This window comes from Leptinotarsa decemlineata, unplaced genomic scaffold (genome assembly GCF_025532065.1).
Source record: "Leptinotarsa decemlineata unplaced genomic scaffold, Ldec_3_MD MMD2_tig00002974_RagTag_RagTag, whole genome shotgun sequence".
Lineage (NCBI taxonomy): Eukaryota > Metazoa > Arthropoda > Insecta > Coleoptera > Chrysomelidae > Leptinotarsa > Leptinotarsa decemlineata.
In genome coordinates this window covers 11,172,750-11,695,101 of record NW_027412578.1, presented here as the reverse complement: position 1 = coordinate 11,695,101, position 522,352 = coordinate 11,172,750, and the positions used below count along the sequence as shown (strand labels likewise).

At 36.3% G+C, this 522,352-nt stretch overlaps 2 protein-coding genes and 1 pseudogene across 3 annotated transcripts; 1 reads left to right on the top strand and 2 right to left on the bottom strand.

Moving 5' to 3' along the window:
* Positions 1-116,722: 116,722 nt before the first annotated feature.
* On the top strand, positions 116,723-141,054 carry LOC111511052 (lipase member K). 2 transcript variants are annotated; one of them, XM_074177478.1, is made up of 7 exons: positions 116,725-116,934; positions 127,593-127,776; positions 127,834-127,948; positions 132,208-132,454; positions 134,829-134,975; positions 140,262-140,489; positions 140,664-141,054. In XM_074177478.1, the coding sequence occupies exons 1-7, from the start codon at positions 116,773-116,775 to the stop codon at positions 140,862-140,864; spliced, it is 1,284 nt and encodes a 427-aa protein (XP_074033579.1). In that variant the 5' UTR covers positions 116,725-116,772; the 3' UTR covers positions 140,865-141,054. The 2 variants fall into 2 exon arrangements, with proteins under 2 accessions (XP_074033580.1, XP_074033579.1); XM_074177479.1 differs by lacking the exon at positions 134,829-134,975 and having other exon boundaries at positions 116,723-116,934.
* Positions 141,055-191,567: 50,513 nt separating this feature from the next.
* Positions 191,568-450,558, bottom strand: LOC111515897 (uncharacterized). The gene is made up of 6 exons (XM_074177477.1): positions 450,185-450,558; positions 275,102-275,307; positions 271,886-272,021; positions 236,715-236,848; positions 203,739-204,006; positions 191,568-192,379 (listed from the first exon to the last, which is right to left on the bottom strand). Exons 1-6 carry the CDS (start codon positions 450,249-450,251, stop codon positions 192,303-192,305), a joined length of 888 nt encoding a protein of 295 aa, XP_074033578.1. The 5' UTR covers positions 450,252-450,558; the 3' UTR covers positions 191,568-192,302.
* On the bottom strand, positions 427,032-427,467 carry LOC141483052 (uncharacterized; annotated as a pseudogene).
* Positions 450,559-522,352: the final 71,794 nt, after the last annotated feature.

Below are 522,352 nucleotides of genomic sequence, written 5' to 3'. Positions count from 1 at the left end.
CACAAACACACGGACAATTCCAACAGAAAAGAAGAAGTGGTGAACCTCAATCGAATATCGAACCCCATTTTGAGGAATTCTAGAATAACGAACAGAACAGCAGGTAGCAAGACTGTTGATGTTCCAGGTTCAAGTGTAGGTACAATTACCGGTACAAATACAGGTACAAATACAGGTACAAAAACAAGTACAAATACACGAAGCCTAAAGGGTAGTCATCGGACAGCAAGTCATGATGGTTAAACCTCTGAAAAAGCGAAACGTCAGGAAGAAATTCCAAAAATCCACGGATTTCAAACTCGAAAAGCAATGACACTGAAAACCTCAGCCGTGAAAGTCTAAACCATTTCGTCAATTTTAGATCGAATATCATTATTCAAGCAATAATCATTATGCATATTCAACTCTGAATAAATGTAAAACTCGATGTTTTCACATTCCCAATATCATATCTCGAAAAAGACTGAAACTGAACTATATCATTTTCCCTGGAAAAATAATGATTTCGCCGATATTCATGAGCTGATGGACTAGATAGCGTCACTACAACTCATCATAACCCACCTTTTACGGTGCAATTTGTCAGAATAATTGCCGTCGTCTAGAAATAGTGGGCGCGGAAAAAGGTCGTTACTTTGGATAAGCGTTTGATACTTTCGTGTTCTATATTTTAGGGTTTTATGACTCGCTTTTCACATATAAGGGCTTTCTGAAACAACAGTCCGGGGAGATTGCGGGTCAGAACGTGGAAAGAATTCTTTTCGGGAGATTGTTTCATGTTGATGGGTTGAGTTGAAGAAGTGCGATCTTTCGGTTTTATTAATACTCTTCACCGTTTGGTAGTTGTATATAGAGTATAATAGGTAGAGTTTGGAACCTCTAGCGAAAATAACTTTATTGAAAAAACTTTCACATCACCAGAGCAAAACTGTTTTTCGACGCATGCATATTTGAATGAATGAAATATGCATTCTAAGAAAATAAAGATGTCTTTCTGATGAAGTTGACGATGATGAACCAGTCAATAGAGGATATTCATAAGACATCCATGAAAGATTCTATAATGGTCCTTATGGACATTATGAAGAGAACAAGCAATGGGCTTCCATTATATGGCAACACAACAAAAAGTCAAATGTACCTCCATATGTATGATATTCATGAACATTCCAATTATAGATACCATTCTATGAACTTGAAACGAACTTTGGATGGATATCCGTGGAAAGTCCATCGATAATCGATATGAAACGGACCCATATTTGGAAAAAACAACATCAAGAAGCATGGGGAGTCAAAAGCTGTTGCGCTTGATATTTCCAAGGATTTTCTTTCGGAAATTATTAGTTTTACAATTTTTCATTACTAATTATGTAACAGTAACCACAAATATTAAATAACATTACCATCTAGCTAGACAAACGAATTGCACTCAACTAAGTGTTGGAAATGGCCTCCTTCGTCTTCAATACAACCGTCTAGCCGCCGCATCATTGAATTTCGCATTCTCCTGAAATTACCTGGCGTATTTTTTATTATGTCACATGAATTGATGATTTTATTCCGTAAATCCTCTTCACTTTGAATAGCAGTTTTGTATACGCTTCAAGGTGTCCCCATAAAAAATAATTCAAGAGATTCATTTCGGGCGAGCAAGGTGGCCATGGGTGTAGGCCTGCTCTCCCACTCCAGCGATTGTGGTAATTTCCATCTAGAAATTGCCGTGCCACTACACTAAAGTGTGGTGGAGCACCATCGTGCATGTACCACATACGGAATCTTTTCATGACTAGAATTTCTTCTAAAAGTTCAGGTGAAACAAATTCTCAAAACCTTCGGTATTCTACTCCATTAAGTCTAGGTGGAAGGAAGTGAGGCCCAATGAGATGGTCTCCGACAATTCCAACCCAAATATTAAAAGAAAACTGTTCTTCAAAATTATTTCCTATAAAGGCGTGTGGATTGTTTTCGGACCAAATGTGACTGTTGTGGAAGTAAATAATTGAATTGCGAGAAAAACAAACTCCATCTGTAAACAATATTTGACTTAGGAAACCTGGATTTATTCTTATTTTACCGCGTAATCAATTAGAAAAAGCTAGTCTTACAGGAAAATCTCTGGGCAATAGAGCTTGCACACGTTGCATGTGATAGGGATATAGCTGCTGGGCTCTTGAAATCTGCCACTCTGTGATATGGGTAATATTCAGTTCTTCAGCTACTTTCCGAGTACTGGTATGAGGATTTACTTCAATCTCATTGAAAACAGCTTCTTCAATTTGAACTGTTCGTACCGTTGCAGGCCTCCCAATAACAACCGTCGATCTTTTAGAGCTGCCATATTTTACAAAATTGATTCGAAAAATATCCACTCAACACACTTTTTGAAACAATTATAAATTAAAAGCTGACAAAGTTGATAATAACTGTCAAGTTGTTTATTAAATGCTGCAATCGTTTTCCAAGACAACCCATTATTATTTATGGTATTTCCAGGAGAGTGCGAAATGCAATGATGCGGCAGCTAGACGGTTGTATTGAAGACGAAGGAGGCCATTTCCAAAACTTATTTTGGTGTCTCTGATTTTTGAAGTAGACTGTGTTAATTACTCTATCAGATGAATCTTCTGACCACGATTCCTTGATAAATTCTGCGAACGCTTCGATTAAAACACCTTCCATACTAGAAATACTAGTATTGATATCTTCCATGTGTGTATCTTTTTCTAGGTATTCCAGCAACCATCCCGTGTTTGATAAACACTGGATTATACTGTTCATAAAACATGTGTTTCCAAGATTTTTTAACCCATGGAACCCAAGAGTTTTGACCGAAGTTGACTGATTGCAAATTGCAAAGAATTTCAACGAACTTCAGAGATGCTATATCTGCAGTGTCGTCAAAATTTTTGAATTTTTCGTTAATGGGTCTGCTGGGTCACAAATTGCCCTTCTTTTGTACACAGAACTTATTACGCTTTCCTCCCTAGCTAGGCTACCCGGCTGAAATATCAAACACGTCGTTCTGTTACTCACGTTTATAAATAGTAGGATGTTCGCCAGCCAGCTATCTACCATCCACCATCCTACCAACCTTCCTGCAGTGCGGCCCTAGCCTCAGGGAGCAACAATTTTTCTGTCTTACTCAATACGTATCGTTATACAGTGTGTAACAACAAAAACTTAACAGAGCCGTTTTTGAATATAAAAAGTAAGATTTAAAAAAAAGCTCGGACACGTCGATTTCTAATTAAAGGGGGACACCTTTCAGACTAATCAGATTTTTTGTGGTACGCACCCCCTCGGAGGATTCTTCGAATACCTTTCCAACTCTGTTAAAAAAATTGTTACGATTAGTTTTCGAGATAATTTGAAGTTGAAATTGTCATGTTGATAATACATTAGACAGACCACTCGGTAACTTTTATGCTTGAATAAAAAAAAAATCTAGCAGTTCTTCTTATCAGTTTTTTGTTAAATAAAATCCCTTTTATTAAAATCAATACCCATTCCTCTTCTTCCAGTTTTCATTAGTACTTCGTTCGATTGTTTTGTTTAAACGGGTCGTGTATTGTTATTTGTTTAAAAATGCCTTACACTACTGCTGAAAGGGTTTCAGTTATTGCTTTATTTTTTGGCAACGACCAGAATGCTAATAGAACATCAATTTTATTTAACGAGCAAAACCCTGGTAAACAACTAAGCAGAAATCACGTTCTGGATTTGGTCACAAAATTCAAGGAGACAGGTTCGATTTTAAATAAGAAAAGAGATATTCAGAGAAGGGTAGTGGATGACGATAATGCGATTGGAGTGATTGGTCAAGTCATCGCCAATCCCAGGTTAAGTACCAGAGGTTTATCAGCAATTGCCGGAATACGCCATATGAGCGCATGGAGAATCCTTAAAAACCACAAATTCCATCCTTATAAAATTAAACTTGTTCATGAACTCAATGAGAATGCAAAATCCCTAGCTGCTCTATAACATCTGTTTTTCGGACGAAAGCTTATTTTATTCAAATGGTTGCGTGAACCATCACAATTGCCGTTATTGGTCGGATGAAAACCCACGACATTACGCAGAAATACATACCCAACATCCCCAAAAGTTGAATGTCTGGGCCGGAATATTAGGCAATCATATTATAGGTCCATTTTTCATTGATGGAAATTTAACCGGTGATTCTTATTTACAACTTCTTGAAGAGGCAATACAACCTCGTACAGTTGAAATAATTGAACAGGATCCAAGATGTCAAGATGAATTTATCCATTTTCAACAAGACGGTGCACCACCCCATTATGCCCAGCAGGTTCGAAATTTTTTGAATAATCATTTTGAAGGACAATGGATTGGCAGAAGAGGTCCAATTGAATGGCCAGCACGATCACCAGATTCAACACCACTGGATTACTTTTTGTGGGGATATTTGAAGTCTAAAGTTTATTCTACATAGCTAGCTACTTCGGATGAATTACGTAGTAGAATTATTGATGAATGCCGAGCTATAACTCCTGAGATGTTGAATAATCTAAGAGCAAAATTCGAACAAAATCTTCATTGTTGCATGGAGCAAAATGGCGCACATTTTGAACATTTACTTTGAGTTTCCTATGTGAGTTACCCTTATTAGGTGTTACTTTTTTTGTGTGTGCTCTAAAAACAATCATTGGGATTTATTAACCCTAAAACAGTTTTTTAAACTTTTCTGTGTCATCAGCAGTCAAGGAAATCAGCAAGTTGTATTCTTCGTGTAGTTAAGTTCATAGTATGATCCACTTTTTTATCAGAAGCATAAAATATCCACGTCAAAAGGCAACCTTCATAAGGAGGTGCCACTTAATTTACCTAAAATGTAAGGGTGGTAACCAACTTCATCTCCCGGAAAATTCTCCTCGTAATAAACATATAATTCTTACTTTTTTACGAAATTAAATAGACACGTATTAGCAGTTTGTCATAGAAAGCAAAAATTTTTTTTTCTGAAAGTTCTGAACGTAAATTGTACCGTAAAAACAATTTGATTTATTTCAAAAAGAGTTGAACTCAATAAAAATACCTTTTAATCTTCAAATTATCTCTAAAACTAATCGTTACAAAAATTTTCTTTTAACAGAGTTTTAAAGGTATTCGAAAGACCTTTAAAACGAGGTGCCACTCGACCTACTTTCCCTATCTAAATAAGGGTCGTCGGACGCACCCCTCCGAGGGGGTGCGTACTACAAAAAATCTGATTAGTCTGAAAGGTGTCCCCCTTCAATTAGAAATTGATGTGTCCGAGCTTTTTTTAAAAATATTACTTTTCATATTCAAAAACGACTCTGTTAAGTTTTCGTGGTTATGTTATTCTGATGTATATGCTGTATTTATGTAGAGTTTCATCTGAATCCGTGAAAGACCCACAAACATACATACCTACATACACTCATCCCCACAAACTTTCACATTCATATTAGTATAGATAAACTTCCTGAGAACGATTTTCCGAATGAATTTGATCTCCAGCGATTCAAATCCAAATTGAATCGCTACTTTCACTGTAGTGCTTGTTTTGTCCGTAGGAAATGCATTTAGCGCCAAAAACTGCATTGGAAAATTTTCAGTTGGAAATAATTCCAGCTGAACGCTAACTGATGTTCGGTTCATATGTTCAGAGCTACTCTCTTGTGAATGAATATAATGAAGTGCCCACCTATTCAACTGAATCAATCCGCAGTCATTCAATTTTCATTTTCCTGTTGCGGATATGCTCTCTGGCTATTCATTATAGCATTTTCATCTCGTTTGAAGTAGGACTTCACAAAGAGCTGGCATACTAATTCGAAAAAGATGAAGTGGATTTTCAAGAAGAGAAAATAATGAAAACCAAACGAGTTTGTTTATCCTGTCTGGTAGAATATCTTTGGCGCAGATATTTTCTGGCCGTTTGCAATATTTTCTTTGAAGATTGAGTATTCCTTCTGAATGAACTTGCTGCTTCAACCTGCCTCCAGTGCTAATTAGATCAGACAGGACTTTCTTACTTGTGATGCAAAAAATATAACCCCAATTAATTGAGAGGAAGAAGAAATAAAGACAGTTTTACTAATGAAAGAACATTATTAAGATCAGAATGAAATAAATTATATTAGTGTAATGAATCGAAATTGTTGATCATTTCATATAGTTTGGAGTGTCTACTAGCAATCCAGATTAGGAAATTGAAATAATTATATGAATAGAATATAATAATGGTTTGATAATTAGTTTGAGAATGTCCATATAGGACGAAACTGCACGTCTGTTAGTAACAATCAAAAAGTGGTTAAAAACATGGAAATTTTCATTTCTTTTTTCATTATGATCTCCTACTACGTAGTAACGGCTACATCCATCAATTTATAAATAAGAAAAAACACCGGTTCCAAAACGGAACCTTATAGGACGAAAGTGCAGTAAAGTTTGTTACAAATATCAATATGAAGGAATAAATATATATTATTGTACTGTGCATAGTCAAATTTTGAAGTATTCTCAACAATCATTCAATTTGTATATATTCAACATTTCATGTATCGTAATCAGAATGACCAAAATACTCTTTTCTAGATGATGATGAACTGAACCATGAAAAAAAGTTGCCGAGTTTTTTTTTAAACTGACATGCTGTTGAAAATTTCATATTTTGGGGTAAACCAAACCAAATGTAGCAGATTTGTTAGCGGAATGATTGTTTGAAATATTCAATTTGGATAAAAAAAGGGTAGCAGAGTATCTTCAAAACATTGTGGACATTCGAGCAGTACTCAATTTCAGTTGGCAAGTAGGGTGGAGCTTCAACATGAACAACTTTGTTCTAAACCTGATGAATTAGGAAGTTTTTTCCATCCATGTTCAACCACTTGATATTTTCATATTTTCCAATATTGAAAATACTGAATTAGATCTGAAGTGAATCCTAGACTGCAGCCTGGACCATCGAATTGAATGAAAAAACAATAGCTGGAAAACAACGTTTTGAATCAATATATTTTTCGAAGACTTTCTTTGATGATCTAGACCAAGGGTCTCCAAACTTTGAAGCCTTCGGGCCATAATGATTTTTTCAGTTTGTTTCAAGGGCCAATTTCGGTCCTCAACTATATTTCTAGACTAGGATAGTCGCAAAGTGCGTGACCTGAGCAAACTTATGCTTTATTTGCATTTCAAATAATATTGTGTATTGTGACACTAAACGACATCTAGTGGCGAGTAGTGGTACTATGTACTATCTTTTTCAGCTACCCGCTAGGTGGCATTAGGCGTGATTAAATATTTGGAATTACCGCGTTGGTTCGAGAAAGTTCTGGTTCTAGCTAGTGTATTTCGATCACCTCGAGATGGCAGTAATAATTGCATATAAAAAGGCTAGCGGCGCAACTGCGATTAGTCTGCGTAGGAAAGGCGAAGGAAGCGAAACTGTCTATTGTGAAATGAAGTAACACCCGTCAATAAAAGTATTTTGATTTGACTTATTGTTTTTATGTGTGATTTGTTAGTATGGAAAAGAAGCGAAAAATCGACAGTGAATGCAGAACGTTCCAAGAAAAATGGAACTTTCAGTATTTTGTGATTGAGTCCAGTAATAAGGCGCTATGTTTAATTCGTAATGAAACCATAGCTGTTCTCAAAGAGTATAACATCAAACGAAACTATGAATCGAAACATCTTCAAAGTTACTCCAAGTATACAGGAAGTTTGCGGAAGGAAAAATTTGAAGCTTTGAAACGCGGACTCAAATCGCAGCAATCTTTGTTTACCAAAGCGAATACTGAACAAGAGTCTGCAACTCGTGCCAGCTTCCGTGTGGCTCTTGAAATCGGAAAACGTGGCAAACCATTCACCGATAGAGAAATGATAAAAGAATGCTTGATTGCAGTAGCCCAAGAAATATGCCCCGAAAAGGTAAATTTATTTAAAAGTGTCAGTTTGTCAGCAAACACCGTGGCTCGGTGGGTGCAAGACATCGCAGAAAATATTTCATCTCAACCAAAAATGGACATCATGAGTGGTTTTCTCTAGCATTGAATGAGTCAACGGATGTGTCAGATACTGCTCAGGTGTTGATTTTTATTCGCGGAGTAGATAAAAGCTATGAAGTGTATGAAGAACTTTTTGATATTGATAGTATTCACGGCACGATACTGGGGCAGATATTGTTAAGGGAGTTGAAAATGCCATCAATAAAAAGAACATGGCTAATGACCTCAGCAGTCGATGCCAGAATAATTATTAAAAAAAAAGAACCTTCGATGGAGAAATTTGAAATCTATAACAACCGATGGAGGCAAAAATATGTATGGTAAAAATAAAGAGGTGGTTGCACTTGTGTCAAAGGCTGTAGAAAATGATGGTGGTTCAAAACCATTAGTCTTACATTGTATCATTATTCAACAGTCCTTGTGCGGAAAATGTTTGGATATGTCTGAAGTTCTAAAACCAGTCATATCATTTGTTAACTTCATCAGATCCACTGGGCTGAATCACCGACAATTCCGCGAGTTTATTCAACAGATTGGAGAAAATGATTTACCATATCATACTGCTGTACGCTGTCTCATTTGCGGAAAAGTCCTTAAGCGCTTTTTTGAATTTCGAGCAGAGATCGAAATTTTTTCAAATGAGAAGCAGCGCCCTTCTGCCGATTTAGAAAATAGTGAATGGATGTGGAAGTTAGCCTTCTATGTCGATTTGACGAATCATATGAACGAACTGAATTTGAGATTGGAAGGAGAAAATCAGCTTCTCCCTGATTTATATACTAATATAAAATCCTTCAGGCAGAAAATAATTCTATTTCAATCGCAATTACGTAAAAAATATTTCACACATTTTGAAACATGTGAAATATTCAGCCGCACTACAGAAACTGAGTTTCCTGTCAATTTTGCAATCGAAACTTTGAGTGCTTTGAAGATGAATTTTGATACTCGTTTTTCAGATTTTGATGTCATTGCGAATGAAATTAAGCTTTTTCAAAATCCTTTTGATTCAGACATTGAAACCCTGGCTCCAGAAGTCCACATGGAAATTATTGATTTACGGTGCAGTGATATGCTCAAGAACAAATATCAAAATTCATCTCTGTTGGAATTTTATAAGAGTCTTCCACTGGAACAATTTGATAATTTGCATAAATTTGCTCGAGGGTTCTTTTCTGTTTTTGGTACTTCTTACTTGTGTGAGAAAACGTTTTCCAAGATGAAGTACACAAAGAATGTTTACAGATCTCAATTAACCGATGAGCATCTTAAATCTTTTTTGATAATTGGTACAAGTAAAATTGATCCACAAATACAAAGTATTGTCGGTGGAAAATTGCAATTACATAAATTTCATTAGTGTTTTTGTTTTACTGTGATTCATTTCAATTATTTGTTAGTTATTAATATGCTTAAACTCAGATACTCAAGTTAAGTTTTCTTTGTCATCATTTCTGTCGTTAAGTTTTACCTTGCAAGTAAATAAAACCGAGTAATTATCATTCTGTGTTTTCTTCTTCAACTTATCACAGAAATAGTAACAATAATTAGGTAATTATTGGCTGTCGCGGGCCAGATTGATGACAGTAAATCATTGGCTGTCGCGGGCCGGATTGATGACACTGGCGGGCCGGATTTGGCCCGCGGGCCGTAGTTTGGAGACCCCTGTTCAAGGTCGCAAGTGATATTTGTGTCTAAATCAGGTGGAGAGCTGTTTTCTAGATGGAATCCAGAAATTTTCTATGGATCAGGCCTACCGGGGATACCAGGTAAAAAACGCCCCTTCGGGCTCTACCCCATAGGTGGTGAAGAGGCTCGATAATAGATTGACAACAATGATAAATTACATGAATAAAAAATATATAATATAAAAAAATTGTTCTTTTTTATCGTATTCTTCCGAGTATCCAAAAACCCAATCAACTTCGGAGCGCTGTAAAACCTAGATGAATTGATGAAAGGGAACAAATCTGTGGTGCAAGTTATTCGCTTAAAATTCCTCTATGAGATTGCTCTGATTTATTTTCATTATGAATTGACCATACAAAATGTATAACGCCCAAAAAAAAATTGTTCAAAAGTTTTCAGTTATTATTATTTTTATTTTCCATTTCACGATAAAAGGTGAGAGCAACGAATTCGTAGAAAATTATATTTGCTCCAAATAATGTTTCATAAAATTTTCTGATAGTTTGCTAGTGCACGAGATATAGAGCTAAAAGAGGGAGTCCGGGGGACCAAGGTTGCGACCTAACTTACGAAAACGTGAAAAAATAAAATTAGGTCCTTTGAAAAACGCACCCTGAGACCTAAAAAATTTAACGTTTCAATGGACTAAAATGAAACTGAGGCTATAGCATTGTCGACACACACAAGTTCTTTATCTACCCTATAATCTGAAAAAGTCGTCAATCTGCAGCCACCTGGTGTTAGAGCGGGCGATCTCAAACAACCCCGCATGTAAACCGTCCCCCAAACGAGAAGAGACAAGGGGTGCAATGCGGCATCAACTGCGATCGTGTCGATTTGCCGGCGGGCTTTAAGAGCCGAATAAACTGACACCACCTGTGAGAAAGAATGGGATACGATCTCGAAGGGAAAGCTCTTATAAATTCCATTCAAATCGGGACGTTATTCAAATTTTATGGGTAATCCTTATCAAGAGGAGAGGGGTTCTTTTATGTTCACCTGAAATATGTCTCCGAATCGGGTGACGAGATTCAACAGCCACGGATTTGAGCAGGGTGGTAGTTGATTTGGAGGTAAAAGTCGCGGCGTACGTCTGACAGCTGGCATGATATACTTTTTCGATGTCAGTTTCCCGCTTATTGAGGTGTGACATTCATTAGAGAGGTAAGTTTATATGAACTGAACCCATCCAACAAATAAAGTAAACCAAGCCAAAATAGATGTGTGATCAAAGTATGATCATCACATACATTTGCATCTATTGGGTACAATAAACAACCCTCCTCACGCTGGCCAATGAGATTTAACCCCTCAACGCAAAGGCCCAGAAAATCTTAAAACATTCTTAAAATTTTTTTTTCAAGTATTTCCTTCCAAAAATACCCAAATTTTTTTGTGCCATAATTGGCACAGTATGTAATGAAGACTACATTTGCAAATACTATTTATTAAGTGGAAAATGTAGTTTTGTACTAAACTCATGAAATGTAACTGAAATCATTCTGTGTGAAACTTATAAAAGCAATTTCTATCTTTGTTTGGACAAAGGTGCACATTACATTTGGAACCTAACCTACTACCCCACTCCATCCACCCCCGCTCTCCGAGCGGTCCTCAACTTACTGATGGGCACTTCAGCAAGATTGACATCTGACCTCTTTTGGTCGAATTTCAGCCTTTAGGTGCTATTCTTTCGCGATCGGTAAAAAATGTTTTGTCTGACTATTCCTAACTGAATTTTTACATGGGGGCCCCCAAAAACTAACCGGTGGCTATTGTTGTTAACGTCGGGCGTTCCTCAGTGAATCTAAGTATAATTGGATCGCGGTCGAGTTGTTCTGCGGTGAACTTGCTGAAAGAAAATCTGATTAGTATGCTTACTCTTTCCACTACAGGGGTATTTACATCTTTGCCTTTTTTGGTACCACAGAGGTGAATGATGGTATCCATCGGCTCTAACTTCCTGAATTGGAAAATTAGATGAAGGTCCTCGTTTCATTTCAGTTTGAACACGTGTTTCCAATGGTACACTTGGCCGACCACGTTGTCTGCCCACTGTTGCTGAAACTTTACCAGCTTTACAAAAGCACTCTGCAATTGTCATTTTGAAATGTGCTAAAGGTAAATCGTTCTCTTCATTACCTCTTCTCCAAAGAATCCAAGCATTGACGACCATCAAGTCAATTATATGAAAGAATATACGTACCATTTCTTTGATCTCAGCTTTATTCGGTAATAGCTTAGCATTGAGTCAAGTAAGTCGACCCCAACCATTTATTGTGAATAGTTACAACTCTTGGACATTGCACCATTATATGAGTCTTCTCTTTTTTAGAAAATCTTTTGACCTTTACTGTTGGTAGGCTGCCAGCATATGTAGACATCATATTAACTTTGTTATCATACCATGACACGACAAACACTTTGGTGCCATCTATTGTGGCAATTTTCTCTCTGAATGAGCCTCGGCCTTCTTTTTTCAGTTCGGATTCCTTCGGCATATCGCAATATGGTACTCGTACAATTCTCACAGTTCTTAACGGCTAAATGCCCTGTTTCGTAAGGAATGTTTGTAGTGGGACACTATTGAACCAATTGTCAAAACATACTTTATAGTTTGCATCTCTGGGAACTGTTTTTGTCAGCCAAAGGACAACGTTAGAGCTCATCCCTATATCTGGAAAATCCTTAGGAACGGTGTTACTGTGAGTCCCAGCAAAAATTTCATATTCATACGAAAATCCGCTAACGCCACTAAGAACGAATGCTTTGTATCCCCATTTGTGAGGTTTTTCAGGGTTATATTGTTTGATTGTCGAGCGGGCTTTCGTTGGAATTATCTGTTCGTCCACAGCGAGGTATTCTTCTTCTGGCACTTTCAGAAACTGTTGGCGTAACTTATCAAGTAATCTTATATAGTTTATCGTGACCAGGTCTGCCTGCAGGAACTGCATCGTTATTATTGCAAAAATGTAAGAAACGTTTTATTTCTTCCCACCGATTACAACACATTACTTCTGAAACAAAACGGTGGTTGAGATTTGAATTCCAGTAGCTTCTGGAATTAGGCAACTGCACAATTGACATATACAAGCAGGTACCGATGAATTGTTCCAGTTCGTTATCAGTGAGGTCTATGGGCTTTGTGGGTCTTTTTTCAACCGAGTAAAAAATAGTTTCACTAGTTCGGACTTCCATTGTCTACTATATAAAATGATTTGAAATCCCTGAAACAAGTAAAAAAGAATAATTAAAAAAGAATAGTTGAAAATAACAATTATATTAAGCAACAATAAACCTGAAATGAAATGATAGTGAAATAACCTACAAGTAAAAATATAATAATTGAATAAATAAAAATTAAAGGAATGAAAAAAGAAAATAATAAAAAATAAAAAAAGTGTAGAGATTCCAAGTCACGTTAGTTCACGACGTTTCGAATGTTGGTATCTACAATCGTCTTCGGGTGATGACTGGACTGATTCCTCCGAGAGATGACTATTTTATAGGTCGTTGAAATACTTTCACTTTCTCTACTTTCCATTTTCCGCTTCACTGATTCCGTGAGAGATGACCGTTTTGGCGGGAGTTGGTCATTTTTCGTTTGATGATGGGTTTCCATATGTTCCGTATATCTACGCTGGCCTGGCTGAATACGTTGTTGGACAACATGTATGCGGCTTCCTTAAATTTTCTCCTGAACCAATGTTCCTCTCTGTGCAAGATCTCAGCTTGGGACCACTCGATGTTGTGTTGATGGGTCCAAACATGGTCTGCTATTCCTGATTTGCTGGTTTCTCCTCGCTGTGTGTGCTTCTTGTGCTCGGCAATGCGAACATTCAATGGCCTCTTAGTTTCACCAATATAGGATTTTCCGCACCCACAGGGTATCCGGTGAATGCAATTCTTGGAATCGCAGTCCGCGTTTGGAGGCCTGGTTTTCGTGAGGCTGCTACGGATAGTGTTACCGGATCTGAAACAGGTTCTAATGTTGTACTTGGAACCAATTCTTCTTATCCTCTCCGATAATCCTCTGATGTAGGGAAGTGCAAGCACTGGTTGTGACGGATTCTCTTCCTTGCGAGGCTCCTGCTGTCTTTTAGCCAAAGTCTTTTCTACCATCGCTTTGGAGTATCCATTCCGCTAAAGATCATTTTTGATGATGTCTAGTTCCTTCTCGAGACCTTCCTTTGTATTACAGAGCCCAAAAGCACGGTCTAATAGAGTCTTGGAAGTCCGAACTAGTGAAATTCATCACGAAACATTGTCAATCACCTTCAAAAAAATAGTTTGATAGACTATTTTTTTAATTGTTTCTGGTGTCAGGAAACATCTGAAAAATTTGTACGGGAAATATGATTTCTTCAACTCAGGTGGCAACTCTGCAGAGCTACTAAATTTAAGGTCTTTTTCAGGTATACTGAGGTTTTCAGCCTTCCAAGTAGGTAAATTTCCTTTCTTATTTTTCTTCAATATTTTGCGCAGTTCTTCGAAGGGTACATCATCTTCGCTGTCTGAAGTATCGTCATAATTTGTTTCTAGAATTGTTATATCTGATATATCAACGTTTTCGTGGCTTTCTTCATCGAATTCAGAATCTGGGGTCGAAATGACATACTCAGTTTCGTCATCTGATAGATTTTCATCCTCACTATCATCTGAGATGTTCATAAGAATAACTCTTTTTCTACCATAGAATGTTTTCGTATCCATTCTCAAGTCTGAAAAAAAATTGTAATCAAAGCTATGTCTAGAATACATATTGTGCCAAATATGCCCACAACGAGTTTTAAGGGTCACTGCAAATTGTTCCATATCTGGCACATATACATTTTTGAACAAAGTAAGACGAAAACAATAAAAAAACTATGTTTTACCGTAATGAGCACGTTCTGTCGTATCACTCCACTAATTTGTGCATTTCTTTTGGAGCCAAATTCACAAAATAAGTCGACAAAATCAACGATCTAAAATCACTAATATCGTGACAGCTGTTCGACAGGGCGGCCATGGCACAAATAAGCTGAAACTCTCAGAATTCACCGTCAGATGTCAATATATCACTACTAGTCGTTGGATTGAGGCCATATATGACCATCCATGCAAGAAAAGTTTTTAATTGAGACCCTAATTGAAAATTATCGAACAAAATATTTATTGTGTCATATATGACCCGCTATGCGGTAAGGGGTTAACTGCAATTGGCACTGTAGGGGTGGTCAGTCGTGTTTGAACGCCTGTGGCGTAGTGAAATCAGTAAGTCCACTCCCACTACTTTAATTCATGAGTTAACAAAGTTTTCGGTGACCTCGAAACGAAGTGCAAAACCAATTTCGTTTTTTAACCATAGTAGCGCTCATGAATAAACGAAATTTAAGGATATTATAGAAGAGTTTGTGGTAAGTTACTTATAACCAACAACAGCGAATAATAACAACAGCGAATAGACTAATAATAACAACAGCGAATAGACTAAACACAATATCAACTTCCGACCGTTTATTATAACCAATCCGATGCCCGTGGTACCGTTGAATCCTTCGATACTACAGCACTGAACGCGTTGGATGATAATCTTATCCTGAGAGTGGTTGAAGGTCTCCGGCAACTCTGGCGGATCACGTGGTAAGAGAGTCTACTGATTGTATTATTTTACTGTGCCTGTGGTCTGTACATATACGGGATTTTCAAAATGTCAAGTATTAATACGGTTAAAGAAACTGATAATTTGTGTTCTACACTCCACCTAAAAAAAATTCCTACGCCCGGCCACAAAATCGAAAAATATGATGTGTCCTTAGTGCGACTCTGTACAAGCAGCCTTGTCTGAGAGATGATGTACACCATGCATGATGTTTTGGAGCACTCCGTTGCTCAGATGGACAGAGTATAGTGTACCCAGAATAAGAGAGTCTATTCACTAAATCAATATGAACATTATATTTTTATATGGCCTGTAAAAAGTACACTTTGTTTTGGATAGATAACGTAATGTAAGTTGAATCTGATGATTCAAAAAAAGCTGTTGAATAAACTGGTTGTAAACTGGCCTAAAAAAATCTGCTGCCCAATGTGGAACTTTATGCGATCAGCAAACATGGAGATGAAAAAAGGGGGATGTTGTGAATGGTACGCCAAGTAACGCCAGAGAGATAAAATTGAATTATTCGATCGGTCGAGAGTATGGTAAAATATAATGGAATTTTTGGGGAGGTGGTGTATCTATACGTGAGGCGGGTTGGTTGTCCTTGTTCATCTTTCACTGCCTGAACCACTGTGCATGCTGTTTTTGGCGAGTGCATTGGCTTGGGATATGGAGGTTGACCAAACCGGCCATCGGATACCTGCTTCCACGTGGCCCTGCTGGATACGGGAATGACAGGATCACTGTCTTAATAAAACTTAATAAAATATATGGCAATGTTGAGCAGAATAATCGCCGATTCCCACCCATTCCTTTCGAGAATCTTGAAGATCGTAGTAAAATTTATTAATAGTTAATTGTGTGTTTTTTGTGCGTTTGAGACATTGATTGTGATTGACTTCGTTAAATATATCTTAATCCAAATTTGTCCTTTCATCGGTAAGTTTAATTTTTAGGTTATGTTTACTACAATAAACGTACCAAAAGGATTTGAAAATTAGACTGATTATTATCAATAATACAATAAAACCATAATGTTGCTCAAAAAAATGCAATATGGTGTATTTTACTTGATTTTTTTCCCTCATTAAAAGTCCCTATTCTTTCCTACATAGTTACAATAATAAAATAATATACAAATAACAGATTATGTAGAGGATATTGTTACCTATATTTCAGGATTTGTTGTCAAATGTTTAAAAAAATGCATTACTTGTTTTACATGTTTTGCTCTATCAGAATCTAATATTACCTATTCCTCATTACAAAAAAGAAAGAAATTTGGAAACTTAATCAATGCTTCAAAACTAATTATTGAACTTTGTAAAACTGAAGAAAAATATTTTAGATTTTGTCAAAAAAGTTTGAATATGAGCAAATTCAATAAGAATATTATGAATAATCTCATTATGACTATTATTAAAAACCTTGACAAAAGTATCTACAATTATTTTGGCGATCACTTCTATGAAACTGGGCCTGTACATACAGTTAATGAAGCTTTGTCTTAAAAATTATATAAATATTAGGATTTATTATGAATCTAATAAAAAAGTAGATATTTCCAAAAGTAATAGAGTTAGGAGTGTGAATACAAAAATAATTTTATTTAAAAATCAATAATATTTATATTTTTAAATTTACCATTAACATTTACTTGTACTTTCCTTTTATTCAATTATTTTCTTTTTATGTTATCACTGGTTTTCAGCTGAACTTATGTTTATGTATTTTTTTTTTATTTTCAAATTAGAATGAATATGAGAATGCAATTCATTTTGGTTCTAGTTTTCTTTAGGAAACTATCTTTTCGTAAAAAATTTGGCAATATCTTTCGATTTTTTAATAATTATTATCAAAATTCACTAGTAAGTAGTATATGAATAATGTAAGCATCTTGGGTCATAAGTGAATGTTCTGATTCTAGCTTTATTCTTAAACTGTGCCATTTAGGTACCAGTAAATGTAATTTGAGACCCTTGATCTATGCCCTTGATGCATAGATATTACCCTCGCGACCCTCTAATGGTACGCTTATGATTCTACCGGCCAAGCAAATATCGTCTTATTGTCTCTCCGCGCATGACGGCTGGTGAAGAAATACTATTTATGAATGAATCGCCAGCCCACTGGCTACAACTGATCTTCCTGAAAATTTAGTTCAGGAGCGAGAGCTTCTCAACTCCCCAACTCCTGATCTAATAACTGAACCTAAAAAAAGGTTTGGTGGTGCAGCCAGGAAACGACTGAGTCGTCTCCTCAAGAGCGGGGTACCTACATTATAAAACCGCCTTGCATATACTTTGTGCCTGCCCCGCTGGGGACCGAATCAGATTTTTAGAGTTCGGCAGAGCCGTACTCTTCTCATATGACCTGAAAGACCACTCGCCATGCAAACTATTCGGCTTCGTTGAAAAGCTGGGTTCATTTGGTCGAGTGTGAATAGGGGTGAGCCACAATAAATCCTTGCGGGTTGCGGTGGATGGTCAAATAGACCCACTCACTCTAGACCTAACCTAACCTAATCTATACGTGAACTGTTCAAAGAATAAGGTGGATTTTCAAATGTTGAGGGCTACGTGCATTAAATTAGCGACTTTTTTATTTTGGTACACTCGTCTCGCAAATATTTTTGAAGTTTCAACTTTCAGGCATGTTTAGTTGGTAGTAGGCATAAAAATGTATCAGAGAATTTGCATCAAATTTTGTGTGAAAATTGGAATTCAATGCTCAGCAACATTTAAAATGTTGACAGTGGCATACGATGATTGTACCCTGCCTGTTCGTGATTTTTTTGGTTGGTTTCAACTGCGCATAACATTCCAATCGTGGTTGAGTAAGTTTTAGAAAAACTGGCTGGGTACCCACTCAATAATTCTGAAGTCTCCTCGTTTACCAAATATCACTCCACTTGACTTTCCTTCTAGAAATATTGCCAAAATCATGGTAAGTAGCATGTTTCTGAAGATGACGAAAATCTACACAATATTTTCCTCTAAGAAAATAAGTGCGGTGCCAGCTGTGTCTATCAATTTATTCGGTTGTTATATTATCGGAAAAGCAAAATCGACTTCATGAAGTTCGCCACAATATTTTAAGTACTAAATTGCACACAACATTCAAAACCTCTTTTTAGGAAAGAAATATGCACCTAATTGACTTGTTAAACACCACAAGTAATCTCTGTAGCCTGGAAGATCGAAGAAATGTTTGAGAATTGTTTCAATTCCATAGATACATCTACTGAAATCTTCCTGCTGGCTAGCCTGTTTGACTCCGCTCAGAGCGATATATCTCAAAAGTATACGGCAAAGTAAATCTGCCTATCGTTTCGTATAGAGATCGAAATTCACGTCAATACTAACTTTGCTCGCAGATATTTCGAAGTATTTTTCATGCAGTGCTCATACATACATTCTTGGGAAAAAATTACAAAATCAAACATTTCCTGTTCTCCTTCATTTGTATCTGAAATGGGTCGATACTCAGCAGCGATAATCCGAAAATCCTCCCTTGAAGTACTTAATTGAGTTCAACTTAAGTGGCTTACAGTAATAAAATCCTAGTGGAGAGAATGGAAGTTTCCAATTATGAAATCGGGGCGAGTAGTATTTCACATAATAAGAAAACCTCGTTATAATCCGATTATAGTTATAATAAAATATAGGCATTAAGGCGTTACTCATAATCTAGCCACGAGGTTCAGGAATCCGGATTAGCCATAAAATTAAAGCCGCCAAATAATCAGCGCAATGAATAATTTGCAAAGTGGAATGTGTTGGTATATGAATTGTCCTGCAATTCATAACTCTTTGAGGGGCTCTGGTTCATAAAGTGTACCCAGAAAATATTGCATTTGATGGGGCGCTGGTCCAGAAAACTTACCACCTATTCCCAATACTTGTAGTTGTCGGGCCTCGGTTCAAATCTAGAAACAGTATGTATTATATACTCAACTGTATAGTTTACCGCTCGCTCACTTTCTGCCGCTATTTTCAACAATACGCATCATTTTAGGTTATGCTCACTGAAGCGTATCGTGAATGGGGATGATTACGGGAAACTCATCCGGCAGAGTGCGCTGAGTGTTTGTCACATTGGTCATTAGCTGTCAAAGTTTCCACCGTTATTTATTGATTTATTTGAAAGTTTCTTATTTAAATTGCTTGTAATTCAAGATGTATTCTACATGGCGTATCGCTCAGTTGAAGGAGGAGTTGCAGAGGAGAGGTGCAACCCTAGGAGGGAAGAAAGCTGATCTAGTGGAAAGGTTCATAATTTTGCATATTTGAACAACTCTCTCATTATAAAGACAGTTTTTTGCATCCAATTTGCTCCCAAGAAATATATTTATGAAAAAAAAACACATATTTTGTGTTTTTTCCACTAATAATCGATGAACATTATTCTAACCTCAAAAACATGCAAGTTTCAAGGTTCAATTTTGTTTTCAGATTAGAGGCTTATGATAGACATTTCAATTTCGGGAATATCCCTCAAGAGAGGCCTGTATAATGAACAACAGTTTTTTTGATCATTAGAAATTCATCATTGGAAAATAATCTGAATAAAGTTGGTGTTTGTGTGGTCTGGCTGATTAGGTGGCTTTCCTTATCAAGATTATCTTCCTCGGGGTGGAAAGTAACTCCTGAGGCAATTTCTTGTTGGAGGTCTAGATAATTTGTATCTGAAAATCAAATGGAATATAGTGGTGGTTGAGCAGTCAATATAATGAATATATTTATTGGATACTTACCATTGAGAGGAAGCTGGTTATCTTTATCTTCGAAAATGTTAGATGATTTTTCCCATTTTCTTCTCATAACAGTATCTTCAGGAAACTTATAAACTCCCATTTCTTTGCACCCGAAAGAAGCACAACAACCCATTTCTCTTTTCACTGTTCACACATATTATATCTATGATTTCTGTTACCCAATTTTCACTAATACTAATAGTGTTTGATTTTGATTACATTTCATCACATTTAGTTTTGAATTTTTCTAATTTTGAATCCAGAATTCATCATTTTTCAGAAGTTAACACCTCTTTTTCAATTTATCAATCTGATTGGCTACTCTTTAGTTGCATCCAAATCATGTACTGAGTGTTCTTACCATTTTTCAGATAAAATTCCTAATGTCAGTGTTAATTGAATTTTTGTTATTAATTTGTAGTGTAAATCTGTTTTATTGTATGTTATTATGTTGTATTAATGTCTTTACTGTTTTCAGTGTGTTTATCCCGATGATTGATGGTTTCTGGTTAGTTGTGCTGTTTGGAAATGATCTGAAATACTTTATTTCTGATAAGTCACAACTTTGCCTGATTTGGGCATGAACATTACTCCAAATTATACAGATAAGAATTTGAATAAAGGTAAAGTATCTGGCTTTCTAATAAAATTAAACATTTAAGAATAACTTTGATTTTCACAAACTTTCAACACTGAACTAACAAAATATGTGAACTTTTAACATCAAATTAATAATAATATGAAAAACTTTGAACATCGAACTATCAAAATAAATACAAACTTTTAACTTTTAAATACTAAAATAAATGCAAACTTTTGACATTTAACTAATTAAAATATGAAAATCTTTAACTTTGAAAACAGAATAATCTTATAACAAACTTATCATAACAATATATATATATATATATATATATATATATATATATATATATATATATATATATATATATATATATATATATATATATATATATATATATATGTATATAGTCAAATTTTATTACAAATGTATTATATACATTAAACACCAGCAAGAACTTCAAATGTGACTTTAAATAAAACGCGTGAGCTGTAAACAATACTGTTTGTTGGTAACGAGGTGATTTGGTGGGCTGGATATCCTACACTGTATGTAGATACAAATTGAAGGCGTTCGAAAACAGATCCAGTCTCTTCAACAGGAGCCATATACGGTTTCAGCGTTCTTTATAGATTTGTGTTCTTGTCCTACTAAAAGTGATGATTTTCTTGTTAATTTCATCCTTCCGCACTATATAATATGGAATCAGTTAAATCTCGTGAGATACCGAAATAATAACTTTTAATAATACAGTTGAATATACAGGTTTTGTCAATGATATTTCCACAAAAAAAATTGTGGAATCGCAACATTTCCATTTCAATTTACACCTTTTCAAATATTCGCAAGACGGTGTGATGTATAAACTGACAACTCATGAAACAGAATGTTTCATATATATATATATATATATATATATATATATATATATATATATATATATATATATATATATATATATATATATATATATGTTCATAATAAAACTTCCTTGAAAATTGAATAATTATGTTCTGTTTATTACTATTTAGTCGAAAAAAATCATGCCGAAAATACTTTTAACACTAGTATTAAAAATAATTTCAATAGGTACGCTACTTTGTAAAACTCATCTTTTAATACTCTTGACAACCATTAAAATTGTCACTTTCAATGACAGTTGTACAAAAAGTATTTCAACTTTTTTATAATTCTTGTTGAGTCACTGAATTTTCTGGATGGCCTAAATCAATTATTTATGCTGAATTCAACATAAATAATTGATTTCGTAGGTCAACATTTTCTATCCAGGTGTCATCCATGTCTGTTTGCTATTAGGTCTATGTTTATTTTCCACTGTTGTAATTCGTGGATCTACAAAGTATTTAATTTCATTCATAATGAGAACTGATATTTCAAAACTATAAATTATATTATGAATGTCAACTCTCAATGAATCATAAATCGTATATTATTTGAATTTTCCAGGTAGTTCTCTTATTTTTAGAAAAGTTGAGTGTTATTGGAATATGATCTGTGATTTCTCATCGCGATATGTTCAATCTCATTTTATTCCAAATCTCTTTTTTCCAGTTTTGTATAATATGCAGACAACTTTCAATTTATACACCTTCCACTACAAATCCCATTTCGCAAATCGTTCCGCGTTATCTACACGAAATGCTCCGCGACAAGAAAAGAAAACGTCTCTGAACAAACACAATATGCGAGCCTTACCCCTTTCACGGAATACTTCCGACCTTTTTAACTTTCCTCCCACAATAAAAAACTCCCATTGTTGAGTTGGAAACTTCCTCCTTACCGCTACACAATTGCTTTCACTTCTTGTATTGTCATGTCGGACTGAGTAGCGTAAAAAATATTTCAACTCGAGAACATGAATACAATAACTCTCGGGGATGTGAGTTGAAAGGATTTGCTGAAATTAGGAGAGTTTTTCTACACATTTTGCTTTCTTGCCTGCATTCTTAGCGTGAGCTTTACCAGCAAGGAATCATTTTCAGTGGCGAACTTCTTCTTTGGAAGGTGTGATGAGTCGCGTCAAAAACAGCTCCAGTTTTTAATTAACACGCTTTTATTAGCTTCACATATATGTATGTATATACCGTGTGACACAGACTTATCGTACACCCACTTTTTCTCCTTAATTTCTCTAGCAATATTTCTGAAACTTCGAACATTGAATATGCTCACTAGACGGCACTTTTTGAAATATTTGCAAAACAAATTCGACATCCGGCTTTTCCGGAAATGACAACAACTTTTGATTTTCAAATGGGACATCCTATATATTATCACAAGAACGGTTACGGAAGATCATGAGGAATCCAACGATACCAGGTTTAGATGGTATTATCTCTAATGACTACGGAGATATCGCCATTTATTTTATACATAAGCTCAATGAGTAGGACAGAGAAACCTCATGATCTTCCCTAACCGTTCTCGTGATATATAGGATGTCCCATTTGAAAATAAAAAGTTGTTGTCATTTCCGGAAAAGCCGGAAGTTGTATTTGTTTTACAAATATTTCAAAAAGTGCCGTTTAGTGAGCATATTCAATGTTTCAAGTTTCAGAAATATCGCTAGAGAAATAAAGGAGAAAAAGTGGGTGAACCATGAGTCTGTGTCACACGGTATGTATGTATGTATATATGTATGTATTATTATAATATGAAAAATGATGATGCTGAATGATTTTGAATTTGATATTGGGTTTTTTAAAAAATGTCTAATTTTTTTTTATTTTTATTATTACTTGTGATGAAAATTTCACTCGGCTCGACTCTTATGTTGAGTTTAAATCCTATACCACAGTGTATAGAGATTTTTCTCAACCTCTTAGGTGGATTCAGGCACAAACACAACAATTACTTACCCAAACCTGACTTTCCTTGTAGATTTTCCTGTGAATAAATTTGGAAAAAGACACAATTGATATTAGAAAATGTATAACAGTTTCAATTATCAGAGTAAAAATATGTTGAATTCAAAAATTATATATATCAATTGCCAAAATAGAAAATTCCTCAAATCTAAGAATGTCCCAAATCTACAACGAACAACGAACTATTCAATATGAAAACACCGAACAAATGTGGTAATAGTCAGTTTATGGATTGAAGGTCACTGTAATTCGGCAGAGTCCAATTTCTGGTTCTGATTTCAAGTACTTTTTATTGTCTTATTCAGTTCGTAGGTCTTTTCATTAATATATGCATATATTGTTTATGGTTATGTTTATGGTTTAAGTAAATACCTTACTTTCCTCCAACGCTGGTGTGTGTGTGTGGTGTGATATTTCTGTGAAGCTGGAACTCATGGATTTATTACTCGACTTGGCTGGACAATAATTTCATTAAAGTTACAAGAAACAGTTATAAAATAAGCTTGAAATAGTTTTATAACTTTCATACAAATCTCGCAGAAAAGTGCTATGAAACTGCTACAAAACAATTCACTTATAGGAAACTAAGTTTTATAACTTAATTGTAAAAACGTTTCTGTGATAATTTCGTGAATATTTCATAACGGTTTTTCAATTTCATTTCATAAACGTTTCTATGACAAATTTATAAAACATTTTTATTGCCTACAACTGTATTGTGTTCACGGCTCGTCTAATATAATCAATTAGCATTTTGGAAGTAATTATAAAATACCAATAAAATAAAACTGTTGCAGAACCATGAAATTATAAAACAACTTTGCTGGTTGGGTATTGTGGTTTTTTGAGGCATATTTTCAGTATGATTTGTGAACTATTTATTATAAAAATTCAGAATTTGTAGGTGATTCAAACGAAATGCACTTATAAACACGATAAAAAAGTCACTTTTTATCATTTTTGATCTCTATCAAATCCCATACGGCTTGTAAACAGATATAAATCAGAAACGGCCGCGTCCTTTTAGCGGATTTCATCGAATCAAATACAGCGGTAGTTTGTATCACCAAAACCTGCTGTTGTCACGAAGTACTTTGTCTTGATTTATTTCTTGTATGCGGTCGAGGCAAGGAGTTTCCTGAAAATGTGTATTGAACTTATGAACCGAAGAACGTCGATAGAGTCGCCTGTTCTGTTTGGAAATGAAACGATATCGTAATCTTGCTGGATTCTGTACTTTCGAGGATATATGGCGCAATGTCTGCCCCAACTGTAATGTACAGTTCGCGAATGGACTTGGAGAAGGATTTAAAATTTGTCTACACTGAGAGAAGTTGAACAAATGTTGAGATCAGTGCATTTTGACTTGTAGAGAAAAAGTAATCATTTATCCTCTGGTCGGTCGATAGCCGGGCGGTTCGATGTGGGTGCTTTGTTCACTCAGTCAACCGGCCGATGTGTGAGTCGATGGTTTAAGCCGCAGACTGAACGCTCGATTTTCACTTGGTATCGTCCAACCCGTGTCAGGAGTCACACGTTGAAAGGTAAGACTTCGTTAGCTTCCACTAGTTTCGACTTCTGAGGGTTGTCGTTCTCTAGGGGTACGAGAGCTGGTCAACGAAAAAAATATATTTTGAACACATTTTTTCAAGTCCATTATATCTCAAAGTGGAGAGCACTAGATTTGCGATGAATACAAACTCAAAGTCTCCACAATTTATTATTTAGGTGAAGTTTCACAAGATTTATCAAATGTTTTCAGACGGTACTCTAACCATATTAACTTTTCATTATACAGGGTGTAACTGAATTAGTGTAAAACATTCAAGTAGGTGATTTCTCATCGAAAAAAAGATAGGATCTTTTATATAAAGAAACGTCATAAGAGCATCCCTTGTTAAGATACAGCCCCTTAAAGGGGGTACATAACATTTGTATAAAAATTTTTTTCACAAGCACTGAAAAAGTTACAATATTGAAATTACCCTGACGTTTTGTACTACCAAAAAGCCAGTAATTTATTTGGTTTACCCCATGGTCGTAGGGGTGGAAAACGCAATCCCTAAAATTTATTTCTAATGTGAATTTTTGTCGATAGCCTGTTTCATTCTAAACAAAAAATGTCTCCTGGGTTTTTTGCCCAAAATAAACCAGTTCGCAGCAAAAAATTATTTTAGGAACAACTACAGAGATACATTGTCATAAATGCGAACTGGATTTATTGTTATTTTGTAGTTAGTACCTGCATCAAACAATTGAAGGGTAATGAACAAAACTAATTTATTAACAACAAAACACACAACATGTGGAAATCATAGTAAATGTTCAATACGTCTACCTTCAGACATCACGCATGCGTCTAGACATCGGCGCATTGAGCCACGTATTCGCTCAAATATTCCTGTAGTCTCTCTGATTACCCTGCACGCATCGATGAGGCGGTTTCTTAAGTCCTCTACATCGTGAACAGGAGTACGATAAACCAAATGCTGTAAATGGCTCCAAATAGAGAAATCGAGAGGATTGAGATCCGGGGATCGAACGGGTCAGTTCTGTGGTTCTCCTCGACCTATCCACTGATTTGCATATGTTTCTGTTAAATTCTGTCGTGGTACTTGACTAAAATGGGCGGGAGCCCCAGCATGCATGAAAAATATATCCCTTCTGACGCCCAAAGGAACTTTCTCCAGCAGTACTGGATGCACTCCTCTCAAAAATTGAACGTATGCCTCATCATTTAATCGAGAAGGTAGAAAATGAGTCCCAATTAAATCATCCCCAATAACTCCGAGCCACACGTTGAGAGAAAACTGTTCTTGATGGTTAGTTTCGACAATAGCGTGAGGGTTTTCATCAGCCCATATGTGATAATTATAAAAATTAATAATCTTGTCTCGAGAAAAACTACATTCGTCCGTGAATTCTATCGTCTTCAGAAAGTCAAAATTTCTTTTAATCATTTCCAGCATCCAATTGCAAAATTCAAGACGGTTCGGAAAGTCTCGTGGTAACAGTGCCTGTACTCGTTACAGATGGTAAGGGTATAAGAGTTGTTCCTTTAAAATTCGAAATACCGTCATATGACCGATTCCCCTGCGACAGATCGTAAACATAATACATATCAGCCATTTCCTCATTTGTGTATGCCATTTTAATAACAAGTGAATTATTGAAGTAACAAATTAAGGACAGAACAACAACACACAATTAGTATTAATTCAATTTCGAAAATTCACAAACTGACAGCGTCATACCAATTTAATTGTCATTATCGCTAATAGCGACCTATTAGATAGATTAGTTTCGTATTTTCGCATTTAAAACGATGTATCTCTGTAGTTGTTCCTAAAAGGATTTTTTGCTGCAAACTGGTTTATTTTGGGAAAAAACCCAGGAGACATTTTTTGTTTAAAATAAAATAGGCTATCGAAAATAAATTTTTGAATGGTAAACAAATAATAAGACAAAAAGTTACATTGGAAATAAATTTAGGGGTTGCATTTTCCACCCCTCACAACCATGGGGTAAACCAAATAAATTTCTGGCTGAGTGTCTTTTTGGAAGTACAAAACGTCAGGGTAATTTCAATATTGTAACTTTTTTATTGCTTGTGAAAAAAATTGTTATACAAATTTTATGTACCACCATTAAGGGGTTGTATCTTAAGGAGGGTGCTCCAATGAAATTTTTTACGGTGAGGAATTACCTCCTTGAATGTTTTACACTCATTTAGTTACACCCTGTATACTATGAATCCTACTTCTAAATTGTTAGTCAATAAATACTATAGATAAAGTAGAAATCTCCCATAAATCAGGCCTTCACTGAATTTCGTATTCACAACCAAATCGATCTCCTCAGTATGTCAGAGGAAGTCGTAGAAAAATTAAAAGACGGTTTCTTGAACATGTTGAACTGATTGACAATTTCAGAAGTCGACACTTAGATGATTGTAACATTTAAAGTTCGTTCTCTAATCACATTCTCATTTACAACCATAGTTTTTATATTGATTTCAATTTAGATATTTTACACGTGCCAAAAAGGCTCTCTACTTAGTTTACGTGAAATTTTTGAAAACAACTCTGCTAATAATAACCCTAATGTTATATCTCTCAACAAGTGAAGTTTGATTGTCAAAGGTTTTTTAATTCTTTTGATTTTAACTAAATTTCCCCTGCCTTGATCTTACATAAGCCATTCATTTTGTAACAAGATGGCATGTAAATGTATAACATGTAATTTCATTACGTCCATTCCATTTCATTCATTCTATCAATTCTTATTGTTGTTTCATAATTTTCATTACTTTCGTATCTACTTAGTGTGGAAGTTAAATGAGAACTTATTTCAAATCCTACATAATTATTTTTTCAACATTATGTTCATTTGATGAAAGTTTTTCTGACTCTTTCGGTCACGATCTAGAAATATAGTAATGAACAAAGATAATCACACATTTACAACATTTATTTATGAAAAAATTCACGACAGACGCATTATTATAATTAAATCATGATTCTTTACCCTAAAGAAAAGAGAAGCAACTGAAAGAAGAAAAGAATAATGTAATTATGAACATAATTTCGATAGAATGAAAACTCCCGTAACTCCCAATTCCATACTCCCGTATATCCGGATAAGGATGCCACTTGGCTAACAATGTTCATTTCTTTGTATAAAATTCCAGGCACAACAATTCTTATTTTCTTTTATTAAATCCATGGTCTCACGAAATACTTCGGTGGAAAAAAGCTTCATTTCCATTTGGGAATTATTTCCAGGGAGAATATGAAAGTTTCCCCATAATGAACATAATTTCAAAACATTCCACAATTCGGTTCTGTCAGTGATATGAAATGAGCTTATTCAAAAACTCCTTCAATATAAAAGTTAATAACACGAATTGTTTCGAACTGAATCATTCAGTAATCTCACGATTAGGACAAAAATTTCCTGAACTTTTATTTATTACAGCGGAAACAAGTCACTTCAACTTATGTTTCTTTCGTAGGACTAGAGAATATCTTTAAAGGATAGCGCACTTCATCTATTTCAATATTAAAAAAATGCTCATATATAATGTGGAGATGGATACGAACATTATCCTCATCAAGTTGAATATCTTAGTTGTCTTGAGCATTCTAGCCTAGGAGTTAATTGATGTATTTCAATTTTTGTAAAAATAGGAAGCAGATGTTAATGAAAAATGTGTTTATCATTTCAATTTCACTTTTCCGTGATTGACAAATCACACTGGGTAGATTTTTATTCACTTATCTCTGATGAGAATATGCGTATCTATTATTTGCAATCATATATCACTCATTATCTTTCAATTATTTTCCACCAGCACAAATACTCTGGTCAAGAAGTGCCTTTTAGGCAAACATTTTTTCTCCGCCTCTAAAAAAATATTAACGATGTGTCGTTCGATTCGAAAGAGCGTGTAGATGTTTTTTGGAAAACTTCAAGTTTCGCTTGCAAAAAACGACAAAAGTTGTAAACAGTTGTGAACAGTTTGCAAATATCCCAAATTAGTTGACTATAGTTGCATTCACTACTGTTCCAAAATATATGGCTGCCAAAAAGTCTTTCCACAAACACTGTAAAAGAGATATTTGTGAAAATGGTAAAAAGGTTACAATTAAAGATGGCGAATTCAACGATGAAGATAAAGACGAGAATTAACTGTTTGTTGCAGAGCTTGTGAAAACTTCGCTGAGAAAAACGAAAAGGAAAACGTTGAAATGAACAGAGAACAAGATAAACTGAGGATTTTTGATAAAATACAAATCACGAAATTATAAAACAACGTTTATTGGCGCTCCGGGGCGACTTCATTGTTTCCAGTGGCGCATTTGCTTTTTCAGCTGCAGGAAAACTTGGAAAAACCTGCAGCACCACATCATCTGAAGATTATGAGCGACAACCTAGGAAAGATTTCCATAAAAGAAGGTGATCTGAAATGAAATCATGGAAAATTCAACGTAAACCATTATCAATGAAAAAGCGTAATGAAGAAAACACATTTTCAAATTGATTTTTGATTTGCAAAATGCCGTGGCTGATGAACTTGAGGAAAATTCTTCTTGTTTGACACATTTCTATTCGTATTTCATGAAATGAAAGATTTAAAGTAACACTGATAGGCTGTAATAATAAATAAATAAATATACGTCGTATAAGAAGTTGTATGAGTGACAATCCTTTTCATTATAGTTCATAAGATATTTGAACATATGAGAAACAAATCTTGACTATTTTTTTACGAATGCAATTGAGAATAGATGATTCCGAAGTTTCTCTATTCTATCTCGATTAGTTCATGAGTTATGATGAGTTTGAAGATGAAAACCCAGATAGGAATGATGTGATGAAAAACAGAACATTTGAATTCCGATGAAATATTTGAATACATTTTTCTCCAAAGAAGTGATACATGGTTGTTTCTGTTGAATAACGTAGGAAGAGAAAAAAAAAGTTTCAACGTAGCTTCTCATAATAAAAGTACAAACCCATATCACAATCAATTATGAGCTTTTATAATTTTCAACCTGAATAAATTGTTGATAACAAATAGAAAAATAACAATATTTTCATTTTTTCAACGAAAATAATAGCTTCATAATAAAAATCCCAGATTCGTTATTCAACTATTATCTCATTTGCAATGTTCCCGTTTGAGTAGAAAAAAGTTGTTAATTAACTGATGCATAATCAATTGGAAAATCGCGATCAAAATTTTCTGTTCGCGAAATTTAGTTCATTCATTTATCTAGGTGCTTAAATTTTTTCAATTCTCAATTTTGATATAAATCAAATTGAAATGATATTTTTTCAGTAAACAAGAAAGTAATACATATCATGAAATTATGAAACAACAACAAAAATTAATTGGCGCTCCGGGGCGACTTACTGATTTCACTGGCGCATCTTGATCTGCCAATGTCCTTCCATAAAACAAAATGAAGGGTGTCTACAGAGGCTCCAATTGATTCAAGACATCGCTATGACACCGAATTTATTGAAGCCAAAATATTTTTCCCGACTGTACCTACTTGCTGTACCTATGAACTATTTACACAACAGAAGATTTTGGAATGTTCAACATCCTATATATTTGGTGATTGAAATAGATAGATAGATAGATAGATTTATTCATTTAACTACGTTACATAATGTTTATAGCAGGTCATATATATATATATATATATATATATATATATATATATATATATATATATATATATATATATATATATATATATATATATATATATATATGTATATATATATATATATATATATATATATATATATATATATGTATATATATATATATATATATATATATATATATATATATATATATATATATATGATGAGCTGTTTTCTCGGGTTTCGCTCCGTGTTCTGTGTATTTTCTCCCCATAAGGATTATTTTCACAACGTTTCGGCAAAGTCTCATTTGCCATCTTCTGGTGATGTCTGGTTTTTTCAACTAGACAGTCTAGTTGAAAAAACCAGACATCACCAGAAGATGGCAAATGAGACTTTGCCGAAACGTTGTGAAAATAATCCTTATGGGGAGAAAATACACAGAACACGGAGCGAAACCCGAGAAAACAGCTCATCATACTTTATCCGTGAGAATCTTCGAGTTAACATATATATATATATATATATATATATATATATATATATATATATATATATATATATATATTTTCATGGAATTATTTTCCAGCAGCTTGAATGCACACTAGTTTGTGAACATATACACATAGTTATGGGTGAAAAAATTCTTAGATATCAAAAAAAACAAAAATATAAAAATATAAATCAATAATAAATATATCATAAACATACAATTTTGGAAAAGGCTGACAATATAGTAAATCAACAACAAGAATTCTATACCAGGATTAACAACAAACTTTCTCTTTTCATATATCATTATTATATACCTACATCTATAACAATGTCAAAATTGATTTCGTAAATATTCTTCCACACTGTAAAAACATTTAGATTTCAAATAATGTTTCATTCTGATTTTGAATAATTCCATATCTCTGGACCTCACAAGGAATAATATAGAGAATTAAATGTTTCTTTTAGAAATTATTATTTTTACAATTTTTCATTACTAATTGTAACAATAACATCAAATGTTAAATAACATTAACATCTAGACTAACGAATTGCACTAAATTAAGTGTTGGAAATGGCCTTCTTCGGCTTCAGTACAAACGTCTAGCCACCGCATCATTAAATTTTGCACTCTTTTGAAAATACCTGACGTATTTTTCATTATGTCACATGAATTAATGATTTTATTTCGTAAATCATCTTCACTTTGAATAAAAGTTTTGTATAACAACGCTTTAACGTGTCCCCAGAGAAAATAATCTGGGGGATTCATTTCGGGCGGGCGAGGTGTCCATGGGTGTGGGCCTGAACTCCCAATCCAGCGATTATGGTAATTTTCATCCAAAAATTACCGTGTCACTACACTAAAGTGTAGTGGATCACCATCGTGCATCTACCACATACGGAATCTTTCCATGACTGGAATTTCTTCTGAAAGTCCAGGTGAAACAAATTCTAAAAACCTTCGGTATTCTTTTTCATTCAGTCTTGGTCGAAGGAAGTAAGGCCCAATTAGATGGTCACCGACAATTCCAACCCAAATATTAAAAGAAAACTGTTCTTGAAAATTATTTTCTATCAAGGCGTGTGGATTGTTTTCGGCCCAAATGTGACTGTTGTGGAAGTAAATAATTGAATTACGAGAAAAACAAGCTTCATCTGAAAACAATATTTGACTTAGGAAACCTGGATTTCTTCTTATTTTACCGAGTAATCAATTAGAAAAAGCTAGTCTTGCAGGCTCTCTGGGAAATAGGTTACAAAACTAGTTACACTAGTTCTGATTGGGAATAATCTCTTAGAATACCAAAAAATTGGACATACCATAGTTCTGACAGGAGTTTGAAATGTACAATCAGAGAGTTAAAAAAATAATGAAGTTGGTTAATGAAATTTACAACCTCCCCCCAGTTTGATACCATTCGAGACGACCACTTCTTATACTTAGAGTTCAAATTTTGCTTCGGATATAACAAATCTACAAAATTTCAATTATGTTCAGTTCAGTTCTGATGCGGCTACTATCGAGGACGTTGATATTGAAGTACCAAATGAAATGAACAGAGGGGAGCAATCAGAAACTAAACTGAAGAATTTTTAAAGGTTGAGTCAAGATCTCCATATTTCGTCCTCTTCATCAGATCCTTATGCAACTGACGGTGACTCTGATTACGTTCCATCAGAAAATGAAGAATTAATTGATAAGAATCAACATACTTCTACTGATGATAACGATACTGACTATCATAATGATGATAGTGCTCAGGAAGGAGGGAAAACCAATAAAGAGGTCAAATTCCAAACTAAACAGAGAAAACGAGATGAACAGAATTGGGGGAGAAAATCATCAAAACTTCCAGGAATAGAGAAATGGCTTATGAACATTGGAAGGAAACATTACAGCTCGAAAGAACACTGAAAGCTCTATGCACAAACTGTAGGCGAAAGTGCGACACAAAGTTCACAGAGGAACTTCGAAAATTTATATTCACAGAGTGAAAAAGGAGTTATTGAATCGCAATACAACGATTTTTTCAAAAACTTGCCAATTTGCGCAAAACATGTTTCTGGTGCTGAAGAATCAGATAGTGACTGATCCATAGTTGTTTGCCCATTCACTTTGATCATTTTGTTGTTTATTTGTTGACTGATTTCATTTACCAGAAAAATAAATTTAAATTATGTGGAATCAGATTCATTTCAACTCCCTAATCACTATAATTACAACTCCATTGAAAAGGACATACCATACTCGATAACAGTCCACTATTGTAAGTCCATTTTTTTCTCCAATTTGTTTATTGATGAATCAAAACTGATTGATCCAGTTTCATACTGCTCATTTCAAACCCAATGATATACAAAAGTCGTGATGAATAACTGTTTCTTCCGTCAAACTAAAAAAACCTCTCCTGAAAAAAAACCTTTTTGTGACATATAATAGTTCTGCATTTAGGCAACGATATATACTTAAAGTGATTGGAATATGTTATGTACAGTGTTACACTTTCTTGTTACAAAAAAAAATCAGTCACTACCATCAGATTTAGGAATGATGTTCATAATCGCTATTATGGCCCTCAACACGTATGTCAAAACGATATGTTTTCTCATAACGATGTCTGATATTTTATTGGTAGTGTTTGACGTGATTAAACTGAAATAACATCGAAACAGAATAAAGTCACAACGTTCTGTTATATATCTGAATGAAAAGACGATTTACAATAGGCTGTCTTTATCTCAGTTCTCAAATACTTTTAATTATGTACTCATTTTTCAACTTCAATTTCAATTAACATTTTATCCAACCGACTGCGTTGTATATCTGTTATATGTTATATATCTGAATGTTATATATCTGAATGAACCGACGTTTTTTAATAGACTGTCTTTATTTCAGTTCTCAAGTCAATTAAATTGAAAACGCTGCACTTTCAGTTTTTGCTTCCGCCAAGGCTGCTGCGATTTACTATGTTTACATGGTGTACAATATATTGACTGAGAATAAGAAATACAATACGTGACAAGTTCCACAGATACCCTGTATGTATGCATCGTCTGCGGGTACACATATAATAAATTGGTATTGCTCTTTCGCAATGTTCCAATTGAAGTTTCTTGTTTCGGAGTCCGTGTCCCGAATCCTACACGAGCAATCAAAAGAGCACCAAAACTCGCATCAAGTTCTCGTCATGGACTTCGATCCTTTTTCGGCATCGTGAATGGCCGAATCCAGCTCGACCACGTTCTATTCTATTTGTCCAGTTTCGGGATGAACCTACAGAATCAGGATATCAACTTTCTTGAAAGGATGTTTGGAGCGGTGCCATTGTAAGACTTTATAAAACTCTGCAAGTCGGGAGTTTTTCCTTTCATTTTATTTATGAGTATGAGAAGCCGGCTTAAGTGAATTTCTATAGGTGTATTTGGGTCGAACGATTCTGGAGATGGATTACTTTTCGGGATCGCTGTAATATAATATGATGAAATGCAGTCTGCGGGATATGTTTCCTTGGGAGGTAATGGAATGTTGTTTTCAGATGCGGTTATGGGATTTACGGAAGAACAGCTCGATAATCGATAATTACAGTCATGTTCTTTTCCAAGAAACGATTTTATATCGAAACAGTGAATGATGGGGACCTACTTTTTTTATGCGAAACATCTATAGCCGCACGTTAATGCAATTGCTTGCGTGGCGATGCATGACGTGGCGACAGATCACCATGCGCAAGCGATTGTGCGATTCTATTTCCACACTGAACTCGGATATCTATAGGGTATAAAGTTGTGTTCACTTACAAAATAATAATAAGAACTATAATGTTTTATAAAACGGTGCCAATTTCCTATTTATAGCAGTTTTATAAACATATTGAAAACATTTCTGGGAGAAATGCAGTTTTATAATGTGTTTCTCCAAAACGTTTCCGCTACTATTATAAAATACGAAATTGCTATTTGGGATGGATGGTGAAAAGTGGTACTCAGAACCATACGAGTATTATGAAAGTGACATCACTGTGAGGTATTCTCAGACAGACAGTTTACCTTCCAAGGAGTTCATGTGTGCATCTCTATAAAAATTAACACTTGATATCTGGCTGTATCTGTATTCCTAGAGTAGGGAGGGTGAGTGTAGATCCACAGCACTCAGCCCACATGTGACCCATTTTAAATCCTCCCGAGGAGTTGTCCATCCTGTCCTTTCCAGAAAAGTGGACAGGTCACCTCCGTGGAGGTGCACAAGTGAGGGAGCTTTCCTGCAGGGGCAGCCGGTTCCTTGCCTGCCGCAGGAAGTGCCCTCGCTGTTGGAGGTAGAGTGGGGGAGAAAGAGGGTGTACTTATATTGGCTGCCATTTTTGCCTCCTTCTTCGCTGTCTTTCTCATTTTGGCCTCAGCGCCGCAAATGCGCCTACGCCTTGTCATTTGTATTACATCACGAGGTGATCTGCCATGTCCAGCCTCATTCGAAGCGGTAGATTGGGGTGAGCACTTCTGTCCAGCGTCGGGATTGGTTTTTGTTGTTTCTGTTTTTGTGTTGTTTCATTCATGTGTGTTCCCACGAGTAGCAAGGGAACAGTTGGTCACCTCTGGCAGAGCCCCACATAACCAGAGGTAGGCTGATTACATTGAGGTTTCGCCCACTTCCACAAGGGGATCGTTAGTAACCACATATCACCCTGCTGCCTTTAAGCTGTCGACACGATTCCTTACACTTTACCTTGGGTAGGCTGGTCCACGGTGGCATGTTTTGCAAAGGCTTTTTGGGGAGTTTTAGTTCCTCTTACCCACTTATTTCTGCCACTGACCAGGAGTCCGGCGACCCCGTCCGTAAGGCCACATTGGGGTCCTGGAAAGGGCTTCCAGTCTCCTGACCGTTCCCCTTTCCGACACCTGGGAACGCGCCTGATAGGTACCCCAACCCACAGGTTGATATCTGGCTACAGCCAGGAGAATTGATGAGTACCCGTACATTTTGAGATTCAATCAACATTTCTTACATCGACTTTCAAATTACCGATTCAGTCCAGCAATTTCGTAAATCAGTCACAAATTGAATCAAGAACCGAGCAGAAACACCGATCCCACCGTGAAGCATCCTCTTAAAATTCAAACCAGGTAAATTCCTTATCACGAATAATTAACCTCAAAATCTCCCGTATTGCTCCAGAATGAGAATAAACTTTAAGTGGCAAGTAATTAATTCGGCTCTGGAGAAGTTCCGCAACGAGGCGCTGAGAGATGATTCCAAATAAGAAACACATTAGGGCAAGATGCAACGACATCGGTTGTTTTGTTGTGGCTCGATAATGTCGCAGCGTGTGACAAAACAAGCAGAATGAAGAGTAGCCTAGGAACATTTATCAGATTCTAAGTTTTCAGAGACATTCTTGTGAATCTTACGGAAATATGGTTTTGATTGAATAGGATTTTTTTAATTTGGTGGGTAGAATTCTAACTTCTGGCGAAAAATGCATCTGAAAATGTAGTAATTTACCCAGCGTGTCTGGAAAATACTGTTTTGTTGGACGAGTAGACAAAAATCTGGAAATGAAGGTAGTTGGGATATATTGATATTTCCAAATAGGTATTCATTTCCTTATTTTTCTGATTGATTCGGCCGTTACTTGATGAAGGTCCATAGTAATTTCAAAAACTGCATCTCACGATTTGATCTCCACAAACTTCATTTGAAAAATATATAACAACATGTTTCGCTAAGACATTAGCTTTTTTAAGTGAGATCAAATCGCTAGGTGTAGTTTTTGAAATTCATTTCCTTATACGTATGCATCTCTCATCGATAGTTTTCACTTTTGATTTATATATGGGATGTTTTTTCCCGCTTGGGGCTGTATGGAGTTGTTATTAGTTAACAATCTGTCTCTCAGACGGAGTTTTCAAATATGTAGCGGATCCGTGTTTAAATTAATTAATACAGCAAGCTTTGAGGAACAGACCCCAAAAACCATGCTCGCTCGAACACGTCGAGCAAGGAATCGTCTACACTGATCTAGAGCAAGCGAAAGCATTCGCTGACAACTTCGAAAGACAGTTCAGTGACAGTGACGTCCCACTCACAGACGAGGTAGAAGAAATAGAGAAACAGGTTGAAGCAATGGTACGAAGACTGGGACGACAAAAAAGGACAACGCGCAACCCCTGGCCCCAACATCTCCCGAGAAAGTAAAGATATCGTGAGATGTCTAGTTCCACGGAAAGCCCCAGGTCCAGATCGAATAACAAACCGGGCACAGAAAGTCCTACCACGCAAGGTTGAAGCAGCTGTAACCAACATCATCAACGCTATACTCAGACTGCAATATTTCCCGTACCCGTTCAAAGAGGCAACGGTTAACCACATTCTGAAGCCAAAGGAAAACGTCCTTTTTCCAGATAACTTCAAGCCTATCAGCTTAACCCCTTCTTCAAGCAAAGTGGCGGAACGTGTCATCGAACCATCGAGCTAGGAATCTTACTAGATGAACAGTTCGGTTTCAGATCAGAACACTCGACAGAGCTGCAAGTCGTGTGAGTAGTAAACTTTGTGATGAAAGGCTTCAATAACGGCGAAGAATACAACACTGGAGCGATTTTTTTAGACGTCTTCAAGGCGTTTGACAGAGTTTGGCATGGCGGACTTATGGCCAAAATGGGCAATTTTGGCTACACGAAATGAATGGTAAGATTAATCGAGTCTTTTCTAGCTGACAGGCGATGCCACTAAGAGTAAGACTAGAACTCTCACCCATGTGACTACTAGAAGTAGGGGACCCACAAGGTGCAGTCCTTTCGCCACACCTCTTCTCGGAGAACAACTTCAATAAGTGGGCGCTCTACGACACAGCTCTGTTGGCGAGATCAACAAGGCAAGCGCACGTTACTAGATAGCAACAGCAACAGGTAGATAGATTAGGGGAATGAGCCAACCTGTGGAAGATCAGTGTAAACCTTGAAAATAGTCAGGCGATCTGCCCGACAAAACCTATTACCAATAATAGGTCGAAGAAGCAACATGGGAATGAAAGTGAAGCTGCTGTTGATAAAGATCGTAATAGGGTATGCCTGCATTGCCTGGAGCCAGAGCGCAGCGACATTCAGAAAATAGTTCTGGTCGTTTATGAACGCGTGCGTAAGGGCCTCCGTAAACGCTTCAAGATTTGTACCAAATAAGTAGATATTCCGGGATGTAGTCCTGTACATACACTACGTAGACGCATATATGAGACAACACGCAGAAGACACGTTTGACACAATTCGAGCGCACGCTAATCCAGTGCTACGCGATCTACACAATGCATTAAACAGGGATGACCCCAGATTCCAGAGAGAGATAAACACAGAAGGTCATCCAAGCAGAACCACCGTTAATTCTGAAACTAAAGTTGTTAACATGGGAGTTCCACAAGGGTCTATATTGGGGCCAATTTTATTTTTATTGTATACCAATGATCTTGAGAAATACCTTACAGAGATCCCTGCTACCATGTACGCTGATGATACTTCTGTGATAATATCGGACAAAGATGAAATTGCAACACAACAAGTTCTCAGTTCTATAAACGAGTGGTGTAGCCTTAGTTCTTTATATCTGAATGCAACGAAAACCCAAATCGTTAAATTTCATAATTGGCAAAAAAATTGTCTTCCATTAAATGTTTGCGTTAGTGACACACTAGTATGTAACATAAACGAAGTAAAATTTCTCGGACTAGTTGTCGATGAAAATATGAACTGGAAAAGTCACTGCACTTATTTGAATAAAAGATTGAATTCTTCATGCTATATGTTCAGGAGTCTCAAGCAGGTCCTGGAGGAGCCTCAACTACTATCCTTATATCACTCCCAAGTAGCATCTCGAATCAGGTATGGAATTTGTTTGTATGCCAACTCCACTTCAATAAATGATGTTTTTATCATGCAAAAAAGAGTTGTAAGAATTGTGGCCGGCGTTTCCTCCACGAAATCTGCTAGAGGACTGTTTGTTGAATATAACATATTGACATTATTTTCACTCTACATATATGAACTTTGTAATTATGTTCATGAAAATAAAACTAAATTCAACAGAAATGCAAACCTGCATGACGTTAACACTCGTTAAAAAATCATTTTCACATTCCATTTTGTAAATATAAAATCACTTATAACTCACCTGATCACATGGGGCTGAAAATCTATAACAGACTACCCCACGATATAAAAAATGTCAATGAATGTAGGAAATTCAACAAGATACTGAAAAAATTTTTAATTGAAAACTGTTTTTATTCATTGGATGAATATTTTAATATGCAGTTGGTGATGAGACTGTTACTGTCCAGCTTATCAATCTTTTTACTTTTTACTTTTTTACCTTTTGTTGTCCCGACTATTCCTATACTATTGTACTATGTCTTTTGGACATAGTACAATATGTACAAATAATAATAATATTGTATTATGTACATAGTACACAATACAATATTATTACCTCAGAGAGTCGCTCTCAGGCGACTCCGGTAAGTATAATAATTTTTAAACAGATAACAAACACTTCCTTTTCAAGTTCAATGAGAAATACTCGTCCGCGATCTCGTGTTAAACAATAGTATCCGGTTATATATAATCACTTCAATAGAAAATCTGAAATAATGTCTTTGGTATGACCCTGAAATAACGTGTTCTGGATGACTGTTGTTACCTACCTTTCATCTTCAATTATTTGTTCATTTTTCATTTGTGATAATACGGTAATGAAATATTTCCATTCTAACGTTTTCAATACATCAGTAGAAATATAGAAAAAACAGACATTTTCATCAGCACAAAGAAAATCATGAGATATGAGATATTTTCATGAAGTTCGGAGGTTTATCAAATACCACAAGCGTGAGAGAATCTATAATCAACAACCTGAAACTAACGTTTTCCATTTGGTGGTCATAATAAATGAGTCATTTTATATTTGGTCTCTTTGTATTCTTGAATTGATGTCTTCAGTGTGTACTTGAAATGACGTTAATGGGATGAGTAATAACTTTTCTCTTCTAAGAACAATTTCAATCAATGAATCTATATATTTTCAACTATTATTATTTCTAAATAACGATGAGATTGGAACCTTTGGTGTGAAAGTTGAATAACTCTTTTCGAGATTAATTGCCCTAACACCAAACTGATATTTTAGCACTCGACGCGCGTTTCGCCAACAAGCACTTCGTAAATCTTCGACTTTTCAAAAAGAAGAGAGTAATAGCAAGTTTATAGTAATCCCATATGAACCCCAATACACGAGAGGGCTTCAACAGATATTCGATAAAGTAAATATGAAAGTTGCATTTTAAACTTCTTATAAATTGCAACAGCTTCTTGGTAATCCAAAAGATAGATTAGAAAACACAGAAAGGTCGGAGATTTACGAAATCAGTTGTCAAGATTGCGACAGCAAATACATCGGCCAAAGCCGACGAGCGATTAAAACCCGCTTCAAGGATCATTGTGCACACATGAAAAACGGAAAGATCGCTCAACATGCTCTAGACAAGGACCACAGAATTGGTGAAAACAATCTGAAACTGATCAAGCGTGAGCATGACACGAGGCTACTCGATGCATGTGAGAGTCTATAAATAACAAAATGTAAGAACACCATGAATGGCGATAAGGGACCCATCCCGTTTAGCCCGCTTTTTAATCTTCTGTTAGGAAAAGAATAATTACTAAGAACTTGCAGGTAGGTAATTACCGAGAAATTCCATATTGGACTTCAGGTATACAACCTCAGGTAACAAATTTTAGTATATAAGGATTAACCAGACTCGACTAGGTATCAATTTTCTTCTCCTGAGGATGCTAACGATGGCGAAACGCTCATCGAGTGCAAATATAACATTTTGGTGTTAGGGCAATTGATCTCGAAAAAAGTTATTCATCATCATTTCTATATTGCTATTTTCCGGTAAACTCACAGTTGATTCTACCCAGTGTTTTTCGTTGAATTCTTATCTTCTTTGCTCATTCCAAACAGCTGTATTTTCTCATATTCCTCAACATTGACCGTACTAATGGCACAACATGGGTTGTTTTGTTTGATGTCGATTTTGGGCGATAACGTCGCAGTCCTTGGGGAAACGGACCGAATTATGAAAATCCAATACTGAGGATGGCAGTTATTGTTTCGGGAGTATTATTTATGATACTCGCCCAATTCTGTTGTCGATACAGTTCCCAGACCAAGAATTCGACTCGTGAGATTGTGTTTGGGACAAATATGATGAATTGGGATCGATGAAATCGTTTTTGATGATAGTTGCAGATTTTTCACAACATGTGGCCATTGTACTGACCTTATCTCATTCCGATAACATATATTTTTTCATGTCGTTTTGCTAAATCTGGATTTTGCCACTATTCTTTCGATGAAACAAAGAGTTTGTACATTGTTTCGAATCAGGAATTTATTTTGTTGTCCATACACCAAAGACTTTGATCTACCCATTACTAACAAGATTATGTATCAATTTTGAGGTAGAATCCTATGATTGATTGAAGGTGGTTGACAATGTTTCGTGGTGTATTCCATCAGTTATGACTTCCATTGTCTAATATAATATAAATTTGTTTGAAGGTGATTGACAATGTTTCACTAGTTCGGACTTCCATTGTCTACTATATGAAATGATTTGAAATCCCCGAAACAACTAAAAAAGAAGAATTGAAAATGAATAGCTAAAAATAAAAATTATATTAACCAAAATAAACGTGAAATGAAATAATAGTGAAATAAAATACAAGTAAAAATAGAACATTTGGATAAATAAAAATGAAGAAATTGAAAAAGAAAATAAAAATAAAAAGTAGAGAGATTCCAAGTCACGTTAGTTCACGACGTTTCGATTGTTAGTATCTACAATCGTCTTCGGGTGATGACTGGACTGATTCCTCCGAGAGATGACTATTCATAGGTCGTTCGAGTACTTTCACTTATCCCCGCTTTCCATTTTCCGCTTCACTGGTTCCGTGGGAGATGACCGTTTTGGTGGGAGTTGGCCATTTTTCGCTTGATGATGGGTTTCCATATGTTGCGTATTTCTACGCTGGCTTGGCTGAATACGTTGTTGGACAACATGTAAGCGGCTTCCCTGAATTTTCTCCTGAACCATTGTTCCTCTCTGTGCAAGATCTCAGCTTGGGACCACTCGATGTTTGTTGATGGGTCCAAACATGGTCTGCTATTCCTGATTTGGTGGTTTACCCTCGCTGTGTATGTTTCTTGTCCTCGGCAATGCGAAAATTCAATGGCCTCTTAGTTTCACCAATATAGGATTTTCCGCACTCACAGGGTATCCGGTAAATACAATTCTTGGAATCGCAGTCCGCGTTTGGTGGCCTGGTTTTCGTGAGGCTGCTACGGATAGTGTTACCGGATCTGAAGCAGGTTCTGATGTTGTACTTGGAACCAATTCTTCTTATCCTCTCCGATGATCCTCTGATGTAGGGAAGTGCAAGCACTGATTGTGACGGCTTCTCTTCCTTGCGGGGCTGCTGCTATCTTCTAGCCAAAGTCTTTTCTACCATAGCTTCTCGAGACCTTCCTTCGTATCACAAAGCCCAAAAGCACGTTCTAATAGAGTCTTGATGATTCCTCTTTTAGTTGATTGATGGTGGTTGGATTCGTGGTTCAGATACTGTCCCGTATGAGTGGTTTTTCGGTATACAGATGTTTCCCACTTAGTGTCGGTCCTCTTCACCAAAACGTCTAAGAATGGCAATCCATTGTGAAATTGATGGAACGTTTCACGCTGTTGATGTGTTTCAGGAAGGCGTCTAGTTCAGTATTCAGTAATACAAATTGATTTAAATCCGTACAAACTAATTACAAAAATAAAAATAACAATTTTATTAAAACAAAAAACTGAAATCACAAGGAAATAACATACAAGCTACAACCAGAAAATAAAAAATTGAAATATCAATAAAAGCTGAAAATTAAAAAATGTCATTAACTGAAATGAAAAATAAAAATTAAAATTGAAAGATTCCAAACCAAGTTACGTCACGACGTTTCAATCACCCGAAGATGATTGTGAATACTAGCAATCGAAAGTACTGAAGCTATTGATAGAGTGAATGCCGCATCAAAGGTTGTAAATGAGTATCTCATGACGAATAAATTGAAACTGAATAAAATGAAAACTGAAGGAATGATTACTACAACAAAATATAAACGGAACCTTGATTTAAATGAAATAAATCTACAAATCGGTAATGAAAACAGTGAAATTGTGTCATGTATTAAATATCTTTGATTCCAGTTAGATAATTTATTACTGTTTGACAATCATCTCGATTATATATGTAGAAAAATATCTAAAAGCTATATTTCTTTTCAAGAATTTCTGGTAATATATCCACTCAGTCTGAAATTACTGTGTACAATGCGATTATCCGTTTGTTTGAAGGTGATTGACAATGTTTCGTGATGAATTTCACTAGTTCGGACTTCCATTGTCTATTATATAAAATGATTTGAAATCCCTGAAACAAGTAAAAAAGAATAATTAAAAAAGAATAGTTGAAAATAACAATTATATTAAGCAACAATAAACCTGAAATGAAATGATAGTACAATAACCTACAAGTAAAAATATAATAATTGAATAAATAAAAATTAAAGGAATGCAAAAAGAAAATAATAAAAATAAAAAAGTGTAGAGATTCCAAGTCACTTTAGCTCACGACGTTTCGATTGTTGGTATCTACAATCGTCTTCGGGTGATGACTGGACTGATTCCTCCGAGAGATGACTATTTTATAGGTCGTTGAAATACTTTCACTTTCTCTACTTTCCATTTTCCGCTTCACTGATTCCGTGAGAGATGACCGATTTGGCGGGGGTTGGTCATTTCTCGTTTGATGATGGGTTTCCATATGTTTCGTATATCTACGCTGGCCTGGCTGAATACGTTGTTGGACAACATGTATGCGGCTTCCTTAAATTTTCTCCTGAACCAATGTTCCTCTTTGTGCAAGATCTCAGCTTGGGACCACTCGATGTTGTGTTGGTGGGTCCAAACATGGTCTGCTATTCCTGATTTGCTGGTTTCTCCTCGCTGTGTGTGCTTCTTGTGCTCGGCAATGCGCATATTCAATGGCCTCTTAGTTTCACCAATATAGGATTTTCCGCACTCACAGGGTATCCGGTAAATGCAATTCTTGGAATCGCAGTCCGCGTTTGGGGGCCTGGTTTTCGTGAGGCTGCTACGGATAGTGTTACCGGATCTGAAGCAGGTTCTAATGTTGTACTTGGAACCAATTCTTCTTATCCTCTCCGATAATCCTCTGATGTAGGGAAGTGCAAGCACTGGTTGTGACGGCTTCTCTTCCTTGCGAGGCTCCTGCTGTCTTTTAGCCAAAGTCTTTTCTACCATCGCTTTGGAATATCCATTCCGCTGAAGATCACTTTTGATGATGTCTAGTTCCTTCTCGAGACCTTCCTTTGTATTACAAAGCCCAAAAGCACGGTCTAATAGAGTCTTGATGATTCCTCTTTTTGTCGATTGATGGTGGTTGGATTCGTGGTTCAGATACTGTCCCGTATGAGTGGGTTTTCGGTATACAGATGTTTCCCACTTAGTGTCGGTTCTCTTCACCAAAACGTCTAAGAATGGCAATTCATTGTGGATTTCCTTCTCCATTGTGAAAGTGATGGAAGGTCTCACGCTGTTGATGTGTTTCAGAAAGGCGTCTAGTTCAGTATTCCCATGGTTCCATATTATGAAGGTGTCGTCAACATATCTCAACCAGACTCGAGGTTTCTTGTGGGCTTCTTCAATGGCCAGAGTTTCAAACCACTCCATATATATGTTGGCTATGACTGGTGAAAGTGGCGATCCCATTGGCAGTCCCTCATCTTGTGTAAAGAATTCGTCCTTCAGTTGGAAATAACAGTTTCGTACACAGCATCCTAGTAATTCCATAATTACTTCTATAGGTAGATTCGTTCTCTCTTTCAGGTTCCCGTCTTCGGATAGCTTTCTCTGTATGATTTGGAGTGCTTCTTCGACCGGAACGTTGGTGTAAAGGCTTTCCACGTCGAAACTAATTAGTTGATCTTCCTGTGTGACTTCAATTGACCCTAGTAGTTCGACAAAATGTCTTGAATTCTTCACAAAAGACGATGTCTTCCCTTGTAATGGTTGTATTAAGGGAAGTAAAAATCTAGACAAGTTTTGAGTAGCCGAATCTCTGGAGCTGATGATCGGTCTAAGCGGAACGTCCTTCTTGTGGATTTTGGGTAGACCATACAAGTGAGGGGGCTTACTGTGGTGCGGTGTTAGGCATGATCTTTCATGACAAGGCATGACAAGGAAAGATCATGCCTAACACCGCACCACAGTAAGCCCCCTCACTTGTATGGTCTACCCAAAATCCACAAGAAGGACGTTTCGCTTAGACCGATCATCAGCTCCAGAGATTCGGCTACTCAAAACTTGTCTAGATTTTTACTTCCCTTAATACAACCATTACAAGGGAAGACATCGTCTTTTGTGAAGAATTCAAGACATTTTGTCGAACTACTAGGGTCAATTGAAGTCACACAGGAAGATCAACTAATTAGTTTCGACGTGGAAAGCCTTTACACCAACGTTCCGGTCGAAGAAGCACTCCAAATCATACAGAGAAAGCTATCCGAAGACGGGAACCTGAAAGAGAGAACGAATCTACCTATAGAAGTAATTATGGAATTACTAGGATGCTGTGTACGAAACTGTTATTTCCAACTGAAGGACGAATTCTTTACACAAGATGAGGGACTGCCAATGGGATCGCCACTTTCACCAGTCATAGCCAACATATATATGGAGTGGTTTGAAACTCTGGCCATTGAAGAAGCCCACAAGAAACCTCGAGTCTGGTTGAGATATGTTGACGACACCTTCATAATATGGAACCATGGGAATACTGAACTAGACGCCTTTCTGAAACACATCAACAGCGTGAGACCTTCCATCACTTTCACAATGGAGAAGGAAATCCACAATGAATTGCCATTCTTAGACGTTTTGGTGAAGAGAACCGACACTAAGTGGGAAACATCTGTATACCGAAAACCCACTCATACGGGACAGTATCTGAACCACGAATCCAACCACCATCAATCGACAAAAAGAGGAATCATCAAGACTCTATTAGACCGTGCTTTTGGGCTTTGTAATACAAAGGAAGGTCTCGAGAAGGAACTAGACATCATCAAAAGTGATCTTCAGCGGAATGGATATTCCAAAGCGATGGTAGAAAAGACTTTGGCTAAAAGACAGCAGGAGCCTCGCAAGGAAGAGAAGCCGTCACAACCAGTGCTTGCACTTCCCTACATCAGAGGATTATCGGAGAGGATAAGAAGAATTGGTTCCAAGTACAACATTAGAACCTGCTTCAGATCCGGTAACACTATCCGTAGCAGCCTCACGAAAACCAGGCCCCCAAACGCGGACTGCGATCCCAAGAATTGCATTTACCGGATACCCTGTGAGTGCGGAAAATCCTATATTGGTGAAACTAAGAGGCCATTGAATATTCGCATTGCCGAGCACAAGAAGCACACACAGCGAGGAGAAACCAGCAAATCAGGAATAGCAGACCATGTTTGGACCCACCAACACAACATCGAGTGGTCCCAAGCTGAGATCTTGCACAAAGAGGAACATTGGTTCAGGAGAAAATTTAAGGAAGCCGCATACATGTTGTCCAACAACGTATTCAGCCAGGCCAGCGTAGATATACGAAACATATGGAAACCCATCATCAAACGAGAAATGACCAACCCCCGCCAAATCGGTCATCTCTCACGGAATCAGTGAAGCGGAAAATGGAAAGTAGAGAAAGTGAAAGTATTTCAACGACCTATAAAATAGTCATCTCTCGGAGGAATCAGTCCAGTCATCACCCGAAGACGATTGTAGATACCAACAATCGAAACGTCGTGAGCTAAAGTGACTTGGAATCTCTACACTTTTTTATTTTTATTATTTTCTTTTTGCATTCCTTTAATTTTTATTTATTCAATTATTATATTTTTACTTGTAGGTTATTGTACTATCATTTCATTTCAGGTTTATTGTTGCTTAATATAATTGTTATTTTCAACTATTCTTTTTTAATTATTCTTTTTTACTTGTTTCAGGGATTTCAAATCATTTTATATAATAGACAATGGAAGTCCGAACTAGTGAAATTCATGCGATTATCCAATCATATTTGATTAATGTGCCTCTATTATTCTCTTGTTTAATCTAAATCAATCATCAAAATTACAAAAACTTCAAAATTGCGGTGTACAAATTGTTCTAAAAGTGAATAGATTCAATGAAATCGGAATTGTGATACAAACTTTGCGGTGGCTACCAGTTTTTGTACGGTTGTATTACTTAACTATGACATTCATCAATAAAATACGATTATCATCTTCATATTTTTCTGACTTTGTTAGTTTGAATTCAGTGGTGCACGAATGTGCCACAAGAAATCACACTGATTTGCATTCATGCAGAACAAATAGAAGGAGTGTCATGAATTCTTTATTTTTCAAAGAGTTTGATGCATACAATAAATTACCGAATGAAATTAAATCTAGTCCAACATTGAGTATTTTTAAAAAACTTTTATTGAAATCCACCCATAATGTTAGATAGAATAATACTTGGTAAGATGATATAAATAAATATAGTATTTGTATGCTGTTTTCTGCTTTTAATAATTGTATTGGAGCTGCACCTAAATTGCAATGTATTTTTAATAGTATATGTCGTTATTTTTCAAACTAAAAATTTTTATTTTCAATTTTGAACTATATCTACATTTTGAGGTTTTTTTTATAATTATTTTCAATTTCTATATGAGTAATATGTTTTATATAATATTGTATATTAGGATTACCTATTTCAATAAATACATTCTTCTTCTTCTTTCAATGTATGAAATTGATAATGTTCTTATAGGACGAAACTGCGGTAACGTAAGTTACAATTGAAAGTGGTAAAAAACATAGAGAATTTCAATTCTCATTTTTCATAATTCAACACTTGTTACCTCCATAGGCAAATTGATTTTTGATTCATGACTGAAACCTCAGCTCTTCGAAAACTATACTTTTGAATCATTGAATAAATTAACCCCGCCTAAAGAAACGCCACTGTGAGTAACTGCACATCAAAATACATATGTCGTTCAACAGTTTATATCAAATAGTATGTATTTTCGAAGTCGACCATACCGAATAGATTCTTGGCATCAACATTCCTCAAACAACGTGCAAGCACCCGTCGCAGAAATAAATAAACACATCGTGTGCATACCCATGACTTGGACAGAATAAATTTCTCCGTTTATAGGCCAAAAAAGAAGTCACTAACATAAAATTGGTGAACTTGTGGCCTTCAAAATCATATTTGAATTGACTTTTTGATTTGAGAAATTTGATAGATTACCATTTTCAGTGCCAGAAAGCACATCGAAAGAATTTTTCAACAAGCGTTAGCTACGTGTCTATGGAAAAGAGTAAATGTAATAGTTTAGACGTATTTAAAACATTTCATAATGACGGTCATAATTAGTTTCAATCTCTTAAAAATATCGAGAAATGTTGGGAGTGTTATTAATTGTCAAAAATCAACTGTTATGATTGATGGTATCAGAGAAAATAGACGTGAAAGTGAAATTGAAAAAAATCCCTCCAATTTTTTATCCCATCAATGAAAGTTCCATGAAATCGATGAATTGAAAATAACAGACGATAGCAGGTTTTCACTACTGCAACATCGATAATTCAATACAATTGTGGAAATACGAAAGTATCACCTGTTCAAAAACGAAAAGAGATTTTGAAATTTCCAAAGAAAAATCAGTTCTTCACTGAAGTACAGAAAAGATACATTTCAAGTAATGTAAACTGAACGACGATACAGACAGCAATGATTTTGAAAATAAAATACTCGATTCTCATGAATGTTTCATCAGTCTTGAGTTGATCGATCTACTCTGAGAATTGAAAGGGTCATTTCGAAATAATTTCTTGAGCAGGATCAACAATTTCATGATAATTATTGTGTTGCATTGCATTATATTTTATTGTACTGTAGTGTACTGAACTGTACTGTTTTGTAATGTATTGTACTGTAACGTATTGTTTTATGGTAGGACGGTAGCCTGGTGGGTTGACGTGGGTGGTTTGCTCCACTCACTCAATCGACCACTGTGTCAACCGGTGGTTCGAACCGCGAGGTCAGACGATAGATTTTCACTTCCTATCGTCCAACCCGTGTTAGGAATCACACTTTGAAAAGTAAGTCCTTGTTAGTCCTTATCTTGCACAAGATTAGACTTTTGAGAGTTGCTGTTAGGTAAAGGTAGAATGTTCTCCAGTGACCTCTCATTTAAAGATAGATACACTCAGATACACGGCAGCTGTACTGCCAGATGATTATTCTGAAACTCGTTGAGAACAAAATGAAAATAAAACCAGTGGAACACATGTATAATACCCGAAGGAAAAAAATACATTGTTAGCTCAAGATGACACAAATTGGTAGGCCAAAGACACTGTAGTTATCTTCGTCCAAAGATCTTGAGTATAGTTTCGCAAATGCAACTCATTGATACACAGAATAAATTCAAAATTCAAAAAAATAACTTTCTAAAAAAAATTGATTGTGATGCTTACCTTACTGAAATACAATACCGAATTCAATTCATTATGCTAATTTATAGTTAACAGTATATATCTATCCATTGTATAGAACACTCTTACATACATATTTTTTTAGGTTAACTATAGTTCAGAATTTGGCAATATCACGCACTCACTTTTTCGAAAATGTTGCTTCTGTGATGCCTACGTTTATTTGCCCAATTTCTGTTATATACAAGTGATCAATGTCGTGAATAAACATTATAATTATTATAAATATTTTTATTGTATTTGCCTAGCATGCCACTACGTAATTAACAACTGAAGGTCATATCGCTCCGTAATTTGTATCCATCACGGCTGTGCAACGGCACACGATGAATAATTGAAAAATTAATGGAAAACGTTGTCGTAGCCAGCATTTAGAATGGTTAGTTCCGGAGTAAAAATATATTAATATCACGAATCCTCTAGATGTGCCAATTCATTGGCAATGACTATCACGTCCCAAGGTTTGGCTTGGATTTGAGCACACCATTTTTGTTCATAGGGACAAATATATGTGGCATGGACAAATCATCCAGTGTGTTTGTGTTAGTAAAACATGGACTAACGAAAACTATTTTACACACTATAGCATTGAGGGTTTACATGTGTTATTGTTCTGATAAAAATAATTTATGTGAAAAAACGTTTGCCAGGTCAGTTATCTTATATAGTTTGTTTCTTTCTATTCTGCTCAATTCTATTTTGTTCCATTAGACTAGATCAATCTTATTTCGTTCTGTTCTCTGGGAAAAAAAGTTTCAGCTTTCTACTTCTCCACGTTTGTACAAATCTTCCAAAGAAAGAACAAATTCAATTAATTTCAATATTGAACTCTTCACAAAGATATGCAGATCATTCAAAGAAGTAGCTTTCAGACACAAAACTGTAGGGAGAATCTCTTTCGAATCAACTGTATTCATCAAACATCAAGCTACTACTGAATTTTGGGCAAATTTTGGGTAAAGACACTCATCTTCATCTCATCATCAGCGCAATTTTTAATACATTCACAAAACATGTGGATGTTTTTACGATTTGTCATCGTGACAAAAATAGAACTGCCTATTTAATGGATAAACTTGTAATTTCATAAAGAAAACGACTGCTTCATTTTGTAAATTCATGCAAAATGGTTGTCATGAGAAGATAAAGATACCGCATCACATTGCTGTTCTGCAGCTTTTATCTCAATATTTGAACATTTTCATATTTCTCTCACCCTGTACACGCCTCTCCGAATTCAAAATGGTGGTTTTGTTTTTACTATTCCCTGGAGCAGAAAGAAAATCTATAATTCCCTTGGATTTGTGAATTTTTTTCGGAGAAACTGTAAAATGAAGCATTTTGAGTGAATCACTGAAACAGTTCTCTAGACGCATTCAACAAGTGCTCCGAAACAAAGTTTTCATTTCTCAACAAGAGCGCAGTGGAGCTACTGCTCGATAGATGGCGTGAAATGTACCAATCATGTAGAGCAGTATTACAAGACTGTAGTCGTTAATAAAGTGTGGCAGCATAGATCAGTATTCGCACAGTGTACGAAAACTATTTATGACTCTCTGACGAGCGATGAACAAAATTTCCGTTGATTTATCCCGGCCGCAGGATATAAAATGTAATTCCTGCGAAGGAATCGTTCACCGAAACTTATATGCATATCTCGCGGAGCTGGGGTGAGCAAGAGAGGTCGTAAATTCCAGTATTTGCGAGCCTTCTGGGAGGTTATTAGTTCAACTACGGATTTTCAGGAAAGGCCACTTTAGTAGAGACCATTTTCAGGTAGGGAACAGCTGCTAATGACATCGGGTCTGAGCTTCGAGGCCGAATAAATTGTTTCTCTGATAAGATCTTTTGATAGGGATTGCCGTATGTAGGCTCGGAGCCAGAGGTGGTCTCTTTTTGTGGTGTTGATGACGGGTTTGGGACTGCGGCGGAATATTTCGCGGGTTGGTTGGGTCCGTAGGGTTTCGCTTTTGTTGCGAACGAAGTGTCAGAGTGTTAGGTTTATTTATTGTGATAGAAATATTGGAGAATAGACTTTAACTTTCAACAATATCGTTAATACGAACATTCAATAGTATTCGTAATAGTTAGTAGAAGAATAAATGGATCTTTCCATGCATGTATTTCTGTTCAAAAACACAATAAATTGAAAGTTATGTATACTATGGCCTATCGTTGGAATTGTTGAAACTCACAGAAAATATGTTTGTTTTGAATCACACTCTCAACTGCTGTTCATGAGATGACGAGTGAATAATTTTATGAAACGGTTGTGTCAATTTAATGAAATGAGATGAAGTGGTATTATTATTGATATCTCTCGACATCCGAAAATACTGAAATATGAAAAAAGGTATCTATATTAGATTCTGTTACAATAGAAATGCCTTAAGGTGAGGAAACGAATGAATGATAGATAATGGAATCAAGAAAAGCTGGGTATGTTTCAACATCAAACTTCATGGCAAAATGAAAAAACAAACAAATTTATAGATTATATTTTTGGTAGGTAAATTTTATATTCAAACCAACACTGTACAAAATCGATTGTAATGCAATCATTGCTGAGTGTGTGGAAGGCTAATGGACCTGAACTGACTTTTTAAACAATATCCTACATATGTTTTCATCTACTTATATCAAATACCAGCTTTTGGCCGCGGCTTCGCTGACATTTATGTCATTAAATAAGTGTCAGTACAATGGAAATGAATCAATATGAAAACTATATTTCGATGCTTGGCTGGGATTATCAATTTTAAAAAGTTATTACCTAACCTCACCGAACCTACTCTACTCTAACCTAACCTATCGTAACCTAACCTATCCTAACCTAACCCAAATTAACCCAACCTAACCTAACCAACAAAGTAGTTAGATTTTTTGACAAACAATTTTTTTATCACAAAACTTATTTTTATTTTTTTATAAAAAGTATCCTATATTACTTCTTATACCTCCAAGAACATGTGTACAATTTCATGATGATCCGTAGAGTAGTTTTCGCGTGAAACCGTAACAAACAAACTTACAATCGCATTTATAATATAAGTAGGGAAGTAAAGATAAAATATGGACATTTTTCAGCAATATTTATTTAATTTTGAAAATGAAAGAAAATCAATTCACATAATGTGAATCATCTTGAAGCAAGCTTACTTTTATTTTACCGTTCATTTTATTTGATAAGTAGGTTGAACCTACTGAGGTACTGCTCAGTGGCTACTGAGGCACTGAGGTTAGCATAAGGTATTCGAGAAAGCTCTACGAAAACATAGAAACTATTTTTTTGAATTCAACATAATTACGTCATTTACTAGTGTGAATAATTCAGAGAACATGTTATTGAACGCAAAACCCAAAAGGTTGGAATGAAAAAAAATCAGGTATATATAGACGAGAATGTGGTGACTGTTCAGAAACTTATACAGGTCAGACAGGCAGAAATGCAAACATAAGGTATCGTGAGCATGTGTTATCAGATAGAAAATCAGTTATGAATGGAAATCTATAAGAAACAAATCACTCAAACATGCAGTAAGGAAAGTGGGATACATTTTTTTAAAGCATTGTAAATAAATAAGTCGAGTAAAACTCTCTGGAACTATGCAGCTCTGCCCTTTTGACAACTAGTTTGGTATTCATTGGTATTTGGAGCAATCCACAAGTAGTGTTTTGGTATCAATAGTCGGTCATTTTGATATGTTATAGTTCTGGTATCTCAGATAACTTATTCATAATTCAGGCCTCCCCCATGCCCCCTCCCGGGTTGAGTGCCCTGCGTTAGAATCTTCCCCACACGGTGCTTTGTTTTATCATAACTTTGCTAACTGAGTTTTTACATGAGGTCCCCCAAGAACTAACCGGAGAAAATTGTGTTTTTATCGCGACCGATTGTAGTTCCTATTGGATCTGAAAATGGACTGAATCTGAATCTGGTTAAGAATAATTCATACTCACCGGAGCCGCCCGACAGCGACTCTCGGGGTGGTCTTTGGTTCTGCTTCGTTGGCCTCCTATGTTTGTCCGTCTCTTGGAATCTAGGGTCATCCCTGTTTAGAGCCTTATGTAGGTCGTTTAGCGCTGGGTTGTCGTGCGCTCGAATTCTGTCAAACGTGTCCTCTGCGTGTTTCCCCCCATGTATGCGTCCACCTAGTGTATATTCAGGTCTAGACCCTGTACGTATTCGGTACATATATCAGGTTTGTTCTGGTTCTAACATCCCAAAACGTTTGGAAACTGCGTAAGACATGGTGCGTACAAATAAAAAATCTCAAACAGTCCGAAATAGTCTCGGACACTTGTTTAAACCAGAACGCTTTTGAGGAGACCACTGTGCCACAAATCGTATATATAAAGAGATGAAGACGAGAAAATACTGTTATTCATGTCAATTTTGTTATGTAGCGTATCCCTATAGTCAGTTCAAATGTTATCTACCTTCAATCATCAATTATTCAAATCAAATAAATGAAAAAACATCCTACCAAATAGCCCAAACAAATTTCCACATGAATGCGCATGAGCAACGGGAACAGTTCTAAACAGTTCAGCCTCGAGAGCAAGACCGATTCGGGTGTCACCTCACAAACCACAAGAGGAGACTAAATCATCTGTCGGTGACAAATAAGACAGATGGGTATCCGCGGCTAAGCTGAACAGTGGAGACGGGAGTGGGTTAAACAACTTAGCAATTTTCAAATAGATCTTAATGGGCGCCAGGTAAATTTAATCCTCCAGATACCCTAAGTAACTCACAATATCAATAACTTACCAATTAATATTGGAAATAAAAGATAAAGATCCCCAATATGATTTATTCAGTAATCTTAACTTACATGGATTAACCAACAACGCTTCTAAGACAACAATGCGATACTCACACTACTACGCGATGTTCAAATGTCAATACAAGAGGGCGGTGTATATAACCACGAATTCAATCAGCCATAAACTACGGTAGTAACGACGCTAAAAAAAAACTACAATACGTCGAGTAAAACCACCACGAAAATTGAGTAGGTGAAATCGTAAATATTAGTATTGGAAGGTTAAGACAAACTCGCTTGCGTCGCGTGAGCTCAGGCGTAGGCGCATCGGTGTCAACAAGCAATCGTGAAAGGAAGAAAATACCTCAAATTCCGTTTCACAAATGAATCACTATATCAATCAGGTATCAATAAACAAACTCTTCATCAATAAACGATAAGCAAACACTATATCAACAGGTATCAATAAACAATGGGGCAAACAATTATATAAATAAGTCAGTATATCACAAATATTCAAAAATCAACCATAACTTGCGTGCTCCTTTTGGGCCACCCGGTATATGGTGTTAGGCTACCCCGTAGTTCGACGGAGGTGGATCACCCTGTAGTACGGCGGAGATGGATCACCCTGTAGCACCACCAAGATCGATCACCCTGTAGGGCACAACAAGCTGGACCAGTAATGGATCACCAAATAAGACCCAAAAGAAATAAACAAAAAAAAAAACGAAAAACCCCTGGCCAAGGGGTTTTCTATACGTTTTCTTCGTGTGCGGTGCTCTGCACGGAAGTCCTACTGGGACTTGATGAGTGACTAAGGGCCTTCTGTTTCTTATGAATCTGATTTCGGAAATCCTTCCACCTGGCACGAGTTCGGTAACCACCACAAATCCTCAAAAGAGATTAAGTTTCAGACTGCAAATATCCACACCAAGATGACCAATCAGTCTTCCACTATACAATCCTGACTTGTAGAAATAATCCCCGTGAAAGATGGCATAAATACAACCATATATATCCTACAATCAGTCTGATGATACACTTGAACTCTGAACCAAGCTCATCGAAGGTCAACTCCCAAAATCCAAGAGACTGCCACATCTGACAGCTAACCAGTTGTTGCCACAGTGCGTCCAACCTACACTACAATCACCAGGGGGCGCTGTGCACAACATCATAAATCTATCAATTCCTCCACAGCCACTTGAGACAATATCAACAAGTCCATGACCCATCAAAACTCCTTCTCAAAGCAATGCAACCCTGAACAACTCTTGACAATTTGAGTAACCGATCAATCCTCCACCCGTGAACAACTGTAGAACTAATTCGTTGTAGTTCGTCGGAACGACACTACGAAAGTTCGGCGGATGTCAACCAACAGCTGTCTCTTAACCTTTATTCATACAACCACTGTTGTAGAAACCTACAGCTTTAAAAGTAGTCTGACTCTGCCGCAATACCATCACTCCCAGAACTAAGTGTTTCTTTACAGTTTTATAGGGGTAAAATTGTAGCTAAAATACGTTAAAATGCTTTCTACTGATACCAATATATTTTATAGAACGACGCCATTTTGAATGATGGCGATCCGGGATACTGAAATTAAATGAGTTGAAAATATGAAATACCGCACATATAGTGATATTTACAGCTGAAAAATACATAAATAGTATAACATTATATTATTCAGAATAAAGTGAGTTGAGTTTGTGACTAGAAAATTAATACCTCGACAGAGTGAATAATTGTATTTATGATTTTATAATTAATAATTCCACCGAAAACATTTATAAATGAGTGGCGCGCTTAAATTTTGCTAATAATAGGCTATATATTTGTCAATGAAATTTCATTTGCAGTAAAAATATCAATCTTCGAAACACAAACAATATCTTTAACAGTTTTATGAGTGCAAAAGTGAAATTTTAAAGTGGCTTCAACCCTTCTATTTCTTAGTTTTCAGTTGGTGACATATCAATTATATTTTCCTAGTGTCCAATACAAAATTACTTCTTGCGTCTTCCAGAAAACATTTTTAACACTTTTTTATTTTATTGTTATCGTTTTCGGCTGTATTATATTTTATAACGCCTACTTGGAACTACTAAAAAACTCTAATAAAACTGTCTTCTGATTATTTTATAGGTATTGCTTGAATATGTTGCAAAAGTGCAGTAAGGGAAGTCTTTACAAAACTACTTTTTAAGAGTGTTAGACAAATTTTATAGTAACTGCCAAAATGTTTACAAAACTCTTTTGTAGTGTTTGTGAAAGGCCTTATAAAATATTGATAATAACTATAATGTTTTGTAAAACGGTGCCAATTTCCTATTTATAGCAGTTTTATAAACACATCGAAAATATTTCTGGGAGAAATGTAGTTTTATAATTTGTTTCTCCGAAACGTTTCCGCAACTGTTATAAAATACGAAATTGCTAGTTGGGTATCTTTCCTATCTTTTCTCTCTCTCTCTTTTATCTTTTTTTTTCTCTTGCTTTCCTCTAGTCTTCTTCTTCTTCTTCTTGTTTACTGGTACTAGTCAGTAGGTATATTTTAGTTTTAAGTTTAGTTTGTAGTAAGGGTCTGAGTGGAAGACCAGTTTCTCTCTTTCTGGTGTTGAGAGAAAACTGAACTCTCACCATTTATTTACCTAGTTTTTTTAATTTTTATTGAAACTTAATATTGGTTGTGAATTTTTGGTAAATAATAAACGTATTATTATTAAGTAGATACTTTGAGTTGACCCGAATGTATACAAATTTTTCATATACGTACATCTAAGGTTTCCTGGAGCAGTCGTTCAACTTCATGATATTTGGCCTTGATATTTTTCTTCGATATGAGTTTTACTTCGAATCTGTTGTTCATTCTTGAAACCCTTTCCACTCTCGAAAATACTAATCCAAATCTATACCATTCAACAAGAAACATATCCAAACTTAGTGCTGTTCTTCATAACAGGGGAAGACTGTATATACTGTCGTTCAAACACAGTGTCAATACCGAGAAATAGCTCCCTCCACGTACAAACAGAAAATACCCCGTCTCATGTTTCGTTTCCACTTGAGAATTTAAATTTTTCAATACACTCCAAAAGCAATTACCCGTCTTGAGTGTGTACGCGTGCGCGAAATTCAATTTCGTTCAGAATGGTCATATAACACTCTTCTCCGTCTTCTCGGGTGAAGCTGGGAGTATCGCCTCTGCTCCTCTGCGAAAACCTTATTATAAGCTTGATAATGGATTCCATCGCCACGTCTTGGGTCGCGATCCCTTCCACTCAGATCCTCGCACACCTTTTATTTTTATTTGAACGTGTTTGCAGGGCTGTGACAGAAATTATTTCACTTTGGACGAAGGAATTTCTGAAAGAGGAAATCCTTTCAGCCAATGATTTACTGTCATCAATCTGGCCCGCGACAGCCACTGATTACCTAATTGTTGTTACTATTGTTGTTACAATGGCTGTGATAAGTTGAAGAAGAAAACACAGAATGATAATTACTCGGTTTTATTTACTTGCAATCACAGTAAAACAAAAACACTAATGAGATTTATATAATTGTGATTTTCCACCAACAATACTTTGTAGTTGTGGATCAATTTTACTTGTACCAATTATCAAAAGAGATTTAAGATGCTCATCGATCAATTGAGATCTGTAAACATTTTTTGTGTACTTCATCTTGGAAAACGTTTTCTCACACAAGTTAGTAGTACCAAAAACAGAAAACAAACCACGAGCAAATTTATGCAAATTATCAAATTGTTCCAGTGGAAGACTCGTATAAAATTCCAACAAAGATGAATTTTGATATTTGTCCTTAAGCATATCACTGCACCGTGATATGCTAATGAAAGAATATAGTAGGGGCAATACACCTATTTGGGTACTCGGTACAGTGTGTAGTATTTTGGGAGATAAGTAGAAATTATATAGTGAAAAATAAGAACACGAACTTGAAGAACAAGAAACATATAGATCAATTATTGGCAGATAATAATAACAAATGTCAAAACACAGGAAACGAAACTTCTAACAGCAATTCATCTCTTTCATTATTCTTGGATGCTGCATGACATTCAACATAATAATGGGAAATATCTTCGAACGCCTAATATTCTCAGTTCAACAACAATCAGTTCAGAAGTAAATCTAGCTCAAGATGAACTCTCTTCTATTTCTGCGGACAGCTCTTCACGAAACTTGAGACTTCGAGATCAAATCAAACAATCAGATAGATTTTCTCCTGCGTGAAAATCTGTTCACAGGGAAGTATGATGTAATGTATTATTTTATATTTTCTTTTTAGGCGTTTACGGAAAGATCGAGTAGTTTTTTTGGGAAACTGGTCTAGAGGGTCATTATAAAATTCATTCCAAGTGTGTATGTAGATCAGTAATGTTCATTTATGAATAAGCCTTATTCGGGAAATGAATATTTTTCTTTTTCTTCGAAAGTCCATATCAGTGGAAGAGCTTCTTGAAGCAAGAGCCGAATCGATCCCTCTACGAAACCCTTCTTCACTTGGAAGGATCGATCGCAGCTTAAGAAATGGTTCTTATGGAGATTCTGTGAAACATGTTCTTCCTTACGAATCAGTAGATAGTTGTCCTGAAAATCTAGAGAAGAAAATTGGATTGGATAATTTAGGAAACACTTGCTATATGAATAGCATTTTAAAAGTGTTGTTCATGACGAATAATTTCAAGAACGAAGTTTTAATGATGAACGAGAACGGGAATGTTTCCTATTTATTCATCCAACTCAAACAACTGTTCATGCAGCTGCAGTTTCGTAAGAAGGTATCATCTCTCCCTCCAACCGATTTCCTGGAGTCTTTGAAGTCCACTAAATACTCGTTAGGACAACAAGAGGATTGTTCCGAATTCTTGGGGTTCTTGTTGAATACTCTTCGTGAGCAAAACAATAGCAAAATCAATACTTCTGGCCGCTCTGGACTGAATGATTTCGTACAACCCATCTCGTCTTGTGTTTGTAAATATTTTGCTGGAAAAATCCTCACTGGTTTACTTTGTGGTAAATGTTTAAGAAGTACTGAAAATTTTCTGGAACTTCATCTAGCTTTTCCTAATACGACTAATAACCAGTCCGTGCAAAGCTTATTGTTAAATCATCTGAAAATGGAATTTTCAACAGGCGATGATCGACTGTATTGTCCAACATGCGCCAAACTAACTGACTGTTATGAGGAAACAAGTATAGCTGAGGCTCCAGTCAATCAAATAATAACACTGATGATTTTCAAACAAGACTCAACCTCTTACGGAAGCAAGAAACTCTTTGGAAGGTTCGAAATAGATGAACATTTCAACCTAGCAGACCACTATTATAATATTCATGCAGTCATTGCTCACTGTGGTTCTGGCGTTGAATTTGGTCATTATTACGCCTTGGTCAAAGAAGAAACGGACTGGTTCAAGTTTGACGATAGTGGTGTCACGAAGTGTTCTGGCGATGCATTGAATTTATTGGAGCCTCTGGAGACACCCTTCATTTTGTTTTATAAGAGAGAGGACATTGTTAGATCAAGATCTTCAGATGATGTGGTGCTGCAGGTTTTTCCGAGTTTTCCTGCAGCTGAATAAGCACATGCTCCACTGGAATCAATGAAGTCACCCCGGAGCGCCAATTCATTTTTATTGTTGTTTTTATTTTATTTTTATCGTTGTTTTAATAAAGTAATATTCTATCACAACTCATTTATGTGATGATAGTCAGACCAATGATCACTTATGGTGCAATTGCCTGGTGGCCGAAGGCGTTACAGAAAACGGCCCAGGCAAAGCTCTCTGTCTTACAGAGACAGGCTTGTCTGACCATCAATGGTGCTATCAGTACCACACCGTCAGCGGCCATGGAGATCCTTCTAGATCTACCTTCTCTCCACATTTTTCTGGAGAGAGATGCTTTATATTCTGCATATAGACTTGTGAACATTTCCAGGTGCACAAATCACTTTAATGCAGCATGTAACAGACTGTTGGTTGACACTAGAAATCACAGCATTCTGGAAATGACTTTTGACTTTATACCTCTAACTGTCAACTACGAACTTCCTTGTAAAGTTTTGTTGCCGTATAGAGAGATCTGGATCCTCTGGGAGAAGGAAATATCAAGAGCAGATAGTTGTTGGTTCACAGATGGATCAAAAACACCTTTCGGTTCCGGTGCAGCTGTTTTCAGTCGCAGACCCAGGACAGATATATCAACCTGCCTAGGAACCTATGCCATTGTATTTCAGCGGAAATTCACGTTTTTTAATTGTGTGCGGAGAGATTGGAAGAATCCATCCTCATACTCAAGTCGAAAAAAATATTCTCGGACAGTCAAGTGTCGTTGTAAACTCTTGGTTCCTACTGAGCAACGTCTAAATTGGTAGCAAGTTGCCAAAAACGATTCTCCTCAATGGAAAAACTTAACAAATCGTCTCTGGTCTGGATTCCTGGCCATACTGGCGTGGAAGACAATGAGGCTGCTGACTCCTTTGCAAAGGAGGGTGCTGCAAGCAGCTTCATCGGCCAGAACCTGTAATTGGCATCGCTTTAGGCTTTGCCAAATAAAGATTGAATACCTGGATGAAAAGTAGATTTATGGACCAGCAGAATCTTTCAGGATTGGCTCACCCCAAGGCATTTATTCACTCTTCGAAGCTTGATATCAAACAGTTGTTAGACTACAGTAGGAATTAACTACGATGTCTAACAAGCCTTCTTACAGGTCACTCCCAACTAGCAATTTTGTATTTTATAATAGTTGCGGAAACGTTTCCGAGAAACAAATTATAAAACTACATTTCTCCCAGAAATGTTTTCAATGTGTTTATAAAACTGCTATAAATAGGAAATTGGCACCGTTTTAAAAAACATTATAGTTATCATCGATATTTTGTAAGGCCTTTTACAAACACTACAAAACAGTTTTATAAACATTTTGGCAGTTACTATAAAATTTGACTGACACTCTCAAAAAGTAGTTTTGTGAAGACTTCCCTTACTGCACTTTTGCAACATATTTGAGCGATACCTACAAAATAATCAGAAGACAGTTTTATTAGAGTTTTTTAGTAGTTCCAAGTAGGCGTTATAAAATATAATATAGCCGAAAACGATAACAATGAAATAAAAAAGTGTCAAAAATGTTTTCTTGAAGACGCAAACAGTAATTTTGTATTGGACACTAGGAAAATATAATTGATATGTCACCAACTGAAAACTAAGAAATAGAAAGGTTGAAGCCATTTTAAAATTTCACTTTTGCACCCATACAACTGTTAAAGACATTGTTTGTGTTTCGAAAATTGATATTTTTACTGCAAATGAAATTTTATTGACAAATATATACCCTATTATTAGCAAAATTTGAGCGCGCCACTCATTTATAAATGTTTTCGGTGAAATTATTAATTATACAAAAATTCACTCTGTCGGGGTATTCATTTTCTAATCACGAACTTACGACACTAAATAATATAATGTTATAATATTAATGTATTTTTCAGCTGTAAATATCACTATATGTGTGGTACTTCCATATTTTCAACTCATATAATTTCAGTATCCCGGATCGCTATCATTTAAAATGGCGTCGTTCCATAAAATTAATTGGTATCAGTAGCAAGCATTCCAACGTATTTTAGCTACTATGTTACCCCTATAAAATTGTTTTAAGAAACATTTAGTTCTGGGAGTGAAGCCATTGCGGCAGAGTCAGACTACTTTTAAAGTTGTAGGTTTCTACAAAAGTACTTGTATGAATGAAGGATTTCTCGCATACAGTTTGGATAAATATTATCTGTCGGGATGTTTTGACTAAAAAATTTTTTTCATCGATTATAAAGGCTAAACGACGGGTTTTAACCATTATAATAACTTTTTCCTGTTTTTCGCAAAACAAATTGAAGCACTAGGTTAGGTGGGATAGTTTTCAATTGATTTTTTAGTATTTCCAATATACAGGGCGACTCAAAGCTTCCAGAAAGTTTTTTTTAAGGAACACCAAGTTATTTCTTCGTTAATTTGAAGCACCTCGAACTGAATCTAAAACTATTATATACCCCCCAATAAATGTCCAAAATAGCCGCCATTGAGTTATTATTCATTTTTATTCAAATAATCGGGATACATACAGAAAAATCCACTACAGTATCCACACAATGGAATTATCAAATTGAAAGTATAACATATATATATACACATATATATGCATAACATAGTGTCTAAAATTAGGGATGAATTAAAAATATTGAATTTACTCATGAGGTACCTATACTCAATGAATATCAAATATTTATAAGTTGCTGAAGAATTGATTTCCACCACGATATCGATGGTGTCCCACTAGAATAACTAAACAAAAATATTGTTACTAAACATGACTAAAATTTTGAAGAATTTTTAAAAGCTGTGATTAGAAATCGATGCCAGCTGATTGTTCTTAAATGCTGCATTTTATTATTGGTGGCAGCAAATATATATTAGCAAAAGCAATTTGATTTTATAACAGTTATATTAGTGTTTTTGAATTGTAGTTAATATACCATACTATAAAATAGTTGGGAAATTATCATTGAAGTGACAATATGTTAATGAGAATAAAATAGTATCTGAAATCATTTCAATAGAATAATTTCATCAAAGCTACAGGAAACAGTTATAAAATAAGCTTCAAATAGTGTTATAAAACTGCCACATAACAATTTACTTTTATAGGAAAATAAGTTTTATAAGTTAGTTACAAAAACGTTTCTGTGATAATTTTCTGACTATTTTATAATGGTTTTTCAATTTTATTTCATAAGCGTTTCTATGACAAATTTATAAAACACTTTTATTGCCTACAACTCTATTGTGTTCACCGATCATCTAATATAATCAATTAGCATTTTGGAAGTAATCATAAAATACTAATAAAATGAAACTGTTGCAACACCATGGAATTATAAAACAACTTTGCTGGTTGGGCTGTCATCATTATCATCATATGCAGAGACTTGGACTGTCGTCTCTCTCGCCTCTGTTCGGAAAATGATGAAACAGCACGGCACATATTTTGTGCCTGTCCCGCTAGGGACCGAATCAGGTTTTTAGAGTTCGGCAGAGTTCGGTTCGGTTAGAGTTCTTACCATCTGACTTAAAGACTACTCACCATAAAAACTAATGGGCTTCGGTAAGAAACGGCGTTTATTAGGTCGAGTGTGAAAATTTTTTTTCTATCCCATATTGAATATGACTGTTCTTTGCAGCCGAAAAACAAAATGTGAAATCAGACGGTATTGTTTTTCTAGACATGTTTCGCAATTACTGCGCCTACTCGTATTCCACCCATCTTTTCATCAGTCACATTTGTCGCAAACTGTATTTTATGGATCGAAAATACTCAGAGTGAGGAGGGTAACTGTTAACAAAATGGAGTTTACGATCTTTGGGCACATTCATTCCAATATTCAAGGTAAACATTTCTTCCAAACTCTCAAACTGTTGTTTGTCCTCGCTTTTCACGGTTGGAAGTTTCCACCAAGATTCACGCACTATAAATTCCCTTTTCCACCGACTTTTTTACCTAGTCGTTTCCCTTTCGTATATCAACGTAACATATCGACTGAGAGAGAGATTTGTATCTTCGGAAGGTGGGTGAAAAAAGTATATGTTCTCGGGGAGTTTTCAAAGAAATCTGTTCGTTGCAGAGACGTTTTGAATGTCCGGAAGAAAGTTGGATGTGCATTTTTTTGAAGGCAGTTCTCAGCGTGTTGAGCAGCACTTTATTATTAGCAATGCGTTACTTTATTCGTGATAATTTTGTTCGCTTGGGATTTCAAAATTATAGAATATACAGCTTGGCAAATCTAGCTGTTCCTCTGAGAACCACGAATTATTAAAAGAGACGGTGACTTTCCATCACCGACTTTCATCTGGATATATTTATAATCGAGAAAATAGTTTTGGCTTGAATAAATTCGGCAAGTAGTAGTAAGAAACAGAAACCCAAATTTTTTATTTTGGAATATAATAATTGTGAGATAATGAGTAATATATAAGTGTAATCAATAGATGCATACACTATTATTGGAGATAACTGAATTGTGGGAAAATTGATAAACTTACAACCGATAATTGATAGATAATTGAGTGCATTGTTACTAAAAATGATTATGAAAAGGAGCAGGTAGATAAATCGACAAAACAATGGTGGCAATATTGAAAATAACGTTTGTTTGAAGGTGATTGACAATGTTTCGTGATGAATTTCACTAGTTCGGACTTCCATTGTCTATTATATAAAATGATTTGAAATCCCTGAAACAAGTAAAAAAGAATAATTGAAAAAAGAATAGTTGAAAATAACAATTATATTAAGCAACAATAAACCTGAAATGAAATGATAGTAAAATAACCTACAAGTAAAAATGTAATAATTGAATAAATAGAAATGAAAGAAATGCAAAAAGGAAATAATAAAAATAAAAAAGTGTAGAGATTCCAAGTCCATTTTATATAATAGACAATTGAAAATAACATACCACTATATATAGTGTGTGTGATTTCAAACCGCAACACCCTGTTATTTTGAAAAATGACAATTTCAACTTACGGTACTCGGTGAACTCTATCCAAATATTTTAACAGATATAAATTATTCTCATTTTCAAGGCTTGCTATGACCTGCATTAGGCATTTTTGTTTCGGAAAGTGAATACCTCATTCGATTTAGGCATATTTCGAAAAGCTAGATTTCGAATTTCAGCCCAATATCTCGTACAGGGTCATAGTTATATGATGACAGATTTCCAAATCCATAATTTTTTGAGCGACCCTGTATGAAAGTCTATGAACTTTACAGAAAAGATGAAGTTATCATTCAATGGAATAATACTTCGCATACTAAGTAATCGCTACGAAGTAATCGTTTCATGAAAAATAAAACAGGTTTTTTAGATATTGGAGTTTTCAATATTTCCTTCTTCAAGCTCTATACATTTTTCATAAAGTATTCTCAAATTTTGGCGGGCCTTGCTCAATTGGCCTGGTTATTTCACCACACTTTTGCCTTATCCTCTCCTTCAATTCGTTCAAATTCCGCGATCTATTTCTATAAATACATTCTTTCGAATATCCCCACAGAAAACGTCTGATTGGTGCAGTCAGTCAAACAAATAGTTGAAATATTTTTTTTATTAACCCAATACTTTCAATTACAACTACGAATTCAATACAATTTTTCAACCCCTATTTTTTCTCTTAGAGGTGGAAATCCCTGATTCCCTTTCTTGATACTAATTCACGCTATACAAAGAACCAACCTGCATATTTTAAGATTCTAGGTTCAGTAGCTTTGGCTGTACTTCAGTGTAAGAACAGACAACAGCTAGTAATTTATATTTTCACTTTAAAAATACAGTAACTGAAAAATATGGCAACTGCACTAAGTAATGGATAAAAAGAAAATCGCAAAACTAACACAACCGGCAACGATGTTAGCTCTCAGGCATCTGTCCGCGTTCGGGTCGCGTTTTCGGCGATGGCGCTTCACTGCTCAAGCCGCCCCTCTACCTCCGCCCGTAGTCCCCGTTGTTTCACAGTAAACGCGACGCGTAATGACTAATTGCGTTGCGTCAAGTCAAACTCATCGTGATATCTTTTGAACGATTCGTCCGAATCACTTAGTGTAAGACAAAGTTTATCTATTTTAAATACTTAAAACGACAATTGTATTAATTTTTAAAATAATTTGACAGATATTCTAAAATGTACATTGTAAAGAAAGTATCCACAAAGATGGACAATCTCACGGTACATTATCTGCATGTAGGTGAGGTTTGGTCCAAAGTGAGTGGGTCTATTCGACCCTCCACCGCAACCCGCAAGGGTTCATTGTGGCTCACCCCTATTCACACTCGACGAAATAAGCCTAGCTTTTTAACGAAGCCGATTAGTTTGTATGGTGAGTGGTCTTTCAGGTCAAATGGTAAGAGTACGGCTCTGCCTAACTCTAAAAACCAGATTCGGACAGGCACAAAGTATATGCTCTGTTGTTTTATCGTTATTGGGGTAGTCGGATAGTCAAGGTGCAAGATTCTCACTTTGATACCTGCGACAACCTTTCCATATGAGGATTTTTGCACGTCAGCCACACCTGACGATGGCTCAGATTCAAACGTGCAGGGCTTTTTCGTCTCTGGTTTTGGTGAAGCATTACTTGAGCGCAAACGTTTGCTAACCTGCTCATGGGGGGTTTGTTTCTCCACCTGGGTCAGTCGTTTCCTGGCTGCACCATCAAACCTTTTTTTACACGCTTTATAATAGCTTCACCTGTATGTATGTTTGTGTGTGTAACTCTCAAGATCGGGATCTGTATTGACAGAATTATCGGCATTATTGCTTGATTTATTCGTGGGCAGATGGCGCTGTTTGTAACCTAATTTATATTTTTTGATCTATTTGCGGGCAGATGGCGCTGTACTTACTCACAAATCAAAGACTTACTAAGACTTCAAACCAATGCTCAAACTCTATTATGTTGTTTGAGAGGAATTTTACGCCGTTTTCGTGTACCGTCTGTTGAAGATTTATAATACTAGTGACTAGAACTTGAAAAAAAAAAGTATTTTTGACAATAAATCGAACTAAAAAGTGAAAAATAAATATAGTTTAAAAAAACTAAAAAAACACGCTTTCGAACAACATCGAACTAAACAGTTGAAATTTTTTTTTAAATAAGCTTAAAACAATAACGAACGACAAATACTAGTATTATTGTGAAAAAAGCGTGGGTGCTTTGTGCCATATTTTTATATATCAAGCGCACGTCGCATTTTTCACAATAATACTAGTATTTTTCGTTCGTTATTGTTTAAGCTTATTTAAAAAAATATTTTCAACTTTTTAGTTCGTTGTTTTTCAAAAGCGTGTTTTTTAGTTTTTTTAAAATATATTTATTTTAAGTTCAGTTACTTGATCAGGAATCGGAGACTTGAGAAGCTGTCGCTCCTGGTCTAAATTCATAGGGAGGTCAGTTGGAGTCGTAAGCTCGACATCCATCTCCTCTGTAAACTCAGCGTCAGAAAAAAAAAATTGAGTTTACTCTGTTCATAAACGTCCCACGAGTAGCTACGGAAAGAAAGTCAATCACGGCAGAGCCCCGCATTACCGTGACAAGGCGATGCTACGACGAGCCCGGTATCTCCAGATTCCGTAGAGACAGCTGATAGGGTCAGTGTCATTCATCCTTTTGGCACGGATACACACACCTTAGTTAGGATCAAGCCATCGTTGAGATGCCATTCAGTTAGGGAATAACAGAACCACAAGTGATTCTGTCATTCCCGTGTCCAGCGATGCTATGTGGAAGCAGGCATCCGATGGCCGATTTGCTTAACCCCCACATCCCAAGCAAATGCACTCGCCAAAAATAGCATGCACAGTGGTTCAGGTAGTGAAAGATCGGTCGGTCGGTAGCCAGACGGTTCAACGCGGGTGCTTTGTTCACTCACTCGAATTGACTGCCGTGTTGGTCGGTGGTTCAAATCCTAATCCGTAAGATCGATATTCACTTGCTATCGTCGAACCCGTGTTAGAAATCACACGTTAAAAGGTAAGACCTCGTTAATCCTTATTTCGCACAAGTTTCGAGTTCTGAGGGTTGCCGTTTGTGGGGGTTCGACAGCTGGTTTACGTAAAATCAATTTTTGCATGTAACTCCAACGGTATAAGCAGCGCTATTTTTCGAACAGCCACTTCTGGAAGATCTCGAGAAATTTTTCACATATTCAAATGTTTATGAGACTGAAGTTATGAATTGGATTTTCTAAAACCAATTTCAGGGAGGCTTCCAGGATCACTAGATTTTTCATCTAGCAATTTCAGCAGTACTCTTCTGCAAGCTTTAAACAATAATTCATTCAATGCAGCTATTGAGGATTTCCCCCAATACTTCCACTGCGAGTTCGCAGCCCCCGAAAGCAACCAATCCGCCAATAATAATCCAACGGAATTACTGAAATGTGTAATCTCAATCCAATATGGAAATGTGAAAACGCCTTTCGCATTACTTGATTCGACTGCAGTGTACCGGAGTGAAATTTTTCATCCAATTGAAGTTATTCGAGGGGCAGAAGGGCGCTTTTACATTCATATCGACTGAAGGCAACTCCGCAACTCCAGCAACTTCAAGTCCACGTTTTCCTCGCCGCACAAAGCTAACGAGTCAGCAGAGTTCCATTCGTGATAAGACGCAGTGGAGCATTGGATAATCTCAGCTCTATCAAGAGAAATGGGTTCTGTGCAACGGACTAGGTTTATCATGGTTGGGCGGAGAGTCGGTTGGTTGGAATTCTGGAAACTATAATTAAGGCAGGCCGTTTTTTCGGTTGCGGTCTGATAGTTTTGGGGGTAGAGTAGTTTTTGAACAGCCCTTTCGTTGCGGCTCTGTAGGTTTTTAAGGGGTTAATTTGAATTACAGCTTAGTCATTGGGCAGAATCTGGCTATTGTTTATTCAGGTATGAACCTAATCAGTTTTCATGAGAGAAGCTCTCGTCTATGTTTTCTATATTCATACTTATTATATGCCGGGGGTTTTCTATTCACAGCACAGCACTGTAAAGGGTAATTCGTAATGTGGTTTTAGGAAAAAAATCTAATGGAAAAAGGTCCTCAGAGGCTCCGTTTCTGATATACAGGGCATTGTAGTTATGAAAAAAAAAAACAGTGTTGATGAAATATCATGATTAGCTTCAAACCGATCAGGTTGCTGTTCAGGATCTGACTGGATTTGAATCATCAGGAACAGTGGCGTTTCGGTGGGCACGGCAGCCAATAATATTGAGGAAACTAGTACGCCATTTCCTTGTTTTTTGTAGTTTTCGATTTTTTCAGATTGCACTTTTGGTCTCTTGTGTTTTCTTCAAATATCTATTACGTTGTTTCAGATGTTTTGTCCGTTTAAATGTCATGTGTTTCCGTAGTTCCATATGTCAATTGATATTTATTCTACTGTGTTTTGTTGTAAACTGATCGATAGAGAATTTTATACTGTATACACTGATGCTGTTAATTTTTTTCCAGATTTGAATTTTTTGACTCATTTCAGCATATGATGTTGGGCGATTTTGGCCAATTTTCCTCTACGAATTGAAATTGAACCAAAGCGCTATCGAGACAGCAAGAAAAACCAGCCAGGCGTTCAATAATAACAATAATATTAATAACTCTCTATAGGAGTTTGCATCCCAAATCGTCCGTTACACGGTTGTACTTCCCCCGACAACAGGGAGGCCGTGGACTTTCGAGTTTGAAGTGTCTACATGACAGAATGGGACTGGATACAGTCTGTAATGTCGTCAGGAGTTCGGATCCCCTTCTCTGCAAGGTCCGTGACCATGAGAGAGCAGGAATTGGAGCATTTCTCCTTAGGGCAGCTGCCCAAGCAGCTGATAAACTCGATATAGTTTTCGACTCGGAACGAGGTGACCGCAACTCTGCCACCAAGTTGAAACCCGTTCAGCAAAAAGCTCAGATAAAAGCAGCAGAGGTCACCTTAATTCTGCGGAGACACAAGGATGAGCCAATGCATGGGGTCTTCTTCAATAACATTGGAGACTTTGGCTTATCGAAGCGCATGACGTTCGCTTTTCTCAGGTCGTGTGGGCTGAAGTCGGAAACTGAGGGGTTCATCATGGCTTGCCAGGATGGTGTCTTCAACACCTTATTCTACTGTAGTCGCATGATGGGTATAGAGGTTCCTGACACAAGGTGCAGGGCCTGCCGCGAGGCGTCCGAGACCCTAATACACTTGCTATCAGCATGTCCAGCATATGCGGTCTCGGCCTATATCCATCGACATAATGCGGCCCTAAGAGTGCTATATTACCATCTACAACACTATTACGGTATTGACGAGACACCGGTGTTGCCCTACGCTCCGGGAGATATTCAATCCGTTGTGGGGAACGAGAAGTGCCGATTTTATTGGAACTATTCGTTCCCCACCCTCAGGCTCATGCAAGCTAATAAGCCTTATGTAGTCCTTCTTGACCACCAGAGCAAAACGATATTTGTCGTGGAGTTTTCAGCTCCTGGCGAGACGAATATTGTCAGAAAAGAGAAGGAAAAATGGGTAAAATATCGAGATTTTCTTTTCGAACTCCACAGACCCTATCCAGATCACTCTGTCAAGATGGTTGTTCTGATTATTGGAGAGGAGAGGGCCAAGTTTTGATCCCTGTGGAACGCCTGTTTTTGAATTCAAAGGTGTGAATTATAATTCATCAAGAACAACTTCCTGGTGTCTGTTGTATAGATAGTTTCGAAAAAGAAGAACTGAATCATCTGGCAATGAGAGTGTTAAAGAACGCATTGTTCGAAGTTGTTATGTTAATGTTAATGAAAGTGCTCTATTTCAAATGGCTCCATTTCAAATCGAATAAGTCACTCTTTTGCACTTTAACGACTTGTTATATATTTCAAATTTGGCATACTATAAACGAATATGGTACGAAATAAAACGAATTCGAATGAAATAGAAAAAAATACGTATTGTTCCGCTCATAATAATCTAGGATAATGAAAGGTGAATGTGATTTGATTCTGAGAACTATTCCAAGATTAAAAAGTATAGTCCCCAGTGAAAAACCTCGAGGTAAGAGACTTCGAAATGCGATGCAAACACAAATTTCCAATTTAGCATTCAACGAAGTATAAAAGCTGGTTGAAACCAATGTTAGCATTCCTTTTGATTCTCGTGAAAATCCATCTCATATTTCTCTTCTTCTGACAGACACTTTTCTTGCAATAACCCGGCATGTACTTTGTAAAAAGCGGCTGTTACTGAATTATCTTTTTACTCTGATGTTCCCACAGAACCGAGATAATAAATCTCAGAGCTTGCAGAAGCAAAAGTTCAATAAAACTTGGGGAACTTATGAAAGCATTTCCATAAAGAGTTGAACGTCACTTCATGAGTTTAGTTTTCTTGGTAGTATGAAATATGGAGTTTTTTCGCTCAACGCGAAGCAAAATACAATCAGTTGGAGGCCGCTGTTTGTTATGGAAAACATGTAATTCTATTTCATGGAAAAGTTTATCATTAACATTGAGGAAGTTCCGAACTCGGTGGTGACGAATGTCTATCAGACGTGAGTACAAAAAAAAAAGAATTTCTGATACGTTTCCATTAATGCTCAGTTATCAAAACAAAAATTCGAAACGTGAAAACAAACCGAATAAAACGCTAATTTTCGTAAAATGTTCATGAAAAAAATAATAAGTGAGCAGAATTGAACGCCAATCAAAATGATGTGCCAGTTGATCCCCTTTTCTATTTAAAATTCTAAGGGAAATATCTATCCCGTCCTGGGGGATTGAACCAATAGGGCTACAAATAGTCATTAAAGGTTTCCCCATTGACGATAAAATTTACCTGTTTTTTCGATTCCTCATACTGTTTACTAAAAAAAAATATTGCTTTGTTCAGAATATAATGCATATATGCTGTTTTTTTCGCGTTTCAGGGCGTCGTTAACGTAATTCCGTAGATAATAATACATAATACTTCCTTGAAGCCGGTGTTCTCAAAGCTAAATATGTTTTATGAGCCTTATCCCTGGTTTGCATCATGAGCTTGAGGTTGTATGTGACGTAAGGCAGATTTTTTTGAAATCTCACCTTATACCCTTAATGAATATTTTTCCCCCACTTTTGACTAATTATCTTCATAACTGTAAGTTTACTACATAGGCTGCTCATAAAACATCTCAGCATGTATCCATATATGAATATAAAAATCATGTGTAGAGTTGTAAAACATGTATAAATCTCAATTTATGTATATTAGTATTAGGATTTAGATAATGAGATTTTTTACGTAGATGTAATCTAATTGTTTGACCAAATCACATTGTATAGCTTTGTTTACGAGAATTATGTTCTTCTGACAATAAAGCATATCTTGATTGATTGATTGATTGAATACCATTCATATCAATAGTATTGAAACTTCTTACCAGTAATTCCTTATTTATACAGATAACATCTATGAGACTTTCAGATGTATTAGTAATACGAGTGGGATTCTCTACAATTTGACACAAATGAAAAACAACAGAAAGCAAATTAATGAACGATTGAGTATCGTTAGAATTTGGATTCAGAAGATTAATATTAATATCATCCACTCAAATTATAACCGTCGTTTCCAAGTAAATTTGTTCTAAAACTTCACATAAATCATTAAGACATAAATCAACACTAGTTCCTGGTGGATGATATACAGTTCCGAAATCAATTTTATATTCATTTACGTGAACGATGATCCACAACAACTGTTCCAAGCCATGAGCAGTTGATGGAGAGAGTTTGAAGGTCACCAGGCTTTCTCACTATCATTTCGAATAAAACAGTGAAGAATTCAAAGAAAGAAAAAGATTACAGTTAATGAAGAACAACTGTTTGATGAACCAAAATGTAAGTGACTCCTAAGTGAAAAACAAGCTCAATATCAACACGTGATCCAATCCCGCAGAAAACTCGTCTTCCTTTTTCATTCGCATACCTGAAACTTTTTTATATCAAGCGAAAAATATTTTAATCAAGCTCCGGATCACAGTAACAGATTCTCCAGCTACCGTAGAAAGCACGGAGTGTTCTTAAAATTAGTTAACTTTTCGAAAATAAGCGAACTTTTATCACGGAACGTATAACTTCCGACGATCTGTGAGTTAAGGTTTAACCGGAGCTTTAAAACAAGTTTAACATACAATGGAATTCAATTAGAAGGGATGCCGAATATCAGTGTGAACTTTCTGGAATAATTTCGGATTCGGAATTCTAGCCTAGGACGGGTTAAATTGAGCTTGAGCGATCGAATTAGAGAAACTTTCTGACGGTTGTAGGCTGATTATTGGAAATGACAGATGAAAGGACAGCTGATAGACGGGTGGGGAAGGATACCGACACTTACTTTACTGAATTCGAAAATTGCAATTTCCATCTCATTGTCAAGTAGGTACCTAGTTTGGAATGCGAGCAATTAAGGACGAAACATATAACGTGTCAAAAAAACTTGAAAAGTGAAAGAAAATATGGAACGATGACTCCAAATACAAATATCTGTCCGTAACATATGATATACGTTTTGGATTCAATAAAAATATTTCAGTATCATCTCAGGTAGAATTTAAAGATTAACGATGATTACTCGTGAAGCCACTGGCTGCGCGTACAGCCAGTTTCCGTGCAATTGCAAATATTAATATTACTGGAGTTTCAACCCAACACCAAACCGTTATTTTCAACACTTCGACACGTGTTTCGATCACAAAATGATCATCTTCAAGAGGAAGATTGAACTCAGCTCAATCTTCCTCTTCAAGAGGAATATTCATCACTACCCCAAAGTTTCCAAACAGTGAATCACAAGTAGTTGCGAAAATATGTTATTAATTGTTGCATAAAACATTTTACAGGTTTCTTGTAATGGAATATTTTCAGATTTTGTTCAGAATCAGGCTCCAGATTATTCATATTAGAAACGATGAAAGATGTATACGACATACTCAACTACAGGGGGAAACACCTCACCCTTGCCTTTCATGTGAACCTTCGATTTTATAGGTAAGTGTGGAAGACACTCAACAGAAAAACCACAGCTGACTCAGCTAATGCCGCGAAAAACCTGAAGTAGAACCATCAGACACCTATACAACGTCTTCGATTTGGAAGATTCATCGCAAGCAACTTCATATATTTGAAGAGCTGAAATTAGTTTCATTTGGTCGGGACGACCATCGGTAGATCGGTCTCGGAGTACTAGTTCCTCGTCAGTACCGAAAAGGTCATTTCGGAAGGCTTGAACCGTCTGAACAAACGAAATAAATTCGAACCAGTCATGAGGTCTTTAAAAAAAAGTCTGACAATTTTCAATTGAAGGTAACTCATATACAAATTGAACTGAGAGCTAACGGCAACAATGTTGAATGTTAGAACTGAATTCTTACCGAGGTCATTTTCATTGTCTATGCATCGCCATTGTGAATAATTGAAAAGTAAGATGATTCCATAAAATTTGCCCCCCGTAACAAGATAGCTTCTGCATATCGATAGGATGTACGAGCGAATAAGTGAACCAGTTCGTTAAATACTTTGAAACATCGGTAAACTGATCAACACTTCGCAGGTCTATTATATATGCGTCCTTAAAATGCCATAACTAGTCATTCGGTTTCTTCATTATCAAGCGTCCTTATCTGCATAGGCGTAGTGTGTTCTGTTTCTTGTGAAGGTGACTTTGTTTTGTATTTATTGAATAAATAAATTGAAATATTTATCAAATAGACTGTAATATTTATTAACTTTGAAATATAAGATAGAGTTGGCCGATACTTGTGTTTCAAAATACATCATCATAGATTTTCATCACATTCACACTTTATTGTGAGATAATTAGTTGGCCTAGTCATTAAATTCAGCTATAAATGTTCGTTAAACTCAGGTATAACTGCCATTAATTAGTTCCTAGAATATTGTTAGTTTCTAGGTAGATAGTAATATTTCAAAAAGTATATATCACAATGTATGTAGAATTCAGTTTATTAGTGAACACGCTTGAGAAAGCTACTGTGCAGCGAAACACGTGTTGCGGATTTGTTAATCTGTTCTATTTTTCAAAATACATCAACTTTAAAATAGTTTTTGAGGTAAGTAAATAACTGACAAATAGCTGAATAATGTCATTGACTTTCATTATTTTTATAGTATTAAGATGGATGCCGTAGCAGGTCCAAGTGATGTACCAAGATAGCGAAAGTTTATGTCGTTAGAAGAAAAACAGATTGTCTGTGGAGTGTACGAAAATTTAAAAAATACAGTACAGTGAAAGCTGTAGCCCAGTGTTCTAAAGTACATTGTCGTGGTAGAAAAAAAATGTAATTGGACGAGTACCATTCATTCTTTATTTTTTGAGAATAAAGTGCCAACCCTGGAATCCATTAGGACAAAGGTAAGGATAATAATTTCATTCCAAAAATGAGCAAAGAGAAGTTGAGGAAAATAATAAATGAAGATTTAAAATTCATATATGCCAAACGATAGAAAGAGAAGATATAATCTCTTGGCGACGGAAATATCTTCGCTCTATTAGAGCGAAGCAGTCTTTACATGAAGTAGAATGGATTCTTTTCGAGACAAATGACGATGTTTCCTGGCTTCTTTTATCGTAAAAACCTATAGCGATATTGTAAAAAAATGCTGTCCAATGAAAACTCAAAAAGCAAAAAAAATGTGTTCAGTTAGTTCGATGAAAATTTAAAAATCATGAGACAACATTTATTGAATTTTAGACTAATAGCTGACTTTAGTAGACACCCGGATGATACTGAAGCCTGTAAAAATTACAAAAAAGGCTATATAGCTCAGTTAAAAAATTTTAAAAGCCTATGATGATTTCCTACGTTTATCGGGAAATAAATCAAAATCTTGCTGGCAATTGATAAATTCTGAAAGACATAAACAAAACAGTACTTCTGCATACAATATAACCCCCGACTATTTCAATAAGTACTTTGCTAGTGTTGCTAGCAACTAGTGTTGAAAACATCATAAAGTTTCTTCCATCTGTGACAGAGGAAGAAGTTCTGAACTTCAGAAACTTTCCAGCGCCCTGGAACTCGTTTTTTCTTGGTCCAGTCACTGAAGAAGACGTTCGAGATGCAATAATCTCCCTAAAAAATTCTAAATGTTTAGACTCCGATGAAATAAATAGTACAATTATTTAAGAAACTACCAGCATTATTTTGAAACCCTTCACCCTACTTGTACACTTGATATTTAGTACCGGCATTTTTCCGGATGCATTCAAATTTTCTAAAGTGCTTCCACTATTCAAAAATGGCAATCCAAGTCTAGCTGAAAACTATAGACTATCTCCATCATATCTATACTTTCTAAAATCATCGAGAAAATTTTGAAACAACGTAGTCATGCATATTTTGAGACAAATAACTTTTTTGACAAGCTACAATTTGGTTTCCGCAGAAATTGTTCTACAGCTCGAGACTGTTTTTAGCGTGGTCACTAATGTGGTCTTGAGCAAGGTAATCTCACAGCAATTAAGCTCTGTGACCTTTCAAAGGCCTTTGACTGCATTTCTCATGAAATATTATTAGAAAAACTATGCTATTACGGAGTGAGGGGAGTTGCACTTTCCATTATGAAATCATACCTGTCAAGTAGATATCAAGCCGTTAGTGTAAACAAAAAAGTTTTAAAATTTGAACATGTAAAGTATGGCGTTCCGCAGGGCTCAGTACTGGGACCCCTGCTATTTATAATTTATGTTAATGACATCAGTAAATGCATGCAACCAATTAGCACCGTACCATTTGCCGACGATACGACATTTATATATTCAGATAGAGAACTATCAGAACAAGAATCTCCAAAGAGGTGGATGATAGGGCTGAAAATTGGTTTTTGGCAAATGGTCTCAAACTAAATAGTGAAAAGTCACAGAGTCTTCATTTTTCAAGCAGCAACGCTACATCTAATGTTGACAGTGTTAAATTACTGGGTATATATTTGGACAGCACTCTCAGCTGGGTATGTCATATTGAACAGTTTGAAAGTAAATTATGTACTACACTTTTCATCCTTCGTCAAATAAAAAATGTTGTCAGCTTTAGCACGCTGAAGACAACGTATTTTTCTCTTTTTCATTCCCTTATCAGTTATGGTGTCCTTCTTTGGGGTAATTCTACTGGTGCTGAAAAAAAATTTCAAACTACAAAAAAAAGCAATGAGAATTATTGCAGATGCCGGTTTTAGAGATCATTGCAAATCCATATTTATTCAGATGAATATAATGCCTTTACCAAGTATATATTTGTTCAATGCGCTTATTAATATAAAGAAGAAGTCGAACTGTCTCTTAAAACAGTCGGATATTCACACTTATAATACCAGGCATGCCGTTAAAATTCGAACGAATTATTTTCGATTGAATAAATCTCAAAAAAATAGTCTTGATTATACGCTTTATAATAACCTACCCAAGGAGTATAAAAATCTTAGTTTGTCCATGTTCAAGAAAGCTCTGAAAAAGTATTTTTTGAAACATTGTTTCTACTCTGTAGATGAATATCTGAAACACTTACGTGAATCTTCCATGACTTGATTGCGTTGACAACTAAGTAACATTATCGAACTTTTATAATCTACATGTTTTTATTCATACATTACTTATATTCTAGTGCCCCGGCGTTTGAATTCAATTGATTGTATTGACTTGCTACAAACATTTTTGTATGTAACGTAGTGAAATAAACTCTATTCCATTCTATTACATTCTATTCTAACCAGCACTGAATTTATTTCACGTAACATGGAGAACACATCTCACCTCAATGAATAAGTTTCTCCTCTGGTTCTGAGTCACTGAATATTTCGAAACAGTGCAGATAATCAGAAAGTGAAACAATTTGTTTTTATAGTTTTCAACAACATGATAAATATACCCCCGTGCAACGCAAATTTGTTACCTTCGAAAGTTTAATTCTCGACGTATTTAAAACTTGTTTCCCCTTCATTAATATCCACGATGCTTCATCAAACTCATCCATTCAACCGGAATTACTCTATTGTTCTGTCTGAAACTTTTCACAAACTGCAGCGAACAAAATGATTCGTGTACGTCAGAAACATTAAAACCGAGTCGATTCAAAATCGCAGTAGGTAATGGACCTCCCGCCTCCAGTAATGGACGAAATTACTGGGGAAACGTGCCGCCCAACAGCATCGGAAGGCCTAGCGAAGCCGCATGTTTTCTTTATGAGTCACGTAAACCAATATCTTGGGAACTGGAAAAGTGCTTGGAATCGTTCATGCTACTCAACCATACGAGCTTTTCAATTCAATTACGAAAAATTTACTGAGTTTTTCGATGTAGCTTGGTAGGAGTCGGTGTGTCAACTTTGAATCGGGATCAAGAGTAAAACCGTATACATACAAAAACAGTTTTTTTCGTGACAACTTGTAGAGGTTTGAAACATGTGTTTCTCCAATAATCTTGATTCACAACAATGATACCGTGATGTGATTCAATCTATTTGGATTGATATTGAACATATTTAAGTAAACTTTTGAAAACCTTGTGAAGAAACTACGATCGATGATCTACAAATTCAAGCAACTGAAAATATATTTAATTTATGTCATCTTGAAATGTTATACTTTGCATTAGTGGAATCACTAATTCAATATGGCATAACAGGGTGGGGTGGCTCATTAAAAAATTATTTGAAAACACTCGAGACTACCCAAAAAAAATCTACAACTAATAATCAATAGAAATCGAACTTACCCAAGTCATTTGTTGTACGAAGAACCTGGAATATTCTCCGTGAGGAATCTTCATATATATAAAGTACTGATTCTCCAGCACAAACTAAAAAGTTATTTAAAAAAAATTCTCTTATATATGAAACACGTTACAAAAAACAGCACACCACCAAAATATATCGAGCGCAGAAAAGACTGGGTCAAAGGTCCTCAATGGGGAATATTCCTCCTGACGAAAATCAAGTAGTTTTCATAAAACAGCTCTAAAACATCGTATTTTAAACTCATCATTTCAAACTTTTTCTTTAAAAAATTATTTGAATACTTGAAAAGGAGGAATAAAATCATACATCCAACATTTAAAGGGATTCGTTTCTATTTCACCATTTGGCAACATCGGTTATGGCTATTAAAGGACAATGAATCTGTTACCTGTATGAGACAAACAAAGATGACATATTTCAGAGGCGTGCTGTTCTGTTTACTTATGTTCCGAGTTCCGAGACATTCTGTGACATATGACATTTTGTGCACCTAACCTATCTTCCTCTATATAAATGAATAACAAAACAACTGTTGTTTATGTGGCTTGTGGAGGTGGTATTGAACTATAATTTATATTTTGCCCTAATTTTTAATTAATAAAGATGATTTTCATTTTTCAAAGTAGAATATCTAGGTACGTATAAATTATTCCAACTTGCGATGTTGCCAATATGTGAATTAGAAACAAATCCCCTTAAAAATCAAAACCCAACATTTGAAACATCAATTTGAATACTTCTTGAAGTGAATTTGAAAAACTCATTATTTGAACTCAGCTTTATTTTGTTCAAACCTGCATTTGCTGTAATAACCCAAATTGAGGAACATTCCCCATTATATTGCCTGACACTCATACTGTTGTCTACCTGAAAATATAAAAATGAGTCATAACATTCACCAATTCAGAAAACTTATTAAATCCTGGTTAAGAAATTCACAAAATAGTGAAAGTATCATAAATTCATTATTAGACACAACGTAAGTTACATATGTATGTGTATATATGTGTGTGGGGTAGGTACATGTGTGTGCATAGGTGTATATGTGTATATATGTGTATACAACAGATATGATAAAATAATTCAGTAGTCATATAGTTACTTAGCAACTGTTCCTTAATAATGTTTTCTCATTCTGCATCATACCTTTTTCTAAAAAAAAATTAGGGACTTCAAATATCTCTAACAAATATCAAAAAAATATTAAAAATATTATCCATTGTTCATTCAAAATGCCTTGTTATCATAAATTCATTTTTTAAAATCGAGAGTAGGTAAGTGTCGAAATCCTTGCGCACGAATCTGTGAATGATTTCAGTAGGGCTTTCTTCTTTCTTTATTTCTGTGTCAAAAATTGTAATTAGTAGATAAGTCCAAATGTTACAATCTGAAATGAAGTTATTATTATTTTCATTATTATAATAACAATTTTTCGCGATTTTTCCACTGAACAGTTCACAAAACCACCTGTCAACAAAAATTAGCAGTGTTCAAAAGTATGCTCCACAGACTACTGATTATTTCAATACCAGAAAGTAATTTTTTGAACTAAATTTAATTTTCAGAGAATTGTGGGTTCTGTCTGCAGCGTTACATATGGCAAGCTATCTGTACTTACTTGATTATATGAAACACCAATGATGAAATGAAAAACAGTAGTGATAATACTGAACGATTCTTCATTATATTCAAACTCAATCGCCCCAGAAAATCCAATTTACAACGGGAACCAGAGAAACCCAAGAGGCTCATTTTTGGGCTATATATGTGGATTGACTTTGGGATAGAAAAGAAAAATCAGGGACTCTGCAACTCCAATGGCGGTGAGGCTACAAAACAGTATTCATTCATTTAATTCCTCTGTCTAACAGGCAGCAACCAATATACAAACATAAGTGATAGCAAACTTCGTTTCAAGCTATTTTCAGAAATATTGAAGAGATCTACTTGAATTTCATTAGCATTCGAAACAATTCTGGATAATGGTGAGTGTTTTCCGTATTTGCATTGAAAGAAATCCAGTGCAAACGACTGAGTGTTTCGAATTATTCTGGCTGGAACATGTAGACCAATTGAAGATAAGAGTTGTGGAAAATCAATATAAGACGTCAAAATATCATGTGGAAAGATGATGTCTGCATAAACTTCACGATTACCCAGTTCCACTATTTCCATTATAGTGTGTTCTCAATTGAAAGTATCTTCAATTCATAAGCTAGACATCTTAGAAATTTTACTTTTTCCGAGTGATTCCCACTCTGTTTCATAGATCTCATATGTTGGCGACCACACACATGAGCCATGCTCCAATATCGATATAACCAAAGAGCAGTGAAGGTTTCTTATGGAATTAATATGAAATTTATGAAATCTCTTGGGGCCCTGCACACAAAGCCCAGGAAGCTCAATATAATAATTCAATATGTTCAAGGAATCGTTGGAAAGACAAAGCATTGCATGCATACACATTCAGCATCATGTAGCACCATTCAACAATTGAAGTGAGGTCTCTTCGAATATTTTCACAGTGTTGTTTGTCGATAGCATTTTGATGTCGATTCTGAGATTATCTGCAAACACTATCAATTCTGAATCCCTGATCATTTCTTCAGGATACCAAAATCTTGGTAACAACTATTTGTCCCATCCAGTAGCGGTTGAAACTTGTGTTGTTTATGGCCCGGAGTCTCTGCTATTCGTTCATGAACTTGATAGAAAGAGATAGTATTGCTATTCAACGTGGTAATGCTGCTTCGGTCGGTACGGAACTAAAATCTCTCCGAAGAAGCCACGATATGTGGATATTCATCAGTGTTCAATCAAGGTTAATTGGAAAGTGATTGATCCACCTTCTTCTTTTTCAGTTCGGTCAATGGACTCAGGTCATACCTGTCCACAAATATGAGTTGCAGTCCTAGGTGGTTCTGGTTTCCTTTGCTTTTCTTTGAATGATTCAAAGAAGCCGCGTATATGTTGTCCAACAACGCATTTAGTCAAGCTATCGTAGAGACACGTAACATATGGAAACCTCTTATCAAGCGAAAAACTCTCGCCAAACGGTCATCTCCCGCCAAAACCAATGACATAACTTGGTTTAAAATCTTTTAATTTTAATTTTTTCATTTTTTGTTGATATTTTTAATTTTTTCAATTTTTCCAGCTTTTATTAATATTTAAATTTTTATTTGTTTGGTTATTGTTGTATGCTATTTCTTTGTAATTTCAGTTTTTTGTTCAATGAAATTGTTATTTTCGGTTAATCTTTTTGATTTTTTTCAGGGTTATCAAATCAATTTCTATTATTTTAGACAAGTATAGTTGAGGCACCAGTTAATCTAATAATAACACTGATGATCTTCAAATTCGACTCAACCTCTAACGGAAGCAAGAAACTCTTTGCAAGGTCCGAACACTTCAATCTAGCAGACCACTATTATAATATTCATGCAGTCATTGTACACTGTGGTTCTAGCGTTGAATCTGGTCAGTATCACGCCTTGGTCAAAAACCAAACGGAATTGTTTAAGTTTGACGATAGTCGTGTCACGAAGTGTTCTGGCGATGTATTGAATTTATTGGAGCCTCTAGAGACCCCCTTCATTTTGTTTTATGAGAGAGGACATTGGCAGATCAAAATCTGAAGATGATGTGGTGCTGTAGGGTTTCCCGGGTTTTCCTGCAACTGCAAAAACAAATGCGCCACTGGAATCAATGAAGTTGCCCCGGAACGCAAATTAATGTTCGTTGTTGTTTCATAATTTTATGATTTGTATTCTGTAAGAGTGAATATAAATAAAGCTATTTGAATCTATAATGAATTTTTTCATTATCAATATTGAAGATATCGAATAGAAATTGATCTAGTTGGCTTCCTTGTGGCACTTCTGACATAATATATAAAGTAAGATATAAAGTTTAAAATCTCAATGAGAGTTTGTTAGTATACTAAACAAAATAAAACTCAGCTGAAGTTGCCATCCAGACACTCTTGTACATTATAAAAACATTTTTCAATAAAAAATTCCTTAGTACTTTCATAAAAAATATTATCTGATTTGGAGTTTTTTAAAAAGTTGGGTAGTTTATTATAAAACGTAATAGCACTATACTGGGGAGAGTTTTTAAATTCAGATGTGGTGTGGGCTGGTATTCTCAATAAGCTACCATGCCGCGTGTTATGATTGTGGGATGATGCATTGGTTGCAAAAGTGGACAGATTTTTTCTCGCAAAATTAACACATTTGAACAGATAAATCGATGGTGCCGATAATAGTTGCATCCTGACAAATATCGGTTTACAGCTATCTCTATATTCCATATTGAAAATCAATCTTACAATACGTTTTTGTGCTACAAATATCCTATTAAAATCTCTACCAGAACCCCAAGACATTATATTGAGTGAAATATGGGAATAAGCCATAGCGAAATAGATTGCCAATAGACCTTGTTGGTCAACACAGTTTTTCATTTGCTTGATCGCAAAATATGCTTTATTCAGTTATTTACAGACACTATCGATGTGTTGATCCCAACTTAATGTTTCATCCAAAATTGTTCCTAAAAATTTAACTTTGTTTGCTGCATTGATATTGATATTATCGCACTGAGCTAATTCACTTATGATACCCCTACTTCTATTATAAAATCTCATCGATACCGACATTGAGGTATTCAGAACTAGACGATAACGATCACACCAGCTTGTGAACTGGTCTATAATCAGTTTAACTCTTGTTAGCAAATCATCTGTAGTAGGTCCAGCGACTGTAATGGTGGTTTCGTCAGCTAACATAGTTAAATAGCAATCACTCATATATTCCGACAGATCATTGACAAAAATTAAAAACAATAGGGGACCAAGAACAGAGCCTTGGGGAACCCCCAATCTCTGTTTCTTTAACACATTGATTCCTATTTCTGAAATAGCGTAAAAATCAGTTCAATGAATTTTTGTAGAACCCTATTGCTCCAAGTTTCCCTAGTAGATTATAGTCCCTCAATTGATCTAATTATCATCTTGAAAATAAAAATTGAAATGCTATTCGAGGTGAGTGTAGAAATATCGTTGAAATTTCGACTACACAACAAACAGCACAAACAGCGGGCATTTCCACAACACAACCCTTTATCCCTTTTGGAGCTGTTATTCACTCATTCCTTTGATCGAATGAGCCTTTCAACGCGAAACATAATTCACGGCCTCCACTGAATTCGGCGAGACTTTCTTTGGCATTTGTATTCTCCTAGGAACGCTACAGCAATATTGCGACAATATTTTTTCTTTGACACTTATTACTGGTTCGTTGGTAATATGTTACATTCGCAGCATTTTAAATCGGAGAACAATATACATGTAATGTGGGATACTGCGGTTGCCGGCTATAATTTTCGGTGGTGTGTGTGTTTCGATAGGGTGAAAAATTTATGAATTTTCATATGCAGGCGAATGCAAGCGAGCGGTTGGTGGATGTGGTTGGTAGTAGCAGTGTATGTTGTGCGAGGCGGTGAAATATCGGTAAATTAAATTAAGTAGGGTGAATTCATTTGTTGTTTGGGGAATCATAGACCCACCGGCTCGGGTGAGTTGACAATATGAATTTTTGTGGTCCTCTTGAAGATATTACCTGTTGAACATTGTTTTCGCATACGTGAAAGCCACGTTTCAATTTTTAGCGTTATATGAACATAACAAAACCTAAGTCATTATTAGGTATGTTCCAAAGAATATAAACAAAATGTGATGGAGAGTTTCAGTATGCTGAAAAGTGTCACATTAACGTCAGAAAAATAAGCATAAGTCGCCACCCCTCAGTTTATCTATGCTATGAATGCTGTATTGCGAAAAACCTTTCATGATGAAAACTCTATAGGATCTTAACCGAAGACTTCCACGTCGAATTATTGCAATGATTTCTTGACTTTTTGATAGTGAGAAAAGCATCTGTGTCTGTAGAGTACGGAGGAAAAGTATGGTCCACAGCTCTTAGGCCACATGTGACCCATTGTACATCCTCCCAAGGAGTTGTCCTCCTAGGTTATCGTCCATCATGTCCTTTCCAGGAAGGTGGACAGGTCGCTGGGAGACATCTCCTTTATATCGGCAGGTGTAGGCCAAGACTCGCCGAACACACACTCTCTCATTGACTCTAACTCCGAACACTAGCATAAGATATCCCTGACAGTTTCATCTTTCTGTTCACACATCCAGCATTGAGATGTATCCACTACCCCCATAATATAGAGGTGTTTCCTCAGTTGACAGTGGCCAGTTAGGAATCCTACTATTAGGCGTATGTTTTTCCTGGTCATCGCCATATATTTCTTCGGCGCCAGCTTCCCAGGATCGCCCAGGGTGATACTAGCAAGACTGCATCCTTTGATTCCATCCTGTCTCTTTAGGAATTGAGCATGGGTGTGACGTTCAGCTATTTCCGCAACACTTTGCGTACGTAACACGTTGTCTGTTCAAGACTAGTAGAGCTTGTCTACTATCAGTGCAGATTTTCATCTTTTTGCCAGAAATTCCTTTCCTGGTTAGTTATGTTTGAATCTTGCTGGTATTTTCTCCCATTCCCCTCTTAATCCTTAAACTTAGTGATCTGGAGATGGAAAAAGTATAATGGAACGTTTAGAAAAGTGTTCACAGCGTGAAATATTTTATAGAGATATCAAATAGAAAACGCAACAGACTATAAAATATATGACTCAATGACATTTTTGAAATATAGGTTTTCAATGTGGAGTTAGACAACGATGATTTGAACAACTTTGACATTCGAATATTTCTTCATTAATAATATATTTTCCAAACATTTGTGGAACTTGATTACAGAAGGGAAAGTGCTCTTTTTATAAAGGTTTATGGTCAGTCAATATATCAAGCGTTCAAAATAATTATATGGTATTGCTGAACGTGGTTAAAACTCAAATCACTTCGTCTACTCTGTTGGGCCATTCAAGGTTGAATCGCATAACAAGGAGTGCTAATTAGGGTCGTTCAAGGTCGAACACAGAAAACTACCCCAAAGTCACCCTTTCTACGTCACAATGCTATGTTGCTGAAGGTCGTTCAAAGTCGGAGTAAAAAGTTCAGAAACCGTCTTGTTCACGTACTTAAAGGTCATTCAATGTCTAATCATCAAAGCTACAAGATAGCCGTGTGACTGGCTCGGGATCAAATTCACCTTATTCAAAAATTGGGGCGTGAGTCAGTCAACTTGGCTACATCGTGTGGCGGTGGTCGCGGTAGTTTCAAGGTTATAAGTGGTGGGGAGAGGTTCCGAAGATGATAAACTTATTATTATGATTTGTCTCTTCCCCAAGGTGGATCTGGACGGGTCTCGTACCCTGAAGCTTCGATACATCCGAGATGGCGCCCCAGCATAATTAAGTAATAACCACTCCACACACCGTGGAGTATGGAAATTGGTCATGATGCTTTTGAAGAAGACCTCATGCATTGGATTATCCTTTTGTTGTCGTAGAAGGTAAGTGATCTCTGCGGCTTCTATATGGGCCTTTTGCTGGACGAGTCCATTTCTGTGACAAAGATCACTTCGTTCAATGCTAAAAGCTAAACCAAGTTTATCATCATTATCATCATCAAGTTCTACGGAAATGGAACTCCTTGTACTAATATAAGATGACCTAATATAAGATGTATTTGCGATGCATTATACTCGTTAGTCACTAAATGTTTAAAGAATGCATATGAGCCTGTTGGAAATCACGTATTCAACGCATTAACAAGTACGACTTCATAGGGAGACCAATCAGATCTATGAGAATTTTTCCAACAATGGGGAATGTTCCTCAATTCGGGTTAGTACAGCAAATGCAAGTTTTAACAAAATGAAGTTGAGTTTAATTCATGAGTTTTTCAAATTCACTTCGAATAGTATTCAAATTGATGTTTCAAATGTTGGATTTTGATTTTTAAAGGGATTTGTTTCTGATTCACATATTGGCAACAGCACCTATATCAAGTTGAAATAATTTATACGTACCTAGATATTTTACTTTGAAAAATGAAAATTATCTTTAATAATTAAAAATTAGGGCAAAATATAAATTATAGTTCAATACCACCTCCACAAGCCACATAAACAATAGTTGTTTTGTTATTCATTTATATAGAGGAAGATAGGATAAGTGCTTAAAATGTCATATGTCACAGAATGTTTCGGAACTCGGAACATGAGTAAACAGAACAGCACGCCTCTGAAATATGTCATCTTTGTTTGTCTCATACAGGTAACAGATTAATTGTCCTTTATTAGCTATAACTGATGTTGCCAAATGTTGAAATAGAAACAAATCCCTTCAAATGTTGAATGCATTATTTCATTCCTCTTTTTTAAGTATTCAAATATTTTTTTAAAGAAAAAAGTTGAAATGATGAGTTTAAAATGCGTTGTTTTAAAGCTCTTTTATGAAAACTACATGATTTTCGTCAGGAGGAACATTCCCCATTCCAACAGAGAAGACGAAGGTATACGGGTCGAAGAATCGTGGTAACCAGTACTCAAGAAGGCCAGAAATGGGCTAGAACACAACTCTGACATTCCACCGGTTGCATACATGTGAACAACATGGATCAATCAGAACAAGCTAGTAATAGTGCGGACCAAAAAGCGAAAGTGCAAATCAATGGGGAGTGAGCATTCACATGGATAGCTCGCCATCGCCCCACACAACCGTCCCCACTCTCGGCTTCCACACTTTTCACCCCCACCAGCGTTTGAAAGAATGAACACGAGTGAAGACGTAGCTCGCCAATCTTTAAATTATGAGACTTCGAGGTATAACCTCCGAGCTCGCAGTCAATGCACATACCACTCGTAATGTTAACCGCAGTAGCGGATAAAACGTTTGGTAGGTACTCCAGATAACATTCAACAACAACTTACTAGCCCAAATTTTTTTCAATCAATACTTCAAAAGTGAAAGCCTCTGTTCTTATATCATTATCCTCGTTTATTATTTTACGACTAGAATTTTCCAAAAACTCGAAAACTACAGATGTGTTTGGGTTTCACTGATCTAGAAGTGAGAGATTTCAGATCATTTGAATGAAATTATCCATTTATTTGAAAACTGGCCCTTATGAAAAGAAAAATTGCACATGCAGTGCTGTCCGCTCTTTTATGGAAAGCTTATCTCAATAGCAGTGTAGATGTTCCTCAAAGATCAGTCGTGGGCCCAATATTGTTCCTAATATATATAAATGATATCGTTAGAGCGAACCCATCCATAAAGTTCACATCGTATGCGGACGATACGGACAATCTTATTATTTTCTAGCAAGAGGATGTAATGATGAAGTTCTTTCTAACCTTTATGACTGATTCTGCATGAATTCATTACATTCAAATGCATTTTCATAAAAGGCAAAACAAGTGCCTGGCATTCATGTGGATATCGATAATGACGTTTCAGAAAACGTATCATGTGTAAGGTTTCTGGGACTGTACAGGGACTGTTTCGACTGAAAGAGTCACCGTGGTTCAGTAATTTCGAAACTCAACTCTGTCAGCTATCTATTCAAAAACATGAGAACAGTTTTGACGAAAAAAGAACTGATGAAATTATATTATACACAGGTCGAATATGGACTAAGATACGAAATATGTTTCTGGGATCATGCACTTGTTTCGAAGATGTGTTCATATCGCAGAAAAAATGATTCGTTGTATAGTTGGTGTCTCTCGTACCTTCAGTTGAAAATATTTCTTTAAACTCATTTGAAGTGTGTGCGTTTTTGTATTTTCTAACTAGAACTCTCTCGAAACTGATAAGCAGATTCACACTATTGATACAAGACAGCGAAATGACCTATATCTGCCACTTTGAAGAAATACTCTTTTATATAGGTTCGCCACTGTAACTGGGCAAAGGTCGTCCAATGAACTTTTGGTCAAAATCAAACCATGAGTAACATTGAGAGCATTCAAATAATGTCCAAGGAAGTTCCTGCTGAAAGGTAGATTGTACTTCTTGGAAGAGTTTCAGTCTTTGTTCCAGTGTATGTTTTTGCTTAATATGCTTCTGGTTTTTGAAAAATTCTATATATATTTCTGCATGTCGCTAAGAAAACGAAGTATTATTTTCATTATCATTATCGTAATCACGCGAGAGAAGAAAAACTAGTTTACTAATTGTTTTTATTTGTTTCAAATAACTTTCACCTAAAATCTAAGTAGGAATCTAAGAAATTCAGTTTTGCATAGGTCTGGCAGAAAACGGTATTCGATTCTGATTTTATTTTACATCTGGCATGGAACGCGTCATCAGTATTCCCCAGGGCGAAGCGATTTCAAATAATAAACATCGAATTTTGGAACTAATAAAACTTTCTCGCCGTCTGGAAGTTGAGTCAGAGGTCACTGAAGGTGAGAGTGATCCAATCAAATTTGAGATAGACGAATATAGGATCCCCATGGAAGATGAGGATTATTTAGTTACAAAATCAATATAGTATTTGTCCTTTGAGAAACTGTGTACTGAAGAAAAGAGAACTGAAACTAACGTTACTGCAGTTTCGTCATGTAAGGACATTTTCAAACCTATACATTAAACTGAAAATGATTGATTATATTAGCCGAATCGATCCCTCTACAAAACCCTTCATCACTTGGAAGGATCGATCGCAGCTTGAGGAATGGTTCTTATGTAGATTATGTAAAACATGTTCTTCCTTACGAATCAGTAGAGAGTTGCCCTGAAAATTTTGGAAAGAAAGTTGGGTTAGATAATTCAGGAAACAGTTGCTACATGAATAGCATTTCACAAGTGTTGTTCATGACGAATAATTTCAAAAAAGAGGTTTTAATGATGAACGAGAACGAGAATGTTCAATACTCATTCACCAAACTCAAACACCTGTTCATGCAGCTGCAGTTCCGTGAGAATGTATTATCTTTTCCTCCAACCGATTTCTTGAAGTCTTTGAAGTCCGCTAGATACTCGTTAGGACAACAAGAGGATTGTTCCGAATTCTTGGGGTTCTTGTTGAATACTCTTCGTGAGCAAAACAATAGCAGAATCAATACTCCTGGCCGCTTTGGATTGAATGATTCCATACAGTCTATCTCGTCTTGTGTTTGTGATTCTTTTGCTGAAAAAATCCTCACTTGTTTACTCTGTAGTAAATGTTCGAGAGGAAGCAGAAACGTATGTGAATTTCTGGAACTTCAACTAGCGTTTCCTAATATGACTAATAACCAGTCCGTGCAAAGCTTATTGTTGAATAATCTGAAAATGGAACTTTTAACAGGTGACCACTGACTGTGTTGCCAAACATGCGCCAAACTAACTGACTGTTATAAAGAAACAAGTATAGCTGAGGCACCAGTCAATCTAATAATAACACTGATGATCTTCAAACATGAGTCAACCTCCGACGGAAGCACCAAACTCTTACGAAAGTTCGAAATGGATGAACACTTCAATCTAGCAGATTGGCGTTGAATCTGGTCATTATTACGCCTTGGTCAAAGACGAAACGGACTGGTTTAAGTTTGACGATAGTCATGTCACGAAGTGTTTTGGCGAAGTATTGAATTTATTGGAGCCTCTGGGGACACCCTACATTTTGTTTTATGAGAGAGGGGACATTAGCAGATCAAGATATTCAGATGATGTGGTGCTGCAGGTTTTTCCGGGTTTTCCTGCAGCTGAAAAAGTAAATGCTCCACTGGAATCAATGAAGTCGCCCCGGAGCGACAATTAATTTTCATTATATTTTTATAATTTCATGATTTGTATTTTGAAAGTGTTATTAATAGCAGTTGCCCTTATACAGGGTGTAACTGAATAAGTGTAAAACATTCAAGGATGTGATTCCTCATCGAAAAAAAGATAGAATCTTTCATATAAAGAAACTTCATTGGAGCATCCCCTGTTAAGATACAGCCCCTTAAAGGGGATACATAAAATTTGTATTACAATTTTTTTCACAAGCACTGAAAAAGTTACAATATTGAAATTAACCTGACGTTTTGTACTACTAAAAAGACACTTAGTAAGTCATTTATTTGGTTCACCCCATGGTTGTAAGAGGTGGAAAATGCAACTCCTAAAATTTATTTCCAAAGTAACTTTTTGTCTTATTATTTGTTTACCATTTAAAAATTCATTTACGACAGCCTGTTTCATTCTAAACAAAAAATGTCTCTTGAGTTTTTTGCCCAAAATAAACCAGTTCGCAGCAAAAAATTATTTTATGAACAACTACAGAGATACATATTCATCAATGCGAACTGGATTTATTGTTATTTTGTAGTTAGTACCATGCGTCTAGACGTCGGCGCATTGAGTCACGTATTCGCTCAAATATTTCTGGAGTATCTCTGATAACCCTGCACGCATCGCGAACAGGAGTAAGATGAACCAAATGCTGTAAATGGCCCCAAATAGAGAAATCGCGAGGATCGAGATCCGGTGATCGAGCGGGCTAGTTCTGTGGTTCTCCTCGACCTATCCACTGATTTGTACATGTTTAAGTTAAATGCTGACGTGCTCCTTGACTGAAATGGGCGGTAGCCCCCTCATGCATGAAAAACATATCCCTTCTGACGCCCAAAAGAACTTCCTCCAGCAGTACTAGATGCACTTCTCTTGAAAATTGAACGTATGCCTCACCATTCAATGGAGGAGGTAAAAAATGAGGCCCATTTGAATCATCCCCAATAACTCCGAGCCACACGTTAGGAGAAATCTGTTCTTGATGGTTAGTTTCGACAATAGCGTGAGGGATTTCATCAGCCCATATGTGGTAATTATGAAAATTAATAATCTTGTTTCAGAAAAAACTACATTCGTCTGTGAACTCTATCAAGTCACTATTTCTTCTAATCATTTCCAGCATCCAATTGCAAAATTCAAGACGGTTCAGAAAGTCTCGAGGTAACAGTGCCTGTACTCGTTGCAGATGGTAAGGGTGTAAAAGTTGTCCCTTTAAAATTCGAATTACCCTCATATGATCAATATTCAGCTGGAAAGCAATCTTTCTAGTACTGGTAGTAGGTTGTTCTTCAATCAAATTAAGTACTGCTTCCTCAAGCTATGGTGTTCGTACTTCTCGATGGCGACCACAATCCTGCGTTCTTTTGTCGAATGAACCATATTCTCGTAATCGTTGATGAAGTCGAGCAAATATTCTATGTGAAGGATGCTGCCGTTGGGGATACATTTCAGCATATCTCCTAGAAGCTTCTAACCCATTCCACTGCGACAGACCGTAAACGTAATGCATATCAGCCATTTCCTCAGTTGTATATGCCATTTTAATAACAAGTGAATTATTGAAGCAACAAATTAAGAACAGAAAAACAACACACAATTAGTATTATTTCAATTTCGAAACTTCACAAACTGACATCGTCATACCAATTTAATTGTCACTATCGCTAATAGCAAAATACTAGATAGTTTAGTTTCATATTTTCGCATTTATGACGATGTATCTCTGTAGTTGTTCTTAAAATAATTTTTTGCTGCGAACTGGTTCATTTTTGGCAAAAAACCCAGGAAAAATTTTTTGTTTACAATGAAACAGGCCATCGGAAATAAATTTTTAAATGGTGAACAAATGATAAGACAAAAAGTTACATTGGAAATAAATTTTAGGGGTTGCGTTTTCCACCCCTTACAACCATGGGGTAAACCAAATAAATTTCTGGCCAAGTGTCTTTTTGGTAGAACAAAAAGTCAGGGTGATTTCAATATTGTAACGTTTTTAGTGCTCAAATCATCTAAGAGAACAATTCGTTCAGGCCAGTCTCAACACCCTACACAGTAGGTTAATGGACTGACACCTATCAGAAAACAACTACTCCCCTGGCTAATACCACGAAGGGCGTTGGATTATATCCGACAGGTGTCAGTGCAGGATTCTTCACAGAAGTTATTCCTGCATATGCTGTTGGCGATACAACTGCCGCAATAGATTTTCAATTATTGGAACACAATTGCAGACCGGTTTCGGGCTGTTTGGCCACTCGTCAGTGCAAGGTAGTGTATATCATCAACATAAAGTCGATGATTTCTCTTAGATGATTTGATTAGCCAGTCTTCAAGTATGCCCACTGACTATACGTGAAAGGTTTCTTTCCTTATACGAGGAATTGGACAAATTTCGGATATGCATTTGGTTACCTCGTTCACAGGCAGATGGGGCGACGACAAACCTCTTGTTTGTTGTATGCTTCAGCTTAGTTCGAGGAATGATACTCTGACGGAATTCGATTTTCAATTATCGGAAATCATCGACTTTATGTTGATGATATACACTACCTTGCACTGACGAGTGGCCAAACAGCCCGAAACCGGTCTGCAAGTGTGTTCCAATAATTGAAAATCTATTGCGGCAGTTGTATTGCCAACAGCATATGCAGGAATAACTTCTGTGAAGAATCCTGCACTGACACCTGTCGGATATAATCCAACGCCCTTCGTGGTATTAGCCAGGGGAGTAGTTGTTTTCTGATGGGTGTCAGTCCATTAACCTACTGTGTAGGGTGTTGAGACTGGCCTGAACAAATTGTTCTCTTAGATGATTTGATTTATAGCCAGTCTTCAAGTATGCCCACTGACTATACGTGAAAGTTTTTAGTGCTAGTGAAAAAAATTGTTATTCAAATTTTATGTACCCCCTTCAAGGGGCTGTATCTTAACAAGGGATGCTCCAACGAAATTTTTTTATATAAAAGCACCTATCTTTTTTTTCGATGAGGAATCACCCCCTTGAATGTTTAACACTTATTTAGTCACACCCTGTGTAACAACACTGTAGGTAATAATAGATGTACTCAGCTTAATTAAGTACTTCAATTTTGTTCACATGTGACAGTGTGGATACGCTAATTAGAAAACCGGTGAGTAAACTAAATCGATTTTATCATTCAACAGGTTGCACACGCAATGTTTATGCTTATGAATTTCTAAGGATTCCAAATAATTGAGTTTGCATCCCTTCCTTGTATAGTGCGAAATTTCCGTATCGTTCATAATCGGGAACTTGTGGATGCATGCCAAGGAATGGTTTGAAAACGTCGAGTCATAATTCACCTAGTCTGAAGGACCTTTCATGTTCAGCATACTGGTTCTGTAAATTTCGAACACCATTATTATCATTACAAACATTATTATTATTCACAATTCATCTGCACTATCTGTCCCCTAAATTTGCCTCATTTTTTCTTAATTTCAAATCGATCCGTGATTTGTATTCGCTTGAATGTTTCATATTCACCTTCACTTTCTACCAGTTCTTTGGTTTTTTTAAATTTTTTTCCCGTACCATAGTTTTCTTTTCACAAAATTCCGATTCTTTCACTTCCAACGTTGGACTACCGAGAAATACCTTTTTCCATGACACAAAACCCTGTTAACAGAATTTATCGACTGATCTGGATTGTTAACGAGCATAAAAATTTCAGGCACGCTTGTGAATTCAAATTTCTCTGAAAGTTGATTGATTTTTTCCTCCATCGACAGGTGCGAATAACGTCTATACAGCGATGGAGAAATTCTTCGTTTTCAATTTGTGGACGGAATACAAAAACCAATTATGAGCATCGGCTACTGGGACTGCCATTGGAAAATCAAGGCTGATATTGATATTGAAATTAGTTCAGAAACTGGGGTGAGTATTCGTGATGATGGGAAAACACAGAAATGGACTTGAGAGGAACAGTGCGAGATTTTTGGGCCGAGAAAGTTCAGATCCAATTCACAATGAAACGAGAAAACCAAAGGATTCTAGCTTTCTCGGATATTCTTCTGAACAGACGTGAATATGGCATATTGGACCGAAGAGTGTACAGAAAATCAACATATACAGACAGATATCATAACAAAAACTGTAACCACCAGACACACAAAAGGAAGGGGTTTTCAAAATGTTGGTTGAGAGAGCACGACGTATCTTTGAACTTGAGAATCTTCCTGAGAAACTAAAGCACCTAAAAAAATGCCTTCGAAGAGAATGGGTACAGCCAAGGAGAAATCGAGCAGGCCATACAACCCAGGACACAAAACGCTAGAGTAATAGTCTAGTTCACATGTACTTTTTTTTGGAACATTTTTCAGCCCTGTCCAAAAATTACGACCAAGGTGTCATTCGATTCGTATTTTTGCCTAGAAAGTTTGAGGAAGGGTCCGAAAACGCGTCGATGAAAATTACAAAAGTTATAAACAATTAAGTGAAAAAAAAATGGGGCTTCAGTTTTTACTTAATACCTCGGAAAATTTTCAAACTTGTGGAAATTTGAAAAAATATTTGAAAAGATCAATGAATTTGCGTAAAAAAAGTCTCGACTCTCGATTATTTATAATTTTTATAGAGCCCTGAAAAAGCGGGTAGTCTGGCTTCCGCGCGCCTTTCGTCACTCTGACATAAAAACAAAAAAAAAATATTTGAACATATAAAATGTGAATATTAAGGAATGAAAAAATTCATGTGATGTTGGGATACATCAATAAATAATAATCCAAAGTCAAAAAATTTTTATCCTGATTTTAACGTTAATTATAAGTTTGTTAATTAATAACTTTTTCTGAATTGAGTTAATATAAAAATCCCTATAATTATTTAACTAAAACCCTGGCATTTTTGTCCTTTCGTGAAGTTGTCCTTAAAAGGCAAAAAAATAGATTACCGTTGCCAAAATAAAAAAAATTCCATTTTCAATTTTTTTATTTACTATTGAAAATTATAATTTGAAAAAAATACATTACAACATTATTTTTCTGATTTTTTATTGTTTCAATGTCTCATGGCTAAAAAATAATTATTAATATTTTTTTTTTGATTTTTTACAGCTATTGTTAATATATTTATCATAAACAAATACATTGTTTATAAGCAATTCAAAAAAAAATTTTTTTGCATTATGTTAATGGAAAAAAATCATGATTTTTTGAAAGAAAGTTTCTCTAAAAAACTTCTTTGTTGCTGAAAAATGCGTTTATTAATTAACAATCGTTTTTTGCAACTAAATATTAAAATTACGGAACCGTTTTTTTTTAATCATAAATTCTATTGTTCTTTAAGTTTTTGAAAAAACTTTTTTTAAATTCTTTTTTGAATTGTTTATTTAAAAAAAATTGTTATAAACAAATTATTATTTTTTATTTATTTTATTCAATACCTTGTTCTATAATAAAAGTAACTATGTGTTTTTTTTTCAATTTATTCTATTTTATAAAACTTTTTAATATTGTGATTCCTCCATACTTGTCTTTTTCATTCGCTCCTTCGCTTTTATAATTATATGATCATAAAATTTTCCAACATATTAAGAAAAAACTAAAGCCCAATTTTTTTTCACTTAATTGTTTATAACTTTTGTGATTTTTATCGGCGCGTTTTCGGACCTTTCCTTAAACTTTCTAGGCAAAAATACGAATCGAATGACACCTTGGTCGTAATTTTTGGACAAGGCTGAAAAATGTCACCAAAAAGAGCTAAATCGAGTACATGTGAACCAGACTATAATCCTAGGTAGGCTGGTCAAGGGAGAAGCTTTTTTCCTTATATTGAAAATGTTACAGACCAGATTGGGAGAATCTTAGAGAAATACGACGTGTAATTGATATTGACGTGGAATTGATATTGACGTGGAATCGATATCAGACCAAGTCTGAGGTGAGCTAAGGAACTCAGAGAAGATTCAGCAATACCCGAGGTTTACTAGATTCCTTGTAGCTGTGGAACCACGAAAAGAAGTGTAACTACCCGTCTCTCTTGTGCACATTGCCAATTGCGTGAATCAATTTAATGCCGAGTGCAACAGACTGATGGTGGTTGACACCGGAAGTCACAACATTTTGGAAATGGCCTCTGACTTTATGTCTCCAACTGTCAACTACGAACTGCCTTATGAAGTACTGATCCCGAGTAGAGAGAACTAAATCCTCCGGGAGAAGGAAATATTAAGAGCAGGTAGTTGTTGGTTCACGGATGGATCAAAACATCTTCCGGTTCTGGTTCAGGTGTGTCGCAGACCCAGGTCAGAGATATCAACCTGCCTAGGTTGTGGAGAGATTGGAAGAATCCAACCTCATACACAGATCAATAAAAATATTCTCGGACAGTCAAGCGGCGTTGGAAGATCTTGGCTCCCACCGAGCAACGTCTAAATTGGTAGCAAATTGCCAAAAACGACTCTCCTCAATAGAAAGACTTAACCGACCACACGGTTCATTAGTTTCGTATCTTGAGTACCTACCTAAAAAAGCACGTCAATTTGGTCATGAGATGTCAGTAGCCATTCGAACATTCGACCTCCTGCCACCTTCGCTCTCTTTCTACATAGCAGATCACGAGGTGATCTGCTTTGTGCAGTCTCATTCCAGGCGGTAGATTGGTAGATTGTTTTTGGGTTTGTTTCATTCGTGTGTGTTCCCACGAGTAAGCAAGGGAAGAGTTGGTCACCTCTGGCAGAGCCACGCATTACCAGAATTAGGCTGATTACAATGAGGTTTCACCCAGTTCCCCAAGGGAATTGTTCGTAACCGCACATCACCCTGAGGCCATTTAGCTGTCGGCACGATTCCTTAGGCTTTTGAGGAGTTTCAGTTCCCCTCACCCTACTTATTTCTGCCACTGACCAGGATCTGGCGACCCCGGTCGTATGGCCACATTGGATTCCCATACAGGGCCTCCAGTTCCCTGACCGTTCCCCTATCCGCCACCTGGGAACGCGCCCGATAGGTAGCCCAAACCACGAGGTCTGAGCGTTGTGAAGCATCAAAAGTTGCTGAGGTATCTCCATTTTTTTTGTCAGTTCTGAACAGCGGTCCAAGCTTTTGAGAAGCAGCCTATGCATTTTCAGCGACATGATTGTACCAAAATATATTGGTGCCCATTTCAAGCCCTAACGAACTTATCGAAGCAGAAAGCGGAGTTGTCTGACTTGACATCATTATATTTGGTTCGGAGATATTATTCTTTTTGGAGGAAACCTGCCTGGGGTTTTGTGGCATTATATTGAACCTGGTTACTTTCACGACAATTCAAAATCACTTCTAGATCCTCATCATGATATGCAACCTCCTGCTGCCGGTGAAGATGTGCATCTGCAGCCGATGTCCTGGAATCCAAATGAAATGACGAAACAAGTGGGCTGTCGTCAGCAAAGAAATATATTGAATTCACGTTCTTTCCAATAAGTCGTAGATATCTCCTCTCTGAATCGTCATGGGTTATCCTCTGTTTCTATTTCGGACAAAATAATTATATCTACTGCTGGACTTTCTAATTTTCCAAACAGGAAGTATGTCAAATTACCCAGATCAAAAGCTATGGAGTGTAAAGTAATTCTCCGGCTTGAATTAGTTTCGACATTACGAAACTAACACAACCCCCATTGTTGGAGAAATTCCTAATCGATCAGCAGAATCCCCCTAACTGGGCAATATAGCAGGAATGATGCAATGTAACATCCAAGCAACTTGTAGTTTTCCAATATCCTCAGTGCCAGTCCTGATTTAGTACAGTGCTGGCGCTCACTGAAAATTGAAATTGAACGAGTAAATATTGCTTCTGGCTTAACACTCCACTTCCCATGAATTTAATTCACCCCATCAATCCTCATGTGAGAGTTACCTCAATACCTGTCACATACAGATAACGGCAGGTTGAATTTAATTGAAAATTTTTACGCCACAGACCAAATTTCGATAGGAAGGGTATTGTGTCGGAATAATGACGTGGAAGATTGGGCATACATCGGTGGATGATGGAAAATGCAATGTAATCTTTGTCGTTCGCTGGGTTTGATTCTGACAGAGGCGTCTGGGGTTGCGATGGAGGGGATGACGAAGTCATCACACAAAATGTTTGATGGAATTGAAGCGATTAGGGATGATTGAATTTCAAAATGCAACGCAAATCAGACAGATAACAAATCTGAAAAAGTCAGCTGACGAATCAGATAAGTAATGGTCTTCCAATGAGAGATTTTCAGTATTGGTAAAGATAATAAATGAAAGTTTCGTAACATACTTGGAATTTATGTATGACAGTACTTAGCTAGACAGTGTGGAATATAATAGATGCTTGCCTTATATATATTTCGGGATTAGAGAGCAAAAACCAATATTAATCATGGAAAATCACTTTATTGTTTTTCAAAATATTTTCCATGAAAATCTATACACTTTTTCATGCGTTTGAACCAATTGTCGAAGCACTTTTGCCACTCTAATTGAGGCATCTCCAAAACATGCATCTGAATTTATCAACCGCTTCTTCAGGTGTCGAAAAACGTTGACCTCTCAATTTGTTTTTTACGTGCGGGAAAGAAAAGAAGTCATTCGGTGCCAAGTCAAAACTGTAGGGCGGATGACTCATCAAATCGATGTTTTGGGTGCTCAAAAATGCAGTTGTTTGAGCCCATGTGTGAGAGCTCGCATTGTCGTAGTGAAGAATGATCCGTCTTCGGCGGTTGGTTTTCCTGTGTACCACTCAAAATTGATTGTTCTGCGTTCTTCTAGTGGTACGGTTGCGACATGTCCAGTTTTTTCTAAAAAACAGACGACCATTTGCTTGGAAGTGCTTCGTGCGAGAACAAGTTTTTTCTACTCCCGTACGTGAAATAGTACTTTCACACACCGTTCACGAATCGTAAAATATAATTTCACACCCTTGTGCGTGAAATTATTTTTACGCCCTAGGGCGTGAAATAAACCCATAAGAATAACATGGTACATTCAAGTGTTTTTATTACCAGTGCGTTTAATATACTCATAAGAAATACATTGTAGTCTGTCCATAAGACCTAATACATGAATATTTCGCTGATAGGCGGCCTTAGTGCATCTTTTGTTTAAGAGCAGCAATAAATCATAAATAAACTGTCAAAATAGCTTGATCATTATTGTTGTGAGCTCATTGTTGAGAGTTAATTATTAATATTTCAACATTATATTATAATGGATTCTGATCATTCAGATATACGAAGTACCCCGCCGGATGTTATGGATGCAGCCAATGAGGCTAGTAAGACTTTATTACCCCAAAAATCATTGAGCGTGTATGAAAATACGTATGAGAAATTCATGGCATGGAGGAAAACAAAGAATATCTATTCATTTTCTGAAAACGTAATATTGGCATATTTGTCAGAATTATCCAAGAACTTTAAGGCAGCAACACTTTGGAGTAATTTCTCAATGCTAAAAAGTACCATCAGCATTAAAAAAACATAAATATTGACTATCCTAAGGTACGTGCTTTTTTAAAAAGGAAGAGTGAGGGATATGTTCCCAAAAAATCCAGAGTTTTGGAGAAAGAACAAATACTGAAGTTTATACAAGAAGCTCCTGACGAAAAATTTTTATTGACCAAGGTGAGTTTAATGTCTCACGGTAGTATTGAATAAATAGAAAATAATATCTATAAATTAAGTAGATCCTAATAAGTATAGTTGGCCAAATCAGATATATTATCTAAAACTAAGTTAATGTGATATCTAACTATGATCTTCTTAATTATTTTAAATTGGGCGTTGAGAATCGCGTTTTCCCACATATATTTGTAAATAAGAATGGTTCAGCGGTAGTGCGTCGGCCTCGCGCGCCCAAGGACCTGGGTTCGATTTCTGACAACCATAATCTTTTTTCAGTTTCTATATTGTAATTTCTTCTTCTTTTAGGTTATACTAATATTTGGACTTGCTGGAGCTCTTAGAAGAGATGAACTGTATAAAATGAAATTAGATGATATTGAAGATTTAGGTACAATACTCATAGTAAACGTCCATGATACAAAAACCAAAATCTCAAGAAAATTTACCATCACGGAACATCTTGAATTATACCGAAAATATACGGCACTCCGTCCGCAAAAATACACAGAAAAAAAATTATTTATTAATTATCAAGGTGGAAAATGTACCTGCCAGATCATTGGTATAAATGAAATTGGTAAAGTTCCTTCGGTAATCGCAAAATACCTAAATTTACCTCATGCTGAACAATATACAGGCCACTGTTTTACGCGGTCATCCGCCACGTTATTAGTAGAAGCTGGAGGCGGATTTGCTTACCTTAAAAAAAACATGGAGGTTGGAAATCCTCTGCAGTGGCAGAGCATTATATAGAAAACTCAATTACTCAGAAAATTGATGTGGCAAATAAAATTTTATCGCCTCAAAATCAAATTTCCTCAGCCCCTATCGCCACTACTTCTATCATCTCAACTTCCAAGTCAAGAAACACACTAATAGAAAAATCAAATGCTGCAGGTGTGAGTTTTGGAATGGTCACAGGTTCCAATATTACTATTAATAATCATTATTATTCCACGTCAGAATGAAAACCAAAAATAATAATCTCAGTTCAAAATGATAATACTTCAAAGTATTATCATTTTTTGTAGGGATGATTATTTATCATCATCATCATTATTGTTTGCGACTTTCTAGAAACTAGTATAGCTCATAATCCTCCATTTCATCCAACAATGAATCTTGGCTTCAAGCTTTTGTGGGTACTACGAAATCCACTTACTTGTTTGGCAAATACTGAACTGTTCTGAACAAGAAACATTTCACAAAATGACTAGGGCTTTCGCAGCCGGAGTTTTCAATGCCACTATTTTTATTCTGGTTCGAAGGCCGTCAATTTCTGGAGCAAGTGGCGACCTCTGAAGAAGCTAGACACTCACGTCAGCGGAACGTCAGGAAGAAATTTCAAAAATCGAAGGCCTTCAGATCCGAATAAAAAAAGTGAATTCGCAGTGAAATTATGTTTTGTTGATTCGTGTATACGTTCGTCTACATTTTTATCATCCATCAAATCTTTCATATTCCGATCAATTCCGATTTTGTATTCGTTTTGATATCGCATAACATTCAAACTCATTTATGCGTTGAAGACGTCGTTATTCACAGATACATAGCCGGCTATTCCATCCTAACTCTGCTATAAGAATCAATTTTTTGTTCGCCCGATTCACTAACAGATAAAAAACTTCCGTCAATATAACTAGGAGATCCATCGGAAGAAATCCTCAATTAGTGTGAGACTAACGTTTCCGTAAATCCCCGCAAAACTCAATTCATTTGCTCTTAATTCCATTAAACCCCGATCCTTTTGAGGATTTGGTCAATAACACAACAGGGAGGAAGTTCGAATGAAAAACGGCTGTTTCAATGACTTTGTAGATGTGTTTTTTTGGTTGGTCGTGACTGGTCTGTCTTTGTGATCATGGAACGAAAATTGTTGATGAAAATTCAATCGAACAGTGTTGTTAGAGATTTTGAGAGATTGTGAATCAATATACATACACATGGAGAACATGAGTTTGTTTTTTTTCGCAGTTCTCCAAATGAAAGAGTTCTTGAACAGTGAATTTCGAGGTGTACTGAGTTGAACCTCAAAACGATGAACAGCCACAGTCCGTCGCGTATTTCTGTACCGCTCTTGGTGGAATCAAATGTGCCAAGTCACTTGAACACTTCCCGTGAAAGTATCTATAGATGTGAGATAAATCTCCAACTTTTCCTCGATGTTCCAGGCTATCAAGGTTGCATATGATGTTCGTGTCTCCAATCAGGCAAATGGCTCTTTTCTGGATGGAGTCCAGCAACTTTAGGGTATGTTTGGGGGCAGAGCTCCATGCGTAAGAACAATACTCCAAAGAAGGTCTGATCTGAGCTTTATAAAGCATCAAAAGTTGCTGAGGCGTGTACAGTTTTCTAGTTCGGAATAGTGTTCCAGAATTTTGAGAAGCAGCCTTCGCAATTTCAGCGACATGATTGGTGTCCATTTTAACCCTCAACAAACTAATCGAAGCAGAAAGTGTAATTGTCTGACCTGATATTGTTATAATCGATTCGGAGACATTTATCTTCTTGGAGAAAACCGATGCCTGGGTGTAGATGTGCCTCTGTAACCGATGTCCTGAAATCCAAAAGGAATGATGAGACAAGTGTGCTGTCGTCAGCAAAGCAATATATTGGTTTCATGCTTTTTTTCAACGAGTCGTTGATTAAGGAAGAGGATTGGGAATCCTGGGGAATACCAGCGTTGATGGTAAAAGCATTAGAGAGATATCCATCGACGGTCACTTGCAGTGAACGTTCTCTCAGAAGGAAATGAAAATGCAAATGGAAATAGTTTGTTGACACAAACAACTTGTAGCAAAAGTGAAGAAAAATATCTCATTCATTCGTAGCAGAGAAATATTTTCAATTGCAGTAAATGACTCAACATTTCATTTTTCACCAGTATCAAATTTTCACTTGGAGCAATTCATGGTTTGCTAGTTGAGGAGATCTACTAGATCATCTCCGAACTTTTCTCTAGCTAGATTATTGTTTCAATTCCAAATTTTGAATTATTTCAGTTCTAAACAAAGCTACAGCTTCCATACATGTCACGAAATATATCAAAACTATATTGTTACATTTTCTCAGAGGGTTTGACAATAATTGACTGCACTGTATAGTTGAACTCAACATTATTTCGCTGCTACACCGACAATACATTACGAACACTCTAACAGATATTTTAAATGTGTATCGTCTTGTAATATCACTCCATACCGCACTTTCAACTAGACTTATTCCGACCTGCGTCTTGCTAGTGTTCATATATAGGAATGGAAGTTATTCGAAGCCGATAGTAAAGTCGCTAGAAGTCTCTCGAAGTATCTCGAAGCGACAACTAGAACAATCGCGAAGTGCAAGTCGAATTGAGTGCGATTTTGGTAGAGTCACAATCGACTGATGAAGACCGGTGGCAGCCAGAGCTATTTTTTGAAGGGGCTGTTACGGCATGCGCGTGCTGCCGCTAAAGAGAGTTTATCAAAAGAAATAATTTTTTTATAACATAAAATGTCAATTTAAAAATTTGAAAAAAAATTAGTGTTTTCTTAACACTTGAATGAATTGAGTCCCGTAGAAAAAAAAGTTACATCATCATTTTTCAAAAAGTTATTCAATTGGTTAACTAACAAATTTTTTCTCAACCTCCGTTGGCATTAATAATGGGATAGGAGGTATAAATAATTAGCCTATAAGTTTTGAACTTTGTGGAACCCTTTTGATATACAGTGTGTGATAACGAAAATTCAACACAGCCGTTTTTGAATATAAAAAGTAGGAATTTTAAAAAAAGCTCGGACACGTCGATTTCTAATTAAAAGGGGACACCTTTCAGACTGATCAGATTTTCTGTAGTAGGAAAGTAGGTCGAGTGGCACCTTGTTTCAAAGGTCTTTCGAATACCTTAACAACCCTGTCAAATGAAAATTTTTGTAACGATTAGTTTTCGAGATAATTTGAAGTCAAAATTGCCATGTTAATAATAAATTGGACAGACCACTCGGTAACTTGTATGCCAAAATAAAAAAAAAAATCGAGCAGTTCTTCTTATAAGTTTTTTGTTAAATAAAATCCCTCTTTTAAAATCAATACCCACTCCTCTCCTTCCAGTTTTCATTAGTACATCGTTCGATTGTTTTGTTTAAACGGATCCTATATTGTTATTTGTTTAAAAATGCCTTACACTACTGCTGAAAGGTTGTCAGTTGTTGCTTTATTTTTTGGCAACCACCAAAATGCTAATAGAATATCAATTTTATTTAACGAGCAAAACCCTGGTAAACACCTAAGCAGAAATCACGTTCTGGATTTGGTCACAAAATTTAGGGAGACAGGTTCGGTTTTGAGTGAGAAAATAAATGTTCAGAGAAGGGTAGTGAATGACGATAATGCGATTGGAGTGATTGGTCAAGTCATCGCCTACCCCAGGTTAAGTACCAGAGGTTTATCAGCAATGACCGGAATAAACCATATGAGCGCATGGAGAATTTGGGGATTTTCCTGTAGTGCTTGTGTTCTTCCTTGAATAACAAAAATAACGATACACTTCTGAATTCTTATTTGATGATAGTAATCATCAAACTTATGGAAGAGCTTCTAGTGTCTACTTGTAGTCTACTCAAATGTGACGTCACAAGCGACGATATAATAATTTGGAGTGTCTAAGTGCGAATTTCAACTCATAAATTGAACAGAATGAAAATCTGTCGTCATGCCTATATGCTCTACTTTTGGAAAAAAATAATAGTGAATAATTTATGTAAATTATAAAGAGAGGAAGGCCCAATATTTTACACACGTGGTATATATTACTTAGTAATTTTACGGAGTGAACTCACCAATTTGCACTTTGAAACACTGCACCAGATTCTCTATTGATTCAGCTTTCAGATTGTGGGAGGTTATATACAGTGTCATCATCAAAGTATGCACCATATGGGAAACTTATTTATTAAGGATTTTTCAAACAAAATGTTATTTCCTATTAAAGTTTGTGCATTCCCTAAAACTAAACATGCACCAACATAACATAGTAAAACACATGTAATAGACAAGGAACCTTCAAATATTTGATTTTGAGACGCATGAGTAAAGTACTCTTATTTTGAAAAATTTCGGGACATGTTATTCAGAAAAGTTGTTCAGCATTGAAAAATACTTCTAGTCTTGGAGTCACGGCTATTTGAGCTGAATTTAATTTTTTTTCAAATTTTTTTAAATGGGGATTACGAAAAAAAAACCTGCCTAAACGATAAATAAATAGCATCCTGTATATAACGGTTTATTTCAAAAGCCTGTACGAATCACTCAAGTATGCTGTTAACCACGGTCAATTTTTTTGAAGAGTGAAATAATTTTCACAGTTTTCGGTGCAAATTTATTTTTATTTTTTGTTACCATAGAAAATTACTCAAAATTTTACTGTATTGTAACAAAAACTCAATATTCAATAATATCTCATCACAAAACATCAAAATAAAATAGGTATTTCGGAACAAACTTGATTTTCTGGAGATTTTCTTGTCCAAAATAATTCTCCAAAATAACAGTTTGTTCTAAGGTACACATTCCAATTTGATGTTTTGTGATTTGATATTATTGAATATTGAGTTCTTGTTACAATACCGAGTAATTTTCGGTGTCAACAAAAAATAAAAATAACTTTGCACCAAAACTTTGAAAATTATTTTACTCTTCAAAAAATTGACCGTGGTTAACACCATAGTTGTGTAATTTGTAATATTGCAGGCTTTCGAAAAACCCTTAATAAATAAGTTCCCCCAAAGTATGGTGCATACTTTGGGGATGACACTGTACCAGAAAAACAGTGAGAAGTATTGTGTCCTTCACAAAAATGCCTTTCAAGAGAAAAAACAGAAACCTTTTGAACTATACTCTGTTTCTAACTTGCTACACACATTTTTGCAGACCTCAGTCAAAAAATAACAATCCATATATCTAAAAAAATGCACCTCCGTATTCAGGTAGGCTTTCATTGTTCTAATCGACTGGTGTATTCCAAATCCACAGCCACATCAAATCCTTTTTTCCAGTTGGAAGGGAAAATACTAGGAAATTTTTAAATCAGCAACTTTTTTGTTAACAGAAAGTGGCAGCAAAGCCGTAATTGAATATTGAACTGCGCTTGAATGAACTGAGGTCGTGGAATAAATTTGCTGAATCAGGCGCGAAGATAATCAGATGAATCTCACAAAATAATTCGATTAGGGCATTGCCTGAATTTTTTTAGTGAACAGAAAGTATCTCATAGAATGTACAATTTGTTTGAAATAAGCTAACATGGAGAAGTCAGAAAATGTCAGAGATAAACACTTGAATTTATTGGATGAAAGTTGCTATTTTCGAGATTATTCAAATGATGTTTTGGAACTTCATCAATTACGGAGAAACTAAACCTTTCGAAGGTGAATCTTTTCTTCGATTCATGAAGACGATTGTTTTCCGGAGATGAAACGTCGAATCGGAAATTTGTAAACGCCATCTTATACAGCTCAAAAATTGATCATGAAAAAATTATTACGTTTTTCAATATCTTCTCAACTTGAAGTAGATAGAACAAATTATTACAGTTTCAGCTATTCAACAAATTAGTTTGTTGGTGAGAGGCACAAAAGTTTTGTGCCTTCGGCTATTTTCTGCTAAGGAGAAAATAGATCGGAAAATATGTGTAAAGAATGGAATGAAGTGTTCAAAAAATACTTGGAATGTTGAAAGTTATTGTACTCTGATTCAGAAACATTTTTACGAAAGGTTCAAGAATATGTGAAAGACGACGCTCAGTCTGGACGCCCTAGCACATCAACAACCGATGAAAATTTCAAAAAAGTGAGGAAAATTTTTATGAAGAATCGTCGATTCACTATCAGAGAAGTTACTGAGGATATCGGCATATTGCATGGCTCACACCATGCAATTTTTTCTGGAATTTTGGGCATGAAGCATGTGGCAGCGAAGTTCGTTCCAAAATTGCTGAAATTTGACCAAAAAAACCGTCGCATGAGCATCGATGAGGAATTGTCGAATGACATCAACAGTAATCCAGATTTGCTCAGAAGGGTCATGACTAGTTACGAATTATGGGTATATGAAAATTGTTTTATACAGGGCTATTCAAATTCGTTTCTGTACATGGGGATCTCGTAAACGATAAGAGATAAATCGTCGGTTGAATTATGGCAAAGTCGCGTATTTTAGAGACCTATTCAATGATGTGAAAAAATCGAATATAGCTCTTCTGGTTCTGAAGATATACAGAGAAAACCGAAAAATCACAAATTTTTTTTGCCTATATCTTCTTTATTCGCAGACCTATCCACATTCTCCTATTGGCACTTGATGTGGGCTATCAGAACATGTCCATGTTCTTTTATATAGGGTGTCACCTGACTTGGGCCTGCTCCATCTTTGAATTTTCAAATACGGACCTATATTTTTAGTTATAGAGACTACAGGGAAGCAGTATGTCTACAGTCGATAATATTTTCTTGTCCACCTCTTACCAAATTCTTCCTATTATTTCTGACCATGCACTCCAAATTATTAAACCTTCAATTGAATCCTGCTCTATTGATGAGCCCTACTACACTCTCAAACGAGCGTTCAATGACAAAAAACATTTATTATTCCAAAACCTTACTGTCATGTGAATCTTGGGACTTCGTATATCTCAACAACATTGAGTTTTACACTAAATTTTCCAAATTCTACTCCTTATTCCTCAATCTATTTGACAAAGTATTTCCGCCTGTTTTACGTAAAATCGGCAACACCCACCTTCCTAAAGGCAAACCCTGGATCACCAAAGAAATCATCAATGAAGGTATACTTTTCGTGATGTTTTCAATCTGAACATAACTCAATGTGATGAAATCGCTATTGAGCAGTACAAAATTATGTTGAAGAATCATAGAAAAAAAATTGACCATTCAAAAAAAGAGTATTTCAGTAACAAATTCCTTTAAGCTGATGACAAATCTAAAGTTGCCTGGAATATAATTAAACAGAATACAACATCCAATAATATAAGCAATTGTTTTCCGAATTATTTTGAAACTGATGATGGAACTCGGGTTCATGGTAATCCTGTTATTCCTCAAGTCTTTGATGATTATTTCATTGACTCTGTAAATTCTCTCATCAATGATTCTGAACCTGCTGGTGAACATCATCACAATATAAAAACAAACTCGTTTTTACTTCATCCTTTAGACGAAACTGAACTTCTTGATATCATCAAGTCCATATTGTCTGAAAACTCTAGTGACATTGATGAATTACCAGGTAGAGTATTGTTGTATGTTGCTGAACTAATCATTGAACCACTTACATACCTACTTAATCTCTCTTTCCTTTACGGTTCATTTTCCTCGTGTCTTAAACATGCTATTGTTGTTCCTGTTCACAAGAAAAATGATAAGCACTTATTCTCCAACTACAGAGGTATTGCATTGCTGTCTTCATTTTCAAAAATTTTCGAAAAATCCTATCTCATCAGACTTGTATTCTTCTGTAAAAAGTATAACCTACTCGCAAAGAGCCAATATGGATTCCAATCTGGTTTATCCACCCAAGATGCTACTCTTTCTCTGGTCAATCATGTTTTATCCAAATTTGAAAATTGAGAAAAGTCGATCAGTATTCTATTTGATTTGTCACGTGAATTTGATACCATCAACTTCTTCTCGCTAAGCTTCATCATACTGGACTTCGCAGCCAAAGCCAAAAAAATATCAAGACTTATCTGACTGGCAGATCACAATCTGTAAAGGTTAGGCTCAAATCTGGAATATATCATTCTGAAAATCGTAACATATTAACAGGTGTTCCCCAAGGTAGTGTCCTGGGTCCTACTCTCTTTCTCTTATTCGTCAACGACATCTCTAATATCAATCAACAATATTGTACTGTACAGCTTGCTGATGATACGTCCTTCTTATTGAGTTCTTCTTGTGAAGGGTTATCTGACCAGGCTGATATTGCAGTTGCTGATATGCCTGATCACTGCGCCAGAAACGGCCTCGTACTAAATAGCAATAAATCTAATACCATTGTTTTCTCGCTTAGAGAAATGGACTGCAGTATATTAGTTAGAGCTAATACTGAATCTATTGTGCAGAAAAAATCAGTCAAATTCTTGGGGTTGAACATTGATTCCCAATTATCCTGGAGTGATCATATTGACTCTATTTCTATAAAATTATCCAAGCATTGTTTCGTCATTTGGAATCTCAGAAATTCTGTTCCTATGAATATTTTATTAAGTTACTACTATGCCTATGTTCACTCAAGTCTAAATTATTGCTTAGTCTGCTACGGTGACAGCAGCAAATTGAATGATCTGTTGATTGCTCAAAAAAAGATACTAAGAACCATGTGTTTTAAAAAAGATGGTGATTCTTGTAAGCAGTTATTTACTGCGTTACAAATTTCAACTGTGATATCATGTATATTTTAAATTGTGTCACTTACATTAAGAATCATTACCATGAGTTTCGGCAAAGGGATACTATCCGCATAGCTGCTGGTTATACTCTCAGGCAAAATTATAATCTGATAGTATCTGGACTCATGTTATGTCTATAAAACTATTCAATGAACTTCCAACATTCATTAAGAAATTTTCAAATATTCTCTACAAAAATGCCTTTTATTCACTTGATGAATATTTTCAAACTGATCTGGCTGCTTGACATCACGATTGTTTGCTTGTTAGTATTCTAGTGTTTATACTATGTTTTTTTCAATTGTTTTATATAATTATCTCCTACATCTACTATTGATTTAATTATGTTTTATGTTTGTTCCATATTTTATCACTTGATATTTTTCAACTCTAATCTGTACTATGTATATGACGATTTCCATGCTTGTAAGAAAGTCTCAGGAAAAATAAAGTATTGTATTGTATTTTATCATGTTGATGTTCCAGCGGCCCTGTTTTTCCATCAATTTAATATCTTAGTCAGGGGTGGAGACACTCATGTAAAAACATTTTCAAAAACCATGGAATACTTACAGTTACCGGTTTGTATATCTATGAGTTATGTAGTTATGTTTACATGAAAAAGTCGTATATTTCCAACCCAGCAACATAGATATATTACCCGTAATAGAGATTTTCTAATGCCCAACACTCACAGAACGACCTTATTCCAAAAAAGTTACCTTTATCTCGGCCCGAAAGTCTTCAATAAACTGGATGACTCAGTTAAGAACTCACCTACGTTGAAAAGCTTCAAGTATAGATTGAAATATATATATTTTTTGATTGGTGCAACTAATTTTCCTTTATTTTGAGTATTTCAATATTTAATTCTACAAAAATGATTTGAAGCTTTATATCTTCTATTAATTATCTGCGAGCGCTTTCGACAGTTGGTAGTACTGTCATCATCTGGCACTCCTCAAACTGAAGTGGTCATCCTGTTGTCTGTCTCTTTATACGGTCAGAGCGTCTTAACTCAGGTATTTCAGGTACTTTAGGTAAATTTGCCTGTATTTGTTCTGCATCAGGTACTCTTCTTCGTGTTAGATGTTCTTTAGGAATGTGTATGGTTTTGTTTAATATATTGAATGGGAGATCTTGTTGTGTTTTGATTTGTACTTGTTCCTCGATAAGTGATTTATGACTGTTGAATTTATGGATGATTGATTTTATGATTAGTTTTATGTTCTCTGGTGGGGGGAAATTATGTTTGTTTTGTATGGCGTGTGTTGCAAGGTGTGATTTATATACTGTTGGATTTATGTATGCCTTTTTGTGCTCATTGTACCTTTGGATCAGTTTTTTCTTGGTTTGGCCGATATAGAATTTGTTGCCGTCCGAGCATTGTATACTGTATATCCGGTTTTGGTCTTTGTCTTCTTCTTTTTCATAGTTGTTTATTTTTTGTGTCATCTTCGTGTTCGGCTTGTATGTGATGTTGATGTTCAGTGGTTTGAAGATGTTTGTTAGTTTTTTGGTTTGGTGTCCTACAAGCCACCCCAACAGACAAAACAACACAACGATGGACAGCATTTACGTACGTTTTGAAAGAATTTCAAGTTGTGAAAGGAAAAACACTCAGTATATGAAAAAACCATGTAGCAAAAATATTGTCTAGCCTACTAGGTGAGAGAATTGGAGAGGAGCTCATGAATTTTGCCAAATGCAAATTTCAAAAATTAATTTTGTAAAATAGAGAACATGAATTGTTATAAGACAACCAATATTGTAAATAATAGATGTCAGAGTTTGTTTATGAGTACAAATGGTCAATAAACTAAGTGTAGTTTGAGTGAGGTGCCAGAATTTACAAATTAGAAGGTTTTGACAGCATCTAGAATTTTCCAAAATTGGTTGCCAAGAAGATTTGGAGTTTGTTGAAAGAGGAAGTTAAAAAGTCGATGATCGACGCTGGAATGAGAAGCACGTACAATTTTTTAAAGTTTTGAAAATTGGGTATAAATTGAGAATTGATGAATCAAACCTATTGAAACTTACAAAACAAGTTGAAAAGGCGTTATGAACTAACGTTGCCACAGAAATTATTCAAGTTTTTTGAAGGATACCATCTAAAAAGAACATTACTATGGTTTTTGCTTACTTTTTTATCATCAATACCTCAACATGAAATAAGTTTTGAGGGTATTCTATTAAATTTCTTCAACCACATGATTTTTAAGTAATAAAGAGACCTTCCGAACGATATATCACAAGCCTTTACTTCCTGTTTGAAAAATTGGTGGTTGTACCTGTCATTTGATGGGGGTTGAAGGTAGAGGTCGCATTTTTCTGTTGAAGTATGTCAAATTATAATTTAAATTGGACCTGTTTCCGGATTTTGTTGAAATATATACCATAACCGAAATAATGAATTTATTCCATTTGGCTTTCACACACTGTATATCCCATATCCGTATTGATACGTTAAATAGAGTTTCAGTTATTTTTGGTCAACCAAAGCTACCAAAATGCACGAAGAAAGGTGGAAGTATTATCTTCTTCCAGACAACGCATGGTATCAGTGTTAGATCTAAAATTAAATTACTTATTGAACGTAGTATCACAAGACTCCCCTTTCCGGTAAAAACAAATCTTGTAGTGGGGTAGGTATATGTTTGATATTATTTTTTGTTGAAGAGTTCATTTTTGAAATTGATTCCTTTCTTACTTTCTTTGGAAGATTCCCACATTTTTTTTGTTCGAAGATGGAGAAGTAGAAAGCCAAAATCTTTTCTTTCCCAAAATAAAAACAACGTATTCAGTTTTTCATGTTTAAAATTTTGAAGGCCGTTTTTTGCACAAACAACTTTCTATCTCTTGGTCACTCATAAATAATGAGCTCAATTTTGAAATGACTTTTCCGAGTTCGTTGCCTATAGATGAATGAACGATAACTGCTTGTACTTTCAATAATTATTGTAGTGAAATTATCATATAATTACTGATTTCATGTACCGTAAAAAATGTTGAATATTTCATTATTTTGTTGGATATTTGAATAAGCAAATTGAACTTCACCGTGGTTTCGTGATAACTTTCGAAAAAACTGTTCGATTTGAAATTCAAATGATGGAATTTTTTTGAACAAGTATTATTTTTTGAATCTGTGAATTCAAGTAGATTCCTGAAATATTCCCAAAGCAGGTGAATCACCTATCAGTTGATTACTTGAGCTAAAGTATTCTGTTGAAGTCAACAGAATTCTGAAGCCATTACTCTGTCTGTGGAAAATGGTCATAGAAAATCTTTCTTTGTTCAAACAATAGGGGTTGAATCATTTTTCCAAATGCATATTCTTATAGTTTTAGGATGAAGAATTGCGCTTCTCTTGATGTGACTCAGTTGATTCATTTCACGATTTAATAATATTGAAGAAAACCGATGAAAAGATATACTTTTCTGATTGATTCTGATTGATTGATGAAGATCCATAGTAATTCCACAAACTACACCTCACGATTTGATTTCTACAAAGTTTGTGGAAAAATGTAACCTAATCGCTCTCTATAGACAGTAAAGACTGGAGTCAAACCAAGTTACGTCACGACGTTTCGATTGTTAGTACACACAATCATCTTCGAGTGATATTTTTCAATTTTCAGCTTTTATTATTATTTCAATTTTTTATTTTTTGGGTGGTGCTTGTATGTTACTTCTTGGTAATTTCAGTTCTTTGTTTGATAAAATTGTTATTTTCGGAAAATTTTCTTTTGAATTTTTTTGAGGGATTTCAAATCATTTTATATTATATCAGATAATGGAAGTCCGAACTGATGAAATATAGACTGAACATACTTAAATGGTAACCTTATTTATACCATAGATACCTCTTCTAGTAGTCTCAAATTAATTTCACAACATTGCCTTATCTACTAGTCTTATATTGAGACTAAGATTAAGAATCGAAACTAGTAGATGAGGCAATATTGTGAAATTGATTCAAAACCCTTTAGACGCAGGTACCTAGAAGATATATGAATAACATAGTAACAGTGTGAGTATGTTTAGTTTGATCTTCCTCTTGAAAATGATCATTTGGTGTCATTGTAGCTTATATTTGGCTACAATCTCTTAGCCAGTGTTCAGTGAGAAGAACGAAATCTGGCATATTCTGTGATTCAAAAAGAATCAAGAGTTCGTAAGTTTTGTTCCGTACCGATTAAATATCAGATGATAATGAAGAGAGGGTAGTTTTGATATTGGCACATTGTGTTTTGGTTGTACTTTTCTTCCCATTTGGTAAATTTATGAGTGCTCTAGTTCGCTCAGAAGCATTCGCGTGCATAAAAAAATCACTATTTACATTGGTCAGGTATGTTTTTGTACTTCTTGAATTTCTTGGGCAATTGGAATTAAGTACCCATGCTCAGCGGTGGAATCCATGAGATGGTTCAGTTGGGTGTAAACTAGGATAGTAAAAAAATATCCATAGTAAAAGAAGTATCCAATTTGATTTGATATCAGGTAAGTTCACACCTGTTAATAGAAGATTGGTATCATCAGCATAATTGATCATGTGAGCAGTGTTTATGTCTGGTATAACCTCATTAATATTGTTGATGAATATAATAAATAATATTGGTCCGAGAATACTATCCTGTGGGACACCCATAGACACATCCAAAGCATTAGATCTTGCCGTTTTGTCTTTTTGATTCAGTTCTACTATTTGCTTTCTGTTTTTCAAATATGAATTGAACCAGTCGTACGATTTTCCACGAATTCCATATTCATAGAGTTTCCATAATAAAATGTCATGATCTGTGCAATCGAATGATCCAGATAAATCCATGAAAATTCCACATGATAGATCTCCTTTGTCCATTGCTTCTAGGACTTCATTGCTGAGATACATCAAAGCAGTTTCAATTGACTTATTTTTCAGATAGCCATGCTGGTTATTACAAAACATTTTGAAGTTTGTAAAAAATTTCACTAATAGATTTACCATTGCTATTTCAAAAATTTTTGATATACATATTGAAAGACTGATTGAACTGAAGTTGGAAATGTCCGACTCATCCCTTTTTTTGTGAAGTGGTTTCACTATCGCTATCTTCAGTTAATAATAATAATAATAATATTTATTTCGACGGCAAGTTTCCATATACAAGTAAACCAATTAAGTAATTATGAATAAATATAAGAAGATTCCACGAGGGTTTCCCCTGTGTGTGGAAAAGGGTATATTTAACTTAAGCCTAGGAGTATTGAGATCATGGAGTATTACAATAAAATTAAATTCAATATTCAATAATAAAATTATATTTTCAAATTCATGGTTTACATTTTATCTAGAAATAATGAGTGTTTAGAAATAATAAGTGTTTTTTAGGTCAATATATTGATGGATTTTTAGGCGTGGCAACGTATTAATCCAGGCGATGAGATGTTTTCGGAATGATTGCATTGATATGATTATTTTTAGTTCGTTGGGTATCATATTGTAACACCTGGGTGCTAGATATAAAATTTCAGTCGGGTAATCATATGGTTTTTCATAGATAAATTTGAGTATCCGCTTCTGTATCATTTCCAGTGGTATTATATGGTTAGAATAGGCAGCTCTCCAGGCAATGATACCATAGTTGATATGACTTTGTACAAGTGCGTAGTATATTGTCCTCATTTGTTCTAGGTTCAAACAATTACAGTAATGTCTCATTCTATAGAGCACAAATCTGAGTTTTTTTACTGTGGCATTTATATGATCATGCCATTTGAGATGTGGATCAATGATTATGCCCAAGTACTTAGTATTCTGTGCTGCGGACACATTGACCTCTTTGCCATTGTTCAAAATAACTCTGAGTGATTTATATTCAGGGAGGAATTTTTCATATGATGTGAAAGGTAAAAATATGGTTTTTTCAAAGTTGATTGTTAGCAGGCGACTATCAAACCATTGTATGATTTGTTTAAAGTCTTCCTCCGCAACCCTTTTCAGCTCAGCCCAGGTTTCTTCCGCATAAAGCACCGCAGTGTTATCAGCGAAACTGATAATATCGCCTTTAACTAACATGGTGTATAAATCATTGAGGTAAATATTGAAAAGGATTGGACCTAGAACTGTTCCTTGGGGAACTCCATAATTGACTGTCTTAGAATCACTGTATTGATTATCTATCCTTACGCTCTGTGTTCTTGATGTTGAGTAGTCTTTCATTAATTTATGCGTGTTTCCTCTGAATCCTATCCTCTGGAAAAACTCTTCCCTCAAAAGATTTATTGATCAGGAAGGTCAGAATACATACAACTTCATGAGCACAGCTTTTCAGTATATGTATGGGTACTTCATCAATACCTGTGCTTCTCTTGTTCTTCATTTTGTTCATTATTGAGAGTATCTCATCTTCTGTGACAGGGTTCAAGAACAGAGTGTTACTCTAAAAAGCTGTAGACCTTTTAAAGCCACTCACCTTACCAATGAAGTATTTGTTGAAGCTATTTGCTACCTCGCATGGATTATCGTATTCAAATTGCACGGTTGCACCCGTGCTTTATATTTTCTTACGGCTTCAACGGCTACCTTGAAACTTTCGCATGCAGAAATGAAAGAAAATATTATTGGCAATCAAACTTCTCAACTGTTTTCCTAACAAAAATTTTCAAAATATTCTTAAACTCAACGGAAACTGATAAACGAAGCCACAAACAAATACATGTGATCCTTCGGTTCCAAATCCATTCAATTCCAAAGCAAAGTCAACCAATTATATACAAGGCTCGCCAATTTTTAACGATAAACTCCACTTAGAAAGATTACACATTTTTATCGTTGCTACCGAAAGGTACTATCATTCCTCCTTGACTATTCATGATGTTCACACCGATATCGTTTCGGAGCATCGTCTTGCTGTCATTATCAGTTTATATTTCTCCAGGTGAAGGGGTAAGAGTATGCCCGTCATGGTTGGACTATATCAACCCATTCAGTGCGAAATGTTTCGACAACCCAGATGGCGAACCTGCTAATATAGTAAGTTGAAATACTTTTTGATAGGAAATCTTTTTTTTGTCACTTTTGATGCTTCATTTGGAACCTTTGGTGTAGTAATGAATATTACTGTAAAACCCTTCAAAATGAAAATCATACAATGAACTCTGTAATAATTAGTTTCAATTTCAATGAATTATAGTCTATGAAATGGATGAATTGCAAAACATGATGAGCGACTGCTGATTTTTCCGGTCTTCCATATTTAGGGGTGTGCTTAGTGTGTCTTATTTTGATAGTTCTTTACATTTGTCCATGAATTCCTGTATCGTATTCCTTGTATTCAAATTCGTAAATTCCAGATTTTTGTGAATTCTTGACTTTGTCCTTTGGATACCACCTTCATACCCAGTTCTTTGAAAATCTTTCCAAAAGTCTTCATCGTGATATGGAACTAAGGTATATTCATCTTAGTTTTTGTCGTTTCTTTCGGATTTACCAGACTTCCCAACCAGCAAAGTTGTTTTATAATTCCATGGTGTTGCAACAGTTTTATTTTATTAGTATTTTATAATTACTCCCAAAATGCTAAATGATTATATTAGATGATCCGTGAACACAATACAGTTGTAGGCAATAAAAGTGTTTCATAAATTTATCATAGGAACGTTAATGGAATAAAATTGAAAAACCATCATAAAATAGTCAGGAAATTATCACAGAAACGTTTTTACAACTAACTTACAAAACTTATTTTCCTATAAAATTAAATTCTTATGCACTAGCTTCATAACACTTTCCTGTGAGATTTTTATGATAGTTATGAAACTATTTCAAGCTAATTTTATAACTGTTTCCTGTAGCTTCAATGAAACTATTTTATTATAATGCTTTCAGACACCATTTTATTTTCATCACTATATTGTCACTTCAATGATAATTTCCCAACTATTTTTTAGTATGGTATATTTACTACAATTCATAAACACTAATATAACTGTTATGAAATCAAATTGCTTTTTCTAATATATATTTGCTGTCACCAAGAATAAAATGCAGCATTTAAGAGCAACCAGCTGACATTGACTCCTAATCACAGCTTTGAAAAATTCTTCACGATTTTAGTTGTGTTTAGTAAGAATTTTTTTTTCTAGTTATTCAAGTAAGACACCATCGATATCGTGGTGGAAATTAGTTCTTTACCAACTTCCAAATATTTGATTTTTATTGAGTTTAGGTACCTCATAAGTAAGTAAGTTCAATATTTTCGAAGCAGTGGGTTTAGATTCAGTTCGAGGTGCTTCAAATAGACGAAGTAATGACTGGGTGTTTCATAAAAAAACTTTCTGGAAGCTTTTTGAGTCGCCCTGTATATTGAAAATACTAACCGAACACTATCCCACCTAACCTAGTGCTTCAATTTTTTTCTTGCGAGAAACAGAAACAGAAATCCTTTATCCATACAAGCACTTTTGTAGGAATCTATAGCTTTAAAGTAGTCCGACTCTGCCGCAATACCATCACTCCCAGAACTTAGTGTTTCTTAACAGTTTTATACGGGTAACATAGTAGCTAAAATACGTTGAAATGCTTGCTACTGATATCAAATTATTTTATAGGACGACGTCATTTTAAATGATAGCAATCCGGAATACTGAAATATTTACAACTGAAAAGTATATAGATATTATGACATTGTATTATTTAGAACAAAGTGAGTTGAATTCGCGACTAAAAAACTAATACGTCGAAAGAGTGAACTTTTGTATAATTAATAATTTAATGAAAAGATTTATAAATGAGTGGCTGATAATAGGCTAATGATAGGCTAATAATAGGCTATATATCTGTCAATAAAATTCCAATTGCAGTAAAAATGTCAATCTTCGAAACACAAACAATGTCTTTAACAGTTTTATGAGTGCAAAAGTGAAATTTTAAAATGGCTTCAACCTTTCTTTTTGTTAGTTTTCAGTTGGTGACATATCTATCATATTTTCCTGGTGTCCAATATATTTTATAACGCCTACTTGGAACTACTAAAAAAGTCTTATAAAATTGTCTTCTAATTATTTTATAAGTATCGCGTAGGTATGTTGCAAAAGTGCAGTGAGAGAAGTCTTTACAAAACTACTTTTTAAGAGTGTTAGAAAATTTTTATAGGAACTGCCGAAATGTTTATAAAACGATTTTATAGTGTTTGTAAAAGGCCTCACAAAATATTGATAAAGACTATAATGTTTTATAAAACGGTACCAATTTCCCATTTATAGCAGTTTTATAAACACATTGAAAACTTTTCTGGGAGAAATGCAGTTAAATAATTTGTTTTTCTGAAACATTTCCGCAACTATTATAAAATACGAAATTGCTAGTTGGGTAGTAGATGAGGCATCATTGTGAAATCAACTTCAAAACAATTAAGACGCAAGTACCTAGCAGAGTTATGAATGAGGGCAACATTGTACGTAGATTTATTTCAATCCTAATCACTTGGTGATTGAAACACGTGTCGAGGTGTGAAAAATAACGGTTTGGTGTTGTGATTGATCTTCAGTAATATTCTTTTTTTTTTGGATATCCACCTTTCAGAATCTGAAGAAGTATTCAAATTGGTATGAGGAACTATATACAGGCACCCCACACGACACAACAGACTGTTGGTTGACACTGGAAGTCACAGCATTCTGGAAATGACCTCTGACTTTATGCTTCCAACTGTCAACTACGAACTGCCTTATAAAGTAATATTCCCGAGTAGAGAAGACTGAATCCTTCGGGAATAGGAACCAGCAAATAGTTGTTGGTCCACAGATGGATCAAAAAAACCTTCCGGTTCCGGTACAGGTGTATTTAGTCGCAGACCTAGGATAGAGATATCTACTTGTCTAGGAACTCATGCGACTGTATTTCAAGCGGTAATTTACGCTATTGAATTGTGTGCGGAGAGATTGGATGAATCCAACCTTACACACAAGTCAATAAAAATATCATCAGACAGTCAAGCGGCGTTGGAAGCTCTTGACTCCTGCCAAGCAACGTCTAAATTGGTAGCAAATTGACAAAAACAACTCTCCTCAATTGGAAGACGTGATATATTTTCTCTGGTCTGGATTCCTGGCCATACTGGCCTGGAAGGTAATGAAGTGCTGACTCTCTTGCAAATGATAGTGCTGCAAGCAGCTTCAACGGACCAAAAACTGTAATTGGCATCGCTTTGGGCTCTGCCAAACAAAGATTGAACACCTGGATGGCAAGAAGATTTATGGACTTCTGGCAGAATCTTCCAGGATTGGCTCACTCCAAAGCGTTTATCCACCCTTCGAAGCTTGATACCAAACAGTTGTTGGACAACAGTCGGGATGAACTACGATGTCTAACAGGACTTCACATTGGAATCATCATATGCAGAGACTTGGACTGTCGGAAGACAGTGTGTGTCGCCTCTGTTCGGAAAATGATGAAACAGCAGAGCAGATACTTTGTGCCTGCCCCGCTGGGGTCCGGATCAGATTCTTAGAGTTCGGCTGATCCGTACTCTTACCATTCGACCTGAAAGATCACTCACCATACAAACTAATCAGCTTCGTTAAGAAGCTGGGTTTATTTGGCCGAGTGTGAATAAGTGTGAGCCACAATAAACCCTTGCGGGTTGCGGTGTAGGGTCGAATAGACCCACTCAATTTAGACCTAACCTAACCTAACTACACACGACTCTGTTCCTGCAAACCAAATCATTAATTTTTTCGAAAATTTCTTTTTTCAATTATATGTATGTTGATCGTGGCTGCAGGAGGATACTATTTTGGAGTCTACAGGGTAGCTCAAAAAAGTGTGACAACAAAGTTTTTGTTTTTATAATGAAACACCATGAATGTCTTCACACTTTTGGGTGGGTAAGGAAAAAATAATGATTCCATATGAGGTACTATGTATCTAACTATGGCAATTCTCGAGTTATTGAAATTTTGTGAATCTCTTTTTTTGACCAAGGAGCATGGAGACAATTCTGAAATCCTCACACGGCATCCAACCATAAGGGATAGTTAACTTTCTCTTGCATAATTTTAGGATTCTTGTTAGTTTCATATGGATTGATTATCCCACAGGCACTGAAGCATTAGTATTTCCGTTTCAAGTTTGTTTTTGATAATGGCATTATCATCATGGCATTATCATGGTTCATCAAGAAATGTGAAATACAGGCGTATGCGGATGACATACAATTATACATGCACTTTAAAATCGATAAGTGTGCTGAGGCACAAAATCTCTTCAACACTGATCTATATTTGATCAATGGGCTATCAAGTGAACATGATTTGAAAGTTAATCCTGATAAAACAATGATGATGCACTTTGGATCGCAGAAGAATCGTAAATTTGCAGAAAACAATTTCCGTTTAGAACTAGGTCATACTATCTTGACTCCTGTCAATACAGCTAAAACTTAGGGGTCATGCTTGACACTGATCTTAGATTCACTAATCATGTTAAAAATTTAATGGAAGAAGCTTGTATGTCATTGAAACTGTTATACTGTAATCGTTTTATTTTGAGCCAACCTATAAAAAGAATGCTCTGTGATAGTTTGGTGCTGAGCCATTTCAACTACTGTGACTTCATATATGGGCCATACTTATATGATTCAGATAAAAAAAGAATACAAAAATTGCAAAATTCTTGTTGCCGCCTGATGTATGAACTTCGAAAGTATGATTCAATTTCTGAAGCCTTTAAAAACTCCCGCTGGCTCAATACGAAAAACCGTATGATTCATCATTTGGGTTGTTTTTTCCATAAATTGATCACCCTTTCCCATTCTCCTCTTTTAATACAAAAACTGATTCTGCGTGAAAATATTCACTCAATATTCACTCATTAGACTTAAAAACAAATTAACTATGCCACAACATCGCACTGCACAGTTTCAGAGATCATTTCTTTTTGGTGCTGTAAAACTCTATAATTCATTGCCTGAGCAATTGAAGAGATTCAATATCAGGAAATTCAAATACAAATATAAAAATTATATCTATGATAGTCAGTAATGTCAATTTTTGCTTTTTAGACAACAGATCAATTGAATCAAATTATTTATCAATTATCTTCAGAAGGTAATCACAAATTATTATTTTATGTACGGTTCTTATTTCGTGGTACCATCACTGTTAATTGCTTTTATTTTTGTATGTTTGCGTGCATCATGGAGTGGTGCTTGTTGGTTGAGTTAGAGTAGCTTTGAGCTAGACTTCGTCAAGGAGTACCAGAATCTCCTGTAACCTATTTTCATTTTTAAATATATCTTTGTATTGTTTTTTTTGTTTCATCAATAGAGCCGATTTATTATTATGTTTCAAGTTCCAATATATGTTTCCCTTCCAGTCTAGAAACCAGTAATTTCTCCTTTACCCTAGTCAAACGCATATCCCTCACTGAATCATTTAACTCTGCTTGTGTAAATCATTGTAGTGGTCAATTGTCCGGAGTACACTGGAAATTGGTGGAAGGTCATCTTGAATTTAGACAGGTTGGAGCCTGGCTCCCTTACCCATTGGACTGATGTTTGCCAGAAGGACAAACGGGTCATAACTGATGTGGATGTTGATGGTATGGCGGCATGAGTGTCCTCAGACATCAGTACCGCCCTTCACGGTGTACCCCTGCCTGACTGGGGTGAGTTGGATGAAAAAGTTGTTCATCTTTCAACGGAAGATATAGGGGCCTCATTCGACAGAGTGTCGGGGCCTTCTATATCGGGAGGGGTCGTCTACAGTATAGTCCATAGCTTCCCTGACTAACTGGAAATTTTCATACATTGGGTTGCCTTTTATGTTTCGCGATTTGGCAACCCTAGTGTTGCAATCTGGCAACTGACAGCTCTATCGAAAAGTTGGACACTTTTGAGCTTATACGTACTCGGAACTTTTTGACATACGAGCGCTATTTGTGTTGTTTACAGTAACTCAAAAGATTCATCTCGGCCCAGAAATGGAACTGAATTGTGAACATTTTCGTGCGATTATTTTTTACAACTATCGACTCTGCAACAGTGCATGAATGAACTCAATTCAATTTTTGGCGATAAAGCTCCATCAAGGGCCAGTGTTTATCGATGGTATGGTGAATTTAATCGTGATCGTAGTTCACTCCAAGATGAATTCCGTGAAAGTCGTTCAAAATCAGTTGTTGTTCCGAAAACCATTGATGCTGTGCGCGAACTGATATCGCATGATCGTCATGTGACCTATCGTGAGATTGAGATGAACTTAGACATTAGTGGGACCTGCATACATTCAATATTGCATAAACATTCGACTGTCAAAAAAATTTGTACTTGTTAGATCCCACACCATTTGTCAATTGCTCAAAAAAAGGCTCGTGTCGATTGGTCGAAGGAAATGCTCAAAAAATACAATCGCTGTGCTTCGAAACACGTCTTTGACTTCGTGACAGGTGACGAGGTGATGTCAGCAGTCAACTGTCTGGGTGTTTCACGATGATCCAAATTCAACAAAAGTTGTTCGCTCACGAAGCACTTCCAGGCAAATGGTCGCCTGTTTTTTCAGAAAAACTGGACATGTCGCAACCGAAACATTAGAACGACGTAGAACAATCAATTGTGAGTAGTATACAACCATTTGTTTACCAGTTGTCTTCCAAGAAATCAGGAAAACCAACCGCCGAAGACGGATGTGAGCTCTCACACATCGGCTCAAATAACTGCATTTTTGAGAACCCAAAACATCAATTTGATGAGTCATTTGCCGGATGGTACCGAATGACTTCTTTTCATTCCCGCACGTGAAAAAAACTGAGAGGTCAACGTTTTTCGACACCTTGAGATGCGTTGCTGCATTCAGAATGCATGTTTTGGAGATACCTCAATCAGAATGGCAAAAGTGCTTCGACAATTAGTTCAAGCACATGCAAAAGTGTATAGATCTTCATAGGAAATATTTTCGAAAACAATAAAGTGATTTTCGATGATTAATATTTGTTTTTGTTCTCTAATCTCGGTATATAGAAGGCAATTTGATATAACAGTTTATAATATACATGGTTATAAAACACTGTATAACTCAGGCATTTACAACCAGAATGATGGAGTAGTTGCGTTTATTTATACTTTAATAATAAATGCATTCTACAGATCACCAGCAAGTGATATAGAGACTTTTATAGACGAACTGAATGATATACTGAAAACACAGACTGAAACTTATGACTATAACATTTTCATAGGAGATATCAACATCGATTTGATGATAGACAGTATAGAAACAAGAAATTATTTAGACACATTAAGTGAACTTGGTTTTCGATCAGCGATAAACACTCCAACCAGAGTTCAAAAAAATGCAAGATCATGTCTAGACCATATATTTATTCATTCAAAACAAAATATGTATGACACTATCTTGCCGATAACCGTTGAAAGTTCAATTACCGACCATTATACAACTTATTCAAATAATAATGGACAATAAAAACGGTAAAAACTTCACAAACAGAAATAAATACTTTCAACAAATTGATAAAAATAAATTGATAACGGTAATGTAAGAAACGAAGTGGAGTGATCTCCTGCTGGAACAAGATCTGGAGACTGTATCGAATAGACTAGTTGTTATGATAAAAGAATGCGTTCAAAAAGCTACAAAATACATTAAAATTAAAAATGATGAAAGAAAACGAAAAAAATGGATCACTAATTCCTTGATTGAAATGATTAACAAAAAAAATCACATTTATCAAAAAATCAAAAAAGATCAAAATAATGACACACTGAAAAAAGAGTACCGAGATCACAAAAACAGGTCGAAAAATCAATTTTAGAGGCAAAAAAGGCATTTTACGGAAAACTGGTTGAAAAAGAACAAAACTCATCAAGAAAATTATGGAAAACCGTTAACGAGATAGTCGGCAAACCAGATAATAATAAAGAAATCAATGAAGTAAAAGACAAAAATGGTCAAATGATAACCGAAACCAAAAAAATTGCCGAAACCTTTAATGAATTTTTCATTAATGTAGGAAAACAAGTATCAAGTTCAATAAATAGACCCACTAATTATAAAGAAAAGAAAACTGTAAGTTGTCACTCCCTCTTTCTCGCCCCCACAGACCCGATTGAAGTGAAAAACATAATAAATGAATTGAAATTCAAAAAATCACCTGGACATGATGGTATAACTGCAGAAACATTGGTTTTAATGTGCAAGGCCATTGTACTACCACTAACATTTATTATCAATAAATCATTAGAAAAGGGTGTCTTTCCTGAAACTTTCAAACTATCGATTGTTAAACCAATCTATAAAAATGGCGGGAGGAGTGAAGTGACAAATTACAGACCAATATCCGTTTTTCCTTGCTTAGCCAAGATATTAGAAAAAGTTGTGAAAGTTAGGCTTAATAAATTTCTTTCAAAATATAAACTTTTGTCAAATTCTTAGTACGGTTTTCGTGAGGGAAAATCCACGCAAGACGCAATTGCCATTGTGTCAAACAATTTTTATGACTTTCTAGATAAAGGAATTCCGTCGATTGGTGTATTCCTAAACCTAGCCAAGGCATTTGATACCGTGGATCATTCCATTCTTCTGGACCCACTTGAAGATTTGGGAATAAGGGGTACACCACATTCGTTTTTCAGAAGTTATTTGAAGAACAGAAAACAGAAAGTACGAATACAAGATAATGAAAGTGAAGAACAAGAAATCACATGTGGTGTACCCCAAGGCACGGTATTAGGGCCTGTATTGTTCTAGATATATCTGAACAATATTTTTCAATTGGAGAGAAACGGAAAGATCGTTAGCTTTGCGGATGATACCGTCATAATATATAATGACGATAATTGGTATGAACTTAAATTAAAAATTGAAAATGACCTGACAGAAATAAAATTGTGGTTTGATCATCGCTTATTGTAAATCAATTTCAACAAACAGTTTACTTACCCTTCAGTAGATTTGAAAATGCACTCCCCACCTTTGATATCATGATCCAAAAGAAATATAAAATAAATCAAGCCAAAAATATCAAATGCCTTGTTATTGTATTAGATTGTCACTTTAAATGGGACCAAAATGTGAGATTTCTGACTCAAAAGTTACGCTGTATCCTGTACAAATTCAAACAACTGACGCAATATCTCAATATCAAGCAGGAAATAATGATATATAAGAGTTTAGTAGAATCTCATTTGAATTATGGAATCATTGGTTGGGGGGGTCTTTCGAAAAGTTATTACAATATACTGGAAATCTCGCAAAAAGGGTTCCTAAAAATTCTTCTCAATAAGAATAGACGATATTCTAGTGACTTGCTGTTTTGTGAAGCTGGTGTTAATGATGTTAGACAATTATATTACATACAAGCAAATCTGAGACAATTTATACACAGATCTGAGTTGATAATGCAAAACCATAATTACTCAACTAGGCATAAATATAATTACAAATCACCCCTTATGTATAAGTCGATAGGGCAAAAAAACTATCCATATCTTGGGCCTAAGTTGTTTAATACATTGCCAAATGATATTAAAAATGAGGTCTGCGCACACCGTTTCAAAAAAACTCTCTTGAACATTATGTACAAAATACAAGCAGAGACTATTTTCATGCAATTATAGAGTTAAATCAAATAGGCAATGGATTAAAATAAATAGAATACAAAAAAGTATAATAAAAGTAATGACATTTTTACCATTGAATTCTTCAATGTAGATATTTTAGTAGGTTTTTGCTTTTATATATCAATTTTAGATCATTTTATTAGATGAACTTATACACTCTGTGTATGTATATTTCGTTTCAATTAGTAATGTCTTATGTGTTTCTTTTAAAACTTACAAACGAGTACTTGTACTTCGTAAGCTGTAAATTTATTCACCGTTAGTTTTAGAAATTTGTTTTCAAATTACAATTTTGTACTATTATCCTTGTACTATTATCCATGTGTGTGAATGAATATTATTATTATTATTATTATTATTATTATTAACCATCTATTCGTGTCATATTCGTGAAATATCACCAATAACCCCAGGTGGTACAGGGACAGAAAAGCTCGGTTCATGTATTTTTTTGCTCCTTCCATATCATGGGTACTGCAAATTCAAAAGCTATCTTTTTTTTTATACCATTTCCTCAGATCCACGACACAAACATAATATACTTCGTGAGGAACCAACACTTGTTTTGATTACTGATTGCTATAGCAAAATATGCAAAGTAAACTTATTTCAATGACGATCCTTTGTTGTTTTTTTTAATTACGAAATCACCACAAATATAGCAAAAACCATTTTGAGAATTTTTACAATTACGTTTAACAATTTTATTTTTTTTATGAAAAGCGCACCGAAATTTGAGATTATATTTTAGATTTTACTTGGTGAACAAACTGATCGGCGGTGAAATTTATTAGAATTTCCAACCTCACACCATTTTATTGCATTGCCAACCCCATTACATCAAAACAATGTTGCCAACTTTCGAATATTTGAGTAGTTAAAAATGTATCTCATACATTTTGGTACATGAACTTCATTTTTACCTAATAGTGATATGTGAATAATTGGTGGGTGATACAACCAAACTACGCAGGGATTAATTGAAATTATTGAAAAAGTTTTCGTGTTGTTGGCCTGTATTTTTTGTCAATTCATATTTGACTCTTGTTTGTAGACTCAAATCCTACAACGTTGGGGATGCACCGTGGAGGAACACGAGTTGTTGACAAAAGATGACTACTTCATTCTGGTGGTTCGAGCTGTGATGGGTTCAATAACAAAACCTACCCCAATTGTGATGGGGCATGGCCTCAACACCAACACCCTCTCCTTTGTAACTATGTTCAACAAAACTCTAGGTGAGGAATAGCTCAAAACAAAGTTCCATTTGTTTTCATTACGATCCATTTTTGCAGCATTCGAGCTTCTTCAATCGGGATACCAAGTTTTTTTCATAAATTTCCGAGGAACAAGGTATAGCGACAGGCATAAAACTCTAACAAAGGATAATGAGGACTATTGGAAGTTCAGGTACGTATATACGGGTTGGAAGTAACTTGAAAATATAAAATAACAATAGTAGAACTAACTTTATTTACTGAAAATGTTCAACAATCTATGGAAATAGTCAATGAATATTAAAGCAGCCAAACAAGGTGTCAACAAGAGAAAAATTTTACCTCTCTATCCCCACTTTCGTATTTTTTTCGTAATAATCTCATGTAAAGATGAACAGAGTTTGGAATGCTATCAGTTGAATTTTGTTAATGTGCTACTCTCATTGTTTGATGAATATCAGAGTTGTGTGAGAACTATATTATCTTCGATTGATTTATCGGTTTTCTCTCTTCTTAGATCTTTCCTGAATTCCACTAAATAGAAACAGTGTTTAGATTTTTCTCCAGAACTATTCAAGATGAATATTATAACAATTACAGACATTGATGATAAAGTTTACGGTTGTGTTGGCAATAATGGAAAAATCTTCGTACTTTTTTGTCTAACTGGTATATTTCTTCAAGATTCGTTATTTAAATACGATTTTTTTCTTTTTTTTTCATGATACGGAGGATTTTTGACTAAATGAACATCGGTCACATCTGCCCTATATTACAACTAAAGGTTGTAATATACTAATTCATTCTTTCACTAGTTCGGACTTCCATTGTCTATTATATAAAATGATTTGAAATCCCTGAAACAAGTAAAAAGAATAATTAGAAAGAATAGTTGAAAATAACAATTATATTGAGCAACAATAAACCTGAAATGAAATGATAGTGAAATAACCTACAAGTAAAAATATAATAATTGAATAAATAAAAATTAAAGGAATGCAAAAAGAAAATAATAAAACATAAAAAAGTGTAGAGATTCCAAGTCACGTTAGTTCACGACGTTTCGATTGTTGGTATCTACAATCGTCTTCTGGTGATGACAGTCATCACCAGAAGACGATTGTAGATACCAACAATCGAAACGTCGTGAACTAACGTGACTTGGAATCTCTACACTTTTTTATTTTTTATTATTTTCTTTTTGCATTCCTTTAATTTTTATTTATTCAATTATTATATTTTTACTTGTAGGTTATTTCACTATCATTTCATTTCAGGTTTATTGTTGCTTAATATAATTGTTATTTTCAACTATTCTTTTTAATTATTCTTTTTTACTTGTTTCAGGGATTTCAAATCATTTTATATAATAGACAATGGAAGTCCGAACTAGTGAAATTCATCACGAAACATTGTCAATCACCTTCAAACAAACACTAATTCATTCTCTTGTATCTATGTTTTATTTATTCTTAGATTACACATCACTTCCAACAAATGAGTTCAATTTATCAATATTCGAATGATGATGTTCGAGTTGTAGCATTGGCATATATCTGGTAAATGCATATACCCTTCAGGAAAGGAAATATTAATTCCAAAAATTTTCGTTTATCATCCACCAGGTGTTATCAGAATAGAACATCAATTGAATGTTTTTTCAAATTTGTAACAAAACATTGGACCTCCTTTTTTTATTATAGCTTTTATATTAGCTTCACCTGTATGTATGTATGTATGTATGATTGTTTGTATGCATGTTTGTGTGCAACTCCCAAGATCGGGATCTGGATTGACAGAATTATTGGCATTAATGCTTGATCTATTCGCGGGCAGATGGCGCTGTTCGTAACCTAATTGATATTTCTTGACCTATTCGCGGGCAGATGGCGTTGTAACTATCAATCATTGCTCGATTTATTTGCGAACAGATGGCGCTATAAGTAACTATCAATTATTGCAATCAAATCAAATTAAAATGTACTTTATAGTTGAAGATGAAATCTCATTGACAAAGTGTAACTATTCTGAGAAATATGAGATACACAACCTGAAAGAAATTGTCGAAGATGAAATATTATTGTCAAAGTGTTATTATTTTAAAGAATATAAGTTATACAAATTGAAAGTAATATAGTAATATGTATAATATAGTAACAAATGTTCAAATATAGTAATATTTGAACATTTGTTGATTTCATTGTTGATCAGGAATTGGAGCATTTTTCCTTAGGGCAGCTGCTCGAGCAGCTGATGAACTCGGTATAGTTTTCGACTCTGAACGAGGTGACCACAACTCTGTCACCGAGTTGGAACCCGTTCAGCAAAAAGCTCAGATAAAAACCGCAGATATCACATTACTTCTGCAGAGACACAAGGATAAGCCACTGCATGGGGTCTTTTTCAATAACATTGAAGACCTTGGCTTATCAAAGCGCCTGACGTTTGCTTTTCTCAGGTCGAGTGGGCTGAAGTAGAAAACTGAGGGGTTCATCATGGCTTGTCAGGATGGTGTCTTCAACACCTTAGTCTATCGCAGTCGCGTGATGGGTATAGAGGTTCCTGACACAAGGGCAGGGCCTGCCGCGAGGCGCCTGAGACTCTAATGCACTTGCTATCAGCATGTCCAGCATATGCGGTCTCGGCCTATATCCATCGACATAACGCGGCCCTAAGAGTGCTATATTACCATCTACGGCACTCTTACGGTATTGACGAGACACCGGTGTTACCCTACCCTCCGGGGGATATTGAATCCGTTGTGGGAAACGAGAAATGCCGAATTTATTGGAACTATTCGTTCCCCACCCTCAGGCTCATACAAACTAATAAGCCTGATGTAGTCCTTCTCGACCACCAGACAAAAACGATATTTGTCGTTGAGTTTTCAGCTCCTGGCGCGACGAATATCGTCAGAAAAGAGGAGGAAAAACGGATAAAATATCGAGATTTTCTCTTCGAACTCCGCAGACTCTATCCAGATCACTCTGTCAAGATGGTTGTTCTGATTATTGGAGTCCTTGGTGGAATTATGTCCTCTCTTCTCTCGAATCTTAAAATCATACTCCCGAATGTATCGTGGCTTCGGGGGATAGGGCCTGACCAGCGCACACTACGGTGAAAAAATAATAATAATAATGATAATAATGAATATTCTCATGCAACACATAAATGTAAGTATGAGAATATCAAAACTATAAAGCATAAAAATATAAAAGTTGATGGATAGAAAATAACAGTAAGAATCAACTTCGCTTGAGCTACTCGCAGGCAGATGGCGCTATTCATAACCTCTTTGATAGGTTGTTCAAAAGAAAATCAGAATAAAAACATATTTTGAGAATTATAAGTGTTAGCAAATTTTTGTACTACATATGAAATATTCAAATATTTTCAATTACTTGTGATTCAGTACAGAAAAAAGTTTTGAACGAAACGGAAGATACATTTCAGAATCAAATTCGATTATTTGAAAGCAAACCATAATATGGATTACAACAATGAAAATTTCATCGTAAATTGTACACCTAAAAAAATTCAGTTACTTAAATATTTAGAAAAATCGAAAAATTAGAATCAAAGTGCTTGACATACATATCAAATCAAAAGATTGATTTGAAAAATAAAATTATTCACTGAAAAAATATTTTTGGTTCATTAATATTTTGAACGAAATTTCAAATCAGAACATCAAGACTGAATTGTTTTTTGAAATTATTTCTGCAAACTTTATTATGTTGTTTGAGAGGAATTTTACGCCGTCTGTTAAAGATTTATAATACTAGGGACTAGAACTTAAAAAAAAGTGTTTTTGACAATAAATCGGACTAAAAAGTAGAAAATGAATATACTTCAAAAAAACTAAAAAAACACGCTTTTGAAGAACATCGAACTGAAAAGTTGAAAATATTTTTTTTAAATAAGCTTTTAAAACAATAACGAACGAAAAATATTGTTATTATTGTGAAAAAAGCGTGGGCGATTTATGCTATATTTTTATACATCAAGCGCTCGTCGCTTTTTCCACAATAATACTAGTATTTTTCGTTCGTTATTGTTTTAAGCTTATTAAAAAAAATATTTTCAACTTTTCAGTTCGATGTTCTTCAAAAGCGTTTTTTTTTAATTCTTTTAAACTATATTTATTTTGGAGTCGCCTAAAAATTATTCTCGAACACAATAAACCATTAATCTATCAAAGGAAGAGTTTTCCGTACACCCTTTAGGAACTGAGACTCCAGAAATGCTTGTTTTTCATCCAGTAGACAGTATCAGGTTAGCATTGCATTTGAATATTGTTTCAAATTTGAATCAACTCAGTTGACCTGCTTGTTTTTGGACTTGCTTAGAAATTGTCCAGAAACAACGAACTATTTGCATGTAAACGTTTTATAACATTTCAATCCCATTTCAAGTAACATCATCCGCCATAAATTTTACTAAAATTTTCAGTTTCCACCAGATGGGTGAATTTGATATTCCTGCAGCGATGGATCTGGTTGAGAACAAAACCAGTGGGACGAAAGCAGTATTTATTGGTTTCTCCATGGCTAATACTGCTGTAAATATCTATTCCATTCTGTATCCCGAAGAATCTAAGAGTAGGTTATCTGGTATTATAGAGATGGCTCCGGTGGCTAATCTAACTGGAATGAGATCCGCTCTCAAATATTTCACTCCACTTTATCCTGTTATAAAGGTGAATATTTTTGTAAGATTCTATATAATAATTCGAAAATAACCATTTTTCTTTCTGACGAAATATTCGTTTGGAACTGGAGATATGTATTTGTATGCGACCCATATCTAAACACATCTCTTTCATACGTTATATTACTAGTAGTACATGAATGTTGGCTGCAGTTATAATAATTTGTCGACTGCTCAAATTCCAGCACAATAATTATATGTTTCATATCTCAACATTTTGCAGATTCCCGGCCCGGTTAGGGCCAAAGTGAGTGGGTCAATTCGCCACCGCAACCTGCAAGAGTTCATTGTGGCTCATACCAATTCACACTCGACCTAATAAACCCAGCTTTTTAAAGAAGCCGATTAATTTGTATGGTGAGTGGTCTTTCAGGTCAGAAGGTGAGAGTAGGACTCTGGCGAACTCTAAAAACTTGATCCGGACCCCAGCGGGGCAGGCACACAGTGCTCTGCTGTTTCATCCTTTTCCAAACAGAGGCGACACACATTCTTCCGACAGTCCGAGTCTCTGCATATGATGATTTGAATGACAGTGACCTGTAAGAAGGCCTGTTAGACATCATAGTTCATCCCTACTGTAGTCCAACAACTGGTTGGTATCAAACTTCGAAGGGTGAATGAACGCCTTGGTATGAGCCAATCCTGGAAGATTCTGCCAGAAGTCCATAAATCTTCTTTCTGTCCAGGTGTTCAATCTTTGGTTAGTAAAGCCTAAAGCGATACCAATGACAGGTTCTGGTCCGATGAAGCTGCTTGCATGGATGAATATGTATAGTCACGTATTTCGAATAGATCCAGTTCAATTCAGTTCAAGGTCCAAGGTTCTATATTGAAGCCAAGCAGCACCAACAATTTTGAATATGTATGATTCCAAATTTTTTCGTTCCGAAAACTGTTTTGCACAACTAGCAGACATAAACAAAAAGTCTATCAATACTATATTACCAAATAAACTGAATGCTCAATATGATTGAACAGGAAAACTTTAGTCTGGAGGTGGTTGACAATGTTTCATGGTGAATATCGTCAAGTAGGGAAGTACAAGCACTGGTTGTGTCAGCTCCTTTTCTTTCTGAGGCTCTTGTTGTCTTCTAGCCAAAGTATGTTCCACAGTCACTTTGGAGCAACTATTCCCTTGAAGGCTTTTTTGATAATCCCTACAGTGTCGGTCCTCTTCACCAATAAGTCTAAGGATGGCAATTCGTTGTGGAATTCCTTCTCCATTGTGAAGGTGATGTAGGGTCTTAGGCTGTTGATGTGCTTCAGAAAACTGTCTAGTTCTGTATTTCCATAGTTCCATGCTATGAAGGTGTCTCAACGTATTTCAACCAGACTTGGGGCTCCTTGTGAGCTCCTTCGATAGCCAGAGTTTTGAACCACTCCGTATATATGTTGGCTATAACTGGTGAGAGTGACGATTCCATTGGCATTAGCAGAATAATTGATTTTGCTCTGTGACCTCGATTGTCCCTAGTAATTCGAATAAATGCCTTGAATTTTCCACAAAAAATGAAGTTCCTTCTTGTTTTGAGTAGTTAAATCTCCGGAACTGATGGAAGTCGAAACTATTGAAATTCAAGGAAAGTCCAGAACTGATAACTGGACAATAAGACCCTTGTCTACATGAATAATCTGCAGCACATAGCTACTTTGCATGAATTGCTTATAGAAATAGGCATCAGATAATTTATTTATTTATTTATTTATTTGTTTTATTGGTCACAAGTACACCATGGTGTCTGGACAAGTCACATAAAATACACATATATGACATATATAAAATTGTAGATTATAAATTATTTACATTGTAAAATTACAACATGATTACTAACACATGACATATGAAACAAAATTCAAAAGTGAAACATAAACATATTAAGGTCCATATATATTATTAACAAATATGTAAGTCATATTTATAAATAAGAGTTAGGAGTATTATGTAATAATTTGAAACAAATTTAACCAAAATAATGAAAAATAACAGGAATTGTAATTTAAATCAACTTAGGACAATTTGAAATCACGTTATTACGTCGTGCTATTATAGATAACACTGATCATCTAATACAAACATCTTCAGAATTTGAAATATATATATAATTTCGTCAGTTTAAGTTGATTATTTTTCTATGTAGCCGTTTAATACCTAACTTGTTAATAATACTGGATATATGATTTAAATTGAATTGAAATACAAAATCTCACTATATTAGCATATTGGTGTGAAAGCAGGCCACCTATTTCGAAAGCGATCAGTACGAATCCTAATTTTCACCATGCTTCTCCTTTCCAGTCATACAACACTGATCCATTCATTTGGTGAAATATCCCATTCTCATTTTTCTCTGAAACGTTTCTAGAATCTAGCGCACCTCATATGGCATGGTCAACTATTACCAATCAACAGAAGAAGGAACAAATTTTGTTCAGGTAGTCTATTGGGCCTTTTTCTCTGCTATTCCATATTAGCTCTACTTTATGGACCCCATTACTCCATGTTGGCTCCGGTAAGTAATGTATATTTGAATGGGCATAATTTTTGTTCAGTTGTGAAATAGTGGCTGCACTCTTCCAAATTTTTCAAAACCCTTGCATTGCTATCTCTACCAGTTTTTATGTCAAATATAAGACGCGCTGGTTCGACGGAATACCAGTGAGAAGAGCACCCTGCTTGTGCTGTGAAAAGTAGTTTAATCACACTTTTCAACAAATATTATTCTAACAATGTCATCAAATGAGCTTATGGTATACTCATTTCGCGAAACATATTCACATCGAATCGACAATGGGCGTAATTGAAATAGAAAAAGTTGACTTGTTGTTCTTGTCCCAAAACACATATTGGTCAAACTGGGAGAACTTTTTCGAACAGGACAATGAAACACAGAGGAAGATTTTGGAATGGGAAGTTCACTTCGACACTTGCAGATCATCATTACGAAGTATTATTCCCCATTCCTTTCTCTACAGCAGAAAGAAATGTATCCACACTGAGATACCATGAGAATTAGTCCGCTCCCGAGTGCCAGTACTCATGGTTTGAGTCTCAGATGTGAATCATTTCTTCGAACTGTTTTCAATCAATTATCAAACCATTTCAGTTCTTGAAAATTATTTTTGAATGTCTCTTGTCTGTTGTTTCTTGTTATTCAATTCAACAGTACTATTCTGATTTGGGGTATCTTTCACAAATGAATCTTATTTTGGAACATTCCAGTTTGAGTCATAGAGAAAGTAAAGTAATCTATTTGCGGGACATGTCCATTATTTACGACACTCGCCTTCGACAAATTCATTCTCATGGGTAATGGCCACATTTCTCGCACTATTATCAATTTTACAACATCGACTATAGTCCAATCGGTATTGTCTGGAAGTGAAATAATTTTGAAAATGCAAACATGCCTGTGCATCAAAGAAAGCAACATAGTAGCACAACGTCATTGGGATATTTCTACCCGCTATTCCCCTTGAGGATACTGATAAAGAGCCATTGAAGAAGTGACTTTAGACAAACAACGTCAGTAGCGGCGGTCGACGGTTTCTCACATATTCCGTGAAAGTTAGTATTATTAGGCGTCAGACCAGTGGTATTAATATAATTTTTCCAATGATATATTCTGTATGATGTGAAAATTATAGAAATATCGTGTAAACTAACTATTTCGAGAAGGACAATTTATATTTGAAATAGTTTTTTCTATAGGATTGTTACCTTTTTAATAGGGGAGTCCAATCTGGGATTTCGGGATTTACTAAAGCGTGGCAGATTAATACACAGGGGGATACCTTGTACCCGGTTAAGTACATCCACTAAATGTGAGCCCCATATATAAGGCCGCCCGTGAAGGATAAAGAATCAGATAAGTAAAAAAAAATTGATCTTCAGAAATTCTCGAGCGCGTCAGATTAAGGTAGCGTGAGTTAATTACATGCTAAAAAGAGTATATTCCAGTGATCTGACAATTTGATAGTGACGTAAAGGAAGGGGAGGGCAGCAAAATTGTAAAAAAATAACATCATTTCAACATTCTCGAGTGTTGCTATTTTTTTTCATTTTGAAGGAAATAATTCAAGGATAACCTAAAAATATATAATCTGATGATTTCCGCAAACCGAAATAACAAAAATTTGTCGATAAAGTTTAATGCGTGCAGCTGTGTGATACCCATATTTCCCTCTCCGAGTTTCTATTCCTCTTTCATTTTCTCTCTATCTATTACTCTCACTCCGTTCCCACTCTGAATTCTGTTGCCATGACGTCTCACAGCTGATCACAGAGACTCGTTCGTGATGAAGATGAAGATGATGATTGAATAATCAATTGACTATAAAAAATTATATTTTTTTGAGCATTTTTTCAAAATTATTTTCTTATGAATTAAAGTATTCTATTTAAAAAACATACACTTATTTATTTGCATGCTATTTCCTGAGCTTTCCAATTAATTGAGTTCAATGATTTGGAAAAATTAAAAAAAATATATTTCTTTTTGTCAGATTAGGCAAATCCCTCTAGATAATCGTCAGATTATGAGACAGCACATCTAGAACATGAAGATGAACGATATATATCCTAATCTGATGCGCTTAAATATTCCAAAATGGCGAATTATTTTGCACATCATAATAATGGCCGCGAGTTTGCGTCAGATCGAAATTGTCAGAATATTGAATGAGAGCTTTTTTTTGTTGCACTGAACACCCTCTTAGAAAATCTGACGCGCTCGATTAATTTTTTTTCTTTTCGCTTTTAACCCTTACGTACAACCACCCGCATCATGCAAACGATCAGATTAACATACGAACATTATTAAAATAAGTAGGAAATTGATGCTATCAATATCTGATGCGCTCGAGTATGTCCATGCAACAGTATTTTTTTACATACTCAAAAATCTACAGCCGCTTCCCCCACCGATGAAAAGGTATATATTATAGGGGAGAATGTTCCACGATCAGACATGTTCCACAATCAGACAAAGCATGTAATTCTGAAATTCCAGCCGCGAGTTCGATGTTTTTCGTTGGGATAGTAGGGTTACACACGCAGTTTTGGTAAACAAAGTTGTAACGCCATTCTTTTGGATTTTAGCATTTTCCACCAAAAAACTTGTTTCCCTTGGTAAGCTTTTTCTATCCTTGATTTGATATCATAAGCCTTAATTTTTCTTTTGGAACTAGTAGTACAAACACAATCTGTTGATCAGATTTTGCGCTATGTTATTGACATTTTATGAGCGAGTTTACTTCTGTAGGTTACCTCCTGATTTTTGACAATCACGAGAGTCATATGACGATAGAAGGAATGAATTTAGCAAAGGAAAATGGAGTGATCATTTTGACCTCACCACCGCATACTTCTAGCAAGATGCAACCGTTAGATGCCTCTGTGTTTTTTTCTTTCAAATCATTCTACAATACTGTCTTACAAACATTGCTTTTAGAACACCCTGGGATATCCGTTTCTATGTTTGATATAGTGTTGATAATGCATTAGAAAAATCGATGACCCCAGCTAAAATAAAAATATTTCAGTCTCCTCACTTTCAGCATTAGTTAATTTACACACAGCTCCCACACAAAGTCAAAACACAAAAACTCTCGTAAGTCCGCAATAATTCAAAGAATACTCAAAGGCTGAAGAACAATAGAATCAGAGAAAGAAGAGAGAAAAAGCTGAAAGTACTATCGCCACCGACACTCCAGAAAAGAGCGCCCTGGAAACTAAACAGATAGAGAGAGAAAGAAAAAAAAGCTTGAAGAAGAAAAATATCTTGAAAAGAAAAGTAGGATCCGATGAAGAGTCAACAGACGAAGAAAATGAGAACGCGGCGATGCTTGTAACTGAAGATTCTGATGATGATATTGATTCTGTTGGAGAAATCGATCCACCACCTCTTCTAGACAAGTATAATTAAGAGTCAGAAGTTGCCGATTTTATTTTGATAGAATTTATAGACAAAAACAAAAAGAAGAAAATTTATTACATAGCTGAAGTATTTTGTAAAAGAGATAAGGAATGTGAGGTTGAATTTCTGAGAAAGTCCGTTGAGTATGATAACAGCTTCATTTACCCCGAAATAGAAGACGTCTCTTTGGTATGCTTGGAGGATGCGGTTTATCTATTAACTCGTGAAATCTATAGTTCTCTGGACAGGAAAATTGCCCTGTTATGTATTTTCGTCGATTCATCGAAAGCTTTTGACACCGTATGTTACAAAAGATTACTACATAAGATCGAGTCCTATGGAATAAGAGGTCCAGCATTCGATTTGTTGAAGCATTATCTGTCTGATCGGAAACAAATGGTGAGTATTGATGGGGTTTTTAGCCGCCCGAGGGTCGTGACCTCTGAAGTGCTGCAGGGTACCGTTCTAGGACCACTTCTATTTACCGTTTATATGAATACGTTGATGAAAATCGGATGAACGGGAAGTCTCTTCAGCTTTGCGGATGATACAGCCATTATGTACAAGGAAGAATCTTGGTCCGACCTGAAAATTGAGTCCCAAATTGACTTTCAAAAAATATGTGATTGGTTTAAATACAACAAATTATTAGGAAATAGCGAAAAAACGTTTTACTCACCGTTCACACTTTACTTCAACCATTTACCTAATCTAGGACCTTTGGAAATAGACAAAGATACGGTGATAGTGGAGAAAAATGAAACGAAATATCTCGGAATCATTATAGATAGGCACATGAGATGGGACTTGCATATTACCAGCGTAAAGAATAAATTGAGAGGATTGCTAAGCAAATTCAGATATCTGGTCGGCTATTTGAACATGGAAAACCTCAAAATATTGTATTTTGCACTGGTCCAGTCTCAGCTATCCTACGGCATCCTGGGATGGGGTGGAGTGGCAGAAAATAACTTGAGTAGTTTGAGTGTAATACAAAGGTGGATATTGTGAATAATATTTAAAAAAAAACATGAGGTATTCATCGGATCTACTTTCTTCCGAAAACTATATATTTGATATCAGACAAATATTCTGCCAAAGAATATCAACTTCTATAAATAAAAACCGAATTTCTCTCCAATCCATTGAGCATACATATAATACAAGAACTAAGATAAATTTTAAAAATGTTCCGTGCCGTGAAAAGCGTATTGGGCAACGTTCCGTAGAATTCTTGGCTCCGAAAATATTCAATTTGCTACCAGATGAAATGAAAGTTATTAAAAATTATTTTTCTTTCAAGCGTCATGTAAAAACATTGATAAACAGTACTGGTAGAATAATATTCAACAATGTTATCAACCTGAAATTTTTGAAATAGCTTATGACTGTTTTTGCTGAATCGTTCCGATATTGTCACACTTACCCAATATAGACTTAGAAACATGGAATTGATACATTTATACTAATTTGACGCATTTACCTTATTGGGACTCTACTCGATATGAACTTTCCACCTAGATTATGTCACAAATTTACTTCTCTGTATTTATATATATTTTCTCATACTTTCATGTATCACGCACAAGCATTTTTGCTTCAGTGATTAGTATGTTTGTTTTCAAAAATTGTTTTGATTTATAAACATGTTGTAGTTTGTGTTTTATCAAAAATAAATATTATTATTATTATTATCATTATTATTATTATAAATGTTTGATGTGATCTTCTCCTCTCAATTAATTTTTTTTTCTATGATAGCTCAGCACAACAAATTGCCTTCATTATGTTACTCAATGATTATGTTCAGTGACATCAAATGATCTAAAAAGCTTTCCAAATTCATATTGATAACCATCATGTGATTTTTATTGTTTTAAGCTTTATCTACCAGTGTCACTGGAGCAAAACATGGATGTGGTGTCGGAAATGCTGTTCACTCATTATTACCAGATTTATGAAAAAAAACAATTTCTGGAGTACGATTATGGACCTGACAGAAATAAAATGAAATATGGGAGTGCATTTCCACCGCAGTATAATTTAACGAAAATCTCAGTTCCAGTTGCTTTAGTTTTGGGACTCAATGATTACATCGCTGAAGTTAAGGTTGAGTATTACTTCAATTTCATACATTCTCAACATTTTGTGTATTCATTACATTTGAATTTCCATGAAGACAATGACGAAAACTTATCATGTAATCCATCATTAGTCAACTAATGGAATGGAAATAAACATTGTATTCTATTTCATCAGGTGAATATCAATATTTTTTTTCAGAATGGGCGAAGTCTCTATCATAACATGCCTACCTCATCACGTTGTGGATTCAAGATAATAGCTGATACTAAGTGGTCTCACAACAGTTTCGTTTTATCAAAGGATATGCCTCGATATCTCAACAGTATAGTGATGAAAATCATTCCGATCATGGAAAATAACTTATGTTTGAGGGTTTCAGCATCAGAAGATATTCCTTAAGAGGAAGACTCTTTGCAAAAATTCAGTATTCCTCAGGAAAACCAAATCTGCATCGCAACGGGAATCCATGGATGTGTTGTCAGAGAAGCATTGTAAAATTATTCAAAATAGCACATTTTTCGCAATAATAATCAAATATGTAATCTGAAATATATAAAATATTATAACAGAATATAAGATTTTCAACTGAGTAAGGCTGAATCACTTTGTTGTGTTCTCATTGTTCTCAATGCTGAGAGTTCTACCAAAAGGTCTAGTGCATTGTACTTCTTTTAGTTATAAAACTGTGTAATTCGGAGAAAAAATACTAGAGATACAAGTTAAGTCAAATCAAAATATGCTTTATTGTCTGAAGATTTATATCTTATCGACAAAGCTTGGTTAAAATAATTAAATAAAAAAAACAAACAAACATAATTACACCTATTAGCTGTCGTTACTTAGTCATATAAAACTATGAACTATAGAATATATACATTTCCAAGTAGATACTGAATATAAACTGATGGATGTAGCCGTTACTACGTGGAAGGAGATCATAATGAAAAGAGAAATGAAAATTTCTATGTTTTTTACCACTTTTATTTGTAACTAACGTTACTGCAGTTTCGTCCTATATGGACATTTTCAAATTCATACAATAAACTAAACTATTTAGTTTATTGACTCGTCAATACTAAACTACTAAACTAAACTACTAAGTTTATTGACTCGTTAGTTTATTGTATAAGTTTGAGAATGTCCGTATAGGACGAAACTGCTGTAACGTAAGTTACAAATAAAAGTGGTAAAAAACATAGAAATTTTCATTTCTCTTCTCATACTGAATATATGTATATCTAAGAAAATAGGACAGAAAAAGATAACAGAAACAGCTTGTATTCACTTAGCATAATATAACACTTTACGAAAATAAACAGTGATAATGTATTTTGGAAATTTCCAATATTGATTACATGAACTGTATTGAGAGTCAAATAAAAGTCAATTAATCAATCAATAATGCTTCATTGTCCAAGAAATCCGTATTGACAAAGCTATTGAAACTTTATGAAGACAACAATGGTGGAGTTTTTGAAAAATATAAAAATTATGATATACAGTAAATAATCATTATACGGTTGAAAAACCGTACATTTACGAATACACATAAATAAAACAATATATAAACCATTACAGATAATAAATAAAAAAATCATTACAGATATGTAAGCATCTGAAATACTGAGAGTTGAAATACATCATTGTAATATTTCTTTGAGAGATAGTAGGCTTTTTGCAGAAGTACTCCTTTAACTGATTTTCTGATTTTTTTAAAAATTTTCTATTGCCCTATAGCACATTGGAAGGTGGATGTATATTTTTTTGCTCTCATATATCAAAGAAAATTTTGTAATTGCTGATTTTGGGATTGGAAAGGGTAAATTCCGACTTTCTCTCGTGTGGTAAACGTCTGTCATTATTTGCTGCTGAAATGAAGTACTGGAAGAAATACTTGAACAATAATACAACAGAACAGTATGAAATATATAAAAACCGAAGAAAACAAGTAAAAACATTAGTTGATAAAGCAAAAAATGTCATGGATTGAATTCGGTAATAAACTAGAGGAAGACAGTAAAAGTAACCAAAAACTATTCTACAAAGCACTAAAATCCATGAGATCAGATAAACCCGTAGAAGACGTACAAATCAAGAATTCAAAAGGTGAAATAATTACAAACGAAATAGATATAATGAAGAGATGGAAAGAATATTTCCAGACACTACTAGGTCAAGGAAATGAAGAAGGATCAATAGAAACAATAGAAAGGAACCAGCTAAACGAAAACGAACCATTGATAGAAATGCAAGAATTAGATGAAGTAATTAAAACATTGAAGAATGAGAAAGCACCAGGAGAGGACAAAATAACATCAGAAATAATGAAAAACTTAGGAGAAACTGAAAGGAAGAGCCTACTAGAAATAATCAATAAGGCATGGAAAAAAGAAACTATATTAGAGGTATGGGGAACAGCTCTAATAACACCGATACATAAAAAAGGAGACTACAAAAATTGCAATAATTATAGAGGGATTACGCTACTGAATACCATAACAAAAATAATAGAAAGAATAATTAACAACAAACTCAGGAATAAAATAGAGTCACAACTCTCAGAACCACAAAGTGGGTTCAGGCCCGGAAGAAGCACACAAGACCACATCTTCACAATAAAAAAAATAATAGAAAAGAGAAGATTAGAAAACCAAAATATATATTTGGCATTCATAGACCTAGAAAAAGCTTTCGACAAGGTACCAGACAGAATTATGGGAGAGTCTGAAAAATAGAAATATCGATGAAAAAACCATAAATATGATTAAAAACATATATAGAAATGATAGAAAGTATGTTATCAAGAACAACATGAAATCAGAAGGTTTCAAAACAAAAGAGGGTTTGAGACAAGGCGGATCATTGAGCCCAATGCTTTTCAACATTTTTATGGACGACATCATCAAGGAATGTGATAGAAATAGCAAAAAAATGTGCATTGGATACAAAAATATGCAAAGGATAGAGATAGCGGAGGGAGCATTTACCGATGACATAATACTGATAGCTGAAAATGAAGAACGATTACAACATAATATAAAAATATTGAATGAAATACTGAAGAGAAAACAAATGAGAATGAACAAAGATAAAACCAAGGTGATGACCATAGGAGGCGAAGAAATAAATATAATGATAGATGATAAAAAAATAGAACAAGTAAAAGATTTCAAATATCTAGGCGTAACAATAGACGAAAAAGGAAGACAAGAAGCAGAAATTAACAAAAGAATCGAGAAAACCATAAAATTGTACTATACAATGAATAAGAATTTCAAGACAGACAAAACTACAAATATTCAAAACAATATATAGGCCAGTATTAACATATGGATGTGAATCTTGGATATTAACAAAAAAAATCAAAAGTAGAATACAAGCAACAGAAATGAAATACCTGAGGAGAATTATAGGAGTGACAAGGAGAGATAAGATAAGAAATACGCGAATAAGAGAAGAACTAGACATAGAAGACATTATTTCATTCATAGAACAAAAACAATTAGGGTGGTGGGGACACATACAGAGAATGCCAAACAATAGACTTGTGAAACAAATCTATGAAGCGAAAACACAAAACAAGAGAAGAAGAGGAAGACCTGAAAAAACCTGGAACGACATGATAGGAAAGATTCTAAAAGGAAGAAATAAACAATGGAACGAAGTAAAGACACTGTCTAGAGATAGAAAGGAATGGAAACAGTTCATAAAGTTCACCCTGAGGGTAAAAAGGTTCAAGATTATATATATCTGCATCTGAAATACTGAGAATTGAAATACATCACCGTAATATCACTTTGAGAGATAGTAGGCTTTTTGCAGAAGTACTCCTTTAACTGATTTTCTGATTTTTAAAAAAATTTGCTATTGCCCTATAGCACATTGGAAGGTGAATGTATATTTTTTTGCTCTCATATATCAAAGAAAATTTTTTAATTGTTGATTTCGGGAATGGAAAGGGTGAATTCCGACTTTCTTTCGTGTGGTAAACGTCTGTCATTATTTGCTGCTGAGTTGAAGTATTTTTTATGAATTAGGCAAACGGTTTCTTGAAGGAATAAATGAAGTACAGTAAGAATTTTTTGATCGATCAAAAGTGGTTTGCAGAGGTCTTGTCCTACGTATGTATCTGACAGCACCTTTTTGTAGAACGAATACTGAATTTAGTAATTGCTGACTACAAAAGCCCCAAAAGGCAATTCCATATTTCAAGTGCGACTTTATCAAGGAAAAATACACAGTTCTGGCTGAGGATTGGTTGAGTTCGTTAGAAACAACTCGAAGTGCATAACAGCCAGATGCTATTTTTGTGCATGAATTTGTTATATGCTCATCAAGTTTTGAAATATCATCTATAAATACCCCTAAATATTTTGTATCTTGAGTTTTGTTAGCTATAGCGTGATTTTTCATGAGTAAGTCGTCAAAATTGAGTTTGAAGCAAACTATGTTTGTTTCATTCGTGTTGAAATATGAGGACTTTGAGTCGCACCACTGTTTAACCCTATAGAGATCCAGAGTTACGATGTCTCTGAGATATTTTTCATTCTTTCCACGCCAAAGGATCGTGGTTCTATCCGCAAAAAGTGTGAACTACCCGTTAATGTCAATAGTTACCAAATCATTCAGATAAAGCAGAAAAAGAATAGGACCCAGAACTGAACCTTGTGATACACCTGATGTATTATTCCCAATATGCGATGTATTTCCTTTGAATTTTACTAAATGATTCCTGCCTGTTAGATAACTGTAAGGCCGGTTATATGACACTCCTCACTGATGTTTAAATAATAGTGATGATAACAGAAATGATGAGATCAACCATCTTGTTGAATACCATGCAACAGAATGAAGATTGTAATGTTGGACCACTTCTTGAAATCCGAGGATTTATTATACCAAATGATGATACTACCTTCTCCATTTTTTTCTCATGACGTGCATACTGCCGTTTACAAGGGACACATTTTTCTCCGATAATGAAAATTGATAAAATCTTCTGAAGTATCTATATACCAAATTGTAGCTTCCTTGATCTTATCAGTACGGAGAAACAGAGATACATGAGTGAGTGTTATTTTATTGTATTGTATTGTAATTTATTGGTCAGTAATACACGACATAGTGTTTATATGAGTGACTTTCGTATTTACAAGTATAGATGAGTGATGAAGTACTGCATGACTAGACAAATGCATGAATAGAATGAGGGTGAAGGAGACTATTATAACTGCAATGTGTAGAAATAGTGTTTTTGTTGAAATCATTCTGAATCATATTTCTAACTATTAATGTTTAAAATGGTTGGGTTGCTAGAAATAATAAAAACCTGACAATTTACAGCATACTACAGTAAGTTTCAAGCGATTTCAGCAGATTAAGTATTTGAACACTTTGGAAGAGCCTCGAAAGGAAATTAATTAAAAATTACACTTGTGCTGAGTCAGTGTTTCGATGTAATTAGAAAAGTTTTTTCGCCCCGTGGGAAATCCATTCCACAGTTTTAATTGATTACCAAAGTTCACTTTTCATTTTCATTCACTTCTTCAGGATGAGGTTTATTTACAACTCCGGAAAAGAGAAGTTTCCTTCATCCAGTTCTAAATTAGGGCTTCAACGGAACCATTACTATACACTCTTTATACCAACAACTTTTCCCTTCATGTGACAAGGTGTGAATACCATTTTCATGCAGATGACACACAGCTAGATCTTTCTTTTGAGTTTTGTAATCTAGCAGTGGACTGTTTAAATTCTGACTCGTATCAGTTACTGAACCTCACTAGGTCATTCGTTGAAAATTAATTCAAATAAATCTGTTGCACTCTTCTTTTTGACATTGACCAGAAGGTGAACTCTGCAAGGTATGATGACAATAAGAGTAGGAGGAGATAAGATTGAAGTTGCTGACTGCTGTAAGAATCTTGGACTGATTATGGACAGTAAGTTAGGATTTAAACACCCAAAAATTCACATAAATTCACAGCCAAAGACACTTTCTGAACAACAAATTAAAATTCCAGTGTTGAGAAACGTAGTCTATGGACCATGTATTGACAGTTCTGATATAAGAACAGTACAATCATACGGCATGTTTCTTTTTCTCAAAATTTTGAAAAATGGAATCCCTTTATATTCATTTCAAAAAGTTCAGGACCAATGGCATGTACCCAATGTACCCAAGCATGAAAAAGTATTTAAACTACCTTTTTGCTATAACATTATGCTATTGGGTGATGTCCTGGATGTACCCAACTTTTCGTTGTCTTATGATGCATATAAATTCAGATATAAACGATTCCTATTCAGTCAATAATAGTTTGTTGCCTGTACCATTTGATTATTGTTACGAAATGTCACTCATCAACAATATGTGGAGAACAGAATTATTATTTGGAGTTCAAAAATTCATTGGCTTTTCATGGGAACTGTGGAAGAGTTGACCTCTTGTTTATAAAAACGCAAGGTAATGAGGTAAGGTAAGGTAATAAAGTTGAAGCATTGAGAAAACACACTTGCGCTCTAGATAAAAAGTAAGGTAAGGAAACGTCGGTAAGGCAAGGTAACGCAAGGTAACAAGTTGGCTATTTTCAACTTTCTTCGTTGCGTTCTCACCTCCGACCAATCAGAAAGCGCCACACTACGAACTTTGACAGATATATCCGAATGGTGTAAAGGTAATGTCACCAGATAAACTCAAACGTCACATTGTGAAATTTGATTTTTCTTTTGATGGATTTAAATACAAAAATTGCCGCGATCGTGTCAATAGTGAGTGTGTATCTTTTACTAAAGATGAAGAAACGAAAAAGGAGGAGGTTCAATGATAAACGCCATTCTCTCTTATCATTTGCTTTGGTACCAGACTTTCCGCACTTAACCATTTTTTTTTCTTTGGTATATCTGTCTCTCAAAACTTTCTATCGCGTTTGATATTGCTCCTCTCGTAGCCCTACTATTTTAGCAATCACCTGCCACCTCTTCATAATAATGATAATAATAATAATCGTCTTTATTGTTAACCCAGCTATAGTTACATACAAATAATTAAATAAATTAGAGAGCTAGTTGCTGACATAACAAAAGGCGGAGTTCAACACAGTTAGCCCAAGTGCTTCTAAGTTGTTCTTCCACTCAACCTCAAAAAAAATGTACCTAAGCTGAAACAAAAAAAAAGTAATACATAAAGAAAAATTGGGATTGTTCCAATATCTATTAGGATGCTAGAGAAGACGTCCATTACTAAGACTTATTCTGGTCTCATAATGATGAAAAGTGTATAGGGTTAGGCAGTTTATATTTAAAGTTGGCTTTCGAACAGAAGGAGTTTGAATCTTTTCCGTAAAACAGAAAGTTCTGAATTTCTTATTTCTTTTGGTAACAGGTTGATCACTTGGCAAATATTATAGCTGAAAGATCGCTTGAAAAATTCAGTTTCAAAACTATGTGGGGTACGAGTACCCTTAAATCTGATTTTCAGATTGTGAACATCAGTACGAAAAGTGATTTCTCTGTACAGATAAGGCGGCGTTTTGGTTTGTATAATTTTGTTATATAAATTAGCAGCATTCAATAACCGTCTATTTTCCATTGTGATCCACCCAGTATCCCGTAACTTATAGGATATTCTTTGATATTTTCTAATTCCGTGAATGAACCGTAGACACGAGTTTTGTACTTTCTGTATTTTCTGAGCATACTGTTTGGTCAAACATGGCCCATATAAAGTATCCGAGTAGTTGAAGCGCGATAAAACCAGTGCATCACAGAGAGTTGTTTTCATCTGTTTCGTGAGTATGTGTCTGTGTCCATAAACAAGTTTCAACGAAGAATATGCCAGTTGTATTTGTTTGTTTGTATATTCCTCAAACCGCAAGTCAGAGTCGATTATAACTCCAAGATTTTTGCATTCATTTGTGTGTTGTGAAGGAACATTATTAATCGTGATTGTAAGAGATCTTTCATTGATTTGTTTTTGAAAATTTCATCTTCCTCATCATAAATTATTGGGTATTGTTTTATAATTGATATAAAATATGCGTCTTTCATGATATTATAGAAATGAAAGTTATTATTTACTTCATATGAATGATTGCTGCTGTCAAGATTATGGAAATGGAATGTCAATATTTGTTTATGCATTCTTGCCAACCCAAAAATTACCAAAACCTATAATCACTATGAAAATTCTTTGTACTTTACTTTTGATGAACGTCAAAAAATGGATACTTTACCTTACCTCTCTGTATAACCTTATTTTGCATTATTATGAACTAACGGTGACAGAGTCTAGTGGCTCTTCTTTTGTTTACTTTTATTAAATGTCATTCTATTGAGAAATTACCTGATATTACTCTGCATATTGGTAAATATTTCATTTATAGTTAAGGAGAATATTTTCTGATCAATCAGATTGGAAAGCTGCTCGCTTTCCTTTGTAGTGCGAGAAGCAAAAACTTAGCAAAACCCACTTCATTGAAGTTCATAATACCCAAAATTTTTACCAAGGTGGGGCAAATGGTTTCCAGATTGTTCAAATACTTCTACAATAATAAACATTCGAATGAATACAGAGAAAGGAATTCTTTGAAAGTTCATGTAATAATATTCCACCCAGTACCCTGTTCGAGCTGGCAATTTCAGTGCACTCGGTAGGAATTAGTGGTTATGTAGAGCAAGTTGGCAACTTTCTGGATAATCTTCGGATAAAAGGGGCGCACTTCGACCTTAAATTATCAGCAATTAAGTAAATTCAGTCAGTGAAATATTAGCGAACCGAATTTTCACTGAACAGAGAACATTTTAAAGTGTATTAATTTCCGGGAGTGCCTAAGAACAGCAATTACCGAAACGAAGAACGTAGACAATAACTACGCTTGCCGACGATGATCAAAGTCGAGCTGCTTTTCAATTATCTCGTTAGATTCGTCCCGTTTCACTGGAGTCAGACCCGGAATGAAAGGAGGGTATCTATGTGCTGGGGAACAAAACAAAACTGGTATACAGGGAAAACACCATAGTTTTGTTTTACATGAAGAGACATTTGTGACATGCATTTGTGATGGACGTTTCCATGTAGTGATTTCGACAAGAGCAGATGTAGTGACTTGAGTTTGCGAAAGAATTCATAAGTGAGAGCTGGTTAACTGCTGAAATGTGGCTGATAAATTAGTTTTCTGTGATATGATGTACTAGTTTCAGTATCATGGTGGGTGGGTACAGTTGAATGGATTTATTTGCCACTGGAACACAAGAATGGTTTTGTGTAACTTACACCTATCAGACACGATTAAATTAATATAGTTCCTTAACGGAAGCGATCACTTCATCTGATGAGTTATTCTTCAGGTCAGATTCTGAAAACCAGATTCTGCGCTAGAATGGTTACATAGTATGGAATCTGCTACTTGAGCCTGGATTCTTTTGTGTAGAATAAAACAATCTATGGATGACATACCTATTAGTCTGTCAATCTAGTGACAACCAGATGGGTGATCAGTCCAACATATGTGTGCAGCTGGTAAGGTAGGTCTTCCGTAATACATTTTGAGAATTGGATAGACCCGACCGATTCTTGAAGAAATTCAATATCAATAACAACTGTGATGCCGAGTCGGATGCTACAAATGCAATACGCATATAAACAGACTGCTCAAAAACCAAAAAAGGCTGAGGATGTGGAGTGTACTCTAGATCACTAAGCCTAAGGATAAAGTGAGGAATAGAAAAAAATACCAGCGTGGTTCAAACAGAACTGGCTGGTATCCCAATCGCCACAGAAGAAATAACCAGGAGAGGAATTTCTGGCAAAAACATAACAATCTGCATCGATATCCGACAAGCCCTATTAGCCTTGTACAGACAACGTGTTACCTCAGGGCTACAACTAGAGTGCCACCAAGGTAGATACTAACATTATCCTGAGGTGTGTTGAAGGGCGCGACAGAAGTATAGGTAATCGCATTGCCGACTCTTCAGCCAAGGAAGCCACTGGACTAAAAATTTTACGAACCAGTGGCACCTATGGCCTGATGACATTCACAATTGCGAAACTAGCCTAACGTTGCACCCATGCTCAATCAAAAGAGATGGGATGCAATCAAAGGATGAAATCTTGTCAGAATCATCTTGGGCGATACTGAGAAGGGAGCGCCGAAGAAATATCTGGCGATGACCAGGAAAAACCCACGCTAAAGAGTAGGATTTCTCACTGGCCACTGTCAATCAAGACAACACCTCTATGATATGGGGCTAGTGGACACACCTCTATGCAGGATATGTGAACAGGATAATGAAACTGTCAGGCATGTCCTATGCGAGTGTACAGAGCTATCGTCAATAAGAGAGTGTGTGTTTGGCGAGTCTTGGCCTACACCAGTCGATATAAAGGAGATGTCTACCAGTGACCTGTCCACCTTCCTTGAAAGAACAGAATGGACGATGACCTAGGAGCACAACTCCTCGTGATGATGTACAATTGAGTCACAAGTGGCCTTAGTGCTGTGGGCCTACATTCACCCTCCCTACTCTACAGATACAGATACAGAACAAATGTGACGCATGGCTGCGTAGTACTTTCTCCACCCAGCAACCAGAAGATGCTTTGCTGATCTACTTATTCATTCAGGCCGGAATGTGCAATTTGGGATTTGTACTATTGACTTTCTTCTGTAAATTCGCAGCCATAATAGCAAACTGAAGATACTCCATTTTATTGGTTAGTTTTGAGGTTGACGAATGTTCAAGGTGCAAGGTTCCCTTTTTGGTGTCCTTTCTATATCAGGATTTCGATTCGCCCCATGCAGATTTTGCTTCTACAGATCAAGAAACTAATGCCAAGCAGACTCTCGAGGAAATGGTCAGAAGTTTCCTGGCTGTAACACCCAGACTCCTGAATTTGTTAGCAGGACCTAGATTGAGAAAACTGGGAAATTCTTGATCGTGATCTTGATCAGATGTTACAGAAAAGACAGTAGTTCCACTAGGTGATAGATAGAATAGAGTACATATCAGCCAGGTCGGGCAATTGCAATCCTGAAATGTTTCTCTATAGTCAGAATCATCAGCTATCAGATTGGCGGCAGACATCCCATAGACATCAGGGAATATTGAAAGCTGGTTCTGAATAAAACTTGCGTTCCAGCGTGATTTCCACTGAAGGTTTTCGGGTGAATAAACAAACATTCACTATATTCTCCTCTTCTTTGTACTACATTTCCATACTTTTTTGTAATACGCATGGTTTTTCAGGAAAACACCTTGAACTAAGGAAGGAAAACACCTGTAAGTAAGAAAATTGGTGAGAAAGTTAGCAAGGCCACCAGCAAGCTGGGGGTTAAAAATAATCTGCAAACAGAGGATAACCCTTCAGTAAACAAAAATTTCAATTTTGTGGATACCAGCTCTGTTCTAGTGGGTTTTTCAGTTGACCAGGTTTCGAAATAACAAGGAGCAGATCTTAGTGCAATTGGCTGGACTCGAAAGAAAGCTCATTTTCAGACTATGTGGGTGCATTGATTTGGAACAGAAAGGAGAAAATTGTTAGGAAAGGTTCGGGTTTGCAAGAACACTCTAACTCTAGAAGAGTAACAATTATTATTCTTCATTTTGAACACATGGCGGTGAGATAACCGAATAGTAAACTTCAGTGTTCCAATTTTTTTATTGTTTTTCCAAAAACAAATTAGATACTAACTAGAACGAGTATAAGAGTGAAGGCACTTTCATACAACCATGTTAGATATTATTCAATATCCGTTATGTATCAACCAAAAAAGTAATTTTTCTCCAGCAAGCTTCCAGCAGATTTTTTATGAGGAAACGATGTGGAAGATGAATGCTTTGGAATTTCATAGTATTTTCTCATGCACATCAATCTTTACTAGATACAGTCATCAGACTAATATTGATTTATATTCAATCGGTAACAGAAGTATACGTAATGGGTCACTGTAAAGTTATTGTTCCTCTGAATCTAGGCCAGAGAGGCAATCAGTGAAATTTCGTCCCTGTTTCCCCTGTTTTACATGACACCGTCCCGCAAGAAATGTACATTAATTCAGTACATTAAGTCAACAACACTCGACTATAAAGAAAACAGAGCATTTAAGGGTTTCGACTTGCTACATAAATTCCATCTGAGAGAAAATTTCCATATTGATGAGTGAATTAATGGAATTTGAAGGAGTCTTATCTCGTAGAGGGTTATTACCCACTGTCAATATCAAGGGGGTGTCATTTTTGAGACTGGCTCATTTCCTTCAAAGAGCAGGGGTGCTGGAGCCACCGTTACTTGATCGGTGCTCTTTAACGACCAGTTCACCAAAAATATTGTTTTCTGAAATTGGGAGGGAGTTTGGTGTTCGACGGTTTTTAATGTTTTCAACAGTTAGATATGTTCAGTCCCGATTGAATGAAATGAAATCCGGGCTGCTAGATCGTAATCGAATGGAAGCTGACGTACCAAACGTTTCCGTCTCATACTGCGGCAGACATCTTCAGTGGTATATGCGTTGACTGCGAGAACGAAGGTCATGTTTTGAAGTCTCAGCAACGACTGACAAATTGGAGATAGTGTTTAGAGCATCCAGTTCTTTAAATGATTCTTCTACGAATGTATCGTGTTGAATATTCCAATTTGATTGCTAAATCAAGTTTTTCCAAGCATATTCAGGTAATTTTTCAACAAGATGAGGCCCCTTCACATTGCGTAATACCGTTGTGATAATTTTCCGAAGATAACTTTATGGGAAGTGAGGAATCTAGGAGTGATGACTGAGGATACACTACATAAACACACTTTTGTCTATTTTTCACGATATTTCGTGGAAAATACACAAAAGTGTGTTTTTTTAGTGTATCATCAGTGATTTCCACAAAATAAACAAATCGTCAATCAAAGAAGTAGAAGTGATGAAGTGAAAAGCTGATTAAAAAAAAAAGAAAGAAAGTGAGCACATTAGTAATATTGATGATACTATCTATGGAATCAAATCAAGTCAGTGGAAACGATAGCAAACTTGCACGAATTGGCCCTTCGCATTCGCCGTATTTTACAGATCTAACCCCAGCGACTTATTTCTGTTTTCAAATCCCAGGAAAATGCTCGCTGAAAAAAAAATAGCACCGATGAAAAGGTAGTAATCGAAACAGAGGCCAATTTTGAGGCTATAAAAATGATATCGAAAAATGGAATGACCGCCATTGTTACTTGAGAAAGCTATAGCTTATGCTGTAGATAAAAAAGGTCCCGACTCTCTATCGAATTGGGCCCTCATACACCGTGAGGGGTGGTACGAATGTCTGAGGACCTTTATACCGTCACTCTCGAAATCAGTTGTGACTCATTTGTCTTTTTGGCAAAGGCACGCCATAAGGGTGAAGGAGCCAGGCTCCAACTTGTCTTAAATCAATCAATTGGTGTCTGACCGCTATAATCATTGTATCATCCTCATATGACATAATAAAATTTCATATTTTTTCAAATCTTAGACGAACTTTCAGCCCAACTGTTGTATAGAACTCAACAAAATCTGCAATTCCACTACTAATACAAGCGGATGGTTCAATTGCAACAGCTATGGAAAAAACAAATCTACTAGCTGAACATCTTGCTTTCCACTCCACGGTCGATTTTCTGAAAAAAGGCACCACTCAATATTCCCACAATAGAATCCACAATGTCGAAAATTACTTTTCAACGTCTTGTGAGGCTAATTTTGAAACAGCAAGATAGGGCGTGGTTGGGCGACCGTCCAGGGTGCCGGATATAAAGGGGCCCCTGCGGCGCCCCTTTATTTCCTCTCGTTCATTGAGCGAGGCCTACTTACTTCCTAAATTTTGCGTAAAAATCGTTATGTTGGCAACACTATAATGGAACGCAGTGTTCAAATCGGAGCTCTGAACTGCATGCATTTGATTTTACCGGGAAACCTTGATCATCGAGAAAAACATTATCTATCTCTTTTTTACGTTTGAATTAGAGAGAGTTGATGTTATTTTTGACGAAACGGAACACACTCAACTCATTCTTATTCATTACATCGGTGCACGCACTTGAAACAGACTGACTGAAGTTATTATTGATGTTTTGAATAGATATGGACTGTAATTGAACAATTGTAGGGATAGGGGTTATGACAACGGGTTAACATGGAAGAAAAAAATATTGGGGTTCAAAGGGAATTCTGGGACCACCGTGTGGCTCTCACAGCTACAATATCGTACTCTGCGATGCCGCATCAGTCACTTTGTTTGGGGTATGTACCCCAGACTTTGGCTGAAAGACAGCAGGAGTCTCGCAAGAAAGAGAAGCCGTCACAACCAGTGCTTGCAATTCCCTACATGAGAGAATTATCGGGGATAGGAAGAATTGGTGCCAAGTACATCAGAACCTGCTTCAGATCCGGTAACACTATCCGTAGCAGCCTCACGAAAACCAGGCCACCAAACGCGGACTGCGATTCCAAGAATTGCATTTATCGGATACCCTGTGAGTGCGGAAAATCCTATATTGGTGAAACTAAGAGGCTATTGAAGTGAAAAACATAATAAATGAATTGAAATTCAAAAAATCACCTGTACATGATGGTATAACTGCAGAAACATTGGTTTTAATGTGCGACGCCATTGTACTACCACTAAAATTTATTATCAATAAATCATTAGAAAAGGGTGTCTTTCCTGAAACTTTCAAACTGGTGTTGTTGAACCAATCTATAAAAATGGCGAGAGGAGTGAAGTGACAAATTACAGACCAATATCCCTTATTCCTTGCTTAGCTAAGATATTAGAAAAAGTTGTGGAAGTTAGGCTTAATAAATTTCTTTCAAAATATAAACTTTTGTCAAATTCTCAGTACAGTTTTCGTGAGGGAAAATCCACGCAAGACGCAATTGCCATTGTGTCAAACAATATTTATAACTTTCTAGATAAAGTAATTCCGTCGATTGGTATATTCCCAGACCTAGCCAAGGCATTTGATACCGTGTATCATTCCATTCTTCTGGACACACTTGAAGAGTTGGGAATGAAGGGTACAGCACATTCGTTTTTCAGAAGTTATTTGAAGAACAGAAAACAGAAAGTACGAATACAAGATAGTGAAAGTGAAGAACAAGAAATCACATGTGGTGTACCCCAAGGCACGGTATTAGGGTCTGTATTGTTCTTGATATATCTGAACAATATTTTTCAATTGGAGAGAAACGGAAAGATCGTTAGCTTTGCGGATGATACCGTCATAATATATAATGACAATAATTGGTATGAACTTAAATTAAAAATTGAAAATGACCTGACAGAAATAAAATTGTGGTTGATCATCGCTTATTGTCAATCAATTTCAACAAAACAGTTTACTTACCCTCCAGTAGCTTTGAAAATGCACTCCCCACCTTTGATATCATGATCCAAAAGAAATATAAAACAAATCAAGCCAAAAATATCAAATACCTTGGTATTGTATTAGATTGTCACTTTAAATGGGACCAACATGTGAGATTTCTGACTCAAAAGTTACGCTGTATCCTGTACAAATTCAAACAACTGACGCAATATCTCAATGTCAAGCAGAAAATAATGATATATAAGAGTTTAGTAGAATCTCATTTGAATTATGGAATCATTGGTTGGGGGGGTCTTTCGAAAAGTTATTACAATATACTGGAAATCTCACAAAAACGGTTCCTCAAAATTCTTCTCAATAAGAATAGAAGATATTCTAGTGACTTGCTGTTTTGTGAAGCTGGTGTTAATGATGTTAGACAAGTATATTACATACAAGCAAATCTGAGACAATTTATATACAGATCTGAGTTGATAATGCAAAACCATAATTACTCAACTAGGCATAAATATAATTACAAATCACCCCTTATGTATAAGTCGATCGGGCAAAAAAGCTATCCATATCTTGGGCCTAAGTTGTTTAATACATTGCCAAATGATATTAAAAATGAGGTCTGCGTACACCGTTTCAAAAAAATTCTTGAACATTATGTACAAAATACAAGCAGAAACTATTTTCATGAAATTATAGAGAGTTAAATCAAATAGGCAATGGATTAAAATGAATAGAATAAAAAAAAAAGTATAATAAAAGTAATGACATTTTTACCATTGAATTCTTCAATGTAGATATTTTAGTATGTTTTTGCTTTTCGATTTTAATTTTAGACCATTTTATTAGATGAACTTATACACTCTGTGTATGTATATTTCGTTTCAATTAGTAATGTCTTATGTGTTTCTTTTAAAACTTACAAACAAGTACTTGTACTGCGTAAGCTGTAAATTTATTCACCGTTAGTTTTAGAAATTTGTTTTCAAATTACAAATTTGTACTATTATCCTTGTACTATTATCCTTGTGTGTGAATAAATATTATTATTATTATTATTGAATGTTTGCATTGCCAAGCACAAGAAACACACACAGCGAGGGGAAACCAGCAAATATATTTCGTATTGTTTCGAGAATCCTTTTTATATTCCCGATGTAAGGCATTTTGATGATTGACGGAGTCCCACTGTAATTCACATTTTCCTTTTGTTTTATTCTCTTCGTATCCTCTTACTCCACGTATTCTGTTTAATCATTATTTCAAGAGTTTCTGTTAAATAATTTGCCTGTTCATCGGTAGTTTGTAGATTAGTGTAGAAAGACCAGTCTTGTTCTCTAATAGCCTGGAACATCAAAGAAAGGTTGGAGAATTGTCTCTCTTCTATAGATACTTCCACTGACGGTGTTCAAGTGACTTGGCACATTCGATTCCACAAAAAGCCCTACATATCAGAAACACGCGACGACCTCAAACTTCACTGTTCGTGAACTCTTCCATCTGGATGACTGCGTTCATTTGGAATAAACTTCCTGAGAACTTTTTTCCAAAAATATTTAATCTCCAGTGATTCAAATCTTATGTGAATCGCTATTTCTGCACAGGCACCGCTCTGATAGCGCCTTAAGGATTTTCCCGTAGTGCTTGTGTTTTGTTCATGAAAATAATATCGCGATGTGTCAAACTGGATACTTTGTCAGAATGAAGAATAATGAAATATTATTTGAGCAAACGTGTATCGCGAACAATGTTTTGCAACTGTAGCAAAGCTAACATCAGATTCATTTTGGTTCATTCACCAACTCCCGAATTCCCGAATTCCCGAACAATGTACACCATTATAATATTATCCAGACATCCCCTGGATGGTTTTCCTCCCCGAAGTCTGCAATAACCCTTTTGCACACGCACTGATAATTCCCAGCCATAATTTTTCCCAAACTCGCTTATACAATCATGAAGTTCGAGGCATTCTCAACCCTACATCACCATCTCATGAATATAGGATGAGGCTTTATACGAATATAATAAAGAATTCTCCTTAGACGAAGGAGATAATGTAATAAAATCGAAAACATATTCCGGTTTCGCTGATGAAAACAAAATCCTGCTATGTTGCGAGAGACGCGATGGGGGAAATATCAAAATGAAAAGCTTCTGTCAATACAAGAGGTTCACAGAGTTTATATTTGTGAATTTGGGTGAAGGGAGTTAAAGAGAAAAAGGATTATTGGAAAGAGTGAATATTTTCGGTATGTCAACGAAAGCAGTGATGTATCGTTTTCTACCGCGAGCCACACCATTTTGATATCTACACTAGTAAAACTTGGGATCAAAAAAAATCAAAAAATCTTTCCGTAGACCTAGGGACGGCATGGAAAAAGTCACATAACTCAGTACAATTACAATGAGGTCACAATCATAAAACAACATAATTATAAGACATATTATATAACATTTAGACCATAAAAGGGATACAAAAATTAAGATTCAAAATTCCAAATCAGACTGAAAAAATTCATCAAGCGAATAAAATACCTTTTCACATAATAGTTTCCGAACTTTTTGTTTAGAGAGCTTTACACTAGTTATTTTTTTAATGGATATTGGGAGCTTGTTGTACAGTTTTATTGACATGATATGAGGTACATTAGTCACCTTGGCTAACTTATGACTAGAAATTAAAATGTTATAGTTTTTTCTCAGGGTGAAGCCCGAAAGAAGACATGTATCATCTCTGTTCTGAAACTTGTAGCAATTTGATTTAACGTAGATTACGCAATTAAGAATATATATGCAAGTAACAGTTAATATATTCAACTTTGCAAATAGTGGTTTACAGGAATCTAGCGGTTTTTTAAAACAAATTGTTTTAATAATCTTTTTCTGGAAAATCAATAAGTCACTGATTTTATTGCAGTTGCCAAAACAAATAATACAGTAATTGAGGGCAGAGTAAACATATGCATAATAGTAACTTTTAAGAATTTCAATAGACACAAAATTACGCAGATTCCATATAACGAAACAGTGTGTCGCTAATTTCTTCAATATGAAATCAACAAGATGATTCCAAATGAGTTGGGAATCAATAAAAACTCCTGAAAATTTTTTATAGTTCACCTGTTCAATACTTTTAATATCAGATCTAACCAATACACTGCAATCAGTTTCCTGAATTGTAAAGAGAATGGTGTTGGTTTCAAGATCATTTAGAATCAAGCCATTCTTAGAACAATAATTGTGCATGTTGGATACAGCATCATTTGCTCTTACCGACAATGTTTCACATTCCGAACCACTGACAGTAAAAGATGTGTCATCAGCAAATTGTATAGAGCACTGTGGATGATTAATTTTTGAAAGGTCATCAACAAATAAAATAAATAGCGTTGACCCCAAAACACTACCTTGGGGCACACCTGTAACAACGTTTCGAGATTCAGAGAGAAATGACCCAGTGTGAAGCACAAGTTAACAACCTGTGTACGACCAGTTAAATAGGTTTCAATCCATTTCAGACTTAGACCACGGACGCCCATGTCAAACAGTTTATCAAGAAGAAGACCATGATGTAAGGTATCAAACGCTCGTGTCAAGTCGAAAAGAACACTAAGTGATTTTTCACCGTTGTCGAAGTTTGATAATACATGATTATGTAGAGAAAGGATGGCATACTGGGTTGACAAGCCCACTTGAAACCCATATTGGTTGTCAGATACGATATTGTATTTATTTAAAAAGGACACGAGTCTGTTTTGATATGATTTTTCAAATATTTTCGAAAATGGAGATAGTAAAGCAATACCTCTGTAGTTCGACATTACATGCTCATCGCTTTTTTTATGGACTGGAACGACCTTTGCTTGCTTAAGCCGGGAAGGAAAAATACCAGGTGCAGTATTTTTTACTAATGACTCCACTGAATCGACAAAATAACTACTAAATGCTTGAGATATACCGGGACCATCGTCAACAAGTACACCATCGTCAATGTCAAAATAGCTGGGTAAACATTTAGATGAATCGTTGATAATAGTATTTTTCCTGATGATAGACCAGGCAGCTTCAGATTTATGTTGAGCCTCGAGGAATTGATTATTAAAGTATTGACTTTTTGAGAGCACAATTTTTTGTCTATGATTTTTCAAGAGTTGCTTATATTGACCGAACAAATGTACATTGGTTTGGCTCTTGTTCAAATTATAAATATCCCTGAGTAATATACCTTCTTCAACGATATCCTTAGTAATCCATGGTTTGTGTCTACTTGAATTTTGATTTTGTTTAATTTTTTGAAACTGTTTAGGAAAGGATATATCAAAAACTTGAAGAAAAACATCATAAATATGGGAAAATTTAGTATCGAAGTCAAATTCAGTGAAGTATAGAAGATAAGGGATAAGAGACAATTGTCATCTGTTATTCAAAAACTGGCTTGAGAATCGAAGACTATGTGTCAGAACAAATGAAACACATAGTGATTTAAAAAAAATTGAATATGGTGTGCCTCAGGGTACCGTGCTGGGGCCATCTCAATATACATCAACAGCTCATTTTCCATTCAGAGCAAAGGAAGGATAGTAAGCTTTGCAGATGGTACTGCAATTTTTTATAAGGAAGAGTCATGACCTACTTTGAAAGAATAATCAGATTTTTTTCCAATCAAATCTATTTTTGATAACAAGCTTCAAACCATTAACATGGATGAAACTTATTCCTCAACTTTTTTTAATTACAAAACAACAATGCCCAAATTTGATTCTCTATCTCTAAAAAACAATACACGAATATTGTCGGCAAGTAGAATGGAATATCTTGGAATAGTTATAGATATCCACTCCTACAATACCATAGGACAAAGAAATGCAACATATCTCGGACCACGCTTTTGCCAAATATTACCAGAAAAACTAAAAAATATCAACAGTTCTCACATGTTTAAGAGAGAAGTGAAGAAATTCATTCTGAATACCGAAAGAGCTTTTTTTCTGAGTTTATCAATCAAACTATTTCAAACAGCAATTGAAGTCAAGTATTTGTTGAGCAGACGACAATAACTATGTATTTTGTCTGAAACTACTGTCTCTGTTGATAAGGTTATTGATTAGTTGATCATTCATTATTTTTCAATGTTAGATTAAGTATTTATACAGTTAATTACAATGTATCCTTATCACGAACAAGCGAAAGATTTTCATTGTTTCTGTGATTATCTTGTTTATTTTCGATAGCTATCTATGTACTGTATATCAGTGTATGCGATAATAAACATATATTATTATTATTATATTATTATATACATATGGAAAAACTTCGATTTGTTCTTTATAAATTGGACATTGGCAGATCAAGATCTTCAGATGATGTAGTGCAGCAGGTTTTTCCGGGTGTTCCTGTAGATGAAAAAGCAAATGAGCCACTGGAATCAATAAAGTCGCCCCGGAGCGACAATTAATTTTTGTTGTTGTTTCATACTTTCATGAACAGTTGAATGATATTTATTTTCGACATGAAACAATAAAAGATAATATATCACAGTCTTGTGCATTTTACTATTTATATGTATATTATTCTATAAATTCAGTCAATATTTGTGTCTCCTAAGTTTATCAATACCTATATATAATGGGTAAAACTTCAATATTCGTTATCCTCACGAACAAATATGAATTTCTGTTAGCTGTCTCAATGTGTTCGTTTGTTTCTTAACTTTTTTGTATTCTTTTTACTATTTTTAATTTCTTATTATTTTTTACTACCACAAAAAATTGTTTTATAAAAAACACCAATACATTTTATTCTATGATTTTCATTATAAAAAGGTTTTACAAAAACCGCGACACGTGTTTCGCTATACAATAGCTTCCTCAAGCATAATTATAAGCATAAATAAGTTTATGTTTGAAGAATCTATTGTATAGCGAAACACATGTCGGGATTTTTGTAAAACCCGACATGTGTTCAGTGTTTTGTAAAACACTAAACTGTATTGATTAGATTTTTAATATGGATTTTCATCCAGTATCGGCCAGTTCTATTTGAAACTTGTTTTATGTGAGAAATTGTGATAATGTTATACTTATGTAACATTATTTAATTTTTTTCGTATTTGTTAATACAACCACACACATGGTTGAACCCTCAGTGGATTTGCAATTCATTCATCATTACCTTCGAGATGTTAATTCTATTTTGTTTGCAACATACATGAATGAATACTTATTTTAACCATACTGATCACTGGGTCCGAGAATCATGTGCCCTGAGCAAGCGCAGTGAGCCAAGAATGAGAGCCTACTGCATCTGTCCGGCTTAGATTTCTGCCTTAATGCGGCAAGCCGGTATGATTTCGAAATCATTATAATGAAAATGATGATGATTGTTTTCATTAACTGAAATAAAAATAATTTAAATACATAATAATATGTTTTCTTGATCACGTAACATTGAAAACAGTCTTTAAAAATTATCTAGGTATTTCATAGTGGAATCGGTAGGCTATTCAAATCAAATCAAATTGAATTAAATATACTTTATTGTCTGAGAACGCAATTTTCATAGGCAAAGTCGTTTACAAATCAAAAGAAGAAACAACGATCATCTTCATATATCTATCGATATGATGAATAGTCAGGTAGAAAAAGTAATAATATAATTATAATCAAAATACAATGGACACACAAATGAATCAAAGTTACTTTGGTACATTTTCTTCGTCCTAGTCAACATAAATATGAAATTCAAGTACTTGGTTACTAGTAAAATTGGTCACAATGAGAATTTTCACATTCATAATACGGAAACACATCAACAACATGTGCAATCATAAAATGCATGTGCAAAATTGCTTTGTACGAATTCATAACACTGGTTTAAGTTGAATATTGCTATAATTGTATGTATTCAGAATTTACACCCATTCATTGCTCTAACTGAATAGAAATTTCGTAAAATAGGTAGAGGATTCGAAAACGACTTTCTTCAGTGAGAGTACTGACATATTTCATTACATGCAACAGCAACTAAATAAACTCTAAACTTTTCATCGAGTTCCTATCAATGAATAAACGAACTTTCCTGCGCTACATTGTTAGTCCCAATAACTTCGTTTGCCTCCATTGCTGTTTCCGGAAAACCCATTGAAAAGAAGTTATAGGGAACATAAACCTATGTAACGTTTCCTATTTTCCATTTATGTGACAATCAAACATTCTTATTGTTCCTTTATTGTAGGGAATTTCTGTTTATTCACTGACGTTTGTATAAGACCGCGTAGCAAAGAAAGAATCACGATAAGAAACATTCTTTGTCACGAAATTTATTTCGATGGAGTTGAGTGAATAAACAAAATGGCCCGTGCAGGTGAGTTGGAACGAGCAAATCGAGTGCTTCGTTGTGTGTGAGATGATCTGTTCTTTCCCAATGTATGTCACTGGAGTTTTATCTCAACCTCGACAGGTGTTTCAATCACCAAGTGATCATCTTCGACAGCAAGACTCAACATTTCAATCTCCTTCTTGAAGATGATCACTTGGTTTGGTTTTGGAATGAAACTCCATTAATAGCCATCACTACATCGAAGGTTCCAAACAGTGCAATACAAGTACTTTACCAATGTGGCCTCTGATTTGGAAACTGAAACCAGAAAGGTGAGGAAAAGAGGTAGATATGGATATTGGTCATTTTTGAGATGGGACATTACAGAACTGTCACTGTTAGTATAATGTTTTCTTATATTTATTTTTGATTAGGGAATTTTTTCATCGATTTCAATCAATGAAATCCGTTCAGAAGTAGAAACATGAATATTTGTATCTGAAGAGTGGGACCACATGTGGCCCGTTTTACATCCTGTCCTTACCAGGAAGGTGGACAGGTCAATAGGAGAAGTATTCTTTATATCGGCTGGTGTAGGCCAAGATTCGCCGAACACACACTCTCTTATTGACAATAACTCCGGACACTCGTATAAGACACGCCTGACAGTTTCATCTTCCTGTTCACAAAATATGAATGTGTTTCCTTAGTTGACAGTGGCCAGTCAGCAATCCTACCGTTGAGAGTAGCTTTTTCCTGGTCATCGCCAGATATTTCTTTAGAGACAGCTTCCAAGGGTCGCCCAGGGTGATCCTGGCAAGACTGATTCCTTTGATTCCATCTCATCTCTTCAGGGATTGAGCATGGGTTTGAAGTTTGGCTAGTTCCACAATTGTCGAAGTCATCAGGTCGTAGGTGTCCTAAAATTCTTAGTCCAGCCGCTTTCTTGGCTGAAGAGTCGGCCCTTCAACCCACCTCAAGATAATGTCATTATCGTCCAAAGCTTGGGCTAAACCTTTGTGGCACTTCAGTACTACCCCTGAGGTAAAATTGTCTGTTCGAAGCTAATAGGGCTTGTCTTCTATCAGTGCAGATTGTTTTTGCCGGAAATTCCTTTCCTGGTTATTTCTTTCATGGTGATTGAGATACCAGCCAGTTCTGTTTAAACTACGATGGTATTTCTTCCTATTCTCCACTTAATCCAAATCGTTAGACAGACTGATAACAAAAAAGCTAACATGGGATTGTAGACACATTATAATCATTAATTAACAACATGAAATCAGTAGTGGTAGATCTACCAGCAAAAATCTACTCATTTATCAGCACTGTATGATAAATGCCTTCGAAAATAGACACCAGGTGAATTTCATTCACACAGATTTTCCAAAGGCATGTGACCAAGTAAAACACAATTTGTTGTTGCATAAACTGAACGCTTTAGGTATGCAAGAAAGCATTCTGAAATGGATTAAAAATCATCTAGCCTGCAAAGTAGGTACAATTGATAAAATATGGTAACTCAGTATCTTTCCCAATAACCGTTTCATCGGGTGTACCACAGGGTTCTCATTTAGGGCCATTGCTTTTCAACCTATTTGTAAATGACTTAAAAGGTGTTATTCTTTATGGTGAATTCCTTTTTTTTCCTGATGACCTGAAGATGTTTAAAGTTATTCATGACTCAACTGATATAGAATTATTACAGTACGATTTATCTAACTATGTTCGCTGGTGTGGTATAAATTTACTGCAATTGAACATAGACAAATGTCAAAAAATTACTTCTTTCCAAAACAAAAGTCCCATTAACCGGCCATATAAAATCAAACAATCAGAACTGAAAACAACAAACACAATCAGAGATTTAGGAATCACTCTCGATCCAAAAATGTCGTTCAAACCCCATATCGCAAATATTACTTCTAAAGCACTGAAAATGTTAGGTATCATTCTTAGATTTGCAAATTAATTATCTCTCACTTCAATAAATATCATATATTGTTCAATTGTTAGATCAATAATCGAATACAATTCCACAATTTGGTGTTCTTCATATCATGTGGATATTGATATGCTCAAAAGTGTTCAAAACTAGTTTTTAAGGTACTCTGCATATAAACTGGGATATCAAATTGGTGAATATGACTATACAATCATATTGGTCATTCTTAACTTGAATACTCTGGCTCATAGGAGATTAGAATCAGATCTTACACTAATTCATAAAATAATCAATGGTAGCATCAATTCCCCGGAACTTGTCGAACTTATAACTTCAAATGTGAATCCAAGGAGAACAAGAAAATCGGAAATCTTCAAAGTATCCTTTTGTCGCACCAACATGGCCGGAATGAATCTGTAGGTAGAATTTTGTGACTTGCAAATTCATACAATGTAGATTTAGAACTTTTCAATTCTTCTTTGGAAACATTTGAAGAGACTGTGAAAAAATTGTAATTCATTAACGTATTTCAACGATTTTTTTATTTTATTTTATAATTTTTTTTTCTCAAACCTAGCTAAGATTACTGTTAAATACATTTGTGTGAACTTGTTAATTATTTCGTAAAAATGGGCATTGCCGTTAATAAATAAATGAATGAATAAATAATCCTGAGCCATCTTTGGTTTTTGAGCCATCTGTATATATGCATATTGCCATAAAACATGTCGTTGGAATTGAAACGGGTATATTTCTAGACGAGATTAGTGCCAAGGAAAGTAATGTTTCACGGAATACACTTTAATATTGAACTATGGATATGAGTAGAATTGTCAATTTTTGGTTGAAACAACGATAAAAATGGAAACAACAATAAAAATTAATTGCCGCTCCGGGGCGACTACATTGATTCCAGTGGCCCATTCACTTTTTCAGCTGCAAGAAAACCCGGTAGAACCTGCAGCACCACATCATCTGAAGATCTTGATCTACCAATGTCCTCTCTCATAAAACAAAATGTAGGGTGTCTCCAGAGGCTCCAATAGATCCAAAATGCATCGCCAGAACACTTCGAGACACGACTATCGTCAAACTTAAACCAGTCCGTTTCGTTTTCGACCAAGGCGTAATAATGACCAAATTCAACGCCAGAACCACAGTGACTTCATGAATATTATAATAGTGGTCTGCTAGATTGAAACGTTCATCTATTTCGAACCTTCCAAAGAGTTTCTTGCTTCCCTCAGTGGTCGAGTCTTATTTGAAGATCATCAGTTTTATTATTAGAATGACTGGTGCCTCAGCTATACTTGTTTCCTTAGTTAGTTTGGCGAATGTTTGGCAATACAGTCGATCATCACCTGTTGAAAATTCCATTCTCAGATAATTCAACAATAAACTTTGTACGGACTGGTTATTAGTCATATTAGGAAAAAAATTTCATATTAGTTTTCACTATCTCTTGAACATTTATTGCAAAAGACGAGATGGACTGTCCGGAATTATTCAATCCAGAGCGGTCAGGAGTACTCTCTACTGATTCGTAAGGAAGAACACGTTTCACAGAATCTCCATAAGAATAATTTCTCAAGCTGCAATCGATCCTTCCAAGTGAAGAAGGGTTTCGTAGAGGGATCAATTTGGCTCTTGCTTCATGAAGCTCTTTCACTGAAAGGGAACCAGAACTACGAGGAGTGCAACTCATATATGAGGGGCAAAAATGACCTGAGTCCACTGACCGCACTGAAAAAGAAGAAGATGGATCAATCACTTGCGAATTAACCTTGATAGAGATTGATGAATATACACATATCTCGGCTTGTTTCGAAGAGATTTCAGTTCTGTACTGAAATTAGGGCAATGCATAATCTCACCAAAATTATGTGAAAGAGGAAAAGTTCCAAAGACCTACGCAGCATTGCCACGTTGAATAGCAATACTAATTCTTTCTATTACTGGATTTTTTTTTCCCAACACCAAATCGTTACTTTAAACACTTCGACACGTGTTTCAAAGAGGAAGATTGAAACTATAAACTAATGCGAGCTTACCCTATTTATGCTATAAAGGTAACCCATTCAGGTAAACCATCCAGGCGTACTAACCATACACGTATTCCAAACTAAATTAATTTTACAATTCTGCCTTATCTATTATTTTACAAAATATGTTCATATAAAACAATTTTCAGCTATATAAAAATTAATTTCACAATATTACCTATCCAAATCTATTTTTGCAATGTGTCCTTATGTTATAATCAGTAAACCCAACAACACTATTTTATTTTAACAAGTTTATAGTATACTCTTTGGTATAGGTCCGTCATGGTTATTTATAATATTATTGTGTTAACTTATTTCTACACTCTCATAGGCATCTAGTTGCCTGTTTTTGTTAACTTATCTAACTAATCTTAATGAACTGAATGCAAAATATGATGGGCGACTGCTGAATTTGCAGGTCTTCCGTATTTTGAGTGTGCTATGTGTTCCTTATATCTTACTTTAATAGATCTTTTTGTCTGTTCATAATATTTTGCATCGCAGTCCTTACATTCAATTTCGTAAATTCCAGACTTTTCCGAATTCTCGACTTTGTCTTTTGTACTTCCCAAAAATCTCTGTAGTGTATGACTTTTGTTTTAGAAACCACCTTCATACCTAGTTCCTTGAAAATATTTCCAAAGTTCCTCGTATATTGGTGGTATGGAACTGAGATGTATTTATCTTGGTTTTTGTCCTTTCTGAAAGTCGAGATTTCGTTCATTCTTAACCGAAACTTTTTCTTCCTTATTATGTCATCTACAATACCCCTCGAGAAACCGTTAGTTACTGCTATTTCCTGTATTGTACGTACACTACAGGAAATGCAAAAAAATATTATGGACAGACAAAAAGATCTTTTAAAGTAAGATATAAGGAAAACATAGCACACTTAAAATATGGAAGACCTGAAAAATCAGCAGTCGCCCATCATATTTTGCAACAAAACCTTTCCATAGACTTCAGGTTTTTAAGATTAGTTAGACAAGTTAACAACAACAGGCAACTAGACGCCTATGAGAGTGTAGAAATAAGTAAACACAATAATATTATGAATAACGATGACGGACCTATACCAAAGAGCATACTATATAGCTGGGTTACCTTTATAGCTCGCATTAGTTTCTAGTTTTAATCTTCCTCTTTGAAGATGATCACTTGGTGATCGAAACACGTGTCGAGGTGTTAAAAATAACGATTAGGTGTTGGGAAAAAACTCCAGTAATACTCATTACTACATTAAAGGTTCCAAATAGGGCATCATAAGTACTAATTCTTTCTACCAAAAAAGAGGTAGAACGGTGATCTTTCGTTGCTTGGACTATTCTCCTTCCGAATTCATGAACGAATAACAGAGACTCCGAATAACATAAACACCAAAAGTCTCAACCGCTACGGGATGGAACAGATAGTTAATTTCTGTACTTATTTTAGATTTTTTCGCTGATAACTTCATACTGAAAATATGCATGAGAAATCTATCGATGAATTGATTTATGAAATGAGTGTTCATGGTGTAAGGATAGAAGCTCCCTCAACTGTGGCTCAGTCACAGAAACAACATTTACTCTCTTGAAATGATGAAATCCCCGGATACAGAACAACTCACGACTGATCCAACGCATCAAACATTGGCCTAGGAGCATTTGACCGACGCAAAACCCGCACTGCATTCGAGATCCCTCGCTTTGTAACAAAAGACGGCCGATTCATCATCAAGACGTGGTTGATTATTTAGTTCGTGCAGCTTCGTCAACGATCCCTTTTCTGTAGAGGTCAGATGGGTTCACTGTGTGGTCGGAAATGTTTGAGATAACGGAATGGAATTCTATTGAATCAGATCAAAATATAAAAATTTCAAATCATGGATGTTTTTTATGACGATGGTCTTTTGGATTCAACTTCGAGGAATTTGAGAATATGATTCTTCGAAGAAATCATATAAAAGAAAAATGAAACTGACATAGTTGTCTATGCAAAAGCTGATACCGTGATGCAGAAAATTTCGGCGCGGCAGCGCAAAATCCATATTCATTTAGGAACAACGTTTGCCAGGCCATTACAGTCAACGACGAGTACTATAGGTCGATAATTACCAACTTCTTTTAGCAAGAATTGAATTATCTGGACACAAACGATATGGGATTTCAACAAAACAGCACTAAGTGCCACACAACACACGCCACATTGGATATTCTGCACGAGAGATTTGAGTGCATGGCCATCTCACGTGGAGCTGATGTGAACTGGCAACTGAGATCGTGAGAATTGACCCCGTAAGACTTTTTTGTGCGGTTTTTCTATGTCGCAGCTATATGCAAATAAGCCACAAGCCATAGCGGACCTCAAAGTCAACATAACCTATGCCATCGGTCAAAGTCAGTCTGATTTATGCGCCAGAGTAACGAAACATTTGCGCTCCACCCACAGATGCCGTGGCGGACATTTTAACCATGTTAAATTCTACACCTAATGGCGTCAATAGGTCTTCCAAAAGTATAAGAAATGTCAATAATATCTCACACACTTTATTTCATTTAAATTAAAAGGTAGGGAGCGCCTAATGATAGATAGATCCTTTACATAAAGGAAATACTTGTATCTGTATATTTCGCGATGGAAAAAAATATTTTTTTCTGTAACTTCATTGTTTTAATCGCCTTTCATCGAAAAGAACAGCAATGAAACATTATGGATAATGATTTCTTCATCAATGAAATGATGGAGGCAGCCGTTACTACTAGATAAAGATCATCATAAACAATGGGAAATAAAAATTCCTAAGTATGTTTTCGTACCACTAGTATTTGTAACTAACGTTACTATATGGATATTTCCAAACATTAGAAGAAGCAAGTACAGCTAGATGAATCACATCATACTTCGAACTGATAATGAAATACTATCAAACATCGCAGAACTTATATTTCAACCAAGAGTGCCTGTTAAAAAAATTATTCCGAAACACATCAACATCAGAATTCATTGTATACATTTGAAAATGTCAGTGGTGTTGTAGATCATGCCCGAAAGAAAGTAACGCTGGCCGCCACTGGCAACCATAATCCAAACGTGACGTAGCTTAGAACGCGCGAATGTTCGATGATTCTTCGCCACTCGAGAAGCAGAACTTTGGTGGAATTTCTACGATGTTCGATTACGATATTCAAACGGTAGCGGCGGGCATATCGACACAGTCAAGTGGACGTTACAGTGCGGTACGCGAAGTGATCTAGTAAGTGATCTAGTTGAGGCTTTGTTGAAATCTGTATTGTATTCAAAGTGAAATAAAGTTAAGTTTGATCATTCAGTGTAGTCAATTATTGATCAACTCACGAAAAAAAACGTAACAGTCTAGAACGGAATTGCAGTACTGTTAGAACCTTTCTGTTTTCTTGATCATTAAAACATTACATTGAAACAGTCTTTCAGAAAATATCTATTTTATAGCGGAATCGGTAAACTATTCAATTGTCTTCTTTTTATTGTCGCAAAACAACTTTCATATCAGAGGCCTCCTGTGATCTGCTTTGAAAGCATTCGGGATCGTAACCATAAAAAGCGACTGTCATCTTTTTTCATGAATCCGCGCTTTTCACTCTCCTCGAAAATATATTCGCCATAAATAACCCACCGCTTTATTACCATCATAAAATAATTTCCACTGCTCAACGCGTGCTCAAGTGAAATATGATCACAATTTTCTATCCAAACTTCCAGATTTTTAATATATAATATAGGTTTTGGCGGAAAACCAGGCTTGACAGAGTTTACATACAGTCAATCGATTGTTCATTGAGCGGTTAGAAGAAAGATAACGATGATTGCGAGCAGGTTATCGAGTTCATTGTAATAAATGTTCATGGTGGAAAGCAAAATTATGCGAAAACATTCTTTTCAAATTGAATGGAGTACATTTTTCGGAAACAAAGGTTTTGGCTTTCTACTTTTTCATCATTGAACAAAAATATGGAAAATATGGAAACATGGAGAGTCAAGAGCTGTTGCTCTTGATATTTCTGAGGCTTTTGACCGTGTGTAGCATAAAAGTTTGCTGGCCAAACTTCGATGATATGGCTTGTCGAATCATTTATGACCTACAATATTTTTCAATAACTTCCTAAATCTATAGGATCATCTCTGGCTAGGAGAGGTATAGAATCGACCATAGCTGGCTGGATCTATGTCATGCTGGTAAACACAACTGCAACTGCGACTCTTCAAGGCGAGGCCATTAGGTTCAGGGGCTGTCTTCAAGGTGGAGTGTTATCTCCCTTTCTGTGGTCGCTACTGATGGATAGTCTACTTGATTCCCTCGACCGAAGAAAAGTAGATCTGCAAACTTATGTAGATGACCTTGTCATCTTGGTTCGCGTCGGGAAGGGTAGTTTGTAATCCCCCAAAGCACTTTGGACTTTGTTCACAGTTGGTGCCTGAAGGAGCAGATGTCTTACAACCCCAGCAAAACTGTGATAATCCCCTTCACCAGGAGGAGAAAATTGGACGATCTAACGCCACTTTCCCTCAATGGTGGGGTTATTGCATTTGGAACGAAGGTGAAATATCTTGGCAGTGTTCTTGATGAAAGAGTCACCTGGAACGATCTCTTGGAAAAAGTTTTACACAAAACCAGACAATCTCTATAGAAACGTTGAAGGATTTATGGTAAAACTTGGGGTTTGGGTCCCAAACAAATCCATTGCATTCATGTGATACGTCAGACCAATGATTACTCATGATGCAATTGATTGTCTGGTGGCCGAAGGCTTTACAGAAAACGGTCCAGGCAAAGCTCTCTGGCTTACAGAGATAGGCTTGTATGGCTATCAGTGGTGCCATCAGTACCCCACCATCAGCGGCCATAGAGATTGTTCTGGATCTACCTCCTCTCCACATTTTTCTGGAGAAAGAGGCTAGATGGACTGCATACAGATTTGTGCACATTACCAATTGCACAAACCAATTTAATACACAGTGCAACAGACTGTTGGTTGACACTGGAAGTCACAGCATTCTGGAAATGACCTCTGACTTCATGCCTCCAACTGTCAACTACGAACTACCTCATGAAGTACTGTTCCCGAATAGAGACTGGATCCTCCGGGATAAGGAAATAATGATAGCAGTGAGTTGTTGATTCACAGATGGATTGAAAACACATTTCGGTTCTGGTGCAGGTGTTTTCAGTCGCAGACCCAGGACAGAGATATCAACCTGCCTAGGAACCTATGCGATTGTATCTCAAGCGGTAATTTACGCTATTGAATTGTGTGCAGAGACACTGGAATTTTTTTCCCTTGGTTAGGGTAATGAAAGGTTTAAGGTTGTTGATGTGTTCCAGAAAGATGTCTAGTTCTGTATTTTCATAGTTCCATATCATGAAGATGTCATCAATTTCTTAAGGGATTTTTCAATGATCAGAGTACTCCATATATATGTTGGCTGTAACTGGTGACAGTGGCGATCCCATTGGCAGTCCCTCATCTTTTTATTCGTCTTTCAGTTGGAAATAGCAGTTCCATACAAAGCAGCCTAGTATTCCCATGACTACTTCTATATGTGAGTTCGTTCTATATTCCAGGTTCATCGTCTTCGAATAGCTTCCTCTGTATGATTTGAATTACTTCTTTGACTGGCTTTCCAGGTCGGAACTGATTAATTGATCTTGCTTTGTGATTTCGACTGTCCCTAGCAATTCACCAAATGCTTTGAATTCTTCACAAAAAATGGAATTTTCCCTCATTTTTCTTGTTTTATTCCGTGGTGATTTTCACTTCGCATCTTCATTATTTCACTCATTTTATTATATTTTCCATTCACGTTTCATTGCTGACTAATTTGATATTTTGTATACCCATTGTTTCTAATTTCATCTGTACTCTCAGAGATTTAAAATCATACTAGTATCATTTTAGACAATGGAAGTTAGAACTAATCAAATGCACCATGAACCATTGTCATCTACTTTCAAGCAAACTATTTGTTCAATTATCACCTTCTTAGAACTCGCATCAGTTTATATATGTCCGCAAAAGTATCTCGTGCAATAATACATGTCACTGAGTTGAAATGTTTCGATAAACCTCTCCGTTTTACGAGAACAGCAGTCATAACCTCAAATCCATCAAACATGTGATGAGAATATTACTGTCCCCGTCAAGTCCCCTATAACTATCCGTAAATATCATAACGCCCCGCAGTTTAGTATCTACCGCTGGTGGATGCTGCAGTTACCAGTTTTATAGTTGTTGAAGTTTGTAGTTAGTGAGCTTGATCCCAGGAAATGGGCAGCTTCCTCATATAGGAATGAGTTTTACGGTTTAATATCATGTAGATGGGACAAGGAAGGTCGAACTGCAAATAGAGGTTTACCTTGTCGGTATTGGCCATTTCACGAGTGTTTTCTAATGATTCTCAGAATGAAGATTATATTGAACGAAAGTAATTTTTTGTGGGGTTATGTTCATTATTGAAATATCTGGCGAATTTTTTTGAGGAGTGTAGATTAGGTAAGGTCAGGTCAAAAGTGTGTGGCTCTATTCCACCGCAACCCACAAGGGTTTATTGTGGCTCACACCTATTCACACTCGATCAAATAAACCCAGCTTCTTAACGAAGCTGATTAGTTTATTTGGTGAATGGTCTTTCAGGTCCCCAGCGGGGCAAGAACAATGTATGTGTTCTGCTGCTTCTTCATTTTCCAAACAGAGGCGACACACACTGTCTTTCGACAGTCTGAGTCTTTGCATATTGTGATTCAGACGACACTCTGGGAAAAAGGTCTGTTAGACATCGTACTCAATCCCTACTGTTTGGTATAAAGCTCCGAAGGGTGAATAAATGCCTTGGAGTGAGCCAATCCTGGAAGAGTTGCCAGGAGTCCATACATTTTCTTGTCGTCCAGGTGTTCCATGTTTCTTTGGCAAAACGATGCCAATGACAGGTTCTGGAGCGATACAGCTGCTTGCCCCACCCTCCTATACAAGAGAGTCTGCAACCTCATTGCTTTTCATGCGAGTTTGGCCAAGAATCGGGACCAGAGAAAATTTGTTAAGTCTTCCTATTGGTGAGAGTTGTTTTCGGCAATTTGCGTAGTATAGGAACCTGATACGAACAGAAAAAAAATCAACATACTGCACCAAAAATGCGACAACACGTGGTGGCGACGAAAAAATATAGGTGTGGTATATCGATATTGAAGATCATCTTGAGGAATTCTGTTCAACGGTCAATATGTCATCACTTCTACTATTTTCTGAAGGAACCACCATTTCTGAAAAAATCTTCAAAGCTAATTACTCAAGGCAATATTTTTTCAAGACATACCCTGAAAGTCATTACCTTCATTGCTGATGAGTTATGATTACTTCTATAATTGGGAATAAATCAGTGAACTATCAAAATAAGAATGAAGGGACATTTAGAACTTATCAAATCGGTGGAAATGTTGAGTTTTACGCAGTGTCTTGAAGTGGTCATGTGATAATAATGATAATAATAATGTTCGTTTGAAGGTGATTGACAATGTTCCATGATGAATTTCACTAGTTCGGACTTCTATTGTATACTATATAAAATTATTTGAAATCCCTGAAACAATTAAAAAAGAAAATAATTAAAATGAATAGCTGAAAATAACAATTATATTAAGCAAAATAAACCTGAAATGAAATAATAGTGAAATAAACTACAAGTAAAAATATAACAATTGAATAAATAAAAGTAAAGGAATGAAAAAGAAAATAAAAATAAAAAGTGTAGAGATTCCAAGTCACGTTAGCTTACGACGTTTCGATTGTTAGTATCTACAATCGTCTTCGGGTGATGACTGGACTGACTCCTCCGAGAGATGACTATTTATAGGTCGTTGAAATACTTTCATTTATTCCTGCTTTCCATTTTCCGCTTCACTGGTTCCGTGGGAGTTGACCATTTTTCGCTTGATGATGGGTTTCCATATGTTGCGTATTTCTACGCTGGCCTGGCTGAATACGTTGTTGGACAACATGTATGCGGCTTCCTTGATTTTTGTCCTAAACCAATGTTCCTCTCTGTGCAAGATCTCAGCTTGGGACCACTCGATGTTGTGTTGATGGGTCCAAACATGGTCTGCTATTCCTGATTTGCTGTTTTCCCCTCTCTGAGTGTGCTTCTTTTGTTCGGCAATGCGAACATTCAATGGCCTCTTAGTTTCACCAATATAGAAATTTTCGCACTCACAGGGTATCCGGTAGAAGCAATTCTTGGTATCGCAGTCCGCGTTTGGTGGCCTGGTTTTCGTGAGGCTGCTACGGATAGTGTTACCGGATCTGAAACAGGTTTTGATGTTGTACTTGGAACCAATTCTTCTTATCCTCTCCGATAATCCTCTGATATACGGAAGTGCAAGCACTGGTTGTGACGGCTTCTCTTCCTTGCGAGGCTCCTGCTGTCTTTCAGCCAAAGTCTTTTCTAACATCCCATTGGAGAAGCCATTCCGTTGAAGATTATTTTTGATGATGTCTAGTTCCTTCTCGAGACCTTCCTTCGTGTTACAGAGCTTGAAAGCACGATCTAATAGAGTTTTGATGATTCCTCTTTTAGTCGATTGATGGTGGTTGGATTCGTGGTTCAGATACTGTCCCGTATGAGTGGATTTTCGGTATACAGATGTTTCCCACTTACTGTCGGTCCTCTTCACCAAAACGTCTAAGAATGGCAATTCGTTGTGGATTTCCTACTCCATTGTGAAAGTGATGGAAGGTCTCACGCTGTTGATGTGTTTCAGGAAGGCGTCTAGTTCAGTATTCCCATGGTTCCATATTATAAAGGTGTCGTCAACATATCTCAATCAGACTCGGGGTTTCTTGTAGGCTTCTTCAATGGCCAGAGACTTACAAGTCTAGTTGAAAAAACCAGACATCACCAGAATATGGCAAATGAGACTTTGCCGAAACGTTGTGAAAATAATCCTTATGTGGATAAAATACACAGAACACGGAGCGAAACCCGAGAAAACAGCTCATCATACTTTATCCGTGAGAATCTTCGAGTTACCATATATATATATATATATATATATATATATATATATATATATATATATATATATATAATGAAACAATTCGTGGACACAACTCTCCAAACCGCGGGGGGGGGGCAAACCGCGGACACGTGTTTCTGGCCATTGACCTCATCAGCACGGTGCAGCAAAGTGTAAATATATATACACATATATCTGTTTGAAAAATCTGTTTTTCCGTTAATCAGCTGCAGCCGATATATATATATATATATATGAAATCTGAAGTTTTCACGGATAGGAATATGCTGAACTGGTTTTTCCGGGTATTTGATCCGTGTATGTGATATTATCTCTAATTTCATTAGAGATAATATCACATACACGGATCAAATACCTGGAAAAACCAGTTCAGCATATATATATATATATATATATATATATATATATATATATATATATATATATATATATTACAATGTAGGTTTTCACGGATGGTAGAATATGATGTGTTGTTTTTCCGGGTGTTCATCCGTTGTGTACTATTCGATAGTCGATGTTTCGCCATCATCTCAGATGGCATTATCAAGACGAGTTACTGCTTCGCTTCGAGAGGTGTAACTCGTAAAAGGTGTAACCCGGAAAAAACAACACATCATATATATATATATATATATATATATATATATATATATATATATATATATATATATATATATATATATTTTGTATTTTGTTTCAATGAATCTCTAATTTCATTAGAGATAATATCACATACACGGATCAAATATCCGGAAAAACCAGTTCAGCATATATATATATATATATATATATATATATATATATATATATATATATATATATATATATATATATATATATATATATATATATATACTGTTTCAATAAAAGCAATTATTATTTTTATTAATAATTCTGTCACCAGCCGGTATCGTTCATCATCTCACGCTACAGCAATTTTGTTCAACACAACACATAAACCGCGAAGAGAAGAGAAAACAACCGCTCAAAATCGATTCCAGCTACGCATTCAAAGAAATAGATAATAAAAAATTTCCCATACACGGAAAACTTTCCACAGCCGTTATATCTCTTTCAAGAACACCACTAACACGGATATAACCGCAAGCCAGCCCAGAACTCCCCTTTAATAAATATTCGACCCAGTGTTCATCCCTTTCCTGGGAAAGTAATATCGAAAAGCACCCAATTGGCCGCACGTAAATAGCCGCCTGGGGTGCAGATGATCACACGGTCTCGCGGAGAAGAAGTAGAATGAGAAGAAGAAGCGGTTGGCCTATGCGGCTGCGACCTAGTTCGAAAGCAATTGTCAAATGTAATTTCACGGCCGCCTTGCCCCCAAATATTTGAGTGATTATAGCAGGAATGCGGGATGGTATCTTCTTGAATTTCACCTTAGGTTGTGTAAATAGAAATGAAGGTTTCTATGGGTATAGGGAGACTGTGAATGGCATGAGATGAATAGTGCGGCACCAAGTAATGTGAACATTGTTTACGATATGTCAATATAATGAATGTATGATGTATAAAAAAAAATCGTGAGCCGTGGCGGCTCACAAATATTAATAATATAATTTAGTGACCTCTGCGATGATTGTTGAGTACTGAAATATTTATAGAGAATATGTAAAATATACATGAACCAATATACTCAAGAATCTTAACTGGTTATTTATTAAAAATATTCCTGGAAAACTGTTTTATAGTACTCAGGATAATTTACGTACTCCATACAAAATATTCGTTTTTTGAGGCTTTTTTCAAAAAATTTTAACTGAATTTTATTCTGTTCAAAATATCCGTTTGTTTCATTTACAATTTATGATTCAATATATTTATCTTGTGATTAGTTTTTCTCTCTATATCTTTCAACTGACTTGCAACAAACTTTTATTTGTGAAGTTGTCGAATAAATGAATCTATCTATCAATATATCTACTGCAATATATTACCAAAGATTTCAAATTATTAATAATAATAATAAATATTCCAATAAAGGTTCTACCATTATTAGAAATTCAGGGGGGGAGGGAATCCAAATTTTCCCAAACCTACCAGCAAAATTTCCCAACTTTCGAAAAAATCAAAGCCGAGGGATTAGTTACTACTATAATATATCAATTTCCTTACTCAGTTATTCAAAGATTGCCTGAATGCTTATGCCCGATAGGGTATGCACTAACAAAAATGAATTTTGGTAATTATGAAAACAATAATGAGAATAAAATTATCCTACTTTGGACCAAGGTCCGTGGTATTCCGCCATATCCACCATGTATAGGAATATTCAATACATACGAAAGGAAACAACACTTAAATAATATTGTGCTTATTGTTTTCTACTATTATTTTCTCTATCTTCACGACCCGAAATTTCTCAACTTTTCCAAGTCGAAAAAACAGCGAAAAGTTGTGAATTTCGTAAAATTGTCACGTAAAAATTTGTGAACTGTTCAGGACTGTTCTCTTATTTCGGAGAAACTTAACTATTTTGAAGTTTGCAAACAACTCAGAATTTCAAAGTATGGAATCTCCAAGTTATGCATGTTGGGAAATCCGGACCTTCTCCTGGTGCATTCCCTTTTCTTTATACCTCTTCCTTTCTTTTTTCTCATTTTCATTTTTTTAATGTTTATTCATTCTTTCACCATTATTGTTTTCAATCTTCACGGCCCAAAATTTCCCAATTTTCTCCCAACTTTTTCCCAAGTCGGAAAAGCACGGGGGGAGGCTCCCCCACCATCCCAACCCATGGCGACGGCCCTGGTTCCTGCTGATAGCGCTACTCGCTATCTACCAAGAGAGTAGATTTTACATCTACCGATCATTGAGATAGACCGAATACGGGGACGTAATGCAGAGATAAAACACACTTTGATTATAAAATATAAAAATATACTTAACTTACTGATAACTTGATAATGTGTCGAGGTGTGATTTTGCTTTCTTCGCAAGAGGCTGCTCACTCCCGCTTTCTGAATTATTACTCTCCGACTTTTTTTTAAATTATTTTCAAAAATGAATTATCCAGTAAAACACAGGATATGTATACCGTAGTAAACACAATCGTAGACACTATAGGTATACGAGCTCAGTGTGTCGAGAGAGATAGCGTAACGTCGAACCAGTGGGAAGAGAATCGCACAGTCGCATGCGCATGGCGAACCGACGCCACGGCATGCGTCGCCGCGCCAACAATCGGTTTCACGTGCAGTTGAAAATGTTCCAAATCGGAAAGTATTCTTCACAATACATACTTTATTCCCAATACGTGTTTCACTGTAAAAAAATCATGAGTCATGAAAAAATCATCTTCTCACGTCCATTCGAATTGAAACACGTCACAGGCATTAATTGGAGACAATATTATTTCTCATAACGAAGTCAACCTCTGTGTCAGTTTAATTTTCCTTCTTAATCTGGTATTCTTTGTCACGACTCCTAGACTTCTTTTCAACTTTTTTTCCGCTATTGTCCTCCATTTGCTATTGTGTCTGGGGTATTGAGGCTAAATAACTGACGAAATTAGATTCTGAGCACAATTCTGAAGTATAGTGTGATTAACTTTCATTTTTTGTTCGGCGTCACGTAGATTGATCGTCTGGAAATATGATTTATCCCTTTGAGTGATAGCAGTGGTTCTCTAGGGTCCAATAATGAAAAAGCAACTGCTTGAAATGAGATACAGAGCAGTTTCAAAGCAAGTTGTTATTCATTCGAAGTAATATTGAGAGAGGAACTTGAGAAACATGGTTCAGTAAGTTGAAGGCAGGGTTTTCAAGCAGAACCTACATTGGAAGCGGAGTCGAACTAGGTTAGGTTAGGTCTAAGGTGAGTGGGTCTATTCGACCCTCCACCGCAACCCGCAAGGGTTTATTGTGGCTCACACCTATTCACACTCGGCCAACTAAACCCAGCTTCTTAACGAAGCCGATTAGTTTGTATAGTGGATGGTATTTCAGGTTAAATGGTAAGAGTATGGCTCTGTCGAACTCTACGAACTTGATTTGGATCCCAGCGGGGCAGGCATAAAGTATATGCTCTGCTATTCTATCATTTCCCAAACAGAGGTGGCACACACTGTCTTCCGACAGTCCAGGTCTCTGCATATGATGTTTCAAATGACAGTGATCTGTCCTGTTGGACATCGTAGTTCATCCCTACTGTAGTCCAACATCTGTTTGGTATCAAGCTTCGAAGGGTGAGCATGTTCACCCCCACCAAGACTTCCGATGATGGTAATAACCCGAAGCTCAGCCCCCACATTTTTGCTTCAGTAGCTTCCGTCGATATAAATATCACCCATCGACACCTCAGGCAGGTCATCGACTGAATGAGATTCCAGCGCACCATACACGATGTGATGAGAGATACGCAACGCATCGAAACAAGAACGGATCTGGAGAATGCCAAGCGATGAACATCCAAACGATGCAAAGAAGCGTACGGGAAATCCCAGCCCCACGTTTCAACTTCCAAGAGCAGGTCCCACCAGAAACGGTGGAGCTGATCAGAATAAGAAGACGCCTGAAAAGACCATATCAAAGGACACGTGAACCTATGGATGAAAGGTGCGTGAAAAGAGCCAACAGATTACTCAGAGACGAACTGAGAGCGATCCGAGACAGGTAATGGACTACTCGTCTGGAAGAACTAAATAATGAAGACCAGTCTGCATGGAGAATGTAGAAAGTACTCATAAAGGGACCTCGACAGCCATGCCCACCAATTCACGGAGAGCAAGGAAACGTCTACACTGAGCTGGAAAATGAGAAAGCGTTTGCAGACAACTTCGAAAGGTAGTGCAGAGAGAACGACGTCCCGTTCACAGACGAGGTGTATGAAATTGAGACGCAGATGAAAAGAACGGTACAAAGAATGAGAAAAAGAACAGACAATGCGCCACCCGTAGCCCCGACATCTCCCGAGGAAGTGAAAGGCATCCTTAGATGTCTGCTACTCGGCACTGAAATTCCTACCGCGCAAAGGTATAGCAGCCATAACCAACGTCATGAATGCTATATTTAGATTGCAGCTCTTTCCGTGCCCGTTCAAAGAGGCAACGGTTATCCACATACCGGAGTCAAAGAAAAACCACCTATTCCCAGATAATCACAGGCCAATCAGCTTCTTACCTTCCATAAGCAAAGTGGCGGAGCGTGTCATCTTAAAGAGACTCGAAGATCAAACCAGAGAACTAGGAATCTTACCAGATGAACAGTTCGGCTTTAGGATTTACGCTGGCGGAGAGATAGAAAATGTGGAAGACTTGAGATTGAGGATTATGAATGCTTTCGTAACAATGCAGCAAAGAAGTGTATTAAGAGCAATAAATAATATAAAAAAACGAGTTCAAAAATGTTTCGAAATGGAAGGACTCCAATTCGAACCTCTATTGCGCCATTGATTATTTTGTGTATATAAATTAATTCAGTTCAATTTTCATTAAAATTATAGTATTTGGCCGCGGTTTCGATTCCCGCCTCGACCAGATATTTTTCTCGAGAGAATTTATCTGGTTCAAGCTGCGATGATTCTGCAACCGTGTTAGGAATCACACGTTGAAAGGTAAGACCTCGTTAGTCCTCAGCTCACACAAGTTTCTCAACTTCTGAGAGTTGTCATTCGTATGGGGGCCACAGCTGATTAACGCTGATAAATAATGGTATTTAAAAATGTGAAAAAGACTCTTGAAAAACTCTACGGTACTCAGTCAACCAATTTCGAGAGCCGTAATTTATAAGGGAATAATTCACCAAATTATAATAAAATATTACCGAAATATCCCGAAATATAAAATTGAATTCAATTTCTCAGTATGAAGTGATATCCATTATTCAACACATTGGTCTGAGAAAGTGGTTGAATATTGTGGCACTGATAGATACTAAGGAATGTTTTAATTTTTGATTTCTTACTAATCATTTCCCCTCGAAGCATTCTTATATTTTGGATAGTGAAGTGATCAGTAAATTATACAATACACTCCATAAACTCGTTGTTTTCTGGTAGATCTGTGGTTGCCTGAAGAATATGCTGGGTCTGATATATTAATATTATTATTGATATATTATATATTGATATTAAATTTCACAAAAAAGATTTGAAGCTTTATATCTTCTCTTAATTATCTGCGAGCGCTTTCGACAGCTGGTCGTACTGTCATCCTCTAGGCACTCCTCAAACTGAACTTGTCATCCTTTCGTCTGCCTCTTTATACGGTCCGAACGTCTCAACTCAGGTATTTCAGGTACTTCAGGTAAATTTGTCTGTATTTGCACTGCATCAGGTACTATTCTTTGTATTAGATCTCTTCTAGGAAAGTGTATGGTTTTGTTTAATATATTGAATGTGAGGTCTTGTTGTGTTTTGATTTGTACTTGTTCCCCGATAAGTGATTTATGACTGTTAAATTTATGGATGTTCAAGTTTTCCCAAACGTCCATGCGGTTTCCCTTGTTGACTTGTTTTATGAGTTCTATGTTCTCTGGTGGAGGGAAATTATGTTTGTTTTGTAAGGCGTGTGTTGCGAGGTTTGATTTATATACTATTGGATTTATGTATGCCTTTTTGTGCTCATCAGTTTTTTCTTGGTTTGGCCGATATAGAATTTGTTGCAGTCCGAGCATTGTATACTGTATATTCCGTTTAGGTCTTTGTCTTCTTCTTTTTCATAGTTGTTTATTTTTTGTGTTATCTTCGTGTTTGGCTTGTATGTGAGTTTGATATTCAGTGGTTTGAAGACGTTTGTTAGTTTTTTGGTTTGGTATCCTACGTACGTAAATGCTGTCCATCGTTGTGTTGTTTTGTCTGTTGTGATGGCTTGATCCTTGTTCTGTATTTTTTGTTTGATTCTGTTTTCTAGTTTATCTATTGTCTTTTGGGTGTATCCGTTTTCGTTCGCTATTTGGTATATGACTTTCCGTTCTTTGTTTCGGGCTTCATTGCTGAGTGGTATCCTTAACATTCTATATATGAATGCGTTATAGGCAGCCATTTTGTGTGATGGTGGATGGTTTGAACTTGCGAGTATGGTGGAGCTTGTTTGTGTATGTTCGTGAGAAAACTCACGAAATGGAACACAGTCTAAATACAATACTCAATCAAAATTATTTCAATTATGGAGGTAAAATTTATCAACAAACAGATGGACTAGCGATGAGATCCCCACTATCTAGCATTATATCCGAAATATACCTGCAAATCATAGATGAGAAAATCTTAACAATAATAAAAACACATGATGAAAAAGGAGGGTGGTTCAGATACGTTGACGATGGACTGTACATATCACAAAACAATGGAATAAGAATAGATCAAATAAAAAAAGAAATTAACGAAATAAATCAAAAACTATGTTTCGGGATTGAGGAAGAACACAACTCAAAACTTAACTACCTGGACATAACCATAGGATATAACCACAACAAAACACAATTTCAAATGGCAATATACAGAAAACCTACAAAAACAAGCTCTACCATACCCGAAAGTTCAAACTATTTACCATCACACAAAATGGCTGCCTATAACGTATTCATATATAGAATGTTAAGGATACCACTCAGCAATGAAGCCCGAAACAAAGAACGGAAAGTCATATACCAAATAGCGAACGAAAACGGATACACCCAAAAGACAATAGATAAACTGGAAACAGAATCAAACAAAAAATACAGAACAAGGATCAAGCCACCCCAACAGACAAAACAACACAACGATGAATAGCATTTACGTACGTAGGACACCAAACCAAAAAACTAACAATCGTCTTCAAACCACTGAATATCAACCTCACATACAAGCCAAACACGAAGATAACACGGAAAATAAACAACTATGAAAAAGAAGAAGACAAAGACCGAAACGGGATATACAGTATACAATGTTCGGACTGCAACACATTCTATATCGGCCAAACCAAGAAAAAACTGATCCAAAGGTACAATGAGCACAAAAAGGCATACATAAATCCAACAGTATATAAATTAAACCTTGCAACACACGCCATACAAAACAAACCTAATTTCCCCCACCAGAGAACATAAAACTCATCAAACAAGTCAACAAGGGAAACCGCATGGACATTTGGGAAAACTTGAACATCCATAAATTCAACAGTCATAAATCACTTATCGAGGAACAAGTACAAATCAAAACACATCAAGATCACACATTCAATATATTAAACAAAACCATACACATTCCTAGAGAAGATCTAATACAAAGAATAGTACCTGACGCAGTACAAATACAGACAAATTTACCTAAAGTACCTGAAATACCTGAGTTGATATGCTCTGATCGTATAAAGAGGCAGACGACAGGATGACAAGTTCCGTTTGAGGAGTGCCTAGAAGATGACAGTACGACCAGCTGTCGAAAGCGCTCGCAGATAATCAATTAAAGATATAAAGCTTCAAATCCTTTTGGTGAAATTTGATATCAAAATACTGAAAATGAAGGAAATATATATATATATATATATATATATATATATATATATATATATATATATATATATATAGATATCCATGGCATTCATAGCATACTACAATATCGTTAAATGTATATTCATGAAATATTCCTGGAATATCTATTGCTATGTGGGATGCATTTGTGGGAAGGTATACATAGCGGTAATTGGATATAACTCAGTATGAATGAACCAATAAAGAAGCTAGCCACTTACGCTTGCGAAGAGGCAAGCTTCTGTCAAACCTAGAAAATGGTGACATGTTGTCGTGATAGTCAGTGTTCCAATTTTGTTGTGATGAAGTCGACTTGATCAAGTTCATAAATATATTTCACTGTTCATTAACCTGAAATGTAAATTCAATCTGTGGTGAGCACTGTAATACAAATATTCATCATGGCCACTACAGAACTCCTCTTCAATTCATTCATCAATGATCGAATACTTCAAACTCTTATCACCATTAGCCTGGGGATTTCATTTTCAACTTTACGCCACGCAATAAATTACCGAATATGAACCCCGGGGTGTTTCCTGGTTGAATATACTCCCAGAAAATGTTTTATGAATGAGCCTCTAATGTCGCACAAGTAGGTTTTCATGAAGTGTGAGACAATTACACGGATGAGAGGAGGGAACTCAATAATTCATCCCAGAGCAGTGTTGGAATACTAGAGAAAGATGGAAGAAGGATGAGCGAAGGGGTGGATCTAGTCTGTATGCAGAAGTCAGGGTTATGCGACAGTTGAGTGACGTTTTAGGGTTGCCACTTAAAAAGTTTTCATGTCAGTATCTTTCACACATTACACATCGAATTCCATTGTGCGAATTAAATATATTCCGAGCGAAGTTTTGTTAGGTGTACATTCGAACAATGGAATGGGTGGTTGAATTTTTTATTTTTATCTAAAGTTCATCTATGTGTGTAGATCATGCCGAAAAATAATTTCCAGACACAAACTGAAGTATAAAGACCTCTCGATAAAATTACTTTCGAATAAACATTGAATTACACGAAAGAATGGATATTTTTGGAATAATTTGAGCTTGATTTGATGCATCTACCTCATTGCGATCTTTAACTCGATATGAACTCCCACCTCAATTATATTACAAATTCAAATATCTCTGTATTTTCATTTTTTTATATTTTCATGCATCACGCACAAGCATTTTTGCTTCTGAGATTGGTATTGTTGATCATGCCCGAAAGAAAGTAACGCCGGGCGCCACTGGTAACCATAAACCAAACGTGACGTAGCTGGGAGCGCGGAAATGCCAATGTTCCCTGCGGCTCGAGAAGCAGCGAGAGTCATGCTACCGATGTCGATGGAACTTCGGCGAAAATTCTTCGATGTTCGATTACTATATGCAAACGCTGGCTGCAAGCGTATCGATGCAGTCAAGTACACAGTGAAGTACACGTTACAGTGCGGTACGTGAAGTAATCTAGTAACGCGATAGACATTCAAATAAAGTTGAAGTTTTGTTAAAGTGCTTGTTGTAACTGAAGTGGAATAATGCTAAGAGTGATTATTCAGTGTAGTCAATTATTTGTGAACCTACGGGGAAAAACGTAACAGTTTGTTTGTTTTTAAATTTTGTTGTAATTTATAAACGTGTTGTTATTTGTGTTTTATCAAAAATGAACATTATTATTATCATTATTATTATTATTCCACAGCTGGCGTCAATGTTTTTCTTGGTTTTCAGATTTTGACGTGCTCCTCTTTGGTTACAATCTCTAAACGTTTCAACTGTAACTGCGGCAGTCATCTTCAGTGGCGTGATCGAAGTACTGCTCTAGAAGTATCAACAGAAACTCAGTTAATACGTCAGTTGATATGTCAAGAAGAATACTTTGACCACGTTACTGAAGATGGCTGCCGCAGTTGCAGTTGAAACGTTTGAAGATATATACATAAAACCTTTTTTTTCATTCAATTTGTACACCAAAAATTTATTATCAAATTGAACCAGACATCGTTTGTAGGATTGCTACAAAATCTAGTGTATGAGAGACGTGAATTCCACTCACATTGAACACTGTCAACCTCAATGGCGGACACTGATATTTTGGATAACATCACATTCCTATATCATTTATCTTAATGTTTATTTAAATTTTTCTTCCATTCTTTTTTTATTCTCTGCACATAATTCGAATTTCACTCTTCCATTCATTAACTTCTTATTATTTCTATCTCAGGTCACAATAATTTTTTGTTTTTACCAAACAACGGAAGTTTATTTTCCATTTTCAATTCACTTTCCAATTTCTAACATCATTCCTGTATTCAAATAATACTTCATTGTGAAACTTTCTATAAACAGTTTACAAAACCATAACACGCGTTTCACTATACAGTGACTTCTACAGGCGTGTTCCAGAACAGACCTGAAGGAGCTTTTTTTTGTGGAACGTGTGCTGCGGTTTCGTGAATCCTTCAATTGAACTCTCACAATGAAGTCACAAAAATATTTTGTTCTGGTTATATTTCAAATTTGTTACTACTTCTTCAAAAAATTAAAGTCCATGCTGTAACATTTCTAACCATTTCCAAAAAAACTTCAGCTCTAAGTATTTAACGATCAGCTTAGAAAATTTAAACACCTATTTCACTTCACAATAGACTCTTCAGACTATCTATTCCTTAACTTGGGAATGTCCATATATGAAAAAATTTTGAACATTTCAGACAACTTCCTCCAGATTTGAAGTATTTGTGTTGTCAATTGCATCAATATTAAGAAATTGAATTTCAAGGACCTTTTTTTTTAAGTTAAGCAGCAGGAACTAAAATGTTCATTACTTCTTTTGTTTTCTCTGACACGACAATCGTTATCAAAGAGAGTAGATTCCAAAGGCCATATTATTATATTTATGATAAAACTTATTCTTGTTCACGGTCATCACAAAGTAGTGATCCTTCAATTGTTTTGAGAAGGGTATGAATAGGATCAAAAATCTATTCAACCATGCTCGGTAGCCGGTGTGAACCGGTGGTTCAAGCCGCAAGGCCATCAGTCCCTGGCTCGCATAAGTTTCGAATTTTTAACCAGCTTTTGACACCCCTAGACAGGGGGATGACAGAAAATTCATTCCACATACATGTAGTTTTCAAAATGAAAGAGTTCTTAAACAGTGAAGTTCGGATTGTATGTTTTATTCCAAACACATTTTCCTAGTATTTTTTCCATATATTTTTTTTTTCGATCGAAGCAAAAAATAATGCTAGTCATATTTGAAAAAATATTCCATACCTACTATATGAATTTTACCTACTGATCATGCGGTAGTCATCATATCACCGAAAATTCAAACCAATACAACTGCAACTAGATTTTTTCCTGACCACCTACTAAATCAGTTTAGTTTTCCAATTCAATAGATATTGGATCTAAAAGTTTCTTGCTTCGCTTTTTATGTAGACCTATTTTTGGTTCGATTCAGAATCATCTGAACAACATGATGTACTTCAAAATGAAATCAGCTGTCTTATCCAGTGAAGCTGAAAATAATAACACGGAGAAGATAAAATACAAAGTAATTTCAACAAATTTATTTATATGTACTTTGGGATTCACATTGGGTAACAAAGTTTGTACATTAACCACATAATTTTCTTTATCATACTAATTAATTGCTTCCAATTCATCAGGATATCTTGACTAGAATCTTATGCTACAATGAAAAGGAAAACATTCAAATTTTGCATTGTAGTAAATGGAGAGAGGACTGAACAAAAGAAGCCTAGCAACATTATTTGAAGTAGTTGTTTGTATGATGTATGTATTGAGCAAATCTATCTGTTCAAGTTTTTCCAATTTTTTTTCATTCGTGAAATACAGTACATCACTTGCATCAAAACAGAATCGCCAGGATCAGAAAGGATAAGAATTCTCCTATATCACATCCCCCTGATATTTCAAAAATGAGGAATTGATGGGAAATTATACATGATTGATATGGTTTGCTAGAGTTTATTAGTGTCTTCAGTTAGTATGATAATTGATAATTTTTTGTTGGAACATCTTCTCTTAAGACGGAATCTGATCCACTCTTGTCAATACGAAGAAATTAGCAAATTCGATATCTCTGATGAACTGAACTTTCAGCTTCAAGAATTACATATTTCAGTTTCTTTCGAATACTATATACACTTTTATATTCAAGAAAAATTATTTCACGGTTTGATTGTTCGCAGTCACAAGTCTCACGAGTCGAATAACTCCGACTCCTACTTGAGAGTTACAGAAAATACGAAAAGAGGCCAACTAATCGAATAGTGTTTTTTTTACAGTTTCCTGTAGTTCTAATGGGGTAGGTGTTCTGTGATGTTTTACTTCATATTTATGCTACCTCGATTATTGTACAGGGCTTTTCATGATGAGCGTAAATTAGCCGTTTCTGACAAACTAATCAACGGATCAACCTGAAAATTTCACAGTTTGCATAAATCAATATGCACGCCTAAAATATTTCAGACGAAGCGGCGTTGTCGCTTCTACTATAAAGTAGCGGCTTCTTTGATTTTTCAAATATGATTCATTATCACTTTGTCAACAAATTCCTATTTCCCTATACCTATCTATTACCGTTTAGAAGATATAAATTAATTTCGATATTTTTTTTTACCAAACATGAACTTTTATAAATGCTGATAATCTTGAACTCTCTTGCACTAAAACGATCAAATTTCAATTGGAGTGGAGTGATACTATGAGGATCTTTACTCCAAGTCATATTTTCATTTGCCTCATACAGGGTCTTCAAAAAATGCAGATACTTTGATCTCATGAAAAAATGAGTGGAACTCAATTTTTCAAATGGAACACCCTGTATATTTCAACATTTTTGAGCTCTACATCCAATTTTAGATTGACTTCGTTCAGATAATACTATTTCTATTTTGTACCGTTTTCGAGATAAACTGTTTCAAACGGAAACTGACTAGGTTTTCTTGCTCGTTTTTTTGAATTCATCACTTATTTTGGATATTCAACATTTTTTTATACTTAGTAATATTTCTTTTTGATCCAGTTTTTTAACTGTCTCAGATCAGTCAATTCGAAATTGGCTTGTACCTACCTTAGAAAAAGTTACAATTTTTATACATTGAGGTATTGGTCTCTAACGTACAATAGTACACATTGATATTTTTCAATAGTGTGCTTTGGAAAAATAAATAAACCAATTATTTAACGTCAGACTTTCGTTGGTGGTTTTGACTGATTGTGATAGCTACCAATTATAATAGAATAATGTCAACATTAGGTGACAGTAATGAAGATTTCTTGAATTTATTGATAATTTATGGTGAGTGCAATAGAATTGCAAGTAGAACATGCCGAGTATTTCATGAAAGATATCCACAACTTCCGAAGCCGAATATTAATGTGATAAATCGACTACTAAAAAACTGTAGGTTGAATGGAACCTTCCGTCCAAAAATCATTCGTAAGAAGACTAAAGTGGATGATAATGACAATGGTATAACAGTTTTGGGATACTTTCATGCATTTCCAAATGCTCCTCTGCACGAGGCTGAAAGGGAGATAGGTATACCCTACGTGACAATTTGTCGAATTCTTAATAAGCATAAATGGCATCCCTATAAGTTCTACTGTGTCCAACATTTGAAAGAGACTGATTTACTTCGTAGAGTGAAATTCTTTGAATGGTTACTTGTTAAGACTCAAGAGGATGAACATTTCCTTGACAATATCATATGGACAGATGAGGCCAAGTTCACAAAAAATTGAGTTTTCAATAGACACAACAGTCATTATTGGGCGCCAGAAAATCCCCATATTGTCCGCCAAAGGGGTTTTCAAGAAAGATGACAATTCAATGTATTTTGTGCCATAAAGAATGAGTCAATTTTTTATATCGAGTTTTATGATGATAATTTGAATGCATAAAAATATGAAGATTTACTGAGGAATGGAATTCCAATGATTTTAAATAATGGACCAGGAAGAGAACGTGTATGGTACCAAATGGATGGTGCTCCATCCCATAATTCTCATTCAGTCAGCGAAGCTTTAACCGAAATCTTCGAAGACAGATGGATTGGTAATAATGGACCTTTTCTTTGGCCTCCTAGAACACCAGATGGCATTCCATTAGATTATTTCGTGTGGGGTTTCATTGAAAATATGGTTTACTCTACTCCAATAACAACAATGGAAGATATGAAATCGAGAGTTACAACTGCTTTCAATAGTTTGACTCCCGACTTGATCAGAAGCGCTATACATGACAATCTTTTGGAGAGATTACATGTTTGTTCAAGTAGAGGTGGAGATGTGTTCGAACATATTCTGAAATACACTGACGATTAAATCAACTCATTAATTTATGGGTTTATTATTTTCAGTTCGTATTACAGCGTTAATAAAACTATTGTTTGAAGAGAAGTTTCATTCGATGGTTGAGGAGTATTTTATTAATCATCTTTTCATTGTATTATCTGTGACTAATTGAGAAACATCAAACGAAATCTGTTTTACAAAAATGAGTGATGAACAAGGAAACAATGTCAATTTCCGTTCGAAACAGTTTATCTCGAAAACGGTTCAAAATAGAAATATATCTGAACGAAGTTTATCTGAAATTGGATGTAGAGCTCAAAAATGTTGAAATATACAAGGTATTCCATTTGAAAAAATTGAGTTCCACTCATTTTTTCATGAGATCAAAGTATCTGCATTTTTTGAAGACCCTGTATGAGGCAAATGAAAATATGACTCGGAGTGAAGATCCTCATAGTATCACTCCACTCCATTTCAAATTTGATCGTTTTAGTACAAGAGAGTTCAAGATTATCAGCATTTATAAAAGTTCATGTTTGGTAAAAAAAATATCGAAATTAATTTCTATCTTCTAAACGACAACGCCGCTCCGTCTAAAATATTTTAGGCGTGTAGGTCATATTGACTTATGCATACTATGGAATTTTCAGGTTGATCCGTTGAACAGTTTGCCAGAAACGGCTAATTAACGCTCATCATGAAAAGCCCTGTAGTCATACTCACATTCGGAATATACTCGCATACGTGTTTCAAACACCAAGTAATCATCTTCAGGAGAAGAATTTATTTGTTTGATCTTCCTCTTGACCACTTGGTGATTGGTCGAGTATAGAAGTGTTGAAAAGAACTGTTTGCAGTTGGGATAAATCTCCAATATTATTCATTACTTAAGCAAAGGTTCCAAACAGTGCATTGCAGGTATATATTGAGCATAGTTAGAGAAAGATTTGGACAATCGAAAACTCCTGAGAAAGTCGAGAAATCGACCATCAAATCTATGGAAAAATATCAAATCTAATATGTCCTTTCATGATTTCGAAAAATTGAGTCTGGATCATCTTAAAATAATAACGGATGGAGATTATGGAAAACATCATCCAAAACACCTCTCAGTTTGATATCCTACATATATTTTTCACACATTTGATTGAAGCTTAGTACAACTATGTCCATCGAAAACATTCCTTGAGCTATTTTTTGCAAGCTGTCTTCTGAACACTGTAACACACTCCACTCACAATTAACATTCCATATTGTTGTCAGTTTGTATCACAAATTTCACCCCTTCACAGCGATTTTCCATTTGATTGTATGTACTACTGTAGATTCCATTCACCATACCAGATGTTGTTACCGTCCAATGAAGGAGCCTGATAAAAGAGTTGTGCTGATGAAGATGATGTAGATGTTTGCCTTGGATGCTATACCTGGAACAATGGAAAAATCGATGTGTAGAACGATGAAAACAAATAAAAAAGGAAAAGTGACATTTTGAGGGTTTTCAAGAGTATTAAAAGATGATGTTCACAAAGTAGCATGTTGAGAATAGTTTTAACACTAGTGATAAGAGTATTCTCGAAATGCATTTTTTTGACCAAATAGCAATAACCTTCTACTACTGACGTGTTGCCCTCATGTCCCCCGACCAAATTCAAATTACCCGCAATTTCTTATTTTCATTGTTATAGGTTTGTAACTCGCAGCTAACTTCACGTTACAGTGATATCAATCGTTTCACTTATTCACTTATAAGTAGTGTGGTATTGGGTTTATAACTATCTAAAGTTTGAAAGGGGTCATTTTGGCACCACGTCAGTGTTTGTGAAAATTATACGAAAATGGCAAACGAAGTAGAAAGTGGGGTTAACGATATGGAAGAATCAGGTGTCTCTGTAAATGGCATTGAAAGTGAGCATGACACAGATTCGGTATTAGAAGATGAGTGAGGGAGCTCGTGGTGACTTGTCTGACATATCCGATTTTGAAAGTGGTGAAGAAATTGAGAATGGAAGGACTTATTATGGTAAAAATAGATTTGAGTGGTCGTCACAACCTTTTGTACAGAGATCGAGAACAGAGAAACAGAAACTCAGTTTCGTATTTACCAGGTGATGCCTAACAGTTGGGCAAAAGTTCATCGCCTTCACGAATATGGAGGTGTCTAATTGATAATGACATTCTAGCTGAAATTCTTATACATACTAATCGAAACTTATCTAAGTTGGGAAGAAACTATAAGCGGTTCTATAAACCGGAACTGGAAGACCTTGATATTATAGAACTTGAAGCCTTTTTAGGCATATTATACTACAGCTCGGTTTTCAAATGAAACAACGAGGACATTGAGTGTTTATTTGCAACAGACGGCAGTGGCTGTGATATATTTCGTTGTGTGATGTCTCGGGAAAGAATACCTGTGATTTTGAACTATCTACGTTTTGAAAACCCCGAAGAAAGAGCGGAAAGAAAATAATAAAATGATCCTGCTGCAGCAATATCAGGTATTTTCAATAAATTCATAAACAAATGCCAGAAGCAGTACTGTATGTGCCATAACAACTGTATTGATAAGATGCTCATAGGTTTTAGAGGACGTGTCAAGTTTCGCATATACATGCCAAATAAACCCAACAAGTATGGTCTGAAGGTCTTGATTCTCACTGATGCCCGTACTCATTATTTTTTCAATGGATATATTCATACTGGCAAAGGCAGCGGTGGAAAATTATTAACAGATGAGGAAAGACGTTTGGCTGTACCAACCCAATCCGTGCTAAAACTTATTAAGCCTTTCATAAATACCAAAAGAAAAATAACTGCATACAATTGGTTCTCCTCTATTGAACTAGCAAATGAGTTGCGAAAAATAGGACTAACGTATGTAGGTACGCTTAAGAAGAACAAGAAAGAAATTCCTACTGAATTTTTGCCCAACCGAAAGAGAGAAGAAGAGAAAGCAAGGCTGTATTTTTGAGAATGAGAGAATTGAGAATTGAGAATGAACATAAGTAGAATACTAGACAAACCGATGATTGATAAAACGTGCATCCCGATATGAGCCAAAAACCAAAAAGATGTGTGCTCTGTCCACGAAAAAATGATAAAAAGACTGTGAATCTATGTAATGTTTGTAAGATATCAATGTGTGAAAACTGTGGAGCTAATATTTGTAAAAAATTTGCAGAGTTACTTTTTATCTGAATTCCAAAATTGGTAAAGTTTGGGTATTGTAGTTTTTCATAAAGGAGGTTTATTTTTTCGGTTTATTTCGGTTTTTCATATTTTGTATATTCAATCTTCAATTTTCCATAACTGTTTTGTAAAAATTTTAAACAATAAAAAAATTACTTTATTTTTAGTCAGCCGTTTCATAATTTAGGTCATTTCGACATGCAATTTGTGATATGTTTAATGAGTAACTATTTGGAAAAATATTGTAAAAAAAAGCATTATACTAATGTAAAATACTTATATGAAAGAAATTATATTTAATATATTTTGTCATATTTTTGAAAAATGTTGGCAATAGCAAATAGAAATTACATGGGGTCTACATAGCACCATATCAGTAGTTATGTTTGAGAAAGTACACGTCAGTGGTAGAAAGATAAACATAACATAATTATTCAATTTTCAAGCAAATTTTATTATGAACAATAGGTTTAGATACAACTACATTCTGTTACAAATGTATATTATATATCAATTACATTATTAAGACCTCGCTAATCCTTAGCTCGCACAAGTTTTGACTTCTGAGGGTTGTCGTTAGTAGAGGTGCGACAGCTGTTTAACGGAAAAACAGATTTCAAACAGATTTTAAACAGATTTATGAACATTTACATGAGAAGTACAATAAGAACAACTGCTGAAATTGATACCTTGCGATGTTGAAGTTCCTTGTAATATATTTGAACTATCTGAGTAGACAATTTCATGGACATTAACATTCAATTCTTGACGTGAAGAGGACGATGCTGTATCGCTGGAGCTATCTATTGGGATTATTCTTCCAGCAATAGCCTTCTTATAAAAAATAGATAATAACCCTCAGCTACTATTTTGAACTTCCATCCTCCGTGCTCCCTAGTATCTGTTATATTTACTTCTGATTCTGATACCAAAGAAGCAGAAGACCTTCTGCAACAGTGACTTGTATATTCCTTTGGCTCCGGGAGGTTCAGAAACTCAGCATTTCTCTTTTATCGCTACGACATCCGAAGCTTACATGATCAAATTGTGCCTTTCAAAGTCTACATAGTTATCATGGATGAAGAAAGGAATCAAATGGTAACAACAACAGGACTTTCAGAAAAAAAAATCGTGTGATGTTCCACAAGGATCAGTTTCAGGACCCATCTAACATTTGCAATGTCGGTGACATTGCAAATTTGGGCATTTCTGGAAATTTTGCTCTTTTCGCTGATGACACGACGATATTGTGTAACAACAAAAACTCAAATGATATACACAATGCAATATCTACTGATATGAAAAAATCAAGGAGTGGTGTGATACTAATTTGGTATCCTTCAATATCAGCAAAACATTTTATCATTCAGATTTATTCACTTCCTGAAGACCGGCAAATCCGCGCCGTCTTCAGGGGCGTCCCAGAGCACTTCACGATCGATGATATTCGTGAGGAGCTTGAATCCAAAGGCTTTGCCCTAACTTCGGTCACGCGCATGATGCGTGCCGGAAAGCCAATGCCAATGGTTCTTGCTTTGGTCAATAGAGACCAGAAGAATATATTTGAGGTTACCGATCTCTTGAGTGTGAAGGTTCAGGTTGAACCCCAGCACCCAAAAACTTCGGTGGGTCAGTGCCATCGCTGCCAGCGCTTTGGCCACTGCCAAAAGAACTGCTTGGCAGTTCCGATATGCGTCAAATGCGCAGGCAGGCATCTCACCAGCGCCTGCAAAAAGCCAAGGTCTGATCCCCCGAAGTACAACAATTGTAAAGGGGGCCATACAGCCAATTATAGAGGATGTCCAGAATTTCCCAAGGCCCAAAAGTCAAAATCAAAAGGAAAACAATCAGCTAAAAAGCCAGTCCCTTCAGGAAGACCTGCGGGGTCTGGACGTGTCCAGGAAGGGGTTAGTTTTGCTAGAGCTGCATCCAAGGGTGCCAGCAGCTCTGCAAGGCCCGCTCCTTCTCGACCAGAGCCCTCACCTCAGTCTCAGGGGGCTTCAGACATCTGCGCCGCTTTGGAGCAGATGAAGCAACTATTCACCAAATTCCTTGTGCTCGAAAAAATGTTCACGGTGAATACAAACGTGTTGACTGGTACTGCTAATGTCTAGACAACCGACATTGCCTAGATCTTTGAAGATAGTCTTTTGGAATGCCAATGGCTTTCTTCCCAAAAAACTTGACTTCGAGAATTTTCTCTTAGAACATAACATCGATGCGGCTCTAATCCAAGAGACGCATCTGAGGAATGAATCCGTTGTCATTCCAAATTACAAGTTCTTCCATAGAGAACGTATTGGACGTGCTGGTGGGGGAGTTGGCATTCTTGTCAAACGATCCCTCCAGTGTGTCCAATACGGCATTGACAGTGCTCGGTTACACGGAACTGAGGCCGTAGGAGTCGAAATTCGACTGAGGCGGGGTTGTCACAGATTAATCTCTGTCTATAACCCTCCAACTAATCTTTTACTCCCAAAATCACTGGATGAATTGCTGATGGGTAGTGATATTCCGACAATTGCTGCTGGCGACTTCAATGCCAAGCACGGACTATGGAGCAGAGCCACCAATCGAAACGGCCGAGCGCTCCATGCGCATGCTGACAGACATGAATATCTCGTGTTGGGACCAGGTGAACCTACGTTCTATCGCGGGCAGTATAGGCCTGACGTACTGGACATCGCGCTTCTCAGAAACGTCACTCTGACCAGCGAAATTTACGTTCAGTCGGAACTGGACTCCGATCATAATCTAGTAATCCTGGTATTGGATGATGAACTTCCTTCCCCTGATTATTGCATGAGATATAAGACGGATTGGGATGTCTTCACAGCTCAGCTCGGAGAGATGCGCGCCCCTCCTGAGGGTCTCCGCTCTCCCAACGAACTCGACGCGGCAGTTCACCGCTTCGAGACCTCTGTGAATGATGCCTTTCGGACGGCCACCTCCAGTGAGGAGTGTCCGCAGAAGAGCTACAATGAGTTTCCCCCTCGTATCAAAGCCTTGATACGAGAGAGAAACCGCCTGAGAAGGCTCTATCAGCGAACACTCTTCCCAGGAGACAAAACAGCGGCAAACAGGTTGGCCAATCAAGTAAAACAGGCCATCATTGACTACCGAAATGACAGGTGGGAGGAGCTGTTGGAATCCATTGAGCCTGGAGGTGACGAGCTTTGGCGAATCACTAAAAGACTCAAAGGAAAGAAGACAGCTCCCTCACCCATTCACGGAGAGCGCGGAGTATGCTACTCCCCCGCCGATAAAGCGTTGGCTTTTGCTGACAAGATGGAACGTCAGTTTCAACTTAACGTTGACGACAATGACGACATCGATCGCGATATGCTGCTCGAAGATCGGGTTCACCGCATCCTCAGGGAAGATGACGATGATGTCATTCGTCCGGCTTCTGTGGAAGAATTGAAGGGCTACATCAAGGCTGCAAAAGCCAAGAAGGCCCCGGGGGTTGACTCAATAACTAATAAGTTATTGAAGAAGCTCCCGGAAAATTGCGTCGAGAGCCTATTGAGCATCATTAACAGCTCTCTGGCTCTGAGATACTTCCCCAGAAGGTGGAAACATGCGGTCATCGTCATGCTCCCAAAACAGGGGCAGAACCGGCTTTTCCCGCAGAATTATCGTCCGATTAGTCTGCTCTCGTCGGCGGCTAAGCTGGCTGAAAGAGTCGTACTTCAAAGGCTCAACGAAGAAGTTGAGGACCGGAATGTTCTGCCTGATGAGCAATTCGGCTTCAGGAGAGAGCATTCCACTGAGTTGCAGGCTCTGAGACTGGTCGAAAACACCATCGCGGAGCTAAATATAAACAAAAAAGTCCATCTAGTCCTACTAGACATCTCGAAGGCCTTCGACCGCGTTTGGCATGAAGGCCTTCTTCACAAATTAATAGCGTTCGACCTGCCTCGGGGCCTGATCCGGTGGATTGGGTCTTTCCTGAAAGACAGAACATTTCAGGTTAGAGTAGAGGGCTCTCTGTCTGACAACAGAGAGATCCTCGCTGGAGTGCCACAGGGGGCCGTGCTCTCTCCCACGCTATATTCTCTTTACACCAGCGACCTTCCGAGGTCCGAGCATGTGAAGGTTTCCCTCTACGCCGATGACACGACTCTCCTCTCATCTTCCATGGGTCGGGAGCTCGGGATCGTCTATATGCAACGTGCATTGGGCGACCTCGAGCGCTGGTACCTCGAGTGGAAGATCCGAGTGAATCCGGATAAAACTCAGGCAATAACCATGGGAAGAACGATAGCTTCTCCGGCCATGAAAGTGAGAATCTCTGGAAGGCAGATTGATTGGCAAACGCGGGTCAAGTACCTAGGTCTTATTATAGACCGTAGGCTCACCTGGAACCCGCACCTGTTAAGCGTGAAGGCAAAGATCCAGGGTCGGGTGGCAAGCCTGTACCCTTTGATCAATAGAAGATCTAAGCTGAGCCTAAAGAACAAAATCACGATCTATAACATGATGTTCAAGTCTGTCATCATGTATCCTTCAGGCGTTTGGGGACAAGCGGCTCCGACTAACATCTCCATCTTGGAGACTTTACAAAATAAAATTTTACGGATGATTGTGAATGCTCCGTGGTTCGTGCGGAATGAAGCCATCCGCAGAGATTTGAAGCTACCTTCCATTCAGCAGTCCATTCAGTCGAGGAATCGGCGAGTTTTAGATTATGCTGAAACTCACGAAAATCCTTTAGTCAGGGAAGCTATAGATTACGCTGTAGACGACCCCTCCCGATATAGAAGGCCCCGACACTCTGTCGTATGAGGCCCCTATGTCCTCCGTTAACGGATGAATAATATCTTCATCCATCTCACCCCAGCCAGGTAGGGGTATACAGCGAAGGGCGGTATGGATGTCTCAGGACTTTCATGCCACCACCAGGACTTTCATGCCAAATCATTCAGATTTGTTCTTTATGACCTGTCATTTGGTGATAACTTAGTGATCAAGAAAGAGACCCAATCTGAATTTCTAGGTATTCACATTGACAATAAGCTAGAATTTATTGAGCATATCAAACAACTTAAAAGTAAAATTTGTTCTGGGTATTATGCTTATGAAGTGAGAGTAACTTCTTAAATTTGGGAATAAAAACTGCTAGAACATTGTATTACGCTCTCGTTGAATCCCACCTATGTCATGGAATACCGTTTTGAAGTGTATGTAGTTCATCAGCACTTCTGTCTGTAATAGTACTGCAGAAACAGGCTATCAAGTATATATGTAAAAGTAAATCTCGTGATTCGTGCAGATACAAATTCGTTGAGCAAAATATTTTAATAGTGATTACTTTGTTCATTTTGAAATCGGTTTGCCTCATTTACAAAAATATCTCCCTATTGAAGGTTTCATGCTATTCTTATAGCACCCGTTCCACCGCGTTGAAATTGCCAATTCCTTCAACAAATTTGGTCAGGAATTCTATTTAGATATAAGACTTTCAGATATAAGACTGGCAAATTTGACCAACAAAATGTTTAGAATAAGTGTAAAAACATTTCTGGCTGATAGACCCTATTAAAATTTGCAAGAGTTCTATAATGATAAATTTTCGTGACAAAATGTGCATATTTGAATTTAGGTTATATAAGATTTTTGTTTGTATTCCTGTTTGGATATAAATGTTTGATTGTCTGGTGCAATGAGTGTGTTTATTTATGTAATATTATATATAAGTATATATGTTTATAAGTCTATTATATAAGTGTTTTTAAACAAATCTGTAAACAAAATTTCCGCGTTAAACTATAATGTATGTTCTAAATTCACTTTTTTGTAGATGTTTTTATATTCATATTATATATTTCTATACTTACATTTGTATTTATTTTTCACAAGCTTTGTCCACAAGATCAATTCTTAATGACAATATGGTTTAATATTATTATTATTAAATGATCAAACAATAAATGAACTATAATCTATCTCTTTTCATTCTCGACAGAATTTTATGGTAATATCTTCAAAAAGTCATATTGCTGGTTGGAAGCAAACATATCCACCCTTTATCTTTTGCATGAACAGGGATTATTAAGTGACCCATGTCCATCCGAACCTCAACTTTTATTCCAATGGGATATGAAACATAATGTGTGGACATTTCAGCGATCCTCAGCATGGATTAAGGGTCGCATAAAGTAGGGTACTTTATAATCATTATCTGCGAAGTCCGCAAACTGTTCTATTTCACTCGCCAGGAAAAGGGCAGCCTTTTTGTCTTTCACGGACGCTCTAACTAGATCTCACGACACAAAGAAATTTTTCCATTCGATCATAATGGGAGAGCGTGTGTGGTTTCGGGAAGTTCGTGACACTCTGTGAAGTTGAGTTTTAAAGTAGGTAATCGAGTTGTGGGGTAATTGCTTCATATCCTTTCTGTCGGTCCGGAAGGGCAAAAAAATGTGAGCTGGAGCTCAAGGGGCGTATTTTCATTGTGGACGGTGTATATGAAGTTTTAGTTTGAACTCGTAAGTAGATATTTTGGGTCTATTGAAAGAACAGAATATTTGAAATTCCTGCACTCGGCGTTATAAGCTTTTCAAGTTTCCTGTCCATGTGGTGTATATTATTTTTTCTCATAGACGGTGCAAAGTACGATAGTACATTTGTTTGCAGGTGGTTGTCAATGTTTCGTGGTGCATTCCATCAGTTCGGGCTTTCATTGTCTAATATATGATATAAATTGATTCGAAATCCCTGAAATAATCTTAAATAAATTAAAAACATTAGCTGAAATAACGAAGTTTATTAAGCAAAAAACTGAAATTACAATGGAATAACATACAAGCAACAACCAGCTATAGCCAATGGAGTGGTTTGAAACTCTGTCCATTAAACAAGCCCACAAGAAGGCTCGAGTCTGGTTAAGATACGTGGATGACACCTCCATAATATGGAACCATGGGAATGCAGAACTAGACACTTTCCTGAAGTACATCATCAACGTAAGTATTTCCATCCCTTTCACAATGGAGAAGGAAGTCCAGAACGAATTGCCATCTTTAGACGTATTGGTGAAGAGGACCGACACTGGATTGGAAACATCTGTATATCGAAAACTAACTCACAGGGGACAGTTTCTCAACTAGGAATCCAACTATCATCAATCGACTAAGAGACGAATCATAAAGACCGTGCTTTCGAGCTCTGCAATACAAAGAAAGGTTTTGAAAAAGAACTAGGCATCATCAAAAATGACCTTCAACGAAATGGTTACCCCAAAGTGATGGTGAAACAGGCTTCAGTTAGAAGACAGCAAGAGCTCCACAAGGAAGAGAAGCCACCACAACCTGTACTTGTATTTCCAAGTATAAGCAGAACCTGCCTCAGATTTGGGAACACTATCTGTAGCAGTATCATAAAAACCAGGCCACCAAATGCAGACTGCGATTCCAAGAATCGCATTTACCGAATACCCTGCGAGAGCGGAGAATCATACATCGGTGAAACTGGGAGGCCATAGAAAGTTCGCATTGTCGAGCACAAGAAACACAGACAGCGAGGAGAAATCAGCAAATCCGGAATAGCAGAGCATGTTTGGACTCATCAACATAACATCAAGTGGGCTCAGGTTGAAATCATCCAGAAAGAGGAACACTGGTTAAGGAGAAAATTCAAAGAAGTCGCATGTATGTTGTCCAACAACGCTTTTAGCCAAGCTAGCGTAGATATACGTTACATATGTAAACCTCTAATCATGCGGAACACGACCAACTCCCATCAAACGGCCAGCTCCCGCTAAAAAACAATGAAGCGGAGAGAGGGAAGACAGGATAGGTGAACGCAGTCCAATGACCTATAAATAGTCAGATCTCGAAGAAATAAGTCCAGTATTCACTCTATACCAGCGACCTGCCTAGGTCCGAACGAGTGAAGATATCCCTGTACGCCGATGACACGCCTTTTCCCTCATCTTCCATGGGTCGAGAGCTCGGCGTCGTCTACATGCAACGTGTATTGGACGACCTCGAGCGCTGGTACCTCGATTGGAAGATCCGAGTAAACCCGGAAAAGACTCAGGTGATAACCTCGGCCTTTTGATAGACCGTAGGCTCACTTGGAACCCGCACATTACGTACGTCAAATCTAAGATCGAGGGTCGGATAGCCAGTCTGTACCCTCTGATCAATAGAAAATCAAAGATGAGTTTGAAAAACGAAATCACGATCTATAACACGATGTTCAAGCCTGTCATCATGTACGCTTCAGGCGTCTGGGGACAAGCGGCTTCGTCCAACATTTCCATTTTGGAAAGGTTGCAAAATAAGATAATGAGGATGATTGTGAATGCTCGTTGGTTCGTGCGGAATGAAGCCATCCGCAGAGATTTGCAGCTGCCTTCCATTCGGCAGTCCATTCAGCCGAGGAAAGAGAGAGTTTTCGAAAAAACGGAAACTCATGAAAACCCGTTAGTTAGGGAAGCCACAGATTATGCTGTAGACGACCCCTTCCGATATAAAAGGCCCCGATACTCTGTCGAATGAGGCCCTCATGTCCCCCGTTAACGGATGAATAACTTTCTCATCCATCCCACCCCAGCCAGGTAGGGGTATCCCGTGAAGGGCGGCACTGATGTCTAAGGACTTCATGCCGTCACCTATTCAGTCATGAACCCATTGGTCCCTCTCAAGACCAACAATCAGCCAAAAGGGTAGGGGAGCTGGTCTCCAAACCTGGATGAATTGACGATGACATTCTGAAATAAGTAGTTATCACCCGAAGACGATTGTGGATACTAACAACAGAAGGAGTCTTTTAATTTTATATTTTCAATTTTCATTTCTTGTTATTAATTTTTCAATTTTTGTTGATAGTTCAATTTTTTGTTTTTTTTTTTTATTTCAATAAACCGCATCAACCCTTTGGGTCATTAGCGGTGGAGTTGATGAATAACATTTATAACTTCCTAGTTAAATCTGAAGTGTGTAAAAATGGAATGATTTTGTTACTATTACTATAGTCTAACATTTCTTTTAAGTTAGGGGATATCTTATATGTTTGTTTTTACTTGTTTGTTTGTTACTTGTGAGTTATTTCATTGTAATTTCAGTTTTTTGCTTGATAAAATTGTTTTTTCAGCTATTTTTTTAACCTTCTACAGATTCTTTCAGGGATTTCAAATCAATTTATATCCTATTAGACAATGGAAGTCCAATAGTCCAATAGTTAATTAATTCATACCTGACCTTTTCAGGTAGAATCATTATTTAGGCAGACGAGTAGCTGATAAGTTAGAAAATAAAATGGTTTTGATTTAGAAGTAACTCTCAGTTTATGCACCCTTTATAGTGAAAATCATACAATAAACTGTATTAATTAGTTTTTTTTAATATGGATTTAATATGGAAGTATCGGCCAGTTCTATTCAAAACTGTTAATACTGATGATTTTGAATATTTATTCAATTCGCAGATACTCATCAAATTCAGCCCGTTTATCTAACTTCTTTCCAGCAAATTTTACCTCTATCTACCACACCACGCCTCTCTAATATCCCTCTGGTCTTTCAATCAAACACGTATGAATACAATAAAACCCTTAAAGTATCCACCCCCGCGTCCTGAAACCTACCTGACGTGGAAGCGTCACGTGTTCCCAGGACCGAGGAGGGCCTGGGTCGGGGCCGGTCCTCCTCCAGGACGATCTCCTTCTCCTTTTTGTACAGATTGAAAACACTGGCGACACACGATAATCTCACTTTACCGCCCTGAAACGTATTTTCGTCTACTTCCAATTCTAGTCCTGAAAGGGTGATGAGCGGCACCCTCTTCACCCCGTGTGTTGCTATTTTTGTGAAGGTGTCTGGGGGTTGGATGACCCTCAGGTAAGTAGCGTTTATCTGGAACAAAAAGTTCGAATGTTACCATTATACCTCGTAGAAAACGTGGCCGTTATACAGGGTGTAACCAAATAAGTGTAAAACATTCAAGCAGGTGATTCCTCATCGAAAAAAAGATAGGATCTTTCATATAAAGAAACTTCATTGGAGCATCCCTTGTTAAGATACAGCTCCTCAAATGGGGTACATAAAATTTGTATAACAATTTTTTTCCCCAGCCCTAAAAAAGTTACAATGTTAAAATTAACCTGACGTTTTGTACTACCAAAAAGACACTTAGCCAGAAATTCATTTGGTTTACCCCATGGTTGTAAGGGGTGAAAAACGCAACCCATAAAATTATTTCCAATGTATCTTTTTGTCTTTTATGTGTTTACCATTTAAAAGTCTATTTCCGATAGCCTGTTTCTTTCTAAACAAAAAATGTCTCTTGGGTTTTTTGCCCAAAATAAACCAGTTCCCAGCAAAACATTATTTTAGGAACAGCTACAGAGATACATCGTCATAAATGCGAAATTACGAAACTAATCTATCTAGTCGGTCGGTCGGTAGCCAAGCGGTTCGGCGTGGGTGCTTTGTTTGTTCAAGCCCTAGTCTGAACGAACGATCTTCACTTGCTACCGTCCAACCCGTGTTAGGAATCACAAGTTGAAAGGTAAGACCTCGTTGATCCTTAGCTCGCACAAGTTTCGACTTCTGAGGGTTGTCGTTCGTAGGGGTGCGACATCTGGTTAACGGAAAAACAGATTTTAAACAGATTGGTATGACGCTGTCAGTTTGTGAATTTCCGAAATTGAATTAATACTAATTGTCTGTTGTGGTTCTGTTCTTAATTTGTTACTTTAATAATTCACTTATCATTAAGATGGCATACACCACTGAGGAAATGGCTTATATGCATTACGTTTACGGTCTGTCTGCAGGGGAATGGGTTAGAAGCTTCTAAAAGATAGGCTGAAATGTATTCTCAACGGCAGCATCCTTCACATAGAATATTTGCTCAACTTCATCAACGATTACGAGAATGTGGTTCATTCGACAAAAGAACGCAGGATTGTGGTCGCCATCGAGAAGTACGAACACCACAGCTTGTACTTAACAGCAGTACTTGATTTGATTGAAGAACAACCTTCTACCAGTACTAGAAAGATTGCTTTCCAGCTAAATGTTGATCATATGACGGTATTTCGAATTTTAAAGGAACAACTCTCATACCCTTACCATCTGCAACGAGTACAGGCACTGTTACCGCGAGACTTTCCGAACCGTCTTGAATTTTGCAATTGGATGCTGGAAATGATTAGAAGAAATTGTGACTTTCTGAAGACGATAGAAATCACAGACGAATGTAGTTTTTCTATGGACAATATTATTAATTTTCATAATTACCACATATGGGCTAATGGAAACCCTCACGCTATTGTCGAAACTGACCATCAAGAATAGTTTTCTCTCAACGTGTGGCTCGGAGTTATTGGAGATGAATTAATTGGGCCTCATTTTCTACCTCCTCGATTAAAAGATGGGGCATACGTTCAATTTCTAAGAGGAGTGCATCCATTACTGCTGTAGGAAGTTCCTTTGGGCGTCAGAAGGGATATGTTTTTTATGCATGATGGGGCTCCCGCCCATTTTAGTCAAGTAGCACGTCAGCATCTAACTGAAACATATGCAAATCAGTGGATAGGTCAAGGTGGACCACAGAACTGGCCCGCTCGTTCCCCGGATCTCAATCCTCTCGATTTCTCTATGTGGGGCCATTTACAGCATTTCGTTTATCGTACTCCTGTTCTTGATGTAGAGGACTTGAGAAACCGCATCATCGATGCGTGCAGGGTGATCAGAGAGACTCCAGGAATATTTGAGCGAATACGTGGCTCACTGCGCCAACATCTAGACGCATGCGTAATGTCTGAAGTTAGACATATTGAACATTTACTATGATTTCTACATGTTGTGTGTTTTGTTATTAATTAATTAGTTTTGTTCATTACCCTTCCATCGTTTAATGCAGGTACTAACTACGAAATAACAAAAACTACAGTTCGAATTTATGACGATGTATCTCTGTAGTTGTTAGTAAAATAATTTTTTGCTGTGAACTGGTTTATTTTGGGCAAAAAACCCATTAGAAATTTTCTGTTCAGAATGAAACAGGCTATCAGATATAAATTTTTAAATCGTAAACAAATAATAAGACAAAAAGTTACATTGGGAATAAATTTTAGGAGTTGCGTTTTCCACCCCTTACAACCATGGGGTAAACCAAATAAATTACTGGCTGAGTGTGGTAGTATAGGTTAATTTCAATATTGTAACTTTTTCAGTGCTTGTGAAAAAAATTGTTATACAAATTTTATGTACCTCCTTCAAGGGGCTGTATTTTAAGAAGGAATGCTCCAATGAAATTTCTTTATATGAAAGATCCTATCTTTTTTTCGGAGGAATCACCTCCTTGAATGTTTTACACTTATTCAGTTACACCCTGTATTGTTATACGTCACAGAAATGTATAATTAACTTTTTTATCAACCTGTCCGGGAAGTACCCACTTTCCGGACGCTTTTTCTCTGAGAAAGTAGCATTTACCGGGTAGTACGTACTTATCGGACACATCGTTGTGTCATTGTAATTATAAAAAGCAAAATACAGGGTGATTCAGAAACAGATATGAAAACAGTTTTAGGTTGGTTTCCAAAGAATAAATCCACTCTAAAATTTCAAAAATTTTCGTACAGCTTGTTAAATCTAGAAAGCGACTTCAAAGTCTCGTCTGAGATGTTCCCTAAAATGCGTATGGTAGAAAACCCTTAAAGACGATTGGAACTTAATCTCAATGACCGTCTCGTATTATCTACTTCTGTGAAGTATAGTACGCGACAAAAATATGTGCACAAAGAAAATGGCATTCTAATCGAAATTGATACTGAATTGAACTGATTGCTAATAGATAGATTCGTTCTCTCTTTCAGGTTCCCGTCTTCGGATAACTTTCTCTGTGTGATTTGGAGTGCTTCTTTTACCGGAACGTTGGTGTAAAGGCTTTCCACGTCGAAACTAATCAGTTGATCTTCCTGTGTGACTGCAATTGACCCTAGTGTTTCGAAAAAATGCCTTGAATTTTTCACAAAAGACGATGTTTTTCCTTGTAAAGATTGTATTATGAGATGTAAAAATCTAGACAAATTTTGAGAAGCCGAATCTCTGAAGCTGATGATCGGTCTAAGCGGAACGTCCTTCTTGTGAATTCTGGGTAATCCATACAAGTGAGGGGGCTTACTGTGGTACGGTGTTAGCGATGATTTTTCCTTGTCCGAAAAATAGACTTGGTGTTTTTTCAAAATCTGGTACAACTTTTTTTCAATTAATGCAGTAGTGTCCCGTACGATATTTGTGTATCGTCCCTTCTGAAAAACCTCATCGTTGTAATTGCAAGAATACAACAAAAGCTGCTGCTCTATAGGTGATATTTATCTTGACGGCCGTCCCATATTCCACATAACGAATAATTCGTCAATTAGAGAAATAATTTGACAAATTTTGAAAGCTTTACACCTTTCGTGAATGAAAGAATCATTTAATGTAAAGAAAAATCTGAATTGAAGTGCACAGGATACTACATTCGACTCAAAAAATAGGATTATTCTAACTTGCTATCCCTGAACCATAGCATGCTTCAAAATGACGTATTCTAAAAACACTTTATTGTGTGATTTTCACTATCTAGTGACTCCATCATATTGCTTCAAAATGAACTGAACTGAAAATGCCTGGCTAGATTTATTGACATATTCTAGATATGATTGACTACTGTTTCGTCTTTTGTATTGATGTTACAAACTATAGTTTTGAGATGCCTCTGTGAGGTTGAACACAGAGATTCATGCAGAGAAATTTTCATTTCCGATACAGTATAAATTGTCATTGGACTCTACATTTCAGAGACGACTTGCTTTGTGAACGAACATAAAACAACATTCGAAACAGTGAGTTTGTTTCAGACTTCTATTCTAGTTATGATTCTATATTTCATAATAGTGGGGAAATATACGATCAACGGTCAGTCGACATAAAGTCGGCAAACTTGTCCAACGAATTCTTAGAAAACACTGAAAAACATTTTCTCCGCAGGACCTTTATTGGAGTTAAGGAATATTCCAACGACTTTCTCATGATTTCATTCAGCTTCATTTTCTTTGCTTTATTTGCTCAACTAATATATTGATTTCTATTAATCCTTTATCAGACGATATGTTGTAGACTTCTGATGATTTATATTTTATAATTCATCTTCATTATTGACTCGTTTGATGAATTTTAAATACTGTTGGTGGAGCTTTGTTGTAAAGTTGATTTTATTACAATGAATCATATATATCAGTATTATTTTTATTATAACTGTCGATTCAAATTAAAAAAAAAAGTAAAAACAGCATTCAAATACTCAATAGTTGGGTAGTTAACTTGTTGAGAGTCAAATGATTGCACAAAATACAGATAAGTACTAGATCAATTCCCCATGACGCGATTTGATCAAAATTTCAAAAGTTAAAAAAAAAATCCTATTTTCACATTACACACAAAAATCCCTTATGATAGACAGACATAGTTGATTTCTATCATTTAATTAAACCTGTAATCATTCTTCGGTTAACATAATGAAATGTTCCATGTATGCAATCATGTATTACATGCAAACAATGTATTCTGGACATACAAATAATGCTGATAACATAATCAATACTGAACATAATTATAGTGTCCTGGTAAACTTATTGAGGGACTTCGTAATATGTGGTATTGTGTATTTGAGCTATGAATATGGTATTATCGTGTTAATTACATGTAGAAATTAATTGAATCGAATGATCCATCCGGAGAATATTGCTTTGTATATACTATAGTTTCAAAATCGAAAACAGCATAGTGTGGAAGTATTCAAAATTTTCTTTTCAGTGATGATTTGGAAGTTATTGGTTCTTTCTGCAGTCGAGTCTATATGTTTTGTCATTCTGCTACAAACGCTCAAAAAACTGGAAAGGGTGAATTTTCCATTGAATTTTCAGGATATCTTCATAAAATGTTCATCATAGTCATCCAGACTAGTCCAGAATGTTTCGGAAGGCTCTTAAATACTTTCACTCATTCTTGATAGTTTTAAAAAGTTCTAGAGGGAAAAATTTTCAATCTTTAGCGTCTTCAAAAGCACGCCTTCCAGGTGATAACAGAAACCTCTTCTTAGATGGTGGATAAGAGCTACCACAACACATAAATCTCTTATGCATTCTGCTACTATTCTCCAAAAGGTCATGTCCAATGGAAAACCTGCTTACCTATTCAGTAAATTGTCCTTTAGTATCGATATACAAACATCATCTGAAAATGAGTTTCAAAAATCTTTTGACTGCACCTAAACCAAAAACCTTTTTTTCCGAGCTCTTTTTCTCATAACATTGCACGCTTATGATATAATCGGCTACTTATCGAATCGAAATCACTACCACCACCAAGAAAATTCTGAGAAGACATTTGTTTCAATCTGGTCCTCTTCCTTCATAATATCGATCAGTCGATACCTATACTCAATATTCATTTACTATTAATAAGTAGAAAATACCAAAATTATCTTTATTTATTATCATAATAAATTTCCTTCATGTTTACCACAAGAGTTTTCATATTAGTAGTATAGCTAACGTGGTTCTAGATACGATGATAACCATGCCATCTAGTTCTTTATCGAGAGCGTTAGGGGTGTGGTTATTTGTCGTGGAAATGTGTGTCAAAAAGACCTTGTTTGCGAAGAACAATGGTAGGTAGTGTTGACAGTGTGAGAGTTCTTGAGCACCCATTATTCTTGTAGATCGTCAATGAACAGATTCTTGCAGATGGACGATGAGCAGACGGTGTTGTAAGAAGAAGAAGAAAAAGAGGAAGAGGCAGCCCTCAGCGGACCGAGTGGGATAACAGTGTTGAATCGTGTCGTATTAGAGACCTTTTGGCTCAGTGAACCCTCTTCGGCCAACCAAGATATCAAATTCTCATCTTTTCGTTTTTGGCTTCTCGTTCCTGCTTTTCTCTATTCCTTTTTTTCTTCAAGTTTGATTGCAAATGAGTCAGCTATTGCTGGCTGGATGGGCAATTTATGCCTTGATCTATCACGTGCAGATGCTGAAAAAGGTTAGGTTACTATCTCTTGTAGCGAGTAACATTTCATTGTAAGCATTTTTTTAAATCAAGGTTTGCGCTGGCCGAAACGTGACAACATTTTCAATCACCGACCACTCCCCACACCGTAGGGTAAGTGACCATTGGATCCGAGAATCATGTGCCCTGATTAGGTGTGGTTAGTCAAGAATGACGGCCTGCTGCATTTGTTCCGCTGAGATTTCTGCATGATTTTGAGATTCACGAGTAGAGAGGGCACCATTCCACCAATGACTCCAATGAACACGAAAAACATCTTGACAGAGTGTTCTGGATAGAGTCTGTGTAGTTTGGAAAGAAAATCTTGATATTTCATTCGTTTTTTCACATCTTTCATAACGTTATTCTTCACGCAAGAAGCTGAGAACTCCACGACAAATACCCTCTTACTCTGGTGGTCGAAAAGGACCACATTAGGCTAATTACCTTGTATGAGCCTAACGGTGGGAAAAGAATGATTTCAATAAATCCGGCACTTTTTGTTTCCTACAACAGATTCCATATCCTCCGCTGCGTAGGGCAACGGGCAACACCGTCAATACCGTGAACGTGTCGTAGGGCCGCGTTATGTCGATGGATATAGGTTGAGATCGCATATGTTTGGACATGCTGACAGCAAGTGCAATAGGATCACAGACGTATCATGACAAATCCTAAACCTTGAGTCAGGAACCACTATACCTTTCACGCGACTGCGATAGACTGAGGTGAGGCCACGATGAACCCCTCAGTTTCCAACTTCAGCCCCTCGACCTAAAGAAAGCGAAGCTCAGACACTTTGATACGCCAAGGTCTTTGAAGTTGGTGAGGAAGACACCATGTATTGGCGCATCCTCGTGTTGCCGCAGGATTTAAGTGATCGCTGTGGCTTTGATAAGGACGTTTACTGAACGGGTTCCACTTGGTGACAGAGTTGTGATCACCTCGTTCAGTGTTGATTTGTCGCTGAGCATGCAGAGAGGAGAATCCAAAATCCTGACGACTTCATAGGTTCCATCCAGTACCATTCTGTTATGTAGACACTCCAAGCTTAGAAGTCCACTGCATTCTTGTTATCAGAAGAAGTACAACTGTGGAATGGACGATTTGGGATGCAAACTTCAATGGAGGTGCATCATTTTTCGGGTCTAGTTGATACAGCCCGTCTCGAGCCCACTCCACTACTCCGAACGAGAAGAGTAAGTTTGGAACAGCAAGCATGTTTGTTGCAGATCTGGTATAACAGAGTTTGTGCTGAGAGTTCACCGTGGAGAGAGTTCTTCACTGCTGTTAACTCTTGTGAGTGGCGTTGTTCCACCCCCAGGCAACCAGAAGGTACAGGATAAGAAAGTATTTATAATTATTACTGTTATTGATAAAAGACTCAGATTCGCCAATATATCAGGTAATTTTCCATACTTGTCAGTTTCAAGTGATTTGTGAGACGTTTCAAAATCTGATCTGAGATATCGTAACTTCGTATGGATAGATATATAGATAGATTCATTAGTCCTTTGTGCTACGTTATGTAGATGGAACAGGTCATATTTCTCAGGTATAATTTAAATGTGTAAGATAATAAGATGTCATGTTTGATAAAAAATAACGTGACATACATTGTAAAACAAACACATACATATTAAAATATAAGTAACAAATAGAATAGATAATTGAACAACATGTTACGATATATTCGTCACAATGACAGTTATCTGACATTACCAACTTCAACTATAAAGTCATCTATTATCCAGAAACATTTTTCTGATAGAAACACTTTCAACTGTTTTTTAAGAACTTGAGTTGGCAGCGTCTTCATATCGCTTGGCAATATATTAAAGAGACGCATACCAGCAAACAGGTGACTTTTTATACTTTGCTTGATGGTGTTTTTGGGCGAGAAGCGTATGGTTATTCCTAGTATGATAATTATGAACTCCCGATCTCGACTCTGGTTATCTTTTATTTTCATGGATACACGTCAATGTTTTCAGAATGAAGAAACACGAAAAATCACTTTACATGACGTTCTGTAATCTAGATTGAAAATTAGCCTCAGTAATGCTTTCTGTTTTATGAGAATTCTGGATATCTGTTTCTAAACCCCAGACAGCAATGTTGTAACTAATGGACTGAAACATGGCGAAATAAACTTATTCTAGTGCTTTGGTATCTAATTTATTCTTCAAGGATTTAATGGATGTGGATGTTCTCGCCAAGTGAAATGTGAGTCAATTATTGTTCCTAGGAATTTTGTTGAGCTTGTTAATGCCAAGGATTTATTCCGGAAAATGAAATTGAAATCATGTAGGCTTCGAGATGAATTTGCAAATTCCATGCAAACAGTTTTTCTTAGGTTCCTGTAACACCAGTCATTAAATTCGTGTAGGACTGAGTTTACAAGGTTATGCATTTCTTCCGTTATTTTACTTGAAAGAATAATGGAGGTGTCGTCTGCGTAAAAGTATATCCCATCATTACTTGTATTATTAGGTAGATCATTCACATATAACAGAAAAATTAGTGGATCGAGTACACTGCCTTGAGGTGTCCCATTTGTTACAAGGAATTTATCGAACATTTTATCATTCTGTTTCAACTGGAAATATCTACTTGTTAGGAAAGACATTATAAGCTGATTTATGTTTCCTCGAATACCATTCTCAAATAGTTTTTCTGATACGAATTTAATAAAGAAGGTGTCGAAGGCTCTACTCAAGTCAAAAAATGTTTTTTTATACATTAAATCCATGTACTTCTTGTACAAAGTTGAACGTTGCAATTTATATCGAGCGATTTTTCCTGAACCAGTGTTGGATATATGTCTCTATTCCAAAACACAAACATTCCTACCGAATAAGTGATTGAGGTTCAAACCCCCTTCACTGAATACAACCATCATTGTCAGCCGTATACAAACAGATGGTTTTTTAGCATTTCATTTCAATTTTCAGCGTGTATGTTGGACAGCGAATATGATGTTATATACCCAACACAAACATAGTTACAAGCAGAATCGTCCGCTGTGTGTTGTCAACGACGGACTCTGAAGAGGAAAATACACTCCAAGTGACAACAACACCTAACGATCCATCAAGTCTAGTGGGTTGCTGAACAAAAATGGGTATACAACTCAGCGTATCATTAATAATAATTTGATTAAAGCACGAGTGCCGGAGCACTACTGTATCATTTAATGTTTATTCTGGCATTATTAAATTTTGATTTATGTTGGTAATTGCATTTGTCATTTTAATTGTTACATACTTGCTTGCGTAGCTGAATTCAAGTAGAGTGTGATTAATTAACGAATTGGATTAATGACCGAGCGATGTCGGATGCATCCGCATTGTTTGATACGTATACAATATTCTCTTGGTGGGACAGGGCCGTACTGGCGTATGTGTATTTTGAAATGGGTCGGATGATAATGTAAAGAGAAGAAAAAATGGAACAACAATATTATATAAAAATAAACAGATATTTTTAAAGAAGAAAGCAGCGGGTATGAAAGCTAAAACTACGAAAATACAAATATACAGAGTGGTCCAACGAAAAGTACGCACCTTGCTTTTCTCCTTTTTTTGTAACTTAACGCAAAAATTCTCGGACATGTCAATTTTGCTTTTGAGGGGAACACATTTAAGATGTATTTTGTGCCCTTTCAAATGATATATCACTTGACCCCACTTTCCATTCAAAATTTTAGGGTTGCTATTCACCCTCGCTCATCCTCGCTCACCCTCGTAGAAAAATACATCTTAAATGTGTCCCCCTCAAAAGCAAAATTGACCTGTCCGAGCATTTTTGCGTTAAGTTACAAAAAAAGGAGAAAAGCAAGGTGCAAACTTTTCGTTGGATCATTCGATATATGGTAAAGGTGATAATATCCTCCCTTACGAAGATGCATCCTATGGAATATCCATAAAAAAATCTGTTTTAAAATCTGTTTTTCCATTAATCAGCTGTCGCCCCCATACGAACGACAACTCTCAGAAGTTGAGGAACTTGTGCGAGCTAAGGAGTAACGAGGTCTTACTTTTTAAAGTGTGATTCCTAACACGGTTGCAGAATCATCCCAGCTTCAACCAAATGAATTCTCTCGAGAAAAATATCTGGTCGAGGCAGGGATCGAACCCACGGTCTTCCGATTGTGAGTCGGGCGCACTACCACCGCGGCCAATTCCACAACATAAGACTAAATATTCGAATATCAAAGATTAACAAGACTCTTCGAAGAGATCAATTGCAAAGCCAAACTTCGAAATCGACCGCAGAAAGAGATTCGTACATCAAATACATAGGGTGTTTCTTGATAACATGCTGCTATTTCAAAATGCTATTTTGTGTTCGAGATCATTGTGAAAAGAAATATATGCCCTCAAGAATTTTTTTTTGAACTACCGGGTTCTGCACTTTGAGGAGGAAACATTATCATCCATACCTTCGGTACGATCCTGAATTTTCAGTGAAGCGTGATACCAATTTTTTGATTGGTACTTTCCAATCATTATACAGGGAAAGCTCACTTGGAAAACGTTTTACACAAAGCCAGACTTTCCCTATGGACGTGTCGAAGGATTTACGGTTGAACTTGTGGTTTAGGTCCCAAACAAATCCACTGGTTTTATGTGATGATTGTAAGACCAATGACCACTCATGGTGCAATTGCAGTCGAAGGTTTCACATAAAATGGCACAGGAGAAGCTCTCTGGCTTACAGAGACATGTGTGTCTGGCCATCAGTGGTGTCATCAGTACCACACCGTCAGCGGCCATGGATATCCTTCAAGATCTACCTCCTCTCCACATTTTTCTGAAGAGGTAGGCTAGATGGACTGCATATAGACTTGTTCACATCCCCAATTGTAAATTACCCAAAACGACTCACCTCTATAGGAAGTCTTAACAGATTGTCTCTGGTCTGGATTCCTGGCCATACTCGAATAGAAGGCAATGAGGTTGCTGACTCCTTTGCAAAGAAGGGTGTTGCAAGCAGCTTCATCGGACCAGAACCTGTCATTGGCATTGCTTTAGGCTTTGCCAAACAAAGATTGAACACCTGGAAGGCAAGAAGATTCATGGACTTCCGGTAGAATCTTCCAGGGTGAGTCACAATAAATCCTTGCAGGTTGCGGTGAAGGTTCGAATAGATCCACTTACTTTGGGCCTAACCTTACATAACAGGGTGTATGAAACGATTGGTCAGCGGACGATAGCTGCTTCCCTATTGAATATATAAAAATGTTTCGGAAAAAAGTTGTAGGTATGTTTTTTCAAATGGAATACTTCTTGGGCAGAGTGCCTATCAAAAATATAGGGAATCATACCGGGTGGTTCAGGAGTTATAGTGAAATTTATGTCAAAAAATGGGTTCACTCTACACCCACTCGACCAAATGAAGGAAATTTCAAAATCAAATACTTTTGAAGATGATGTATTTTCATTTCGTCTTCATGAGTTAACCGAACGGTGCTTCTTCTATACAGAGGTGAACAAAACTCTGGATTGCTTTTTTCTCACTTTATCAGGTCCAGCCTAGAGTACTCCACAGTACGAGCTTTCAGTAAATGTAGAGACTAACTGTTTCATTACCATCGGAAACGTATCTTATTCTGGAGAAAAGTATAAAAAATTATTTGATTGAAACTCTCTATCATTTTTCTTCAAACTCCAATTATTGGTCACCTTGTGAAAGTGCGAAAACTTCTCAAGATCAATCTAGTTTCTTGATGATTTTGTTAGTTCCCCGCAGTAGGTCAATCCCTTTTTACCATCCGGTATGAACCAATACAACCCTATATAAGCTTGGTCTGCCAAACATTTATTGGACACCCTGTGTATCAGTAATGACTATTGAAACATAGTTTTTATTGACTTCTACAACTTTTTGACGGAACCACCTATCGTTCATAGGTGGTTCACCCTGTAAAGATAGTAGGGAATATTTGGAAAAAGAGGAAATTCAATGCATCAATGGAACCTATTTCAGAATATTGCTGTTTTCTCCTGAAAACCAAACTCTCATGAAAAAAATATCGATTCTCCAGTAATAGATGTATCAATAGAATTTTTTTTGCTGAAAGATTTACACTCAATCATTGTGAAGAGAAAACATGTGATATGTGGATCCTTCTTCGTGACTTGAAAATAGTTTCTGAAACCCTCTTTGATCCATGAGAAAATATAGTTTTTGAATCCCTCCGTTCCACGTTTTAGCCTAAATTAATCAATTTGCATCTCACAAAAGCCATGTTTCCAACCTTGAGCAATGATCCAGAACAAGTTCTTTCCCCAAACACCAGAAATTCAATACTTTTCTTGACGCATGACTCACCAACCAAGTTGGCGTATTCAGGAAATGAAAACAAATTTTTTTTATGATAAATTTTCAAAAACTATCATCAAGAAATTGTCTACTTCTGAGATCTTGCTTATCATTATCTTTATTGTATTTGAGTGTCTACTGTCACTGGTTAAACAATTTTTTTTTCTAATGTCAACATATTTAAGGGATATTAGGGGATTGGGTGTATCATTTATTTTACTTGTCGAAGACTCAGCCACAAAGCAGAAATAATTGAAAACATCCAACTGAAAAAACGACAATCGATGTTTCCAAGTGGAAATATTTTTTTTTACGGTCGGTAGCCGGTTAGTTCAACGTGGGTGCTTTATTCACTCACGTGTTGGTCGATGGTTCAAGCCCCAGTCTGAACGATCGATTTTCTTTTGCTATCGTCCAACTCGTGTTAGGAATCACACGTTAAAAGATGAGCCCTCGTTAATCCTTAGCTCGCGCAAGTTTCGACTTCTGCTGATATTTGTTATTCTTAGGGGTACGATAGCTGGTTAGCGGAAAAACAGATTATTTTCTCAACAGAATCTAAAGATTCCGAAAGACCAGTATACGCCCATATGTATCACCATACTGCAGAGACATTCCTAGTAGAATATTGTGGGCGCTATACTTCTTTTTGAAGATCCCAAAACCTGGAAAACTTGAACTTGAAAAATTTCCAAAAACTGAGTGTTGTTTTTGTGATTTTCAAAACAGTTGTATTTCGTGCTTCAGATCAGAAAATAATATAAAAAAAATCAGTTCATTCCGTTAACCAGCTGTCGCACCCCTACGAATGACGACCCTCAGAAGTCAAAACTTAAGTGAGCTGAGAATTAACGGGGTCTTAGCTTTGACCGTGTGATTTCTAACACGTTAACGTATTTATAATGTGAAACTATTGTGTAGTCTATGTCAGTTACCTATTTTGCAGGGGATGGAGCGGTTTTCCAGTATGGATAGAGTACTAAAGAGAGAGCATTAGGAAAGCAAGAAAAATAATCATTGGATGGGGAGAGAAAAAATATAGTGTTCATTTCAGAGAATGGATGTGGCTGTATAGAAGTTGCAGGTAGATAATTTCAATAATCTACTGAGAAGGACCAGGGTCAATATTACATGTCTTAGTTTGGATTTGCTTTTGACAAACAAATGGCATATCCTCGCAATTTCTGTGTCAAATATTTTGAAATTGTGGCTACACACTTCCATAAGTGACTCCCTATTGCGATAATTATATATGCATTGGTTCTACACCTCGTTTACTTCTTGTATACGAAGATGTTACATTGTCATAATATATCTTTGACTCTTTCTGCAATCAGCTTCTTTCACTGTACTACTCTAGGTACTCATGGCGTAGACACGACTAACTTTATAGAAATAACGATTGTAGATATCTAGTTTCGCATTGAATTCGATGGAACATGCCCTAAGTGATGAACCGGATATAACTTCTATAACTCTCACTAATTCCAGGAATAGATAATAGAATTCACAGTTGTTGACTGAATAATTAATCTCAGCAAATAGTTTTCATCATATAGTTGATGCATATTGAATAATTCCAAAGTGCTTCGGGGACTGTCTGATACTGTTCTCATAATACAAAACAAGATAGAATTGCTGATTGATTTCTGCCCTAGGAAGTTACAATATATTTGGTGAGAAATGATATTGAGTCTGGAGGTCATTGCAAGTTCGCATTGCTGAGCACAACAAACACACATAGCGAGTAGAAACCAGCAAATCCGGAATAGCAGAGCATGTTTGGACTCATCAACATAGTATCAAATGGGCTCAAGCGGAAATCATCCACAAAGAGAAACACTGGTTTAGGGAAAAATTCCCTAAACCAAACGGTCCCCGTCAAACGGTCATCTCCCGCCAAAACCGATGAAGCGGAGAGAGGGAAGAGGGGATAGGTGAAGCAACTTCACCTATGAATAGTCAGATATCGAAGAATCAGTTATCACCCAAAGATGATTGTGGATACTAACAATCGAAACGTCGTGAAGTAATGACTTCCCTTTTTATATACAAGAGGGGTATATAACAAAGTTTGCGAATAATAGCACTATATGTATATCTGATCATAATTCAAAGCAACTTAGTATCAAACTTCTGAATTGATTCAGTACCTGGTGTTGGAGAAGAAACAAGCTAATACTGATTGTCTCCAAATCAGTATGTGTGGGGTTTTACTCCGGAGAAAATAAGCCAGATCAATTAGGTATGCACAATTGACGATATCCAATAGTAGGTACCAATTGAGGTGGCCCTTTTTTTGAATATTATGCGAGAATAGCGAGACAGCTGCCGATCAACTATCAAAAGTAAAAAATTACATACTCTATCATGAAATGCATTTCTTTTGCGAGACACGAAGTGAGAGTCTTTTGACAGATACGAAGTGGGAGTCATTTGCGAATCCTTCAGCATACGTCAACTCACCCTTGAGATTCTCAATCCCACAATGTGATTCTCTGTTACAACAAATCGCTACAGGAAATCAAGCAGATTACTAGCGACACAACCTACCAAAACACAGTGGAAGATTTGCTAATTTTTCACTTACAATTCCAATTTCAATTCAAATCATTTGGAATATGTTAATAAACAATTCATCAATATTATGCTTAGGACCACTAGGAGTTTGAGGAAAGCAGCCTAAGCGCAGGTGGCTTGTAATGTGCTTCCGTCTGTCTCCCCGTGGAAGTACTTTAAAAATATATCAGGCACAAAAGTAATAAAATATTGAATAACTGTTGCAGTTGTATTAGTGAAAAGACAGAGGAAGCTGGTATATTTTATGAGAATAAGTACCTATAATTATCTATACATCTAGCTTTACATAATATTAGAAATAGGTACATATATACTGAAAGACGCATTGGAAGATTAGACAATGTAGGTACTGAGTGACATTTCTGGGTTATTGGGTATGTTTGAATAAACTGTTTATACGGGTATTATTTACAATTATGAATTTCAAGGGGAAGCATTTTATACAGTTTTGGAGCGAAATAGTAGACTGAACGTTGGGTATGACTTTTTTATATCAATGGATAAATTATGTACATTTCTGGTGTACTTTGTATTTGCCTTAGAATAATTGATAAGACACTGGTGGGCAAACAAACTTCTTATATCAAGCAGACTAGTTTCAGAATAGAGTTTTTCTGTATCAAATTGTCTGTTTTTTTAACATTATTTTTAAAACTGTATTCTGGAGCACCTGTACAATATTTAGCACATTCTCAAACATTCCACGCCACACTGTGATACAATATCGTATAACTGACTCAACAAGAGATTGGTAAACGAAAATTGAGTTTTTTTTGTGAGTATATCCCTGAGTTCATACATTTTATAGCTAAGATGTCTAAGTCTTTTTACTATATATTGCAAATGTTCATCCCATCTCAGATGTTGGTCCATTACAACTCCTAAATACTTTAGTTTAGTTACTTTTTCAATATATGGATATTCACAAATGGTTTCAGAACACTTTGGCATATGTAAATGAATTTTTTGTTGGACAGGTTGGTGGTTGCTCAGAAGAGTAAAAGTATTAAATTTCGATTTTTCAACATTGAGGTTGAGAAGACTGTTACTTAACCAAATTTGTATTTTACCCAAACACTCTTCTGCTACTTTATATATCTGTTGCCATGTATCACCTGTACAGATAATTGCAGTATCGTCAGCATATGATATGAGGTGCCCTTTGAAATTATTTATGCGACTTAAACTATTAATATACGCTAAAAATAGTATTGGGCCTAAAACGGTACCTTGAGGTACGCCACTAGAGATTTTAGCCAGTTCACTAACATTGTTACCTATTTTGACCCGTTGGGTTCTACAAGAAAGATAATCTGTGAAAACATTATTTACTGGTCCTCGTATTCCATATAAATTCAGTTTATTTAAGAGTGGTTCATGAGAAATTGTATCAAAGGCTTTGGCCAAATCAAGAAAAAATGCAAGACACTTTTTTGAATTGTCTAAGGCATCCAATGCTTGCTTAAATAAATCTGAAACAGCTAGTTCAGTATTACTTCCATTAATGAATCCATACTGCCTTTCTGTTAATACCTCATTTTTTTGAAACAATTCCAGTTGACGAATTTTGAGGGCATGCTCCAATATTTTTGCAAAATTATCTATTACAGAAATTGGTCGAAGTTTGGAACTAATTCCATCGGGACCAGGTGCACAATTGTTTTTTAATTTTGATATAATGTTTATAATTTCTTTATAATTTTCCGGGGTGAGAAATATTGAATTTACTATTGATTTGTCGTTCAAAAATTTGTGGGGTCATTTTATATGATTTATTTATTTTTTTAGTCATTTCTGTGCCAACACTAGCGAAATATTTATTGAAAACGTTTGTCTTTTCCTTATCTTCCCCAAATATCCTATCTTTCAATTTGATTTCCCCTAATTTTCCTGTTTTATATTTTTATTAGTTATTTCATCGATTGTTTCCCATGTTTCTTTGCAATCTACGCTATTTTCCTTCAGTTTATTTCTGTAATAGTAATTTTTTGTTATTCGTATTAATTTACTCAATTCATTTCTATACCGCTAATAGAGATACATACAACTGTCTTTCTACCTCTATTTTTTGTTTATTATCTACTTTTGATGCCAATTTTCATTTCCTTTCTTCCATATATATCGATACATGTTCAAAATTAATCATAATTTTATACGATGCGAAGCAAGATTATTGCATTTTTGGTGATTGCGAAAAGTGAATGTTCCGGACCCATGCTTTTCAATTCAGAAATTTTTTTGAGCCTTTGCTTTTGAATGGATTTGAAACCCAATCTCTTCGCTAAGAGCATTATTATAAACCTCAGTTTCTATTTCAGGCAATTATAAGTCTTCGAAGATCAGTATTATGAAACGCCTTGATAATTTCTTCATGGTATGGAGCATATTTCGTTGGAATACCATTCATCAATTCAGTCATCTACGTTAGTACTAGCCAGAGAAATATTGATCTTCTGACAAATATCTACAAAATCCTAGTGCCTACACTAAGTGGGAGAAAGATTAGTAGTCCTGATTTTATCTCAAATTGTAGTTCTTGAAGGATCCCCACACGTTTGGTAATCCTATTTCTTTTTCAATGAATCGAAACATTTTTCCTAAACGAAAGCGATGAACTTCTGTTTTGAATCCCGCTTGTATACCAGCCTTTGCAAGAATCTTCCATAAAACAGCGCCTGCTGTCGCATACCGATGCGTTTTCCACAAATTCCTCGACAAACTTCAGCTCGCCAGAAAGAAATTCACGAGTTAACATCGGATAATAAAAAACTTCTATCCACACAGCAATTTCTTCTCAAAGGAATGGATGCCCTCGAGTAAAGAAGTTCTACCAAATGACGACAGGGAAGTTAAAAACTTCGTTAGAGTTAACTGGGTGTTGTCTACCTGCGGAGCGTATACTCAATATATACCAATTACAAAAAGAGGAAGATACGACACAAAAGAGTTGCTCGTTATATTCTTCTGGTAGTAGTTGTTTGTTGAAAGTAATAGAGAACTCAGTGGACACCATGTTGTGTATAGATTCTGTTGATCGTTTCAAAATTTGGTGGGTACAGTATTGGAGATCAGAATAGGAATATGTAGCATGGATCTTCCAATAGACCAATATCATCACAGGTCAAATTTTATCCAATTCATTATGTTTTTGTGGGAAAATTGTTAAATATCAGGTTGAAAACGAACATTTCGTCTATGCATGGCAGTAGCTACGGAAATTTGAAAAAATAGAACCCATTTATTTCAATTTTCGGAACTTTGATGCGTTTTGTGTCAGACCTGTTGTATAAAACTTTGTTTATTGTATTCCGAATCAGTTTCACAATGATGTTACAAAGTTACAGTTACAAAGTTACAGTTACAAAGTTACAGTTACAAAGTGGAAAATGAATGATAGTTTAGAAAAACACGCTTCAATAGTAACACAAAATAAAAAATAATTCAAAACTAATTTAAGATTGTGTTCAACATTGATGATAAGATCTATGGCTTGATGTTACTAATGACTCCCAATAAGTCTCAATTCAGAATTAATCTATTTACAAAAAAAATTATTTTGTTGTGAGACAACGTGGTACCTACTTGGTCTCCAACTGGACTTGGGATAGACAAATAAATAGTGTTGTTCCAATCCGAATAAAGTACATCATGCTCCAAAATAATCGAGTATGGTTGAGACGACCCTTTTCCTCAGATAAATAAATCTGTTCAAAGTTCATATGATAAGGATGAAGTTCCCATTTCCTTTCCTTCGAGAACGAATCTCCTCTAGTTGCCTGGCAAGAAACTTGATATTCAAAATGCATCCTTCGATTGGAAAACGATGTTGTATAGCTAATCAGGATTTATCGGCCGTTGCGATCCTTCTCATCAGGAATAATAATTCGGATCCGGGTTATTGGGCAAACATCGAATCCGGGCCCGGTCCGGAAAAGGTATTTTTCATGTTTGATTTACGGAAGCTGACAAGAATAAATAACAGACTTGTGGTGTAGCGTTGAGAAAAGTTCCAGTATCGATCGGGTCAGTGTTGCGGTGATGTTCGAAAGTGGAAATAGGCCAGTGGTATAAGATGGTGACATGTAACTAATTTTTCGTTCAGTTTTGATGTAGTGTGTTGTAATATCTAGCAAAAGCTATGTTTTCTGGTATTACTGGCTTCAAAAATAGACAAATGCACTTTGAATGCAGGAATTTAAACGCCCGGCCCTATACCTCATGAAATTCAACGGCCCGGCAAGCCATGAGAATGTTTATAAAAGTCATCGGCGGTGGGTTTTTGAAACACGAGGAGTCGGCATAATTTTCACGTATCTGTAACCGACAGGAAAAAACCAGTCGGGAATATGTCAGCTTCCAAACTTTGAAACTTATAAACAGTATAGCCATGCGAATTATGGTTTTTCCTTGAACCCTTTCGCGTGGGACCATTTTGGTGAGAATGGCAGAAAATCAGCAACCATCTCAACCAAAAGTTGGGCCATAGGCCAATCAAGGATAAGTTTGGCAAATCGAGATCAACTGACAGAAAAAATGACCCCTCGCGATTATCGTGGGTGGTTTCAAAAAATACTTATGACAGGGTTAAGCGCAAATTTAGGGATTTCTTGCGTTCTTTGATAGAGAGAGAGAGAGAGAGAGAGTGATTGTGAGGATTTTTCTGGAAACTGGTCATCTGAGGCGGTGTTTGCGAAGTCTTTGGGCTCTAAGGAGTTCACACGAGGGTTTTGTATCTGACGTTTGGCTAGTCACGCAATTGTCGAAGTCATCAGGTCGTAAGTGCCACTGTCGTGCCCTTTAACCTCCTCAGGATAATGTTATTATCTACCGAGGGTTAATCACGAGCGGTAGAAGAAGAGTTCTATATTTGAAAACGGGTGGTTGACGCGATTTTGAATATTATTCTGTCGTGAAGTAAAATCAATAGTGTCACACAGGCCCCTCCTCTACGGCTCGTCCGGATTTTTCGACGTATCACGTAAATTACTATTCCAGGCGAATATTGGACGAGGTGAACGTGAATTATGGTTAACTACTTCATTTTCATTTGAGGCATGAGAGAAAACAATCCCTTTTCCAACATTCTTCAACAATTTCAATTCCAAAGTTTCTTCAGTTAACTTTTGAATCATTGCTGTGTAATGAAATTATCAAGCCTCGATAAGGTTATAACGAATGACGAGTTCATATCCTTTTTTTCCAACTCTGAGACATTCCTGTACACTTCAAAACGATATATACCCTTTTGACGCTACAGTGCTCCACTTCTGTTCATCAGAGAATAACAAATACACGTGAAGAGTCTACTCACATCTCCACTCGATGAGTTCAAATGCTTTCAGGCCTTTCCAGTCCTGAAGAGAATAAAACAAGAACGATAGTTGTCCGGTCTCGAAAATTCTGAAGTTGTTTTTCAGAATGAGTTTGAGTGGTGGAGATTCTCTGCTCGGTTGGTGATTGTCGTGGAAAAAGCATTATATGGCTCATTTTCTCTAATATCTTTATCAAGAGTCCGAAGCGATGGAGATTCGTAAAAACGTTCTCCGAAAGTTTATTCCACATAAACGCATTTCGCCAAATGGAAGACTTCTTGAACAGTGAAGTTCGAGGTGTACTGAGTTGAACCTCAAAACGATGAGCAGCCACAGTCCGTCGCGTATTTCTGATATGTACCGCTCTTGGTGAAATCAAATGTGCCAAGTCACTTGGACACCTTCCGTGAAATAATCTATGAAAGCTACATAAATCTCTATTGTTTCCTCAATGTTCCAGACTGTCAAGGATGCAAGTTACGTTGGGGTCCCAAATTAGGTGGCTGGCTATTTTCTGGATGGAATCTAGCAGATTCGAGGTATGTTTGGGATCAGTGCTCCATACATGAGAACAATACTCCGAAGAAGGTCTGAAATGAGCTTCATATATCATCAAAAGATGGTGAGGTGTGTTAAGTTTTTTGGTTCGGAAGAATGTTTCAAGCTTTTGACAAGCAGCCGTTGCAATTCCCGCGACATGATTGTGCCAAAACATATTGGTATCCATTATAACAATAATAATCAATCAATCATTCAAATATACTTTATTGTCTGAAGAACTACATCTTGTAGACAAAGTCATAAGTAATATGTAAGATATAAGAATCTACATAAAAAAACATACACAATTTAAACAAAGTACAATAACATAAGCTAAAAATGTGGAATACACTGAGATATCCAGCTGGAAATAACAGGACATAGAAATAAAAGTTAGGATTCAAGTGAATCGTCAAGATACTCCTGAACTGAATGATAGGCCCTATCAAAAAGTGGTATTTCAACTGCTTTTTTGAATTTGTTAAGCACTATAATTTCTTCAATTCGGGCTGGTAAGTGATTAAACAGTTTGATACCGTTGAATATAATTGAATCCCTAACAAGGGAGCTCGCAGGAATAGGCAGATCTATGTTACTATAGTGGCTACGAGTATAATATGAGGAAGGGGGAGATGCACAAGAATATTTTTTTCTATCAAGCAAATTGATTCCAAGATAAACAGGGCAGCTACTGTTAAAATACCGTGAGCTATGAAAAGAGGCTTGCATGGATCCCTGGAGCTGCTTTGCACATATATCGGACAGCCCTTTTTTGGAGCACAAAAATCATTTGAAATAAATCTCTAGAACAGACTCCCCAGAAGGCAATTCCATATTCAATATGGGGATCTATTAGAGCGAAATAAGCTGTCCTTGAATGGGAGTAGCCTAGTTCTCTAGAAATCACTCTTAGTGCATAGCAACCTGAGGCAAGCTTCTTGCTTAAGTTTATTGTGTGATTTTTAAATTTCAGTTTATCATCAATGTTTAACCCTAGAAATTTATAATTATGTACCCTGTCTAAGATTTTGTCACCAAGGCAGATCTCAGGTAAGTTGCAGTGGAAAGTAAGTATGCTAGTTTTATTAATATAACTTATTGCAGTCGCACCATTCTTTGATATTGTTGATGTCAGCTGAGATGGCATCTTGAAGGGTAGGAATGTCCTTGTTGTGCCATAATAAAGTGGTGTCATCAGCAAAGAGAGTAATTGTGGCCGTTATATCTATAAAAGCTAAGTCATTCATGTAGATAAGAAACAAAATTGGGCCAAGGTTCGATCCTTGTAGTACACCACATTTAATAGTTTGAGCAGACGAACAATCGGTTGTTTCAACTACCTGTTTGCGACCTGATAAGTACGAATGAAATCAGTGGAGAGTGTTGCCTCTGAAGCCATACTGTTGCAACTTATTAAGAAGGATCTTATGGTTGACACAGTTGAAAGCTTTCGATAGATCACAGAAAATAGCAGCGACTGCTTCTTTAGCGTTATTTTCGGAGTATATCGTTTATAACGATAGCATCTAACATAGCATCATTAGTACCCTTATTTGCTTGGAATCCAAATTGACGAGAAGTAAGGATGTTATTATCATTGCAAAAACATAAAATTCTGCTTTTCACTAGTTTTTCTATGAGTTCAGCAAGGGTAGGACAAAGTGCTATAAGCCGGAAGTTGGAAAGGTCGTCATTGGGTCCACCCTTATACAAAGGGATTATCAGAGATATCTTCAGAAACGATGGGAACTCGCCAGATTCAAAAGACTGATTTATGAGTTGTGATAAAACCACTGAGGTTGAATAAAGTAAATTTTCAAAAATTTTGGCAGAAATATCGTCTATACCTTTGCTATTCTTGTTTTTGATATTTTTGATAACTGCTATTATTTCCTCGGGATTTGTTTCATAGAGCGAGAAACTTTCTGATATGTCAATATTGGGAAGAAAATTAAAGGGATTAACTGTTGATGATATATTTTCGGTGAGTTGGTCCGCTATGGTGAAATAAAAGTTATTTAATAAATTGGGATCCAAGCCTACTTCGGATGAATGTTTCCTCTGACGCTTTTGAAAATTTAACACTTACATGATACCAAATCGCATTCCACAGACATACATAACTACATATATGAATAAAAAAAAGGTCAGAAAAGTTATTTATACCTAGGTCCAAAATTTCATATTCTTATAACCGAAAAATGTCCCAACCACGAGAAATAATACACAAGATTATTGCATCACTCATTTGATTGACGTCTTGTTTATTTTGTGGAAATTTATGTTCACGCCTTCATTAAAGAAGTAGCAGTCAATAACAAAATATCTATCAATCTAGTTACCAACATTATAATGAAATATCAAGAAAAATCAGAAACGAAAGAGCTATATTCAAATTCCACAAGACCAGAACACAAATATGTTAGTATCTAACGTTTGTTTGAAGGTGATTGACAATGTTTCGTGATGAATTTCACTAGTTCGGACTTCCATTGTCTATTATATAAAATGATTTGAAAACCCTGAAACAAGTAAAAAAGAATAATTAAAAAAGAATAGTTGAAAATAACAATTATATTAAGCAACAATAAACCTGAAATGAAATAATAGTAAAATAACCTACAAGTAAAAATATAATAATTGAATAAATAAAAATTAAAGGAATGCAAAAAGAAAATAATAAAAATAAAAAAGTGTAGAGATTCCAAGTCACGTTAGTTCACGACGTTTCGATTGTTGGTATCTACAATCGTCTTCGGGTGATGACTGGACTGATTTCTCCGAGAGATGACTATTTTATAGGTCGTTGAAATACTTTCACTTTCTCTACTTTCCATTTTCCGCTTCACTGATTCCGTGAGAGATGACCGATTTGGCGGGAGTTGGTCATTTCTCGTTTGATGATGGGTTTCCATATGTTTCGTATATCTACGCTGGCCTGGCTGAATACGTTGTTGGACAACATGTATGCGGCTTCCTTAAATTTTCTCCTGAACCAATGTTCCTCTCTGTGCAAGATCTCAGCTTGGGACCACTCGATGTTGTGTTGATGGGTCCAAACATGGTCTGCTATTCCTGATTTGCTGGTTTCTCCTCGCTGTGTGTGCTTCTTGTGCAGCACAAGAAGCACACACAGCGAGGAGAAACCAGCAAATCAGGAATAGCAGACCATGTTTGGACCCATCAACACAACATCGAGTGGTCCCAAGCTGAGATCTTGCACAGAGAGGAACATTGGTTCAGGAGAAAATTTAAGGAAGCCGCATACATGTTGTCCAACAACGTATTCAGCCAGGCCAGCGTAGATATACGAAACATATGGAAACCCATCATCAAACGAGAAATGACCAACTCCCGCCAAATCGGTCATCTCTCACGGAATCAGTGAAGCGGAAAATGGAGAGTAGAGAAAGTGAAAGTATTTCAACGACCTATAAAATAGTCATCTCTCGGAGGAATCAGTCCAATCATCACCCGAAGACGATTGTAGATACCAACAATCGAAACGTCGTGAACTAACGTGACTTGGAATCTCTACACTTTTTTATTTTTATTATTTTCTTTTTGCATTCCTTTAATTTTTATTTATTCAATTATTATATTTTTACTTGTAGGTTATTTTACTATTATTTCATTTCAGGTTTATTGTTGCTTAATATAATTGTTATTTTCAACTATTCTTTTTTAATTATTCTTTTTTACTTGTTTCAGGGATTTCAAATCATTTTATATAATAGACAATGGAAGTCCGAACTAGTGAAATTCATGTTAGTATCTATTATGCAAGTAGAATCTCCGAGAATATTGAAAATAATCTTTCAAAATTCAATCTACAAACACCCTACACATCCAACGGAAATTTAGGAAACAGATTATTTCAATGCCAAACCTAAATTAGACACAGGGAAGAGATCTGGTATTATCGACTAGAATGTGTTGCCCCGCCAGATATACAGGTCGTACTGGTAGAAATTTTGATATAAGATACCGTGAATATATCATTTCGAATGAAAAATCATTAATGTACGAACATCTTCAAAATTCAAAGCATAAAATGGATAAAGATAATTCAAAAATGCTCAACAGATGCGAAAAAGGAAAAATCATGAATTTGTTGGAATCTATGGAACTAAATGAGTCAAAGAAAAATCTAAGTGTACCATATAACATAGTATCTTGTCATTGAGACTATTCACAATTTAACCTCAGAGAAATTGGTGTTTTGTTGGAATTTCACTTTACGATGTATTGAGATTATTCAAAGTGGTTTCGGTTCCATGTTTCAAACGACTTTTCACTTTCAGTAGGTCCCCTCTCTCTCTCTCTAGGTTTTCCTGGCTTTTGCTTCCATACGGCGCATTCAGTCATACTTTCAGTAGGTATATCATGATTTGTGACAAAGGAATTTTGAGAGCGTAGGTATTGTGAATCACCTAGAACTTCTACTATACTTTGTGGGAAATCATCAATGAATCGAATCTCCCATAATCACAATAATTATTTTCATACGTTGTTGATACATTGCAATTATGAATCAATTTTGAATGTCAAGCACTCAATGTAATGAAATAAATCGAGCCCAATTTATATCTGATTGATATGTTGATGCTTTTACTACTAGGCTGGCAATAATGTCATTCAGTTCATCATATTATATCGCCAACGGGAAATATCATCAGTGACAGTTATTCAATTATCGAATATTCAGTAAAATATGTTCTTTTTGAGGCAATATGGTTTTTAAAGCATGGACGCGTATCATAAATCACTCCGGGAAAATGTAATATTTTCAGCGAGCTATACATTTTCCAATAACATCATTCTGATCATTCGTTGAAAATTTATTGATTGCCAATTCTGAAAAATCAGTTCAACAATACAATGTATTCATATTTCGAAGGTCACTTAAACGGTATTTGAATTTAAATTCGCTCAACGCGATGTCGTCGCATCATTCAGCTTGAAATATTCTCGAGTTTTACTTCATTTCCCACTTCTTTCTTACAATACAAAATATGAAACATCGACCTTTTGAACGAATTGATAAAACTCCAATTTGAAGACAAATATATCTGGAAACTGATAATACTACAGGAGCTAACACATAGATGGCGCTATGCATTGCATTCATCGCTTTTTTAGTTAATGCTAACCTTCAAAAAGAAGTTGTTGAGATTTCGTGATATTCCACTCATAAATTTATGTGCTGAGACACTACTTTTGTTATTCTCAAAGCAATGGAAGATAAACAGTTTCGTGTTTTAATTTTACACTGCTTCTTGATGGCAGAAAATAACATTCAAGGGAAGCAATGGTATAAAACGTGTTATGAGGACTCCGCTCCGTCAAAAACAACAAAAAAACGTTGGTTTGCTGACTTTACACATGGTCGTAAAGACACCGATGATGCAGAACGCAATTAACGTTTAAATGAGGCAGAAACACCAGAAAACATAAAAAAATTCACAAAATTGTTGTGAATTATCGAATAGTGAAGTTGCAGAAGTTAGCTGACATTGTACAGATATCAAAAGAATATGTTGGCTTTATATAGCATGAGTATTTGACTATGAGAAAGCTCTGTTCAAGTGGGTGCCGCGCGAGCTCACTGTTGACCAAGAACAAGACAAGTGCGCCCGTTCCAAAATTGAAGGTCGACTCTTTCAGTTGTATCGTCAATTGCATGTGCAGGAAATTTTCTGTGAAGATTCCTGCACTGACGCCTGTCGGATATAATCCAACGCCCTTCGTGGTATTAGCCAGGGGAGTAGTTGTTTTCTGATAGGCGTCAGTCTATTCAACCTACTGTGTAGGTATATTCGAGACTGGCTTAAACGTTAAAAGTTCATTTCTTTAGATATGCAAGTATCGTCTGGCGTCCATTCTATTAGATTCATAACATAGCCATTGAAAGAGTGCAAAGAAAGTTTTGAACATTTCTAGTTTACAGAATAGAGAGTTGTTACCCCGAGAGAGGTATCAGTATTGATGTCATATATGAACGTTTGGAACTTTTTAGTTTAGAGCATCGCAGAAAATGTGAATGAGAGAGTTGACTGTCCTGAAATTCTGGTACAAATTAACTTCAATGTACCACGGCCAGTTTCACGATCTCAGTACATTTTCAGACCTCTCAGAGCAGGGACTAACATTATGCTCAATTCTCTAATATACAGGGCTATTCAAATTCGTTTCTGTACATGGAGATCTCGTAAACGATAATAGATAGAGTATCGGTTAAATCGTGGCAAAGTTATGTATTTTAGAGACCTATTCAATGATGTAAAGAAATCGAATATAACTCTTTTGGTTCTGGAGATATACAAACTAAAAAATCCCAAAATATTTTTTGCCTATATCTTTTTTATTCGCAGACATATTGAAAATCTGTCCACATTTTGCTATCGGCACTTGATGTGTGCTCTCAGAATATATCCATACAGGGTGTCATCTGACTTGGGCCACCCCCATCTTTGAATTTTTCAATACGGACCTGTATTTTTTGTTGTAGTTTTTGGATCGTAGACGTTCACTTCATACTGAAAAATTAAATTCAATTTTATATTTCGGGATGTTTCGCCAATATTCGGTTATAATTGTGTGAATTATTCCCTTATAAATTACGGCCCTGGCAACTTCCACGTGTCCCTATATATCGTAGTGTTTTTTTTCATTTTTAGGTACCCATTCATATTTTTCCATTGCTCTGAGCGTTTTCTACAATGAACTTCGAATAAGAAAACTAAGAAACCCTTTTATGATTATTTGAAATATATCTACATCAGGAATATATTATTATATGTGTTCTAATGAGCAGAAAAAAAAATGATAGCAATAATCACATCCGAAACGAACATTATAATTGTAATGAAAATAGAAATGAAGTAATTTATATAGGAAACTAAAAAAATTATTGGCGCAAGAAATGTTCGAATTGGAGTCCTTCCATTTCGAGACATTTTTAAACTAAGTTTTTCATATTACTTATTGCCCTTAATACACTTATTTGCTGCATTGTTGCGAAATCATTCAATATCCTCAATCTCGAGTCTTCCACATTTTCTATTCCTCTGCCAGCGTAAATCCTATTTTTTAATGTCCTCCATAGAAAAAAGTCCAAAATAGTAAGATCTGGTGATCTTGCAGACCATCTTATTGTCCCATTATTTGTCTCGAAATGGGAGGACTCCAATTCGAACATTTATTGCACAATTAATTTTTTTGTGTATATAAAGTACTCACTTCATTTAAATTTTCATTATAATTATAGTGTTCGTTTCGGATGTTATTATTGCTACTTTTTTTTTCTGCTCATCAAAACACATGTAATATATTTCTGTTGTAGATATGTTTCAGATAATCATAAAAGGTTTTTTTATTCGAACGCTCAGAGCAATGGAAAAATATAAATAGGTACGTGAAAATGAAAAAAAACTATCGAAAAACTGTACATAGGGAGACGTGAAAGTTGCTATTGTGTTTTTATTCAACTCAGTCAACCAATTTCCAGGGCCGTAATTTGAAAGGTTATAATTCACACAATTATAATCGAATATTACCGAAAACTCACGAAATATAAAATTGAATTCAATTTCTCAGTATAAAGTGAATGTCTACGATCCAAAAACTACAACAAAAATACAGGTCCGTATTTAAAAATTCAAAGATGGGAGTGTCCCAAGTCAGATGACACCCTGTATAAAAGATTCATGGATATATTCTGAGAGCCCACATCAAGTGCCTACAGCAAATTGTGGACAGATTTTCAATATGCCTGCGAATAAATAAGATACGGGCAAAAAATATTTTGGGATTTTTTTGTTTTTCCTGTATATCTCCAGAACCAAAAGAGTTATATTCGATTTCTTCACATCATTAAATAGGTCTCTGAAATACGAAACTATGCCATAATTTAACCGACACTCTATCTCTTATCGATTACAAGATCCCATGTACAGAAACGAATTTGAATAGCCCTGTATGTTTGTTTGAAGGTGGTTGACAATGTTTCGTGATGTATTTCATCAGTTCGGACTTCCATTGTCTAATATAATATAAATTGATTTGAGCTGAAAATGAAAAAATATTATTTACAATAACTGAAAAATAAAAATTAAAAGATTCCAAACTAAGTTACGTCACGACGTTTCGATTGTTAGTATCCACAATCGTCTTCGGGTGATATTACCCGACCACTCCACACGACGTGGGGTAAATGATCATTGTGTCCTACAATCATGTGCCCTAAGCAAACGGAGTGAACCAAGAATGATAGCCTTCTGTATCTGTCCTGCTAAGATTTATGCCCTAATGCGGCAAGTCGGTATGATTTTAAGTTTTGAGAGTAGAGGACTCCAATAATCAAAAAAATCATCTCGACAGAGTGGTCTGGATAGAGTCTGTGGAGTTCGAAAAGAAAATCTCGATATTTTATCCGTTTTTCCCCCTCTTTTCGAACGATATTCGTCTCGCCATGAGCTGAAAACTCCACGACAAATATCGTTTTCCTCTGGTGGTCGAGAAGGACTACATCAGGCTCATCAGCTTGTATGAGCCTAAGGGTGGGGAACGAACAGTTCCAATAAATTTGGCATTTCTCGTTCCCCACAATGCATTAAATATCCTCCGGAGCGTAAAACACCGGTGTCTTACACCGTAAGAGTGACGTAGATGGTAAAATAGCACTCTGAATGCCACAATGTCACAAATGAATAAAAGTGATGTTAAAATTTCATGAAATAGACTTCTAGTTGCTCCCGCATGTATCATATTCGCCAGATTTGGCTCCCAGCGACTACTGGCTGTTCGCAGACATCAAAAAATTATATTGTTCACTTGCTTCACCTCCGCTCATTTCAATTTCTTCATTTCCCCTGGTTATTCTTCAGGATACAGCAGAATGACCTATTTTATCCAACAGACCTGCTCATAAGTCAATGTCATTAGAATAATCATATGAACAGACTGTTGGTAGATCCCATATGCAGTCTTTTCCTGCAAGAGTATAAAGAGTTTCAACTTTTCCATCTGGCTAGATAACTCGCTTGTTGATCAATCGGCCTCATTCAAAAACTATTCTTCTATGGTGGAGTTTGAAAAATATGCCAATATAAACCTTTGCTATTAGCAAGGAAGATTCGGAAAGACCAACTCACAATGAGAACCTAATCAAGCCTAAACTGCTTATTCTAAATTCTAAGGCTTGTTTTTATTGTATAGTACTCTGCTTCCTGTGCTTATCAAAAGAACGTTCAGTAAACAATCGTATTAGATAAATCCTAAAACAATGGACAACAAAAAATGTGAATTGGAACATTGCTCCGCAATTAGAATTCAGGAACTTTGTATAATCTGAAAATCTGTCACGGCATTTCTCAAGCCAGGATAACCAAGAAAAATCCCAAGAGGTATCACTCGGTTTCGCTGCTCGTTACGGTGATGAAAGATATAAATGATATTCTTCCTGGTAGATTATTTCATTTGAAGGAACTGAAATATTTTGGTGGAGTAATAGAGTCCAGCTGATGTAATGGTGCACGAGGTAGAAGAGTCATCATATTCCTATTGTTAGGTGTTCTTAAAATGATGAAAGTTTTATTATGAAGTTGAATACAGTGTTTTTTATTAGTATTTTTTTTTTCATTTCGAATCGAGATACTCAAAAATATTATATCTCACAAAGCTATTGAAATCAAAGGTGATACATTTTTCCATAACTGAGAAAAATGTTTATTGCTTTTAAATAGGTGATTTTTTTGTACATTTTGTAATATAGATTTTTCGAGTTCGTTTTTCAACTTCTTTCTGATTTCTTATTGCCTGTATTCAGCCGATTCCGTGTTGTTCTATTTGTGTTGGGTTGTTTCTACATCTTCAACGTATTTCAATCGACATGAATTTCTTTCGAACACAGCTGAACCTTATTGTATGGATGGATTCCCGAACAGTTGATAACTTCATGTCTATTTTAGAATTTGTGAAGAGGAACCCTGAAAAGTTATATTTTTCATCACGTACAAAAATGGTGGGGGTCTATCTAGATAATCAATTGAAGTTCAACGAACACATTCAGCATCTTGCAAAAAAACTTGCTAGCAAATTCTGTGCAACTAGAGTTTTAAGAAATCACTTGAATAGAGCTGCATTAAAAATAGCATATTATGGAACTATCTCTCATTTTCTCAAATTCGGAGTCATTTTCTGAAGTTGAAGTAATTATTTCGATTGCATTTGCATTATGCAAATACGTATAATAAAGAGGAAAACAGATATGAAACTTTCTATGTTTTTTAACACTTTTATTTGTCAATAACGTTACTGCAGTTTCATTCTATATTGACATTTCCAAACTTATACAATAAACTAACAATGATTCATTACATTAGCCATTATATAACACCCCTGTAGGTACTAGTAGAGGTACTTGGCTTGATTGAGTACCTGAATTCACAGTTCACAATGCGGATATGCCAATTTGAAATCGATTTGATTATTTAACAGGTTTGATCAGCGATGTTTATGCTTGTGAATTTCCAAGGATTCTGAATAATTGAGTTTGTAAGCAAGGAAAAGCAGAAGCCATGGTATATAGCCATCAAATTCAGTAATTATTCACCACTGAAAATCCGAGAAGAAGGCAAAAACCGTTCAAAAATCTAGTTTTCGATTCGTTATGTAACATGAAGCCATATTTTATGACTAGTACTACTAGTGTACTTTGTTTCATTCTATTTCAATATTTATATCTTTTAGACGAATGAGTTAGTCTCACATGTTACTTTTTTATATGTTCAGTTGTACAAACATGTGCTCCCAGAAGTTGATAAACCTGTTATACTATCTTGTTATATTACACATTTATATATTTATATGTCACTGAACTGAGTTTTTATATGTTCAAATGGAAAACTTCAATATATTTATCTATCTATCTATCATCCAAATTTTCAGAATCAACGAATCTGATAACGTCAATTCCACTTCACTGCACCGTTACTTCATATCACTTTCTTCAATTCCAGCAAACATGCATCATTACTCAATTCCCTAGGCACCTAATAAGACAAATAATAATGCCATATCCTGTTATTGCTCCTATTATTAAGATCATTAGAGTGATTTAGATTTACTCCGAACTGCAATACCCACAAGTTTGGACTCATGGGGCCAGAAACTTTGACCATAAATTTCATGTCGTGGGTGTTACACATTATTAATGACTTCTCTGAGGTTGGGAACAGCAAAAGGTCACTTATAGGTGAATTGTAACTGTAAGCCAGGTGTTAGTGAGAAGACGGAGATTAAGGGGATCAGAGGTTGGATTATTTGATTATGAATATGATTCTTATGACATGAAACTGATAGATGATAGCTGTTGAAATATTACCTTTCTTGGGCTTACAGTGAATTAGTCAGAGGACGAAATTTCAGATATAGAGGAGAAATCCAAGTTTTTGGACTTTCAGGCCTTGTCCCACGGCCGCCATCTTGGATGAAAACTGCATATGACTTTTATGATTCATCTGGCAGATTATATACAAGTATACATAATTCCCTTTCAGGAAAAATTTAGTAGTTGAAACCAGATCACTTTCGATTCAATATTAGACAATGCTGTTCGATTCCGTCAAGATCTGATCAGTGATACTAGGCTGAACCACGTATGCATTGTTGAACTGGCCTTTTCTTGAATGATTAGCCAGAGTACTGAATTGCACTTTATGAATAGTAATCGAGGACCTGAAATTTCAAAAGCATACTTACTTTTTTTCCATTCAATAGCCACGTTATATTTGCGGCTGGATATGATGAAGGAGCAGTGCAGTTTCCCCTCAATCTATAGCCAAAATCCAAGATTTCTTTATCCATCTGCAGGATGGGATCTTCAACTGGTACATCTGAAAACAGAAAAGATATCATGAGGTGAGACGCTGTTTCGTTTAGCTATAGGTTCCTTCTAATAACTACAAAATATTTTGTCAATAATCGTCATCCCAATTGGTCGCAACTAATTTCAGTAGTCAAAAAAGAAAAATCTTTCGACAATTCAATATAGATTCCATTACAAGGCAACGAAATGCAAGTGACGCATAAAAACATAGAATTCATAAACCAGCACCAAATGTCTCTAGTTGATTCATCAAAACCAAGCTCCAACATGAAAGTTTTTTGTGAGTTCGAGTTCTACCTAGTTGCTTTGCAGTGGAAGCTGTAGCGAAAAATATAGAACTATTCTAGATTGACTGTTGATATCGAAGCTTCGCAAAGAACAGCCTTGAGAAGCCTTGTTTGTCCTAGATATTCCTATATTGAGTCTTTTGTTGGTAACATATTTGGCGTCTCTATAAGGAGAATAATTGTTATTACCAATAATTTCATGAATACTATGTGCTTCTTCAGTCGACTTGTTAGTTCAAAAAGGATAGTATCTTCTCCAAATGTTCGAAAAAGAAAAATTAGAGCACCAATGCGTCTTTGCGAGAAACCTGATGTGTACTGATATTGTGGTCACATAGACTGTGCAAGTCTACATGAAGGAAAGCATCTTTCAAAATCAGTAGATGCAAAATCAAACTGGATTGAGATTCAAATTTCAAACTATGCACCTACAAGTTCAAATTTCATTGAACTTGTATTCTTAACGCATGGTTTTCCCAGAGTACTGGTTACTGATAACGCTAGTGTATTTTCAAGTGACACTTCCATAGCGTGGTGTACCTACCTTAAATGATACTTTTTGAAAGTTTTCCACACCTGGATATCCACAGACCAATGATTCAGCAGAACAGAATGCAAGTACTTTCGAGAATCGTCCAGATACAAAGAAAGGTGAACCAACAACAGTCCGTCAGAAGCCATTGGAACTTATACAGATCTCTAGAGCGACACCGCTTCCAGGAGGAAAGAATTCTGCAGAGTTGTATCTCAAGAGAATATTCGTAACAGGTTGAACACTTGATTGTATCAAGTGTTAGGAATCACACGTTGAAAAGGAAGACCTCGTTTGTACTTAGTTTGCACAAGTTTCGAATACTGAGAGTTGTCGTTCGTAATAACGGAAAAACATATTTTAAACAGATAGAACAGACAGAAGTCATTCTATGATCGACATTGAAGTTAACCACGAGTTACCGGAGTTCGATTGTTCAATGTTGGAGGTAGAGTTCAATCTCGATAATATTCAAATAACAAACCGACATGGAGTTTTGGTGACGTGTTGAAAAAAATCTTCCACCCCCGACATCATGAAGAAGATACTTTAAGTCTTGAATTGAAGAAGGGCGTATCGATTCCGCAAAATAGGAAAACACTTCCAGAGCCTACTAATGAAACTGTCCAGCAACGTCAATACAAATATCGTTTGTGAAAACGTTTGAAAAAACTCGCCGTCCTCCTCGACAAACGAATAAGTACGAAGGAGGTTCGATAATTACTCAGCCTACAAAAGAAAAACGAACATTTTGGTAAAGCAGTTATACATTTCTCAACAAATTCTCCTTTCAGCTTGGTATACTCGACCCAGCGATGCTTAAACTTCGTCAACTCATCTGATAAATACGTTTCCTTAAGGTCTGCAAAGTACGTCTCCATGGCGGCGATAACCTGCTCATTTCTGCCCCATGAGTGATTTCCTCAAGTTTTGAAATAAAGATATGTCGCACGGGGTTGAATCTGGAGGATACGGTGGATGGGCAGCAGTTCGTAGCCCAATTCGACCAATTTGGTCGTAGAGACGATGGGTTTGTGAGCCAGTGCGATGTTTTATTGGAAGAGCAATTTTTTTCCGCCGCGTGAAACCGTTTTGTTGCAAATCAGCGTTGAATCGGCACAATGATTTGGCACAATAATTTGGCCAGTTCGCCCTTCGTCAGGTAGTTGATGTAGATCATATTCTATGAATCTTAGAAAACAGTGGCCATCGCCTTTCCGGAGGATAAGTAGTGGATCCATGTTTTGTGGATGGTCACAAAACGATGCAGAAACTCTTTAAAAATGCGCTTGAATAGAGCATTATGAAGGAGAAGAGTCATAATGTACAGCATTTAATTGATTTCGCCCTTTAATTTCGCTGCGCGGTTTCCCTTCAAAATAATCGCATTATCGACCGATATAACACAAAACTACGAGCCTAATGCGGCTGAAATTTCGACAGTAGCCGTCTACGAAGATGTATTGAATGATAGTGAATCTTTCTTGTGATAGTGGCGCCACCGGGCGGTGAGGCTAAGTACTTATCGGACCGCCCAACAAAACTCAAATCATTGTTTAATGATTCGTATTATTATTGTATCGTATTTCAAAAGTGAGTCAATGATGAGATAGAATAATAGTGATTTGGGTGTAACACTCATTGTCGGAGTAATCACATGAATTTATGACGTTATCATGAATGTAATTTCACTGCGAAAACTTTAGATATAACCCATTGGGTACTTACAATGAACAATTCATTGTATGAGATTTTTGACAGTGTTACAAATGTGTCAAATACTCCACTATAGTCTCAATATAGACCAAATTACCATAGACCAGCCGACTTGCTATCAGTGATATTGAAAATCACGATGAAAGCCGTAAACTACCATATCCTCAGATATTTGGGAGGCTTTAACATCTTGAGCAATCATCAATATGGTTTTCGGAACATATGTCACCCATATTTGGAATAACGCAATCGAGAAACATGGAGAGTCAAGAGCTGTTGCGTTTCATATATCTAGGGCATTTCACCGTGTTTGACATGAGGGTTTGCTGGCCAAACTTCGATGATATGGCTTGTAGGTTAATTTTTGTAAAAATCTTTCCAGCTTCCTGGAAAAACGTTCCCTGCGAGTGGCCGTCGATTCATATCTCTCGAATACTGGTTTAACGCTGGTGTTACCCATGGATCAATATTGTCTTCAACCCTCTTTTTATGGTATATCAACGACTAAGAGGAAAAAACGAAGAAACCAATATATTGCTTCGCTGACGACAACACAATTGTCTCGTCACACATCTTCACCGGCAGCAGGAGGTTGCATATCTTGAAGAGGATCTACAAGTGATTTCGAATTGTGGTGAAACTAATCAGGTTCGATTCAATACCACAAAACCCCAGACATTAGTTTTCTCAAAAAAAATCTCTGAACCGGATATAATGATGTCAGTTCAGACAATTCTGCTTTCTGCTTCAATAAGTTTGTTGAGAGTCGAAATGGACATCAATATGTTTTGGCACAGTCATGTCTCTGGAATTGCAAACGCTGCTTCTCAAAACCAGAAAACTGTACACACCTCAGCAACTTTTGATGCTTTACCAAGTTCAGATCAGACCTTTGGAGTATTGTTCTCATGTATGGAGCTCCTCCCCTAAGCATACCCTGAAGCTGCTGTACTCCATCCAGAAAAGAGCCATCCACCTGATTGGAGACTCAAACTCCACTTGCAACCTTGATAGTCCAGAACAGTGATTCCAAAAGTGGTCCAGATGGACCCCCAGGTATCCATGAGGAACTCGACGGGAGTCTATGTTGGTGTGATCAAAAAATGAGGGTTCATACTTCGTTAAAACTTATATGGTTTCGATAGTTAAGAACTGAAATGTTGGTTTCACCTATCAATGTAAGCAGATATTTTTCAAGAAGCTCAGCAACTGTTACATGTAGAAACTTGCGAATTCTATATTCAGTACAACGTGTTGATACTTGCAAAGCGCCGCCGCCGTCCGCAACGCTTGTGTGTATTCGCAATCTTGTTCGATGCTTCACCAATAAGAATATTGAATACAGATTTTTTTTCAAAAACTATCATTTTGTGATGGAAACGCAGCCGTAAGGCAAATTTCTATAGCTAGATCTAATCTTCACATTTTTTGTCGAGTTTTGGAAATATGGTAGAAATGTAGCTGTATGGGGTCCAACGGAATCAAAATTTCGAAAGTGGTCCGTAATTAATGAAAGTTTGGGAGACTCTGGTCTAGAACCTCGAATAATGGCTAGATATTTGTTTCTCTTCTGAACTTTCACGGGAAATGTTCGAGTGTCTTGACACATTTAATCCCACCACGAGCCGTACATATCAGAAACACGCGGCGGTCTGTGGCTGACATCGTTTTGAGGTTCAACTCAGTACACCTCGAACCCCACTGCTTCCATTTTAATGACTGGGTGTATGTGGAGTAAACTCCCTGAGAAGTTTTTTCCAAATAAAATCAATCTCCAGCGATTAAAATTCAACGTGAATCGCTACTTCCGCACAGGCACCGCTCTTAGCGCGCTTCAAAGACTTTCCTGTAGTGCTTGTGTTCTATCTCCGAAAAAAAGCGTGCAAGATAACAGATTTGCGGGATGAACGTAAAATTTCAAATATGTCAACAATCACAAACATCTTGTATAAAAACCTATTCGTTTATCACTGATGTGATCGAATCCATCATCTTTTTTCCCTTACACAGTGCTACGAATCCATAATGAAAATCTATCATAACTCAATAGGAATGATTTAGTGATTTGTTTTTCTACGAGTATAAAAGGACGAAACTATTTTTCACATTCAGCATACAATAGCGTTCGCAGGACCAAGCCATAAATTTATTTAAAACCCCAGAAAGGACACATAAATTAGGTTAATTTGTTGGAAAAATCGACTTCGGTTTTGTTGACCCAAAACATTCCATTTAACTTTGGAAGTTCTCTCATAGTGGCACAACTTGAACGAGCGTATAAAAAGAAGTGGGACTTGCTCGTGTGGAAGATTGCGATTTTGAATTGGAAAAATCAACAATCTGAAGCGCCAGTTTATGTTGATCACTTCGATCAAAAATTCAATTTATTTTTGTTTTTGTCTTGTCTGCGATTTTGATCAATCTGTTCTAGACCTTCATACGTCCCACGTAGCCCATACATAGAAACAATTTTTAAATTTATAGGGGCTTGGTGGAAATCATTCGTCTAATGTGAACTGATTGAAATCTGACAGTAAAGTGTACGTTCGTCAGTTGCTGACAATGTTATGTCTAATTGATGCTAATTGATTGTATTAGATGATCGGTGAACACAATACAGTTGTAGGCAATAAAAGTGTTTTATAAATTTATCATAGAAACGTTTATGAAATAAAATTAAAAAACCATTATAAAATAGTCAGGAAATTATCACAGAAACGTTTTTACAATCAACTTATAAAACTTATTTTCCTATAAAAGTGAATTGTTTTGTAGCAGTTTTATAAAACTTTTCTGCGAGATTTTATGATAGTTATAAAACTATTTCAAGCTTATTTTATAACTGTTTTCTGTAGCTTTAATAAAATTATTTTATTAAAATGCTTTCAGACACAATTTCATCTTCATTACCCTATTGTCACTTCAGTGATAATTTCCCAACTATTTTATAGTATGGTATATTTACTACAATTCCAAAACACTAACATAACTGTTATAAAATCAAATTGCTTTTGCTAATATATATTTGCTGCCACCAACAATAAAATGCAGCCTTCACGAACAACCAGCTGACATCGATTCCTAATCACAGCTTTGGAAAATTTTTCAAAATTTTAGTTGAAGTTAAATAGTTATTTAGTAAGAATATTTTTGTTAAGTTATTCAAGTGGGGCACCATCGATGTCGTGGTGGAAATTAGTTCTTCAGCAACTTCTAAATATTTAATTTTTATTGAATATAGGTACCCCATAAGTAAACTCAATATTTTCAAGGCATTGGGTTTAGTAACTCAACCTTTTATTCACAATTTGGAAGACTGTAAAATACAAAGGGTTTGCAGTTTCAGTTTTTAGTTATCTATTTAGAAAACCTGGATATTTTGTTCTGAGTGAAGCAGTTCCGTGTTACAACTCTTTAAATGATGACAAATTCAGGTACAGCAAGGTATGCTTCACAGACAGTATTCAGAAGTAACTCCTCGAATAACTAATAACTACTGTCATATAGACGGTGTCTCATAAAAGATACATAACTCTGGCTTTTTCACACTTTTTGTGACAACTTGTTTGAATGAAAATAACCCTGCTTGCTTTTTGAGTTGCATAGAATTGATAATTTTTTCTTGTTCTGTATCGTCATTCTTCAGCATTCGTTCTAATAGTTATTCTTCAGCAATTTGGTAGGTCATCAAATGACTTTGTTTTAGTTTATACATCATTGTACACCAACTGGCTTCGGGCATAGTATTGTGGTTTCGTATTAGCTTATCAGCATCAATTTTTGGGCATGAGAGTTGGTTATTATTTACCCATGACTACGGAACTATGGTGAACATATATACCTAAAACGTAGATAAAATGAGTCAAATCCAGCTTCAAAAACACAAAACTATCAACTGAAAATATAGGCCTGAATTATCAAATATCTGGTCAATTATTGAAGCTAATTAAAATATATATTCTGACATCAAAAACTTACCCGTCATTTCCACTAAACGCACGGCAAATTAAATATCAACAATATTTAATCCGCGTTCATATAGGTTATGTCTAATATAACATATATTTAGCATATTTTTTATAAACGAATTTTCGGAAAACTGTTTCTCAACCTACACCTTAAGAGATCGACCGGACATATATGACTCGATTCATTTTTGAATAGGACCTCGTATGCTAAGAGCATCCAGTTTAATTTGTAGATACCTAGGGTTGAATGTGTCAAATGCACGAGACAGATCGAAAAATAGTCCAACCACAAGCTTATTCTCATTGATGCTATCATGTATATATTGTACGAAATCTGCTGATGCTGTTTCGACAGAATAGCCAGGTCGAAATCCGAACTGTCGTGGGGTTAATAAATTGTGTTTAATCTAAAGAAATGAACTTTGAACGTTCAAGCCAGTTTCGAATAAAGCTACACAGTAGGTTGAATGGACTGACGCCTATCAGAAAACAACTACTCCCCCGGTTAATACCACGAAGGGCGTTGGATTATATTCGAACGTTTAATGTTCATTTCTTTAGATTCGTTTACTGCCATTCTTCAAGAATGGCAGTAACTAATAAGAAAGTTTTTCTTCCTTTTTCAGAGGAATCGGACAAATTACGGATATGCAGTTGGTTAGTACCTCGTCCACTAGATGGAGTGACATTTTGTTGTTCACTCCAACTTAGGAAGAGGAATGAAATACTCTGAAAGAATTCCGATTTTCAATTATGGAATATCATTGACTTCAGCTCGATGTTGGCCACTATCTTGCACTGATGTGTGGCTAATGAGTCCGAAACGGTTTGCAAGTGTGCCCGTTCCAAAATTGAACTCTTTCAGTTGTATTGCCAATTGCATAATATGCAGGAAATTTTCTGTGAAGATTCCTGCACTGACGCCTGTCGGATATAATCCAACGCCCTTCGTGTTATTAGCCAGGGGAGTAGTTGTTTTCTGATAGGCGTCAGTCCATTCAACCTATTGTGTAGGTATATTCGAGACTGGCTTGAATTTGATTATAGACTGCCATTTCCTTAATTTTGGAAAAATAACTCAACAGACATGTCATTCTGTAGTTTTCCACGTACTGTGTATCCCCAATCTTGAAGACCGGAACAGCTTTTGATATTCTCAATTCATTTGGGAACACTCCACTAATGATAGAGTGATTTAAATCAATGCCTAATCTACATGAGATATTTTTAATGGAATCTTTCAGTAGAATTGCTGGTATTTCATCTATGCCAGTGAAAAATATCTTTTTCAAGCCTAACACACTAGATTTGAGGTCATGTTCAGTAACAGGAGAAAAGAACATAGAATTAGGAGTTGTGACGGCTGATTTTGTGCACAGATCAACGGGGAGGTTAAGGGCCTAATGGTGAAGAAGTGATATTCGTATAATCCCCCAAAAATTGGCAAGATAATTATTAATTTGTTGTGTTGAACTCGAAAAATTCACGACTTGAGAACATTCTTTGAAATATTCTCTTCCACCCAAAATGACTAACAGCAATAGTAGGCTGCGTCGTTATTCCCCATAAGTCATGATTTTAAGAAAACAGATGTTCTGAAATCATACACTTATCATTTTGATATTCAAAAGTGGGTTTGAGTGGAATTTTTCGTTAATATGTTTTATGAATCTCATGTATTGAATGTCGTATATTCTCTTCGAGAAGAGTTGGGGGATTCATCAATGGTAATTCGAATTTTTTTTCTTTCATTTCAGAGTTGGTTTGAGTTTTTCAAGGAATCTTTCACTTGTCTTTGCCAAGAATTGTTCGTATCACGTTTCAGTACTTCAAAATTCATGTTTGTCAATAGCAACACGAAAGTATTGTTTTCATCTGCTCTGGTTAATATGACATCGTTTTCGTTAATTTCAGTTCCTATAAATTTCACAATCAGAATCAATTAAAAAAAAAGGAGACATGGAAAGTTTTGAATTCACTCGAAAGTATTTCACCCAGATATTCCTCTTCCCCCCAAACAGACGGCTCCAATCTGTTTCATTTCCAACTTCAACCGCATTTATGCCGCAGCCATTCGTCGTAATTTATGCAAGACAAAAGAATGTATAACAGAGTATCTGGAAGCACGACTTCTTGGAGACCCAATGCTAATGGAATCAAGTTGTTTGAAGTGCTCAATGCACGGCACTGATTCGTTAATACTGAAGTCGCTTTTTGAATACTGAAAGCATGCATTAGCTACAAAGAGCAAGAGGCGTAAAGCGGGATAAGCTTTCTGTTTTCGGGTTAGTGATGTATCATTCATATGAGGTGATTGAAATGGGGGAAAATAAAGAGGTGGGTAAAATCGGTTGTTTTATACGTTTCAGTTTCGGTGTGGAAGGTAATAAATTCACTGTTTATCTACTTGAATTATTCAAAGCTTGGGCTGGGGTTGATCTGATGAAATAATAAGGAGAAATAATTTCGTAATGAAGACTGTTACTGATTGTGACAGTGGCACATCCAAAATGGAAGAGGCATTTTCAGGAACTCAATAAAATATTTTATATTTAATTTTGTACGGGTGGCAAATTATTGGCATCTGTTAATGTGAAGGTAATTGACAATGTTTCATGATGAATTTCGTCAGTACGGACTTCCATTGCTTAAAAAATTTGTCTTGTGAATGTAAATAGCAATTTCGTACATAGCGTCCTAGTAATTCTATGAACACTTCATTTCATCTTCCAGGTATCCGTATTCGGATTGCTTTCTCTGTATGACTTGAAGTGCTTCTTCGACAGGAGCGTTGATGTTTTCAACGTCGAAACTGATTAGTTGATCTTGCTCTGTGACTTCGATTGCTCCTAGTAGTTGGACGAAATGCTTTGAATTCTTCACAAAAGATGAAGTTTGTCCTTAGAATGGTTGTATTATCGGCAGTGAAAATCTGGACAAGCTATGAGTAGCTGAATAGTTGTGGAAGATATCGATGATTGTTGGATCCGTAATTGTTGAGTTGGTTTTCGGTTTCTGATCAACAATTAGAAATCACACGTTAAGAGGTAAGACCTCGTTAGTCTATAGCTCGCACAAGTTTCGACTTCTGAGGGTTGTCGTTCGAAGGGGTGCGACATCTGGTTACCGAAAAAGCATATTTTGGACATAATCTTCAGACATTTTTTATTGAAACAATGAATAAATTAAGAATGCATATTTTCAACAATACTTTTTTTTTGTAAGTGGTTTGATGTTTAGTCGAGATATCTATGAGCATGTATTATTTTCTACACCAGTATGGAGTTGTCCGTTAGAGATTTTATATTAACAAAAAACAAAATCAAAATCAGTATGATATCTTTATTGGGGACAGAATGAAAATTCGAATCATCCATTCATTCATCTGAATCTGTTATCACCATCGCAATGTGATTTTAGTACGGCTACAGGTCTTGCCACTGTTACACAAGATATTGTTGAGGGATTTGATGAGGGAATGATCAGCACTCTGGCACTACTAGATTTTTCAAAAGTATTCGATACCATCAATCATGAGCTGATTTGCATGAAACTCAAATATTATGGTTTTGATAGTGTTGCCTTATTTTTCATCTGGTCTTATTTACTTGGTCGATCTCAAAAAGTTGTTGTTGATGGTCATCACTCCTTACCTCTGGATATTTTTTCAAGAGTACTACAGGGTTCCATTTTGGGACCTATATTGTTCATCATTTATGCTACTGACATTATCTTGTCCATCGAGAAATGTAAAATACAGGCGTATGCTGATTACATACAATTATATATGCACTTCAAATCGATGATTATGCTGAGGCACCAAATCTCTTCAACACTGATATTGATTTGATCAATAGGCTATTAAGTGAACATGATTTGAAAGCTAATCCTGATGAAACAATGATGATGCATTTTGGATCACAGGAGAATCGTAAATTTGCAGAAAACAATTTCTATTTAGAACTAGGTCATACTATCTTAACTCCTATCAATACAGCTAAAAACTCAGGGTTGATGCTTGACACTGTTCTTAGATTCACTAGTCATGTTGAAAATTCAAAAAGCTAATATGTCATTGAAACTGTTATATTGTAATAGTTTCATTTTGAGCCAACCTCTGAAATGAATGATCTGTGATAATTTGGCGCTAAGCCATTTCAAATACTGTGACTTCATATATGTGCCATACTTATATGTTTCAGATAAAACAAGAATTCAACAAGTGCAAAATTCTTGTTGCCACCTAATTTGTGGACTTCGTAAGTATGATTCAATTTCTGATGCCTTTAAAAACTCCCGCTGGCTCAATATAAAAAACCGTATGATTCATCATTTGGGTTGTTTTGTTCATAAATTGATCACCCTTCCGCATTCTCCACTTTTAATACAAAAACTAATTCTGCGTGAAAATATTCACTCAAGAAACGTCAGACATAAAAACAAATTAACTATGCCACTACATCGCACTGCACAGTTCCAAGGATCATTTCTTTTTGATGCTGTAAAACTGTATAATTCGTTGCTCGAGCAATTGAAGAGATTCAATATCAGGAAATTCAAATACAAATATAAAAATTATATCTATGATAGTCAGTAATGTCAACTTTTGCTCTTTAGACAAATCAATAAACGACATATCAATTCAATTATCAACTCTCTTCAGAAGGTAGGTAATCACAAATTATTATTTTTATTTATGTATTCTATTTCGTGGTACCATCACTATTAATTGTCTTTCATTTCTCTATTTTCCTGTGTATTTTGGAGTGGTGCTTAATAGTTGAGTTAGAGTAGCTTTGAGCTAGACTCCATCAATGAGTACCAGAATCTAGTTATAACTCATGTTCATTTTCAAATGTATCTTTGTATTGTTTTTTTTGTATTATCAATGAAGCCGATTCATTATTATTATTATCATTATCATGATATGACTGGAATTGAAAATTCATCCTGTTGAACATAGACTAAGAATTTGAAAGTCAGGTAGTGTTTCTATTGGACGCCAAGTCAGAGATTCAACTTTTGTCTTTCATCTCGAAGGTAGATATTCCAACAAACTTGCAAAACCATTATATCGACAGTGAGTCGGATTATTCATAGATCTGCAACGTTTCCCTCCCCAGATCATCATTCATCACCAGCGAAGCAAGAGAAACCATGCGTCATCATATGTCATATCCCGAGAAAAACTCGAATTAAATTTGATGGAACTCCTCGCTAGACGGCACATCCGATAAGCATCGAATGGGGCCGCGACTGCAGAATTTCCAACGAAATTCCGGTGCAGAGGAAGTAGAATAACTTAATTTCCTGAATATGTTCTATTTTATGCGACTACACGGTTTTCCGTCTTTATCCGCGCCAGTGTTATTTGTTACAATTTCCATCTCATAATCCAGGAAGTGGAGGCCTTTCAGTAGTCCTTCGGTCCAGGATAGAGAAGACTGGGACATCTTCCAGGTGTCCTGATTCCATTGTAACTTTTTTTAAGGACAGAATACAAGCACTACAGGAATAACCTCAAGGATCTCTAAGAGTAGTGTTTGTGCGAAAGTAGTGTTTTGCGTTGGATTTGAATCGCTAGAGATTGAAATAATCATTTGGAAAACGCTCTCAAGGAGTTTATTGCACGTAAACACAGTTTTCCGAACGGAAGAGTGTTTGAACAGTGATGATGATAATAATAATAATGATATTCATTTACATTACATTAAAAGAAAAGGTACAATAGAAGACATTCAATGGTAAATAAATACATACTACCCAACAAGGCAAGCCTTGGTAGTGGGAGTGAAATTTTTCAAAAGTAATAGCTATCCATTCAATTAGCCTCATAGGGTATCTGGTCAAAGAAGAGAAAATACCAAAAGGCGGACCTTGACTACAGTGAAATCGTCTACGTAGATCCAGAATCTCGAAATCATACCAGGAAAAATTAAAAAATCATATGAAATTGAAATATGAATTATAAAGTGTTTAAAATATAAAAATATTGTTGTGAAAATAAAATAAAAATAAAATTCAAAATGGTGTTGTGAATATAAAATTTTGAAAATAGTGCTGTGAATATACAATTTAGGATAATGTTGTATATATAAAATATCATGGAAAGAGTAGCAGAAGAGTAATAAATAGTGCTGTTGATATATGATGTTCGAAGTGTACTGAAACGAACCTGAAAACGATGAGCGTTCATAGTCCTCCGTGTATTTCTGAGTGGAATCAATTGTGTCAAGTCTCTCGTGAAGGCTGCTTTTTATATTTCGGGATTAGAGAACAAAAACAAATACTAATCATCGAAAATAATTTTATTGTTGTTCAAAATATTCCCCATGAAGATCTATACACTTTTGCATGCGTTTGAACCAAGTGTCGAAGCACTTTTGCCACTCTGGTTGAGGTATTTCCAAAACATGCATTCTTAATGCAGCAACCGCTTCTTCAGGTGTCGAAAACCCTTGACCTCTCAGTTGAATTTTTACATGCGGGAATAAAAAGAAGTCATTCGGTGCCAAGTCAGGACTATACGGCGGATGACTCATCAAATCGATGTGTTGAGTGCTCAAAAATGCAATTGTTCGAGCCGATGTGTAAGAGCTTGCATTGTCGTGGTGAAGAGAGATCCATCTTCGGCGGTTGGTTTTCCTGATTTCTTGAAAGACAACTGGCAAACAAATGGTTGTGTACCACTCAGATTTGACTGTTCTGCGTTGTTCTAGTGGTGCGGTTGCGACATGACCCGTTTTTCCGAAAAAACAGGTGCTCATTTGCTTGGAATACCCGTATAGTCGACTGTTGTCTACTTTCGGGCTCAAACGCGTAAATCCACGATTAATCACCTGTCACGATGTCAAAGACGTGTTTCAAAGCACCAGGATAATTTTGTTTGTGCACCATATCACTTATATTATTAAAAAACTACAAACAATATTATACAGATTCAAATATTTGAAAAAAATACTGATATATGACCAGCTGAAAACCTTGTACCACGCCTTGGTAGAAAGTCATTTGAGATATGGTATTTTGGGATGGGGAGACGGACTGAGAACGCACCTTAAGCCTCTGGAAACCATTCAAAAAAGATTTCTGAGAATAATGCTGTCAAAAAACAACAGATATCCTTTAGACCAGCTTTTTGGTGAAAGTTACTATCTGAAAACTGGTTTGAAATATCATATTTCGCGGAATCAGGCACAGTTAACTACTCACCATTACGAAACTCGTCAGAAAAATCAACCTATGGTACCTCACATGGCTAAATCCTTTGGTCAAAGGTCATACAGATACATTGTGCCTGAAGTATATAATTCTATTCCCAAATTAATAACCGACATCAAAAACATTTTTACTTTCAAGAAACAATTGAAAAAATACATTCTGAAAATGCCTAGAATAGAAGTCACTGGAATAATCGAAGGAAAATGAAAATTGAAAACCTTTTGAATACCAATGTATCCATGTTAGCGAACAGGTATATAGATTATTTATTGATATATTGTATCGAACTGAACTGTTTGAAAGTTTGATATTCGCTAAGTTGAAAATTGTGTTACTGTATTTTACTGTTTGTTTTCATATTTTTATTTCAAGGAGAATGAAGATTGAACACCATTTCAAATATATATGTATCACTCTTATAATAATAATAATAATAATCGTCTTCATTCATCGACATAGTATAAAAAATGAAATAAATTTTTTTTAACAATAATTAAGGGTTAATGAAAAGGTGAAGTATCAGCACAGGCTGCTTTTCAACCCAACCTAGCGAAGAAAAAAAAAAGAAAAATATAGGTGAATCATAGAAGACTATAAAAATATAAGTGAATCATAGAAAAATATAAAAGTGAAATTCGAGTATTAGCGTATATAAAATCAAAAATACTCATTTCCAGAACAATTTATACTCATGTGAGTATAAAATATAAAAGTACAAATCAAATAAAAATCAAATTTTTAGATAATAATTCAAATATAAAAAAGTAACAATTTAATTCTAAATATAAATATAATTATAAATATATGTCTAAATTCTTGTAAAATATTTTCATCTCAGCAAACACTTATCAACATTCATTTATAACCCTAGCGTAAACAATAATCATATACAGGTCCGTCTTAAAAGCAACTCTATAGTGATTTTCTATAGTAAGATTTTCAATTTCTTCTTGAACTTGTATAAAGAGAAGTTTCAAAACTCCTAGGGAAGATTATTATAGAATTCGGGTGCAGAATATGAAAAAGAAAGTTGGTACAGTGCAGTTGAGTGTTTGGGAATAACTAGCAGGAATACAAACGATTGATATATTATATTGAACAGAACTGGTTGAAAGCTAAATAATCTTGAACTGTGTCTTTATATTGTACTATAGTGTTTGTTTTTTCATTTTATTTTATTTTGAGTATAATAACAAATTATAATAGCTGTACATGTTTGATTACATTTTCGATTGAATATGTTCGTAGTCGAATACCTTTATATGTTATTCATTCTATGTTTTTGTTCAACTATTTCAATGTATGTATGTATCTCGAAACAAGTATTTACTTACTTATCGAGCATCTCGTTGTTTATTTCAACTTTCAATTTGTACTTCTCATTTGTATTTGTATTTGGATCTTAAATAACATATTATTATTATTATTATTATTATTATTTTCGTCGATCAATCGACACCAGCCTTCTTTTGAGCGATTGACAAATTGTGCGGAATCCAACGCGAACATATTCTTTTGTCAATCAAATAATTATGCAATATTGAATGTATACTAGTCCCACCAATGCCTAAGGTTGTCTCAATCTCACGATAGGTCACATGACGATCTTGCAATATCAGTTCGCGCACAGCATCAATGGTTTTCGGAACAACAACTAATTTTGGACGACCCTCACCAAATTCGATCACGATTGAATTCACTATACCATCGGCAAACACTGGTCCTTGATGAAGCTTCATCGCCAAAAATTGAATTGAGTTCATCCATGCACTCTTGCTGGGTTAATCTACGTCAAAAGTTGTGAAAAATAATCGCACGAAAATGTTCACGATTCAACTCCAGTTTTGGGCCGAGATGAATCTTTTAAGTTGCGGTTCTTGACTCTCCATGTTTATTGATTGCGTTATTCCAAGTATGGGTGACATACGATATATGGTCGCCTGTTGATAATTTTTATAAGTGATACCAATAATGACTATTGTTGATTCATGATGACTAGAGCCATTTGGGATGAATTTCATTTTAAATTCGTTGCAAGTTCTCAGTTAGGCTATTGTTCTGATTATGTCAATAGGTTAATCCAGTTGGAGATGACTCTGCGGTGATTTTGATATTGTGGAATATGGATAGAGTGGTAGAAACTTAGAGTTCATTGTTAGGAGCACAAATGAAGATAGAAATATGGTAGTATATTTTTTTCAGTTTGACTATTTTCTGATCTGACCGGTGCCATATATTCATAGACTGAATTGAATGAAAAAACTGCCCCACTTGTAGAGCCCAGTTATAACGAATATCATCTCCATTGAGTTTCAGTTGTTTCAGAAATCTGATCTCAGGTCATTGATTGTCTTTCATGAAAAATACTTTACTGATCCAGCTCAGAGTGAATTTAAAAATGTTAAACGATGAATTCCAAGATACGTAATCACATATAATCACACATCATATCGACTGTGTTATCATTTGAAAATGGGCGATGGCGATGACCATTTTCTTGAAATCATAGTCATCGCCTAAGTCAATGATAAATTTGCAATCAAGTGCCTACATGCAGCTATTTTGAGACAAACTGATTTCACTTCGCTTCTCTTTTCAATTGCACGACCGCTACTATTCATGCCCAATCTAAAAGCTACGCTCTACCTCGGGAACGTATCCCTTTAAATCCTCGGGATTTTTTCCCTTCCTACCGAAACGACTAATCAAGTCTGGTAGGCCTGATGCATGTTCCGTCTTTTCTACCTGCCACCCTTATTTTTCCTTCGCATTCTGCGGCGCATTTTTCACATTCAATCGAGGTAATGTTGTGGGATTTCCAGGAAATGGCTTTTCTCTTCATCAGATGCGATTGTTGTAATATGGATGGCCGGGAGAGCCGAAACGTTAGAGTTGTGGTAACAACAAGGCATTATTTGAGTTATGATGGAGCGTGGATATCTGTTAGAAACCCGGAAAAAGTTTCTGTGGTGTGTGAATTTCGTAATATACTTGGAATAATCGTTTGACCTTACCACATTCATTGAAAAATTGCCATGGGGGGTATTGATTCTTTCATGTATTTGAAGATCTAATCATGATGAACGCATGGAAAAATTTCAAATATCTGCGTAGTGCCGTTGGATAACGTAATGAAGGAATTTCTGAAATTCAAAAGCCTAACAGTTCCATTACTTACTGGAAGTAAGGGGAGTGCAGTTTCAACTTCCCAGGTTGCAGCCAAAAAGGGAGGAAAGCTAAAGAATTATTGCTTTTTTATTCTGACACCCAATTTCGTCATAAGCCAAATTATTTGTAATCATTTGCAAACTAACTTGTTTAACCATATGAATAAATCAGCCTTGTTTCAACACCTAGTACGTACAGGGCTAAGTATCAGTATATCAGAAAGTGAGTTTCGTAAAGTCACGTAATATAGACGTTCTCTCTCTCTCTCCAAAGAAAAGCTCGCATTTATTGAATCACTTGAATTACTTGAGAAATACGAACCATCCGTCTCCACTGAACTAACCAGTGCTCTACCCTACCTCAAATACTGGCTTTCGATAGAGCACTATAACAGTGTAACATTGTAACACCTGATACAACTCTTACACAGTATATGAAGACTCTTTCTGAGCCAGGAAAAAGCCCGTAACAGATCATCAATCAGCTGACGCTAAATGAAGATGCAGTCTTCTGTCTTATTTGCTTTCAAATGAAGTTGATTCGTATTGAACCACTTCAATACTCTCAAATGCGCTTCGTGTATATCAAGCCACTATGGGAGCCGAGCTACAAAGGCTATTTCGTATTATCCATTTATGGGATATTCGAGGAAAATTTGGATGATGAAATTGAATTATCCTCAAGAAACTGTGTGCTATCTGGGAACATGCATTCATATACAGGGTGTTCCTTAAACACATGCTAATATTCAAGGAGGTAATTCTTAGACCCATTTTGAGGAAAAAACGCCCTATGGACGTATGTACTAAACGCCTTAACTTTTGAGATACAAGGTGGCAAAGTTTTCAGAAATAATCAGTTTTTTAATAATAACTGAGATAATTTTGTGGACATCATTGGCATATTTGGTACATATGTTCCATGCCTCAAGGCGCAATTTCTGATGTACAATTTTCCTAATTTTCTCCGCCAGTGGCGTACGTTTTGAAATGTATATTTTTGTCGAAAAAAAAAACTACGCCACTGCTTTATCTTGAATTAAAAATTATTCTTAAAATCTCCATATATTTTTGAGCACATTCAAATACTGGGTTTTCTTTGTCCGACGCATGGTTTTCGCTCAAAAAATTAAAAATCGCTTTACTTAAGGATAAATTCCTTAAAAATCTGATGCGGTATCGTGTATCAACTGAAAGCAAACTAAGAGATCAGATTTGTTGCAAAATAATTGAGGATCTAAAAGGTATTTGTTTGTTGTCAGATGCACTGGTCTCAAATAAAATTACGTCATAACGCAGCACCGCTTAATAATTTTTGAAGACATAAATTTAGTTATCCTGGAATAAATGACGTGTAGCAGAATTTATTTACTGCACCTCTTGGAAATATGGAGTTTGTCGATATGTGATTTCTTCTAAAGATTAAAAGCAGAAAAAACAGCGTACCCACCATAGCAATAAAAAACGAATTCTCTGTATGTACAAACGTCAGTAGCTAATATTGATGTTGGTTTAAAGTAAGGTGTTGGTGTTAAAAACTGTTACAGCGCGTTTTGATAGATTTTGAAGTGTTATTGAAGTTATTTTGGTAGTCCGCTGTTTTTCTGAATTTCAGTAAATATGGTTAATTATACGAATGCGGAAATGGCGCAAATACATTACGTATATGGCCTTGCCGATGGTAATGCAACAGAAGCCAGGCGCATTTATCAGGAAAGATATCCTAATCGTGCCTTACCAGATAGCCGAACCTTTCCAAATATTCATCGTCGACTTGGGGGAACTGGTAGTTTCAAGAAAGGGACTCCGGAAGGTAGACCTCGTGTAGTAAAAACTCCTGAAATTGAGGAAGCGGTGCTGCAAGAAATTGAGGAACATCCTGAGACGAGTACGAGAAAGATCGCTAGAATTCTGGATATTTGTCATCAAATTGTTTGGCGTATTTTGGTTGATTTTTAGTTATACCCATACCATATTTCAAGAGTACAGGCATTACTCCCCAGAGATTTTCCACAGCATGTGTATCTACAAAGTATTGCACTAAATCCGCAGTTTGAGATACAAATTTTGTTCACAGACGAAGCAAATTTTTCTCGGAATGCCATTCAAAATTTCCATAACAATCATGTGTGGGCTGAAGAAAATTTCCATGCAATAACCGAAACCCATTTCCAACACCAATTTTCGGTTAATGTATGGGCAGGAATTATAGGTGATCATCTAATAGGCCCATTTTTTCTACCAGGACGCCTTGATGGTCGTTCTTATTTACACTTTCTCGAAGAAGACTTACCTGGGTTATTGGAAGATGTGCCACTTGCGTTAAGGAATCGAATATGGTACATGCACGATGGCGCCCCTACTCATTTCAGTGTAATTGTCCGAAAACATTTAAATACAGTTTATTCTAATCGTTGGATAGGTCGCGGAGGACCTCAACAATGGCCAGCAAGATCCCCCGACCTCAACAGTTTAGATTTTTTCATGGGGTCACCTTAAAACTCTCGTGTATAAAACTCCCATCAATACTTCAGAAGATTTAAGAGAACGAATAGTTGCCTCGTGTGAAACTATACGAAATACGCCGGGAATATTTGAACGGGTGCGTAATTCTATGCGTAAAAGGGCGGAAGCATGCATACTAAGTGCAGGTGGCCACTTCCAACAATTTTTATAATCAGTTTTGGTATTATTACTAATTAACAAATTTGTGTTATTCGTTTAGATTTACTTTCACAAAATAAAATAAAACTCGTTTTTGTGAAAAATTTATTTTTTTGCAGATTATGTTTTCAAATATTATTAGGGAATTGGTAATGCGTTATGAAGCAATTTTCAGATTCTCATTCAATTTAGAATTGATCTAATTTCTTAATTTGCTTTCTGTCGATTTTTATTTTTTTGAGTGAAAATCATGCATCGGACAAAGAAATACCAAGAGATCAAATTTTCTCAAAAATGAATGAGGATTTCAAAAATGATTTTATTTTGGAAAGAAAGCATTGGCGTAGTACTTTTTTCCCAAAAATATTCAATGCGAAACCCGTAGGGATGCCACTGTTTGAAAAAATACAAATTTGTGTACATCAGAAAATGTGCCTTGAGGCATGGAACATATGTACCAAATATGCCAAAGATGTCTACAAAATTATCTCAGTTATTATTAAAAAACTGATTATTTTTGAGAACTTTGCCACCCTGTATCTCAAAAGTTAAGGCGTTTAGGACATACGTCCATGAGAAGTTTTTTCCTTAAAATGGGTCTAAGAATTACCTCCTTAAATATTAGCATGTGTTTAAGAAACACCCTGTATACATTGCAAGTTCGAAGCTTGTAAAACCTACAAGAATGCATTCATAACAGAAGTTACACTCATATGACCAACCTTCCCCATATCCATAAACCATCAATCTTCAAGTGAAACTCATTAGAGTATACAAGAATTTGTACCGTTCGTGAAACCACTCCGCAAATGCGTCGGGCCAAAGATCAGCCGCATAGAGGCCAGAACAAACGGCAGCAAGCCGCAGCGTGAGCTCAAAAGCCAACATCTAGCAAGAACTCATCGTCTCGCTTATCAAACAATAATATTGGTCTGACGCTAAATACCCAAACTTGATTCCGCGCTATCGGAGCTCTGATATTTGCTTTGAAAATGAAACGAAGAGGTCGCAGAACGAATTGAACGTCCCGTTTTTTCATAAACGTTCTGCCAGAGCACAAAACAATATATACTCGTTAGACAAATTACGAATATTCAAAACAAGCTTGAGAAAATGTATTTATATTATGAATACAGAACGTATTTTGTTAACCTTCCTGGCACCGAGTGATTTCCCAAATTCACCCCATTATCTGGGGTGAATTCTCACTCCAAACTCTCATCCCAATTTTCTGATCACATAAAATTGAAAGGAAGAAACATCAATCGCATTGACGATATTCATTTATATTTTGGTCAGGTTTAGGATATTTTATGCAATAAAAATGAAGCAAAACATAACCTGAATCGCTCTTCTATCACCATTGGAAAAACGGGCATTTATGTGAATGCGCTAACGCTACAAAAATTCATGTGTGCTGTGTTTATCTCCCACCTAGAGATGATTATGCAAGAACATCCTTCACTTCGAAACTCCAAGAGAACCTTCATGAACTTTCAGGTGACTCAATAATTATATTTGGTGATTTTAATTTTCCGTATATTAACTGGATGCCCAGTCCATGTAACACCTTTTTTATCCCAACAAATACTGATAATACTAATGCTCCTCTGATTGACCTTCTTTCTTTTGGTGAATTCTCCCAATATAATTATGTGCGAAATATCGATGATAGAACATTAGATTTAGTTTTTTTAGTTAATGTTGAATTAACGGATTTGAAAATGAGTGATATTTCTTTGGTGAGGGCCGATTCTTATCATCCACCTAATGAGTTTTATATATATTACCAAGAAATGTTCCCACCTAATACCAAAATTGATAAATTTTTTAATTATAAGAAAGCAAATTATGATGAGTTGAATAATTACTTTCATAATCGCGACTGGGAACAGCTCTTTACCAACCTCTCGATTGACGAAGCGGTAACAAAGTTCTATGAAGCTCTTGAGGAAGGTACTAGATTGTATGTTCCCGAGGTTACTATTAGGAATAAGAGGTTCCCTCTATATTTCTCTATCGATACTGTTAACTGTATAAAACCCAAAAACCTGATGCATAAAAAATGGAAGAAGTATGGCTATCAGTATTATCATGAGGGATTTAAAATATTCAGGCATAGGAGTAAGAATATAATCTTCGAAAATTACAAAGCATACATTGATAATATTCAAACAGATATCAAAGTCTGCCCGAAGAAATTTTGGAAATACGCGTCAAGTTGTCGAAATGGTGTAGGTATTCCTAATAAATTGAATTCTAATGATACCATTGCAGATAACGCCAAAGATATTTGTATACTTTTGCCAACTACTTTCGTTCTGTTTATAGTCCATATCAACAATCTTATAATTTCTCCGCGCATCTTAGCAACAATAATTTGATTCATTCTATCCATTTCACTCCTGAATTAGTGCTTGGAAAAATGAACACATTAGACGTCAATAAAGGTGCAGGAATCGACGGCTATCCATCGTATTTTGTTAAAAACTGTGCAGTCAGTTTATGCCACCCACTCTGTAAACTTTTCAATACATCTATTCAGTCTGGTATCTTCCCAAAGATTTGGAAAACGGCTCTTCTCGTCCCGATATATAAAAACTCAGGCAGTAGAAATCTAGTCAATAACTATCGGGGTATAAGTAAACTCTCTATTTTCAGTAAAGTATTTGAAAGCATAGTTTATGATTTACTATTTTATAGTTTAAAGACCTCACTCTGTGACATTCAACATGGTTTCTTCGCTAAACGTTCCATCGAAACAAATTTAGTCATTTACACCGAATATATCTCGAGTGCACTGGACAGCCGTGAACAAGTTGATTCACTGTATACTGATTTCAGCAAGGCTTTTGACAAGGTTGATCATAACATACTCATGTCGAAACTTGCTGGAATTGGTGTACAGGTCGATCTTCTTAGGTGGCTGTCCTCTTATGTATTTAATCGTAGTCAACTTGTTAGCATCAATGGATTCAAGTCGACGCCCTTCGTGGTTACCTCAAGGGTACCTCAGGGCTCAAACCTGGGTCCACTGTTGTTTTTAGTATTCATAAATGACATACAGTCTTGTTTCCTTTATTCTAATATTTTGTTATATGCGGACGACTTGAAAATATTTAAAAAAATTACCTCTATAAGAGACTGTTTAAAAATTCAGAAAGACCTTGCTAGATTTGTAATATATTGTGATATGAATAAGCTGGAACTCAACGTGGAAAAATGTACATGTATTTCGTTTTATAGAAATCATTCACCCATATTGTTTCAGTATTTGTTGAATAGTATTGCATTAAATAGTGTTGAATATATCAAGGACCTTGGAGTATACTTTGACACAAAATTGAATTTCAATCGCCATGTTGAATATGTCATAAATAGAAGCAACGGGAACACTGAGTTTCTTCAATAGAATGTGCAGAGACTTCAACAACGAAGCCGCTATTAAAACTATCTATTATGCATTTGTTTATAGCAAGTTGAATTTCGCTAGCATTATATGGAATCCTTGCTATAATACATTCAAATTGCGTTTAGAACGACTGCAAAATAGGTTTGTTAGACATCTTCATTACCGAATCACTAATGTCTATGTAACTCACGGTATAAATCAAATCCGTAACTATTATAACATTCAGCCTCTAGAACAACGGAGAATCACTTCGGATCTAGTGTTTGGCTATAAAATTTTAACGAATCTTATTGACTCGCCTGAGTTGATAGCAATGATGTCCTTTCATGTACCCCAGAGAAAACACAAGGAATAAATATTTATTAGCTACTTTCACATATAACACCAATGTGGGGTAAAACTCTCCAATAAATAGAATTACAGACTCATTCAACAGGACATTCCATGTCCTTACAAATGTATAAAAGTAACATAAGGAAAATATTCAATTTCTAATCATTTATGTTTTAGATTGAGCATTTAGATCATTTACCTGTTGAACGCCAGTTTAGTTAGCCCAATCTGTATTTTAGTGGATACTTGTTTGGGTTCTTTTACCTGTATGTGTCCCAAATTTAGAATAAATAAATAAATAAATAAAAACCCAGAAAGTGTATCAAAAACCCACGTGCGCGGATAGTTACATGCATGCCCTGTCGAACTACCATCCTATTCAAAAGAGAGGAGTCATCTCCACTCTGATGGAACGAGCTCATAGAATATGTGGACCGAAGCATCTTGAGGAAGAACTGAAACATCTTCAAGTGAGATCGAATGGACTGTAGGGAGTGAACCCGGAATCAATAAATCCATGAAACTCCCGAGTTCTACGGCTCAAACAGAAAGAAGGCTCAGATGGTTGCACGCGCGTATCTACCTTATATCCCTAAGGTCACAGAAAGAATTGAAAAACTCTTGGGGAAACACAACATCAAAACGGTTTTCAAACTCACCAAGAAGATACAACACAGTTTCAGGTCGGCTGGAGGCAAAAGGGACTATCAGCATCAGAAGAAGCTGTGAACAATCGAATATGGAATACCATTTTAGGAAGTTCAAGAATAGCAAACAGTATGACGGCAAGTAAAAAATGGTCAAAGAACGTTTTTGACAGTTTACCAAATACAGGTATAACTATTATCACACCAGACTTTCTGAATCGAAATAAACACGTGATTCACCTAAACCAGGTTCAGGTATTAACACGCTGAGATCAAGTAACCATTTACTGTTGAGTCAGTAGCCAAAATGACACATAATTCAACCATGACCTTGATATAAAACATAACTCAAAATCACGTATATTTTTGAAACGCGAACACGATAGTTGTGTATGGAACAAGGCGAAAACTCTCAACCCACATGAAATTAAGTCATTTAACAACGAAGTACCTGACGAAATACAAGAAAGGTGGGACAATGATACAAACTTTCCGACAGTTTGTTACTGGATGATAAAATAACAGTACCGGAAGTCTCAAATAGCAAACACTACAAAAACAGTGAAAGGAGTTTTCCGTCTCCCTGAAAATGGAGGCTTTCAATTTCCTAAGAAATCCACCAGGGCAATCAGAAAAACCAGCTTATATGCTAAGACCGAGGTCAGCAAGAGGTATGACTCGCTTCAAAACGAGGTCATGGACACTGACGATGGAGCCAAAACAATTAACATCAGAAATAGTCTGCTGCGAAGACGTTTAATGTACTCGAGCGGACGAAACAACATAAGGAACAAAACCCACATGAAAAACATCACCTGCACCCAAATGAAGGGTTACCTCCTATACTTGCAACACCCTGCTTAAGCAAAACAAGTCACCGGGGCCCCTTCGAAATGGGGGAACAGGGAAGCAAGGTCTCTCAGACTTTTGAAAAGCTCCATTTCTTATTTTATGTGGGAGGGATGTTCAGGTCGATCAACAATCTCATTTGGCTACTAGAAGGTACGACAGGACCTACAGGAAAATGGAGAGCCTTTGTGGAGTTCATACATATAAAACACAAATGATTACAAATTATGAAAATTATACACATGCCTGTTTCTAACCTAGTTTTCGGATGCGCCTTGTCCGGGTTTCTCAGTTATAAACCCGATCGTCAGCGAATACGATCTCTGATGGACCTCAATATCAATCTCTAAGTATTTGGCACGTAAGTTTAGGCAGAAGGTGCTAGAAGGAACCACCGCTGATTGAAAGTATGCATCTCAACTGGCTGAAATTCACTAACATCGTAAGGGACGCTGTGCATTTTTCACCCTTTCTGTGAGGTCGTGAGGGCGCGTCTTGTTTAGGGTCTCCCCCTCCCTGCCCTAGGAACCTGGTCCACTAGCATCTTAGGTTCAAATCACAAGTCTAGTATATATTTTGTAAACCACTCAATTTTTAAAATATTTTCCAAGTTGATTGAAAAAAAAAAATTAAAACATTTCTCTTGGCTTCTTTTGAGTTGCATTAATCATGAACTGTACTCAAAATGAAAATAGGAGAGTTGAAAGATCTTAGATCGGCTATTTTAGTCACTTTATCGAACACCAAAATGAAAATAGTTTGGAAGTTCACAAAAATAGAGCATTTTTATCATATCTGTATCGAATATTGTCAATGGGTGTACCACACGACTCCATAGTAGGCTCCATATTGTTCATTCTCTTTATAAAATAGCAATGGCTCTATAATTGAAGACAGTACCTACTCAGCTTTTGCTGATGATTTTTCACGAATTATCTCTGCAACTGATACTAGAATTTTAGAAAATTAACTCCAGCACAAAATGGTTTCGTCACACGAATTCGCATTGCAACTATTTCCCCGAGAGATTTCTGTAGACAGTATTTTGAAAAATATAATATTTCAACTCTTGCCTTAGTCTGTATGTAAAAGTGTGTGAAAGTAAGTTGAATTTCACATCGTATGGAAGTATTTACTACCATGATACAATAATCTGAAACCAGTTTCATGTGCCAATTGAGAAATTAATAGTGACTTATCCTGGGCCAGAATACATTGATTCAAAAACTTACAATATGTGGAGGCTTCAAAGCAACTGTATAATTTTGAACAAACACCAAAAGCATATCTGTTGGAAAATTGTTGTACACTAGCAGAATCTTTATTGATTATTGTCTATACTTTTCACTATCGCCTCAATTGATTTTTATTTTATCTCGTTGATAGTTTCCTATACGACTACATATTATCTTCATGGAAAAAAAGTATTATCATCATCAAGATAATGTATTGAAAGATGGGTAATCGCAACATTTATTAAACTTCCAAATGCAGAACTTTATGAAAAGGCATGGAGGGTGGAAGTTAACATCTGTGGCAGAAGAATATGATGAAAAATAAAAAAGTTGCTATAGAAAAAATAATATATGTATGTGGATATCAAATCCTCGATACCATCTTTGATAATATCCAATTGTTTGAGCTTCACCGATATTTTTATCAACGAAAAATCAATTTCTTCGTGAAAATCATTCGAAATATAATTCAATCAATGGAATCTTCCTGTTATGACATGCTAGGACCTCGTTGATCCTCAGCTCGCACAAGTTTCGATTTCTGAGGGGGCAACAGCTGCTTAACGGATCACCTACCTTTGTTTATATCTAATTATTATAAATCGGAAGAGCAATAATAGCGGAAAACCATCTCTTAGATGGAAATATTCCAAATGGAATGAAGCTATTCGTCGAACGCTCCTGTTCTGACAGGTACGCATCAGTGCCAAAATGATTGCGACTCTTCCGAATGATTTGTTTACGAAAAAAAGAATCGATGATTTACGCTGGGTCCACGAATGACCACAATACCCCGCCAACCAATAAAGCTTAAGTGCTCCAAAAAGCTGTGTGCTACAGTAAACCCTCATATTGCTCCAATAATTCAACAATACAGTGCATGAAATCAATCGGTTTACGATTTATTGAGCTACAGAGCGAGCAGAGCGTCGAGTGAACATGTCGAACTCAATATCGTTACATCCAAAGCCGGTTCAGCAGTACGTAAATTGACGTGGGAGGGCTTTTAGAGTGTGTACTGGATGATTCCAGTACATTCATTGTGAAACGCAAAAGAGGGATTATAGTATGAAATTACGGAATTTTCGAGAAAGAAAATAATATTGAGAACAGTTTTTGACCAAAGTAGGATTGGATACAGTGGTTGTTAGGTTATAGTCTAAGTACGAAGTGAATGTTTGGTAATGTTGATCATGATTGTTTTTATTGTCACATTTCAAAAAAAATAAAAAAAAAATTCAAAAAAATTATATTTTTTTCTAGGATAGCAAATAATTTGACTATTAACTCCAGAATATTAACATATAATGGTATAATTAAACCTCATTTTGAGTACTGTCCAACTTTGAAGCATTTAATAAACCAAAATAGGCTTTCCCAATTTCAAAAACTGCAAAATAGGAGCATGAGAATTATATTAAGAGGCAATCGTTATACTTCCATTGATCACATGTTAAATATACTACAATGGCTGTCGATTTCAAATCGATTATTCTTTTTAACAATGGTTTTTATATTTAAAATAACCAAAACTCTCCAACCAACATATTTTAATGAATTTTTGGTTTTTAATAATCAAATAAATGAACATGAGACAAGATCTTATAATGATTTTCATATATATAGAACTCACACTGGTGGCGGAACTAAAAACTTATTCTACAAGGGACTACGGGAATTTAACAATTTACCAAATGCCATTAAAGAGGAAAATCCTGTAAGAGGGTTCAAAAGTAAATTATTGGAATAACTAGAGCGTTAGTTAGTTGGAAAATATGTATATTATATATAGTTATTATATCAATATTGGTTTTCAACATTGGGTATTATAAATTGTATATATTTTATTATTATCTTTTTATTTAGTTTATCTTCATTATTGTTATTATCTATATACATATTTGAATTTTATTAATATTTTTGGCACTGTGGAAATTTAAATTGTTAATTAGTTATTATGTCTTGTAAGATTAGGATGTATCCTATAATAGAGATAACTACTATTACTACTACTACACGTGAGTTCTACATGGAAGTATTACCAAAAAAACAAATAGACAAGGTATATGTGGAAGCCAGACTATATATAATCTTGGATAATAATTTTGAGTTCCATGGACTATTACTGTATCTCCGAATGAGATAACGGAAATACCGTCTTTGTTAAGAACATGTTTGGCTACAGCTGATTTGTCGTTCGAGTCGATAATTTCATTTGTGTTTAAAGGTTAGATTAGGTTAGGTCCGAAGTCAGTGGGTCTATTCCACCTATTCACACTCGATAAACTGGAGGCAGCTTTTTAACGAAGACGATAAGTTTGTACGGTGAGTGGTTTTTCAGGTCAGATGGACCAAATTCTGAAAACCTGATTCGATCTCGAGTGGGCCAAGTATATGCTCGTCTGTTTCATCATTTTCCAAACAGAGACGACACACAGTGTCTTCCACAGCCCAGTCTCTGCATATGATGCATTAAATGACAGTGACCAGTGAAGGTCCATTAGACATCGTAGTTCATCCCTACTATAATAGTCCACCAACTGTTCTGTATGAAGGTCCGAAAAGTGAATAAACGCCTTGGAGTGAGCCAATACTGGCAGATTATGCCAGAAGTCCATATATGCCATCCGGATGTTCAACCTCTGTTTGGCGAAGCCTAGAGCAATACTATTGACAGGTTCTGGTCCGATGAAGCTACTTACAGCACCTTCCTTTGCAAGAAAGTCAGCAGCCTCATTCACTTCCAGGTCAACAGGGCCGGGAATTCAGACCAGAGACAATCTGTTAAGTCTTCCTATCGAGGAGAGTCGCTTTTGGCAATTTGATACCAATTTAGATGTTGCTCGGTAGGAGCCAAGAGCTTTCAACGTCGCTTGAGTGTCCGAAAATATTTTTATCAACGTGTATCCGAGGTTCAATGGCGTAAGTTTTCGCTTGAAATACAGTCGCTCAGGTTCCTAGGTAGGTTGATATTTTTATCCTGGGTTTGAGACTGAAAACACGTGCACCAAAACCTGAGGTCATTTCTAGAATGATGTGACTTCCAATGTCAACCGACAGTCTGTGCAATTGGCAATATGCACAAGTCTATATGCAGTCAATCTAGTCATGGTGAGGATGTAGATCTAGAAGGATCTCTATGGTCGCTGACAGTTTGGTACTGATGGCACCATTGATGGTCTGTAAGCCACAGAGCTTCGCCTGAGCGGTTTTCTGTAAAGCCTTCGGCAATCAAGCAAATGCACCTTACGTGATCATTGGTCTGACAATAATCACATTAATCCAATGGATTTGTTCGGTACCTAAACCCCAAGTTTTAACACAAATCATTTGACTTGTCCATATGGACAGTCTGGCTTTGTGTAAAACGTTTCCCTAGGGATCGTTTTTATCAAGGAAAATGCCAAGATATTTCAACTCCGTTCCAAATGTAATGACCTCATTATTGAGGAAGAGTGGCGTTATATTTTACAATTTTTTCCTCCTGGTGGAGTTGTGATCAGATACGGATACCTACACTTCATCTCATGATTCCAATGTAGACCAACTCGCAGCTACAAGGAGTACGGTTTATCCCGAGTGTTTTTAAAGGTTCTCTGAGGTCTATAAATGACAAACTTTTTCTAATAGTTTTAATTGGCCTAAATATTGATTCACATTGTGTCTCTCTAAGATTTTCCCAACCAGGTTTGTGAAATTTTTGACAAAGGGAAGGCTCGACGAACCTAGGTGGGGGTTACTTTGGCGTTTTCTCTCCTGGGCTGTATGGCCCGATAAAATTCTCCTTCGCCGTACCCATTTCTTTCTTTCTAAGGCATTCTTCAGGAGAACTCCCAGGTTCACAGATACATCGTACTCTCTCAACTAACATTTTGATTACTCCTCTCTTTTCTGTTTTGGCTGGTGGTTGGAGTTTTTTGTTGAGTTACCTATCTGTGAGCGTTGGTTTACTGGTGGTTATTCTGGAAAGTACTTCAAATCTAATTATCCATCCATTATAGAGAGTCCTAGCCACTGTTTCAGCACGTATGTCTTCCATAGGGAATGCTTCTTCACATCTGGAAAATCGGTCTATGCATGTTAGGCAATAAGAAAAAACATTTGAAGATGGCAAAGGTCCGACGATATCAATATTGATGTGCTACTCTACTTGCCGACAGGACTAACCACATGTTTATTGACTCTGGATTTTTGACAGGGGATACAATAATATGTGACCCAATGTACCATCTTCATAGCGTGGAATGTTGATCAGAAGAACACCCGAAAAGGCTGGAGTCCCTTGGGTTTGTCGTTCCATTTTGAATTGGATTTTTGAGTTGAGCTCGAGCTATTCTTGGTGAACAGTTGCTTTCATGCAAACGTTTCTTAGATTTGAGCAAGTGTTCTTCTTTTCTCTATTTTTTTCTGCTGGAGTCACACTTGAGACTTTCCTGACTATTCCTGATACAATCAACTTTGGTATTGTCTAAATGAGGAGAATGAAGATATCTTTTTATCTGAAGAAAAAAATCCAAATGGCGAAAAGCAAGATTACTGATATACACGAAGGTAACGGATATTTTGGTGGAAAGAACGTACCTACTGAGAAACTTGTCAGGCGATATTATTATATTTTTTTCATCAAATCAAGCGACAAGCTTTCATATGAATCAGTGAAATGTTGAAAAATTATGGGTTCGATTAACTTTGAAATTTATTTCTGTTTTTACTGTTATTTCCTCTGTAGGAATTCATTCGTCAAATCCATTCGTTCTCACATTCAAGCCAACTCTCGAAGCGTACTTCAAAGATGGTGGTAATGAAATTCAATGCAAGAACTCATTGACCCAACAACCAAATTCATGTTGAACTGTTATGAATTCTTTTACGACCCCTCGTAAAGTGAATTTCTCCGTGTCGTATTTTCCGAAATTAAAATTTCAAGCATGTCGTAATTTTTATGATTTACAGGAGCCACCAGAGTTAGAGAGCCAATTGAAACATGTGGTAGTACATGCTCTGTAATCAGATTAAAAATATCGGTTATAAGTCATGTGGTCAGAAGATATCTATCCACATTTCGGGGTACAATCCATAAAAATAGTTTATGCTCGTCTTGACGGATGACGCTACTGTCAGCAAATTTCGATGCATTTGTACATTAGATTTTATGCTGCTGAACACGTCACGGGGGAAATGAATATTCGGTAATTTTAAATGATTGAACTGAGTGCTGCTGTGAATTTCAGGATATACTGCATTACGGATTTCCAATGAATTGTCAGCTTGTTGCGATGTGTTCCTGAATTATTCATTTTCGAATATATGAAGTGCCACTAGCGAGTGTACAAGGAAATTAATGTTCATAACATTCCTTCCAATATTTCGAACTGAAAGCTCGCTAAACTCGCATTTTGTCGTTTGTCCATTTTCAACTTGCGATTTTTGCATATACTAACATCTACGCTATTGCAGACCTGTAATTTCCACATAAGTAACGGAAATATTCAATTGGTAATTTGGATTTTGGAGAAAAATCGACCGGGGCCATACCAGGTGGATATGGTGGCTGTTTGATAATATTTGTAGAGTTTTTCACCAGCAATTTGTTCACAATGATAGCCTTGTGAAATGATGCGTCATTGTGAGAAAAAATCAATGTAGAGTAGAGAAGATTACTTTATTCGACCATTTTACATACTACATGGGCTGAAAAGTCCCGGGACTGAGAAAAAACGCATTCTTTTTTATTCAGAATTGGCTTCGTTCATCAACGTAGTCTCTATTACGAGCCACACAATCATTTCAGCACTGCTTTTATGTTTCAATACCACTTTTGTGAAACGATTTATATTTTGCCTCAAAATAGGCCTCAGTTTCAGCGATAACCTTTTCATTTCGAAATTTACCACCAGTCAGCATTTTTTAAGGTCTGCGAATAGCCAATAGTTGTTAGGAGCCAAATCTGGCAAATGTGGTGGATGTGGGAGCAATTCAAAGTTCAATTCATGTAGTTTCGCCATTGTTTTGATTGACTTGCGACACGATGCGTTTTCTCAATGGAAACATTTTTTTCTCCGTCACATGCGGTCGTTTCTTTGCAATTTCGTCTCTGATAAAACTCCAATAATGCTATATTCTAAGCAAGTTTCAAGCAATTTCAATCATAAATATTTTTTCAAAAATAGTGGAGGTATTATTGAAAAATAGGAGGTATTACTGAAAGGTAGGCGGACAGATTATTTCGAAAAAAATAAGTTTATACCAAACACCCAATATGGTTTTTGGAAGAAAAATCAACAATTAGGGCTTTACTGAGAATCATTGAAAACATTGTCGAGGGTCTTGAGATCATGCAATTATCACTATATGCGATTTGTCCGAAGCGTTCGACTGTGTCTCACATGACCTTCTGTTGCCTAAGTTAGAGTGTTACGACATCAAAAGTGTACCTCACAAACTATCATCATTCTACCCAATTAACAACTAGTAAAAATAGGAACAAATATTTCCGATCTTGGAAACACCAAATATAAAGTTCCCCAAGGCTCGGTACTTGGACCGTTATTGCTCATCATATATATAAATGATATCTGTTAGCATACTACAAATAATATTTTTTCTTTGCTGACGATACTTCTTTTTTCAACCCTTCTTCAAATTTACTACTATTCTGAAAATTCCAATTGATTTATTCTTTTATCTATCCCGTACATTCGATACAGTTGACCACAGTTCATTACTTGAGAAACTGTACAGAATGGGAATAAGAGGAATAGCCAACGAATGGGTAGCATCATATTTATGTCAAAGGTCGCAAATAGTGGTAATAAAGGGAATCAAATCACAACCAAATTCTGTTTTATCAGGAGTTCCACAAGGCTCAACATTGGCTCCGCTTCTCTTCATAATATTTATGAGTGATATTGAAAATGCATGTGTATCTCCACAAAAAACAATAATATATGCTGATGATACTTATCAAATAGTAGCAGGAAATGAACTTCTCCTTTCTGTTCAAGCTGCAAATACACTTCGATTATTTTAAATTTACCGATACGTCATCGTTGATGTGCATATGAAATGAATCGCGAAATTGTGGTCAAATGTAAGATGAAGTAGCTAATATCCCGATAAAAATTATAATGTGTAGGTAATGACAATAAATTAACATTTTCAAATTTATGGAAATATCGGATCCAACAACCTCAAAAGTTAGTTTTTATGTAGATGTGACAGTTAACAAAAAAGGTGGCATTGCAATGTTTCCAAAACATTTGCAGACATTAATATTAACAAACGAGTTTCCATTAAATCATCTGTGTCTCTGCATGGATGCAGAGACACTGTAAAACTGACGAAAACAATACCCAATAACATAAAACAATGATACTGTCAACTGTCAATATCATGTCTGGCAAATGTAGGTAAATTATAAAACACTGTCGGCTGTTTGGTTATCCCTTTCCACTGTTATGATTATTAATTGATCATCACTATAACATAAGTCTTTGATTAGAATACAAATGTTAACGAATTGTCATCTGTTCATAGCGGTTGATAGAAAGAGATGTTACATAGAGGTTGTGTGATTTCTATGATCATAAATTGATGACGCATCGGTAAAGTTAAAATAATCGAAGTTTGAAACTGCTGATGAATTTTCACAATGGTGCACAAATAACGGTCTACTTGTTGATGTGAATAAAACTGTTTTCATGAATTATCAACAAAATAACCTTACTAATGACCATTGTTCAGTAATAAAAAAATACATCATAGATCTATAGAGCAGGTTAATCAATATAAGTACCTAGGATTAGTAATTGATCAGAAGTTAAAACACACAGATTATCTAATAATGAAACTGAGTAGAGTCTGCTTCATAATAAGACAACTACATGAAACTGAGTCTCTAGAAGTACTCAAATTGGACTATTTTGGATTAGTACAATCTAATATCTCAAATGCGTTAATATTTTGGGGAAACTCAGCATATATAACGAAAGTGTTTGTTATCCAAAAATAAGTAATTAGATGTATCGCTGGCATACATTGTAGACAATCATGCAAGACAGTTTTTGAAGATCTTGCTATTTTAACACTACCGTCTTTATATATTTTGCTCATAACTATGAATATCAGAAGGAATGAATCACAGCATACAAAAAACAGTATGATACAGGATAACAATACTCGCAGAGGAAATGAACTCAGACTACCTTACTCACGATTAGTCCTTGGGCAAGACTCGGTAGGCTATCAAGGAGTCATATGTTATAATAAAGCAACTAGGTTACTAGGAAACATTGAAAATTACAATACATTCAAAAAAAGCTTTAATAGACCTTCTTCTAGAAAATACCTTTCACAATGCCGAAGAATTTTCAGATTTGAATGTATAAGCTGCTTTTTCTTGAGTTTGTGTGACTAGTCTGATAAATGTTGTACCAGTAATGTATATGTTATATTTGAACGATATTTTAATGATGGATAAATTCTATTCTATTCTATTCTATTCTATGGATTTTGAAACCATTAACGATGCGATAAATTGGTTTATCGCCAACTTCATGCAATTTAATGATCAGAAGACTCAAAAATCATTCATTTCAAGTAACAACAAGTATACAACATGTGAACATTGCAAACTTCTCGTTATTACAATCGATGACTCCCTTAATTGGTATATGCATTCAGAAAATTTGAATACACGTCTAACTAGTATCTTGTTTCTAATGAGGAGGCTACGATGTGTTGTCAATCCCGAAATACTGAGAAATACATATTTTGGGGTAATTTCTGCCATACCGCAAAAATTTTCAAGTCTCAATCAAACGCTTGATAACCGGAGTGGGTACTAAAACTCACTACCGTGACTCATTTGTTAAACTGAGAATAGTGACGCTTCCATGTATTAACATCTCCCAAACTGTCTGTGAAATACACGAAAATGAAGGAAACTATCCTTTCACCTCCGATATTCAAACTCATGATACTATATCTGAATTTCAAACTTTACAATACTCACCAATGACGTACATGTACCCTGACTGCATGTAGGTATAAAAATTGGGGGCATCCGAAGATACTTCGCATTTGTATCTACCCGTCACTTCAGGTTGCACGTTCTTCAGGACTACCTTGTACGGGCTACTCTTCTGCATCTGGAAATGATATTCATATGTTGGGAAAACTATGGACAGACAGCAGTACACAAGGTATGAAAATGTAAATGAAACACGTTGATCTGCAATTTGTTCTATGAGTTCGAACAATCGCAAAGTGTAAAAATAAAGAGTATCGGTGGAGTTTCCAGTCTCCTATCTATTGGAAAGTCTGATCAATGAAAAATTACTAGTGAAGTGTATTTGAAAAATGAAGTGAATGTTCAAATTTCACGGGCTACGTACATTCGATCAAGATGGGGTACTGTATCCCCTTCTGTAGTCCCTCTTGATGGCTAGTCTACTTGATGGCCTCGACAAAAGAAAAGTAGATCGGGAAGTAGATCGGTCGCCAGGAGGAGATTTTAGGACGATTTGAAGACTCTTTCCCTCAATGGTGAGGTCATTCCATTTGGAACGGAGGTGAAATATCTTAGCATTGTCCTTGATAAAAAACTGGAACGTTCACTTGGAGAAAGTTTCACACAAAGCCAGACTGTCCCTATGGACATGTCGGATGATTTATGGTTAAAATTGGGGTTTACGTCCCAAACAAATTTATTGGATGAATGTGATTATTGTCAGTCCAATGATCACTTATGGTGCAACTGACTGGTGGTAGAAGGATTTACAGAAAACGGCTCAGGCGAAGCTCTCTGGCTAACAGAGATACGCTTGTCTAGTCATCAGTGATGCCATCAGTACCAGATCGTTAGAGGCCATTAGGATCTTTCTAGATCTTGCTCCTCTTCACATGTTTCTGGAGGAAGAGGCTAGAGAATAGATTTGTGCACATTGCCAATTGCACAAATCAATTAAATGCAGTGTGCAACAGACACTCAGATTAGATTAGATTAATATGGGGCTTTTTTGCTGAACAGCCACTACACTGTGATCTTTGCAGGTCTATTGTGTGTGATCTCATGTATGCTACAGTTTCTTGTCTAGACCCGTCCTTGTAACTAGACTCCATAGGCCAGACCTCAAGTTCCTCGTATATTGAGAGGGTTGTGGTTTTTCCTCTCCTAATGTTGCAAACCTTATCCTTGACAGACCTTCGCAATAGCATAGTATGTGTACGGAGGTTTCCTCAGCCTCTTGGTAAAGCCTGCATAGGGCTGTGTCTGCCAGTCCGATGTTGTATATATATATATATATTCCTGCTCCTACACCTTCTTCAGTTTTTGAGCCGTCTGTGTACAGGCAACCTCTGCATTTATTGGAATTCATCTCTTCCATGTCTTCTGAAGTTTTTTCCGAAGCTATACTGGGGAAGCATCTCATCCGATGGAAAACGACCCCATAATGGGAATTATGGCGTCGTTTTCCAACTCTTTGTTTAGCTCGTTGTAACTCTTACCGTGCAGCATGCTTATAGGCATTTGCTCTCTGGTTAGTCGCAACAGACTCTTGGTTGACCCGGAAGTCACAGCATTCTGGAAATGACCTCTGACTTTATGCTTTCAACTGTCAACTACGAGCTGCTTCATAAAGCACTGTTCCTCAGTAGAGAGGACTGGATTCTCTGGGAGAAGGAAATACATAGCAGAAAATTGTTGGTTCATATATGGATCAGAAACACCTTCCATTTCTGGTGCCGGTGTTCATTCGCAGACTCGGAACAGAGAAACCAACCGGTCTAGGAACTTATGCGACTGTATTTCAAGCGGAAATTTACGCTATCGAATTGTGTGTGGAGAGATTGGAAGAATCCAACCTCACACACAAGTCAATAACAATTTTTCGGACAGTCAAGCGGCGTTGAAAGCTCTTGGCTCTTACCGAGCAACGTCTACTTTGGTAGCAAATTGCCAAAGATGACTCTTCTCGTCTCTGGTCTGGATTTCTGCCTGGAAGACAAAGAGGGTGCTGACTCCCTCGCAAAGGAGGGTGCTGCAAGCAGCTTCTTCGGACCAGAACCTGTCATCAGCATCGCTCTAGGCTTTTCCTAACAACGGCGATCCAGATTTGCTTGATAGTATCTTAACTGAGATACTAAGAAATCATAGGTATATCGTTATGACATTGAAACTAATGTTTAATAATCGTAATGGAAGAGACCAGGAGAGCCATGACCAAAAAAGCACACCAGGTAGGATCAAATGTCAAGGTTTCGCTCACTGTTTTCTTTAATTGCCGTGGCGTAGTGCATCAGGAGTTCTCGCCACATGGTCGTACGGTCAATAAGGAGTATTATCTTGAAATTATGCGCTGCTTGCCAAAGGCAATACAAAGGAAACGTCTGCTGTGTTGGTGAAACAATTCATTACTTTTGCATCACGACAATGCAACTAATCACTTGTCTTTGCTTGTTTGTGATGTTTCAGCCAGAAACAACACTGAAATCATGCCCCAGCTACCGTATTCACCAAATCACCTGTTCCCAAGATTAGAGAGACTCGTGGAAGGACGGCGTTTTGAAACGATTGAGAATATGAAAACCGAATTGCTGATATTGCTCAAGGACATACCAAAAAGTGCATTTCAGTATGTCCTGGAGAACACTATCGTGATTCAACTGCAGCATCGATATGAAACAGCGCTCTGTTCTGGAAATGGTTTATCAGATGCTTAAATTCAGAGTACTCAGATTGTTTTTGGTGTGTTGCTACGAAAAGAGGATTTGAATGGAATGCAAATCGTTCAACTAGCAATTTTCTTTTCTCCTTTGGTCATTTAATATTTTTCATCCAGTGAAAATGGTAGAATTTCCACAAACAGATTTAAACTGACCAGAATAATTCGCAACCATTCTGTCTAGAAATAGTATTCTGATAATGCAGGTCTTTACACGTGTTACTTCCTAGTCTGTGATAACAACAAATCGTGATCACTCTAACAAAGCAGGGTGTGCTGTTGATGAATTTCAAAGTTCATAAATCATTTTCAAAGTGAATTAGCTGCCTATATCGTCAGACATCACACCTCTAGACTCCAACTAAGGGCTCCATGGAAGGCAACTGGAATTTGAAAGCCTGTACACACACTTATGTGGATATGCCGTTTATAACCAAGACATTGAAAGCTAATATTACTTCATCAATTGGACTAATTTCCTTACACCAGTTTTCAATACTCACGTCGACATCTATACCAGGCAAAGGGAACATCTGGGTATTCGGTAGCTCCTTAGGGATATACCTGTAGAATTCTTTGGTACCTTTGTACCACTTGACAGTGTACAGCGGTTCTCCTTCAAGATCGTATTTACAGTGAAGCGTAACCGTGTCCATTATTTTCACTGCCATCGGTATTGTCACAGATACCTCTTTCAGCGCCGTGGTACCTGAAAAAAAAGACATTGTTATTCATGAAATTCGCTTGTAGATATTCGCTATCAATCTATCATTTTGTGATGCACTGTTTGGAACCTTTGGTGTAGTAATTAATATTACTGGAGTTTTTTCCCAGCACCAAACCGTTATATTAACACTTGGTGATCACTTGGTGATCAAAACACGTGTCGAGATGTTAAAATAACGGTGGGTATTGGGAAAAAACTCCAGTAATATTTATCAATCTATCACTTTGAAGTGATTTATTAATCAGGATGAAATGTAAGCATAAACACTTTTGAGGAAGCCATCGTACAGTTTAACACACAACCAAACATCTTCTGACTGCACCTAAACATAAAACCTCTTTTTTTCGAGGCTCTTTTTCTTATAACTTCGTATGCTTGCTTATGAGGAAAAAGGCCTCATAAAAGATAGGTTTTATGTTTAGGTGCAGTCAAAAGATATTTGATAATGTATTTAACTATACAATTATAACATCGTACGCTTCTCGTGGATTGGGCTATCTATCGGGCGCGTCCCCTGGTGGCTTATAGAGAAACGGCTGAGGGACTAGGGTCTCTGTCCGGGAAGCCAATATGTTGCCTTACGGATGAAATCGCCGGACTCAGTGGCAGAAATGAGTATGGTAAGGGGATCTAAAACTCCCCAAAAGTCTTTGCGAAACATGCCACCGTGGACCAGCCTATTCAAACTACGATGTAAGGAATAGTGTCGACAGCTGAATGGCCGCAGGGTGATATACGGTTACAAATGATCCCCTTGGGGAACCGGGCGAAACATTATTGTAATCAGTTTTCCCCTGGTAATGTAGGGTTCTGCCAGAGGTGACCAACTCTTCCCTTGCTGCTCAGAGGAACACACATATATGAAATAAATGAAACATACACAACAAAAACTGATCCCGCGGCTGGACAAAAGCGTTGCCCTCAATCTATGGCGGTGGCTGGGAATGAACAGAAATGTCCACCCCAATCTAACGCTCGAAATGAGGCTGGACATATCAGATCACCTAGTGATGTGATACATATAGTGGCAGCAACTATAAGTGCACCCTCCTCCTTTCCCACTCCACCTCCAACAACAAGGGCACTTCCTGTGGCGGGGGCCAAGATCTCCGCCTTAAATAAAGGCAAGGAACCGGCTGCTCCTGCAGAAAAGCGCCCTCACTTGAACACCTCCACTAGGGGAGTCCCAGGAAGGTTGGAGAAGCCTCGCAACGACAGTAATGTCGCTGCACCTTCCAAAACCTTTGCGGAGACCGCCGTGAGATACCTTAAAGTTGCCAAAGAGAGTGTGTGTTCGGCGAGACTTGGCCTACACCTGCCGATATAAAGGAGATGTCTCCCAGCGACTTGTTCACCTTCCTGGAAAGGACAGGATGGACGATGACCTAGGAGGACAACTCCTCGGGAGGATGTACAATGGGTCACATGTGGGTATACACTCACCCTACCTACTATTTACATACATACAACATCGTACGCTTATAAAATCGGCTACCCCTTGAATTGAAATCTCCACCACTACATAGTTTCAAGAAAATTCTGAAGTGATATATTCAATCGAGTTCTCTTCTTTCACAAAAATTTCATTAGTTCATACCTTCACTTCATATTCATTTGTAGAATAAATGAATGTAGAAAATAACAAATTTATCATTATATCAATTTTCCTTTTTGTTTATGACATTACTTTTCACATTTGAAATGTCAAATTCTCATTTATTCGTTTTTAACCTCTCTTTCCTACTTTTCACCTGATTTTACTTTTTTCGTTTCTTTCTTTTTCTTTTCATCAAGTTGATTGCAAAATATTTTGTATTAATATGAGTTCTGGTTGGATAAAAGAGCAATATTTGCATCGATATATAATGTGTAGGGGAAGGAGGGGCATGATGGGATATCTAAGGAAAATACCAAAAATACAGTATAATCATTACGTTTATTATTCTTATTTATTTATTACATAATGTCTCATTTATCTAACTACAATTTGGCATAGTCTTTGGGAGATGAACTTATAGCATTTAAAAAAAATAAATGATTTAATGGGAACTTGCGAAAAACTATCTTGCCCCTTACTATGGGGTAAAATATAGGTTGGGTAAATATAGGTTGTTTAGGGCCCAAAGGTACACCAATCGTAACTTCACCACCTTCTTTCATTTTCTTAATATATCACTCTAAAGTAGTCTGAGGCACTCCGTATTCAGAAGCGGCTTTTCTGTAGCCCATATCTTTACTTAATACTTTATCTATAGCTGTTTTCATAGAAATTTTAGACCACTCTCCTCTTTTAGTTTTTTTCTTGTATGTACGTACCATTGTTTTACCTGAAAAGTAAAACCACGTTAGTCACGTACCTGTTTATCAACATAGGTATCTCAACGAAGACCTACTTCCCCATGTTGCCCCATCTTACCCCATACCCAATGCCCCGTGTTGCCCCAAAGGCTGAATTAGTAAAAAAATATTTCTCAAAAGAAATATAATAACTGAACATTTATCCAACTATACCACAACAAAGTATACAACCCTAACAACCACATACGAGAAAAGTCATAAATTGGGTAGTCATAATTACCTTACAGTAAAGACGTTTTTAACTGCGTAAAATTAGATCGAGAAGAAACTCAACGTGATGTTCGTTTGTCAACAAAAAACGCGTGCACTCACACTCACTGTTTCTGTCGCACTGACGGTTGATCGAGTATGGCTTCCTATTGGCTTATTGCTTTCTATTCGCAAGAGTCTAGTTTCTTGTATGTGTGCGTGACCCCGTCATACCTCGCGTCCCTGTCATGCCCCCCTTCCCCTACCTAACTGTGTGTTAGAAAGAAATGATATAAACGCAATTTTTTGTTTCTTCATCTTTGTTGTTGGTCGAGACAATGCTTGCATCTGTTCTGTTCCTTTGGAAAATCCATAGCTCATTTCATTCAACGGTTTGTCAATATTACGATTCAGCTCGACGATCAATACCGTCACGCAATAATTGTTTTGAAATGATACACTCTGTTTTTCAGGTTTACTTTTCAACCCTATTTTCACCAACTCTCCCCTTTCCTCAATAATCTTATGATACATTGCGGAGGCAATTAAATTGAAACCATCTGACCATTTTCATTAAACGTTTCGGAAATAGACGGGGTATAATTTGTCTTCGTTACCCTTTCAACTCAACGTCGATCTGGCATGCTATAGCCGGTTAACTGATTTAATAAATGTATCCGAATTCGGAGTATAATTAGCAGACGTTTTTGACTGATTGCTGTGTTTTGATTGTGTTAGCGAATTGACATTTCGTTTGTTCACGCTGACGAGTTGAATATACCTTGGAAATTCCTTTCAGTAGTTTCAATGATAATAATAATTTGGGGCTTTCTTCGTCTCCACTATTTCCTATTCAGATTGAACTCCAAACATTCGTTATTGAATTGAATCACAAGTATACAGTATATGAAAGAGGTAAAATTTCAATGCAACAGCAAAAATCCAATGTTTCCAAATGAGACATTTGTCTCATTGACGCTCCAGAACCAATCTGAATAACATCACAATATGAAGGACTCAATTCATTCATGAAATTATGACTTCATATCACTTATAACTAACATTCACCTATTTGATTCGATCCCAGCGATAGGATTCTTACTTGTATTTGAATTATTGAAAGGGTTATATTTTCATAAAAAAGCATTTTTCGAAAAAACAAACGTTTCAGCTCATTACTTCTCCAGTTTGGGTCTGAAAGTTACTTCTTGGCATGATCTACACATATTTGTGAAGAACTTAAGTTGAAATCAATGGATTTTTTCTCTCTTTGGAAAATTTTCACATATGTTTTTGTGAAAATGGAGTAGAAAGCAGAAACTTATTTCCTTTTCTCTTATTGACGATAACTCCGGGCACTCACATAGGAAATGCCTGAGAGTCTTATCTTTCTGTTTACACATCCTGCATAGAGGTGTGTCCACTAGCCCCATATAATGGAGGTGTTTCCTTAGTTGACAGTGGCCAGTCAGAAATCCTACTGTTAAGCGTAGATTTTTTCTGGTCATTGCCAGATATTGCTTCGACGCCAGCTTCCCACGACGCCAGCTTCCCAGGGTCGCCCAAGGTGATCCTGGCAAAATTGCATCCTTTGATTCCATCTCATCTCTTCAAGGATTGAGCATGGGCGTAACATTTGGCTAGTTCCGCAATTGTCGAAGTCATCAGGCCGTAGGTGCCACTGGGTCCTAAAATTCTTAGTCCAGACGCTTCCTCAGCTGAAGAGTCGGCAATGCGATTACCTTCACTCCTGTCGTGCCCTTTAACCCTTTAACCTTGGTTAAAGGGCACTCCTGTCGTGCCCTTTAACCAAGTACACTCCACGTATTGGGTAACTTAGTGGACTGTTTTAATAGGTCTTTGAAAATTATTAAGTAGTTCGTTCTGTTCAGTGGTGCTAATGAATGAGAATTAACTAACAATAATAATGATATCATAAAGAGAGAATTTAACGTGTCTGTGATTTCCTTACCTTGATTTTGGTCACAACGGCACTTGAGGAATCGGTGAATAGAGAGAGAGAGAGATAAGAAACTGCACTTTTCCAGTACAACTGCAGTTTTCTTGAGCACTTTCGGTTCTTTCTCCGGAATCGAACCTTTTTGTCTATGTGTTCTTCCTCTCGCGGCAGACAGAAAACCACAGTCTTCTCGCGATAAGAATATAAACAAAAAAAATGAAAACAAAAACTCTACTTAATCAGACAAACACACTATACAGGGAGGTGGTGACGATACACTGAGCCTCCTTTAGTTTTTGAGCCGTCTGTATATATGCGTATTGCATTTGTAGCATCTGACACTGTGTTCTGTTTAATTTGTATTTAATAGGGTTTATTGAACACAAACCTGGGTTCAATTGCATCACTGGTTGCTTGCAGCAGAGGTTGCGCAGTAAGTGCTTCTCGCCATAGGCCCAGCCTCAATTGACCCATTCCTACTCCGAGGTTCACACCAGCTGTGCGCAATCGTACCATGGCCATTACCGCAACCTCCTTAACGTTCAGGTCCAGAGGGGTCACTCCCGTAATTAATTCTATTGCCGCGGCACGGTACGGGTATTGATCGATCGTTAACTGAACCAGTGGACTGAACACCCCGAGGAAGTGTTTGTCATTTCATCTCGTCCTTATGAACAATGTGCTGTTCTGAAATTTGCTGCACATACTGGAGCTACTTCCATTGCATTAAGATTCACTACTGGTGCGTTCACTAATCAGAATCAAGTTGCATCCAAGCAACCTCGTTTATTGATTGTTATTGATCCAGCCTTTCATCATCAGCTTTTTATTGAAGCTTCTCATGTCAACATTTCAGTTTACTTTGTGCAATACCGATTCTCCTTTGAGATTTGTTGATATTGCTATTTCTGGCAACAAAAAGTCTCCACACAGTATTGGTCTTCTCTGGTAGCTATTGGCTCATGAGGTCCTTCTTCGAGGAACTATTCAACGCGATACCAAGTGGGAGGTTGTAGTCGATCTATTCTTCTACAGAGAACCTGAAGAGGCAGATAAAAAAAGAACAAGCTGCCAAAGAGGCTGTTGCAGTTATTGTTGAACCCACTTGAATTGCTGCTTCTCTGGATACACCAGATATTCACTGGAATACCAGTGAAACTGTTGACTGGACAGCTGAAGTCCGACCAGTTGCTCCTGTAGTTGAATGCACGTGTTATTGAACGCCATATCCGTCCATGGTGATTTGGTGGAACAGGCTGAATAATTTGATTGATGTGATATTTTACGTGAACTACTCAGTAAAACCAGTTCTTCACTTCACGAATGCCGTTATTCTGCTCAAATCTACCCTGGACTCACCAGAAAGAAACAGGTGACAGCCGTAAGGGTTCCCGAATATTTTATTGAAGTTATTGCATTTATGTACAGTCCTGTTAAAAAATGAATCATATGAGCCTATACATACTTGAATTTCATCAATTTTTTTAATTACATTTATTTAATGTCGCATCAACCTCGAGGGTTATGAGCGGCAATTCAAATTTCATAGAAATATTGATTTTTCACAATAAATTTCCATATACGGTGCAGCAGCTTCATACATCTTAATTGATTGATTGATAATATGTTCATTATTTAAGAATAAATTTTTGTTACAAACACAATGTCATAAATAAATATCAATATAAACATGAAGTATGAGATGTGAAGTATAAGTGTATAAAATATAAATGATTGAAATATAATATAAACTATATATACATACATATGTAGAGGTTACTTGACAAGAACTAGGACAAAGAATATAAATATATGTTTCACACACAGTTCAATCACAGTTTCATCCGTTCTTGATAACAGAGCATCGTTAAAATATCCTTGTAGGTCATAATAGGCTTTATCACTTAATATTTTTGTACATTCCTTTCTGAATATGATGAAAAGAGAATTTTTGATTTCATTGGGAAGTTTATTGTATATCCTGATTCCTTTATATATCAACGAGTTTTGAACCAAACATGTTTTTGGAATTGTTAGACTCAGTTAATTTCACCGCCATGTGTGATATGTGGCTGTAGCTGTAGATTCATAGTTCTCCCTATTTTTATGTACAATTGACACGGTTTCCAATATAAATATTGAAATAACCGTAAGGATTCTATGTTCTCGAAAAAGGGGTTCATATGAATCCCGCCATTTAGCTTTACATAAGTACCTGATAGCCCTTTTCTGCAAGACAAAAACCGACTGCATAAGTTGTTCACTGCAAACACCCCAAAAGGGTATACCATACCTTAGATGAAAGTCTATTAAGGCATAATACACTACTTTCGCTGCAGCAAACCCCAGTTCCTTTGAGATGTTTCTCAGTGTGAAACATCCTGATGCCAATTTTTTGTTGATGTGTGCAATATGCTGGGAAAATTTTGAATTTTCATGTAAATAAATTCCCAAAAATTTAAAAGTGGAGTTATTTTTTATTGTGTTATTGTCTAGGGGGATATCAGGTATATTACACTTGAATGCTAATATATTTGTTCTGCTAGTATTCAATGATAGAAGATTCGAGTCTTGGCACATTTTGTTATGCAATCTGTTTTTGTCCTTGTCATGCCACACTAATGTGGTGTCGTCAGCAAATAAGGTAAAGCTTCCTGTGATCGATATGTTGGTCAAATCATTAAAGTATAACAGAAACAGTATAGGACCTAACACAGAGCCTTGAGGTACTCCACAATGTATCTCTTCCACGTCCGAGTTAGATGACGTTCTTACAAATTGTTTTCTGTCAGAAAGGTATGAACTAATTCAAATATGACTGTTGTCCCTAGAACCACATCATATGAGTTCCTTAGAAAGTTTCTTAGAAAAGCAATTAGTTTTTCATAGTTACAGTTTTGTCCTAACGCTGCTTCAATTGAAGGGGGGATGTCGTACTCGACTGTCTAGTTGAAGTAAGATGCGCACTCAGATAAAATATGTTTCACACTTATGGCTCAGTCACAAACTTCACATGTTGGAGGGTTAATACCGTTGAGGATGTATTCATGAGTGAGGCGAGTATGCCTTAGTCGAAGACGTGACTGGATAACTTGTAATTTTCTTGTTTTTGGAAGTGATTTCCAGGGTAAGAACAATGGTTCAATTGCTGATAACTTAGAGTTAGAGCCATTCCATTGCTGTTGCCATACGTTAGTAAGGATTTGTTCGTAAAACGGTTTCAGGTAAGGGTGGGTTTTTCTTTTTCCAATATCTGTGAGTGGGTTAGTAATAGCATCCTTTGCCAGCTGGTCGGCCCTTTCGTTGCCTGCTATACCAACATGTGATGGAACCCACATAAAGTTGATATGTTTACGTTTCTCTGTGATTAAGTGGAGCTTATGTTTGATGTGAAATATGATGGGGTGTTCTGGGTTCAGCTTCGTTATTGCCTCCAGTGTACTCAGTGAGTCGGTAATTACCAAGAATTTTGAATGATCGCTTTCCTCTGCACATTCAACTGCTTTCCATATGGCATAAAGTTCTTCTGAGTCACATAGCTTTCTGCTGGTAGTTTGAAGGAGTGATTGGAGACAGTACTGGTGAATGCTGCTCCCACTCTTCTTTCTGATTTGGATGCGTCGGTGTATAACTGGATACAGTTTTCTAATTGCTGTAAAAGTTGCTAACATAGTTTGAAAGCCATCACCAAATGTGTATTTATACTGCGTAGTTAGATTGATGATGAAAATATAATGTTAATGATCTTTTCATCAAATACAACCCTAGTTGGAGTGAAAATTTCATTTCATCAACTTCTGAAAGCAAATTTCTCCAGTGCTGTTTTGTTCAAAAAACGCAATTGTTACTTTCGACATGCAAACTCTCGAGACTCACAATAATGTGAAATAATTACTTCTTTCCAACGAAACACTTTCCTGAATTCTTTTTGATGTTGGCAATAGCCGCAAACGTGACAAAAACTCCAATTTGCCTCACCCTTGAAAAACTGATGAAGTGTAGACTCGCTTTTGTTTTTTCAAGCAGCCAAACTTTCCATCTGTTTTGTTCCCATAGCATTTCGCAGAACAATGAATATACATTCGATCGACCCCAAATAAACTTTTTCGAATTACCACAGAGTATTCTTTTTTTGCGGTTTTCCGTTCGTGTTGATTCGAATGAGCTCATCTGAAAGATTTGATTCAATAAAAAATTCCGATGGAATGAAAAGGAACATTTTCATGCATGGAAGGAAAAATTACATCCCATGCAATAAGTGAAAATGAGGAATATTTTTTCGGCCGACATCCTTTGAAAAATTCTTCGATTCCATTTTTATAGTAGAGGTGAGGGGGTTGCCGATATTTTACGGAAAGCGGGCTCTCCCTACCCGCGATCTGTGATACTCAATAAAGGCATCCGTCGTCGTGTTATTGCGTAGAATGTGGTTTCGGGTCTGAAACTGTACCGTTGTCAGTTGGCTTTTGTTTCCATTTGTGAAAAATTGGCATGCTTTTGCTAGTAATTGATTCCCAATATTTACCAAAAAACGTCGACCTAATCTCATTTCGTTCACTTGGGGCCAGTTGTTACAACAATCTGGGGGAAAGTTGTTACTATAACAACTGGCCCCGGACACTTTGATGCAAGCATATATCGAAATACCCACAATTCGAGGTTATTATAATTCCACTAAAAATTCAAATATGATCAGAAACTTCACATTTTATTGAAACAACGATAAAAATAAAATGAAAAAACAATAAAAATAAATTGGCGCTCCGGGGCGACTTCATTGATTCCAGTGGCGCATTTGCTTTTTCAGCTGCAGGAAAACCCGGAAAAACCTGCAGCACCACATCATCTGAAGATCTTGATCTAACAATGTCCTCTCTCTTATAAAACAAAATGTAGGGTGTCTCCAGAGGCTCCAATAAATTCAATGCATCGCTAGAACACTTCGTTACACGACTATCGTCAAACTTGAACCAGTCCGTTTCTTCTTTGATCAAGATGTAATAATGACCAAATTCAACGCTAGAACCACAGTGAACAATGACTGCATGAATATTATAATAGTGGTCTGCTAGGTTGAAATGTTCATCTATTTCGAACCTTCCAAAGAGTTTCTTGCTTCCGTAAGAGGTTGAGTCTTGTTTGAAAATCATCAGTGTTATTATTAGATTGACTGGTGCCTCAGCTATACTTGTTTCCTTATATTATTCAGTTAGTTTGGCACATGTTCGACAATACAGTCGATCATCACCTGTTAAAAATTCCATTTGCAGATGATTTGACAATAAGCTTTGCACGGACTGGTTAATAGTCATATTAGAAAAAGCTAGATGAAGTTCCAGAAATTCACATAAGTTTTCGGTACTTCTTACCACAAAATAAACAAGTGAGGATTTTTCCAGCAAAAGATTTACAAACACATTGTTTTGCTCACGAAGAGTATTCAACAAGAACCCCGAGAATTCGAAACAATCCTCTTGTTGTCCTAACGAGTATCTAGTGAACTTCAAAGACTCCAGGAAATCGGTTGGGGGGACAGATGATACCTTCTTACGAAACTGCAGCTGCATGAACAGATGTTTGAGTTTGATGAATAAGTAGGAAACATTCCCGTTCTCGTTCATCATTAAAACTTCGTTCTTGAAATTCTTCGTCATGAACAACACTTGTAAAATTCTATTCATGTAGCAAGTGTTTCATGAATTATCCAATCCAAATTTCTTCTCTAGATTTTCAGGACAACTATCTATCTGATTCGTAAGGAAGAACATGTTTCACAGAATATTCATAAGAACCATTTCTCAAGCTGCGATCGATCCTTCCAAGTGAAGAAGGGTTTTGTAGAGGGATCGACTCGGCTCTTGCTTCATGAAGCTCTTCCACTGAAAGGGAACCAGTTCTACGAGGACTGCAACTCATTTTTTGGGGGCAAGAATGACTTGAGTCCACTGACCGCACTGAAAAAGAAGAAAGTCAATTACTTGTGAATTGACCTCGATAGGAGACTGATGAATATTCACATATCTCGGCTTGTTTCGAAGAGGTTTCAGTTCCATACTGAAATTAGGACAATGCATGATCTCATCAAAATTATGTGGAGGAGGAATAGTTCCAAGTACTGAAGCAGCATTGCCACGTTGAATAGGAATACTAATTATTTCTATCAAAAAAGAGGTAGAACGGGGATCTTTCATTGCTTGGCTTATTCTCCTTCCGAGTTCATGAACGAATAACAGAGACTCCGGCCATAAATACCAGAAGTTTCAACCGCTACTGGATGGAACAGATAGTTGTTTCCAAGATTTTGGTATTTTTTTCTTTTCAATTTCTCGCCAGACAATGCTGTACCGTGTCAACGCAAGTGAAGTCCCAGATCAGAAATATTTTGTAGATAGTAATTTGTTTGTAATGAATAACATACATTCATTTTGGCACATCATGTTACCCAACACAGATTATTATTAAATTCTTCTATTATGAAATTATTTTGGTTGTTTTCAGATTGCTTAACATGGTGGGAACGTACAACAAGGAAACCACAAGGGGTATTATTCCAACGGAACAATTTGAAAGGGCAGCGCAATCAGTTTTACAAGAACACTAATCAATCAGAGATGCTGCTACTCGCGGTGAAGTTAGTTTTATGACATTGCACCGCTATATGAAAAGAAAATCAAAGTTAGGCGGTGAAAACAGTAACAAGAGCTTAGTCGGTTACGCTACGGCCAGAAAAATATTCAACAATGCTGAAGAAGAGGAACTTGCCTGATTTGCGAAAATTCGCATTTCAGTATGCACAGCAAACAAAATATTTGTTCCGGAAAATTGGGAGGTTGATGAAATAGCTTCCAGAGATTGGTTATTTGGATTTTTGAAGAGGCATCGAACTCTATCTGTCCGAACACCTGAAGCTACTAGTATGGGTAGATCCACCGCGTTCAATCGCCATAATGTGTCCCAGTTTTTTAATAACTTTGGCAAAGTATATGATAAATATAAATTCTAACTCCAAGAAGTCTATGATATGAATGAAACTGGACTTACAACTGTCCAAAGGCCCACAAAAATCATTGCTAAAAGGAGAACTAAGTAAGTAGGCGTCATCACATCTGGAGTGACCATCTGTTACCTTGGCATTAGTTGTCAACGCAAATGGTAATTTTGTGCCTCCATTTTTGATATTTCCAAGAAAGAAATTCAAAGATTTCATGGTAGCCAATGGACCACCTGGTTGTGTAGGTGAGTCTCATTCCTCTGGAAATGAAACATTTCGTCCACTTTGTACGATGTAGCAAAGAGAAACCCGTTTCGATGGTGTTGGATAATCACGAGTCTCATTTGTCTATCTCTGTGTTGAATTTTCGCAAAGAATATTACTGGAGTTTTTTTCCAACACCAAATCGTTATTTAACACCTCGACACGTGTTTCGATCACCAAGTGCTCATCTTCAAGAGGAAGATAAAACTAGAAACTACTCAAAACTAAAGCTATTTATGTTATACAGGTACATCATACAGGTAGGTGATCAGTAATACCACCCATACAAGTATACCACCCTAAATTAATTTTACAATTGGCCTTTCTATTATTTTACAATATGTTCTTATGTATGTTTAAATGTTACAGCTATATATAGAACAATTTTCAGCTATACAACATTGCCTATCTAAATATATTTACAATGTGTCTATTTGTAGTAATCAGTAAACCCAACAATATTATTTCAACAAGCTATATAGTATTTTATTTGGTATTGGTCGGTTACTGTTATCCATAATATTATTATGTTTACTTATTTCTACACTCTCATAGGTTTTGCATAAGTTTTGCAAAGAAAATGAAGTGATTCTTTTAAGTTTCCCGCCATATACATCGCACAAATTGCAACCACTTGACAGAACGATATTTGGCCCACTCAAAGGACATTTCAACAGTGCTGCAGATGCATGGTTAAGATCTTATCCCGGTAAAGTAATGAACATTTACGACATACCTACCATTCTCAAAGATGCATTTCCTCTTGCTGTTACACCTCTTAATATACAGAAAGGCTTTAGTGTGACAAGAATTAGGTCATACAACAGGGAAATATTTCAAGAAGATGAATTCTTGCCTGCAGAGGTAACAATAAGAGAAAATATAAACGAAAGAGTGGACACACCGAAAGACATAGAACTCCTTCTACACAGCAACCTTCTACAAGCACATATATTAGCTTAGCACAAAATGAACCTGTTGTTTTGGCACCTACCCATTTAACGCCCCAAGAGGTGAAACCTTATCCAAAAACAATGCCAAGAAAATCAAAAAAAGGTCGGAAGAAAAGAACTTCCGCTGTATTGACTGATACTCCTATTGAAGCAGCTCTAGAAGAAGAACAAACAGAAAGACAAAAAAATGTGGGGGCAACCAAAAGAAACATTTCAGAAGAATCAAAAAGCAGGGTGAAAAGAACTTTGAAAAAATTAAAGAAACGGAACACCATCACCAAAACCACCTTCGAAAAATCAAATTCTGGAAGCTCGGAAGGGGATGAGGAATCGGCGTGTCTGGTATGTTTAACTCCATTTTCGCAGTCTAAAAACGAAAAATGGATTCAGTGCATTGTGTGTAAAAAATGGCACATAATGGTTGTGGAAAAGACGATGATTTTCACCCTTGTATTCACTGCTCGTCCGATAGCGACTAGTTTAACATTCTTGTTCACAGGTTTGCTGAAATTGTTATTTTTCATTTCATTGCATTTTGTGTTACTTTTATTATATTTTTTGAAGGCACTTTTTGTAAAAGCGTTCCATGACCACTCAATAAAGTTGTTGCTTGGAGTTTTTAGATTTTTTTTTTCATGTAACATATTACCCCCTAGACTGTAACAACTCGCCCCTACAGGGGGCAAGGGGTTACACCATGAACTTTTTGAAGTGTGCTTGAGCCATATCAATATTTTGTTTTGAATTCTTGACCATTATGTTGATGTTCCAGATTGTTTCAGTTCTTGAGCCTGCTTTGTCGAAAAAGCCTAAACTTTTATGACAATAAAGCATTTCTGACTCTGACAATATGAAATAAAAAGAGGGTTGGGGACAATATGGATCACTAGGAAATATCAGGTTTGATGGTGAAAGCATTCGAAAGATATCCATCGATGGCCACTTGCAGAGAACGTTATTTCAGGAAGCTGGAGAGCCATACACAGAAATAATCCGACAAGCTCTAGCATCGAAGTTTGGCCAGCAAATTTTCAGGACTTAAAAATATCAAGCGCAATATCTTTTGATTATCCATGTTTCTCGATTGCGTCATTCCAAATATTTATCGCCTGTTCATCTTTGTTTCCGAAAACCATATTGATGTACGCTCAAGATATTGAAGCCTTGAGGATATTTAAGGATATTATGGTTTACGACTTTCTCCATGATTTTTAATATCACTGACAGCGAGGTGACTTGTCTATAGTTACTTGGAATGTAATGCACTGTTTGGTGTAGTAGTGAATATTATTGGAGTTTCATCCCAACACCAAACCGTTGTTTTCCATTCTTCGACAAGTGTTTCGATCACCAAGTGATAATTTCAAAAAGAAAGATTAAACTCTTCTTCCTAAACCCTTCAAGAGGATTATTAAACTCCTCTTGTCCTTCTTCCTCTACCTCTGAAGATGATCACTTGGTGATTGAAACACTCGTCGAAGGATTATAAATCATACATATTTGTCTGGCTGTCTAAATACCAATTGAAGGTGAACTATTACCAGAGTTTTCAATACACCGTCCAAAATATAGGAAAACAGCTGTAATTGCTGATGAGAAGCAAATGCAAAATTTTTCAAGAACTCATGTATATGATCTACATCATTGTGTTATGAGAATGTTTCCCTACTTGCAGAAATTCCCACTTTCTTTATTGAGGCGCATAAAGAATTACACTTTTCTTGTGAACCTATTTCTACCTATTTCTACCAATATTATTGAGATTGTGGAAATATAAAGAAAATTCTCAAAAGCCAACTTCAAAATAGTTTGAGAACATTTAAATGACTTGAAATTGAAAAACATTCTACACGGAGTACTTTATACACATCTTCAATGAAATTTTTCTTTTATTTTTCCATATTTGTTGGAAACGATAATCATTCCACAAATAATTGCTTTCATCATCCCTCTTTCGAAAATCATCATGAAAAATTCCATCAAGAATATCTTTTCTCCAGACAAAAAGTGAAACGATCAAATTAGAAACCAATTCCATTTCTCAAAGTAAACTCCAACATAATTGTAATGTGGATCTAGAAGATACTTCCATTCTCTTTGTTCCCATTAAAAATAAACATGTAGGCTACGAACGGAGTATAATATAAATGTGCCCTTTTGAACTCCAATCATCTCAATTCCCCAGATGGGAGATTGTTGAATCGAAATACGCAACTCAACAATTCCGCAGAATTTTTCTTTCAATAAACAAAAACATAATTGTCTCCTGTTGCTTCAATTCTTGTACTCCATAATAACAAACTCATGAATTAAACACGATGCTGCATGCAAATATAATGAAGGTTTCTCTTCAGCGAAAGCGGATAATCTCATATAATCGAAAACATATCAAGATTTCTCCAAGAAAAACAACGCTACGGGAAGTAGGGAGATAAAACGAGCAAAGCTACTATTAAAATAAAAACTTTCAGAGCTTTTTCTTCTAGAAGTTTTATGACCCCGATCATTCATTGAGGACGTGAGTGGCAGTTTTTTGTCGTTCTTAGTTGGAAGAGTTTTTGTTTTATGGCGTTTAATTGATCTATTTACTCCTTTTGATTGGATGAGGATGAAGATTTACAATGTATCCTGATTGGTATTGAATCAATTCGCATTCTCGGTGGAGAAAAATTGTTGAGTACTTCTACTACATTCGCGATTGGAATGAGTTTCGATGACTATTGAACGTGCAGAATTTTGCGAATGATTCGAATCACCAAAATAAATTTCTGTTTGAATGTTTGTTTGAAAGTTGTGGCATAAATTTTACTTATATATACACACAGCGAACGGCAGCTCTTCGTCTGGCGGTATTGGGCATGGGTTCAAGTCTGAACTATATATCGTTTGATAGCAAAAAAAATGTTAGGCTCCACTAGAATTTGATTTTATGAAACCCAGAAAACAAATATTGAGATTGACAGAGCCTCATGAAATGAAAGTCAAAATTCCCAACAATAATTTATTACTAGAATAATTTTTGTTTATGGCGTAGAATGATAAGATCCAACGAGTTATATACAATATCTGGGACACTACTCAAATAATTATGAACGAATATGTTTTGTCGATTACATGGATGATGAATAAAAATAAAAGGATTTCATACCTTTCAGCGAGCTTCAGAATCAGCTCTGCCTTAGATGGTATATTGGTGGTGGTTAACGTGTATGGTGGATGTGTCAAACAGGGTACCTGGTGGATTTACTTCCAGCTGAGGTTCAAACGGATCAGCTGATATTGGTGGAATCAAATCTGCTTTGCAATGGAACCTGCATCCTGATCACTTCATTAGAACTACTACATGGATCAATAAGTCCCGAGACTAACCCAGAGATGGCGCTCTTAGTAAACCAGTAACCACGTCTTTCTAGAGTACTAACCTTTGCTTGAAACGTGTCGAAATTTCAAGTCGATCGGACCAGAAACAGCTGAGTTATCGAGGTTAGAGTAAAGTCGTTTTGTAGTTTGTTTAAAAAATGGAAAAAAACGAGTTTCGTGTTCTGATAAAACATTGTTTTTTAATGGGTAAAAACACCGTGCAAGCGAAAGAATGGATTGAAAAATGTTACCCGGACTCTTGTCCATCAAAAGCAACGATTTGTCGGTGGTTTGCCGAGTTTAAACGTGGTCGTACCGACACAAATGACGCAGAACGCTCGGGTAGACCTGTGGAAGCTGTAACACCGGAAAATGTGAGTGAAGTGACAAAAATTGTAATGAAAGATCGTAAAGTGAAGCTCCGTGAGATTGCTGAGATGACACAGATATCATATGGAAGTGTATTTACTATCCTTCATGAAAAATTGAGCATGAAAAAGGTTTTTTCTAAGTGGGTGCCGCGATTGCTTTCGATGGAACAAAAACAGCAACGAGTCGATGATTCGATGAGCCGTCCGAAACGTCCGAAAACGCAGCAGTCAGCTGGCAAAGTGATGGCGTCAGTTTTTTGGGATGCGCATGGCGTGATTTTCATTGACTACCTCGAAAAAAGGTAAATCGATCAACAGTGATTATTATATTGACTTACTGGTACGTTTGAAGGAGGAAATCGCAAAAAAACGACCGCACATGCAGAGAAAAAAAATCCTTTTTCACCAAGACAATGCACCTTGCCACAGGTCGATGAAAACAATGGCAAAATTAAACGAATTGGGCTTTGATCTGCTTCCCCATCCCCCATACTCACCAGATTCAGCCCCCAGTGACTACTGGCTCTTTGCTGATCTTAAAAAAATGCTCCAGGGAAAAAGATTTGGCTCAAATGAGGAGGTCATCGCTGAAACTGAAACTTATTTTGAAGCGAAAGATACATTTTTTTATAAACATGGTATTGAAAAATTGGAAAAGCGTTGGAACCATTGTATCACCCTAAAAGGAGATCATGTTGATGAATAAAAAAAAATTTTGTAAAAAAAATGTTGTTTTCATTGTTAGTCTCGGGACTTATTGATCCATGTGTTATACATCGGACCTGGGATACATCTACGGAGTTTGGGATGGGATACTTCTATGGTTGAAAGTACTGATACGGTTCAATTACAATAGGAAGCTGGTGGTACCCGAGTTAGACTTCTTGAAATTAGACTCGAAAAAGGGAACTCAAGGAATGGATTATTTCTTCTCAAATTATAGTGAGTGAAGATCATCAAGCCCCAAGGGAAAAACCCCGTGAAAAAGGTTTAATTACAACCTATCTCAACATACCAAAAAAAGGCAAAATGGCGAAAAGAAACTTGCAAGATTTAAATACTGAAATTACATACCTACCTATAGGGTTCAGAGGGTGAACTTGCTCTCAACAGAAACAAACTAAACACCAAAATCATAATATGTGTGAGCATATCCTTCATCGCAGAAAAAAAATTTCATAAAAAAACCAGTGCTTATTGTGCTTATGACTCGCCACTCTGAAGTCACGCAGGCCATCCAAAAAAAGGACCTTCTCTTTAATTTCCAGAAAAACTTCTTGAAAATCAACCTACAGCGCATTCTGACTGGCATACTTTCTGAGTCTGTTTTTCACGTCGAAACGGTGACGTCATACGAAGTAACTTGAGCTTTATTATTTTCGGACAGGTTGAGAGTTTGAACTGGAAATAATAATATTTATATATACACATATATATGGATGTTTTTAAATAACGAAAACTGCAATGCCGAGAAAATCTACCTAATGTCAAAAGAACTACTAGAAGAAAAGAGATGTTATTTCGACCCACCAGATGGCATGTCTAGGGATTCACGTTTCGTAGTGTCGAATAAACAACGAACGCACCGAATGGGAAAGGATGGTGAGAACAGCAAACATTAACCGATCTGCTCTCGGAACATGAAGGAAAATATCCTTCAGCTGATTGAAAGGTAGAGGTCGACATCATATTGTTCATTTTCTGATGACAGATGAAAATACTCAAGTTCACCACCAGCGCAAATAGACGATCCAAGGCTTGTAAATACATACATACGACGGTGAAAATATATACAAATATATCAATGCATGATAACTAAAGTGATTATACTCTTCAGTAACAGGTGAGTTAATGTAACAATATATAGTACAATTTTATAATAGAAATACTTATACACATCACGTAAAATTGGCTCTTTCGATTTACAGGAATCCTACTAGTAGTGTAATCTGCAGAAGACAGCATTTATGAAAGTTTTGTGTGCTCTACATGATAGAGTACAATTATATGACATCTTAAAGGTAGGTAAGAAACATAATAAATATTCTACAACACCACTAATTCCTTTTTTCCTTTTCAGAGATTGGTGGAGCATTATTACGGTTCACATATGAAAAACATGAACACCCGGTTATCTATATAATGTGAATCTATCATTTGAATAAAAAATATTAGTATAACTCGCTTCAGTTCATGATTAGGTACTGTAAGTTGAATATGGTTCAAGTTGACCAAGTGAAACATAAGCTACACCTTGAAGGAGATAGCATTTGATAAGGATGGAATAATGCATGACAAAAGAAAATGCTATAAAGTGTTTAGAAGAATAATTGGGTCCAAGTGCAAAATCAGAACCTGCTTCAAATCCGGAAACACTATCCGTAGCAGCCACACAAAAATCAGGCCACCAAATTTGGATTCCAATCCTAAGAATTGCATTTACCGAACACTCTGTGAGTGTGGCAAATCTTATATCGGTTAAATCAAGAGGCCATTGAAAGACCATATTGCCAAGCACCAGAGAAACATGGCAAACATGCATGGCAAAGCATGTTTGGACTCATCAACATAACACAAAAGAAATAACCAAGAAAATAATTTCTGGCAAAAACATAACAATCTGCACTGATAGCAGACAAGCACTATTAGCCTTGAACAGACAGCGTGTTACTTCATGGCTAGCACTAGAGTGCCATCAAGATTTAGCCAAAGCCTCGGTAGATAATAACATTTTCCTGAGGATGGTTGAAGGGCACGACAGGAGTAAAAGTAATCGCATTGCCGACTCGTCAGCCAAAGAAGCGACTGGACTAAGAATTTTAGGACCCAGTGGCACCCAAGGCCTGATGACTTCGACAATTGCGGAACTAGTCAAATGTTACACCCATGCTCAATCATATTGCCAAACACCAGAGAAACATGGCAAACATGCATGGCAAAGCATGTTTGGACTCATCAACATAACATCAAAGGGTTCCAAGCTGAGATCATCCACATCGAGGAACACTGGTTTGAGAGAAAGTTAGAAGAAGCTGCATATATGTTGTGTAACGACGCATTTAGGCAAGCCGCCATAAAGATATGGAAACCTGAAAACCTGTAATAATAATAATAATAATAATAACAGGTCTTTATTCATCGTAATAAAAATAAACAGTAGAAAGATATGATGAAACATATATGATGAATGGGCGAGGTTCAGCTATCATAGCTGCTTTCAAACCTAACCTTTCGAACTATAAAAGAATGCATGGTATCGTAAATAAATAATAAATTATTATAAAATAAAATAACTATAAAATAACACAAAATGATAAAATCGCGATATGGTAAAACAACATCTGGGAAATCGAAACCTAATTGATAAGCATGAGGACAGTATTGCGGTAACTTATTGACTCGTTGACATTAGAACTTTGAGTCTTTTTTTAAAGTTCTTGAGAGGTAACTGTTTGAAGTCTACAGGTATGGTGTTATATAATTTAGCTGCCATGTATGAGAAACTACGTGTAAAAATAGCCAAATTATGATTGGATATAAACAAGAGGTGTTGATTGCGACTGTTATTGTTGAAAGATAGTGAAATGAGTTCGAATCGAAAAAACAGACAACTCCCGCTAAACGGTCCACCCCTGCTGAACCGGTAAAGTGGAAAAAGGGAATGAGGGATAGATGATAGCGCTCGAATGACCTATTGATGGTCATCTCTTAGAGAAATAGTTCAGTCATCACTCGAAGATGATTGTGGATACTAACAATCGAAAAGTCGTGAGGTAAATGAATTTCTGAATTTCATTGTTCTTCTCATCAGTATACGCCTTTCATTATATTTTTCACAAACATATGCTCGCAGTTTGTAGATACTTTATTGTAGTATTTGTATCTGTCGAGTAGGGAGGGTGAGTGTAGGCCCACAGCACTTAGGTCACATGTGATCCATTGTACATCCTCCCAAGGAGTTGTCCTCCTAGGTCATCGTCCATCCTGTCTTTTCCAGGAAGGTTGACAGGTCTCTGGGAGACATCTTCTTCATATCGGCAGGTGTAGGACAAGACTCGCCGAACAAACACTCTCTTATTGACGATAACTCCGGATATTCGCATAGGACATGCCTGACAGTTTCATCTTCCTGTTCACACATCCTGAATAGAGGTGTGTCTACTAGCCCCATATTGTGGAGGTGTTTCCTTAGTTGACAGTGGCCAGTCAGAAATCCTACGTAGATTTTTCCTGGTCATCGCCAGATATTTCTTCAGCGCCAGCTTCCTAGGGTCCCTTTAATTCCATTCCATCAATGTAGGGGTTGAGCATGGGTGTGACGTTTGGCTGGTTCCATAATTGCCGAAGTCATCAGACCAACAATTGGTCGGACCCAGTGGGGTACTAAAATTCTTAGTCCAGCCGCTTCCTTGGCTTCATTCCTGTCGTACCCTCCATTCCACCTCAGGATTATGTTATTATCTACCAAGGCTTTGGCTAAATCTTGGTGGCACTCTAGTACTAGCCCTGAGATAACCTGTCTGTTCCTGTCCCTGTCTGTTCAAGGCTAATGTGGCTTGTCTGCTATGAGTGCAGATTGTTATGTTTTTGCCAGAAATTCCTTTGCTGGTTATTTTTTTGAGGAGATTGAGATACCAGCCAGTTATTTTCGAACCACGTAGGTATTCATTTCCATTCCCCACTCAATCCTTAGGCTTAGTGATTTGGAGTACAGTCCACATCCTGAGCCTTCTTCGGTTTTTGAGCCATCTGTATATGTGCGTATTGCACTTGTAGCAACTGACACTGTGGTCTGTTCGATTTGTAGTTTGTATGGTTTATCAAACACAAACCTGGGTTCAGTTGCATTCCTAGTTGCTTACAGCAGAGGTTGCGCTGTAGGCACTTCTCGCCTCAGGCTCAACCTCAATTGACCTATTTCTACTTCGAAGTCCACACCAACATGGACATTAACGCAACCTCCTTAACGTACAGGTCTAGAGGGGTCAGACCATATCATAGCATGCTTTTTGGTCGGGTGCTGATTCAGAGCAAGATTAAAAAAACATATGATTTATTTTCCAATGCATAGTCATTCGAAAAATCATTTTCAGTGCAAGGTAACTGAAATGTTACTTCTATGGTCGACAAATATCACTAAAATTGACGTTTAATGTCAATTGGAGAAAAAATATTCTCAAGTCTGTGTTTTATTTCAAGCTGGAAACTGGAACTAAACAGAAAAATGCAGTTCACGAAATATTCGTGCTAGGCGCCTTAAGGTATTTTGCGTACAATATAAAGTACGCGTATAAAGTATACCCTAGTTAATCACCTTAACAAAAATGGATTCTACACAATTGCATACACAGATGACATACCGGCAAATTTGTAAACACACTGTGCGATAGAGCGCAGGATGGGCTCGAATTGATAGAAACATGGTGTAAGGAACACTCACTGTCGATCAATCCCATGAAGACTGAGATGGTCCTTTTCACCAGGAAAAGAAGTTTAACGGCCTTAAAACCTCCCGAAATCTTTGAAAGCAAACTAAACTTCTCTGAAGAGGTGAAATACCTTGGTACTATCCTCGACAAGAAGCTAACATGGAACTCTCATCTACAGAGTAGAGCAAAAAGAGCATACGTGGCTTATGAGCAATGTCGGAGGACAGTGGGACGCGCATGGGGTCTATCACCCCGTGTAGTCGCCTGGATCTACACTGCAATAATAAGACCTATGTTAACGTATGGAGCCATTGCATGGGGACCGAAAGTTCTACAAGCAAAGGCCATCCAAAAATTATATCAAATACAGCGACTGGCTTATTTAAACATCACAGACATGAGAACAACACCAACCGCGGCAATGGAATCAATCACGGGTCTGAGCCCTCTGGATCTGTACGTTAAGGAGGTTGCGTTAATGGCCATGGTACGATTGCGCACGGCTGGTGTAAACTTCGAAGTAGGAATGGGTCAATTGAGGCTGGGCCTATGGCGGGAAGCGCCTTCTGCGCAACCTCTGCTGCAGGCAACAAGTAATGCAATTGAACCCAGGTTTGTGTTTAATAAACCCTACAAAATACAAATTAAGCAGAACACAGAGTAAGATGCTACAAATGCAATACGGATTTATACAGATGGCTCAAAAACCAAAGAAGGCTCAGGATGTGGAGTGTACTCCAGATCACTAAGCCTAAGGATTAAGTGGGGAATGGGAAGAAATACCAGCGTGGTCCAAACAGAACTGGCTGGTATCTCAATCGCCACAAAAGAAATAACCAAGAAAAGAATTTCTGGCAAAAACATAACAATCTGCACTGATACCAGACAAGCACTATTAGCCTCGAACAGACAGCGTGTTACATTATCCTGAGGTGGGTTAAAGGGCACGACAGGAGTAAAGGTAATCGCATTGCCGACTCTTTAGCCAAGGAAGCGGCTGGACTAAGAATTTTAGGACCCAGTGGCACCCACGGCCTGATGACTTCGACAATTGCGGAACTAGTCAAATGTTACACCCATGCTCAATCTTTAAAGGGATGGGATGAAATCAAAGGATGTAACCTTGCCAGGATCACCTTGGGCGACCCTGGGAAGCTGGCGCCGAAGAAATATCTGGCGATGACCAGGAAAAATCTATGCCTCACAGTAGGATTTCTGACTGGGCACTGTCAGCTAAGGAAACACCTACATAATATGGGGCTAGTGGACACACCTCTATGCAGGATGTGTGAACAGGAAGATGAGACTGTCAGTCATGTCCTGTGCGAGTGCCCGGAGTTATCGTCAATAAGAGAGTGTGTGTTCGGCGAGTCTTGACCTACACCTGCCGATATAAAGGAGATGTCTCCCAGCGACCTGTCCACCTTCCTGGAAAGGACAGGATGGACGATGACCTAGGAGGACAACTCCTCGGGAGGATGTACAATGGGTCACATGTGGCCTAAGTGCGTGGGCTTACACTCACCCTCCCTACTCTACAGATACAGAAAGTATAAACAAATTTTTTTTCTGAGTTCTGAAAACTGTCAGTTGGTAGTTGTCTACGGAGCTGACAATTTCACCATGTGCTTTATCTACAGTAGGTGGCTGCATCACTGTTTGACTTCAACCATCCTCATTGAGAAAGGTCCAATGGAATCAGATCGGGCGGTCGAAATGTAAAATCTCTTCTTCGGAATCATCAACACGGAAAGTTATCATCAAGAATCTGTTCCACTAATACTACGCAATGCCGTAGAGAATTCATCAATAACTTCAATTTCATGACACTTATCACTTGTAGAATTCGTTGCTTTCCATTTATGATAAACTCACAGAAGATTCCGAAAGTATGGAAAGAGTTGAGTGTGATATGATCTCTCAATAAGTACTATTCCATACTCCATTTAATCCTTTAATTTTTTTATGAATAGTTAAAAAAAATCTGGGAGAATTATATGCGTTCGGGAATTCACTGATCTGTGAGATTGTAAATGGAAAAAGAATCTTGGATTGATTGTCAGCCACATGAAAAAATCGGTACCACTGATGACGACAAAACTGATGAAAAAATAAAATAGATTTCATTGTGAATTGATCATTTTTCAATACATCAGTTCCAATTGGATCCACTCATTCCATAACTGGTATGTTTTCCAATGGATACCTCGTCTGCTGCTACAAATCATCCTATTCCAACCCACTAGTAACATTGCAAACGTTTCATATTTGTTCTGCTGCATTTCCCCACGCTTGTTCAATCATTCATCAAACAATCAACAACAACGCTAACGATACGCGCGTGTCCAGCAGAAGTGTAACTCCGTCCAGTATTTCACATTTCACCTGTTCGTTGGTGTTCACTTCAACGTTTCACTTCAACTGAATTCACATGAGTCCACATCAGGAAAACCTTATACGAGGTCTGTTAAAAAGTGAGGTGAATATTAATACTTCTCAAAAAATATCTATTTACTCATCAATTTCTATTTTGTCCACGTCGAAGTGATCCTTCTCAGATTGATAACACCTGTTCGAGCTTTTCTGCATTTCTCAAAACAGTTCTGCTATGCACTCTTAGCTACTTGGTTTCACCTTTTCAATCGTCGCAAAAAGCCATCCTTTCATGAGTATCTTCAATCGTGGAAACACGAAAAAGTCCCAGGGGATCAAATCTGGTGAATACGTTGGCTGAGGCCAAGAAATTACGAGTGAGCAGGTGCATCATCGTGAGGCATACGCCATGAATTGTTTTTTCACAATACCGGACATGTTTTACGTATTACTTCTCGCAAGCAGTACATAACTTCAAAATTATATCCCTTATTGACCACACGACCATGTGGCAAGAACTCCTGATGCATTTAACCACGGTGATTAAAGAAAACAGTGGGTAAAACTTTGCCAGTTGATCGAACTTAGCGTGCTTCTCTTGGTCCTGGCTCTCTTGGGCTGTTCTAATGGGACGATTGGACCAGCACCATCAATGACCCTCTCAAGTGAATCTTGATGGCTCTTAACGTCGTTCAACAATTCATGAGCGATGTTCATGCGACGGTTTTTTTATCAAAATGTAGCAATTTTGGGACGAACTTCACTGCCACACGCTTCATGTCCAAAATTTTGCATAGCATAAACTGACTAATATGCTGATATCCTCAGCGACTCTACCAATAGTGATTCGATGATCATCCGTAACAATTTTCTTCACTTTCTCAATATTTTCATCGATTGTTGATATATTGAAGCATCCAGGGTGAGCGTCGTCATTCACATCTTCTTGGTTTTCTGTGAGAAGCTTGTACCATTTGTAACCACTGTCAACATTTCAATGCTGTTTCTGAGCACTTCATTATACATGCGGTGCGGCGACGATCGAGGTGATTCATATTGCTGTGATGCGCAGACTGTAAATGCAAACTCCTCTTCATTCAAATCAGGCTGGGAAATATTCCCTCGCCCTTCCAACTGAGGTTCCTCGGAAGGACGAATGGGACTGTTAATGGTCCTGGTGTGTTTTATAATGGAACTGGGTGTTGGATGGATGACTGCTCTTGTACTGGATTGGTCCAAACCTTCTGCAATCATTGGGGGAACTTGTTTGGCAAAACCTGAATCAATGCCAATGACAGTTTCTGGTTCGATGAAACTACTCGCAGACCTCTCTTTTGCAAGTCAGTCAGTAGCCTGCTTACCATTTTGGCCAGTGTGATTAGGAATACAGACCAGAGACAATTATTCAAGTCTTCTTATTGAGGAGGGTCAATCTGCTATCAATTTAGACGTTGCTCAGTAGGAGCCAAGAGCTTCCAATGTCGCTCGACTGTGTGAGAGTTTGGATTCTACGAAACTCTACACATACAATTCAAATGCATAGATTTTTGCGAAATACAGTCGCATGGGTCCTCAGGCAGGTTGATATCTCTGTCCTGGGTCTGCAACTGAAAATACCCGCCCCAGAACCGAGAGCCCGATATTCCTGGGGTACTCAATGGATGCCTTGGGTCTCTTAATTTTTCATGTAAAATCTGTTTAAAAATCTGTTCTGTCTGTTCTGTTTAAAATCTGTTTTTCCGTTAATCAGCTGTCGCCCCCATACGAACGACAACTCTCAAAAGATGAGAACTTGTGCGAGCTAAGGACTAACAAGGTCTTACCTTTTAACGTGTGATTCCTAACACGTTTGAAGGTAAGACCCACGTGGATGTATAAGTGAGAATACGTGAGAATGACAGACTGGGGGCATGGATTATCTATATTAGAAACCAACTCATAAGCACCTCAATCATTATTTCGGACAGACAGACAGACTCTGGTATAGAAGGCAAGACGTATCTGTGAACCGTAAGGGCTATGAGAGGAAGTGTGTCATTTGAAGAATATGGTTCTTGGTGATGGATATAATGAGGCCGAAATCAACTTAGCCTTACGATTCATACAGAAATACTACACAGTAACACTGAAGCCAACGGCCCTACATAAGCGATGTGCCAAACCGATCTGAAATAACAATTGAAAAACATGGAGTTTTGAAGCGTATAATAACTATAGAGACTAGTTTCAGGTCAGCTCAGGACCCCAGGGATCCATTGAGTACCCCAGCAGTATACAGAATACCGTGTGGTTATGGTTTGTTTCACATTGAAACAATGAAAAATAAGCGATAAAACGCGCTTGACTGAGAATTAAATGAATTGCCACTGTGGCCAAATGAATCGTCAGTTGCGAAACATACTTTCACAGAAACCAGCCATGGTAAGGATTTCGAATGTCCACAAGCTCTTAACAAAACTATCCAAAGCTATTCAGACAGGCCATAGAATACATAAACATGAAAAGAGCGTCAACTGTAGGAGAGAAAGCTTGAACATCAACAGAACATGGATTTCAGCCCTCAAAAACACAAAGAATTTCGTACTGATTGGAGAAGGGTCGCACCAATTAGGTATAAGATCAGTCGGCCGTCCAACACCTGGTCCCTTATTTGGTAAATTTTATGCTTTCACAGACTTTCCGCAAATGTCGAACAACTACAACGTTTTTGGGATATTTGTGGAAAACCAACCTGAATTTTCCATTTAACTGAATTGTTTATTATAACTCTGGAACCTCTTCTTAGCGCGACTTGGCCCGAATTGCAAATTACTTTGTGTGGATGAAATGACATCTCAATCATGATCATCGATGAAGGCGAACCGACAGTATGTGAAATGGTACTTATGAACCGGACTATTGACCAGGAGTGCAACTCTGCTCAGAATTTCACATTTCATCTGTTCGGCGGCGTTCACTGGAACGTTTCATTTTAATTATATCTACATGGGTCCACGGCGGGTAATTACTCTTGGTTAACTAAACAACCAATTCCAGACCGGCACTGACTTGTAATTTCTACGCGGTTATACTATTTGGGGGAGCGGTGTGGAAATGTCTGAGCGATTTCCACTTCGACGGTGATGATTATCACGCTGCATTGGTTCGTATTCGTGGGCAGTTTGCCATCAGATACGAGGTGGGAGTAGGTTGGATTCAAATTGGTCAATGATAACGAAATTAATGAATTCGTTTCTCTCACTAATTATATGAAACGAAACCGTTCCCAGGTTTTTAAAGTTTGATTTTATGAACAACAAAAGGGGACGGCTACGGATAATCCCTTGTCCATCTATCTGTCTTAAGCCTAACTAATAAAAATGAAGTGAACGCTTCAATCTGCGACCTTAAAAACAAAAAGGCGGTAGAAGAAGACGAAATTGAAGCAGAACTGCTAGAATCAATATCACACTATATACTAGATCTTTTAGTTTTTATTATTAATAATTGTACATTACTTGGTGTGTGGACGACCCATTCAAAACTGCAGTAGTGACTCCTATCTACAAAAAAGGAGATGAAACTGAAATCACAAATTATAGACCATTCTCGCTTATCACCCATCTGTCAAAAATTTTCGAAAAATTACTAAAGAAAAGAATAAACTCATCTATAACCAAATACGAATTGATTTCAGATAGATAATTTGGCTTCAAGGAAAAAACCTCAACCGAAGACGCGATTCTTGAACTGACAGGATTGATAGATAAATCCTTGGAGAAAGGAAAACTTTCATGTCTATTTATAGACCTAACGAAGGCTTTCGATAATGTCGATCATCAACTACTCCTACAAACTTTAGAAAATAAGAGGGAACTGCCAAACGCTTTTTGAAAGCTATCTTCGAAATAGAATGCAAGTTGTGCGAATTGCAGATTCAATTAGCAATCAAAAACAAATAGAATGTGGAGTCCCATAAGGTACGGTTCTGGGTCCTCTGCTTTTCAATTTATATCTAAATGAATTATTCAATTTGGACAGCGTTGGGAAAATAATTGGATACGCAGACGATACTGCGATATTCTATGAGGCAGACACTTGGCTTGATCAGAAAAAGAACGTAGAAATAGATTTCCACTTGCTCAAAAAATGGTTTGACCAAAGGCTACTGACAGTGAATCTGGAAAAAACTAATTTTTTTCCCTTTAGCTGCAATCTATCCAATGATTGTCCATTTGAAACTCTTGATGCCGGCGAACAAGGAAAAACAATAAAAATAGATTCCCTCAGAGAAATCAAATAATTGGGCGTCTACATAGATAGAAACTTAAGGTGGGACTCTCATATAGAATATACAATAAAAAATCTGTAAACAATGATTTTTCCTTGAAAAATTACTTTCCTCACAAAGAACTTAATCAATTATATCGTTCCCTAGAAGAGAGCAATTTAAGATATGGTATAACAGCATAGGGATCAGCTCTGCGTGTACACCTCAATCTGTTAGAAGGATTACGTTGATCATGACAAGAAATTCACGTTTCTTGTTAGATCTCCTATGGAAAGAGTGTAAAGTGATAGATATGAGACAATTATATTACTATTGTACAAACGTGAAGTATCATTTCAGCAAAAATAAAGCATCATCTTGAAACCACGACTATAACTCACGACATCGTGACCAACTAACCTATCCTATTGTTAAAAAGTCAATTTCACAAAGGGCATATTCTTCCATGGCAACTAAATTATATAATACCGTAGGTACCTTACAAAATAAAAAATTCTTATTTCAAACCAATAGTCAAAAATCAAATAAGAAAACACATTCTCGAAAAAGATAGACAATTTAAAAAAAATCTGTTAGAGTGAAATAAGTTAGTCTTGGTCAAATTTATCCCAAAGTTGTATCATACTGTATTGTAAGTAGCATAATTTTATCCATATTGCCTAAGATTTTATCTATTTGAACATTAATATTTTATTCTTATAGAACGTGTAATATTCGTCTAAGGTTTTATCTATTTTTTTTACATTTTGTTTGTCTAGTATTTAATCAGCCTATTTTACCTCAAGCCGAAATATAATTTGCTTAACTATAATACCAAATTCACAAAATTTAATAAAATCTTTTGTAGTTTCTACTCCATGAAGGCCATACATATTTTTATACAAATATTTATGTTCTTAAATATTCTTTATAATTTCTTGCAAAACAAGAGCTCTGCTCTCATCGCCAAACCACTACGTTCACATATTTTGTTTTAATTGTACTCTAATCTGTATACGTTGTGAATGAAGTTATTATTATTTTTTTTCACCGTAGTGTGCGCTGGTCAGGTCCTATCCCCCGAAGACCCGATACATTCGGAAGGGCGCGCCAGCATTATCAACCAATGACCACTCCCCACACCGTGGGGAAAGTGATCATTGGATCCGAGAATCATTTGCCCTGAGCAAGCGCAGTGAGCTAAGAATGACAGCCTTCTGCATCTATGCGACAAGCCGGTATTATTTTGAGATTCGAGAGTAGAGGGAACATCATTTCACCAAGGACTCCAATATTCAGAACAACCACTTTGACATAGTAATCTGGATAGAATCTGCGGAGTTCGAAGAGAAAATCTCAATATTTTATGTTTTTCCTCCTCTTTTCTGACGATATTCGTCTCGCCAGGAACTGAACACTCCACGACAAATATCGTTTTGGTATGGTGGTCGAGAAGGACTACATCAGGCTTATTAGCTTGTATGAGCCTGAGGGTGGGGAATGAATAGTTCCAATATCCGTTGCGTAGGCGGAATCGATCCATACTTTGATACGTTAGGTTTTCCAGGAAATTATCAGCTATAATATCCCAAGGACATTGATAACTAACGAAATAATTTTATCACAGTTTTCGAAACCACGTTATTTGGTAACATCCCGACGCCGAAGGCAGAGGGATGTTACCTAAAATAACGTGCTTGAGGAAGTTGTGATGAAATTATGAGTTATTTATCAATGTTCGAGGGATATTCGGTGAGAAAATTTTTTGCAATTCGAACAAAATTATTTATTGAACACACAGTTATTAAAAGAACAATTCGTATAATGATATTCCGTTGATCTTGCTGTATTTGCCTCGGTTACTGCATAGGTGTTTCCACGCATACTATTGATTATTTGGTTATGATGTTCCTGATCAATATTCAAATAAGGTTTTATGGAATTTCCATTATTGTGCCCAGTAATTTTCAACAATTGCTGTTCTTGAACTCCACTCTTAGCTAGTTGACTGACTGCAGTTGCTCTATTAGAGTGATTGGTTATTTTCCTCTGTTTCGTATCCAAGCCAATTGCTTCAGCAGAAGATTTCGTCCATCCGTTGAATATATTTCTACCCAGAGGCATATTGTCATACCAGTTATCGCTTCCTGTCTTCCAGTGACGATTTGGCCTTAAAAATAGTCTATTTGTCTTGATATTTGTGCCTCGTTTTGATAATAATTTAATGAATAATCTGACAGGACAAGCATTGTTATCACTATTTTGAACTAACCATTTGCTAGAGGCGCAGTTCTTTGAACCCCCTTAGCAGGTTTTACTGAAAATTGGATTATATTCTATCCTACTAGTTGGAGATCCATTGTTGTCCTTTTCGATTTGAAAATAATCAACTAAGCAAGCAGCACCTTCACCACCTCTCCAAGCCAATTCCACCGCTGCTATGTGATAAAATTTGCGTAGGAGTCCTATAGGGGTATTTTCATCCCAAAAGTTAATAATTTTACTCATTTCATTTGAAGTTAATGGTACTGAGCTTGTTTTGCGTTTAGTGGGATCTGTTTGTAAATTTCTTCGTGCTGCGTCGCGTGCATTCCGCGCTTGTTTGAATGCAACACTTTTAAAGGGGTCTAGCATGACATTATACTCCTTGTAATACTTTTCTTGTAATAATTTGCTTGTTATATTCCATACGGTTTTAACAGTAGCCTCCTTAAACTCTGTGCTATCCTTTTTTCTCATATTAATCGCCCAATCCTTGAGTATTAATGCAAGCTCTTCGAGAGTACGATTTCCATCCAATTTATATTTTCTGGCGTCACAAAACTCCATAAATATTTTCCAAGTGTATTTTTTACTATTGACAGTATTTTTTGGTGTATTTTCTTCAATGATTTTGTCAATTGCCGCATCATTTCGAACACCAAAGCGAGGAAGTGACATTTTCGAAATAAATTGAATTACTGAAATGTCAAACAACTTTATTGTGTTGGTTGCTTAGCAATGTCATGACATAAGTGATAACTACCCGTGAAAACTATCCATGGGTAGTTATCAGTGTAATGATGGTTTCATTGGTTATTTCGACACACATGACTAGAAATAGACAAATTTGATAGGATAATTTTTTGGCAAAAAATTTTCAGATGAACAATTTTTGGATTCTAGTATTTGTCGGAAAGATGCTGTGATATTGTTTATTTTTATACCATATGGTACATCGACCATATATTCAAACAATTCAATTTCACATCGAAATAAAATCTATATTTATGAATGCTGAAATCACTCCCTTAACACTCAATCATTCATCTCTGTTTCGGCATATTGGTAAGTCAGTCCTAGGAAGATAAAATTGTCAAATATTACAACTGGGGCTCCCCCGTGGGGGTAAAATGGGCACGTTTACATATAAAAGTTATCTTTCCATCATTGTTTCTGCGTACCGCTATATTTTCGGAGGCTGAAATTTCGTATGAAGTTTCGTTTTATGCTGCAGATGTGCGATAAGAACGGAAAAGTAATATTACTGCGTGAAATCAGTATTATATTATCAAAAATTTCAGAAAAAGCAATGGAATTACAGTTGAGAAAATATATTGAGAGAAACTCATTGGTGCCAAATATATAATCTGGATTCAGAAAAGGTCATAGTTTACCTGTGACCATTGAAGAAGCCCACAAGGAACCTCGAGTTTGCTTGAGATATGTTGACGACACCTTCATAATATGGAACCATGAGAATACTGAACTAGACGCCTTCCTGGAACAGATCGACAGCATGAGACCTTCCATCGCTTCCACAATGGAGAAGAATTCCACAACGAATTGCCATTCTTAGAAGTTTTGGTGAAGAGGACCGACACTAAGTATGAACATCTGTATACCGAAAACCCACTCACACGGGACAGTATATAAACCACGAATCCAACCTCCATCGATTGGGCTCTGTAACACGAAGGAAGGTCTCGAGAAGGAACTAGGCATCATCAAAAATGACCTTTAACGGAATGGCTTCTCCAAGGCGATGGTAGAAAAGATTTTGGCCAAAAGATAGAAGGAGGTAAAGGCTTTCCACGTCGAAATCAATTAGTTGATCTTCCTGTGTGACTTCAATTGACCCTAGTAGTTCTATAAAATGACTCCACAAAAGACGATGTTTTTCCTTGTTTGAAAAATGTGTTTGAAATCTGTTTTTTTGTTAACCAGCTGTCGTACCCCTACGAACGACAACCTTCAGAAGTCGAAACTTGTGCGAACTAAGGATTAACGAGGTTTCACCTTTTAACGTGTGATTCCTAACTCGGTTGTATTCAAGGAAGCCGCATACGTGTTGTCCAACAACGTATTTAGCCAAGCTAGCGTAGAGATACGCTACATATGGAAACCCAACATCAATCGAACTGAAGCAGTGAAGCGAAAAAAATGGAAAGTGAGGATAAGTGAATGTACTCGAACGACCTACAAATAGTCTGTGTGTGTTTCTTGTGCTCAGCAATGCGAACTTTCAATGCTGAGCATGCGCATTGCTGAGCACAAGAAACACAGCGAAGAGAAACTAGCAAATCCGGAATAGCAGAGCATGTTTGGACTCATCAACACAACATCAAGTGGGCTCAAGCTGAAATCATCCACAAAGAGGAACACTAGTTCAGGATAAAATTTAAAGAAGCCGCCTTATATTTTGTCCAACAACGCATTTAGTCAAGCTAGCGTAGAGATATGTGACATATGGAAACCTCTAATCAAGAGAAAAATGACCAATTCCCGCCACACGGTCATCTCCCACTAAAAACCAATGAAACGGAGAAAGTGAAGAGGGGATAGGTGAAAGCACTAGAGCGACCTATAAATAGCCAGATCTCGGAGGAATAAGTCCAGTTATCACCCGAAGACGATTGTGGATAGTAACAATCGAAACGTCGTGGCATAACTTGGTTTGAAATCTTTTAATTTTTATTTTTAATTTTTCATTTCTTGTCAATAATAATTTCAAATTTTTGTTTTTCAGCTTCCATTAATATTTCAGTTTTTTATTTGTTTGGTTGTTGCTTGTATGTCATTTCTTTGTAATTTCAGTTTTTTCAATAAAATTGTTATTTTTGGGTAATCTTATTAATTTTTTATTTGATTTTTTCAGTGTTATCAAATCAATTTATATTATATTAGACAATGGAAGTCCGATCTCATGAAATACACCACGAACCATTGTCAACCACCTTCGAATATCCATAAACTACAAAACAGAACTACACGAACTAGTTTGACACACGAATATAAAGAACCCCTATATAAATTCATTCCCACATTCTCACTTCTTACCAACTCTAAGAATCAAACAAAAGAAAGCATCTTATGAAACCCATATTCCATTCCATCTTTCTACTATAACGACACTACATCTCCTTCTCATAATCCACCATCACCCGAATTCCCAACATCACAATTTAATCGCGGCAGCTCTTCCAGATTTTATTAAACAACAGAAATTTCTCGAACTGAATGGCATGCCTTGGTGCTGAATTGTGGCACGTTTTTCATAACAGAAAATAAAGTGAAACATAACACGTAGTCTGGTGGATATTCTCCGCCATCTCGAAGTGGCTAATGAAAAAATACGACCTCGCCAGACGGAGAGATATTGTGCCTATTACGGAAAGCCCAGGTGTGATTGAATGGTATACTCTTTCGCTTTGGGTTAGCTTTGCTTGTTCTTGTCTGGATTTGTGACAATATTCCCCTTGGGATGTCTGCGTCAACCAGTTCACTATTTTGATCCCAAAGGCCTTCGATAATAAAAACGGAGTTACATCGATATGGCAAGTAATAGTTCTTCGGGATAACGATCAGTATTCACGTCTGTATAAAAACTGATGGATTTCACAGGGTTCAGTAATGGGGCTACTTCTCCACATTCTACATATCAATGATTCTCGATAAGAATTATACTGAACGATTCAAATGCTCACAGTTTGAAACCTAAAACAATCGACAGCCATCTTGAGTTTTTCCAGGCTGGACCTGAAATAATATGACCATGAATATCATAATATCACACAAAAATTACACAGAAATTCAATAATTAGTTTCACCATCTTCGCATCTGAAATAATGAGACTGAATCCAAATGGTTGAATCCAAATGGTTGCTTTCATCATCATTCATTTCGAAAACTCAGATTCATGACGCAACAAATATAGTCCTCAGTGATATTATCCTTCTGAAACTATCACCTGATTGATTTCTTCATTTTTCTTTGAGTTTTTCCAAGAATCCTAAAACCATTCAGGTTTCGAATCTACTAGAAAGGTTGTTATATTTGAAAACTAGCAAAGTAGTTATCGTTTGTGTAAATTTCTTTAAATTCAAATAATATTGTGGTTCATTTCAAGAGATGTTCAAAGACATTGCCGTTTTGTCCTAAACAAGAATATAAATTTTTTTGCATACCACTATTTGTAGCTTTCTGTATGGAGTCAGGAATCAAATTATTGAAAGCTCTCAGAACCCTTCGTTTTATGTTTTCTTTATCACTCACAGGATCCGCATGAACATTTTCTTTGATATATTCCCAGATGAAGAAGTCCAGTGGAGTCAGGTCTGGAGAGCGAGGAGGAATTTCAAATGGCCCATTGTAGCAAAGCCACTGATCTTCGAACATCCCATTCAACAACCCAGTACTATGTGCAGGGGCTCCATCCATCTGATACCATAACTTGAAACGGTATTGTTCAGAAACATGGATTCACCAACCACATTCCTAATTATATGCGAATATCTATCGCAATTCAAATAATCTTCATATAGATATAAATATAAAGTTCGTTCTTCCTTTATAGCGCAAAAAACATTAAAACTACATGAATCCTGGAAGTTGCTCAGGCGAATGAGCTTTGGATTTTCTGCTGCCCAAAAATGACTATTATGGCGGGTGTGAATACCATTCTTAGCAAATTTGGCTTCATCTGTCCATATCATGAACTCTGGGTCCTCCTGTATCTTGATAAGAAACCATTTGCAGAATTCCACTCGTGCAGGTAAGTCGTTAGGTTTCAGATTTTGAACCTGGGGATATTCAAAGGGACGCCACTTATGTTTGAATGAAATCCGGTTTATTGAAGAACATGAAATTTCAAGTGACTTTTCTGCGTCTTTCAACAAATTTTCTGGATAGGCTGTGAAGTAGGCCAAAACTACAATTTCGATATCCTCATTGTTTATGAGTGTTTTTTTTTGATGATGACAGACGAAAAATATGCGAAATCACGGCAGTTTCTTAGAATTCTTCTCAAAATATTTTTATTGGGTCTGTGTAGATTTGGAAATACTTTTGCAAAAACACGACACGTTCTGTCCATTATCTTATTGTATTCACAATAAATGATTATTAAATTCAGGAAATCTTCAGTATAATACCCCTAAAGGGACATTTTGCACACAAATAGAAAACTATGAAATACACGTCAACTATATCGCATCAAATTTTGACATATTTGTTGTAACTACATTTGTTTTCAAAGCTTTCTTGGTTTGGTATTGCTTCGAATGCTTACATTTCGAATATTTTCCAAAATCGGATATATCTTGCCTGGGGTGTATTATAGGCTTAGGACATTCTTCATGAATTTGATATCTTTTTTTTTTGTTAGTATTCAAAAATAATAGAATAGTGCATGGTTTCCATTTGGAAAAATTGTGTTTCATCAGTTTTCTCGATGTTTTGTTTGAGGTGGAAATTTCGACCACCCTGATGCTTAAGGTGTGATTCTCTGAAATTTCACATTTTCAACTGTGACTGTCTATGAGATATGATTCTTTCGGAGTGGGGCTGTAACTGTCAAATTTTTCACAATAAAAATTAATAATATCTCGAAAACCAACAAATTTGGGTATAGGCATTGAGAAATTGAAAGATGTAATAAAATACAGGTTTTGTTTGAAGATGATTGACAATGTTTCATGATGAATTTCACTAGTTCGGACTTCCATTGTCTACTATATGAAATGATTTGAAATCCCTGAAACAACTAAAAAAGAAGAATTGAAAATGAATAGCTGAAAATAACAATTATATTAACCAAAATAAACCTGGAATGGAATAATAGTGAAATAAAATACAAGTGAAAATGGAACAATTGAATAAATAAAAATAAAGAAATGAAAAAAGAAAATAAAAATTAAAAGTGGAGAGATTCCAAGTCACGTTAGTTCACGACGTTTCGATTGTTAGTATCTACAATTGTCTTCGGGTGATGACTGGAGTGATTCCTCCGAGAGATGACTATTTATAGGTCGTTCGAGTACTTTCACTTATCCCCGCTTTCCATTTTCCGCTTCACTGGTTCCGTGGGAGATGACTGTTTTGGGGGAAGTTGGCCATTTTTCGCTTGATGATGGGTTTTCATATGTTGCGTATTTCTACGCTGGCGTGACTGAATACGTTGTTGGACAACATGTATGCGGCTTCCTTGAATTTTCTCCTAAACCAATGTTCTTCTCTGTGCAAGATCTCAGCTTGGGACCACTCGATGTTGTGTTGATGGGTCCAAACATGATCCGCTATTCCTGATTTGCTAGTTTCCCCTCGCTGTGTGTGTTTCTTGTGCTCGGCAATGCGAACATTCAATGGCCTCTTAGTTTCACCAATATAGGATTTTCCGCACTCACAGGGTATCCGGTAAATGCAATTCTCGGAATCGCAGTCCGCGTTTGGTGGCCTAGATTTCGTGAGGCTGCTACGGATAGTGTTACGGGATCTGAAGCAGGTTCTGATGTGGTACTTGGAACCAATTCTTCTAATCTTCTCCGATAATCCTCTGATGTAGGAAAGTGCACGCACTGGTTGTGACGGCTTCTCTTCCTTGTGAGGCTCCTGCTGTCTTCTAGCCAAAGTCTTTTCTACCGTTGCTTTGGAGTAGCCATTCCGTTGAAGATCATTTTCGATTATGTCTAGTTCCTTCTCGAGACCTTCCTTCGTATCACAGAACCCAAAAGCACGGTCTAATAGAGTCTTGATGATTTCTCTTTTAGTCGATTGATGGTGGTTGGATTCGTGGTTCAGATACTGTCCCGTATGAATGGGTTTTCGGTATACAGATGTTTCCCACTTAGTGTCGGTCCTCTTCACCAAAACGTCTGAGAATGGCAATTCGTTGTGGATTTCCTTCTCTATTGTGAAATTGATGAAAGGTCTCACACTGTTGATGTGTTTCAGGAAGGCGTCTAGTTCAGTATTTCCATGGTTCCATATTATGAAGGTGTCGTCAACATATCTCAACCAGACTCGAGGTTTCTTGTGGGCTTCTTCAATAGCCAGAGTTTCAACCCACTCCATATATATGTTGGCTATGACTGGTGAAAGTGGCGATCCCATTGGCAGTCCTTCATCTTTTGTAAAGAATTCTTCCTTCAGTTGGAAATAACAGTTTCGTACACAGCATCCTAGTAGTTCCATAATTACTTCTATAGGTAGATTCGTTCTTTCTTTCAGGTTCCCGTCTTCGGATAGCTTTCTCTGTATAATTTGGAGTGCTTCTTCGACCGGAACTTTGGTGTAAAGGCTTTCCACGTCGAAACTAATTAGTTGATCTTCCTGTGTGACCTCAATTGACCCTAGTAGTTCGACAAAATGCCTTGAATTTTCCACAAAAGACGATGTTTTTCCTTGTAATGGTTGTATTAGGGAAAGTAAAAATCTAGACAAGTTTTGAGTAGCCGAATCTCTGGAGATGATGATCGGTCTAAGTAAAACGTCCTTCTTGTGGATTTTGGGTAGTCCATACAAGTGAGGGGGCTTACAGTGGTGCGGTGTTAGCGATGATCTTTCCTTGTCCGAAAAATAGACTTGGTGCTTTTTCAAAATCTGGTACAACTTCCTTTCGATTGATGCAGAAGGGTTCCATACGATTTTTGTGTATCGTCCCTTCTGCAGAACCTCTTCGATCTTCTTTTACAGAGAACGGTATCCATTACCACAGTAGCGTTTTCTTTATCTGCAGGTAGGATCTTGATGGTGTTGTCTCTACGTAGGCCGTTCAGAGGTCTTCGTTCTTCATTGCTGATGTTAGATGTTGGAACTGGTTCTCGATCCAGCTGTTCTCTAATTTTCCATCTGAACTCTTCTGCCTCGGTCTGGTCAATAACGGAACTGGCGGATTCCACTGCAGTAATTATCTCCAAAGTAAGCACAGATGTTGGCGTAATGGCGAAATTCAGGTCTTTTCTCTCTCGGAGGAATAAGTCAAGTCATCACCCGAAGACGATTGTAGATACTAACAATCGAAACGTCGTGAACTAACGTGACTTGGAATCTCTCCACTTTTTATTTTTATTTTTATTTTCTTTTTTCATTTCTTCATTTCTATTCATTCAATTGTTCTATTTTCACTTGTATTTTATTTCACTATCATTTCATTTCAGGTTTATTTTGCTTAATATAATTGTTATTTTCAGCTATTCATACTCAATTCTTCTTTTTAGTTGTTTCAGGGATTTCAAATCATTTTATATAGTAGACAATGGAAGTCCGAACTAGTGAAATTTACGAAATACAGGGTGTTCCATTTGAAATAAGGAAGTTGCCCACAACTTCCAGTATAACGGTAAGATTTTGTAGTAAAATTTGAAGTTTTTATTTTGAATCGTTCTCCATATATTCCTAACGAACGCTCGTCGTGAAAGACCCTGTATTTTTGAAGAATAATAATGGTAAAAGTCAGTGTTGATGTGAATGGACACAGCGAAGCGTTTTATATTTTTTCTATACTCTCTTCAATTTTCAACACCTGTCTCTTCATTCTGTTTCAGAAACTACCAAAGTAATCAATTAGCTCAAAATAGCCACCCCACAAGTTCATCTTCATCCACCCCTACAAGCTTACAACTTCCTTACAAGGGTCTGATACCTGAACAAATGAATCCAAGGGTCCGGCAGCGACAAGCAACTATCGCCGGTAACGAGTTTCGACAATTAGCCATAAATGTTGAACGAATTGAGTAATAATGAAGACGAACACATAATACGGCTTGCGGGGTAGACCAAAGCGCCTGCTTTAATAGCCACCGGTTAGGAGTATTCCCGGGAGTTCGTGTTACTTATCTGGGCCCAGGTCGAGTGTTCCGGCGTTATGGCCTAACGCCGGATTGTAAGGAAGTATGGAAGTTGTCGGGAATTACATCGTTTCCGAGGACCGCCGTAACTACCTAGGTGGGCTTCTTACACGGGTTGCTTTCGAGATTTGGAGCCGCTTGAGGAAATGTGGGGGTGTAACTGGATTTCCTGCGTTAGGGGATATTTTAACGGGAAAGAATATAGTGGAAATGGTCACACAACATTTTAATACCCAAGTTTTAGTGATTCGGTGAACATTTTTCCAGCAAAAAGTGAAAGAAATTATCTGATACTATACTATGGGGACATTTGTCTTGCAAATGTACTTTCAATTTTGATTTCAAGATGTTTTCATTCCGTTGCTCTTTCAGGTTTGCGGGAAGATGATTAACAAACTATATACCTCTATATGAGGGGCTTTTTTCATAGAATGCTGTGCTGTGTGCAGGAATTCTGATGGGATCTCCATTTCTGGTTGGGTAACCATGGCAATGAAAAACTGTTTGATACATCTCAATATGTTGCATAATAGTATATTACGCAACGATCATGTAATGATGGTTATTAAGACACGAGCATTAACCGGGATACGAAACGAGCCGAAGGCGAGTTTTGTATGGTATATGCGAGTGTATTAATAACCATTACATGAGAGTTGCATACGCTATTTTTTCTAAACCCGATAAATAATGAAAAACTTTAAATATTATGTTTGTATTGAACACATTTACAGTAATTAACTCATATTTTTTTAAAAAAACACAAACTTAATGGTATTATCATGGATATATGAAAACTATAAAGATTCTAATTATATTTATATTGAATATAACAACTGTAATTAATCTGATCTTTTAAAAATATTGGAGTCGATGTTATTCCTTCTATATCGCTGTTTTCAGACATTTTGATAATATAGGTAGGTAATATGAAAACTGATTTTGACAAATAAAGCAATTAGTTACTTAGGTTAGAATCTAGGACAAACAAAGGAACAGGATTCTTGATTGAAAAATTATGGGTTTCTATTGGTTGATAATCTGTATCGTTATGAAAACTCTGTATCACAATGGATATCATTATGAAACGGATTATGGTCATATAAGTGTATTGTTAGAGTACGGGTGTAGAAAAATAACATTATACATTTGAAATCATAGATACATGGAACTGTTAAAATTTTAGATTGAAAATGAGTCGAATGATTCTTTTTTGGGAAACAAATATTCTGCTTGAGTTAAGCATCCCCAGATGTTGATTTTATAGGAAATATTGCAGTAGATTAGAACATAATAATACACATTGATGAGTTGATTGGTATTGAACATATTTTTTAATTACAATATAGCATAGTAATGATAATAATAATGATACAAATAATAGTTCATTTATTTCGCTTGTTAAAAAGTACATATCAGTACAATAACAAGGAAAACGTCATAAGAATCTGAGCTTTTCATATACATATGTTCAAACTCAAGAATTTATGTAAATATTTCAAAAGAATTGAGATAAAAAGATGACAAACATATGTATACACATAAAAGTAGGAAAATACTACAACAGTAAAATTGATGGCCATGGTTATAATTGAAAATTTCAATATAATGGTAACGTCAAATAGCGACAAGAACGTTGAAGAAGGCAAAAAAAAACAGCTAACCTAAAATTCCTCGAGGGTGTAGCAATTTTTTTCTATGAGAGCAGCTTTCAGTCTTGATTTGAAAATATTGATATTTGGCGCATTCTTTACCGACTCATCAAGCATTTTGTAAAATTTTGGTCCAAGAAAAAGATGGCTTTTTTGGTATATGGTGGTTCGATTCATATGGGGTATTAATAAGTTTTTAGAGCGGGTAGGGTATTTATGCTGATTAGATATAAAATTTTGACCATTCTTGTACATGTATATGCATAATTCATAAATATAAATACCCGCAACGGTGAGTATTTTAAGTTCTTTGAAAATGTTTCTACACGATTGCCTCCATCCTATACGAGCAATAGTTCTAATGGCATATTTCTGTAGTATAAAAACCCTCAATGCAGACGATCCAGTGTTCCAGTTCAGTATTCCATATCGTATATGACAGTGTATTGATCCATAGTACAGATTCAACAAAACTTGTTTACTGCAATGGTTTGACATAAATCTTAGCGCATAGCAATTTCTGCGGAGTTTGTCGCAAAGAGTTTCAATGTGAGGGATCCAGGTGAGCTTGTAGTCAAGTGTAAGGCCAAGCATTGTTGTTGTTGAGCAAGATTCAACATACAACTCCTCATTCTCATAAATGCTAAAATTGTCATGAGCAGAATTCAGCGAGAATTTCATTAATGATGTTTTCGTGATGTTCAGTGATAGTTGATTTTTTTTTTGCCCATGTTACTACCTGCTCATAGACATTCTCTGTTTTCTCTTCAAGTGCTACTGCATTGTTCTCCTTGATGAGGAAGTTGGTGTCGTCTGCATAAGCAATCACATGTATTTCTGTGAGACTAGTCATGAACTGCAACAAGTCATTCGCATATATAATAAATAGTAAGGGGCCAAGAATTAAGCTTTGTGGAACACCCTAATCAATGGTTGCTGACTGACTTACAGTTTTCCAAATCACTACTTTTTGGGTCCTGCCATGCAAATAAGACTTCATTAATTTCCCCGGTTCCCCTCACGCCATATCGTTCCATTTTCTGAAGTAGAAGTATGTGATTTACATTATCGAAGGCTCTGGAGAAGTCAATAAATAAACCACAGACACTTAGTTTGCCATCAAGAGCATTTATGACATGTTCGTGGAACTCATACAGTGCCGTTTCAGTACTTTTGTTCTGGGTGAAACCATGCTGATTTGATGAAAATTGTTCATTAGCATGAAAAAATTATGATAGTAACCTGTGTTCAATTTCTTGCTTATGGCATCAATATTATTTTCCCAACTCATTCCACTATCTATATGAGTTCCAAGAAATTTCGTAACTTCAGAAAGATGGATATTGCTAATTTGGACAACCACTTGAATATCAGTCACAAATCTCCACCTAGAATGAAAATGCATACAGACTGTTTTCTGTGCATTCACTATCAAAAATTTTTTTTCACACCAATTCATGAATTCTTCTGCTGAATTATTTGTTTTTGTAAGTGTTCAAGGCAATCTGCATCAATGGCCAATGTAGTATCATCTGCATAGAGAACTACTGAATCTGAACTGATAGTCAGGTAGATCGTTTATGAATAACAAAAAAATAAGCGGCCCCAAGATAGATCCCCGAGGAACTCCCCGATCCATCTCATAATATTCAGACTCTCCGATTCTAACTGATATTTTCCTGAAGCGCATGTATGACATCAGCCATGACAAGAAATTTCCACGAAAACCAAGGGTATATAATTCGATTATCGACTTTCGATTATCTCCAGGTCAATAATGTCGAATGCCTTCGATAAGTCAAAGAAAAGTGCTCCCACATATTTCATTTCAAGTAGTGAGTCGTATATATATTTGAAAAAATTGTACGAAGCAGTTTCGGTTGATTTACCTTGACAGAAACCATGTCGATATTTTGACAGTATTCGGAATTTTGATAAAAATTAGTAAATTTTATTATGAACACATCTTAAAAATACCTTCTCGATAATGGTGGGAATTGTTATGGGTCGAAATTTACACATAGTAGAGGGATCGTCTTTCTTCAAAATGGGGTTTACTACTCCAATTTTGAGAGAATCGGGGAAAACCTCGGATTGTATGGAGCAATTTATAATGTGTGCTAATGGTTTGGCAATGGTTTAGATGCAATCTATTCCGACAGAATTGGTGTTTTTCAATGAGCTGATAGCATGCATGACGTCATAATCTTATTCATGGGTGAAATAAAATGTTCCTCTTCTATACATTGTGGTATTTTTTTTTGAACTGAAGTGGTTGTCGACAGCTATTTAAGCATTGCTTGCATAGAAACTGCCAAAGCTTTTGTGACGATTATTTCATCCCCAACAATGTCATTATTCATATTTATGTTATAACTCGATGTATTTTTTGTTTTTCCTGTTTTGTTTCTCACAATACTCCAAATTTGTTTTTGTTTCTGATGATGACCCATATAGAATTAGCTGAAGTAGAAAGACCTATTTTCAGAGATGGAACAATAAAAAATGTCAAGCTGGGAACTTGTAGATTTGCATTTGACACACATGTTATGCAGAGGTGAACGTTTCAGAATATTTGTACGTGGGGTTGGTAGATAAAAAGGACTAATCACTCTACAGGTTGACCTAGGTACATTGAAACTCAGTTTTTGCAGAATATGTAGATCAATAATTGAATTATAAATCAGTTTGAAAAGAAAAATTTTGGAGTGACAATCACGTCGGCAACTCAAGCTATTCATAGTATGTCTAGCTAACAATGCATTATGGGGAAATCCAATTGGTGGATAGAGAAATTCAAGAAAACGACGTTGTACTGATTCAATTTTCTCTGTATACAACTGATGAGATGGATTCCAGATTATGGATGCATATTCTAATTTTGAACTGACGAAAGCATAGTATAAGGTGTTCGATGTAGATGGATCCGCAAAATCTTTGGAATTCGCGCAATAAATCCATGCATTCTGTTTGCAGCAGACAGAATGACTCCAATGTGGAAAATTTTTGTCAAATGAAGAATGAGAAAGGTACAAACTCTACCAACACTAATGTGGATTGGAGCGTAATCAATAGTGTCCACAACAGGAAATATTATGAATGAGATTGAAGGAGAAAACAAATTAAAATCCAATATATTGCTTTGCTGATGACAGCGCATTTGTCTCATCAATCCTTTTGGATCTAGAAGAGCGATACATATCTGAAATACGTCACCGAATGTATCTGCTCATCGTTTTGAGGTTCAACTCAGTACACCTCGAACTCCACTGTTCAGGAACTCTTCCTGCGTTAATGTGGAATGAACTTTCTGAGAACGTTTTTTCGATTGAATTGAATCTCCAGCGATTCAAATCCAACTGGACGTTATTTAGATAACGTTATCAGATGAACTATATTATCGTATATAGTAAATCATTTTATTTTATTTCTTCTTCTGATGAAGTCAACTTGTTTGGTGGAAGGTACGTCGGGGAGAGTTTTATAGTTCCAGTGTGTGATGGAAGTGTATTTGCTGGATTTTTTTTGTACTCCATAGGTTTCTGTTTTCCGTTTCACTGAATATAAGTACCTACTGACGAATGGAAAAAGATATTTTCATAGAAAACATTTTACACCTACAAGAAGTTAACATTAGAAAACTTTATTTGATAGTAGTACGTTTTGTGTTCATTTATTTCCAGTGGAATACAAAACAGGACAAACCCAAAGAGGGTATTCACAAATGATGAGGTGAAAATAATAACAGTAGGTGAATGATTTGATTGTATTATATAACATGCCATACTATGTTATGAACTGTTATTATTAGAAAAGATGTTTGCCTTTTTTCTGAATAATGAAAATTCACAAATATTGTTGACAAAATCGTAGCAAAATCCCAACACAGAAACCGTTTTCTTTAAATGAACAATATTATTTTAGACAGTAATCTAGTTATATAACTCTTTCAAACAATATAACGCTCTGCACAGCGAATTTAGAGACAATTTCATATATTATTTCAAAAAGAAGTTAAAAACAAAGCTGAAGTCTTCTGGATAGATAATATATTCATGTTATGCCTTGCTCATATGGTTTTCCCTTTGTCTTACTTTTGTGTAGGTTTTGCTATATATTTAAGCTGAATAGATTTTCAATATCCCATGTGAATATCTCACATCAATTCATTTTATACCCGTGGGAATAACTGAGTAAAAACCCATTAGACTATATTGGGAATACCGATGTTCCACAAGACTCAAAGTTACTGTAATAATTGACTTCATCACAGTGAAATCTCAAGTACATTCACTTGTCTCACTTGGGACTGAATCTAACATGGATGCAAGCAATTCGTATCAGGCGACCCACTCCAACTATTCCACTAAGCACTAAGGAATGTCAAACAAGAAGTTCTATTTAGTGCCAGACGTCATAAGCTAACCACTCTGCAAAGTTTTCGTGTCTTTGACAAAACTCATTTTCTATTGGAACTGTAAGCGAACGGGGTGTTAATTCAATTTTTTCTGCAGTGGTAGTCTCAGTTCCAGTAACAATTGTGACCTAAGCTGCTAATCAGTGGTTTCTATCTGAAACTGAATGGTTAGAAGATACTTATTCGTTATCAATATATATCAAATTTATATGATAGAATTGGCCGATACTTGATGATGAAAATTAGTCATTATAGAAGAAGCCATTGTATGGCGAAACTCGTGTTGCAGATTTATCCGTGGGTTTATGGATCTCTATTGTCTCCCGTACCAGTCGGCTATGGTATCCCCGGACGTCCAAGGGGGCGGCAAATTGAGTGACACATCATGTAATATTCAAAGTATTTGTCCCATTGAATAGACAGCCCACTTACAGCTCAAAAACGCACAGAAAAATCTCACGACCGACGCGACGTGCAATTTTTGCTTCAACAGCACCATCTATTGGCATCCATTGATACTGATATGTAATACCAAACGTTGTTTGATTATCTTATAGCCAAAATCTGTTTCTCCATCAATTTGCTTAGTTCGTTCTCGAGATCTTTCTTCGAATTACAGAGGCCAAAAGCACGATTCACTAGAGTCTTGATGACTCTACTTTTGGTAGATTGATGGTGTTTAGATTCGTGATTCAGATAGTGATCCATGTTGGTGGATTTTTGTATACAGAGGTTTTCCATTTAGCGTCGTTCTTCCTTACCAAACGTCTAAGAATGGCAATTCTTTGTGAACTTTCTTCTCCATTTCTACATTCTGGAGGTGATGGTTTCACGCTGTTGATGTGCTTCAGAAAGGTGTCTACTTCTGTATTACCATATGTCGTCAACGTATTCAAAATACTCCATATACAGGTATTATATGTTGCCTATAACTGGAGGAAGTGGAGATCCCATAGGCAATCCCTCATCTTGTGTGAAGAATCCGTCTTTCAGTTAGAAGTAAAAATTCAGTTTACAGCATGCTCGCTTCCTCGGTATTGTCAGATGGAGCTCATGATAGGTCATCATTATTGTTCCTCATTGGTTCGTGATTCGTTATCTGTTGGTTTGGAGAAAACAATTTCCGAAATATTTTTTATTCTATTCTATTCTATTATATTCTTTTCTATTCTATTCTATTTTATTCTATTCTATTCTATTCTATTCTATTCTATTCTATTCTATTCTATTCTATTCTATTCTATTCTATTCTATTCTATTCTATTCCATTCCATTCCATTCCATTCCATTCCATTCCATTCCATTCCATTCCATTCCATTCCATTCCATTCCATTCCATTCCATTCCATTCCATTCCATTCCATTCCATTCCATTCCATTCCATTCCATTCCATTCCATTCCATTCCATTCCATTCCATTCCATTCCATTCCATTCCATTCCATTCCATTCCATTCCATTCCATTCCATTCCATTCCATTCCATTCCATTCCATTCGATTCCATTCCATTCCATTCCATTCCATTCCATTCTATTCTATTCTATTCTATTCTATTCTGTCTCGTTCCGTCCCGTTCCGTCCCGACTCGTCCCGTCCCGTCCCGTTCCATCCCATCCTATTCTATTATATTAGATAGAAGAAAAGAACCAGCGACATTTTTTGGGGCAAGTAGTGAATTTTTCAACAGAAATAGGTAATGTTTGTAACAGATATTTCCAAACCGGCAAACACTATGTTCTAGAGACTTGACCCCCCACAAACACTCTAGACCCAACTGTGATCGAGAATCTTCATGAATGGCCCTCGTCGCTCTCCAGATGTACGTCTATAAATAACTGAAGTGTCCAAAATAAAACCGCATGAATGAATCCCGCTGCTAGTAATCAAATAAGAGCTCGTAGGTGTCTAGATGAGACGGAAATAGTGGTTGCAGAACTGCAGAACTCGGTTCATGTCAGCACGGCTCTTCTCGATTTACGGATGATATATTCGAGTTTATTTATTTCTACCGAGGACCGTTCACACCTGCTCCAGAAAGTTGTTCATTTGTTATCGCTAGAAGAGCTGCCAACCCAGACTGGAGAAAGCTCGGATGAATGAATAGATACAAACAGCGTTGTTACAGAGATAATTTGAATGGGTCGGTGGCACGGCGGTTGGTTCCGAAATCATCAGTATTCATGTATAGTTCAAGTAAACGATATGGTACAACCTACTTTTTTCAGGACAGTAAAAATGAGTGGATAACAATAAATTGAAGATATGGATTGACGTAAAATTTGAACATGTATATGTATATATATATATATATATATATATATATATATATATATATATATATATATATATATATATATATAACTGGTCATCCTGTTGTCTGTCTCTTTATACGGTCAGAGCGTCTCTTAACTCAGGTACAGACCGGCACATGATGTTGTACACTCTTGAGGAAGAAGAATGTTTAGTAATGTTTTGATGATTTTGTGTCGATTGATTTGAATGTTACTGTAGAAAATAATAAACAGTGGTTAGGGTTGTTGTTTTCGAGTTTTGATTTCAATACTTTGATTTAATCAATTTATTGGATTCCAAAACGAATTCATACAGCGGTGCTCTTCAGGGAACTTATTTGGCACCACTTATCTTCGAACTCTATGAAACGGTATATTTCCTATTGAGATAGAATTTTCGGTAAAGATTTAATTGCTTTCTTCTTTCCTTTGAAAGTTTTCCATATTTTTTATGAAGATAAAGGAGTAAAGAGCCAATACCTCTCTTGCGAAGAATAATACACCATTTCCAAAAGCAGGAACTGTTTCTAGCCAACAGGAATACTCTCTTCTCGATGCGCGTTTCACAAACCAAGTTGACGTCTTCAGGAGATGGAAAAAAACTTACCCAATTTGGTTCGTGAAATTTGAACGAAAAGAGAATTTGTGATGCACTGTTTGGAACCTTTGATGTAGTGTTGAATATAACTAGAGTTTTATAGCAACATCAAACACCTGTTTCGATCACCATGTCATTGGAACACGTTTTAGGATAAAACAACAGTAAAAGAAAACTGTATCTCTTGTGATTTGGAAAAGTTCTTGTTCTCCTTCATTATACAAAGGCATAACATAGTGCTTCATGATTCAATAGTATAGATGGTGAAAGTTACGAGTCCCAAAACTGAACCTTGTGGAACACCTCACTTGTACCTTCTTATTTGAGGGTATTTTGTTATCGGAAAAAGTTTCTTGCAGCTCAACTAATTTCTGAATTGAGAAATGTTCTATTAGAATGCGAATGTAGTGAATTAATGAAGTGGATACTGAATTATTTAAGTAATAGATTTTTTTCTGAAAGATATATCCGATTCAGGCAAAACTCGTAACCTGACTGAAAGCTACTTCCTCAGAACTGTGTATCATATCTGCTCCTGAAGTCCCGACATGTTTACAGAGCGCGTATAAAAACAAAAATTTTCAATTTATTCCTCAAAGGAGATTGAGAAAACGAATTTCCATTAGAAATTGAATTCTGCGAGCCATACATTCCGCCTTTGCTGCAGGCGGGATTAAGACATTTTCCTAATTTATTCGTCCAGACACAATTCTGCGAAATTCGTAATTTTCTCCAATTAATTTTCGCGTTACATCCACAATTCGTATACGGAACTTCAAAATTTGTGATAAGCTGTTAATTAGTTTGCTAACAATCAGTCTTTGCATTTAAATTGCGTTTTACAAATTGAAATAAATGATGAAAATACATCGTAGTTCGGTTTTGAGTGATGCGAATAATTCTCTGATTACTCCCAGGAAGCTCAAAGTTTTCTGAGAGGTTAAATAATCATTTTGGTGAACTCATCATAGCAAATTGAATTTTGAATTCAAGACGAAATTTAGTAATCGATATGAAAACATTGAAATAGCCACGTTTAGCCACTGAATGTGACCCAATTTTCCTTCAACAAATTGGAGAGTAAAGCTTACCCAGACAAGTATTGAATTAAATCAGCTATCACAATATTTATGACAAAGTTGAATACATATCACTGAAAAATGGGATGAAAATCTGTTTAAAATATGTTTTTCCGTTAATCAGCTGCCGCCATACGAACGACAACTCTCTGGAGTTGAGAAACATGTGCGAGCTGAAGACTAACAAGGTCTTACCTTTTAACGGAGAAACGGGGTTGCGTTTTCCACCCCCTACAACCATGGAGTAAACCAAATAAATTTCTGTCTCTTTTTGGTAGTGCAAAACGTCAGGTTATTTTCAATACTGTCACTTCTTCAGTGCTTGTGAAAAAAATTGTTATACAAATTTTATGTACCCCCTTTAAGGGGCTGTATCTTAACAGGGGATGCTCCAATGAAGTTTCTTCATATGAAAGATCCAATTTTTTTTCGATGAGGAATCACCTCCTCAAATGTTTTATACTTATTCAGTTACTGATCCAAAGGTACAATGAGCACAAAAAGGCATATATGAATCCAACAGTATATAAATCAAACCTTGCAACACACGCCATACAAAACAAACATAATATCCCCTCACCAGAGAACATGAAACTAATAAAACAAATCAACAAGGGAAACCGCATGGACGTTTGGGAAAACTTGAACATCCATAAATTTAACAGTCATAAATTACTTATCGAGGAACAATTACAAATCAAAACACAACAAGATCTCACATTCAATATATTAAACAAAACCATACACATTCCTAGAGAAGATCTAACACGAAGAAGAGTACCTGATGCAGAACAAATACAGGCAAATTTACCTAAAGTACCTGAAATACCTGAGTTAAGACGCTCTGACCGTATAAAGAGACAGACAACAGGATGACCAGTTCAGTTTGAGGAGTGCCAGAAGATGACAGTACTACCAACTGTCGAAACCGCTAGCAAATAATTAATAGAAGATATAAAGCTTCAAATCCTTTTTGTAGAATTCAATATTGACATACTCAAAATAAAGGAGAATTAGTTGCAATTAGTTGCATATATATATATATATATATATATATATATATATATATATATATATATATATATATATATATATATATATATATATATATCGCCCGTGATCGCAAACCTGTTCATGATGCACTTCGAGAAAGAAGCACTTAACAACGCCCGCCTCAAACCAACCCTGTGGAAAAGATATGTAGACGACATATTCATCATCTGGCCCCACGGAAAACAAGAACTAGACCGGTTTGTGACCTACCTGAACAACATCCATCCCCGCATCCAGTTCACTACCGAAAGAGAGGAGAACAGGCAGCTACCTTTCCTAGACCTACTCATAACACGAAAACCAACTGGCAACTTGGGTTATACAGTTTACCGAAAACCCACACACACCAACCGCTACCTACAAGCAGCATCACACCACCACCCTACTCAGCTACAATCCGTAGCCAACACGTTAATATCCCGCAGTTTCCGCCTAACAGAACCAACAAACAGGGCAACAGAATTGGGGGAGACAACAACGGCTCTGCGACAAAATGGTTACGGACCAAAGATCATTCAAAAGGCCATCGACAGACAAAGAAGAACCAAAAAAACATCCCCTAGATCAAGAGAAGACTCTCCACACGACAGACAATCTGTGACACTACCTTATATCAAAGGTGTCACCGACAAAATCGGGAGAATACTAAGACGTAAAAACATTCGGACAACCTACAAACCACACAAAACGATATCCAGTTGGCCCAGACCGAAAGAGAGAATCTCCCTAGAAAACCAAGGAGTATATAGCATCACATGCGAGGACTGTGGACAACAATATATCGGTCAGACCAACAGACGTATATCTGCCAGAACCCAGGAGCACAAAAACTCGATAAGAACAAAACAAACCTCCTCTGCCCTCTTTCAACACCATCTACAAACAGGTCACAAGATTAATTTTGAGTCCACGAAACAGATAGCACAGGTGCAAAACCCAAGAATTCGACAAATCAGGGAAGCAATCGAAATCGAAAAGCAAGGCCTCATCAACAAAAGGGATGACTCACTAAACATCCCAAGGATTTGGAAATCAATAATTAAAAACAACCACCAAAGACAACCACAAATTGATAATGAACCATCGCAGGTAAGAGAACCGCCAGAAGCCATTCACAACCCTCAGGAAGAAAAACAGGTAGGGGAACTACCAAAAGCCATCAACAACCGTCAGGTAGGAAAACAGATAACAAATCCATACAACTTACGCAAGCGAAACCATATAAAAAAAACACCACAAGAAGAACCTAACATCAGTTACACTTCTCGAAGCGAAGCAGTAACTCGTCTTGATAATGCCATCTGAGATGATGGCGAAACGTCGACTATCGAATAGTACCCAACGGATGAACACCCGGAAGAACAACACATCATATATATATATATATATATATATATATATATATATCAATAGCCAATCATAAAACTCAGTTAGTAAAAATTATCTAATACGAACCGCCAAATCTACAGTCCACGCGGTCTAATTTGCTACCGGTTGATTTCTATGTATTAGTTTTGTTGGCCTTTGAAAGTGCCGACCACTTTAGGAGTGCACACTATCGTTTACTTCGACTATACAAGGTATGTTCGGAAAGTGGGTTGAATTTTCATTTTTCTCAAAAAATATTTACTCAATTATCAATTTCTATCTGTCAAAGTGTTTCCCCTTAAATATAATACACTTGTTTCGGCGTTTTTCCAATCTTTGAAACAGTTATAATGTGCATGTTATGTTGATTCAATTTTTATTTTCTCACTTGTTGCAAAACGATGTCTTTCCGTGGGTCACCATGATCTTGGGAACAATAAAATGTTGCAAGGGGCCAAATCTGGTAAATAAGGTGGCCGAGGCTTGATTGCCGGGTTCTTGTTGGCTAAGAAATTACGAATAAGAAATGACGGCTGCATTATCGTGATACAAAAGCCATTAAAGTAAAGCTTACCCAGACTAGTATTGATTCAAATCAGCTATCACAATATTTATGACAAAGTTGAATACATATCACTGAAAAATAGGATGAAAATCGGTTTAAAATCTGTTTAAAATATGTTTTTCCGTTAATCAGCTGCCGCCCACATACGAACAACAATTCTCAGAAGTTGAGAAACTTGTGCGAGCTAAGGACTAACGAGGTCTTACCTTCAAACGTGTGATTCCTAACACGGAGAAACGGGGTTGCGTTTTCCACCCCTTACAACCATGGGGTAAACCAAATAAATTTCTGTCTCTTTTTGGTGGTGCAAAACGTCAGATTATTTTCAATATTGTCACTTCTTCAGTGCTTGTGAAAAAAATTGTTATACAAATTTTATGTAACCCCTTTAAGGGGCTGTATCTTAACAAGGGATGCTCCAATGAAGTTTCTTCATATGAAAAATCCTATTTTTTTTTCGATGAGAAATCACCTCCTCAAATGTTTTATACTTATTCAGTTACACCCTGTATTTCATCGCGGTTTAGTTCATATGTTACGGGCATTTTGATAGGTCCGGGCACTATTAATAATGGCCGGTCTGTATTTATAATGCCCGACTCAATTGGGCAATGATTAATCGCTTTTCCCGGCCATTATAGATGATGCCTACCCTATCTTCGGCAAAGTATAAAAATAGGTGAACTGTACTGTGAACTTTTATTTTGATAAAAATATAACTTAAGAACAATAGTTTAAAAATTAGTAAACTGAGAAAAATCAACTGAAATATCCAATAATCAGGGACTGTGCAAGACAGTCAAGTCAAGTTGCAAGATGAGCTTTTGTGACATTTGGAACTGCAAAAAATGTTCAATATCTTGCATTTACAACGTTTTGAATTGCAGTCATCACTACAGTTACAATGCTGGAAGCCTTGTACATCAAAATGAGAGTCTTTCTGGACACATTCTCGAAGAGTAATATCAACTTTCGGAACATCGTCGATCGAAATGAACTTAATTATACACACAGTTAACCCATTTCTGGAGTACAGTTGGTTTAAAATACCGTGTTTAGTTCCAAGTTTGTGAAGTTTTTTTTCTTTTTCGACAGATATAATAATAGCTAATATATAACGACTATCCGTCGTGGCTCGATCTAAATCTGGTATCCTTACTTGAACGCTTTGGCCTATTTCTGCAATAAAAAATTTTGCATTTGAACGTGCCAATTTTTTTTTTTTGGCTTGCTCATAACCATATTTTAACATTGCCTCAAGGTCATCTCCACTTACTATCTCCGTTAACCCGTCAAATGATGGCAAGAATGATTTTAAACCTACTTTGGGTTTGCAGCCAAACATATGACTTATTACATGGACCACGGACCGTCGTGCATTATTGATAATGGCCGGTCAAAGTGATGAATTAATGACTTTGCCCATTGCTCTTGGGCATTATCAATAATGGGCGGTACTTATTGATAATGCCCAGTCAATCACGTTGCCCGTAACACATACATACATGAACAGTATATACTGTGTCCAAGATAAAAATCAACGTCATGGGGATATCGGAAACGTTAAGTGATACGGAGTCGATTGAATTAGAGAAAAGTAGCGCATTCATGTGCCTAATAATACGCCATTTGGAAATTTTCAGTATTCCAAGTAGTTTCATAGATATCCGAGAAAAACCGAAATATGAGAGTTTCGTTTTTATTTTCTCCTAGATTTATTTTCAAAGGAAATGTTAAACAAATAACGCTTGAATTCAGTAGCTATATCAGAAATAGGTATGTATGTCGGAATCGTTTTTTTTATAATAAATTGCAGTTGTTCAGATTGTAGAATAAATTGAATATTTGAAATGATTCTTCAATCCAGTTTGCTATATTTTTTGATTATCATAACTGTATATTAATAAATAATGCATAAAATCATAGTTTAGGTAAATATATTGTAATCTATCGACTTTGTGTACTGATTTTAGATATAGAACTCATTTCCAAACATAATTTTTCGTCTACATTTTATTCCATGTTGAGAACTTTTCATTAATTGAAACGTTAACGGGTTCATATACACTTCCTTAATTAAATTGATAATTATAGGCTCCGTAAATTTTACGATTTGGCAACGTTGATTATTTCTTTTGTTCCTATTGGTCAATCGAACAAGAAGCGGGAATAGGGCCGTGACGTCACCACCGTACCACATTCGATTTCTAATAATTGATTACGGGAAAACTACGGTACTTAGAGAGATGACACAAAGTGCACTGTTTTTCCATTTACAATTTCTATCAAGTGAACTATGAACCAAAAATCATGAAACAAGCCCATAATTCTTCTGTGGCTGCTGGATTCCATCCAGAGAAGAGCCATCCGCCTGATTGGAGACGAGAACATCCTTTGCAACCTTGATAGTCTGTGACAACGAAGAAAGGTTAGAGATTTGTCTCTCTTTCATGGATACTTCCACGAGGAATGTTCATGTTTCGAGGTTCAACTCAGTACACAATGTGGAACAAACTTTCTGAGAACTTTTTTCCAAATAGATTTGATCTCCAGCGATTCAAATTCAATGTGAATAACTACTTTCGCACAGGCATTGCTCTAAGAACGCTTTGAGAATTTTCCTGTAGTGCTCGTATTTTTGTCCTTAATAAAAAGAAAGATTTCATTCACTATAGCCCCTGAAAAACCGCAACAGAATCCTTTCCAGAACGGATTCATCTCCTTAATTCTCTCCAATTTTTCTCAAGCAAATTAACGAGGAAAGTGTATGCCCAGACTAGTGTTGGATCCAATTACAAAACACTTTTTGCTTTCGCCCGACCGTGGAGAAATGGGACGCTATTCAAAGCATGCGCTTTGGAGAAACTTTTCAAATTGATTTACTTGTTTTTCCACTTCGACTATCAATCTTCCCCGAGCTAACGGTAATTCACGATCGATATAAATTAAATTCTATTCACGGCTATTTTTTAAGTGTTTCATCCATCTCGCATTCAAGGAATATTAATGGCGAGTGACGAGTCTGATGCTGCATTATAGATTGAAAGAGGGGAAGTCTGGGGGAGATCGAGGAGAAAAGGATTGTTGCAGAAAGAAAATTGAAGATATATGGGATGATATAGTGAAATATGAGCAATAAACTGTATTGATTAGTTTTTTAATATGGATTTTCATCAAGTATGGGCCAGTTCTATTCAATTATTGAAGAAAGCCAATATCGGCTTTTTAGCGTTGTGGTGTTTTAAATTATTTCTAATGTGTTCCATTTCGAATAAAAACATTTGGTTTTTCAACCGATATTTGGAAGAAGAAGTGTTCTCGAAATTCGTCCGATTGAAGACCAATAACATTAGCTACGCTGCATCTGATGGAAATAAACATGGAAAAGTCAAATGGATAAAAATAGAAAGAAAGATACAGTACAGCAAAAGAAACGTTGCCAACATCTATCTCAAAGTGATATATACACAACTGTTGTTTAAACTCCACTACATTGGATTTCAAGTCCTAGACTCCGATATTCGTGATGAAGTTAATGGTATTATACATAAGAAGTTTTTAACACGAAGAAAGTCATCACCCGAAGACGATTGTAGATACTAACAATCGAAACGTCGTGAACTAATGAGACTTGGAATCTCTCCACTTTTTATTTTTATTTTCTTTTTTCATTTCTTTATTTTTTCATTTCTTAATTTTTTTTTATTCAATTGTTCTATTTTTACTTGTATTTTATTTCACGATTATTTCATTTCAGGTTTATTTTGGTTGATATAATCGTTATTTTCAGCTATTCATTTTCATGACACTGTTTTTGACTTATCCTATCTATTGTTAACAATAGTTGAAAGGATTAATTAATATTTAATTTTTATTTTATTTATTTTAATCTAACGTCTCTCTATTGAGATTACCTTCAATGAAGTATGATCTAAGAATATGACTAAGAATATGACTAAGAAGAATGCAGGCCCAGACATTCAATTTTCATTTAGTTTGTGAATGGAGATTCACATCGCAACAGTAGCAACAATTATGTCTATTCACTCCACCATTCAACATGAAAGAACTTTCGTCTGAAAAACATTTACTGTATAATAGAATTGGGTTATTGGTCAATTTATCGCTGAACATCTCACAAAACTGAATTCGACGATCAGGATCATCTTTCAAACTCCGAAAAACAGCTGATACAGCTGATACACCAGACACTCTAGCTACTTGTCTGATAGATTGTTGATCATCCATTTTCGCATGTTCTTGAACTGCAACTTCAACTCCCCGTCATTTCTGACTAACTGTTTAACGTATTAATGGCTCACGTGGTGATCTGGATGATTCGTATAATAAATTCTTGCAGCAGCTATAGCACATTCATTATTTTGATAATAGGTTGCAACAATTCCTAATCTGTCTTCAATAGAATAAACCATAGTACAGGATCCCGCCGCAAAATCACTAAGTTCATAGCGTAGTTAATCAAACTCAAAATTTTACATACATTTATGAAAAGGAAACTACATTTATGACAGGTTGCCAGTCAAAAAGTGGCCACTAATATTTTTATTTGAACAAATCAAGCTACTAAAATAATTCATGGAGTAAGAGCCGGGTCAATCCTTCTACGAAACCCTTCATCACTTGGAAGGATCGATTGCAGCTTGAGGAATGGTTCTGAAGCAGATTCTGTGAAACATATTCTCCCTAATCACTCAGTAGAGAGTTGTCCTGAAAATCTTGCGAAAAAAATTGGTTTGGAAACACTAGCTACATGAATAGCATTCAACAAGTATTGTTTATGACGAGCTTTTAACGACGAACGAGGACAAGAATGTTTTCTACTTATTAACCAAACTCAAACACCTGTTCATGCAGCTGCAGTTCCGTAAGAATGTATCATCTTTCCCACCAACCGATTTCCTACAGTATTTGAAGAGGATTGTTCCGAATTCTTGGGATTAGTTTTTGTTGTTGTTCAATAATTGTCTCTGTTGGAGACTTACTGCATCTCAGTTTGAGACCTTTATTATGTTGTTTGAGAGGAATTTTATATTCGTGTGCTGTCTGTTGAAAATTTATAATTATAGCGACTAGAACTTGAAATAAAATTTTTCGACAATGAATCGGACTTAAAAGCGAAAAATAAATATAGTTTGAAGAAACTAAAAACACGCTTTTAAAGAACATCCAAATGAAAAAATAAAAAAACTTTTTTAAAATAAGCTCAAAACAATAACGAAAGAAAAATACTAGTATTTTTGTGGAGAAAGCGTGGGTGCTTTGTGAAATATTTTTGTATATCTGGCGCCCGTCGCTTTTTTCACAATAATACTAATATTTTTTGTTCGTTACTGTTTCAAGCTTATTTAAAAAACTATCTTCAACTTTTCAGTTCGATGTTCTTCAAAAGCGTGTTTTTTTAAATTATATTTATTTAGGTAACAATATTTACGGCCACATTTTGACTGGCACCCTGTCATAATCTGAGTTTGGTTAACTACGCTATGGACGTACTGATTCTGCAGCGGTATTCTAGACTACCATGTTGAAACACAGTGAACAAGGATGACTGAATTCGTGAAGAAGTGACAGTGGCCAATTATCTACTAGACAACTAGACTCAACAACAACTATCAGTACAGAAAAAACTAACAGTGTCGTCCAATTGAAAACGTTTACTACTAATTGAATAAATTTTACTGACTGTTATAAGGAAACAAGTATAGCTGAGGCACCAGTCAATCTAATAATAACACTGATGATTTTCAAACAAGACTCAACCTCTAACGGAAGCAAGAAACTCTTTGAGAGGTTCGAAATAGATGAACATTTCAACCTAGCAGACCACTGTTATAATATTCATGCAGTCATTGTTCATTATGGTTCTGGCGTTGAATTTGGTCACTAATACGCCTTGGTAAAAGAAGAAACGGACTGGTTTAAGTTTGACGATAGTCGTGTCACAAAGAGTTCTGGCGATGCATTGAATTTATTGGAGCCTTTGGAGACACCCTACATGCTGTTATATAAGAGAGAGGACATTGAGATGTGGTGCTGCAGGTTTTTCCGGGTCTTCCTGCAGCTGAAAAAGTAAATGCGCCACTGGAATCAATGAAATCGCCCCGGAGCGCCAATTAATTTTTATTGTTGTTTTTATTTTATTGTTATCGTTATTCCAATAAAACTATCGAAATTCTACAAATCTAGAAGACCTGCGACCGAGAATTCTTCGGGAATGCAGATTTCTGACTACGGACATCTTCATTAATGTAAGGAACGCTTTCCTAAGTATACTGTATTATGGTATGGAACTAATAGATGAAGGTTATTCGGAACACTTTATACGTTGATTTTGTTGCCATATATATAACTATTGTTGATTTTCTAAATAAAATGAGCGACAGCAAATTTTCTATTTTTTCGTAACATTTCAATATTCAATATCTCAATAACGGATAAACCAATTATGAAAACAATTACAGATGTAAAAGAAGGACAAAATACCTTTCAAATGTTGTATCATTTAGATACCCATGGCATTGAAAAAATAGGCAGGCTAGTTGCTGACAGCAGGGGGATGAAGATGCAGGTATGATTTTTAAACTGAAATTAGTCCCGCTAGAAATGGAAATTCATGTGTTATTTGGAATGTTTGATTACACGTCCGTTTTTGACTTACAGGGGGGGTCATGTTATAAGGCTAGTCAGATTGTTTGGGTGGATGAATAAATGGGGCTAACAATGTATTCGTGGTTGAGTCGAACACCACTGATGAAAATTTGTGTGATTTCCTGTAACCCTTCCCTACATCTTTTTAGATTCCGTTATTACTTACATGCAAAACTGTGTCGAATAAATCTGTTCCCAAAAATTATTTCAATAACATTTTGCTCGATTCCTACTCGCTCATATTCAACTATGAATAAACCAAGACTTTGCTCCTACCTTCACGAAAATATGCTCGAAGCTAGTTCCAACAACATCTGCATGTGCCAAAATCATATTATCCTTGGGCTCCAGAATCTCATTACGAAATTTAAATAGTTTCCTGAGAGGTCCTGTTTTGAACTCGAATGGAGATACTGAAGACAAAAGAGAACGTATGTGTTCGTTCTAGTCCTTTGCCCAATTCGGGAGCAAGCAACTGTGAATTTTGTTCAGTTCAGTATATCTACACATTAGTCGTACGAGGGACTTGAGAAATATAGGTATATGTGAATACAAGTGTGTTTTTATTTCTAGTTCAAAACTTTCATTCCGGAGAACTTGACAGTTCAGTCTTCTTCTTGAAGATGGTCGCTTGGTGTCTGAAACACATATCAAGGTGTTGAAAATAACAGTTTGGTGTTGGGATGAAACTCTAGTAATATACAACACAGGTTCCAAAAAGTACATTATAAGTTGATATTACAATGAAAAAATGTTCTGCCTGGATATTTGTGGATTCATACATTTGCTGAGTAGTTACCTACGAAAAAGTTCCTGATGTAGTACCCTGTCCAACGTAAATGATGAATGTTCTATATTTCGTATTTTCTGTTACTATTTTCCATATGTTTCCGATGAAGAACGATGAAGTAGTAGATTTGAGCCGGTTCTAAGCCTCCCCCAACCACTATGACGTATTAATTGTTTTTTGTTGTTGTTTAGTGAAGTCAAGGCGATGTGACCTTGAAGTGTCTGGTGCATGGATCGTTCAAATTTTTTTTTCATATGAGATTTTGTGTGTGTGTGTGTGTGAATGCACGGTACAGGGTTTCATAATGTGCTTGTCTATGTACAAATATACGTCTACATACTTTGAAGATCCTCCAAGTAATGAATGTTCCATCGGTGTGAGCCCACCAAGTTAGTAGTGGTGTGACGTCGCAGCAGCAGCAACCGTTCAACGGTAGGAGAGCAAGATGTTCACTCCACGACGTGTGGCTGAGTAATGCGTATTCATCGGTGTGCCCTCACCTCTCTCGATGCAGTGAAGGCTGTGACGTAACGCATCGCTCTACCCCAGTAGCAACCGTTCAGCGGTAGGAGAACTAAATGTGCACTACACGGCGTGTGGTTGAGTAATGCGTATTCATGTGCTCTTACCTCCCTGAATGTGGTGATGGCTATGACGTAAAGCATGACTCTGTCATTTTCTCTCAGTGATATTTCATTACCAATAATTTTTCAGAATTCCACAAACGAACAAATGAATACATAATCTTCATTCAGAATATTACTCAGATGTCGATTTCACCATGTCCCCCTCATACAGTAACTATAGGTATTTGAGGAGGTCCAAAACCCACGACACTCATCGATGTTCACACCTATTTGAACTCAAACAAAAAAATCCAGCTTGTGATAATGGCCTAATAAACCGAAACCGGTCGTAACAAAAGATAAACGAATTCTACAGACCAATCAGTCTCAGAGCTGAACATTCAACCCAGAACGCTCTCAGTGAGTTTGACACTGACTCACTCAGAAATCAACTCTTCTCACGGCACGCTTGCCGTCCTCCTAGATATCGATAAGGTCTGTGACGCGGGTCTGATCTAGAAGCTTATATGTATTACACTTCATCAGGCCAATCACCTTATATCTCCCCAATTGGCAAATCTGCGACCAAGCAGGTAACTCTCTCCCCATCGCCTAAACTCCCAAAGCAGGATTCCCTCAAGACTCTCTCTCAGCACCCTTGGTTTTTCTAATTTTCCTACATGACGCACCCACTACCCAGAGAATCCTCAAGTATACAGACGATACAATCCTATACTCCTCCCCACAAAACACCTCTATCCTACAAACACAAACCATGACTCTGGTGTAGCGATTGGCAAACTGAAATCAACCCCACCTAAATAAAAACCATCATCTCAAGGCAACCTAACACTACAACCTGCCCGAAGTTAACCACTAACAACTTCGATCTCAGTCTTTCAGAAGAGAACCAACCGCTGCAAGAATCAGTGACCTACTTGGTCTTGGTACTTGGAGGTACCTTCCACGAAGACTCTCGCCTTCCACGAAGACTCTCAATTGGGAAACCAATTCACGGCACACTCTAGACTGACTCCGGGAAAAAGAAAATCTGAAAGCATTAATAGACAAGTTTGTGAGATGCGTCACTGAGTCTCTACTCGAAACGGAAGTGGTACATCCAAAAGGAGAAATTCCGCACCAACAACATCTGAAGAAGATATTCAAAAACTCTTCCTTACCTCAAAAAAAACGGTCTATATAGCGATTTGCTTTGAAAAGGTAGCTCTTCAAGCGATTTGTATGACGGTACCAAAAATATCTCCAAAGACATAACTCGACTGAAAGAGGAATTGTCAAGACTCTACTAGACCGTACTTTCGGGTTCTGTTATATGAAGGAAGGTCTCAAGAAAGAACTAGGCATCATAGAAAATGATCTTCAGACGGAATGGTTTCTACAAAGTGATGGTGGGACAGACTTTGGCGAAAAGACAGCAAAAGCCTCGCAATCAGTATTTGTACTTTTCTATATCCAAAGATTGTCAAAAAAGATGAGAGGTATTGGGCCCAAGTACAACATCAGAACCTGATTCAGATCCGGAAAAACCATCCGCAGCGGCCTCACGAAAACCAGTCCACCAAACTGCGATTCCAAGAATTGCATTTACTGGAAGTCCGCATTGTCGAGCACAAAAAACACACACAGCGAGGAGAAACCAGCAAATTGGAAATAGCAGAGTATGTTCGGACTCATCAACATAACATTAAGTGGTCCCAAGCTGAGATCATCCACAGGGAGGAACACTGGTTCAGGTGGAAATTGAAAGAAGCCGCATATATGTTGTCCAACAATGCATTCAGCCAAGGCAGCGTTGAAATACGAAACATTTGGAAACCTGTGATCAAGCGGAAAAACAGTCAACTACCGCTGAATGGTCAACTCCTGGTTAACCGGTGAAGTGGAGAAAGCAAAAGAGGAATAGGTGAAAGCGATCGAATGACCTTTAAATAGTCATATCTCGGAGAAATAAGTCTTGCCATCACCCGAAGACGCTTGTGGATACCAACAATCGAAACGTAGTGAAGTAATTTGGCTTGAGATATTTCAATTTTTAATAATTTTTTTGATAGTTCAATTTTCGAATGTTGCGTGAATTTTATTTTATTGTGATTCCATTTCAGGGATTTTTTGCTCAATATAATTGTTATTTTCAGCTATTCATTTTCAATCCTTTCCAAATCATTTTATATCATTACACACAATGAAAGTCCGAACTAATGAAATTTATCATGAAACATGGTCAACCACCTTCAAAGAAACATAAATCCCTCGTATCTGTATCATTATATTCGTTACACGTTGTCAGAAGCATTAATATATTTACCTGAAGCAATTTTGTGTAATTTCGGTTGGAAATTTGTTTGAAATTGTTAGTGGAATTATACAAGATTCACAATGACCTATTTCAGAGAAATAATTCGCCGAGATATGAGAACGGATGGGATTTCAATTTTGATTAAGGCTCAGAGAAGGGGATGATACAGCTCATCTGTGTGGAGATTAGACAGTTTCCAGGGGTAACTAGGATGAATATATGGGTGAACAGTAAAGTCAAAGCAGTTCAAAAATCAAAATAGGTCCAATACTAGTTGTGACAATAAAGGTTTTTATGCAATAATAAGCGTTACATTGAGGATCTATGGAAAAAATTGAATGGTTATTGCATTCATCGAAAAACCCAAAAAAACAAAGGAGTATCAATGAAACTGAACAAAATAACTGAGGATACACTACAAAAACATAATTTTGCCTATTTTCCACGATGTTTCTTTATTCTTGACTAGTTTCGGCTATTACACCATTTTCAAAACTAACTGATTACATTTAAATCTGAGTTTTTTTATACCTAAGTTGCCTATCCTATCATAAATAAGGATACACTACAAAAGTGTGTTTTTGTAGTGTATCCTCAGTAAACATGAATTTCCACAAAATAAACAAGTCGTCAATCAAAGAAGTGAACAAGTAGATCATCACTTTCCAGATACAAACTGGAGAAAAAATTGTATCATATGCAACTACCGATAATTGAGTAAAAGCTTTTTTCCGGGGTTTCTGACCGTGATCTGCGTTATTCATATCGTTCTTCTGTTTTGAAAAAATCTGTTTAAAATATGTTTTTACGTTAACCAGCTATCGCACCCATACGAATGACCAACCTCAGAGTTGAAAACTTTTGCGAGCCAAGGATTAACGAGGTCTTACCTTTTAACGTGTGATTCCTAACACGTGTTGGACGTGAAGGACAGATAGCCAGCTTTTATTAATTTTCATTGTCTCTTCTTCACTACTGAAATTATCCCAATGCTATTGAATCTCTTTTGCCTTTCTATACAGAGTGGTCCAACGAAAAGTAGGCACCTTGCTTTTCCCCATTTTTTGTAACTTAACGCAAAAATGCTCGGACAGGTCAATTTTGCTTTTGAGGGGGACACATTTTAGATGTATTTTTCTACCTGTGCCTTCAATCCCCTAGCGAGGGTGAGTAACAACCCTAAAATTTTCAATGGAAATTGGGGTCGAGTGATATATCATTTGAAAAGCCACAAAATTATCTTTCCAATGATACCTAATTTGTTGTATTTCACTCAAACATGTAGGTATTATGAAGAAAACAACTACAACCCATTACTTTGAAATGTGTAATTGACTTAGTAGAATCCTACTTCAGCAAGTGCTGAAAATGTGATCCATTTGCTTCCATACAATAATACAGATTTTGTTCAAATCTATTCCTAACATTCTGTAGCATTTCAGGTGTTATACTTCTGCACTCTGCTGTAATTCGTTGGCGAAGATCTTCTATGGACTCGGGCTGCGTAGCAAAACATTCATTTTTCAAGTGTTCCCAAAGGAAAAAGTCTAAAGGCGATAAATCAGGTGACCTAGCAGGCCATTCGATGGGGCCTCTCCTTCCAATCCACCGTCCAGGAAACCGGTCATCTGAAAACTCTCTTACCGGAGCAACATAGTGAGGAGGTGCTCCATCTTGCTGGAAATGAAGCCGATCATCATTATTATCGTGGTCATTTTCAATTATTTCTGTTATGAGAGGATCAATTGTATCTTCAATCATGTTCAGGTAGACCTCACCAGTTGAATTCCCAGGAATAAAATGTGGCCCTACGATATGACTACCTAATATGCCACACCAGACATTTATTTTTTGAGGGTACTGGGTATGGACCTCTCGAAATAAGTGTGGGTTACTGCCATCCCAGTAACGGCACTTATGCCTATTCACAGCTCCATTCGAAAAAATAGGTGCGGATCATCATTTAGTAGCTGGCTCAGTTGGTCACAAAATTGCAGCCTTCTATCAGGATCATCTTTATTGAATTCCTGTACTAATTTAATTTTGTACGGATGAAATTTATAGGCTTTCAATATCCGTATTATAGACGAACGGGAGACACCTGAGGCTGCAGCAAGCTGACGGGTACTTTGAGTATGATCCAATTCAACATGTCCCAAAACAGCGACTTCCACTGCTTCATTTCTGATCGGTTTCCGTGGCTGGTGTTTCACATTACAGACAGATCCGGTATCGGGAAACTTTTGGACTAACTTGGCAAAGTACGAATCATTCACATTTTTCCTGGGATGACTGTTATTAATGAGGCGAGCAGTAAGTCTAGCACAACTATTAGATTGATATTAAAGTTCAACAATTTCAACTCATTCAGGAATGGAATGAACCATTTTTACAGTAGAGTTGAAATAATTTCAAAGCAACCGAACTGAATCAATGTGCGTTTGCCTAAAATCTTTTTGTACACTTATCTGCTGTTGTTATTTGAACCAGAAAACGCACGAGAGAAATTGAGGAATGTAGTAGTGATAAAAATGCCGTTTTTTCCGCATTTTCATTAACACCAAAAATATCGAGTAAATGTTCTTGCTTTTTTTTATAACTATTCAAGTAAAGACAACAAATTAGGTATCATCGGAAAGAGAATTTTGTGCCCTTTCAAATAATATATCACTCGACCCCACTTTCCATTTAAAATTTTAGGGTTGTTACTCACCCTCGCTAGTGGGTTGAAGGCACAGGTAGAAAAATACATCTGAAATGTGTCCCCCTCAAAAGCAAAATTGACCTGTCCGAGCATTTTTGCGTTAAATTACAAAAAAAGGAGAAAAGCAAAGTGCATACTTTTCGTTGGACCACTCGATATATTCTCAGGGTAATTTTGAGCACTGTCGACAGTGGAAAAATATCATCAGATATGTTATCAAAAATCTCAACTCAAATATATCAGCAATAAAAACTTTCATGAGTTTTTAAAACAGCCTTTCCTGGTACCAGGAGAGTTACCGAAATAACACCTCAAAGTACTCATCTAGAAAGTTCACAATCCACAATAATAGATGTATCTGAAACCTAGTGGAAAGTCATTTTGAAATTAAAGGAAGTAGAAGTCTGAGACTTTTTAAATCAATAAAATACAGTTTTTTATATTCAACTGCAGGTCGTAATAACGATTTAATAACGATGTGTAATTCTTCCAAAGAAAGGAAGGAAGCAATCATGTAAACGTATTTGTTTCAATAGTACTTTTCTTTCGGATATTCCGATATTTGTATAGAATTATCTTGTTGAAAGCATATACATTCGCAGAGATGGGTTAGTTTAGTGTCAAGCATAGGAATTTCATAAAATACACCTACTGGAGAGATCAAATCGTGAGTTGTATTTCATGAAATGACTATGGATCTTCATCAAGTAACAGCCGAATCAATGAGAAAATCAAGCATAGGAGCAACAGGAAACAAATCAAACCGGTGATGTGTGATTGTTTTCAGTTTTTTTCCTGAGTTATTGAAAGAAGTGCTTCATTGCTGATTCAGCTGATTAATGGAAAAACAGATTTTAAACAGATTTTTTTTACAGATTAATTGAAAACATCATCTGTAGTGATTCAGGTAACATTCTCAACACGGAAAAAATAAAAAAATACTGTTTCAGTGATTTAAAGACGAATTTGAAATGAACTTCGAAGTTGCAATAATCTCTTTTTAGACAAAGAAGAAAACAACAGAAGATTCACTATTCTCGCACATAAGACTTGCTTACTACTGAAACTTCAGTATCGAAAAAAGGAAAAGTGAACATCTACAATATCTGTATCCCATTGTTTATCCGTTGAACTATCTGGATAATAACTCAGGAAAAATTTTTGTATTCGTATTCGATTCCAGACGAAGCGACAAATACCCAAGCGAACCTACATCATTTCCAGAACGTTCAGAAAAAGTTTCGCTAGTGTTAACACGTCGGCATTAATCACTGGAAAGCATTGACCTCCGCCATCGAAGTCATTTCGAAAAAACACAACGCTTCCTTGCCAAACACGCCATTTCGAATATAAATCTCTTGCCTCCTACGCGATATGATATAACTTTCCAGAAAATAAATTTCTGTAGTCAGTAAGATGATTGATGCATAGCAAAACAGGCATTGCGTACCAGTGGCGTGAAGATCAGGGGCAAATAAGTGAATGGGTTTTTCATTGAGGGTTTTCTATCTTTAAATTTGGATAAAACAAAGTTTGTAAGAGAAATCACGAAATTTCTTTGTTGGTTTGAAAGACCAACTGATGTCATTATGCGTCCAATTTTCCATGACTCTGGGACTTTGATAATATAAATAATAATGATAAAGCGTTTTTATTCAGCTGAAGTGAAAACATACAAAATATTAAAAAAATGAGGTGAATGGGCGGAGTATCAGCAAAGCTGTTTCAAAACTCAAACTTCGAAGAGAAATGAATAAATTTTGAAATTAACAAAAAAAAATTACAGTATAGAGGTAGTCATTTTCAAAAAATTACTATTATTCACTCACTCTTTTGTGTAAACGCTTGAGCCACGGTCAGCATGAGAAAAATGAACTACTAAAATAAATGCTCTGTGAGTCTTTTTTCAAAGTTTCTCAACGTGTGGGATCTGAATTCCCTGAGCAGGAATTGTAGAATTTAGCTTCGTTCTATGCGAAGCTGCGAGTAAAACTAGAAGACCTGTGTTCAGGAATGACTAGCACGGACCTCTTTCTAGCGGAAAAGCTGTTAATGTTAGAAAAAGAATTCAATTTTTCCATTAAATCATGTGGCATTCCGGTCTTCAAGACTTTGTGGATGTTTGTGAGGAGGTTCATTGTCCTGAGTTGCTCTTGTTGCAGCCAACCTGATTTCTTCATAACTGGTGAAATGTGGTCGTATTTTCGAATGCCAAAAGAAAAACGAAGGTAACTGTTTTGGATTCGTATCGCAATATGAAACTTTCAAAATGATTAGCGCCTCATATAATTTCAGTTTGAGTTGTTTGGTGAGTAAGTCTTGCAGGTATTATTATTATTATAATTGAACTACTTAATATCATCAAGTCCATATCGTCTAAGAACTCTAGTGGCATTGATGAATTACCAAGTAGAGTATTGTATGTTGCCGAACTAATTATTGAACCACTTACATACCTACTGAATCTCTTTCTTTGAGGGTTCATTTCCCTCATGTCTTAAACATGCTATTGTTGTTCCTGTTCACTCAATCTCCAACTACAGAGGTATTGCATTGCTGTCTTCACTTTCAAAAATTTTCGAAAAATCCTATCTCATCAGACTTCTGTAAAGAGTATAACCTACTCGCAAAGAGCCAATATGGATTCCAATCTTGTTTATCCACCCAAGATGCTACTCTTTCTCTGGTCAATCATGTTTTATCCAAATTTGAAAATTGCGAAAAATTGATCAGTTTTCTATTCGATTTGTCACGTGCATTTGATATCATCAACCATCAACTTCCCCTCGATATACTTCATGATACTGGAATTCGCGGCCAAAGTCTAAAATGGATAAAGACTTATCTGACTGGCAGATCACAATCTGTTAAGGTTAGGCTCAAATCTGGAATATATCATTCTGAAAATCGTAACATATTAACAGGTGTTCCCCAAGGTAGTGTCCTGGGTCCTACCCTCTTTCTCTTATTCGTCAACGACATCTCTAATAACAATCAACAACATTGTACTGTACAGTTTGCTGATGATACGTCTTTCTTATTGAGTTCTTCTTCTTGTGAAGGGTTGTTTGACCAGGCTGATATTGCAGTTGCTAATATGCTTAATTACTGTGCCAGAAACGGCCTCGTACTGAATAGCAATAAATTTAATACCATTGTTTTCTCGCTTAGAGAAATGGACTGCAGTATATTAGTTAGAGCTAATACTAAATCTATTGTGCACAAAAAATCAGTCAAACTCTTAGGTTTGAACATTGACTCCCAATTACCCTGGAATGATCATATTGACTCTATTTCTATAAAATCATCTAAGCATTGTTTCGTCATTTGGAATTTCAGAAATTATGTCCTCACCCAGATTGATTAGAATCCACTTAGCACTTAGTTTCATATTGGCTGGGCTGAGGCCTTCCAAAAAAGTATTGTAACACATCTCGATGAGATTAGCTCTTAAGAAAAAAACTAATTCGAGATTTGTTAAGATAATTAACTTGTCTACATTTTTTGTCTCAATTAATTTCATGATAAACTGACCATTTTGGTAAGAATCACAAAGGACCCGTTTTTTTCCAGTTATCGGATCGATACAAATTTTTTTGGTTTCATTTATAATAGTGTTTCGAACACTCCTACAAATTTTTGTATCTTCACTGCCTCACTTTACCAGATAAAATGAGCACCAGTGGTAGAAGTGAGGTCAGATCTTGAATAGATCGAATTGGGAGCACAACAAGCTTCTATATCGAGGCCTACACTTTCCTTCATCCACATGAACGATTTGAGCTGTATATGTTCATCTTCTAGTCATATTATGGAGTATGCAAGTGGCACGAATGTCATTATGACCTATTGATTATCGCAGATCTTGTTATCCAAATTACAAAAAGTGGCCAAAATTCCATTTGAAAAAAAATTGATGGAGCCCTTTCGGCGGCAAGCGCCGTCGCTTCATTAATCGCTATGAAAAAGTATTGAAAATTATTTCTGTTTACAAAACTACAATCAGAAAGTTGAGTGGGGAAAGCTATTCACATCCGCACTGTATTTATGTATGTTCAGCTATTGTCATAAATATTTTGAATGTATTATTCGAACAACCGATATCAAAAGGTACGTGTTGATGACAGAAGTTCATCCCTTGAAATTGTTTTATGAGGAGTACCTCAAAGCTCAATTCTCGGTCCTCTCCTATTTTTGTTATTCCCTGCAGATATTTTTTCTTAATAAATCAAACATTGTCAGGTACAAGCTTTTGGAGATGACACACAGTTATATCATAGTATCGCATCTAATAATATTGCTGCATCCCAAAATCAAATAAATGATGACCTTGAAGTTATATACACTCTGTCGAACAAACACAATTTGAAGCTGGATCCTGACAACTACCATGCCATGTTCTTTGGCAACATAAGCCGAAAACAATGTGTTGAAAATCATATGAAACTCAAAATAGGTGACCAAATACTCAAATCGGTTGACTCAGCAAAAAATTGGCATCACTTTCGATGAAGATTTGAAATTGAACGCACATGTGAAACAGCTTATGAATAAATCCTATGCCAATCTCAAAGTTCTTCATCCACATAGACAAAACTTGTCCCCTAATACAAAAATGCTACTTATTCAATCGCTTATCCTTTCTGTCATCAATTATGGACACCCTTTCTATGGTCCCTTCTTGGATTCAGATGATCAATATAAAATACAAGGCAAATTTGAAGATATCTACCAAGCTCGTGCCAATCTTGGTTGGGTATCAATATCCGTTCTTAGGAAATATAACTACCGCAACATGGCTCATTCTTGTATTTGAACCTGAAATACTTGTTCCTCCATTCAAAAAGATAACAAAGAGGTTACAGTTCCATTTTTACATCCTTCGAACTAACCAAAATCTATACATCCCTCGTCATTCGTCGGCAATGTTCAAATAATCATTTTCCTTCCGAGCTGTATTTTTTTACAACACAATAATTAAAAATCTCATGCAATTCTCGAAACCCATATTCCAAAAGAAACTAAAGCTAAAACTCAATAAGTGATCAGAGGAATTGAATTTTTATTTTAAAATATGTTACTTCTTGTATACTTCTAACAATTTTTTGTATCACACATTTACTTCCTTTTCTTATAATGCATATTGGGATAAGGGTAAGGTTAACGGCAAACTTTGCCTATCGTGTATCATTAAAGACTAAATAAAGTATATTTTTATTATTATCATCAAAAGCGCAAAATAACGTTAACCACATTTCCCATTCGTAAAAAATGCCTTCCCCGCTCCTGCTCGAACAAGCTCCGGATCTTCATTAATGCTAAACTATTTTATTTGGTCAGCTAGAGAACGGACCTGCAACATCCGGTGCCATCTCGTGTGCCAAGCGGTTGTGCGAATCGGCAACATCTGCTCGCTCAAAAATACCGCTGCGGAGATATTAATATGTGTTCTGTCACCAAAAAACTTAATTGCTCTTCATGTAGCTTCCTCAAGACGAGCTATTTCTGGGTTTGTTACTATCGTGTTCTGAAGCCGATACAGTTTGCTTGATTTGCGTCATTTCGAGAATATGTCTGTAAGTTCAGTGAAGTATATTTTTTGATTCCCAGTGAACTTTGAGGAACAGCCAAACAGCCAGGAGAAAGATAAGTGGGAATGAGTCGATTGAATAAACAACAATAATATGTTACAATTGAATTAGAATGAGAATATTTACAGGGGCAACTAGTTTTTTCGGCAAGACCAAAAGTAAGAAAATCTTTCAAAGGAGAGCAAGAAAATAACTACTCACACTGAAGATTCTACTTTCACATGAACATTCGATTACACAAAAATTTCTACAGTTCCTACTCTAAACAATCATGGAGGAATTGAAACAAATACCATTCTCAGTAACATATTACAAGAAATAACAAGGAAAGGAATTTCTGACAAAAACATAACAATCTGGACTGACAGCAGACAATCCCTATTAGCCTCGAACAGACAACGTGTTACCACAGGGCTAGTACTGGAGTGCCACCAAGATTTAGCCAAAGCCCTGGTTGATAATAACATCACTCGACCTTAGAAAAGCGAACGTCAGGCGCGGTCTCCAATTTTAATGAAGAAGACCCCATGCATTGGCTTATCCTTGTGTTTCCGCAGAAGTGATCTCTGCGGCTTTTATGTGAGCTTTTTGCTGAACGGGTTCCAACTCGGTAACAGAGTTGTAGTCAACTCGTTCAAAGTCGAAAACTATAACGAGTTCATCAGCTGCTCGGGCAGCTGCCCTAAAGAGAAATGCTCCAATTCCTGCTCTCTCATGGTCACGGACCATGCAGAGAAGGGGATCCGAACTCCTGACGACTTTACAGGCTGTATCCAGTACCATTCTATCATGTAGACACTCCAAACTCAAAAGTCCACGGCCTCCCTGTTGTCGGGGGAAGTACAACCGTGAAACGGACGATTTGGGATGCAAATTCCTATAGAGATGCATTTCTTTTCAGTTCTTTACGTCGAGTTGATACAGCTCCTCTCGAGTCCACTTCACAACTCCAAACGAGTAGAGTAAGATTGGAACGGCAAGCATATTTGTTGAGGCAACTTTGTTCTTCCCCGACAGTTCCGATGACCAGATCTGTCGAAGTTTGTGCTGATACTTGCCGCGGAGAGATTTTTTCACTGCAGTTACCTCTTGTGAGTGGCGTTGTTCCACCCCGAGGTAAGTATACGTCTCTCTCTGCACATCCTCCCCGTAGTCCCCGCATCGTCCTCTTTTGAAATGATCCATTGCACATTTGTCTTTCCCGAATTTCATACCGATAGCATGCGTGTACTCTTCCACCACCCTCAAGGACTGATGGAGATCCTTCTCTCCCTCGAGTATTTCTGAGTGCAACGGTTAATGGCAATAGTGAGATGCAGAATAGAAGGGGACTGAAGGAATCACCCTGAAATACACCCCTTCTGAAAGTGACCCACCCTGTTTGGACTCGTGCTTGATCAGATGTTATGGTGAAGCGAGTTCGCCAAAGTGGTATCAGTTGTTCAATGCATCTCACTATGTTATCGGGTACCGCAAGGAATCTGAGCAAATGCAAGATGAGCTCATGCGAAATTGTATCAAATGCCTCACGGTAATCGATCCGGCCATAGATAGGTTACGCTTATATTATATCGAGTCCTGCGTTACATATCTATCGATGAGCAGGTTCTCTTTACATCCGGCGACTCCTCTCTTCGACCCTCTCTGCTCATATATCTGTTCGAACACTTGGTCAACTGTGGTGAATATTCGTGTGTATGAGATGCTTGCAAACAACTTATAATACAAATTCGAACTTGTTATCGGTCTGTAATTTTTAGGAATCGACAAATCTCCGCTTTTCGAGGTAAGAACGGTCCGCCCCTCGACAAACCAATCAGGAATTAGCTGCTTCCATCCAGCCATGAGTTGAAAACTCTGGCCAGATGGCGGTGGGTAGTTTTTTCCACCAATAAGTGTTCAGCCCATCTGGGCCTGTAGCAACAAAGTTCTTGGAACCATCAAGGACCCTTCGAACGTCATCCGGGGTAAAAGGGTTGCGCAGTTCATTGAGCTCAGGCTGTCGAAGCTCTCTGTTGAAAGCTTCGAACTGCGCTAGGGCTGGAGCGTCTAAGTTGAGTGGCTGCGGGTGTTTATAGATATCCTTCCAGAAGGATTCCACCTGATCAGCGGTCGGCGGATTATCTACAACACGTGGAGGCTCTTGGAATAAACGAGAAGGTTACTCGGGGAACCTAGGGTTTTGCGCGATTCTTCTCGCTCGCCTCACTAGTGACTTCTTAGCAGCCACTAGCATTCGTATCCGATCAAGGCAGTGCTGTTTGGTGGTTAGCCTTGTCTTAAAATGTGATGGATATGTCGTAGATTGGTGGCTATTCGCCGCACTGTGTTACTCCTTTTCCCCGTTTTGTCCTTTCACCATAGAAAAAAACATGGCAAAGTAGCTCCGGCAGCTGTTCATCGGCGGCATATGGGAGTGGATTGATTACTGCGATTCTTTTAAATAAAATCAGGATACAATAAGGGCGCCACTGTCTTTTTTATAAGGTCTCATTTGGAAAAGATCAGAAACCTAAGGCAGAGAGTAGATATAACAGCTGAAATAAAAGAAAGACATACCCAATTTCATATTATTTAATGAGATAAATATTCGTACTGTTCAATTATGCAATTATAACAAAACATACGATCATATATATTGAACTTTCTCAAGCCTACTTGACGGATAACTTGCTGATACCAATATATATATATATATATATATATATATATATATATATATATATATATATATATATAAATATACATGTAAGAAAAGGCGTGTAGCCAGGGCAAAATTCATGAATTTTTCCTAACGGGGAATAATATATTTTTTTTTGAGTTATGTTACCTCAAAAGGGCTTGAATATTGATGATACAGCAAATTTATATAAATAATTATGAATGGTTAATATATGAACAGTTGAATATTGAAGGTAAGAAATTAAATATTAAATCAAAACCATAATACTGAAAGAACTCTATCATCTATAACTGGCCTTTCATCCAACGTTGATTCTAAAGAAGTAACAACCGTAGAGCAGATCAGGTCCTCAAGCAGTAGGAAAGTAAGAGTGGTTGTATATTTTCTTTTCACCTTATCACTCGTTACTTGGTAAATCCGGACTATGCCAGAAAATACCTCAGTTTGGTTCAAAGAGGGCATCCAAATGGACAAATCAGTAAATATTAACACTCTTGTGGTCCTGGTTAACGTTTCCAAATCCTTCGGGATGCAGGATTAGGTTGAGACAATTTTCGTAGTAAATAAAAACCCTATAAGAATATTCGCATTCATTCTCGGAAAAATAAAAACACAATGGAAAAGTGGACTCACCTCTGGTACCAAGAGGGTTCTCTTCTGAAAATGAATCGACAACTAGATTCTCCGAAAGATAATATTTTTAATATCAAAGGCAAAAGGGTACTGCCATTATACATCACATAACATGATTGGCTTCTAATTGAAAAGGATCGGTACTCCCTATCTGAATTCACTTTGTCGACTCTTCGTCGTTCTCAGAAATAATTCTGTCAAATTTGTGAGATCTTCATAGAGTTCGCACAAACTAGAGACTATCGGGACTAAACGAAGTCTAACAGTTTATTAGAAGAAAAGAGAGACGGAATGCGGAAAAGTAAATTTGTCAACACGGAATCGTTTGCGAGTGTATAGGTACTTCTTAACAATTTACCAATATACGGGGCTTTCAAAATAAACGTTGGACGAGTCAGCTCAAAATTATTCCAATAACTATATACAACATTTATGATTATTTACATGGGCGGGGACACTGTACATCTGTAGATGGGAGGTAGGTTGATACGTTTTTATCAGATTGGGTGGTTTAGGAAAACTAGATGGTGAATATATTACTACCTCTTGCATTTCCTAAACTGGAACATTGTACAGGGTGAAACACTGATCACCTTAAAACAAAAATATATGCAGTGAATGAAAATGAAAACGTTACAACTGCGGGCGTGAAAGGCCTATTGGCCGCCCTGTAATCCATCACACATTGGATACAAGACCCGTGTTGTCTTGCCGACGTGATCTTAGCCTCCATCTTGTGTACACGCCGTTCAATCTTCCGAACCGCAAGGCCGAGATTTCGTCCTTCCGATTCGGAAAGCGATTGGACGACGTTAAACACGGCGGTATTGATTTTTCAGATGTCAGCCTCTTCTGTTTGAACACTATGAACCTCTGCATCCAAACGAGTCAGTTCTTGTGGCTTCAGGGGCTCAATCCTGTGGAGCGCCCTGCGTAATCTGATTGTCGTCTCCATTGGTGGTATGATGCGAGTCTCCTCTGCAGCCGTGCCAACGGTTGGTAGAACTGTCACTTCTACCACTTCGTTAGCAGGCTGGGAAGGAGCTAAATAGCCCTGCCGCCGAAGATAAGATACATAATCCCTAAGGTTTTGGGTGGAAAAGGCGGCATGCTCCTGATGTGTTTCACACCACAGAGCATGCAATCTCGCCATGTACCCTCTTCGCGCGGACTCACTACTCTCGTAGCAATGCATAAGGCTCATGGGTCCACTCAAAGCGTTCGTTGTCGTTGCCAGGGTTGTCGTCGGTAGGAAAATCATCGTTATGAGCCCCACCACCTTGCCTCTGACTCCTCCGAGCAGGTCGATTGTGGGGGCCTCTTCCTTGATCACTGGGAACCAAGTGTTGGGTCCACCAGATGGTTAGCCCTGTGGACCCACGGCCGGCTCCGGAGGGAGAATAGATTTATCCTTTCCGGGTGCACCTAGGCTGCCGGTCCGGTTTTGCACCTGTTGCTCGGGTTAGTGGTGTCGCAACTCACCAAAGGCCAAGGGTGTTAGTGGCCATCCCTGCTTATTTATTGTTATTATTACTATTATCATTATTATAAACTAATTGGTTCTCAGGATTCTTTCGCAAACCATTTTTCTAAGACCTGGACCTCTTAAAATTGAATCTCCCAACAGTCACGAAGTTTCCATCACCCAAATATAAAGTCTATCCTGTGTAGTGAATTATTTCCTCCCAGTCATCATGCAAGTGATATCTGAAATTGAATTGTATGAGAACCCAGCAAACCAGTGGAATCGCCAACTTCGAACAATCATCACGTTCGCGTCACTCAAATCTGAAAATTAAGTTTCAAACACCCTAACCACTAACTTATTTCTTTGTCGCTCAGAGATACTAACTTTCATTTTTGAAACGAATCCACCACGGACGAAGGGGTGAAATACGCCCGAAGTTCTGGCTCAGATCCTCCAGATTTATTGTTTGAAACTCACGTAATTTTGATGACTAACTCCTCGAATACAATTCTGGTCATGTAATAAAGGACATCTGGATAATGTACTTGGAAAGTGTTAAATCTTGATTCAGCCCCGGTTAACGTCTCAAGTTTTGTGTTCCGCAGACATCCGCCTGGGTTTGCTTTTGCATGTACTACAGGAAGGTTATAGTAATATATCATTGGAGCTGCTATAGGGAGTATTACAACAGTTTCGAATGAGGGAAATTAGTTTATCTTTGATGACTTCCGTGTGAACCTCTGAAGAAGCTAGCCATTAGCGCTAGCCAAACGTCAAGAAATTCAAAAAATCGACGGCCTTGAAACCCGAATAAAAATAGTGACCCTGAAAACCTCGGCCGCGAAAGTCTAAACCATTTTATGAATAGTTGTTCACTGAGATATAAAAGTAATGTTATGCATGTTTCAAAGCCTTTTGAATATCAATTATTACTGTAGAGATGAATTTCACCAGAGGCTTTATAACCTGGGGGCTTCTTGACTGGAATGTTTTTATCAGTGGCTTCACGCTTTGTGGCTGAAGATAACAAGTGTTTTGTTTCAGCTATGGATCGTAGGACAAGAGGTTTCAAACTGTTGAGTTTAATAAAACATCCGGCCAACGCTTTGAATGACATAACTAACGATAATTCTGGAACATCAACTCGTAATTCTATAGAATTAAACACGACAATAAAACTGTTCAAAGACAAAGATCAAGACAATCATACTGATACAAAGAGTGCGGAAAATAAAAAGTGTTTTGCAGAAGAATGCGAGGAAAAACGACTGTAGTTTTTTTTCTTGCTCTTGCAGAATTAGAACACGAAATTCATCTGAATCAGACCTAGGAAAAACAATGATTTATCATCCAGCTTCCTCATCAATGCAGTAATATCCGGCATAGAGCAAACGGATACAAACTTTGATAGTTTTATTTTTTCCGGTGAGATGGTCAATGACAATACTACAAACGATATAGACGCTTCAACAAAACTCCTATGGATTTGGAAAAAACCTACGAGTAGGAAATATTAGCAATGGAGATAATGATGAAGAAGATGCAACAAATAATCCAGAAGGAGGAGATAATGAAAACAATGACCCTACATATCAAATCGGCAATGATAGGAAACAACATTTCGATGAGGAAAATAATGATTCTAGTGAAGAAGTTTCACGAAAAAGGAAGAAGAGAAGATTTTCTGATCCTGCAGAATGGAAATATAATACTAATAAAATGAATAGAGAGGAAGGGATTAAGTATACGGGTAGAAAAAATAACAAATTCGACAGAAAGAAAACTAAGAGAGTAATGAAACCGAGATGTCTGTGTACAAACAAACCATTGAAAACCGGTAAAGAAATAATAATTCATTGTTACAAATTGACGAATTAACAGCGAAAATTAATTTTCCCGAAGTTTTGGTCCCTTTCATGGCCTGAGAAGAAGAACTACATTTCTGCAAAAGTCTTGAAAAATAAAACGAAAAGATCAAGGCATAGAAAGGATCCGGGAGTAAGCCAGAGCACATCTTTGTATAAGTATTCTCTTAAAAACAAAAGCGAAGAAATTAGGGTTTGTAAGCTTATGTTTTGCAATACGTTAGGAATTTCTATGAGAACCTTATCAGAGTGGATGAAAGATGGAATGTATAGCCCAGCCAAAAGTGAAAATGAACAGAATAGTGATAAAAATATACAAAAAAACCTTCACGTTCTTCTTTAAAGATCTGCCTAAACTTGAATCACACTATTGTTGAAAATCGTCAACAAAACTATATATAGTGCCAACGTTCAAAACCAAATCAGAGCTTTAGTTACTGTATAAAGATAATTGGTGTGTAGAACATAATATAACTACATTATCCATTGCCACATTCTCGAACATGTTCGAAGATCTGAGTTTAGCATTGTTTTTGCCAAAAAAATACTAATGCAATGTCTGCATAAGCTACAAGACGATGGACCTCCGGTGAGTACTTTCGTGTCCAAAATCGAACGTATCAGCTCTATACTCTAGCCATATTTGTACTCTGAACAAAGATGGCTATTGTTTTCTCTAGCATGAAGGTCAAGGGAAGCTCAGTGTCAACTGTTTTTCATCAATAATTCATAACTTCTTGATAAGTAATGTAATTCCCCAGCTTCAGCCAATGCAACAAATAATATTATATAGTGACGGTTGTAGTGCTCAAAACCGTAATTACACTTTAAGCAACGCGTTGTCAAATCTTGCACTCATAAAAACATGTTTGTGTCATCCAGAAATATTTAAAAAAGGGCCACACCTAAATAGAGGGTGATTCTATGCATTCTACCATAGAGAGTCAACTAAAAGGTAGAACCATAAATGTGCCAGCTGATTATGTCTCCCTATGTAAATTGGCTCGAAAAAATCCTAGACCGTATGAGGTGAGCTATTCAGATTACACTTTTTTCAAAGACTTCAGTAAACTCAATTTAATAAAATCAATTAGACCTGGATTCAAAGTTGGTGATCCAACTGTTAACAATCTTAGAGCATTGAAGTATAGTTCAGATGGTGAAATCGGGTTTAAGATTAAACATTCCGAGGAATTTCAAGATATGCCTATAATATTAAAACCAAATTCACATTATGTATCAACTGACTTTCTTCCTTCATTGTACAAAGAATAATTGAAAATTATAAAAGAAAAGTTCTTCATGTTGTTTCATCAGTACTTATTTTCGATTCGATAAAAATAATGCCTTAGGTATGTGAATAATAGCGTTGTTTCATTAGATCAAATCTGCATAAGTCCCTCTTCTCACTGGGTATGAGAATGAATTATGCATAACTCCAATATTTTTCAACAGGTTACTATTATAAAAAGAATCAATACTTGATAGCAGTTCTCTAAATGTATTTTTCATCCAAATTCCATTTTCACCCAGATTACATTATAAAAGAATTAAAATAGTTATTTTGTTCTCCTGTAAAATTTAGGTTCTTGGACTTGTGCAATTTTCACATTAGGCCGACGATAGGCAGGAATAACTTCTGTGAAGGATTCTACACCGACATCTGTCGGATATAATTCAACGCCCTTTGTGGTATTAGCCAAGGGAGTAGTTGTTTTCTGATACCTGTCAGTCCATTGACCTACAGTGTAGGGAGTTGAAACTGGCCTGAACGATTGTTCTTTTAGATGATTTGACAAGATTTTCTGTTTTCAATGAATTTGTATTCCAACAATATGAGTTTTTTCTCATTATCTCTCTCAACCATCCACTTTTGACATCATAATTGAACATATTTCATTACTATCCTACACCACAACCCCTTAAAGAGAGACATGCTAGAAAATGTATCGAATATCGAAGAGCTGTGGAATAATGTCAGCCCAGGAAGTTCATCTTCAAATACACCAATCTCTTCACCACACCCTACTTCACACATCCAATATACATTGCTTCGCTCTCCACTGTTTGGAGAACTTTTCCGTCCCCTTAAAAACACCACAAAGCTCGTCTAGCACATGTCGACCGTTTTCTTGTCAGCGAATGTCAGCTCTCTCCTAGACTCCCCTGATTTCAATTTTCAGGAAGGCTTTCAGCGTTCCATGTAAACAGGGATGAATCAAATCGTGATAGACATTCTGTTGATTCAGGTCATCTCGTTTCGAGCTGGCTGGATACTCCGGTGTTGTCTGTCCCAGAGAGAAACAAATCGAAAAGTTCGTGAAAGTAATTTTTCATTCTGAATGTATCGTTTTCGGCGCGAACAAGAGGAGCAATTTTCTATGAAATTATTACATAATGTGGTTTTTCAACACATTTGAATGAAACGAAGTATGTGGGAGATATCATCGACATTTAATATTCCTTTGAAAGGCCTATTGAAGCCATTTTGTGTGGAATATAACGTTCAAATGTCCGCCACGGCTTCTCTAGGTGAAGCGCATCCGACACATCCAATTTTCCATGATTCTGGCGCATGAATCAGGCTGAATTTGACTGATGGCTTGGATAATGTTGCCTTAATAATAAATAATAATATTTCATTGAGCCTAAAAGAAGCAAATACCCAATACCCAATACCCAAAATTAAAGAACCTAAGAAATTCAAAGACTTGCGTCCTATAAGTCTTCTTCCATTTCTTTCTAAAATTTTGGAAAAGACTATTGCTCAACAGTTGAGAAACCACCTTCACAACAACAATGTACTTCCAATTATGCAATCTGGTTTCAGACCAAACTATAGCTGTGCCTCAGCTTTATTGAACATATTACATGATATCGTCGCAGCATCAGATAGAGACGAAATCACTGTCCTACTATTGATCGACTTTAGCAAAGCTTTTGATACATTGAATCATCAACTACTTCGATCTATATTACATTATAATGGACTTTGTCAAAGCACTTTGAAATTTTTCGATTCATATCTTTCACATAGACGACAAATTGTTAGAGTGGAGAACCACATGTCAGATTTCAAAAATACTTCTTCAGGTGTCCCACAGGGTTCAATCCTTGGACCTATCCTCTACATAATTCACACCTCCCATTTGACAACCTGTTTGAAAAAACTCAAATATCATATGTATGCCGATGATACACAGTTGCATTATTCTTTTACTCCTGACTCTGTACAGCAAAGCAAAAAAATCATTAATGACGATTTGAATCAATTCGTTAATGTATCGAAGAAACATGCCCTGGAAGTTAATAATTCCAAATGCTCTATGATAGTATTTGGAAGGAAAGTCGCAAGGTCGAAACTTAGAGATCTGATCATAAAAATTGATGACACTTTTTCACCGGTTGTAAATCAGGTTATAAATCTAGGAGTTTGTATCGATGATGAACTCAAATTCAAAAAACATACTTCAACATTGATTCAAAGAGCATTTGGGAAAATGAAAGTATTACACCCTCATAGGCATGTATTGAGCCTAAAAACCAAATTACTCATTTGTGATTCGTTGATATTATCTATTTTCAATCATTGTGACGTAGTTTATCATTATGTTCTGAATAAAAATGAGCAACAACGAATTCAAAGAGTTCAAAACTCATGTTTGAGATTTTCATACGGTATCAAGAAAAGAGAACCGATTTCTCATACACTCAAAAAAGCTAGGTGGCTGAAAATGTACGATAGGCGGACTCCTCATTCTTCGACGTTATTTCATAAAGTTATTGTCGATAGAACATATCTTATAAAATAACTTATCGAATTGATGTTCATAATGTGAACATCAGACACAAAATGATCCATGTTGTTAGACACTCCATAGAACTATTCAAAAGGTCATTTACATAAACGATAGCTGAATTCTATAACAACCTACCACTTTCCTTTCGGTCGAAATCTGTTTCCAGTTTCAGGTACTGCCTGAAAAAACACCTTCTGAAAAATCAATAATACCCGAATATATTCTATGACACATTGGCTCTTGTAGGCCATAGCTAAAATATTTGTAGTATCCTCATGTTTGTATCGATATCCGCCTCATGAATTAAATGTTGTACCCGCTATCACAATTCCAATGTTATTTTGAGTCGTTTGTTATTTTTTTTTGTTTCTCATCTTTCAATTTTTTTTGTGAGGTGCAAGAGGAAGAATGAACTCTGTTCAATCTTGTATCCTATTGAAAAATTTGTATTTTGTTTTTCTCCATATTGCATCATGTTATTTCAGCTGTCAATAAATTCATTTATTATTATTATTATTATTATTATTTGACAAGTCAGTACATATCAGATACATAAAATGTGTCCGCAAAGTATGGAATGAATTCGATATTTCCAAAACCAAAAATCGTTTTACAAAAAACTAAAACTTGTCAATTTTTTATTTTAATATTCTATATTTTACAACAAAATTTCATTATACATGGTGATCCATATTGATATGATGACGTCACCTGTACGGACAGAATTTGAAAGATGTGCCATTGAAAAAAAAATTTGATTGATATTTAATAAAAGTAGAAATGAATTAATTGTTTCATATTTTTTTTCTGATAATTAATTCAACAATGGGAAAGTAATGCAGTGATGAATACATACCTTTATTTTAAATGTTCGAACTGTAGTCCTAGCTGTAGTTGACAGTAACCGTGCCAACAAGTATTTCTTAATAATTTCAAAAAACTAGGCGGTTAGTTTTTTTTGTTTTTGTGAAATGTCACTATCTCGACTGACGTTCAGTAACTGTTAAATAGGACAGTAGTCGTTGAATTATTTCGTGAATTTTCTGTAGTATAGCTTCGAATTAATTTGAAGTAGTGATGAATTTAAGGGTAAACCAAATAACAGGGGAGCCCACGATGCGAAATGGGGATTCACTCGAGCGTCATTGAGACATATTAATTTGCAAAGCTCAGATGATAACAAGAAAAAAATGTTTTATAATATATACCTTTTCATCGGTGGAGGAAGCGGCTATAGATTTTTAAATATGTAAAAAATACTGTTGCATGGACATACTCGAGCGCGTCAGATATTGATAGCATCAATGTCCTAAGTATTTTCAGTAATGTTAATCTGATCGTTTGCATGATGTGTGTGGTTGTACGTAAGGGTTAGAAGTGAAAAGAAAAAAAAATTAATCGAGCGCGTCAGATTTTCTAAGGGGGTGTTAAGTGCAACAAAAAAAAGCTCTCATTCAATAATCTGACGATTTCGATCTGATGCAAACTCGCGGCCATTATTATATTGTGCAAAAATAATTCGCCCTTTTGAAATACTCAAGCGCGTCAGATTGAGATATATATGGTTCATCTTTATGTTTATGGATAACTGCGGTGGTTATTGAAGAAGTCGTGAAAGTAAAGATTGTCAGTAAATTTTCGTATGTTATGCAGAGTACGTAAATTTTTCGAAGAAATTTTCAGTCTTGTTGTAATCCATGGTTTTCTTTTTTTGACTTTGATTTTTTGCATGGGGAATGATTTATTAAATACATTCAATAGCGCGTTGTGAAATTCGAGAAAACGTTCACTTTGGGACAGCATACATTTCCAGTTAATTTTTAGACAATTCTGATAAAACCTATTGTAATTTGTTCTACTGTAAAGTCTCCCAAACTTAAGTTTACGGTGTGTACTTAATGAGTCAAGACGTAATGAACAAGTAATTGCTTCGTGATCTGATGAATCTGATGGTATCACTGAGCATGATACGTTCTGTACATCAAAATTGCTACAAACATACTCAATACAAGAGCTAAAGAATTGGGAAACACCAGTATCTGAAACAACCTGCATTTTCAAGTGAAAAGTTAAAAATAATTTTTTGAGTGAGTCTGTGTCTGTCGAATACTCATGTTATGTTAAAATCACCAGTCAATAATATAGATGAGTTGACAGCTTAGGTTATTATAAAATATATCTACATCAGCAGAAGGTAGACGGTAAATACATAAAATGTACAGATTATTTTTTTTACTGTAGCAGACAGGAAACTCAAACCATTTGTCTTCGGACAAGTCTTGGAATTTATCAACTTGAACGAAAGTCAATTCACCAAGAGCCAAATTCCCAATCAATATTACAGTTCCTTCATGATTAGAACAGTTTCTGAAGTATCTAGATATTACAGTGTAGTCAGGAATGCTTATTGATTCGATCTTATTACACAAATGTTCCGTAAGCAAGACTATTGTAGGAAAATTCAAGTCACTTAAAAATATAAAAAGTTCATCTAATTTGTTCTGAATGAACTGAATGTTGAGGAAGACTAAAGTTATAGAGTTAAAATTAGAGTTAAAATTGTTATGGTCTTCAAATGAACTTTTTGGATCATAGGAACTCTCAGAACATAGTTTTCTTTCATCATCTGCAAATATGTTGGATTCTTGGTATTTTCCAATATCTCGGTGATAGAAAATATAAAGAGGGTTGGAGACTATATGGATCCCAAGAGAATACCACCGTTGATGATTGAAGTATTCGAGAGATATTCATCGACGACCATTTTCAGGGAACGTCCTTCCAAGAAGCTGGAGAGCTATCTACAACAATGATCCGAGAAGACATAGGATCGAGGCTTGATCAACAAACCTCCACGCCAGCCACGGTCAAAGGTCTTGAAAATATCAAGAGCAACAACTCTTGCCTCTCCATTTTTGTCGATTGCAAAATTCCAAATATTGGTGACATACGATAGAAGGTCGCCTGTTGATCTCTATTTCTCAAAGCCATATTGATGATCACTCAAGATGTTGAATCCTTCCAAATATTCAAGGATATTCACGGCTTTCTCTATGATTTGTTATATCCCTGATAGTAAAGATACTGGTCTGTAGTTATTTATTTTGGGAATAGGCTGAATGCGAGCAATCTTCAAAGAAGAAGGAGAAATCCTTTCTTTGTAAGACAGGTTGAAAAGTCTGCAAAATACTGATGAAAGTTCAGTAGCGCACTTTTCAAGTACGATTACGTGCAGTTCTTCAGGCCAGACGCCTTGTTTATATTAGGCTCTTTCAGAATTCGCTTGACTAGACTTTGTCAAGAAGTAATTTCCGGCATGTTATATTCTAGTGTGGAAACAGTGGGGGTATTTGGAAGTGGATTGTTCAGCTAGTAGATTTCCTTTTTCTATGGCTTTTGTTGCAATTGAACCATCCGCTTGTGTTGGTGCTATGCTATGTTGCTTCATCACCAATTATCTCAACTTTGATTTTCATGTTTTTGTTCGTATGTAATTCTTCGTTCAACCAGAGAATATCCAAAGCTTCAACCTTCACTTCTCCTTGACCCGTTCCTCATTACCCTGCCACGCATAATGTGTCCCTTCATGGACACCAGTGAGTGAGAATTCAAGAATAATATAATCACGGCGATAATTTCATCAGCAGATTTACTATGCCGTATGTCCGTTTGTCATCCCGACGCGTAACTTCAATAATTAGGAAGCTGCGACCTTCTGCGGTAAGACTGAGCTCGTTAACTTGTCGATTTGTTGAACAATGGTCAACCGACGGATGCGACAACCAGCTGCGGCGCTCGTTAAGATAACACCCTGATTGCGGGGTAGATTGCCCCGGCCTGTTCCACCCTCTTATCGACGTGGGCCGGGCGAGTCGGATGATAGTTTCCGTGCAGGGTGGATTGTTCCAACAGGAGTAGTGACTTGAACGACAACCATTTGAATCCTTATGTTCGAAGGAAAATCTACGATTTTATAGCTGATTGAAACATTTTCAACTATTGTGCTATCGAGGACACGTCTTCAAGTGCTCAAACTCAGGTCAAGCTACGCTTTCCTAGGTACCTTTCGAACCAGATCGCCATATCATGGGTGCCAATGCCCTTAAATGAGAAAGATATCGTCGATTGAATACTTGGGATTTTTTCTCGACGAGAACTTGAGGTGAGACGAACATGTCAATCACTTGATGAAAAAAAATATATTACTTGTAAATAAATTTCGCAATTGAAGGGTTATTGTGTCCACTGAATGGACATAGTTTGGCTAAATTTTTCTGATTCTCTTTATATTTTACAGTATGGGGTAGTGCCTTCAATAATATCCTCGATATTTTTGAAATTACCCAAAATCCTTCACTTCACTGTATGAAGATACACCAATAATGATCATAAATTCATTATATACATGAAAGGGCATAAACTAGAAAAATGGTATGACAAAATCAAATAATCACAGACTACAAATCCTACTTTCCAGGAAAACCTACCCTCGAAGATTTTTCCATATTTGACTCAGAAACACTTCAGATTATTTTGCTTTCAGAACTGCAAAATCTCTCCTAGATATCGGTAAAATGATGGAATTTCCTCTCAAATAAATATTGGCGTTACCTACAGACATTCCAGACAGTATACACTGCTCTTCTCCAAAAGGCAAAGGACAAGCTCTCTTTGGAGCATCATGGAAAGGGTTTCTCCAAAGCTTCAATATAACTAACAAACTAAGATATCAATAGACAAAATAAGATCATTCGATGATGAAGCTAAGCTGAAAAAACTGAATACAGTTATCGACAATGACAAATGGACCTATTCCAAACGGAAGTCATGAGATGTTCTCAGGGAACGGGAATAGATATAACAACTGAAAGAACAGATTTTTGAATGGAAACCCAAGAGGGCCTGACAGCATCTGAGTGGAAAGAAGCTGTTGAAATGATAGAATGTGTAGTGAACCTAAGAGTAATACCAGGTAGTTCTCAAGACGAAACGAAGACATTGTACTGAGACTGAAACCTTTACTCACAACTTGGAATCTTATCCATTTCGTCTACTTCTGAGATACACTTCATATCATACCATTCGTCACCTATTAGCCACCACATCATCTGAAAAACTCGAAGTTTATGAAGCCATGAGGAAGCCAACTGTACAACTGCACAACTCTCAATGTCCATTGAAAGAATAGACATTATAGCAATAGGCAGATGGAAGTATATTGATCCAACAATGAAATTCAAAATCAAATTCTTCAAAATAAAATATGAAGTTGACGGTGAAATAAAAGTCATTATTGGTGCTCGAGAAAAAATTTCCAAATTTTTCGTTAATTTTGCCAGACGGTTCAATGTTTCTAACGCACCCTGGCGTTGGATGCGATCGGGTGTGGAGGGGTGGATTTTCGGGAAATCTTTGCGGGTACCGCCCCTCACCCCACACCAACAGGATTTCGCAGGGCTTCCTCCCGCTCACCGAACCCGGAGTTGCCTCCTTACATCTACTTAGTGTGGCTAATCAAGAGACAGGACCATCGGCAGCGTTCGACCGAACGTTCGTACAAGTTAACTAAGCTCTTCTTTCGCCAGAGAGTGCTCGCGTCGCACACCTGCCCCCGCCAACCATGCCAAATCAGTTGGGAATATGGTCCCGTAAGTGGGCGGTCGGGGTCCTAAGCTCGGATACTAGTAGCTCCGTCCAACCGGGGTCCGACACCTCAAGGGTCTGCCTTGGTGCCCTCCAAGACTAGACTCGTATACTAGAGCCCGGAAGGACCGCGAGCCCCGACACCTCGAACGCTCGGATCCGTACAGAAGCAGGCGAGGATCACGGAACAGCATAAGCCGTCCAGTGCCTCGGTATGGGGCTGCAATGCACCCATGAATGGATTACCGCAACCCTGTATCCCTTTACCCGCTAGTGGAGCCGCTGCCCCTAAGAGGCCAACGCCAGTTGGAGATGAGGCTCGCTAGCCTCCAGCCGCGAGCGGGCACTCACCTCCCCCCTAGAACTCATGTTAGGAAAGTTCCCTTTCCAACGTTTGATGAGTAACCGTCGAGGACTCTTTCGAGCATCCTCTACCACACATCATATGTCGAAGACGTCGCGCCCATTACCCGTATAGGTGCGTGATAGGGCGGTTCATCAACAACTTTTGGGTGTACGCCGTGTGGTCTGCACCGCATACCCTTACGTTACCTCGAGGGACACTCATGTTAGGAAAGTTACCTTTCCAGCGTTGGATGAGTAACCGCCTAGGGCTCTTGCGAGACACCTCTCCCACACATCTAGCTTGAAATCGGCCAACGCCTGTTACCCGCGGGCGCGTGATTGGGTGGTTGACCGATAACTTTATTGGGTGAGTGCCGTGTGGTCTGCACCGGGGGACTGTCAAACACCCATAAGAGAGAGACAGTGATCCCCCGCCACTCACCCCTAATTGTGGAATTAACATCTCTTGAAATCTTGAAATATTCAATGAAAATTCACATATTCATTCACATCAAATGGTAATTTTTTTTTCTATGTACTATTTTTTACTATTGTTATAGTTTCTCAAAAGCCCGATTTGTTGATAGGATATCATTGACTTTTTGACTGAGAGACCCCGTTAATCTATTTTACTGAACATTTCTCCAGTTGCTGAGATTATCCACAGCTGAATGCCCGCAGGGTGATATGCAGTCACGAACGGTCGCCTTGGAGAACTGGGCAAAACCTCATTGTATTCAGGCTACCTCTGGTAATGCGGGGCTCTGCCAGAGGTGACCAACTCTTCCCTTGCTACTCGTGAGAACACACTTGAATGAAACCACATGAACAACAAAACCAAAAACCAATCCCAAGGCTGGACAGAAGTGATCACTTCAATCTAAGGCGGTATAAACAGAAATGTCCACCACAATCTACCGCTTGGAATATGGCTGGACGCAGCAGATCACCTCCAATAGCAAGGGCACTTCCTGCAGCGGGCGCTGAGAGTTCCGCCTTGAATAAAGGCAAGGAACCGGCTGCCCCTGCAGGAAAGCTCCCTCACTTGTGCATCTCCACGGAGGGAACCCCAAGAAGGTTGAAGAAGCCGCACAACGACAGTAATATCGCTGCACTTTCAAAACCTTCGCGGACACCATCGTGGGATACCTCAAGGTTGCCAAAGAGAGTCTGTGTTAGGCCTACACCTGTCAATATAAAGAAAATGTCTTCTAGTGACCTGTTCACCTTCCTGGAAAGGACAATATGGACGATGACCTAGTAGTACAACTCCTCGGGGGAATGGTCAATGGGTCACATGTAGCCTAAGTTCTATTAGTTCACACCCACCGTCCCTACTATACAAATGTCAGACACCAGAAATCCCCATTGATATATGCGAGCATTTTCGATATCAGGCTGTGGTATTATCTTCATGGCTCTATCCGGACTGAACGTTTTATCTTTTTGTTTGTTCTTTTATGCGATTAGAATGCGTTGTCACCTTTATTTTTAATGTCATCATCAATCCTTGTTTACAAAAGTATTTGAAGCTTTAATAACTTCTGATCATTATATGCGGGCGCTTTCGATAGCAGACTGTGCTCTCATCTTCCTGTATATACTCAAACAGTTTGGGTATATACAGGAGTGAACAGAAGTGAATATTGGTCAAGGAAATCAACAAAATTTGCCTTGTATTCTGTTGTTCACTTATTATTATTTTGGTATTCGCACGATTACCCTTGTAATCACCGTTGCATTTTTTATAATAGAGGAGCCTAAGCGGGGATTTCGAGATACTAAAGCGCGGCAGATTAATATACAGGGGGATACCTTGTACCCGGTTAAGTACCTCCACCAAATCTGAGCTTCATATTCAAGGCCGTCTGTGAGGGATAAAGGATCAGATTAGTGAAAAAAAATTGATCATTGGAAATTCTCCAGCGCGTCAGATTAAGGTAGGGTGAGTTAATTACCTGCTAAAAAATGTATTTTCCAGTAATCTGACAATTTGAGAGTGACGTAAAGAAAGGGGAGGGCAGCAAAGTTATAAAAAATAACGTCATTTTGACTTTCTCGAGCGTAGCTGATTTTTTTTATATTGAAGAAGATAATTCCAGGATAACGAAAAATATATAATCTGACGATTTCCGCAAGCCGAAATAACAAAAATTCGTCCATGATGTTTAATGCGGGCAGCTGTGTGATACCTATATTTGCCTCTCCGGGTTTCTATTCCTTTATTCTCTATTCACTTTTTCTCTATCACTATCTCTCACTCCGTCCCCACTCTGAATTCTGTTGCCATGAGGCCATCACAGCTGATCACAGAGACTCGTTCGTGATGAAGATGAAGATGATGATTAATTAATTAATCAATTGATGGATGTAGCCGTTACTAGGTGGAAGGAAAACATAATGAAGAACAGATTAAATAAACTTTCTATATTTTTTACCACTTTCATTTGTAACTACGTTACTGCAGTTTCATCCTATAAGGACCAAACTCATACAATATATAAGGACATTTTCAAACTTATACAATATATGTGTGAAAATATCCTTAATGGACGAAACTGTAGTAACACGTTAGTTACAAATAAAAATGGTAAGAAACATAGAAAGTTTCATTTCTCTTTTCTTCATTAATCAATCAATTGATTATGAAAAATTAATTTTTTTAGCATTTAAAAAAAATTATTTTCTCATAAATACAAGTATTCTACTTAAAAAACATACACTTATTTATTTGCATGCTATTTCCTGAGCTTTTCAATCAATTGAGTTTAATGAAATAAAAAAAATAAAAAAAAAAATATTGTGTTTGTCAGATTAAGCGAATCCCTCTAGATAATCGTCAGATTATCAAACAGCACGTCTAAAACATAAAGATGAACTATATATATCTTAATCTGAGGCGCTTGAGTATTTCAAAATGGCGAATTTTTTCGCACATTATAATAATGGCCGCGAGTTTGTGTCGGATCGTCAGATTATTGAATGAGAGCTTTTTTTGTTGCACTTAACACCCCCTTAGAAAATCTGACGCGCTCGATTACATTTTTTCCCAATTTTGCATCGTGGGCTCCCCTGCTATTAATTGTTTGATAAATACTTGTATCCAACTTCACTTTTCGTGAACTGTTTTGACAAACAATTTAATAAATTCAGTTATCATCACTAAAAATTACACTTCTTTTTGAGAACGAAATGAAAGCGATTAAAACTGTAAAATATCTAATTTCCATGATGTTACTACATTTCAAATCAATAGTTTCGGTTCCACTGTAATCTTCAAATTCTAACCATTCATTCACTGAAAACTCACTGCAAAAAGTCGCGGCGACATAATCAGCCTTGTTATAATTAACTGGTGCGATGTAACCCAACAGCTCATCACGCAATATATTTCCATCCGAAACACAATCAGAGAGAACTTCGTCTCGTTTATTCTCTGATTTGATTGTGTCTCATTCAGTTAATCGTGAAAGTGATTCGCTGATGCGGTGACAGCAAGTCAACTTCTCCCATCAGAGCCTGCTCTACATTATCCAGAGTCGAAACAATGGACATCGTAAAGCAAATTCCCCAAATATATGATTCAAGAGAACATTCCAGCTCCGTCCTCTTTCTCTCGACTGGAGTAATTTCTCCTGGGATTAGAGCTTTTTATTCGGTCTTCGTTACAAAAGGCCGCATAAATTCTGGAATGTGTGAAGGGGAAGCCATTAATGTTGACATTAATGTAATCATTTGTGAATCCGAATAACTCATTATGATTTTCATCGCTCAGGCTGAAGGGGTGGCGAAACTTGCACGGGTTTTATGTTTTGTTAGAATTACTCGCCACTTTGACCACCACAGTGGCTGAATGCGTTCCTAATTGTTTGTGAATTTTCAACGTGTGAGTCCGTGAGCAGGGAGTTACTTTTGTTATTGACACTGACATTGCCGATGGAATTGATGCCATATGATACTTTTGTCATTCGATTCAGCTTAGTTGGTCTACATTGAAATGAACATTGTTCCAGGATAATACCGGTAGTTATACGAAGCGTCAGGAGGATATTCACCTAGTTCAGAAGTCGATGTAACGATTTCTTCTATGTTTTGGTTGGTTTCCGGGTTTTGCCGTGGTCTTCTTTAGTTTTAATCTTCAAAAGGTTCAACTGCTATTGCAGCAGTAATCTTCAGTGGCGTGGTCGAAGAATACATTCTTGTTGAATAATCATTCGACGTTGCTAGCCCCTCGGTAGTTTCGATGAGGATTTTGTATTCTCCGTCGGACAATACAAGTTTAGCGACTGCAGACTTCTTGGTCTGTCCCGATGGGCAACTCTGCTTGTGATCTACTAGACGTGTAATAATAATATAATGATAATAATAATACTTGTGATATACTGTTTGGAACCTTTGGTGCAGTAATGAATATTACTTCCTCTTGAAGATGATCACTTGGTGATCGAAACACGTGTCGAGGTGTAAAAATAACGATTTGGTGTTGGGAAAAAACTCCAGTAGTATTCATAATAATAATAGTTTATTAACCGTTTGTTGGTACATTAGGTACATATGGTAAGTCAATATTATATTATAATTTGTAACACTAAAAAATGAAAAAATAAAAATAAACGGACATATATATGAATAAATAAAATTTTTCAATTCGTACATATGAATTGGAGCATCAGTATATATAAAAAACAAACAATCAATATCGTTTACCATTTAAAAACTTAACAGACATGTAAAATCTGTGTCTATCAAATCATCATTTATAAACTCTTGGTAACTATAATAGCACTTTCTAAATAAAAAATTTTTAATTTCGTTTTGAAATACCTCATCATCGTCAATTCGTTTCAGCTGATTTGGTAACTTATTGTAAGAACTGATTACATAATACCGTGGGGAGTTCTCATATAATGAGGTTCTGTGCTGTGGAATTCTCAAAGAAGCTCCATGGCGTGTATTATGTTCGTGCTCAGATTCATTTGTCGCAAGAACCGATAAGTTATGTCTTGCGAACAAAACACATTTCAAAATATAAATGGATATGAGGGTTAAAATCTTTTTTTCTATAAAAATAGGCCGACAACTATCCCTGAAATTCAAATTAAATATAAGTCTAAGGATTCTTTTCTGAGCCACAAAAACTCTATTTAAGTCTCTTGCTCTTCCCCAAGCCACGATATTTAAACTAAGTCGAGAGTAAACCATTGCGTAGTAGATATTTAGTAAGCCTGCTTTATCTAAACTGGGCTTCATCTGCCGTATAGCATAAAAAGCTTTTTTCAGATTTGCACATACATGATTGATTTGTTTTGCCCAATTTAGGTTGGCGTCAAGATGAATACCCAGGAATTCAACTTCTGTGGACGTGTGCAAGTCTTCAATGTCGATAACGTTGTGGGATCGCCATTTCCTGTAAAATTTCACAGCCACTGACTTCGAGTTGTTAAGGATTAGTTTGTTTCTCTGACACCAGGAGCTGAAATCATCGATCACGGTCTTCATGTTGGAAGCAAGTTGTTCAACAGTTGAACCTGATACGGTAATGGTAGTATCATCGGCAAACATTGTAACATAACCTGTTGTTATATGTTGCGGCATGTCGTTAACATATAGGAGAAAGAGTAGTGGTCCGATAACAGATCCTTGAGGTATACCAAGTTTTACGGTATGAGAATCAGAAAGCAAATTATTACAAGAAACATACATGTACCAATGCTACTATACGTCTGATTGATATGAACTTCACCACAGCTACATAAAATCCTGTAAACTCTTGCCAATTTGAGCGGATCTTTGCTGTCTTTCGCACATCTCAGATACTTCAAAATTTTTTCGGTGGTTAGAATTTTTCTGATTCGGGTGGTGACACCGTCTACGTATGGCAGATAGACAGTGCCTGTATCTGTAGAGTAGGGAGGGTGAGTGTAAGCTCACAGCACTTAGGCCACATGTGATCCATTGTATCTTTTCCCGAGGAGTTGTCCTCCTAGGTCATCGTCCATCCTATCTTTTTCAGGAAGATTGACAGGTCACTGGGACACATCTCCTTTATATCGGCAGGTGTAGGCCAAGATTCGCCGAACGACGATAACTTCCGGCACTCGCTTAGACATGCCTAACAGTCTCATCTTCCTGTTCACACATCCTGCATAGAGGTATGTCCACTAGCCTCATATCATGGAGGTGGTTTGTCAATTGACAGTGGCCAGTCAGAAATCCTACTGTTGAGCTTAGATTTCTCCTGGTCATCGCCAGATATTTTTTCGGCGCCGGTTTTCCAGGGTCGCTCAAGGTGATCCTGGCAAGATTGCATTCTTCCCATTTCTTCAGTGATTGAACATGAGTGTAACATTTGGCTAGTTCCGTAATTGTTGAAGTCATCAGGCTGTAGGTGCCACTGGGTCCTAAATTCTCAGTCCAGCCGCTTCCTTGGTTGAAGAGTCGGTAACGCAATTACCTTAACTCCTGTCGTGCCCTTCAACCCACCAAGACTTTGGCCAAGACTTTGGCCAAATCTTGGTGACACTCCAGTACTAGCCCTGAGGTTACACGTTGTTTGTTCAAGGCTAATAGGGCTTGTCTGCTGTCAGTGAAGATTGTTATGTTTTTGCCAGAAATTCCTTTCCTGGTTATTTCTTTAGTGGCGATTGAGATACCAGCCAGTTCTGTTTGGACCACTATCGTATTTTTTCCCATTCCCCACCTTATCCACCTTATCCTTGGTGATCTGGATTACACTCCACATCCTGAGCCTTCTTTGGTTTTTGAGCCACCTGTATGTATGCGTATTGCATTTGTAACACCTGACTCTGTGTTCTGTTTTATTTGTATTTTGTAAGGTTTATTAAACACAAACTTGGGTTCAATTGCATCACTAGTTGCCTGCAGCAGATGTCACGCAGTTAGCGCTTTTCGCTATTAGCCCAGCCTCAATTAACTCATTCCTACTTCGAGGTTTACACCAGCCGTGCGCAATCGTACCATGACCATTAACGCAACCTTCGTAACGTACAGATCCAGAGGGTCAGAACCGTATTCAATTCCATTGCCGCTGTCGGTGTTGTTCTCATGGCTCCTGTGATGTTTGAACAAGTTAGTTGCTGTATTTGATATAATTATTGGATGACCGTTGCTTTTAGAACTTCCGGTCTCCATGCAACGGCTCCGTACGTCAACATAGGTCTTGTTATTATTGCAGTGTAGATCCAGGTTACCACACGGGGTGAAAGACCCCATGTGCGTCCCACTGTCCTTCGACATTGCTCATGAGCCACATATGCTCTTTTTGCCCTGCTCTGTAAGTGAGCGTTCCATGTTAACTCTCTGTCAAGGATAGTACCAACGTATTTCACTTCTTGCTCTTCACTGGTGTTCCTCTTTTTCTGTGTGACTACTTCGAAGAGGACAAATAGAGAGTGAAAATTTACGTCATCCAACATGACTATGAGAAACATCAAAACGAAAGTTATTTCCTGATTTACATTCTAAAATCTCTGAAGTAAACTTCACAATAGCAAATTCAGCATGACTATTTGTTTTTGTAGGATCTGAGCTAGACAAATGCGATAAGACTTTGGGTATTGAAACGCTGTTTGGCAAAGTTTTCCGTGCCAGAACAAATTGAATAAACTTTCCACTCATCAAGTGGAAACTCTTGATATCTGCCAAGCTATTATGTTTTCTTGCCGCTTCATTTTAAAGCAAACGTTTCGTCAGATTTCAGAATTCCGTTCAACATTCGCGTGATATCTGCCACGAATCTCTTGTTTGGGAAACTTGAGTTTCTGAAAAACTCACTTCAACAAAACGCAGCAATTGAGTACGGTGGAGTGAAGTGGAGAAAACAGGTCATGACAAATAAAAGTATTCATTTCCCGTAATGAATGGATGATTGTTCGATAATTGAAAATGGCCGATAATTGATGAAAATCCATTCAGTTTTGAAATAACACTTCAATGTTGTTAGATATCGCACGTTAAAAATCGTAAGGTGAGGCCCATTAATCCTCAGCTCGCACAAGTATAGAATTTTGAGGGTTGTCGTTCATAGGGGTGACAGTAAGTTGACGGAAAAACATATTCCATACCATCTCTTCAGGGATTGAAGGAAACGGGCTAGGACTAAGCCCTTGGGTACTCCTCATCTGGGTGTGAGGGAAGAGGAAAAAGCTTGTTCGACTTTTATGCGGATTTGTCGATTAGCAAGATAGGAGGCGACTAGTCTAATAAAATGTGGAAGAAGTTGGATTTGGATGAGTTTCCAGATCAAGCTCTAGTGCCAGTCCTTCTAAGCTTTCTGGATGTCCAGGAGGATGGCGACTGTACCATAGGAAGAGTTAATACTTTGGGAAATAGGTATGTGTATGGTGTTCGACTGGTGCGTTTTGGATGAAGTTTCCAGTTCTGAAACTATGTTGATGAGGGGGGATAGGACATTGGCAAGAGGAGATGGTTTGCATGGAAAACTCAAAAATAAATACGTGGCACTTGAAAGCATTCAGCAAATTGAGTCCTCGATCCAGTCTTGCAATTCAACATTCCGAAATCTTATTCTTGAAAATATATCATGACATGTTTCGCCATCACAGTAAGGTATAGTTTATGAAAATACTATGGATCTTCATCAAGTAACAACCAAATCAATCAGAAAAAGGAAAAAATACCTATATCAGCATCATTTCTGACTAGTAGTTCAAATTCTCATAACAACCATACGTTTTTGCAAAGAGAACTTATTTTTTCTCCAGATCTGAACTCTACCACTAACGAATACTTGGCAACTCATCATTACCATCAGAAACGAAGTAGAGTGTGGTTCTTGCCAAGTACATTAAGGGAATAAATTATGCAAAAATGCAAAAACGATTTATTTTTTTCAGGAAATTGTTTTTCCCTAGCACACATTATCCCTACACTATATAACTGTAAATATTGATGAAATCTTCTTTCAGTCAAATCATCTAAGAGAACAATTCGTTCAGGCCAGTCTCAACACCCTTCACAGTAGGTTAATGGACTGACACCTATCAGAAAACAACTACTCCCCTGGCTAATACCACGAAGGGCGTTGGATTATATCCGACAGGTGTCAGTGCAGGATTCTTCACTGAAGTTATTCCTGCATATGCTGTTGGCGATTTTAGAATGCTTGCCTTGTCAACAAAATCTTGGCTTGTGGGCGACTCAGGTACCTTGTAGAAAATACATTCGAATCACTGTGGGATATGAACTTTGGATAGAGTATTTTTATTCATCATTTTTATTTAGGTTGTTTCAAAATGTTTGTTCATTCTTGACAGTCTACTTTGAACTGTGATATATCAGTTGATACTTTTTCACTATAATCAAAATAGGTGTCATTCAAATCGTAACGTAAAAATTAGTTGCTCAGGATTCGATGAATTCGACGGAGACCGGTTTCGCTTGCCTGATTGGCGAAGTTTCTACTGGTAAGAAAGTAATCGAAGCTCTTGAAAAGATGTTAGTCGTTTGGTGACAGGTTTATGGAGTATGGTGGTTGAAGCAGAACTTTGAAACTGAATTCGTTTAATTTTGGACGGTGATTTGTGAAACGTATGAATGTGGGTTATCGTTGAACAGGACAGGACCTCTTTTGTTTGATTTGATGATTTTTTTCACTCTGAAGGAAAATTCAAAGTGGTTTTTCTGTTTCCCTGAGTTCCATTGTGGCCAGTTTGTTCATATCATATATTCCAACTGCTTTGAATTATACTTGATCCATTTTTGTAACAATGAATCTTTTTCCTTAGATGTCATGTCTCAGTGGATGTTTGATTATCATCATCATCACTATTATCATTTTGAGCTCCATGTACGGTTATTCTTTTGAAAGTGAATAGGTAGGTGTGGAACTGAAGCTAATAAGTACTGTAAAAGTAACCTTCATTTTGTAATGATAATATTAATAATAATGATAACTTTATTCACAACGTATACAGATAAGAGTACAATGAAAACAAAATATGTGAACGAAGTGGTTTGGCGATAAGAGCAGAGCTCTTCTTTCGCAAGTAGTTATAAAGAATATGTAAGTACATAAATATTTGTATAAAAGTAAGTACGGCCTTCACGGAGTAGAAACTACAAAACATTTTAATGAATATATAGGCCGAATAAATACTAGACGAACAAAAAGTAAAAAAAATAGATAGAACCTCAGACAAATATTACACGTTCTATAAGAATGAAATAATTATTTACAAGTAGATAAAATCTTGGGCGATATGGATAAGATTATGCTACTTACAACACAATATGATACAACTTTGGGATAAATTTGACTAATACTAACTTATTTCACTCTAACAGATTTTTTTTAAATTGTCTATCTTTTGTCTATCTTTTTCCTTATTTGTTTTTCGAATATTGGTTTGGAATAAGACTATTTTATTTTGTGAGGTACGGTGTTATATAATTTGGTTGTCATGAAATTGACGTTTTACCAGTAGGATAGGTTAGTTGGTCACGATGTCGTGTGTTATAGTCGTAGTTTCGTGATGATGCTTAATTTTTGCTGAAATGATACTTAATGTTTGTACAATAGTAATATAATTGTCTCATATCCATAACTTCACACTCTTTATACAGGAGTGTGAAAAACGTGAATTTTTAGACATGATCAACTTCATGAATCTCCTTTGTAATACCTCTAACGGATTGAGGTGTACAGGCAGAGCTGATCCCCATGCTGTTATACCATATCTCAAATGGCTCTCTACCAGGGAACTATATAATTGATTAAGTTCTGTGTGAGATAAGTAATTTTTCAAGGAACGGAAGTTGTGAAGCATTGTTTCCAGTTTTTTTATTGTATATTTTATATGAAAGTCCCACCTTAAGTTTTTATCTATGTATTTGATTTCTCTCAGGGTATCTATTTTTATTGTTTTTTCTTGTTCGCCGACATCAAGAGTTTGAAATGGACAATCATAGGATAAATTGCAGCTGAAAGGAAGAAAATTCGTTTTTTCCAGATTCACTATCAGGAGCTTTTAGTCAAACCTTTTTTTGAGCAAGTGGAAATCTGTTTCTATGTTCTTTTTCAAATCAAGCCAAGTGTCTGCCTCATAGAATATCGCAGTATCTTCTGCGTTTCCAATTACTTTCCCAACGCTGTCCAAATTGAATAATTCATTTAGATGAATAAATTGAAAAGCAGAGGACCCAGCACCGTACCTTGTGGGACTCCACATTCTATTTGTTTTGATTGCTAATTGTATCTGCAATTTGCACAACTTGCATTCTATTTCGAATATAGCTTTTAAAAAGCGTTTGGCAGTTCCCTCTGATCCCATTATTTTCTAAAGTTTGTAGGAGTAGTTGATGATCGACAGTATCGAAAGCCTCCGTTAGGTCTATAAATAGACATAAAGAAGGTTCTCTTTTCTCCAAGGATTCATGTATCAATTCTGTCAATTCAAGAATCGCGTCTTCGGTTGAGGTTTTTTCTTTGAAGCCAAATTGTCTATCTGAAATCAATTCGTATTTGGTTATAACATTCATTTTGTAGCTAACGATAAAACAATATATCCATCAATACTACACTACGCAATATTGATTCCACTAGTATACCGGTGTCAAAAAAAACATATCACCGCGCTTTCTGATATCCAACCAGACATCTGATTAACACGGGAATTCCTATAAAGAAAACTCGTGAACCGTCGCATTAAGAAAAGAAACCGGCGAAATGGAAAATCACATCTTCTCAACATAACTGCGGACAATAGACAATCGAAATTGGATCACAGGGAAACAAAAGACGTTGATTAATGGCGGTGGACGGTTTTGTACGATGAAGAACAGCTAGATATCTAGAATGTGATTGATTACGAGACAATGGAATGCTACAAGGAGAAACACACTCGAATCATAACGGAATGGTATCCTGATTAATATGTCAGTTAACATAATGGTCCAGTTAGAGGAGGTGAGATTACTCGTGTCGAGAATTAGGGGAAGGGTTGTTCGTACATATTGTATCCATGACATGGACATGACACTATGTAAACATATGGTTGGGTAATTGACCCAATTCTGACAAAAAATGTCGATAACTAAATCACATTAGGTTTATCTATACAATTTTCAGAGAGTTCATATAAAAAATTCATTCACCCGTGGAAAATTCAGATAGAATTGTAGAGTTTCCAAAATCCGGCATTTTCAAACGAATGGAAAAAATTAAATATCTATTCAAAAATGTCCTTATGGGACGAAACTGCAGTTACATTAGTTGAAAATATGAGTGATATAACAACATAAAAAGTTTCATTTCCAATTTTTTGATCTCCTTGTATGTGGTAACGACTATATCCATACATTTATTTCAATAAATCTTGTTTCCCACCTCTTATTCCATATAGGTATTTTCTTATAGAATATCATACGAGACAGTATCGAATGTTATTAGATATATTGGTACTGGTATTCTGGAATATATCGTATTCTATACTGTTTCTTTTAAATCTTCTGTTAGGAAGAGACTAATTACTAAGAACTAGCAGGTAGTTAATTACCGAGAAATTCCATATTGGATTTCAGGTATACAACCTCAGGTAACAAATTTCAGTATATAAGGACTAACCAGACTAGACTAGGTATCAATTTTCTTTTCCTGAGGATGCTAACTTTGTTGGCGAAACGTGCGTCGAGTGCAAAAATATCAGTTTAGTGTTAGGGCAATTGATCTCGAAAAAAGTTATTTATTAAAAGCGTGTTAAAATGTGAAGTTTTTTGAATACTATAATTCTGGTATTTCAGTATGAGACTACCGGATAAAACGGTTTACATTATTTTGGGTCTGTAGCAAATGATCTACAGGAAACTTACATTTAACTTTCTGTTTTGAAAATCTGTTTTTTAGTTGACCAGCGGTTTTTGTAAAAACCTTCAATATGGATTTTCATCAAGTATCGACCAGATCTATTCAAAAATCATATTTTATTGAAAAAACTGCTATGTTGGTCAAATTTCATCCATAGAATGAAGTATCTTTTTTTTTTTTTATTTAGATTTAAAACCGCATCAACCACATAGGGTTATTAGCGGCGGTACATATGAGATACAATATATCGGTATACATTAAATTGAATTAAATATATGGATTCGTTTGACATATTTTATTACATTGTTCCATTCTCTATTTAGAATGGTGGATATGTCTCCGGTTAGCTTCAATTCGTTTATCTCTTGTTGGTGCTGTTGACATTTGAATAGGTGTTCCACAGTTAGGTCCATGTTGCATGAAGTATCTGTTCTGTTTAAAATCTGTTTTTCCGTTAACCAGCTGTCGCACCCCTACGAACACACACAAGTCGAAACTTGTGCAAGCTAAGGATTAAAGAGGTCTTACCTTTTAACGTGTGATTCCTAACATGGAAGTAGTTCTAATTGTTAAGAGCGATACATGATATCCAATTCGCAATGCTTCGAAACTAGCACCAAATAGACCAAAAATTATGAAAATTAGGGATGCCATTCCGTGCAGTTTTTTTTTTTTTGAAAAATACATTCCGCAAAATATTGGGCAGGGTTGAAAAACCAGGAATATCGCCCGTTTTTTGAAGAAAGAAGGCGTAAACGTAGCTAACAGAACGAATAATAATCTAAGTGACTTCATTAAAAACAATAAAGACAAAACTTCGTTGTTGGATAGATCAGGGGTATATAAGCTGACTTGTGGCTCTTGTCAACAATGGCCAGCAAGATCCCCCGATCTCAACAGTTTAGATTTTTTTTATGGGGTCACCTTAAAACTCTTGTGTATGCAACTCTCGTTGATACTTTAGAAGATTCAAGAGAGCGAATAGTTGCCTCGTGTGAAACTATACGAAATACGCCGGGAATAATTGAACGGGTGCGTAATTCCATGCGTAGAAGGGCGGAAGCATGCATACTAAGTGCAGGTGGCCACTTCCAATAATTTTTATAATCAGTTTTGGTATTATTACTAACTAACAAATTAGTGCTATTCGTTTAGACTTACTGTCACAAAATAAAATAAAACTCGTTTTTGTGAAAAATTGATTATTTTGCAGATTATGTTTTCAAATATTATTAGGGAATTGGTAATGCGTTATGAAGCAATTTTCAGATTCTCGTTCAATTTAGAATTGATCTAATTTCTTAATTTGCTTTCTGTTGATTTTTATTTTTTTGAGTGAAAATCATGCGTCGGACAAAGAAATACCAGGAGATCAAATTTTCTCAAAAATAAATGAGGATTTTAAAAATTATTTTATTTCGAAAAGAAAGCATTGGCGTAGTACTTTTTCCCCAAAAATATTCAATGCGAAACCCGTAGGGATGTCACTGTTTGAAAAAATACAAATTTGTGTACATCAGGAAATGCGCCTTGAGGCATGGAACATATGTACCAAATATGCCAAAGATGTCTACAAAATTATCTCAGTTATTATTAAAAAACTGATTATTTTTGAAAACTTTGCCACCCTGTATCTCAAAAGTTAAGGTGTTTAGGACATACGTCCATAGAAAGTTTTTTTCTTAAAATGGGTCTAAGAATTACCGCCTTAAATATTAGCATGTGTTTATGGAACACCCTGTATATGTTTATGTGAACATGTCTTCGTAGTGTTATATAATCCTTAATGTACTGTTATTTTCTTTTTGTACATTTCTTCATTCAAATCCCGACCGTACTACCGTACGGTTGTAACCATGACTCTTTTTTATACGACTGTACGTTGTCTTGAAGAAATAAAGTGATTTGATTTGGTCGAATTCAGTCTAATTTATGCGCGAGTCATAGAAAATCAGATGTTTCGGGTGCGCTTCACCCAGAGAAGTCGTGGCAGGCCTTCGAACAATGTTATATTCCACATATAATAGCATCAATAGCACAGCTTACTTCAATAGGTCGTTGTTTCATTTAAATTCAGAGATTGGACGCACTGAATAAAAGACCCTCTATATTGTTGCCACGAATATACCCATCAAATTAAACTTTTTCAGTAATCTCGGTGTTTTCAGTTTGCATTCTGGAATCGAATTCGTGTGGACGCTTGAAGAAATCGTTATTTGGTGGGCCTACCAGTTCGGGCAAAATACTCACTTTTTAATCGAGTTTCGTAATTTTCGTTGTTTTTTTCAGGTTAGTGAGAAAAAACTTCGGAACTTTTTTGTGGCCGTCGCTCTTTCTGAAATTCAATTACGCTCTCCTGTTTAATATTTTTATCGACGAGCGACAGATGTGAGGAGGCATAATCAATTTTGAAACAGTTTCGGAATGCGATATTCCATCTGGAATATTTTATTTTTTACTTTTTTAATTCTGGCCCTCAGTAAAGATATTCCGAAATATTGAATTACCAAACAGGCGACTTCTATTATGCAAAAATTGCCATGGGATATAAAATTAATTGAATTCCTGGATGGTTAATCCACCTATTGGAATTATATCTATCGAATAAATTGCTGTTCAGGCATTGAAACATCCTCAAATAATGCGATTCGGAAAAGTTAAGGTGAAATTTCTGTTCCATGAGTTCTGGAAATATATTTTGATTGTTCACAAGTTTTTATGAGAATTATTTATAAAAAACAATAACTTTACGCTCTCTGTACCAATTTCCAATTTTTCTGAAGGCATATGTAACAATTTTTTCGGTACCTACCTAAACTTTTCAACGACCTCTACATTCCTTGAGCATGAAATTTTATACAGAGTCAAGTAGAAGTAACTATTCACTTCAACATAACACCATATGAATATTTGGTATTCTATGAACTTTTCTTAGTGAATAATACCCAATATCATATCTGAATTCAGATCATCTTCGTCCTCAAGGCTATAAGGGCTCAATTTCAGTAAAGAATAACTACTTTTTGACATGTTTTTTCCACAGTTTTTCCATAAGTTTATAGAATTTGAAGGAAATTTATTGCTGATAATCGTATCAATTTTTGCCAGTGTTGCCACTTATGAGTTGGTGCTCAATATTTGAGTTGTCAGTTGGGACAATTATTTCTTTATTGACATTTTGACCTTCAAAAAGTAATCATGAGGGCAGCATAAGATATATTGAGAATTCAATAATGAAGACGAAAATTGAATAACAAAAACTATATGAATTCATGGTATATTTTTGTTGATATGTTCGCCGTATGGGCTACAATTTGAGATAAACTCAACTGACAAATAGGGGAAAACATTTCGAAAGGACGATAATTTGATATTTTTGGTGTAGATAAAATTGTGGTATAACGATAGTTGTTTACTAGCTGTCAGTTATGATTTCTTTTCGATCCTTAATTTGTTTCACAAGTGAGAATGAAAATTCGATAGGGATTGTGTATCTTTGGGACACAGAACGCAAGCAATTACTAGCGAATCCAAAGTGAATAAATAGGTGAATTTCTCTCTGAATTTTTCGTTTCATTATATCTTTCATTCTTTTTGTTAATCGATTTTCAATGTATTAGTATGTGTTTCTGGTAGTATACACTTCAATCAACTCCCTACACATCCAGTTGTATGAATGTGACACTTTGTAATTTGTAGTGTTTCGAAGATGACTTTTCATGAAAATCGAAACGTTGATAACGAAACAATACTCGTTTCCAGTTATCCTACGTAATCTCAACTATTTTCTGTACAATAATGGAAAAACATTTTGAAACTCGATTTTCTGCTAACCACACTCACAAAAAAGGTAACCTTTTATTTAAGCACAGAAAAAAGGAAGATAAATGAATAATCATCTCTGTATCCAATTCTGAAAAAATTGAAATTGGTACATCTGAAAAATGATTTTATGCAAAAATTTTCAAAGCGATAGAAATTTATGGAGACTGCTTAGAATCACAGTACGAATTAGATTTGATATTGGATTTAATGCTCCAATAATCACTTGAATATTAACATTGCTAAATGTCATGTAGGTATTGTGTTTTTCCAGAAAGGAAAGTCTAATACTTTAGAAACTGGTGACAATATCGTCAGTCGAGTTAATAAAATCAAGGAATTCGGCAATATTCAAAAATCAAATAAGAAAACACATTTTTGAAAAAGATAGACGATTTAAAAAAAATCTGTTAGAGTGAAATAAATTAGTCTTTGTCAAATTTATCCCGAAGTTGTATCATATTGTATTATAAGTAGCATAATCTTATCCATATTGCCTAAGATTTCATCTATTTGTACATTAATATTTTATTCTTTTAGAACGTGTAATATTTGTCTAAGGTTTTATCTATTTTTCTTACTTTTTGTTTGTCTAGTATTTGATCGGCTTAGTTTACCTCAAGTCGAGATATAATTTACTTAACTATAACACCAAATTCACAAATTTGATGAAATGTTTTGTAGTTTCTACTCCATGAAGGCCATACTTACTTTCATACAAATATTTATGTACTTTCATATTCTTTATAACTTCTTGCGAAACAAGAGCTCTACTCTTATCGCCAAACCACTTTGTTCATATGTGGAGAGACGATTTTCTATCTTATTTATCAAATTCATCAAATTGAAGCTATGCAAAGAAATTTCTGGAGATAAAATTCATTTGGAAAAAGATCTCAGGAATTTCATTCCACATAAACGCAGTTCTCCAAATGGAAGGGTTCTCAAACAGTGAAGTTCGAGGTGTACTGAGTTGTACCTTAAAACGATGAGTAGCCACAGTCCGGCGCGTATTTCTGATATGTACTGCTCTTGGTGAAATCAAATGTCACTCGAACACCTCCTGTGAAAGTATTCATAAAAGAGTGAAAAATCTTCAAGTTTTTTTCGATGTTCCAGACTATCAAGGTTGCAAGTGATGTTAGAATCTCCAATCAGGCGGATGGCTTTTTTCTGGATGGAATCCAGCAGCTTCAGGGTATGTAGGGTTTCATTATGACAAAAACACTTGAAAGAAGGTCTGATCTGAGCTTTATGGAGCATCAAAAGTTGCTGATGTGTGTACAATTGTATTTTAGCATTACAGGTACTTACACTAATGGAGAAATTGGATATTCTATCTTCTTGAACCAATTTGATCATATCGCCCATTGGAAAAAATAAAATTGATGATGGTGGTCGAATGACGAAACGTCAGATAGCAAATCTGAAAACACCATTATGTAGAAGGGAAATAGTGGTAACGTAGAAATGCCATTCAATTTTGAATCTTTCGAAAAATACAGCCAGAATAAAATAAAACACCGAAGTTTCTTTCCGGATATCTCCGGATATACTCGAAATTTGAGAACTTTCTCAACGATATATTATTAGTCAGGTAAATGCGCAAATTTTCCCAAATTTTAATGTACCATATCTCAGCTTCGTCTTCAATTTGGTTGATAGTGGTATGGACACTATCAATATTTTTTTGGGATGAGAAATAGGTAGCATCATCCGCATATGACACCATATCATGAGGGTACATGTAAAAGTTTTTATGATGAATAAGAGTTGTCCCAAAACAGTTCCTTGTGGGACACCATCTTTGAAGATACATATTGTTTTCTACCGGTCAAATATGAACGGATTGAAGAAAGTGCAGGACCTCTTATCCCATAAAATTCCAGTTTTTCGAGGAGGAGGTCATGAGAGAGGCCGAGACCGCATATGCTGAACATGCTGATAACAAGTGCATTGGGGTCACGGGCGCCTCGCGGCAGGCCCTGCACCTTGTGTCAGGAACCTCCATACCAGTGGTCGCCAACCTGTCGATCGCGAGCTACCGGTAGCTCGCGGAGGCAATTCTGGTAGCTCTCACAACGATTTTAATTTAAAAAAATACAAACTGCAAAAATTAGAGAAGCTTCCGAAAATTCCACAGAAAAATCTAATTGTTATAATATTAAACATAAACAGCGGCAACGTTGCGGTGAGCGATCTGCCGCTGACGCCATCAAGCTAGAATCGGCTAGAACCGACCAGCCGGACCAGCGCGTTAGTGTTCGAGAACGATCTGGATTGCTTTGAACGGGATAAATACGCACGGCGCGGCAACATTGCGCTTAGTTTAAAACTGAACGCGTAACCAACGTCCAGCGGTTGGGTTAGTAGAGAACAACAAAAATAATATTATGGAAAGCAGTTGTAAGAAAGTAAAGACATACCACTTTCATTCGGAATGGGAAGAACAATACTTTTTTTATAGAAGTTGAAGATAAAAATGTGTGTTTGTTATGTAATACTTCGGTCTCCGTTGCTAAAAAAGGAAATATTGAGAAACATCATAAAACTGTACATTCTAATTTTGAAAAATCATTCCCACTACATTCTGCCGCCAGAAAGGAGAAACTGAAAACAGTTAAAAAAGCAGTTAATTGGACAACAATCAATATTTTTAAGAACAGTCGACAAAAATAAGGCTGCAACTGAAGCACCGTACCGTGTGTCCCAGATAATTGCACAAAAAAAGAAACCTTATGAAGACGGGGAAATGATAAAACAGGCGTTTTTAGAAGCTGCTGATTCGTTATTTGCCAACTTTGGAAATAAAGACGAGATAGTTTCAGCTATAAAATCTATGCAACTTTCTGCTAATACAGTGATGAGACGTTTAGAAGTAATGAGCAAAGATATTTTTTTACAGTTGAGAACTGACTTCGATAACTGTGTTCATTTTTCACTTCAACTGGATGAGCAACAGATGTCGTTGACACTGCTCAGATGGCCGTGTTCGTCAGGATGGTTTTTAGTGATTTTACGATTGAAGAAGATCTTTTGAAGTTCATTCCACTGAAAGGACACACTACTGGACATGAGTTGTTTTCTCATTTAAAAAATTCCAATATCGAAAATGGTAGGCTTGACAATCGATGGCGCTCCAGCTATGGTGGGTTGTGATAAGGGTCTGGTGGCGTTATGTCGTAAAGATGACACTTTTCCGCAATTTCTCTGTTACCACTGCATTATCCATCAGCAAGCATTATGTGGAAATTTCCTGAAACTGAACAACGTTATGAAACTGGTGGTAAAAATTGTGAACAAGATTAGAGCTCAAGCGTTACAAAGGAGATTATTCAGAACCTTGGCCGATGAAGTTGACTGTCAATACGGGGAACTACTCCTTCACTCTGAAGTCCGATGGTTAAGTAGAGGACGGGTGCTGAAACGTTTCAAACATGTCCTATCTGGCATAGTTCAATTTTTCAAACAACGCGATGAACCGACTCCGGAACTAGAAAATTCAATCTGGCTTAGTGATTTTGGTTTTCTCGTGGACATTACAGAGAAATCAAACGAACTTAATTTGCAGCTTCAGGGGAGAGACAAAGAACTAGCGGAAATGATTTCTGATATAGAAGCATTTATCAAAAAGCTGGAGTTTTGGGAACAAAACCTAATTAACAGCGATGCCAAGCATTTTCCTATTCTTTCAGAAAAAATATCCCAAAATCCATTAGAACCCTATGACAACAAATATCATGTAGAAATAATTTCTACCCTGAAGAATAGCTTCAAAAAACGTTTTAAGGATTTCAATGAAATGGCTTCAGTAGCGCAGTTTGTTGTTTCACACTTTATGGAAATTGATATCCAACAGTTTGCAACTTGTGTTATGCAGAACTTTGGCGAAGACATCGCTGCAACAGAAATGGAAGTCATTGAGTTTCAAAATGATTCAGCCTTAAAATCGTTAGTCTCAAGTACTGAATGTATCTGGCCTATTGTAAGTAAAGACAAATATTCAGTTCTATGCCGTGTTGCCTTGAAAGTGAAAGCATTATTCAGTTCAACCTATTTGTGTGAATCTTCTTTTTCCAATATGAAGTTTATTAAGAACAAATATCGCAATCGAACATTTGGATAATTGTATTCGAATGTCTGCATCAAATTATACTGCAATTATCGATGAGTCTGAGTGTCAGCCTTCTCATTGAAAGTGCTTTTTTATTTTTCAATGTTTATGTTCATGATAGTGCGTTACTTTTTTGTTGTTATTATTGACTATTTTTAGATCATACGTAACATGCCGTTGTGGCTGGATAAAAGTTTGTGTTTATTTTTCAAACACCTTCGTTTGATAGGTAGGAATGTAGCTATGAACAAGTACGTACTAGTAATATTAGTTATTTTGTTATTAGTTTATTATTAGTACCTATGTATTATGTATTACCAGTTAAATAGTTAAAATAAATACATATAATGATAAATTAACTGGGGATCACTTCATTTACGTTGCGTTACGTGGCTTCCTTGTCGGTAGCTCGCTGTTTATTCCAAAATTAACAAATTATCTCAACACATTGAAGAGGTTGGCGACCACTGCTCTATACCATCACGCGACTGCGATAGACTGAGGTGTTGAAGACACCATCCTGGCAAGCCATGATGAACCCCTCAATTTCCGACTTCGTACCACTCCAATCTTATTGAAGAAGACCTTATGCATTGGCTTATCCTTGTGTTTCCACAGAAGTTAGGTTATCTCTGCGGAAATTATTATTATTATATCTATTCAAAAAATAAAAAAGGATGTCACATGAGCTATACCTACCACGTAATTCAGAAATTTCTCCACTATTGCCTTCCATTTTCCCATCTCTCCCATAATCACTCCCAACTGAGGAAAAAGCTTTCAGAGATTCGATTCATCAATGAATCGAATCCCGCGAGTGACACGTTCCGCGTCCATAAAGAGTATTCCAGAATGCATAATCAGGCGAGCGGGATGCGAAGTTCGAAAACAAATTAGAATCACACATCGCTGTGCTCTCAGACGCTGAATCAATTCTTCACCTGTTCCAGGAATTGATGTACTCAGCGAACTCGTCCTGCATCGCTGGAGCAACGCTTCGCACGCCTTACTTATGCACAGACAGTCCCGAGCGTCACCTTTTACGCTCTCGTACTCCATCACCCTAAATAGCGACAGCTACTTTTTCATCTTTCTTTTACTCTCTTCTGGCTGTACGGTCGCACGCTGCATAGGCCAATCAAAAAGGGTAAGGTTATTGCTGGCGGTAGGCCTGACAGAACATGACTCTATCATGTTTGTTTATATTATTAATAATTCCTTCATTTAGCATAAGTTAATATACAATATGTTTGATCCTATCATTAGGCTAATGTCAAAATATTCAAACAAAGAAATTACGAATATATATATATATATATATATATATATATATATATATAAATCGATTTAATTCGTGAGGTTGCAGTCAATAGCTGGGCTGTTACAAAGAAAACTCTTTGTTATATGCCAAGCTTTCGGTATATTTCACACCTTCGTCAGGACAACTACATTAATAAGATTATATATCTTGTAAAAAATATATAAATATGGAGAACTTACTAACGTGAGAATAAAATATAAAATGGTTCAAAAACAGATAGAAAAACATTAATAAATGACAGTTAATAAAAATTTTGGCTGACAATGTCAAGTGGGAAAATTCTGAATGATACTCGAATTACTAGATTTTTTATTTTCTTTATCATATTTCAGTAGGTACGTGTAAATTTTGCTGAGACTATCAATATCAGTTCGTTTATTCATTGAATGTTCTTCGTTATTAATATGTATCATTTCCAAAAATATTCTTTTCGTTGTATTGGTTTCTCTATCTAAAATATTTGGATTTTCAAAATTCATTTTATGATCCTCCGAATTAACATGTTCTGTTAATGCACAAGAATTAACATTTCGTCTACAGTCGCTGTTATATATATATATATATATATATATATATATATATATATATATATATATATATATATATATATATATATATATATATATATATATATATCACATATGCATGGTGTCACCAACAGGAGCTAACCGCACATTTGTGGTTTCAATTAGAAGACCCAGCATTCCCAGGCATCATCTAACATCACCACGTAGGCAGCTATAGCTACCTGCGTGACTTCCGGGTCCAGGATACAAATACATAGATAAAGATTATTATCGAGTGTGTATGATATACATCAAAAGGGGAAAATTTGTGGACAAGACACTCAAGAAATATGGAGGCAAACCGCGGACACGTGTTTCTGGCTATTGGCCTCATCAGCGCGGTGCAGCCAATTGCAAAGATGTACAACAACTGGTTACCAAAAATGAAAAAACATCACATATGCACGGTGTCACCAACAGGAGCTAACCGCACATTTGTGGTTTCAATTAGAAGACCCAGCATTCCAGCATCATATATATATATATATATATATATATATATATATATATATATATGATGTGTTGTATATATACAGTGTCACCATTAAAGTGCGCACCATATGAGAAACTTTTTTTTCGAAAAGTTTCAATGAAGTTTAACTTCGGCACTTGTTTGTGCTTCGCATTTAACTTAAAATGATGCGGCCAACTGCGACCCACTGACGTTCAGTGGTTGTCAAATTCAACTTTTTTTTTGAAAAAAATTGAAAAAGTGCATTTCTAGATCGAATTTAACTAAAAGTTACTTGAAAAAGTTGTGTCTAGACCAATTTTATATCCATACGCCAAATTTTATGCAACTAGGATGAAGTTAACGTTTTGCTTATTTTTGACAGATATCCCCTTTATTTCAAAAAACACGTTCGATTAATTGTCATCAATTCATGTATACATAACAAACTCATCATAGAGTTTAACTTTTCTGATAAATTTTTACTTATACGGATATTTTTAGAGAGAAATTAAAAATCTGCTATAAAAATTTTAACATGACTGGTGCAAAGTTTCAATCACTTGGCTATTTTCTCAAACAAACCTTTGATTTCGAAAAAGCAGAGGTAACTAAAAAAAATGCAAATATTATTATGAATTTTGAACAACAATAATATTACAGAAAATACAAATGGGTACAAAAAATTACTTATTGATCTAAATGAGGTTGTCAAACACTTATAGCCTACATTTCAGTATGTCGTCCTCCACGTTCAATACAAATTATGGTCCTTCTACTGACATCTGTAACTGCATTTTTAATAAATCGGGGATTTATATTTGCACAGCACTCGCGAATGGTATTTTCCAGATGTAGTATGTCAGTAAATGGTCTACTTCGGTACACTTTTTGTTTACGGTAACCCCACAAGAAGAAGTCTAAAGGCGTCAAGTCGGATGATCTAGGTGGCCAATAATGTTCCCAGTTACGTCCAATAACTTTGCCTCTGAACATTTGTTGGAGGGACTGTTTTAAAGCAACCGTGTGATGTATTGGTGCGCCATCAAGCTGATACCATAGGTCGTATTTAATATTTAAAGGTATATTATTTAAAACTTCACTAACCTCATTATTTGAAAGGTTGAGAAAGGATGATAAATTTTCCCTGAAAAAAAAAATGGCCCAATTATTTGGTCGTTAAGTATCCCACACCATACATTAGTTTTGAAGAAATACTGATCACCACATTCAACTGTGAAATCGGGATTTTCTTGGGCTCACCATCGGCAATTTTGAGAACTTACCGTTCCATTTGAAGAGAACGTTGCCTCATCCGTCCATAAAATTACGGAAACTTTACATTTTCTTCTCTCTCCTTGAAACCAGAATGAAAACCCCAAACGGACATCAAAATCTCGTTCTTTTAATGTGTTAATAAATTTTGGCTTGTAAGGCCAAAATGTATTCTTCAATGAAATTTTTCTAACACTTTCTCTCTTGTAATCGGTATTTTTTATAATATCGGTTATGCTCATTTGCCCGTGTTCAATAACTTTTAAACAAATGTTAAGTTGGGCCTCCTCATCATATTTACTTTTCGAAAAAAAATTTTCCCATATGGTGCGCACTTCAATGGTGACACTGTATATGACTGGTTACAATCACAAATAATAAACTTCAACCCTCATATGAAATATCTACAGATGAGTTTGCAATAAAGGTGAGACAAAAGTATTGATTCGGATACAAAGCAACAAATACAACACTTCAAAAATCTTGGAATAGTAATGAAGTTATTAAACTCAAGCAATAATAATAAATCAATATCAAAATCACTCGCCCATTATGTGCATTTTCAACCTTCCCTTGAAATGACTTATGAATTACAATCTTTGATACCATGATCTAAATTATTGAAAGCCAACATTCCTGCATGATAGATAGATTTTTCAGTACACGTCTTATTTTTGGTTCCTACATGTATAATTCGGTTGATTCTGGTATTATAATCAGGATAATTTCCAACATATGTTATTTTTCTGCTCAAGTAGTTCGGAGATAGATGGTAATGCATCTTATATATCAGTACCATTGTTTGATAGTACAAATAGTCTTTTAATGACATCCATTTCAATTCTCTCAACATGTTGACTATTGGCGAGTCTCTTGGTACACCCAGTATGATTCTAATAGCTCTATTTCGTTGCTTTTGAAGTCGAACCAACTCGTTTTCATTAGCAGTAAATAGTATTGAAGAACAGAAAGTGAGATGTGGTGAAACTAATGTATTTAAATTGTAATTTTTGACCATCTAGATAGGCTAGGCGATACTCTCACCAGAAAATTTATCTTAGTGGTGATTGTTTTCATCACTTTCAATTCATTTTCTTCGAATGTTAGTCCTTAGTCGATCAATACTCCCAAATACTTCACCACTGTTACACTTTCGATATCTTCATTAGCAATTTTTATACTAATTCCTCCATTTTTGATTTCATCATAACCTGTTTCATTACTCACTAATATAAATTTCGTCTTTCCACTATTCACCACTGCACTTTTCACCACTGCATTTTCTACATAAGCAAAAATATTACTAATATTACTACACTCTCATGACTATTGTACATGACTATGACTATTGCACGCTCTATAATAGCGTGCTTAGGTCCAAAGTGACCTGTATGAAGGCTTGTTAGACATCGTTCATCTCTAGTCCAACAATTGTTTGGTATCAATAATGTAAGGGTTAATAAATGCCTTGGAGTGAGCCAATCCTGGAAGATTCTGCCAGTCCATGAATCTTCTTGCCATCCAGCTGTTCAATGTTTGATTGGCAAAGTCTAAAGCGATGCCAATAATAGGTTATGGTCCTTTGAAGCTGTCTGCAGCACCTTCCTTTGCAAGGGAGTCAGTAGCCTCATTGCCTTCCAGGCCAGTATGGCCAAAAATCCAGACCAAAGACAATCTGTTAAGTCTTCCTATCGATGAGAGTCGTTTTTGGAAAGTTTCCAACGCCGCTTGACTGTCCGAGAATATTTTTATTGACTTGTGCATGAGGTTGGATTCTCCCAATCTCCCCGCACATAATTCAACAGCGTAAATTCCCGCTTGAAATATAGTCGCATATAATAATGGTCTTGACGACAATATCAAATATGCTCCTAGCTTACATTTCTCCAAAGTTGTGCTGAAAAATCATCTTGTGCTAAAAGCACACTACTTCGTTGATTAATTTCTGCAGAAATGAACTTCTTCTCACCAATTGTTTGAAAAAAATAGACGCTCTGAACTGTTTCACCATCTTTATATACAAAATAGGTACTTCACAAGTTTTTGTGAAGAGTTCATTTTGGAATTAGTTACTTTATTCTTCGAAAGATTTCCATCTTTTTTGTATACGAAGATAGTGAAACAGATTGGAACTATGTTCCAATAGTGCAAAAAACCTATGAATAATGGAAATATACGAGTTCGCCAACACAACAAAAAGAATCAACAGATACAGGATGATACTGAATAAATGAATTTTCATGCTCCCAACGCCATGATGAAATCAATCATTGCGAAATAATTTGATGGAAACAGTCACGGCATTATTTCCGATTCTCGATTTGATCGGCCTAATTTTGTTTTTTACGCCCGCAGCAACCACTGACGCAACAGCATTAATTAACCCTGATGAGGTTGACATAGTTTTATTGAACCCATCTGCTACTTTAGGTATTCACAAAAGCTGAAACAGTAAATAACTAACGCTGCAGTTCATCCGAGAAGGTTTTATCTTTTACAGTTTCATCAGGGATTCCATTTTTATCGCTGGATAGTTTGTTTGTTACGAGGTAATGAAGTGGTTTATTACTGTTTTGATGAGGTGAACGTTAGTTTCTGAGTTGCATTACAAATATTGAGGTTTCGATTGGACTGTTTCATTCGAAAACTCGGCGAATTGAGAGGAATATGAAAAAGGTACCGTCCTGAAAAAATCTGCATCATTTTTGTTTCTATTACATTGACTTTTTGTACTTACGACATAAGATTCGCTATACTCCAGGACATACTGAGCGTTCATGAGGTTTGTAGAGTTTTCTGGTTCGGAATAGTATTCTAAGCTTTTAAGAAGCAGCCTTTGCAATTTCAGTGGCTGATTGTCAATGAACGTTTTGAACTTGAACATGTTCAACATATTTGTTTGACTTGTGATACACTGTTTGGAACCTTTGGTTTAATAATACTGGACATTTATCCAAACATCAAACCGTTATTTCTAACACCTAGACACGTATCGATCAACAAGTGATCATCTTCAAGAGAAAGATTGAACTTCCTCTTCCACAGTCCGTCGCTTACTTCGGATATGTACCGCTCTTGGTGGAATCGAATGTGCCAAGTCACTTGAACACCTCCAGTGAAAGTATCTATAGACAAATCTCCAACCTTTCTACGATGTTCCAAGCTATCAAGATTGCACGTGGTGTTCGCGTCTCCAATCAGGCGGATGACCCTCTTCTGGATATAATCCAGCAACTTCAGGGTATGTTTGGGGACAGCGCTCCATACTTGAGAACAATACTCCAAAGAAGGTCTGATCTGAGCTTTATGAAGCATTAAAAGTTGCTGAGGTGTGTACAGTTTTTTAATTCGGAACAGTGCTCCAAGCTTTTGAAAAGCAGCTTTTGCAATTCCAGCGACATGTTCGTGCCAAGACATATTGCTGAGAACCGATACCTGGGTTTATGTGCCATTGAACTGGACCTGGTTACTTTCACCCCAATTCGAAATCACTTCTAGATCCTCATTAAGATATGCAACCTCTTGTTGCCAATTTTTACTCTGATCATAAAACAATCTTATATAAATTTTCATTACATGAAAACGAACACATGGAAAGTCTTAGAATGAAACGATACTTCACACAAGAAGCAATGTATGTTTGTTTTCCGAAACAAAAATAAATTCACACTTAATGATAACGTGCACAATTATCATACGAGAAAGGAAAAATATATACATTTTCATACGGTCCGTTTAAAGCTCACATAAAAGCGCAGAGATCACCTTACTTCTGCGGAAACACAAGGATAAACCAATGCATGGGGTCTTCTTCAATAACATTGAAGACCTTGGCTCATCAAAGCGCCTGACGTTCGCTTTTCTCAGGTCGAGTGGGCTGAAGTCGGAAACTGAGGGGTTCATCATGGCTTGCCAGGATGGTGTCTTCAACACCTTAGTCTACCGCAGTCGCGTGATGGGTATAGAGGTTCCTGACACAAGGTGCAGGGCCTGCCACGAGGCGCCCGAGAGCCTAATGCACTTGCTACCAGCATGCCAAGCATATGCGGTCTCGGCCTATATCCATCGACATAACGCGGCCCTAAGAGTGCTATATTACCATCTACGGCACTCTTACGGTATTGACGAGACACCGGTGTTGCCCTACGCTCCGGGGGATATTGAATTCGTTGTGGGGAACGAGAAGTGCCGAATTTATTGGAACTATTCGTTCCCCACCCCCAGGCTCATACAAGCTAATAAGCCTGATGTAGTCCTTCTCGACCACCAGACCAAAACGATATTTGTCGTGGAGTTTTCGGCTCCTGGCGAGACGAATATCATTAGAAAAGAGGAGGAAAAATGGATAAAATATCGAGATTTTCTCTTCGAACTCTGCAGACTCTATCCAGATCACTCTGTCAAGAGTCCTTGGTGGAATGATGTCTTCTCTACTCTCGAATCTCAAAATCATACCGGCTTGCCGCACTAAAGCAGAAATCTTAGCCGCACAGATGCAGAAGGCAGAAGAAATAATAATAATAATAATAATATGTTTATTATCACATACACTGGTATACATCACATAGAGTGCTATCGAAAATAAACAAGATAATCACAGAAGCCATAGAAATCCATAGATTGTTCGAGATAAGGATACATTGTAATTAACTGTATAAATACTTAATCTAACATCGAAAGATAATGAATGATGAATTTATCAATAACCTTAATAACAGAGACAGTAGTTTCAGACAGAATACATAGTTATTTTCGTCTGCTTAACAAATGCTTAAGTTAAATTGTTGTTTGAAATAGTTTGATTAACAAAATCAGAAAAGGAAGCTCTTTCGGTATTCAGATTGAATTTCTTTACTTCTCTCTTAAGCATGTGAGAACTTTTGATATTTTTGATTTTTTCTGGTAATATTCGGTATAAGTGTGGTCCAAGATATGTTGCATTTCTTTGTCCTATGGTTTTGTCACATCGTGGTGCATTTGAAGAGTTTTCCTTTTTCCTAGTATTTATTGTAGGTGTGGATGATCGGTTTTATATTGATGTTTCCTTTTTTAACATTACTGAGTATGCTCATACAAAAAAGTTGACGAATATCATATACATTCGCTTCTTCAAATGAAGCAGCAGTCGGATGAGTTTTTTTCCTATTACATATTATCTTCAGTATCCATTTTTATAGGACATTTAGATTCCTAAGATAACAATCATTCTATTCTCCCCAACCTATTATAACATAGGATAGTTGGGATTGGACAAGTGCGAAGCACAACCTTTTCAAATGTTGAATGTCAAGAAATTTTTTTAAGTTATTGAATTTAGAAAGTGTACCTCTTAACTTTCTGAGTATTTCTTTCATATGTAGGTGCCATCGAACAACAGTTTTAGATGCTTTTCAAAGTATACAAATCGAGGATATAGGATACCAGGAACTCATTTGATGACCCTCCTCATTCACGATTATGATGTACTTGAAAGGCCCAATTCAACTGTAAGAGATAGTGTTTCAGTTCTAGAGTGAAAAAAGTTCCCAGGTTTGTGATCGACTATACACTTTGCAAAAGAACTCGTACTTCGCCCAAACAATGTTGAAACTCCACAATTTGACGAATTTCCTTGGGGTATCTAATCGCCTCTACATCGAAGAGGGTTCGTGAAACAAGGCATTTCAGAATGAAATTTCAATCCTGCAGATTGATTAATCATCCTGAAATCCTCCGTAATTATTCAATACCCCAACACAAAACGATGCTTAACAATATAAGTTTCAGGTTTCTTGAAAATTACAAGACTTGATTAATGGACTGAAATATCCAATAATGAGGAAGTTAAAAACAGCCAAGTTGATGAAGAACTGAACGGTTCCGACAAGAATTTTAAAAGATAAGTCTTCTGAGATCCATGAATGGATTGATGAGTTGGATGAATTAAAAAGAAAGTTGGTGGAATCTCAAGGCAGTTAGCTTGATGAATTACAGGAGTTTTGCGTGATGTGTCATTTGGGAAAGAAATGCTGACGTAATTAAGTTTTTATCTCTTGAAAAGTAACGTGCCTGAAATGAATATAATAATAATATTGATGAAGAATGTTTTCATTGCTACATAAACAATAATAACAAAGTAGTAGATAGCATTGTTTGCTCTTCTACGTTATGAAAACAATAGAATAACGCTTTTCCACGCAACCAGTAACAAGAACTGGTCCCTCCAGGAGGAAAAAACCATTCAAGAATGAGAACAAATATTGGACTAAGTTATGCTTATGCCAACGAAAGGCTTTCTTCTGCTTGATTTTGAAAAATGTCAAGATTTTTTTCAAGAAAAAAACACAAGAATTCCATTTGGAAAAACATTCCCAAGAAGTTTTTTCCACATAAACGCCGTTCTCCAAATGGAAGAGTTCTCATACAGTGAAGTTTGAGACGTACTGAGTTGAACCTCGAAATGATGAGCAGCCACAGTCCGCAGTATTTCTGATAATGATAATAATGATAATAATAGTTTATTAGTTCTTTAGATTATGTCTAGCGTAATATAGAACAAGTCAGTATAGTACAGTCAATATAATTATTATAGTTATTGATGTAACTAAGTGTATGACAGCATGTAAAAGGACTCAATATAATAATATTGGTGGTAAATTATTTGTAATTGGTTCTTATTACTATTTCATACATAATACAGAACAAGTCAGGTGTCGGGAACAGTTTATTCAGGCGAGATTTCGATTAAACAAACAAGAGACTTAACTTATAAACATATTATAGATTACAAATCATACATAAAAACATCTAATAGCAATAAAAACAAGTGGTTTGATGAAATATAAAATATGAAAATACGCATGCATACTTAAAATATGAAATTAGCTAAAATCTGTTTCTCCCAAATACTCACTCATAGAGTAGTAATCGTTTTAATAATATATTGTTTACTACTATTTTGAATTTATTCAAAGAAAGATCTTTGTAGCAGTTTGGTGCATGATTGTTTTCTGTTTTTTGGAGACGGGGATTCGACACTTTCAGGATTCCCACACAGCACTAGATATTCATGGAATATTCCCTGTATATCATAAAACGAACGTATATATTCCAAATATTCATAGAATATTCTTGGAATATATACATGCCTTTAGAATATTCATAGAATATGCTTGAATGAATATGGCAGAATTATTCCCGAAAGAATGTGCATAGAATGTCTATTAATGGATTATTCTCCCTTGAATATTCTAAGAATATTGTCGATCGAATATACCATATGGTATATTCTTGGAATGTATCCCCACGGTATATTTTGGAATATTCTATACAATGGAATTTTGAATCATCTTATAATAGCGTATTCAAATAATTCAATATTATTAAAAACAAAAATATTTGAAGATCTTAATCGAATGCATAACCTAATGTATATAACCCTGATAGTGTTAACCAGTTTTTGAACTCAACGCGAAGATTCTGGATGAATTGCTTCAACAGCAACTGTTGGAAACGACAAAAAAATTTGAATGGGCCAATAAATGAACCAATTGCATCAATAAATTGGTTAATTCTCATCCTATTTGTCTTTTTGTATTTGAAATTATTTAATTACAAAGCGAAAAATCCTGGAAAAAGAGAAATGGGTAAGTGAAGAATTGGAGTAAACGTTTCTCATTGGTCAATTGAAGTGTAGCGCGCGACAGTCGAATAAGCTCTGTGAAAGCGGCTGTCCCTTAATGCGTGGTACATTTGCGTTAAATCCGACATTTGATTCAACATGGCGGTTGACGTGGCAGGTTCGCGTGTGTAATGCCTGGTGTGTTGGTGTTATTATCAAAGTATAATTCTGTCACGTTCAGTGTACCATTTATAATTTGGGGTTGTCCAATTTGCAGTACAGCGTACTGTAAGCAAAATGCAATAGTATCGATAGTAAAGTCATGGTGATTAACCTACTATACCTCATTTTAAGTTCGAGGAGAGTTGGTGTGTGGGATTTGTTGGTTTGACTAAGTACATGTTTGAACTAGAGTGATTTCAGTTGTGTATCTTCAATAGAGAAAAGTAAGTGAATGACAAATTCTTTTTTATCATTTGTTTTCATAACTTTTATCACTCGTTTTCAAGATAGTATCAATTTGCCCCAAAAGAAACATAGTGGTACCTGGTACAGGCAGGTGCGCCAAGGAACTGAAAACGTAATGAGTACTTTTCAAGAAGACAATGCAAGTTGCTCTACAAGTCATAAAATGTTATAAATGTTCATGAGTAACCTATGCGAAAAATATCTATTTGATTTTTATTCCAGTTTTATTGTACCAATTTCAAATAGTGATAAATGCATTTTGTTCCAGGTATTACTATTGAAACACTGGCTGATGCATTGGTGGACAAATATAAGGAAAACTATTCTGGTGAGCAAAGTTTGGATAACTTTAAGTAAGTGAAATTCATTGAAGAACCCATCATACTACTCATTTTAAATACTTCATTTGTGGGTTTATTTTTTTGAGTGAGAAACCTAACCTAACCTATTTCTTGATGTAATACACTTTTTCTTTTTCAATCAAATGATATATTTATTATTTTTTAATTAGTGCTGATGAATTCACAGAGTTGTTATTTTAGTATACATTTGTTTGAGAGTAGGAACATCCTAATTTCAATACATTTCTAATATTTGTAATATGACAGAATTCAGAAATATTTTATTCAGTGAATGAATATTTTGAATCAGATTTTTTATGTTTAATATTGATTGAAACGTCAAATATTTCAGTGTATATTTTGTTTTTAAAATATATTTGTTTATGAATATTATGTGTTTTATTACTTGTGTGAATCTTGCATCAAAATGCAATATATACATGCCTAATAGCGGTTACTCGTCACATTCTTGGAATATTCCAAATATTCCTAGAATATTCATAAAATATATTTAAAGAATATTCTATGGTGTTTCTCTATTGTATATTCCTACAATAAACTAAGAATATCCTGAATATTTCATGAATATTCCTCGGGTTCTATTCCTGAAATATTCTTAATAGAATATACCTTAGATATTCTGAGAATATTATAAGATATTCCAAGAATATTCCCAAGGAATATTCTTAAAATATATCAAAGGTTCGCCAGGAGAGCACTTCCAGGGTATATTCTCCAGAAGACATATATATCCATGGCATATTCATAGCATAATACAATATCCCCAAATGTATATTCATGAAATATACCTGGAATATCTATTGCTATGTGGGTTGCTGCATTTCTTGTGTGATATCTACTGTTTCCCAACGCTTTGATTGAGGCTAACTATGTTTTGGCATATATCAGTATATGCATGACATACAAAGAATGTGAAGTCAGGATTTTCAGCTGTACAAATACATTCTTACAGCTCACTCTACTGGCCACTACAACAATATTTCTTACTGCTTTTTTCTGGAGTTTGAGTACCCTATCGGCCTCTTGCGATACTCCCCATACTATGATTCCTTATATGTACTGCTCTTGGTGGGATCAAATGTCTCAAGTTACTTGAACACTTCCGTGGAAGTATTAATGGAAAAGATACAAATCTCCAATCTTTCTTCGATGCTCCAAGCTATCAAGGTAGCACGTGATGTTCGCGTCTCCAATCAGGCGGATGGCACTTTTCTTCAGGGTATGTTTGGAAGCAGAGCTCCATATAGTGTTCCATTTTTTTGAGAAGCAGCCTTGACAATTCCAGCGACATAATTGTGGCAAAACTTGTTGTTGTCCATCTCAACCACCAAAAAACTCATCGAAGCAGAAAGCGGAATTTTCTGACCTCACATAATTACGTCAGGTTCGGAGACATTTATATTTCGGAAGTAAACCGATGGAATGGCTGGTTAAGATAATTCACGTATTCCCGTGACATCAGAATTACTCTTACCTGGTTTTTCCACCCACTAAGTACGCTCAGTTATGAGGTATCGAATTCGCAACATCTCGATAAATTTCGCGTAAGACTCGGCAGGAAGCGGGAAGTCTTAGACTGAATGCTGGAATGAGGCTCTGTTGGGCAGGGAGTCACCTGTTAACACCAGCGAGAGTGCCTCCTATCGGCCTGTCGTGTAGTTATGAGGTGGCGATTCACCCTGTGGACGTCCTGGGGCTCGATATTGAAGTCTAATCCTGCTGATCCTCCCCTTTCCTTTATCAAACCTTTTCCTGCCCCCCACCCGCTCCCGTTTGAGGGAGGAATGTTGGTATCGTATATATACTCTGTGCATTGGACCTTAGATTAACTATAGAGAAATAGGCAATGAAGAGTTTTTCATTTTGATTTTGATTTTTGATGCCTGGTTACTTTAATCCCAATTCGAAATCACTTCTAGGTCCTAGGCATTAATATATGCAATCTCCTGCTGGCGGTGAAGATGTATCTCCGTAGCCGATGTCCTGGAATCCAAATGTAATGACGAGACAAATGTACTGTTGTCATCAAAGGAATATATTGGATTTTTGGTTTTTTTCCAATAAGTCGTTGATATACAATAAAAAGAGGGTTGGAGACAATATGGATACCCTGTGAACACCACTGTTGATGGTGAAAGCATTTGAGATATATCCATCGACGGCCACTTGCAGGAAACTTTCTTTCAGGAAGCTGAGGAGCCATACACAAAAATGATCCGACAAGCAGAAGCAACGAAGTTTTTCCAGCAAACCCTCATTCCACACACGGTCAAAGGCCTTAGCGCAACAGCTCTTGGCTCTTCATGATTGCGTTATTCCAAATATGGGTGACATACGATAGAAGGTCGCCTATTTATCTTCCTTTCCGAAAGCCATATTGATTATCGCTCAAGGAATTGGAGCCTTCCAATTATTTGAGGATATGGTGGTTTACGGGTTTCTCTGTGATTTCTGATGTCATTGATAGTAAAGCGACTGGTTCATAGTTATTCGGAAGAGTTTTTTCCAACAAAAATAAAAAAACTCCTCTCTTGTAAGACAGGTTGAGAAGTGCGGCATTGTGGATTCTAGTGTGGAAAGAGTGGGTGGTTCCTTTTCCAGATAATCGACTGTGGAGTGGAACGCAAATTGTTCAGCTACAAGCTTATCTTTCTCTATGGCTGTTGCTCCAATAGAACCATCCGCTTGTGTTAGTGGTGGAATTGTGGATTTTGTAAAGTTATCATTAATAGGTTCAGCTACCGACCAGAACGAACTAGACCCTTTGGGATTGGCAAGCATCCCTAATCACCTGATTGTGAAGTTCTTTGCTTTCATTTCGCATCTGTTTTGAGCATTAACAAACCTAGTTCGGTTTTTGTCACTGGGATTTTTGCGCCACTGCCGGTAGGTGAGAATTTTGGCGGCAACAGCTTGCTCGCAAATTTTGTTGAACCAAGGTTTGCCATCAGAAGGCCGTTTTGAAAAGGGAATACATGGATCCATGGATGACAAAATAACTTCCATGACTTCACAATCCCAAGTTGATGCCAGGGGAAATTTTGGAAATGGTCTTGAAGATCCTTCCATTCAGCTGATCTGTAATGCTGAACTTTATGCGGCTCAGATTGTTTCCCAACATTTATCGGTAATTTACTCAACACTGAAATGAGTTTTTGGTCAGAAGATCCCAATGGAAACCTTATGGTGACTGTGTAGATTTCTGGATTGGTTGTTAGGTATATATCCAGAAGACTAGCATATTCTCCATCATGGTCAGGAAACTTGGTTGGCTCATTTATAATCTGAGTAAGTCCGTTGCTGATTGCAGAATCCTAAGCATCGCGACCTTGTTCGTCGCTCCACTGCCGGTAGGTGAGATTTTTGGTGACAACAGCTTTCTCACAAATTTTGTTGAACCAAGGTTTGCCGTTAGAAGGCTGTTTTGAAAGAGGAATATATGCATGCATGAATGACAAAATAATTTCCTTGACTTCAGAATCCCAAGTTGATGGATCTTCAGAACTGAAAGTAACATCTAGCCAGGGGAAATTTCGGAAATGGTCTTGAAGATCCTTCCATTCAGCTGATCTGTAATGCTAAACTTTGTGCGGCTTAGATTGTTTCCCAACATTTATCGGTAATTTACTCAACACTGAAATGAGTTTTTGGTCAGAAGATCCCAATGGAGACCTTACGGTGACTGTGTAGATTTCTGGATTGGTTGTTAGGTATACATCCAGAAGACTAGCATATTCTCCATCATGGTCAGGAAACTTGGTTGGCTCATTTATAATCTGAGTAAGTCCGTTGCTGATTGCAGAATCCTAAGCATCGCGACCTTGTTCGTCGCTCCACTGCCGGTAGGTGAGATTTTTGGTGACAACAGCTTTCTCACAAATTTTGTTGAACCAAGGTTTGCCGTTAGAAGGCTGTTTTGAAAGAGGAATATATGCATGCATGAATGACAAAATAATTTCCTTGACTTCAGAATCCCAAGTTGATGGATCTTCAGAACTGAAAGTAACATCTAGCCAGGGGAAATTTCGGAAATGGTCTTGAAGATCCTTCCATTCAGCTGATCTGTAATGCTAAACTTTGTGCGGCTTAGATTGTTTCCCAACATTTATCGGTAATTTACTCAACACTGAAATGAGTTTTTGGTCAGAAGATCCCAATGGAGACCTTACGGTGACTGTGTAGATTTCTGGATTGGTTGTTAGGTATACATCCAGAAGACTAGTATATTCTCCATCATGGTCAGGAAACTTGGTTGGCTCATTTATAATCTGAGTAAGTCCGTTGCTGATTGCAAAAGCCTGAGCATCGCGACCTTGTTCGACGTTGATAGTTAAAAATTTGAGCCATTCGATATTGTGAACGTTGAAGTCACCGAATATGGAGTTATTGTCGAACCTACTGGGAATACGTAACAATAGTATTCAGTCTCATACTCGAACCAAAACTCATTATCATCAATCACAGATAGTCTCGGCCCTATTTCGCAATCAACACAAAGAGAACAAGCATAACTTAGTCCAATGTTTGTTCCCATTCTTGAATTGTTCTTGGAGCGCTCAAGTTTGCAGTGTTTGTTATCCTGAAACTGTGAAATAGAAACAAACTGCAAGCTACTAGACAGTAACACGATTCATGAACAGTTTATAAATGGAAAAACAGGGACTCGAAGAAACTCACTGGGGTTGTTAGACGCTAATGGTTGCGAATTACAATACCGAAGGCGGAAAATGTTTTTCCTTAATTGTCATTAATTGAAATTCCTACCATGCGGCAAAAGATTCATGTTTAATGAAGCTTTGGAGGGAATGTGCGTATATTCAACTTTCGGAGTGTTGTCAACAACTTCTTTGAAAAATTTTGCAAGTTATTTCAATACGCTTGAATTTTTTCAATATGTGTAGAGTGGAATGTTGGATCCAGATAATATTTGCTATGGTTTTCGAATGATAGTCTTAGGTTTGTCTGTTCAGATTACTGCTATAATCTCTGAAACGACAGAAAAGATCTTGAATGAATTGAAGATTTTTCATCTCTGAAACCTCTCATTAACTATTGTGTACCTAATATCTGCCAACATATCGGTATTTACTAATTCAGAGTGTTATCATAGAACTTCATTCGTTATTGTGAATAGTATCTGTAACAAACTCACACACATGTTTTTATTTTTGAAAAGTACAAACATAAGTTTCTTGCTTGCTATGGAAGATTGGACTGATGAAATATAATTGTTGATTATGTGCTAATTAAACCCTGAAATGATGGAATTGGTATGATAACACTACCAAAACAAGGAAAATCGTGCCCATTTCTCTTCCTCTTTCTTCTTTCATAATTTGAAGTAATTTCATAATTATCATAGAGAGTAAACTGAATCACCGGCTTTGATCTCGATCCGACTCTCATCTAAGAATTTTGATTTTGAATCCTAAATTTCAACTTTGATCTCAAAATTTTCACTTTAAATTCAAAATTTTGACTTTAATCTGGATACTTCAACTTTCTTCTCAAAATTTCGACTTCAAACACGACAAATATTTTCATTATTCGTTTTTTGGAAGTGTCGACTTCAATCCCTGAGAAATTTCGACTTCAAATTCGAAATAACGATTTCAATCTCGAGATTTCGACTTCTTTTTTGAAATTTCGATTTTGAACGCAAAATTCAGAATCCAAACACAAAATTTTGACTATAATCCCGGCATTTCGACTTCAAACTCAAAATTTCGACTTCAATCTCTAAATTTTGACTTTTGTCTCAAAATTTCGATTTCAAGTTCAAAATTTCAACTTTCAACTCGAAATTATGATTTTATTCTTGAAATTTTGACTTCAAAGTTGACACATATTTTCATTATTTTCAAATTTCGACTATCAACACAAATTTTCGACTTTAAACACAATATTTGGACATTTCTGTGATTTTGACTTTAAACTTTAAATTTTGACTTCGATTTCTCAATTTCGACTTCTGTTTCGGAATTTCGACTTTGATTTCGGAATTTCGACTTCAAACACAAAACTTCGACACTATTCTCTGAATTTCGACTTCAAACTCGAAATTTTGACTTCAGTTTCGAAATTTCGACTTCAAACCCGATATTTCAACTTTAATTTTGAAATTGGGACTTCATCAAAAATTTTGACTTCACTGTCGGAATTTTGACTTCAAACACAAAATTTTTACTTCAAACATAAAATTACGATTTCAATATCGAAATTTCGTCTTTAATGACTTTGAAATTCAGACTGTGATCACGAAATTTCGACTTCAAATTTGAAACATATTTTCATTAGTTGTTTTTCGAAATTGTCGACTTTAACCCCAAAATTTTATCTTCGAATTGGAAATTTCAACTTTATTCACGAAATTTTGTCTATAATGTCAAAATTTTGATTTTTATCACAAAATTTCAACTCAAAACGAAACATTTCCTCTTAATTTTGAAATTTCGACTCTGAATTTGAAATTTCCACTTTTATCCCTAAATTCTGGAATTGAATTGCGATAGGTCCACCAACTTATGAGGTGGCCAAATACTGGCATTAGATTGCGATAGGTTCACCAATTTATGAGGTGGCCAAAAACTGGCATTAGATTGCTATAGATTCACCAACTTGTGAGGTGACCAAATACTGGAATTGGATTTCTATAGATTCACCAAATTAAGAGGTGGCCAAATACTGGCATTGGATTGTGACAGGTTCACCAAATTATGAGGTGGCCAAACACTAGCATTAGATTGCGATAGGTCCACCAACCCAAGATGTGGCCAAATACCGGCATTGGATTGCGATTGGTTCACCAACTTAGGAGGTGGCCAAATACTGGCATTAGATTTCGACAGGCGGGGGCTGCTCATATTCAACGGCAGCAGGTGGGGATCCAGAAGTAATTCCGAATTGGGGTTAAAATAAACAGGTACAATTCAGTTCCACAAAAATCCAGTCATCGGTTTTCACCAAAAATGTCTCCGAACCAGATGTCTGCTTCGATGAATTTATTGCAGTTTGAACTTGAACACTTGAAACAATATTCGCAATTGGAAAAGTGTAGAAACCGCAGAAACTTTTCATGATCCAACGTGAATCACTACTTTTGACAGCTGTTAGAGCTCCTTGAGGATTTTCCTGTAGTGTTTGTGTGGTTTTGTCTTAAAAAAGGTCTGTTGCATCTCATATCCTTGTATTCCAGTTCCAAAATACCTGCGCTCCTGGCTGTGAACATATTTTCCCAAACGAGAAATCGTAATCAATTTCCGAACAGAACGCGTATCTTTTCGCTCACCTCGGAAAATATTTCCGGGAATAATTTCCCGGATAACCCAACTCACTGTCACACCCGAACGGAGGTATCGGTTCCCTGTAACGCTCCTGTTGCCTGAACACAGTTTCGGTCGATGTCTCGTCATGCCGAGCGGAACTGTCAATATACGTTTAATTGCGAAAACTTTAACAGTCCGCCGAACCTTAACCGTTTTAATTAATTCTATTTAGGAGTTACATTCCACGTGGTATAGACATTCTTCCAGTTTACTGTCGCAATTCGCAATCATTAGCGTCCGACGACGTCATTAGGTCCCCAGGGCTGTTTTTCCTTCTGTAAATGAGACGTATGGGGCGAGTTTTCTCGAGGGTTTGGAGAACTCCAAACGTGGAACTTTGATGCGAAAATAATGTTGTTTTTTACTTGAAGAACTGCTATTTACTGACATATCACTTGAATTTCTACAGAAATACTGTGTAACATCACAAAATCTTTACTACGATTATTCATAAGAATTTTCGAGTGGCAATAAATATGATAGTATGATTTGAAGTCCTTACATTTCAGTTGTCGAGTTACTAGACTACAGACAATTATTGATCATTCTGCTCGTTAATATGTGATTCAACATTCTGCTTCATATTTTTACGAAAGCGCAGCGGAAATCCGTTGACAAATCTGCCAAATCAGTTTTTTATTTTTGAAAACTGTCACCTCCTGAAGAACACCAACTGGTTAAATCTTTAAAGTCGAACTTTAAAGATTTAAGCAGAAATTTCCAAATATTTGTCGAGTTTGAAGTAGAAATTTCGAGACTGAAGTCAAAATTTCGAGACCAATGTCGAAATTGATAGGCTACATTCGAAATTTTATGTATGAAGTCGAAATTTCGAAACAGAAGTCAAAATCTGAGATTGAAGTCAACATTTCAAGTTCAAAGCCTCAATTTCGGAAATAAATTCGTTATTTTGTGTTCAAAGTCAAAATTTCAAATTTATCTTCAAAAGAAAAAGAAAAAGGTCAAAATTTCAAATTTGAAGTCGAAATTTTGGGATTGAAGTCAACATTTTCATAAAACAAATAATGAAAACATATGTCGAACCAAAAGTCGAAATTTCAAAATTAAGTTGAAAAGTTTTGTTTCAATTTGAAATTTTGTGTTGAAATTCGAAATTTCGACAAATCTGCCAAAATCAGTTTTTACGTTAAACAACTATCACCTCCTGACGAACATCAACTGATAGAAGTCGTAACTTATGCCAGCTAAGGAATGACGAGGTCGTATCTGTTACTGTGCGATATCCAGTACATAATTTCTAGTTTGAAGTAAAAATTTAGAGATTGAAATAAAAAATTTCAAATTCAAAGCCGTAATTTTGGGGATAAACTCGTAATTTTGTGTTATAAGTAAAAATTTTGAAATTAAATTCAAAATTTCAAGATTGAGTTCAAAATTTCGAATTTGAAGTCAAAATTTTATGTATAAAGTCGAATTCTCGAATTTCAGAGACCAAAATCGGAATTTAGGAAATAAAGTCGAAATTTCAAATTCAAATTCGAAATTTCAAAATTAAGTCAAAATGTTTTATTTTGAGTTGAAATTGAAATTTGAGTTGACATTATAGACAAAACTTCGTGATCAAAGTTGAAATTTCCAATTCATAGATGGAATTTTGGGGTTAAAGTCGACATTTTCGAAAAACAAATAATGAAAATATGTTTTGAATATCAAAAAAGTTACTACCAAGTAACTTTTGTAGTCCGTAATTTCAGTTCGGAAACTATACAAAATTTTTAACTGATTTTGAATATGTCTCCACTATAAATGTTACGATATAACCTTTTTTTTTATTTGCCTAGACTGTTCAATTAACTAATTTTGATTTCTAAGTGTAATTTAAAAAATATGTCTAGTATTTCAATGATATTTCTTTTATTGAATAATTCACTTACGACGGATTCATATCATTACGACTATTCACTTGGATAGTATCATGAACCGTTGTCTGTTCTGAGTGAATTACTCAACACTGCTGAGAATCGTCACTACATATTTTCAACATTTTGTTTTCAGTTTGATTACTTTTAATGTAAAAAATATTCGCCTTTCGAGTTGAACAACATTTGGAGTTCACAAAATCTCCCCTTCATAATAGAGGCACACCTCAAATTAGGTATGTTTATGTGTCACTTCATACACGATGTGATTAATTTTCATGTCCTGAATACAACAACAAAGGGGAAGAATAGAATGCACAGCATATGATTGATGAAAAAACTTTGTGACAATACCGAAAAGAAGGGTCTTTATGAAATTTCGTATGACATTTACCCTGCTCAAGTATATTTATGAACAGCACAGGAAAGTCTGACAACGTGAATTGTGGTTTGTACGGGGTGTGAAATTTTGACGTGAATGAAAATCTTTGGAGGATATTCAATCATTCATATCTCTCTTGATAAATTGGAACTGTTTTTAATTCTTTCAACAGCGAATGGAATTGTGCCGAAAATAAGATGGAATATATATCGTAGAAGTGTAATTCTGAGTCTAATACACTGGTGATCACTTCTGAAGAAGTTGTATAGTGAAATACAGTTCGCGATTTTTGAAAAATTGTAAACTTATGTTTTCATTTTCCATTTCAATATATACACGGTATGCAAGAGTCAGACAAAACAATATAAATTCAATTCATTTAAGTAGAACATGATTATATCAGCTATCTAGAGTAAATCAGCCGGCGGACTGAGGCGACAGCTCATTAAAATCGAAAAACTCGTGTAGTGAACATCGTGTCAGTACAGTAGGTGAAAAAATTGTTTATGTGGTGAACTGTATGTTATTTGTAGTATTTGAAAATGCCTTTGAGTGGTATACACTACTTTGTAAAGAAAGTATTGAGATTTATGAAAGCGGAAGCAACGGCAAAAAGAAGAAGAATTTTCTTTGCGAAGCTGATAAGTAATAGTAATGATGAGCAAAATTGTAACCAATATTGTATTTCAACTTTGAAGGTTCAGGAACGAGGAGCTGAGGCCGCTCCAGTATCGAATATATCGTAAGTAAACAATCTGACTTGTGGTTCTTGTTCAAAATTTTATATCGGACAAACCGAAAGATCTTTTTCCAAAATAATGAAAGAGCATAGAAGTAGCTTCAGGAATAGAAAGACAAATTCAACATTTGCGAATCATATTTTGACAGAGGACCACTAGTTCTGAAGTCAACCATTTGGTATGTTTAGAATATTCCTGATTCGAATAGATGTTTAGGAATTATTTTTTCTCAGATGATTCGCTTCATGATCGACTCAAATCGATCGAGTCAAATAATGAATTGAAATGATACATTTTCCTCAACTCCAAAAGTTGGAGGTAAAATAAATGCTTATATTCACCATCTTTATTCCTCGTTGCGATGAAAATTCTTTTATTTAATTTCTAATATCGAAAGTTGAGTCGTGAACAGCGTTCTTCTGATCAATGCTATTCTCGTTTGAAGAATTATTCACGGTCACGATTTCGATTACAAGTAATGAGTACCCAGTTTTTCATAAAAATTCTATGACGATCATAAATTTCATTTTAATTCATTAGCGATCGCGTGGGTGACAGTCATTTTTCATCAGATGGGTAATAAAGTGTTTAAGCGACCCTTACTTATTATTCAAATTGAAAATCATTCATTTCATCGGGGTATCGTTTTGAATATTGTATAAAAATTTATGGAATTTAGTGGGAGTATTTGAACATTTTTACCGCAATCATTTGGGCATTTTTGTCTTTCAGAAAGTTGGTGTGCAGAAGAAAAACTTCTCTGTTCATTTCGATAAGCTACTGCGTGACTTCGAAGTATATTCTCCCAAAGAAAAACGTTTTATTCGTCAGTCATTTGTTCCAATTGATAACTAGTAACTGCAGAATAATAAAAATCTAAGAAATTTTGCATTTTTTCTCTAGTTCGCTTCATTTTCCAACTTTTTTTTCCGATCTACTCTCTGTTACTTGGTGAAAAATATCACAAACATGTTTCGTTATCTAGCTTTTCCGTAGTGAATAATAAATAATAATAAAATAATAGAATAAAGTTCCTACATTTTGTCCACTTTATCTTTGGCATAAAAAAGGAAATTAGATAACCTGGCATGTGGTCTGAATGCCACTTCCATATTTTTTTATCTGAAAAAACCCGAAATTGTCTCTGTTCTTTCACCAAAATTTCTTAAAAATGTCTTGATTTCTGCAGTAACGATAGTTACAAATAAAAGTGGTAATGAAATAAAAACTTTCATTTATAATTGTTCATGATGATCTCCCAGCTATATCGATCAATTTATTATGTTAATTATCTATAACAATTTGAAGATTGGTTAGAGATATCGTTGACCAAAATATTGATACGAAATCTAGTATACAAAGTCTTAATAAATTGATGGATGTAGCCGTTACTACGTGGTAGGAAATCATAATGAAGAAAATAGAAATGAAACTTTCTGTTTTTCACCACTTTTATTTGTAACTAACGTTACTGCAGTTCCGTCCTATACTGACATTTTCAAACAAGTTTTTCATCATTCATTGTACATTATTCAACTGCCTATCGAAAATCTGGACGTTGAAGTGAAATTTACTTCTTTGAAGAGTGGATGACCGCAACGTGAAGTGGATCGAGATAGCTTAGGCTCGTATACTGACCAAAATACAGGTATTAGTATTTTGGTATGCTCATGGTATAATATTCATTGATTATTTTGGATTTTTTTTCTGATTGATTTGGCCGTTACTTGATGAAGATCAATGGTAATTTCAAGCGCTTCACTTCAACGATTTGATCTCCACAAATTTTATTTGAAAAATATATTACAACATGTTTCGCTAAAACATTAGCTTTTTCAAGTGATTTTGGAATGTTTTGAAGATGAAATTTATTTAACCCAAGTTTGTGTTTAATAAACCCTACAAAATACAAATAAAACAGAACACAGAGTCAGATGCTATAAATGCAAGCCGCATATATACAGACGGCTCAAAAACCGAAGAATGCTCAGGATATAGAGTGCACTTCAGATCACTAAGCCCAAGGTATAAGTGGGGAATGGGAAAAATACCAGCGTGGTTCGAATATAACTGGCTGGTATCTCAATCGCCACGAAAGAAATAACCAGGAAATGAATGTCTCGCAAAAATATAACAATCTCCACTGATAGTAGACAAGTCCTATCAGTCATGAACATACAACGTGTTACCTCAGGGCTAGCACTAGAGTGCCACCAAGATATGGCCAAAGCCTCTGTAGATACATGTACATGAACAAATCACTAGATACTTCACTGAAAATAACCTGTTTATAGGAATTCAATTCAGATTTAGAGAACACCACTCGTGTGAAACTACCCTTCAATTAACAGTTTCAAAATGGAAGAATGAAATCGATAGTTATAAATTTTCAGTAGCAGTGTTTCTTGATTTCAAGAGGGCATTTGAAACTATCAATAGGCAAATGTTACTTCGTAAACTGATATATTATGGAATCGATGGAATAGCTTTAAGTTGGTTCAAAAATTATCGAAATGGCAGGTCACAAATAACTAGAGTGGAAAATTGTTTCTCAAATGAAAGTTCAAACAATATGGGCGTACCTCGAGGGAGTGTCCTGGGACTATTACTTTTTATAATTTACCTGAATGATGTAAATCATATACAAGATATAATATATAACATAGCCTTATTGGAACGTTTGAAAAACGAAATCGCGAAAGAACGGCCTCTTTTGGAGAAAGATTCATCAAGACAATGCACCATGTCACGAATCGATGGAAACTATAGCAAAGTTGCATGAATTGGGTTTCAAATAGCTTCCGTATCCACCCTTTTCTCTGAATCTGGCTCAACTTTTTTTCTGTTCTCAGACCACAACAAAATGCTCGCTGAAAAAAAACCCAGCGACAATGAAGAAATGATCATCGAAACTGAGGCTGATTGCCTCTAAGGCAACTATTCCGAAATAAATTTCATCCTAGAATTTGTTTTTTCTATGTTTTCTTCGTTACGTTTTCGAACATAGATAATTCTTTACGCAAATTTGTCATATACTTTACATGATAGTGGAAATATTTTCCACGTGAGAGGAACTCGACCAGTTTACCAGAAATCAACCGAGTTCTTAAGTATTGAAAAAACCAAATGAAAACGTGCTAGACAACAAAATTTGTCAAATTTTGTTTCAATATTTCATCAGAAGAATGAGGAAATGAATGTCAAAGCCACATTTCCAATGAAAAACTCACAAAGACATCATTGACTGCTTCCTGGAAGCACATTGCTCATTTCACCAATAAGCTAATATTTTTAAAAGCGCCTTCGACAAAAAAAAACTAATTTGAATGAAAGCTTTCTGGATAATTTATCGTGAAATACTCCGAACACTCCCACTAGTCAGAATTTGCAAGGTAATGCTCATCGACTGCATATTGCAGAGGTAGCTTTTTCGGAAATTAAAACGGATAGAGAGAAAACGATCACTCAGCTATAAGTTCTGGTTGATTACCGTGAAATTTGTTGATATTTCATCAGTTGGTCGACCAGTGATTTACTCAGAGGAAACTATTTACTCCTCATTATCGATAGCGAAGAGAAAGGAAAAGCTGTTATGATTCAGCTAACAGAGAGCTTGTTATGGACTCAGAATGGCAACTGCTGCGGTTGGATCTGTGGATTAATGAGCCTTTCTCAAATTGAAAGTATGGGAAGCCACCGAAAAATTACAGGAATGTTGAAAGTTCACCAATTTTCATTAACCTTTCTGGGGATTTTCATCTTTTACAATCTTTGGATTATTATGAATAACTGTTCCATTCTCATTTGAACTCATTTATTCCATTTATCACACTGTATGTATTTTTATTGACACAAGTACCTTCGAGTATCAGGCGTGCGTGTGTGGTACAACGAAACGAGGGACTTACCACCTCTCTCCCCAGTGTTAAAAAATCTGCCGGCGCATCTATATAGCTCAACTCACTAAGGTATGTCATGAAAGTACAATACAGTGATATTATTTCTAATATATAAAGTCTCAGTAACCTAATTATATACAGTCTGCTAAAAACACCACCTTATAAATTTGTACAGACGTACAAAGAGCGTACTGTGTAAAGACAATTGAGTTCCAACAGATATGAATTTGCTGGTTATCAATAAATCATTTTGCATAATTTTGCTCTCATCAGAACATTGCAGAAATATTCATTTCGATATTTCGAAAGCCCAAATGTGCTTTCTTCTTAGACTTATGGAAAATATGTGAACATCTTAAACTCATAACTTTTTTCTTTATTTTTTTTCATTTTCATTTTCAAATGTGGCTTATATAAATAGTGTTATTCAAAAAGGGTCACATCTGGAAGAATATATATCAGAATTTCAGAATTTCCATTGTCTACTATATAAAATGATTCGAAATCCCTGAAACAACTAAAAAAGAAGAATTAAAAATGACCGTTTTGGCGGGAGTTGGCCATTTTTCGCTTGAAGATGGGTTTCCATATGTTGCGTATTTCTACGCTGGCTTGGCTGAATACGTTGTTGGACAACATGTATGCGGCTTCCTTTAATTTTCTCCTAAACCAATGTTCCTCTCTGTGCAAGATCTCAGCTTGGGACCACTCGATGTTGTGTTGATGGGTCCAAACATGGTCTGCTATTCCTGATTTGCTGGTTTCCCCTCGCTGTGTGTGTTTCTTGTGCTCGGCAAGCTCAAGGTTTTTCTATTGCAGAAAGCATACTACTCTGTGGATGAGTTTCTCCTTGAATCATAATCATAATTTGATTGTAGCTCAGTTATTTCATTTTTCTTTAAGTTATGCTTTGTATTTGTTTTTTTATAATAGTTTGACCTGTTGTATCAGCCAGTATTTTATGATGATATTGGCCTAATGTGATTGTAAATGAAAACTGATTCAATAATTGTTTGATTGACTGATTGATTGATGAACTTCAAAAAAAGTTGAAATCCCTTTTATCAGCTCGATATGATTAACAAATGTCGAACTCTGCATCTACAGAACGGATAATGACCAGTCAATCACTTTATGAATTTAAGGTACTCATTGATTTGATAGATCTCAGACAGCAATAATATTCTACAGTGTAATAGAATTATACTCAACGTAGATATTATAGCTAAGATGATTAAGAAAATTGTAAATCAATATTGTATTTCCATGGTTGAGTTGGAAAACACCCACGGGTGACACTTCGCCACTTTATCTTTGTCGAATACCTATTATTGTTACCTATCTCTTTACATATGTGTTCAAAGATAAAGACGATTTATTATTAGTATTATCATTATTATATATCCACCAATAATACAAACCCCATAAGAGAAACGTCAGCCTTCGTGAAGCAGTGATTTCCCAGTTCACAACAATGATTGGAAAATTCGAACAATTTATATTTCACTGAAACGTGTTATTCCCAACTTGCACAAATATTTCCAACCACCTCTTTCAACCCACCGCATCTATCCTGTAAAATGGATGATGTATGTTTGTGGAAGACGTACTCTATTTCAATTTAGAAAACAGTGCAGCACTTAAGACATCGCCGAGACAAAGAGCTGCAGCAGAATGCATTTTCCTTCATTCCATAAGAGCATTTATGAATATAACACAAACATAATTTAAATTCTCTAGCAGATATTAAATTTCTTACATCTCGTTTGTTCTTTTCCACTGTAATGTAGGTTTTTGGTGATGGTATGCTAGGTAAAAGATCTGATGAAGAACTTACAAAAATCATCAATGGATGGCGATGAAGGGTATTAATTCAAATGAGAAGATATCATAGAAGTTGTGCGGCTCTTGCGATAATAGCCTAGTATATCGGTATCTTTTGTAGCATCAAAAAGTCATCGTTTTATGAAATTTATTCCTGAAGTTTCGCTAGCACACGTGGGTAACTTTTTCAAAAATGACTCCTTCTCAGATATCTGAGAATCATGAGTGGTCGAAAACTCTGGATGTATACATATGTATATAAACTAGACGTATGTATGTTTCACAAAATGATTTGAAATCCCTGAAACAACTAAAAAAGAAGAATCAAAAATGAATAATTGAAAATAACAATTATATTGAGCAAAATGAACCTGAAATGATATAATAGTGGAACAAAATACAAGTAAAATAGAATAAATGAAAATAAAGAAATAAAAAAAAAGAAATTCAAAATAAAAACTGGAGAGATTCCAAGTCACGTTAGTTCACGACGTTTCGATTGTTAGTATCTACAATCGTCTTCGGGTGATGACTGGACTGATTCCTCCGAGAGATGACTATTTATAGGTCGTTCGAGTACTTTCACTTATCCCCGCTTTCCATTTTCCGCTTCACTGGTTCCGTGGGAGATGACCGTTTGGCGGGAGTTGGCCATTTTGCGCTTGATGATGGGTTTCCATATGTTGCGTATTTCTACGCTGGCTTAACTGAATACGTTGATGTACAACATGTAAGCAGCTTCCTTAAATTTTCTCCAAAACCAATGTTCCTCTCTTCACAAAATCTCAGCTTGGGACCACTCGATGTTGTGTTGATGGGTCAAAACATGGTCTGCTATTCCTGATTTGCTGGTTTCCCCTCGCTGTGTGTGTTTCTTGTGCTCGGCAATGCGAACATTCAATGACCTCTTAGTTTCACCAATATAGGATTTTCCGCACTCACAGGGTATCCGATAAATGCAATTCTTGGAATCGCAGTCCACGTTTGGTGGCCTGGTTTTCGTGAGGCTGCTACGGATAGTGTTACCGGGTCTGAAGTAGCTTCTGATGTTGTACTTGGAACCAATTCTTCTTTTCCTCTCCGATAATCCTCTGATGTAGGAAAGTGCACACACTGGTTGTGACGGCTTCTCTTCCTTGCGAGGCTCCTGCTGTCTTTTAGCCAAGGTCTTTTCTACCATCGCTTTGGAGTAGCCATTCCGTTGAAAATAATTTTTGATGATGTCTATTTCCTTCTCAAGACCTTCTTTCGTGTTACAGAGCCCGAAAGCACGGTCTTATAGAGTATTGGTGATTCCTTTTTCAGTTGATTGATGGTGGTTGAATTCGTGGTTCAGATACTGTCCCGTATGAGTGGGTTTTCGGTATACAGATGTTTCCCACTTAGTGTCGGTCCTCTTCACCAAAACGTCTAAGAATGGTAATTCGTTGTGGATTTCTTTCTCCATTGTGAAAATGATGGAAGGCCACACTACCATTGAAGATCGACTCTTAACAACTCTTAGAAACAGCTGTGAAGCATCTATATAAATTATCAATATATGTAAAGGTTCATATTAATAAATTCACAAAAATCTCGGATTACCATTCATATCCTACAAGAAACGCAGGTGTACTTTCAGTTACAAAGCATGCTTTGAAGACATTGAAGACTACGCAGGTATAAGGATATTTAATAAACAATCTGAACATCTCAAAAAACTGGACCATACATTTTTGTAAACAGAATTAACAACATTTCTATGTGCAAAAGCCTATAACTCCATCAGTGAATTTCTGAATGATGATTGTTGAGTTACTTGTTGTCTGAGAGTTACACATGTTTGTCTGTTCTTTAGTACTAAATAGTGTTTGTGACATTTCATTATATTTTGTTCAATGTAACAGTATTTGACGTGCACATCTATCCTAAGGTTGGCTGCTATGTAGCGGGTGCGAATAAATTATTTTGATTTTGATAGCTTGTAGTGCCTGTTCGATATAGAAACGATCATAAAAAGACTTTACAAGTTGAGATTCTGTGACGCCGAAATCAAAATCGGACAAAATTATTCCATGATAGTTTCCATGATAGGTTAAATTGGACCGTAGAAACCTCCTCTCATAAAAAAGAGCTATTCTCTCATCCTAGGCCTTTCCCTGTTGCTGTTAAATGAGGCAATAATTCAGAAAACACTTTTGAAATTTTTTATTTTCACATTGCTTTTCCAAATTCATTATCGTTTTTGAAATATCAACTATCCTCAACTAACCTCACGTGTTCAACTTTGAGTCATAAATGCCATCCTCTCCTTGAACCAAACGTTTCCTTCCTCAGTTGTCCTGAATGAAACTTTTCCCATAAGCTTTCTCGAAATTTAATTCCCGAAATCAAAACAATGATTGTTTTCGAGATAGTATCTCAGCAATGTCGTGTCAGCGCTTCATCATTGAGAAATATTTTGAGAGACAGTTAATACAAATTGAACTTTTCAGATTTACTAGAATGAAACATACGAAACGTCGATATCTTGAGGTAAAATCGTTTCCGACCAGTTACGTGCTTGTCGCCGCTGTGAAATATAAAAGTTTATCTGTTTTCCTCTGGATCATTACGTGTTCCATGTCAGAGCCTGGTACCGAAGTAAACCCTAATACTAGTTCAGAAAAAAGAACGCTGTCTACACGCATCCCGCCATATATATCATTCTATTTAATGTCTTCCTGTAGAAATGGGATATACCAAGTTTGGCAAAAAGCTGAACAATAATTCAATTGGAATTTTACTTTAGCCAAAGTGATATCTGCAGATGGAGTACAATGTATTCATTAGAGAGTTCGTATTTTACCCGCTATTCGAACGTAGAATGAAACTTACAGGAAAATGTGGAAAACATGAAGCATGAAAACTGGAGTTTTTATCTGAAAATCAGTTATGAGAATTATAGTGACTGGATATATTTACTCAATAGTAATAAAATATGTGAAAAAATGATGTTGAACGGTTTTATTTAAAAATGTATTGATAAATAAAAAATAATTCAGAAGGTCCTAGGTAGCAGTCAGCACACCACTCCCCTTAGCAATCTACGGTATTGGCGTGGCGTGATCTGAGTAAATATATAAATACTACGCCCAACGATTTTATTACTTTTTTATCTGCTCAATTCCGTAGATTGCTGAGGAGAGTGGTGTAACGACTGCTACGTAAGACCTTCCGAATTAGTTTCTACTTTTCAGTTGACTACTACTATGTTAGTACACTTTGAAAAAGTTGCAAATCTAATACAATCTATTCTATACAAAGGATTTATCAACTTAGAACTGGAATACGAGCATGAATCACCCACGAGTCGTCAAGATTTTGTATCGTGTCGATTGTATGATACTTCGATATCGATACATCACCTAAGTTGAGGTAAAAGGTTGAAACGTGTCGAGAACTGTGTGGCATTAGGGTGGTTAAAAATTAAAAACTGAAAACTTGAAAATGAAATGAGTGAAAAATTTTGTTTGTGTCAAACGGTTCAGTGGTGACAAACATCTTCAAACCACTGAACATCAACATCACATACAAGCCGAACACGAAGATAACACAAAAAATAAACAACTATGAAAAATAAGAAGACAAAGACCAAAACGGGATATACAGTATACAATGCTCGGACTGCAACAAATTCTATATCGGCCAAACCAAGAAAAAACTGATCCAAAGGTACAATGAGCACAAAAAGGCATACGTAAATCCAACAGTTTATAAATCAAACCTTGCAACACACGCCATACAAAACAAATATAATTTCCCCCCACCAGAGAACATAAAACTAATAAAACAAATCAACAAGGGAAACCGCATGGACATTTGGGAAAACTTGAACATCCATAAATTCAACAGTCATAAAGCATTTATCGAGGAACGAGTACAAATCAAAACACAACAAAATCTCACATTCAATATATTAAACAAAACCATACACATTCCTAGCGAAGATCTAACACGAAGAAGAGTACCTGATGCAGTACAAATACAGGCAAATTTACCTAAAATACCTGAAATACCTGAGTTGAGACGCTCTGACCGTATAAAGAGACAGACAACAGGATGACCAGTTCAGTTTGAGGAGTGCCAGAAGATGACAGTACTACCAACTGTCGAATATATATATATATCAGTGCCATAGGCGTACTGCATTCAAATTATTTACTCTCAACGAATTGATTAAATGAATTTTTACGACGAAAATACAATATTTATTCTTGAAAAATATCATTCATAGCAAACAAAATAACAAATCTACTATGACAAATGTTGAAATATGTCCAGTAGTAACCAAGACATTCTCCAACAAATAGGTATTTAGTTGGAGGGGATTGAAAAAACATTGTTTTTTTGAAGGCGAAATCAATAGAAATTCCTGAACTAAACTGTCAATAGACACATCGTACCTATCAATAAGACCGACTTGGCTTTCAAGCGGGGTTATTCGTGATATTCTTCAGTTTACTTCGAGAGCGCGTTGAACAAACAGCTATACAACATGGAAGCTAGTTGTTCAGGAATCGTGAAGCGTCCGAAATTGTCACCATTGAATATAAATGAAAAAACAATTGTTATGAATGTATATAATCCTTTAAGGATACAATATACGCCCGAAATAAAAAGTAAGGAGGAAGTAGTGCAAAAATGCGCGAGTATGCCCGGTGTCGATAGATCGGCAATTTTTTGAATTCTCAAGGAACTCAAAGAAAATAACAACTTTTTCGAGCCGAAAGTATACACTGGTAGAAAGTGTTTTATTATCGATGAAGAAGTGAAGAATTCTATTTGGAGAACAGTACACTCTTTTTATATAAAAAACGAAATACCTACATTGAATAAAGTTTTGTCAGTTATTCGTGAAGACCTTTTTTTTCCTGATATAGGAAGAACTTGATTATGAAAGATATTACATGAGCAGAATTCCACTTTTGACAAGCAAGATAAAAAGAGCATGTTGAATAGAAAAATCAGAGATTGTAAAATGGAGAAGAAACTATTCAAGAGAAATAAAGAAAGTCAGAGCACTAGGTGAATCTATTTTTTATTTGGATGAAACATGGATCAATGGGGGTCATACCGTCTCGAAGGTTCGGCAAGATCAGAACATCAAAAGTCGAAGACAAGCCTTTATGGAAAGTTGGTTCACTGGTTTGAAAATTCCAGTTGTCATCAATCCTTATGGAACTGATTCATCCAGTGAAGAATCCAATTGAATCTATAGAATTGTTTCTGAATTAACTATAAAATCCAATAAGGAATATGAATCTTCATTTACAAACCAACAACAACAGTGTATCTATGAGTGCAACCACTTCTTTCTACTTCCTGAAAATGTCGAAGCCGAAACGTCAACTCGAAATTAGATGTTCAAATTTCTAACCGCGAAAATCTATTCTATTCGTATACTTATCTGGTGATGTTTCGAATACTTTATCCATCAAAAATTAAGTATGTGGTGGATCTCGTCAAAATAAACAACTTTGTTCTATATAATATTTATCGAAACATTTTTTAAAACACTGGTTTTGGCATAAGTTTTTTGCAATCCTAGTTATTTTCATCAAACATTTCATTGAAAAAAATTATTTATTTTGACGAGGTTCACCACATATTTAGTTTTTGTGATATTCTCAGCAACTTCAATTAGCGCTTCGATATAGAAAATTGTGGATATTTCGCAAACGATCATCTCCACCGTTATTGAGGAATGTACCTCTTTCACTTGGAAAATATGTGGAAATTAGGTTTTTTCATGAAGAGTGCCAAAAGTTTTTCTCTCAAAAATGAGAGCGTACGTAGCGCCCTCTAGATGTCACATGAAAATTAATGAGAAATTATGATTTCTCACGTCAAAAAAACCCAGGGTTTGAAGTTCGTGCAAATGACTTATTTTTTGCAAAAGTTATTTTCAAAAAACGAACAAAAAAATTCAATTTCAACACACTGTTTCTCAGAAACGAAGCATTTCTGGAGTCAAGTTTATGAAGACTCTTTTTCTCAAAATTGTCTCACGAATACCTCACTTGTATTTTAACGTACTTATGTTCCACCCTGTATATGAACGATATTTCTTCATTTCAACTCGAATATCTTCGAAAATGATTTTCTAGAAGTGGAATAGTGGATGCTGAAACATAAAATGACAGCAATAGCGTACGCTATTGAATATTTCACTTCAATGAAGCAAATTTTCGAAAGAGAACTCAGTTTCATCGAACAAATCAATATCAGTAACAGTTGTGATGTACATTTCATCGACTACTGTGTTTCCAAAGAAACACAGAAACAAGTTATGAACTGTTTCGTTTTTATTCTCCTTCTATTTAATGTTGCACTTTTCCTGTATTTTAATCAAGTGGTACCGAACTTCAGGGTGAGTATTTGCAGAATATGTGTCAATAGTTGCAAAAATAATAGAACAGTTGGCACAAAGAAACGTATAGTTGTGTCCCGCAAGGGTCGATACTCAGACCTTTTTTATTCAGTATATATGTAATTTACTTCATAGAAAAATCCACAAAAAGCATTTCTATGTCGATAATACTGAACCAGAAATGAATGAGATCTGCACTATAACCCTTTGCTGTATAAGAAAAGCTCTTCATTGAATCAAAAATAGTTTTGAGACAGACGAATAGTGAGTAGGACTGGATTCTTCTGTTTTACTACGTGATTTGTATGGTTACTGTTTGAGAGACACTTAACTAGCCAATAACGATTCTTTACGTATGATTTTATGATCGCTAGCATTCGGTGATTGATTAATTGTGGTATATGGACATTCTGAAACGTCTCTTCCGAGACCAATATCCATTTGTGAGGCTCTGTTTGGAATTTTCAGTGTAGTAATGAATATTACTGGAGTTTTTCCCAGCACGAAACCGTTATTTTGACACCTCGACACGAGTTTGATCCTCTTGAAGATGGTCACTTGGTGATCGAAACACGTAACGGATTGGTGCTGGGGAAAAACTCCAGTAATACCAATATCCATGACTACTATTTACCAAGCCCTCGGCTTGGAATACTTGTTGATAATATTTTGAATTACCCGAATAACCGTCAGTAACCAACGCGAAAAATACATTTTCCAACTTATTGAATTTCCCAATGAGCTGTTAGGCCTATGAATCTCCTCTCGAACGAAAAGAGAGCAACAAGATCCAACCGCGTTCCCAGATTCTCTCATCTCCCAGCTAACACCCGAGCCACCTCATTCCGCCGTCGCTTATTAAAAACACTTCCCGGCGTTTTATCACTTTGAATCTCTCCTCATCTTACATTCTTACACTTATCTCGAAGGGTGAATCTAGAAGTAATGGAAATTATGAATGCCGCCAGCCGTGAAGACAAATTGGCCGTATCATTCTAGACTGTTGGGTATATCATTTTACGCTGTTGTGCGTTACCGAAAGTCCCTTATTAAATAATAAAATTAATTGTGACACTTTTGGAGGCCGGCTGAGTGCTTTTCTCGAAACTTCCCCGGCCCTCATAAAAATTTGATTGTTTGATGAACTTCCTTTTCGGCAAGGCGGCAATTTTCATGTGAGGATGTTGCCTGTTTACTTCGTTTACTGAATTGAATCATATTTTGTTGCTGGGGCCTATTACTCTGATGGAAATTGGGTTGTTTTATTTAATGCGCGTAGAGAGGATGGCTGTTTGAGGGTCGTTTTTAGAAATTTTATGTTCCCAAAATTTGTTGATTCACGGCCGCATTTTAGTATTTATAGAGAGTGATTTTCTGGTAGAATCTTTCTGTTTAAGGAGTCTGAGCGTGAAAACCCAGTGATGAGTTGTTTTCAGGTTTGTTAACCCATTTTCCGGTTGATAGAATCCTAAAAATTGTAAGAACTGCATTAGAAAATGATAGTTATATAGAAAATAAAATAAAACTAAATGTAGAAATCATATTGGAGCTTCTGAAATGATTAGAAAATATTTTTCTAATTCAAGAAGGATACTTATCAACAAGAATTCAGAATGGTAATGGACTAATCTTTGTCACCGATGCTGAATAACATTTTCATGAAGCATTTCGAGGAAACGTACATAAAAACTTACCAGAATGGTTCAAAGATATAATAATAATGATACTTTTATTGCAAAACGATCATCACAGGACACAGCAAACGTCAGGTACAGGTTTAAAAAAGCCAGTTAAAATGTATTTACAATGTATATTAATCGGGGGATGAAAATATCTAAATATTGAGATACAGTACAGATCTTAAAATGTTGAAACAGTATTTTAATACAGAGACAAGAGTTTAAGTATACAGCTGAATTTAAAAATTCGAGAAACACAATTGAAAAAGTATTGTAATGAATCTGAAGCCAGCCCTGACCGTTATCTCAGACACCAAACGCATGACATCACCGTGAAAGAAGCGATCCGACTAGGCGGGAAAATACTAGTCGAGTGCAGAGACCTCTAGATAAATCTAGAAAGCTCGTTAGCGGTATATAAGCCCTGCTTTCCGTTCCGAGCTTTCTGAACCAGGAAAGCTCTCCATCAGTTCCAGTTGTGTTCGACGGAAAAACTCCTTGGGAAAATTACCGCCGACAATTCGAAGCTGCAGCCAGAGCAAATGGATGGAATGCAGAAGAAAAGGCAGTAGCATTAACACTGGCGTTGCGTGGAGAAGCAACGAATATTTTGCAAACCCTCACGGCCCAAGAACAGGAAGGCTATGTCCAACTCATAAAGTATTTTGAGCTACGGTATGGATAGGCACACTTAGAACACGTTTACCATTCACAGCTGAAGAACCGCTACCAGAAATCAGGAGAATCCCTACTAGAGTTTGAAGCCGACATAGCTCGATTGGTCAGTCTGGCATATCCTGCTACACCCGAAAATGTAATGAAGCGGTTAGCAGTTCAGGCATTCTTGGATGGACTTCGCGACCAAGAAACAAGGCAGGCCTTGACGCTAGCTCGTCCCAAACATCTCGTGGATGCACTGGCAAGAGCTTTGGAGTTTGAGGCGGTAAAACAATTCTGCAAGGATTTGCAGAGCAAAGTTCAAACTATGAAGGAAGATGGACAGGGTTCTGCTGATATTAAGGCCACTATTAGAAAGGCGATAAAAGGAGTTCTGTCTGAAAGAAAACAACTAAGATACTGAAACCGTGAGAAAACTGGGCGTGTACGTAACAGATATCCAAGCACCGTCGCTGACATCCTGGTAAAGTAATGGATATGTCGATTCGGTGTCCCATTGGAGCTGCATTCCGACCCGGGCAGAAATTTTGAGTCCAACCTGTTCCAAGGAATATGTAAACTGTTGAACATTCGAGAGATCAGAACCACAGCCTCACATCCACAGTCGAATGGAATGGTGGAACGAGTAAATAAAACCATTAACCGCCACTAGTCCAAGGTAGTCTCTGATCATCAAAGAGACTGGGACCAATACATCCACCTGTTCCTGCTGGCTTATCGTTCGGCAGTGGACGAGTCAGTCAAATCCCTACCAGTTTTATAATGGGACGAGAGCTGCGGCTTCCTTGCGACCTGAAATTTGGGACGCCGTCAGAACAAGACACTGTGCGAGAAGACTATGTCGGCAAGCTTCGGCAGAGAATGGACAACATCCATGAACGAGTCCGTCTGAACATCCGGAGTGCCAGCGATAGGATGAAGAAGGCCTATGACATCAAGGCGAATGCTGGAGAATTCGGAACTGGTGACATAGTTTGGATGTACAACCCTGAGTGACGCCGTGGTTTATCACCGAAGTTGCGGAACTCGTGGGAAGGTCCGTACAAAATCATGAAGAAGATTAATGACCTCGTCTACCGAATCCATAAGCCAGTTCGAGGAAAGCCTAGGGTCGTCCATTTTGAAAGATTGGCTCCTTATGCTGGAAATCACGACCAAGTTCGCGCCCTCAGGCCACCAGAAGATGGAATGACATGTCCTTATACTCGAACGGACAGAAGGTCGTACATGGGGTAACTCGGGAAGAGACACGAGACCAAGGTTCCAGTTGATTATGCACTAGCTTACTGCGTGACAGAGGATCTCCAAATGTCCAAGGGTATCGCTGTGGTATTCAACAAGAAATCTGGTCAGCTCTTAACATTACGAGAACAGAATCCAGAAGTCGTAGTAGTGCTACAGTTGAAGAAGGGTCAGAGAAACATCTTCTACTTGGTCTAATTCTCACAAATTCTGAACAAATTTTTAGATATTGAAAAAACAAAATTATAAAATATAAATCAATAATAAATATAGCATAAACATACAATTTTAAAAATGGCTAACACCATCGTAAATCTGGTATAGGATTCTTTACCAAGATTAACAACAAACTTCCTCTTCTTATATATTATTATTATATACAACTATAATGATGTCAAAAATCATCTTGTAAATATTATTGCACACTATAAAAACATTCAGATTTCAAATATTGTTTCATTCTGATTTTGAACTGACTCAAGACTTATTAATTTTGACGAAACTTCATTATATAAATTCAAGTTTGAAGAATTCTTTCTGGATGTTGTCAAATGAAATTTGGGTATTTTCAATAAGTCGCCAGATCTGGTGTTATATTCATGGTTATGAGAGAGTGTTTCATAAGTTTGGTTATTTTTATATATCTCCAATATACAATGAAATATATACAAAGATGGCAAAAGCATGATATTATATTTCATGAACAACGGTTGGCAGTGGTCGAATGCTGGAGCATTTGCAATGATTTTCAATGCTTTTTTTTGTAAACGAAAAACATGTATTGCTGAACTGGAATTACCCCATAAAATAATGCCGTAAGAAATTCTACTTTGAATCAGAGAATAGTAGATGTTCAGTAGAACATCTTCGTTACAAATCCGTTTCATCTGCCTCAGAATGAATATATGGGACGATATTTTTTTACATATATTCTCGTTATGAGTGGACCAAACGAGTCGTCTAGTTGGATTCCCAAAAGATTTACAGAACTTCCAGTTTGTATATTATTTTGACTGGAGACGATAATGGTTTGAGTTTTCAGTCTATTCAGTTTAAGCTCATTGTAATTGTACCATATCTCAGCTTTGTCTTCAATTTGGTTGACAGTGGTATGGAGACTATCAATATTTTTTTGCAGTTGAGGCAACCACAACATTGTGGCCACGTTGACTGCACTTCGCGGTTGACCCAACCACATTTTTGTGGTCGACTTGCGGTCATATGAACACTTGCAGTTGAGGCAACTGACATTAAAAATTGAATGCTGTGAGACCAATATGTACGCGGTTGGGTACGACTGCAAGTTCGTACTAGTTAGTGTACTACGGCGGATGCCGCGATGACATCTCGGCGGAGATCAGCAGCAAGTTGACTGCAGGAGCCCATTTTGACTTTTGTGAACGCCCGTATACGTTTAGTACAGTATTTCTTATGGACGGCTTAAGTTCGCTGGAACGCAATTGTGTGGTCGATCCGACCGCAAAATGTGGCTCGTGTACGGGCGCTCTAACGGGGCATAGACGGCTCAGAAAACATATGAGTAACATGGGTCTGACAGAAGAAACCCAATGCAGGTTATGTCAAGAAGAGGAAGAAACCGCAGTGGATGTGCTCTGTGAATGCGAAGCTATAGCAAGGCTGAGGCTGCGGAGAAGAAAAACCAGAGGCTGCCAGATATACGAAGCTACATAGCATTTACACTGACCAAGTATATGGTTCTATTAAAGAGATCAAGCTAGACAATGAGCTCTAACAACCAAGGAACATCACAATAGATCTGGAAAGGTCACAGGGAATCAGGCCATGGGCTAGTTCCCCGACAATCAAATCTAATATCTGTTTAAAATACGTTTTTCCATTAATCAGGTGTCTCTCCCATACGAACGACAACTCTCAGGAGTTGAGAAACTTATGCGAGCTAAGGACTAACGAAGTCTTACCTTTTAACGTGTGATTCCTAACACGGTTGCAGAATCATCCCAGCTTCAACCAGATAAATTATCTCGAGAAAAATATCTGGTCGAGGCAGGAATCGAACCAACGGTCTTCCGATCGTGAGTCGGGCGCAACTACCGCGGTAGTAGTGCAATATCTCCACTAAAAATCTAATCACCACGCTAGCATCAAAGAGGATATAGTTAGATGCTTGTATGATGAGAGACGGTTTGCAATTCAGTTTGCAATTCAATAATATGAAAGATCAAATAACTGTCATGGAGATCATTTTTGTGGTAGTTTGTGGGAAAAGTTCTTTATGAAGTTGGTAATAGCAATACACAAAATAATATACATATCCCACAATTACCACAAATCCAACAACAATACACATTTGAATTTCATCAGTTCGGACTTTCATTGTCTCCAATGATATAATATGATGTGGAATATCTGGAAGAACTCATGGTGGAAGTTGAAAAATTGAAATGAATAGCTGAGAATAACAATCAGATTAAGCAAAAAACCGTGAAATGAAGTTACAATGGAATGAAGACTGAGAAAAAAAAACAAAATTGAACAACTAGAATGAAATGAAAATCAAAAGATTTAAAACCAAGTTACTTCACGATGTTTCGATTGTTAGCATACACAATCATCTTCTGGTTCCACAGTCGTCTTTTAGATTATTGACAAGTTGATACTGAGAGAGATATATTGAAGTATTTCTAAAACATATTTATGCAAATCATCCGTTATATTCAACAGTGTAGATTTTGGAAATCCTGTCTTCCATGAAATATTCAAACCGAAAATGATCATGTAGGTCTGAATTTCGCATGCACTATCTCACTGAAGTTAATTAACAGCGGCTGTGATGAGTTTATAACCTACTTTGTTTCGATATAACTTCATGTTTGCAAAATCATGTTGAACAACTGCACACAGGATCCAATTCCATTTCAGCATAATCGAACATACGAATCAAATCTACTACCCTCATGAGGACGTCCAGTAGACACAGTTATCCAGAATTATACATCTATAACACACTAGGGATGTTTTCACCAATTATATCATATGCAATAGAGTTGCTGTTTTTTTTTATGGAGCTGAGCATATTTTTCGAATACTATCCATATGTGAGTAGAAAATTGCAATACCGATTCATGCCAGTGTGACAATTTTCATTGAAAACATGAAAGAGAGAATTATTAAATATTTGGATTGGAATCAGAATTAAAACAATGTCTCCACGAAATCTATACATATATATCTGTAGGTCAGAAATCAATGGCAATTGAGACATGTTTCGGGTGGAGGGACCCACCTATCTTCAGTAAAATAAGAAACATATACAAAGAAAAGGATATGAGACACGTTTAATGATTCTTACGAAGTAGTACTTCCATTTTGAAAATCATTAAGTTTACCCAGGTTGAATAATAATGAAGTCATACGTGTTGATTCAACACAAAAGGCTTTTTCTTCAGCTCATGGTTATGTTCCACATGGTTGGGTAGAGGGTAAAAAAATTATTCAGGGGTAAAAAGAACCATCATACAATGTACACTGTTTATTAAAATGGCGTAGACATTTCCAGAGATTTCTCGGATCCATCTACATCGAAAACCTCATACTATGCTTTCGTCAGATAAAAATTAGAATATGCATCCATAATCTGGAATCCATCGCATCAGTTGTATACAGAGAAAGTTGAATCAGTACAACGTCGTTTCCTAAAACTTCTCTCCTACAGATCAGACCATATCTACTCACCAATTGGATTTCCCCATGATGCATTGTTTGCTAGACATGCTATGAATAGCTTGAGTTGCCGTCGTGATTGTCACTCCACATTTTATTTTCTCAAACTGATTAATAATTCGATGATTGGCCCACATATTCTGCTAAAACTTAATTTCAATGTAACTAGACAAACCTCTTGGTTAATCCTTTTTATCTGCCAACACCACGCACAAATATTCTGAACCGTTTACCTCTACATAACATGTGTGCCAAAGGCAATTCTGCAAGTTGTCAGCTCGACATTTTTTACTGTTTCATCTCTGAGATTTGGTCTTTCTACTTCAGCTAATTCTATATGTGTATTGTTTTAATGTTATCTTTTTTTCTTTATCTTATCTTTACCAATTACCAATTATTGTAATTGTATTGTATTGTGATTTAACTTATATCTTTGTTCTGTAGTTGGGTGTATCCTGTAGAACAGTGTATAAATAAATAAATAAATAAATACATGACTGAATAAATGAATGAATAAATAAATAAAATTAATGAAATGAAGAAAATAAATGAAATAAATAAAATAAATAAAATGAATAAAATAAATAAAATGAATAAGATGAATAAAATAAATAAAATAAATGAAATAAAATAAAACTTACTTACAACGACCCCTTCTAGGTGAATTTGAAATCTTGGAACCTACTATTTTACTTTTGTATATGTACTCAGGAACTTCTAGGACTGGATATTGATAATAATTATTATTTTCATTGAAAAATTACTGAGTACAAGATATACCAACATTCAGTGATACTATCTTCAATCGTGTTTGAAAGCCGTTGTAGTTTGGAACTGCATCCCAACGTTTCGCCATGGCTGGCTTCTTCAGAGTTTTATTCATCTTGATGATTCACCGATGACTGGTAATTTCTAGTTCGTAGATTGAATTAATGTTGACTCAAGTAGTCCGTCTTTCTTGTTGATGCGCTGCTATTGGCCGAAATGTTATTACCTGTTAATGACGTAACATTGCATTGCGCGTGTTCCGCTACTGCCGATTTGTTTATGTCACCTAATCTACAGTTTTTCCGATGTTCATTCAGCCTTGTACCCATGGATCTTTTGATGGTACCGATATAAAGTCTTCCGCAGATGCATGGTACAACATTGTCTTAGATCTGCGAAATATATATCGTATTTAATGCACTACAGGTGCATGGTATTTCTGCCCTTATGCTCTCTTATGGAATTATTCGATTCATATCAGTTCAATAGTCGACGGTGGAAAAATTTTATATCGACCGTTTATCTATTTTTTTAGGTAGGTCTGCCTATTCATTTATATATTGTTGGGCAGATAGATTACGTAAGAATTTTTGTTTAAAAAATTGTGTCCCTGAAAGGACCATTTGTTTTCTTACACTTCGTCGCCGGAGAGAGAAGTCAAGTGATGGAAGTATTTATTTCTTATTTTTTGGAGACGCAGCTTTTTCGGCTTTCGGAGAAGATGCCAATGCAGGGGTCACTTTCGTGGTTTTCGGTTTTGGTGCTTTCGGCTTTTTTGTTCGTTATTTTTCTTAGCTTTCGAAGGAGACTTGGTTTTACTAGCAGAAGTCGCGAAGGAAACCTTAGAAGCGACAGTCTATTCATCTTCGGCAGTTGCCTGTTTAGGCTTAGCTGCGGCGGCAGCCGCTTTCTTTCGGCGATGGAGCCTTCTTGCCGGTTCTAGCTTTTTCAACACCTACGCGTTCAACGGGAGTGTTATTGGCCTTTACACTGGCCGTACCGGACGTTTTCTTTTGGGTAGCCGACGAACCAGACGATGCCGATGCCAATTTGAATGATCCCGATGCACCTCTTCCTCTGGTTTGTACTGATGATTCAGAAGCCACCATCACTAATGGAAATGTAGCTTATGAAAAACAAAATTAATGATGGGTTCGTAGAGTCTATAGATTTAATAAAATAGCTTGTTGGAATCTGGTTCTTATTCGACAAACCGTTAGTGTTTCAACTCTTTAATTAATTACTATCCCAATCTATAATTATAAATGTGAAAGTCACTAACTTATTCATCCTCATTTCTCCGTACTGGTGAGTCCTAAAAAGCTGAAATTTAATATATAGGTACTTGTTACGTCTTAGATGCCATATAGACATGGCTCTCTTCCTGTAGGATTTCTTCTCAAGAAATTCACAACTTCCAGCGTGAATGATTGCTGTTTTGGTATCGCCTCATATAACTGCATTCTCCATGTAGTTTGGATTGATGGCAAGAATGCCAGAATACCAAAACATGGTTCAATGGGTGATGTTTGGCACTGTTGAATTATCTTCTCCCTGGTGCGTTCAATTCAATCGATATTCACTGATGACATAGATGCAATAAAGTTTTATTGAATTTTCATTCCATCTGGTTATAATGTTCATCAGACCAATTATTAGTCCTTTATTGAGATACCAGAGTTCGAAACTAATTTGCTGTGCCCTTATCCAACTTTCTGTTCGACTATTCATATAAGATACACAGGGTGTTCCTTAAACACATGCTAATATTTAAGGAGGTATTTCTAAGACCCATTTCAAGGAAAAAACATCCTATGGACGTATGTCCTAAACGCCTTAACTTTTGAGATACAGGGTGGCAAAGTTTTCAAAAATAATCAGTTTTTCAATAATAACTGAGATAATTTTGTAGACATTTTTGACATATTTGGTACATATGTTCCATGCCTCAAGGCGCATTTTCTGATGTACAATTTTCTTAATTTTCTCTGCCAATGGCGAACGTACGAGTTTTGAAATGTATAATTTTGGCGAAAAAAATTCTACGCCACTGCTTTATCTTGAATTAAAAATCATTTTTGAAATCTCCATATATTTTTGAGCACATTTGATTTGATGAGTTTTCTTTGTCCGACGCATGGTTTTCGCTCAAAAAATTAAAAATCGCTTTACTTAAGGATAAATTCCTTAAATCTGATGCGGTATCGTGCATCGACTGAAAGCAAACTAAGAAATCAGATTTGTTGCGAAATAATTGAGGATCTGAAAGGTATTTGTTTGTTGTCAGATGCACTGTTCTCAATTAAAATTACGTCATAACGCAGCACCGCTTGATAATTTTTGAAAACATAAATTTAGTTATCCTGGAATAAATGACGTGTAGCAGAATTTATTTACTGCACCTCTTGGAAATATGGAGTTTGTCGATATGTGATTTCTTTTGAAGATTAAAAGCAGAAAAAACAGCGTACACACCATAGCAATAAAAAACGAATTCTCTGTATGTACAAACGTCAGTAGCCAATATTGATGTTGGTTTAAAGTAAGGTTTTGGTGTTAAAAACTGTCACAGCGCGTTTTGATTGATTTTGAAGTGTTATTGAAGTTATTTTGGCAGTCCGCTGTTTTTCTGAATATCAGTAAATATGGTAAATTATACGAATGCGGAAATGACGCAAATGCATTACGTATATGGCCTTGCCGATGGTAATGCAACAGAAGCCAGGCCCATTCATCAGGAAAGATATCCTAATCGTGCCTTACCAGATAGCCGAACCTTTTCAAATATTCATCGTCGACTTGGGGAAACTGGTAGTTTCAAGAAAGGGACTCCGGAAGGTAGACCTCGTGTAGTAAGAACTCCTGAAATTGAGGAATCGGTGCTGCAAGAAATTGAGGAACATCCTGAGACGAGTACGAGGAAGATCGCTAGAACTCTGGATATTTGTCATCAAATTGTTTGGCGTATTTTGGTTGATTTTTTGTTATACCCATACCATATTTCAAGAGTGCAGGCATTACTCCCCAGAGATTTTCCACAGCGTGTGAACTTCAGTCAGTGGTATCTACAAAATATTGCACTAAATCCGTAGTTTGAAACACAAATTTTGTTCACAGACGAAGCAAATTTTTCTCGGAATGCCATTCAAAATTTCCATAACAATCCCCATGCAATAACCGAAACCCATTTCCAACACCAATTTTCGGTTAATGTATGGGCAGGAATTATAGGTGATCATCTAATAGGCCCATTTTTTCTACCAGGACGCCTTGATGGTCGTTCTTATTTACACTTTCTCGAAGAAGACTTACCTGGGTTATTGGAAGATGTGCCACTTGCGTTAAGGAATCGAATATGGTACATGCACGATGGCGCCCCTGCTCATTTCAGTGTAATTGTCCGAAACCATTCAAATACAGTTCATCCTAATCGTTGCATAGGTCGCGGAGGACCTCAGCAATGGCCAGCAAGATCCCCCGATCTCAACAGTTTAGATTTTTTTTATGGGGTCACCTTAAAACTCTTGTGTATAAAACTCCCGTTAATACTTTAGAAGATTTAAGAGAGCGAATAGTGCCTCGTGTGAAACTATACGAAATACGCCGGGAATATTTGAACGGGTGCGTAATTCCATGCGTAGAAGGGCGGAAGCATGCATACTGAGTGCAGGTGGCCACTTCCAACAATTTTTATGATCAGTTTTAGTATTATTACTATTTAACAAATTTGTGCTATTCGTTTAGACTTACTGTCACAAATTAAAATATAACTCGTTTTTGTGAAAAATTTATTTTTTTGCAGATTATGTTTTCAAATATTATTAGGGAATTGATAATGCGTTATGAAGCAATATTCAGATTCTTATTCATTTTAGAATTGATCTAATTTCTTAATTTGCTTTCTGTCGATTTTTATTTTTTTCAGTGAAAATCATGCGTCGGACAAAGAAATACCAAGAGATCAAATTTTCTCAAAAATAAATGAGGATTTTAAAAATGATTTTATTCAATGCGAAACTCGTAGGGATGCCACTGTTTGAAAAAATACAAATTTCTGTACATCAGAAAATGCGCCTTGAGGCATGGAACATATGTACCAAATATGCCAAAGATGTCTACAAAATTATCTCAGTTATTATTAAAAAACTGATTATTTTTGAAAACTTTGCCACCCTGTGTCTCAAAAGTTAAGGCGTTTAGGACATACGTCCATAGGAAGTTTTTTTCTTGAAATGGGTATAAGAATTACTTTCTTGAATATTAGCATGTGTTTAAGGAACACCCTGTATTTTTTCAAGGAGATACGGAAGATATTCAATTCATTGCGAGGGATGAGGATTATCAAGTTTTTCGCAAGTACTCGTTTCCATAAATCGCTTGGGACATGAAAAACGAGATGACAAACACGACGTAGATTTTGTCCACCTCCCTAATTTATTGAAGAAATCTGAATTCAGAAGACATGAACCATCAATACATTTCCGTTGAATGGATCAAACCCAACTAGAAACTTCCATTTCAATCATGAACGATAACAATTGTAACATCCGCAAATATATCCCAAGTGCATTGGAATATTCCAACCTCCAAATGAACTCGATAGAGATATCGGAAAATTCCAGACAAATCGCGGTGTAAGACCCGACTGCAGTTCGTTTTCATTTCGGTCTTTTATTGGCATATAAATCCAGGATGTATGTACCTTCGAAGGGAATCGAATAGATACTACTTCCTTTCGACTTCGATTCCCTTTTAAATATCTTTCTCAGAATATTATGAGGAGAATTTATCAGGAATAATAGCTCCGTAGACAAACAGCGTTTTAACGGAGAGAGAATTTATGCACCTCGGAAAACTTTTGTGTGATATATGTAGGTAACAGTTGGGTGTTTTATTGAAAGAGAGTGAATGGGAAAATGGAAGGTGTTTTAGGTCAGTTGCGGAACGAATACGTAAAGATTTTTTCAGCTGAAAAAATCTTTGGGACTTTCCTTGATATAGTACCTGATATAGTACCTTCAATAATTTGTGAAGAATTGTGTCAAAACAACGATAAAAATAAAATAAATACAACAATAAAAATTAATTGGCGCTCCGGGGTGACTTCATTGATTCCAGTGGCGCATTTGCTTTTTCAGCTGCAGGAAAACCCGGAAAAACCTGCAGCACCACATCATCTGAAGATCTTGATCTAACAATGTCCTCTCTCTCATAAAACAAAATGTAGGGTGTCTCCAGAGGCTCCAATAAATTCAATGCATCGCCAGAACACTTCGTGACACGACTATCGTCAAACTTAAACCAGTCCGTTTCTTCTTTGACCAAGGCGTAATAATGACCACATTCAACGCCAGAACCACAGTGAACAATGACTGCATGGTACCTTGATATGGTATCTGAAAATATACAACTTTGCCATGATTTTGTGAATTCAGCGTTGATATACCATGCATAGACTCAAATTTGAATAGTCCTGCATAATTTTTTGGGAAAGAAAGTTTTTGGCTTTCTACTACTCCATCTGATACAAAAAAAAAGGGATGAGAGAATCTTCATATAAAGCTGCGTGCAAGATGGGTGTCGAACATTGCCCACACTCGAGCAAAAACAGTGTTGTGAGGATGTTTCACCACTAAAGCAGAATTCTAGCGTCGTTTCATAATCGTGGATGAAACATTGGTCCATTACTCCACATCGAAGGAATAATCAAAACAGTGGACATAACAGAGGGAACCGGCTCCAAAGAAGACGAAGATGATTTTTTCTGCAGGCAAGGTCATGACAACGGTTTTTTGATGCGCGTGGGATAACTGTCTTCGACTATCTCAAAAAAGGAAAAACTATGAATGGCGAGTATTATGCGAGTATTATGGAACGTTTGAGTGGAGAAATCAAGCAAAAACGGCCACATTTGGTCAAGAAAAATGAGTTTTCCATCAAGGCAATGCATCAGCTCACAAATTCATTATCGCAATGACCAAAGTCAACGAATTAAAGTATGAATTGCAACTCCATGCACTCTATTCGCCAGATTTAGTCCCCTCAGATGAACATGAAAATATGTTTTCTGAAAACTTTCAGCTACAAGTTTTAAGTTTTTTATATCTCTATTAGTTTTTCAAAAATTTAGGGTGAAAAATTTTTGATGAGAAGCCCTGGAGATGGTTGTCAATTTGTGTCTACGAGTGAATTAATACAAAAGTTCATTCCAGTTGTACTTTTTTGAAAGCTTTCAGCTCTTTCATTCACATTTCATTTTGGAATCTGGAAGACCATTAGTTGAAACTTCTGAGAACTCCTCTGAATAATTTAATTTCAGTTGTATTTTTCTCCAACTGTTCCTGAGTCATTGATTAGTTTTTATTCAGAAATCAGTCTACTTCTATTACTTCAATAGTGCTACAATCCAAATTCTTCGAATTCATCTTCTTCAGATATCTTGAAAACACCCACCGAAGTCGTATAACGTCATCAGTATTTATAGGGGATTTAAAAATTTTATGACGACTGAAACTACCAGAATTTAGTGATATAGCTTGTTGGAAAATTGAATGAACTTTTACATCCCTTCTAAAAATTCAATCCTATTAAATTTGAGCACGAATTCCGTAATAGTGAATGCATGCAGTCATAAAAGTCTACATGGTGCTAGCGAAAACATAGCTCTAATGAATTTTTATATCTCTCCCACTTTAACGGTGTAGTTTTATTGCCACCAGCTAATATTATTACTATTTGCTGCTATGAGGTTCGACGCTTGTTGGGCAAATACCAAACTAATGTAATCATTGATTGTATTCCTGTACAGGTGTTTAAACATTTCACTATGTTCGCCATCATCAATTCATTCTTGGTGTAGATGACACAGTGTACCTCAACTTCGAAAGCATATTAATCAGCAGAAAATTATATTGGATCGAATACAATAACATTCATTTTGTTGAAACCATAGCCCCAAAACAAAGCAAGCATCATCCATGATACCATCATAGGTCTCATAGGTGGTACTAGGTTGAATCAAGAATGCACTGTAGTTATCAAATACTATTGAAGGACAAGCCCTCAAGAAATTATTCTAGAAGACATCTTTACGAAGCAGCTATCTATGGAATTGACAGGAGACACAATCAATGAATATCAAAAGTGAACGAGGTTCCTCCTCTTCTGTCGATCCCATGGATGTCATCTCCATAGGCTTCAGCTTGTTTTTCAAGGAGAGATGGGAGATCTAGGGAAGATCAAGACACCATTGTCTGGTTTTATATCACAGATGTTTTGAGGGTTTGGTATCAACTTCTTGCGATGCAATTTGGTACTGAAGGCAAAACATCGATATATACCAGTGAGGATGACAGTGTTCCATGTAAGTGCAATTTGTTACCATACATTCAAAGTAGAACTCATGTAAATGATATCTGATTTTTATTCCACAACGAATGTTTGAAATACAAACCGAGTAGAGAAAAGTATCTCCTGTATAATTCAGTGTTCATATAAAAGCATTTGTTTAGAAAAAAATATTTTTCTTTCGTGTAATTCAATGTTTTTATTAAAGTAGCTGTTTTAGGAGGACTTTCATTCAGTTTGTGTCTGAAAGTTACTTCTTTGCATGATCTACACATCCATGTAAAGAGTTACTTATTTTCAAATTGATCACTTCCTTCCTTTCTGAGATTTTCTCATCCTTTTTTTGTTTTGTATCAAGATGGAGTAGTGGAAAGCCAAAAACTTTCGTTCCCAAAAGTGATTTTGCAATTTTCCACAAACTATCTTACGCGAAAATTATCATACATAATTCCTCCACACACCCTTACCAGCATAAAGTTGCTAGAGCAACAATAGTATTCTTCACAACATTCTATTGAACATCACACTGTTAAGAGAGTAATTTCCAGAGAGAGCTGAGTTTGATCAAACAAATCACGGTCAACAACGGTTGTAAGGTAGATTTTATAGACTTCAGTCTTTCCAAAAACTACAAACGCAAGGCTTGGACCAGGTCTACCCTAATTCGAAATGCGATAACGTCAGTTATAAGACATTTGGATGAAGCCACCAGTAATATGACCCGTTAAAAATAATGCGTAAACGCAGCTTACAGAAAGGATAATAGTCTAACTGAATGTTTCGAAAGCAATGAAGATGAAACTTTGGTGTTAGATAGATCAGGAGTATATAAGCTGAATTGTGGCTCTGTATATTGGCCAAACAAGTAGATCATTTTCCCATAGAATTGAAGAGTATAAAACTAGTTTTGTGAATACAAAGACGAATTCCACATTTGCAAACCTCCTTTCAGCAGAAGGACATGAGTTCAATGACGAATACGACGTTTTACATTTGGAAGAGAAAAGTTTGAAAGTCAATCTTCTAGAATGTTTACAATTCAATTGATTCAAGAATTCAAGTAATTTCCAGATTGATCAATTAGAATTGAATTACTCCCCGTTGCTAAATATTTTTTCAAATGTCGAAACTGGTAAACAAGCTCAGGTAATTCAATTCATTATAACGTCAGGTACACATGAAACATTAAATGACCAGGTAAAACTCAGGTACTTGAAATGTAGGTACTTCACATTGTAAAATCAGGTGTATAAAGCAATTTCGGTCAATTTGAAACTTGCCTCTGCAACGGATCATAGATGGTGAAGAAATGGGTGGGGATATATCATCGCTGATATATGTGTGAAATCAGACGAAATTTTTATTGATTAGGCTTTGAAGTAAAGAAATAGCTGCAGATATTCTTCTGAGATAGAATACTAACTTCTTTCTGTATTTATATGCACTTAAAACTGATTAATACGAAAAACCATATACATCTTTGTGGATGTCTCCAATAAATCATCACCCGAAGGACAGAGCTTGAGTACAAGAAAGATTTGACGGAAATGAGGATACAGTTAGTGCAAAACTATTAGTATTCTCTGAATGAGATTTAAAATGATTGCAACAGGTGTAATCATTTCCATAAAAAGTACAATAACAATCAAGACCACTCTATTAGGATGGTTGTTCTGATAATTGTAGTCCTTGGTGGAACGATGCTCTCTTCAGTGTCGAGGCAGAAATCTTGGTCAAACAAGTTCAGAATGCTGTCATTCTTGGCTGATTGCATCTGCTCAGGGTACTTGATTCTTGAACACAATGGTCACTCACCCTACGATGTGGGGTGTGGTCGTTGGTTGGAGATGCTCGGCCCCCAAATGTATTGGAGCCTCTAAGGCAGGGCGTGACCAGCTCAATCTGAGCTCAAAAATAATGATACTTGTTTTCATTATCAGCAGTGGGTTGATGAAGAAGATGAATTATAAAAAAAATATCGAACACAATAACCCAACAAGCTGAGAAATGTCTGAGTTCCAAATCAAGATCTAGCCAGGTCTGAAGTGACCTTATCTGAGTTTCCTTTTTCATTTTACTAAAGGAAGTAGTTATTATTATAATAATATGAACGCATACTATCCTGGGAATAAGATTGAATATATCAAGATGAAACATCAATAACATTAATTGAAGAAGGCTAAATAACGAAAATGGAAATTGAAATAGAACTATTGACTTGACACAAACTTCAAGCAACCTAGTTTCGAGTGAATCAGCCTTCAGTTTTTCTAAATGATGGATATGGAAGGTATTTATATATATATATATATATATATATATATATATATATATATATATATATATATATATATATATATATATATATATATATATATATATATATATATATATATATTTGATTGATGCAACAAATTTTCCTCAATTTTGAGTATTTCAATATTAAATTCTACAAAAAGGATTTGAAGCTTTATATCTTCTATTAATTATCTGCGAGCGCTTGCGACAGTTGGTAGTACTGTCATCTTCTGGGACTCCTCAAACTGAACTAGTCATCCTGTTGTCTGCCTCTTTATACGGTCAGAGCGTCTTCAGGTATTTCAGGTACTTTAGGTAAATTTGCCTGTATTTGTTCTGCATCAGGTACTCTTCTTTGTGTTAGATCTTCTCTAGGAATGTGTATGGTTTCCCTTGTTGACTTGTTTTATGAGTTTTATGTTCTCTGGTGGGGGGAAATTATGTTTGTTTTGTATGGCGTGTGTTGCAAGGTTTGATTCATATACTGTTGGATTTATGTATGATTTTTTGTGTTCATTTTACCTTTGGATCAGTTTTTTCTAACTAATTTTTCAATTATTTTAAGTAATATATATGTATATGTATTTTTATTTCGTATTGTGTAACTTCAAATTGTGTATTCTGTACGACTTGCTACAAATGTGTATACATAATGTGCTCAAATAAAAAATATTAGGCGAACATTTAGAAATTTAAAAACCAGAATCACCAAACACGAAATAATTTCTTAATTAAAGAAAACCAATTAAATCATAAGCTACAACGTACTACATACAGAAAATAAAGGACAAGAATAGAACCTGATTGAATCCCTGCCGGAATGATAACGAAAAACATTCAACATTAAAGTTGTGGAGGTAAATAAGAGACTCCGAGTATAATGCTTTTTCGAGATTATAGTTTTTCAAGCCTTTTGAAAATTGCTTTCGAGTATTGAATCCTTTCAGAAATGAGAGTAACTCGTTATATAAAAAGAAAGCAGCATAGCGAGGAAACTTTTATAACCAGTGTGTCTACCTTGATTCAGATGGATATCATAAGCACGTCTAGTGTAGTATGTGTGCAAACAACTATTTTTCTTGAACAATGGTATGATAGGCATACATCGTATTCATATTTTGACTAATCAATTTAGTTCATTGATTGAACTTTGTGCTTCATCAATTATCATCATCTCAATGAACAATTAATCGAAGACACACGATTGACATATCGTTTTCATAAATACAACATGTACATGTCCAAACAATAATCAATTCCAGATTATTTCTACACATTAAATACGTAGATGATGAATTCTTATTCCTCTATTCTTTGCATACAAATACTCAACAAAAAAATCATTCAGACCCCGACTTGAAAGGAATTTTTCAAAAATTTTGAAACCGAGAGCATATCATATAAGTTCCTCAGGATATTGTTGAATGATTACCATTTTCCAAAGCCGAATAAGACTTATAGCAGCTAGAAATATCGACCTCTCAGTCAACTTTCAGGATTCAGTTTCCATCAAATCCTAACAAAGGCCCATTAATAAAAAGCTCTCGGCTCTACATTTTTCAAATATGTGATTTCATCACTTTGAATCGTTGATGAGCATCTATTGTTTAACTTACAGTATTGCAATCCGCGGTGGCTGTTTTCCTAGCTATAATTGAAAACCGGGAAATGGACAGGAAATTCCACATAATGGTAGATTAATATTATATAGTAATTGAATGACAGCTCTGCCATTAATTACGGTTGAATAATGTAAATTATCGCGTATTCAGCTAGATGAAGTTCGTCGTCAATGACGTAAGTGATTCAATAAATTCGTATAATTGAATGAAGCGATTCGATTGGTTTCCCACCGCTATTGTTTCACAGAAAACCGTTGCAGATGTTTGGTGGAATCAATTATGATTCCCATGAATAGACATTTATTAATTTATTTTTCACATGGGAAATATTCCCGAAGTGAAATCAAGATGGGTGGTTTTCAATCATACTTTTGGTCATAACGAGTTATTGCAGCCATTTTGTTGAACTGTTCTCTCTGATTCGAACTGAAATTTATAGATAAGAAAATAAATATAGATGTGGGAATATTATTTTTCCCCAAATACCAACACCGTACGTTCTGGTAAATGCCTGCCGGAAAACAACTACTTTCTTGACTGATGTCACGTTGAATATTGGATCATATCCGACAGAAATTCATTTCAACATATATATGGAGTTGTTTGAAACTCTGGCCATTGAAGAAGCCCACAAGAAACCTTGTGTCTGGCTGAGATACGTTGAATGACACCTTCATAATATGGGACCATGGGAATGCTGAACTGGAAGCCTTCCTGAAACACATCAACAGCGTAAGACCTTTCATCACTTTCACAAAGGAGAAGAAAGCCCACAAGGAATTGCCATTCTTAGACGTATTGGTGAAGAGGACCGACTCTGAGTGGGAAACATCTGTATACCGAAAACTCACTCACACGGGATAGTATCTGAACCACGAATCCAACCACCATCAATCGACCAAAAGAAGAATCATTAATGCTCTATCAGACCGTGCTTTCGAACTTTGTAATACAAGGAGGGTCTCGAGAAAGAACTAGACATCATTAAATGATCTTCAACGAAATAGCTACTCCAAACGATGGTGGGAAAAACTTTGGCTGAAAGACAGCAGGAGCCCCGAAAGGAAGAAAAGCCATTACAACTAGTGCTTGCACTTCCCTACATCAGAGGATTATCGGAAAAATGCGAAGAATTGGAACCAAGTACAACATCAGAACCTGCTTCAGATCCGGAAACACTATCCGTAGCAGCCTCACGAAAACCAGGCCACCAAACGAGAACTGTGATTCTAAGAACTAAGAGGCCATTGAATTTTCGCATTGCAGAGCACAAGAAACACTCACAGCGAGGGAAAACCAGCAAATCAGGAATAGCAGAGAATGTTTGGATCCATCAACATAACATCGAATGGTCACAAGCTGAGATCATACACAAACAGGGACATTGGTTTAGGAGGAGATTCCAAGAAGCCGCATACATGCTATAAAACAATGTATTCAGCCAAGCTAGCGTAGAGGTACACAACATATGGAAACCCATAATCAAGCGAAAAATGGCCAAAACCCACCAAACGGTCATCTCCCACTGAACCAGTGAAGCGAAAAAAGAAAAGCAGAGATAAGTGAAAGTACTCAAATGACATTTAAATAGTCAGCTCACGGAGGAATCGGTCCAGTCATCACCCGAAGACGATTGTGGATACCATACAATTGAAACGTCGTGAATTAACATGGCTTGGCATCTCCCAACTTTTTATTTTTTATTGTATTTAATTTTTTTCATTTTTACTTGTATTTTACTTCACTAATTTTCATTCCAGGTTCTTGCTTAATATAATTGTTTTCTCAGCTATTCATTTGAATTCCTCTTCTTTAATTTTTCAATTCTTCTTTTTAGTTATTTCAGGGATTTCAAATCATTTCATATGATATTAGACAATGGAAGTCCAAACTAATGAAATTCTCCATCTCAAGATACCTTACAGAAGTCAGTCTCGCAGATGTTTCTCATTCATCCAGCAGCAGGACCATGCTGAAATCATTCGAGTGCATCATCATCTACAGACCGTTTCCGAGGATCACCAGTGCAGGAAAAATCCAATCGAACAAATTAGCTGGGACCTGTTTAATTTCAACGTGGTTTGACTGCGTGTATGAAGCTTCGTCTAAGGGAAAGATTGTTAACCAGTAACTTCCATTTCCTCAACAGAGCCCAAGTGAGTATAAACATCCCATGTACCAATACTCCAATATAGGTACTCCAACATACTCAATGGTGAATTCATTCCATTTGGAACGGAGGTTGAATATCTTAGCATTGTCCTTGACGAAAAACTCGCCTGGCACGCTCATTTGGAAAAAGTTTTACACAAAGCCAGATTGTTATTACGGACATGTTGAAGGATTTGTAGTAAAAATTAGAGCTCAGTTCCCAAACAAATCTATTGGATTCATGAGATGATTGTCAGACCAATGCTCATTCATGGAGCAATTGTCTGGTGGACGAAGACTTTGCAGAAAACGGCTCAAGCAAAGCTCTCTGGCTTGTCTGGTCATCAGTGGTGTCGTCAATACCACACCGTCAGCGACCATAGAGATCCTTTCAGATCTATTGCCTCTCGACATTTTTCTGGAGAGAGAGGCTAGATGGAGTACTATAGACTGCTTATTGATACTGGAAGTCACAGCATGTCAGGAATGACTTCTGACCCATGTAGAGAGGACTAGATCCTCCGGAAGAAGGAAATATTAAAATCAGATAGTTGTTGGTTCACAAATAGGCATCGAAAATGCTTCCAGGTTCTGATGCAGGTGTTTTCACTCGCCGTCCTAGGACACAGATATCAACCTGCCTAGGAACTTATGCCATTGTACTTCAAGCAGAAACGTTGTGCTATTGAGTTGTGTGCTGAGATATTGATAGAATCACACCCTGTACACAAGTCAATTGGAATATTCTTGAACAGTCAAGCGGCATTCTAAATCGCTAAAGCGATTCAGAATCGCCAAAAAAACTCTCCCCAATAGGAAAACACAACAATTTGTCTCTGGTCTGCATTCCTGGGTATACTGATCTGGAAGGCAATGAGGCTACTGACTCCGTTGCAAAAGGGGTTTCTGCAACAAATTTTTTTGGCCAAAAACCTGTCATTGGTATCGCTTCAGGCTTTTCAAACAAACATTGAGTTCCTGGATACCAATAGTAATTGGATCAAAGTAAGGATGAATTGCGATATCTGACAGGTCTTCTCACAAGTCAATGTTGTCTGAATCATCATATACAGAGTCTCGAACTGTCGAAAGACAGTATGTGTTGCATCTGTTTAGACAATTATGGAACAGCAGAGCACATACTTTGTGGTCTTACTGTTTCAAATTCTTCATCCCCTTCTGTTATTTTTCTCTTTGCTTTCTATAATGTCTCTCATGGTCCTATATGCTATTAGCCATCCTTCTTCATCTAAGATGAGGGACGTCATCATGTTTGTTTCATCAATGATGGTTTCAGTGTTTCTCTGGTATTCTAGTCGCTTTTTTTCCAACTGATGTATGGAAATGGTGGTGTGCTTCACATTATCCATGTTTTCGAAGTATGGACACTTGTCAGAGTCTGTTTTTTGGCGTCAGAATTGACATTATTCAAAACATCCATCAACCGAGAGAGTCTGTGTCAGAAAATGATCTGTTTCGCCATATTTTCCATTCAACCCCTCCTGGATGTTTGGAATGGGACGTTCAGTCCAGCATCCATAAATTGTATTTTCCAATTGAGTTTTCCATTTCGTCATCAGATTCTCTCTAGCAAGTTGTTTCGATATACCATGGTATGTTTCCTCTCTTTCTTTTAGAAACAGTTCTATGTTTGATAAGCAATATACGCTCTGGATGATAAAATCATCTAAAAGAACAATTCTCTCAGGCCAGTCTCAACTCCCTACACTGTAGGTTAATGTACTGACACCTATCAGAAAACCACTACTTCCCTGGCTAATACCACGAAGGGCGTTGAATTATATCCGACAGATGTCAGTGCAGGATTCTTCACAGAAGTTATTCCTGCATATGTTGTTGTCGATACAACTGCCGCAATAGATTTTCAATTATTGGAACACACTTGCAGACCAGTTTCGGGCTGTTTGGCCACTCGTCAGTGCAAGGTAGTGTATATCATCAACATAAAGTCGATGATCAAATTCCTTCAGAGTATCATTCTTCGAACTAAGCTGAAGCATACAACAAACAACGGGTTTGTCGTTGCCCCATCTGCCTGTGAACGAGTTGACCAACTGCATATCCAAAATTTGCCCAATTTCTCGTATAAGGAAAGAATACTTTTCATATATAGTCAGTGGGCATGAACGAATTGTTCTTTTAGATGATTTTATTCATAGCCAGTCTTCAAGTATGCCCACTGACTATTTGTGAAAACTCTGGTTGATGTTTTTTTTGACTTCTTGCATGTTTTAGCGACAAATTTTAGTTCTCATTGACGTTTTTTCATGTCTAGGTACAGTATACCAATTTTGATTGAAGTACACTTACAAAAAACTTTCTCTTCGATGCTCTAGAGTCGAAGGGATCTACCTATGTTTGGGAACATCGACGAATCTGTCAGACATCGCTATCATCAATTCCGTAATCGATATCTTGTTCATGAAGTTTCATCCATCGGTTTCGAATTAACAGCAGAACATTTCGAAATAACAACTCTCCTCATTTAAAAAATATTCTTCGAAGAACTTCCGCTGAACTTTCGTAAGAAAGCGGGAAATTGGTCCATACAAAATTGATCACAAAGTGAACTCAAGAAAATAAAGAAAAAAAGTAATTGAACCGTAACCGAATTTCTTATCCATTAAAGTGGAAGTAGGAGAACATTTTGTGGATAACGAGGATATTATCTTCCGCCGTATTTGTGCTATTTTAGTACTTACTTGAAACTAATCAAATTATTCAGCGCAGTAATGGAAATAGGAAAAAGTGGAAGTGGAGCGCGTTTTCATCATAATGATTCGTTGTGATGTACAAGGAGGATCTTATTCCACCGCAGTTCCTCTTCACTAAATCATATCAGGAAGCAGCATACTGATAAGATGGTTCTGAAGTTATTTTGAGATCAGAATTTCTGTTTTCGTAACATTTATTCGATTTCTATATCTAGCTAGAAATAGTCATGAAAAACCTAGCATTCGTTGTAAGTGTTTCACATATGAATCTCCAGGAGAGGACTGAATATATCCCATCCTACTTCAAAAGGGGCAGGAATCACTGAATCCATACCTATTTAGAATATATAAGGCTTGCATAGCCATGAGATACATACCGAATGAGTGGCATAAAGGCAGAGTCATTCCTGTGTCTAATGTCTTTCCTGCTCAAAACACTGGAAAAACTGATAGATAGATACATAAGAGATGAGGTATTATCAATAAACCCTCTCAACGAACGCCAATATGCGTACCAGCCAGGTAAGTCAACAGATCTGGCATTAGGTGATATTAACAGGCAACTAACAAAATCCTTAGAGGATAAGGAGATAGCCATGGCAACATTCATCGATATCGAAGGTGCCTTCAATAACGCATCAACAGAGTCCATCACCAAAGCTATAGATAGAAAAGGGGTTCCATCCCTCCTGTATAAGTGGATAAATGCCACTCTGGAAACAAGGGTAATCATATCATCCATAGGCGAAACCACAGTCATAGCTAGAGCTGGCAAGGGGTGTCCACAAGGAGGGGTATTATCGCCCCTACTGTGGGCTATCCTAGTGGACGAACTATTAATGAGGCTAAAATCCAAAGGCATGCATCGTTTAGGATATGCCGATGACCTCACGATTAGCGATAGAGGCAAATTCGGAAGAACTGTTTCGAAGCACACACAAACGGCTCTAAACATAATAGATAGATTGCACAAGAGGTAAAATACTTGGGAGTCATTTTTGACTACAAGTTGACATGGAATCAACACCTGCAAAAAATAATCCAAAAAGCACGATAGCCTCCAACTTGTGTAGAAGGATGTGCGGCAAAAATTGAGGTTCACAACCAAAAAAGGGCCATATGGCTATATACCAGGGTTATCTTACCCATTATAGCATATGGCTCGGTGGTATGGTGGCCAAAGAGTCAGCAGGCTGGGGCGATTTGAAGGCTAAGGGGCATTCGAAGGCAAGCTTGCCTGGCTGGCACGGGCGCTAGGAGAACCACCCCAACAGACGCATCAGAAGTCTTGCTGAACCTAACGCCACTACATCTAAATATTCAAAGGGAAGCCAGTCAGTAGACTGACCAGACGGCAAATGTCTATAAGCATGCTGTACGGTAAGAGGTACAACGAGCTAAACGAAGAGTTGGAAAACGACCCCATAATGGGAATGCCATCGAATGAGATGCTTCCCCAGTATAGCTTCGGAAAAAACTCCAAAACAATTATAACAGGCAGAGAGGCATGGAAGGGAGGACCTCAAATGAATGCAGAGATTGTCTGTTACACAGATGGCTCAAAAACTGAAGAAGGTGTAGGAGCAGGAATCTAACTAAACCAAAGACAAAAGTCTCACTGAGCTTAGGTAAAAAAGTGACGATATTCCAGGCAGAAACAGCAGCAATACGTTACTGCGCAGAAGAATTACTGAGGCAAGAGTTTAGGGGAAAGACTATTGCAATATACTCTGATAGCCAAGCAGCTATAGAAGCAGTCAACTCCATACAGGTCAGTTCCAAACTGGTCTGGAACTGCCTAGAAAAGCTACAAGAACTAGGTAGTCAAAACAGACTGTCATTAGCTCGGGTACCAGGCCACACAGGATACAACGGCAACGAAGAGGCTGATTCATTAGCACGAGGAGCACGACGCTTCCCCATTAGCCCAAAACCCTTTTGTGGTACAGCAAAAGCGCTGCGAAAAACTTGTATAGGCGATCAACTAGAGTTCTGATCGGGCTATTGACGGGACACTGTAGACTCAACAAACACATAAACAACATCGGACTGGCAGACACAGCCCTATGCGGGCTTTGCCAAGAGGATGAGGAAACCTCCGTACACATACTATTGCGAAGGTCTGTCAAGGATAAGGTTTGCAATATTAGGGGAGGGGAAAACCACAACCCTCCCAATATATGAGGAACTTGAGGTCTGGCATATGGACTCTGGTTACAAGGACGGGCCTAAACAAGGAACTTAAGCATAAATGAGGGCACACACAATAGACTTGCAAAGGTCGCAGTGTAGTGGCTGTTCAGCACAGAAGCCCCATATCAACCTTATCTAATGTAAGTGTTCCACAAAAATAGGTTCAGGTTATGAATTTGTGACTCTAACAACATAATTGGGGATTTACGTAAAATTGAATTCAACATAGACTTCCGTTATGTCCGTTAGTCAAAAATCCTAGGCACACTTGTTTGAAAATTCACAGATAAAAAACATGAATGTGGAAATATGGGAACAGAAGAAAGCAATTTTCTGGATACAATTTACTGCCATATAAGATGATTTTGACTTCTTCTTCCATATAAATTGCTCCACTGTTACAAAATTTGCCACAGCATAGTCCTCAGTTCAGACAGATCTTCATTACAAATATGCTTTCTTGAAAGTAGTTCCGAATTCAAATGTGTGTTTTTCTACGAAAGCAAAATTGAATAGAATTGAATTTCCCGAAATGCAATCAATATACAGTGCAAACGTGAATATTTCACACCACACAACTTTTGAACAGAACAAAATGTCCAGATTGGATAAAAGTCAGCTGAAGAAAAAAAAGTGGAGTCTGCAAACAATCGATTAATGTCATAATTTCCAAAGAAAATGTGTTCAAAACTAGCCCCAGTTCATTCCAATAGGTGTTCAAAATGTTAACCGTTTACTTTCCGACTATTCACAAATACCTATCGTACCCTTCAAATGTCACTCATTTCGTCAAAAACATCTGGAAGGCTATTCAAAAAATTCAAATTTCACAAGCTACGTAAATTCGATCAGAGATTTTTTATTTTTTACACGCTTTATATTAACTTCACCTGTATGTATGTATGTTTGCTTGTAACTCCCAAGCTCAGGATCTGTATTGACAGAATTGTTGACATTATTATTGCTTGATCTATTCGCGGGCAGACGGTGCTGTCCGTAATCTCCTCGATAGGTTGTTCAAAAGAAAATCAAAATAAATAATGGTTTTTGAGAGTTAAAAGTGAAAGCGAAATTTTGTACTACAGATGAAATATTTAGATATTTAAATATTTTCAATTACCCATGATTTAGTACCGATGTCCATTATTATTTTGAATGAAACTTCAAATCAAAACATCAAGACTGATTTTTTTTTAATTATTACTGCAAATTTTCTCTTCACTTCGAAAAAAATTCTACAACTGTCCGCCCTCTGTTGGAGATTTACTATAGAATTTAGGACCTTGAACTTCATTATGTTGTTTGAGAGGAATTTTATATTCGTGCCCCGTCTATTAAAGATCTATTATACTAGTGACTAGAACTTTAAAAAAAAATTAGTTTTGACAATAAATTGAAATGAAAAGTGAAAAATAAAAAGTTTAAAAAAACTAAAAAAACGCGCTTTTATAGCATATGAAAGTGAAAAGTAAAAAAAATATCGTTTTAAAAAACTAGAAAACACACTTTTGAAAAACATCGAACTGAAAAGTTTTAATTTTTTTTTAACCCTTGAGTGCACGGGTTGGGTCTGACATACACAGCCTATTACGTTTGAGCGCTCCCCTCTTGAACGCGGCTCATATGATTGCCGTTTTCTACAGTACCTTCCTATCTTCAGTGGACCTTTATATCCTGAGAAGTTTGTTTCGCTTGCACTTTTAGTTCCCGCTAATTCAGACCATCGGTGTATATCAGACCCAACCCGTACCTTCGTGGTAAGATTTTTTTCAAACTCATTTCGATGAAATGTATTGAAACGCTTATTTTACAGCTTTCATTATGAATGATCCATACGAAAGAGAGATACGAGAGTTGCAATCTATGTTTGATGAAGTGTTGACTGACGAAGAAGTCAAATCTGATGATGATTCTGAGACGGATGATATGGAGATTTTGGAGGATAGAACAAACATTATAAGTACTCATGAAACAGATTCAGAACAGGAGCTGAGTATGGATGATGAAGAGGAAGAAATGATTGTATATATGGATCAACGTCACCTGTCTTATTATGGAAAAACTGGTTTTCGATGGAATAAGTGCTGATTTCCAAAGAATGTTCGAACTAGGCAACATAATCTGATAAAAAAGCTGCCAGGTGTTATTGGCGTTGCAAAAAACTCAAAAACTGCAATGGAAACTTGGGAGCTAATTTTTTCGGATAACATGGTACAGAAAATAGTTGAATATACCAATCAGTTCATTGAAAAAGTAGCTCATTCATATAAATATAAATACGACGTACGTTACACAGATATAACGGAAATCAAAGCACTAATCGGCCTGTTATATTTAGCTGGTGTCCATAAAGGAGGTAGAACCACTATTTACGAATTATGGGCAACAGATGGTACTGGTCTGGAGATATTCCCAGCAGTTATGGCTAAAAGAAGATTCCGCTTTTTGATAAGATGGTTACACTTTGATGATGTCGATACACGTGAAGAGAGCAAAAAAATGGACAATCTTGCAACTATTAGGGAATTGTTTGAGGAAGTGAATGGAAAATTCAGAAATCATTACTCGCCAGGAGAATACGTCACGATTGATGAAATGCTATTAGCCTTCCATGGCCGATGTGTCTTCCGAATGTACATACCTAATAAGCCTGCAAGATATGGAATAAAAATATATTCGCCTGTAGATGATAGGATGTATTATACGTTCAACATGGAAGTGTATACAGGAACCCAACCAGCTGGACCATACCAAGTAAGCAATAAATCTCTTGATGTTGTTGTCAGAATGACAGAGCCCATCCATGATAGCAAAAGAAACATCACGATGGATAATTGGTTTACCTCTATCCCCTTAGCACAATCACTATTGACTGATCATAAATTGACTGTCTACTATGCATCATGACGATAAAATCGACGAAAGTACTAGAGATGAAAATAGGCCGGAAATGATCACTCTGTATAATGCGACAAAAGCGGGGGTAGATTGTGTGGATCAAATGGTGGCATCAAACGATGTATCAAGAAATACCAGGAGATGGCCAATGACAATATTTTATTCCTTACTCAACGTCAGTGCAATGAATTCGTTAATCATAAATGTATAGGACCAACAATAAGGATATGGTTATCACAAAAACAGGAAGGAGAAAATACATGAAACAACTAGGAATGAGTTTAGTTACGGAACAGCTAAAGAGAAGAGCTATTGACAAACATTTATCAAGAGATGTAAGGCTGAAAGCTGCGAAGTTTAGTGGACAGAGTTTGGTTGAGCAAGCAGATCCACTACAAGGAACATATCGAAGATGTGTCTTTTGCCGAAATCGCAAAACAAGATTTTTCTGTCACATCTGTAAGAAAATGATTTGTATGGAACATTCCAAGCATACATGCCCAGACTGCGCTCACTATTAACGTTCCGAATCCATGTACCACATAATTTTTCTTCACTTTGTATATTTTCATGAATTTTCTTTTATGTTACATTTTATATGTAAAACATGAAATATATCGAAATACTTGTTTTTGGTTAATAGTGAGAGTAACAATAAACATAATTTTGCATGAACAGTATCAATTCAATTCATTTAAAAAAGATAATGATAATAACAAATGTGTGTGTCTCAGACCCAACCCGTCCTTTCTTGGTATATTTTTTCACCCGTTTACTTAAGGGTTAAATAAGCTTGAAACAATAACGAACGAAAAATACTATTATAATTGTGAAAAAAGCGTGGGCGCTTTGTGCCATATTTTTTTATATATCAAACACCCGTCGCTTTTTCCACAATAATACTAATATTTTTCGTTCGTTATTGTTTTAAGCTTATTTAAACAAATATTTTTAACTTTTTACTTCGATGTTCTTTGAAACTGTTTTTTATTTTTTTAAATTATATTTTTTTTGCATTTCAGTTTCATATGCTATGAAAGCTTGTTTTTTAGTTTTTTTAAACTTTCTAATCATGTTGGTATACTCATCTCCAACATATGTTCACAATTTCCGCTGTTTAGCATGTTTGGTTTGTTGGTGAGAGGCATTAAAATTTTGCGTGTTCGGAGATTTTCTGCTATCGAAAAAACAGGAACAATGAATTTGCATCAAACTCTGTGTGGAAACTGGAATCAGGTGCTCAAAAACAGTTGCGATATTGACAGTGGCATATGTTGATTTTACTCTGAGTAAGAAAGTTTACAAGTTGTACAAGCTTTTCGCAGAAATATGTGTTTGGCGATGCTCAACCTGGACTTCCCAACACGTCAACTGTCAATGAAGATATTGGAAAGTGAAGAAAACTATTATGGAAAATCAAATATGTTGCTGAGGATGTTGGCATATCGATTGGCAGCAAAGTTCGTTCCAAAATTGCGGAATTTTGACCAAAAAAAAAACGTCGCATAAGCATCGCTCAACATCGATCCAAATTTGCCTAAAATAGTTATAACTGGATGAAATACTACTGACTCGTTTGTTCACTTATTCTACGTCCAATAAATCTATCGAACCCACGTGGTATACTGACGAATTCCTGGTGAAAATAAGTACGATGTGATGAACGAAAATCAACACACGAACTTTTTTGCTGTCCGATACCGTTTTCTTTATCCTTCTGTTGTCATTCCGAAGTATTTTTCCAAATGGAATTTAACCAGACAGAAGCGCAATTGAAACCACAGCAAACAGCTCAAGCCTTCAATTCCCCAAAATATCGTGGTCTTTTTAATTTTCTCACCCAACTTAGTCATTCATGCACAAGGGTGACTGAATTACAAGGGATAATGGAAACGATACACACCAGCAAATCAGCACTCTACCTCTCAACACGTTTGCAGGAACACATACCCGATCGTCAACGAGCGGAACAGAAATAACAATCCCTTCTGCTCGATAATTGTCCAGATTCTCGAAATCGTCCCATTTGGACGAGTTTTTACAATATCTGAGATTCTGATAGAGTTAGATTTGTTAGAAATCTGAACCAAGGTTCAGATTGAAACAATATTTAGTATGCTTTGTTTCATTGTCACTTTTTCACAAAATGTGTCCATGGTTTATAGAGAGATGAAAACGTTTTGTACGATAATTTATGTGTGTTGATTTATTTCTACGATGGTAATGAAATTATTGAATAGAACGCCTCCAACATTTTTTTGAAAGTGCGTAAAATTTCAGTGGAAGTTATCTGAAAATAGATGTGAATGAAAAAAATACCTTATAAATGAATACCTATTTAAAAAAAAAGATATCATCATTTCCATATACCCGTTTCAACTTCATGAGATCATTCTCATGTGCCATTCAGGCTCGTTTCGAAGTAATAATAACAATAATCGACTTCATCCAACACGAGAGATATAGGGTATCTTATTTGTTCCCACATTAATCGAAGACACACCTAAGGCTGAAGGTTGAAGTGTCAGTTGAAGCTGTTTGTCAACTTGACCTAAGTGTATCCACTAATTGAAATAACTCACCAGTAAAAACTGCAAACCAAAGCACTGCAAACAGCTTCACTTTCGTAAAGAGTAAGAACATTTCCATTTTCGCACCCAAATCAGTCACTCACACACACCGGCAGATCAGCACTCTAGATCTCGACACGTTTGCAAGAACACATTTTTGACAGTTGACGAACAGAACATGAACAACAATTCATCACGTTCGATTATCGCCGTGATTTCAAAATTGTCCCGACGTTTAGATTTTCAAAATCGGTCGTCCGCGCGATTTGTTTATCACCAAAACAAAGTGTGGCGTCCTGTTGCGGGGAACATCGCGAGGAAACTGCCAGAGGAGGAGGCGATAACATGCGCGCATTTGTTCTCTCCTGCTACTACTCGTATTCCTGCTGCTGGTCGAGACTCCCACTTCGGCCGCGAATTTGAAATCCCGCTGAAGTGGACGAATCGGTAGGTTTTCTTTTTCAGCGCTCGAGAGGTTATTGCAGGTGGATGAGGTTTGGATGGCTGGGTTTTAAGTGATGCGACAATCGGATGTGATTTTCAATAGGAACGGGGGCATATACAGGGCGTTCAAAATAACCAGAAGATTCGCTTATTTGTTAGTAATGGATAAACTAGAAAACTATTCAATAGATATGTGGGGGTAAAATGTATTCATGTAAGACTTAATTGTGAGAATTCCTTTGGACAGTTGACGAAGAAATCATGGAAAGAATCCACCAACTCTTTAGATGAATATCTGATGAATTAACTGATAACCAATTTATGAGTTAGAAAACATATTCAATTGAGGAAATGAAATGAATTTTGTTGGGACATTCAATAAATTTTCAAGATTTTCGAATCTTATACTTCCGGAGCACAAAAAAATTAAGATTCAAAACTTTGCCCCCAAATATAATACATCTTAGTCGTAGATGAACTACTGTTCCCCTGGCATAAGATGATTCACGAATTTGGAACTCTTTTATTCTATGGGTAAAGTTTCTTCTGGTTTTACCAATATAAAGTTTCGAGAAAAAACCACCTTATACAGAATACACTAAATACATTGACATTCAACCACATAATATGAGGTAATGAGCTTGATGTAATGAGCTTGAGGTCAGTACAGAAGATGCTCCAAATGGTTGCCTTGAACCTCTTGACACATGAACATCCTATCCGATATTTCACGCCAAACATTTTCGAACACAATAGTTGAAGTAGGTTCAGTTTCGTACACCTTTTGCTTCAAATAGCCCCATAAAAAGAAGGCCAAATGTGTCAAATCTGGCGAGCAGGCTGGCCATTCTGTAGGACCTTGATGGCCAATCCAGCGACCAGGAAAAGTGTTATCCAAATAGTTTCTCATTTGTCTGGATTAGTGTGGTGGTGCTCCATCTTGTTGGAGTACAATATCTATATCGAATTCATTAGAATTCGCTTCGACGATTTCACTGATGAGAGGGTCAACAGTGGTTTCCAGCATATTCAAATACAGCTCCCCTTTTGAATTTTGATCGATGAATAGAGATCCTGCAATATAGTTTCCGAATATTCCTGCCCAAACGTAATTTTCTCTGGATATTGAGTTGACGCTTTCAAAAAATAAAAGAGAGGGGACATTAAAGAAATGCGCTATATAATCATTGAAACCGTCTGCAGTTCGGAATCCATTTCAAAAGGGTCAGCAGCAACAGATGCCATTACGAAATTACCATACTCGGAAATCTTTCCACATTAATATGCGATTATATGAGGTTGACGAGGGTTCTTGCGTTTGGTCGTGTTGTTTCAAAATTCGAATTATCTGCATACTCAGGATCTAAAATCTAACGACACTCATATGCAGTATCATGTAGGAAATGTACACATTACAGGAAACGACTGAGAGAGTAATAGTCGATAAATGTAAGTTAGCGAGTGTGCGACGATTTATTCAACGCCCAGTGAATCTGAGAGAGCATATTACTCCTGACGAATAATTCGATAGTTATATTTATGGAGAGTTATTGAAATTGAAGTATCTGTATAAGAAATCCGTATTAGGCAAAAAATAAGAAATCGATTGAGATGTAACAGAGTAGACTTATAATAAATAATATTGACCGAAAAATCAAAATGAAGTTGGAAACAAGAAAAGTCGGAAATGTATTAAAAAAAAAAACAATATTCAAAACTACCGATTTATAACCCTGCTATCCAACTTTGCAAATGCTTTTGAGATGTGCTTGTACAACAGAATCTTTCCTGATGTTGAGAATTCAAATTCAAACAATCAACATGGTTTCTTCAGCAAAAGATCAACAATAAATAACTCAATGTGCTTCACACAATCAGTTAGTAATGCACTCAATAATAACCTACAAGTAGATACTGTCTACACAGATTTTCCGAAGGCGTTTTACAAATTGGATCATGACATTCTCATCAATAAACATCACCAATATGGATTCAACTCCCAACTCTTGAACCTTTTCTGATCATACTCAACTGAACGTATTCTATTCATAGATTATAGAGGTCACAATTCGTTTCAGTTCATTGCTAACAGTGGTGCCCCTCAAGGAAACAATTTAGCACCTCTGTCATTCTCACTCTTCATTAACGACATAGGAAACAATCTCTCTAGTAATTTCTTACTCTTTGCAGATGATTTGAAAGTTTTTCGTCCCATAAAATCAGAGGAGGACTGCTTGATAATACAAAAAAAACTTGACTTTTTTAGCTTTGATGTACTGAAAATAATCTTCCCCTCAATACAAACAAATGTAAATACTCAAAATATACTCTGAAACATGATTACTGCATAAATAACACACCTCTCCAAATGAGCACTCATCAAATAGACATTGCTGTCACATTTGACCGTAAAATGAGTTTCTCCATACACTAGTACACAATAACATGCTCAGCCAAAAGGATGCTAGGGCTCATCTATCGTAACTGTAAGAAATTTCGTACCAGAGATAGTTTTTCAACTCTTTTCAATGCATACGTCAAATCTCGGCTGGAATATGACTCCCTGATATGGTCACCCATATACAATGTCCACATAAACAAAATCGAGTCCATACAAAGAGGCTTCATGGAATATATTACTTAACGAAGAGTTTTCCCTGAACAAGGCATCAAGGCATTCAAAACCGAAGAACCTACTGATCTATGATTAATTGAATAGAACTGGCTGATACTTGCTGAAAATCCATATTGAAAAACTAATCAATACAGTTTATTTACAATAAACTGTATTGATTAGTTTTTTTTACTCTATAATTTTCATTTATGAACTAGTGAATAATTTGATTGATTGTCCCGAACTATCCTTCTACTTCAACTTTCATGTTCCACGAATCAATTCTAGGAAAACTGACTTTTCATCTACCAGATTTTAGAACAATTCTACTTTGCTGAACACAAATGCTGACAAATCAAATCCCAAAATGTTTACAAAAGACATATGCCACAAGTAAAACATCGTGACGTTGTATCCGACGTGTATGAGTGACGTGAATGACAAGACGTAAATTTCTTCATGTTTTCTTCAGTTTTTGGAGTCAATGTTCTCCCTTCGATGGCCAGTCCATATCATGACGATATGAGATAGCAATTTACACCTTCGAATTAAAACTGACCTCGTGACTACGTAATGTGAATAACACCTTTATCATCTAGAATCATGAAAGAGGCCCTCTGAACCTTTTCCTAGACCACTTGAACGCTCAACACCAAAGCATCAAGTTCACCATGGAACAGGACCAGCGGAAAGCATTCGTAGATGTACTCATCGAATGATACGGTGCTAGACTAACCCACAAAGTGTACCGAAAACCCACGCACACGGATAGGTATCTGTATGTACTAAGTATCCAATCACCATCCTGGTTAAGAGAGAGAAATAATCTCCACTCTAACGGAACAAGCTCGTAAAATATGTGGAGCAGAGCATCTAGAGGAATAACTGAAACATCTTCAAATGACTTTAAGATCAAATGGTACCCAAGATCAACAACGCCATGAAACTGAAAAGTTTTACGGTTCAAATCGGGGAGAAGGCTCAGATGGTTGCATGTGCGTATCTACCTCATTTCTATTAGGTCACTGACACAATTGGAAAACCCATGGGGAAACACAACATCAAAACGGTTCACAAACCACCAAGAAAGTACAGCAAAGCCTTAAGTCAGCTACATACAAAAGGGATCCACTATCAGCAGCAGGGTTTCATCGCATACCGTGCAATTGTGTAAAGGTATACATCGGAAACACTAAAAGATACATGGGAACAAATTCGAAGAAGCATGAAAGAAACTGCAGACTAGTCCAGAAGACAAATGTGAACCAGAATTGGATATGGAATCTTATTCTGAGATATTCAGGAAAAGCAAACAGCATGACAATATATCTTCAGTTGGTGATGACCTATAATTGAAAATTTTCAAATCGGATTTGTATTTTTTGCAGAGATTTTCCCAGGGGCAACTTTCAATCACATCTTCTCTCATCCAGTTTCAGAAATGAGGCACAACTTTCTAATATTCCTTTCTAGATGTTTCCACGTCGTATACTCTCTAGAAGTCCGAGGAAAATTTGAAGTGTTATGTACCATCTCCATTTCGACTATATTACCACCTCGTATCTATCGTAAGAAAATGAGTTGGAGTAATACAGGAGAAATTCTTGGCTCATTGCGTATGCTTGACACATGACTCGCGGACCTATTGATCACTCACCACACGGTGTGGTAAAATTCATTTAGACGACCGATTTCGAGTTTGACAAAAGTGTTTTTATTCATTTCATTCAAAAAAACTAATCAATAGAGTTTATTCAATGATTTTCACTATAAGGTTTTTACAAAAACCGCGACACGTGTTTCACTATACAATAGCTTCTTCAAGCATAACTAAGAGTCACTTATCTATTTGTATAAGTTGTGTGAGGGATATCTGAAGGGGAGGTTATGGATATTTCTAAGGATTTTCCTCTCGGTTCTTACTATTCGATGGACTTGTCTTTGGTTTAGGGTACAGGAAATCGTGGCTTTGTGGTCCACGATCGGTCTTATGAAAGTTTTGTATGTGTGTAAGAGAGTCTTGCTACAGCATCTACCGAATTTGCCTCTCAGTGATTTCAGAAGATTTGCTCTTTTCCGGACTTTGTCCAGAGGTTCTCTGAAGTCGGTCTCCCAGTTGAGGATACTTGTGAAGGTAACCCCCAAGTAGGACACCGAGTTTTGGAGGTGGAGGTTCTCTCCTAACAGTCTGAGGTTCAAGTCGTTAGTGTTGAGTTTGGGACAAGTAGTGGTGTTTGGGTGTCTAAACAGAATTGTTTGTGTTTTGATAGGGTTTATTTTGATTCGCCACTTGTTGCACCATTGGTCGAAGTGGCCAATCATTGTCTGGGCTTTTGTTTGTAGGATGCGGGTACTAATTGCGGATGCGTACAGGATAGTATCGTCCGCGTATTGCAGGATTTTTTGAGTTATGGGGGAGTCGTGCACATAGATTAAGAATAATGTGGGAGCGAGGATAGAGCCTTGGGGGACTCCGGCTTTAGGAGTGAATGGAAGAGATAGTGATTCGCCGACTTTTGCGCGGACTTGTCGGTTGGTGAGATAGGAAGCGACTAGTCTGATGAAGTGTGGTGGAAGATGGATTTGGATTAGTTTCCAGATCAGGCCCGCGTGCCAGACCTTGTCAAATGCTTTTTCTATGTCTAGGAGGATGGCGTCAGTACCAAAGGAAGAATTGATGTTCTGGGTGATGTGTGTGTTTAGTTCGACTAACGCATTTTGTATAGAGTGTTCCGATCTGAATCCATGTTGGTGAGGAGGGATGATGTTGTTTCCGTGTATGAAGAGATTCAATGTTTGTGATTAATCGTTCTAGAAGTTTGCATATGACATTTTGGAGACTGATGAGTCTATAAGAGTCTGGATTTGTATGGTCTTTGTGGGGTTTTGGGATTAGGACAGTATTTGCCTGTTTCCAGGCAAGTGGGAAGTATGCGTGTACTAGACACGCGTCCAGGACGTGTTTTTGGGAGTAACAGTATATTTTTCATTTTACAAGAGAGGTGCTTCTTCCGCACAAGCTGGATGTTCACAATCAATTATCCAGCGCCTAAATCTTTGACCTATCTAAAGCTTTTGACATTATTGACCCTGCGGTAAACTATATGCAATGGGTTTCAGAGGTATCTAGCTCCGAATCTAGTTGTGAATTCGAGCAAAACAGTGGTGATGCAATTTTACTATAGAACGATTAAAAAAATTAGACCACTTGTGGTCGGGGTAGGAAAAGAGATTATTGCATAATCAGACAAAACCAAATTTCTTAGTACGGTCATAGCAACATGTCATGTCAACATGTCATGGGAGTCAAGTATAGCTCAAGCGAATAAAAAAGTCAATTCGGGGTACTATGCTATTAGACAATTGAGATCGTTATTCAACAAAAAACAGCTCCTAAATGTTTATTTTGCCCTTATATACTGTCACATCTCATATAATATCGCTGTGTGGGGTTGCTCCTCCAAGCTTCATATAATTTTTGTGTCCCAGAAAAGGGTTATACGACTAATATCCAAATTAGAGTGCCAAGAGTCTTGCAAAAAAACTTTTGTTGAAAATGGAATCATGTGTGTACCATGTATATATATTTACAAGTGCATACTAGTATTCAAACAATATTCACACGATCACCATCGAAACTCTGAAATTCATTCGTACCCATCGAGAAATAGTAATTTGATAAGGCTTCAAAAACACTCTTCATCGTTTTTTGAAAAGTGTCCATCTTTCATAGGTGCAAAATGTTTCAATAATCTTCCTGTAAATATAAGAAATGAAAAAAAAAATTACAAAATCTAACTGAAAGAGTTCTTGATTAACGGTTGCTTTTACAGTACAGCAGAATATTTGATTCGAAATGAGGACTGATAATATAAGAGTTGATAATGAAATATGCTTTGTGAAATTTTCTATCTGTATTTTTGTATGTCATATATATGTAAATGTGTGCGTGCATATATGTATGCATTTTATTTTCCATGTGACGTATCCTATATCATTTTGTGATCTTGAAGGATTTATTGAACATTATTATTATATTATAAATTGTCGATGTGATGTTGCTGTAGGTCGTTTGAATTCAAAGCAGGAAGTCTAGAAGCTGCCTCATCCACGCACTTGAAGGTCGTTCAAGGTTTAATCCTTAGAACTCCAAGACAGCCGCGTGAAATTGGGTGTGAATTAAGGTTGTTTGAAGTCAAACCTAAAACATTACTCCAAAGTAATCTCGTCTTCATTGTATGACGTAGTTGAAGGTTCCCAGATGAAACACAATACACCCCTTTAAAGTCAAATTGGCTACGTTGTGTCGTGCAGGTTCGAAACTCCAAGAGAGCGACTTAAGTGGCTCAAGATCAGAGTCACCTTTTCGAAAAGTCAAGTCACCTTGTGTGCATCGTGTGACCTAGGTATATGTCGTTCAAGGTCAAACTCAAAACACTCGCTCAAAGTCAAGGTTGAGAGTGGCGTGGGAAGTTTCAAAATCGGCTTGAACCAACTACCCAAACTGGGGCTTCTATACTTCTATATAGTTTCTGTAGTGAAATTTTCGTTCTATTCCCATTCATCAGAACGATAGACTCCGTCTATCCTCAGCTCGTACTATTTCCATCTTCTGGGGGTTTGTTGTTCGTGGGGAGGGGGAACACAGCTGTTCAAACAAAGTTCATCATCACCTGGACGGTATTTTTGTGACATCATCAATATTTCAGTGAAGTTCGGTACACATTTCACTCCAAGCACTCCAGTGCTAACATTTTTAGCCGTTTTCTGCTTTGATACTGAATCAAACTTAACCGAAATCGTACTTGTGTTAGGAGAACGTCCACCCCGTACACAACTGAGCAAAAACAAGTCCCATCCAATCGAAAGTATCCCACCAACAATGGCCGTTCTGGCCGTGAATCAAAGACCGACCGTCGTTAGCCAGCTCTCGATCTCAAGCATCGTTCTCACAACACATTTCCCCCCCATCGACTCGCTCGAGAGGGATCCTTAATTGATTACCTCTCATCTTATCTATTAGAGTTTCCCTCTGAAATTGAGTTGTTTGTTTTAATTAACGAGTATTTTTCAGAGGGAAGTGTCTCGAAAGGTCGGCCCGCTTTGTGTAAATTTACAGTTCAAAATGAGCGAGTTTCACTTGAATTGACATCTGAAGATGTCTTGAAATATATCTTGGAGGGTCCTGTTGATTCTAGAGGGTGAATCGTATCAGAAACGAATTATGGGTTCAATTTTCAGTGACTATCGGAAAAACCACCAACCAGAAATTTCATTGTTATGAGAATCTCGTGTTTTGAAGCAACTACAGTAAATTACATGGAGTACATTGAATCCTACACATAGCATTAATACACACATACATTGGTATAAAAACTGTATGTGAATCAAAGAACCTAGGCTTTCTCAACCGAAGTCATGATTCAAGGAAACAAAATTCGGGCTATTTTTCCGATGTGGAGGCCGTCAATTTTTGTTATTTCTTCCGGACGTTTTGCTAGCGCAAGTGGCAAGCTTCTTCAGTTATCTTCGATGACTGGATGTTACGGCTGCGTGAAGCGTATTTATGTTCTGGTATCTAGTATCTGTAGAGTAGGGAGGAGAGGTTGTAGACTCACGCACTTAGGCCACATGTGACCCATTGTACATCCTCCCGAGGAGTTGTCCTCCTAGGTCATCGTCCATCCTGTCCCTTCTAGAAAGATGAACAGATCACTAGGAGACATCTCCTTTATATCGGCATCAACAGTTCACGAAAGGCGAGTTTTCCTACTTTTATTTTCATTGTTCTCTTGCTAGCGACAATATAGGACAGTTTCTAAAAAACATTTATAGGGTTGTTGTACACGGAGCATTTTTACCCAGGGAATTGTGACAGTTTCTGTTCTGGTTGGTTATCTCCCAAGCTTTGGTTTAACCGCTCGTCTACATTTCAAGGATATTTTTGGTATTATGGTTCCAATAGGGCTCACTTGCCCAAAGTGTACACTCCACGGTTCAGCCCGATGAACATTTGATTGCACTCAGAGAGAATAAAGCTATCGTAGTATCGCTCCACTCATCACTCCAGTCCTGGTTGGGCTGGGATTCCGTACTCAGTTTTCAAAGTGCTGTCGCCAGACAAACAGGTTTTACCTATATATTTCTTATGCAGGGTAAAATTCTACCTTTTAAATTTTTAATTATTAATGTACATTCCATCTAGATACAGTCAGGTTGAAGTATATGTTTTTTGAACGAATATTATGTAAACCCCAACATAGTACTATGGGCTGGGAAATTAATTTCCTAAAACATCTTCTACCTAATCAATTAACCTCTCGAAGTATCTAATATTGAATATTATTATTAGAATTACAAGTCTCATTTCTGGGAACTTTTGCTCTGAACCATTGAAGAGTTATTAATATTAAATGTTTGTTTGTTTTACTATGTTTTATTCATTTATTGATTGAAATTCATCAATTTAATAACATCATATGGTAAAGTCTCTTATAGTTTTGGGTATAACAACTATTTAGTCATTACTCGGTTGCTCAACTTTGCAAGTAAGTACTCTTTGACATAGACATTTTGAAAGTTGCAGTGGCGCCCCTCCTATTTTTTGACCAGTCAATTACTGTACAATGATATACTTTTGTTTGTAAACGAACCCATAGTGCTAACCGACGAAGAGCTGCCGTCTGCATTTGGTCCTTTTCATTGAATAGAAAAAGTGCTGCAATAGTATGGGATGAAACAAATCCCCGAAGGGATCAAAGGTTACGGATGAATGTCTTCAATAGATTTCTAGAGATTCCTGAAATTATACGCAAATTCAGAATTGTCTATTCCCAGAAGTTTTTCTGTTGTTATTTAATTCTTTGTCAACTTTTGTCAATATCAGTCAGGTTTCTCAGTACTTCTACTCACGTCGTTGTACTGAAAAATATCGAAGGACTTCCTACTCATCAAATCATTCATGTTGTAGTGGGGATAATACTCAACTCAACCATGTTGGACTTGAGTATTATCTAACCTTAGATTTCATTATTTTCAAAGTAGATATTACTGAAATGGTTGTCTTCTCTGCGATCAAGGGTTTTGACTCAAAAGTGAATCGCTGATGTGATATTGAAACTGTACAAACTTGTTCAAATAGAGTTCGATTCATTTTTCGTGAGAAATATGATCACAAATCCTTCACATTGATGAATATAGGTTGAAATTCCAGAATACCAATAAATATTTTGAACAAACTGTTACGAAAATCAGTTTCTCACTGATATCTCTTGAATTTCAGGAGCTGGAGAATTAAAAGCACTGAATATTTTGATGGTATCGGGTAGTAGCGTGATGATCTTTCAACCGAAGTTTTATTATGTGCAAGGAATGAGAAACGTTCCAATAAGACTTTTTTGTCATCTTGGAAGAGCTTACGAATATTTTCTGGGAATCTCTTCAAGAAATATATTACTTGGAACAAAAAAAAACCATGTAGCATCCTGAAAAATACCTGCCAAGTACTGCTCTCGCATAGATCGATGATAACTTTGATGTTCGGGTTATTAGTACAAACATCATTCTGTTCCTGGCATTCGAATGCATCAGCCTCCATGACAATGAGCAAACAACGTTATTCAGATAGCTCGAATAGAAGCTTAGCAAAAAGCACTTGTGACGATATTTATCTTCGAGATTGTAGATACTCAACATTTCAACTTTCCGTGAACCTACGCGAAGGATATTCAATTCCTACAGGCGAGTTTGGAAGTTGATAATTCCCGAGGGAATTCTTGCAAAGTTTGAACAGTTTTTCGTCGGTTCAGTTTCGTTTTGGAGAGTAACTCATGTTCGTGATTATCTGAAATTTATACATTCAACTAGTTCGCAAGAAAAAGAGTAAGGAACCGTTATTTCCAGAGTTTTGAGAAACTCAATTGGAGTCAATGCACTCAAAATAGCGTTGAAATCATTTATTCGTTTCGTAAAAGTTCAAGTCAGGCATTTTCAATACCAACGAATTTATAGGGTGGCAAAACGGAATCGAAAACTATGCCGTTATCACGAAATGCATCAGCAGAAAGATGCAAGCGAGATATTGAAAGAACATATGAAAATAACGTTATCATATAATTCAAAGCATTTTCGAAATGATTTGTTAACATTTTCTGCAATAAGTCTTCGAAAGAGGCTTGTCTTGCGATATAGCTCTTACTTTTCCTGGTATCTCCTTGAAAAATCGAGGGGCGACAGATCTGGAAATCGAGGAGGCCATCTGTTATATAATATGTCTCCAAATCCCCTGTATGAAGGATTCCTAGGATAAAAAACGTTACCTCTTTTTCATATTCGACTACTTATCTGGGCTATGTTGAATTTTATGATTGGAAGTCAGTAATAAATAAATCTCCAGTCAAATTACTTGGGAGTTTCATTGTTGACTTCACTAAACTCACGTTGATTATTAAACAGAACATTGGCGACAAAGATTTTTCGTTTTCACACAAAATAACTGTTCATTGGGAATTGTGAGTAGTGCAATCAGATTATTGACAATGACGGAAAACATTGTTGGACTTCTTGGATCTCTCAACATTTTTCATCGTGAAACTTCAAATTTCTCGGTGTTCAAGGAAATACTCGAACAGTTTTTTGTGGCTAATAAAATATCAGAGGAATGTCGCAAAAATGCAATTCTTTTAAATACGCCTATGTGTTGGTTCGTAATTTATGTGTACCAAATTAACTGGATACAAAAACTTACGAGGAACTCATTGAGTCGTTAACAGAGCATTTTTCACCTGTTAAATCATACTTCGCTGAACGGCTGAAATTTTATGCGGCCAAATGAAACAAGGAAGAAAGTGTAGCAGAATGGGAAGCAATTGGTTATGGTGATGCGCGACATTTTTGTACTTGGAGTGAACGATACAAAAATTATGGATCGTTCATTCGAAGAGGATCCATCTATCACTACAGTGACTTTCAGTTAGGAAAATTGCCATACTCGCTTTGGCGGAGGAGTCGGCTTTACAAGAACATTATTCTAGAGAATCATCAATGGGGGTGAATATAAAAATGGAACCTGTAAATTTCCAAAAGCAACTTCATCATAGGAAAGGACTTTTGGGAAGGCACCAAAACCCTACGGGACCGAGTACTTCAAAACAAGCAGGTGGAATGTGAAAGAACCATAATATAGCAAGCTGAAACAGCAACGTTCCTCACCAAAGTAAGTGTTTTGTTTGTGGCAGAACTAATCATGTGGCTAGAGAATGTGCTCTCAAGAATTGTACATGCCATCGTTGCGAAAAAAAAGAGGCACTTAACGCCTAAATGTAGCAAATTTTCACAAACATTTTTAGTTGAAAAGCTGTTGAAAAGTCAAATTCTGATTTTCATTTGGAATCCATCTTTAATGTAAATTGTTCCAATATGATGGGTTCAAATGACAATATAAAACCTTCTTACGTGAAATTGGTTGTTGATAAAATTCCCATAAGTTTTGAAGCTGATTCAGGATTCGCCCAATCAGCTATTTCTGAAAATGTATTTAGGAAATATTCCACACAGATTCCCCTGAAAGGTCGAAAAGCTCCGAAACTGGGTGTCCATTCTTTGCTTTTGCGCAACCGAAACAATATAGATAGATATATAGAGAGATAGATAGATAGATAGTTTATTCAACCACGTTATGTGAGAAAAAATTACATTTCTAGGAAGTCAAATAATAATCTTTGAGCCATATAAACATATAAACAACCAACACACATTTCAATTAGGTAACAAATGATATTTGAAAAAACACAACTTTCATCAGTGATAAAGCAAATGTATATGAGAAATACCAACATGATGTAATAATATAATTGAATTTGAAAAAATATATAGTAATTGAAGGCCACAATTGAATTGATTAAGATTTAAACATGTGAATTGGTGTAGCCAGGTAGTCGTTGCTATAAAAACAATGTGTTTTCAAGTAATTTTTGGTGAACGTCTTGAACGTCTTGTTACTTTCAGCCTGCCTGGTCTTGAGAGATTCTGTGTCAATCGACAGGGATACGGAATTTGAAAATGAGGACTTACATGTTCAAGTTCAGCGAGTAATTTTAAATATTCATGAGTGCTTGAAGAAGAAAAACTGTCACACTCCACAGAATGCCATTGTGAATAGAATTTGTGAGTTAACGAAAGTATTTCTTTCCACAGATTTATTGAAATAGGATATGTCATTGACCATGCAATGAAACGAAAACAAAGGAATATCAGCAAACGTTGATGGTGCTACAAAATATGTGATTCGGCGAACAATTTATGGTATATACCAAAAAAATTAAGTACCAACGTCGGAAATGATTTGGTATAAATCACTCGACAATCCCGATTACAATTACAAATCTTTAGAGACCCTACGAGGTGTCTTATTGTCTTGTGGTTTCAAATATAAAAAATTGAACGGATGATCATAATGGAATCGACACGCATTGTTCAACTCTGACAAGAATATTTGAGGCGAATGAAAAGCTACCGAGAATCCAGCAGACATATAATCTACCTCGACGAAACGTGGTTTGATACCCATGATGTTGTCAAATATGGCTGGGTAGACGAAACCAAGTATTGTGCTTTGAACACACCTTCTTTAAAGGGAAAACGTGTTATAATTTTGCATGCCGGGAATGAAAGTGGTTTCGTACCTAACGCTTTGATTCTGTCGGCCAAAAATATAAAAGATTCGTCTGCTGATTACCACGAAGATATGACTGCGGCTTTATTCGAAACCTGGTTCAGTAAGCAGCTTCTCCCAAATATTCCTCCAAACTCGGTTATTGTTATGGATAATGCTTCGTATCATTCTCGGTTATTGACTACAATATCAAACAATAACACAAAAAAAGCAGATATTGTTGATTTCATGCGAAATCATGACTTGGAAATACCCGAAAAGATTCCAACGAAAAAGGTATTACTGGCGACCATAAAACAACGTAATTTCAAAAAGAGTATATTATTGATTCGATGTGTGAAACACATGGTCATATTCTCTGACGTTTGCCTCCATACTATTGTGTTCAATCCAATTGAAATGGTTTGGGCCACAATGGAAGAAAGCTTGCGGAAATGTAATCAGTCACCGACTTTGAATGCTTGACAATATCAGGCGAGTGGTGAACGAAGTATGTAACAGTGACGTGTGGAAGAACTGTGTGGCCCACGTTATGAAAGAAGAGAACAAATATTATGTGCAAAGTTCCATAAATCCGATCGTTATTCAACCCGATGATGATTCCACCTCATTCGAATACAGCGAAGAAGAATTTTGATTTTTCTAGCAATTTTGTTGACTTCTATTATTTTGTAAATATATGTTTGACGAGAATTTGGTGTGGTTATTTGTGTTTTCATTGTATGTTAGAGTTTTCGACTCGGAAATCAACTACCTCAAATTTCGAAGTTTTTCATAATTATCCATGGTGGAAAAATCCAGTTGAGATAACTTTTTCATCTGGTGATCAATTGATATGCTTGTAAGAATAAGTAACTGAAAAACTACCTCTGAAAAATAATATGCCGACGCCTATGTCGGGGCGGGAATTCGAATTCCTTCTCTGTGCTGTTCCAATTGATATTGGAAATACTATACATTGAGAGATCTGAGATCCTCCCTTACTAAATATTTTGTCATTCCGATTAATTCGATACAGATGGACGAATATCGTTCAATAACATTTTATCATCATGTGCCTTTACATTGTAAGTCTAAAATGATGATTTCATAAGACTGAAATGATGATTTCACGCACAGATGATAAATCTATAACTGAAGAAGCTCAAAAACCAGAAGAATTTCAAATGAAATTAGACCTTGATGCGTACCTTCACATCAAAAATATTCTTGGACAGTCAAGCGGTAATGAAAGCAGACAGAGCAAAGTCTGAATTGGTAGCAAATTGTCAAAAACAACTCTCCCCAACAGAAAGACTTAACAGATTGTCTCTGGTCTGGTTGGTTATAGCCTTATTGGCCTGCAAGGCAATGAGGTTGTTGACCCCCTTGCAAAGGAGGGTACCTACTGCACTTAGCTTTATCGGACCGGAACCTGTCATTGACATCGCTTTAGGCTTTGCCAAACAACACCAGTATGAGAAAAATATTCATAGACTTCTTGCAGAATCTTCCAGGATTGGCTCACACTAAGGCGTTTATGTTAGCTTGATACCAAACAGTTGTTGGACTACAGTCGGGATGAACTAAGATGTCTAACAAGCCTTCTTACAGGCCTCTGTCATTTGAATCATCATATGCAGCGACTTGGACTGACGAAAGACAGTGTGTCTGTCACCTGTGTTTGGAAAATGATGAAACATCAGAGCATATACTTTGTGCCTGCCCCGCTGGGGACCGAATCAGGTTCTTCGAGTTCGGCAAAGCCGTAGTCTAACCATCTGACCGGAAAGACCAATCACCATACAAACTAATCGGCTTCGTTAAGAAGCTGGGTTTATTTGGTCGAGTGTACATAGGTGTACACATTCGACCCTCCACCGCGGGTTGCGGTGGAGGGTCGAATAGGCCCACTCACTTCAACCTTCGCATAGCGTGATGTCATTTAATATGAATTGATCATTTATATAATAAGCTTTCGACATGAACTGCCAATATTCCACCTGTTTACCTAGAAATAATGGTTTCTCCAAAATGTACTTCATTTACTAAATCTAATGAAGCTAGCGTGTAGGAAAACGCGTCTTAAATAAACTTCGTTGCGAAAATTCTATCATTATTATCATGAATGGCGTTCTGAATATTTTCAATTCGTGAAACATGTTCGTGTTCCCATCCTTCAGAACAGAAAACCACCACGACGAGGACAGCGAAATTTCCCATGCAAGTACCCAAACGATTCAGTAATGACCTAATCCAAGACCCTCTCCAACAAATCGCTAATAACAAACCCCTATAGTTTATAGCCAACACGCACACCCTCCGTCGTTTCCCACATCATTTTCTTCGGGCATCTTGAAATTTCTGCAGCCCCCCCCGACGCTGTCAAGTTGCCTGCAGTAGAATTGATTTATTCCTCGGAAGGGAGAGAAAAACTGAAAATATCGGTTAACGCAACTATTTAATGCTCCCGATCATAAAAATCATGCGGCTCACTTGGCAGTAATTGGTATTGAGTTACCCCGTCAGCCTAACGAAGAGCGAGAGGAACGAAAATGAGAGAGATGAAGAGAGCGATGAATGTAGTGTCCCAAATTGATTGACGGCAAGCGTGAGTTGGGATGACGAAAAATCATGTTGCTGAATTGAAATATGAAATTGAGTTCTCATAATTAGTGTGCCTACAGGATTCGTAAATCAAAATTGGGGATAGAATTTTGTCTTCTGATGTGCAAGAAATTGTAATATTTGTCAATAGTTCCTCCTTCTCAGCTTCAGAACGGAGCAACCAGTAGATGATAGAAACATCTCCAAAATTGTCATTAGGTCGGACTTCCATTGTCTTATATGATATAAATTCATTCGAGATCTCTGAAAGAATCTGTAAAAATAACAGTTATATTTAGCGGAGAAACTAAAATTACAATGGAATAAAATACAAGCAACAACCAAAAAATCAAAAGAATTAAACTATTAACTAGAGATGAAAATCAAAAAATTTTCGACAAAAAATGAAAATTAAAAATTGAAAGATTCCAAACCAAGTTACTTCATGACGTTTCGATTTTTGGAATTCACAATCGTCTTCAGATGATAACTGGACTTATTTCTCTGAGATATGACTAGTCAAAGGTCATTTGATTTCTTACACCTATACCCTCTTCCCTCTCTCCGCTTCATCGGTTTTTAGCGGGAGCTGACCGTCTGGCGGGAATTGGTTGTGTTCCGCTTGATTGGCGATTTCCATTTGTTGCGTATCTCCACGCTAGCTTGGCTAAATGCGTTATTGGAAAACATATATACGGCTTCTTTGAATTTTTTTCCAAACCTTGTGTATGATTTCAGCTTGAGCCTACTTGATGTTATGTTAGTGAGTCCAAACATGCTCTGCTATTACTGATTTGCTGGTTTTTCCTCGCTGTGTGTGCTTCTTGTGCTTGGCAATGCGAACTTTCAATGGCCTCTTAGTTTCATCGATGTATGATTCTCCGTACTCGCAGGGTATGCGGTTATACTTGGACCAAATTCTTCTTATCCTTTCTAATAATCCTCTGATGTAGGGCTTCCTTTCCTTGTTAGGCTCTTGCTGTCTTCTAGCTGAAGTCTGTACCTCCATTACTTTGGAGTGAACATTCCGTTGGAGATTGTTTTTGATGATGCCTGGTTCTTTTTGAGAATTTCCTTGGTATTACAGAACCCGATGGCACGGTCTACTAGTCTTGATGATTGTTCTCTTAGTCAACTGATCGTGATTGGAATCCTGGTTCAGATACTGTCCCGTGTGACTGCGTTTTCGGTATACATATGTTTCGCATTGAGTGTCGGTCATCTTCACCAATACGTCTAAGAATGGCAATTCGTTGTGGACTTCTTTTTCCATAGTGAAAGTGATGGAAGGACTCACGTTGTTGATGTGCTCCAGGAAGGTGTCTAGTTCTCCATTCCCATGGTTCCATATTATGAAGGTATCGTCCACGTATCTCATCTATATGCCGGAAACCCACCCACACGGGGCAGAAACTGAGTCCAGAATCTAATCACCATCAATTGATTAGGGGAGGAATCATCAAGCCTCTAGTAGATCGTGCTTTCGGGCTCTGTAATACCAAGAAAGGCATCATCAAAAATGATCTTCAACGGAATGGATACTTCAAAGTGATGGTGAAACAGATTCTGGCTAGAAGACAGCAAAAGCATCATAAGGAAGAGAAGTCGTCACAACCAGTACTTGTACTTTCCTACATCAGAGGATTGTCGGAAACGATAAGAAGAATTGGGGCCAAGTATAACATCAGAACCTACTTCAGATTTGGAAACACTATCCATAGCAGCCTCACGAAAACCAGGCCACCAAAAGCGGACTACAATTCCAAGAATTTCATTTATCGTATACCCTGCGAATTCGGAGAATTATACATTGGTGGAACTAAGAGGCCATTGAAAGTTCGCATTGCCGAGCACAAGAAGCACACACAGCAAGGAGAAACCAGCAAATTAGCATTAGTAAAGAGGTTTGGACTCATCAACATAACAAGTTGACTCAACCTGAAATCATTCACAAGTTGTGACCTTATCTTTCATGTTATACAAAAAATATAATAGATTTACTCGAAAGATAGGCACAATGCGTACGGCAGCTCTTCGTCGGTGTGCACTATGGATTTCGTTAAAAAAACGTTTCTGTATCCTGAAATTTCAGCAATTGAATATTTTGTTTATAAATATCTAAGTTGAGCGACGCACAGTCAATAAAATGAATGATAACATGATCTGGTCGACTGTGAAACCAAGTCTAATCCAATTTAGTTCTTTAAGCCACGGCACTGAAAAGAAACTATAAAAATCAGATATTCTGAAGATACTTTGAATTCACAAAATACTGAAATCAAAATCTGACAGTGCTCCAAACTTGTCATTCAATCATGGAAGGAAAAGTATTACTTATAAGATTCATGTCATAAAAAAAAATTATTAGGATTGGGGTTAAAATTTACCTCACCAGAGTATACTCAGTTTCAGTTTACATTATAAATGGATTAACTAAAAATTCAATAATTGTATCATTTTAATGAAACAGTATTTCTAATGCAAAAAGGAGTTATTTTCGGAAAAATTAGTCAAGTGTAAGTAATATTTGCCTGTTAGTTTCTCGTCGAGCTGTAGCTGCAGTTTTCTCCGACCAGGAACGGGACACACTTGGTGCACGTACTTTTCTAATTTTTAAAATGGACATAGACTATCTTGTGGACGTGGATGATAAAATTCATCGAACTGGACGAATGAAAAACCCACCATTCAGTAAATTAACTGAAAATCCATTCCGTAAGGCAATCAGAAATAGAAGTCCTTGTTCTTCCTTCTTTAATGATTTCTAACAAGTTCTGTAGAAGCTCTTTCTGCAGAAAAATTATCGTAAAAAGTCTCCAATACTGAAACCCTTCTTAAACGAAGGGTTCCGTTAACCTAAAAAATAACGAATAACGTCTTCAAGGAAATGGCGTTGTTCGTTCTGGAAAAGTGGTTGTGACCCAGTAGAATCCTCAGGAAGTGCAACCTTTTATGGAACTCTCAAAATCTATATATGAAACTATATCCGGAACAATATCGTTCAAATTCTTGAATTTGGACCACACGGCTCACCACTGAACAAATCCCTTCTCGAGATTCTCCTTCATCACTCTCCTTTCCCAAAATGGCACCTCTCTTTGCAGTTCTCATGATCGAGGATCACCTACCGCGCAAGTCTATTCTGAGGAATTCACCCAAATTATTTTGGCAACACCTCATAATAAAAAAATTACCTCAAAGGGATCCGAATGAATCGGTCCTATTGGAAATAAAAATTCATCAATCTGTAGCAAAAACTAATTATCATATGTGAATTGAGAAGTGAAAATTTCAGCGAGGCAAAAGGTGTAAATTGGATTGCTTACACCTCAGGAAACTTTTTTAAAATCAATAAGGATTACTTTCGGTGAAATAAAAATTAAATGAAGAGTACAGTAGATTTTTATAAACGCTACAAAGTGGGAACACTGGTTTAGGAGAAAATTAAAACAAGCCGCATATATGTTGTCCAACAACGCATTTAGCTGAGCTAGCGTAGAGATACGCAACAAATAAAAACTTCTAATCAAGCGGAACACGACCAACTCCCACCAAACGGTCAGTTCCCGCTAAAAACCGATGAAGCGGAGAGAGAGAAAAGGGGATAGGTGGAAGCAATCGAATGATCTATAAATAGTCAGATCTTAGAGAAATGAGTCCAGTTATTACCCGGAGACGATTGTGAATACTAACAATCGAAACGTCATGAAGTAACTTGGTTTGAAATAATTTTCAACCCTTTCAATTTCATTTATAATTGTTGATGAATTTTTGTTAATTTTCATATAATTATAGTTCCATTTCACTTTTTCATTGCTCAATATAATCGATATTTGCTAATCGTTTTAATTTTACTTGTTTTTTTTTCAAGATATTCCAAATCAGATGATTAATAGTAGTCCGAGCTACTGAAATTCGTGGAGAAGAAAATTTTTTCATCCTCTGAAGACGCCAACTTGAATGGTGAAACGCTTCGGGGAGAGTACTGCATTTCTGATGATGGGAAAAAGTGTTTGTATGGGATTCATTGTACGCCAAAGTTTCCAGTTTCTTTCTATTTACTTTCTCATTACGATTCTGGTAGACGCTATTCCCAATAATTTTCATCAGATTCACCATATACCACTCCTTATAATTCGCAATATCAGATTGTGTGTATTCAATAAGCAATCAGAGTCGAATCTGAGACGTTGGAATCGTTATTTCAAGCCATCGACACCGAACGCTAATGAAGAGATCTACTAATTCATCACGTCAGTTATGAAACACGCCACCGAGATTGGAAATTTCGAGTGAGGAGAGCCTGCAACAATCAGCTCAAACATTGAGCCTGGAGTGTTTACCGAATAGGGCGGTAGAGGCACGAATGCGGTGTGAGGGATTATGTGAATCAAATCGAAATTAATAAGTTATGGCGACACATCTCTATGTACTTCTGGGGATCCAGAAGTGATCAGTGTTATTTGCGATTGACGATAATAGTATTTGTATTCAATTATGTCTTGTGGTTCGAATTGAGTTGGATACGTCTTGAATTGAACAGTGATCGGAATGGTGGTTTCCATAAATAAAATAGACTAAATGACTTGAAGTTTTGGACTCAAACCACAAGTAGACTCTTATACTCCTGATTCATCTGACACTGATATTTTACCTTCATTTTCTTCAGTTAAATCGTCTAAATTATCATTCGTTTTGTGAGATACGTACAAGTTGAAAAAATGCGATATTATTGGTGTGCTCACTGAAGTAGCATCATAAACTATTATATCCTCAAATCACATATAGTCAACGGGCATACTTGAAGACCGATTATAAATCAAATCATTCAATAATAGGGGAGCCCAAGCGGAGATTTCGGGATTTACTGAAGCGCGGCAGATTAATATACAGGGAAATGTACCCGATTGAGTACCTCCACCAAATATGAGCCCCATATATAAGGCCGCCTGTAAGGGATAAAGAATCAGATTAGTAAAAAAAAATTGATCAGAAATTTTTGAGCGCGTCAGATTAAGGAAGGGTGCTATATTCCAGTAATCTGATAATTTGAGAGTGACGTAAAGAAAGGGGAGGGCAGCAAAGTAGAAAAAAATAACGTCATTCTCAAGGGTGGCAAATTTTTTTTATTATGAAGGAAATAGGATAACGAAAAATATATAATCTGACGATTTCCGAAAGCCGAAATAATAAAAAAACACAAATTCGTCGATAATGTTTAATGCGTGCAGCTGTGTGATACCTATATTTCCCTCTCTGAGTTTCTATTCCTCTATTCTCTATTCACTTTTTCTCTATATATTACTCTCTCACTCTGTCTCCGCTCTGAATTCTGTTGCCATGGCGCCATCACAGCTGATCACAGAGACTTGATCACAGAGTTCGTGATGAAGATGAAGATGGTGATTAATTAATCAATTGATTGTTAGGTGTAGCCGTTACTACGTGGTAGGAAATCATAATGAAGAAAAGAGAAATTAAACTTTCTATGTTTTTTACCACTTATTTTCAAATAATGTAACTGCAGTTCCGTCCTATAAGGACATTTTCAAACTTATACAATATATCAGTCCTTATAGGACGGAACTGCAGTAACGTTACTTACAAATAAAAGTGGTAAAAACATAGAAAGTTCCATTTCTCTTCTCTTCAATAATTATTCAATTGATTATAAAAAATTAAATTTTTTTGAGCATTTTTTAAAATTATTTTCTTACAAATACAAGTATTCTACCTATTCATTTGCATGCTATTTCCTGAGCTTCTCAAATGATTAAGTTCAATGAATGGAAAAACATTTAAAAAAAATATTGTTTTTGTCAGATTAAGCGAATCCCTAAAGATAATCGTCAGATTATGAGACAGCACATCTGAAACATAAAGATGAACCATATATATCTTAATCTGACGCGCTTGATTATTTCGGAATGGCCAATTTTTTTTGCACATCATAATAATGGCTGCGAGTTTGCGTCAGATCGAAATCGTCAGATTATTGAATGAGAGCTTTTTTTGTTGCACTTAACACCCCCTTAGAAAATCTGACGCGCTCGATTGATTTTCTTCTCTTTTCACTTTCAACCCTTAGGTACGTACAACCACCCACATCATGCGAATGATCAGATTACCATACCAACATTATTAAAAATACATAGGACATTGATGCTATCAATATCTGACGCGCTCGAGTATGTCCATGCAACAGTATTTTTTTACATATTTAAAAATCTATAGCCGCTTCCCCCACCGATGAGAAGGTATATATTAGATAACATTTTTTTTTATCATCTGAGCTTTGCAACCTAATATGTCTCAATGACGCTCGAGTAAATCCTCATTTTGCATCGTGGGCCCCCCTGCTATAAAGGAACAATCGAGTGGCCAAACAGCCAAAAACCGGCCTGCAAGTGTCTTCCAATAATTTTAATATCTATTGAGGCAGTTGTATTCTTCAGTGAAGAATTCTGCACTGATACCTGTCGGATATAATCCAATGCCCTTCGTGGTATTAGCCAGGAGAGTAGTGATATATCATATAAACCTGTGATTACTGTAGCAGCCAGTTTTTTTATGAAACTTTGTTCTGCTTGAAAATTACTATCGATTGTGTCTGTAACGTATACGTGTATACTCAGTACTCAGACTTTTTCCAATTTTGACTACTTGCCCTCTCTTATATAGGTATGAGTTCAGTAGGGACAGGGGTATTTCTCTTACGCCATATCTTGAGAGTTTGTCGAGCAAAAGATCATGGTTCACACAATCGAAAGCCCGTGAAAAGTCAATAAATAATCCTAAAACACATTTATTTTTGTCTAGAGCACTTACTATTCGATTTTGATTTTCACACAGTGCCATATCAGTGCTTTTTTTTTAGTGTAACCATGTTATGAGGGCGATAACAAGTTATTTGCTATGGAATAGGATTCTAATTGTTCTTTTATGTTGATTTCATTGAGTTTAGAGATACTTGAAAGAATACTTATTGCTCTATAGTTATCCATATTGTTAGGATCACCTTTTTTTAATACACTAGCAAGTTTAAGATTGGTCGGAAATAAGCCTTTGAGGTTGTGATATTAATTAAAAAGGTCAGGACACTACATAGTTTACTAGAGCAAATTATCATCATTTCATTAGAGATTCTATTGATCCCAATGGAGTTAGAGTTTTTCAATCTGTTATTCATTTGTGTGAGTTCCCCTTCAGTAATTGGAAACATGAAAAAGCTTGTGTTATTCAAGGTGACATTGCTCTAGTGGAGAATGTAGAATAAATTTTTCAGCTATTATTCCATCTGAATATTGAACATCATTGACTGTTATAACTATTTCACGATGTTCCATAGTTATATTTTTTTTGTAGCTCCTCAATTATGGTCCAAGTTGTTCTAGATTTGTTGCATGAGTTTAATATCAACTCTTCATGATATTTTCTATTCAGCGATTTGCAGTTTCTCTCTGTATTCTTTATTGAATTTTTTACATTCTTTCTTATATCTATTATTATGTCTAGCTGATGAATTAAACAACGAAACTTTATTATTTATAATACATACATACATAGTTTATATATGACATAGTTTATATGATTATTCCATTTCAGATTTGAGTCTATTATCACACCTAGATATTTCACCTTGTTTTCAGGGTGAATGATTTAGTGATGTTCACATATTGAGACATTTAGTGGGATGAACAAGGCCATACTAGATTTGTAGTGGAATGTTAAATAGAAATTCTTTTCTGAGTTTACAGTTTTTCATTGATGGAAAGTCAGTTTCAAAGGTGAATTTCAGTTCAACCCACGTATCCACTCTGCAAAATATTGCAGTTTCATCAGAGAATGTCCCACATTCGAATACCATGATTAATAACTGGGTGAAATATTCCAAGGTAGGCTTTTTTGAACTCCATCAAGTTTACCTCATAATTCAATCGTTTCAAAAAACGAAACAGTGCAGAGTTTAGCCACAAAACTAAAATAATTAAACCAAATAACAAATACTGACAGGTAAATATCTTGAATTTGACGCACATTGGAATTGAAAGAAATATTTTGAGTTCAATTTTCCCAGCAACGCTGATGTTACGAGTATATGATATTTTATGTCGAATAATCTCTCTGCTGAATTTTTCAAAGCATATGCATAGAGTCGCGACTTGTTCAAAACCAACAGAGAAAGAAAAATAGAAAAACTAGCAACCACAAATTCATTCGAATAAATAAAACAGCGCTGTACGATGAAGCACAATTAAAGTTGTTGCAACTGAACGTTCCTTTTCATACGTTTTTTTTAATCCGTTTATGTAGTTACTCCATTAAAACGATATAAAAGAACTTTTTAATTAACGGAGAAACATCCTCTTGCGCTTGGAATTGAATCAACAGCTTGCTACGATGTGGTATCAAGGCAAAACAAACTGAACCTAAAAGGATCTCGAATCCATCCTAACAAGTAGCGCATATGTCACGTCATATTTGGTATTCAATTCCGTGTGAGTCACTTTATGCGGTCTGAATTCCAAATGCAAAGTGTGAAATGAGAATGTTTTGTTCGTTTTTGAGAGGGAGAATGACATAATGTATTTTCCGTATTTCATCTCATGATCTTTGAATTTATCGAAATACGATAAATGTTGAATATAAGTTTGGTGAGGCGATGAATTTCAAGAAGGTGTCAATCTGAAAAACAGAAACTTTCGTTTTTCTCGGGAACAAATTTGACTTTCTATTCCTCCAACATCGAACAAGAGGGATAAGAAACTTCGAAAATGAAAAGAAAAATAAGGTCGCTATAGAAACTGTAACAAAATAGACTCTAAGGGGCTCAGGGGGAAGCAAATAGGTTCGGCTGGGACGTAGTCCGCAACAAAAACCACTGGAGGAAACGTTACCACAATTTATTTTAGAGTTTGTAGGTACATCAACAAGAGACAACCCTGGAAAGAGATACAAATTTAGCATACCTAGCAGTACCCAGCCACCAAGCAAGCAGCGAAACTATCAATAATTATCTATTACATACCTGCAGGTAACGTCCGTTATCACCAGAAAACACGGGTGTCACATTGAGTTTATCGACAACTTCAAATCCCAAATACCTACCCACGAATACTACTCTCTCGCAGCTGCGCTATGAACGACTACCTCGATAAGGCCAGCTGTGCTATGTCTCAACCAAAGGTACCGGTACCCAAGGCATATTGTCACAAAACGCTTCGTACAGATGTGTAGATTTTGCATAGAAGATACAAAAATACAAATAAACCCATTTGAAACAACTTCTCTCATAGAATATTGAATCACCCAAAAATCACTTTCCAATTCAGTTTGTACTTCAAACATTGACTGTGAAAAGATATGAATCGATTTTTAAACTGTAGAGACGTGATATAGTGTTCCTCAATAAAGTAACTCTCGTCTAATTTAACCAGCTTCGTGAGTCTCACCATTTTCGAGATAGCAATAGCAAAATCAGTCATGTTCAACCAACATAGTATCTTCCACCGCCATCGTCATTGAGATATCTATAGGGTGAAAATAAATTTTCGGCACTCGATATATTTAGTCTGGAGACCTGTCCCGTTAGAACTCCATCTATTTCAACTGGATGTTGCACTGAAGCAAGTCTCTCGTATCAGGTATGGAAAATACAGATGCTATAAGATACTATCATCCATTTTGAGCCTATCTGAGGAAAATGTCACAGCACCACATTCTCAGATTTTCGAGATAGTGTGAAGCAGTATATGAAAAATTATCGATGGCGGCATCTATTATAACTGAAGAATATTATTCATAAAACAAATTCTGGTTACTGAACATCCAAATTCAATGCCAACCAGAAGTGATAGCTCTCAATTGATGAGCAAAAACTGCAAAAAATAGAGAAAATCTATATTCAAAGGTTCACATCTCGATAACTGTACAATTCTGAGCTTTGGCTGTGGATACTTTCAATCAGCACATCAAAAACTACAACATATCAAAATTTCGGCAAAATTCAAGGCAAGCCATTTCTTCTAAGAAATGTGCGGAGTCCTCTATCAAAATATTGAGGAAACATTTTACCATCCGAAACAAAATTAATCTACATACTCATTGCAACACCGAAACAACTGTTAATTTTTAAAGAAAAAATCGCACTCGGTGAACAGGTAGAATTTAGATTGTTTTACCTACTTGCTGAATTGTTGTCTGAAATAATTTGAAGGGATTGAATTACATCAGTTTCATTGAATCATGCGGTGCCCTGAAATCACCATGGAAAACAGTTGCTCATTGATATTTACTGTCAACCTGACAATATTGTTGAAAGATTTTGTTGTATTAACCCCCAGATCAGTTTTCATTGCATTTGTTGTTTTTAGTATTATTGTTCTTTGAATCACCGTTGTTCCTGTTGTTTCTGCCGTGTTTTTGTTCCCATTGTGTTTATTGTTTCTGTATTTGTATTAGATATTGTTCCTGTGTTCCAGTTGTTTTCTGTTCGTGAGTTCCTGTTCACATCTTAATATTTCTGAAGTTCCCATTTCAACTGATATCAGCCCATTTTGATTGATAAAGTTCAACATGGCACGTCTGTCACTTCAAGCAAAAATTGAAATTGTTTTAATTGTTGATGAAGGGGTGAGGTCTTATCATGAAGCGGCCGCAGAATTTAATAGAATACACCCGCTAGAGGTAGCTGTACACCCTGGAACTGTACATAAAATATATAATCTATTCGTGAACACCGGCCAAGTAACAAAGGACAGAAAAATTGTAAAACATCATATTGATGATGATACGATATTGGCGGCTCATCAAGCTGATCCTAGAATTAGTTTGAGAAACTTCAACTCAATATGAGCCGCAGTAGAATATGGAGGTGTTTGAAGAGGCACAGAAAACATGCGATCAAACACAAATTTTTACGTACTTTGCACGAAGGAGATGAAATCCGCCGTATGGAGTATTGTTTATGGATGCAGGGGAATTATCTCAATGACAGAAATTTTTTAAAGTATATCTTATACAGTGATGAGGCTACCTCTACCACGAATGGTGTTGTATCTTCCCAGAACATGAGGTTTTGAGCTGAACAAAATCCAAATTGGGTGGTGAATTGTAGAGACCAAATATCTCATAAAGTTAATGTGTGGTATGGTATCCTGAACGAAAATATTATCGGGCCATTTTTTTTCGATCAAAATTCAAACGGACGACTATTCGTTGATTTTCTAGAAAATGCATTTTCCGATGTGTTGGAAGAACTACCTTAGGATGTGAGACACAGCATGATTTTTCAGTCAGATGGTTCACCAGTTCACAATTGTGGCATAACAAGGGTTTGGTTGAATAGGAATCTACCTATGAAATGGATAGGACCCAATAGCCCTCTCGTAGTATGGCCACCACAATCCCCAGATTTAACTCCACTGGATTTTTATTTATGGAGGAACTCAAAAAATAAAGTTTATAAGGATAGGCCAACAAATAAGGGAAATCTCCGTGCAAGAATTATACAAGGGTGTAGAGAAATCACACGTAGAGAACAGAGAAGAGTTGGAGGAAATAATAGAAGGCGCATAGAAAAATGTGTTCGATTGGAGGGAAATTTCATAGTAGGCACAAAAATATAAAATTGTCACCAGGTAAATCTTTTGAAATTGATTGTTTTGTTTTTTAATTGAAAATGTGATTTTGAAAGAAGTACTTCGAAAGAATTTTGAACTACATAACATTTTTCGCCACAAAATAACCTTGTTTTTTTCAAATAATGGGAAAATGAGAATATGAACTAATATTAACCATCCTAAAACCTCACTGATTACATGTTTCCGTTCCTCTTACAAAATTACCATATTCTCTTTTATTGAGAATGAATAAATTTCCTGACAACGAAATAAAAAATATGTGAAAACAAAAGTCGAGTTTCTCTTAAACAATTTCGTTCATGTTTTGATGTAAAAACCAAAAAAATCTACTTCAATTATTACGGAAGATACGGGGGTGTTTTCATGAGGAGTGAAACAAATTCGGATTTTTCAGGACTGAAATTTTTTCAGAAAAAAAGTGTAATCGTAGTGAGTTGGTAGTTGTGGCGAACAGTGTATTTCACTTTGGCCCCATTCAGGTAGAAGGTGCATTTTGAGCATTTCCATCAGTCCAGAGAATTTCATCGTTCTACCTCGAATGTTACGGAAGATACGGGGGTGTTTCCCTGACAAGTGGGACACACTGTATTTCGAATCATTTTATCATCAACGCTGGTGTCACCAACCCTCTTTCCATTGTATATCAACGACTTATTGAAAAAAAACACAAGAATCCAATTAAATCTAAAGAGATGAACTTTAAATGTACAATCCAGTCTCTGATATAACTACACAGTAGGTTGAATGGACTGACACCTATCAGAAAACAACTACTCCCCTGGCTCATACCACGAACGGCGTTGGATCATATCCGACAGGCGTAGTGCAGGAATCTTCACAGAAAATTTGCTGCATATGTAATTGGCAATACAAATAAATGAGTCGATTTTCAATTTTGGAACGGCCACACTTGCAGACCGGTTTCGGGCTCCTTAGCCACTCGTCAGTGAAAGATAGTGGCCATCATCGACCTAAAGTCAATGATATTCCATTATTTAAAATCGAAATTCAGAGTATTCCATTCCACTTTCTGCTTCGATTAGTTTGTTAGGGGTTGAAATGGACACTAATATATCTTGGCACAGTCATCTCGCTGGATACGCAAAGGCTGCTTCTCAAAAACTTGGAATGATATTTCGAACCAAACAACTGTACACACCTCAGCAACTTTCAATGCTCCATGAAGCTCAAATCAGAATTACTTTAGAACATCATCTGCAACCTTGATGGTCTTGAACTTCGAAGATTTGTCTCTCGGGAGGTATCTCAAATGACTTAGCACATTTGATTTCATCAAGAGCGCTACATATCGGACTGCGGCTGCTCATTGCTCCGAAGTTCAACTCAGTAAACCTTGAACAGCAGTGCTCAAGAACTACATTTGAAGAACTGTGTTTATGTGGGATAAACTTCCTGGGAACGTATTTCCAAGTGAATTTATTCTGCAGCGATTGAAATTCAACCTTAAGGATTTCCCTCTAGTGTTTGTGTTTTGCCCTGAAAAAAAGTTGTTTTGAACGCCTTGTGATGATAGATCCAAACCATTAACATCATCACAATCCAATTTTAATATTTGTCTGTCTGTCTCTGCTCGACATCACTCCTAGCCCAGAGCCACCAAGGTTGGCGCTTAACGCCGATACGAATGACCTTGTACTTCCCGAGGCCAGATTATACACCACCCCTTGACTTCCATATCGCTGTGCCCCATTTGGCCGCCCTCGATATTTCAAATTGAATATGTACCGTGACAGAGACAATATTCGAAGGAGAATCCAAGTGACACTCGAAGATAAGTTAGGCCATGTTTCTCCTGAACGGTAAAAAGTCTGAGACGCGCTATTTGTGAACGTAGTCAGTTGAGCCTGTCTGCGGTTAACTGCCTGTATGATTTAAAGGGGCGCAATCAATTCCGACAGAGGCACGGTTCATGACATGACGCAAATGCTACTGTTCTCCGGGGAGCCAATCACCCTGCCAACAGCTTTGCCAATTCCACTTCGGCTGGTATATACTGGACGACATTGCGAATGGGTCTGGCTGCTGTTTGGACCGTCAATTGCTGATGGATCGGAGGTAATGGGAGGTGAGTTACAAATAGCGATACCGGAATATACGGGGAATTTTTGGATTTGGAGTTTTAGATACTCAGCAATTATTTTTGAACGTCTTGATAGTGAAGCAAAGAAGAGAAATCTTAAAATTACTATATGCACATTTATGATATTCGGAAAGGAGATAACCACCTCGCAGTGTCCTTCGTCTCTAAAATAATATCCCAACGTTTACCATATTTCCTCAAACCCAGAGTATACAACGCAGTTCCCACTGAACTGAAAACAATCAACTCGTCAAGCCTATTCGAAAAAGAACAGAAACATTGGATTTCAAACCTTCCTAGATCATTAACTCATCAATTGATCGATATAGAAAATAATTTCTGAAATAATAAATTAGGACCAATATATTGTTCTACAGAGGTCTTCATTCATATTTCAATTGGAAGCTATTTTATTGATCAAAAGCAGTATGTGAAAATTGAAGACAATACCGGTGAATGTAGATCACTTGAATATGGTGTTCCTCAAGGCACTGTTCTAGGACCACTGACTTTCCATCCACACCTTTACAGTATTTACCATATGTATTTTCTATAATATTATACAATATGGTACTGGAGAGTCTTTGGGCAAGTGTCTCAAGGCGAAACATCGATGTATACCAGTGAGGATAACAGTGTTCCATGTAAGTGCAATTTGTTACCATTCATTTAAAGTAGAACTCGTGTGAATGATATCTGATTTTCAATCCACTATGAATGTATCAAATACAAACTGAAGGGAGAAAAGTATCTTCTGTATAATTCAGTGTTCAAATTGAAGTATTGGTTCCGAAAGAATTTTTTTATTTCGTGTAATTCAATGTTTATATGGAAGTATCTGTTTCAGGAGGACTTTCTTTCAGTTTGTGTCTGAAAGTTACTTCTTTGCATGATTTACACATCCATGTATAGAGTTACTTATTTTCAAATCGAATACTTCCTTCCTTCCTTAGGAAGATTTCCTCATCCTTTTTTTTGTATCAAGATGGAGTAGTAGAAAGCCAAAAACTTTCTTTCCTAAAAATTAATCACTCCTAAAAATATAACCCCTTCAATTCAAATAGGATTCCTCTTGGCTGGGTTTAAATCAAATAGGTGAATGAATGTCTTTACGATGTCATCGATGACATAAGCAGATCAAGCTTATTCCGTGACAATAAAAATCGTAATTCATGAATGAATCGTATATATTTTCTATAATGTTATCCAATTTGGTACTGAAGAGCCTTAGGGCAAGTGTCTCAAGGCAAAACATCGATGTATACCAGTGAGGATGACAGTGTTCCATGTAAGTGCAATTTGTTACCATTCATTTAAAGTAAAACTCATGTGAATGATATCTGACTTTCAATCCACTACGAATGTATCAAATATAAACTGAGTGGAGAAAAGTATCTTCTGTATAATTCAGTGTTCAAATTGAAGTATTTGTTCCGAAAGATTTTTTTTCTTTCGTGTAATTCAATGTTTATATGAAAGTATCTATTTCAGGAGGACTTTCTTTCAGTTTGTGTCTGAAAGTTACTTCTTTGCATGATTTACACATCCATGTATAGAGTTACTTATTTTCAAATCGAATACTTCCTTCCTTCCTTAGGAAGATTTCCTCATCCTTTTTTTTGTATCAAGATGGAGTAGTAGAATGCCAAAAACTTTCTTTCCTAAAAATTAATCACTCCTAAAAATATAACCCCTTCAATTCAAATAATATTCCTCTTGGCTGGGTTTAAATCAAATAGGTTAATGAATGTCATTACGATGTCATCGATGACATGAGCAGATCAAGCTCATTCCGTGACAATAAAAATCGTAATTCATGAATGAATCGTATATATTTTCTATAATGTTATCCAATTTGGTACTGAAGAGCCTTAGGGCAAGTGTCTTAAGGCAAAACATCGATGCATACCAGTGAGGATGACAGTGTTCCATGTAAGTGCAATTTATTACCATTCATTCAAAGTAGAACTCATGTGAATGATATCTGATTTTTATTCCACAACGAATGTTTGAAATACATACTGAGTAGAGAAAAGTATCTTCTGTATAATTCAGTGTTCATATAGAAGTATTTGTTACGAAAGAATTTTTTTCTTTCGTGTAATTCAATGTTTATATGAAAGTAGCTGTTTCAGGAGGACTTTCTTTCAGTTTGTGTCTGAAAGTTACTTCTTTGCATGATTTACACATCCATGTATAGAGTTACTTATTTTCAAATCGAATACTTCCTTCCTTAGGAAGATTTCCTCATCCTTTTTTTTGTATCAAGATGGAGTTGTAGAAAGCCAAAAACTTTCTTTCGTAAAAATTAATCACTCTTAAAAATATAACCCTTTCCATTCAAATAAGATTCCTCTTGGCTGGGATTAAATCAAATAGGTGAATGAATGTCATTACGATGTCATCGATGACATAAGCAGATCAACCTTATTACGTGACAATAAAAATCGTAATTCATGAATGAATCGTATGTATTTTCTATAATACCTGTACCAATTTGGTACTGAAGAGCCTTAGGGCAAGTGTCTTGAGGCGAATCATCGATGTATACCAGTGAGGATGACAGTGTTCCATGTAGGTGCAGTTTGTTACCATTCATTCAAAGTAGAACTCATGTGAATGATATCTGATTTTTATTCCACAACGAATGTTTGAAATACAAACTGAGTAGAAAAAAGTATCTTCTGTAACATTCAGTGTCCATATAGAAGTATTTGTTTCGAAAGAAATTTCTTCTTTCGTGTAATTCAATATTTATATGACAGTAGCCGTTTCGGAAGGACTTTCTTTCCCGAAAATTGATCACTCCTAAAAATATAATCCCCTTCAGTTACCATATAGATACCAACAGATAATATAACAGATGTATAGTGAGTTTTGCTGCTGATATTGCTGTGATACATAGATCCAATGACTGAATATCATTGAAAGCACTTTTGAGGTAATAACTTGCCCACTATAATATGCTGGATAGATAACAGACTAATAACTATCAATATAAACAAAAATCACTATATATCTTCCACTTCGTATTCAAAGTACCGACCCAAAAACAATTTCTTGGATACTACAGCAGACATAATTGCCATAACTATTAATTCTGTAGCAAATACTAGATATTTGAAAATATACGTCAATCCTCATCCATAGATTTAGTCGTTAAGAATACTTTATACAATCAGACTTTCAGTTGAATATCATATTGGGAAGTCATATAAAGGGTCTTCCAATAGGGACTGCCGAACTTTGACAACTGATAACAGCAATCTTGTTAAAGCTACATCTGTCAAATTAGTTGTCATTGTCATTGTCTGTTGTCATTTATTCAGTCTGTTTTTTGCCAAATCACCATGGACGGATATAGCATTGAACAACACGTGTAAATGATGAAACTGTTTCATCAAAATTGGTGTTCTGTTTGGACAACGTACCGCCCATTTAGCCCATTTTACGGTCGCCATAATTGTCCTATCGAGAGGACTATTCGCAGTGCGATGGATAAATTTGAATCCACTGATTCAGTGAACATGAACAACATCCGTAAGTCTACGAAACGTAAGAACTGCCGAAAGCATCACCGGTGTCTGTGAAAGTGTGCAGGATAATACGAGGCAGTCAATTTCGAGCCGCTCACAACAAATGGGCCTTTCGCAGACCACAATTTGGCAAATTTTGCGACATGACTTGGGCCTGCACCTATACAAAATCCAACTGGCCCAGGAACTGAAGGTAAACGACCATATACAATGACGTATGGAATCTGAATAATCTCAGCAGTTGGCAACCGAGCGATTTGAGGACATGGTCATGTAATGTGAACTTGCCAGCAATATCGAGTTAGACTTTTTATCGTGGGGTTTTCTTGAATCGCAGGTGTATGCGAATAAGTCACGAACCACCCATCTCATCGGGTAAATAAGCGAGAGTTATAGAAAATTGGACGTTTCAGATGCGCTCCACCCAGAGAAGCTGTGGCGGACTTTTGAACGATGTTATATTCCACACAAAGTGGCATAAATAGTTCTTCCAAACGAATAAAAAATGTCGATGATATCTCAAACACCCTGTGTCCTATTTGAATTTGAAGATAGAAAGCTACTAATCAAACTCTGTATATTTAACAGAAAGTTAGATTATTTTATAGAGATACAATCTGTAAATATTAATAATAATAATAACAATATTTATTTCACTTGTTGAACAGTATGAAAGCATTACAATAAACATTTACATACCGTAACAAGTAACAAGTCGTTGTTTTAACATATTGTAATAATTATATAGTAAGATGTCCATGTATAACTAAAAACAAATATGAGTATATAAATATAAAACAACAAAACACGGCAGATACTAAACTGTAAATATGAAGGTAATTAACAGTTTTCTTATCGAGAGTAACTGATAAAGTTCGTCAACGGTGTAGTAGTTTCTTTCGATGAGATATTTTTTCAATTGTCGTTTGAAAATGCAGATGTTCATTGAGTCCTTAATAGAAACATCTAGCTTGTTACACAGTTTGGGTCCAAGGTATAGCTGACTCTTCTGATAGAGGGAGGTTCGGTGAGGATTCGCTATCAACAACCCTCTCGTTCTAGTAGCGTATAGGTGGTCTTGCTGGTTTGCGCTATTTTTTTTTTATTTGAATTGAATTCTTGTGAACGTAGAGACACATCTCATATATATACAGACCAGCAACTGTGAGTATTTCCAACTCTATGAATGAGCTTCTACATGAGTGTCGCCATCCCAAACTGGCGATCATTTTGACCGCGCGCTTTTGTAATATAAATACTCTTTGAGCAGAGGAGCCCATACCCCAATTCAAAATTCCATAGCGCAAGTGACAGCCAATAGTTGCATGATACAGATTTAGAAGCACCTCTCTTCCACAATGATTCGACATAAATCTCAGTGCATAACAGTTCTTCCGTAGTTTATCAGATAGTGAATCTATATGAGGACCCTAATTCAGCTTATCATCTAGAATTAGACCTAGCATTTTTGTTTCTGGTTTGGATGTCACCCCTAGTTGACTATCTTCATATATTTTGAGAGTTTCGGTGGTGTTCTGCATTGTGAATTTGAGTAATGCTGTTTTGCTGATATTCAGTGCTAAATAATTTTTTCCAGCCCCTTCCATTATTTTCTCATATATGTATTATGTTGTTTGTGCAAGTGCTAATATATCACAATCAGTGACCAGAACATATGTATCGTCTGCATATGCAACTATATGTACCTCTGAAAGACTATTTAGGTATTGTATCAAGTCGTTCGCATAAATAAGAAAAAGAAGTGGTCCTAGTATAGACCCCTGTGGAACTCCTTGCTTGGAGGCCAAGGACTGACTGTGAACACCTTGAATTCTTACTGTTTGTGGCCTGTTCTCTAGATATGACCTCATCCAATCTTGGGCAACTCCACGAACCCCATAGCGATGCATTGTCTGGATTAGGACATAGTGATCCACACAGTCAAATGCTCTATAAAAATCGATGAACAAACCACAAATTTGCAGTTTGTTATCCAAGGCTGTTACTACGTGTTCTATGAAATCATATAAAGCTGTTTCCGTGCTTTCATTTTGCATGAAACCATGCTGGTTTGTCAAAAGTAATTCATTTTTGAGGAGAAACTGATTTTTAATATTCATTTCGTATACCTTGTATATACTAGAGAGAAGACTTACCCCTCTGTAGTCATCATAGCTATTCGAGTCTCCTTTTTTAAAGATCGGGGTAACGATTACAACTTTTAATTCCTTAGGGAACATTCCCCGTTCCATGGAAAGATTTATCAGATAGGTCAGGGGGTAGATTATTTCTTCCATGCATTTTTTTAGAAGATTGTTTGATTTGATGTAAGGCGAGTGTAGTTTGTTCTTCACAATGTCAATTTCACTGTATTTCAAACAAGTTTAAATTTTTCAGATCACTGAAGTGAGTTCGACGGTACTAGAAAGTCTCGTTTCGAACTCTCATATATCCCAAAAGTTGAGATGTGAGGAAAGGTCCAAAATTCAAATTTGGAGCCTAGTGTATCATGTCCCAAAATGTTAAAAATATGGAAAACAGAATTTTGACTAACACAAATGAAAAAAATATCATTTCCGTCTCAATATTGTGAATGAAATTGATGAATAGTAGGAGTCTCAGAATTGACCCTTGTGAATTACCAAATATGACTCAATAGACTTTTCGACAGTCCTGCTTGGGAAATTGTTTATTGAAAGGTAAGTGTATCTGGATCCAATTTGAATTTTCCATTCTATACCCTCCTGAGTAAAGTTTCGAATTTGGCCTCTAAAATGATGCAGAAATTATTTTTATTTTTTTCTAACTAGTTAGAATTGACGACCTATTGTTTTTTGGGCAGTTAACTTCGAAAGATATCTTGTTCCAATATATGAAACGGTCCTTTTCATCAATGGTGATCATTTTTTCATATCATCTCTGGTATATTTTCACTGCAACCCGATTCCACATTCCTTCTCCAGCCAATAAGATAACACCGTCACAGTTTTTGTTGAACAGTGTACTCGGCATTTCGAAACGCATCACAGTTCCATAATTAAGATTTTCTTTCCTCTCTCCGAGTATTAGGTCCATAATTTTTCCGAGCTTTTGTCTTCGAATTTTTGTTGGGATTTATGCATGCACAACAATGGCTTTCTTTCATTGCTTACAGTATTTTTGCCTAGCGGTACAGGACATTTATTAAATGTTGGACGATTTATTGTGCTGGTTTGCGTTCGTATTCGGATTTGAATTTTGACCGAGTTCGGAGTATTCCCATGGATGCTGAAATAGTGCATTGGCGACCAACCACGGATCTGGCAGGCGCAGATAGCGAAGTTCAATAGACGAATGTACAATATTGTATTCGTTTGCAAATGTCTGCTTTATTCATTTACTCATTTATTTATTTCATCATGTTATGTACACAATACATTTATGACAATTCCAATGGCATATAGTTTTCAGTAAAATACAAAATAATGGATTAGTCTCAGCTAAGTACATGTGTGCGTAAGAAAATAGTGTATGTATAAAATATGTAAATATAGAAAGATAATATATAGATAAAATGTATAAAGATAAAAGCTAAACAATGATAACAGTGTATTAGATGAAGTGTCTAGTAGAAACTGCATGAGATCAATCTGGAAGAATATCGAACGTTCGTAGTAGGGTGAAGATAAATAATTTCAATTTATTTTTGGTAAGAAACTACATACCTACCGATTATAAATTGCATACCCAAAGTACCATTCAACCAACAGTGCAATATTTCAATTTACTCAAAATATAACAAACTCAATTGAAAGACAATATTTAGCACTTGGTATGTTCTTAGATCTGTCAAAGGCATTTGACTGCTTGAATCACGAGACACTTATAAAAAAATCTAAAACTATATAACTCACTGAAATGGATTGAATCTTACCTAAAAGATCGCCAACAAATACCTAGTACTTATTAACAAACAAGGTCGAACATACCAATCCGAGAATGCAGCAGTGAAAGTATGAATACCCCAAGGAAGCATTGCGGGTCCCTTGTTGTTCATTATCTACACAAACGATTTGTTATCATTCAAATACACATAATTCAATTACAGTCTTTGCTGATGACACTTATCAATCAATTGGCCGTGAAACATACCCTGAAGTAGTAAAAACAAGTATGGAAATGTTTAATGATACAAAAGAATGGTTCAGTAGGAATGGGTTAATTTTAAATGAACCTAAAACTGATTTTATACTTTTCAGATCTAATCAATTACAGATAGAACGACCTCAAATTTGAATATTGGAAACATTACTATGAAATATTCAGAAGTCACCAAATTTCTAGGACTTCATATGGATGGATTCTTGAAATGGGACAAACAGCTTGATCATACATCCAACAAACTGAGCGAAATTTCGTATGGACTAAGGGTGGTTCACAAATATCTCAACAAAGAATCGGTAAAAATTTTATATTTTTCCAATTTGAGTCTCTAGCTGGATTTGGAATCATATTTTTGGGTAAGTAATAGTGATATGAATGAAATATTTGTAATTCAGAAAAGAGCAATTAGAATGATGAGTAATTTGAAGTATAATCAATCGTGTAGATATGTCTTCAAGAATGATGAGATAATGACGATATATGCTCTTCATATTTATGAATGCCTAATGTTTGTATTGAAAAATAGGCATCTGTTCTTTAACAATAATAATCAATATTTCTATGGAACAAGAAGAAATGATTTCGTGCTACCTATACATAGGTTAACCATAACAGAAAAAACTCTTCATAACATGTCAATGAAGCTGTACAATAAATCGCCTGATCGAATCAAAGATTTGAGGAGCATGAAGAAATCTAAGAAAGAAATAAAAAAATATTTATTAGATTCAGAACCATATAGTGTTAGTGACTATTTAGACCGAAGCGAATTATAGAAATGTTCATATTTATGAGTATATGTAGTCTTTTTCTTTTTTTTTTGTTAACATTATTTCATTCTATGTTGTCTGTGTACAATCTGTAATAGTCGGCATATTTTCGAAATAAAGATTATTATTGTTATTATTATTATTATTATTATTATTATTATTATTATTGAATAAAAATATACATTCACTAAGAATTGTTTAATCTTCATTTTATAAGGGATAAGATTAAGATTCCGTTATTTCTGTCAATTTAAGTTGACAGAAATGACGACTTTAGAACGAAACTGCAGTAATGCCAGTGAAAGTTTTATTTTTTATTCTTCATTGTGATATCCTACCACGTAGTAACGGCTACATCCATCAATTTATCGAAAAGGGACTTCAAAGAGTAAAACACTACTTTGAAAATATCACAATTTCCTGAACTGTAGCTCCAGCAATTGAACGTTGAGAATAACAATTGGTTATGAATGAAAAAATATCCGTTGAAGGTTCACATCTTTGTTGAAAAAAGGGAAAATGGCCCATTTTGATTTTTTCCTGTGTTAATCTTTTTCCAAATAATAGCCAAGAAAATGCCAGATTTGGAAGTTTAATATTATCAAGCTCATTATTTGAACCTTTGATTTGGAAAAAATTCATTCAATAGAAACATAATTGAAACAAAAATTGGAACAAAAATTTTTTTCGGCTGGTTATTATCGATTGAACTAACCAGCAAGTCTCACATTCTATTTCATTAATCAAAATTCATAATTATTGGGTTGAAATGCATTTTTTCATGCGGGCAATGAGCCTTACTATTCGTTTCAACCTGTATTTCCACATATCTAGCAAAATTATCCATACAGGTGCTTCAGTATTGAACATTCAGTCTTTTCTTCGAGAATATCTAGCTTTTTTTTTAATTTTTTATTTTTTTGATAGTTTTTGGGGTATTTGCTGGATTATTCATATTCTTCAAACTTTTTTTTTGACAATTCTGTCCAAATCATGATTTTGGGTGAAATTACTTCCCTTCATTTTGAACATTCGCACATTTTCTATATCGAGATGGAGTGGTATAAAGTCAAAAACTGTTTTTCCGAAAAACGAATCACTCCTGAAAGTACAACCCTTTCAATTCCTTTGGCTGAGATTGAATCAAATTAATGTTATCACGATGTCATCGATGACATGAATAGATCAAATTCATTCCGTGACATAAAGTCTCAATTTATGAATGAATGTTGTGTTTTTTTATTTTGTTATCCAGAATGATATTGAAGAGCCCTAAGGCAAGTGTCTCACGGCAAAACATCGATGTCTACCACTGAGGATGATAGTATTTCATAAAAAAAAATTACCTTTCATTTAGTATATTGTGTAGGAATCCTATCAATGATATCCAATTCAATTCCATAACGAATGTTTGGAATACAAACCGAGTAGGAAAAGGTGTTGTTGAAAGTATTTTTCCTTTTACTTACTTTTACTTGCAGGCGCATGAGGATAGACATCGTTGACGATTGTGTTGGTTTCGCGATATTTCTTTATACTCTTAGGAGAAAACCTCATACTCCAAGATTCGGTGTCCCACTTGGGGGGTCACCTTCACGAGGACTATCAACTGGGAGGTCGACCTGAGAAAAACTCTGGACAGAGTCCGGAAGAGAGCAAACCTGCTATAAGCACTGGGGAGGTATAACAGTGAAACTCCCCTACATACATATAAAACTTCAATCAGACCAGTCCTAGACTATCCCACCGTATCCTAACTGCCGAGAGAAGAACCCTACGCAACATATAACCTAGTAAACACTTCACCAATCGACCTACGATTTCAGAAACTTCAAGGACAATATGCGACAAGAACGATGAGCGGTAATACCGCCTATGCATCAACTCGTTGACATCACCTTGGACTCCCCGTGGAGGACCCAGAAGGATTCCTAGGAAGAAGATCCCGTTTTCCCCAGCAAGACTCCAGGGAGCAATGGAAGATCCGCAGGAGCAGATCCAGGATATCCTAGAGGAATACTCACTGAGAGTCAGAGAGCGGACAGCTACGTCCTGGAAGGAGCTGAAATTGGAGACCATTTACCATCCGCCTTACAACCTTTACCCACATTCCAATGACCACAGACCCGGACCGCTCTAACGGAGCAACGGAAAAACAAGAAAAACAAGAAGAAAACATGACAACATAAAACAACACTACACCAGACATAATTACACAAGACAACACCCACACACACACAACCGACATACTCTGAAGAGGCATAAGCCTGTAGCAGGGTCTCACACAAAACACCCTTTCACAACATTTTGTAATTTTATCCTAAAGTTTAATAAACTTGTTTGACTTGACTTTACTCTGGAAGCTATTCATGACTTCGTGCAGTTGGCATACTTTTTCAGTTTTCAGTTACGCGGCTTCGCCCGCATAGAATTTGGTTTGTTACATCAGGTTCCTCTGTCAAATCACTTCAAACATTCAAAATATTTTTCCATCAGCCCAAAAGTCAGGTTTCCAACTTCAAAACTGACGAAAGTCATTACAATATTTGAGCCCCTATTTTCCCCCATGGGGATGGAAATTCCTAAATCCCTTTCTCGATGCTTATTCACGCTATACAAAGAACCTACTTGCATATTTCAAGATTCTAGGTTCAGTAGCTTTGACTATACTTTAATATAGGAGTGTCGGTCAATCAATAGCTAGCCACTTACACAATACTAGCTGTTCTTCGCTGATTTGCCCGCCTTACCGTGGGAACCTACCCTATGTGTTATTCCAAGTCATGATCTATCTATGCATCAACTTACATCTGAATCCGTTGAACGTACAGCGGAAGCTACTAATTCTAGAATCTTGAAATATGCAGGTAGGTTCTTTGTGTGGTCTGAATTAGCATCAAGGAAGGGAATCAGGAATTTTCACCCCCAAGGAGGATAAATAACGGTTTGCAGATTGTATTGAATATCGTCAGTTGTGAAGTTGGGAACCTGAAGTTGTGGGTTGATGAAAAATTATTGTAACTATTTGATTAAAATGCTCTATCATGAAACTTGATGTGACAAACCAAATTATACGCAGGCAATGTCGCGGATAACAACCAGTATTTTTATATCCCTTTTTGTACATTACTTCACTGTTAAAATGGACTCTATGACTAAACAAAATAAGATTACTAGTTGACTTCTATCTGTATACCTATAACCGTAACATGAATGAAAATAGTGAGAATAAACAATATGGACTTTTAAATAGTGTCATCATTCTGATATTGATTCATTTGGAGAACTACTGTGGACTGCTCAAAAGAATCCCAGATCTGTGAAAAAAAATTGAAATTCTAATAATTATTATTAAAATCTACATACAAGATGGAATAGGCAGAAAATGTTTTTGTGTCTAGATTGTATCGCAAACAGTATAAAATTGAAAGTGGAGAAATGAAATATCACAAAATGTGAGTATTCAAAATTCCACTACTAACTAAGAATCTCCCGAAAGAAAGTTGAATGACTATGATTTCAAAAAGCTATCTGGAATCATCATAGAAGAAATTACATCGAATAATCCTATCGTACATGTTCATTCCACCCCCTGACTTCTTTATTGCCAACCTGACATTCAACTATGGAAACTGTATATGAAATCGAACAAAAACCAACTCGTCTCAACAACAAAGCTGAAACCATTTCATGAAACTCATTCAGTCATAATGAAATTTCAGTTCATCAACAACTAGAATTTCCCAGTCAAGTTCATTTCGTAAGCACTTTGTACCGAAATAACTGTTTGAAGTGGAGATCCTTGACTACACATATCCAGCGCCGACCTTGCCAAATCTCGTTATCCAACATTTTCCACTTCGTTTGCTGCAGTTCCATCACCGTTGGCTCCGACTTCATCCCGTCAAATCGCGAGACAAATGAGAGTCTAGCGGTGAGCAGCAAAGTTGTTCAGCTCGCAAGAAAATACAGTTGACGCCATTAGTATAAACTCGCATGATGAGGTTTTGAATTCCACCGAGGAACTCACACATAATACGTTTGTTTGTGGGACACTGAAGCAGAAAACACTTGATTCTGATGGTGAAAATTCAAGGAAAGAGACAAACCATTATGAATGGATTGTTTACTGAGAATGAATAATAAGGAGTTGTGGTTTCTGTTTGTAATTCAATTAAGTCATCATCAGGTAGCATAGTACTATCTTCAGCCTGAACTGTTGTGAAGATCAATGGTAGTTCGAAACAAGATCTCTAACAGACCGCATTCAAAATCAAACAACAGCATACTCAGCTATCCTCAAATGAAAAGTATGAGTAAGTGGAGGCGACGGCAGGGTGGATGTCTGGTCTGGACCTAATATCACACGGTGCGTGAAATCCAGAGTAATATCCCTAGGAGGTTATGACTGCAGGTGATCGTGTTGGAACTGAAATGATGAACTTATCAGGAACGTTGAGATCGAAGATTTTCAATTGGAATATTTACCGCAAATTGTTGTGCGTTGAAGTTGTTACGTAACCATTACCTGTAGAATGCCGACGCCCACATTTTAAACAATCATAACCACCACTATCACCATTTTCTTGGGTTTGGCTTCTAGCTTGTCGTGGTTGCTACTGATATCACCTTTATTTTTACATGATTGTTTCATAAAATCAACTGTTTTGTAATTATGCAAGTCTTTAACTCATAGTTTGCCTATTTCTGTGGATTGCTTCTGCTTTCTTGAGTGTTGAAGGGTATTGCTGTAGCAGCCTCTTTTGAAGTGACAAATCTAGTATACCACTCACTAGTCTATATCAGACCAGAGAATCTCCTAACGTAGTAAAGATGCATACAGATGCAAGCATTTTAATGTCTGTTACAAACTTACTGAATGATTCTCCTTCTAGTTGAGTTCTGGTGAAAAACCCATTGCGATCTTGAGTTTCATTTCGCATCGGTTAATAATAGTCCTTGAAGGCGTTCACTACAATACCAAAATTACTTTTTTCTGCAACTGTCAGTCGAAATGTCTGAAACTTCTGTTGTGCTTCTCCATCAGCCCAATTCAATAAGACAGCAACTTCAGTTGGATCTTCCTTATTTTCAAGTCTGGTTGCTTCAATGTGAATATCCAATTATTCGGAATCACATTGACATTTTGGTTGAACTACAAGTTCTTAGGTGGCTTGCAGGTTACCGTCATTTTCAGCAATTATTTCTTTCATTGTTTATTACTTACCCCACACCTGACACCATCTTACAGTTGTATAATGATATAATCTGAGTTATACATTTATTGTTTATTAATGATCTGTATCTGTAGAGCAGGGAGGGTGAGTGTGGACCTACAGCACTTAGGCCACATGTGACCCATTTTCCATCCTCCCGAGGAGTTGTTTTCTAGGTCATCGTCCATCCTGTCCTTTCCCGGAAGGTGAACAGGTCACTAGGAAGTATTTCCTTATTCAACCTTCTTGAGTTTCCCTTGGCCTTTGTATTACATCACGAGGTGATCTGGTATGTCCAGCCTCATTCCAAGCAGTAGATTGGGGTGGACATTTCTAATAATCCTCAATCACCGTCTTAGATTGAGATAATAATAATAATAATGTTTATTTCAAAATGTACAAAAAGATAAAAGACAAACATCAAACAAGTAACGAAATAAACATAACAAATCACTGAAGCTCATAGAGCTTGTGCGTCATATTTATTAGATTTCCATCTAATATACACATATACATACATATATATGCATACACATATACACACATATACATGCATCTACCCATTGAAAAGATAGTGAACAAATCAAAAACCACATAAGGAAAAGCCTTGAGCGTGAGTATTTGATTCATTCAAAAAAGATTAAAATGGAAGCAATGTGTGAAACAGTCAAATATAGAATTGACGTAGGGGAACATGTTTTGTGAATGGAATAGAATACATATATTTACACGCATATACACAACCTACATATACATTATACATACATATACTTAGACACATTCTTGCAAACATAAACTCAAACACATAAATTTGCAAAGATCTACAGAGCGTTGATTATGGGAGAGGATGATATTCAAATGTATTGGTCGCTTAAATTGATGAGACGGTGTAAATCCATCCAAATTTTAAGTTTTTTTTTTTATAAAGTGGATTTGAGTTGATACATTTCAATTCTATTGGTAATAAATTGTAGATTTTGGGTCCCACGTATTGATACGATTTTTGAAATTTGGTTTTTTCGGGTTTGGGGACTTTTGATGCATTTTCTTTATATCTTGTTGAGTGGGGATGATCTATCATTACGAGTTCAGTTTTATTTCTATACTGCCTCAATAGTAGACTATAAACAAATATTTGCTTCCGATAAAAAAGTTTTGTTCCTTCGAAAAGCTCGTTGGTTGGATAGGTATACTTTTTTTTATACATTATTTTTAGGAAATATTTTTGAAGTACTTGCAGATTTCTTAGATGGATATCTGCAATTTCCCCCCAAGCTACTATTCCATAGGTCAGATGACTTGCTACAAGAACATAGTGAAGGATTTTGAGATGTTCTATATCTAGTATGTCTGACAGAATTTTGAATCTTGGACATACTCATCCCACTTCAGATGACTGTCAATGTGAACTCCTAGATATTCACAATGTTCGGTGGACCGTATAGTGACATCGGAGTCATCTGTAGGGATAATGTTCAGAAATCTGGTTGCTTATTTTTATTGCAAGAAAATGGGATAAAGTAAGTTTTTCCGAAATTAACTGTTGATAGTCTATTGTTGAACCATGCAAATATATCTTGAAGATCTGTTTCAACTTTGTATTTTGAATCTGTCCAATTTGTTCCTCTATACAAAATTGCGGTATCCTCCGCAAAAATGATTATTTGCCCTTTGGTTTCCAACGAAAGTAAATCATTAACATATAGATTAAACAGTATAGGTCCCAACACTGTGCCTTGAGGTACTCCGTATTCAACATTTTTGAATTCACTAATCGTTTCTCTTATTTTCACATATTGTTGTCTTTTACTCAAGTAATCAGAAAATAATTTTAGTGGATTTCCTCGAATGCCAGTCCTATCTAGTACTCGTAATAGTTTAATGTGATTCACATTAAACATTTGTTAAATCAATGAAGATACAAAGTGCTGGTTGGGTGTCATTTAATGATCTGAATCCAAATTGATTTTCAGATATAATATTATATTTATTGAGGTAGCTCACTAGTCTTTTCTTCAGAATTTTCTCCATGAGTGAATATTCAAATATTCGTAAAATTAGCCAACTAATGTTGACAGTGACTGGAGTTTATGAAAAGTAGATGAAAAATCCCCAAACAAGAGTTTGTTTTCGATTGGTCACAGATTGTAACCATAAATGAATGACGAATGGATGTAGGTGCCTCAGTTAGCAATTCTAATTCAATTCGGAAATTTTGCATGGAAAGTATTTCACAAAGGCAGGTCGGAGACCATGAGTTGGTCTCTGACGACTGGATATTTCAGCTGCGTGAAGCGTGATTTTGTTGACTCAGGTAGTCTAGTGTGATAATATAGGTTCCCGGAATAGGTAAATTGTCAATAACATTCGTCAACCCTTTTCTACGGCAGCTTGCCACTTGAGCCGGCGAAACGTCAGGAAGAAATCAAAAAAATCGACGGCCTTGAAACCCGAATAAAAATAGTGACACTGAAAACCTCGGCCGCGAAAATCTAAAACATTTCGTATAGGGACATTTTTGGAAAAAATGAATTGAGTTGAATAAAATTGCTTTGTTAACTAATGACATCAGTTGACCACTGTAGAATGGAATTTCATGACTGAATTTTACATACATACAGAGTTTTTCTATAATGCCGTCAAATTTTCCACAAAAAAATCACACCGAAATGTTACACAAATCAATTTCATCTACGGTGTTCTGAGTCAAACGTACATCGCTTTTTTTTCGCAGTTCTTGATTATATAAATGAAAGGAAGTCATGTTTGTTTTGATGTTTGCTGGTGTTCTAATTCAAGTGAGAGAATGAGGAATTTTCACTATGTATGAAAAACCATCCACGATATTGGAGGTTGATCTATTTTTATAAATAAATTTTAATGTGAAAAATTGTTTTCATTCCTTATTCTAATCCCATTCATAATCCTGATGTAATGAAGGATATTCTTTCAAATCTATCACACGCCAGAATTGGTATTGAAAAAATTGATATAGGCCAGGAGCGTACTTCAATTTTACACATAGTTGTTGATTTTTCTTCATTCCAATATCTTTCCATAGCACCCCCATAGGAATACGGTCGACTGTAGACTCAGCCACCTGAATTCCTGTTCACTTGTTTGCTGTAAATGAGGCAATGCTATATCGATTGTATTCCGGTCATCACACAACGTACTTGATACAACTGCACTTTTGATACCCCTCGTAAATCAATCGAACCAGATGCCGTCCAAATTGGATATACACAGACACAATCCCTAGTTACTTGCCTAATTGAATGTACATAGTTCTATGTCCTTGTGTACTATCTATTTTGGTCAAAATAGTTATTTTTCAGAACAATTGTAACACCGTGTATGGGAATTATTGTTGTAACATTCAAAATGTAGGTTTCTTTATTGATTCATTATGTGTTCAGTTCAATATTCAACATACCAACCTAGAATGAATATTGTCAAGCTTTTTGCCAATTTCGACTCCCATTCACATCTAATAATATATACTCAAAGCGTTTCTTGTAAAAAACGAATTCGACTGAGAATTCGACGTACTTCTTTGGTATGTGAAATGATATACAGTGCGGTCCATATGTATGGAATTAATTCATTTTTAGCGTTATTATGTACTATGTGAGAAAGATCAGAAACAGGTCGATTTCTATTCTTGAATTGACAATTTACAGTATGAAAATATTACCCCCCTCCAGCACCCCTTCTGAATTATAAGCACCCCCTCGAAAATTTAAAATAGCAAAGGGGGTCGTGTGGCACCTTGTTGGAAAGGGATTTCAGTCCTCTGTTCAGCAATTTGAAGTTTTTTAAGTGTGGTGCAATCATAACTGAGAAAATTAATTTTCAACAGTTAAATTAAATGTTCAAAATGACCACCATTATTCACTTCTTGACAATAACCTGATCTATTAAACATACCATCCCTGTGACACGCTCCTTACTAACCTTGATTCCTGGAAAAAATCTTTGAAGATACTGAAATATTAGACAAAAAGTCCAATGAATAATTGATATGAATCTAGTAGGCTGCTGTCATTTAGGTATTCAAAGTTACTAAAAGACGTCAGTATAATATTTGTGGGCGTATTATTTAATTATGGCTCATTTGTCCGAGTCTCAAAGAATAGACATTTCAATTATGATTGGTTGTGGTAATAAAACAAGAACTCAAAAGGAGGTTTGTGAAATTTTTAATAATAAATACCCTAGTCAACACTACAGTTAGCAAAATTGAAAAAAAGTTTCGTGAAACTGGACATGTAAAAAATATTGGAAAACCAGGTAGCAATGTTCAATTTATTGATGAAAAAAGTTAGATGTACTTCTAGAGATTGAGGAAAATCCGCATAAGACAACTCAAGAACTTGCCGCCGACAATGATGTAAGTGAATCATCCATTTCGAGAGTTTTGCATAAAAAAATACCACCCTTACAAAGTTCAGTTGGTTCAGGAGTTGAATGAAGATGATCCCGATAGAAGACAAGAACTCTGTGAATTGATGATGGACAGAATGAACGCAGATTTGCAGTTCATAAACAAAATAATGTTTTCTAATGAAGCGACGTTTCATTCAAACGGAACAATTAACAGATAGAACTGTAGATATTGAAACAGAGAAAATCCTCACTGAATGTGTGCGACTCACACTCAATATCCTAAAAAAGTTAACGTTTTGTGCTTGAATCATCAATAATGAAGTTATTGGTCCTTATTTTCTCGACGGCACTGTTAATGGTGAGGTTTATCTAGATTTTTTGATTAAATTTTTAGTGCCTACATTACAAATACATTTTCCTGATGTTAATCATTCAAATGAGATAGATCGAACTATTTACTGCCAACAAGACGGAGCTACATCGCATTTTGCACGTACAGTTAGAAATTATTTAAACGAGGTTTTTTCCCAATAGGTGGATTGGAAGACGTGGAACGATCGAATGGCCGGCTAGATCCCCCGATTTGACTCCTCTCAATTACTTCTTTTGGGGTTATTAGAAATCTAAAGTATATTTTGATAGACCAAACAATATTGCTGATTTAAAAGTTAGGATAACGGAAGAAATTAACAAAATAACCCCCGAGGTCATACAAAATGTTGTACGAAAACTCCAAAATCGCCCCGGTTATTGTCAAGAAGTTAATGGTGGTCATTTCAAACATTTGATCTGATTGTAAACTACATTGAAAATTACATTCTAAATATTATGTGGCATTATTATCTTCATTCTACGTAAAGTTTTGTGATACCTAGAGACATTATCAAAATTTTACATCCTAAAAATCAATTTTCTCAGTAATGATTGCACCAGACTCAAAAACCTTTATACTGCTGAACAGAAGACTAAAATCCCTTTCCAACAAAGTGCCACACGACGCCCTTTGCTATTTAAAATTTTCGAGGGGGTGCTTATAATTCAGAAGAGGTGCTGGAGGAGGATAATATTTTCATACTGTGAATTGTCAATTTAAGAATGTAAATCGACCTGCTTCAGGTTTTTTTCACATAGTACATAATACCGCTAAAAATGAATTTATTCTATACATATGGACTATATTTGAATAGATGAGCATAGTTATTACTTTTAACGAGTATTTTTGAATAAATACCCAAACGCACGCCACTGCAGGTAGGAAATGATTTCGTGACCAGTTTGCTATAGAGAAATAGGGTGGACCTGGTGAAGTATCACAAACCCACCTATATCAGTTCTGGCAAATCATAAAGAAATCACAAAATTTTCGTCGAGCACTCTGTAGACATTTTGAATTCATCATGACCATTTATTACTTTCTACTATTAAGAAGCAAGAGTATAGAATATAAATTCATCTAATTTTTTTTAGATTCGCTCTTTCGAATATCGAATTAATAACACCCTGAAACTCAGATAAAACAATGTTATAAAACTGTTGTCAAAAATAAGTAGCTGATACAGCAAGTGATTGTCATTATAATTTGTCAACACTTCCCAATCTCCCGAATAAGATTTTTTTCACTCTGCACATAATTCAATAACCAAATCCGTATACAATGATGAAACTCAAAATCCAATTATAAACGTGTTCCGAAGATTTCCAGGGCCCGTAATTTCTCTAGCGAATTACAAAACAAAACGACTCGAATTGTATGAGAACAATATAACGTATTAGAGCTCCACGCCCATCCAATTCAGATCCGAACCTTAATTTTATACAGCGACAACTTCCTCTTCGGAGCAAATTCAGATTTCATCGAGTTTGATGGCTAAGGAAAAGTTTTCCACTATTTTAATTTTCGCCAGACCATGAAACAATGCTGACACAATTTATATCGTTTGTTTACTCCCGAACAAACTTTTGTTTTCCCAGAATAACGGGGCTTTCAGGAGAGCCTGTTCGAATCCTGGATAAGTCCTGTAAATCATCCGGAACTTCGTTAGAAATGGCTCGAGAAGAGGAAAGGGAGTTTTGGAGTTGGCTGTCCGAGCAATCGGGAAATTTTCATTATCGATGGGTGGGTGGCCGTTTTAGTTTTCGAGTGTTCTCGAGTGTTTTTTGAAGATATGGGGTCTTTTATCAAGCACTTTCTATCTTTGAAGTCAAATAAAACAAAATGTGCGGAATATCATCGGAATTTTTCATTCGTGTGCATATGCCATATGTCCTCTGAGAGGAGCGTATCAAAACGTCCATTTTTCCATAAAAACAACGTGAACATAAAAATATTACCCGTTAGACAACAAAAATTATTGTATGTGAATAAATGAGCATAGTTATTTTTTTTCATATTAAATTTATAAACTACATCTCATGATTTGATATCATGATAACCTTCACTGCTCTTTTTCTCACCACCTTCAATATTTTTTTTGGCAATACAGTTTGATAAAAACAAATGTTTTCTTCGAATTCCCAATGTGATTTTCCCAATGTGATTTTTGTAACTGCACGTGTCGGTACTACAATGATTCAATTTTTGGAATGAGCAATATGCCAAAAGTAATTTTTTTCAAAGGGCTAACGCCGATTTAACAAAAATTTAAATTCAAATTGACGAAAATATATTGCCGAATATTTATTGCCACTGTAAAAAGTTCAACGTTCACATTATACCATTTGAAGATTGAGTAGATGAAAATAATGATAATAATAGCTGATGATAATAATAGCAGCTGATGAACTCGGTTTAGTTTTCGACACTGAAAGAGGTGACCACAGCAAAAAGCGCTTATAAAAGCCGCAGAGATCACCTCACTTCTGCGGAAACACAAGGATACGCCAGTGCATGGAGTCTTTTTCAATAACATTGAAGACGTTGGCTTATCAAAGCGCCTGACTTTTACTTTCCTCAGGTCGAGTGGGCTGAAGTCGGAAACTGAGGGATTCATCATGGCATGTCAAGATCGTGTCTTCAACACCTTAGTCCACCGCAGTCGCGTGATGGGTATAGAGGTTCCTGACACAAGGTGCGGGGCCTGCCGCGAGGCGCCCGAGACCCTAATGCACTTGCTATCAGCATGTCCAACATATGCGGTCTCGGCCTATATCCATCGACATAACGCGGCCCTAAGAGTGCTATATTACCATCTACGACACTCTTACGGTATTGATGAGACACCGGTGTTGCCCTACGCTCCGGGGGATATTGAATCCGTTGTGGGGAACGAGAAGTGCCGAATTTATTGGAACTATTCGTTCCCCACCCTCAGGCTCATACAAGCTAATAAGCCTGATCTAGTCTTTGTATGCCACAATGTAAATAATTGATATGAACCTCATTTTTTACAAGTTGGTGAACTTAGAATTATTTGGTAGAACAAAGGGGTATTTTTCATCATAGGAAGCGGCGAAATGAGAAATTCGTCCACTCACCCGTAGCAAGCTTTCATCGTCAACAAACGGACTCAATGACCTAATAGATTTGCAAAATGGGACACCATTCCTTATTGAACCTATCTCTTAAGCAAAGCATATAGACTGAATATGTCGAATTAAGCAAACAACCGCATGGTATAGCTCAAGAGAGGTTAGGTAATCAGTGTTTCGAAATTTGTAATTCTTGAAATTATGAATAGCTCGCAAAACGAGTGCAATTACTCTTTTCATCTTGAAAAATGAGTTGAATTTCTCTATAATATTAACAATGAAATGTTTTTCCACGATAATATTCAAAACAATGTTTCGTTTCTCCTCATTAATGTCTGCAGATTTCACGTATACACATTTATTATTATTATTATTTTTTTTTCACCGTAGTGTGCGCTGGTCAGGCCCTATCCCCCAAAGCCCCGATACATTCGGAAGGGCGCGCCAGCATAATCAACCAATGACCACTCCCCACACCGTGGGGTAAGTGATCATTCGGTCCGAGAATCATGTGCCCTGAGCAAACGCAGTGAGCCAAGAATGACAGCCTTCTGCATCTGTGCGGCTAAGATTTCTGCCTTAGTGCGGCTAGCCGGTATGCTTTTGAGATTCGAGAGTAAAGAAGACATCATTCCACCAAGGACTCCAATAGAACGACCATCTTGACAGAGTGATCTGGATAGAGTCTGCGGAGTTCGAAGAGGAAATCTCGATATTTTATCCGTTTTTCCTTCTCTTTTCTGACGATATTCGTCTCGCCAGGAGCTGAAAACTCCACGACAAATATCGTTTTGGTCTGGTGGTCGAGAAGGACTACATCAGGCTTATTAGCTTGTATGAGCCTGAGGGTGGGGAACGAATAGTTCCAATAAATTCGGCACTTCTCGTTCCCCACAACGGATTCAATATCCCCCGGACCGTAGGGCAACACCGATGTCTCGTCAATACCGTAAGAGTGCCGTAGATGGTAATATAGCACTCTTAGGGCCGCGTTATGTCGATGGATATAGGCCGAGACCGCATATGCTGGACATGCTGATAGCAAGTGCATTAGGGTCTCGGGCGCCTCGCGGCAGGCCCTGCACCTTGTGTCAGGAACCTCTATACCCATCACGCGACTGCGGTAGACTGAGGTGTTGAAGACACCATCCTGGCAAGCCATGATGAACCCCTCAGTTTCCGACTTCAGCCCACTCGACCTGAGAAAAGCGAAAGTCAGGCGCTTTGATAAGCCGAGGTCTTCAATATTATTGAAGAAGACCCCATGCATTGGCTTATCCCTGTGTCTCCGCAGAAGTAAGGTGATCTCTGCGGCTTTTATCTGAGCTTTTTGCTGAACGGGTTCCAACTCGGTGACAGAGTTGTATTCACCTCGTTCAGAGTCGAAAACTATACCGAGTTCATCAGCTGCTCGAGCAGCTGCCCTAAGGAGAAATGCTCCAATTCCTGCTCTGTCATGGTCACGGACCATGCAGAGAAGGGGATCCGAACTCCTGACGACTTTACAGGCTGTATCCAGTACCATTCTGTCATGTAGACACTCCAAACTCAACAGTCCACGACCTCCCTGTTATTATTATTATCATTTATTTATTTTCTGTTGACAAATATTGTGTAGGAGCCGTCAGTGATAAAATCTTAGGTACTACCTACAAACTAATGGGACATGTTCTCTTCAATAGTATAAAAACTATGAGAACATAAAAAATATTTCGAGCGATATTTGAATTCGGCTTGAGACCTGCTCTCCCTTATATTCATTGGTAAATGGTTGAATATTCGGGAAGTCATCAGATTTGGTGAGTTATAAGCCAGCTTTGTTCTGGCATATGGTACAAACAAATTATTATTTTGACGAGTATTCACATTGTGGATACATCTATTCATCAGAAAGATTTCATTGTAATTTTTAAAAACATGTAAACACAGTTCAAATATAAACAAACAAGGCAATGTTAGAATATTGAAATTAACGAACACATTTTTGCAAGAATCCCTAGTTGACAATCCAGCTATGGTTCTCAGTATTCTTTTTTGCACTAGGAATACCTCATTCCAATGTGACGATAATCTCCAGAAACATAGGCCATATTTGAGTCTGGACTCAACTTGAGCATAATACAGCGTCAGCAACTGACTAATATTTAACACTTGTCTCAAATTTCTGAGCTGAAATGTTATCAAATTCAACTTCTTCATTAAAAATTCACAATGATTATGCCAGCCTAAACATTGGGCGATATTAAGTCCCAGGAATTTGGTACTTTCGGTGCCTGTCGTTACAGAATCTCCCCTCTCATTAATCTTGAAAGTGATTGGTGTATAATATTTCCGTCTGTTATGAAAACGGATCAGAACAGTTTTATCAACATTCATGAATAACTTATTTGCCGCAAACCATGAATTTAAGTTTCGAAAAACTTTAGCACATTTCTCTTCCAGATCAGAATCAGACCTATCCGAGACGATAATAGAAGTGTCATCAGCGTACATTATTACTGTTGCTTCCGTTATTGAGTTTGCCAAATCATTTATATAAAACAGAAACAGTATTGGGCCTGATATGGATCCTTGTGGCACCCCAAGTTCAGTAGAAATTATATCAGATCTCATTTGATTAACTTCTAAAAACTGTTTTCTATGAGAGAGGTAATCCGATAACGAAGACAGCGGAAGACCACGTATGCCATACTTGTACAGTTTATCTTTTAGAATTTGATGATCTACACAGTCGAATGCTCTGCTGAGATCACAAAATATCCCAACAGGACACTCTCCTGCATCGAGGCATTTGATTATTTCGTTATAGGATGAATGTATTGCTGTTATGGTTGATTTCTTATTTAAAAATCCATGTTGATTTCTGGCAAAGACATTATTATTATCACATAACGGTATCATTCGATTGAAGAAGGCGTATTCAAAAATCTTCGAAAAGAAAGATGGGATTGTCACGGGTCTGTAATTTTCCAAGGATTGGCAACAATTTTTTTTATGGATTGGAATAATTTTTCCCATTTTAAGAGGGTCGAGAAGTGATCCAGTGGTAAAGGATAAATTCACCAAATAGACCAATGGCCTCATCAAGACTGGTAGACATTTTCTCAAAACAAATATTGGGACCTCATCAAAGCCGGAAGAATATTTATTTTTCAATTTTTTTTGTAAAAGGCTATATAGTTCAGTCTCCGTATAGGGACTAAGGTATAATGAGTTCGTAGGCGATACAATATTCCTCAAGAAGAGCTCATACCCTACATTGTTTTTATCTATCTTATTTATTATATCTACAGCAATGTCTCTGAAATAATGATTGAACATATTGGCAATCAAATTTGGTGATTCTACCATACGGTTATTGTCTTTTATTATTATATTTTTCTGCTTACTATTTGACTTATTAGTTAAATGAGATACAATTCCCCACGCTGCTTCATGAATATTGTCCACGTTTTCTATATAACTCTGGTAGTATCGTTTTTTAGTCGAATTAACCAGTTTTGAATGTTTTAGTTTCTCCTTATTGTAAAAAGTTAATAACTCGGCCAAAGGCCAAGTGGAAATGGGATTTTTCAGAAAGGGGGGCCCATTCCACCATAAAGTATTATTAATCATTTCACTTGGAAATATACCGCGTGAACCACCATCAGCGGGGTTCAATTCCGAAGAAATATGGTACCAAGAGCAACCGAGCTATCGGTAAAAGCAAAAATATCTTCAAAACGAATCTTGTCTTTGAAAGTATCTAGAAGAAACTCCATCAGTTTTGCTGAAAAAACTGCGGAACAAAGTTCCAATCGAGGTATTGTGACTGGTTTTAAAGGTGCAACCTTGGACTTTGAACACACGAGATGAGTTTCAGCTTCAGAAGAGTTCCGCTATAAAAAAATTTGAGAACCGCTGGCCTGAATGAATACTAAGTATTTCTAAATATTTTGTTTTCTTCCACAACTTGGAGAACAGAAAGTGAGCTATAACATATTCCTCTTGAAATACTGTTCTGTGCATACTCAATAATGTTTGCAACATCTATCCACTGTGCGTTTCTCAAATGAAATTTCCATATTCCTAAATCGTAACAAATTCACAGTGGCCTGAAACTATCAAAAAATTGCAAAACAACCCTTCCGAGTGGATCACCCGTACCTTCGCTAAACCCCAAATGGGATACAGCATCTCTTCAGGCGGTTTTGATTCCCCAGTCAATATCCAATTTCTGAACGATCGTCCCGATTCGAAAGATTTTCCTTCAAAGTGACCCTCGCTCATGTGGCAGGACCCTTGGGGCTTTTGCGATGAAGAATATGGCTTTTCATCTGATTACAAATTTGAATAACCCATATCGAATCCGATTTCTCTAATGCTCGCCAGTGCTGAATGGTGTAAATTTGTTTGAGGGCTATTCGGTAGATGTCTGGAAATAGTTTTCCGTCAATGAGGGTTGTTTAAACGATTCTGAATACGAGTAGGAGTCTTGAAATGGGATATCGATTCTACATCGGATAATCTATGTTCTCTGCACATAAGGAAATGTTGAAAAAATACTTATACCACTTATTTTATGAAATTGAGAGGAGATTATCACCCCCGGACAGATGTTTTTCAGAGTTTCGCAGCGATGAAACTGCCAGCCATGTACTTGGTTATTATCATTCTTACAATTCCAAAAACTGCCACTGTCCTGATCTAACTAAGCCAATGGAATGGAATATCCAAAAATGATCGTGACTGAATATTGAAACTTCATTTCCTATGTGCAAAATTTCGAAATATCCGTTAAACGTACGATTTCCTTCTCAAAGATTACTTGAATATGTTGAACTTGTTTCCTCATTCACAAATATCATATGATGCTCCTGGATGCGATTCCTAAATGTTCTGCCAGTTTGACCAATATATACCTTAGAGCAAGTTCCACAATTCAATTTATACACTCCGGATTTCTCGTTTTTCACTTTCTTTCCCAACATATTACTTGCTCTATATGCAATTTTATCCATTCAAAAATGAAGCCACTTCTTCTGTTGTTTGTCCAAAACGTGTTAGAGTTCTCTAATTTTGATTTTGATTTCCAGCATGTAATTTACTACGAAAAAGCTACTATGACGCCGGACAGGTCGTGATATTTTTGGAAATGAAGTTTGTGGAGATCGAATCGTTCCAGGTGTAGTTTGTGAAATTCATAAATTATATTTAGAAATCCCAAAATCATAATCGAAACTGATTGGCATAATGAGACATTTTGAATAAATGATAATAATAATAGACTGATTTAGGCTTTCGTGGCCGAGATTTTCATTATTACGATCTTCATTCCCGTGTTAGGAATCAAACATTAAAAGGTAAGAAATCTAAAGAAATCAACTTCAAACGTTCAAGCCAGTCTCAAATATACCTACACAGTAGGTTGAATGGACTAACGTCTATCAGAAAACAACTACTCCCCTGGCTAATACCACGAAGAGCGTTGGATTATATACGAAAGGCGTCAGTGCAGGAATATTCACAGAAAATTTCCTGCATATGCAATTGGCAATACAACTGAAAGAGTCGACCTTCAATTTTGGAACAAACAGACCGGTTTCGAGCTTATTAGCCACTCATCAGTGAAGATAGTGGCCATCATTGACCTAAAGTCAATGATATTCCATTATTAAAAATCGGAATTCTTTCAGAGTATTTCATTCCCCTTCCTAAGTTGGAGCGAAACAACAAAATGTCACTCCATCTAGTGGACGAGGTACCAACCAACTGCATATACGTAATTTGCCCGATTCCTCTGAATATGCTATGCTGACTATGCTGATTAATGAGAAAATTAAAAGGTGACACCTCGTTAATCGTTAACTCTCACAAGTTTCGACTTCTGAGGCTTGTCATTCGTAGGGGTGCGACAGTTGATTAACGGATGAACATATTTCAAACAGTTTCGGGTTTGAAGGTCGTCGTAGTTCCACATCTTCAAACAGTATCGTATGATGTCTTTCACTAAACGCGTGTTCTGCTACTCCGATTTTTCTATTTGACCTAGTCTACAGTTTATTCAATGTTCATTCAGCCTAATACCAATGGATCTTTTGGTGGTACCGATATAAACTTTTCCACAGGTGTATGGTATACGATATACCCCCGCAGCTGATAGTGAATCTCTTTGGTCTTTCGCAGATCTCAGGCTTTGTTGTTTTTTCCTGGTGGGCTTGAACACTGTTTTTATGTTCTGCTCCCTTAAGATTTTTCCAATTCTGTCTGTAACCCTAGGGATGTACGGTAGAAATGCACGTGCAAACGTTTGAGTTTCCTCCATTTTTCGACTTGTAGAAGACTTCACTTTCATAGCCTTGTTGATCTCTGTTACACTGTATCAATTTGATCTTAAAGCCACTTGAAGATGCTCCAATTCCTCTTGTAGGTGTTCCAGTTCACTTATTCGTTCTGTTTTTATGTGTCGGTTTTCGGTACACTTCATGTGTCAGTCTTATGTCACGGTTTTTGACGAGTATATCTAGAAAAGCTATTCGTTGTTCCTGTTCAGTCTCTATGATAAACATGATGCTTGAGTGTTGAGCATTTATGTGGTCTGAAAATAGGTTCAGTCTGTCCCTCCCATGTAGCCAAAAGGTTGGTTCAAAATCGGAAACGTCGATTGATTTCTTCTCAAATTTCTCCATGAAGAAGTTGACTATTACTGGGCTGAGTCCAATTGCTACGCCGTCTAATTGCTCATAAAAATCTCCTCTCCATTGGAAGTAACTTCCCATGAGGCAGGCATTGAGAAGTCTGACAATATCACTAGAAAACAGGTTGGCTATCTCTCTCAAAGAATATTCCTGCGAGACATGGTGAACAAGGACACGACGTCGAAACTGACCAGAATATCACTTGACTCCAAGGTTATATTCTTGATTGTTACCACAAAGTCTGTTGAATCCTTAACGTACAAGGTTGTTTTTCCAACAAAAGGTTAAAGAAGGTGTTTTGATAAGTAATACATAAGCGAACCCGGTGCACTCACGGAACTTCTTCTTTGTGTATCTTCGGAAAAACGTAGAGCCTTGGTTGTTCGGCTACTGTTCTCAAAATGGTCTTCTGAGTGGTGTCCGACAATGATTATGATTTTATAAGCCGCTTCGTATTCTGCCATCTTGATTTTGTTGGGTCTCTTTTTAGCTTGCAGTAGCTGGACGGGTCAAGAAGTTCTTCAATTTTTCCGATGTATTCTTCTGTTTTCGAAAGCACCGTGGCGTTTCCCTTGTCAGCTGGTAGAATGATAATCTCCTAATCTGTGTTCAGGATTTTTGAAGCCCCAATTTCTCTTTTTACAATATTGCATTTTGGTGGACCTTGCATCGGTGAACCATCAAGATGAATAAACCTCTGAAGAAGACAGCCAGTATAGTTCTGACGAAACGTTAGCATACTCTGCACAAAATCATCAAAACATTCTTGTTTTTGACCAACAGTGAGCACGCGCGGCATCCATAGTCGAATGCTGAAGTGATATAAATCCAATACGATCTTTCGATATCTTCACAATATCAGCTAACTCATGCAACATCACTTTTCGATTATTCAAAACGATTTTGTGTTTTTTTTTCATGTTTACTGGTGTTACTGCCTCATTTGGACGTCCACTGCGTTGTACATCATCGATGTCTCTACGAACACGTTTGAAATTAACAAACCATCGTTCAATTGTTGTTCCCGATGAAGCGGAGTCCTTATAACACATTGTTATGCTTGAACGGTATTTTTTCCCATCGAGAGCAACACAAAATTGATACACGAAATTGTTTTTATCTATTGTTTTGAAAATAACAAAAGTAGTGTCACTCTTAGCACAGTAACTCACAAACTCATTAGTAGAATGTCATGAAAATTCAACAACTTCCTTCGAAAGGTTAGTACTAACTGTAAAAGTGGTGATTGTAATTGGACTCGCGCCATGTATGTGTTAGGCCCTAGACTTTTCAGCCCGTATAGTAGTTGATAGTGACCGACTTACTGATAGTAAGTCTATGAAACCTAACCTAACCTTGCTCACATACAAAACAAGTTGAAGAGAAATACATATGTTACTTATGTGTGGTGTAGTTAATAAGGAATATACATATATACAGATATAGGTACATATATATACATATATCAAAAGCCCAATCTGAAATATATACAATGTACAGAATAAAATTATTGGAGAATAAAACACAACAAAGTGATGTGGTATTGTCTAAATTATATATAAATGAACAGTGCAGTAGTGGAATAAAAAAAATAAAATGCAAGGCGCAATTAATACTTGGAGTTTCATCAATGATTAATGAAAAGTCTCAGCGAAACCTTGTTGATTTTCAGATTTACACCAAATTGTATATATCGAAAGCTCAATCTAAAATGTATACAATGTACAGAATAACATTATTGTTGGATAAAACAAAACAAAGTGATGATGTCTAAATTATTTATAAATAAACTGTGGTGGAATGAAATGAATTTAAATGCAATGTACAGTGAATAAATACAGTTTCATCGATGATTAAGGGAAAGTCATAGCGAAACCATAAATGACTTGTTGATTTTCAGATTAACACCCAATTGTTCTGATTTTTCATTTGTGAAATTATAAAACATCGATAAAAATAAAAACAACAATGGAAGTGTATTGGCGCTCCGTGGCGACTTCATTGATTTCAGTGGCGCATTTGCTTTTTCAGCTGCAGGAAAACCCGGAAAAACCTGCAGCACCACATCGTCTGAAGATCTTGATCTGCCAATATCCTCTCTCATAGAACAACATGTAGGGTGCCTCCAGAGACTCCAATAGAGTCAATACGTCGCCAGAACACTTCGTGGCACGACTATCGTTAAATTTTAACCAGTCCGTTTAGTCTTTGACCAAGGCATAATAATGACTGAATTCAACGCCAGAACGACAGTGAACAATGACTGCATGAATGAATATAATAGTGGTCTGCTAGATTGAAATGTTCATCTTTTTCGAATCTTTGAAAGAGTTTATTGCTTCCGTACAAGGTTGAGTCTTGTTTGAAGATCATCAGCGTCATTATTAGATTGACTGGTGCCACAGATAAACTTGTTTCCTCATAACAGTCAGTTAGTTTGGTGCATGTTTGGCAATCCAGTCGATCATCACCTGTTAAAATTCCATTTTCCGATTATTTAACAATAAACTTTGCACAGACTGGTCATTAGTCATATTAGGAAAAGCTAGATGAAGTTCCAAAAATTCACATAAGTTTTCACTACCTCTTGAACATTTACTGCAAAGTAAACAAGTGAGGATTTTTCCAGCAAAATATTCACAAATCATTCAATCATTCAATCCAGAGCGATCAGGAGTATTGATTTTGCTATTGTTTTGCTCACGATGAGTATTCAACAAGAACCCCAAGAATTCGGAACAATCCTCTTGTTGTCCTAACGAGTATCTAGTGGACTTCAAAGACTCCAGGAAATCAGTTGGAGGGAAAGATGATACATCCTTACGAAACTGCACCTGCATGAACAGGTGTTTGAGTTTGATGAGTGAGTAGGGAACATTCCCGTTCTCGTTCATCAGTAAAATCTCGTTCTTGAAATTCTTCGTCATGAACAACACTTGTAAAATGTTATTCATGTAGCAAGTGTTTCCTTAATTATCCAATCCAAGTTTCTTCTACAGATTTTCAGGACAACTCTCTACAATTTTCATATCAGAATTGTATGAAATGGACATCTAATTAATCTGGTCAACTATTTCGCTGATTTTTATGCGAGGTATGCTGCGTATGTATCAATTCAATGAATGTTTCAATCGACTATACGACCCAAGAATTTGAATATTTTTTGGTAAAGAATTATACACAACGGGGCCAAAAAAAGGTAAGATCTTTGCCCTATCGTTTTGTGTACAAATGGTGCCATGTACCTGTTTTTATTTCGAGTGGCGTAGTTATGGCTTGGCCTACACAAATGCCCCATTTTTTGACCGATCTGTCCTGAGAAAATTCACAGATTCATCTCATAAGGTTTTTGGCTTGTTTATGAATGTTTTTGACAAGCTAGAAAAGGTTATCGTACGATATAATGACCACGTTGACTTATGATTGATCAATCTCTTCCAGTGAACTCGAATATTGCATAAAATGAAAAATAGACAAATCATATTTACTTCCTCAAGTTTGACAAAACTCTTCGATGTGAAAACAAGTATTTTTCTTCACAAAAACTGATTATTTCCATATATTTCCTCAATCTCAATAGGAGAACGAATGAACTTTTTTTCGAAAAACCCATAATCGCCTCCAACTGAATAACCCAGCAAGGTCTGGACTCGCTTCTGAATTATTCAATCAGACTCTTTTATATGAAGATGCGAAGGAAACGGTCAGATAATCAATTAAGAAGGGACTCGGCCATCTGCACTCGATATCACACACTGGCAGCACCTGGTGCCTGTATTGAGCCACTTAGAGGCCGCTTTTAAGACCGGCATTCTAACTCTATTTACTTTATGAGCTCCATTATATTCCATATAAAATGTAAGGACTATATATACGGAAAGTGCTTTCTCGTGTGTCACCCAGAGTATGTATGAGAATGTATATTTATCACGGTAAGATATTTTGTTGAGATGCATCAAAAAGTGGTTTTATTCATTTTTTTTACTCAAATTGATAACGATGAGTTCTATGTCTGAGGCATATTCGTCCTGATGATGAGAGTTCTGATAAAAAAACTAATTCTTCTTATTTGAAAAAATTAATTGACCGAGTAATCCACAATTTGTTGTTACAAATTGCAAATGCAATTACAATTTGTTGGGGTATTCAAGAAAACATTCTGAAATGGATTAAAAATTATCCAGCCTGCAAAGTATAATTTGAAAAATATGGTAACTCAGTATCTTCCTCAATCACAGTTTCATCGGGTGTACCACAGGGTTCTCATTTAGGGCCATTGACTTTTCAACCTATTTGTAAATGACTTGAAAGATGTTATTCTTCATAGTGGATTTCTTTTGTTTGCTGATGACCTAAAGATGTTTAAAGTTATTCATGACTCAACTGACACAGAATTATTACAGTACGATGTATCTAACTCTGTTCGCTGATGGGATATAAATCTACTGTAACTGAATATAGACGAATATCATATATTTACTTTTTTCCGAAACAAAAATTCTATTAAGCGGCTATATAAAATCAATCAATCAGAACTGGAAACAACAAACACAATCAGTGATTTAGGAATCACTCTCGACCCAAAAATGTCATTTAAACCCCATATCGCAAATATTACTCCTGAAGCACTGAAAATGTAACAAAACGATTGGACAACAAAGTGTCAATTACCTGGTACCAAAAATATACAGAGTGGTCCAACGAAAAGTATGCACCTTGCTCTTCTCCTTTTTTTGTAACTTAACGCAAAAATTCTTGGACAGGTCAATTTTGCTTTTGAGGGGGACACATTTTAGATGTATTTTTCTACCTGTGCCTTCAACCCCCTCGCGAGGGCGAGTAACAACTCTGAAATTTTGAATGGAATGGAATTTTGAATGATACCTAATTTGTTGTATTTCACTCAAACATGTAGGTATTATGAAGAAAAACAGCTACAACCCAGTACTTTGAAATGTGTAATTGACTTAGTAGAATGCTATTTCAGCAAGTGCTGAGAATGAGACCCGTTTGCTTCCATACAATAATACATAATTTGTTCAAATCTATTCCTAACATTCTGTAGCATATCAGGTGTTATACTTCTGCACTCTGCTGTAATTCGTTGGCGAAGATATTCTATGGACTCGGGCTGCGTAGCAAAACATTTATTTTTCAAGTGTCCCCAAAGGAAAAAGTTCAAAGACGGTAAATCAGGTGACCTGGCAGCCCATTCGATGGGGCCTCTCCTTCCAATCCACCGTCCAGGAAACCGGTCATCCAAAAAGTCTCTTACCGGAGCAACATAGTGAGGAGGTGCTCCATCTTGATGGAAATGAAGCCAATCATCATTATGATTTTGGTTCAGGTAGACCTCACCAGTTAAATTCCCAGGAATAAAAAGTGGCCCTACGATATGACTACCTAATATGCCACACATGACATTGATTTTTTGAGGGTACGGGGTATGGACATCTCGGAATAAGTGTGCGTTATTGTCATTCCAATAACGGTAATTATGCCTATTCACAGCTCCATTTAAAAAACATGTACTCTCATCGGAAAAGCACGTGTTGAATGATCATCAATTAGTAGATGGCTCAGTTGTTCACAAAATTGCAGCCTTCTATCAGGATCATCTTCATTGAGTTCCTGTACTAATTTAATTTTGTACGGATAAAGTTTATAGGCTTTCAATATCCGTATTATGGACGAACGGGAGACACTTGAGGCTGCAGCAAGCTGACAAGTACTTTGAGTATGATCCAATTCAACATGTCCCAAAACAGCGACTTCCACTGCTTCATTTCTGATCGGTTTCCGTGGCTGGTGTTTCACATTACAGACAGATCCGGTATCGACAAACTTTTGAACTAACTTGGCAACGTACGAATCATTCATATTTTTCCCGGGATGACTGTTATTAAAGAGGCGAGCAGTAAGTCTAGCACAACTATTATGTTGATAATGAAGTTTAACAATTCAAATTCGTTCAGGAATGGAATAAACCATTTTTACAGTAAAGTTGAAATAATTTCAAAAGCAACCGAACTGAAACAATGAACGTTTGCCTGAATTATTTTTGTACTGCTGTTGTTATTTGAACTAAAAAACACACGAGAGAAATTGAGGAATGTAGTAGTGATAAAAATGCCGTTTTTTCCGCATTTTCATCAACACCAAAAATATCAAGTAACTGTTCTAGCTTTTTTTATAACTATTCAAGTAAATACAACAAATTACGTATCATTGGAAAGATATTTTTGTTCGCTTTCAAATGATATATCACTTGACCCCACTTTCCATTTGAAATTTTAGGGTTGTTACTGACCCTCGCTAGGGGTTGAAGGCACAGGTAGAAAAATACATCTGAAATGTGTCTCCCCCAAAAGCAAAATTGACCTGTCCGAGCATATTTGCGTTAAGTTACAGAAAAAAGGAGAAAAGCAAGGTGCATACTTTTCGTTGGACCACTCGATATAAGCAAATATCTCAACAGGTAACTTATCAAAAAACCCAAATATGACTTTACCTGGATGTGTCATTATATCACGTACAAGCAATTTGAACTACTCCTGTGATTTTTCAGTTTTTTTGGTTTTTTACATGTGTTATTTTGTTTTGTAAGAGTTTATTTCATTATGCAAATGTACATCATTATTATTGTTATTATCATAATTTCATTCTACAGAAATTACTTATTCACTAGGAGTTAGAGTGTCAAAATCGAAGAAGAAATATCATCTCCATTGCAGTGCGTACCGCAGAGTTCTATACTGGGTCCATTAGTATTTGCACTTTATGATTTTGAATTCGAAAGTATTTTGACTCGATATATGGTGCATGTTTAGATGACAAAGATATCCAATATATACAAGTGATGTCAATTTTCTGTTTGCGACTCATATATGGATTGAAATTCAGAAAAAAATAAACAGTATCTATGTATAAAGTACCAAATCCTCTATGGATCAGTATATACCACGATATAGTAGAAGAAATATCTATCGAAATTTAAAACTACAAAAACACATGACATTGAAACGAACAAAACTCTTCTGTCTGTCTGTTTTGAAATCTGTTTTCCGTTAACCAGCTGTCGCACTCCTATCAACGACAACCCTCAGAAGTCAAAACTTGTGCGAGCTGAGGACTAACGAGGTCTTACTTTTTAACGTGTGCTTCCTAACACGGGTTGATTCAGACTGGGGCTTGAACCACCGACCAACACGGCAGTCAATTCGAGTGAGTGAACAAAGCACCCACGTCGAACCGCCTGGCTACCGACCGTCCAAACAACTTAAAACAACTGATGTTGATTGCTGTCTTTCTTTCTTCAGAAGTTTCCACATATTTTCTATAGTGTTGGAAAAATCATAAATCTTCTTCCCAAACTCTGAAATTTGAAATGTATTTCATCTCAAAAAGTGACAAAGTCCTGTATGAAGTGAGGAAAGCATCATTTTGTATATTTTATCGACCATCGCTACAATAACAAAAGATCGATCTAGTAACATCTTTTGGCGCTGTATCCATTCGTTCGATACTGGCACTAATCTAAAAAAGTCAACTAACGTCTTGCGAAATGAAGATCTATGATACCAATAAGGGCCGATGGCTTGAAACTTATTGCTCGAAGCGAGTGGATGGGGCTTACAGGTACAGTAATCAAGCTGGCTTTGACTGACGACAACGATTAGATCTGCTCGGGAACTGCTGAATATTAAAATTGGAGTGACTGCACGCACTTCTTGCCCTATTGATGGAAGTTTTTCAGCAGAGTCGGTCTGGTTCCAGTAAACTCTCTGAATATTTGACAAGTAACAGATCTTGTCAGAAATCGACTCGTCATACTGATCACCTTTGGATTGAAAACAAAAACAGTATGTTCACAATAACACAATCAAGAACTGTATTATTAACTCTAAATTGAGTCAATCAAATCATCGGAAGAGAAATTAAATTTTGATTTTTAATTTAACACATACAAAACACTACAGTACGCTACTGATAACCAAAAAATGCCCTGTTACGTCATGTTGATGTTACTGTGTTCGCGACATCATTTATATCGGATATATTTCCCTTCAAAACTATGTATTGAACTTGATCAATGGAATGGAATCCATTTCTTTGACTGACCTGAATTGTTTTCCGCAGAAATACATTTCTAGCTCAGCCTAAGATGTTCCAAATAAAAATATATATGAAATTTGTATATTTCCTAATGATATCGAAAACTGTTGAAGAAGTAGAGAAATGTTTTCAATAATTTGAAAGAAATTATCAGAGTTGTCAAAATTGTTCTTATTATTCTTCAGCATTTGGAAGATACCCATAGAATAATTTTTTTGAAATCTCCTCGTCTTTTTTGGTACAAACTAATTCAGAGTTGAAGAAAAAATTGTCTATGTAGCTGAACAAATTTTTTTCAAAAACATTCGAAATTTCAATTCGTTTTTCCAAAGGTCTCAAAAAATCTGAGAATTTAGATTTAAGATACATTTATTACCTTTTTTGGCGAGGTTTTCGGTTGAAGATCATAATATGATCAGTTGTTTTTGGTAAATTTCAACTGAGATATTCTAAGATACATCCTGGCTCTGATGAAATTAATCATTTTCACTGTTTATCATGAATTTCTTCACGGAAAGTTATGATTATTCCTTTTTATAATGGAGTTTTATAAATTTCACATCCAATTCATGGTGAAAATATATAACAATTGATGCAGAAGAACTTCATTTACAGATAAGCTAGCCTAATATAAACATAATTGATGTACTTTATCTGAAAATGATACATCAAAATCAAAATAAATCAGTCTATTATAACCAAAAAACAGAAAATCACAAAAATGAAAAAAAAACATATCGCACATATTCTATATAGGATACACATTTACATATTTACTTATATATTCGATTAAAACAAAGGCTTAGTTATAATTATATTCTAAATATAAATTAGCTCTAATTCAGTTTTTCATTATGGATGTCGAAACTTGTGTGAGCTAAGGATTAACGAAGTCTTACCTTCAAACGTGTGATTCCTAACACAGATAAGTAAGTTCGCACCTTTGAACGTTTTGAAATGTTATTTTTGTACTGTTGTTTTTAATGTTATAATGAATTAGTTATGTAAGAAAAAAAACAAAGTGATAATGTATTTTAATTGAAAAATAAACTATCTTCGTTCAAAAAAAAAGTAAGTAAGTAGTCATCCAAAATTTTCCTAAATGCACAACCTCAAAATTGAAAAAAAATCACAAAAAAATTTATTTTCAATTAGATCAGTTACTTTCAGGTGAGCACTGATGATGACGAAAGTCAAAAGCGCTTTGCAGTTCCAAACGTTTTTATACAAAAACGTACATTTCTTACTTTTTTTGGTAGTTTTTCGGTTGAAGAACATAATATGATCAGTTGTTTTCGGTAAAGTTCAAATGAAATATTCTAAGATACATCCTGGCTCTGATGAAATGAATCATATTCACTGTTTATCATGAATTTCTTCACGGAAAATTATGATTATTTCTTTGTATAATGGAGTTTTATAAAATTCACATCTAATTAATGGTGAAAATATATAACAATTGATGAAGAAGAAGAACTTCAAACAGATAGGTTAGCCTAATAAGAACATAATTAATGTACTTCATCTGAAAATGATACATCAAAATCAAAATAAATTAGTCTATTATAACCAAATAACAGAAAATCACAAAAATGAAAAAAAAACATATCGCACATCTTCTATATAGTATACACATTCACATATTCACTTATATATTCAATGAAAACAAAGTCTTGGTTATAATTATATTTTAAATATAAATTAGCTCGTTATTTTGGCATACATTGATGATACAGATGCCACTCTAGATGCGAGCTAAATCTATCAACCATAGGCTTATGTTGCCAAAAAGTAACTTCTTTCGAAAGCACAAAATATATTTCCCAGAGAATTTTCTAATCTTTGAGAAGTTGATAATACATATGTCACTCATTGAAGATTCAAAAGACAGCAAAAAATGATTTCTTGTAGTTTGACGATTGAAAAAATGTACTACAGGAATTTTCTCAGATTTTTCAGAAGTCATCTACACTGGTTGTTTCGGGTCTTTATGAAACAATGAGGATGGAATCAATGAAAATCAGCTCGTTGAATTCAGTTGAATTATTTCAATGATAGATCCATTCAATCGATACATGTTCAACCATCTCCTTTCTCAGCGCAGCATCATCATTTGTATCAAGTTTGATGTTCTCAAATATCAACAGTTAGGCTTGGTCGTGAAGCAAAAATCCAACTTTCTGTAGAAGAAAAAATTCAACTTTTTGTTTCGGTTACCTATTCTGGAACAAGTGCTCGATATATTTATGAATTTTCAGAAAAGGAAAACATGAAACTTGGCTTGATGTATATTATTCTTCTCCGAAACAATGAGATATGAATTGAACAGGAAATTCACTTCGATTTATCTATTTTCTTAATTGCACTAGTTGACGATACTTCAAATAGTAATTCAACACAATATCATCTTTCTTCAAGTTATTAATTCATTACCAAATTGATTTTCACTCATCTCGGAATAAAATCATAATTACATTAAATATACATTAAATTTGTCATCAGTTTGAAGAACATGCAATCCTTTCGATTTTCAGGAATGGTGCGTATATTCATCCTACGAAAATTTTCACAGATTTCTGTAAGTGATTCATTTGTAATCATTGGTAGAGGCGAACTTATTATCAATTATAATAGATCTATAGCACCAGGATCTACAGAACCAAACATTTCATCAGATCTATTCAATTCCGGTAGTAAGCATTATAGTACATTGATCTATTTGGTCTTTAAAAAAAAAGGGTTGGCTGAAACCTACAAAGCAAATAATTATTTGAGCAAATTCATCAAAACCACTGACACTCTGTCTGACACTTCAGTGTAGACTTCATATTGACCATCCGCATTTTTTTTTTCGAAAGAATATCATATTCAACAGTTGCTAATCATCTTTCGGAATAACGACACGAGTTCAATCAATCCTGTGACGTTTTGTATTCGGAATAGAAATAGAATAGAAAATAGTACATTCAAATTGCTAGCTTAACTAGTTCATTATACAGAACTCCCTTCTGTAATAATGAACTAGCTAAGCTAGATTTTAATTATGGTGTCATGAGAGTCATATGATTTGTTTTCAATAATATGTCCAATTTGACGACTGTTTCCAGAAATGGTGCATCAGTGAAAGTTATTGTGTTCAATAGTTTGATAGGGAATGAAAAGTACGATGTAGAAATTGTCTCACTCAGTAGTGAACACTTCTGAAGGAGCTATAGAATGAAACACTTGGCGCGCTTTTGTCAATTTTCAACGGAACTCTTACACTGAAGTGTTATTCAGTGTGAGAGTTCAAGAATGAAACATACCAGATTCATATTATTTAAATGTCACAACTTCTGTTATTTTCCTTTTGTTATTATTATCGAAGGATTACACTTACTTTCTGCAACGAGTAAAATCTTTCCATTCATAAAACCCGAAGACAAAACTCCACAATCACTAAATAGTATTACTCAATTGTGGGAAGTGTATTCTATGTGTTCATTATTGTTTTAGTTCCTTCAGAAGGGAACATTTTCTCCAATTGCAACCAAATAGTGTTCATTGGAGCCATGAGCTTGTGTTTGATAATATCTTTTGGATATGGATCTTGCTGGAAAAATAAATCATACCACTAATTGTGAACCTATTGTGTATCAAGCATCTTTCCAAATGAAATGATGAATCACAAAGTAGAATTAGAAGTATATTCCCATCGTCATTTTCTCGACCAATGGCTGTACTGAAGTATAATAACTGTGTTATTTCCTGAATTCATATTTTTTTGAGTCCTGATGACAGTCGTCTGATCAAGAGCTGCAGAGAGTCATATGAAAGGTTCATTGAAGCAATAATTATCTTCCAAAATAATTGACATTGATGGAAAGGGAAGAACAGTTATATACTGTACATATATACTCACTCAATACTGGCTGAATCGATTTCAACTGAATATTTCAACTCTTTGTTGAACAGGTCCACACATCCTCTTCAATCAGATTGAATTCTTGTTCAAATAGTAACTGCACACCCTCCTTGATATAATATGATTTTGCACGAGACCAGTTCGTAACAATAGATCCTATAATCGGCAAGAGATATAATAATTCATTTCCTTTGGGTGATTCCATCAACCTTTTGACTTGAAGGTGAAATGTCGAGAGACAAATGTACATTTCAGAACAGTTTTCAGCGTAGTTAGTCTGCCTGAAAGAGCGAATCTCTAGAGACCTCGCGCTGGTAGATGAATGAGCCAACTTGGAGGAATACAATAGTTCATTTTCTGTTAACTTCTATCTGAAGATAAATGCGGCTAGCGAAAGCAGGAATATAAAAGCGTTCCCGAACCGTGAAAAATGATCTGGGTTTTGATGATTATTAGTCTGGTTTAGGGTTTAGGTTAAGGGTAGTTAGTTGTTGAGTTTGAGTTTCTGAAAGGAAGGTGAAAGGATATGCTTTGGGAAAATATCCAATAGAGAGTTGTACTTGTAAATGTGCGTATTTACCAAAAAAGCGAGCACGAGCGAACATGAGTGAGTACGAGCGAACATACACGAATGCTCGCTCATGTCATGCTCGCTCGTGCTCGCTTTTTTGGTGAATACGCAACTCAATATTCTACTTTGATCATTAGCAACCCAGTTAAAGTTCAACTGAACAACTGAAATGAAACTGAATACACGCTTTCCGCACTATATCTTTCCAGAATGGAGGTCACAACATTAAAATCTAAAGGTGCGTATTCACCAAAGAAGCGAGCACGAGCGAGCATGAGCGAGCATTCGTGTATGTTTGCTCTTGTTCGCTCGTGCTCGCTTTTTTTGTGAATACGCACCTCAAGGTGCGTGAACGAGCATTTGTGTCTGTTGTTTGCTCTACATATTGATGTCTCGACCACACCAGAGCGAATATCTTCAAGTTCGTAGTACCGCCTTCTTCTCGCACCTTACGCACCTCAAGGTGCGTATTCACAAAAAAAGCGAGCACGAGCTAGCATGAGCGAGCATTCGTGTATGTTTGCTCGTGTTCGCTCGACATATTAATGACTCGTCCACATTAGAGCAAATATCTTCAAGTTCATAGTACCGCCTTCTTCTCGATCTTTTCTGAACGCGAACAAGCATACGTTCGCTCACTCGCTAGCCCGTACTCACCAGACGATTATTGATGCAGAATGCTCGTTCAGTATTGTTCGCTCTTGTTCGCTCATGCTCGCTTTTTTTGTGAATACGCACCTTTAAAGGTGCGTATTCACCAAAAAAGTACGCACCTTCAAAGATACGTATTCACCGAAAAAGTACGCACCGTCAAAGGTGCGTATTCACCAAAGAAGCGAGCACGAGCGAACAAGAGTGAACGAGCATTCTGGTGAGTACTCACCACACGATTATTGATGCAGCAAAAAAGCGAACACGAGCGAACAAGAGTGAATGAGCATTCTGCATCAATAATCGTCTGGTGAGTACTCATCAGAATGCTCGTTCATTCTTGTTCGCTCTTGTTCGGTTGTGCTCGCTTTTTTGGTGAATACGCACCTTAAAACGAACACAGTAATATCAAATCAGTACCTAGGAGAAATGTGGCAATGATATTAATAATCAATATATACATACACAATGCCTGTTCAGAGTATTGAGTGAATTCAATTTAATTATCGATTTTACACCCGTAAACAACAAAAAGAAACGTTTGTTTGAAGGTGATTGACAATGTTTCGTGATGAGTTTCACTAGTTCGGACTTCCATTGTCTACTATATAAAATGATTTGAAATCCCTGAAACAAGTAAAAGAGAATAATTAAAAAAAAGAATAGTTGAAAATAACAATT

Excerpts from the sequence above, each read along its gene's own strand:
- LOC111511052 (XM_074177478.1), top strand. The coding sequence starts at position 116,773 with ATGATGTTCACACCGATATCGTTTCGGAGCATCGTCTTGCTGTCATTA. Across the intron at positions 127,777-127,833 it reads TATGTTCAACAAAACTCTAG|CATTCGAGCTTCTTCAATCG; the intron begins GTGAGGAATAGC and ends CCATTTTTGCAG. Across the intron at positions 140,490-140,663 it reads ATTACATCGCTGAAGTTAAG|AATGGGCGAAGTCTCTATCA; the intron begins GTTGAGTATTAC and ends ATTTTTTTTCAG.
- LOC111515897 (XM_074177477.1), bottom strand. The coding sequence starts at position 450,251 with ATGGAAATGTTCTTACTCTTTACGAAAGTGAAGCTGTTTGCAGTGCTT. Across the intron at positions 272,022-275,101 it reads TGCCTGGTATAGATGTCGAC|ATGCAGAAGAGTAGCCCGTA; the intron begins GTGAGTATTGAA and ends TATCATTTCCAG. Across the intron at positions 236,849-271,885 it reads AGGGTACATGTACGTCATTG|ATGTACCAGTTGAAGATCCC; the intron begins GTGAGTATTGTA and ends TTCTGTTTTCAG.